Raw genomic sequence first — 478,245 nt, 5'->3', positions numbered from 1 at the left:
TGGCTTGTAGGAGTAAGGAGAAGCCCATTTTAAAGAAATTACAAGTCTGTACAAATCCTTTTATGTAAGACAGTCCTCCATTTTTTTCCCACTGGTATAAAATAGAAGACGTAGTTTTTCTCATTGACATTAATTTTGCAGTGAATTTGAGGTGGCATCCCGGTAGGTCCAGAAGAGAACACATTTTTCCTTTTCTTTATTTAACACAAAGAAATACAGATAGGCTACAGTTGATAATATCAACTCTAGTTTTTCACTTCTAGCTTATTTCTGGAATTTGCACAGGTTAACGTTTCTTTCTATAATTTCAAGCTACACTGGAATGATCCATTTTTAAAACAACGTCTATTCCATCCACTCAGCCTTAATCCTGATTTATGGTGGGTTTGTATCTTCTTCTTGTATCTTGTATTTTCCAGATTAATCCCAGGGCAAAGGTGGTCCCCGTGCAAGAAAAGAAAAAAACACTATATCAACTCCTTGGACTGTACAGTTCTTTAGTGTATACTGTATGTGTTATTGCTCAGTGATAGGTGAAGACCTCATGAAAACCATCAGATTTATGCTTGCCTCTTCCTCCCACAGTTTTCAGGGTAGAGCAGGGAGATGATGCCAGAAAAAGATTCATTAATAATGCAGCGAGAGACTGAAGCCTCACCATGTCGAAAAAAAAACCTTATAGCTGTTCGTCCAATACATCTTCTCATCAACTGTGTGCATAGTGGGTGAGATTGAGATGTATGTAGCTCATTTGCACATATTGTGGACACATTCTTCGACTGGATTTTGGAGAGAGAAGAAAGATCAGATGCCGTGAGAAAGGAGAAAGTAAAAAGGGCTCATCACTGCAGTTTCAGAGATTTTCCTCTCAATGAGATGACTAAGTACTGCCCTCTTTTGGCCAAATAATCAAAGAACATTATAAGTGATCTAGTTTGTTGTGTTTAAATAATCAAGGCCACAAACAAAAGTGAATATTTGACTACATCGCTCAAAGCATTATGGAGGCAGCTGAAAAAACTGCACTGCTAATTAGTGCATTTTTGAAGACACATCACTTTGTTTTTTTTCTCCTTCTTATTCTAGATGATTGGTCACCAAAAACAATCATTGCCATGTTAATGGCTGAGTTCCGGTGTTGTAGACATTTTCCTACTCAATTTGTTTCTCAGTGCAGGATAATGATATGTCTGAACATGTGATTATCCGTGTAAAGACCAAAGACAACAGGTTGCATTACCAGGAGGTGGTCGGTGAAACTACAGTGCCATTGATCTCCAATCTCTTCAAAAATCATTAAATTACTAGGACTGTGTTTGTCACACATTCCGAAATAAATCAGCATGTACAAAGGTGATATGCAGTGAGCTAAACACGCTTCCAGTAAGGTTTGAAGACAGGAGCTGGTCATTTAAGATTCAACTAGGGTGAAACAGTATTGGACATCAAATTAAATGATAAGATAAAAAGATGAGATACCCCAAATTTAGACCAAAAGTACTGTAAGACTATAAGCCCAGCGGTGCTTAGGGCTAATTGCAAACATGCTCATAAAGACAATGCTAACATAAAGATGTTTTAAGGATATAATGTTTACTGTTAAACATCTTAGTTTAGCATTTTAACATGCTAACATTTGCCAATTAGAATTAAACACAAAATAAAGCAAAAAATAACACTGATGGGAATATTATTAGTTTTGCTGGTATTTGATCAAAGACCCAACTGTTGGACAAATTCTTATTTTTACTTTATGATGATACTATATGAAAAGTCAGGGTTCTGCCAAAGAAACTGGGATTCATACTCTGGGGACAATGAATGTCTGTACTAAATTTTATGGCATCTAAATTTTCATCCATCCTCTAGTTGTTGAAATATTACAGTAGATGACAGAACATGCTACTAGCAGGCTAAAGGTGACAATAAAATTAGATTTTTAGTTACATTGTCCCTCATGCTAAGAAGAAAAAAAGGCCAAGTACAACACAGTAATCGATGTAGTAATGAATACATAGAGGCCACAAGAATAAAAGTAAAAAGAGCAACACGCTTAGTTAGCCCAGCAGTAAATGAAGAGTCATATTGTATTAGCAACACATTAGCCTCAGACAGCTAATGGCCAACTTGGTTAACATTAACTGATCACAGAAAAACAAATCATCTTTCACAAAACAGCTAACATAAAATGAGTAACAACTGTACAGAGAATGGTCCAACAACAACAACATGTGGGGAGTAAATAAAAGAAGCCTGTCTTGTTTGGTCACAGATCTGACAAAATGGTGGCCATAACAATGTCCGTTAAACTGTAATGGCTCGGCTGGGGTTGCTATAGTAACACTGCTGGTGGCAGAATGAGTTTCCCTCCCAGCACAATGGAGCGAGGCGACTTCTTAAACTAATACTGCTGGTTGTAGGAGTTGTAATAACTGAGGTGTTTGGGTTTATCCAGTTAATTGCACACAAGCTGGTGAGGTGGATGAGCAGTAATAGAAAATAATGAACCTCTTTTTGAAGTACTTGTAGGCTACTTTGAGTATTTTCATTTTATGTGACTTTCCACTTCTGCTCCATTACATTTCACAGGGAAATTTGTATGTTTTATCTCACTGCATTTTTCAATGGCTATAGTTACTAGTTAATTTTTCAGATTTGTACATTTATAGATTTTATATACAAAACATAGTGCATTGTTGTTGATTAGACTATACCCACCGGTATGTATAACTAGAATAATATAACAGTGACAGGGGGAATTCTGCATTATGTGTGCTTTTATATATTTAAATATTCAAATATTTTATATGCATTACTTTTACTCATAATGGAGCATAGGAGCAAATAAGACTGACAAGCATAAGTTAGTAATGATGCAGTACTGAAGTAAATCAAAATAATATTCTTTGTTAGCCCAAGAGATTCACCTACAACCTTTATGTTTATTCAGTGTGAGATGTTTGTTTTTCATTTTCCTTTATTTCCCTGTCCTGCTAATTAATTGTAAACATTCTCATTTAGACTTGTCTTCACCTTCATCCATCATTTTCAGAGTTAATTTCTAGAGATTTCTGACGGCTTGTAAAAGTCTGGCATTCACCTCATATGAACCAGAAAGCAGCTGCTGATCTTCTGCACAGAGTTGTTCTGGCTGTTTTTCAGTCTAGACTGAAAACAAAATGTGATTGGTCATTTTGCCATTAACATCAAAAAACTGCCTGAGGGAATCAGGCAAGCAAAGCTACTTTCTTCTCATAAATAACTCCCCAACACACACTTCTAATGACTTTTATGCCTTTGTTTTTCATTTTTTAAATCATAAATGGGCTGCTACCCTTGCTGTTGTATTACTTTTGAGATTTCAGATACTCCTGTATATATCTTAAACATTTTAACATGCAAACTTGTAATTGTCCAACCTATAGCAGCTTGAAATTAATGGCTGTCTCAGAAGCATGGATGAGACAGTAATGTTTGTAATTATTTTCTAGTGGGAATCTCATTTACTCATATAGGTTTCAGCTGATTGATTAGCAGTCAGGACAGCATAACACACTCTGACACAACAATACATTGGCATCTAGAGTAAAAGACAAACAAGTACAGTCAAAACAGGTCCAACAAATCAGTGTTCAGTCTGGCATTTATGTGATGTGATATGATTTGTTTCAACTTCATCTAGTCCTATAATTTTATTCATTATTGTTTTACTTTACATCCATATACTTTTCTACTTCTTATACTTCTTTTACTGCATCCATTAAATATTTGAGTATATGCTTTACTTTATCTCTCAAAGCTTTTTGTTTTTTCTATAAAAACAGTATATTGTTTTAGAGTATCATATTGTGTGATCCAGTGGTCTGATGTCCTCTGGAGTCATCTGGGGTGTCGATCTGTTACTAACCTGTGTCTCTCCTCGCCCTGCAGGTGACTGATTGGAGTAAGCCAGAACAGCTGGGCCCGGTGTACGTAGGTTACTTAAACCACTGCTGCAGCTCATTCACTCTCTCTGCTTCTCCCTTCAGGCACCGTTTGGTTTATGTTACTTTAGTCATTTATTTTGCTTTTATGCACCTTATAACACCCGCATACACATCTTCCACTCACATCACACTCCAGTATAAGTGTTTAGTTTATTATTTAATTTCGCTTACTTTATTTAATAAATTATCTTTTGTTACCTTTGTATGGTGTGTCTCCCTTTTGCTGTGGCCAGCCAAATCATAACAGGTGGTAATCGTTGCACTATACATAAGAACAATTTGTCATTGCTCAAAAATCTATCTGTAATACAGATTTGCCACCAAAAGAGGTCAGCAAAACCCTTTTTTATAACAGTGCCAATGGCTTAATCATCAGTGGATCATCAGAAGACAAAAAAACCCAAACAGTATAAGTATCTATGAAGATTACAATCTAGACTCGCATATAATATACAAAACAATCCTTTATTTATTATATACAACACTGAACTGCTTCATCATCATGAACTTCATCATCACATTTTCAATCAAGTTATAGGTGTTTTGTTTTAGAAAAACATGAACTTATTGTAAAGGGGCTGAGGAGGGTTATTACACTGCAGTAAGAAAGTCATACTTTTCCCTTCAAGAGCGTATGTAGCACACTTCAGTTACCATGGTGACACTGGATTTTTGTGCAAGGAAATGGCTTGCTTAAATGCATATTCAAATAAATTCAGTTAATCACCACACATTATCATACACCCATGTGGATTCAGAAAGAGAAAGTCATTAATTCAAATATTTATGTGTGTGTAATAAACTTCCAACTGATTTTTTCACATTTTCAGCCCACAGAAAACCAGTCAGTCAAAACCAGCTGAAGTCAGTCAAAAACATCCATCATCTGTTTCTTTAATTGCCGTGATGATGATTACAAACACCCCTCTGATGAAATATCTAAATGTATAGTCTAAAATGTTACAATATGCCAAGTTTTAGTTCAGGGAAATAGTTTATATGCTGAAATCTTACAAAACATCAATTTATCATGAGTTCATAGAAACAGGCTTGTTTTCAGAGTTCAGATAATCTAATGAGTTTTTAAATGTTATTTTCATCTTAAGAAGTATGAGAATTTCCCCAGCTCCCAAAGGAACACATAATACTTCAAATTGAAAAAAACAAAATCATCAGATTTGTATTGTATCATTGTACAGCAACAAAATGCTGTAGCACATATTTCTATTGGTTTCAACTTTCTGATAGAGCCTCATTTAGAAAAAAAGATCTTTGGAGAGCAATGTTGTTATGGTCTTAGAATAATGTTTACAATCAAGTTGTGTGGACTATGAAGGCAAAATACAATTTGGCTATTTGTAGAGGTACAAAATATATTAGACTCCTCCTTCGGGAAGATATCTTCTGTCAGCCCTCCCCTCCGCTGAAAGAGTCGCTCTCCTTTCACTGTCTTCCTCAGTGGCATCTCAACCTGATGACAAAAGCAGCAGACACTGTGTGGAGTTGGACTTGAGCTCTGTGATTTTTTAAATGTGTATGGTCATATTTGCTCCGGTAAGTTTAATTTCTCTATAGCCTTGTCATTTATTGATTCATTTATGTTATAATCAATTCTGCTTCATTTTTTATTCTAATGCATATCAGATTGAATGAGCTGTACTATAAGGTGTGATCTTGATGTTGATTTAAAAATTGACTTCAAGAAATGTCTGTCTGGTTTAAAATCAGTCCAGTTTGTTGATGCAACATGTGCCATTATGTGTAAAAGTAAGGATAATTCTTTTCAGAGTAGTTGACTCAGAGTAAATCTCCCATTCTTTATTTGAAAATTTTGCAAGTAAATGATGTTCTGATTTTATCGTGTAAGACAGATGAAGACAAAAAAAAATGACACCCCTCAGAATGATATATTACATCTGCAAAATGAATCTCACTATACTGCTGTGGCCACCCTCCTGCACACAGTGAGCAGCTCTGTTAGTTGTCTTCCGACCTTTAAATTATTCACGTTTTGTTTTCAATCCAATTATAAATCTTAATAATCAGTCCTGTATTTATTGATGTGTATACATACATGTGATTATGTGAGACACACACTTACACATACTGATTTGAGTTTTGCTGCTGAATGCAAGTGAATTAATTATCAACAGATGGTGATCCTTATATGACATTAGCTTTTGTTTTCATAGATTTTTGCCATTTGTGCTTTTGCAACATGTGGAGGATACTTTGGTCATCTCCAGGTTAAAGTGGACTGTGCAGACAGGAGGCAGAGTAACCTCAGCATCAACATTGATTTTGGGTATCCTTTCAGGTAAAGTAATTGTTTGTGCTTTCTTTGACATTACGTCTGCTTGAAACAGAGCAAATTCACTGAGCTATGGTAAAACATCCATGACATATATAAATTTCATATACTGTATTTAGGTTTTACCATTGAAACCACTGGATAAATATCTTATGAATACATAAACAACGACTATTAATTACTACATATTTTTCTCTCAAAATTTGGTAATGGTAATGGTAATCTCAGTAACATTTATATACAAAGAAGAAGCCCTAAATAGTCATGAATACATGCAGGTTTGTGGGAGTCAGTCTATTTTTTAACTTTATTTATTTACAATAAAAGAGGCCCATGAATAGCACACAAAAACATATTGCAAACTATGTACAACCCAGGGGACTCAATTAAGTAGGGTGAGTTCAGCTAAAGGTTTTGGCAAAATGTGCTTTGGACTATATCGGTCATATATGTGTCAAGTCCAACTGAAGTGATGTTTATTTCATTTAAATAGGTTCTTGACTACCAGTCAACTTGAAGTCACCATACATTGAAATCCGTTTGTCAGATTTCATTTTTAAATCTATCTTTAACAAAACTGAAAATACTGAAAGTCTTTTTATCTTTTTGTTCATCACAACTCCATTTAAGGTGCCATACTGTTTGAGTTGGACAATAAAACAGTGAAAGCAGGGATTTGAGTCAGTCTGTTAAGATTTGTGTACCTGAAATCTACCCAGAATGATCAGTAACTGAATTATGTAGGAAATATTAACTGCTACTGCACCATATATGAAATACATATGTGCATTAATAGCCAGTTGATAGCCATTGATAAAACTCTGTATATCTTCTATCTCAGGTCTCTTGTACCAACTACACAATAGATAACTCTGCATCATTCAGTTCAATCATTCATTAGCCATAGCCTTGTGTAACAGTTTCCCCTTTGCCTCATTGATCTTGTTTTTAATATGTTATAGTGTTTAGTAATTGTAGCTGTAGTATTAATAATACATGTTTATGTAACTAAAAGTGAACTTGTTGGTGTTTTATTGTGCTTGCATCTCAGTCACTTAACCTTAAAAGACCTATACCCTCACAAAATCATAATAAAGATCAACAACATTCATCATTCTAACTGACCTCTCTTGTGTGGCCAATAAGAAGGACCATTTTCCTATTATTAAACATACTCCAATATGAGTTATGTCACTAGATGAATAATTTCATATTTGAGTCATTCATAATAATAATTCATAATTCCCCTATAAAATCATAAAGCTATTTCAGTGCACAAATTGCTACAACCTACTAAAAAATAAGTGAGAGCAACCACAGTGATCGAATAAATGTGTTTTGCTATCTGAATTACAAAAATCTTTCTATTTTTTCTTACATGTAAAATCTTGAAAAATAGTCTTTAACTTTGCAGGAGTCAAAGAGAAACAGGGATGGGAAAAATACATTTTTCCATTTTTTTCTCCTCAGTTTATCATTGGATCTCTAAGCAGCTACATCAGGTTGCAGGTGCATTCTGCAAAGAAAGATGTAGCAACAAAGTGCTGAAGTGCTGTAACATCAAAAGAGACCTCTTGAGGTTCGAGTCTTGACTGATCGGCCTGAGAGTACATTTTGGTCTAATGATGCAGTGAAACATTTTAGACTCAGGGCTCTTAAATTGGTCTGGCTTCCTGCTCAGCTGTCCAGCTTCCTGATCTTAAATTGGGCGAGCTTAAAGAGAGGATGGCTCCTCTCCACTGAGCCTGACAACATGATGGAGTAGGGCTGCACAGTTTTTTAAATCTTTTTGTCTAGCTGCCACTTTCCTGAGATATGCAGTGATGATTACTGTGGACATGTCTGCTTAGTCTCTAGTTGTTTTTGATGTCTGGTAAAATCTCTTTGTCACTGAATCTCTTAATTCACATTTTAAAATTATTACAAATCATGTAAATGAAACCATTTAAATAGATTAAGCTAAGGAATGCTTAGTAGCAATATTTATTGCAATCATCCATGATTTTTTTTTGTTACCCACATACACATAAAAGAAAGTGTGTTCATTAATTTAATTGTTTACTTGTTGTTTACTTTTTAACTTACAAAATCTTTTTCAAATTTTACAATTGCATCTTATGATTCAATTATAATTGATAGATTTAAGAACATCTCAGGACCACTGAAGCTATTTTTCTTGCCTTAGTAAAATGAAAAACCTCCTTGTCTAACTGAGTACCTTCCACATATCTTTGAGAGCAGACGAGTCATCATTATCCTTAGGATGATGAATTGTGTGGTGATTGTGGTGTGAACCCTCTGGTGTTGTGGTGCAGCATTGTGGTCGACCAGCCCCATGCTCCAGAGTCAGTGTCAGTGATGGCCAAGTGTGTAATTAACAGTTCAACTGACTTGACTGTTATCTGTTTGTTAGTACAGTGAAACCCACTGTTGTTATGTATAAATGGTGACTTCTTTCCAACTGAATTTTAGTGTTTTTTCAGTTCATTTGAAATGTCATACTAATTCAACAGTGTCATTTCAGTGTTGTGAGTCTGTGGGAGGCAAAAATCCCCCAAAATTAACACATTTTTGGACTCTGCATCTGGACAAGACAGATGTGTGTTTGTTTTGCACACTTTTTGTACACTGATTGATGAAAAGGTGATGACTGATGACTGAAATATCTTGACAGGTTATTATTAATTATTACAATGATAAATGTATGCTTACATTTCAGCAAAAATATTTATTTCTTACAGTTCAACACAAATCCCCCTGCTGTCTGCAAAAGGCAATACTATTAGGCTACAGTGCTATGCTTTGAGGAATCGCTATTACTAAAACACGCAGGAAATCCAATTTTTCTGCCAAGGTTTAAAGTTGAGATGAAATGAAAAATGCCTTTTTAACCCTTTTAGATCAAATCCCTGGTCATAAACCTATTTAACAATATATGCAAAAAGAAATATATAGAAAAAAATCAATTTCTTTGTATTCTTATATCAAAATCTGATCATGTTTTCTTCCTCTAAAACAAATATGATGTATGCTTAGGTAGGCTTGAACCAATTCCTTTCAACCAATAATATCATGACATCCATCTATCAATCAATCTTAAACTTTTAGCAGCAGACAGCTGAGATTCATTATGACACGCACACTTCAAATCAAATTCCTCCCAACGTCATGTCCTGTCTGCCTATCCTGTTTCACTTGGAAATGCGTCACGATTTGAATGGCCAAACTTCCCCAGTATTTCCACAGTATTTTTTGTGGTCATTTCTTTATTTATTTATTAAAACTGTGTCCTACTCCCATGCCATGGTGACCAAACCCTCCCCATACACACTGCAAGATCTCCAAATATTCAATATTGTTACAGTGACACAGCAAACAAAATATAAAGTATTCAGACAACATATGCTTCAGCACTTTTTGAATGATGAAACAATAACAAAAAGGTCATTGAATGTCATGATAAATCCTCAATGACTGTAAGACATAAGGGGCCAATGTTCACCCCAAAAATATAGAACTTCTCTTTGCAACTGTCTGATAGTGAGATGGAAACTGTTTCACATTCCAGATGTTCTCATATTTCTTTATATCATGTAGAAAAACGAAGCTGTAGAACTGCTTGCCTTTTCCCTCTGGCAGCTTCTTCATGAATCTTGAAGAATCTCTTCCTCTGTATGCAAAACCAAATTCAGAGAAGACTCATGGGAAAGAAAAACGCAGACTTATTTCCAATAAGGAATCATTCGGTTTCTCCACTGTGTTTCTGTATTTTATTGAGCTTGAACTTTCCAGTTTTTGCCATTTTTAGCTTGCTAATGAAAGTACTCTCAAAGTTCCAATGAACAATGGGCGTCTCGGCTGTTTTAAAGCGACATGTTTCCTACAGACTGAATCCCCTCACATGTCAGTTCAACAACAGTTATTTTTTTTCTTTTACAAACAGCCACTGTAAACGTCCTCTTCCTCTCTTGTAGATTACAACAAGTGCATTTCAAGGCTCCCTTGTGCGAGGCAAAGAGAGAAGAGATTATCTTCCTGGATGGCAACTTTTCCTCAGCTGCTGAGTTTTTTGTGACCGTCGGTGTTTTTGCTTTCCTGTACTCTCTGCTGGCAACCATTGTCTACGTCTTCTACCAGAACAAGTACCTAAAGAAAAACAGAGGCCCACTTGTGGTCAGTGAGTTTATCCCTTAAACAAACACTCTCAAGTGTGCTCAAATGAATTACTGTACATACAATATTATGTGATCATTTTGTGTTTGTATGATATGAAATATGTTGAATTAAGTATTTAATCCTGTGTGTGACTTCCTCCCTTTCTGTCTTCTTTCCAGGATTTTGTTGTTACAGTGATCTTCTCCTTCATGTGGCTGGTCAGCAGTTGTTGTTGGGCCAAAACTATTTCTGATATCAAGACGGCCACAAACCCAACACAGGTGCTCCTGCTCATCTCCGCCTGCAGAGCTCAAGAGAACAAATGCACAGCTACCCAGGAGCCTCTCTGGTCACGTCTTAATACATCTGTGGTAAGTATTCAGTCAACAAAGGAGACATAAAACTGGATAAAACAGTAACCTTCAAACTAACATTTCCTTTTTGTCCTTTTTTCTACCTCCAGGTTTTTGGTTTTGTTAATGTTGTCCTGTGGGTTGGAAATATTTGGTTTGTGTTCAAAGAGACAGGCTGGTACAAGACTGGTCAGAGATACCCAACCAGGAGTGCTTCTGGGAAACGGGCCAGTGAAATGAGACAGCGGCTCTACAGTGAGAGCAGCTTTGACCAGCCAGAAGAGAGTTTTGGTCCACAACCCTCCAGACAAGACAGTTTCAATCAGTCAAAGGGGGATTTGAGTCAGCAGGTCCACAGACAAGTTAGCATCAACCAGTCACAAGTGAGCTTTAGCTTACCACAGACATATCTTGGTAAACCGGTCATTTATGACAGGGAGAATAAAGCCTCCCAAGGGCCAATGATATTTGTCAATGAGATGTGATTTTGTCTTGGCTTTTATCTAAATGGAAACATGTTTTATTGGCATTAACATTTTCACATGGTGAACACATGATTATCACTATAGATAATGTAATGAAAATGACATTGATACATATATTTGACATATATATGGCCTTTAAATGTATATGGAAAGTTTTTTGTTTTTTATCCCTGGACACTTTAATGTACTTGTGTTTTTTAGAAGCTGATTTAGCTTGAATCTTTATTGATTAATAATAATCACCGTGAGGGTTTTGTTCTGTACATCTGAGATCATTTGGCAGTCAAACTGTGTGCGCTATACAATACAGTAAAGTATTTAAGTTTGATATTGTGGTTTTTGTTATAATGCAGAGCAAAGATTGAAAGAAAAAATACATATTTCTCCTCCTGTATCCATGTTGCATACAGGTATGTGCATCATGCCCCCAAAACAAATACAAAACAACAAAACAAATAATATGATGAGATAATCCTATATAAGAATGAGATTGCTTCTCCAGAACAGTCAACCAGGCCATTTGAAAGGGTCTTTTTTCTATAATAAAAGTAAATTTTAATGGTTATGCCCAGTGGTTCAGTTATCTCTGAATGCTTAAGAATGGATTCCCCAAATATCTGTCAGTAATGAACATGAATCGCTGGTCAGTTAGCACCTTTTATGGTTGTTGTAACTCCACCATGGTTTTGTCATCATGATGATGTTAGTCACTGATTAGAACATGAGCTAGTAGTCAGTATTCACACATATGAAGAAACATTTGTGCCACTTTAAATTTAATGATTGTACTAGAACAATGAAATATCTGCATAATAATAATACAGACACACATTATATAACATATCATTTTTCATCAGTAATGTGCAGAATGAATGAAACCCACCATGACAAATACCTGTACTTGGATACTGGAAGACAACACATTATGTGCTGTATGTGTTTGCACACAACATAGAAAAAGAGGTGTAAGGAAACAAACTTTGGTCAACAAGCAAAATATACCAGTGTTCCAAAATCCTATAATCTTTTAAAAAAAAAAAAAAATCAATGAAAAATATTTTGTTGAACAACATTGTTCCTGCAACTGCTAAACATGCCCAGAAACAATAATGACATGTAAGTGGTTGCAGCATGAAAACAAGTCACATAAAGCTGGAGAGTTCTGATTTTTTGCAGTGTACCTTTAACAGAGGCAGCTTAAAATACAGCCCAATATAACTGCAAACTTTAGCTCAGGTAGTTTATTACTACATTACATTTTACAAATATAGATTTAAAGATTACATTTAAGGACTGAAATGCTTTTGCTTTTGAATTTTTGCCTGGAAGTTGTTGTTTTTTTTTCTTTGAAGACATATTACACATAACAGAACACATTTTGGCCTGTATTATATATTTGATGGGAAATGTGTATTAGTGCAGAAATACAGTATATCTAATTAATGTGTTTCAGCTCTCCATATATGTTTAATATTTTATTGTATAATGTACTCCCTCTGTCATTATTAATGGATTTCTTGATATTATTATCAATGTAGCACTCCAGTGTCTTTGTCCTTTTTTTTCTAGATGAATAATGATTTCAGGAATTAAAGGCTGTTACAGTGGGATGTACTTTTAAAATGGTATTATTTTGATGTGTGTGTTTGTGCGCAAATGTTTATTCACATTTTATTATACTTATGTAAAAACTGAATAATTCTCCTGTATGTGGAATATGATGCATATAACCATCTCACTCTATATCTTTATTGTTACACTCTTCTGTACCATACTGATCATTAAAACTACAATTTAACAAAGGAACATTATGTCTATATAATTAATGACATGCCGTGTTGCTCTGTGTACTTTTTTAGTGACAGGTATTCTGGTTTTCAGTAACTGATATCAAAGCGAGTGTATCCACTGTGGAGTTGTCGTTACCATGGTGCTTCTTTGAGCTGTCGGCCTCTTTATCTCCATAGAAAAAGAAACAGAGCAAAGGAGGCTGAAAGTAAGGAAGTACTGAAATAGAAATGTGGAAAAGCGATATAAGGAATCACTAATGAATATCGACTCTTATGGAGAGACCAGCGGAGACATTTAAGTGTGTTTCACGCTGTGTATCAGGATTATCTCGGCTGCAAAGGCCAAAGCGATAATCCCTCATGGTGTCTGTTTCATCCTGTCTAAGACCATTAACATAATACTGACTAATACCCAAAAGCTCTTACCACTCCAACCATCGTACAACCTGTGGAGTTTGAACTCTTTTGATGACAATGGATACATGGATAAATTCAGGGCCTCAAGCTGTCAAGTCAAAGTCATGCTATAGGAAATCATACTGTGTGAATTTGGATGTTGTCTTGATAATTTAGAAATTTAAAGAACAGAGGTGACGACTTGAAAAAATCTTAAGGCAAATTCTTTATGTTACAAGTCAGCATGTTTCAACTATCAGATGTAAAGCTATTCTTTTTTTACTGAATAAAAACTGAGTTTATGGTTCTCAATAATACTGTTAATAAACAATAAATTGATGTTTTCCATTCCAACATTTGTTCAACCTTCTTTACAGCATTCTACTCATCAAACATGGCTCATGTTATTTTAACCAAATTTTGTTGTGTTAATTGTTTTAGTGCCACTCAAGCAGGGATTAGGGTGGGTCTGGGTAGGGGAGAGGAAGGATGGTGTGGGGTTTTTTAATGAAAAAAAAAAGAAGAGACAAGCAATATTAAACCTCCTGCAAGATGACTGATGCACACAAGGAGCTACAGTAAATTCGATACCAAAATTGTTTTATGCTCAAAACCAATTACTGCTTAGAAGCTTGTCCTGTATTTTCTGAAGCAAGCTGATATCAGACTGTAGTATCATTTTCTTAATTTGTAATTATCAGAATAGATTTCTTTGTGTCCTTGCATTTGTTCATTATTCAACAAAGCTTAGGGTTTAGTGCCTGGCACAAGAACTATTAGTTTTGCTCAATATTTTAGTTTAGTTTATTCATTTATTTTAAACATTGCAAAAAGGAGGATCTTAAATCTAATCTAGAAAATATCAAGGCTAACTAAGTCCAAGACATATTTCCATTGTGGTGTTTAATGTAAAGATTGCAAAAAAAACTATGAGTCCAGGTATCCAAAATCCATCCAAAAAAGAAAGAAAAAAAGATTATATTATATTAATAAAATACATAAACATTTTGACCATATGGTCAGCTTACACTTACAAATTGCCCTAAAGTCATTTTTAAACCTTTTTTAAAATTGTGTTTGGTTACTGGTTGTGGTTATTGTGTAATATACCCCCAAAACAATAATACTGATAATAACAATGAAAAAATATAATAGCTCATAGCTCACATATAGTTCATACAGTATTTCATGAAAATGGCTTATTATCATGGATGTTTATCCACTGCAGATTTCAGCTAACGAAACAACTACTTTCTTCTTCCTCCTCACAGTGAACATTAGCGTGCAAATACATCAAGTGGATCCTTAAGTTTGTTATTAAGACCTCTGTATGCAGCCACTCCTATCTGATCCGAGCAATTAGAACAGAGAGAGGCGATGCTCCTCTGCTGCCCCCCTGACAAAGACACTAAGCACCTGCAGGTGTCCAGAGCAGGCTCTTTGAAGAAAATTACAGTGCATGCGCCCACAGCATGACAATTAGGGTCAGGTTATCAGCAGGAAATAAAGGGCTACATCACAAGATAGATGGCCCATTGGGTACAGAGAAAGGATGTATTTATAGCTATGTAATTAATCCCCTTGGAGCTGTTACATGCGATAGACTGATGTGTAACATTTATCGTTGGTTATGTCTGTATTTTTCCACCACATGAAGCAGCCGTGACTTTCACTTACAAAATGGAGCACAGTGTAAAGCATATTGAACAAATGCTGGATCAGGTCACCAAGACATCTTTTCACTTCTTTGTAGACACCTGCAGGGGGCATCATCCACCTGTTTTATGACCTGAAACTCTCCAAGGACTGATCCAATCTTTTTTTTTTTTTTAACCATCTTTTTTATTTACTTTATTTATTATTTACTTTACATATTTCATAGTTTCTGCCACCAGAATGCACGATTTTTCACTTTCGAATCTTATGCTTACATGTATACATATACATTGCTTGAACTACAGTATGGCATGCTGCACTGTAGAAATCATGTTAGGGTTAAAGTAGTGACTTTGGCCTCCAGGGGGTGGTACAGCATCATGCCAGGATTTTGGCATCCATTGACTTGGTTACAGGCAGGGTTCCCTGAGAAAATGTAAACACATTAAATGCATGTTAAGCATGTCTTTCTACATGGACAGGAGTTTTTTTTTCCATTAAATTGTTACCATTCTTCACTTGTTCTCTTTAATGGTGAAATGAGACAGAACATCTTAATTGCAAACAACAAAGGAATGTTTTAAACTAGAATCTCAACTGTTAATGGGATTTTTTTTTAATTTCACATTTAAATAATACACATAATACTCAGTTGTATGTGTTTTGTGGTGGTGTGTTTATTGCCAAGCCATATGAACAACTGACAGTCAGTTTATCTACAGGGGGAATAATTTAACATTTAGTGTGAATTTTAAAAATGCTGTTTTGCAGGTAAACCAGAACATATCTGAGGAAATTCTGCTTACTCTCTCAGACTCATGTCTTCACTCATGTCCAACTACATAATCAGCCATCCAGGTCTTTGGATGTCTGGATAGTCTATTTATCTAAGTAAATCATATTTTTACATATGTGTGCAGGAAGCTATACTCAGCATTGAAAAGAATCAAAAGTCATAACTTTATCCAAAGATTTCAGTGGTTCACGTTTTTGACCTGTCACTCTCTGAGTAAAATCAGTCTACTGATCTACTTTTATAGATTCCTCTGCCAGCTAATGAGAACAAAATCAGCCAATAATAATGGATATAAGAAGAGCATCACTTCTTTGTGTTTCCAGTGTGCTATAAGAACTCAAAATTATCACATTTGTATCTAATAAAGTATTTAAACTATAAGGTGTCATATAATACAGGGATTCTCTGTCATTTTAAACGTGGGCTCATGTACTCCGAAATGACAAAAACATAAGTATTTAACACAACACCCAACTAAGCAGTTCAACGGAAGTTCCTGGAATGCCACCTGCCACCTCTTTGGCTCCTTTATAGGATTCACAAGGGATTACAACAAGGGATTAAAGTGTGATGACATGTCCACGTCTGCTCCGGGGTGGATCATTGACAGACACACTGTGTGGTTTAAGTATTAACACTAAGTACTTGTTGCTTAGACGTGACGAGAACGTAATGAGCTGATTGTGTAAAACAAACTTTTAGATTTTATACAAAAGGTAATTCCTCCTCATATTCCTCCCCATCAAAGTATAAATTCTCACTGACTACGTTTACATGCACAAAATATTCTGTTTTTTGCCCTTTTACTGAAGAAGGCAATATTCCTTCTAAGCTGTTTACATGGCTAATGAAAATGAATATTTATACATCATATTCATAATAGAGTTTTCAGGGTTTCTCTCTGGTCCAGTGGGAATGGAAATCACAAGATCTCTGCAGGCAGTGAACTAAACCAGCCGGGTAAAAAACATTAGTGAGCTGCTGCCTGGTATTTATAAGTGATATTGATATGACTGATATTATAGATTTATAGTTACAGGCACATGCAGTACCTAGGTTGTCCCATGATGTTTACTACACCGCTGAGTGTTTTTGGTGCATCACATCAAGTCGTCACCATCAGTCAGGATAATAACCAGCCCTTCCTGAACAGCTCTCCATTCTCCTCTCATTCCTCTCCTCTGTCTGCCTTCCTGCTCCAGTATATGTCATTTGCCTGCACAGAGGTAAACAGGCAAGAGGGCCGTGTGTCGAAAACTGCGGTAAAAACCCCAACTGAGATGCATATTCCGAATGCGCTGTATACATGTCCAAAGAATGCTCCTAAAACCAGAATAATACCGGCATATCCCACGTCTTAATCGGAAAATGCTACTTTCAGAATAAGGCCTAATTCGGAATATCGGAAATGGAATATGCTGTTAACATGACCCATATCAAATTCAGAATATTGTCATATTCAGAATAATAATGGAATTTTAGGGTGCATGTAAACATAATAATTGTTTCAGTTCTGTCTTAAAAACAATATTGACATGTCCATATGTACATTGAAACAGTTTTTGCTTACTGTAATTCTTCCTCTTGTTCATACTGGTCATTAAAAGATCCCCTTTGAACAAGCTTCCAATGGCATTGATGGGGACAAGGAGACTGTCTTACAACAATGGTCAGATACCCGACAGAATGTACATTTAAACAGGTTTCTCTCACTGTAATCTTTCCTTGTGTTCATACTGGCTATGAAGAGATTCCTTCCTAATGCACTTCCAATGTAAGTGATGGAGGATAAAATCCACAGACCTCTTGCTGTGCAAAAAATACATTTCAAAGCAGGGCCAGCTAAAGGCATAGGCCATATAGGTGGTTGCCTAGGGTGCCACCTTGTTTGGTGGGCACTGGTCAACCTCAAAGGAAAAAAATCAATAAATTAATAAATAAAAATTCGCTGGTGGGCGCCCTTCCTCATTTTCTTCTTTCAAATGAACAAATAAAGAAATAAAGAAGGAAATACACTTTGCACCCATGTTCCTCACATTTTTTCATCTGCCCTGCACCTTTACTGTGCACACTGAAAGTGGGGGATGGGATACCATTTGATACGCAGCACAGCCCAAGTCCATGACAAGATGTCAAGAGGCAGATATAAACATTTTATTTCATAATGAAAAGGTCAAAACCTTCAGGTGCACAGGGGAGAAAAAGAAAGAAAAGAAAGAAAGAAAGCCCAATATAGAGGTATGTCATTTTATGTTAACATTAAAATGCTGTTTTGTGTGGAATGTTAGATGTTTCATTTGTAGTAGCTTGCTAGCTAAGTAGCAATAAAGCTAATGCTAGTTAAAGATGGTATGATAGCTGCTAGACTCAGATAACATTACAGATTGAAGGATATGAGACTGAATAGCAAGTCAGAAGCTAGCTATCTGGATAACTGCTCCTCCCTAGAACATAAGACGTGCTGAAATTTCCTTGACCAATATCAGTGATAATGGCTAACTATATCCATAAAAACAGATTTCTGGAATGGGTTTCACCAACTAGGCCTATGTGTAAGCTGGCATGAGCCACTTGGCATCATAGTACATTGTAGTAAGCTAGATCGATATTGAAATATCATATCAATAAATTAGGTCTATACTGGATCACTGCGTTGCAAAACGGCAGCAATTAATGAAAAAAATTATGCTATAGCAGAAAAACTGCTGTTTTACCATTAGTGAGTTCTTTGACATTTTATGATTTACACCAGGGCCAGCTAAAGCCATTGGCCATATAACTGTTAGGCAGTCACCTAGGTTGCCACCTTGTCTGGTGGGTGCTGGTCATCCTCAGAGGAGGTAACAAATGAGGTAACAAATGAGCAAATAAAGACAGAAATAAATAAATACAATTTGCACCTTTGTTCCTCACAATTTTTCATCTTCCCTGCACCTGTACTGTGCGCACTGAAAGTGGTGATGGGATACCATTTGATGAGCAACACAGCCCAAGTCCATGACAGGATGTCAAGAGGCAGATATAAACATTTTATTTCATAATGAAAAGGTCTAAACCTTCAGGTGCACAGGGGAGAAAACGGAGAAAAGAAGAGGAGGAAAAGAAAGCCCAATATAGAGGTATGTCATCTTATGTTAACATTAAAATGCTGTTTTGTGTGGAACGTTAGACGTTTCATTTGTAGTAGCTTGTTAGCTAAGTAGCAATTAAGCTAATGCTAGTTAAAGATGGTATGATAGCTGCTAGACTCAGATAACGTTACAGATTTAAGGATATGAGACTGAATGCCAAGCCAGTAGCTAGCTATCTGGATAACTGCTCCTCCCTAGAACATAAGACATTGTGCTGAAGTTTCACCGACCAATATCAGTGATAATGGCTAACTATATCCATAAAAACATAGATTTCTGCACTGGGTTTCACCAGCTAAGTGTAAGCTGGCATGAGCCACTTGGCATTGTAGCACATTGTAGTAAGCTATATTGATACTGAAATATCATATTAATAAATTAGATCTGTACTGGATTACTGTGTTGCAAAATGGCAGCAATTAATGAAAAAATTATGCTGTGACAGAAAAACTGCTGTTTTACCATTAGTGAGTTATCTGACGTTTCATGATATAGCTACCTACCCTAGGGGCATATTTAGGCCTAGTTGTTACTTAGAGTTATGTTGTAACTTATCTCCATGGTGCAAGCTTCTATTTTGGTAATGCATAAATCACAACTTAGTAATAATTTACGCTATAACTAAGAGTGAATTTACACACAGCTGGTGCAACAGGCTGCAGCAGTTATTTCTCCTGCTCTACAGCTACATGTTTTTCCTTGTAATAGGCTAATGTCTACTCTACTCTGTCTATAACTGTCCAGGTGCACTCAGGAAATATTTGCACTCTCTCTCTCTCCAAGCTGCTGGAGAAGTTATATCAGATCTCCCACCTACACCACTCTCTGAAGCAGGTAAGTTAAGCCAATTATTTGTGTAAATGATAATACACTGCTATGTTGTCGTTATTATATTATTATTATTGTATTATTATTACTATTAATTGTTACAGTTACAATTACTTGTTAAATGTAGGTCTTAGTCAAATTAAATAAAGTGTATTTGTACAGTGCTACTTTATATGCAGTAGAATGACACAAAGGACTTAATGCAAAGGGGTAATTTGGTGGTTGAAATGGTGGTGGTGGTGGTGTGTGTGTGTGTGTGTGTGTGTGTGTGTGTGTGTGTGTGTGTGTGTGTGTGTGTGTGTGTGTTTGTGTGTGTGTGGATCCCAAATAAACCTTGGAATGCATTTTTGCACAGAAAGAGTACTGTGGATTTTGTCCCCCATTGCTTACATTGGAAGCACATTAGTAAGGAATCTCTTCATAGTGAGCATGAAGAGAAATAAAGATTACAGCAAACAAAATATGTTGTGAATAATTGAATGAATGAACAATTCACAAGGATGAATGCAATGAAATGTATTGTGGCAATTTGAATGGATTACCTTACCATGGTGAAAGATGGTAAGGTGTGATGATTTTACCACTAGAAGATTAGTTGAACCCTGAGATAAATAATCAAACTTCTCTAAGATTTAATGTAAAAATCAGAGAAACGACACAAAACTCTTGATCATTAGAGCAGAAGAATTGTCAATGGTGTAATGACGCAGAGCCAAGGAACCCAAAAGCATGAACTCAGAAACAGGAGCAGAGTCAAAAATTCTTAGTCCAAACCAGGCAGACAGGCAGATCAGGTAGACAAATCCAAGGGACTAGGCAAAATCTCCAGACCAGGAAACAGACAGGGTAACAGGTAACAGGAGAGCCAACAGATAGATAAAGTAATGCTGGAAAGCTAGGCATACACACTAGACAAGTGTGACAGTCCTTATTTGAAAGCAAAAAGTAATTTTAGTCTTCTTGGAGCAAAACAAAGTCCTAAATTTTCTTTTACATTCCAGAGAGAGATAGCAGTGGGGCCAACAACAGACCCCTACACTTTTGAAATGTTTTCTACCTCAACTCTGAATCTATACTTCAGGCACAACAGTAGGCAATCTAACAAGTTTGCATAGTTCAGAGTTTTCAGCATTAAATGAAAACACAAATACAAATATATCTTTTCATGCATGCATTTATTATCTACTCCATCCTAGATTTTTTTTCATAAAATACATAAAAAAGATGCCACTGATAGGCCAGTAAAACATATGCTCCTGCACATAATTACATGAAAATACCCCACGTGTGATTACACATTCATTGCAGCAGAAAGTGTTGTCACATTTTAGGTTTAAAGTTTGCCTTGAGAGTTGAGTTGTTTTGAGTGTCATCAAATGCTGTACCGTGAGTCACAGTTCATTCACACTCATGCTCTTGCACGCTCACACACGCAAATGCTGAACAGGATGCATATCCTTCGCAGCACTGCATTTTGATATCTCTTTAAACTTTTTTGTTTACACATATTAACAGATGAGATAAAATTCCTGATTTTGTTTTGTCCAGAGTCCATTCATCATATCCATAAATTGATTTTTTGGCAAAAGTTCATAACTTTTTTTGATGGGATCTTTTAAAATCTGGAAGCAATCAGTGAGGAAAATGTCCATAGATTTCTGGAAGTCCTCATATTTAAGACACATGGGATACTTTTGACTTGCTTGTGGACACTGAGGTCTCATCCTCCACCATGCCACCCATTCTGCTCAGCATGCAGTTACGGAACTGAAAAAGGGAGCAAAGAGAGCAAATTCAGAAAGTGAGCATAGAAGATTCAGGATTGAATAAAGTAGAAAAAGCAAATACAACTAGAGAATATTTTGAACCAACCTGTTTGTTCATCAGCACATAGATGACACAGAGCTAAGCTTTTTGCAAAGAAGGATTGCAGAGGTCAGGGCGGTGAAGGCAGCTCCCTTGTTCATGAAGATCCAGCCAGTGAAAGTGGCAAGTAAGAAGGTATCTGTGTGAAATTTAAGAGGAGAAAATCATGTATTAGTATTTATTTAAATCAGCCATTTACCTACTGCATCTACAGTATCTACCAACCTCATTACCTGGACCAGCCAAACAGTGGGGGAGCAGCAAAAGCAAAAGCCATGATCCAGGTGAAAAGGACTCCAGCTCATGCGTGAGTTCCAGTGAACTTGAAGCTTCCCATAGGTTTACAGACAACGATGTATCTCTCAACAGCCAACACTACCAGAGACCAGAGAGCAACTTCACCTGTAGAGAGAAAAAGTAAAAGAAGTTCACACTGGACAAGAAGTCATAACTTATTCTATAATCCCCAAGAAGCCGTTTCAGACCATTAATAAGCTAGGCTGCATCACAGATCCCCTTCTCCCTGGTTCCCTGCAGATGGTGAGAAGATTGCGTACATGTAGGTCAATTCTAACAAACAATGTTATATGCTGGCAGTCTAGCACTCTACAACTTGCATCTCACATAAAATCATGAAGATTACCAGCCTTTATGGTTGTTCCTCGATTGTTTCCCTTACTAATAGAAGGAGAAGAAGTCATGTCGGTGCACACTGGGCCAAACACATGAACTATGATTAATTTACATTAAGGATAAAACAAGAAAAAATAAAGCTTTAGGCCTATGTGTAACTGTAGTTGGCAGCAATACCTTACTGACCCACTTATAAATCACTTTAACAGCAATTCAATAACAAGACCTTGAGATGAAGGGGATCAAGTGTGATGAATTGGTGTCATGATGTGTCTAGAATGTCAAGAAACCCAGGGAGCAAGACTCAGAGTGGGGGCACATCTCAGTGAGCTTTGGCTTCATCATCCCCCAACGTTAGCTTTGTTGCGGTGGCTGTGGATGTAGCTGCAGTAAGCTTGCAATGGCTGAGAATTTTGATGGTGTTCTCTGAGATTCCTTGTCTTTCCTTGGATGGGTTCAAAATGGCTTGGATATGAATTTAGGCAAGAGGTCAAGCTAGTCGGTCTTGCTTCATGTGAGATTAAATGTGAGGGTATCTGGAGAGTGGACGGAAATATTCGAGAGGCTTGTGTGCCATGATGGGTCGTAGATGGAAGTGGTAGCAATTATCTCTGAGCATTGCAAAAACCAAAGAATGCTTGAAGAGACATTGATAGGTGGGATGGGTTGATGAAAGGGGATAGGTATCCAATGCAAAGGGTTTGGATTCAATGGATGAGGAGGTCTGCCATTGGGTAAGTGTTTTGGTTCAAGTTGAGGTTCCGCTTTTCGTAGGCCTTTGATTAGCATATTGGCATGGGGGTGAGAAATGGAAAGGGCTGGAGCTCTGGAGAGCAGTTGATGAGGAAGTTAATCCTGTTGATATATACCTGGATGGAGGATCTTCTCATTTCGAGAACTGAATAGGCGTAAGTGATAGAGCTGATTAATGATATGATGTCAATGAAAGTAAATGGTACGCTGTGTGAGGTAAGAAAAGCTTAGAGCTGCCCGCCCAATCCTGAGTAATATGATGAGGGTTTTAGGAGCAAGACTCTTTACGATGGCTTCTTGTGATGCGGTGATCAGGTGGAAAAGCTGAGGGTTCAAATGAAGGTGGTGGCTGAAAATGGAGCTTAGAGTTAAATCCTCTAAGCTCCATTTTCAGCCACCACCTTCATTTTCTGAAATGAGAAAAGGGGGAGGGAGTCAGCAATAGTATTTGGTAGCATAGAATGGGCGGCGCAGATGATGTATTGGTGTTGGGCTGAGATTAAGGTGAGTTTGTGTATAAACTGCATGATATTGAGTGACAGTGAACAACCTTTGTTTATTATATCAACGACAATGTTGCAGGACATTATGCTTTCTTTTCTTTAATTCCACTGAACCCTCTTCGAATTCCAGAGACATAGAGGTGAGTGTCTCACCCAAGAGATGAACTAACCTTTCCAACTCCCCCAGTGGGGTTTATCAGTGACACTCGCCAGACCAACCCTGGTGCTTTCAAAAACCCTTCCTAAGAAACCATGACTGACAAAATAAAAATTAACAACTGGACTAAATGCATTTAAATGACCTTTGGGTCATTTGGACCAAAGAAAAGACAAGACAGCTCCACGTTCAACATGGACAGAGACTTCTCTTTTGGACCTCGCTTATCTCCACAGAGACTGCAATAAATCCTAGAAGTGCATTACTAAGTGATTTCTCACTGGTAAAGCTCCTATTTCAGCCAAAGTTTAATTCAATGCTAATTGAAGACCTGATAATTACTTTAAACAGATAATGTTGCTTAGCCTAAGATTGCAAGAATAATGATTTAACTTTGATAGCTGTGTAATAATCCATTGGTGGAATATTAAAATTCAGGGATAACATTTTTCAGCTTATAACAACACTGCCACCTACTGACTATTTGAATGTCCTTCCATTTTGGGTATCATCTCAAATCACGTACTTCACATTACTATTGCCACTGAGTTATAGTCATATTATCATTTAAAGATCTAGTAATTTGTGTGTTCTATTATTTTCTTTATCATGTATTATTAAGACGTTTAGCTATTAAAAGTTCTATATGTAAGAATCAGAAATTCCCTCTTATTAGTGACACCGGTGGCCGTTAAGTGAGCTGCAGTTATCATCCTGTTGCTTGCGCACGTAGTCTATTGGCTCAAACAGCAGAATAAATAGCACATAATAATATCCAATGCTGGAAACTAAACCTGTGTTTCAGGTTGTCCTAATTTTTGATCATTTTGTCTGCTCAGTTATTTATCTGCTGCCTGGTCCTGATCACCAGAAATAAATATTTTCAAAGTTAAAGTGTGAATTGCACTCTATAAATGCTCATACTATTTTATTGCATTTAAAACATTGTACCAATATAGTAACTGTAATATTAGTGATTGAATATTCCGGATTAAATCCCTCTACAAGCTCCTACAATAAGTCACTCACAACCAGTTAATCCCCCGGCTTTATGGATACTTAACGTGTGTGTAAAGGCCACGGCTGGAGTCCGATGAGCTCTTCAAAGACGGTCTGCCTGAGAGGGTCAACATAGGACTCAACAAGTCCACTGACTTCTGTCACAGGTCTAAGAGTCTAAGAAAAAAAATCCCACATACCTTCATGGCTTGAAATAGAAGTTAAAAGGCACAATTATGTGCTGTAATTACAACAGCATGACATTTCCAGGTTACCAGTGTACATTAATTTGCTGGTCACAATGTTTTTACAAATTCATTTACCCAAAGAAAAACTATTTAAATCAGTATATGTATGATACAGAATTAGATAGAAGGAAGAATGTACAGAGCTGAACATGTCTTCATAGTGTTAGTTCATGGACTTAAAAAATAGCCTGTCAATCAGTTCAGCAGTGCTGGCAGGTTCAAACCAGGACTGCAATTAATAATATATTATTTTGGATATTGATTAATCTGCTGATAATTTCTTGATTAATCGATTATTGTTTTCTCTATAAAATGCCCGTCATAATATCTTAAAGCCCAAAGTGACTGCTTCAAATGTCTTGATTTTTGCCTTTTCTAGATCTAGTTGGTAGAAAATTTCTTTGTAAAAATCTTTGAAAAATGCTTAATTTATGCATGCTCATTTGTTTCTGGGTGTATAAATAAATGATCCTGAAGTTCAATTTGTCACTCAGTGTTTTGTATTATACTTGGACCAGTCACAAAGTTGGGAGGTAGCATAAGCTAGAAACATGATCTGGGTGAAGACAATGCAGCTCCTGCCTCATCTGCAGTGAGCCCGAAGCTTCACATGACTTAACACACCACAATATACTGTATCTCCCAACAGCCAGCATTAACAATAAACAGACATCACCTTGGATAGGGGGAAGAGGAACAACATCTGAAATCTGTTTTAAAAAAAACTCAAACTATTAGTTATTAGATGCTTTTCTTTTCATTGTTCCAAAATCTAGATTAAGATACAAAAATAGTAGCCGCAGAATAGTTGTTGTAGAAGCAGTAGTCGTAGAAGTAGTAGTAGCAATAGTCATAATAGTTGTAGTAGTATCATGTATTATGTGTAGTATTTTATCTTTAGTGTAAGTAATGTACCATAGGTTTAACAGAGAAACATATTTTTTGCATATAGTGCCATATAGTGAAGTAGCTTTTTCTCCTATGAAATTATGCATAGATGATTAAGTAGTCCCTGTTAGGTAGAATGGATCCCTCAGTCCATTGCATTCTAAGATGTGTGACTGTTTCTCAACAGTCACTGTTTACTTCAGCTAATCTGCAACTGATCCTCAAAACAAATTAACTGGTTTATCCCAACATTTTTTTTCAGAAGTATTTTTTTGTTTCACCTTCACTGAATGTAATGGCAAGATAGAGTGGAGACAACTAATGTCTCTCATAAAAACATGTTCATAATACATTAAAGGACTTTTCGCAGCAGTATGGATTAACACGCAAAGAAAACTTCAACCATACTAAAAGTCACTGAGTTAAAAACGGACCTAGTGTCGGTCAACACTAGTGTGGCAGCAATGCAATACTGGGTTAACTTTACCCAGTGAAAACTTGAGATAAAATATACAGCTATTCTATTGAGGTGCTGGACCGTAGGCCAAAATGGAAAAGCTGCACACTCATATCTCAGATGTATTTATTTCAACAAATGATCAACATTTCGGCAAACTGCCTTCTTTACCCAGTGCCTATGGGTAGTGAATCACCCAAGACAAGGGGTTGTTTTGATCCAGTAACTCAAAAGTAATATGATAAATAACACTAACACAACACATCCCATTATATCAATATTAATCCACACTGGATCACTTTTTAACCCAGTGATTTTGGAAATGAGAATCTCCAAATATGCAAAGGCCGTCTCTGATATTTTCCTTTGCACTTTACCTCCAAGTGTGGCCACAAATCCCTCGGTAGTACAGGCAGTTCATTGAGTAGGATGGTGAATCCAAAACAGCTCATCATCTGTCCAACCACAGATCAGGATGTAGCAGAGAGGTTGCTGTAGTTTCTTGGTCCAGAACAATGGTAGACCACTGTTGGTAGATCTAGTGCAGATCAGGCCAAACATGTAGAGATCTACCACCCCTGCTCCAGATGGACAGGAGAATGTAGAATTTCTGCTCCGCGATATTCTTAGCATCATTAAGTGGATGGACAGTATGAGCTTGTTTGGATGTGTGGACTCATCCGCGGCTTAACTTAATTATAGTATCTTATTTTATAAATGGTTACAGCCTTAAATTAGGGAAACTAGATTTCAGGCTGGGTGAGATGACCTTTACACCGGATAGTGTACTAAGTACTCCGCATAATTTGTTTAGTGATAAGGCAGGTAATGCGGGTGCCAACTGTGACACACTCAGTGTGCTAAGGCTGAACAGTCTTATCTGATGACTTTTTGTCAAAGTCATCAGTTTAATTATCAAACATTTCTTTTAGACCACACATTTATTCATGTGCTGTTGACAAATCGAGATACAGATTTATTAAGAAAATTAAATAGAAATAAAAGAAGAAATGAATTGATTCCTATCATGTAGTCATCTTAACATGGTGCATATCTTCACACATTTCTCACATCCTGAAGTGAATTGAAGTTACTTTGGTGTAAATTCTGCATTATGTTGCATTTCTATCAGTCATAGCATGGATGTCTATTAGCCAGTATTAGCAGAAGTCAGCCTCTCTGTAACATAAACTGAAGGTATGAATGAATACAGTATGAATGTACATGTAGATTTGTCTTGCAGTAAATTCAAAATTGGCTCATCATCAGTAAAACCGAATATTTCAGTTCACATAGTCACATAACGCCAAAACACAACAGAAACAGTTAGTCAGATAGTAGTTAACAGTATTTACACAGGTATTATAATAATGGTATTGCATCTCCAGTCTACCACCACCGGTGTGGCCAAACCAGTATAATCATTTTATCACTTGGTTTGGTTGGTTCAGTCATTATCTGTCTTCCTTTGACTGGGACAATGATTCTTTTTTTATATAAATGACCTCTGTTCAATTACACAAGATACATTATCGTAAGCCATTTTCTCATTTGGATTCTGGACAATGTCCGGAGAATCATTGTCCAGAGTTGTCCTTTCACATAAGTAGCACATAACCTTCCGTGTCAGATGTCAACCAGAGTTTTGGCAAGGGTTGGCACCTGGGGAGAGTGTGCACTAGACAGGACATGATGCAAAAAGTAACGTTTTGTTTACAGCATCCGAGGCTTTTTTCAATCTGGTGGTTGTGGTTGAGAGCTGAGCTGAGCTGCTGCTGTTCCAATTCCAAAGAATGATTATACTGCATCCTCCTGTCCTTGGAAGTTTGTACTCCCGAGTTGGACTTGCCAAGTCCTAATATCTAAGAATTTACGTCCGAACTTGACATACTTGGTATTGAGAAAGGCCCCCCGTTGTGCCAGTCGCATGATACAAATGTCATCAACACGCCCACTCACTCTCTGTGAATTCAATGACCTGTTCTATTCACACACAGGCTCAATCAGAGCTGGCAGGTTAAGGTTCGAAGAATAAAACATTTTTAGAATAGAAAAAAACTGTTTACATAGAGTAGTAATACAAGATATAAATATTCAACACAATGTATTTAAGTGATCAAGGCGAGAAAGTGAGGAAAGACTGACACTTTCCTGTCCTTTTTATTAAAATTAAGATAGAAAAAAAACTTTATATAGAGTGGTAACACAAGATATGTCTCAGGACACGTACGGCACAAGTCACATGAGAACACACATGTGCACTTTGTCCTTGTCTAGATTTGAAGAATGCATTCATACAGTACTGTATCTGTTGCCCTCTCATTTGTCCAAACACATCATCACATGCATTCATGTTCTCAAAGTAGCCTATAATATGCTTATAATAAACTTAATAGACATAATTTTAAAAAATCCTCAAGATTCCAGCTTTTATTTGCATGTTTAGAATAACTTTAGTGTTGATGAGCCCTTTTGGCTCAATGTAATACCTATCCTTAAATAAGGATTAAGAGCATTCCGCCGGACCTGGAAAGTGGAGCAAATTACATAGGGTCATAGCCTCCTTATCCGGTGTTAGGATTTATTACAGACCTCTTTTAACTTCTGCACTGCCTCACAATCCTGTAATCCCATTTGGCATTTTGAAAATAGGTTTAGTGGTGAGGTATAAAAATGACACTCCACAACTGTAACTGTCGTGTCAATCAGCACCACTGAGTTCTTTTGGTGAAGGAGCTCGATAGAACAGCAGAGAATCAAACATGGCTTGGGATGGAGGAATTGAGCCTAATGGCACAGAGGGAAAGAACTTCTACATCCCCATGTCCAACAGGACTGGGATTGTTAGAAGTCCTTTTGAATACCCACAGTACTATCTGGCAGATCCCATCATGTACAAGCTTCTAGCTTTCTACATGTTCTTCTTGATCTGCACTGGAACTCCCATCAACGGTCTGACATTGCTGGTCACGTTTCAGAACAAGAAGCTCCAGCAACCTCTCAACTACATCTTGGTCAACTTGGCTGTGGCTGGACTGATCATGTGCGCCTTCGGATTCACCATCACTATCACATCTGCTATTAATGGCTACTTTATTCTCGGAGCCACTGCCTGCGCTGTTGAGGGATTCATGGCCACACTTGGAGGTATAAAGTCAACTTTATTCTCTTACTCCTTCCTCAGTACTTTTAGAGAGCCAGACATCTTACAAAGTGACAAACAGTTCACTTGTGAAGCTTAAATCTGATTCAAGTCAACTTTTTCTCTCTGCAGGTGAAGTTGCTCTCTGGTCTCTGGTAGTGTTGGCTATTGAGAGATACATTGTTGTCTGTAAACCCATGGGAAGCTTCAAGTTCTCTGGAAGTCACGCAGCAGCTGGAGTTGTTTTCACCTGGATCATGGCTTTTGCTTGTGCTGCTCCCCCACTGTTTGGCTGGTCAAGGTAAATCTGCATTTTTATTTGTCATTTCTGTTTAACATGTCTTTAAATATTTAAGTAATTATTTTTAAGAGGTATATGGATAAGGAGGGGTTGTGTTAACTGTTTAAATTTTATTTTATTGACACCAGCTGGATATTTTGGTTATACATAGAACATGGATAGCTGTTTATAAATTGTATTTATGAATTTATGGATGAGTAAATATTTTAAGTCCATTAAAATGACAGCAAAGCAAATGTTAATCTCCCATGTAGTCATGAGTTTGGTAGATACTGTAGATGCAGTAGGTAAATGGCTAATTTAAGAAAACATTGATACATTTCTACATGATTTCCTCCTCTTAAATCTCACACAGGTACCTTCCTGAGGGCATGCAGTGCTCCTGCGGACCAGACTACTACACTCTGGCCCCTGGCTTCAACAATGAATCATACGTCATTTACATGTTTGTCGTCCACTTCTTTGTTCCCGTCTTCCTGATCTTCTTCACTTATGGCAGCCTTGTGCTGACAGTCAAAGCTGTAAGTAAAGTTTAAACTCATGGGATATTTCAATTATAGCTAAAACTGAAATAAATGCCAAATTGTCTGTGCTGTGAATTCTGATGATGTTTTGGTATCTTAAACACTTTAGGCAGCAGCCCAGCAGCAGGAGTCAGAATCCACCCAGAAGGCCGAGAGGGAAGTGACACGTATGTGCATCTTGATGGTCATTGGCTTCCTGGTAGCTTGGACACCATATGCCACTTTCGCTGGCTGGATCTTCCTGAACAAGGGAGCTGCCTTCACTGCCCTGACCGCTGCAATCCCCGCCTTCTTTGCAAAGAGCTCAGCTCTGTATAATCCTGTCATCTATGTGCTGATGAACAAACAGGTTAGTTCATATAAAGTTCTTATCTTCATTTTTCAGTGTTTGTACCCACCATGGTGAATATTACATGCTTGTTATTTCAATATCTTTTTTACTTTCTTTTCCAGTTCCGTAACTGCATGCTGAGCAGTATTGGAATGGGCGGCATGGTAGAGGATGAGACCTCAGTTTCTGCCAGCAAGACAGAAGTGTCCTCTGTGTCTCAAGGATAAATTCTTCACTACTCCGGACATCCTCCTTCCTAATGTCATCAGACATTTTTATACACCTACCATTTTGCTTTCTTTCGTCTCTTTGATCTGGAATAATCCTCGATGTGGACTGAGTGAAGTTTGGGGATGTCTTAATCACTCAACCAGTGATGAACGGCTCCAGGAACAAACTCATGAACTGAATTTTTCTCACTTTTTATTTGAAGGATGCTGGATGGCATTTGTCATGTCAAATGTGAATTTGAAATCAATGCAAATGATGTAAGATTTCTGAATATATGTATGTGGATGCTCACTTTGACTCTCTTTAGCAACAGAGGCAAAGCTATCCCTGAAATGTTTGAGTTTTGGCACCATTGAATCTACATTACATCCTGAAAGAACATACAGTTTGAATGCCACAGTACCTCCTAAAGATGTTTTTTTCTTACATCAGTGGGGACACATTTTATACTGTTTTCAAAATGAGAAACTGCATACAATGTGAAACTATTTGTCACTTGCTGAGTTGACCATCATGAATTGTAAACACTGTATATAAAAACATAGCATAGATAAATAAATGCATGCATGGAAACGTTGTTATATCCAGTTCTTTCCAAACATAGTGCCATGAAAAAGGACATCAGCAGGTGTTAAATTGGGATTTGTCAAGTGGGGGAACCCTAAGATCCAGTGTATTGGTGTAGTGGTGCAGTGGGGGAAAATGACTCAACTCAAAATAACTCAAAATAACTAATTTTCTTTCTGGACAGGCTATTTGATCAGTTGACCTTCTTTTAAGCACCCATTTCTTGCTGCTACTCTGGGCTTAACTGCATTTGAATTAACCAGATAACTTCTACAACACATCATGCACATATCCACTGTCTGAAAATCTAAAATGAATGACATTACTTATGCAAGCTTTGTATTTTACCATTATCACACATTAACATTTATAATGTACTTTCTAATTGGGACTCATCACAATTTGAGGGCACTTACACCCCCTTATACTAGCAGCGGGATCAGTGTGGCAGAGTTAAAATCATTGTCCCACCCACACTGACAGCAAATGCAGACAGACCAGGGGGAAAAAGGGCCCTTGTAGGGGATTCCTAACAGTCACTGCCAGCACCACCAGTCGGGGTGATAAGTGTGCCCGAGCTATCTCCCTGGCCAGTGCTGCTTGTAATGTCAGTCAGGACATTTCAGCTACCATAACAGTAACTTGCAAGACAGATAGCCAAGTTTTACATAGAACATCTTGTGTGTTTGGTGATATTTATTGAGCTCTGTTTGAAACATTGCATTTGAAATAACCTACTCCTTCAGAAGAAAGCAAATCTGTTTAGGCTCGCTCCCCTTCTGTAGCTAACTGGATGCTGAAGTACAACGTGTAAGTTTATCGACATATGCACGCATGAACCCACAGAAGGGAAGTGATGAGAACAGAAAAAGGATGCGTGTGGGGGTGGGGCTGTAGGGTGACATTACGTTCTGATTTGTTGAGTGAGTATCTCGATGGCATCAGCTGGAAGGAATGCCGGGCTGCAGCACACGAAAAATTAACTTGCTTGACATTATTATGTATGAAACTGCCAATCAGATTTATTTACTTACTAATAGAAGGTGCCAGAATGCCATTCCAGATCGTTCTGGCCCACTTTAACCTCTGGGCATCTGTATTATAAAGTTGCACCGCTTTATTTATCAGCAGGGATTTAATGAATCTCACAGAAAAGCTTATCTGGCATCCATTCTGTCTACAGAGGGTGTCAGAGCCCACAGAAGGCACCTGTGATTGTTCTTTCTGAACCATTCTTATTATACACTACAGCAGACCACCTAACTAATTAGTTTGCTTCTGTAGAACCTCTTTGGTGAGATCAGCGCAAGCAGCAAAGCTGTCTTGAATGACAACGCCTTTAGAGAGGAGCGCTCCAGAGGACCCTTCACCAGAGCCTCATGCACCAGTGGCAGTTCCCATTGGGGGGTGGAGGCATGCATCTCTGGGCATTGCTGGAGGTGGCGAAAGACTTGTCTGTCGCCAAAAATCCTCTTGACAAGAAGAAACAGCTGCTGCATACACTTTAATAGTGGCATGAAACAGCCCCCTATCCAACAAACACTGCAAAAAGGAGAGATTAGAACTGACTGCACACGTCAGGGGATCTAACCTCCTTTCCTTGCACCAGTGTTGGAATCTTAACCACTTTGCCCTATAACAGGCAGTGGTGTTTGTCTGTATGACCTGTACAGACAGTCCAGCCTGCATCAGCCTGTCCCTCTCAGAAGCCAAGCCTGGAGAGGTTGGCTCAGAGTGTGCAACATGCCTATCACCCCCGCTTTTCTGAGACAGAGCCCCCCAATACTGGGTGATGGTCCAGGGCTAGTCATCTCTGCATATAATGGCACCAAGGGGTGACCTGGGTCTACACACTGCCACACCTCCACACACTGCCAGGTGAGACAAAAACCACCTGAGCTGGGGCATCATCACACTGTGGGCCGAGCGGGAACTCACGGGTGGGGCCAGCGGGGCATACACCACTGTGCGTATTCAGCGGGCTGCACAACGCAGAAGCAAACCCGGAAGCTAGAAACGTTTTTTGGCGTATGTGCCAGCCAAGCAATTCTTATTGGACTGAATGGGCACCATTTTCAGTCCAGTATCCAGCTCTTATAATACATCCATGGATAGAGCATATTTTCACTATATATATTAATCAATGCTCTCTCACAATATATTTTAAGGAGCACAGAAATATGTTGCGCTCAAATGTTCTAAATGTACTTGAAATATCCTATCCTGTCTTTATTGGCAAAATATATTAACATATTAAGAAATTTGACCCTGCTTCTCAGTAGCTCTCAAAATAACCACACACAGTGCTGAGAACATGTATAGGAGGATGCAAATAAAAACGTACAGTTAAACCTAAATAATATTCTACAGTAATAAGCATATAATAATATAACATTATATTCAATAATGTATATACAGGTCAGACTGTTACTGTATACAGCTTATACTGTACAGGGTTGTGGCACCGGTAGAAAAGTGAAGATTACAAGCAAACTCACACTCACTTTGTGTCTGTTTGTTTTGGCATACAGTGCTCTGTAGCACCCTCCAGAGGGGAGAAGATGGAATAGACTCTATTAAATTTATGAGGGGACTGCAATAATTTTTCCTGCCTGTCTCCTGACTCAGGGGTGTACAATCCCTGGACGTTGGACAAGTTCACAAGAGTGATATTTTCTGAAGATCCTAACTGTCTGTTGCAGCCTGATCCTGTCCTGTTTTGGTGGTCGATTCAAAGCAGACTGCAATTGATGTAAAGAGAACAGATTCAGAGATTGCTGAGTAAATCTGGGTCAACATTTCTTATCTGCAAGTGGAGCTTTTGTCAACTGATGCAGGAAGTACACCCTCTACTGGGCCTTTTTATGTATGTGCTGTGGATATATGCAATGGCATCATTTTGGTTATTTGTTACATGTCCCAAGTGATAATTATTCAGATAACCATCAGGTCCAGCGTAAATGTTATGACACATGATTCTGAGATAATCTTTGTACTGTTTCTTTTCTTAGACTAGATATTGTTAAGGTCAGTGTGAGGTCAGTTAACCTCACACTGTACTGTACTGTACTGTACTTTTTTTTTACTCTAGGGTAGGTAATCTACTCATTAATGGTTTGTAATCAGTTGTATTTACACATTTTCATTGCTCTTGTGAATCTATTTAATGTTTAGCTCTTCATATAAAGTGGACATTTGCCTCATAATGTGCTGTATTTTTTGTATTGATACAGTCTCCATATACCCAGCCAACTTTTAGTAGTAGGGGAAATTATTCCCTGAATATACTGTTGTACCACTATACAGGGTTGACAGCTTTTAAGTTTGGGACGTATTGTTCTTGTTAGAGTTGCAATGATTAGTCAATTGATCAATTAGTTGATACACAGAATATTAATGGGCACCTATTTTGATAATTGATTATCATTTTAGTCATTTTTTAGGGAAAATTACTAAACATTTGCTGCTTTCAGCTTCTCAGATATGATGATTAAATGCTTTCTTTTGTCATATGTGATAGTAAACTGAACATCTCTGTTTTGGACTGTTATTTGGACAAAACAAGACATCTGAAGAAGTCACCTTTGACTCTGAGAAATTATAACAGCATTTTTTTCCGTATATATTTGTCTTTGGATAGTTTTGTACATCTGGATACCCTGAAAGCAATAAATAAGAAAATACCACATAGGGGTGGGCAACATGATGATATATTTTTGTGATGCAATATAAATGTATCAACCATCTAAGATGTTGCCAGCTTTGTCTTTAACATCTCTGGGTGTATTATGCCATTGTGGGCCATTTTTATATAATATATTCTTATGTGATTTCTGCATCAATATAATGGAGTTTGATCAACAGAAAACAGACATTCCTGTCTGGTTATTAAAAATTTGGCAATTAATTTTCTAGAAAATGCTTCATTGAAAATCATTCACTATATCTATATATCTATATAGAAGATTTTGTCCATATCATACTGCCATACTACCATATTACTCTTTTAAGCTCTTGAGAAGGCACACTTTTGCCGTCATGTTATCTAACTGTTATCTAACTGGGTCTGCGCCCCATAGCCATCATTCTAAAGTGCTCCTGCTTATTAAAGTCATTGTACTTTTTATAAGGTTATCTAATGTTTATGAGGATATTTTGTAAAGTAGAGCATGTCTCTTTTTTAGGTTTGAGTCTCTGACTTCACAAAGATGGACGGTCTCCACCATGGATGTATTGCATCCACCTCCTACCTCTATGCAAAAGTGAATCCACAATATTACCTTTTCGGGAGCTGACATCATTTGGAGCCAGAGTCTGCACAGTAGAGTAGAACACGCCCCCTGAGCCATCCTGCCTGTCTGACGAAGGTTTGAGAGCGGCTGTCACAACTGTCAATCATGACAGACATACATAGATGACAGGAACCATCTTTGGGAAAAATTTGTACGACTTGTACTTTGATTTTTTAGTTTGACTCATGTCCCCTCCGCTAACATGGAGGGGGTGAGATTTATGATCTATACTACAGCCATCCACCAGGGGGCGATGGAGATGCTTTGGCTTGCAAACCTCCTATCTGCAGAATTTTCTGATTGGTTGATTTCACTTTAGATGATGAGAACAAGGAAGGCTGCTCATATTCAGTCTGTCTGCAAGATAATCCCGCCCTTCGTTGTGACAGAAAAGTCACCTGACGAAAACCTCCAATCAGGTTCACTGGAAACAACTATCTGCATCAGCACCAGGCTGAGCTGAATTCTGACCTTAGTATACTACAATGTAGTAACTATTACATTTACTACACTGGCCAATCTTTTTACCTGAAAACAAGCTTAATTTTATTTTTAATTTAATTTTAATTATTAACTTAATTTAGAGCATCGTTTCATAGAACCTCGTCCAACTTGCACCAAGTGCAAAAGCTCCTATCTGCAAAATGATCCAGGAAAAGTGGGGAAAAACCTCCTATCTGCACTTTGTGAGGCACTAATACCTAGTCGGTATTGTTAACACATAATATATTATGTATTGGGTATCATTAACAAATAGCATTCTGCAAGAAAACAAGTTTTTTTTAGTTTTCTCAAAAAAGTGCATTTTTCAGATAGGAGGTTTTGCTCTTCGGCCATCGTTATATACCGTCAACGATTTGGGTGCATAAACTGCAATTTATGGAATTATGTGAAAAAATGGTCACATCAAAATGTAGCTTTTTTTGCAAACCTGTTTAAGAAATAAATGTAGCTGATACTGCTAAATACAGATCAGTGGTTCATGCTGGTTCATGCATTGATTCTACAGTTTCCAAGTGAAACCAAGCATAAACTGAATTGTTAAAAAAACAAAACAACAACCAAGAAGTCTTTTCATGCATGCATTTAATAACTCTTTTCTACACTTTTTTTGTTTATAAAATATATACAGAATATTATGACAGAGGCCAACAAACATGCTAACCTGTCATAAATATACAAAGGTGATTTTCATCCACTCACCCATCCAAACATATCACAAGCATCAGTTATCATCATCATTTGTTACAAGAAAACACTTCAGGCTGTGTTTCACAATGTTTTGCTTGATCCTGTTCGTGAGAGATCCAAACAATAACTCTGTGGTTGAAGCTGTTGTTGAGTCCTTTTTTTTCTTTTTTTAAATCACAGACACACACAAATTAAGAATCTGCACAGAAATGCTGAAATGCTGTCATTGGCATGCTTTCTTTGATTAATGCCCATTTGTTGCCAAAAAGATCATTCGCTTGTATCCATTTCCTTATTTCCATTTCAAGACAGCCATTCAGAATCAGGTAGACATCAGGAGGGAGGATGTCCGGAGTAGTGAAGAATTTATCCTTGAGAGACAGAAGACACTTCTGTCTTGCTGGCTGATACTGAGGTCTCATCATCAACCATACCACCCATTCCAACTGTGGAGAGCATGCAGTTACGGAACTGAAAAGGAGAACAGGTACAGAGGTAAGATACCAAGCAAGATTGTACATATCTCAAAAGAAGAATCGTGTATGTTCAGATCATGTTGTGATAAAAACAAACTAATTTTCAGAGTATAATTGATACATTAAGGTGGACCTCAGAATTTCAAACTTTGTTTCTAAACAAAGTCCTGAGTTTATGGAGTATATGAGCTCCAATTTGAAAAGTTTGCCTCTTCTGGTGGTTTCAGAGAAACATTTCTGACAAGTCTGAAGTCACAGGTCTTGTATCATATGTATGGTGTGTTGTTAATCATAAATTAAAATCAGAGATTCAGACTATAGTCACTGTCAGTCATCTGTCGGATACTTACTGATAAGTCATCACTTATAAAGGGTTTATGAGTTTAAACTATATGCTTTAATGGTTAATAAGCCATTAAAAACAACAACTTTTGGGTTGCCAGGTTGTGGCTAGTGTTTATCCTCCTCTTGCAGGACACTTGTCTTTCTAGCTCTTCAGTGGACCATTTAACCTCTAATTTTCTGGAAAAATGCTGCAGAGCGTCTGACAAAGTTCATGTATTAACAACTTATTAAGATTTCAAGTCTTGACATATCATAAATAGAAATCCTTTGTTCCCTTAAAGGAGAATCAATTTCTACAGTGACAGTTGCTACAGCTCAGCAACAAACTGACCTGTTTGTTCATCAGCACATAGATGATTGGGTTGAACAATGCTGAGCTCTTTGAAAAGAAAGCAGGGATAGCCATGGCTGTAGCTGAGAATGCAGCTCCCTTGTTCATGAAGATCCATGCAGCAAAGCTGGCATATGGAGTCCAGGCCACCAAGAATCCAATAACCATCAGGACGCACATACGTGTCACCTCCCTCTCAGCTTTCTGGGTGGATTCTGAGTCCTGCTGCTGAGCTGCTGCCTGAAATGTGTTGAAGAGAAGAGCAGGGAGGAGGTTAGAAAGATGTGTACTCAACAACAGCAACAGCAGTCTATATATTTTTTAAGAAAGGTGACATAATATTGTGTAATCCTGAGTTTAGATTTTTGATGTACTAGTGTAACAACTAACATATAATGATAATAGAATTAAAGAAAAATTACATCAATAAATCAGATTTATTGAGTGATTTTGTGCACTTTAAAGATACTTTAAAGTACAGAGAAAGAGCAAAAAATACTCTGTTATATAAAATTATAACAAAAGTGGCCAATGTGGGAGGTATTTATTAAAGGCAATGTGCAGGTGACTTTATGTAGAGGATGGTAAAGTGAGGATTAACAAAAAAGCGCTGGCACCTTACATAGACTAGGACAATACTATTTATAGTAATGTACAGTTAAGAGAACAAGACTTACAGCTTTGACTGTCAGCACAAGGCTTCCATATGTGAAGAAGATGGTGAAGACAGGGAAACAGAAGTGGCAGGTGAACATGTACATGACATATGACTCGTTGTTGAAGCCTGGGGCCAGAGTGTAGTAGTCAGGTCCACATGAACACTGCAGACCCTCAGGGATGTACCTGTGTAAGAATACAGGCAGGTCAGCAGAGAGCAGCTATTACACAATCAGTCAATACTGTACAATAAATGAGAGCAGAGAAGGAAACTTGTTGTGCATTTGAAGCATGACAAAAGAAAGTGACACCCTCTGATGTCCAGAGGTTGATACTAATGAATCTACACTACTGCATGTACTTAATTAAAATAATTTATACCTGTAAAAGTCATTTTAGAATAAACATGTACTTTTCTTGCTCAAGTGATCTGATCCATTTTATTCAGTATTATTCTCAGAAACTGTGTTGTTACATTAGCTATGCCCTGCCAGTGTCACCAGCTGTAGAAGGACTGAAGCAAGAATGGGAGATTCAGATAAAGCCTCACTTTTTCTTTCCTCTGTGAGAAAATCCCTTTTAGACAACGCTTGCAGCTCTTCATGTCAGACTGTTCTAGGTTTCAGTTATGAACTCATTACACTCAGCTGACAGCAGAGACATTTCTTTACCATCTGTTTAGTCTGTGCTACAGCTGCAGTTCGTTGTTCAGCTGCTCCTCTTTTCTCTCACAATGGAAATATCGAAGTGATATTACTAAGAGTGTGCAATGCCGTGATGGAATACATTCATTCAGGCACTGCTTAAGTACAATTTTGGGGTAGTTGTACATTACTTGTTATATATAATGATAGAGACCAACCTGCCTGCCTAAAGAGTACTTTTACTTTTGAGACTCTGAGACACTGTGGCATTGCTACTTTTACTCAGGGATCTGAATACTTCTTGCATGGTCACCATACATACAAAAGGAAAGAGAGAGATAAACGGATCTGTTTCTTAAAGGTAATTACTATCTCTGGCTGCCATAAATGACTCTATTTGATTAGTTTTTTCACTAAGTTTTGCCAATGCAAACCTTTGCAGAGATTCTTGGCTGCTTGGTTGTGGCTGCAAAAACTCCCCAGCTGCAAAGCATTTTATTCAAAAGTCTAAATGTCTCTTGCAAAGTACAACGTCTTCTTTTTTTCATAAAAGTTTAAAGTCTAAGTTGATGCTGTAACGGTCTAAGTCCATTAGAGTCAGCTTGGCCTTCCTGCTCATCCCTGCTCTGACAAAAAAAAAACCCATGAGAGATGTCACCGATGCTACACCCAAGTTTTCCTACTGTCTGTGGTTAAAATATTAAGCCCTCAATAAAAAATCACTTACAGTATATACATTTCTGAGGCTTTTGAGTGTCTGAGATTTTGTTTCTTTTTTCTGAGAAGTTATGATTTTTTTCTTCTTTTGCCCTATTTGGGGCGTAGTTTCATGCAAAGTTTCAGTTTGGTGAAGATATATTTGAATTACCTGGACCAGCCAGCCAGTGGAGGGGCAGCACAAGACATAGCCATGACCCAGGTGAAAAAAACTCCAGCTCCTGCGTGTGTTGCAGTGAATTTGAAGCTTCCCATGGGTTTGCAGACGACGATGTATCTCTCAACAGCCAGAACCACCAGAGACCAGAGAGCAACTTGACCTGTAAGGAAATTAAAGAAACAAAAACATCTGGTTATGATTGTCGTCAGCTAAACCGAAAAATATCAAAAACATTAAGTATGTTTTCCATGACAAAGACAATAAAATGTTAACAGTGTCACAAAAACTAAAACCTAGTTCATACCTCCCAGAGTGGCCATGAATCCCTCCACAGCGCAGGCAGTGGGTCCAAAAACGAAGTAGCCGTTGATGGAAGTTACGAAGGTGATGGTGAAACCAAAGATGCACATGATCAGTCCAGCCACAGCCAGGTTGACCAGGATAAAGTTGAGAGGTTGCCGCAGCTTCTTGTTCTGAGCTGTGACCACCAGAGTCAGAGCGTTGATGGGGAAGCCAGTGCAGATCAGGAAAAACATGTAGGCAGCCAGCATTTTGAACAGGATTGGATCCCCAAGGTAGTACTGTGGGTATTCAAAAGGACTTCTAACAACCCCAGTCCTGTTGGTCATGGGGATGTAGAAGTTCTTTCCCTCTGTGCCATTAGGCTCTGATCCTCCTTCCCAAGCCATCTTCAGTCACCTTAGTAGCTGGAGCTTCTGTCGATGAGCAGTGCCAACACCGTGTGATGTTCCCCTGCAGTTACCAGTGGTGTAAGTCCACCCCACATAGACAGCTTATACTGTCCTGGGTGTTGTTTTATACCTTCCTGAGTTCATCCTTCAAATTGGCAAAATTAGATTACAAGAGGATTATGAGGAAGTTGGCAGCTCAAGTCTGATTGGTAATTGACTTTAACAAATTATTGAGGAACACTGACCCATGGGTCACATTTAACGCTATCTCCATGTCTCAGATCAACGTTTAACACATCTAAATGTTATATGTTAGAAATAAAAGATAGGGAGAAAATATGTTGTACTGTATTATAATATATACCACTTTCCAATATGAGAATAACTTTTCTCTGTTTATAGTGTTATAGTGGGAGGAACAACTAATTCTAAAGAAAAATCAGATATTTAATTTAAATAACAAAGATGATTACTTTGAAAGTAAATTTAAAATGTAACAACTGTAAAATGTTCAGTATCCTTTTAAGATAAGTTTAATGGACAAATTAATTTGTTGCTAATTATTTACAGAACTATAGGGAAGAATAAGTGATTTTTTTTTAAATTCAATACTTTATTACCATTGATAGGAGTTTGCCTTAGTACAGCTCTTAAAAACAGACCAAAAACACACACAATAAGTAGATAAAGTAGATAAAACAGCAAAAACAGTTAGGCTACCACATTTATACATTCAAAGATACATAATATAATAATTTCCTGCATTTTATCATCTTGTGGGGGGAAAAAAAAGTCCTAAAGAGCTTTGTGCTGCTGCTTATCTACTTTTAAAGTGCTTGTTGGCTACTGCTCGCTCTGCTACAACAGTACAGGTGCTTGTGCGTCAGTAGGAGCAGCGTCAGGATATGTGCTGATTCTGGAACGAGATACACTTAAGACTCTGGAGTCTCTTTCCTGAGGGGAGGTGTTCGAAAAGCTAGCAGGGGTCGGCAATTCCCTTCTACGTCTTGCGTCTGAGACGTGTGGCATATGGAGGAGACAGGGGGGTATGGGAGGGGGAGGTGGGGGGACACAGCCAATGATCTAAGAAGCCTTGCAGCTTTATTGCTTTATAGCCTACCGACATCAAACTGAACAGACTCTCCTCTGCTTATTGGCGAAGAAATGTATTCTACAGTGATCGCTTTGACATAGTTATTGACCAACAATCTGAATATATGCTCAGTCACTGGAGAGCAGGACGATCTGCTGAGATATGACAAATGCTTGGAAATCGGGTAAGTCCTGTTTCAGGGTTTATGACTATCAATTAGCTAGACGTCTGTGTGTGCGTGTGTGTGTGTGTGTGTGTGTGTGTGTGTGTGCACAACCCTGTCTCCATTCATAATTTCTAAGAGACAAGTGTATGAGTTTAGGCGCCTGTTAATAAAGAGTAGTCATATCTGAATGTGCACTCAACTGTTTGTTAAACTATTGAACTGCATCCAAAACTGAATGATAATATGATAATGAGAGTAATGGTTGAGACAGTGCCCTGATCAAAGCCCCTTTGAGGGATTTTTGCACCTCTCCATCACAATTTTTTAATTGTTTCAACTTGTATCTTTTGCACAAGTCTAAACAAATAAAATCAGATAAAATTGTGAAGCACCTTGAGGCAAATTTGTGATTTGTGAATTTGAGCTATATGAAAAGGATAAAACTCATAGATTATTTCTCTGAGAGTGAGTTTATAGCTTAAAAATCCAGAATCTCTGAGTATGCAGATTTTGAAGATTCTTCACTGAAAAGTCTATTCTCAGTGTTTGTGCACTGGAGGCCTCAGGTTTTCACATTACAGTTGTGTGGGTTGAATTCTGGACCACGACTGGCTCCAAACTGGTTGTGATGTCACAAATCATGCTCTAGACCCACCCCTTAAAATAAGACTTTCAGTGAGCACAGAAAAACTTTCCACTCTCAGCAGATTAATGTGAAAAATGTATTCTAGTGTCAGACATCATTCTGCACAGTGAAGCTCAAACATCCAGCTGTGGGAACAACAACAAAAACATATTTTTGAGTGTAGAGGGGCCTTTTAAGTAAGTCAAGAAGTATGTATGATAAAATAAACTTAAATTTCAGAGTGTTATGTTATAGCCTATTTTTCTTTACTGACACATTAAACCAACATGATACACTGTAATTTGTATTTTCAAACTTAGCAGAGTAACAAGTATACTGAAATATTGTCTAGTGGAGTAGCATTAACTTGTATAAAATGGAAATACTTAATGTACAAGTACATAAAAACTACACTTATGAGTACTGGAGCAAACACTTGTCTTTTTTTATGCCATTTTATTGCTTTTGTCCTTACTGTGGGAGAGCAGGAAACCTGCCGGAAAACAGGCCCACAGCTGGTAAAATGTATTACATTGCTCTGATGTTTTTTCTTGCTAAAACTAAAATGAATGAAAATGAAATGAAAATGTACTTAGTTACTTTTATAACCATTGAGTAACATACAGTAGTTACTGTTCACCACTGGATTACAGTAATGCTGTAATCATATTATGCAGTCAGTGTACCAGCGTAATTATATCTAATTGTCTCAAACAGCAGAATAAATAGCACACAATAATATCCAATAGAGGGAAAAACAAATTTCAGGCACTCATTCGTGGAGCAGGAACAAAAACACTAGGATTAAGTTAAAGAAGCCTTTATTCAAAATCATCAGGGTACAAAAGGGTTAAAAACATCAAGCAAACATTTTATAAACTTGGTAGGGAGTGTCACCCAATCCTGATTGATGAGTGAATGCAGGTGGATGACAGCAATGGATCACAATGAGAAGCCATGTTTAAGATGAAATGCCTCCCCAAGTACTCAAGAAGCATCCTGCACAAAAATGGGAAATAAATGACCAAACCAATATTAAAATTACATACATCATATCAATACATTTCCAAAATATTCAATCAATTACTTAAAATATGTGACCATACACATGAATTCAAATGCATCTGTACAAAAAGACCTGTATGTTTGACCTTCTCTATCTTACGGTGTTTGGAAATTACTAATGGTTTTTTAGGATCTGGATGTTTTACATATTGGACTTTTTTTTAAAGCAGTAAAAATAATATGTGGCTTGTAAGACTTTTCCATTGAGTCGCTGTAATAAGCTTTTTACCTGCTATCTGCATCAGAAAACATTAAAGTCTATGTAAAGCAACAATACGTTGTGTATATGTGTTCTGAGTTTGTCATCAAAATACACAATTTAAAATAGGCATCATTTGTAGGTGTAAGGCAAGCAACATGGATGATAGTTTCAAAATAAAGTTACGTTAGGAGCCACTGTTTGATTCTGCACATATTTTGTAGGTAAATTTGGATTTGTTTCTGTAAAAATGTAACTGAAATGACTAGTTTACAAGCGAACCATGTTTTTAACAATTATTTTATAACATATATAATGTGCTTAAAAAGAAAAAAAAGAAATTTTCCTTTACACGGACTTTAACATGTTTTTAGCCTGTCAGTCAATTCAGCAGTGCTGGCAGGTTCAAACTAGGACTGTAATTAATGATTATGTTCAGAATAAATTAATCTGCTGATTATTTCTTGATTAACTGATTAATGATTTCCATAAAATACCTGTTATAATATCTTAAAGCCCAAGATGACTGCTTCAAATGTCTTGATTTTCTGCCCAACAGTCCAAAACCCAAAGATATTCAATTTACACTCATGTATAACACAAAAAAGTTCTCACATTTGACAAACTGCAACCAGCAACTGTTTGAAATGTATACTTAATTAATTAATTAAAATTACTAAAATGATTGATTATCAAAATTGTTGCAAATTAATTTTCTGTTAATTGACTAATTGACTAATCGTTGCAACCCTCGTTCAAACACTGAATTTCATTTAAGAAGCAATCTATATGTTCATCGGCACAGAGATAACAGGATTACACACTATGTAATGTACTATGAACAATACATTATGTAGTATGAAGCAAGTTCAACATACTCAGGATATCTTTTTATTAGCTGGCTTCACTGAGCCTAACACTGGCCATCCAGATAACCACTACTATGAAGCTGGTCATCAACTAGCTCAGTCAACTCTGGGTTTTCCTACCCAGTTACAGGTCAGTGGTTGGGGTGTTGACAGGTTTTGATCCAATCCTCTGAAGTTAACCTGCTCCGCAGCAGGTCAGCGGTTCAGCATAAGTTACCATGGCGCTGTACCCTGGTAAGATGTGAACCACCGTTGTAACCCTGAAAACCTGAAGTTACCTCGCTAACCCCAAATCCTGCTTCATAGTACAGGCAGGGATTTCTGCTGTCATGAAAGTGAAGGCAGCCTGCTTGTTCATGAAGATCCAACCTGTTGAAGTGGAGTTTGGAGTGCAAGCAAACAGCAAGCCAGTGACCATCAAGATGCACATTCATGTCCCTTTCCTCTCAGCCCTCTGAGTTTTGTGACTCCAGCTGCTGTCTGAAGTCTTTTAGAAGACATTAAAGGTTGTAATGTGACGTTCAAGGCACTGTGGGTGACCTAAGGAGGACTCAATAATCACTCATGAATCTGACCCCCTAATGGTGCATCTACATTTTATCCACTGAAGTAACTCATGCGCAAATTTCTCCTAAACTACATGAAAAGAATGTAAAATTTATTGCAGCTTTGATGTTACCACCAGGCTCAAGTAAGTGAAGAAAATTAAGAAAATTAAGACCTTTAAGAAGGAATCAGCTAAATATTTCACAATCAACATAACAATGACAATTAAAGTTCACTATATGTACTCCATGTGTACATGTAGTGTGTACTACTACATATGTATGTATGTGCTACATACTGTACAGATGGAATAGTATGTTATTGAATAAAATAACTTTTTCAAATCTACCATGTAATCATGTGTCATGATTATATTTAATTCTCCATGCACCAACATTATTACAGGGAAAACATTAGTCTGTAAAGACTTTGTACTGAGTGGGTGACTTTGTACAGTGGCAAAGATGTACAGTATGACATTTTGTTCCAAGATTGATCTTTAAGTAGATCTAGTAGATAGAAACTATCTCTGTAAAAAATCTTTGAAACATACTTAAATTATGCATGCTCATTTGTAAAATAAATTATCCTGAAATTCAGTTTGTCACTCAGTATTTTGTACTATACTTGGATCAGTCACAAAGTTGGGAGGTAGCATAAGCTAGAAACACAATCCAGGTGAAGACAATGAAGTTCCTGCCTGATCTGCAGTGAACCTGAAGGTTCACTAGTTTGCGCACAACAATATACTGTATCTCCCAGACAACTACATCACCTTGGATACAGGAAAGAGGTGCAACATCTGAAATTAAAAAAAAAAAAAAACTCAAACTATTAAGTTATTATCTATTAGATAATTATTAAACTATTAGATCTTCTTTTCATTGTTCCAAAATCTAGATCTAGACACAAAAATGAGTAGTAACAGTAGTTGCAGAATAATAGTAGTTGTTGTAGTTGTAGTAATATCATGTATTATGTGTAGTATTTTATCTTTAGTGTAAGTAATGTACCATAAGTTTAACAGACAAACATATTTTTTTGCAGACAGATGCATAGCAAGAGCCATATAGTGAAGTTGCTTTTTCTTCTATGAAATTACTAAAAGTTGCTTAGTTAGTCCCTGTTAGATAGAATGGATCCCTCAGTCCATTGCATCCTAAAATGTTTATCTGACTGTTCCTCGACAGTCACTGTTTACTTTGGCCAATCTACAACTGATCCTCAAAACAGATTAACTAATTTATCTCAACAGATTTTTTTTTTCTACTGTATTTTCTTGTTTCACCATCACTGAATGTAATATCAGGATACAGTGGAGACAACTAATGTCTCTCATAAAAACATGGTCATAATACATTAAAGGACTTTTCTCAGCAGTATGGATCAACATGCAAAGATCATTTCAACCATACTAAAAGTCACTGGGTCAAAAATGGACCCAGTGTGGGTCATTATACTGTGGCAATGAAAAATTGAGAGAAAACATACAGCTATTCTGTTGAAGTGCTGGACTGTAGGCAGACATTTTAAAAAAAATGGAAAAGCTGCACACTCATAACTCAGATGCATTCATGGGTAGATGGGTAGAAAATCACCTAAGACAAGGGGTTGTTTTGATCCAGTATTCTCAACAATATATGATAAATAACAATAACACAACATGGTATAATCCCATTATAACAATACTGACCCATACTGGATCACCTGTGATTTTGGAAATGAGAATCTCCAAATATACAAAGGCCGTCTCTGATATTTTCCTTTGCACTTTACCTCCAAGTGTGGCCACAAATCCCTCGGTAGTACAGGCAGTTCATTGAGTAGGATGGTGAATCCAAAACAGCTCATCATCTGTCCAACCACAGATCAGGATGTAGCAGAGAGGTTGCTGTAGTTTCTTGGTCCAGAACAATGGTAGACCACTGTTGGTGGATCTTGTGCAGATCAGGCCAAACATGTAGAGATCTACCAATCTTGAATGTAGAAGTTCTGTTCCTCGATAGTGTTAGCATCATTAGGTGGATGGACAGTAAGAGCTTGTTTGGATGTGTGGACTCATCCGCAGCTTAACTTAATCACAGTTTCTTATGCTGTAAATGGTGACCTGTTTCAGGATGGGTAAGGCAAGTAGAAATTTGTTAATGACCTTAACACCGGATGGTGTACTAAGTCCTCCGCTTAATTTGTTTCGTGATAAGGCAGGTAATGCGGGTGCCAACTGTGACACATTCAGTGTGCTGAGGCTGAACAGTCTTATCTGATAACTTTTTGCCAAAGTCATCAGTTTAATTATCAAACATTTCTTTTAGACCACACATTTATTCATGTGCTGTTGACAAATCCAGATACAGATTTATTAAGAAAATTAAATAGAAATAAAAGAAGAAATGAATTGATTCCTTCCATGTAGTCATCTTAACATGGTGCATATCTTCACACATTTCTCACATCCTGAAGTGAATTGAAGTTACTTGAGTGTAAATTCTGCATTATGTTGCATTTCTATCAGTCATAGTGTGGACGTCTATTAGCCAGTATTAGCAGAAGTCAGCCTCTCTGTAACATAAACTGAAGGTATGACTGAATACAGTATGAATGTACATGTAGATTTGTCTTGCAGTAAATTCAAAATTGGCTCATCATCAGTAAAACCGACATTTTTTATGATGAATATTTCAGTTCACATATTCACATAACGCCACAACAGAAACAGTTAGTCAGATAGTAGTTAACAGTATTTACACAGGTATTATAATGATGGTATTGCATCTCCAGTCTACCACCACCAATGTGGCCGAACAAGTATAATCATTTAATCACTTGGTTTGGTTGGTTCAATCATTATCATTATTATTATTACACTGTCTTTCTTTGACTGGGACAATGACCCTTGTTCAACTACACAGGATACATTATCTTACAGTCAACTTCCTTGGACTCTGGTAGTGTTGCTTTGGCTTAAAGAAGATATCCAATTACTCAAGTGTTAATCACATAGTTCTTTCCAACCTGTGACAGTAAGCTTTTGCTACATCACAGTCAGGCAACTGCAAGGGAGACAGTGAGGTTAATCCAATTAGGATGATGACACCTACTGTCTCTCCATATGGAAAAGGACACTGGCTTTTAAAATGTTATATTGCTGGTCTGGCCTTAAAGCATAACTATGTAAATATTCAACCTAATGTATTTAAGTAATCAAGGCGAGGAAGTGAGGAAAATTAGGATAGTCTATATTTGAAGAATGCATTCATACAATACTGTATCTATTGCCCTCTCATTTGTCCATATTTCAAACAAACACATCATCATATACATTCATGTTCTCAAAGTAGCTTATAATATACTTAAAATGAACTTAAAATAAACATTTGCATGTTTTGAGTAAGGTTAGTGTTGGTAAGACCTGTTGACTGAACTTAATGTCTATCATTTAATAAGGATTAAGAGAATTCCTCCGGATCTGGAAAGTGGGAGTATTACTTTAAATTACTTAGGATTAATTACTGACCTCTTTCAACACATGTACTACCTCACAATCCTGTAATCCCATTTTGGCGATTTGATGAGAGATTTAGTAGTGAGGTATAAAAATCACACTCCACAGCTGTAACCATCATGACAATCCGCACTACTGAGTTCTTTTGGTGAAGAAGCTCGACAGAACAACAAATTATCACAAATGGCATGGGAGGGAGGACTCGAGCCTAATGGCACAGAGGGAAAGAACTTCTACATCCCCATGTCCAACAAGACCGGGGTTGTTAGAAGTCCTTTTGAATACCCACAGTACTATCTGGCAGATCCCATCGTGTTCAAGCTTCTAGCTGCCTACATGTTCTTCTTGATCTGCACTGGAACTCCCATCAACGGTCTGACATTGTTGGTCACAATGCAGAACAAGAAGCTCCAGCAACCTCTCAACTTTATCCTGGTCAACCTGGCTGTCGCTGGACTGATTATGTGCGCCTTCGGATTCACCACCACCTTCGTAACTGCTCTCAACGGCTACTTCATTTTCGGACCATTGGGCTGTGCCATTGAGGGATTCATGGCCACTGTGGGAGGTTTGTGACACTGTTAACATTGTATTGTTTTTGACACGGAAAAAATACTTACTGTTTTCCATATTTTGCAGTTTACTTACAACAATCATAACCAAATGTTTTTGTTTCTTCTCTTTAATTTCCTCACAGGTCAAGTTGCTCTCTGGTCTCTGGTAGTGTTGGCTGTTGAGAGATACATTGTTGTCTGCAAACCCATGGGAAGCTTCAAGTTCACTGGAGCTCACGCAGGAGCTGGAGTCGGTTTCACTTGGGTAATGGCTTTGGCTTGTGCTGCTCCCCCACTGTTTGGCTGGTCCAGGTAAATCTTCATTTTCATTTGTCATTTCAGTTAAACATGTCTTTAAATATTTAAGGCTCGTTAAAATGACAGCAAAGCAAATATTTTATCTCCCATGTAGTCATGAGTTTGGTAGATACTGTAGATGCAGTAGGTAAATGGCTAATATAAGAAAACATTAATACATTTCTACATGATTTCCTCCTCTTAAATCTCACACAGGTACCTTCCTGAGGGCATGCAGTGCTCCTGCGGACCAGACTACTACACTCTGGCCCCTGGCTTCAACAATGAATCATACGTCATTTACATGTTTGTCATCCACTTCTTCATTCCCGTCTTCCTGATCTTCTTCACTTATGGCAGCCTTGTGCTGACAGTCAAAGCTGTAAGTAAAGTTTAAACTCATGTGATATTTCAATTATAGCTAAAACTGAAATAAATGCCAAATTGTCTGTGCTGTGAATTCTGATGATGTTTTGGTATCTTAAACACTTTAGGCAGCAGCCCAGCAGCAGGAGTCAGAATCCACCCAGAAGGCCGAGAGGGAAGTGACACGTATGTGCATCTTGATGGTCATTGGCTTCCTGGTAGCCTGGTCACCATATGCCACTTTCGCTGGCTGGATCTTCATGAACAAGGGAGCTGCCTTCACCGCCATGACAGCTGGAATCCCCGCCTTCTTTGCAAAGAGCTCAGCTGTGTATAATACTGTCATCTATGTGCTGATGAACAAACAGGTTAGTTCATATAAAGTTCTTATCTTCTCATTTTTAAGTGTTTGTACCCACCATGGTGATTATTACGTGCATGTTATTTCAATATCTTTTTTACTTTCTTTTCCAGTTCCGTAACTGCATGCTGAGCACTATTGGAATGGGCGGCATGGTAGAGGATGAGACCTCAGTTTCTACCAGCAAGACAGAAGTGTCCACTGCGTAAATATGGAGACATTTTCTTATACCTGGACATTTTCCTTTCTTCTGTCTCTTTGATCTGGAATAATCCTCAATGTGGACTGAGTGAAGTTCAGGGATGTCTGAACCACTTGACCGGTGATGAACAGCTCCAGGAACCAACTCATGAACTGAATTTTTCTCACCTTTTACTTGACGGATGCTGGAAAGTTTTTGTCATGTCGAATGTGAATTTGAAATCAATGCAAATAATGTAAGATTTGAGAATACAGGTATGTGGATGCTCACTTTGACTCTCTCTACCGTCAGAAGCAAAGCTATCCCTGAAATGTTTGAGTTATTTGGCACCATTGAATCTACCCATCATCCTGAAAGAACATATAGTTTGAATCCCACAGTACCTCCTAAAGATGTTTTTTTGTACATCAGTGGGGAAACATTTTATACTGTGTTTTCAAAATGAGCAACTACATACAATGTAAAACTCTATTTGTGTCATTTGCTGAGTTGGTCATCATGAATTGTCAACATTGTACATATAAAAACAGCATAGATAAATAAATGTATGCATGAAAATGTTTTGTTATATCCAGTTCTTTTCAAACATCGTGCCATGAAAAAAGGCATCAGCAGCTTTTAAGGTATTTAATGAAACTCAGAGAAGCTTATGTTTCTCATGTTGTTTGGAGCTTATCTGGCTGACCAAATGCTCCCTAAAATGGTGCTGATACATTCCTCCTCATCCTGTCTACAGATGGTATAAAGCCCACGCAAGGCACCTTAGGATCATGTCATCAGGGTTACCTGATTATGACGGCGTCAAGTCACACTGAGACGAAAAGGTGTGTGGTAAAGCTAGATCAGGTTAATCCACTTAACGGGGATTACAACACAAGGGTGTTGCATGTCTTATTGGTGTTTAACAAAGACACAGGAAAGTGAGCATATTGGATGCAGAGGCTTTATTATTCTAAAAATAGATAAAAGATTAAATGAGCTTACATTAAATTCACTGATTGGATTTGAATGTTGGTATTAATATAAAATAGGGACAGTAGGGAGAGAAAAATATAATAAAGATAGGAGAATGTGAAAGCCATAGAGGTGACAACTGTGGATTGATGTGCTGGATTGTGTGTAGTGTTTCGTATAGTTACAGGAGGACAGTAGATCGAGTAAGAGGAGTGAGTTTGCACATATTTCAGACTCAAAGCAACACATTACTCAATGTCCTTCCCTCATGGTGCCCTTTTAATATCTGACAGTGTGTACAAGTGAACAATGAAAGGTCAAAACTGAACAGCAGCTTTTCATGTGTAGGAAGTCCCATATACATTACCTTTATTTTCAGAATCACAACAAATAAGCTTTAAATGTATTTTTATCTTTAAACCAAGCAAACTGAAGGTCATTTAGAAATCAGTGGGGTTTTGAAATACCCCTGTCAACCAAGCATTAAAATATGGACTTACATTAAAATATGGTGATTTATTAACAATCATTACTTAGTGTGAAGTTGGCAGACCTTGGAGTTGCAACACCCACCTGTAACTGGATTTTGGATTTCCTTAAAAACAGACCTGAGGTGGAGCAGGTTGACAGTCACAAGTTTGTGGGCCATCACAGGTCAAAAAACCTGAGCTGGGCCAAAAACACTCTGACAACAGTGAAGAAAGCACAGCAGCAGCTGGTAACACAAGTGTTAGTTAATAGATAATATGCCCTTATGAGTCCTTATAAAGATGCTTATTAACATTATTATGTGTTAATAAGACAGAAGTGCTTATAATAGCATCACAAACATGTTTATTGTTAAGTTATAAGACATCTATAAGCACTTATAAGAAACTTGTTAACAGTTTATTGATTGCTTAAGAACGTTAATAAAAGCCTTTTTTTATAATTGTTTATAATAGCATTACAAACATTCTTGCTGCTTTATTTCATCAGGCTGCTAAAGAAGGCTGGCATAGCCCCTCACCCAGGCCTGCAGAGGACTCATTGAGAGCGTTCTTACCAACAGCATCACTGAGAGGAAATCTCTTCAAGTCATGAAAACTGCAGAGAGAATCATGGGCTCTGACCTCCCTTCCATGGACACATGGAGCATCCTTAGTGATCAACACCACCCAGCTCACTCTGTGTTCAGGTGGAATAACACAGGATACAACCTGAGACACCACAGGCCAGAGAGCATCACCACTCACAGGCACACTTCTACAACAGCTTTTTTACAGCCACTGTTCACTATTCACACCATGGACACTTAACACCTCACAACACTCTCACACTTTATGGACTGGGATGTAGTATTCACCTATCTCACCCCCTTTCACTCTGCGGGTCTCTGTCATGCAGAGTTTTTTCCCCAGTCCTTAGTCCATTAGGTTGTTTTGTTTTGTGCAAAAATTCAGTTCATGGTGCAATTATTGTGCAACAATTCATAGTGTGTATTTTTATATAGTGTGGATAGTGTGTATTTATTCATATTGTGTATTTTTATATACAGTGTATCTATTATTTGTTTATTTTTTATGCTGCGCTTTTAACTGACTTTCTTTGCCTGTTTTTTAAATCTGACTCAATGAGTTATGCACAAGAATTCCAATGTACCTGTACTGTTCTGTACCTGTGATAAATGGCAATAAATCTCTTGATCTTGATCATTAATTAGAAATTTTGATTACAGCCTGCAATATAGGGTAGGTAGTAAATATACTTACTGGCACCTACTGTACCAATACAAAATCTACAAGGGAGGAAAAGAGGAGGTTGGGAAATTAGTATTGTATCTTTATCGGAAAATACAGGGGTAACAGAAACATGGATCAAGTCCTTTTTTCAACAAGTAATCACACAGTGCCTGCCAAAAAACTTATATGCAGTAGTGGAGGAAGTACTCAGATGCTTTATTAATGTAAAAGTACTAATACCACATGTAAAAGTACTTTAATAAAAGTAATAGTCCTGCAGTTCATAAGTACTATCAACAAAATTTTGAATAATCCCCCTCAGTGTTATATAGTTATAAATATCATATTATTGGATTATTATTACTATATGATGCATTAACATGGTGGCAGCATTTGAGTTACTTATTTACCTTCCTATTGGGCACTAATCTATAACAATACATAATATATTATCACATTATTTTTATGAAAAAGTAATCGCAAACTACAGCTGTCAAATAAATGTAACTGACTGGAAATACAATATTTCCCCCTGCATGCAGAAAATTAATTGAGGTAGGCTTTAAAGAAGCATATATTTAAATTGTATTTAAACACATTAGGCTACTTGAGTATATGTAGGCTACTTACTTTCAAAAACTGCCCATATGAGCGTTTTCCTGATGTGGCAATCCCATCAGCAACATAACACATCGTGTATGCACGTTTTTCAGGTTTAAGCTTGTAAAACATTAAAACATGAGATTATTAAAACCTAAAGAGACTAAACACTTCACATGTAACTTGTGTTTACCAAAAAATCCAAAATGGCCAGGTGCAAATGGGCGTAGCCTATATCAGTCAGCTTCATCCAAGGAACACACTGCAACTATTGTCTTACCACACCTCACGGTTCATGAGTCATTAGCCAAAACATCTAATAACTGACCACATAATGGCTATATAAGAATCATGTTTTAATATGTTAAGCATTTCCACACGGGACACCTGTCCATGAAGTATGAATATCACTTTTATGCAGCCATTGAACCATTTATCAATATAAAGATTACAAATAAAAATGCTCATCTTGTGTCTGTTTGTTTTGGCATACAGTGCTCTCTAGCACCCACCAGAGGGGAGAAGATGGAATAGACTCTATTAAACATGACTGGACTGGACTGCAATGATTTTTCTCCTGACTCCTGACTCAGGGGTGTACAATCATTGGACATTGGTCAAGATCACATCAGTGATATTTTCTGAAGATCTAACTGTCCTGTTCCTGTCCTGTTTTGGTGGTTGATTAAAACTCTAATGTCAGCTACAGAATGTGTTTAAGGATGCTTTATTTTCCTAATGGTCAACCTACATTAAGGATACATTAATTTATACCATAAAGGCCAGTTTACTCCATCGTAAGGGCATCTTATAGGGCACAGTATCTCATGTTCTTCAAAGGAGGGGCACTTCACAATGTTTTTCTCCCATACAGTGCACCCACTCAAGACAGCTTTGCTGCTTGCTCTGACCTCAGCTGAGAGAGTGTATGAGTGGAGCGTCCTGTCAGTTCACCCCAGCTGCGTGCTGCTTCGCGGTGACTGCAGTTGAGCTACTCTCAGACCAAATCCATCCTTTGTTCCAACGAATATATGGCCTTCTTTCAGGTAGAGGGTTATTCAGCTGCATGCATTTTGCCCTCCACCCCATGCGAGAGACATTGAGGCTGCTTTGCCCTGTTCGCGCGTTAGCATGTTATGTTGAACGCACAATCCCCATGTGGCTGGAAAAGCCCCATCTAAGAAATGTCTTGCTAGGTGACTTTGTGGGTGCATCTCCCAAGTCTATAGGCAGACGGGAAAAGACCCTCCCACTGTGTTCCACGCACACTCCACATGCAGCGTGGCAGTGTCGGTGGTCTTGTTTAGTGGGATGAGTGTCAAGAACATATGCACAGCATCATCGTGGTCTATGCCTTTTCCATTCATACGGTTATCTCTTAAACATGTCAGGCTCCTTTTCACAGTCTGTGTTCGCTGAATTGACCCAAGACTGGTGAAAAAGATGGATGTGTGTCAGTTGTATTTCACCTGACCCCCCCTCTGGGTATGAAACACCTGCATTTTTCCCGTGCTCCTTGACGACCCAGGGAATGAGGTGTGCAGAGGGTTTGTTGTATGACAGTAGACCCCTGCAAAGTTAGGCCATGGCCTCACCCAGTTCAGTGGTATAGTATCTGCGTTGGCTGGGGCCCACTACGTCTCTGTGACTAACCTTTAGCCAGTAAGGATCAGTGGAGCTGGGTTGTCATGGCAGGGCATTCATTCATCAGGCTCCACCAACTGTACCCATAGAGTCCAGTGGAAGGTGGAGCCTGTGTGAGACAGAATGAAGGTTACGATATTGTAACCTTAGCTCTATTAGCACAGGCGGAGCCCTCCACCTACAAGCCCTGCCATTCCCACACCGCTCGCTGAAGAGGTTGTGTGATGTTGGAGAGCAGGAATGCTCCCTTTAAACTGTGGGCTCCACACATATTCAGGTAGACACGTCCTGATTGACCAGCTACATTTATGCAAACCTCTGTGGGCAAGTATGTTTATGTGATTGGAGGAGAGTATTATCCATAGAGTCCAGTGGAGGGCTCCGCCTGTGCTTATAGAACTAGGGTTACAATATCGACACCTTCGCTTTGTCCTTTGCCACCTATTTAAGAATTATATGTAGCTGATACTGCTAAATACAGATCAGTGGTTCATGCCCATGTGTAGGCCGGCTGCAGGTAGAAAGGAATCATTGATTCTACAGTTTCCAAGTGAAACCAAGCATAAATTGAAATGTTAAAATGCAAAACAACAACCAAGAAGTCTTTTCATGCATGCATTTAATAACTCTTTTCTACACTTTTTTTGTTTATAAAATATATACAGAATATTATGACAGAGGCCAACAAACATGCTAACCTGTCATAAATATACAAAGGTGATTTTCATCCACTCACCCATTCAAACATATCACAAGCATCAGTTATCATCATTTGTGACAAGAAAACACTTCAGGCTGTGTTTCACAATGTTTTGCTTGATCCTGTTCGTGAGAGATCCAAACAATAACTCTGTGGTTGAAGCTGTGGTTTATATGAGTCCAGTTTTGTTTTGTTTTTTAAATCACAGACATACAGAAATTAAGAATCTGCACAGAAATGCTGAAATGCTGTCACTGGCATGTTTTCTTTGATTTATTCCCATTTGTTGCCAAAAAGATCATTCGCTTGTGTCCATTTGCTTATTTCCATTTCAAGACAGCCATTCAGAATCAGGAAGACATCAGGAAGGAGGATTTCCGGAGTAGTGAAAAAATTATCCTTAAGACGCAGTGGATACTTCTGTCTTGCTGGTTGATACTGAGGTCTCATCCTCAACCATACCACCCATTCCAACTGTGGTGAGCATGCAATTACGGAACTGAAAAGGAGAACAGGTACAGAGGTTAGATAAGAGATCTGATCTATAAAGGGTTAATAATCAATTTATTAATCATTAATAGTTTCAACTTTTTCAAGACTTTTTTTAAAGGGTGACATATCAGAAAGAGAAATCCTTTGTTCCCTTAAAGGAGAATCAGTTTCTACAGTGACAGTTGCTACAGCTCAGCAACAAACTGACCTGTTTGTTCATCAGCACATAGATGATTGGGTTGAACAATGCTGAGCTCTTTGAGAAGAAAGCAGGGATAGCCATGGCTGTAGCTGAGAATGCAGCTCCCTTGTTAAAGAAGATCCATGCAGCAAAGCTGGCATATGGAGTCCAGGCCACCAAGAATCCAATAACCATCAGGACGCACATACGTGTCACCTCTTTCTCAGCTTTCTGGGTGGATGCTGAGTCCTGCTGCTGAGCTGCTGCCTGAAATGTGTTGAAGAGAAGAGCAGGAAGGAGGTTAGAAAGATGTGTACTCAACATCAGAAACAGCAGTCTATGTCTTAAATGTTTAATCTTCTCACCAAACTTACAAGTCTTTAGCAATTAAATTAGCAATCTAATTAAAAGTAGATTATCTAGTATTTACTGTTTTAAAGAAAGCTGATGTAATACTTTGCAAAACTGTAATAAATATTTATTTAGTGATTTTGTGCACTTTAAAGATACTTTAAAGCACAGCAAAACAGCAAAAAATACTCCTCCTTATAACAAAAGTGGGCAATGTGGGAGGTATTTATTAAAGGCAATGTACAGGTGACTTTATATATGTATGAGGATGGTAAAGTGAGGATTAACAAAAAAGCCCTGCGACCCTACATAGACTAGGACAATACTATTTATAGTAATGCACAGTTAGAAAATAAGACTTACAGCTTTGACTGTCAGCACAAGGCTTCCATACGTAAAGAAGATGGTGCCAACTGGAACACAGAAGTGGCAGATGAACATGTACATGACATATGACTCGTTGTTGTAGCTTGGGGCCAGAGTGTAGTAGTCAGGTCCACAAGAACACTGCAGACCCTCAGGGATGTACCTGTGTGTGAGAATACAGGCAGGTCAGCAGAGAGCAGCTGTTACACAATCAGTCAATACTGTACAATAAATGAGAGCAGAGAAGGAAACCTGCTGTGCATTTCAAGAAGTGCGATGAGTGTGCAGAAGAAGGACTGAAGCAAGAATGAGAGATTCAGATTGTGTCAGACTGTTCTAGGTTTCAGTTATGAACTCATTCCGCCTTGAAAACTATCTTGAGAATTACAACTTTTAGGGTTACAAGTTTTTACTAGTTACTAGTTTTGCCAATTCAAAGCATTTTAGTCAGATGTCTAAACTTCTTTCACAAAGTATAGAGTATTTGTTTTCATAAAAGATTAAAGTCTTGATCCTTGTTTGTTTGTGCGAATGATGCAATAAGGGTCTAAGTCTATTAGAGTCAGTTTGACCTTCCTGCTCATCCTTGCCCAGACAAAATAAAGCTGCAGAAACCAGTGAGAGATGTCACCAATGCAACATCCATGTTTTTCTACTGTCTGTGGTTAAAATATTAAGCCCTCAATATCTGTTTTGCTAAAAAAAATCACTTATAAGATATATATATTTCTGAGGATTTTGAGTCTGAGATTTTGTTTCTTTTTTCTGAGAAGTTATGATTTTTTTCTTCTTTTGCCCTATTTGGGGTGTAGTTTCATGCAAAGTTTCAGTTTGGTGAAGATATATTTGAATTACCTGGACCAGCCACCCAGTGGAGGGGCAGCACAAGACATAGCCATGATCCAGGTGAAAGCAACTCCAACTCCTGCGTGAGTTCCAGTGAACTTGAAGCTTCCCATGGGTTTGCAGACAACAATGTATCTCTCAACAGCCAGAACCACCAGAGACCAGAGAGCAACTTGACCTGTAAGCAAATTAAAGAAAATCTGGTTATGATTGTTGCTCGCAAAACTGCAAAATATGGAAAACATTTATTTCCATGACAAAGACAATAAAATGTTGTGTTACAAAACTAAAACCTAGTTCACACCTCCCAAAGTGGCCATGAATCCCTCAACGGCACAGCCCAATGGTCCGAAAACGAAGTAGCCATTGATGGCAGTTACAAAGGTGATGGTGAACCCAAAGCAGACCATGATCAGTCCAGCCACAGCCAGGTTGACCAGGATAAAGTTGAGAGGTTGCCGCAGCTTCTTGTTCTGAGCTGTGACCACCAGAGTCAGAGCGTTGATGGGGAAGCCAGTGCAGATCAGGAAAAACATGTAGGCAGCCAGCAGTTTGAACAGGATTGGATCTCCAAGGTAGTACTGTGGATACTCAAAAGGACTCCTCACAAGCCCCGTCCTGTTGTTCATGGGGATGTAGAAGTTCTTGCCCTCTGTGCCGTTCTCCATCTTCTTTGAATGACAGGACCGATGGGTGTAGTTTTTCTCAAAGCAATGTTGTACCCCTCTGCAGCTGATGTCAAGTGGCGTCAGATTTATACTGTTCAAAAAGGGGATTACAGGGGGATTGAGAATAAGTCTTTCGTCTAAAGCCTTGGTAATTCATCTTAACACCGGATGATCATCAACGTGTGGAAGTGCGGTTGAAGTTTGAGCTACTCAACTCTCCTTCTCTTTTTTTTTTTTTTTTTTTTTTTTAATAGGTCACACAGCATTTGTGGTTTGAACAGGGTTTGAAAATCTTTAATTTATCTGAAGAAAAATTGAAATGTCTTTGCAAATTCTAACCAACTGAAATTTTCCCTTTTTATTATAGTGATATATTGTTTTTGTAAATCATTATATATACAACACCACTGATGACCTCTTACACATTCAAACCGTTCTTTTTAGTTGCTTAATAATAAACAGACTTTAAATTTAGAGTATAGTTCATGTTTTGAATTTTTTTCTTTAATCTTTCATTTGTCCTTTGCTTGAGTTTGTATTTGTCTTTTCAAACCTTTAAGAAAACATGTTTTAGTGTTATGTTTTAATGTGTTTCTCTCATTATTCAATTATCACCTTTACTATTCATCACAGTAGTGTGAATGTTATTGAAGAGAAAAGATTCATTTTATCTCTATTTTAAGAACATAAGAAAGTTTCCACAATTATGAAAGCTGACACCACCAGTATAAAATAATATAAAACATAATTTGGATAATATATTATCCCAAAATTGACGGGGGCGCTTTAACTCTTAATCAAATTTGAAAACAAATAAAATATATAACAGTTCTACATGTACAGTGAGTACTTTAGCCAGTGTGTCCAGGCATTATTTATTTATATAGTATGGACAAATAAGTTTTAATATTTTGTTTCATAAAAAATGGTAAAGAATTGGGTTGAAAGTCATTATATGACTATGAATTATATGGACTCTTGTCATTACCGGGCAGTGTGTTGTAAGAGGATAACCAGTTTTATGACCAGGCTTGAGTGGCCACAACGAAAGGAATTTACTTTAGCAAAGTAAATAACAGACTCAACTGAGGATTAACAAGGAGTGGGGTGTAAATGTCTATAATTACAGTATAATCAGTCACTGTAATCACTGATTACAGTATAATCAGTGGTGTAAGATGTGCAGGAGTGGTGAATGTATGTGTGTGTTGTAAGGTGCAAAACCTACAAGAAACTTAGGCAACAACATAACCAAAAGCAGGTGCCTGCTGTTAGAGGGGTTAGAGAGCAGAGTAGCGGCAGCGGAGCAGCCGTGTCTTAGAGAAAACTGCCTGCTGCAGCCGGACTTAAATAACCAGGAAATACCATGGGCCCTCAAGTATTCCAGGTCACACTAACGGTCACCTGCAGAATCAGGAGAGATACAGGTTAATACCAGATCAAATCCCAAGATGACACTAGGGGTCATCACAGCAGTGTCCTTCCGTGTTTCCATAGAGTTCCTCAGTTTCTTCCAAACAAAAACTTGTGTGATGTTAAACATCAGATATTCCATGATTCTGTCTGTAAAGTATCTAAAAACAAAAAGGACATCTCTTGAGAGACATTGTGGACAACACTGCTAGGTGATTTAATTATCTCTAATACTCCCTGTAAAGTTATTTGTGTTGTAATATTAATGTGCTGTTAATAAAGTTAATTAAAAAAAACATGTCCCTACCAATATCAAAGTGTTGCTGGATTGTCCCTACCAATATTTTTTACCGATCTCAAACAATCTAGCCACTTTAACCTTATGTTAACAGTAAGATCTCTGCAGAGTTACCAGGTTTGTGTGTTTTCTGCAAAAAGTGTGCCATTATAATAAATAGTGAAAGAGCAGGATATGTGGGATACTCACCTGATGATCTTACAACTCTCAACGTTAAGCTGTATGCAGCAGCAGCAGTGGTGTAGTCAGTGAGGTGGAGAATCTGAAGCGGTTAGTATTTAGAGTATAAACGTTCCAAACGTCACAGGATTGAAAACAACTTCACTGGACAAAACTAAAATGATTTGATATTATATTTAATTTCAAGTGTTAGGTGATGTTAGCTAATTTGTGATTGTTGTAGTAACAGTTGTGCTCCAAACATTAATCTTTGAAATTAGTGGGAGAAATATTTACTATTTAATGCCATCTCTATGCTTTTCCATGATTGGATCAAGAGCAGACTTATTATTGCCAGAGGTGAAAGAGGCATTCAGATCTTTTGCCTACATGAAAGTGGTAAAACCACAGTGTAAAAATACTGTTACAAGTCTTGCATTCAAAACCTTACTTAAGTAAAAGTACAAAAGTATGAGCATTAAAATATACTTAAAGTACCAAAAGTAAAAGTACTCATTATGCAGAATGGCCCATTTCAGAAAAATATATATTATTGGATTATAATTATTGATGCATTTATGTGTAAGTATCACTGAGGTTGCAGCTGGCAAAGGTGGAACTAATTTTAACTACTTTATGAATATGTTGATCCATAAAAATACGATAATAATCATTATTTATTGGTTGATTATATTTTGTACTAAGAATCTGACTCTCCAAAGTAACCAAAAAATAAATGTAGTGGAGTGAAAAGTACATTTGCATTCAAATTGTAATGGAGTATAAGTATAAAATAACCTAATTGTTAGTTGCAGCCTTCAACTCATGTGTGATGCCTTCCAGCTTTTCAGGCTCTGTCCCACAGAGGTCCCAAGAACAACACCAAAGGTAATAAATAAGACTTCTTTTCTGGTAGTCAACTACACTTAAATACTACTTGTTTAGGTATATTTTACTCAAACAAAGGTAGAGAAGTCTGACACTGGTACATAGTGTTTTAATATACTGTATAAAGTAGCTTTCCAAGCCTGAAACTGTGATTTATTCAGCGGTGGAAGAAGTACTCAGATCTTTTACTTATGTAAAATTAGAGAATACCACAGTGTAAGAATACTCTGATACAAGTAAAAGGCCTGCATTTAAAATCTTACTTAAGTAAAAATACATAAGTATCAGAGATAAAACATACTTAAATTGCTAAAAGTAAAATCACTCGTTATGCATTTCAGAATAATATGTATAATGTCACTGGATTATTATTAGTGATGTATTCATGTGTACATCACTTTGATGCAGCTGGTGAAGGCACTTTATATAATGCTGTGTCATTTCATTCATAATAATACAATATAATTTATTAGTTCATTTATATTTTGTATTAATAATATAAACCTGCAAAGTAACAAGTAACTAAAGCTGTCAGATAAATGTAGTGGAATAAAAGTATAATATTTGCATCTAAATTGTAGTGGAGTAGAAGTATAAAGTAACATAAAAAGGAAATAGTCAAGTAAAGTTCAAGTACCTCAAAATTGTACATAAGCACAGTACTTAAGTAAATGTACTTAGTTACAGGGGCGTCGCAGCCGTGGGTGTTACAGGTGTTATGACACCCGCACTTTCACAGAAACATAATCCCACCCCCCCCACTTTTTCCTGGTAGTCATTGATGAAATGAAACTGAGTTTCCCATACATGAAAAACCCTATTGGTCAAGTTAGATTAATTGAACAACCATCTAGCCAATCACTGGCATTTGACCAACCCAGCAGGCCAGGGAAGAGTAAACAGTTAAAGTATAGTAAAGTTACGTTTGAGCATTCAGAAATAGTGCTTCTGTTACTCACTGCTGGCTGTGATAACAGATTACACCACCACTGAATAACAGATCAGACGTATGAAACAGCTATTTAACTAGATAGTAATGTAGAATTGAAGAATGAAGAGTGTAGAATCTTTTGTAACTTTGTCTTGTTATGTGATGTGTCAGTTCAGCTAAAATCATTGAACATAAATAAAATAGGCTATCCTAAATGTAAGCCAGGTGTCAAATTTGGTTTTTAAAGTCACTTCTGTTGTCGTTTTTTAAATGGTCATAGACAAAGGTGAGCATTCATATTTAAGATGTGTAACATCTGTCTGTCTTATGGCAATCTGTTGCCTGCCTTATGGTAAAGTCTTAACGACCAAATTAATGTTTATTAGCATGCTAATCGCTAATCGTGAGTTAAACTAATTGCTAATTAGCCACCATGCTGGGCGGACTTTGGCGAGAAGTTTGTACAAGTTACGTCTGTGTCCAGAATGTAAACTCACATAGTTCGTGCTGTTTTAAGCTAAATGTCAAAGGAATATGTTGCTTTAGACATCATAGTTTTACTCCTTATATTAGGGAGTAATGTGTGTTTTGCATTTAATATAAGTTAGAATGAGCTGTAGTTTGTATTGTGTATTAAAGCTAGACCACAGTAATATTGCTATTTATTATTGAGCTTAAAAAGGGCTCAGATGGTTGTAGCTGTGGCCGTTAGCCTGTGAGAGCTAGTTGCTCACTCTCTGCACTCACTAGCCTCAAATCACCTGCTTATGTGATATTCTCCTGTTAGCTTTGAGGAAGACTTCAGATGAAGAGGGACAGCTTCTTCCCTGTGAGAGGAACTGACGCCTGCTGATACAAAACCTCCTGGACAACTGTTGGTATTTAATTTCCCAATTAAAGACAATTAAAGGTCCCCTTTGGATTCCTACTAAAAGAGACACTTTTTAAAAAAAAAAAAAAATTGAAGACAGTCTAGGTTGTACTAATCCATGGACTCAGAAATTACTCTTTACTGATACTGATTTGTTAGCAGGGATCAATTTGTTTTGCATCTATAACTATCCATTTTATTTAATGGAAGTGTAAGTTTCCTTTAATTTAATGTTTATAAGGTATGTAAGGAAGTGGGATAAAGATACTCTGTGATTATCTTATGTATAATAAGGATAGCTATGCCCCAGTACAGAAATTCATACAAATAACTGGATGTAAGTAGTAAACTGCTACCAGACCCTAAATGAATTCTGCTGAGTTGTTACACTCATATGGTCTCAGTAATTATTTAATGGTAAGCTGAAGCAGTGGTTACAACTACAGTAGTAGAAAACATTGTTTAAATGCTTGGCATTCATTTTGATTTGGCATGTTGAGACTGGAACAGGGCTCGAAGGCGGGGAGTTGCCGTGCTCATGTCCCACCTCTAGAACCACCACACTTTTAAAATCGCTGCTCCACCCCTATTTAGTTACATACCACCACTGATTATTGCATATGTGTCTTTAAGACATGAACATCATTTATAAGCTTAATTAGCCATAGCTTGTCCAACTGATCTGTTTGTGACTGTCAGGCATTATTTTATTATGAAAATCCCGTCTGAAAATCCAGCCTGAGCAGCATAGAGACGCACAGACAGGTGAGCTGCAGCCTCTCAGGTGAGCTCTGATGGGGTAAACCCTACAAGTTGTTTTTTTACAGGGCTAACACACATAGAAAACCTTCAACACTCAGAGTCACAAATTACCGCAACACGCATGTCTTGTCATGTACCACCCAATTCTTTTTTTAATTTTTTAGGATAGTGCCCATGCAAATCTTCACTCCAACTTAACAGGAGAGAACATGGGACAATAATTACCATGAGTATTTCTTTGTAGCTACACTTTGTACAACCAGTAAAGGACTAATAGTGTGTTCAGACAGAACATGAAGCAAATTTTACATATGGTGCAATTACAAGCAAAGTCAATGCAAAGACACAAATAGGCTCAAATTAGCCACAGACAGTGCGAATGAACACGAATACGCATTCGCACAAGTTGAAAATGTTTCAACCTGAGTGAAAAATTTACATGTATTGCAGGGCTTTATGAATGAACTTCATGGATGCTGCAAAAAAACTGTTTCACAAATGGGTGCCTTGATATCCAAAAGGCACATACCACATAACGTAAACAAGACAAAGGGTATGTTTTTCTCTAAGACTATGGTACAACCTAACCTAATGCTGATATTTTCATAAAAGGTGAAAAAATTGACATAGTTACTGATTTTAAATATCTTGGTGTGACAATGGATCCAAATTTGAACTTTAAGAAACATGTTAAAAAAAACGGTTAAAACCATAAAGTACAACTTAGCAAATTTTAGACATATTAGAAACTGTCTCTCTTTGGACGCAGCCAAGATATTTATGCATGCTATGATTCTTTCCCACATGTCTTATTGCATCACATGTTGGGGGCAGGCTGGAGAAACAGCCATAAAACCTCTTCAGTCCTTATACAAACAAACTTTAAAAACTCTGGACAAAAAGCCAATGCATTTCCATCACTGTGGGGTACTGGAGAAATACAATTTACTGATCTTGAGATCATGACGATATTTAATTGGTTTGATCTAATTAAATTTACCAAAAGTTCTGGTTGGGGGGATAATGTCATATTCAGACCTCCTACAAGTCAAAGCCAGGCTACCGTTGTCATTGTGGGTCTGATGTGTTATATGCCACAGTTTTACATTACAGACTAGTAGCTACAAGTACTGTCAAAAGAGCCTAAATAATGTAATATTCCTTCTTTATTGATGCATTTCTGGAAATACCTTCAGCTGAAGTTTTTTTTAGCATTCTTTATTTCATCTCCAAATTTATCCATGCTGAGGTTTTGACCACGATAACATGATGAAAATAACATAATAGACTCGATTATCCAGCACTGCCTCATTGGTTAGTAAAAAATATGTTCTAGATTTGGGAATAAAAGCTCATTTCACGCGGTGCACTGAGCCCATTAATGTTAGTTGCTGCCCTTTTTACACAGCCTGTTCAAGGCGGGAATGCTGCGCCTTTATTCCGCCTCGCTGTTCTGTATAAAAGGTATGGACACGCAGTGGGGGGCAGAGTTACTATGCCAATAAGTCAGCTACGGAGGTAGTCATAGCCGGATGGACGTCTGTGTGAAGCTTCGGGATAGCTGGCATGGCTGGACAGGGAGCTGACGCTATTGTGTTACACATCATGCTGGGATGCTATGTAAAAGCACACACGGTGGCATTATGCTGGTTTTGTTTGGTTCAGTGTAAAAAAAACAAACAAAAAAAAACGAAGGTGGCTTAGTGACAGATCTGTACAAAAAGCGAGAATATATGAGATAAGAGAATAAAACAGCCTATGTAAAACTGCAACGATGGTCTGCAAGATACTGCAAGTTGTTAACATTAACGTAATGTTAGCTAGCCAAACTGCTAACACTATGTTGGCTAACGTGCCAGTCAAAAGACACTAGCGTTAGCATTAATATTACTTACCATAAGCAAAACGATTATGTTTGCTGGCTTGGTGCCGATGAGCCAAACACTTTTTTGACCTGTTCGCCTTTAATAAAGTCGTGATTACTTTTTCGCGGTTCCAGGCTATTATTGGGTGGGTTAGCCCCGCATGCCTTGCAGTAGAGGAGAGTCGTCTAATTCATTTTTTCGACACCGAGCCATTCTATTTTCCATTTTTCAATAGTTGAAGCCACAACTTTCATTGCCGTCTTATTCGTCTTAATTTTGCTTGCTGGTGGCGGTGTTGGTGACGGCCAGGGACTTAGGTTGCTTTCATCGGGTGGAGCAGTTAGAGTTTTTGTAAGGAGGTAGCGGTCCATCCTGGCAGCGAACTTCACTGCAGGTGCAGCAGGAGTGCAACACCCCTGTCAGGTATCGTAGTGTGAACAACAGCGCTGTTTGTGTTTGTGTGTTGAAATTGAAATTAAATGAATTGAATTAAAATGAAATGATGGCATCATGTAGAATTAGGATATTCACCTAAACTGGTAAATATGAAAAATATGAAATTATTTTTTTCGAAATTTTGGGGGCAATTTTTGTCCCTTGATCACGGTTTTTAGGGGCATTCTGAGATTTCTTGGGGTATTTTTGCCCTTGCCCCCCGTTAATTTCCGACGCTGTTTACATTATTTCTAATTGACATTGTGGGTGTTTGTGATGTGCTGTGTGTAGCTTTGTATTTTGTATGGTGTGTTCTGTGTGGGTTTCTTTTGTTTGTTTGTTTGTTTTTTTGGGGTGGTGGTGGTGGTGGGAGGGGGGGGGGGGGGGTTGCTTTTTACTGTTTGTTGTTATGCTGTTGTATGTTTTTTGTTGGGGACTACAAATGCAAATTAGCTTCAAGCTAACTCTGGTGCAGTGCATCTTTAATGTTTCAAACTGCACACTGTCCCATTCAATAAATAAAAGTAGCTGAATCTAACTGCAACATACTTAGAATCAGCCCAAGTCAGGGACCAAAAAAAGGCAAAAATGCCTAAAAAAAACTAATTAAGTAGCAGATGAGCTTCACTTTAAATTACTGTAAAGTTATACATTCTTCATAACAGGTGTGTTAAATGAAACAGACATATTTGGATGCATGCATTTATTTACCTACATTTATAATGCCATATGTATTTATAAAATATATGTACAATCAGCCAAGAAAATCAATTCTGGCCCTCACAAAATAAAGATTCTATGAAGCAGAGCAAAACAATTGCTGGTACATTTTTTATGAAGATGATGATGGTTGAATTTTTTTTTTTTTAAATCCTGTCACTAATGGGGCTAACTGGACAGATAGCTTGCCAGATATCACAGCACATTCAAGCTTTTCACTGTTGTGAGAAGTCATGATGATGGTACCTGTGATTTAACCGCAGAACTTCTTGAAATAATGCTCCACTTTATGTAACATGAACAAGAAATGGCCCTGGTCATCATAAGAGAAAACTGGTGCTTTGCATGTGATGCACTCTCCACATACTGTACAGTGTGAAAGGTTTTTAGGTGACTTGTAATATCCTGCAGTATTTCTTGGAGTCACTTCTGTATATAACCAACTGATAACACTGTGTTCAAATGTTTTTGGTCCATGTGAAAAAATCCTTTAGAGTTGTTGAGATTCGTCTTTGCTTAGGAAACAGAGAAAAAGAAAGGAAGAAAGGAAAGAAAGTAAAATGTCCAGGTATATGAAAATGTCTCCATATTTAAGATGCAGTGGACACTTCTGTCTTGCTAGTTGATACTGAGGTCTCATCCTCCACCATGCCGCCCATCCCAATAGTGGACAGCATGCAGTTACGGAACTGAAAAAACAGAGTACATTGTACAATTAGAAAATGAACAATCATTAAACATTGAACAAAAACAATAGAAATAGGATAACACTTTATTTTAACCCCCTGTTTTAGCATTTATAAGCAGTATACATATACTGCTTGTAAACAAATGACTAACAGATAATTTAATATAAGACAGCTGTTTATATTTTATATGGATGTACTGTGTATAACTATGAAATATGTAATATTTTAATTATTAATTAAGTGCTGTTAAAATATATATTTTTAATGCAATATTTATCTATTTATTTTGTCTCTCTGCAACAACTGAGCAAACTCCATCAGCTGATGAAGACCACAACATGCTGATGAAATCCTTGTGTAATTTATAGTGAATCTTCAAGTTTAACATGTCTTTGCACATTTTTAACACATTTATAAATCATTTTCTCTTCTGTAAATGACTTTTATAATGCACTGTATGGATTTTTGTCATGTATGAAATCATATATCATTAGATAAGATTGCAGCTATGATATACTGTGTTATCATTAATTCACTAACACTTTATACACACTTACGGATGCTTCACAGAGAAGTTTTAATTGCTGACAAGTACATTAATAACCACTTAATATGTGCTAACATTATACTGTCGAGTCTTAAAAACATTTCATCAAATGTTTATATAGTGCTTAAAAATGGTAAATAGGAGGTTAAAGTAAAGTGTTACCAAGATGGTAAATACCGTACCTGTTTGTTCATCAACACATAGATGACTGGGTTGAACAATGCTGAGCTCTTTGAGAAGAAAGCAGGGATAGCCATGGCTGTAGCTGAGAATGCAGCTCCCCTATTGAAGAAGATCCATGCAGCAAAGCTGGCGTATGGAGTCCAGGCCAACAAGAATCCCAACACCATCAGGACACACATACGTGTCACTTCCTTTTCAGCCTTCTGGGTAGATACTGAGTCCTGCTGCTGTGCTGCAGCCTAAAAATTAGGTCATCATCAGTTATTGTCTGCATTGTGCACCAAGCATGATGAATGTTTTCTTCACATTAAATCATCAATCTATATTTTGGACACGTACAGTATGTTGGAAATACTGTGTAGTGCTGATATGCTTAAAAATTACATTATTTTAGAGTAAATGTCTCTTACCGCCTTCACTGTGCACACTAAGTTTCCATAAGTGAAGAAGATGGTGGAGACAGGGACGCAGAAGTGGCAGGTGAACATGTACATGACGAAGGATTCGTTGTTGTAGCCTGGGGCCAGAGTGTAGTAGTCGGGTCCACAGGAAACCTGAATACCCTCAGGAATGTACCTGTGATTACCAAACATACAATGTGGGATACATAATATAATATGTTTACATTACGTTTTGTAATTTTGTGTCTATCATTATCAAGCACATCAGAGTCAAGTGGAACTATAAATATGTGTCGTGTTATACATGTAAGCCACTGCACAGTGAAAATACTAGGATTTCTCAAAGGATTGGAGGAATTTTAGTATCAAATAATTCAAAGCTGGAAGGTAGCGGCACCAACAGTCACCAAATGTCACCAAATGTCACTTGGAAAAAGTTCAGGTGTCTGGAGCCAGAATTACTATAATATTTGTTCAAGAAGACAGGAGGAAAGGGTTGAAACTGCCCCTTTTCCAATGGTATAATAATCAATAGGATTTGTGGGGTGCATTGATTGCAGCAAATGATAATCCTCCAGTAGAAGTATTGATTAAAATCAGAACAAATGAACCATATTTTGGTATAGTTGTAACTTTGGCCCTTTGCAGTACATATTTATGAACATGTTTGTGCTCAGGTGGATTCAGGAAAAGACTTTGTGACTTTTTTGGTAAATATGACACTACAAAATTAAAGGTCAGTGTCATTTGATCATATGAAGATGTACTTCACGCATCAACGGTTGGCTGCTCTAGTGCAGTAATTAGAGACTAAAATGGATTTTAGAAAGATATTTCTGCACTATTGAACCCAGCCACACCCATTTTCATGCCCATGAAGTAGCCACATTTTTCAAGCATGTCACTACTGGAACATGCAGATATTGAGCTTTTTCAGGAAGATTTGGATTAATGGGTCTTTTAAGACTGATTTTGGGACAAACCAACTCTATAAGGTTGGAATTTGCTACTTAATTACTGCTTTAAATATTTTTTCTCCAATACTTTGGAGCATGAAATATTAAGTTAATACATGATAAATCTCATGTTTTGGTCAATTTGTTTACATTTGCATATTGTTTTAATTAAATGAATAAAATTAGATGTTTTGTTTCAGCTATGCAGTTTTGAAGTTTGAAGTCTGTAGTCATCATCATAAATTAACTTTAAATTACATTTCTTTTTTTTGTTTTTGTTATAACCTGGATCTTATTCTTATAGTTTGGGCCATGATCCTTATCTGCCATGTTAACTTTTGCTCACTAACTTGATTGCAGCAGTGTCACTAGAAAAAGAAGACCAGCAGGGAGATCGAGCAGTCACATGACCAGACAGGTTGTACCCAAACCTTCAGTTTAAACTAGCTGTCTTAACCACTTAATTTGAAAAAAATCTGCAATAAGTAAACACACCCAGACTATGTCTTATAATTATCTAATATGTGGATGTAAAGTATGGTCAGTCAAACTTGAACTAGGAAGGCGGTGTCTGCAAAATCTAACAGATGTTTACAAAGGACTATTTGTGTAAAAGCTTAAACATCGGGTATTGTTTCTTCTAATTTGGTGGTGTAGATAAAATGGTTGCGCTGGGTTTGTTTACAACCTCTCAGATCATGTGACCATTTACATATGTTACTAGCCCTACTGGTCTCCTTCCAGTAGTGTCACCTCATCACCACATCTGATTGATCAGGTTGATGAGTAAAATGTTCACAAACCAAATAGGAAGAACATTTTTCTAAAGAATGTTCAAATCATGACCTCTCCATTCTCCATGCTGCTGTCCATGATGCGGACATGGTCATATTATCCATTTTGGGGGGAATTAGCTCATTACCTTGACCAGCCAACTAGAGGAGGAACAGCACAAGACATAGCCATGATCCAGGTGAATGCACATCCTGCTGAAGCGTGGGTGGCTGTAAATTTGAAACTACCCATGGGTTTGCAGACCACAATGTATCTCTCAATAGCTAGAACCACAAGAGACCAGAGAGAAACTTGACCTGTTGATAAGAAAAAGAACAGAAGTTGTGGTGAGAACCTTCAAATCCTGCCATCTGTTATAACAGCTTACAGCTTTGACTTCAACTAGTATATTCATGTGAGTCAGTCATGAAACTTTACTAGACAATCAGTAGACATAAATAACATATATGTATGTAATACTGGCAAATAAACATACAATTTCTTAAGGTTTACCTCCAATTGTAGACATGAATCCTTCAATAGTACAGCCCAGGGTTCCCATGGAGAAATAGCCCATGAGGGAACTATAAAAGCAAACTGTGAACCCAAAGGTGACCATGATCAGTCCAGCCACAGCCAGGTTGACCAGGATAAAGTTGAGAGGTTGCCGCAGTTTCTTGTTCTGAGCTGTGACCACCAGAGTCAGAGCGTTGATGGGGAAGCCAGTGCAGATCAGGAAAAACATGTAGAAAGCCAGAAGTTTAAAAAACCATGGATCTGCCAGATAATATTGTGTATAGTGAAAAGGACTCCTCACAAGCCCCGTCCTGTTGTTCATGGGAACATAGAAGTTCTTGCCCTCCGTGCCGTTCTCCATTTTTGCAAGTTAGGATTTGGCTTGGCAGAGTGGGTTAACCCTGGAGTACTGTCGAGGCAGCTAAGTACAGGTGATACTGCAGCTATGGTTATATAGCCCTCCAGGGCGGACACACAATGGGTCAAGAAGATAAGCAAAGAGGATCTGCATGAGAAATCAGCCTATAATCTTTGGCAACAGTATAATCACTTGTTGCCAAAGTAGGGAAGAGGTTTTTTTTTTTTTCCTAAGGATGTGTTTCATCTTTGGAGTGAGCAATGTAACCGAATTGCTTGTCCATTTTTTCTTCAAGTTGTTTTGTAAGGTACATTTGTATTGCTATTGTTTTATTCCAATATTGAAAATGGACAAAATGGAAAAATGCACCAGCAGACCAGCAGATAATCTTTGCTTGTTAGCACAAATTCCTGTTTATCCATCTTTATATCTACTTAAGTATGTGATGTGCTTTGAAAGAACTGCACTTCAGACATGAGGAGAGTGTTTTAAATTGAATAAAGAACTTAAAATTAAACAAAATATATTTATTACTTAAACACCATTAAAAGAATACTCTGTCTGAAACCTATAATTTGATTAGTCAGCTATCCATTTAGTTTCGGTGCAAAAAGCAATTTCTTAATAGGATTTCAGAGAGCTGGTTAGTTTGCGCAGTAAAGCCGCACTGCAGCTGCAGTACTGCTGATAGATAGGAAGGTGGATAGATAGATAGATAGATAGATAGATAGATAGATAGATAGATAGATAGATAGATAGATAGATAGATAGATAGATAAGAGCAGTTTGAGCTCAGCAGTATTTTTCCACAGATCCACAGGTATTGAGTCAGAATCAAAATAAACAAATGTTCTGATATATTTTATGGTGCTAATACATTTTATATTTTGTGAACCAGTCATTCATGAATTACAATAATTTAAATGTAAAAAAAAAAGTATTAAGATGACTAGATTTTAGCCAGGCTCTGAGTCAGAATGGTGAGCTCATGTGGTATAACATCAAGATAAAGTTGTACTTCATCTACATAACACTGAAATGAAATACTGCTTACATTAAGGAATAACGTTTGGTCCACTCAAAAGACTGGCTATGGGTGCAGTTTCAGTGCTGTTAAAGAAGTATTAAAGATGTAGTTCAACAGTTCAGAGCAAAGAATATCAACATATACAATATAAACAGCCAAAAGCATGATGTTTCTTGGTACGGCTAAAAAGCACTGCACTTAAGAAGGCAGAGGGGAGGGGCTTCTCACACAACAAAGTAACAATCTAATGGTCACCTACATGTCACTGACTAATTAAACACATACAAATAACAATAATACATAATAAATAAAATAGTAAAAATAAATAAATAAATACTGTCCATTAACCATCAAACAGAATAATTCCTCACTGAATATACCATTAACTGTTCTCTTTATGGCATTATCCTAAATACATAGCAGCACTATTAGAGTGAATACAAATATGTCAAATATTGTGAATATTGAAATAAACTCCAAAAGCAGTAACTGTTTCACAAACACAGCCATAGATGTGTGCAGACTGTATTTCTGGTACTGAGGGTCGAAAGGCCAAGTATTGGAGGCTAGAGGGTTCATCCAGTAAGCAGATTACTGTTTGATCAGGCAAAACAAAAACAACGCCATGGTCTAATGCAGGAGCAATGTGTGAAGTCTTTCTCTAGTTGGGTTAAATTTAAAAAAAAACAACCAGATATTTGTCATGATTTTCTCAGCTCTTGACCTTCAATAAGAGTGCTACATGATATGATGATTTAAAATAATTACTGTAGTATATATAGATGTAAAAAAAAAAAATAATAATAATCTAATTATTAATAGTGTCTAATTATCAAGGTATTTAAAGGATCTTTCTTTTGCTCTTTAATGGAAGTCTATGGCAACCCATTGAGCTCTCAGTTTTAATAAAAATTGGCACATTATTACACAAGACAACTACGATATGGTTAGGGATAGGTTCACTGCATGGTTCGCACACCAGGCTTCAGAAACCTGTGCACACACCTGAAAACCTCTAAAATTATGTAATTATGGCTGGCACATGGACCTGGCACATGCCCCTTGAAATGGACGATGGCACGACTTGCATAAATTCAATACACACTAATTGTTGTGGAGACTGTGCAGCAGATGGCACAAAGGTTACTGCATGCACCATGCTGAGCCTATTACAGAAAGATTGTGGGTATTGAAAATAATCTTATGGCTTATTACAACCGTAAAAAACAGACAAGCAATTCTGTTGTTGCTACTGCTTTATTCCATTCAGACATTAGCCCTGCGTTAACAAACACCCTCTCATTTATTTGAATGGGGGCAGTCCAGCGGTGCAATGCGGGTGCAAATGAAGAGTGCTCTGGCAAAAACACAAAAACAAAGGTGTCACATCCTGCCTGGACTTTGTGTGTTTTTTGGACTCTGTGCTTTTGTGTTCTTTGGGGTTTCCTGAGTTGCATTTCTGTTGAGTCCTTCGGGGGGGTATTCCATCAAGCTGGCAAACGGGATAGCTTGGCTTATTTCGATAAGCCTCGCTAATTTAAATGAGAGTTCCGCTCCATCTCTGCGGCTTATATGAGTCCCAGCTCAGTAACCATAGGAAGATAGTTAGCAGAACTAGCCTGCTCCGTGGCAGGCTAACGGTCAAGCTTAATTCAGCTGCATGTCAAAGAATGTCCAACGGACGGAAACACTCTCAAAAGACGCTTCCGTCATGTGTCTTTTCGCACTCGCATCACTTGTCTGTGTTCAGGAAACATAAAATAGAAGAACTGTGAGGGACATTTACAAAGATACTTAAGTAAATCCCCATTTTATTCGTGGTCACTTCTGTGTTGGAGTGAACCCTTTTATTTAAAAGCTTAGCATTTATAATTTAAGAAATAAAAGTGTGCCAGCGTTATTTTTGAAGTTATTTATTTATTCATTCACTCATTTTGTTCAAGCTGTGAAGACAAAAAGAAAATTAAATAAAGTCCAAACCATGACCTTCTGTTGTGTTTGAATGTACAGTGGTAACTGCTTATAGTGATCACAGTTACAGTGATCAGCTGTTTATATGGCTCAAAAAGCTCTGAGACAGAATAATTCATATACAACATTTATGCTGTTTAAATAAGTTACCTATAGAAATCAAGTAGTCCGCCTACAGTGTTCATTTTCGGTCTCTTCATACATGACAACATATGGAAAAACATTTTAAACTACGCAAATCTATTTTTGTACTTTACTCCCATGATAAGCGGCTGCTGCTGCGTGAACACTGAAATCATGACGGAGACAGGAAGTCAATTTCTGTCAATGACAAACATAGTCTCCTCGAAGCTTATGACAATAAAAGGGGGGGGGGGGGAAATTTGAGCAACATTCACCGCTATCTTCGCCTGTTCTGCTGCCGGGGAAAATAAGGAACTTGTCATTGGCAAGAGTCAGAACCCGCTGCTTCAAAAATGCGCACAGTGCGTTTGAAACAGTTGTACTGTATTTTGAAACAGTCAATAAAATTCAGTAACTTTATATTCATGTAGGCTAATAAATATATTCTGCATGACAATTTAAAGAAAAAGAAAAGGTTATGATATTATAGTGATTATATATATTTGACCCAGACAGACATGATCACAATAAGCGGTTTCCACTGTATTTACATCCTTCTCCAGTTTCTTTATCTCCATCTGCAACTTAATTTTTAACTTTCATTGACGCTTGTAAATGGACATTTTGTGCAAGAGAAAATGTGTCAAAGAGTATGATAATGTTGGTAAGTTGGCTCTCTTAAGTTGCCTACAACATCATTTTAAATATACATCTGATATTATATAGCCTAGTGATAATATAACCACTTCACTGATCTGAATGCTCATTTATTAACAAATAAAGATAAAACCATGACAAGCACTGCTCTTCACTTTCCCCACACAGACTCATTAAGCCAGATGCAGTGATTGAACCGTCAGCCTTCTAATAATAAGTTCACTCCTCTAACCTTTAGGCTATCACTATACACCTACAGATATGCATTTAATCTATCATCAATTTTGTGCCAAGCCATCTCCTTCACCTTGTTAATTGTAGCAGTATTCTCTTTTTTGGTGAAAACTCCTTTATATTCTTCATATAGTTTCATCAGCAGGTTTGTTCTGCTGCGGAGAAGAACACCGCTCTAATTTTCTCTTTTTTTTGCGACATAGTATCGTCTTTCAGACAATCGACCATTCTGGGCTGCTTATGTACTCCATACACGTGCACACTGCAAGCTTATTCCAGCCTGGCTTGAGTTAGCGTTGACTAGACGCAGCTAGCCTGCGTTAGTAGAATGGCTTGAGCCTCAAATGAATGTTGACATTAATTCTAGCCAGGCTTTTTCAAGTAAGGGCAGCTTTCTTTAGCTGCATTGATGGAACAGCCCTCTGCACCCCTCCCTGGCCTGTTTTTCTCTCCACAACTGCCCTGCAATTAGACTCGGTGACCCTGCCCCACACTGTTTTCCCCACACCTGCCCTGTGTTAGCCTCATCAGCCCTGCCCTTCTCCCTGTGTTTCCCCAGCCAATCAGCTCCCTGGCTGTTCACTCCCCTCTCCTGAGTTCTCCACCCATCTCCCCACCTGCACCTCATCTTCTCGTTAGTTCAGTTACTTTTTAAGTCCTGGTTTTCTGTTCAGTCTTTGTTGGATCTGTCCTGTCCTGTCCTGTCCTGTCCTGTCCTGTCCTGTCCTGTCCTGTCCTGTCCTGTCTTGTCTTGTCTCAAGATTATAGAAGATTTTTGTCAACTCTGCACTCTGGTCTCTGTATTTGGATCCATTCCTGCTACTCCACATGACAAAAGGGGACTCTGGCAAATAAGTGGAACCTGGCTCAACTTTCATTGCAATGCAATGTAATATCCATCTGCTGCAGTGGGCAATCATCAGCATCTAAGAGCCCCTACCTACACAGCTTCCCATGTTGTTTTCTTGCAGGGCTGTTATAGGTCTGAATCCTCACTGATATGGTTAGGGTTACACAACTAGGCAACACTTGCTTAGGGTTATGAAAAGATTGTGGTTATGGTTGATTAACCCTAATAGCCAAGTGACTCTGATTTCCTACATGAAAATCTGATGTGCTACATGCATACATACAGATGTGGCCGACATACCCTTAATTAATGCAAAAATACCCTTGCATTAATTAAAATAATGCACCATTCACCCTGAACAGTGTTAAAATTAAAAGATATGTTATTATCAATGCATGTCTATGTTTGTTTTGCAGTGGAACAAAACAAAAAGGTTGTGAAAATAACTGAATTCATGCTTATTCTACAAAGACATTCTAAAATCGCCTGGACAGAATTATTGGTACCCTTTAGAAGTTGTAAGAAAAAATGAATTTGTAGTGATACTTTAAGCAGATTATTGTGTTTTAATTAGTATCACAGGTGTTTTTAATCTTATGTTTTGTGCCACTGTTTGCATCACATTGAACATGGAAAACAGAAGGAAAACTAGAGAGTGGTCTGACATTAGAAAAAAGGTAATAACCAAGCATGGTCAACATAAAGGTTACAAGACCATCTCCAAAGAGCTTGATGTTCCTGTGACCACTGTTACCAATTTTATTAAGAAGTTTAAGGCCTATGGAGCTGTAGCCAACATCTCTGGATGTGGTTGCAAGAGGAAAACTGGCACAAGATTGAACAGATGATTGCTTGAATGGTCAAGAAAGAACCAAGGTACTTGCTGATCTTCAGGTTCAAGGTACAATAGTTTCAAGTCTCACCATCTGTCGCCGTCTAAATGAAAATGGGCTCCATGGTAGAAGATCCAGGAACACCCCACTTCTAAGAGGAAGTCACAAAAAAGCCAGACTGAACTTTGCCAAAATGCTTGTTGACAAGCTGCAGTCTTTCTGGGAGAATGTGCTTTGGACAGATGAAACAAAATTAGAGCTCTTTGTTAAATCACACCAACCTTATGTTTACAGAAGAATAAATGAAGCCCTCAAAGAAAAGAACACTCCATCTTTCATGGGATTGAAACATGGAGTAGACTCAGTGATGTTTTGGGGTTGTTTTGCTGCCTCAGGCACTGGATGCCTTGAATCTGTGCAGGGCGCATTGAAATCAGAAGACTATCAAGGCATTTTGGAGTGAAACATACAGCCCTGTCTTAGTCACAGGTAATGGGTCTTCCAGCAAGATAATGATCCCAAATATACATCAAAAACACTCATGAGTGCATGAGAGGAAAACGTTGGACCATTCCTAAGTGGCCTGCGTGAGTCCTGATCTGAATCCCATTGAACCTCTGTGGAAAGAGCTGAAACTTGCAGTTGGGAGATGACACCCATCAAACCTGAGAGAACTGGAGCAGTATGCTCAAGAGGAGTGGGCCGAACTACCAGTGGAGAAGTGTAGAAACCTTATTCAAAGTTACATAAAGTGCTTGACTTTGACTGCAGTTTTTTGCCTCGAAAGGCTGTGCCACAAAATATTAGGTTAAGAATACCAATATTTTTGGCCATTTTCATTTCTTTTATTGTCTTAAATAATATGTTAAGTAGTAAATCAAAAGCAAAGTTTCAGTTATATTCAATGTGAAATAAAGAATAATGGATACCATATACTTCTATCAGTTTCAACTTAGAGAAAATTTAGTTTTTTTAAAAAAGATGGAAGGGTACCAATATTTTTGGCCACGTCTATACATGACTCCACACCCTTCCTTTTCGCCTCACTACATGGACACGCTACTTCCTACATTGGCACTAAACACTGGCATTGGATGAAAATTGTACGTAACGTAACGTAATTACTAGAGGTACTGTACTTAGCTGGTAGACAAGTCTTCATTGTACCTGTGTGTGATGTACTGTGCTCTTTCACATAATTTTCTGTCTTAAGAGAATTATGAGTTAGTAAGATAATAAATTTCAAGATCAGCTATGGTTTTGCGTGGTTTTCTTGTTTATCCAGGGTAATGAGTCACACAATAGGTCAACAACAGGTCCTTTTCTTCACTAACAAAGCTGTAGGCCTACTGAACTAGACTCCCTATCAAGACAGACCAACTCATCTAAATCCTGTGATAATCCACTTACTGAGGTGTAAAGCCAGGCTGAAGAGCATCAGTCATTGAGCAATTCTCAACCCCCTACATGGAAAGTCAGGTTTACAATAGGCTAAACAATACTACATTTTTTTGTTTGTGACGTTCAGTTACAACTTATATGAAAAATAAATATTAAATGAAAAATTGCCTGCGATGTGGTATGTAACAATTTCCCTTTCTCTCTGATAAAGTTGTTCATGGTACTATGGTTGTTGTTTTTTCATGTCTGGATGTATGAAATATGACCAGTGTGCTAATAACACACAAAGCACAAAAGCTGCTTTTTCCTTTGAAAAACAGTTTCGTGGTTTTCTAAGGAGCGATTAAAAACTACTTTCACATCCATTTCTTGCTTTCATTGGAGCACCATAAGATGCTTGCATTCTAGGATGTACATTGTAACTGCCTAGCATCATTGCAAAAACCCTACACAGTGGCCAGTGGCTTTACCTTAGCTTAGCCTAAGACTACTCTACAGAAGCTAGCTTGTTGCAGTAGCATCAGCAGATTTTAGTCTGCTCCGCTTTTAGTCTGGATGGTTGAAGCACAGTGAAATTTTAAAACACAGCCATGCAATTTAGTGAGCAAAGGCAGTCTGTCATCTTCTCTAGAAGATTGTGATGGACACAAGCTTTTAGCACTGGTAGTTTTACTGCAGTATATTGAGCCTGCTGTATAACAGAAGCACACATATTTATTTCCTGGTGCTAGGTTAAAGGAGGGGTTGCAGTAGGGTTGGGCGAAAAATCAAATATTACACTAACATTCAATGCTGCGAGAATATATAATTTTTGTTGACACAAATGAGGGTAACATTATTATAATCAGTGATTTTCATATTGTTGAATGTAATGCAGAGATACTTTTAGATTTTTTCCCATGTTTTCTTCATTGTTGACCTTTTGGAAGGTGTAAGCTAACTCCATGACTGGTGGAGTCACAGACTGATCTATTTTGCATCCATCCCTGGAGGATTTCATGTGGACAGCTACCACTACCCATCCCCCCACCAGATCCCCTGTCCTCTAAGCAATGTGGCCAACTATTAGGAGTCGCTAGTGCATCAACAAGGACACTGACTTGCCAACCACAAACACTTCATTTTGTTCAATTGAAAGCACAACCAAGGCAAGGCAAGGCAAGTTTATTTGTATAGCACATTTCAACAACAAAGCAATTCAAAGTGCTTTACATAGAGCATAAAAGGCATTAAAACAGAATATTAAAGCAACACAAGTAAAAAGACATATAAAAACAATTACAAAGTGTTAAATAAAAAGAAGCTAAAAAGGGAGTAAGACAGATAAAACAAGAGAATAAAAGTAACAGTGCAGTGTAAAATATTAACCCTCAATGTGGTTTAATGAAAGGCAGCGGCAAACAGAGAAGTCTTCAGCTGCGATTTAAAAGAACTGAGAGTTGCAGCAGACCTACAGTTTTCTGGGAGTTTGTTCCAGATATGTGGAGCATAAAAACTGAACGCTGCTTCTCCATGTTTAGTTTTTATTCTGGGGACAGAAAGCAGACCTGATCCAGACGACCTGAGAGGTCTGGATGGTTCATAATGTAGCAGTTGATCAGAGATGTATTTTGGCCCTAAACCATTCAGTGCTTTATAAACCAACGGAAACATCTTAAAGTCAAGTCTTTGACAGACAGGAAGCCAGTGTAAAGATCTGAGAACTGGAGTGATATGATCCACTTTCTTGGTCTTAGTGAGGACTGGAGCAGCAGTGTTCCAAATCAGCTGCAGCTGTCTGATCGATTTTTTAGGGAGACCTGTGAGGACAGCATTACAGTAGTCAAGTCTACTGAAAATAAATGCATGGATTTGTTTTTTACAAATCCTGCTGAGACATAAGTCCTTTAATGTTTGATATATTCTTCAGGTGATGGAAGGCTGACTTTGTAATTGTCTTAATGTGACTGTTGAAATTCAGGTCTGACTCCATGACTACACCAAAATTTCTGGCTTGGTTTGTAGTTTTTAACATTATTGATTGAAGCTGAATGCTGACTTTTAAATGTTCTTCCTTGGCTCCAAAAACAATTACTTCAGTTTTGTCTTTGTTTAACTGAAGAAAATTCTGGCACATCCAATCATTGATTTGTTCAATGCACTTACTCAGTGCTTGTATTGGACCATAGTCCCCTGGTTATATAGTTATTTAAATTTGTGTGTCATCCCCATAACTGTGGTAGCATATTTTGTTGTTTTGCATATTCTGAGCTAGTGGGAACATGTAGATGTTGAACAGAGGAGGCCCCAGAATGGAGCATTGGGGCACTCCGCATGTCATTTTTTTCCACTCAGATGTGTAATTACCCATAGACACAAAGTAGTCCCTGCCCTTTGAGTAGGATTCAAACCAGTTTAGCACTGTGCCAGAAAGTCCCAACCAGTTTTCCAGTCTGTCTAGTAATATGTTGGGGTCAACCATGTCAAATGCAGCACTGAGATCCAGTAATACTAATACTGTAATTCTGCCACTGTCAGTGTTTAAGTGTATGTCATTGAAGACTTTAACAAGAGCGGTCTCAGTGCTGTGGTGTGGTCCAAATCCTGGCTGGAAGGCATCAAAACAGTTGTTTAGTGCAACAAAGTTGTTCAGCTGTTGAAAAACAGCTTTTTCAATGATCTTGCTTAAAGACGGCAGTTTTCAGGGCCTGTGGGAAGACACCTGAGAGAAGAGATATGTTGACAATCTGTAGAAGATCTGAGGTCATGCAGTTTGAAACAATTTTGAAAAAGCCTGCAGGCAGAATATCAAGGCAGCAAGAGGAGGATTCCAGATGTTGTATAAAGTCCTCCAAGTTTTTATGGTTGATCGGGTGGAATTGTGTCATACTACTCAAATTTATTTTAAGTGGACACAGGGACAACACATACCCTGTACCTGATATGTAGGCACTGACTGCTTGTCTAATTTTCTGAATTTTGTCAGTGAAGAAGGAGGCAAATTCATTGCAAGCCTTGGTGGATAGAAGTTCAGGGGCTACTGACACAGGAGGGTTTGTTAGCCTGTCGACAGTAGCAAATAAGACACGTTCATTATTATCATTTATGGCAATGATTGCAGAGAGGAAGGACCGCCTTTCATTTCTCAGTTCCAAATCATAAATGTGAAGTCTCTCTTTATAGATGTCATAATGAACCTGGAGATTTGTTTTTCACCACCTGCGTTCAGCTTTTCAACACTCTCTTTTTTTCATTCTGACCAGCGTGGCATTTCTCCATGGAGATTTTTTCTTACCAGAGACCACCTTCATCTTAGTGGGTGCAATGGCATCAATAACATTTGTAATTTTAGAACTGAAATTATCTACAAGCTCATTTACCGAGACCCAAGAGAGAGCGGGTATGACAGAGAAGGCCTGAATAAATATTTCGCTGGTGCTTTTAGTGATATACCGCTTTGTGATTACCTCTGTTTGAACATTTGTGTGCATGGAGATAGCACTCTCAAAGAAAACACAGGAATGATCAGAGAGAGCAACACATCAGTCACCACAACCTTAGAAATGTTCAGACCCTTAGAGATGATGAAGTCCAGAGAGAGCCCCTTGTTGTGTGTGGGCTCCATTACATGCTGAGTCAGTCCGTAGTTATCAAGAACATAATACAGTTCTTTAGTCCCTCTGTCCTTGGGGTTATCAACATGGATGTTAAAATCACCAACAATAACTACACAGTGAAAGTCAATACAGACAATAGACAGCCGTTCAGCAAAGTCATCAAAAAAGGTTGCACAGTATTTAGGTGGCCTGTAGATATTTCGAAATACAGCTCGAGAGGAGGAATTCAACCAAAGAGCCACATATTCAAAAGCATCAAAGTTTCCATAAGACATCTGTCTGCATTTGAGGGAATCATTAAACAGAATGGCAACTCCACCTCCTTTCTTATGCACTCTAGCTTCACTCATAAAACTGAAGTTGGGAGGGGTTGACTCGATAAGAACAGCTGCACTGTTATCTTGGTCTAACCAAGTTTCAGTTAAAAACATAAAATCAAGGTTGTGCTCGATGATAAAATCATTGATTAAAAATGTTTTTCCTGACAAAGACCTGATATTTAATAAAGCTAAATTTAATCTGTTAAAAAATATTATCTACCCAATTTTTTTGGGACAAGCTGTAGCTGACAAGGAATGGATGCTAAATTTGATAAATTTGCAGAACCAGTTGAGTGCTTCCTGTTTCTTAACAGATTCACCATTCTTTTCCTGTTATCTATCAAGACAGGACCAACCAAGACACCAATACCAGGAAATAACCCTTCCCAAAGCCCTACTGAAACAATGAGTCTGTGATTTCAGATAGAAGTAGAAAGTTGATTTTGTCGGCAGAAGTTTTCACTGGCAGTTTTTGTCAGATGTATTGGAGCCTTCTAGCTAATTAACATTAAATCCATTAAATCCATCCATTATATAATAGACACTCAATAGTTTACTATGCAGTAATAAGTTGAGATTTTGGACACTTATGAACCATTTTGCATAACTGCAGTGTATGAATCATTTAAATTAAAATATAATAAGCAGGTATCACCAGAAAAATCAATTGTGTATTCATGGTGATAATTCATTTGTAAAAAGATCGGTGTTAGATGAGGAAGACTTGACAGTGAAGGGTAAACGTAAACATTTGAATGGGAATGTCAAATTGCAAAGAGTGACTGATCAGAAGATCTGATGGGTCTTAAAAATGAGAAATAAAACAGCACTTTAATCTCAGTGAATTTATACATGATATCAAGCTAATTCAGCGCCAAGTAATGATGCAAAAAAAGACTGAAGCTTAAGTGTGTGTCAGGTTAAAAGTCAGCATCCTCAGGATTGTAAAGAGAAATGTGTATAAGAGTTACACTGTTATTTCTAATGAGGTCCTGTATGGGTAAATTTAGTTATTATTTTCTTCCTCATTACTTTCTGTTTTTCTTTCTTTCTCATCAGACAGCAAAGGGGAGTATTTGCTTTCCTCTTTTACAAAGTTCACAGTCAATCAGTCTCTCTTTTTCCATCCAGGGTCCTGGACACTGGATCCTAGCTCAGCCTGTAAACACCCAGCACAATATTATTACAGATGCCAACAACAGATGCGTGATAATTCAACAACAAAGCGTGTAAGATCAAACTGCTTAAAAATGATGAGTGATGTAGATATTAGTCATTGGTTTCTCTGCTACACTCGTCTGTAGTTGCTGCAGCTCTGTTTACAGTAATTATTGAGACAGACTTAATCCATTTATTTGGAAGTCAAATGTGGTGACTCCTCTGGCAGATAATGGGGATCGTGTTCTTATTTAATTAGGCAAACCAGAACCTATTACCTCATTACTATAGGGTAACAGGTAAACGATATCAGTTGAGTGTAAACCAATCATTGTATTTAAAGGTCTCTCCGGAGCAGAGTCTCGCTTGAGGTCTCTGTTGTTTTAATTAAGTTAGTTAGTTAACAGATATTCGACAGCAATCCCGGCTATCCGGCCAAAAGCAATGACTATAGCTGTCAGCAGTGACAAGCGATAGCTGAAGCAACAACAAGCAAGTAAAACCATGTCCATTTCATTTCCTTGCATCTCTGTCTTAACATCAATGCTTTCAGTTTTGCTCACATTTCTCACACGTCGCTTTAAAGTTGCATCGTTTTATTTCCGCACTGTATTTTGTCATCAGCTTAATCCAAAGATTCCTTAAAGCACCATTATTAAAAGCCAGGACTGATGTGTTTTATGTATATCAAATAGAAAATTGAAGGTACCATCCATAATTTCTTCGATTTCATTTAATTGTAATTCAATTTATTTACCTTAATACCAATTTAAATAACTGGATCTTTGGCTGAGTTTCATTCATTGTTTTTGTCAATTACAGTGTCAGTGTTTGCTCTACTAATTGACTGATAATTTACTCAATAATTCTTATTTTTACAGCTTTACTCAACAGCATTAAATCCTACAAGTATTTTAACATCTGCCTGTTCAATTTCAATTTAGTTTATGATTGTCTTGTACTTATTGACACTAAACAGAAACTTTTGGCTTCCTCACTCTATACACACCCTAATACCACTTTGAATAATGAGATTACTGGTCCGGGTGATCTATTCTGTCCTGTGAACAATGTATAGTTAAACCTGAGGTAATCACTTAATAGGCAGGTCTAGTCTTTGATGAGGAAAGTGAGCTTACTTCGTTAAAGATTCAAAATTCCATTACCCTATTAACATTTGAGGATAAAGTCCTAATACTGACTGAACCATTTTACTGTCCCTTAAATCTAACACCTACGTTGGGCTCTTGTACAGTGGCAACTGGTGCGGCAATTAGTGGCTTATATGTGTGTTAAATCCAATAAATCTTACCTCTAAATACTGTTGTTACTGTCAGCAACTGTCTGATTCAAATGTCTGGAGACATAAAAGTTTCATGCAAAAATGAAACCTGTAAAAAACTTCTCTTATAATGTTAAGTTTATAATGATTAAATATTTGAGTTAGGAGGTTTCTTACATAACAGTTGTGTTTTTGGAAGATGAAAAGATTTTGAAATGTTGACAGCTTAAATTTAAGAAGCTAGTTTTGATTTTCATGTTGATTGGACATTGGACAGCCCTGAAAAATATGAAGGTTAGGACTTTTTAATATGTGTAGTTTGCAAATACGGTTATGAATATGAGCTGAGTAATTTGAGCAGCAAAGTGTAATAACTAGATTGTTTTTATATATTACTTTTTAATATATCATACTGACATTTGAATGGTGTTTTCACTATTAATATAATAAGGGCTGAGTCTTACAGTAAAATCAATTAAAGTGAATGGAAGTGAGCCTAAAATGCTTGCATGAATTATATAAGTAAAATATAATTTTTAATAATAATTGTATTCATTTTAATGAAAATTAAGGACAATTTAGTTCTGTCAGTTTTAGAAATGTTAATGATGTTTGTACTGTTTATATAGCTGAGTTATTAAGTGAATTGGAGCTAACTAATTACAAAGACTTTTGATTATATAGAGTAACTAATAATGAGTGATGTTCTAAATTGCAAATGTTATCATTATAAATTATCCATAATAATAATATCAGTGTTGCAATGCTTAACACTTTGAATTTTGATTGAAGTTTGTTCTGCATATTGTCATGTTTTAAGTACAATGTGTACTTAAGAAACAGACTGCAGCAGGGAAGGTGCAGATTGCTTGATCTGGTCCCACTGTTACTTTTTTATTGCTAATCGATCGTTGTCCAATCATGTCACAGAGAGTTAAAAATCTATTTCTGTAATGCAAATTTGCGTTATGTGGAGTAAGTTAAACTGTCTATAAACTGAGAAATTTCAGATAATTTTATTGAAGTAACTGCACTATAATGTTTTATTTGCTAATGAGTCAAAGCAGAAAGTTATTTGGGCTAAAAATGTATAATAATTAACAGCATTTGTGAATATATATTTTCATTATATAAAAAGATATAGTATATCCACAGTGTTGGAAAATATTTGTGGGACAGTGTAACTAACAAGTATAATACAGTTCAGGATTGTCTGTTTTCACCACATTTTAATACAGTTAATATGATATTGAAAAAAGTAAATAAATAAAAAGTAATAATAATAAAATAAAAAAGTTGAATGGAGTACTATTCAATTTAGTTAGTTTGCAGTTGTACATCTTCACTCTCATTGCTATTTGTTGTTTTTGTATAACATGGCCCCATATAACAAGATTACTTTATTTATGTGGGGCTTTTTTTCACCAGAATTTAATGAAATCTTGCAATTGTTATTGTAACAACTAATCTGCATATATCTAACAAAAGAGTTTCCACAATCCAGCACTGTATTGGCTTAGTGTTAAAGTAATTACGATAGACAAGATTATTTTTCAATGTACAATTAATAACAGCCAATCGTGTTTGTTTTTTATTTTTATTCAAACATTCAAACTGCTCATACTCTATGAGAAAGTGATGTGATGTGCAAATTATAATGATAAAACAAGCTTGTATGGTATTACCCTCAATGTAATAACAGGAAACCATCTGTCAACGCCAATTCCCACAAGGGGGGATTTCCAGACCAAGGAGCTTGTGTTTATCTGCTTAGTATCCAAAAATTGTCACCAGCAAGCTGTTAAACCGGAGGGGTTTGGCCCGTTCTAATCTTCAATCCTCACAAATTGGATTCACACCTTGTACGCAATTCAGAGGTGTTGAGTAGGTTGTCTGGGAGTCAGGGCACACATTACAGGTGACACCTGTCTCCCTCAATTCATGTCGTCTTGAGTGATTACAGCAGCCACATACTGGCTTTGGAGGTCAATGACCTCAGGTTGTCTCTGAAGGCAGAGACTGAAGGTCAAATATATTTTATCATGTTATTCCTCTCTAGTTTTTTGTTTTGATTTTGAGATTTCTCTGTTTAGCGGGCACTATAGTATAGAGGCATCTAATAAAGCACTATACAATTTAAAGAAATAAATCAATCAAATTTACTGTAATGTTGTCTGCTGTCTTTGTGTTTTCATGTTTATGTAATTATTTAGATGTCAAATACAATCAACGCTGTTTAATTAAAACAATAACGTAATAATGATGAAGGCAATATAAATGTAAAATGACTACATACATTATTATATATCTCTTGTGTCACATAATGTAATTGTGTTAATTGTGTAGATAGATAGATCATTTTATAGATTACTTTGTATATACTACTATGGGATGTGGATATGATGTGTTATAATATATTTCCCTTTAACATTCCTATACTAAGTAATGACATGAAGACAATCCAGGCTAACTCACTGAGAACATTTGTTAAATTGAATCATCAGGGTTTATTTGCTTGAATTCGTAACCTGCCCAAAACTTAACAATCAAACCTACAGTAAGTAAAGAATTACATTCTCTTTAGTAATAAATAATAATAAAAAAGTAACATGAAGGCATTGAAGCTAATTTTAGCATGGTTCAAATGTGGATAGCGATTTGCTTATGTGGGTCATGTGATACAACTAGGATGTGAGAGCTGAGCTCTAAATGGGATTGAAATAGAAGCTTGGAGAAACTTATAAGCCAGAGGCAGGTGAGAAGTCCAAAAAGCTTAGATCAAAAGGTGCTTGCCTCGTGCCTAAAGTCACACGTAAACAAAGGTTAATTGGGATGAGCTTTCTGCCTTACAGGTACACAAGTACTTAACACAGTCCTGTGTAGGCTGAATGCACTGAAACTGTTACAGGAAGTGCTCTACCTGTGACGAACAGGAACTGGAGCTAATCTGTTAGTAGGTCAGGAAGACATATTATATGACTGACTTAGAACATATTGTACCACGTTAAGTGTCAAGCAATGAAAATACAAAAACAACGTTATAAATCACACTTAAATAATTCAGACTTCTTTCCTGTGTGTATATGCGGAATGGGTTCAAAGGAAGTTCACCAGCAGATTAATCCGTCTGAGACTGCATATAAAGTAAATACTTGTGTGGAGACTACAGGCACCATACCATGATAAGAAAGTCTTGAGTTGTCTTAAAATATAGTCAGCAAACAGATCTTAAAATTAAAATATTTGCAGTATGTTAGTGGCCAATGCATTTCTGATATCTGCCCCTAAGCAACATTTTCTCAATTAGTTGACTGACAGGAAACTAACTGGCAACTATTTCAATAATCGATTGATCATTCAAGTAATTTTTTTAAGCAAAAATTCAAAACATTCTCTGGTTTCAGCTTCTCCAATATGAGCATTGCTGTTTGTCTTTTGCATATGACTTTTGCTTCATGGACAAGATCAAATTCAAGATGCTTCACATGACAGTATGTCATGGCTGAGAGATTGAGGCGCTACACCTTTGAGGCCTTACTGAAAATATGAAAATCTGAGCTGATGTAAAATGATCCTGACAAGTGATTAATTTATAACAAAATAAAGATCTACTGTCGACATAACATTAAATAACTAACACTTTTTCGTAACACGTAATGCCCGACAAGATCTGTGCTCTGTCTAATCTCTGTTACCAGGGCAGCCAAGACACTCCAATGGAGTTTATATCACCAGCGGATTAAAACCTTCTGCCTCCCCTTCGCTCTTCTCCCTTAAACAATGTCTACTGCACCACACAGATTGTAACAATTCTCCAAAAACTCATGGAGCAGAAAACATTCCCAAAGTATCTCATTACATTCTTTTCTGATAAAGTCTGATTATGTTACAAGGACGTCTGTTGGATTCATAAAACAATTCATAAATATGATAATGGTTAAAATTTCTAAAAATGCTCCAGCAGTGGTATATTTTTACAAAAATGTAACGTTCTGACTGCTCTGACAGGCCTATATCTTATAAGAGCGCTGACCATCACTTCATGTTTATACAAGGTGAAATGTTCTTGCATTATCACAAGGAAACAATATGTATCTGATGGTATCCATCCATTCTATTATCAGTTGATAATCATGCAATTTCCATGTTCATTGTATCAAATTGGCATGACAGATAGATAAAATATATAACACTGCTTTGCTGGTGAAGCGCCCTCTGATGGTCTGTCTTATACTGTTCAGCAACAGATGGTGGCACACACTCACTTGTAAATTTATTAGGTACCATACGGTACAATACAGCAGCTTTATCCTTACAGTCATCTTAACTATTGGGCATAATTTAATAATCAGTCAGTTAGGACACACATCTCAAACAGCTCAAGGACTTCTTACATATTGGTTAATACGTTTTGTAAATTTGGAAAACAAATGTGATCATCAAAAGCAGGATTATCACAGGTAACACTTTCATTATCCACAATAATAGTGGTAATTAACATTGTATATCAATTAACATTGATGTATAGGTACCAACTACATGAAATTAATCCTCAGTTAGGCTATTTGCAGACTGCTCCACTATGATATCACAGGGACACATGAGATCTGAAGTCATGAACGTTTGTAATTGCTGCTGAAGCGCCCTCTGGTGGTGTAATTTATACAGATCAGCACTTAGTCCCACGATACCAGACAATCAGAGATGTCCCTGCCCCCCTTGTGAATTTAGTCAGCACTGTTCACTATCAGCATATACATGGTGGTTATTTAGTGCTGTTGAATGTTAGGGAAAAATCATTACTGCCAAAGATAGGAGGAGAAGGATTTATATGTTTATTTAAAAGGCAGGTTCTGTAACTTATTTATGTTTTTAGTAACACTCCAAAGAACATTTAGAAGGTCTTTTGTGCTCACAGCTGTGAGACTTGAGTGAATAAAATGTGATATTTGAATGTTATTTGCATGTTTTCTGTCATACTTGATGTATTTGGTAAACATAATATGATTTATAATTTCTTAATTGATCAAACATCTCTTTATAGTTGCACTTGGAATATATGTTAGTTTCTCAGTGTTAGTGTTAAAGTGGTAGACTGGCTCATAGTGGTACCTTTTTTAAATTTATTTTTGCCTTGTACGAGTGACCAAATCAGTTTCATCTCTGGGGACTAATAAAGCATCTATCATTATGCATTTGCATAAAATTATTATTAATTATTAGCTCACACCTTAACAGAAGTTCTTGTTGGTAATATGAATTTATTCAGAACCTTGCCAGAGTCTTTACTGATTTTTAAAAAAATATTATTAGTTAAATGTTAACAGATCAGACTTGTCTGTGTGATCATTGTTCAACACTCGTCCACTCCATGAAACAAAGCACCGGCTTCATGGCCTTTCCTGTATCTGTTAATGAAACAATTCAGCCAGCAGATGTCCCGCTGTCAATTTAAGACCTGCTGGACTAAAGAAGCATCACTGCTCACTCCTCTATCTGCAGCATTGGCTCCAGCCTATTTATTGCAAATCACACATACAGTACTTAACATGACTTCACTTTAATTTAGAGACTATAGAATAAAGGGAAATCAATTAGCAGAGTTCAGAGTCCTTATTGTAGTAGAAGATAAACTGTTTTATGAAGCAGGATGTATTTGAGAAAGAGCTGCAGCGCCTCCCAGAGGCCAAAGCTGGAATACCAACCATGGACCAAGTGCACCAAACTCTCAGAGGTGACAAAGGCTCCAGGTTTTATATGTACAGTACTGTGCAAAAGTTTAGGCACTAAAAGTAAAGTGAGGATTCTTACAAAAACAATGTTATTAATTGTTTTTATTTATCAATTAACTTCACACAAAGTGCAGTAAAGAGAAAAAAACCTAAATGAAATCAATATTTCGTGTGACTATGTTTTGCCCTTAAAACAATAGCAGTTCTCCTCAGTACACCTGCACACAGTTTTTCAAGGTTCTTGGCAGGTCTATTGTTCCTGCATCTTGGAGAAGTTGCCACAGTTCCTCCGTGGATTTAGGCATCTCAGTTGCTTCTGTCTCTTCTTGGCTGACTCAATGATGTTGAGATCAGGGCTCTGTGGGGGCCATAACATCTGTTGCAGGACTCTTCTCTCTTCTTTTTGATGAAGATAGGTTTTTATGACTCTGGCTGCATGTTTGGGGTCTTTGTCATGCTGCAGAATAAATTTGGGACCAATCAGATGCCTCCTTGATGGTATTGCATGATGGATAAGAATCTAAACATCATAAGTGCCTAACTTTTGCACAGTACTGTATGTTATGATTATGTTTTATATTTATAGAGAGGCCTTGTGTCAACATCTAGTATAGTATCTAGAGTAAAATCTAGCATAGTTCATGTCCTTCAACATGTGTTGGAGAGCTCATTAGCTCACATGTTTTGGTCCATAGCTCATTTTTGCTTTGGGTCCCCTCTGTAGGTTATTCTGGCCCTACCAGAGCCCAAAACTTAGTGTAGGTGGTGAGAGAGGTCAGGTTATTTTCAGTACAAATACAATTATTTTTATGTGATTAATATAAGAAGCAGTAACATATTAAACATGTCTTATTTTATATTACATTATATCACAATATAACAATACAATATTATTACTATATTGTAATTATTGTGCTTTTATTATATGCTATACCAAATATGCATTATGTACTTAATTATATTATTATGTGTCTGTATGTATTATTCATACCTACACCTATATTCTTGTACTATTATTACTTCATACATTATGGCTGCCATGAGTTGCATTATTGGACTTCTTTTGCACAACTGACAAGTATATAGTATAAGTTATTGTAAAATACGCATCTTTTGAAGGTCACCTGTACAATTTCTTTAATTTCTTGTTTTATCTTTATTCATTTAACTCAAATAGTTCTTTATCTGTTTTCTTACCTTTAACTCTTACCTCTTCTCTGAGATAGAGCAGCCTCTGCTGGCTGTTTTGGTGATGTTGTTTAAGTCAATGTCCACCTGTGTGTGATGCTGATATGTGTGCATCTCACTTATGTAAATAAGTCTGTGATGGCAATGGGCTTAGATGAGATGCGTATACAAGTTTTTGTGGGGTTCCTGGATATTGGATGTGTTGAGCAGGAAGTTGTTGCCATGGCACCGAGCAACAGCTTGGTACATATAAATTTACTATTTACACATTTTAATGTGTTTTCCTACCCTCAAGCCAACCAACAGACACTCATTTCCGTATTGTATAAAAATCTGTAATAGTGAAGTATTTGAGGTAAAATATGCAAACGTAACAGTCCTGTGTGTAATGTGTCAATTCATCCAGCAGAGGGTGACCTTTCAGCATCTCCAATAGCAGAAAAACTTACCAGTGGCCTCCTGAACAACAGGTACAATGGAAGAAAACAATAGTTTAGGGAATTCTATGTTAAAGAAGGACACAAATAAATTTAAACTCAAGGCAATTAATATTATTTCATTATCTGAGTCTTCCAACATTACTGGGATGGTTAAAAATGTATTTTTGCATATGATCCTCTATACCTACTGTAACTAACTTACTGTATTACTTACAAAATGAAGTAATATCGCTGCTGGGTAAGAAAACAGAAAGTGTGAAAAAAAAAAAAGCATTAGTTGTCATACAATTTATTGTAAAATTACAATATACTTACAAAGACCACCGGGGTACACTTAGGTAAGAAAATAATGCGTTTTAGGAAAATATACTGTAAGATGTTTTGAAATATGGAGTGCTTGTAAAGAACATAAAGTCTGGAAAAGGGATGTATGGTTTTTTTTATACTATATGGCTACTATTAAAAATATAGGGGTACTGTAATGTAATTTTGGGATAGGAAGATTGAAAAAGAAGCTTAAGTATTAGAAAGGTAGACATACAAATTCAGCTGAACAGAAAATGAGTTGTCTTGGGAGAAAAGCCTTGGTCTTGTCAGAGCAGATATTTCATAAATAATAAATCAGTCAAACTAAAAATGATGAAAATGTATATCCATAGCACTTATCAAAATCATCAATTATAAAGTGCTTAACAAAACCAAACATTTATCAAATCAAAGGAAAATCAGCTGAATAGTGAAAATGTTTGAATAGCAAGAACAAAATACCGATATACACACTAAAATACAATATGTATACACATTAGCAAGTTAAAATGATCAGAAAGCCAAGAGATTTTTTTTTTTCAAATGACAAGTAATAAATAAGTGGTCAAATCATTTATGAAACACCCTTGCAACCAGTTTAAAGCTGAAATGCAGGACTTTTGTCTCCCCCTTCTGGCAGTGAGAGTAAAGGAGGGCGCTCGGCTGTGATTGACAGATATACCCATGCAGCATGTGCACCCAGAATGACAGGCACACAGAGAGGGCCAGTCAAAACAGATATGTTTTGATGGTCCACCGGCCCAAAAATGTATTTTTTGACTGTCCACAGCCCATCAGGATTTGTTTGTACACCACTGGACGTAACCTATTGTTGTGGTTGTAAAATGGTGGATAACTTGTTTTGAGTGTCACACAACCCCTGCTAAATGATTTGTTTCACTATCAGAATTTGATCCATTCGGTCCTATAACATTTGGAAAGTCTAGAAGAGCTGAACAATTAATGGCCAAATGGTCAGCACGGGAATGTCATGCCTGACATGAGATTTAAAAACTCTGTATACTTTTAAATACAGAGAGATTTACCTGGCGGTGAAAGGCTTAATCAGCATTGTGTAAACTCGTTTGGCAAGGGCTTGAGTGTTACAGACATTCATTTATATGTAAAAGTTCCGCACTGCAGGTTTAAGAACATCGAAAGGAGAGTAAGATGTTCTCTTTTCTTAGTTTTTATTAAGATTCAAGCTGCCACATTCAACAGATTTCATTGAGGTTTATTTGACAAATGTAATCTTTGACAGGACGACTTTGTTCATGCTGAAACTAGGAAAAACATGGGGCGATAGCAACAGAAAATCATCTTTGAAGAAGAGACAGTTCCATGAGAAATTAGCTGACATCTAATGATAACGCCATAATTACAATCAGACATCTGGAAGTGTTGCATTGTGTTGTTACCAATGAGCCTATAGGTGACGAGTTTCTCTAAAGTCAGGTTATTTTCACTACAGTGCGTGTGCAGAAATTCTCTCTTCTTTGAGTTTTGTTGTCACTGAAGAAAACATAAAATAAGATACAAAGCTGCAGATCTTGAAACAAAAAAGGGAAAGTGTTTCTTGTTACTTGTTCTTGGACATATGTTTTAATTTACATAGGTTTATCTGCATGTAAGTGAATGTACTGTGATTACAGTGATCAACAGGAATGCAGTAAGTTTACTATTGCAACTCACATAACCTGTACTTACACTGTAATTGAAGTGCAAAACAGTTGAACACTGACGTTTTACATTACATCTCACATAGCCTATAATTACTCTGCAATTAAAGTGAAATTAAGGGATTCTTATCACAGCCTGCATACCCAGTTTTCACTCAGTTTCAGGTGTTAAAGGTGTGCAGGTGTTGTTTATTGTACTTGTGAAACCCACAACATTGTATTGTAAAATGCTAAAAATACCTAAAACTTTCTTTATTTTTTCTTTACCGTACCCAAGTATGTTTAGTAAATATAGTATTTTACCATTTTAAATAACATACATATATCAATTTTATAGCTAATTTCAGAATGCACTCTTTTCCCCAGGCTTCTTGTTTTTTTCTCTACTAACAATGGAAATTAACCCATAGATATACACTCTTTATTTAAAATGTGCATTTAACTTTTTAAGTATAGTCTACCGTCATTTTTCAATTAATTATACAAAAAACTTGAGAATATTAGTATTGTAACCACGTTTTTTTCCTCAAGTTGTATTTGTTAGCACATAAAGATATTAAAATACCCTTTAATTAATAAATACATGTTCAGTAATTAATATTATTAGCATTACCAGAAATACATTGTTTAATATACTGCTAACCAGCATACACAAATGTATATAAACATTACACAGTTTTTAATCTCAGGAAAGAAATTTCTCTCCTTCCTAAAAACATTGTTATTTTTTACCAGAGGGCTTGTTTAATACCCCAGTAAAAATAATAAAGACTCAATGTCGTTATTTAAAAAGCACTCCTTTAAAAAAGATCTTACAGTGTGATTTTCAAATGTAATTGTAACATAAATCATTATCAGAAATACACTGCCAGCTGGCAAAAACGTGAGATATAAAAAGTATGTTCACAACTGATGTCACAAGCACTGAAATATATTGTGATGTGCATTTCCCAGAGTTTCACAAATGTTTTGTGGACAGTTTTGACATAAAACCGCTGCTGTTATGGCTCTATTTTAGTGTCAGGATGTACTCTTTATTTCTTGCCATTTAAATAATAGATGATCTCTGAGCTCTGCCATCTCTGTCACCAGGATTTTCTGTCATGCGGAGAGTGTACAAGTCTGTGAAAGTCTGAAATGCCTCTTGATTTGATGGCTTATTTGACGTTGCAGTGGGTAGGTCTTTTGCTGGAGTGCACAGAATTTTCAATCTCTGTGTGGAGAAAGAGCAACAGACAAAATCATCTACAATACAGTTGTTTTTTTTAATTTTTTCAAATAAATGCCGAACACAGCAGTGCCTGCCTTTGTCAACTTCTTTTGTTGCAGACAGCTACACACTTTTTCTGATTCACATAGAATTGCCTGCCACTTTGTTTAACCAGCCAGTGAAGAGCTTGTGCTCAAGTTTTCCAAATTATAGGCCAAAAATGTTGTTTGTAACTGCCCTCCACAACACATAAAGTAGATTTTTGCTAATCCGAAACCACATTGGCAGGACAATGCCTTTTTAAAACGTTTCCAAAAATAAAACTCTTTTCTGATATGACACCGTTATAGGTTTGGTTAGGTTTAGGCACAAAACCAACATGATTAGGGTTAGGGAAAGATTGTGGTTTGAGTCTGGTCAGGGACTCTCTCGTCTTCATTTCTATTCATCTACTGTCTGTACTAAGGACTTCAAAAAAATGCCCATAACGATACTAAAATAAAAAGGTTAGGGAACAATTGTGGTTATAGTTAAAAGAAACCAGCATTGGCTGTTGGTTAGGAAACAGGAACCAAACAGCTGTCTCCCAGTCCCTGTGGCATTTTGGTGACTTGTCATTCCACCCCAACCTCCTCCCTCTGTGGACTTAGTGGCTCTACAACAACTTTACAGAACTTCTTCCTTTACTCCCGACAGATAAAGAGTCATGTTGGTCTTTGTCACTTGAACCTGAACACATGCTGTTTAGTGGACCCCCCCCCCCCTAGATCGTAACCTCCTCCAGACAGGCCTGATAAACCTGAAGAAGTCACTAGTGCAGCAGCAACAGCACGATTTTTCAACAGCTTCCCACCAGTCGCTTTACCTGCTCTACCTGCGTCTCTGTGGTGGTGGACAAGAGCCACACAGGCATCCCATCCAATGAACCACGCTAACTGATTTTTGATGAAGGTCAAAACAAATATCTGATTTTATCATTTCTGATTCAGCAAGAATTGTAACACAAAACTCTTAGTACTCCAATAATAACAGTATTTAGAACAGTCTATGAAACAAAAACTCTCTGATGATCGCTACTGTACCTTTAGAGCAGGCTGATTTGGTAAAAATGTGCACCTTTAACAGAAACTACTTTATATTATCAAAAGGTAAACATCTGGTCTAACAATGTACCCATTATGACACACCTGTGAAAATGTGTTTTCAGTACAAAACTGAACTTCTATTGTACATCTGCACTAACTATTCTAACTCTATTGTCTGATCTACTTTTTTTTTGTTACAGCAACAACACGTGACCATACCTGTCTTAGTGTTCCAGGAGTGACACTCATAGCATACAGCATCCATCCAGGAACCATAAGAGTTGACGAGAGAGTAAAGAATCCTCCGATGGTGTAGCCCCACCAGGGGTATTCATAAGTGTTGTTGAATTTGAGTGGTGTGTATTTGACCAAGGCAAAGAGAAATGTGCACTAGAAAAAGCAGAGAGAAAAGAAGAAAAGGCATCAAAACAGATCCAGGATCAGATTACTAATTAGTGGGCTTTTACACAAAGAAAAGGGAATTCAAATCCAGTCATACCTGGCATGACATACAAAATGAGATTAAAAAATGTTTAAAAATAGAGGTGCCATTAGAATCATCTTACTTTCTTGTAGAAATATTGCCAGAAAATTTATAAAACAATAGTCAGATATCATTACTGAGAATTCTTCTTTCAGTGGCCAAAAAGATGATTACGGTCTCATGGCTGAAACCTCAGCCCCCCATTGTGCCCCCATAGTGACACAATGGAGAGAGAAGATATAGGATGTCTATTATATGAAAAACATAACAAGGTTGTAACAAGGTTACAACTAAAGACAGAGGTGTTCTTGACGAAATGGTCACCTATTATTTATTTTCTTTCCCACTGAGGAGAATGATGTTCACATTCATCTTCTTATTTAAATTATTATTATTTTTTTTATTTTTTTTGGTGTATTTATTTGTAACTTTTTTTGTATTGTTTTGCTTTGTTTTTTTTAAATTTGTTTACCTATTTATTTATTTTATTTATTTACGTATTATTATTATTATTATTATTATTATTATTATTATTATTATTATTATTATTATTATTATTATTATTATTATTATCATTATTCATTTTATTTACTTATGCACTAATAATGGCTCCCATGCACTGATAATGGCTGTATGGATGATGGACACATGGACACATGATGGAAGGTCAAAAATCATGAACAGACCCTTAACATTGCTTCATTTACACCTGTATTAATGTAAATATTTGAAAAGCTGATTGTCTGTATGACTGCACTTGAGAAAAGGAAATAAAATAAGTTCCAAAAAAAAAAATCCAGTCATACAAGTTTTCATAACCTCACAATTTTCACTATTGTTGATACCCTCACGCTAACATTGATTGCTGCTGCAGCTCCTTCAACCACCCTAAATTTTCTTTTAGGGTGAAGCTTTTAGCATTGTTGATTCTGCTAACATCTAATATCCATGTGTGTTTGCAGCCCTCTCTATATTCTCTATGTGGTTCTATATAATGTAATTCATCTGTTTTTCATGAAAGGAATTAGTTCTCAAAGTTAGACCCTCTCTGCTGCTCTGGTGTCTTGAGCGCTCCCTCAAGGAGCAAAACTTTCTTTAAAAAACAAAGCAAACTGTAAAATCATTTGCTTTAAATGATCAACTTAGTGACATATCCTTTCCTGAAATAACAAAAGTTCTGTTATCCCTTGTCTACTGGACTTTGTTTTTGGCCAATGCAATGCTTGAAAAATTATGAACCTTGGTCTTATTCTTTTCTTCAAGTAAATAAATAGCTGCAGATTAAGTTCTCATATCTACATTCTTTGGATCATCATATAATTCAACATTTCTTTAGAAAAAACAAGCCGGTGGTGAACTAATAATTTACACAGATCTTTAAAACATTTCATTCAAAATTACACTTAACAGCACATTTAGTAGTTCACATTCAAAAAATCTTAAATTAAAATTTTTAATTACTTTTCAGATTTCTCTTCTCATTTTCCTAACGTCTAACTGTATATGGAGAAAGAATATATCTACTTTTTAAAAACTGCACATATTTCTACTCTCTCATAGCTCAGGTGAAGCTATAACTTGTTAATGGTTTGCTCCTCATATTGATGTTAAAATCATCCAAATGTGTTGTTTTTTTCCTTTATCTATTATAATGTGGCTTTTAAGAGTGGGGGAAGTTTACCTCAGAAAATAATGTATGTTTACTGTTGCAGAATTAAATGATTTAAGAATACGTCTTACTAAATATTTTGTGTGGATTGTTTTCATTCAGTGGATTATCTGCTTGTAAAATGTTGTCACGCTTTTCACTCTTAAGCTCTTTCACCTTTTTCTTTCTATTTCTTTCACCTTTAGGCACTTAAGCTTATTGAATATGCTGCATACCTGTCATTCTGAAGTTCTCCTACTTAATTTGCAAGTTATTACATTTGTTTTCTTCCTAAAGTGTATGAAGACATTTAATAGCCTTGTTGAGTTGCAGCACAATACCCCACCAGTGTACTGTCTTCCATCTGGTGGAGACATGGACTGACTTTAGGACAGAAGTCTCTGGCAGCTGTCAGATACACTTGCTTGTTAGTAAAGCATGAACAATGTTACTTGGGAGACATGCCTACATTTCCAATACTTACAGTACAGATAGCTGGTGTGAAGTACTGCCAACAATATTTCATAAAAGGCCACGGTCGATATCCAATCATGTCCTTTATATTATCATAATGACGATCTGCACCTTTGGAAAATGAGTAAAATAATAAGTTAGCTACATTAGTGTTATGGCCTCACACAGCTTTTTTTTTGTAATTTTCAAATTTATAAATAAAAACATCAGTATTACCTATGGATCATGTATCTCTGAGGCTGTATGATGCTTACATTGTGTGAAATACTCAAACTCAAGAAATTTTCCATCACATTCTCAATGTTATGTGTATGATTTTGTATCCGACTCCTCAGAAGTCGGCCCCACAAAGTTGGTGTGTTAGGGTGTTCCCAACCTTTTTGGTTTGTGACACTTTAAAACAAAACAATGTCTACTTGTGACCCATCACAGGTTACATATGTTGATGATGTTTAATTTGAACAATTTTATGAATAATTTACAAGAAAAAGGGGTAATGTGAAAAAACATGAGATGTGTTTTCTGCTTTTCTGTCTTGTTAACTGTCTAGCAAACTCTCAGATTGATTTTGTAACACTACTAGGGGTCCTGATTTAAAAACTGCTTGGCTGTACAACATGATTTCATACACACAGCAATCCAACAGAACAACAGCTCCAGCGGATTGTACGAAGTTAAAAGTTCTCCTTACCATAGACCCATCCAATACAGACAGACTGAAGAACAGCAAAAAGTAGGAGTGTCATCCCACTGCAGGCATAGTAGTCAAACAACTGGAAAATATAAAGGCCTCCCTGGTAAAACAAGGAGAAACAGAATTCACTGAAAGGTTGTTATTATATTATCCACACTCTGTGTTTGTCTAACATTTACTCTGAGTGTATGTTCCAAATACGGCAAAACAATACATATTTTGCAGGAGTTTATTGTTCCCATGAATATGAGACTTTAGGGTAAATAAAGGTTCTTTCCCGTTTCTCCTCTGATACATAGGTACAAATGATTGTACTTCAAATCTTTCTTTTAGGTCATCTATCCCTCTTGTTTATAGCTTCAAATACTTGTAATTGTTTTGTGTGTTTTTATAGCTATAAATCTGTAATTATTACATTGTTACAAATAAAGACTTAATTGATTAGAGAAATGTCAAAAACTACTCACCTGTGTAACCATCAGCAGGCCAATAAAGAAACTTCCAACACTAATGGCAAGAAGAAGGAGTTTGCGGCGGCAGTTGTTTTGAAAGAAGGAGGGATACATGTCGGAGATGGTTGTGACCAACGCCTCTTGATATACAAACTATGGTGATAAAAGAGATTTTTTTTTTGTATTTATACAAAAGAAATAGTGTAATGATAGCATTCCAAACAGTGTTGATATGTAGTCCTACCTCACTGTCTAATCCTAAGAAGATGATCATAATAAAGAAGAAAATGGCCCAGAGCTGGGGGAGTGGCATTAGAGCTACAGCACGAGGATAAGCAATGAATGCCAACCCTGGACCTGTAAAGATTTAAGATCAAATGGTCTTATTCTTAAATAATTCAAATAGTGTCAATCCAAAAACGCATTGATAAACTTCCATACCTGATTCAGCCACCATTGATATGTCCACACCTTGCTCCTTTGCCATGAAACCAAGAACAGAAAAGATGGCAAAGCCAGCTACAAAGCTGGTTAAACTGTTTAACAGGCACAGGTAAACTGTGTCTCTGTTGAAGGAATATTGAAAAAGAATGTTAAAACTGAACCTGTGCTCTGATCCAAACTACAGTAAGTAGTAAGAAGTTTAAGCAAAATTTAATTGAGTAGTCAGTGAAAATATAAAAATACAAACCTGTAGCAATTGTTGTTGTACTTATTGTAACTTCCTAAAGATGTCAGAACACCTGTGCAAACTCCATAGGAGTAGAAAATTTGGCTGCCAGCATCCATCCAAACCTGAGGGGTTTGTAAGAGGTGTGTTCAGTTTAGGTTTATTAGAAAGCAACCCCACATCCTGGAAATTACAATGATGGTCAATACTACTGATTGCTACTAATTAAGAAACGTTTTTAATGAGGGTATCTGCCAAGTCATAAAACATTCATTGTCAAAGTATTTAATTTGTTTTCTCACAATATGCCCTTGCAATGCAAAATTTGCTCATAGCAACTAAAGCATGATTAACATTTTTAGCCATGCTAGCAGTGTAGCTCTATAGATGTCAATTGGTCGGTCAGCAACTACTGGTTTAGTTGCCATTATATTTTGTACAGACATCCATGGTCCCCAGATGATAAAGCATACTGTCTTTGATGATCCTCTGGCTTATTTTCTAGTGCCACCATGAGGTGCAAATTTGTGATTGTGAGTGAAATGTCTCAACAACTACTGGATGGATTGTCATGAAATTTGGTTCCGACATTCATGTTCCCCACAGGATAAATTGTAATAAAGATGGTGATGCCCCATCTTTCCATTTAGAGCTGTCTTCAGGTCAGTTTTTTATTTGTCAGATACTTTTGTTTATGACTAAATACTTGTAAAACTAATGATGCTCCCATCAGCCTCAACTATACTGTATGTAGTGCTACTTAGCATGCTAACATGCTAAACTAAGATGGCAAACGTAGTAGGCTAAACATTATTCTTGTTTAACATAATGGTGTTAGCACTGTGTCATTGTGAGCATGTTAGCATGTTGACTGTAGCTGAAACACAGCCTCAAAGAGCTCATAGACTCTTAGTTTAGATTATGGCTAAATTTTAGTACTCAAAGCGCTTGGTTAAGGTTAGAGAAAGATTGAGGTCTTGGTAAAACAGTGAAAAAGTCAAAAGTTATTTGTAGCACAAAACAGGACATGTTTACTTTGTTGACGTTCAATCAGAACCACAATCAATCCCTAACCGTCACTGAAGTGCATTTATTGCCTAAACCTAACCACAGACAAGACTCTGGTCCCTCCACACCGCCACCTCCCTACGACTTTCATGCTGTACAAGAACAGAATGAGTAAACATAACTCAGGCAGCAATTATATTTCCTTCAAGAAACGCAATCTGAATGTCTACAAGATAGGGTTGAACAATGATTATAATTACAGCAACATTTAAATTTGTAATAGCAGTAATAGTGTAGTACCTCTGGATCAGCGAGGCGGGATGGGTCTGGGTAGAGGTAGAACATTATTCCTTCTTTGGCCCCCGGTAATGTAAGACCACGAACAAGCAACACCACCAGCATAATGTATGGAAATGTGGCTGTGAAGTAAACCACCTAAGACAGAAACAACAGTCAAAAGATAGAAGAATATTTTAAGAACAAGTTTACTCTATAATGTAGTTACAAGTAGATATTTTGGTATTTGTTAGTATTACTGAACAGTATTTGGCAACAATTATAACTTCTCCTACGAAGACATATTTTATATTATTACAGTCATCATCTTGTTTGTTATGTTATGTATTAAACATTTGTATACTACTTATAAATGCTAAATTAGGGGACTTAAAGTGTTGCCAACATTAACATGAAGATTTTTCTGTACCTTTCCTGTGGTCTTCACGCCGTTCCAGACACAGAAGTAGCACAAAATCCAGGCAAGAAGTAGACAAAGAGCCAAGTCCCAACGAATATTACCGATTTCTTCAATTCCACTAGACAGCCCCAAGATTCTCCTCCTGTAACAAAGTTTAGTAAGGAACATACAACAAAAAAACAACTGCCCTTATATGATGCTTTAATTCATACTATTGTACTTACTCCCAAAATTCTACAACTGAAGACGTACTATTTCCATGCAGGTGCAAAGAGGATGTTTGATTGTGACTGTGCTCAAAACAGCCAGCTTACATGGTGAAAGAATAAGAGAGGTTGTAAAAACCTGATTAGCAGAGTAAACACAACGTACAGTGATATGGTTCATAGATTGAAAATTAAGTCTTGGTACCTGTGTTCCAGCTGTTGTGGCAGCTCGCCCATGGAAGCTCAGACTTGAAGGATGAAAACAGGTAGAGGAATGCCCAAGCCAGTATGATGATGTAATACACCCCAGTGTACAAAACAACCACTTGGCTCCCATAGCCTAAGCCTGTAGAGAGATAGAGAATGCCAAAATTATGAAGAAACACTTTTGTGTTTACTGACATCTGATACTGCAAGAGCAGGAATCTAGTAGATATTAAACCTACTGAAACTAACTTTCAAAATGACTTTCATTCAAGATTCAAACAGCACACAGACTACATTAAATACATCTACGGAGCTCAAGAGGGGCCATGGAGAAGAAAATGATAATTTATGCTCTCTATTTGATAATTTGTGTGCACGGATTACTTCATTAGTGCTCCCAATTTATCCATTTTGCCTCTTCCCCTCTTGTAGAGGCACCAAACGCATTCAGTCAGCTGGAAGTTTGAAGAAAGCAACAGAGAAGACATTTCCCTTGTAACGTCAGTTACTTGTGCTGATGCATGTTGAACATGGATGTATTAAAGAGAGTGTTGTGTGCTGAATGAAGAGCAGGTAAAACTTGTTTTATTTACTTCAGGTTTGTGAGCAATCCTGAAGCTGAGTTTTTATGAACTAGGTGACATCTGCAGGGGCATGAAACTTATAATAGTTAGAAAAAGTCTGTTAGTCACATTGAATACATTTCAGGGATCTCAGAGAGATGGCGGTGGGTGAATTTCCGTTAAATCGAAATCACAAATTATTAGATCGAGAGTATAAATTTGTTATTTTTTTCTTCATGGCCTCTATCAGTTCCATACACATCAAGGCAGCACTAAGCTTTTTGTTTTGGTCACTTGGGGGCAGAGCCACTGAACATCATGCACATGACATATTATGGCCTTATAAAATTGACGTGATAAAATAAGTCAACGTTCAAATGCCTTTTTACATGCGTGGAAACAGACTTTTGAATTGAATTTGATTCATGTAAAAATTGTGTTTATTCAGAAAGCTGTAGGAGGCACAGCAGCTTGCCCTGATGTTCATCATTTTGTGCAATATACATCCTTTTTTTAATCCTCCGAATCTCTATAATGGAGCTGGAGAGCACAAAATTAGCATGACACATAAAGCCTCAATGGCCACATTTATGGGAAATATGCTGCAATCCAGTGCAAGTCAGAAGTCAATAGTTCTGAGTCAGTATTCCCGACTTCCAATCTAAATGTGTCCCACAGCATCTGCTTGGGAAAACACAGACACCTGCAGCAAACTGTACATGCTGGATTTCAACCCAGCCCAACACTACAGCTTTAAGTACATAAAACAGTGAGGTAAGTTAAAAACTACAAGTATCGTACAGTAGCACAGTTGCATTGTATCAAGTGAATGAATTATAAAAGATTTAAAACATGTATGAACTTCAACACAGCAGTTATGTATGGTGGCTTTTTTGCCATCACATAACATTGTTTAAATATTTTCTTATTATTGTAGCTAAAAAAACAAAAAAAAACCAAACAATGAACATTGTGAGTATTTACCTTCAAAAAGGGGGCAGATTTTTCTCCAGCATGTTATTCCACCCTGACTGGTGTACTGGCCCAAAGATGTCTCCAGGAAGAAGAGTGGAATGCCACAGGTGAACAAGAACAAAACATAAGGTATGAAGAAAACCCCTTTAAAACAAAAATAAAACATCTGGTTAAAATATCAGTAATATTGCAATATTTCTTGCACACAATTAAGGATTTGTAAAAACAAGATTGTAGTTGTAGATTGTAAAAGGATTTAGTCAGGTTGTCCAGAGGGTTGTACAGCTGCCAAAGAGGTGTAATAAATCTCACTTTAAGACGTCATAGTCACTTTATAACAAAGCTGGCAGAGCTGAAGCATTTATTTCACCACTGGCATCTGCAAAATGTTGCCCAACAGGCCGACTTTTAACTGAACGCAGCTTAATCCCTGACAAGACAAGCTACAGTACAGCCTTTACATGATGCACACAAGGTTTTTCATCAAACTAAGATAGTTTGCATCACTTTAATTCAACTGATGTGATTTTGTCTTGAGAATACACACTCAGAATTTTGGTTTGGGTCTCTGAAAAATGGGTTTCTGAGTTCTGAGAATCGAGAAACATTGTAGCAGGGGCGTCACTAGAGATTTATGGTTAGGGGGGCTAAGCCTTTACCAGGGGGAGCTGGGGGGAGGATTTTTTTTTTTAAATGGCCCCAAAATGTCTGTTTGTCATGAATTTTTAGAGTAGCAATAAGTGTTTGTAATAGGCACAGATCTAATATGACTTAAATGCTTTCCATCCACTCACAATAGGCACAGATCAAGCAAAGGTATTGAAGTCAAGGAATGCTGTCTCCTCTCTCTTAGATAAGTTGCAGGTCCTACATATGTTATTCATATACAGACTGATGTCTGAACTAAAACTAAAAATGTCATAAAATCATTTAGGCAAGTTTATTCCTAGTATGAGTAATAGGCCTATGTCATAAAATTCAGTATTAATTTTAACTGAAAGCTTAAACAACTCCCGCTCGCTTTCTTCTTGATCACTAACCTCCATCAGACCTGCTCCCTCAGCCCTGTCAGTCTCTTCCATCTTCCTCCTCTCCCCCTCCTTGCCTGTTTTCAGTAACATGTTATTTTATTAAACTCAGGTTGACTCAAGGCTTAATGAGTGATCAACCAGTTTAAGTTTGTATTTGTCTGAACTGGCAAAATCTTCTCACCTGACTGGCCTTTTTGAAGAAATGTCATATTTCCATCTACATGTTGAGCAATTGAGGGATATAAAATTGCATTATGATCAACAAAATGTGACCTTTTCACATTAACTGATTATAAACAACAATCTATGCCTACTGATATGATTGTTTTGAAATACTTAAGAGGCATATGAAAGCAAAGTATACAAAGAGCTGTCAATAACATTATTTCTATCTTTTTCACTCGTTCACACTTTTTTCTGGCTGGCTGGTCAGCTGGCTAGTACAGTAGAAACCATTTATAGTGATCACGTTCAGCTGGGTCAAATTTATCACCATAAGCGGATGATTATTATAACTAATTTTATTGTCTTTATTTCTCATGCAGATTACCATCTAATTGACATTTGTATATTTATTACACAAATAAAAAAGTAATGAAATGGCCAGGTTTGCTATTTACTGTAACGCTTGTTGCGCTGCTGACACCTTCCTGACTCATTTTAAGATGAGAGAGAGAGAGTAGCAGTGGTCAAGTGAGCTGGAAAGTGGATGATGAGAGCGAGCAGTGGTAGCCTGAAAGCCGGTGAATGAGAGGAAGAAAATCTTATTTTCTGATTGTTTCACGGTGGTTACAAATAAACACACCCAGCACCTCTGCACCCCTGATAATGGTGCCGTAGCCGCTAATTACAATATCATATGTGTATCATGAGAGTAAGGCAAAAAAAAAAAAAAAAAAATAGAGGTACCATAATTTTATTTTTCCTCCATGTTTTCATGTGTGAAAAGACCCAAAATGAACTCTGTAAGCGGACTACTTGATTACTATAGCAAATTATTTAAACAGCATTTGTATAGGAATGATTCTGTCCTGAGCTTTTTGATCCATATAAGCGGTTGATCACTGTAACTGTGATATATATGCGGTTTCCACTGTATAATGTTAGTGTTATATGGCCTATCCTCTTGTCTGTTCCTCACTTAAACCTAAGGTTAGCTAACGTTAAGTAAGTAACAAACGAGTAACAACTTGATAGCTCACTACATTGACCATCATTTGCCACAAATTCATATTGGAGCTAGATATCTTCACTCTGTAACTACTTCACCCTGTATATTATGTTTATTTTGATAAAATCTTCGCCAACATCTTGTCCCTTCAGTTGTTTCTGACTACCGTTAGTCTCTACTGCATGGATGTACAAAGAGAACTGGATACAGCGTCGGAGGTGGGGCCCCATTCATTCCTATGAGAGTTCCTCTTCCGCATTGTGCGGCCCATAGAGCAAGCGCACTAGTGACTTTCGCTGGCCGAGTCGGCTACTTCCATTTTAGCCCTCCAGCTAACTTGAATGGGGATTAAACAATTCAATCATGTGGCTCTTCTAGGCTTTTGAAATGTGATCGGACCAAACGGATTTAATTCTGATAGTGAGACAAGTCATGTTGCAGGGGTTGTGACTCTCAAAAATATGTATCCGCTGATTTACAGACGTCTCTTTCACCATGTAAGTCTATGGGAAAAAGTCTTTTTGGGCCAGTGTGTATCACGTGACGTTGTAATTACACGGTATGGCCGCTATGTCAAATTTGCTTCAAAGCCTGGCGCTCTTCCTGTATCCAGTTCTCTTTATACATCCATGCTCTACTGTGGGCTCTGAACGGGCAGCACAGCCAATGGAAACGCTGGATTAGAGCAGCAGCAGCCTCTCCCAGGTCCTAGTGCCTGGCGTTTTAGGTACATTGTGAATGTGGGGAAGCAATGGCACAATTCTATCGACTTTAATGAAAAATGAATGAAGAAAAAACTATTGATGATTTAAGCTAATAATGTAGATTTATTTTGGGGGGGCTAAAGAAGATGTAAGGGGGGCTGTAGCACCCCTAAAATAGGCCTAGCAACGCCCCTGCATTACAGCAGAAGCAATAGCAGTAATTCCACTCTGTGTCACCGAAGATCATTTAATTCACATTAAAATAAAAGACCAACACAACAAAGATTTACCTCCTCCATTTTTGTAGCAAAGGTACGGAAACCTCCAGACATTTCCCAGACCAATAATGTGTCCTGCGACTGCCAGGATGAATTCCATTTTACTGGCCCATTGGTCCCTCTCCTGAGGTTTAGGTGGAGTAGGTCCCGGTCTGGTCCCAAGGTTCATCAGACTCATCTTCACCGGGGAGTTCCGTTTTTGGTCCATTTCGACCTTTAGTTAGTGTTAAATTGGTGTCTGTCAGTGTGCCATACAGTAGAAGTATATTATACTGTACACAGGGATACATGTTGGTTTATATTAAATGATCTTAGACTTTGGTTGAAAATTCTTTTTTTTCATTTAGTATTTTAGATAATGATGGAACATTCTCAGGTTTCTCTCCAATATTCTCAGATTTCACTCCACATTAATTATTTCCTGAATGGCCTATCACATACAAAAATTTTACTCAGGTTGGGTCAATATAGCACCAACACAATACTGGGTTAATGTTACCCAGAAAGCCACTCAAGACAAGGGGTTGTTTCGACACAGTTTTAGTGTTATTTTTTATTTTACTTTTGAGTTATTTATGCATGAGATTATCATAAAGTGGGCATGGCTGTAAAGGGGAGACTCATGGGTACCCACAGAACCCATTTTCATTCAGATATCTTGAGGTGAGAGGTTAAGGGACCCCTTTGAAAGTGGCTATGCCAGTTTTTCCCTTGCCAAAATTTAGCCTAACTTTGGAGCGTTATTTAGCTCCCTTCCCAACAAGCTAGCAAGCATGACATTGTTGGTACTAATGGATGCCTTAGGTCATCTAGTTTCATATGATACCAGACTCTTCTCTCTAGCTTTAAAACAAAGCCCGCTATACCCTCGTATACAGCACAGAGGCTTTTTAGTTGTGAACATGCAGGTCCTCTATCATCCACCAGGGGGTACTGCAGCACCCCCGGCACCCCTACTTCCCACTGCCTTGTCTGCAAAAGATTACCCTTGTTTCCTGAGTTACATGTACAGATAAACTACTATACATTACAGTGTTTTTCAAAGCATGTGTATGCTGTTTTGGAAATATAAATTTACCTCGACTAGCTTATCAAGGTTATCTGAACAAAAAATGCATTGTTTGTATATGATGCCTGGCAGCTTAGTAACAGAGATCACTCTAATACAACTAAATAATGTGACTGCAAAGCTGTCTGTTATTGTGATCCAAGACAAACATTTATGCATGATATTGTTTGCATTTTGTTTACAGGGTTGTAGTTCTTTTAACCTTCAGTGTCAACCAGTTTAGCAGTTATCAGAGCCCCATTCACTGCAATTACATTTCCACCTAAAACAAATGTCATATGTGACCAGAGGACAGGGCTCCTGGTGGTTTGAGACAAATATCACAGTGATGTTTGTATCACAAATGTAAAATATTGTAGCATCTCAAGTAAATTAGGCACAGGCTCAAATTTGACAGTCAGACTATCACTTGGTTCATGTTTAACTGGGTTTTCTGTCTACTGCCAAATGCATAGCTACCACTGTGCACTAACATTTAGGTACCTGGGTATTTTTACCAAAGCAAAAGTGGAGTCCACTCCTGAACTGATGGAGTTTGAAAATAATATCTACTTTTATCTCAAAAAAAAAAAAAAAAAAGTATTTTATCTCCTGATTAAAGTCATTTTAATTGACAGATCATTTGAGGCAGAAACTCAAAACAATTGCAATTCATTTACAGTAGATTAATCAATAATAAATTCAAGATATTTTTAAAGGGTAATATACGTACATTTCCTTTAGAAAACTATTCAAAATATGGGGCTTATGGTTATATTTTTTCCCTTAGACTTCACATTCTATGAAAAGATGTACTAAAGGAATTTGAGAAACTCCAGACTGAGTTGTATAAATAACCAATTCAAAGCAAAACCTAAAACTAAACTTGTATAATATATAGTGTACGATAAGTCAAATATTTAAGGTGCACACTTACCTGGAGCAGCTGAAGTGTTGTCTCCTCTGAGAACTGTTTCTGAAAGAAGACACCACCCCTTCTCCAAGAATAAGTTAGGTGAAATGAGTTTCTGTGAGGAGTGGCCACTGAGATTAACATAAAGAGTCTCCTCTTGAGACCAGTAGAGCAGGGTACTCAGTCTCACTCACTTGCACACAGTTTGGTGTCAATGTCTGTTTTGTCTGTTTCCCAAGATAAAAAGATAACCACTTAGGGGGCTTCTCCTTTATCTTGGGCCTACAGACTTGCATATAGCACATTTGTTCCTTTCTTGTTGTTCTGTGAAATACATTTGAGGGGGCTAGATGATATTAGAAAGTGTCGTTGCTTGTTACTTTTTCATAAATCAATGGCAAAATCTAGTTTCTTCTTGGGCTAAATTAATGCTTTGTGTCATCTACTATTATGTTATCTGCCATTAAGATTAAGCCATTAAGTCTTAATGATAATTCCACCTGAATTTTTATTTAAAGCTACACTTTCAATTTAGTTTGAAGACTACTTTGGACAGATCTTCTCTCTCTTCACATTCGTGTCACAATGCATAACAAGAGGAACAGAAACATCTAATCAGCGGATAGGATTTCTCACCTTTCGCAATCTCATTTTCTCCCAGAAAAATAAAGCCAAAAACAAATGTGTTTTTTATTTGGAATCTGGTTGTGATGAAGTGTGTCTTTAAATAATTATATATATAATCGCCAATTTTACATAAGCATAAATTGTAAAATGAAAAAAAATCCTTTTGAAAGTGCTAAATGTCCCTAAAAAAAAGTATACTGCCTACATTTAGATATCAGCAGGCTTTGTTCAGAGTTGAACGATGAGTGAAGCCACAGTCTCACAGTGAAGACAGGACTTCTGGAGTGCTGTGTGCAGTCACTGGGGCTAAGCTAACTGTTGATGGTCAGTGAATATCTCCAAAGCTGCATGTTAAACCACACTGTCACTTTAAAAAACTGACATTCTTGTCTGGTGAAAGAGCAGGTTTAAGATAATGAAGATATCTGAAGAACATTTAAGGAAAACTTTAATTTAGACACAGCTTGAGTATGAAAGGGGCCAAACACATACAAAATTTTGTCATACAAGTCATATAAGTCTCTGTTGGAGTAATAATATTGTTCATGTAGTCATAACCAAGATGTTGTAGTGTGTCTGTAAACATATTATACTTAATGAGTGTCCTCTTTTCAAAATAGTAGGATATAAAATACATTACATAATATACATTAAAATACATTTTGAAGTCACGTTATATGGAAATATACCAATATTGAGTATTTGGCAAAAATATTGTTACATTTCATTTTGATTTTATAGACCAGATGTACTGCTAACAGTGCAGGCAACAGGATTAAACTCTGAATATTAGAAAGCATCTCTATTTTAGAATCCTGTAATAGTAAATGTATATACAGTAATTTGCAAAGTTTTAGGTTTAGATGTTTAGATTCTTGTCCATATATGCAATACCATAAGGGAGGTCTGATCGGTCCCAAATTTATTCTGCAGCATGACAACGACCCCAAACATATAGTCAGAGTCATAAAGAATTATCTTCAGCAACAAGAAGAACAGGGAGTCCTGCAACAGATGTTATGGCCCCCACAGAGACCTGATCAACATCATGGAGTCAGTCTAGAGGTAACATGAAGAAACAGAAGCAACTCAGACGCCTAAATCCACAGAAGAACTGTGGCAACTTCTCCAAGATGCAGGAACAACTGACCTGCCAAGAACCTTGAAAAACTATGTGCTATCCAAAACCCTTGTTGTAATCAGGGCAGCATTATATAAATACTGACAATGTGAACTAAAATTTCTCCAACACAACCCAAAAAGTGCTCGACTAATTACCAAAAGACGAAAACAAGTCTGATTTTTTTTTTCACATTTAATTTATTTGATTGTGTTTCAAAGCTTCTTCCGCACTGACTATAATTCTGGTGAAGATACTAAAGTCCTTTTTTAAATTTTTGCCAGAAACAATTACATTTAAATTAGAATTCAAAAACTTATGATGTGTAATTTGTCTGCAACTTAGAATGTAAATCACTAAATCTTTAATGTGTGTACTTAAAATCATGTGAAATGCTTCAAACAACTGCATGCCTTTTTAAAATAAATATATTTATTCATAAATAACATTGATCCCTGGACCAGCAGGATAAATGGGGAAAGAGAAAGAGCAGTGATTGCCAGTCCCTCATTAGTGGAGCTGCTCAGTGGTCAAGAGATCAGACTGTGGTCATAGTAGGTGTCAGAGAGAGATCGGCTCCTCAATGAAACTCCCCGGTTTCATTTCAGTATGACATCACAGATTAAAGTCAGATTAAAGTCATGATACATACAGTAATGATAATTATTTCTAAAACCAAACGCTGATACTGTGCAGCATGATAAAACAAACAAAAATGTATAATTCCCTGTATTCCTGGCTGTTTTTCTAAACAAACAAAAGTCAAGTGCTAGATGTCTATAAGCACTAGAGGGTGCTAATGATCTGCAAAAGAGCTCTACAGCTTTAAAGCTGTACACACTACAAACATACACACACACACACTAAGGCACTGACAGTATATCCAAACAAGTGCAGTTGACTTAGCTCTTCTGAATATACCATAACCTGGAGAACCTTCAAAGACGTTTTATATCTATATTTATATCTATTTTAGTCATTCATTTTCAACTGTTTGATCATTTATCAAACACTGACACATTGTTTAACACGTGTAATTTTATTATACGTATTACAGGTTTTCATTTGATAAGTGATACTTAATTGACACATATATTATTGTATTCTGTCTTCATAGTGCAGAAAAATCCCACGGTACATCCTGTTTATGACACATTAACACAAATGTTAGTTTCACAATTGGAGGAGTATAACAATTCACAGTACAACAATGGTAGTAGTAAATTAGTACTTAAATACAATTTTGAGGTATTTGTACTTTACTTGAGTATTTCCATTTGATTCTACTTTATACTTCCACTCCACTACATTTCAAAGGGAAGTATTGTACTTTCTACTCCACTACATTTATTTGACAGCTTTAGTTACTTTTCAGATGAAGATTTGACACAATGGATAATATAACAAGCTTTTAAAATACAACACACTGTTAAAGATTAAACCAGTGGTTTCCAACCTTTTTGGCTTTTGACATCAAAAAAAAAAAAAAGCAGTGTGTAGTCGGGGTCACATTTCAGATGTCTATGAGTTGTTAACAGCTCCACCAAACAGTGATTTTTCCCTCTAAACTTCCCACATGGTTTCAGATCCAATGTTTCACCAAAAATAAACAGATTTGTCTATCAGAACTTTGTTTTTTCTGTTTCTTCTTTTCTCTCCCATTAATCATCTCATGACCCTCAGATTTATCTGGTGAACCTTTGGAGGGGCCTGACCCCTAGGTTGGGAACCACTGGACTAAACTAGCTAACCGTATATAAAGTAGTTGAAACTAGCTCCACCTCCAGCAGCTACAACAGTAAAATGCTGCTCTAACACTGATGCTTCAGTATTAATAAGCTAATGATGTCATATATAATAATATGTCAGTCAGAGGGACCAAACCACTACTTTTACTGCAATACTTTAACTACATTTTGCTGCTAATACTTATGTACTTTTATTCAAAAAGGTTTTTTCATGCAGGACTTTTACTTGTAATGGAGTATTTTTCAATTGCTGCATTTGTACTTTTACTTGAGTAAAGGATCAGACTACTTCTTCCACCACTGGCTAGCATCGTTAGCATAGCTGTGCTGTGTGTTGTCCACAGACTGTATAAAAATAACCACACCTAAAAATAAGCTGCACCTAAAAATGAGGTGTAGCCAGGGTGTTTCCAGTTTAACAACACTGTGCTGGGCAGGTGACAGGTGTGTTTATGGTGTTTGCGGATATAAAGTTACACAGCAGATTGTTAGCCTTGCATGCTAATCATATGTAAATATATGGATGAGAACATATTTTTACAGACATCCGCAGATAGAAACAAATGAAAGCAGGGGACTTAACAGATAATAATAATAATTAAATCCACCCGAAACCTCCTCTTTACACAAGAGAAAGAGCTTTTGTGGCTGAGTAACAATATCATGCTACTTCTGCCTTTGCCTCTTCGAGAGGACATAATTATTCACATGACCACAAGAGGTCTCCTCATCAAGAAAACATTGACAGGTCATTTCAAACATTTCAACAAAAAAAATTCTGGATACTCTGTTTTACCTTTTGACTGTCATTCCTGTGTGTGTTCAGCATGTATAATAAGTAATTATATAGGAAGAATAAATACCAACACAAGCATTTTAAAAAATATATATCTATTCCACTGCTATACATTTTGATATTTGGTGTTCAAAAGTCTTTTGAATGCTATGTTGTCTTTGTGTTTGTACAACATGTAATTGTCTAACTCAGTGTTAGTTTTAATACGTTACTAAGGCCATCTGGACTGTAGTTAGTTAAACAGTTAACATGCACAATACCAGTCAAAAGTTTGGACACACCTTCCCATTCACTTGAATGAGAAAGTGTGTCCAAACTTTTGACTGGTATTGTGCATATTGGACTTGAATGCTGAAATAAGTTTTTCTTGCCATAATCATTCCTCCTGTTCATACTGACCGTTAGAAGATCCCTTCATAATGCTTTTACAATGTAAGTGATGGGGGGCAAAACCACAAGCCTCCTTCTGTTCAAAAATGTCCAAAATTAGACAAATCAAGTAGATGTCTTTAAACATTACAGTCTTTTTAGTGCCAAAGTCCCTCTTTTTGTTACCTTACTTCCACCACAGCTCAACAGGGAAACATTGTCAGAGGAAACACAAAGAGGGAATTTGATGCTAAAAAGACTGTAAATGTGGCAAATATCCACTTGAGATGATTAACTCAGACTGCTGAAGCCTCATAGAAGCTTCAGATACATTTTTAAATACATTTTTGCACAAAATGACTGTGTGGACACACTGTGGATTTTGGCTCCAATCACTTACACTGAAAGTGCATTTGGAGGGGATCTTTTAATATAAACAGGAGGAATGATTACAGCAGGGAAAACCTCTTTCAGTGTTCATATGAGCACCCGAATGTTGGTTTAAGACAGACTTGAAAAATTATGAACCTATCCTTTAAAGCTCTATGTGATTTATTTTCCATGGTAAAATATTCTTTTTCAATTTCTACCATAAGATCTAACCAAGCATTAATTTAGGAATTTAAGACCTTAAAAGTGGATGTAACAAGGCATTTAACATTTTTTTAATTATGCCAAGTTGTCAATGAGCTTTAAGGTAATGAGAATTTTTTTATACTTTATGTAATCTTTGTCAGGTGCAAAGTTATAAATCATCCTGTAAGACAAGAAATAAGTTTAAGAATGATAAATTGTATCAAAGAAAATGTAATCCAATAAAATGCGCATCTTTTTTTTTTCTTTTAGGTTACATTAGCCACCTCCTCACTATGCATTCTGAATACTTAAGATATTATATATAATATCTTAAATATTTTAACAATATATAATGTTTATGTTTTTAATATACATGTACCATTCTTTGAATGGTACATTTATGTTGGTAACTTAAAATTATCAACATACATGTACCATTCAAAAAATGCAAGTATGTGAAAATCAATCATAAAATGATCAGAAAATAAGACTTGTTTGGATAACTCAAAAGACAGCTGTGTTTCTTTGAACTCTAGTAACTCTGTGTAGCCTCATTTTGAAAGAGGTTGCCAAAGATAATTCATTAACAACCAGTATAATGATTTCTCCAGCATCTTGTACCTTCTCTGCACTGGTTGCAAGCTCCTCAGTCAGACGACACATAGACAGACATTAACTGACAACGAGTATTTTGAAATGGAAGAAGTTGAAACACAGTCGGAGGCAAATCCACAAGGATATCAAGCTGTTTCAGGAGATGACAAGGGGTGAGTGTACATAAGATTCTGCTCCTCTTCTCTGTTGGTAATCACTTTGATTTTTACTGCATTTGTGTTTTTCACACCTCTGACAACCTTGTTTGGCTTACATATGTTACTTATTTTATTAAACTAAATGAAAATTTCTGAATTTCTGACAAGGGTAAAATTGTCATTTTAGTGTTTTTCTTCTTATGTTAAAACTGATATTTCCACCAGGATACTATTATCTTATTTTATTCACATTTATGTCTCAAATACTGCGTGTAGGAGTAATTTCAATCACAAATTTAAATTACCTCTATTGGTATGAACATAGGTAGATAAAGCACGTTTCTTGACCTTTGAAATAGTTTTACAAAATAATCTTAACTCAAAGTCCATTTACTAGCTCCAGAGCTTTCAACCGCATCTCAAGGTCTTCAGCAATAAATGACATTCGCCATAGATTTTAATGTAAAATAGCAGTTCAAAACAAAACCATTAGAAAACCACCAGAAATTAAATTAGTTTATAAATGACACAAAGACACTATGTCACATACATATACATCCACTCTGCCATAGAACACGCAATATACATTGAAAAGATTTGGATATATTCGGGGCCAAACTTTTTTTTTCACTTCTTTCTTCTCATCTAGGAAGAAGAAGCTGCTTGGTTTCACTGAGTATGTGCAAAACCTTTGGAATATTAACCAAGAGTCATAGTCCCTACATAAATCCGGTTTGATCCGGGCTTATTAACTTCCTAACCTAGCTAACACTCTTGCACACATTTTTAAATCAGCATTAATTAGTGAGATAGGGCAATAATTAACACATTCCAAAGGATCTTTACCAGGTTTGAGAGCTTTGAGAAGGTGTCCTTAATCTACAGCAAAATTTAGTATATTTAACCAGTAATGACCTAGAATATCCCAAACAACTACATATAACTCAGCAGGTAAACCATCTATTCCAGGTGTATTATGTCGTAGATTTCAATGCTTTTAACAGTTCCTCTAATGTAACTGGGTAATCTAATTTATCAGATTCTTCCATTGTTAAGGTGTGTAGTTTTAAATTGTTGAAAAAGTCATCATAGCTGTTCTCTGATGTCTGAGCATCAGAGATGTTAAGTCTGGTGAAAAATGACTTGAAAGTCTATTTTATTTCTCATGTGAATGAAACCAGCCCTTTATTTGGACACCTAATTTATGGTATTGATATATTGTTTTCCTCTCGCTATAGCGAGAAGGCGACCAGGAATGCTGCCTTTTGAATATTTGTGTTTGGTGATATGCATTAAATATTCAACTCTTTGCTTTCACAAACTGTTTAGTTCTGATTGTTTGACTTTAAGAGGACATTCTTCCCTTGTGGTATATATAAGTTTAAGCTTCCTTTCCAATTCACTACACTCCTCCTCTAAGTCTGAGATCTTCTTTAATCTTTTTTTTTTAAGGTAGGAAGTAAATTCTATTGCATTGTTAGGAAGAAAGCCTTTTATATCAGCCCAGACTATCACTGGGTTATCAACACTGTCCTTATTAATGCTTGTAAATTCCATAAGTCATGATTGTAATCGCAAAATGAATTTGTTATTTTGAAGAAGCTTGGTGTTAAATCTCCATCAAGATGGGTTAAAGTGAGTATCTCCAAAGTTAAAGACAGTCATGACTGGGTTGTGTTTGGATAAATGTCTTGGTAAAATGTTTTTGGAAAGTACAGTTGAGATCAGTGGAACAGTTGTGAGAATATAATCTATTCTTGAGAACATTTTATGAACATGTGAAAAGTATATCTATTCTCTTGCAGACAGGTTCTGCGGTTGGCAAATATCAACTATGTTCAGATCTTTTGAAAAATGCTTAAAAGATGTCAAAGAAGATGTCTGACCACTTGAAACCAATGATGATTTGTCTAACAGTAGTGCTATGAAAAAAACATTCAAATCATTATCATTATCAAATGATATTTATTGAGAATAAGCAAATCTTTGGTGATTCTTGGAAAAAACGTAGGCTTGACCTTATTTGGTGCATAGATACTGATATAAGATATCTTCTGTTGTATAGAAGTACATCTGTAAGCTAATCTACCTGTAGTATTACTACTGCTCTACTCTATGTTAATATTCTGGCACTGTTTCATCAGAATCACTACCCCCTTCCTGCATGAACCATCTCCTGAGACTGTTACTGTTTTACAGAATCCGTTCTGCAATCTTGGAACCTCTTTTAGTTTGAGGTGGGTTTTCTGTAGTATTGCAAAAAGTTGAGAATCTGGGGTCTTTTAAATGGGGAGTTTAAGCCCTTCACATTACATGACATGATTGTGTAATTATCCATTATCAATTAGGGTTGGGCCTGACCAAAGTATGGACATACCAGATGACCAACAAAAAATTTTCGGCATTTTTCATCTCACTGCACATCTCATCAGAAGTCCCTAATAAACACAAATGATGAGAAGAAACTTAGTTTAACAGAGCCGTAGAATGAAACAGATACTACCAATAAAACCAATTCTACCAATAAATCATAGCTCTTAGTGTCAATTAAAACTACTAAGAAAAAACATATGTCAAAGTTGTGCAGAGAGTTGTGTCTGAGTGCATACTGCACATATTTGTGGTATGTGTGTTGAATCTGGAGGGCTGAGCAGAAACAACTCTGTGTGCTCAGGGATGGATGCAGGGTGCCTGTGTGGGACAGATTGACACAGAGGGAAGGAGTGTCTTGGGTCACCAGCTGTGCCCTTTGAATCAGTAAAAATGATTTTCTGGTTGAGTGAAATTATTTGCCTATTGTAGTATTGTGACTTTAAGGCCTTGCAACTGTAAAAATAAAATGCTCTTTCAGGTTTATTATAATGGTTATTACTGTACTATATCAGTTCATCTTCAGTTTTTCACTTTTTAATTTCTATTATGTATTTGAGTCAGCAAACACACAATAGATCATAGATTATGTGAATGTAGAATATTAACAGTGTTGATGATTAGTGACAGCATGCTCAGTACAGCAAGGAGAGGGGACACCCCCAACATTATAACTACAGAATAAGTTTGAACTGTTAAGAAATGTCCATGAGACAGAAATGGAGATGGGAGGACATCATGAAAAGTTTGAGCCAAAGGAAAAAGGCAAGAAAGGCTCGAGTGTAAATGTTGCCCACAGCAGGCTGCAGCATTACGCAGCTCCTGAAATGAGCCTTCGCAGGTGCTTTGTGAGTTACATGCTATCTTTTTGTCTCATTTGTACATTTTTAGCGGCCGCAAAAGCCGTGCAATCCCTTGTGTGGATTTGCCCCTAAGTCTTCAAATCATACTGCTTCCCAGGTGCTATTGTCTGTGATAAAGAAAAAATCCCTTATCTGATGTCTCAACACCCCAAATTTAAACAACTTATTTGTTAACATACATTTGAGGGCTAATGATGTTTGCAGAGAGCAATCAGAAGTCCTAAAGCAGGATTTCAATGAATTGTTTGGCCGTAACAAACTGGAAGCCCAGTTGTTTATAAGTGGATCACTGCCAACAGTCAACAGAGGGATCAACAGATTTAGCAGACTGTGATCAATGAATACATGGCTCAGCAGAATCTGCGGTCTGAAGGGGATCAACTTCATTGATAACTTTAATCTGTTCTGGAGACAGAGTCGTTTTTTTCAGGACTGATAGCCTCCACCCAAACAGATCTGGAGACCATTTTTTGTGCAGCTCACGACACCCATTGGCCAGACCAAATATGATGTACCCTCGTACACAGCAGCCAAGAAGACATAACATCACAGCCTCAATGTCAGCATGTTGATAACAAGGTCATGGATCAGTCTTCTCATTCCTCTCCCACTGGCTCCCTTCTCTCCCCTGCCTCACTCCTTTTAGGATTCACAGACCAAACAGAAGAGCTGGTTGATGCTGGCATTCAGCTCACCCCCGATCTCTGCCACCTCGTCAGCATCCACCATTACCAAGCACAATCTCTGACACCACCCTTGCAGATAATAAAGATGACAGAAACAGAAAACACCTCAGCCTGGGCTAGTTGGTCAGAAATAAAGGACCTGGATGTAGTGTTATTGGATGACACGACATTGCAGTGCTGCATTTCGAAACACTGTGTTCTTATTCTAAATTTAACTTTATAGATGTGGTCAAAGGTGACACCAAAACAACAGTCCCACAGATTCTCCCTGCAAGGGTATTGATCAAATCAATGGCTGGATGTGCCTGACCTGTTTTGGTGCTGCTAAAGTCCTATCAAAGACCAAAAAAACTGACCACGTCACAACACATTCTCAGGTCTCTGTACCGGCTCCCAGTGTGTCAGAGTTTAAGTTCCTGCTGCTTGTCTATAAATATCTTGATGACTTAGGACCAAAATACATATCTGAGTGAACCCTCTCGGTCTCTCAGGTCATCAGAGGACTAATAAGTGTCAGGTTATGCTCGATCAGAGCTGGTTTTTATGCCATGTTGTCCAACAACATCAGAACATCAAAAGTGTTTACTGTTCTGGACGGCTACACTCCAAGGCGGAGTGAAAAGCCATAGAGTTGGGGGAGACATTTAAATACAGGGATAATGGCACATATTTTCTGGAAGGAATTCATAGTGTTGCACTCAGTTGTTCAAATGAAAAGTGACAGTGGTAATGTCAGAAATGTACATAGAGAGCTAGAGAGAGAAGTTCAAACCCTGGCTTCTTTCTCACCTCAAGACAGATGGACGATGTTGGACTGTCCATTTCAGAAAGATACAGAAATGGCCCTGCACAACACCCCTAATCCAATGTCTGAAAGGTGTGCCATCATTTACCTTGCCCTTACCTTTACCTATCCTGTATGTCTCTGTACTTTTTTGTATTTGTTTTATGGTTTCTATGGTTATTCTTATGGTTATTCTTTTGAATGTGCATTTTAAGGTCTTATGCTGTTTTAAATTATTTGGATCATTATGTAAAGCAAATTAAATTGCCCTTGTGTTTGAAATGTGCTATTCAAATAAACTTGCCTTGCGTTCAGCTCCACAGCTGTCAGCTGTTCAGGCATAGTGCTGCCAATGAAGACCAGTTTATTTTAATTTTTTCAAGAAGCTCCACTGCTCGCATTGTTTTTGGATTAAAGCCCCCCCAGTGGGTGACTCTTGGTGGTAGTATCAAAAATAATACTTCTCACAGACACTTCCCTACACAACCCCTCTCCATCCCCCCATCAATTTTCTAATGTCACAATAATAAGTCTTAATTAGTCTCTACCACTCTTAAAACAGGTTGCAATATGGGCATCCATACCCCCCACAGCCTAAGTATGGTAACACTGTAGGTTTTTCACTGATGCAAAAAGAGAGCTGGAAACAGTTGGCTAGTCGGTCTTGCTGCCTATATGCTCCAATGGCCATTCTTTGTACTGCATCAAAAAAAATCCACTGCAGCCCAAAAAACTTTTTCCCATAGACTGCCATTATAAAAGAGACATCTGTAAACATGATGACAGGGCTCCTCGAACTGTAAACAGGGTGAGCCTACTCTTCATATTATGATTTTTTAAATATTGAAGGCTTATTTGCAAAACTTTCCCACCCCTTGAAATTTTTTTCTGTGCATGATGCACCCCAATGTAAAGCCTATATGGGCCAAGCAGGACCAAGCAAACCAGACAGAAAGAAAACTTCTTTGGCTAATTTGCTGGAGTTGTTAATTTAATAAATTGGCCACATATTTGTTTAACCTGTACATAAACTGATGTATAAAAATGACAATTTGTGACTTTAGGAGGAGTTACATGTTGGAACTATTTCTTGGAGACCAAAAGTCAAGCGAGGTGATTGTGCGCAACATCACAAAGTCTTGTCGTCATAGTGAGGGTGCCATGTTTGGTACCATTGTACTACAGAGACCAAAACCAAAACACAATGGTTTTGGTAACCTGGACATTAGCCAGAAACAACACACAGAAGTACTGGGTGGATGATTAAATTGTTTTTCGTCCATAATGTAGGCTACTGTTACTCCCCCTAAAATGACAAACTGTCTTTTACTCATTTCTGTTCATGTACAGATTAAACGAATGAAATAACATGTAATGAGTACGCTTTAGAGGTGTTAGTAGGTGTATTTTTGAACTTTGGAGTCATCCAGGCCAGTTTTTTTCCCCTTATACTAAACTGAACACACCCCAGCTCAGTTCTGTACTTGCAATGCAAAGAAGAAAATGCAACTTGACCCTCTGCTTTTTTTTTTAAAATCCCGAATCCCACATTGCCCCACATTCAGAAGGCATACTATGCAGGATTTGTTGAATCAGTGTTTGAAAACATAGTATTCAACGTTGGCCCCTCATCCCCAGCTCAGCGACACCAGAGCAAGCTGAGAGCAGAGCGAGAGAGAGAGAGAGAGAGAGAGAGCGATCAGGTCAAGGTGGTCAAGTGAGCTACAGAAGAAAGCGAGGGGCGGTAGCAAGAACAAAGCCGTGAATCAGATAAATGAAATGTTATATTCTGATTGTTTCATGGCGGTTATGTCCTAAAGCACAAACCAGATTTCGTGTGAATGCAGCCGAAGCGCAAACTTCATCCTGTCCACTGTGTCCTCTCTGCTCTGTAATGGTCTGTGTGTAGCTCAGCCCTGCCCCTCAGTCAAACAGACACACAGACAGAAGAGGAGCAGCACACAGCAGCACTCTGCATACAGCAGAGGAGAGAGACGGAGAAGCAGGGGAAACACTGAAGCACGTAAAAAAACAATGATGTAACCTGGTCGCTACGCTACGAGTCCGACCTCACACCCTGCATGCTGTTATTTATGAGGATCTGTTAGGGACATTATTCAGAATTACCATGCATATACATGTACTTGTCCTCTCACATACACATATCAAACCAAATCATTCACATACTATACTGAAAACCACACACACATACAAGTGAAATGCTTTTACATACAGAACTGAAATGCTTTCATCAAAACTATTGAGAGGCTTTCACACATACTAGTAAAGTCTGCTCATATACACAATGGTGAAATGCTGAATGTTGAAATAGCCTACAAGTAGCCTAAACGAAGCAGCAGCGTTACTCAACAATATATAGGCATCAGTGGAGACCATCAGAACCCTGTCAAATGCAACAACAATTGGGCAGCAACTGACCATTGCAACTCCAAGTGTGGACACACTGGTCAGTCACGTAGTTTCGCTCTGGAGCTGGAGCTGCAGCTTCCCGTTCCGCTGCTATGCTGGCGGGATGGGAAGCTGCAGCTCCAGTCAGGAGAAAATGTACACCACATTATCAAGCGCAGCAGTGTTTCAGAAGAAGGTAATTATAAATAGTCAGGAGCTTGAAATTATTTTTCATATTGCTGTCCACATTGGATAACGTTACACTTTATTGTATCTGAATACTTGTGTGTCCAATACCAACCTGAAAAAAAGATGATATTCATGGCCAGGCCTAACTTACTCTACAGCTTAGCTTGATATATTCATAGCAAGACAATAGTTTTCAATCTTATGTATTAACAGGCCGTTATTGTTAAATAATGCTGCTGCTTTGGTTAGGCTACTTGCAGGCTATTGAGCAGACATCAGTGTCACTAACATACCAACAACAACATGCGCTCTCTTTTCTCAATCCAGTTCTAGCTCAACTGAATCACCCTCCTGTTTAACTGTTTAACTTCTGTTTTAGCTGAAATCCTCTCTTACAACATACTGAACTATTTTTTTTAATAGTAACTGTAAATGCTTTTCAATAGTTTATATAAAAGGATATCACAAAACTATATGAGAGCATTTTAACTGTGTATACGAGCATATTTTACTAGTATGTGTGAAAGCTTTTCAATAGTTTTAATGAAAGCGTTTCAGTTGTGTATATAAAAGCATTTCACTTGTATGTGTGTGTGTGGTTTTCAGTATATTATGTGAATGAGTTTGATTTTATATGTGTATGTGAGAGGAAAAGTACATGTATATGCATGGTAATTCCAAATAATGTCAGGCCCCTCATATTTAAGAGTCTTAAGCCGAGCTACTGGCTACACTTATACTGGCTGTAGACGCAGTGGTGCTTTGAGCTAAATGCTAATGTATGCATGCTAAAATGGTCACAATGACAATGCTAGCAGATATGATGTTTACTTACTTGGTGAACATGATAAATTAGAAACATTTGTTAATTAACACTATATACACAGTACAACTGAGGCTGATGTCATTAGATGTGCAAGTGTTTTCTCATAAACTGAAGCATTGGTCAAATTTTAAAAAAATGCAGTGATGATAGTCCTAGATGAAAGGTTTAGGGATAACTAAAGTTATTAAGATATATTCCCTGGGCACCATTGGTATCCATTCAAATAATTGTTGATACATTTCACTTAAAAACAAAAATGCCAGCCTCATCATGGCGCTAGAGAGACAGTAAGAGGATCACCAAAGAGAGAGGGATTCATCCTCTGGGAACAATAATAGTTGTTGAATATATTTCAGTCTGGATGAAAGTGGTGGACAGACCAACTGACCTACAATGCCCTCCATGGAGCTAGGGTAGCTACTGTGCAAATTCCCCCCTCTTCACTGTGAGACCATGTGGCCTTGTTGAACAGTCCCCGCCTTAAGTTGCTCATTCAGAAACACATAACACCCCCGCCCCCTCTTCTCTCACTCTGTCCCTCTTGCTCTTTCTCTCTCCGTCATTGTCACACACACACAGCTCTCTCAAACCTCTACACATGGGCTCACTCATGCTCAGAGCTGGGAAGAACACTTGTCCTGGAGAGACTGGGGGATCTAGACTTTTATTTTTTCCAAAAGGCACCAGATGAATTCCACCAAAGACTAAATGGAAGCATAACAAAGAACCTCAGACTACTGACGTGCAGCCACCTTTCTCAGGTACTCTTTATCGATCCCTTCCCTTTAAGGTCACAAGCATGTTTTTTCTGTCTTTATATTTGTGCTGTGAATTGTGACTGTACACTACTGTGCGTTATTTTCTTGAATAGGAACCAAATGCTATTCTTGCAGTTCAGAGACAGCTGGGCTTTTGTGGTTGTACTTATTCTTGGCGCTAGTAGCTGTATTATGTAGGCCAAAGGTTACTGGCTATGCTGCCGTGAGAGCAACTATTTCCCTTGTTTAGAGTAACACCTCAGGCTGCTGTATGATCATGGCTGCAAAACGCACACATTGTGTAAAAAAAACATGTCTCTCTTTTGCAAATATTTAAACAAATAGCCTGATTACATAATCTACTAAAAAGCTACCTTGACAAAGTTGGACTGATGTAAAATGAATGAATTAGAAAATTTTATGTATATTTTTTGTCAGAAAAAAACAGGCTGTATACATAAGTTATTAAAAAGTTCTTCATGTTTTTAGTCATTTTCAAAATTGCAAAACAGATATGGATGTTAATAAACAGCAGAACAACAGAGTAGTTCATGAATTTTACAATATGTGTTTGACAGTCAGATCATCGAGACAGAAACTGAAATTATTACCATTAAACCCATGCTACCCTGACAGTGGTGAACTGGGATAAAAAAAGAAACATACCCAGCTGATTAACCAACAACTTACACTGCCAAGTTTCTCAGGTCAAGTTTCTTGGTCAAATGCAGAGCAAAATATTATGATAGACATTTTTGTTAAATAACTTGTTGACAAGTTTAAGCCCTCTTAAACATCACATTCTCTGCACCTTGGCTTGTTGAGTTTTTCCTCTTCTTCATATATTTATTCACTTGCCAATATTGTTCAAACATGTGCAACTTGTAACTCTGACTCTTGAGGGTATTGTGATGACAATTAAGGCAGTACAATTAAGGTTAGGCAGTACAGATAGGAATTAGCTGATAGTTAAAGTAAGTCTGGTGCAAAGAACCCTCTCTCCTGGTAAACTGATTTCCCACAAATAATATTCACATGCAATAGTATACCTGTTCCACTACTCTCAGCCAGTCCATGTTAAAATTAGAGCTAGTGGCCATCAGTGGTGCACTACTGTTTACATTGCACAATGTCATATACTGTAGGGTGTAATAACACACAGGTATGCAATCTGTCACCTGCAACAGCTCACTCTGGGTGGACACTGTTGTTCCATCACTCCCTTGCATAAGTTAAAAATGGTCAGCTGACCAATAAAATGACCGATCTTGTCAGCACTAACTTGGGCGACAAACACACTGTGTTTCTTGTAGCTTCTTCACAATAAAAGCAACAATGTGTTTTGCCATTTGAACACTTTTAATGTGAAGTAGCAGCCGTCAGATGTTAATGTCTTTGCATAAGCAGTAACTTAATACAGCTGATATCAATTAGATAAAATTGCTCTGGATTACATGCATGCATTGTTTTCCTGTGAATCCCTCGTTCTTAGATAGGCAATCTGAATCCAGTGTGGGAATGGCAGAGTTCGCCACTACCCATAAAAATTATGATTCAGAGAGATATGTTAATACATTGAATGACTTATGAGGAACAAATGTTGGCCATAAATATAATTAAAATATTGTAATTTTAAGGATAACTTTAAGGTTTGGTCACGTCTAGGCACAAAAATGACTTGGTTGGCATTAGGCAAAGATCATGGTCAAGGAGAAGACACCAACAATGACAGTAGGAATGCAAACAGTGATCTCGCATGTCAGTGTCTGATGTTTTGTTGAGCCATTCAACCACCTCAACCTTCTCTCTTTATGGATTTTTGTGGCTCTAACAACATCACACTATTTCCTTCTTCGCTCCAGACAGAGAGCGGTCATAATTCTCAGGGACACTAGAGAGTTTTGTCACTTTAACGTGAAGATGTGTCATCTCCTAAAACGACTGATGATGTCTTTTTTTCTTGGGGGAAAAGTCTCTTTACACTGCAAAATGGTGCACAGTAAACAGTGAATAGTGAACATTTTTGGACACAGCCCTGGGTACTTTATATAAACTGGCACCCATCAATTACAATGAAAGTTGTGACTCAGTGCAAACACTAAGTTTTTCTCTCTGTTTGTTTTGCTTATTCATTGTGTGACTCACAACACATGGCCATTAGCATCTCATGCAGTATGTGGCTTGTACTACACTGAGTGTGTAGTGTAGACTACACTCAGATCATAACATACACAAAAAAAGCTTTTCTAGGCTGTAAGAAAGTTCAATAAATATTGCAAATTATTGGTTTGAAAATTTACAATTCAAAGTGTAATGATGGAGAACGTGTTTCACAGACTTTTTAATGGCAGTCTAAATGCTCTCTAAGCCACAGGGTGTATTTTTGTTGATGATCTGCAGCTACTGGGGCAAACTGAAAGTAAGTCTGTCTCTTCCCCAACATATCCAGCTCTCCTAACTGTTGTTGTGCCACTGACGTCATATTATGCACTAGACGGTTCCATTATGCCAGATAAGTGAGAAAATATTTGGGTGACAGGTAGTCTAGTGATAAAAAGCAGTGTCTCCTTCTGCAGGAAAGTCCTTGTGGTAGTGAAACTTTACCAGGTCCGAGGTTGCTGCTGTGTGTTTGAACCTGTAATCTGTCCTCTCTTCACCTACAGTAGGCAGTCAAATAATTATCATTATTTCATGAGTTCTGCCAATCAAAAGTATTTGTCTCAAATTCAATGATTTGGTGATCTGTGGAAACTGTCTTGTTTACATAAGGGTTCAGGCCTGGGTGTTAAAGCATTATAACCTTCATGATGATGACATGGACACATAAACCTGCTCTAAAGCCATGACAATGTCATCAAGCCCTTACAATTATTCCAACAGACTGTTTGTAAGCATGTGCTATTGTTTAATATGTCTGGATAAATAAGGGCTACAGTAAAACCAGTTGAAAACAACTATTTTTTTTTAGTATTTCTGAACGTGTGTACAATTAATTGCAACTCGGGTACAAAATAACATACATGTTAATGAATGAGATCCATTGTGGGTGACCATACTCCTTGTATGTTGAGCAGTTCTGTCCAAACAGAGTGTTGTCTTCCAGGAAAACAATGACTCCATTTATGTGACATGAACTGAAGAGTTCAATAAACCTGACAGTTATGTCATGTGCTGCGGCTCTCATGAACTCTTGGCTTAAATTGATTTTTAGAGCTATGGTACAGCCTTTCCCCTATATGTACCTAAAGCCAAGAGGAGGAATTTCTCTAGTGGAAGGTCTATTTATTTAGAAAGAGGGGGGTCAAATTTGAGGGGACACTACTATTCAATAGGAGTAATCAGGTTGAAGTCACACTGAAATTTCTTGGAGCAAGACACTGAATGTCTGCCAACCTCCATTGGCACCAATCGAGACTGATCTTGCAAGGAAAACATTCAAGTGACAGAAGTCCTCCAACAGCTGTGGAGTGAAAGAGGAAATCTGGTGACTATTATCGTAAACCATGACCACAATTTTCCCCTGACCTCCACCACATGGTTGTTATTGTAACCATGACGACAAAGGTCCCCTGACCTTAAGGAAGAAGTCATTTTAACCCAAACCACAATGTTTCCCTAACATTAACAAAGTACTTATTTCAATCCAAACCATCATCTTTCCCTAAACCTAACAAAGTGATTTTTGTGCCTGAACCTAACCAGACCTTAACCATAGCGCTGTCATAAAACATTTATTTTTCAACAGTGATTTGTAGAAAAAGCACTTCTATGTGTCATTCTTGGGTACATGGACCAACAACATATTTTATAATTTAATTTGGACTTTTGGAGGGAAATGCACTGATCTGTTGTCTGACCTCACTATGATAGAGAACTGGTAGAAAAAGACTTTCCAGAGAGGAACAGAAACTCCACACAGTTAAAGCAGAGAAAGCTCAAAATGGACAAGGTCATATAAAGTGTCACAGAAGTGTTTATAGCCATTCCAAAGGCCACTCTCAAAGGTGGGCCTGAGACACGATGATCTTTCAGATATGAGGATAAAAAAAAAAAAATTTCATTCATTTTGTTGCAGTCCTTTGCACATACTAAGTTCAAACCCTTCCTGCATTCTCACCTAAACACATCTGGCCAATCGCTGCATGAGGTGGGCATGAATATCAGATTGTCTAAATTCCAGTGTCAGAAAGGTGTGGAGGTTATATATGAAGAAAAAATAGGAAAAGCTGAATTTTAACTGTGAGCTAAAATGTGGTCATTCCTATATTCGACTTCCTTTGTGTCCTGACAGTGCCTGTTCTCACAGTACATTGATATAAAAGTGCGTCATTTTTCCTCCTTGTGAACTGCTGCCATCTGACATTATTGGTTCTAACAAGCACACAATTACTTTCAGACTGAGACCGTTGCAGCCAGCATAACAGATCCAGATCTTTTAAAAAACATTTAAGTTTATAATACAGGTGGTTGAGGACATTGAATTGTTGCCAGGTTTTTTCTGCTGTCTTTTTTATGTAACAATCGCGAGCATCGCATGCTTTCTTAATGGCACCCACAGAGAACTGATTAGTTCTGTAACTTGCTCAAGCAGCTCATATGCCAAAGAAAATTCCCTCTCTTAGGTTAGGCAACCATGCCACACCATACTTACTACATTATTTAATTAATTAATTTGGCTTTTAATCAAAAGCAACATACTGTTTATTTGGGGAGAAATTTGGAGTTCAATGTCATGCTCAAGGACATTTTATCATGTGGACGAACAACCCAACAATCAATGGTCGACCCTTTCCACCACCTCTTAATATATCCTAATGCCTGTGTGGCACAATATGTAGGTTAGAAACACATTGTAGGGCCAAATAATCTGCCAAATAAACCCTGCATTATAAATTAGTGTATACACTTATAGTATAATGCATGTACATTAACTAATTAACACCCTAATCAACATTTAAATTTCAGACTCCATCCCCCATATAGTAAACAAGCAATGTGTCACTTTTCATCCAATTAATCTTAATCTTTCCAATCTTTAATTTTTTGACCACATAAACCACACACACTATTGAGGGATATGAGTTATAAATGGAAAACCAACATTTTGTTTGTACAGTTTTGGCCTGGGTGGATGGGCTCTGTCAACTAGATTAACCAGCTATTACCACCTTCACATGAACGAGGTGGGGCATGAAGTTATAGGACAATCATAGACAAGATTAAGAACAAAGAGATATGAGACATTAGATAAGATTAAACAGTTGATGCCTGTGGTACTTAAGTCTTTGCTGAGGCAAAAAGTCATGAACTTTAGCTAAGGTTGGGTTAAAGCTTTTTACAAGTAAGAAAAACTTGTTTTGACTTTTTTTTCCATTGTGAAAACTTACTTATCACTTGACTCAAACTACAAACTTTTTACAACAACTTTTCAGGCTTACAGAGGACGAGTATTTCATTTTCAAAAACCTTCCATATATCACTTGCAAATGTTCTTTTTTTCACTTATTATGTTTTTCAAATGTACGTATTTGCATATCAGACATGCTCATCTTGTAAAATTATGAAACTATGCTTTCATGGGGATGAACCATTAACCATAAAATGTAAGTCAAATTCTTAACTAGATAATGATCCAATTAAAAATTCTTACTTAAAAATAATTGCAGTCCTCTGGTGTTGGTAACTCACACCCTCTGCTGATGTTTTCCTTTCAGTAGGTCCACTACATGTTCACTAAAGCACTTTGGAGAAGTTGTTTTGAGCATCTCAGGGTTTGATATGTATTTAACAGCATCGTAGTAGCACGCATATTTTCAAGTCTATTTACTGCACTCCCACATCAAATCCAAAGCAGAAACACAAAAGCGACATTGATGAAAGAATTATGCTCATGCCAAGCAGAACTGACCCTCTGTTGACCCAATGCAGCAAGACTGCTGGCATTGTGCAGAACATTACAGTTTTTCTCCATTTGGCACAGTCGTCAAATGAAAATCATAATTTCCAACACACTGTGTGCAATTCTCAAATCCACAGCTCATTTTCATTTTGCTTGAGCGAGTTATCACTAACTTGATGAACAAGAGTGGATTACACTGCTTTTCTAATGGTTTGTTATTACTCTCAAGTGTATTTATCAACATGCTAATTGTGTAAATCCTCACATGCAAAGTATTGCACCCACCCATCATAACCTTTCAAACATTTCATATTTTCAGTAATCTGGCGTTGTCATAATGCCACAAGAACTGATAACAGGAAAATCCATGATCATCCTCAATCTTTAGAACAAATTATCACATGTTGTCAAATGTTTTTTACATTTTGTTTTTCATTTTTTAAATAGTTCATAATTTACATGAATTTGTTGTATTGAGGTATTTGTTTTTACTGTACTTTCATTTTTAAATTGTATTTTCTGTTTAATGTTACTGTTTCTTATAAAGTTCTCGCTGTGAAAAGGGGACATATCAGAAAGGTGAACACTGACAGTGAGAAATTTGTGAATAGACTGTTGAAACTGAAATCCGAATTACTGTATGTAAGTCTCACTGACAAGTCATATAAAGAAACACAATTTAAGTGTTTTTTGTTATTTTGGCACAGTTTTCTTAAACATTTGATTGCCTTGACTTACAGTAATGATAAAGGGATGCTGGTTAGCTGGCAATTGTTCACTTTTGACACATAAGAATAATGTTTTTAGTGACTGTTTTTTCAGGACAGATCAAGTGTTGTGCTGCTCAGTACAAAATGATGTGGTGACTGCTCTAAATGGTTTGAGAACTGCAAGAGTGTTTCAGAAAATGTGCTTAAGCAAATTGAGGAAGAACTGTAATCTACAATGATTAAATCATGTCAATATTCCTGCTGTGTTGTGATTACATTGTTTACTTGGCACTCAAGAAAAGTGACCTGTAAATACTGAGAATGTAGTCAATGTAGTTTGCTGCTGCACAATGAATATAATATACATAATTATAATTAAATGCACAAACACTATATAACTTAAAAGACAGTAAATCAGATTGTGAAAATTTTGACTGTGTCACTGAACAATGAGATCATTTTTGGACATGCAGGTCTGTCTTATCTGACTCTGAAAGAATGTACTTTGAACACAAATCTTCAAATCTCTCATTTAAAAATAACTCTTTTCTATTAACTCTTTTCTCATTACAGTGCAATGGATAAGCCCTATGGTCCAGATGTCAAGTTCAGGTTGAACACAGGCACAGCCCACCCTGCACCCAGTGCTCTCACCAGAGGACAGTGGTCCAGCAAAATTGAGTTCCTCTTGGCTGTCGCAGGACAAATCATAGGCCTAGGAAATGTGTGGAGGTTCCCTTACCTGTGCTACAAAAATGGAGGAGGTGAGTTTCATTATAGTTAAAGAAATTAGCAATGACGAAAAAAGCAGCTACTTTTTTCAAAAGTAAATTAGTAGACTTGTGTTTATTAAACTACTTAAACTGTGCTAGCACTTGATGACAACAAGAAATAAATATTGAGTTGAGTGAGGACTGATACTTTATCACAATAATGTTTGTCTATGTATTGATTTTTTTTTTTCAAACCACCAGTTTGAAAGAGTTACTACACCCAAGCTGAAAATGTGCTTGTGCTGCCAAATAAATCACACCTGGCTACCACATAACAGTTTCACATCCAACTGTGATGTTGTATGGCAGCCAAGATGGTCAGCACACTGCAAATTGAGAAACTACAAGCAAACAGACGAAACACAAGTAAATCAAGAAAACATATTTATCGTCGCATTTAGAAAAAGACACCGCAAATAAAACAACAAAAACAAATTCACCAATTTGACAACACATATGTGGCACCAAGAAAAAACAATAAAAACAAGCAAATATAGAATCGCTGCAGTGTCATATACAAGAGTTTACATAATGTAAGTTTGTGTTATGTAAGTAGGGACACTACAAAAATCAATAAACACGTCTGCACATACAATTGTTTTACATTCTGACTGCATGATACTGGATGTATTACTGTCCCACAGTAGCTTCCGTTGCAGTGTACGACTTGACTTGCAGTGTTACTGTGTTTACTTGTGTTTTCTGTGTGTGTTGTCAAATTAGTGAATGTTAAATGTGCTTGTGTTGAATTCATTTACAGCATTTTTTTCTAAGTAAAATGTAAAATTCATTAATTTGCTCGTGTTTTGGTGCAGTGCATTGAGCTCTTTCAGCCACCGTACAGAGAGGTTCTGTGCAGCAATGCAGATATCCCATACAAGATTTAGCATGAAGCTCCTTTTTGATAGCCCAAATTTCAAATTAGTGAGAGAGAAGATTGCTCTGTAGTTTTTATTGTGTGATTTTCTATTGTATTAAGGAAATAGTATGTATTATTGTATATTAACTTAAAAATAAAATAAAATCTTCCTCTTTACTGGTAGTTAGGCAATCAACACCATAAAGCTGGACTCCTCAAAGGTCACCAAACGAAAAGAGAATGTAAAAATTCACAAATTTAGCAACTATTTCTTGCTGCCCTCTGGAGCTGTAAAGATATTAGTGCATCCTCAGTTGAGGTTTGGTAGAAGTAATGGCAGGTGTATTCATTCAAATCAGAAAATCAATGTGATTCCTGTAGAAATAGTGTCACTTAAAAAACAACTTTCTTTTTTGTCTAGGGGTGTTCTTCATCCCTTATGTACTCTTCCTCTTTACCTGTGGTATCCCTCTGTTTCTTCTGGAGACATCTCTCGGGCAGTACACCAAACAGGGAAGTATTACCTGCTGGAGGAAGATTTGCCCCCTTTTTGAAGGTAAAGATCTATAATTACTATCAGAGTTTTCATATGAAATAGAATAAATAAGTGACCAATCACTTTAAAGCTTTTAACTCAAAACACGCCGGTGAAGATATTTTTTAAAGCAGCACGTGGGCACTGGAAACTGTATTTGTAGAATATAATATTCACATGTCTATAAATTATTAAAGGTGCAATCTGTGATCTAATAATGGTACCCCTGTCACCAAAAGTCTTATCATATTTTATTTAATTTGAGTTCTCTAATGTTATTCATTTGTTATAAATTATCAGTAGGCCTGATGTATATAGAGACATCAATAAAACAGGCATTAAAAGATCAGTTACAGCAAGAAAACACACCTACTTTATACTTTATACTGTAAATATGAGGTGCAATCTTTTTTTTAATTGCAGGCTCTCCTATCCTTCACATCACAAATTGCAAAATGTATGCACTCACACTTCGCTTTAATTGTGGAGTTAATGTACAGAAAAAACATTCAGACACACACAAAAAAATGTGACATTACAGAAAAAAATGCACATTTTCAAATCAGTGTATGAATTACATCATGAAACCAGCATATTTTCTCATTTTCTCACAAAAATATATGTTTTCTGCACAAGTAAGTTAGTTAAATCTTACAGCCTATCAGATGTTGTTAGAGTTGTGTGTGCTCACACTTTTGCGACAAATCTTGCTGGAAGCACCTGTAGAATCAAGAGAAACAGAGGTGTACTATATCTCAAAGTGAACTGACAGTGGCTTCAAAGCAGTCTTGATAGTAGTTTTTCTCAGCAGCGAAAATATAAGTGTATTCCCCACTACTTTATTTGAGATGTTTAACATGTCCGACAAGACTGCTCAGAAATTTTAGCCGAGTTAACATCATCTTTTCTAAGAAACCCAACAAACTGTGTCAGGATTGGTGAACCATTACAAATAACAGGGATTTTGTCTTTGACATGGGTTGCATTGGTTAAATATTGCCTGTTGTAAGCTATCACATGTGGCACACGCAGTCAAGTATATCAAATTGCAAAGACTCTCCACTATCCTTCTCTTAGCCAGCCTGGATACTCACACAGCAAACTTGCACACATTTGTAAATTTGTGTTGTTAGTGGGGAGGGGTGATTGTGTTTGTATATTTTTATTGGCTACCATAGTATTTTGTACTCTTTTAATGTGTAATCTTCTTACTATATTATTGTTTTACTTACCTGCCCAGGGACTACAGGTGGAAAATAGCAATTTGCTAAAACCTGATACATTACATCTCTCCTTGTTTTATATAAGGTTGATGTTCTTTGTACATCACCCCAGTAAAGATTTGAATAAAGAAATTCAAATTTCAAATATTCAAATTATAATATTTAAATAGGCAGATATTTCCGTGGAGGGTTGGTGGAGACCAAAACCGAGCTTAAAGGAGAATGACTATTGGACTTACATTCACCAGGTGGACAGAAACACAACTCCAAATGAATATTAATGTTGCCTCATTTCTGCTGCATGTGTAAATAAGCTGTTAATGACTGTATAAAGGGATAATACAGTGGGCCCTATCTTAAGCGCAGCGCAAGTGTCTTTGTTATTTTAAGACTGACGCAGTTGTCATTTTCCCGTCCAGCGCCCACGTTGTTTAAATAGCAAATGTACTTGTGCCCATCAAAGTGCCCATAGGTGTATTGGTCTTAAAGTGAGGTGTGGTCAGGCACGTTGCTCTGCTTGTTACACACACAGGACACGCAGCAGTGCACAAACATGCAAAAGATTACAAATAAAAGGATTACAATGTCAAAGATTATCATTGTGTACATCAGCATATTTAAAAAAATACAACCATACATCATGGTTAGGCATAATATTTAAGAATTAACTAATCACAGTAATGACGGATAAAACTTATTTAAAAATTATTTGACCAAATTGTGGCAATACACAGAGGTGTTTAAACAGATGGACAACAACGGATCAGACACAGATCGACTTTCCTGCTGCATCAATACATGACAACATAAGGAACACATGAGGAAATAAATGAGGTGAAAACAACGATTAAACTAACGAAGGAAATAAATCTTGACAGCTTCTAGCTGCTGCCAGCAGCAGGATCAGAACCTTGGAGAGCTGATCAAGTCCTGATAACTGTGTAGATGATTCTTCACATGTTTAAAATTAATGATTTAATTTTTTAACAATATTTGACAAATATTCTTTAACATTTAACAGTGATCAGGTTTCCATAAAACCCTGCTGATTTGACCTGTTACTCCATGACTGAACAAAATGATTTTAAAGAAGCCAGAGCTGTAATTAAAAAATAAACCTTTTCAAAAACCGAGCGAAAATACATTTGCAACAAATTAATGAACAGGATCTTAAAGTGGTGGTCTGGGGCTGGCTACAGAAGGGTCCAGGAGCAGCAGGGGCAAGTGTGCTTGTTATGGATCATGCACTTTCACTTTGCGCACAAGCAGATCCATTTCCTCTGTAAAGAAGCATCCCTTCTGGCAAATGCACCATAAAATAGCAAAAGTGCATTTTAAAACCCTAAATGCACTTGCGCCATGTGCTTCAGACCGTGTGCTTTAGATCATTAAAATAGGGCCAAGTGTGTCAATGTTGTGTTTATAGGTTGCTTTCACTGCCCCGAAGTGGCCTAAAATATAATTGATGCTAGTTTAAAATTTAACAAAAAAATATCAACCTAAGATCCACTAACTAGCTTTCTTCAGAGCTTTAAATAGCATCATACAGTTTTCATCAGTGGATGGTGGTTGTATACAGTATGGAGGGGACAATGGCCCAAATACAAATATGTCATTCAGCAAAGCACAAATAGTGGGGTTTTTATGAACATTTATTTCATACAAATATTTTTTAAATTATTTGTTTTTGGGAAGAAAAAAAAACATGTTAAATATCAGGGCACAGGTCGGTTACATCACTATCTCAGTGTCTCTCCTCTGCTCTGCTGTTATACTTACCAGCAGCTCTCAACGCGGGGAGTCACATCCACCTGCTACATGACGCACATTTCCTTATTTGGACATCACGCCTAGAGTTGGGGGTGTCCCCAGAGATAAAGCTGAGTTACTGACACAAGCAAAGTGCTCTCAAGGGACTCAAGTGCAAAGCAAGAATTGCCTCTGAAGTTCTTCCCCTCACATTACACGCTGTGCTGTCTCTGTGTTATGGGTGTATCAATAAGTAGAGGTCTAGCTGCACATTTGCAATGCATTTGGTTTTAGCTCATTAGTCAGTGAAGTTGTCTATTATCTGGAAGACTTGGGTTCAGTGTAGGGACCTCCTTTGTAAGATTATTAATAAACACTTATTTTAACACTTTAATATCCTAAAATTAAAAGTGTATTAAAACCTATTTCCACTTTGATTCAAATACAAATACAAATATAAATAATTTTGCTGCCTCAACAAATATAAATACAAATACAAATACAGGGCTCTCCACACATCGCTAGAGGGGGGATCTTAATCCTATTCTTGTACACTCAACTTTAAAAACTTTGATTTACAGTATATGTCGGCTCAACAACAAGGGGTCACATAAGCAGGCTGCATCAATTAAATTTATTCCAAAAACTGAGTTATAATAAGATGTTGCGTCACATTATGAGCTTATGATTTAAAGACTTTTTGTTTGTTTTTTTCAGGGATGGGTTTTGGCAGTCAGGTGGTTGTTTTATATTCTAGCATCTATTATATCATCATTTTGGCCTGGGCATTCCTGTACCTTTTCTCTTCTTTCAACTCTGAACTTCCTTGGGCAAGTTGCAGAAACAGCTGGAACACAGGTGGGTCCTGATATATGATTTGACTAAATAAACACACATAGAAACAAACAAATAACTAGATTATTATTATTGGTAATCTTTTAGTGCATTAGTAATAACAAAGTATGGGGGAATTTGTCATGTTACTGGCTGATTAATTCAGTGTTTTTTCATTGTGTTAGGTGTCATATTAGTGGTTGTTTTAGAGATGAATGTGATTTTGGCCTCAGAGTCACTTAACATAACATACTTAAACACCCCCTCCAGACATGTTGACATAAAATACTGTTGTTCAAGACTTTGACAGAATTGATCATGTGTGTACATGTCCAACGTGTCCTGTATTCCTTCACAACAGAGAACTGTGTGGAGTTTGATCGAAGGCCTGATTATTTCAATTGGACTGTGGCAGGAAATGCAACATCACCAGTGAGAGAATTTTGGGAGTAAGTGCAAAAACTAAATCTAAAAACAAACACACACACAAAAAAAAAAAAAATCAAATATGACGATAAGTTCTGAAAGTGACTCTGAAATCATAAGTTAAATGTGATTTGCAGGCGAAGAGTTTTGAATATCACAGGAAGTATCCATGAGTTAGGGAGCATGCGATGGGAGTTGGCACTGTGTCTTCTGTTGTCCTGGGTCATCTGTTACTTCTGTGTCTGGAAAGGAGTCAAGTCCACCGGAAAGGTAGGACAAGGACTATTCATTAAAGCACTGCAATCACCTCGTAAGACACCATGCCCTTTAGCACTACCATTTAATTACAGATTAAGAGCATGATATGCTTGTACAAAGTTAGTCATTGATCTTAAGAATAAAATTAAAAAAAAAAGCTCAGTTAACTCCTGGAGTCACCGTGCCCGGTCAAGAAATAGTACAGTGCACATCGTCCATAAAACCACAAATTTGTACACTTTGCTCATATATCACGTTTACTTATTAGCTTTAAAGGTGCTGGTAGGTGGATTTTTACCTCTGGACAGAGCCAGGCTAGCTGTTTTTATTTCCAGTCTTCCAGGCTAATCTAAGCTAACCAGCTGCTGGCTGCTTTATATTTACCATACGGACATGAGAGTGGTATCAATCTTCTCATCTAACTCTTGGTGAGAAAATGAATAAACATATTTCCCAAAATGTCAAACTATTCATTTAAATGATTTGTTTGAAATCATCTTTAAAGATAAAATACAGGCTTTCTAATGTTGAGATGTTACCACATTACTGTGCTTTTATGACCAGTTGCACCACCTGAAACATACTTTCTCTGAAATTTACTCATTCACTCATTTGAATTGTAATAACTTTGAACACAGAATAAACCTAATGTTCCACAGGTAGTTTACATCACCGCTACATTTCCATATGTGATGCTGGTGGTGTTGCTCATTCGTGGACTCACGTTGCCTGGGGCCTTAGATGGGATCAAGTTCTACCTCTACCCGGATCCATCCCGCCTCAGTGATCCCCAGGTATGAGCAGATTTCACTGCTTCTCTGCTTTGATCATGTGTGTCCACTGAACCTATCACCCCATCAGCTGTCATTCTCCACCACCACTGCAAACACAACAGCATTGATCAAAGGCTTTTGTGTTTTGTGATATAAAGCAGAATTTTACTGAAATTTATATCAAGTAACATTTGAATTTCCATTTTATGTAATGATGAAGCTATAAGCAACTTGGTGCCTTGAGTTTCATCATATTATTTCAATCGATGTACAGTAACTTGAATGAATTGCTGGAACAAACAGAACATTTAGTATAATCAAACATTGTACACAGAAAGTAACTTAAGGGGATATTTAAGGAGAAAATCAGAGTTCAGGGGATTAAAAGGATTGGTCACTCATCATTCATTGGTGTTTGCTGATGATTGCTTTGCTGATGTTATTTAAGCAGACAAAAGTGTTAAACATTAGCAAATGAACATGAGGCAGTTCTGTCCCTTTGTAAAATATTTTACTACTTCAGTGACAAGTTACAACACTGTGAATACAAGCATTTCATATGTTATTCAATACATGAAAAAAATGTCCTTTATTTGTCTTGCAGGTGTGGATGGATGCTGGCACACAAATATTTTATTCCTATGCTATCTGCATTGGGTGTCTAACTGCACTTGGCAGTTATAATAAGTACAACAACAACTGTTACAAGTGAGTTTGATATAATAGTTACTGTTTTTTTATCAGTTTGGATACAGCAGATACACAAAAGACACATATTGGCACAGTTGTCCAGGTGGCAGCTTAGGTAAACCGATGATTTAGTCATTTTATTTATAAAGCACATTTCAAGAAAAGACAAGAAAAGCTGTGTAAGAGCATTCAACAGAAGTAGGACACACACTAGGGCATACATAAGTTTATGCAGGTAGAAACTGCTGAAGATACAGGATTTAAAGGATAAGTCTAGTGATGTGACACTCTATATTTTTCTAATTGTTGACAAATCCAATGAAAAAAAACAAAACCATCAACGAATTGATCCTACTTACATGTATTTCCTGTGTTAGCAAAAGCCTGATATAGCTCATCCCTCTGTGCCATAGAGATCTGTTCTGAAACTACTGAGCCACACCCCTTCACTGGAACCTTCATTATGAGGAACATGGGCACTGTAGTTGATTTTGAGTCGATCCCACATTTACCATCCTACTGCTGTAAATACTCACTATTCCACAGCTGAATATAGCCCTTGACATATACACAGCTTACTCCTGTTTGAGTAAAATTTGTGGAAAAACTACAGTGACCAGCTGTTTTAGGATAATTCTTAGCCTTTTTTTAAAAAGGGAAATATGTATTTGTGAACCATTTATGACGACTGACATCTTCAGTTGGAACTCAGGATCAGTTTTTGGTCAGGCGATCTCAGAAACCTAGCAAAGATTTGAGCTTTTAAAAGGTCTGTGGTGTAAAAAGGGGCAAACCTACTGCACACCTTCAAAAAACTGGTCACAGCAAAATAAAACAAATATTTATTAAATAAAAGTAGTCTACATAGCAAAAAATGAACACCTGGATAACTTTCTCCAGGACATGGCACAAGAGAAAAGACTATTGCTGAATATTGCTCACAGTTGGAGGAAACTGAATCAAAAATGATACCTATTTAAAAAGCAAAACAGTCAAATGTCAATGAGCTTCACAGCTGTAGATACACAAGACATACTTAAACTTTCTATAGGACATCTTTGCTACCTCAGCACACATTTTAGGCAAGAATTTAGGAGTAGTTCATACTAAGTAAGCCCATCAATTGAGATTGAGTCCTTGTTCTCTCCTCTTTAACTGTTTTGAGTGAATCAGAAGTCATGCCAAAAATGAAACCAGCTTTGTTATATTAGTGATTTTGAATTGTGCTATTTATGTGAAACACTCAGTTTAGGATTTGAGTCAAAGAGACTACAGTGAAATGTGGAAGTTTTGTGCATTTAATACAAAATAATACAAGTATAAACATGTATTTTTGTTGTGTGTTTTCAGGGATTGTGTCTACTTGTGCCTTCTGAACAGTGGGACCAGTTTTGTGGCTGGTTTTGCAATCTTCTCTGCTCTTGGATTCATGGCATATGAGCAGAACACACATATATCAAAAGTGGCTGAATCAGGTGAGAATATAAAACTGTAAGTGAATGATTGGGCAACTGCTTCATTATACTCTCAATTGAATTATTGAATAAATGAAAATCTATAAAATAACCAGATGTCCGTCATTACTTTTGATCATCTGATTCTCACTGCAGGTCCTGGCTTGGCGTTCATTGCCTACCCTCGAGCAGTGGCCATGATGCCATTTCCTCAGATCTGGGCGATATTCTTTTTCATTATGATCATCCTCCTGGGATTGGACAGTGAGGTACGCTGCCTCTTACTGAGATCAATCAAAACAGTAATTTTGTTGCTGTTTTCAATACAATATTAATTGATTTAAATTGTGCTGTAATATGATTATTAAATTAATGAAATGCTGATCTACTTTCTGGGATTATCTACATTTCCCAAACAATTTCATACATTGTACAACAAAATGAGGGCTTCATATCTATAACGGATCCCATTTTTCTTCTACTTTTAATTCATACATTGCATAACAGCTTGTCTTTTTGAACGTTTTTGGGTCTTGTCCTTTGGTCCTTTGAGATCTGTGTCTCACAGTTAACAAGGGACACTATTTATGGGAATGGTGTTTTTCATAGTTTTTGTTTTTGACTGTTTATATGTGTGTCTGTTAGTTACTATCTCAAACTAGACATCAGATTTCAGTGAATTTTGATGGAAAGTTCAGCAATGGGCCAAGGAATGAGTAATCAGGTCTTTGTTTTTTCAAGGATTAAGAAAACGTCTGCACTTACTAATATGACAAAAATCTGGCTCATGTATCCCATGATTTCTATCACTTTGTGTATTGATTTGATGCAGATCCAGATTAAACATTTCTAATCATTTATATACAAAAGATAATTACATTAGAGGATTGTGCAGCCTCGGAGGTATGCTTACATTACTTTCTAAATTATTATGAAATCAGCACCGTGAAATTTGTAATGTGTGCAGCACATGTAGAATTATTGTGTAACTGAGACGTCTGTGCGTGTTTCAGTTTGTAGGTCTGGAAGCTCTTGCAACAGCAATTTCTGACATGAAACCTGACTTCTTCCATGTTGGTCATCGACGTAAACTTCTTCTGCTTGTTATCAGTGTCTTCAGTTTCTTCATCGGCCTTGTGATGGTTACAGAAGTAAGATCAAATTAAATTATCACATCATTTTCTTCTATAATAAGCTTTTTTTTCCACAATAGACCACAATAACATGACAACTAACTGAGCTCCTGTCTCGTACACAGGGTGGACTGTACATCTTCCAGGTGTTTGACTACTATGCCTGCAGTGGGATGACTCTACTTCTCTTTGCCATACTGCAATCTGTGTGTATTGGATGGGTGTATGGTGAGTTAATAAATGAGTTATTTCAGTGGTGCCTTCACCGTGAATTTAAATTCCCTCACCACAGCATTTCCATCTACTCACAGGTGCAGACCGTTTTTATGACAACATAGAGGACATGATTGGATACAGGCCTTTAACTCTGATTAAGTACTGTTTGAAATATGTCACTCCACTTATCTGCATGGTGAGTTAAAGTTCACTCAATCAGTTGTCTGTTCACTAAGCCTTAGCCCTTATTTACTTGCTGCACCTCTCACACTTTCTGTTCTCATACAGCACATATTATGATGGCAGATTTACCACTCATTTGTTTCACAATGTGTTCTTGATTTCCGACAGCAGTAGACAAAAACAGCCTGCTCATTTACAGCTGCCAACTCTCAATTTTGCAGACTGAAGTGACATCTGTTTCTGGCAGATTTTACTAGCTGTAGCTAGCTAGCTATTTAAGCTAACATTTGTTCCGTGATATGGTTTAAAATACTGTTTCAAGCTGACTTTTTAGTGTTTCCAGCTGAATGGTTTAAAATAATAATCTTGTCAAAAGGGGTCTTAAATATGCACTTGATTTAAGTGTACTTGAAGCTAAAAGACGCTGATGCCTGATATATAGCTAAAAAGAGATTGTTAGTCCTAGTATTTTAAATATGAGGAGGAAAAATATAATATCAAACTGTTGTTTCTATCTATAACCCTTTTTGGCTAGCATAAGCTTAGATGTTTTTCAGGGTATTAGAGTACTTCACTGTCAACATTACCAATGAAAAAGGCTTGGAGGATGAGGACTAACCGATAAGTTTGGCAAATGTAACACTATCTTGGACAACAAGTTTTACTGGGGGTTGCTGGAGTGCAACCTCCACAAATATAATAAAGAGTAGGCCCTTAAATTACCCTAAACTCCGTAAGCATTCAGGCTTGACTTCCACACAGTGTGGAAATACTATACAGTGGATGTGCTACCCATGTATAGGCATGTGGAGATACCCAAAGCTGGAATGACTGACCTGTCGCGCCTAGTTACTGTATGGTTGCTATAGCTACATGTGGATAATCACTGTTCAGGAGAGGGGTTTAGTGAACATTGAACTCATGACTGTAACTTGAATTAATCAATATTAACAAGTTTTATAACTACATGGTGATTACTAAGTCTTTCATTTTTAAATTTAGATGGTTGAATTGTAGTGGTTTGGGTGATTTGATGTACTCTGCATTTCTAACATTTGTAGTACATTCTCATGACTAAAACCACTGTATCCATGGCAATTTTCAGGGAACGTTTGTTTTCTCCCTGGTCAAATACACTCCTCTGAAATTCAACAACACAATTGAGTATCCATGGTGGGGTTATGCTCTTGGTTGGTGGTTCACTCTCTCCTCTACACTCATGGTTCCCGTCTGGATGCTGTATAACCTGATCATCACTCCCGGGACACTTCGACAGGTATATAACAATGGGTCATACCTCCATAAAGCTCTGTGTTTGTGTCACTGTTATTTTTATTAAAATGAATATTCTTCTTTGTTAGAGGATCTCCATCTTATGCACACCAGCTGAAGACCTTCCTTTGACCAAATCAGAGAAGAAAGCTCTTGAACTGCTCGACTTCACCTCATCTCCTGACGGCATAGTGTCCTAAACAAACTGGACACCCTTCAGATATACTGAACACTGTGAGGCATAAGGAAAAAACGTAATTACTTTCATTCCAGTGGTCCTACACCACCAAAGCAGTTGTTCCCAACCTTTTGGGGATGTGATCCCGTAAAACAAAGCAATGTCCATGTGAGACCCCCCTTCACTGCTTGAATATGTATACTAGTTACAACTAGTTCAACCAGAGTAATTTTAAAAAGGCATGAAATGCCTTTAATTCCAGTGATTCACAAAAAAGCTAATATTAAACGATTAAAGAAAAGTCTGAAAAAAAGATTGTTTGGCAGAAGAAGAAAAAAAAACTTTGGGTGCTTTACAATTCTGTTAATAATCTCGCAACCCGTCAGATGTAATTTGCGACCCTTTGTGGGGTTCCTAAACCGCCGGTTGGGAATCACTGCTCTAAAGGAATGGCCTCAAATTTTATATGATTTCACACCATTAAACACTAAAGAATTTAGTTGCTGACTCAACAGAAATATTTGATATGGTAAGCATTAAGTATAAGAAGCATAAGGAAAATTTGATATGGTAAGCATATGGTAAAGAGAATGTAGCTCAGCACTCCACTTACTGTACCGAGACCTTTTGTTTTCTCCTTGGTTTTGGAGCTTTCAACCATATCTCATGGTCTTTATTCATGTCAATGAGAAATGGTTCATTCATCATCTATGCTCAAATTCAAAAACAATATTTGATATTATAACTCGTTACTCATCTAAAGAAAAAGTGTATGAGAATGAGTTTGTTTGTTTGTTTGTTTGTTTGTTTTAACCAGGGTGTATAACTGTTAGGAATTAAGAAACATTGATAAACAGTTGCCAAATAAGCCATACAGATTGAACATTGTAGTCACTTTTAGGTCATTTTAAGTTACATAAATGAAATTTGTATAGAAGTGTAAATTCTAAATAAGGTGATTTGAACAAAGAGTAGTCCAGCAATATAAGGGTCAGATTCAGACCTTGGACACTTTGTGCGCTTTAGCCAGCTGAGCCACAAGGCTGTCAACACAATGAAGTGTTTTTGACCTGCACCGAGTACTATATGTACCATCGCCCCCAGGTAGGGAAGTATTCCTCATTCACAAGTTTGTGTTCAGAGTCTGATTTTTAAAAAAGTGATTATTGTAAACAGTGTTACTGTGATGATGGAAACACTGTTCAAACCTGTTGGCTGTAACAGAATCACAAAGAGTATATTTTTACGAGTTACATAGATTATATTTTTACTCTATAGTTTGTTTAATTCTAGTTTTTATACAGATTGTCTTACTCATTTATCAAGTTTGCAGGTTCATGCTTATACGTATCATTTTGTATTTTTATACCCTACATAAATGAAATTTGAGGCAATAGTTCTTTGTATAACACATAAATGCTGTAAATTTGTTTGAATTTAAGCATCAACTCATAATTTGTTTTTTAAAAATATCTGTAGCAGGAATCATGTGAATTCATGTTTAAATTGAAAATGTCACCCACTGTAACAGTAAACACATCATGAACCACTAAGCTAATGTTTTATTAATGAAAGTGTTTGTGTGATTGAATGAATCATTGGATTGATATATAACATGTTAATTTCATGATTTAAATCTTATTAAACAATGTGACATTCATTAAATATTAACCATGAATTGGGCAATTAGGTATTAATGTGATTAATTATAAATGAGTTAAGAAGTTTTAGTAAACTAGTATTATTGATGAATTTTCTTTTTTTCATTTCATTGTTTAGTCAAAACGACTAAACAATGAAATGGCGGAAAACAATTATTAATCTTTTACAAACATTCAGAAATCAGTTGCCAGTTTATTCTTGCTTGAGAGCAAAGTTGTTTATATTTTGTGGACCATGGAAACCATGAAAATCAACAATTTGTAAAGAAATGTTTTAATAAAATGTGAATAATAAATTGGCAATAATTCATAAATGCTTTGTTCTGTGTAGGCTACACAGACCCAGGTCCTCCTCTGGGCAGTGCAGTCTATAGAGTCCATTAAAGAAATCATAACACATAAACCTTTGTGTTCTTGAATTCAACAACACAAGAAAGTTTCAAATAACTTCTTGCTCAACTGCAACATCACACAGTAATAAGTGGATCATTGTTTTTGGAAAATGGTACGGCACAATGTGGTAAATGTAGTGTAATGTATGTAGCTGCCATATGCATGACAGGGGAAATTTACAGTTACTAAACCTTAGTGTAAACATCCACTGCTGTATAAATCAGTAGCTTTGATTCAAATCTGCTATCTTCAAAGCAAAAAATGATGTAACATGTATGTCTGGATATGTATTTCTTCTAAATACAGTGTTGACAGAATACACATCTCGCATTCACAATTGCTGTTGAAATAAATTAGATTCAGAGAATTGAATGTGATGTCTCATCCGACAGTTTCAGACTCTTTGATGAAGAGAAATGTGTAAAATAAAGCCACTGCAGCCACTATATTAAATCATAAACAATACTAGTATATCTCCTATTCTTTGATGAAACGTCTTCACAATTTTCCCATCAATATTGTAATTTAAAGCTGTTATTACACTTATTACCGAATAGTAAACTAAAACTTAAAAGAATGACATCTTTCTTTAAATGCAACTCTTGGATTTATTTAATGCTTTTAAAGTGCAAAAAAATAAAAAATATATATATAAAGAAGACATGAACAAAGGTACCTTACGTAGTTTTTGTCTGAAAATATTTCTTTTTGCATGAATGCCGGTTGAAAACATTGATCACAATTTGTTTTACAGGGCGGTGATCTTTTGAATACATGTAAACATTTTGAATGACATAACACTGCAGTTGTCGGCCATGAGCTGCAGTCTGACCAGCTGCATTTTAGCCTATTTGTTTAAGTCAAAATTGTCCAAATTATTCCCATAACTTACATTTTCAAGTTATCAAAAATGATGAGTGTAGCACTGGAATTTTTTTTTCTTCAGGATTTGTAGTTGACAGAGGGGGATAAATATTCAGTATATTCTTAAATACATTTTATAATTGCTAGAAAAAAGTACTTCATGCTCATTTCCACTGTACAAAATGTCTGAATGTTTAGAGCCAGCAGTACTTGAAAACATTTAGCAATAAGCTGTTTAAAAACCTTGCTAACATACAAAAATATATACTAACACACACACACACACACACACACACACACACACACACACACACACACACACACACACACTGTTGATTTTTTTTACACTAAATATTTAAGACAGCTAAGGTTTTCATTCTGAACCAACCAATGTTTATAAAACATCTCAAGATAATTGTCCAGATTTTATCCAGACATTTCATAAAAAGATAACAGTGTTGGTTTGACAGTCACCAAAGTGCATTATTGTCTACTATCCGCTAACATTCACACATTAAAAAAAAGATGCAGTGAAATAAAGAGATACCTGTTTTGAGACTTAAGCAAAAAGAACTACACAGATGTAAAATTATTTAGTTGATCACATTACCAAAGCTGAAAAAGTGATGACATTTGTGAAAGATTTTAAAGCTTAATTGCAGTTTCTGTGTCCCTCTCCCATTTGCACTTACAGAGTCAAAACTAATGTGTCTGCCCTGTCAGATGCAAAAGTGGGAATGGGGTGATTTTATGATCAAATGTCTCCTTGTGTGGGAGTTTTGAATCACAAATTTCAGGATTTTTGACAGTCAGTAGAAATAATGCTGCAGCTGTTAAAGTTTTTTTTTGTGTGTGTGTGTTGAAGATTGTGCCATGCTGCTTATGCAATTAGCCGATAGATTAACATACAATGAGTGCAACAGAAGAATAAACATTGATTCATCAACCACTAAAATCCAACAAAGCTCAGGAGCGGAAACATTTAATTTAATATATCTTAACGTGTATTTTTTATTGTTTTATTTTTTGCAGCTGCCACCAGTTTAAAATGTAATCAGTCCATAAAACTGATGTTATCATCTGTCTTCACTCCCATAAGCGTCCTTCAGTGGGCACCTATCATCAGTTGTAATCCTTGATCGACTACAATACCAGATTGGCTTCTCATAAAACAAACTGTTTGTACTGTCTGATGTGCTTAATGGATAAAACACACATTTTCAACAAATTAATAATGACCTATCATGCCTGTGTTCATGAATAAATCACTTTAGTGCATGACTGTGGTCGAATCCATTTTACAATGCCTTATGTTTACCCAAAACAAGGGGATAAATATATTTCTGAAAATAACCACCTTATAGCTTCTCTAAGCTTAAACAGATGTACTAATTTGGCTTTACAGGTATTACATCATTGTCTCATATTAATTCAGCTGTTTGTGTATTTATAGCAATAACCATATGAATTGTGAATTTAATATTTGGGACAGCAGGTTGCAATATGCCAGCGTTACAGATTTATTTTTTGGTAATATTTAGTATCTGTAGTTTGTGCTTTTTTCAGATTTTGCTTACTACTTCTGGCTCCTGCTGATTGAGAACACGAGGTCTGTATCAGTGAATTATGAAAATACTGAAGGTTCATGTCTGGAGGAGGATTTTTAGTATTAAGTATTTAACGTATTTTCAGTATTTCCCAAATTAAATGAATTCAGGCTGTGTAACTTCCTATCCTGTGATAATTTATCTTGAACCAAGCCCTTAGTTATAGGCAATTGGTTCTTATTACTTTTTCACAACAAAAGAATAATCGATTGTGTTTTTGTTGGAAAATACCATCGACCTCACATGACTTGTTGCGCCTTTTATCCAAAGTACATATTGCACATTTTTAAAAAATAGCAAAGTTTCAAGTCTGAATCCCAAGCACCTCGTGATACATGCATGCAGCTGCCTCAAAAAGGCTTAATACCAAATACAAGTCAGAGCAGTTTTGGAATTGGATACAAACTGTGGAGGCACATCTCAACTCTACACAGTAGCCTAATGACAAAGGAAATTGAATTCCTCTGTATGTGTTGAAGAAATGAAAAATAATCCCCCCTCCCCTCAAAAAAAAAAAAGTGGATGGGGGTGGTAGACGTGTTCACCAATCTTAACTCGCTGATTCTGCAGTGCTAATTCCACTGGGAGGTGCATTCTGGCAGTTGCACAGTCCATGTGACAGGGGAAATGCTGTTTGGCTTGCAAACATCCCTGTTTACACTCTGCTTTATATGCAGGAATGGTAATGTTGGATTTTGGGATGAAGAGGTTTGGATCAGAGGCTTTTACATGACTTCATTCCTGCCTCTGCTCTCTGGGTTTGGAAATCAAAGGGAGGCCTGTCTTTCTTTTTCTCCTTTTCAAATGTCACTGTTAGGACAGACAGTCCTGACTCTTCCGTCGGCGTTTAATGCCCACTTCGCCATTCATGGTGCTCCTCACGCTTTCGTCCCGCCTCCTCTTCGTCTTCCCAACCTGGTTAAGAAACAATATAGTGTTTCAGGTGAAGCACAAGTGACTACAGCAGTTGGTGTCATTAGACTGAAACTCCTAAAATCATAGATTCTGCATGTCCCATGAAGTTGTGCATTTAATGCAATCAGTAAATTCAATCGAAACAACTAAATTTAGATTTGTCATTCAACAAATCAACACTCTGTGTTGCTGCCTCTTTACTCTTGAGATATTTTCTCCTATTTAACTGGGAAGAGCATCAGCATCAATGAGAGAGAAAAATCAACAAATCCATAAATGAACACTAGAGGTCAGTATACTACTAAAGAAAGCACACTGATACACAGAGCAGGACAATATACTGTGAACATATAACTGAAACCTTAAAATAACTTTAATCTGCCATATAAATGCAATTTGAATGAAGGGGGTCCTGCCATAAAATCAAATTATTTTACAGGATATTTGGCAGGTTGCATGAACAGTTCTCACCATTATTCCCAAAATGGCTGATCATTTAGGTCAGTGTTTGCTCTGGATAAAAAGACGGCAGCAGCTCTAATAAAAACGTTCCATCCAGATAAATAACTGTAGCCAGTTTTGTCTCCTGTGTATTTTCCAGAAGTCTTATGAAATACTCTGTTATGTGCTACACTAAAATGCCTCCATTCCCTGACTGCTTAGACATCTCTTAACCATTTCTTGTTTAAATTCTTCTTCACTGAGGATAAGTGAATGTAATTGACCTTGATCTTCATATCAGTGAAAAGTGATGACGATTTGTCAAGGAAATTCATAACAATACAGGTCTTAAATTGAATGAAAATAAGATAATTCCTAAAACAATTTAATAAAAAACTGCCGTGTGTGTGTGTAAGAGAGAGAGAGATGATAGCCAAGTGTTAGTACAAATCATATAATTTTTAGAGTTTGAATTATTTCTTCTAACTTGATATAACTGTTAATATTTAATACACTTAAAGGAGAGAAAAGTGGAGAGAAATACAAAACACAAGCAGGTCAGGCTGACATTTTCTCTACATTTAGTCAAGAACAGGGAGTTTACAGACCTCAGCATCACGTTCTGCAAATTTCTGGAACATGTTGGTGTAGGTCTTCTTGTCCTGCTCATGATATTCCTTCATCTTGCTCTGGCAGATGGAAATCTGAGCACGAGCTGCTCGATTTGAGGAGTTGACTTGCAGCACTTGCTGAAAGTCTGCCAAGGCCAGGCTGAACTCGTTACGGAGGAGACGGGCCTCCCCGCGACGATACAGAGCCTTTTCATTGCACTCATCAAGCTCAATCACCTTAAACACACACACAGAGTAATTAGTTAAGAATATATCTAGAACGTCCCTGCAGCAGCACAGCGACAATGTTGTGAAATTAAATGCTGTTTACAGGAAATATGGTTAGGGTATTGCTGCTCACCTTGTTGCAGTTCTCTACTGCTTGTGAAAACTCCTTTATCCGCAGGAAACACAACGCTAAATTGAGGTGGGCCTTCATAGCAAATTCTTGTATCCTCTTCAACTGCTCCATCCCAGTTCCACACTCCATCTCTAGCCAGCAAACGATGCGCTGATACTGGATGACTGCCTGTTGGTACCGCCCTGCCTAGTACAAGAAGATAACACCAATTTATGGACACGTTAACAGGAAATATTTATGAGTTGTGATTTAAAAAAAGACCAGCATGGACACTGTACCTTGAAATACTGATTCCCTTTATGCTTAACTTCAGCAGCCAAAGCCAGCTTTTCATGCACGTCCATTTCCCAGGATTCTTTAGCCTTGTGGAAACAGAAAATGTCAGAAAATGTGAGTAAGCATTGTTTTTAAGTTTATTCAGCTGAAATTATTCACAAGCTAAAAGCTCTCTCAAAATGGGCTTCAGTGAAGTTTCTGTAATGGAAAATCAACCCAACGTAACACAAATATATTAATCCAAGTCTAATCTAATGTGATGTAGAATTTGGTTTATTCATTTAGCAAAAACAAAGTAGAAAATAGAGCTCACCCTTTGAAAGTCTTTGAGGGTAATCTCATATACAACGTCTTTGTCTGGTCCAATTTTGAACTCTGCTTTACCTTCGCTTCCAAAGGCGTACCTGTTAAAAAAAAAAAAAAAAAACAAGACATGCTGTTTAGAAGGAAAGAAAGAAACAAAGAATAATTGCTAAATCTTTCTTGTGGAATATTCCATTCTACATGTTTAAACTGCCAAATTATGCAGAGAGGTGCTGTCAGCTGTAAACAGCCAACACATGGCATTTGACATTTAATCTACATGGTAGGGAATTTAAAACCTGGCTGATGCATGTTGCAGCTGTGATACATTTTCATACATTTTATAGTTATATCCCAATTATGCCAAAAGAACACTCTTTCTTTCTGGAAAGAGCTACATCACACAATTGAACAGTTGGTTTTAATAGACCTCCGGATTTTACTATAAAACAGGGCCAGTATGTACTAATTAATATGTGTATTTTGCAAGCAAAGACGCTGATAGTCTTCACTGGGAAAGAAAAATAAACCATCTGTAGGTAAGCTGATGAAGGAGATGTTGTCATGAATGGGATTAGCAAAAATTACATACATACATACATACATATATACATACATACATACTGCAAAATAAACAATACAGTACAGTTTCTTAAATGGGGAGATATAAGAGTTACATCAACAGAAATGGATCATTCTGATTCCCAAGAAGAACAATAAATGTATAGAGACATATTGTGTGTATGTCTTGAGATAAATGTAGATTTTTGTGATTGAAGCAGGAGAAGCATTATGTATATAGTTTGTTTCTATGTCTTTATTTTCTTCTATTATCTATCTATCTTCTACTTTATTTCTTATTCCATTTTTTGCGTCTGTGTTAGTTGACTGTTTGCTGGTATGAACTCTCGGTATGAACTGTTGGTGTGCTATGAATTCTTGGTACTAATCACCAGTTCTTTGTATTGCTGTTGCCCAGAGGGTTAGTGTAGGCGGGGCTAAATGAAAGATATGATGTGGTTTGGGCTGTTCTGTGTGCTCTATTTATTATTTGTTCCCTCTTTTTGCACTCTATTTTACTTATGGTACAAATATTTTTTTATGATGGAAGAAAAATCTCAACAAGCAAAGTTACAGGGATTTAGTTACCACAGAACAACAAATGAATCACTTGTTTTTGTAATGATATGAGAGGAAAATATTTACATGAATTACAATACTAATTTGACTTTGCTTCATGTTTTGGATGACTGACTTCTCAGCCAGGTGTTGAAGAACCAAGTCATGCACATCACTCTTCAAGCTATGAGACTGGTTTTATAGGTTTTTATATATTTAGATATGACCCTGACAGTCAACACTTTGGAAGTATAGTGCACGTACGTTTACACCAATACAGTATATCTTTAAAACAGAAGATTTATACAGGATAGGGATATTTAGGGTTTTGTTTTGGCATAATATCAATGTTCAAAAACCCATATTAGACAAATATTACTATAATCGAAAACTGAAACTAAATATATTCCTAATCTGACAAAATTCATACATTGAGCATTGTGAAAATAAAAGATTTTCTACAAGCATAACTTGTTGATTTAAAAGGAAAGTCAGGAAAGGACCACAGGTCAGGTCACAGCATGACAGTTTAGTACAAACAATTACCAAACAAAATCTGACTGAGTGCAATTGCAAAACATAAAATGATGACATGGATCATATTTTAAGATTTTTGGTAACTTACTTTGGTTTTAAGTAAAGTATACAGCACTCTCCTCTCTGCATCTTGTCCATAGCTCGGTCCACTCCCAGGGGAATGCCTTTGTCCTCAGCCTCACTGACAATAAAGCTGACGTCCCTGCAGTCAAACAGTCGACCAGCACAAGTCCCCTCCAGGTGCACTGTGGGACAAACAAATCATGACACAAATTAACCTTCGATGTAACCATTTAGCGGCACAATATTAGTCGCCATCAATGAAGAAAAAGAAGTGGCTTGCCATCAACAGTCGCTCCATCGTTGGGATTAGTGTAACCATCCCCTTTGACCTTTATTCTTCTTATGATGCCGCCGTCGTCTGTGAGCATCTCTCCTTCAAACTTGAGTAGCTCAATCTGTTTTGTAGATAACGTTTATTTATTTGTTGTATTTCACAAATATTGGTTATTGGAATATAAAAATTACATCTCTGCAGAACATGTTGTAGGGAAAGAAGGGTTTGGTGTGGGAGGAGAAAAGCAAACACATAACAAAAAACAAGTAGGAGTCGTCACGTAAATCATGAAAAAAATAATCAAAATCAATAAACTGAGTGGAATGTTTAAACTCATGACTCTTTGTTCTTGATGGCTATAATATTCCATCTTGTCTTGTGCATCATTTTATACACATTTCCCCAAAATTCAACCTGACATATGTGGTATCTTTGGAAAATTTTGGATCTCAGCTAAAATTTAAAATAAGGTTCTGTGGGTTTGAACAAAGTTTGGCTGCATAGCATGAGCTTGTAGTGACTGATCCATGGGTGGGTAAGTGGGGTTTATGAGGCTAAATAACATGTAACAAAAAATGTCAGTATGTTGGTGAAGCTAAAAATATTTGAATAACTTGAATATGTCTGCTTGCTCAGCACATGAGCGATCACATATGAAATCAACATTGAACACCTAACTATAAAACTTTCTGTAACATCTGATACACTTGAATTTTGCTGCAAGTGATACAGTGGGAGCATTGAAAAAATGAACACTTCTGGGAGGTAGAATATTAAATTTTATGACTGAGATGTGTCCTTCGGGGGTAACCAAGCAGCAACCTCCAAGGCTAAAAAATGAAGCCAATGCAGAAGTGCCAAAAACTGCAGTTCCTTGAATGGCCACTTGAGGCTGGTTCCAAAAGTGAGTCAATGCCCATAGACCCCCATGTTAAAATGCCCAACTTTACAGCAGAAATAAACATGTTTACAGCCTGGCACAAAAACGGTTTTGGTCTCTATAGCTAATTTCCCCATTCATGACAACTGTACAGGGTTTTTTTTATAACTCACCCATTTAAATTTTATTAAGCCGTAAAGTTATGCATAATTAAGGACGTGGCTGCTTTGAGTGACAGGTTGCTAGCCACTAGGTGGCTTGTTTCAACAACCAGCCTTCATTCGGCTCGCCTCAGCTCCACCTCTTTGCCCATTTTGGATTAGCCAGGAGTTAGGTGCATGGATGTATAGAGAGAACTGGATACAGGAACAACACCAGGCTTTGAAGCTAATTTGACACAGCGACCAAATCATGTAATTACAATGTCACGTGACACTATTGGGCCCAAAAAGACTTTTTTCCATAGACTTACATTGTGAAAGAGACATCTGTAAATTAGTGGATACATTTTTTTGAGCGTCACAACCCCTGCGAAATGACTTGTCTCACTGTCATAATTTGATCAGTTCAGTCCAATCACATTTTGAAAGTCTAGAAGAGCCGCACAATTGAATTGTTTTATCCCCACGCAAGTTAGCTGGAGGGCTAAGCCGGAAGTAGCCGGCTCAGCTGTCAAAAGTCACTAGTGTGCTTGCTCTGTCATCCCAACAGATGCAGAAGCAATGCAGAAGAAGTTGAACTTTTTTGGCTTCATGCACCACCAAGCAACTTTCATAGGAATGAACGGGGCCCCGCCTCCGACACTATATCCAGTTCTCTCTATACATCCATGGTTAGGTGGAGTCAGGCACTGCCAAGATGGCGACGGCCGGAGCCGCACACTTTGAGCTTTAAAACTGCTCTTCAGAAACCAATGGGTGACATCACAGTGGCTTTGTTCATATTTTTTATAGTCTATGGGGGTAACTTGTAAAGCAGAGCAGTTGAATAAATCTCAATTGAGTTTTCTCAGGACTGAATTATAATTATCGATGATTATAGAGGATAGAAACCCTCTAAAATGTATCCCTACTGAGCTCCAAACAGACTTGTAAGAGTAGCAACTGGACTACTCTGACTGAGGAGGATTAAAATAGACAAACCAGTTAATTTTATGACCGGAGACCTCCATCTGCAGAGACTGACACATGCTCCTAAATTATCAGAGTCCCTCAGTGTGATGCAGAAATAATGCACAGCACAAATAGCAGCAGTGACGTTCAGTTCCTACCTCAAACAGTACTGAAGAGTTGGGAGGAATTTTGTCGGGATTTCCAGCAGATCCATAAGCATACTCTGGCTTACACAGTAGTGTGCACACCTCACCCTTCTGCATAGACAACACACCAATATCCCAAGCCTTGAGGACTTGTCCTGTGTGTAGCAAAGCAAATTAAAAAAAAAAAAAAACAATGAGAAGAAACATTGCTTGTTCATAAAACAGGCTCTGAGACTGTGTAATAATTGAAAATTTCAGGTATAATGATAAGAATTTAATGGAATAGTTCAACATTTTGGGAAATACGCTTCTTCGTAGAGTTAGATGAGAAGAAGAATACCACTCTCATGCCTGTTGGCTAAATACAAAGCTGCCACCAGCAGCTGGTTAGCTTGGCTTAGCATAAAGACTGGGAATGGGGGAAATACCGAGCCAAAGATTAAAAATTCCACCCACCAGCACCTCAAAAGCAACAAAATTAACACGTTATATCTCGTTTGTTTGTTTTTTCGTAAAGTAAAAACATCAAGTCACAGTCTTATGGAAGGCTATATGCAAGAATATTTTTTGGCAGGGTGAAGAATCTTGTCACCATGAGATTGCAAGGCAAACAGTGAAAATTCCAGCAAAGAAATAGTCCCCCACATAACCCGCTGTGAAACCACAACATGTCATTTTTTGTACAGTTTAAACTAACAAGATAGCTATAACATGTTAATTACTGAGCTTTGGAGGTGCTGGTAGACAGCACTTTTAACTTTGAACAGAACCAGACTAGCTGTCTTTCCCTATGTTTCCAGTCTTTATGCAAAGCTAAGCTAACCAACTGTTGGCCGTAGGTTTACATTCAACAGACGAACCCATTCAATATTTATTTCCACACTCCTTGCACTTTTCACACCTTTGCACTATTTATATTATGTTTACAGTTATCGAAACGGTTTCATCTGTATACAGACATTGTATGAAACTCCACTTGCTTGTATCTTTCTAAGGATTTTTGTGTCTAAGCACATTAAGAGCCACTAGAAACCAGAGTCAGATTCTTTGTTTGCATAAATATACTTGGCAAATAAAGCTAATTCCCATTTTGATCTTCTCATTTAACTCTAACTATCTAAATGTCAAATCATTCCTTATAGTAAGAGACAACACTAAGGCACTACTAGATGTGATTGTAATACATGCAGTAATATATTGCATGAAAAGTCTCCTACCCTTGCCGACATTGAAGCAAAAAGATTCCTTGCGATCTCGGCTGCTGTCAAACTTCTTCCCAGTGAGCAGCTTTCCAGTGTAGTGGACTGTCACTTTGTCCCCAATCATCGGTCGATCTCCATCTATCCCCTGACGCTTTACAACCTGGAAACAGGAAGACAAGCGTCCAGTTTAACTGAGAAAACTTACAACATTTGACAGAGAGGAGCTGGAAGATCCAGAGAAGATAAAAATCATGAACATGCCATACATTGGGAAGATGAGTCCTAATTTGAAGCAATGACAATAAATACCTTGATCACTCCTTGGTCTTTATTAGGTGTTACATCAATGCCCTTTGCAGCAAACACAGCTGTGGCTGATTGGCCGTCCATTGGCAGATCCTGATCACTGGTCATTTTTGCGTGTGGGCATCACACGGTAACACTGTAAACATTTGTTTAAAAGCACACAAGCCTACGTGTTAGCAATTTGAGTTCCATAAACAACATGTCCTCATGTCTCATGTTTTCACTTTGGAACAAAGTTGCAACAAAGACAATTCAACATGAAATAAATCTAATTTGTGGAGCTGGAGTGGAAAATCACAATCTCAGACAAAAATATCTGTACCAGATCACCATAATCCACGCAGTAACTATGACTTTTTCCTCCACATTATATAACTTGCAGCTATTTAAGGACACTTTGCACTGAAGATACAGTTTTGCTGAAAAAGCCATCCTAGCATTGCTCCCAGTTGTGTGAGGAACATTACCTTGAACTGTAGTTGATATCACTCAACTGTATCGGACCGTCTCTGATCCACCACACATGAAGTAATTACATAACTATAAATCTACATTAAAGGCAGCGGCTAGGTTTATTTTGTAACACACACTGAGTACAGTACGTTCACGACTGTTAGTTTATAACCCTTTGTGATCTTTGACAGCAGGATCTATAAATGGCATCCAGACATTTTATTGACACCAAAATTAAATCCACAGTACAGCAGAGCCTCATTGAGATATCTTCACTGTTCATTTTGCAATGAGTCTTTCATTTGTCTTGTTTCTAAAACCCTTATGTGCACAGGAAAGTTTGGCTTTCACCACACTCAAATATAGCTGCACCATCACAGAGTTGTGTCATTTCTCTTGCAGTATTTGAGACAGGTGGAACTTTTGAATTGGATCTCTTCGACTTAGAGGTGACACAATATCTTAACAGTATTTGTGGCTTGTCTGTTTTTGTGATATACTGTATAGTAGTTTACTGTACTGTACTTTTCTAAGATTCTCTTCTTTTGGTAGCACCAATTCTCATGCCAAATAAAGTACAGTATTATCATCCTTCTCTTTTCTCTTTCTTTAAAACAATGCATTAATTATAGATAGATAGATAGATAGATAGATAGATAGATAGATAGATAGATAGATAGATAGATAGATAGATAGATAGATAAATAGATAGATAGATAGATAGATAGATAGATAGATAGATAGATAGATAGATAGATAGATAGATGAATCTGTCTCACACCTCCATGTGTCAAAAAAGTCTTTCGTCAACAGCACTGCCAGAGCAATAAAGCTGTAATGACATGTTGGTGTTACAGCTGCTAAATGTTTCCTCTCTCATCACAGGAGCAATCGCTGTCGACATGCATTGTTACTGCGTCAGTACACATGCCTGCAGGCATTTTCAGTCTGCCCAGGCAGAATAATCTTGACATTGTTTGAAGACAATGAAAAAGCTACTTGGATATGTTAAACATGTTGGCAAACAGTTTTTGGTGATCATTATCATGTGCAACAGCTGAGACGTTAACACTTGCTCACGTAGCATCAGCTGCCCTGGCAGCATGTGGAGTTGATACTAAGGTTAGCACTTTGGCTGGAGTTGTGAAGTAACAAATGGAAATGTAACACCTATGATGAGATAATAGGTGGTAGGCTGACCAACAAGTGTTAACAAAGGAAACAAGATACTTATACAAAATGTACATGTTACAAACGAAAAAACGACCCAACTTCTTGCTTAAATTGTCGGTTTCCACCAGGAGAAAAAGGTTTATGTAAAGGCCTTGGTTTCTACTTGTTTGTGTTGTCTGTGTTTATAAGAACCACAGATAAGAGATTATCTTTCTGATGTTGCAGGGAAGACTCTCTTGCAAATTTTATCATTACAACTCTTACGCATCATTCGAGCTCCCCTGCACTGGAAATTATGTAACATTTGGACATAGTGAGATCATTTAAAACAGGTACAGCGAGAAAGACTTTGTCCGTTCTGCTGAAGCAAACAACATTTAAAAACATTTTTAAACAATATTTAATTGGACAACCTGTTCATATTTACTGCAAAGTCTAAAGGGAGTCTTTGTGAGGGAGACGATGATGAAACGGCAGTCTTGTGGCCACTTAACATTTCCACAGAGATGGTTTAAGGTTATGAACTTTACTCAAAGGCAGTGCGTTGTGAGAGAGAGAGAAACGTCAGATCTGATCCTAGATTTTTCCCTGTTCTCTCTGACTTTCAGGACATCCCAGATGCTGTTAACGATCATGTGCAAATATTAGGACATTCAGCCATCGTCACTAAGTTCTTAAAGAGCCTGCAAGTACAAACGTTAAGCAACAGAGCCTGGCCTCAACTTGGCGATTAGCTCATTGAATTGAATATTGATGAGGAAATTCAAACTCATTTTCTTAGTGGGAGCAAGATCTTAAGGAGCAGTAAGAGCTCAAGCCATGGCACCACCCGTGTGCCTAAACCCCCAGGGTAAAACTATAAAGATCTGTCCTACTGATATCTGCACAATTTATTCCAGTTCTTCAAATTTGTGTCACTCAAGAGGATCAAGTGTTCATTCACTGAACTCCTCAACACAAGCAGAGGACAAAATGTCTCTTCAGAAGCAACACCTTGTCCTGTGTCTTTTAAATTTCATGGATTTCATTTTAGATGTTAACTCGTGTGTGTGTGTGTGTGTGTGTGTGTGTGTATGTGACTGTGTGTGTGTGTGTGTGTGTGTGTTTTGGTGTGTGTGTGAGAGTGTGTGTGTGTGTGTGTGTCTGAACACAATGTTCCTTCTATTCACAGTTCCCCGCTGGCAAAGCCTGATGGTGCTCACCAATCTGAGACCCCCTCACGTACAACCCAGCTTCATTTTCCTGATGAAAATAGGCAGATTTTAATTGTTCAAATTGACCTCACCTTTACATTTGCTTTAAAACAATACTCCAATTTAAATAAAACAAGTGGAGCATTACTGTGATGATTTACCACCATCAATAAATCCCCCATAATCAAAAGATTCTTTCCATCAGTTTCATCATTTTACTTTTTTCCTTTTCATGTATGAAAAAAATATGTCTGAACCCAGAATAGCACTGAAAGTACTTAACGACACTGATAAGATGGCATGAAGACTATATGTACCTAAACTCTGATACCCTGCGGAGGAATGCAGGAACACACAACACAATGAGGCACAGACCACAGCTACAGACGCACACATTATATCTTGTACATTCTGTCTCACATCCGTACTCTGCTGACATCCTGAAGCAATGCATTGTCTGACATGGGAGAAGCTTTTTTAACCTGACATTTGCATCACAGGGTATTAAAGAGGATGCAGGCAAAGCATGTAAAGTTGCTTTTACAGCCATCACTTTCTGGAAATCCTGCTTCGATGGCAAACACATGTACTACTTTTTATGAGGAATGACCCTCTGCTTGAATTTGACAGTGTGTTTTCAGGAGGGATTAAAGCAAAGATAAAGAGCTGGCCACACTTTAGTTACCTAAGCTTTTCATGTTAGTGTATTTATACATGAAGCAATTATCTTCATTAAATAACTCCCTAGGGCCGTCTGATTCATCTCTCGGACTTTGCCCCCCAACCCATATCCATTGTCAGTGCGTATATAGGTGAAGTGTGCCTTTATCTCACCACCTCATCTGAATCTAAATGCATGTAGGATGTCACCCATGTACTTTCATTTCTCAGAAGGCTGCCATTATGTCCTGTGAATGTACCAGTGGGTCCAAAATGAGTACGAATCAGCACAGAGTGAACTAGTAGAATCAGGGTTACACAACCTGTAATTTCTGAAGATACACCTAAGCCTAAAGGGATTCTGGATGTAAACTGTTGTCCTCATCCACCTCCGAGGGGAACCACAGCCAAGTGCCACATTTACACACACTCTCACCCACACACACACACACACACACACACACACACATAGACACAGGGAGTCTTATCAGCCCTTATTTTCCAGAGCACAGTAGGATACAGCTGTAACCTCAAATGCCCCCACACGTGTGGTAAATTCAACAGTGCATCCATCCTGCAACACCATTATAACCAAACACGGCACCTCGATTTTTTTAAATCATGAACTGTTTTACACTTGTTTATGTTTAGATTTTTTTAAACCGTTATTTCTTATGCATAACAAGTGTCCTGACTCAGCCAGGCGTGAGCAGAAAGCACTACAGAAGCCGGTAAACCTTATACGTCTTAATTAACTTCTTAATTAAGTCTTTTAGCAGCAGAGCAGTAGACTGTATATAGAGAGAGAATAAACTGAAGCACTCACCTTTCCTTATGGTCCTGTTTTTTTGTAATTTTCTCTCCACGGTGACCCGCTGAAATTTCAGTTGGTAGATGTTTTTTAAAAGCCGCGTCTATTCCTCCTAATTCAAGCCCGCCCCTCTCATCTCACATCCAGGGTACTAAATGTTCTGCACATGTGGTTCTTATGTAGCGCAGCTTTTCTTTTTTTTTTTCCCTTGTCTTTTTCCCTTTATCCTCTGCTCTCTAATGACGAAAAACGTGCCGGTGTAGTAGCCACATGGAGCACAGACTTCAAAATGACACAGGCTGAGGGAGAGAAGCACAGCGAGCGAACGAGCGAGAGAGAGAGAGAGAGAGAAAGAGAGAGAGAGAGGCAGAGAGAGAGAGAGTAGAATAGAGTAGAGTTGTGGGAGGGCGTTTAGTGTAAAATTAAGGGCAGGTCTTGGAAAGCAGCCACAAAGTAACACAATGTTCCGGCTGTACTGTAGCTGTACCGCAGCCGCTGCTGATGAGAACACTGTGTTCCAATAGACACCCTGACCTGTAACCCGTTCCGTGCCGAGCCAGGCCGGGAACAGCCTGTACCGCAGCAGGCTGTCCTCTCCGCTCAGCTGACAACACATATCATCAACAGTACTGTGTAATAGCCCAGCCTTTAGCTGCCGCCTGCTGCCACACACACACGGGGTGTGTAAGCACCGAAATTAAAGCACACCTCACTGCCCGATAAGAAGCGCGGAGTGACGGATTACACGGTGAAAACCCCGCCTTCTTTATTTTTGTTTACCGGAGATTCTTTTTTCTCTCTGTTTTTGATGGTAAAAGTACAAGTGCTGTCACGTTTTTTTATAGGCTAACTCATTCGCAGGTAGGGATTTCGACAAACATGCTCACATTATTGTTGTTTTTTTATACAGTATTTCCTTGTTGTGAGTTTTTACTGGGTGGAGATTTCTCATCTTTTCCTAAACAACTTGTGTTTACATTACTGCTGTGTTTACAGTGGTTTGTGTGTGTGTGTGTGTGTGTGTGTGTGTGTGTGTGTGTGTCTGTGTGTGTAAAAAATAACAACACTAATTAAAAAAAACACCACAAGTAGCCTACAAGTCATATTTTTTTAAGGAAAAGTTAGGAAACATAACTATGACATTAAACTTGATTAAACAGTACAGCAAATACATATAAGGATTATAAAAGTAAAACTCATCAAGAATGGTCCTTTTAATAAGTAATAAACCTGGTTAAGTTGTTGTTATTTGTAATTATTTCTTGTAACATTGTGAAGTACAGTGTGTCATATTTTAATAGCTTTTGTTTTGCAAGTAATCTGAAATGTAGTAAAGTGTAAATTATGAATACTCAAGTAAAATGACCTGTATTTGAACTTTCCCTACCTAATCTATCACAGTAAGCGTTTCCATCTCAGCAGCATTAAATATATTAAAGATAAATGTGTTGATAATAAATGATAGTCCCTGTCAAAGTGTTAAATGATAAATCAAAGTAATAAACTGTCCAGCTGAAGTGTTGGGAAGTATACCATTGTGAGCTCTTGTTCTTCAAGTAAAATCTTCATCTGTAAAGAAAATAGTGCAGCTAATTGGCTGTAAAACATAAATTCATATTAAAGTTCTAAGAGTAAAAAGTGTAAATACTCAAGTAAAGGAGCAGTATGTCAAAACTGTACTGAAATAAAGTACTTGAATAAACATGTTTAGTTACTTCTTAGGTAGCCTGTTGTAATTTATGTTTCCCATCTTATTAAAAGAATACTCCCAGTCAAAGTGTAATATGATATCTTAGAGTAATAAACATGTCCAGGTGTTGTCATGTGTAATTACTTTGTGTAATGTTCTGAAGTATCATTCATCATCTTTTACGAGCTCTTGTTTTGAGAGTCTAATCTGCAAAGGAAAGAGTGCAGCTATAAACTACTAAAGCATACCGTCATTTTCTCAGAAATATGATGGAAATACTCAGGAACCTTTACCGCAGAACGTTACTTAAACAGCACTCAGTGAACATGTTTACTTCCTAACTGACAAGTTTCCCATGTGACCAGTCGTATATGTTATAATTAGCCTGTATTCACAACTTCCTAAAAAGACAACTCTTTCTTTATTATATTAAAATAAATAAGTGACGCTTAAGGGACGCTTCATTACTCAGTGAAATCTAAATATGATATCCCAGTTGTGTTTACAAGATCATTTCTAACAATATCTCCACGTGATTCTCTGATTTACTCACCTTGAAGCAGAGGGTTGTCAATACATGCCAGTGTCTGTAGTAACCACATGGAGTAAAGAATTAAAAAAGACAAAGGATAGAAAGAGGTAGACATGAGAGAGAGGAACAGAGCAGCGTAGTTTTAAGTTGTAGGAGTCATAATTATTGTCTCATCCCATTGGAAAAAAGCCTGCCTGTGATTTCACAAGTGGCAAATATATATCTACTTTTATGGCTCTGACCGCAAGGCATGAAAAACTGGCACACTAAGTCACTCTCAGACCAGAGTACAACGCTCTTCATTGTGATCAGTACATGCGACCATTGCTTATTCAGAAATGTTTTTATGTGGCACAATCGAACCTATCGCCCTCATTGCATTCTGCTATAGATAAGTGACATGTTCAGATATGAGTTTGACCATTATAGCATTGGTGGATCTGATAAATGAGCTCTGAACTTCTGAGCCAAACTTCTCTTTGTATTTAAATACAGACTTTGAACAGAAGACATTTAACTTCCCCCCTGTGAACCAAAACCCCCAGAAACACCAGCTAGATAATGATGAAATCTTGCTTTGAATAAGTTCCGCTTTATGAACATAAGATATAAACTAAAAAATGTCCATCATCCCCTCAGCCATTGTTGTCCTAAATAAATCGCACTATAGGCACATACAGATATATTCACGCCTAAACTTGCCTTGATGTTAGCATTCAACAGTTTACTGTGATATTTTTGCTGTTTTACTGTGTCTACTTTGTTTTTGTGACATTTGTCCACCTTTGTCTTCGATTGAGCCTTGTCAAAGAGGAATTTCTGTCACTATGTGGCAGACAATAAAGTTTCTTGAAGCTTAAATCTTGAAAAATGTGTAATCTGCTCATTTATCTGCTGCATTGTGTGTGTATGTGTGTGGGGCGGGTGGGGTGGGGAGGGGGCAAGAGCAGCAAAATTCCCATGATGGTCATAAAAGATTTTTATGACTTTGCTGTAGTGGTCTGAGGACACTATTATACTATTACGTCCAATAAATTGCAATTACAGTTCCAATTGCAATAAAGCATGTTTTATGGCGGCTGCTTGTATTTATGTTCATCCTTTTTTTTTGCATTAAAATGCTTACAAACTTTACAACGCTGCAGTCGTTCTTTGTTTGAATATATCTTTGACCCAAAAAGTTCACCTCATGTGGGAAAGTTAAAACTCCATCTGTTCCATTATGGTTTGATCTGAGGTGCTTAGATAGTTAAAACTTTATTGCAGGTTTCTGGTGGGTGAATCCCACAGTCAGAGGCGGCGAGGACACTGTCTGACCACACTGCTGGAAGACAGCCAGGCAGCTATTGAAGGGAACATGATGATCCTGTTAATTATAAAGGTGACATAACACAAGTGAACCTGATTCTGCAAACCCACAGGGATGTTGTCAACCAGCTGAGTAATCCTCTGAGCAATCGGATATCGGAAGAAAGTGGGTTTCACACATTCTATTAGGACATTTTATTCACTTTAAAAGCAGAAATAGTACATAAACAGAACAACTGTGGTCTTGTGATCTAAGATCACAACCAGCCTCTGCCAAGCAACACCGCCAACCTGGTGCTATTAACAATAAATACATAGATCATTTGCAAAAATCGCCAAGAGAGTTGGGCCCAGCTCGTGGCAGAGTTTTGTTTGTTTTCCCAAAAACCCTCGTCTGAACTGTGGTGTCCTGGTAGCTTTGTTGGCACTTCCTCCTCCTGTGTATACTTAAGTGGAGGTTAAAAATGAACTCAGCTGAACTGAGATGAACTGAAATGCATGAATAGATTTCTGTATTGACACATGGTTTGAGATGGTGTCTTCCTTCCTGAAACATCACGAACATCTTGTTTCTGTTCTGATGAAATCACAAGCCTTGTAGGAAACAGGAAAATTAGACGGTCAAAGGTTATTCTGCTATTTATAGCTGTTTAGTATGAATATAATGCACATATTTATGGGAAATGCATACAGATATATCACTCATATTCAGGGATTAGGGCCTCTTATGCACTAAGAAACACATTTTAGTACAATATTTCCTTCTTTAAGCATTTAAGTCTTTGTCACATTAAACAGTAAGTCTTCTAGATAAATGGCTAACACATTTCACTAAATAATATATTAAGTCAAAAAAAAATCTGACAGGCAATTGTGAGAATACGTCTGTCTGAATGAGTGTCTTGGTGTAACCAGAAGCACGCGGGTGAGTTCATTCAGGGATACAGGCTGCACAGTCATCAGGAAGTGAAACAGAACAGAATGTGCTGTACTAATCTGATTGAAAAACACTGCCCTGAGTGGATGCATGAGAAAAAAAAAAAAGATGTTTCATTTAAACAGCTAAAAGGAGAATCCTATGGCAGCGGAGAGATATGTACAAAGAAAACAAACTGAGCTTAACTCTTCATTTAGTATAAAAGACAAGTGGTGAGGATAAGGTTAGAGAGGCTCTCACTCTCACACAAACATGCACACTGCGACTAAAATAAAGCTGAGCAACATAATGCTCTTTGTTTGTGTTCTAGCCATCCGTGTTACGTACATGGGAGTAATCTCCTGTGTGATCCCGTTTATCCCTGAACTTTTGCCCCTTTGAAGCAAGAGTTCTTTACTGCTGTGTCTGCCAAGGACCCTAAATAAATGATTTCTCGCTTCAGCTGATGGAGGAACACAGTGGAACAGTGACTAACAGGGGCATTTTTTTGTTATTTTAACTTACTCTATTTATTTAGATGATCAGCTAAGAACTGAACTTCAGTTAATATATTCAGTTGTCAATAATGGGAGAAGTATTAAGATTCTTTATTTAAAGGAGCAATACAACAGTGATGTACTACCAGCAAAATGTACTTAAAGTATTAAAACTAAAAGTAGATTATGCAGTAGATAGCCCCTTTTAGTGTTATATTGTTATATATCATTATTATCACTGATGAATAAACTTGTAAGAAGCATGTGGAACAAATTTTACATTTTTACATACTGTTGGGTAGTTTAATCTATGACAATGTATCATATTTTCTCAGCTAATCCTCTGTTTTGTATGTAAAATTCAATCTGCAAAGCATAACTGAGATAAATGTAGCGGAGTTAACAGTTTGATTTTTCCCTTTAAATATAGTAAAGAAGAAGCATGAAGCTTCAGAGCATTAGAGTACTCAAGTACCTCAAAATTGTACTTAGATACAGTACAGTGCTTGAGTAAATGTACTTACAGTGGTCAATACATGTATGCATACATTTTGGAAAGATAAAACTTTTGGTTACGTTATATACAATATAGCCTTTGTTCATTTTTAGATACAGCTTGACTTGATGTTGTGGTGTCAGCGCTCTTTTGTGAATTTCTTTCCCTCACTATTGTGGGAGTTTTTGTTTTGTAGCGTTGGCACTGGATTGCACTCATGCATGCTTGTTCCTTTTGTCCTGATGCTGTTATGTTCTGTCTGACATCTCATCAGTTTATACCTTTAGCCCTAAAAAAAAACATTAAAGTTAATATTCTCTTTGGGATCCTGATGATTACAGACCCTCTTTAACAGGTCAAAAAACATTCTTAACATTGTTTTATCACCTTTATACTCCCTGACTTCTCCTAATTTTATAAGAGTTGTTAATAGTACTTTTTATGTAGCAGTACCAATCCCAAATAAGTCTATTTAGATTTCTGTTATTGGAGTTTTATAACAACTTCTTCATAATTTTCAGTTAATTGACCCCAAACATAAATAAGACCATTATGTAGGATAACATACTTTACATTTCTTTGTCTGTGAACTTTTTGGTACATAAAGAGAATATTGTTCATGCTTAGCCCAACATATAAAACATGACATATTTCCTTATTTGGTGTAATAACAATTTGCTTTATGGTCATTTCCATATTTTGCAAGCTCAGTTTGTGACAAAAAAAAGGGTTACCACTCCAATACTTTTCTACATATTTGGCTTTTAATAAGGTCATGAGAAAATAAAAATATTTGAGGGGTAAAAATGGTTGATTTTGCAATTATTATTATCATTACACACACAGCAGTGGGGTATGTGGGACCCCAAATAATGAGGAAGTGAAGCCAACGACAACAAAACAACTCTTGCCTTCATGAAGCAGCCCTTCTACCAAACCTATGCTAATGAGGGTTATTAGTCATCATTGAAGTATCTGGTATCTGATGCGGGAATGTCAAGCAAGTATCAATTTAATCTGTCATGTCAAGTAGTCATTAGTCAAAGCTTGAGACATGTGTGAGTGATATGTTGATAACTAATCTCACAATGGTAGTTAGAGCCCTATCAAAACATATTAGGGAGTGACACCACTAAACAATTCTCACAAACAAGACATGTGACAGTTAAGTTGACAAAAGAGGATGCATCAAAATAAAGTCATCTCACAGATTACAAAATGTGTTGGACTGAAGACCGCATGGAGGATTAGAGTGGAAACATTTTTTGTACACCACCAACTGTAACTATATACAGATTTCAACTTCTGCATATAGTTATTTCTTCTGCATGGAAGAAATGAAGTGTTAAAGAAACAAATCATTCTTGTCTACATTGTGCAATGTTGAGACTGTAAGATCCTCACACCTCTTCCCTTGTTCTATACTAGTTTTTCAAAGTTTCTGTACCGGACGTGTACGCAGTGTTTATCACGCAGTCGACCTCTCACAAAGGGGTTGTTTGTGGTTTTGTCTCCTGTTGAGCAATAACACTCGAGCTCTGTTGATTTACTCATGTTCCCCCCACAGTAATAACCAAACGGCAGTCACTGTTTTTTGTTTTCAAGGTCAAACTGCATGAATTAAGTTTGTGTTTCCTGTCAACATGAAACAAACTGAAACATATAGCATCTGCTTCCATACTCACAATGCATTCTATGTACAGTAACCTGACATAAATTTGGCAGTGAATTTTCTCAAACTCATTACTTACACAACATTATTACCCAAATCAGAGTTGTTTCTTAATCATAAGGGTGATTAGATATTTGGAAATAATTCTTTTTCATTGTTACTTTTGTGTTCTTTGTAAAGCATCATTGATGCCATGTCACGGGTTATAATATGTTCCCTTTTTATGTTTTAAAACATTATATTGACATAGCAGAGCCCTGTTGAGGATTATATTTGACTATATATCTGAAGAAGATATCGCACATGACAGAGGAGACAAGAGAGAGGACAGGTGTTGAGAAAGTCTTCGGCCTTGAAGCACCAAAAAGTTTGATGAAAGTAAGTGAGAGGATAGAAATAATAGTCAAATGTCGAAGATGACATATTTTTTTCAGTAATGTGTAATTTCAATTAATTATTGTGTAGGGGGATGCAGATCCAAACTTGCATGAAAAATGTAACAATTAATCTCTTACTTAAACACTGAGTATTGTTTCAAAGTGGGGTTGTAAAATATATAACTAGGCTACCTATAATACACTTCATACACTCACAGTGGTGGAATGGATAATATAACAAGCTTTTACAACACAACACGTTGTTAAAGATGAAACCAGTGGTTTCCAACCCTTTTGGCTTTTGACATCTTACAAAAAGCAGTGTGTAGTTGCGGTCGCATTTCAGATGTCTATGAGTTGTTAACAGCTCCACCAAAAAGTGATTTTTTCCCTCTAAACTTCTCACATGGTTTCATTTCAATAATAATCAAATGATCCAATATTTTAACAAAAATCAAAGATTAGAGAAAAAGTCAGAAAACTGAAAAGAGATTTGTGTAGCAGAACTTAGTTTTTTCTTCCTCTCCTATTAATCATCTCATGACACAATTAATAATCTAATGATGTCATAAATAATAATATATGAGTCAGAGGGACCAAACCACTACTTTATTGCAATACTTTAACTACATTTTGCTGCTAATACTTCATTTTTCATGCAGGACCTTTACTTGTAATGGAGTATTTTTACATTGTTGAATTGGTACTTTTACTTAAGTAAATCAGAATTATCTTTATTCGTTGATTATGTTTACATATACAAAAAATTTGACTCTGGCATTGTACTTACACAAAATAACAACACAACAATCTTCAGAAATATACACAAATAATGACTATATACAGGTGAAACCATTTCTGTGAACTGTTAACAGGATACACACCGTGCAAGATAGATAGATAGATAGATAGATAGATAGATAGATAGATAGATAGATAGATAGATAGATAGTTATACAGTAGTGTAGTGAGTGAAATGATACAGGAATGATAAAAGATCTGAATACTCCTTCCACCTTCAGGAGATGGTGTTGTGCATCTATATTGAATATTACATTTAAGTAATCTCTTTGACTTGTTTGGAAAGAAGACTTCTGTCTACTACAAAGTTTCTGTTTAACGGACAACACAATGAGGATGATTGTGACAGGCTTCCGCTCCGCTACAGCAGGTGGCAGCATGTTCATTTAACGTCGGTTTGCGAGAAGAAAGGCGAGCAGTTGTGCCTCTTCCGCTCTGAGGATGTATAAAGACAACTTCCGCTCTGGCGCTAACAACAAGTGAAGCTAGCCGCTGAGACTAGACGGTTGGCGTGAAATCTGCTGATAACACTTCTGTTGAACTGTAGCTACAAGAAAAGTGAGGTACATTTTAAAAATTATTTACTTTCTGCTTCCACGTTTGTATCAAGAAACGTGATTAGTGTGCGGGTGGGCACAGAAGTTTTTTTTTAATAATACCGTCGTGACTAATGCTAACTTTGCTAGCTACCACATCTTCTGCGAGCTAACACAGCTAACACATGTTTGCATGTTTGATTGGAAATCCTGGCTGCATAAGTGTTTGTTGGCAAAATTAGACTCAAAAGTACTCGCGATTTTGTAAATCGGCCACATTGTTGTCTTAAACAAACCGAAAGTTTTAAAGGCTAACGTTTCTGTTTCTTAAGCTGCAAGCTAAATGAAATCGAACTACTTTTTATTGCTAACGAGTGTTAGCTCAACATTAAAGTAGAATAATATTTTCTATAATCGGGGCTCGTTTATTTTGCCTTTTACGCAGTTTGACATCGCTTAATGATGTTGTATTTCCGTGGTAGTCAGACCAGCATCTGTGGACATGAACAGTCCTCTTGTGTTTTGAAGAGGCTCCGTAGAGAAACAATTAAATGCGACGTATAGTCGAGTCAAAATGGATTCTGAACCAGATAACATTAGATTGTGACAATGCATTTATTTTACACTGAGGTCTGTTAACAATTCCCTACTGTCTTTCTGTCCGTTTAGGCACATCTGACTGCAATACAGCAGAAGATACTTGGACCTGTTGAAATGGGAGGTATGATGACTTGCTACTTCACTAATTTATTAATGTTACTTTTCTCTACAATAAGACACTCACATCTTAACACATTAAGTTTTGTGGTTAACTTAGTTAATAGATGACAATCCAGACAGAAGTCTTTGCCATGATAGGGTAGGACATAATAAGCAAATAAATTGACATGGATAATATTCTCTTTGAAATAGTGCACTTAACACACATAATGCAAGAGAGAAACTAGTCTTCTGAGTGTTCACAAGAGTCTTATAAATGGTTAAACTCTTTCTGCCAGTTTAGTAACCTAACTCTGAGAAATTTAATTGAAAGACCATTTGATAGATACAATACACTTTTAGGTACAATAATCAGACAGGAATGTCTGGCTAATCCAGGCAAGATACTTCAAAGCAACTTGATGCAATAATCCTGTAAATCCAATGTTAGAGTCGTAGATCACTTTTTTTTGTTGTAATAAGTAATGTAACACGTTATTTATGCAATTCAAGTAATAAGTTATTTAGTTACATTTTCAAATAAGTAATCCATTACTGTTAAAATATTGTAGCGGGCCGGGGTTTGCTGGGGCAAGAACTGAAGCAGAGAGATGATTTCATGAGAAACTGTAACATTATTGGTAGCAACAGGCATACCATCAACACTGCAATGCTCTCTTACAACTGTGCTGGAGGGTCGGTACTAACCATTCACATCACTTCACTCATGGTACAAAATGCATTCTTTCACAACAGCAAATCACAAACTATTAAACATTACAAAAACAATGTGAACAACAATAACGTTAATGACCGTGTACCAAGTAACATCTGTGGTGATCTTTAGAACAAAATTTAATTTAAAGGTATACTATGAAGGATTTTCCTAATATAAAAAAAAAACACACACACAAAAAAAAACAATGTATAGACTCATACAAACATAATCCCTCTAAATGATCACTTAAGACCCACTAGAAGTGTGTGGTGGTGCATTTATCTGCAGAGAGAGATTTATCTGACTCACTGCTTTGTTCTCACTACCGAAGCTCCATCTCTTCATTGACTCAATAGCTCGCTCGACCACCACCGCTGCTTTATCTCTTGCTCATGCTCTCAACTTGCTCTGGTGTCATTGAGCCACCAACCTTGAATCTTGTGTTTGCAAACGGCAACCAACAAATCCTGCATAGTATGCCTTTTAAACTTATGTCCATAAACATATTGCCTCAGAGAATGCTGGGAAGCTCCGCCAACCTACCCTCAACACGCTACATATAACCATATTTCCCTGTTTCTTTTGTTGCCACAAAAAAGAAAATCCCTGACACATTCACACACTTCTTTTTATGCACTTATTCCTACTTCTTGGCAGGTAGCTGCATACTAGTGGAAGGTATTCAATCCTGTGGTTGTGTCAGTGCGCGTGTGATGCTTAGCTAGTAATATGGTATAGGACCGCTTTTACATTGTGGAAGTATTCGCATTATGCAAGGAATTACAAAGGTATTTTCATTTTTGGTAACACAAAAGTACTTGAGTTTTCTCAGTAGGTAACACTTTAATGTAATGAGTTACTTCTTAATTGCAGTAATGTTGTAATGTAACAGTTACTTTTAAAAGTAATGTTGCCCAACACAGGTTGTCAGTAAGTAATTCTGCTGAATAATTTGCATAAGTGCCAGAAACAGCTTTATGGGTATCGAGACGGAAACCTCCCTGTACAGTACAAGTACAGTGGTGGGGTGTGTTGTTTGAGTGACACAATGAAATACAATCCAGGAAGTTGAGTTGGAGCTACGGATTAATGCATTTAAAGGCTTATCAGAGGCCAAAACACCACACAGTAGTTTGTAATACTCACAGATAGGATTTTACAACTCTGGAAGGTTATCACAAGGGCATCTGTTTTGTTTTGTCGCAAGATGAGAGGTCAAATAAGGCGTAACACTACAAAGTAATCTACCAGGAATGTGAACTTGATGTATTGCTGTTTTTCCATTGTTTTGGGGTTAGTTGTACCAAGCCATGCCTGGAGCACTCAAGTGTTTTTTACATTCCACAGTGACAAAGTAAAAGAAATTGTTTACCTGTTGGAGGTGTGCTGTTTGCAGAAAATGCAGTAGGAGCCTGTCATCTCCAGCCCATTGTCAAACATCTCCCTGTGACTGTTTCTGCTTGTACTATTCCTCCTAGAATTATTTCTAACTCATTCACTGAACAAATGGCTCCAAATATGTCCATATCTTGTTGTATAGACCTGTTTTTATTGTAGAATAGCACTGCTAACGAAGCTCTGCTAATTGTTATAAACACATTTCATTTCTTGTAAATTCTTCACAGCAAAAGCCTCTTGTTACTTTCAGTTTACAGCTTTTAATATAAAGCAGGAAATGTTGGGTTTTCATCAGCAGTAACTTAACACAGCTCTGATGCAACTGAAAGCAATCAACAGTAAAATAAGGCAGATATCTGAAAGTACAAACAGGAACACAGGAGAGAAAGTTGACGGGGGGGAAGGGCGGGACAGAGTGCTCAGTGAACTCAGCAGTCACACATTTCTCCTTTCTCTATTTCTCTGTTTTGCATCTTCAGGTTAGGCTAACCCATTGTTGCTAATTTTAGAGCTAACCCTCTTCACTTTTCCACCACTTGGGGAAACAAATGATGTGACTTTTTAGCATTTATTAACTGTTACATTGTAGTCTGTACTGTACATTTACTGCCAGACTGAAAATTTACTGCTAACCATTTCCTCTGCTCCGCTCGCATCCACGGACACTTTCCTGCTGCTCACTCTTTTCCACTGGCTACACAAACATACTACGCAATGCTATATTCCTTCACAGAGTTACGCTACCAATGGTTTCCCAGGCAACGACACAGAGGTAGACTCACAAACCGTAACAGTGCTGCCCAGAGACTCCCTAACGCTATTGATTTCCGAATGAATGCATATTTGGTGTTATTTTTGACATTAAAAAATTGGGGGGGTGGGGGCTAGCAGGAGTTCTTGTTATAATTATGGGAGAAACACTGATTCAGTTCGTTCAGTAAATGCTCGGTAAATGTTGAGTACAGTTAGACCCAGCAGTCTCCATTAGGTTGGGCGAGTTCAAAGTTCTGAAAACAACGGGGGTGTTTTGAATACACCCCCATTTTCACAGGTAATTTGTTAGTCTGTCCCTCCCACCACCGGAAATAATGGATTAATCCTGGAAGGCTATTGATGTAGCACTTTTCTCCTTATGAAAGTAACATGGCAATTATTCGACCAATGAGAATTTGGTCGGACGAGAGCATATCGACCAACTAATCGACCAGGAGACTACAGCCCTAATGGTTATCCCCTATTCTGAGGCTGTAGTGGAAATGCATTTCATCCTAGGTTGGCTAGGTTCAGCGCAGCTTAAGCGGACCAACCTGGGCTAATGGAAAAACCCTATATGTGATCAGCCAACGCAGCACCTTGCCAGAAGACGTCAGGTTGCATTGCTGCAAAAGTTGATTCCGGTTCAACTTTTTTGCTGGACAACCACTGCATTTTTTTTTGCCACTATGTCAATGCACTGCCCCCATTCAAGTGATTGTGAGGCTTTTTTTCACGCAGACCTGATGTCGGTTTGAACACTCCCTTATACAACCAGTGGTGATAAAATAGATTTTTTTTTTTACCTCGGTATGACAAAGTATCTGAGTATCTTCAGTGTTAATCGTTGTTGCCCTAATTATAAACACTACTTCTGTGTTGACTCAAAGTAGGTGAGCAGAACGTCCAAATGTTGCTTTCAGGAATGGAGAAGTTGAATTGATCACATTTCTTGACAATCATTGATACTCATAATTTTGGAACAATGTTTCAACTTTCAGCCTTGATCAAAAACATGAATGCAAAATTAAATTTAAGACATTTGAATCATTTAACAACAAAAAAAACAATTTAAAGAAGATAAATATTGGTTATGTGACAATCTTGTAGCAAGGAATTTCTCTAAATGTGAGAAAACGTTTATGGACACTCACCATCTTTTTATATTCAACCAGTCTTTCATGGATATTTTAGGATAAATTGCAACCATGTGTAAGCCACATTAATCATATCCCTCTATGTTTTTTGTTTGTGTCTTTTTTCCTCTCAGACCCCGCTCTTAATAGAGACTGTCCCCTCGACTGCAAGGTTTATGTTGGGAATCTAGGAAACAACGGAAATAAGACAGAGTTAGAAAGGGCTTTTGGATATTATGGCCCTTTAAGAAGTGTGTGGGTTGCCAGGAATCCCCCAGGCTTTGCCTTTGTAGAGTTTGAAGATCCCAGAGATGCATCTGATGCTGTGAGAGAACTAGATGGAAGGTAACACCTTTTCTTAGTATTGTTCTTTTTGAAGTTTTCTTTTTTTTTTTTTTTTTTTTTTTTAAACTTTCCAACTAATGTTATGACCTCCTTTTTTTTTTTTCTCTCGTTAGAACCATGTGTGGCTGTCGAGTGCGTGTTGAATTATCCACCGGGGAAAAGCGCTCTAGAAGCCGTGGCCCCCCTCCATCTTGGAGTAGACGCCCTCGTGATGAAATCAGACGGCGCAGTCCTCCAGTCAGACGCAGGTATGCATTTCCTACTTGACGATTAATGTTACCATTTTATTTAAAATCTAATTTGCAGTGTTTTTTTAAAAGCACAAATGACAAAGCAGATTTCACATTCCCCACACACTGTAAGCATCAGTTGTTTGAGTCCTTCGAACTATAAATTAGTTTGGCAAAGCTGAATAAATCTGCCAACCTCTCACACTGGCAAACAAATCTCTTGTGTTTTTGCATCTTAAACTAATTAAAGCTTTGTCAACTTAAAAAAAAAAAAATAGCGATTTGAAGTTTCTAATTGGTCATCTCCATGGCCTGAATTTAATTTTTACGCTTAATGTTGTAGATCACTTCAGTAAAATAAAATCATTATTTGCACACATACAATATGAGTTCATCAATAGATAACCTGTGGATCTGGCTGCTTCGTGATTTGATTTATTGATGTCACTCCTTTGCTTTCTTTTTTTTTTTTTTTTTTTTTTTACTAATCCGATCCCACATTAACTGGAGTGATCCTCCTTTTTAAAGAAAAAAAGAAAAGCTTGGAAACATTTTGTCCTACGTTTCAAAAAGTAATTTTGTCTGTGCCAATTTAAGGTAGACAGCCAAGTCCAAAGGCGGCTTATGTCAGCACTTGACTATTTATGAACTCTTATAATAAAAATATGTATGTAAAAACACTTAACTCTACCAGAATTAAATTGCTGTACGGGGACATCTTAAGAGGCACAGTTAGCACTTCATCATCCATTAAACATTTTTATAGGAACTTTTTAGAATTACTTTCTGCAGGTGTAAATTTTGTTTTCTTTCTGAGTTCAGTTGCCATCTATTAATAAAACTGAACCCCGTTGCAGAGTCACCACCACGCTTCTCACCATCTGAGTCAGTCAACTAGTCCTCTTTCAGCATCATGTGACTGCTGTCCAGCGAGCCCCAATCAGCTTGGCTGGTGTTGTCACATGACCCAGGCGCACCGCCAGTCGTCAGGTTCCACCAACCTTTTGGTTCCTGCGCATGCAGTTCCCAGCATCCTCCTCTTCTTCCTCCAACCTTAACCCAATCGACAGCGGTCCACTTCACATTATCAACCAATCAGCGTCTTTACTCTTACTATTCTCCAAACAACTACTGTATCAACGGGAACAGCCCTTGGCTTACATCCCTCCCCATCCTTCCCCCCAAAAAAGGCAGGGAAAATCTACAACTACCCCCTCCAACCAGCCACCAAGCAACTTCATATCTCCAACATTTGCATCATGTGGCAAATCCTCTCTGCAATTCGACCTCCCTCACCATCAGTCTGGCTACCTTGCGTCATTTCTATCTTGTCCAAATCCCCCAAAATAGTAAGTTGCTTTTATCCTGCTCTTTGTAGTTTTTATGCTTAATCTAGCTTTCAAAGCTGCTTGACAGTTTTCCCTCAGCACTTATGTAATTTAGACCATTAGACCAATTTCAGTGCAGAGTTGCAAAAGTCTAAAGATCAAAAGTTGTGGTCAAGGAACTTTGGCTGTGGGTTTTTAATCAGTTGTTCACAGTGCAATTGTGCTGAGTGCATTTTCATGGCTCGACATTAGGCCATTGTGAGTAATATCCATCGGTATAAAGTGTACTTTGACTTCGTAGTTTTTTACTATCTTGTTTTTACGCATCAGTATTATTTCATCTGGAGTGCACCAGTGTCCTAATTTTAAAAAATCACATTGAAAATTTAAGTGTTATCAAGGATGTTTTGCAGCCACTGATCTTATGAGGTTGTAGGTTACAGATGGTTTCGGTGCTACAGTGATGAGTCTTACCACTGGTTCAGTTTTCTGTATCTGATTAGATCTGTTTCCATTGAAATACATTTACTTTTATCATATACTTTGCAAAGATCCTAGTATTGCACAGTATACTGCCAGTGTTTAAAACGAATTTTCTACCACCACTGCAGGAGACAGACAATTCTTGTAGTATATTTTACTTGATGTTTCCCAGGCGAGCCTTAATGTCGAGCCCTGATTTTGTTCTTAATATATTTCAATCTGGCTCCATGTTTGGTGCTCATTGGGCACAAAGTTCCCATTTAATGAGAATGAATAATAATGAATTGATCTTGATGAACTCCGTCAAGATCTCATGGATGCAGATGATCCTTCTGTTAACAGTCTAGGAACAACATGTAACCACGTTTCCACGTGTAACCAGAGGTTTCATAAGTGATGGAGAGGGTAAAATTTTCTGTCCTAATTTTTTTCATGTCTTTGCTTCACCTACACCCCAGATCGCCGAGGAGGAGGAGCCTCAGCCGCAGTCGCAGCAGGTGAGCCCATGATTAAATGTTTTTAAATACTTTTTTTTTTTTTTTTTTTTTTAACTATGTGTTGAATTGAATTTTGTGGTTTTGTCCACCAGGTCTCTTTCAAGAGACAGGCGCAGATATAGATCTCTGTCCAGAGACAAGAACCGTAAGCGCTCAAGATCCTTCTCACGGTCAAGGAGGTGAGTTTGTTTATTATTATCATCATTATCATTATCATTACAATGTATAGAGTCTTAACTGTATTGCAGAAATATATCAAATTATTAGTAAGTCATTAACCAGTTCATTATTTGTTTTTACAGTCGCTCCCGGTCCAACGAGAGGAAATGAAAACATTACAGGATGGTTGATCTACAGGATTCTGCAATGGTTGTGAAAATACAAATTTTTATAGTCATGTTTTTCTTTTTAGATTTTATTTGCCAGCTCAAGGCAGCCTTAGGTTCTCAAAGTTACATCTTGTGTCATAGCAGTCTTTAGAATTAACAACAAAGGACTTAAGTGTTTTTTCTCCTTTTTGTCAGTTCTCATGGCAAGATTTTCCCATTTTACTGAAAAACATTTTTTGCCTTCAAATTTACTGTTCACATAAAATGAATTCTGTTACCCTGCATGTTTTAAAATGAAATACTGGAATTTTTTTTTACATTGCCATCCTGTTATTTTTTTAACTGTTGAATTAAAGTGCAGTGTGTAGAATTTAGTGGTATCTAGCAGAACGGACTCCACAGAAATGGAATATAATATTCATAACTATGTTTTAATTAATGTATAAGAACCTGAAAATAAGAATTGTTTTTATTACCTTTGGATGAGCCCTTTATATCTACATAGGTAGCGGGTCCTCTTCCATGGAGCCCGCCATGTTGCACCGCCATGTTGTCACTGTAGCTCAGAATGGACAAACCAAACACTGGTTCTAGAGAGGGCCTTTCAGTTTTTTTTTTGCAAGTCTCACAGCCACTGTAGATTCTCCTACAAGCTTGGAAGGGGTATTCAGTTGGTTGCATTCTACAGCCTCACCACTAGGCGCCACCAAATCCTACATACTGGTTATGGTCAAGTTCATGTAACGTTTTATTTGTTTTTGTTTGCTTCTTTTTTTTTTTCTTTTTTTTTTATAAATATCCATTGACATAAATTGCTAGCTAAAGGTTACTCTGAGATGCATAAGAGAAATATAGTTTATACCAGTGACAGAAAACAGACTCACAGCAAATGTTGGAAATACCGGTGCTGTTATTTGCAGACTATCTTGAAGCCTAAAACATCATCAGACATCATCTGTAACTGTATTTTACCATATGTCACTTTTCCAAAAGAAGGCATTTATTCTCAATTCATTCTCTGAGCTCTGACAATTTATGCTGATGCAGTTAACTTGTTCAATAAATGTTTTTCCAAGGTGACATTATCTCCTCTTTGCCTGTGCTTTGTTGGATAGTTAATAAGATACGAGAAAAAACTGGCCATGTGCAATGAGATTTTTGAAAAGTATGAAAAATGTAACTCGATTCATTTCAGGAAGTACGGTATGTTGTTGCTGTTAGGTGATAGAACTGCAAGTGTAACCCACACAGGAAGCTTTCAGTCATGGTTGCATTAAAAGGAACACCCATGTGTGAATTCTAACTACCGTTCAGCAGAGGCTGATACTTGACATTGCGAAGTAGCTCGTGAGACAACTGAAGTGCCAGATTTGGGTGGTAAGTACATATGATATAGTATCTATTTTGTACAAGGCCTGAAGATATTTAACTTAATTGTACCATAAAGCCATTTTATTTGATGGTAAATGTTATTTGGTGCAGTTCACCCTTATTAAGGAGATCTCTAAAATGCAGTTTTCACTTTAAAGTGAGTCTTTAGTTTGGTGTTAAAATGTTTCAAGTCTCAAATCAATATGCACTGATGTTTGTGCTGTGACATGCTTGTTAGAAGAAAATGCTTCTTTAGAGTGTTTGCATGTAGTAGCTTAAAGGAAAAAGTTACAAATTTAAACAATTTATTTGATGTTTGATGAATAGTCTAAATTTAGACTTGACTTACTGACACGTTGCACAACTGACTCTCGTGCTATAGGATGAAAGACTTGTCATGTCTGCTCAGAGTGGAAAGAAAAAAAGATGGGGCTCACGTCGCCGTGGGGGAAACCAAAGTGAAAGATCAGAGCCTGATGAGTTCCATGTAAAGGACAGTACCTCTGTAGTGCAAGCCAGCATACCAGAAGAAAATACTGAATCATTAAATATGTTATCTAATTCTGACTATTCCCAATTGGAAACCAAACATCCACCTTCACCAGAACTTATAGGGAACAGAAGAAAACTTGGATCTAGCCGTAGAAGTAAAGGAAGACAGCATGTCACTTCTGTTACTGAACCATACAACAAACCTAGAGAGGAAGTTGAGGAAAATACAAGTAATGAAACCTTTGAACCAACACAAATGTCACTAGCAATACAACCTGAGAGGCATACAGAATTAAGTCAAGGAAATGAGCATGATATCTTCTATGTGACACACGATAGCTCTTTGTATTCAGTCACTACGCCAGGTTATTCTTCTGAGGTTTATAACCCCAGCGGTTCAGAGGTTGACTTGGAAAGTTTAATTCCCAAAAATGAAAATCTGCAAGCAGAGCATGATCAAACAGAGACTGACTGTGAAGTGGTGTCTGATTCTTGTAAAATCATGCTGGGAGGAACAAACAAATCTGACACACTCGAGAGTGCAGAAGTCAGTGATCAAGTCGAACAAAATGCGCATCATGTTGGCACCTCTGATTTTATTAGTTCCAGTTTATATTTAAGCTCTACAGTTGATCAGGAGCTAATTGACCAATTAAAATCCAGGGAGATGCCAGGAGAAGAACTCCCCAGTGTTGATTCTGTAACAGATACAGAAAACAAGAAAAGAGATGATGATACAGACTTGTTAAGGCAAGATGGAAATTTACAGGGCAACTATTTGGTCAGTGAGTCATATGTTAAGTCAGAAGATATAGAGTTTTCTTCCACACCAGAGACAACCACCGATAAAAGCAGTTTCGGGGAAAACACTGAAATTGAAAACAATGTTGAGCGAGCAACATTTTCATTACCAACAGAGGAGTTGTCTACAAATGAGGAACTAAATGAGCGCTTCAACTTATCTGAAGTCAAAGATGATCAGCATTCAGAGGATGCTGTAAATAAAGAGCACAAACAGGAGGTTAAGGCAACACAAATGCAAGAGATGCATCAAATTGATTACTCCTCTGAAAGTGTGATACATGATGCCACAGAAAAGTCAGATACTTGCCCTGAAAACCTGATTGACCAAGCTGAAATCAGGGACACATATCAATCTGAGTTGAGTGTGAAAAGTCCTGATGATTCTGTTCCTAAGCAGGAAATTTCAAATCCTGATGAAAATCAGGATGAGCATCACAGTAAAGAACGCAATATGGAGGCTTTTGATCAGAGAAATGAGGATGATCATGTATCTAATAAAAGAAAAATGGGGTCTAGCCGACGAAATAAAGGAAGACGACACATCAAGGACTCTGTTGCTGAATCATACCACAAACCTACAGAGGAAGTTGATCATGTATCTAATACCAAGGAACCTTGGATCAGCAACATAGCACCATGTCAGGTATATGAGGGTGAAGGCCAAGTAGAGGACGACATAAAACCCAGCGCTGAAGAAAAAGTTCATCAGGTGAAGGAGGGAATAATCTCTGAATTTGAGGAGGGCAAATCCTCTTTACAAAACCTGCAATCAGAAATAAATGCTCCTTTGGACTCCCAACCTCAAGGTGATTCTATAAGCATAGAAGAGCAAACTGACAGCAGCCTCAACCCCATTGGGAACAGGAGGAAAATGGGGTCTAGCCGACGAAATAAAGGAAAACAACACATCAAGGACTCTGTTGCTGAATCATACCACAAACCTACAGAGGAAGTTGTTGAAAATATGAGGGGCAGTGAAGCCTTTGAAACAACTAAAATATCATTAGCAACAGAGCCAATATGGCAAGAACAATTAAGTCAAGAGAGTGAGCCTGAAATGACACATGACAACTCTTTGTATTCAGCCACTACACCTGGTTATTCTTCTGAGGTTCAGAACCTCACTACAACAAACCATCCAGAGACTGTCCTTGAAGGTTTACTTCCTAAAAGTGAAAATGTGCAAGCACATGATGATGAAAGAAAGACTGACTCTACAGTGGTGTCTGATGTTTGTAAATCTGTGGAAACTATGCTGGAAGAAAGAGACAAATCTGACACTCCTCAGACTGAAGACATTAATGATCAAGTCAAAGAAACATCACATCTTGTTGGCATCTCTGCGTTGACTAGTATAAGTGTACATTCAAGTTCAACAGCAGATCAACAGCTGAATGACCAATCCAATTCCAGGGAGATGTCAAATGAAGAACTCCCCAGTGTTTATTCTATAACAGATACAGAAAACAAGGAAAGAGATGACGACACAAACATGTTGAGGCGAGATGGAATTTTACAGGTTAACTATTTGCCACGTGAGTCACATGTAGAATCAGAAGATGTAGAGTTTTCTACCACACCAGAGGTAACCACCGATAAAACCAGCTTCGGGGAAAATACTGAAATTGAATACAATGTTGAGCGAGCAACATTTTCATTACCAACAGAGGAGTTGTCTTCAAATGAGGAACTAAATGAGCATTTCAACTTATCTGAGGTCAAAGATGATCAGCATTCAGAGGATGCTGTAAATAAAGTGCTTGTACAGGAAGTTAAGCCCACACAAATGCAAGAGATGCATCAAATTGATTACTCCTCTGAAAGTGTGATACATGATGCCACAGAAAAGTTTGATACCTGCTCTGAAAACCTGATTGACCAAGCTGAAATCAGGGACATGTATCAATCTGAGTTGAGTGTGAAAAGTCCTGATGATTCTGTTCCTAAGCAGGAAATTTCAAATCCTGACGAAAATCAGGATGAGCATCACATTAAAGAACGCAATATGGAGGCTTTGGATCAGAGAAATGAGGATGATCATGTATCTAATAAAAGAAAAATGGGGTCTAGCCGACGAAATAAAGGAAAACGACACATCAAGGACTCTGTTGCTGAATCATACCACAAACCTACAGAGGAAGTTGTTGAAAATATGAGGGGCAGTGAAGCCTTTGAAACAACGAAAATATCATTAGCAACAGAGCCAGTATGGCAAGAACAATTAAGTCAAGAGATTGAGCCTGACATGACACATGACAACTCTTTGTATTCAGCCACTACACCCGGTTATTCTTCTGAGGTTCAGAACCTCACTACAACAAACCATCCAGAGACTGTCCTTGAAGGTTTACTTCCCGAAAGCGGAAATCTGCAAGCAGATGATGATGAAAGAGAGACTGACTCTGCAGTGGTGTCTGATGTTTGTAAATCTGTGGAAACTACGCTGGAAGAAAGAGACAAATCTGACACTCCTCAGACTGAAGACATTAGTGATCAAGTCAAAGAAACATCACATCTTGTTGACATCTCTGCATTGACTAGTATAAGTGTACAATCAAGTTCAACAGCAGATCAACAGCTGAATGCCCAATCAATTTCCAGGGAGATGTCAAATGAAGAACTCCCCAGTGTTTATTCTATAACAGATACAGAAAACAAGGAAAGAGATGACGACACAAACTTGTTGAGGCAAGATGGAATTTTACAGGTTAACTATTTGACATGTGAGTCACATGTAGAATCAGAAGATGTAGAGTTTTCTACCACACCAGAGGTAACCACCGATAAAACCAGCTTCGGGGAAAATACTGAAATTGAATACAATGTTGAGCAAGCAACATTTTCATTACCAACAGAGGTGTTGTCTACAAATGAGGGACTAAATGAGCATTTCAACTTATCTGAGGTCAAAGATGATCAGCTTTCAGAGGATGCTGTAAATAAAGAGCACAAACAGGAGGTTAAGGCATCACAAATGCAAGAGATGCATCAAATTGATTACTCCTCTGAAAATGTGATACAAGATGCCACAGAAAAGTCTGATACCTGCTCTGAAAACCTGATTGACCAAGCTGAAATCAGGGACACGTATCAATCTGAGTTGAGTGTGAAAAGTTCTGATGATTCTGTTCCTAAGCAGGAAATTTCAAATCCCGACGAAAATCAGGATGAGCATCACATTAAAGAACGCAATATGGAGGCTTTGGATCAGAGAAATGAGGATGATCATGTATCTAATACCAAGGAACCTTTGATCAGCAACATAGCACCATGTCAGGTATATGAGGGTGAAGGCCAAGTAGAGGACGACATACAACCTAGTGCTGAAGAAAAAGTTCATCAGGAAAGGGAAGAACTCCTTCATAAAGTTGAGGAGAGAGAATATTATTTACAAAACCTGCAATCAGAAATAAATGCTACTTTGGACTCCCAACCTCAGGGTGATTCTATAAGCATAGAAGAGCAAACTGACAGCAGCCTCAACCCCATTGGGAACAGGAGGAAAATGGGGTCTAGCCGACGAAATAAAGGAAAACGACACATCAAGGACTCTGTTGCTGAATCATACCACAAACCTACAGAGGAAGTTGTTGAAAATATGAGGAGCAGTGAAGCCTTTGAAACAACAAAAATATCATTAGCAACAGAGCCAGTATGGCAAGAAGAATTAAGTCAAGAGATTGAGCCTGAAATGACACATGACAACTCTTTGTATTCAGCCACTACACCTGGTTATTCTTCTGAGGTTCAGAACCTCACTACAACAAACCATCCAGAGACTGTCCTTGAAGGTTTACTTCCCGAAAGCGGAAATTTGCAAGCAGATGATGATGAAAGAAAGACTGACTCTGCAGTGGTGTCTCATGTTTGTAAATCTGTGGAAACTACGCTGGAAGAAAGAGACAAATCTGACACTCCTCAGACTGAAGACATTAGTGATCAAGTCAAAGAAACATCACATCTTGTTGACATCTCTGCATTGACTAGTATAAGTGTACATTCAAGTTCAACAGCAGATCAACAGCTGAATGACCAATCAATTTCCAGGGAGATGTCAAATGAAGAACTCCCCAGTGTTTATTCTATAACAGATACAGAAAACAAGGAAAGAGATGACGACACAAACTTGTTGAGGCAAGATGGAATTTTACAGGTTAACTATTTGACATGTGAGTCACATGTAGAATCAGAAGATGTAGAGTTTTCTACCACACCAGAGGTAACCACCGATAAAACCAGCTTCGGGGAAAATACTGAAATTGAATACAATGTTGAGCAAGCAACATTTTCATTACCAACAGAGGTGTTGTCTACAAATGAGGGACTAAATGAGCATTTCAACTTATCTGAGGTCAAAGATGATCAGCTTTCAGAGGATGCTGTAAATAAAGAGCACAAACAGGAGGTTAAGGCATCACAAATGCAAGAGATGCATCAAATTGATTACTCCTCTGAAAATGTGATACAAGATGCCACAGAAAAGTCTGATACCTGCTCTGAAAACCTGATTGACCAAGCTGAAATCAGGGACACGTATCAATCTGAGTTGAGTGTGAAAAGTTCTGATGATTCTGTTCCTAAGCAGGAAATTTCAAATCCCGACGAAAATCAGGATGAGCATCACATTAAAGAACGCAATATGGAGGCTTTGGATCAGAGAAATGAGGATGATCATGTGTCTAATACCAAGGAACCTTGGATCAGCAACATAGCACCATGTCAGGTATATGAGGGTGAAGGCCAAGTAGAGGACGACATACAACCTAGTGCTGAAGAAAAAGTTCATCAGGAAAGGAAAGAACTCCTTCATAAAGTTGAGGAGAGAGAATATTATTTACAAAACCTGCAATCAGAAATAAATGCTACTTTGGACTCCCAACCTCAGGGTGATTCTATAAGCATAGAAGAGCAAACTGACAGCAGCCTCAACCCCATTGGGAACAGGAGGAAAATGGGGTCTAGCCGACGAAATAAAGGAAAACGACACATCAAGGACTCTGTTGCTGAATCATACCACAAACCTACAGAAGAAGTTGTTGAAAATATGAGGGGCAGTGAAGCCTTTGAAACAACTAAAATATCATTAGCAACAGAGCCAGTATGGCAAGAACAATTAAGTCAAGAGATTGAGCCTGAAATGACACATGACAACTCTTTGTATCCAGCCACTACACCTGGTTATTCTTCTGAGGTTCAGAACCTCACTACAACAAACCATCCAGAGACTGTCCTTGAAGGTTTACTTACCAAAAGTGAAAATGTGCAAGCACATGATGATGAAAGAAAGACTGACTCTACAGTGTTGTCTGATGTTTGTGAATCTGTAGAAACTATGCTGGAAGAAAGAGACAAATCTGACACTCCTCAGACTGAGGACATTAGTGATCAAGTCAAAGAAACATCACATCTTGTTGGCATCTCTGCGTTGACTAGTATAAGTGTACATTCAAGTTCAACAGCAGATCAACAGCTGAATGACCAATCTCATTCCAGGGAGATGTCAAATGAAGAACTCCCCAGTGTTTATTCTATAACAGATACAGAAAACAAGGAAAGAGATGACAACACAAACTTGTTGAGGCAAGATGGAATTTTACAGGTTAACTATTTGACACGTGAGTCACATGTAGAATCAGAAGATGTAGAGTTTTCTACCACACCAGAGGTAACCACCGATAAAACCAGCTTCGGAGAAAACACTGAAATTGAATACAATGTTGAGCAAGCAACATTTTCATTACCAACAGAGGAGTTGTCTACAAATGAGGAACTAAATGAGCATTTCAACTTATCTGAGGTCAAAGATGATCAGCTTTCAGAGGATGCTGTAAATAAAGAGCACAAACGGGAGGTTAAGGCATCACAAATGCAAGAGATGCATCAAATTGAATACTCCTCTGAAAGTGTGATACATGATGCCACAGAAAAGTCTGATACCTGCTCTGAAAACCTGATTGACCAAGCTGAAATCAGGGACACGTATCAATCTGAGTTGAGTGTGAAAAGTACTGATGATTCTGCTACCGAGCAGGACATTTCAAATCCTGATGACAAACAGGATGAGCATTCCATTGAAGAAAGCAATATGCAGGCTTTGAACCAGAGAAATGAGGATGATCATGTATCTAATACCAAGGAACCTTGGATCAACAACATAGCACCATGTCAGGTATATGAGGGTGAAGGCCAGGTAGAGGACGACATACAACCCAGTGCTGAAGAAACAGTTCATCAGGTGAAGGAGGGAATCCTTTCTGAATTTGAGGAGGGCAAATCCTCTTTACAAACCCAGCAATCAGAAATAAATGCTACTTTGGACTCCCAACCTCACGGTGATTCTATAAGCATAGAAGAGCAAACTGACAGCAGCTTCAACCCCATTAGGAACAGAAGGAAAATGGGGTCTAGCCGACGAAATAAAGGAAGACGATACATCAAGGACCCTGCTGCTGAATCATACTATGAACCTACAGAGGAAGTTGTTGAAAATATGAGGGGCAGTGAAGCCTTTGAAACAACTAAAATATCATTAGCAACAGAGCCAATATGGCAAGAACAATTAAGTCAAGAGAGTGAGCCTGAAATGACACATGACAACTCTTTGTATTCAGCCACTACACCTGGTTATTCTTCTGAGGTTCAGAACCTCACTACAACAAACCATCCAGAGACTGTCCTTGAAGGTTTACTTACCAAAAGTGAAAATGTGCAAGCACATGATGATGAAAGAGAGACTGACTCTGCAGTGTTGTCTGATGTTTGTAAATCTGTGGAAACTATGCTGGAAGAAAGAGACAAATCTGACACTCCTCAGACTGAGGACATTAGTGATCAAGTCAAAGAAACATCACATCTTGTTGGCATCTCTGCGTTGACTAGTATAAGTGTACATTCAAGTTCAACAGCAGATCAACAGCTGAATGACCAATCCAATTCCAGGGAGATGTCAAATGAAGAACTCCCCAGTGTTTATTCTATAACAGATACAGAAAACAAGGAAAGAGATGACGACACAAACATGTTGAGGCAAGATGGAATTTTACAGGTTAACTATTTGACATGTGAGTCACATGTAGAATCAGAAGATGTAGAGTTTTCTACCACACCAGAGGTAACCACCGATAAAACCAGCTTCGGAGAAAATACTGAAATTGAATACAATGTTGAGCAAGCAACATTTTCATTACCAACAGAGGAGTTGTCTACAAATGAGGAACTAAATGAGCATTTCAACTTACCTGAGGTCAAAGATGATCAACATTCAGAGGATGCTGTAAATAAAGAGCACAAACAGGAGGTTAAGGCATCACAAATGCAAGAGATGCATCAAATTGATTACTCCTCTGAAAGTGTGATACATGATGCCACAGAAAAGTCTGATACTTGCCCTGAAAACCTGATTGACCAAGCTGAAATCAGGGACACGTATCAATCTGAGTTGAGTGTGAAAGATACTGATGATTCTGCTACCGAGCAGGACATTTCAAATCCTGTTGACAAACAGGACGACATACAACCCAGTGCTGAAGAAACAGTTCATCAGGTGAAGGAGGGAATCCTTTCTGAATTTGAGGAGGGCAAATCCTCTTTACAAACCCAGCAATCAGAAATAAATGCTACTTTGGACTCCCAACCTCACGGTGATTCTATAAGCATAGAAGAGCAAACTGACAGCAGCTTCAACCCCATTAGGAACAGAAGGAAAATGGGGTCTAGCCGACGAAATAAAGGAAGACGATACATCAAGGACCCTGCTGCTGAATCATACTATGAACCTACAGAGGAAGTTGTTGGAAATACCAGGGATAATGAAATCCTTCATGCAATGAAAAGATCACTAATTATAGAGGCACCCATGGAGGAAAAATCAGTGGAAACCATGCTGGAAGAAATGGACAAATTAGACACTTCTCAGACCGACGAGGTTAGCGAACAAGTAAAAGAAAATGCACAAGAGATGCCAAATGAAGAGCTTCCCAATGTTTATTCTGTAACATATACAGAGTACAAGGAAAGAGATGAGGACACAGAATTGTTAGGTCACCATGGAAATTTACAGGGCAACTATTTAGTCAGTGAATCACATGTAAAATCAGCAAAATATCACGAAAACACAGAAATTGTATACAGTGTTGAGAAAGCAATGATTTCATCACCAAATGGGAGGTTGTCTACAAATGAGGAACAAAATGAGCATTTCATCTTAGCCGAAGTCAGAGATGCCCAGCACTCAGAGGACACTGTAAATAAGGTACACGAACAGGGGGATAAGCCAACACAAATGCACGAAATGGATCAAACTGATCACTCCTCGTTTAAGGAGGGCAAATCTTCTTTACACACCCTGCAATCTCCTTTGGGCTCCCTACATCAGGATGATTCTGTGAGTATCAAAGAACAAACTCACACAGGTGTCAACCCCACAGTGAACAGACGAAAAATGGGGTCAAGTCGAAGACATAAAGGAAGACAGCCTGTCAAGGACTTTGTTGCTGTATCAGACATGGACCTAAAAGACGAAGTTATAGAAAATACCTGGGGGGATGAGGCCTTTGAAACAATGAAAATGTCATCTGCAACAGAGACAACAAGGCAGGAAAAATTCAAAGACCAAACCGACCCAGGATTCGAACCCACTGAGGACATAAGAAGAATTTGTTCAACTGTGAATGAAGAAGATAACACACAAAATATGCAGGAGGAAGGCACAATTTTGTCAGAGAATGTCAAAGATGACTCTGTCAAATCCAATGAGGAAGTCAGTGAGAATGTAGATGATGCACATAAGAGCCAACAAGAGACACAAGAAAATTCAGATTACAGCGAAAACTTGCAAATAAAATCCAAACAGAGGAGAAGAAAGTTGGCCTCTAATCGCAGGGATCTCATAAGGAAACTAGGGAAAGAAATGGACAACAAAGACGAAACAGAGGAAAGCAACTTACATGCAGAATCTGATATAAGAAATCTTGACAAGGTGGAAAAGGTGGCAGAGATACCAATAGTAGTAACAACAGATGTATCACAAAATGAAAAGGCAAAACTATCACTGAGTACTGTGTATGAAGAACAGGAAATGAATGAAGCCAGCACTGTTCAAGATCAGGAGCAAATGGGACATAGCAGTACCTGTGAAATGCACAGTACAGAGAGAAATATGATATCCGGCCTAGATGATTTAATGGCTCTCCTTCCTGAAGAATCTGCCTCCTTCAGTGAGGAAGTAGTTAATGCTATTAAGTCTTTTCAGGTACCTGAGACTGACCCAGGAGACAGAAATGTAGTTGTTAGTGTGGAAACACCTCCAGTAGATGATGATAAAAGCACAGAGACTTTTTGTGAGACCACACAAAGTGAGAAAGGACCAAAAGACATAAAAGTAATACAGGGCCAAGATACTAATAAAAAAGAGGCTTTGAAACAGACAACAGAAGCACCTGGTGTAGCTGTGGCAGATTTGGAAATTGTGAAATCTGCAATCAGAGGAGCTGAAGAAGGGCATAAGAATGTCCAGGATAATATACAAGAGCCAAAGGATGTGAATGAGGGAGCGCACAATACAAACTTTGAGGTGAAGACTTCAAGTCCAAATCTAAATCAGACAAACAGGAGAAGAAAGTTGGGCTCTTCACGTAGGAGTCAAAAGAAGGAGGTGGATAATCAGGCAACAGAAACAAATATAGGAGATGCAATGACTGAATGTGTCTCTGGCATCAAAGAGAAAGAGCTACAGCTTCAGAAAGAACACAAAGACGGTGACTCTGAACCAGGGAAAGAAAAAGTTTTTGAAACAGTGGAGTACAGCCACACTGGTGATTCTTACACAGAACCTCCGAGTCACCAGACAGTTGAAGAAAATCCTGCTGTCTCAGGCCAGCTGGTTGAAACAGAGCATCATCTGACTCCAGAAGATATCCCTGTAAAACTAGCCACCTCTCCCAAATATGAAGCAATGTCAGAATTAGCATATGAAGGGAGAAGAAGAAAATTGGGATCTCACCGGAAGTCACATGGACACCAAACTGCAAGAGAGGGCAGAATAATAGAAGCAGAAACTGGGAGAGATGTCAAAACAATCACGGATAAGAGTGGCATCAAGACCTTGGAAGAGAACAGAGAAGAATCAGAGGTAAGCAGCAAAGTATATTTTTGTGTGCAATTTTATCTATTTATTTACAGTGAAAGAATTTGTAGTAAGAATCTTTAATTATGATTGTTTCAAATGCTACTTAAATGGGTGAGCAGACAGTTGTTTGCATTACATTTCAATTATTTCTTACTAGTTATGATCAGTTCTTAGTGAACTTAATCACTGCTCAACTTTGTTCTCACAATTTAGTGCCTTTAGCCTGTAGTGAATGGTTATTATTACAGAAGTCACAGTGTTCTTTTGCAAAATAAGTCTTTAAAATGCTGTTCTTCCCATTTGCATAAAACATCTTGAACAATAGTCTAAGCGTGCAAGTGTTGTTGCAAGAAGAGTAAAATGACACAATGAACCAAAATGAGGAACGTGCAGCCCACACTACAAGTTTCACATGGTAGAAAGCAGAACATAAATATGTATCTTGTTTCTTGACCTCAATGATAGTTCATATTTTTGTTTAAAGAATTTAGCTGAGAGGTTTATACAGTTAGCATAAATGATAACCAGTTAAGAACTTACATAAAACTATAAACTATATCATGCAAACCTTAAAAGACAGCACAAAGCTTGCAAAACGTTTTTGTAATGCACATCTATTTAACATATAACAAAATAGGCCATATTTTTCATGCATTTATTTAAAAGCCCTGTGACCTGCTTTTATATAAAATGTCACATTTTAGTGGTTGTAACATTACATTGGTACATTACATACAAACAGTACAATTTCCTGAAACTCTCATAATATCTTCAAATAAAACTGTACAAAACAAACATATCATGTCTTGTGTGCCAGAGATAGAGTTTAGGTCACCAAGTGTTGACTTTCAAGGGATCCATATAAAACCATTACCTTCTAATCATGTGGCAGACAAAAGAACAAAACAATGTATATCAAAATATAGATTCATTCTGAAATCAAAGTAGAATCTTCTCATCTGTCTCCTCTTTTGTCTCTGCAGGTTATTGAAAGTGACAAGAAACCATCATCCAACATCAGCATCTCAAAGACAGGAGAGCCTGTGAGGTAAGAGATATAAACAGCAGCCTCCAAAACTTTTCCTGCCACTTTGTTAGCTTAGCACAACAAAGTGTTGGCCTTCCCACTTGGGTTACTCAGCTATATAAATCATCATAGAAAGTCAGGTTTTGTATGTAACTGCACAAGATAATTAGCATCAGTAAGGATTGACTACCACTCACATTCCCTCCTGCAATGTACTCCTGTTGTAATAATGTTCAGACAATTCTGCACTACACTTTTTTTTTTTTGGCTAATCTGGAAATTTCTGTCTGTATGTGTCAGCATTCAGAACAAAGACTAACCATCCATCTTGTAATGCCAGTTCAAAACGAATCTATGCATTGAGCTGCTAAAGACGTTTGCCACTTATCCATTCGACTCATCCAAGTAGCTTCTGACTCATCTCTTAACTCACGCAAGCCTTACATCTCCGCTAATCCTTACACACATAGCATAGTACAAATATGTAGTACAAACTGCTATTAACAGCATGTTTTCTCACCATGATAGTGGCATGGTTGGTTTGCAGTGCATTGATGTTGTACAGCTTCCAAACAGGCTAAGAAGTCTATAGTGAGGTCACCACTGGACTGAGTTAAGAGAAAAGACAGAACAAAGGGATATACAGTATTTATTATGTTTAGATGCTCAATGTAACTCTGATGATTAATCTTGCAAAGAAATGCAAACATTTAGAGTGAATAACTGATGATTGACAACTAAAACTTGCAGAATCCTCAGCGTATACTGTAGATATTGTTTTAATTATGCTGTATTTATACCTTTTATGCTAATATGTTTATTTTTTATTGTGGTTCACACAAGCAAAGAGTTTACCAGTTGGTTTTCTCTTTCACAGTGAGAGGATTTCAGTCCAACACCATTATGCTGAAGTCCGCCTGGGTCAAGAGAGTCAAAAAAGTCTTTCTTTAGGTAAACAGACTGTAAATCCTTACACATTTCAGTCACTGCAGAAGGCAGCTGATAGTACACAAGTAATGAGAGAGGGAAGTTGTAGGATGAGAAATATAAAATGTGTGTTTTCATTTTAGCAGATAATTACAAAGGAGCAAACCGTTACAATGTGGTCATGATTGGAGACAGCAGTGTGGGCAAGACCTCCTTCATGAAAAGAGCTCAAAGTGGGAAGTTTTCTTTTGATTTACCTGCCTCTGTTGGTAAGCTCCTGATTTTATTCTTGAGATTATTCTCATAAATACATGTAAATATACAGAATGATGTTACATAAATATATTTCGTAGGTCTTGATTCATGCTTGTGGAATGTGGTGGTGGACGGAAAACCTGTGGTGCTACAGTTGTGGGATACAGCAGGACAAGAAAGGTAAGTTTATTTTTACAGCACATCACTGAGACATTTGTACCAATTATCGCTGTTTCAATTAAATTGATTATGGGTGAAAGCAGTTGTAATGCAGAGAATAGATGTGTGTGTTATGTTTTTCACCCCGCAAATACAGGTCATTTTTTACATTTCATCTCACATGATGTTAAAAAGTTCAAACAGTATTTGTTTAAGAAAACAGACCAAGATGTCAATGATGTCACCAAGAAAGAAAACCTGCAGTCCTTTCAAGTGTGAAATCATTTTTCTACCCAAGTACCCATGATATAAATGGTGGTATAAAAGTGTGCACATGAAAACAGAAAACAATTTCATGTGTCTCACGACTAGCGTCTTGATGCACTCCATAATGATAGGTGTTATTGCTACAGGCTGGTTTCCATCGACGCACATCACAGTTGAGTTTTTTGGCACAGAGATTCTGATGTACGCCTACAAGTTTTGTCTAACCACTGCAAAATGATCAGATTATTTCCTGAGTACCTCTGGATAGAGTCCTCCTGATGATGGCAGAGTACCTGGTCATGAGAGCAGGTTAAAGGTTTAACGTCGTTTAGTGCATCTAAGAGGAAAGCATGATTGTCAAAGGGACATGGTGTTATTCTGTGGTTTGTGATGGCCTCAATGCATAATGTCACACGCTCAGTGTGTCTTCCTCTTCTCAAATGACACGTACTCGATGTTTCTTTTGAGCACAGGAAATGGCTGTGGATAATTTGTGAAGTCAATTTTATTCAAGGGGCTCCACAATCTGCAGTGTACGACAAAACGAGCCATATCCTGACAGACCCTGATTGTCTGGCACATATGGGTTTCTGTTCCTTTGCTCTTTAGTAGCGCAGGGCAGCTTTTCTCACAGGCCTGAGGGCTCTCCTGTCACCCTATCTGAAGGCAGCATCTTGGCTTTTCAGCTGTGTGTACACGTTGGCAATCAGCCGAGCCCTCTGATTAGCACATATGATGACGCTTACATAAGTAACATCCTCTATGCTCTTGCTATTGTAACCAGTCACGGATCATTTTCACCTGAATTTACAGGTAACAGCCTCCTGGACATGTGCCAGACAATGTGTTCAAAACAGTCTTTGAGTTCTGGGGCCACCTTTTTTCAGAACTGGTTTGGCTCATCTCAGCAATGTTTGGTATGTTGATATTAGCACGAGAGATTTGGTCACAGCAGCAAAGGTGCAGTCTATGTGTACATATGTGTGTAGCTGTCTACACAAGTTGCAAAGTTGACATGTTGGTTGAATTTTAGGAGGACAGATATTAGATTAGTGTGGTTTTAATGCATCCCGACAATGGAAAGGCTGTTGGCATGTGCAGTTTGGAGTTCAGTAATGGCTCCATAGAGTGTATTGTTAGAACTGGAGTGTACACGCTGAATCATTTGTCATTTCAACTCATATTAAATCAATCTAAATTACAGGCTCTCACCTAAAAGTCACTATACTAGTTAGTCACTATTTTTATGGACTAAAAATAAAATAAGGTTTGTGGTTTTCCAGAGAGAGGTTTGAGCTTTGGTGTACAAATAGTTTAACACAATTACAATGATTACATCGTTAGTGTTTCCAGGTAAGAGGTCGAGAGCGCGTCTCTTGAAAACAGCTTCAGGGAACTCTTGGCTTTCTTCTTTCTGCAAACTCAACAAACCAGTATCATTACATCTTTAAAAACATACACTCTACCTTTGGGGCATTTAGTCATGGCTCACTGTGTCTCTCTGTAATATTTTCTCTCAGATGACACACATTTGTGATATTCACTTTTGAATGAATGTGAAAGAAGTAACTCGAAATTTGTGCCAGTTGTGTGAAGTTAGTGGCCTCCTCCTGATTTCAAAAGGTGTGTGTAATCTTCCTGCAACTTGTCTCTTATTATGTTCTTTACTGTCTTAAAGGTTTCACAGCATCACCAGACAGATATTTCATAAAGCGCAGGCATTTCTCTTGATATATGACATCACTTCCTCTGAGAGCTTCTTTGCAGTCCGCTACTGGGTAGACTGTATTAAGGTATGTTTTACTTTACTATTGAAATGTTGTCACCACATCACTGGCTTTGTTTATGCAGTGATTTTTCTACGTGAAATGATTATGTTGAAATGATGTTTTTATTCAAGGCCAGATATGTGTTAAAGTTGCAAATCATAGCTATGCAGTGAAAACCATGTATCTCCATATATATATGTATATATAAATATAAAACCAATTATTTTTTTTATCAAATTTTTCATCTAAAGCCAACTTTATCACATGTATCAGTGTTTAATTAGCAGTATGTCATAACACAAAGCAGCCGTACAAGAACTTTGCTACATTAAAATACTCAACACTGAACTAAAATTTGATAATTTATTATTTAAATTAGTAGATATTTAATCAAAGAATAAGTAAACAAGCTAAATATACATATGTATTTAATAAAACTAAAAATCTGACCGGGCATTTATTTGTTGCCAGCTGTCAGTACTTTTCAGTACTGAAATTTGAAACCCACCTCTAATAATGGGCTGGGGAAGACTCAAAATAGTGTTGCTCTTTACATACAAGTCAGCCTTCAAGAGCATGAAATAAATATAGTCAAAACTAAAAATAACACATTTATATTGAATTGTATATTTAAACAGCAGCATTTACAGTAACTATGAGTAATATTTACAGTATGTTTTAACAATGTCAAATATGAATCAACAAAACTTTGCAAAACCAAAATTGATATTGAAATATATATATAAATTTTCAGTCAACACTTATTGAATGCTGAGGGGTGAACAAATTATTAGGGCTGCAACTAACAATTACTTTCATTATCGTTTGTTCTGTCGATTATTTTCACGATTAATCAATTACCCGTTTGGTCGATAAAATGTCAGAAGATGGTGAAAAATGTGGATCACTGTTTCCAAAAGCCCAATGTCATGTCCTCAAACAGCCAAATAAGATATCCAAAGTTTACTATTGTAGAAACTAAAGAAACTAGAAAATATTCACTCATATTACGTTACATTCATTTGAGAGGCTGGAACCGGAGAACTTTGGTTTTTTGTTCTTTAAAACATGAAATATTTGGCGATTAACTTTCTGTCGGTCACCTACTTTATTAATCAACTAATTGTCGCAGCTCTAGTCACATTTGACCCTTTCTAAAAAGTTATAATAATCAAAGTAATTCATGTTTTTGCAGGAAGGGGCTATGGACGATGTGACTGTTTTACTTCTTGGGAATAAGAGTGATTGTTCAGAGCGTAAGGTTGCCACTCAGGAAGGGGAAATTCTCGCTAAGGTATGGATCTGTTGTGTTACTACCACTCATGATCAAGACACCAGGAAATAATTAAATAACTAAGATGCTCATAAACCTTCAGTGAGCGCAGCTGTTTGATTTTCACAGGAGTACAACTTTGACTTCATGGAGTGCAGCGCTGCCACAGGTGAAAACGTGGTTCAGTCTTTGGAAATTGTGGCCAGGTAACATATTTCACATTCTTCAGTGATATTTCCTTTGTCTTGTGTTTGTTTGTCACACACACTTATCATTTTTGCAAGCTTATCTTTTAGTATTCTGTCAGCTGTAATGTCGTTTGCCATCCACTGACTACTGTTGTTGTTGTTGTTTTCAGGCTATTGAGTCAAAAAGTTGACACAACAAAGGATGCCGTGGTGTTACGCAAAGAGCCTCAACAGAAAAAAGCATCAGGATGTTGCTGAACAGATGTGAAGTGGTGAAATCCTGCACACAGTGGACATACTGAACTGGCTTTTCTGAATATTTCTGATATTTCTTTTGTCTTGCAAAATGCTTCAGATAATTTTTCTATATTCTCTAAATTTTATCTTGTTAGACAAATCTTCCTTGCGGAATATTAAAGACTACCCGTTCAATTTCAAATTATCTCGCTGATCAATATTTAAAGAGTCTTGTTCCAGACTGAGATATTCCCATTTGAAGATGTAATAACTTATGTACTGAGAAACCATTTTTATTACTTAAAGCACTTTCTCTTTCAAAAGTTTCTGAGGTTACTGATTTAAAAATGAGTTGTTTCCTCAAAGAGAATTATTAACTATATTGCACAGCTGTTGAATGTTTGTTTGACGGTGTCTCTATTTTATGGAAATTAATGATTAATTTTACTTTCATGAACAAATATACTTTAAATGTGTATATATATATATATATACATATATATATATATATATATAAACCTTTAAATATCACCATCTTTGTTCTGTCTTAACGGGCAAATTACTTCTTGGAAGTTACAGAACATGGTACCAATTGTTATTATCAAGGGTCTAATAATATCTAATAAATGTAGTTTTTCAGTGTTTACAAGCAACTTGTGCAATATGTGAGCAAATCTTTTCATTTTAGCTGTTCAAGTACATAATTTTATTCAATTATTTTATTAAGTTTATTATGATTTTGTACATTTATCATTTGTTCTAAATGATGTAGGCAATCTGTGCACTTTCCACACAGCTGCCAGGTCAGCCAGATAATCATAAATCTATTTTATCCTCCTATAATTTAATGATTAACATGCCTTAAATCTCAATGTTATTTTTTTATTTTTGTGTATTTCCTTTTCACTTGTGTCCCTGTATTGTGTTCTAAATATCTTTAATCAAATTGCTGTAATGATATGTCTCATGCTTAATAAACCTCCAGAACAACAACTGCACATAGTTAATTTGTGTCCTCACGGAAGTCGCGTTTTCCAGACTGACAAAGACGACAGTGTTCCCACTGGAATGAGTCCTTCAATGGTATGAAGAGAATGACAACAATGGCGCCAATGCAATAACCTCATAAGATCCCAAAGGACCTTTTGTGGCAAACACATGCTGAGACATCATCCTCCGACATCATCACAGGGCCCAGATATCTGTGATTAACACCAACGTCGCTGGCTACACATTACCCACAGGGACAATTACTACTCTCTGCTCAGTTATTCTGATGACTGTTTTAGGCGGGAACATGTAAACATTGTAACTCTGTTACAGAATATGTAATAGCAAAAAACCTGGTACCACTTTTTTGTTTGTTTATTTTACAAATCCATCATTTCCAAAAGTTTCCTGTAAAGAACTGAAACACAGCACTGAGTTGGTAGCCTTCCAATGGCTGCTGTAACCTCAGGAGAATTTTAGTCAGCACACAGCAGGTCAGCTGAACATGCATGACTGTCATATTTGTCTGCATTTCAATAACATGAGTAATGAATCTTTACTTAGGTTGAAATAAAGCTTTTCTTTCAGGGAAAATGTCTTTTAAAGGACATTTCTTTTTTTATTGCCATATTACATAGTTCTTTCCAGGGAACCCTCTAAGAAATTATTAGGGAATTACAAAACATTTTAAATATGTTAAGACTTCGGGCTACAGATGCTGTTTTGTATTGTAACCCAGCAGCAAGGAGTTCTGTTAAAATTACTATTGAGGTATTACAGAAGATTTATTATTGCTCACAGTGGGAGAGATGTTACTTTGGTTTATTCTCGACAGCAAGAACACTCGCCCACAGCAGGAATCAGCGGATTCTCAAACATGTGAACACATGTGATCCGTCCAGTTAGTCTGAACATGACCACTGTCATAGAGACAGCTGGTTTGAAACAATGTCAGACGCCATTGAGATAAAAGTAGCTTTAACCTTTTAACCCTTTGGAGAGTATTTGTGATAATTAAGTAGGTGTGTCAACTCATCTAAAGACCTTTAAGAGTGTTGACCATTAACTTTACTTGTCATACAAAAGGCTCTGTACAAGGCACTAACTATTTTAGTACTGTTCAATGACCTGTCTGTAGACACTAAAAAACCTCAAACTATTCAACGTAATTCAACTTCTCAAATGACACAACTATTATTTGAAACTGTTGATCAAATTCTGTTTTAATTTATTTCATAAACCACTTTAATATTAACATTTGGAAAATAAGTTAACATTATCTGCATGATAACAAAAGTGAACACATTGAAACTTATATGAAATACAGAAAGTTCAGACATTAAACAAATGTGATGAATTGTGTCCAATTTGATACTTTCTCTTTTAGAAACCAGGATCTCTGGTCTATCAAACCTCTTTTCCAACTGAGCTGAACTCAGACGCTGGTTTCATAGAGTCACTGTTTATAATCAGACTGACATTACCGAATTACCTGCTGGCCACAGCTCAAATTATTGAACTTTTTGTTCTGCTTCTTCCCAGTTGGTGTCACTTTGCTGACTGGCTGCCATATTCTCTTCTGGTGGTTTTAATCCTGGATCCTTGATCTGTGCATGGGAACGTTTTTTACTTTTCTTAGAGGAGTGGTACTGTCGGATGGCGCGCATGACATCAGAAGCAGTCCAGTGGTGGTGGGTCAGGGCATCCTGCAGGGTGAAGGGGCCGTCTCTTGTCCGTCGAACTCCCTTACACACTGCTGTGCTGCGCAGTTCAAGTCCTATCTCGTGAACAACTTTGCGCAAATATTTCTGAGTTTCATTTAGACACTGCACCTCTGTAAGAACATGAGAAAAATATCAAACAAGATCAGTAAGTATCCTGAAAATGAGATTTATTTTATTATAAAATTAGTTTTCCTGTGTGTTCAATTGACGGTTATTTACCCAAAGTGAAGTTGGGAGGCTGGAAGCGAATGCAACGCAGGCCTGTCAAAATAGGCACAGATTTCCCCTCTGGACCCAGTAAACCCTGCACAGCCATCTCATAGGCTTCCTGTGAGGACATGTCTACATTGGAATACCTATAAGGAAAAACAAAGTCATCATTTAGCACTATAGTGTGACTCAATTGAGAGCATACTATGTACTGATATGTCATGAGTGTAGGGGGCCATGTTCTAGAGCAAAGCAGAGAAAAACAGTCTAATAAGGAGGAACTTAAGAACAAAAAGTGTCAATATTATGTTTATGGAAATGTAATGGATGCATACATTAACAAGGCCTTATTATTGGCTCCCTGCAGCATTGCCAAGACTCTGTCCAGCTTATCCTGTGTGATGTGACCTGTTGAACACAACAGTGGTGAATATTTACATTAGACGACATTATTGTATCTCAGGAGTGAGATGTGTAATCAATTATATCAAGTAAAGGCATCAGGTAACCTTCTTCTCAAATGTAATGATCTAAATGCGATTTTAGGTGAATGAATTGAGGAAGTTTTTTTTTAAAAAATGAAGTACATTTTGATAAACTGCTGAAAGACAAGTTATCGTACCGTAGGTGGACCTTTCCACAACTCGGCCAGTGTGAGAGAAATCATCTGTTGCTGTCCCAAATTCACCCTCTAACGTGTAATCCTGAAACATATAAAATAGCATGAAACCTGCATGCATTTTATCTTTATTACACGTTCTGATGTGAAACCAGAGTATCAAAAATTACCCTTGTGACTCGTGAAGTGTAGAGATCCTGCAGGGCCTTGTTTCCGTTCCCCACTGCAAGAACTGAAGTTGAAGCAGATTTGAACATTGTTACACTCTTATTATTACTCTTATTATTATTATTAAATAAAACAATGTTGACTGAAACCAAGACATGACATTTATTATTAACATTAAAATCACACCTAGAACACCAGAAGAAAATGCATCCAGGCGATGTCCTACCCCAACTCGGATACGCTGGAATTCAGGTCCAGTCACTAAAACACAAAGTAGATTTTAGTCATTTTACTCATATACAGTGTTTAATGTGCACAGACATAACAGCTGCTGTTCAATATCATAAGTCATACCAGCTACACTTCTAAAGCATTTCTGACGCCATTTAAATGGTAAATGGACTTATATAGCAAAGCGCTTTACAATTTGCCTCTCATTCACTTAAATTCAAAAAACACACCAACAGCTGTGCCAGGAATTGGCCTGGCCATCAGGAATAATTTGGGGTAGGGCTGCAAACGATTATTTTCATTATCAGTTAATCTGTTGATTATTTTCTTGATTAAATCTGCAGTGTAGAACTTTTACATATAAATGAATGTCTGTTACATTCAAGCCCTTGCCAAATGAGTTCACACAATGCTGATAAAGTCTATCACCGCCAGATAAATCTCTCTGTATTTCACAGTATACAGAGTTTTTAAATCTCATGTCGGGGCACGACATTCCCGTGCTGGCCATTTGGCTGTTAATCGTGCGGCTCTTCTAGACTTTCCAAATGTTATCGGACTGAATGCATCAAATTCTGATAGTGAAACAAGTCATTTCACTGGGGTTGTGTGACGCTCAAAACAATTTATCCACTGTTTTACAGCCCAAACAGTTGGTTACGGCCAGTGGTGTTCTGGTCATCAGGCATACTGGGACAAATCCCAGTGGGCCTGTGTGCCGTCAAAACACACCCATTTTTACTGGCTCTCTCTATGTGCGCATGAGAGCATGGTGCATGCCTGTGTCAGGCAGTCACAGCCCAGCCCCCCCCCTTTACTCTCACTGCCAGAAGGGGGAGACAAAAGTCCCTCACTACAGCTTTAATTGATTAATTGTGTGGTTTATGTGTGAAAATAGTAAGAAATGTCTGTACAATTTTCTAAAGTTCAAGTCAACACCTTCAATCTGCTTGTTTTGACTGGCCAACAGTCCAATGCTTTTCAGGTTTACAATCACATATGACAAAGAAAATCTGCAAATCCTCACATTTGAGGAGCCAGAGCAGGGGAATCTTTTGTATTTTTACTTGAAAAATGACTAAAATTAATTATCTGACGACCAACTAAACGATTTAATTGATTAATCGATGCAATCTGGGGTTCATATGGAGAGGAGGAGCCTTTGATCAAACCACCAACCCTGCAGTACATAGAGGACCTGCTCTACCAGCTGAGTCCCCGAGACCAGACTCCGTTTATAATCTGTTTTAATTTAAGCTTTTTATGCACATTTTTTCATTTGAACTGTTTATAGATTCTAGTAGTAAATGCTAATAAATCAGTTCCATCAGAGTGATCATGTGTAACACCAGAATGGTGACCAAAATATAAAAAAAAACAAATATTTTAATCAAGTTATGAAGTCAAAAAACACATTACTTGATTAAGTGAACTAGTAAAGGAATTAGTTGTACATGTAAACAAAGCCACTGATATTTGGGAGCATTTCAGTCACAGTACATCTTCGAGTCAGAGACAACATTACATGAGGCTTTGAAGATATGAAAGTGGTCAAGTGTCGCAGGAGGGAGCTATGTAAAGTGAAGTATACAAACATACCCAGATGGTGTTTGGATAGTACTGGCAGAGAGGCTGCAGACAGTGTGAGTCCCTTGGATGCTTCAGTCTCACTGCCTGGCTGTGCCAAGAAACGGACCTCCCGAGGAAGAGGCGGCACTGGTGCTGCATTTAAACCTGCAATGTGATTCATACAGAGATCAACAGGATAACAGGGCAGATTTATTTTGACTTCAAGGCCCATAGGTTATCTTAACGTGATTTTCCAAGAACAGCCAAGTTTGACTTTAAATAAGGAATAAGAGTCCTATTGGTAATTGTAAAAAAGAATAAGTCTTTTATGAGGTTTAAATACATGTAAGATCCAATAGAAACAAAAGAGATTTCCAATAGGACTGAAAATCCTAAAAGAGACAAACATTTTTTCTTATAAAAGGGAATAAAAAGTCTTATTGGATTTTTTAGAAATGTATGAGAATCCTAAAGGATCCTATAGGACTTTTTGACTAGGGTTAAGAAGAGGCAGTTATCAGAGGCACATTTAACAAATATGACTGCGGAGTGTATTAATATCTAAACTGACCTTGTGATAATTAAAGAAGTCTCACCTTTGAGAAGATTTGTCTCGATGCTGTCCCGTGTAAGTTTCCAGTGGACACCGGAGGGTTTGTACACACAAAAAAGACCCTCTAACCTCCGAAACATCCGAATAGCGGGAGTTGCCATTGTATTACTAATATCAGGGTATCCCCATTGCTTGAAAAAAAATGTATTAGGTTACTCTACTCTACATTTTCACATCAATTTCAGTTTGTTTTCTAAAGCATGATTCCCCCACAACCCCCTGCGCATGCGCACATGTGTGGCACTGTTGATTTGACAGGCGCTCTGTGGTCACACTGCCACCTGCTGGACTGGATGTTTAATGACTGTAGCGAAGAAATGCTGTCTCTCATTAATTGAAGCGTCGTTATTATATGAACTTTTCACAGGGCTGATTCCTAGACGTGTGTCAGAGGAAAAGATTTAATAATGCCCATATCAGAAGTGTTCTTATTTCTATTCAAAGTCCCTCCTTTCATCGTTAGAAAGTGATGTTTCATAACATTAGCAGGAATGTTTGGACTGAATTCAACAGATTTCTTTGTCCCCAATAAAGTTAAAGAAATTCACATTAAAATTTTACACAGACCCGATGTTTCTCCTTCATGTTCCTCCTGTAAAAAGGCCGCTGTGTCCTTTTCTCGTTTATTTGATGTCTGTACTCATTTAAGTTACTTTTGGACTCAAATTTCCTTATTAATTTGGGAGACATATAAAGGATTGGTCCCTGTCCCATAGTAACAGAGTCTAACAACAGTGAAGCTGAAATTTCTGTCTTTTTAGGCAAACATCATTCAGAAAGCCAGATTTCATCAGTTTCTTCCAAACAAAAACTTGTTTTATGTCTGTATGTTATGTATGTTCATTTATTTTATCTCTTTTAATTTCGGTGTTATATATCTTTTACATTTCACAATTTTATTTCCTCTTGTGTTTTTGTGATCTGTTTATTTTATTTTTCCGAAATACTCCCTGTACTGTTGTTTGTCTCCTCAATAAAATTTTTACGGGATTATTTGTGGTTAAAAAAAAAAAAAAAAAAAAAACGTTTGTAATTAATTTCGGAGACGACTGACGTAGAGTCTAGGGAGGAATTGACGTTAAAGGAGCTAACGGTCCAGAAGATGGCAACAGCTGCCGTAAAAGTGACGAAGAAGAAGAAGGAGGAGGGCAATCCACTGTAGTGAAATGTTTACAACCGTCCACAACTAAGAAGACTTGACTTCGGTAATGTTTAAACTAACAACTTGTTTCTTCATATGTCTGTTGGTGTAGCTTTCTAACGAATAGCTCCATGTGCACTTTAAAGGCTGAAAGGAAGCTAATAATACACAATGAACGAGCATAGCGTTAGCTAGTGGCTTCAAAAAAGTACAAGGGCATTTTTTTTCCGTTACAGTCAGACTTAGAACCAGAGCTTGTTGTAACCAAGACGACGATGACGATAGCTTGCAGTTTAAGTGACGTAGTTACTGTCTAAAGAGTAACTGCTGACATGTGTGTGAAGTAATGAGCGATTTAAAATTAACCTTCACTGATCATCTGTAAGATTAGCGCCGGTTAGCACAGGGTTCACTGTCGCTGGATTCACTCTGGTCTACAGTATTGATATTTTCATGTCAACCAAACACCACTGCCTGGGCAGTAGGGGTCAAAGATGTGTCTGAATAGTTTTCACGTGTTAGTATGCAAGTTTCAGTGTTAGCAGTATTAAAATGTAATTCATTATGTGTGTAACTATGCATAAAACTACTTCAGACTCATTAAAAGCCCCTATTGCTCCTGGGCTTGTGGTATTTTGATTAAACATAAATGTCTTTAATAGTCAGCTAGAGCTGCAATGATTAGTGGATTAACTGATTAATTGCCAACTGTTAAATCACTTGCCAACTATGCAGATAATCAATTGTTTTGAGTCTCTTTTTTTTTTAAGAAAAAAAATGTCCAGATTCTCTAATTCCAGCTTCTCAAATGTGATTTTTTTGTTGTTGTTTTTTGTTCTCTTTAGTCTTCTATGACAGTAGACTGAATACCTTTGGGTTGTGGACAAAACAAGACATTTGAAGACGTCACCTTGGGCTTTGGGAAACAGTGATCAACATTTTTCACTATTTTCTGACATTTTATGGACCAAACAACTGATCAATAATTGTGAAAATAATTGACAGATTAATCAATATAATTGTTAGTTGTAGCCCTATATTCAGCATTTAAATCTGAACTCTAGGCCTGTTACAATGCAGGTAGACAAGGTGGGTCCTGCATTTCAGCAGCTTTAGTGGTCCATATTCCCACACAAACGTGTTTTAATGAAATTCCCACACACTTTGCCCAGTTTGCTGGTTCAGCCTTGATACCGTCATTCCCTCTTCACTATTCACTGTATAGAGAATAGACCTATTTCAGACATTTTGACTAGTCATAGCAGGAAAAGTTCATGAGATAACTTTAACGATAGCTCAGTTCCATTTAAGTGTCCAACAAAGCCATGCTTGTCAATCATCATATGTTATACCAGAATCATGAATTTGGAAAACTAAATGGTATTTCAGCCATCATCAATGTTCTTAATTGTGCCGGTGCTTTTCCTGTTTTGACATGTCAAAATATGAACATGTCATGGCATTAAGAACATAGGTGTAATTGCTTACATTAATAGCTGCAGTGTACAAGGTGTGTCGGTTCCAGGGCCCTCGTCTTATGTCTGCTGGGTCTCTGTCATGGTCAGCGATAAGGTTATTTATTCTACCTGTGCTTTTCTTGCAGTGACAAGTCAAAATGTCAATCATCTACCTTTCTTCCTTTTATGTACAATGCATGAGGGTATGAGGTACATTTTTTGTTGATTTCTACACTACTTTTTACATTGCCTTGTGAGATCATTTGAGTTTAAGCATATACAATACAGTAATACTCAGCAGGCATTCAGACAACACTACAACAAGAGTCTGCAGCCATGTTAGCAGCTCAGTGAGGCTGTACTTTGCCACAATGGTGCTTTAGGCTGCAGTGCTAACGTCCTGATGTTAAAGCTACAATATATAAGTTTTTTTTCCTCGAATTTCATTTAGTTGAAATATGCTCCAAAGCATATCTTTATGTGGAGAGGTATTGCCAAAGACTTATGTGGCCCAGGCTCATTGAACAGCCTGACAGCAGTACAGAGATATTTCATTCTCAAGTTTTTAAGCTAGCCTCATCCTTCTAACCAATCAGGGAAGGCCAAAGTCAGGAGTGGGAGCTCATGGCTGTCTGTCAATACATGCACGCGCACTTCTGACCTGCTATTCCTCTTGTACAGGCAATCCAAGCTAGCATTAGCTGCTAGAAGATGTTACTGTGGCTTACTCACAAGCTAACAAGCTTCTGTATTGAATCAAAGCATCAGCTTGATTTCCAGAACTTGTATATTGCAGCTTTAAGCAGGTACCATGTTCACCATCTTAGTTTAGCATGTTTTATTTTATTTAACCAGGCAAGTCATTAAAGGTTCTATATGTAGAATTGTGAAGCAATTTACATGTATTAATCGCTTTTCATTGCCAATGAGTGAAGGGGTAGTAATGTAACTTAAAAAATGAGACTTTCCCTGACTTTCCTGGTTGTCTGTAACAGCCTGTGGACTGATTTTTATGTGAAGTACCTGGGCCAGATTTTCCACAAAATCTCTTCAGGCTTTACTTGGACATTAAGCTGTCTCATGTCTATGGTCTTACCTCCGCAGGTGTAATGCGTGCTCCTCTGCGGTGGGTGCTATGGGATGTGAAAGACACCCTGCTGAAGGTGCGTGCATCTGTAGGAGAGCAGTACTGCAAGGAGGCTGAACGACAGGGTTTGAGCCTCAGTCCGGAGGAGGTTGAAGCTGCTTTTCGCCAGGCATATCGACACTATTCCAGCAGATACCCAAACTACGGCATCGGTCAGGGCCTGGATGGACAGTCTTGGTGGATTGGGGTGGTGCGGAACACCTTCTCCCAGTGCAGGGTCCAGGACCCAGCCCTGCTAAATGCAATGGCTCACAACCTTTATCATAACTTCTGCAATGCAGAGAACTGGGAGGTAAATGATAGATGACTGAAGAGATGTTGATATCTAATTTGTACAACACAACAGTTTCATTTGATTTTGCTAATTTGTTAGAGACAAATCTAATCGGAAAAAACTTAAAATAGAAACAATATTTTAATTAATCACAGAATTGCTCAAAAATTGCTTATTTGGGTAAGCACAATCAGAGCACAAAGTTCTGTATTTGCATATTTGTAATCACTGTAATCTTTGAAAGCCTTTTTAGCTAATGCAGGACTACCAAAAACATTTTCTGCAGGTATTTATGTTAGCAAGTAACAGAAAATGTCAAATTATACTGTGTAATGTCCTTTTATTTCAGGTATTTCCAGACTCAAAGAAGGCTCTGGAGAGTTGTTCTTCTCTAGGACTGAAGCAAGGTGTGGTATCTAACTTTGATAGCCGCCTAGAAGCGATCTTAGATGTTTGTGGGCTGCTGTCTCACTTCAGCTTTCTGATAACATCAGAGAAAGCAGGTGTAGCCAAGCCCAACACAGCCATCTTTGATCAGGCACTGCAGAAGTGTGGTGTACCAGCTGCTAATGTAGCTCATATCGGGGACCACTATGTGAAGGATTATCTCACTTCACGATCTGTGGGTATCCACGGGTTCCTTTTAGACAGAAAAAACAAGCATAACCAACGTGACATTCCCCAGGAGCATCGGCTCAGCTCCCTGGAAGAGTTACCATCACGGCTCCAGCAGCACATGGAGTAATGCCAAACAGTCATGGGCTCAAGTCTAAAGCTACTCAGTCTACCTGTGGGTCATGTAAGGAACTCACCGTTGGGACGTTGCCACGTTCACCTGAGTGGGCTCAACCACTTCTCTCTTCACATGTTTAACAGATCGAATGCAATTATATAAATAATAATAATATAAGTTGTAATATATAAACTTTGTACATTTTGTAAAATCATGCAAGTTTACTGTAATTAGAGCAATAAATGTCTGAATGAAATTGCCTCATTGCCTTTTTTAATCTTCAGAGATGTTGAAAGCAGAGATTTTGAGACATTTAAGGGATCATTATTTTATTTAATGCACTCATGTTAAGAAAGTGAAAATATATTGTTGGGGGAGGGGGGTGTTTTTTTTTGTGTGTTTTTTTTTTTAGAGAGGGTTTTGAACTGAAATATGAATATCTGAGACAGCCTCAAAAATAAGATCTAGTATCAGTCTGGCTCTAGTTTCTACAGCAAGCTTTCTAAACCTGACATGGGCTGATATATTTGTAGGAGAACTCAAGCAAATTTACACATAAAGATCAGTGATGGGGTGTAATATGTTTTACCATTATACAGTGTGCTTTGGGTTTGTTTGGGGGACTTTTTGTTTTTTTGTGTTTTTTTCTTTTCTAGAGAAGTATACCCTGGCTATGTCATCAGGGTTATCACAGCTTATCTCTCAGGTTTTGAGATGGCAAATTTTTAACAGGAAGGTTGCATTTGAGATCAGTTTTGACCATCCATTTGTGATCTGTCTCTTTCAAGTCCCTGAACTAACTGGAAGTGCAATACAAAGTCACTGCTGTACCTAATACCTCTAATTCGAAGCCTCCGAAGTTGCAGACGTTTTCACTCTGAGCCATGAAATAGTCTTGGTCTTCATGAAATATTTTAACTTAACATTTTGTGGCTTCATTAATATGGTTTTCTAAACATTTATATTGTATAAATTACCATTAATTTTAAACACGGATCAGAGGTTGCCATCATTAGTGGTTAACGGGAACATGGTACAAATGAAACCAACAACTTATCCAGATAATACGAGAAAGAATAGCTGCCAAGCTCTGGCACATGCTGTAAAAATTAAAGGGTCCTGAACATTTCCTGGGTTGTGACGATTTTAGCTCCACTCAAGATCAGCTACCAGAGAAAAATTCCACTCCTTTTTTTATTTTGGTGAACTGACCCTTTAACTTAAGATACAAACCTTTCATCATTAGTAATGATTGTTTCAGAGCTTAGCAGTGACAAGAACAATGCCGGGTTGCTTAACCCTAATACCTGTGTAAATACTCTTATTTCAAACCATCTGGTCGGAGGCAGATACCGGGAATGTTGGGCTGAGGATCAAAAGGGCCCAAAGAGGAAGCCAAGGAAAAAGACCAGAATGGCATTGCAATTCAAAGCAGAGCTCCAGCCTCTTATGGAGAATAAGGATTGACATGTGTCCAAATCAGATTTAAAGAGTTCAAGAGAATTTCCTGATGTTCACAAAACAGCCTTCAACTTCGAGCTTCGAAATGTGAATCAAAACTCTGTTTTTTTTTTTGTTTTTGTTTTTTAAATCAAGCCTTCATGTTTTCTTTTCCCTGTTTTCCCTGCGTGTAACTTGTTTCCCCTGCCACTTTGTATGTTAAAGGGTATTGTGTATCTTTAGCGAAGCACCCACAAGAGCTGCTTAATTCAAAGCTGGTTTAGTAGCTCAGCCAGACGGCTCTAAAGGGCTCCACAGAAATCCAATTGCAGACATAATGGGATTGTAAAACAAAACAAAGCTCCTCATGCAGAGAGCGAAAGGGAGATGCAGCTTGTTGTGGATGGGAAGATGTCGACCCAACAACATACAATGGAAATTAAAAGAAAACTGATGTATGTGGCTCGTTTTTGTCTGGTTAACAAATGTTTTAACATGAATGCATATAGATTCTGTGACTTTAAAAGGGAAAAGATAAATAAATGAACTGAATGGCACTATAGAAGAGGGCTGAAATGTTTCCTTCAGCCATAAAAGCACTCAAGAGTTCGGCTCTTTGTTCAATAGTGCCTGGGGTTCAGGGTTTCATGTTGGCATTTCTGCTTCTTGAAATATTAAGCGGAAGAGAAAAATAGAGGAGCAGAGCATCAGAAAATCGGGGTATTTGAAGAAAGAGAAAGAGAGAAAAAAAGGAAAGAGCTTCACAAGTGAAAAGAAGGTCACGCGATGATTCAAAGAACAGACTCGGGAGATGGAGCCATAAATAAGCACATAACTGAAGAAATATGCACACACACATACACACACACACACACTTGCATATTTATTCTTCATTGGAAAACAAATAAAGATAACAAGAGGCCTTCCAATTGTGACAAAATAAATGTGACAAAGGGTTAATCATCAGTAGGATCCCCTTATTATTGTAATGACACTGTATATATACACACACACATACAATATTTCTGTGCGTTTTTGATATTTACACAACAATGCTGCAATAACAGACATTAACACATATCCTGCAATGCAAATATCATCAGACGCTGTAAACAAAGACAAGTGTATCATCGCCCTCAGAATCTTTTGGCATGTAAATACCATCACACATCATTTCATGGTAGAAGCTGCCACATCCTGAACAATTGTTTGTCCTTTTCCTTAACGCGCACACGCCTTTTACCCAAGTCAGTTTTATAATTATTAGTTTGTATTCCTTCACCATTATAGTTTTGTAAGAAAAATTTTTATATTTTGTTTTAAACTTACCTGCAGAGGCTTTTCTTTTCTCTTTAAAAAGTATTCAAATTCAAAGCAATGCTGTAACACAACACTCTTGAAATAAAAGTACATTGTGCAGCTATTTAAACTGCGTCTCTTTAAAAAATAAAAAATAAAAAAACACTAGCTGTGATTTTAAGTGCATGCATGCTTAGGTGATGTGTACAAACCAAGAACCTCTTCCCTTCAGTGTTAAGTCAGGCAAATTTAGAAACAAGTGTATTTGGCATCTCTCGTACGTAGACGCTACAGTGAGTGCAGAGTTTATGAACAGTGAGCAAGCTTGCAGAAAAGTGCATTATTACAAAAAGGTACCACAGAATAATGTGGAGGCCCAGGATGTGCGTGTGTTGGTGCAGTTATTGCTCATAAATTGAAAAACCTCTGATGCATGAACATATTCAAGTACAGCTCAGGAATAAATAATAAAACTGACAAATATTTTAGCTTCAGTAGAAATACTGGAGTCACCCAATCATCCAAAATAACATCTAGATGACTTTTTTTTTTTTTTTCTTTTTTTTTTTTAAATCAAAACCATGTTGGAATATTTGTGTATTTTCAGCTGCAACCTTTGTGTCTAATTAATGAAAGTCCAGATATATCCAGGGTTCTTAATCCATTAGTAGTCAGTCCAGTCAGCAATTCCTAATTCTGTCAGGTGAAGTGAGATCATTCTTAAAAAAACAGACACTAAAACTTCTTTTAAAGCATCAGTTTTCTCCCACCATCATTTCTTAAAAATGTCCTCTGTGCTTGAAGAGTTCTGAAAGCCGTGCAAAGTTCTTAAAAGACAAAGAAAATAGGAATCGGGGTCCTCTGACTTTTAAGCAAATGAATTATGATTCTCCCGCAGCCCAAAGTAAACACCTCTCCTGTTCAACATCCACACAGGATGATTAATGGCCTTGCAGATCATTTATCTTGTCCTCCAGGCCGGCCGTAAACAGTGAAATCGGGACATACAGAGCTCTTCCCGTGAAGGATTTGGCAGCAGCTTCATCCCAGGAGCTTCAAACACTTGTAGCAGGTATTCCCGCAGAATCAAAAAGTGCAGTAAACACGTTCCTATGTTGCTGCAGTTCAAAAGTCCCAGTCAGTGGAGGAAAAAAAAATGTCACGGAACATTTAACATCCCACATCAAGCAGGCCTACCTTAGCCACATTGACGGTAATGCCTCTTCGCCTCTGGCCAGGTCTGCTTGATCAGAACATGTGAATACCACTTTGGATGCAATCCTGAGGGTCTGTGGGCCGGACAGATGAGGAAATCTAAACACACCGTGATGTTCCAGTAAGATGTCTTCTCAGACTACTGAAAGGGAAATAATAAACAAGTATGTTTTCTGTTCAAGAACAAAGCTTGCAATCTACTGTATTTCTATTATTGCTGATGAATCCCATGAAAAGACTGATTGCATGTGTAGCCAAAGCTTGATATATCTTATTCCTCTGTGCCTCTGAGCTCCTTTGTTGTCCAAAAATGATTAAAAACACATTAATGAGCTTCACAGTTGCACTTGGTGACATGTTCCTTCATTACAATGAACATGGGCACTGTAGTTTATTGTGAGTTGATCCCACAAACACCATCCAGCTGCCATAAATACTAAGCACCACATGTGTCATAATCTGCATCTGAAAAGATTCTCCAACAAATGCACTTTTTATTCCTGCTTGAGTAACATTTGCCAAAAACACTACAGAGCCCCACTGTTTTAGGCAGACTGTTTATACTTGTTTTTAAAGATATATATCTTCAGTAGGAACAAATGGCTTCGAGGCTAAGTGCCACAGACGGGGCAGAGAGGTTTTGTTTTGTTTTGTTTTTTTTAAATGGGAATTGTTGACAATAAGAAAAATATAAAATATTTCCGCCTTACACTTTTTATGTCTATAACACACTTTTTATCCAGAACCTCTGACATTCAAATGAAATATGAACAGGGACATAAAGATGTCATCTATTTTTAATCACATGTTTAATCTGCTAATGTAGTTCTGCTGAATCTTCACTGGTTTATGAGTGAAGTGCTCTTTACTGGACATCCACACTCAAACAATCCTTCAGTGCAGTTATTACATCCCCCACAGCTGATATGTAAATGGAAATATGACTTTCTGATACAAAAAAAACAAAAAAAAGTACCACTCTCAGAAGGACAGCAGGACGCTCCGTGCTTCAGCATGTTGCTGGATTTCTCTGGAACGTAGTGATGTGCGTAGCTCCGCCTGCGACAGTCCTGCCTCCACCAGCAACTGCAGGACAAAGGACGAATTCAAAACTACTTAAAAGTTCAAAACATCATTCTAGCATCAACTTCTGAGATATTTCTACATGTTTGTTCTCCTAAACACTGTGCAGTTTACCAGTGATGTACCAACAAAGGCCACTTTATTATTTTGTCAGTTTTGGAGAAAAAAACCAATCAAATACAAGATATATAATGCATGTGACTTACTGTAAAAGTGTACAGAACACCATGATAAGGACACACCCAATCACACACAACACCAGCACTGTGGCAACGGTCTGTTGTCTGTGATTGGTTGCTACCACAGCAAGCAGGTCTGCATGTTCACACCTCATCCCAACGAAGCCTTGATGACATCTGCAACATGAAGAGAAAATCTAATTAAGTGTGTGCAAAGGATTGTAATGTAAGCATGAACAATGGTTTATGAATTTTATAAGTTGCTAAAATCACTGTATTGTTGGCTGGCAGGTGAAGTCCCAACACTCCTAGTTGTCTTACTGTATGTTGATGTCATGTACTTGAGAAATGCTATAACTGCTGCAATTCAAGAGGGCACTTTGCTATAGATTTAATAAAAATGAAACAAACCCTCAGATATACAATCCAGTGAAAAACAGCAGGCAACAATTTCACTCAGGGACATGCACGACAAGAGATGTTGAAGATACCGAGTGTCTTGAACTGAACATCTTTAATAATAATAATAATAATAATAATAATAATAATAATATGTGCCCGAGAAATAAAAGTGAACTGAAAATGACTTATTTGTGATTTTTTCAGTTTCTCACAGCTGATTCACTCTTGAATCACTGGAAGTTCCCTCCTAACATCTGCAGCTTTTCTCGAAACAGACTAGTCACCACAATTACATCCTTCCTGCAATAGTTATCCAATAACTTTAGATCTTAAGATATCACTGATGTCCTGTTTAAAAAGACATTTTGCTACAACATAATGTATATTCCAGACTTTTAAACAGTTTACCAGCCAGACCGCAAAGCCCAGTCTTAAACAAAGGCCAAAAATATGTAGACACTATCAACTTACACACATGCAGGTGTCTCCTCCAATATTAGGAAGCGACATGTGCCATGGAAGCAGAAATGGCGGTGGGAGTCTGGACAGTCATCGAAATGAGACCGAACAGCCGCCGCCACAAACTCTGTGAAGTTAAAAAAAAAACAAAAAAAAAAACAGACACTGTAGGTATTTTCAGTGAGACGTCGGTTTCTGAAAGTTCAGCACAAAGTTTCCGCTTTTTCTCCGACCACAAGACATTAAAATTCTTCCTTGAAACCAACACAAAATAAATAATTTTAGTTCAGTGACCATTTCTTTTTTTTTGAGAGCAGCAAATTAGGAAGCATCTACTAATATTTGAAAGGGTTCCGCGAAATTATGGTACAGTTGTTAATTTAGCTGCCAACATAAGATCAGGAGTCCCACGTTAAGAAAGCCCTTTGATGCAAAAATTATACCAAAAAATTAGAAAACCATATATAATCAAAGTGCACTTAGTGAGAATACGGACTGACACGTGAATATCATAAATCTAAAAATAGCCTAAGCCTGCAGAGACCTGAAACAACATGTACTAAACCCTAAAGCTGACACCCACGCCACAAATGGCAGACTGAAGCCTTTTGTTACCAGTTGCGTGTGGGGTTATAGTGGCTTATATTCATCACTGTACCTGGGAGGGACAATTAGAGAGAAGAAAAGTCAAAGAAAACACACTGAGACACTGCAAACAAAAACCTCTGTCAATCAACCTGCATAAGGACTGAGGAGAAAGCACATCCCTGCAGGTTCTTTCGCAGAAATTAAAGCTGTTATTGCAGCATGCTTTTTTTCTCAAGCAAGTATCTCAGTTTTCACACAGATAATAGGACAAAAAAAAAAAAAACACCCAGACACACATGAACTGTACAGTCAGACAGATTCCTACATAACTGACTCAGACAGAAGTCAGTGTTCCACATGCAGCCGAAACAGACGCCACAGTGTGGTATTCAGGGTGGGAAGGAGGATGAACATCCAGACAGATAGCTGCATTACAGCCTCCGTCACACGCTCCATTCCAACGGTAAATGGGCTTTTGGATTGCAGCCTACATGTATTGTCTCCTTCTTTCAGACTCTGTGAAAGCCCTCCGTTGTCCCTGAGGCATCTGCCTACCAACCCCTCTCTGTTTCCATGTGATTTTGGCAGTCAAATGAGAGGATCATTGAGACAGAGGCCGGCCTTTAGGGCAAGTAAGGTGCTTTTCAGATAATAATTCAATACTGTACTGTAGGTGCAGCTTTTGAGAAAACGCTGCTCACATCTACTGCTGATAATCTTTAAATTTACCACAATTGCTGCCCTCACTCACGCTAAGAGGATCAATTATCAGCAAGCGCCACACTGTCTGCATATGCTGATGCACTGCAGCTCTGTGAGAAGCTTGTTGAGAACTCCTGCTGTGAAAGAGACACTGCAGTGAGAGTGGACCAAGAGCTGCTTGGCTCATTTCATTTGATATATAGAGTTTTTTTTTTTTTTTCCTGGAGATGGCTTAACAAAGAGCTTGAATTTGCATCATGACATCAGACTTACTTTTAACTGGTAGGATGTTAGAAGTGGTGGTTGAAATAGTTGTTGAGCTGCTTCTGCTGCCGGTTGCTGCAGAGCTGCTTGTGGACGTGATCGGGGCAGCGGTGGAGTTTGTGTCGATGGAAATGCTGGTGTTTATGATTGTTGAATTGCTCTGCCCTCCTCCAAATGAAAAGAGGGAATCTGCGGAGAGGAAAACAAACAAATTTGAAATGATAGAAACAGCAATAAATACCTACAGGAATTTAATATCAAACAAAGAACTCAAGCAATAGCTGCAATGAGGATGGCATATTTTTTTCTTGAAATGAGCCTGAACCTCCTCTTGCATCTTCACATCTCATGACTATACTGAGGCTTACTTTTAACCGGAGGAACATTAGTAGTAGTTGTGATAGTTGTGGCGGTGCTGCTTCTGCTGCTGGCTGCTGCAGAGCTGCTTGTTGAGGTGTTCGGAGCAGCAGTGGAGTTCGTATCAATAGAAATACTGGCATCAATAATTGTTGAATGGCTCTGCCCTGCTCCGAATGTAAAGAGGGAACCTGCAGAGAGGAAAAATAAATAGATGTTAACATACAATAACCTGCACCAATATGGGGAAAATATATATATAGAAATAACAACAAATCCCTGCAGGAATTTAATAACACTGTAAACTCACCATTGAGTACCACAGACATACTAAAAGTACCTATAGGAATATAAAAAAAGTGTATTACTGTATTGTGATTTTTTTTCTTCCCCCCTCCTCCCCAAAGAAAAAAACCAGGTGTCACACATTCTACTGTATGATGAACAACCTGAGGGTTAGTCCCAGCAAATCTGCCCATGCTCAAGCTATACGATCACGTGACCTGGGTCTTCAAAGTGATATCGATGCTTCATTGAGTAACTGGTACCCAACAATAGTAACAGGGTCAAGCATCCACTAAAAGGATGAGAACCAAAACACTATAAATACACCAGGTCCTGTGAAGACACTCAATCACACCAACAGACTGAAACCATGTTGCAAAAACAAGAAGACAATAAAAAATATCCTTTATAAGAAATTTAAAAACATATAATTCCATAAAATGACAAGGTTACTTTATATTAAATATGGTCTATAAAAATAACAAACCAAAGTCACACTGTTAGTGGCATCATAGAGGACAAACAAAATACAATAAAGCACAAAAAGGTCAATACAAACTATAAAATCAATATTTAAGTACCACAAATATACACTTGTTTGATTGCAAGTCTCGACTAGGACGCAGTGATTTAGTGTATTAATACCAATCAGTGGAGTCAATATGAGAACCACACAACCACACATTCAACTCTGATATCTTAAATCATTGATTTTTACATTTATCTAAATGTTTAACGCAGAATCAATCAATAAAAAGCATAGTTATCCTCTATAGAAAAAAAGTCTTCCTGCAAAATGAACTACTCACCGCTGATGAGGAAAATTGTATCCCAGAAAATCCGAGTCATCGTGACGACTTGTGGTCTAAACTATAGTCTGGTAACTTGATGGGCAGCTTCGATGAAATGCGGGCTTGTGTTAAGAAACCACATAAGTGTTGCAGGCTCCAGGGCGAGGAGCAGCGACCATCAACACAGACAACATTTAATCCGGTGTTCACACAGCAGACCTGTCGACCGGTGTCCAACACACAAATCTGATCGACTGACACAGTTGTCGGTTCAGATGAAGTGAAGAAATAGTAGCTGTGGTCGAGTTTTCCTTCCTTTTTTCTCAGTCTTCAGTCTGCAGAGTCTCTCAGCGTTTAAACTTCACTGTGTTCAATTGAGGAAACTCGTGTAATCCTGTCAGAGGCTGACCAATTAGAGACAGAGAGGGAGGGGGTGGAGGGGGTGTCATCACCTCATTGTGACCTCAATATCACACTTGTTTTGTTTTCATGGTGTTTATGAGATGCACTTTAGCCAAAAATGGTATTTAATCTAATTGTATTTTCAGTAGAGTTTCGATGATTAGTCGTTTAATGAATTTGTTTATCTTAATCACCAACTATTTTAAAAAAAAGCTATTTGTTGCGCATTTTCATCCATTTTTTAAGAGAAAAAAATACAAAGAATCTCTGATTCCAGCTTCTTAAATGTGAATATTTACTTGTTTCTTTAGTCTTTTGTGATCTGAATATCTTTGAGTTGTCAACTGTTGATCAGGACAAAACAAGACATGTGTGGACGTCACCTTGGCTTTTAGGAAATAGTGATCAAATTTTTCACCATTTTTTGACATTTTATAGAACAACCGGCCAATCAATCAATCGAGAAAATAACTGACAGATTAATTGATACTGAAAATAATTGTTAGTTGCAGCCCTTATTTTAAGTGAGAGATGTATGAGATGTCCTCACTCATAACATTTGTCTTTTTCAGCCATTTGCAGAATATGCTACAATACACTGAGTGATTTTAAATCAAATCAGTTTATATAGTGTAAAAGTCTACATGTGATTTAACTTGAAATAAAATTGTACATAACATTTATCAAGTAATTAAGTAATCTTGTTTCACTTTGATAAGTTTCACTAAAATTAATATAGTCATAATAAGAATAATATATCAGATGTAAGTATTAATCTATGCATCAATGTATTATTGAAGAGAAACACTGTTAAAGTCAATAAATCACAGGACAACAAAGGTCGACTTCATGTAATATAAAAGTTTCCAGTAATGTCAAACATACACAGAATAATCACCACCTTTGCAGCTTCAGACCTTTTAGCATCTTCTAGCCAATTGTTTTGGTTTTATATGACACATTTATAGCGTGGATCAGTCCCCCAACTGCCCGGCGCCAAACACCAGTGAAAGTAATGACCAGCTAGTGAGTCAAATATTTAGCGGCTGAGTTGGCGTGGAGTGAATATTGGACATCTCCAGACGAACACTAATGTTGCTCCTAAATGGGCAACAGTTTGCTGACACATAAGTTTTAAAAGGTTGTAATATGTCGGGGCTGTGTGTCTGTCAGCTTGTTTTGGACTTCTTCTGCCTCCTAGTGGCATAAAAAAAAACCCTTGTAAGTGTTAGGATTAAGTATTTGACTATACACTTTTTCACACACTTTCTGTTCATTCACATATTCATCATCCATCATCTCTCTGCCCATCTGCAAGTAATTAACCCCTTAACATCCACCCTTTTTATAGAATTTCCGCCTATTTGGCACACCCAAATGGAAAAGTTTATAACAGAAGGACTGTAAGGCCACAGTGCATGTATTAGGCTTCATTTGACAAGTGACATCTTCTAGTTTCTGGAAATGTGTTTGTTTAGCATGTGGCTAAAACACAAACAAAATTACATCAGTTCAAATAAGGCTCGTCTATCATGAGTCATATTTGAATAACAATAATTAGGACATGCTTTATGCCAGAACTATGCAGAACAACATAAACCTTCTGCATCTTGTCAACCTGTATAAAATTCCAGACCTTAAGGCCTAACCTTATGGGAGCTAGGGAGTTTTTAGTTTGTGGTGTCACTGGTGTCCACAAACTTCTCCAATCATCTCCCATTGGCCAAATTGTGCCAATTGCTTTTACTCATTACAGCGTAATGCTACTGCTTACAACTGGCTTAAGCGGGTTGCTGGTGACCCGGTGGATTTTAAAAGGTTAAACTTTTTCTGCCTGAAAAGTTTCACAGTTTCGGTTGTCAGTGCAAAATAATGTTGGATGATATTCTTCTTAAAACCAGGAGTTCAGCTGATATTAAAAAATAATCCAAAATTACTGTTGGTCTAATAACTTGTACTGTCAGCTGATTAGAACCTGATCTCTATCGTATCTTGAACTAACGGCTTTGTCGTAGTTTGATTTCTCATATAACAAGCTACTTAAGCACAGATGGAAAAATCTTGTTTTTGCTGACCTCCACTGGTTTCACTCGATCATCTGACGAGACCCAACCAGACCTGTCAGTCATGCTGGTCACAGAGAAACAATGAAACGCTGCTTTTCTGCCTTTTCATTTGACATTTTGGTTTGGGGGGGGAAATAATGAGCCACATAATGAAATCAGAGTGTCTTCAATGTGACATGTAAGTGAAGAAAACATCAGAAACATATTTCACTTTAATTGTTTACATACAGAATCTACATACTGAAATACACTTGAAATATATTTGTTGCAATAAATACCTATACTGTATTTTTTGTCAAGAAAAAATACAAAATATAATGAAAGTATATTATCTACTTTTCTTATTCTCAGACATGACATGTGGAAATCATACTAAAATTAGGATAACACTCACATTTAATAACTAATAATAATACTTAAAGGGATATGTGACCGATTGGTGGCAATAATTGATACGCCACAAATATAGTAACACAATTTATTTTTCCACATATTACATTGGGATGGAACAATAACATTATTTTAAGTACAAATAGTTAAACTGTAGTTTTAGAACAATTAATTGTGGTCATTATTTCAGCAACTGACAATAAACCACATACAAATTTGTGATTTTGAGCTGTGCAAAGAAAATCGACTTGATTTGACTGAATCTCCTACAAAAGTTAATATATTTACACATTTTTCTTTGTTGTTTTTTTGTCCCCATCTAGAGCACTGGCCTCTAAGAATAGCTTCGCTGGTCCATCTGTTCATTCATCTGTCCGAAAGTTTGGTCCAGAGCAAGATGGCTCGACAACTGCTGGTCAGATTCTCATGAAATGTGGTGTGAATATATAGATTCCAGAGGACACTTTCTGATGTATTTGTTGATTCTCTGCAGCCAAACTTTTCCTGGAAAGAAATGAGCCGCAGTGAAATGTGGATCATATGTGATTTGTTGATCATATTGGAGGAATCACACTGTGTTTCTTCTCTGGCTTTTGATAAAAGAGGTAAAAAAAAAAAAAAATCCAACCGGTCAAAATGATTTTCATTCTTGTAGTCAATAAATGTGTCTCCTTTTCTTCTTTTATGTGTAGTCTTATAGGAGAAGGAGGAGATCTGGTTTGAATTCAGTCAAAACATCATCTTTACTACTTCTAAACTCTCAGCTGACAATTATCTGATGCAATAATAAGCAAACTTGTAACAAGGAAATAATCAGCGAGGATATGAATGCAGTTATACACCAATCATCCTTCATTCAAAGTGCAATTAAAGCTGCTGAATTATCCCCTTAATTTTCATTTTACCATCAAACTGCCTTCTTATTACCTATAACTTTTATAATGAAACTGAGCAGCTTGTTTTTATCTGCAGGCCACATCACACACTGGGAACAGAACTAAAGAGAAAATGCCTTTTCCTTGCAGGTTTTGAGATGCACATTATGAGCAGCAAACAAAGAACAGCAGCCTGCAACGTTTCAAACCAGCCCCATCTGCTGGACACGAACCATTACTTTACAAAGGACACATAGGCCTGTTTTCATGAGGCAGAATAATAATAACAGCATGTAGATTATATTACAAATATAATTTCAGAAAATGATCATAAATCAACAAATACAATGAATAAGATGATATCATAATGGCAGTTTAGTGAAAATTCTCTAAAACCCAGTGTGCAGAGGTCGAGTCATGGTAACTTATTTTTCATGTATTTATGTTTTCAGATAGTTGAATTGATTGAATCTAGGCATATGTATATTGATTTGAACATACTTGGAGATGAAGGTGGTTAAACTATGCACTTCATTGTTATTTCTTATAAAAAATATACACTTTCATAGGGAGAGTACAGTGTTCAGGTGATTTGCAGGTGTTGTTCTTATAACCTTTCCTCTTATGTTTTAACCAGAACTCTCAGATCTTTAACTTCATTTCTCTTAAAAGTTGAAATTTCCCAGAAGAAATCAGGTGAAGCTGCTTTCTGTTCATAATGCCTCGTAATGTCTCCTCCCTCCTGATCTTAGAACAGCAAACTCACTTTGGGTTTTTAAAAGGAAATTCAAGACCTTCTTTTAATCTTTTTTTTTTAATCTGGCTTTCAATTTGGGATACTTCTTCAGAATTCCTATCATTATTATTATTATCATTATTTGTTGTTGTTCTTGTTCTTAATATTTAAGGTTATTGTTGTCAATCATTTTATTCACTGCTGATTAATGTTGTTTTAATCTGGACTACACTGGACTACATCTCTGCATGAAAGGTGCTGTTTATTATGTATTATTATTTATGTTTATGATATGGAGAGCTGTCAGTTCATACATTCACCATTTATTCATTTATGAGGTGAAACCTCATGTGTCAGCAGCATCCACCTCCTTGTAACCTGAATATGAGTCCTCTGAGGTTCATCAAACCTTCCTGCGCATGTTGTTGTTCTTAATTACTCACTGAAAACAATATGTGACATTAATTCTTATTTCTCTTCACAGTTGACGCTGACTGAGTAAATTATTGGTGTAGCTTTTGAAGAGACCTGGTAAGACATCAGATCGGTATTTGACCACTTGTGCGTCAACCAGCTGATTGCACAATCGCAGCCAATCAGAAGAGGCCTGACGCCGTCGCACGCACGCGACAGGCCAGGCGCGTGCTCGGGCTCGTGCTGGCAAGAGCGCTATTTGAGAGGTGGGCTGACCTGTGTCGTTTACTGTTGGACTTCTCCCAGACACGTTTTAGCTTAATAACTGGAGACCACCTTTGATTAACAATGTCGCACGCTGGTGCACAAAAGGTAAAAACTGGCAAATTTTAACTTTTCAATAAGCTACTTTAGAATTTAATTCCCTTGTTTGCTTGTTGTAGCTTTAAGCAAAATATGCTTTCAGAAAACCTCGGTGTGTTTGGTTGGTTTTAATGTGTTTTTTACTGTAAACATGAGCTTTCATTTGTAGGTTAAGACAAGTAACAATAAAACAACTATGAAATGAAAACAAAACAACGGAATGTGCAGACTGGACTTTGAAGAAAAATGTGTAATATTGACATATTGCCATTGTAACTCTGTTATTTTCTCTTGGCTTGCATGTTGTTCAACTTCTTAAATGTATTACAGGTTTTCAGTGAGTAAACAAACAAACAAACGTCTAAACTCATTTTAAAAGGAGATTTCTAGTGATTCAGCAAGTTAAAAAAGTAAATTTATACTAGACAAAAGATGTTAATATGTATAATATAATAAAATATACATAACTACGTCTGTGTCTGTCTATCTGTATTAACAGAGCAGCTCTCTGACATTGGTGCTTATGGTTGCCTCTGCAGCCATTGGAGGAACTCTTCAGTATGGCTTCAACCTCGCCATAATGAATTCCCCCACAACTGTAAGTTTCTCATTCAACTGTCTGCAGCATCAGATGTTCCAGTGTTACTGAGTATTGACTATTCAAACATGTATAGGTACCAGTCAAAAGTTTGGACACACCTTCCCATTCGTTTGACGAGGAAGGTGTGTCCACAGTTTTGACTGGTACTGTACTGTTTACGATACTGTTTATGTTGTCTGTTTATTTATTTAAAGCCATGAGAAGGCTCAGGTGTGAGTTGCCAGTGTGGATATACATTAAGACAGGAATTGTGGCAAGATAATACACACAAAACCAATCTCTAAGTGTGTGTATGTGTGTTGCCTATACAAGCTTTATTTCACATTTGGGTCACAGTGTAAATTGGCACGAACAAGAATTAGGCCACTTGTGTCTGTGATTAGTCATTCTGATTGTAACACGTCCAGTTTAATTGTGCTAAAGAAACTAATGCAGGATCTTTTGGTTTGTTGACCCTGTAAGATATAGAGTTAAACTTCATGCTGTTAATGGAATAAATCAATAAATAAAAATCGTCTAGTGGCAGAAATCACAATGTGGATCACCACCAAAGTGAACAAAAAGACAAACAAACAGAAAAAGGAATGCACTAACTCCTCGGCAGAGATAATGATTGTCATGTTTAACGACAGCTGTGTTTGCATGTGTCTGTTTAGTTAACTCAGTGAGATATTTGTGTTGTAACGGTTGAGTGTCTTTTCTTATCTTGCAGTTCATTCAAACCTTTATCAATGAGACGATCATGGAGCGCTGGGACATCCAGCTGGAGGACTACCAGGTGACTCTGGTCTGGACAATCATTGTCTCCATCTTCTCGTTGGGGGGCTTCGCGGGGGCTATTATTGCAGGACCGATGACCATTCGCTTCGGGAGGTAATATAAGATGCTGCTGTATGTGAACATATGAATGCAGAAGGTTGGAAAGTAATGTGGTGAACGTTTTCATTGCAACGTGTAGAGAGTGAATGATCAACCCGTTGATGTGCACATGTGAATAAATAAAGAGATCGTTCATTTACTTCCCTCTGTCACGTGTTTACGTATAACCCTATGATCACTTAAACATTAGTCATGCTTAGTGTCAACAAATCCCATAAAAATAACAAAGCCTGTCGCTCGATACTTTATGACTATCTCGGTCTGTTGTGGCACTCCGCTACAAGTCCGCTGCTTCCAAATGAGATTGTAAATCTGTAAAAATGGGTCACGAACACAAAGTTTCATTTTTTAAAAACATTAAATAATGTCGTGAAACAGATGGGCACTGTAGTTTTTAGCAAATGTTACTCAAACAGGTGGATATCATGTATTTGTTGGGGACTGTTGCGGATCAATATGCATTTGGTGTGCTAGTATTTACTGCAACAGTACTGTATATGTGGGATTAATTAAAACTAAAATACAGTGTCATCTTAATGAAGAGACACATCATCCAGCACAACAGTTTGACTCATTGATGTTTTTTAAATAGTTTTTGGTCTATAACAGAGAGGAATAAACTATATCTGACTTTGGCTACACAATCAATGCTTGTTAGAATCAATTAATTGTTTGTTTTGGTCTTTTCATGGGATTTCTTGACAATAAAAAGTATAGAATATCACCAGCCATATTCTATATTGATGATTTTCATGAGACAGATTTACCCACATGATATTCCTGCAAGGCAGCCAATCACGAGGTCCATGAGTCTGTATTTTTAACTCTCGCTGACCACCGAAAGCTGTTTGCAATCAGTTAGTTTTGTCTTCTTTTCCTCTCCAAAGGAAGAAATGCCTGCTGTTGAGCAATATTTTCCTCATGAGCGGCTCACTCTTGGCTCTGACAAGTAGAGCCGCGAGGTCTTTTGAGATGATCATTATCTCACGTGTCCTAGTTGGAATAAATGCAGGTATGTTAGTCATGTCGGTAAATATATGTTTGCCTTCGAATACCTGTAATACTTTCAGATCTTCATCAAATAATATATTCTAAACTAAAATGAGACATTTAAGTGGTAATAAAAAAAACAGTTGAAAGATACAAGTAAAAAGATAATTCAACAGAAGCTTCAGTAATGTCACAGAAAGACATTTGTGTGTTTTGCAGGGATCAGCATGAATGTGCAACCCATGTATTTTGGAGAAAGTGCACCAAAGCACTTAAGAGGGGCTATCTCTTTGTCATCAGCTGTTTTCACAGCATTTGGAGTTGTGTTAGGACAGGTGGTTGGACTCAGGTATGAACACTGACATGTTTCTATCGAAGTAGGAGCACAAAAAGAATAAAAATGTGCACCATAGAGTTCAAAGATATCCACTTTAACACTGGATTATTTATTTATAGAGAGATTTTGGGCAGTGAGCCATGTTGGCAGTACCTTCTTGCCAGTAATGCCATTCCTGGACTCATTCAGCTCCTTACCCTGCCATGGTTCCCAGAAAGCCCCAGATACTTGCTCATCGACAAGGGGGACAAAGAGGCTTGTGTAAACGGTGGGTATGAATTGTAATAAGTACGATTTTAAGATAGTTTACTTAAGAACTTCCATTTTCTGCTACTTTATACATATAGTCCACAACATATATCTGTTAATAGTTACTCTTCAGAGTAAGATTTTAAATTAAAAAAAGGACACCATAAGCTTATAAAACACAGTTCAATGCATCATTAAAGATTAAATCAAAGGTTTCCAACCTTCTTTTGGCTTGTGGCCGATCGTCACATTTCTGAGTTGTTAGCAGTTTCATCAAAGATTGATATTTCCCCACTAAACTCTTCACATGGTTTAATAATGCTCAAAGCCCAAAGAGGTTATTATTAAATTATCCAATATTTCACAAGATTGGAGAAAAAAAATATAAACATGAACACAGATTATGTGTAGCAGAACTTTGATTCTGCTTTTCTCTCCCATTAATGATCTCAGATTTATCTTTTGGTCCCTCGGAGGGGACATTACCCCTAGTTTTGAAACCACTGGACTAAACTATCTAACAGGGTAAAAACTAGCTCCACCTTGACCTGCTACAAGAGTAAAACACTCCTCTTATGCATACGCATTGATGCATCAGTATTAACAACCTAAAAATAGAATATATAATGTTATATCAGTCACAGAGGCAAGTACTTCCACTTTTGATAATATAAGTACATTTTTGCTGATAACGTTTTTAAACTTCAGCTATGTGGGATTTTGAGTGCATGACTTACTAGTTTTGCTTAAGTAAAGGATCAGAGTACTTCTTGCACCACTGATGTCAACCCAGCACATGAAATTATATTATACACTTTTATATATAAAACAAAAATATGAAATAATAAGTTACAGCCAGCTAAAAACAGAACAAAACATGCTCTGTGTTTAAGTTGTGGTTTTCTCCTGGTCAGCTCTCAGACGTCTGCGTGGCTGTGAAGTCCAGAGCAGCGAGCTTGATGAGATCCTGCAGGAACAAGCTGAAACCAAAGGCATGAGGCCCAGCCGACCCTGGGAGCTTTTTGCTGATCGCTCTGTGCGCTGGCAGCTCATTTCTGTCATTGTCATCAGCAGCGCCATGCAGCTTTGTGGCAATGACTCGGTAAGAAGAACTGAAGCCAAAGCACAGTCTGTTTCTGTTCTTTTCCAATACGTTTTGTGTTTCTGAAGGTGTGGTTGGGTTTCCCTATAGGAAATATTGTTATATAACCCACGAGGATCAGTGTTACTGACACCGACATACAATAACAGTATCAGATGTTGGCCACAGTTTCCTCCGGCTACGTTGGAAAGTTGATTAGAAATTTGAGATGATCCATCAGCGGTTTGTTTCGTGTCTGGGTTTCTTTACTGCCGGTCATATTAAAAATTTATGCTGGTGATGAACCATCGTCACCCGTCGTACTTCAACGTGAATGATGTGTAAAGACAGCTTAATGTTTAGAGTGTGCAATACTGTCATGTATTTATATTTTGTTTTCACATTTTGTTCTATATAGATGAGTGTTAACAACATTTTTTAGACTGATTTTCAGACCTGCTTCTCATGCTGACTAAATAGTTAAATAGTTCTGTGTTTCAAGGCTTTTAACCGCATGACTGGCAGTTTTAGATAGGGGGCTGGGTATTAACATGATTACTGTATGTACAAAATCCTGGTTTAATCAGCTTATCAACAGTTGAAACACTTGTAACCCCTCAGTTAGTATTGCACACTTAAAACATTACACTCAGAGTTTTTACCTCTGTCTGCGTGCATGCATGGGAACATATACTTTGTGTTTATTACCTTCAAGTTTGCACAGACCCCTCAGGTGATGTTGCACTATAAACAAACTCAAGTTGAAGTAACAACTCATGATGCTCTGCAGTACTCTCACATCTGATCAATGTTCTTTTTCCTCCAGATTTACTTCTATGCGTCATATGTGTTTAAAGAGGCCGGAATATCAGATGATAAAATCCAGTATGTCACAATTGGCACGGGAACATGTGAATTCACAGCCTGTATAATGTGTGTAAGTATCCGTCATTTAAACACATGACTTGTTATGTAACCGGCTAGAAAAGACAGACTGTTGTTTGCATTCCTCTTAAAGCTTAACTGCACTTGGTGTAGTTTCTGTGTAAAAAACAGCCTCATTTACATACAGCAGGTTTAACATTTCACTCACACTAACATGATGTGGTAACACCTTACAATAACATAAACAAATTCACTTACTCTTTGTAATCATTTGCTTGGATGTTTTCTGGAAATAACTAAGTAATTGAGTACTAATTATGGTTAAATGGATAATAGATTAATACACTTCCAGTTAATTTATTTCAAATACTTGTTAGTACAACCTTGAGTCTTTTAGTCAGCACACATCAGAAAGTCAGCTGTACATGCAAATATACAAATATACAGTCCAACATGTCAGAAGAATTCAGCTTTCAACAATAAATAATAATGAATGAATATTTGGGGGGGGGGGGGGTTAAATGGAGTAGTATTTATTTACAGAAACATTCTGAGAAAATTACAGAACTGATATTAAAGCATTACCATAAATTCCCTTGCATGTATGTGTAGCTGCCAAGAAATTAAGGAAGTAAGAAAATAACAAATAGGACTTAAGATCTTAAAATGACCTAAACGGTAGATAATGTGTCACTGTAGAAGAAGGTGTTCTGTTAATAAACCTGTGATTAGTTCTTTTTGATATCTGTGAATCTGCATACCAAACACTTTCCTAATAAATTGATTTGTGATTGACTCTAAATCAGGTATTAAATGTCACACAAACAGTCACTAATCAATGCCTTCTCATTATGTACATATTAGTTACTATTTTTGTGTCTCCCCCAGTAACTCAAAGCATTAACTGACTATACCTACTGTGTTTTTACTGGGAATGTTCAGTTCATGAGTTTATGAATGACACAAGCCAGAGATGACTTAATTCTCATAAAAATGTAATCGTCATATTCGGAGCACATTTACATAATTATTAGCTATTCATTAATTAGCAGGAAGTTCCTGATCAGTTCCTTACTCATCCAGTGGTTGCTATTCTGGATTAAGTGTCTCTAATATGATACAATTCCTCACAAGAAATAGTCTGATGTACATGTTTTGATATTTTCAGAACCTGCTGATAGAGCGCAAAGGTCGGAGGTTTATGCTGATGGGAGGGTTCATCCTCATGACCGTCTGGGCTGTTGTCTTCACAATCGCTCTGTCATTTGAGGTATTTATCCTATTTCACCAACTTATCACATGTTTTCCAATTAAATATATTCACAAGTGTTCTTGTTGTTAACAGATTTGTAGAACTAGAAAGTGTAAACGATGAATATCTGTACATTTATACATAAATATATATGTGTTTAGTATGTTAGTATGTTGGACTGGTTGTAATCACTGGTGAGTTTTTATACAACAGTCTGGTTAGGATTAGAGATTTATTGTGGATGTCACTGGCCAATAATCAGAAAACTGCTGGGCAAAAGTTTCAAAAACTTTGAAGTTTTTTGAAGTTTCAGAAACAGGTGAAAGTGTGAAGGTTTTGTGTCACAGTTACTACACATGTACATGCAGTGCTGCTGTACAGAGGTCACACCACTAGGAGGCATCCTAAATCAACATTCAGGCATTAGTTGATGTTTGACTTTCATGGGAAAACAAATTATGGATTGAGAATGGAGGTGAAAGTAAGATTATAAAATTATTTAAATAATTCCAACCCAACAGGACAGATTCTTGTTCCAATTTCTTTTTGCTTGAGTTTAAAAGCCATAACGACCAAAAAACCTATCAAAAATCAATGATGAATCTATGAAATGTAAAAGTGTTTACAAAATGCTTGATCTGTTTTTCTTTTTCCTTCATAACTATGAGTTGCTCACTGTGATTATTTTACTTTCTTCCACACATGCAAACAGCACTATATATCCTGGATGCCGTACCTGAGCATGGCCTGCATCTTCACCTATATCCTCAGCTTTGGCATGGGACCAGGTCAGTTATCAGGAGTTTGCGTTAGACAGACTCACAAAGTGTCTTAAGATGCTTTCATGAAGTTTAAATATTTGATTTGAAATGATTAATTTGAGGACAAGCACCATCTCGTTTTAGAGGGGATCCTCTGACACACAAACAAACATATAAATTAAAACAAACAACAAATAAATGAATAATAATATTAATGATGAAAAAGAACTAAACAAACTAGCCAAAACAATGAATATAAAAACATCAACAAAACACACACACAGGCATACAAGGCTCTCACAAAAAAACAAAAACACATCTCTGTTACAGCATCATCTGAACAAAATTAACAAGAAATGAAATAAATGCCAGACTGAGTCTAGTTATAATCTCAAAAAGGTTAAAGAAGGAGAAAGAAAAAAAAAAGAAAAAGAGAAAAAATAATATACTATTTACTCCCCCAACAGTGCCGGTCACTCGTTGACATGCAAGAGCTTTATCCTTTCTGTTGTTGTTGCACTGCTGGGGGCTGGGAGGAACAGCATTTTTTTGTGTGTATACAAATCCACAAGAAAAAAACAATAAACTAAATCTTGAATCTTGAATCTTGAATACAGTATATATATGATAAACACAGTCTTTGTCCTTTTATGTCATCAGGATGGACCCGTTACAGTAAATACATTAAAAATGTGTCATTCTGTTTTTCACATTTCACTAACTCATATTAACATCTTCAAGACAGTTTTAGGGCAACAGTAAACTATTTAAATGCTAAATATAACTCCACATAAGATAAACTGGGATGTAGGGGTACATTTAGCATCTAAATGAGCCGAAAGCACAATTTTCTCTCTGCACATCTGTTTGCATTCATTTGCATAAAAACTCTAACTCTTCGGTGCATGTTTCAGATGATTGAGAGTAATACTATCAGTAATCATTCTGGCTTGCTTTTCTGCAGGCAGCTTCAAGACTTCAAATCTGAAAGCAATAAAAATTTGTTATATGGCTTTCATAAATGTAGATCATTATTTCATGAATGTGTAATGAGAAAGTTTATTACTTTTTATGTGTTACTACGCACTGTCATGTCACTATTTATGATATCAGTGTGATAAACTGAACAAACATTAACTTTGATGACACTCAAACTGACACCCAAACGGATAGCAGGTGTTAAGTAATATTTCTAAGGATGTGATGATGAAGCCACGACTAATCAAATGGTTTTATCTTTTTCTCAGCTGGGGTGACGGGTGTTCTGCCCACAGAGATCTTCAATCAGACCGCTCGGCCAGCAGCCTACATGATCGCTGGCTCCATGATGTGGCTCAACCTGTTTATCATTGGAATGATCTTCCCATTTCTAGTGGTCAGTCCATCCATCCATACACCATCCACTTATCAGCATCTATCTATCTATCCAAAATTAACAAGTATAGTTTTATATGAGGTGTTTTCTTCTTAAAGTACTCCTACAGCCTTGTTAATACCTCCACATTAACACTTGTTTTAACACATACACGGTTTAGTTAAAAATACTGTAACTTTGCACATAGTTTCAGCTTCTGTCAGATCGTTGCATAAATTTGGAAGAAGGAAGAACAAAGGCCAGATTTGCAGGTGAACAAGAGGGGGTTGCTGGCTTTGAAACCAAAAGATGAAGCTCTCTGTAGCATATTTGTGCCTAAAATTGGATACATTAGAATTAAAGCCTCTTTGTGCTTAAATGTTGACAGTATATGACCAATACTGAGATCAAATAGTACCACCATAATACCAGTTTAGTGTGTGTCTGTTTTAGCATGGAGCAAGTCATTAAGGCTGCAATCTATAAAATACATTATTTTAATAAAGTAGAATTTAGAATAAAGTACAAATTTGTTGCCCACTAGTTTAAAATTGTCTTAAGCTCAGCAAAACATAAAAGTAGCTCAAGATCATATAAATTATAACATATAAAACAAATATGGTAGAAAAACACCATCGACATATAAAAAACGGTAACATAAATAAATATACATAAAACAATTGATTAAACATTTAAACAAAAGGTCAAATAGTGTGGAGCAAGATTTTCTGCACGCCTTTTTGAATTTATGATAAATGCTCACTGCAATTGGAATAAAAAGACTTGTTTAAAACATTTTTGTTGCCAAAGGGATCCTATAGCGCCTCCCAGAGTTCAGAGTCTCAAATTGAGGAAATATACGATAAAAACTGATTGTCATGATGTTTGTGGCTTTATCTCCTGTCTGATGATCTTTGTATGGAATTTGAAGTGAAGGTTTTAGTTGATTTCCAGTTATATAAAGACTTTGCATTTATACATACATAAGTGTAAGAAATGCACTTTATACATGGAGCTGACAAAGGTAAAGACACACAATTAGACATGTCTAATATCAGTCTGACAGCTTCCTGTTGCCTTTCTTTTACAGAGTGAGTTGAGCGAGTACTGCTTTGTGCCTTTCGCGGCGGTCTGTCTGGTGTCTGCGCTGTACGTCGGCCTGTTTCTGCCTGAGACGAAGGGGAAGTCTCTGTCGGCCATCACAAGTGAATTCCACAAGCTCAACTTCAAAGGCCAGGACAGAAAGTGTTCATCGCAAACACAAGCTCAGTACCAGCTGGGTGAAGTGTGTCTTTCCACAGCCTTGTAGACGGACTTTTATCATTCACTTTGACCTCATCTACTTTAGCTGGAAGAAGCTACGTGCAGTCTGACAGGAACGGAGGTGTGTTCAATATCATCTCACTGAAAGCAAATTGGATCTACGACTGTATGGCTCCCTTATCTGGAGACGTCTTCGCACTTGTTTTGCTACCCTGTGTCACTGATATAAGAAAAAATAAAATTAAAACTACATCCAGCTAACTCCGGAGCAGAAAAGACATCCTCTGGTGGAGAAGAGGTCATGTATTTTATGTATCAGAGGACAACGTTCTCATCTGGTGCCTCTATCACCAAGACACTGTTAGTGCCTTCCAAAACCGTCTCTGTCAAAAAATCATTGTTTCACTCAAGAAGGTTTTTGTGAAGAATAAAACATCAATGAGTTTTATTACATTTTACTGTTTTTTTCTTATGATAACGAATAGTCATCTGTTACCAGCAGAGTCATTAAAGGCTGCCTGATCAATCCAATCAGGCAAAGTAGTCCTAGCTTTAGTTTCTCATTCAGGAGGTCAAAGGTCAGAGTAAGCTGCACATCGGACATACAGGGTTCTGTACTTGTTCTTTTGTGGAGGATGGTGGACCTTATCATTGAGACTGTATGTAGATAGAAACACGCAGTCGAGTTAATTTGCACCTTTTTAAAGAAAAACTGTACGTGTGGATATGTGCACATAAAGAATGTATCATGTGTAATTGTTTATGTTTAATACTGAAGTCATTATTTTTGTTTTAATGATCCAAATGTGAGCAAATAAAGTCTCTTGCGTTAACACTGTTTTTATATTGAATTTATCTTGCAGATCATCAAATATTGCCTTTCAAACATAATACAGCAATAAAGTCACATGAAAAATTGTTGGTTGGTAGTCTAAAAACAAAAAAACAACAACATTTTTTTTAAAAAGACAGACTTTAAAGTTATTTTATTTTATTCACCCATAGTTGGTTTGGTGAAGCCAAATTCTCCTTTTCACCATCACCCAGTGCCACACACTCGATTCAATTAAATTCAGTTTTATTGATATAGCGCCAAATCATAACAAGTTATCTCAGGGCACTTTTCACATAGAGCAGGTCTAGACTGTACTCTTTCATTTAGAGAGACCCAACAATTCCCCCATGAGCAAGTACTTGATGACAGCAGCAAGGAAAAATTCCTATTTATTGGGAAGAAACCTCAAGCAGAACCGGGCTCTGGGTGGGCGGCCATCTGTCTTGACCGGTTGGGTTGAGAAAGAGGGATGCACGGGGAGGGGAGAGAGAGAGACACACACAGGGAAGCATAATAACAACAATAATAACAATAACAACGATAATAATAATAGAGATATGACTAGTAACAATAATAACAATAATATCAGGAGAAGGTGTCAAGGCAGGACACTCACAGGCCCACGTCACCATCCCCGCAGCTGTGGCCCACAATTCGGACTCTGGATTTTTTCTGTGAGACGAGAAAGCACAAAAATTCTGAAGCCAAGTTAGTAACATGCATTAATGGTACATGAATGTGTACAAATAGAGAGGAGGAGGAGAAGAAAGGAGCTCAGTGACTGCCACCTTAAGGTAACATATGTCATCAACACCTACCAGTACAACCATATCATTAGATAATGTGTTTCTGAGGTGTTTAGCGGGTGTTTCTGCATGACAATGACAGTTTATAGAGTATATATAAGGTGAATAGTATTATCCAATAATATCCGATAATAATATCCAAGCACAGAACCTCGTGGAACTCTGTGTCTAACTTTTGTGTGCATGGACGATTCATTGTTAACGTGTACAAACTGAAATCAATCTGATAAATAGGATTTAAACCAGCTTAATGCAGTTCCTTTAATGCCAATTAAATGTTCCAGTCCCTGTAATAGGATGTGATGGTCAATGGTGTCAAATGCAGTACTAAGATCTAACAAGACAAGTACAGAGAGAATTCCTTTGTCTTACATACCATAACACCAGAAACTCACTACAATTGCAACAATAATACTTTTTTCTATTTATTGTTTTTGTATATTAAAGTATTTTACCTGACAAACAGCCAGAAAGCTTTCTTTTATGTCTAAGAGCTGTTGTGATCCAGCCAAAAAGAATAAATATACATGTGGTATTATACAACATTTTTTCATTGAGAACAATCAGTCAAATTATAAGATCTATATGTATGTGATGGTGTGTCGTTTTGACACAAACCTTCATTTTAAGATGATAAATGATGAATTTAATGTCACTGTTCTAGCACCATATTTGCAGCCTCAATCAATAGATTGAGAGCACTTGTGTCTGCATTTTTTGCACCTTCAACTCTACTGACTGCTGCCCTTATTGGCTCCTATGACTCATATGTCTAACATGTGACACAGCAAACAGTAAGCATGATCAGATTGTCATATTTAGACTTTTAATTGGATAGAAAATAAGGGTTAAAGCTCTGACATTCACATAATATTAAAGGGTGCTGGATCATTGAATGATGGTACATGATAAAAATATAAGGCAACTTTGTTTATAAGAACAGAGTCATGAGGAGCACTGCCCTGAGCAGGTATTGAGACCAGAACCTTGCTATCAGGGAAAGCTGACCAGTGAGCCAGTGGAGGATCCCTGGCACACAGAGCACAAATTCACATTTATTGAGGAAAAACTGATTTGTCTAATACGAAGCTTCTAGCCCAGAGATTTGTACATAATTAATGGCAGGACGACTTGAAGAGAATGAGGAGGTACGATGTGTGCACAAAGTGTTTGAAGGAAGAGAGAATCTGTAAGTATAAGAAATGGGAGAGTAAGGAGACTGAGAGCCTCCAGATTGCAATGCAGCCAATGAAAGCATGACAGTGCTCTCCCTTTCAATTAAGGTTTAGATCTCAAAAACTATATGTCCTATGGGAAATGTATATACATTGTGAGAGAGAGGAGGCTTGTGGCAACATTTTAAGGTATAATATGTGCATGAGGAGTTAAAACTGTGGGAATGAGACATGCATAGATATTTTTTCTAGTCTAAAAATATCTCTGCTCTGCACTCAGCCTGATCACATGACACACTGGTGATAAAAGGACAATAGAAAAGAAACTTAGGCAACAGTTTGGTTTTTTGGAAAGGTCATGGACAGACATCCATCTGCGGAAAGCTAAGACAAAGAGAGCATGGACATAACACGTGCACATAACTTTGATTAAACAGTATCACCCCACTCTGAGCACATGAGAACGGCACATACTGGTAACCACTGTAGCATTATTTTAACCAATATTTATGAGCTCAGTCTAGTGGTCAGTGAAATGCTATCATCGTTCAAAGGAGGCCAGTGACTGGTTTGACTGAGCTCAACATTAAATGGTCAATTCATTGTTAAAAAACAAAAAAAAACAAGGGAGGCCAAGTTGAACCCGGCTTTTTATATGATGACAACTCATCATCATAAAAAAACTGCCTGCACTGAGTAGCTGGTGAAACCAGTTGGCAAATTCACCGAATGGATGGAGATGGGGACATTGAGTTTCTGATAAAAATGACTTTCCTAAGCTTGCTTTTGAGCTGCAACTGAAGATAAAACAGAAAGGGAGGCCTATCCTGAAGCTGGACTTGACCCAGAAAAAAACTGGCTAATGGGAAACATGAAGATGAGCTAGCTTTTTTGCTGACCTTGCCTCCTTTTTGACCGGTCAAGCTGCTCCTTGAACAACCCCATGGAGCACAACAGGACTGGTTCATCTGGCAAACCTTTCACAGACTGTAGAGAGGCGTTCAAAGTCATATTAAATATGAACTTAAATTCAAGCTCTTTGGATTGGTGAGGATAAACATATCCTCTACAAGTCAAGGTGAGTAAAAAAAAAAAAGATTTATTTCTTGACGCACACAGTGACACATAAGCTACTCTGTCCCTGCTATCACTGGCCTGCCGTGGCATTTGTTTTGATAATGTGGGTTGTTGTCTTTAAATCATATTTTCTTGTTTGTATGTTTCATTATTTTGCAAAAGGTTATTTACATCATTTTACATATATATTCTGGGGAGCATGATCACTTAGTTGTGGTCTTAATTACTTCCACCACACAGAAATGGCATTCGCTCTTTTCATAGGAGGTCCGAAGTCTGTGTAGTAGCTACACCTACTGGGCTATTAGCAGTCTAAGCATTAGTAGCACTGTGTTAATATCCAATTAATTGTGATATTTATACGCAATTGGGTGTGTCAGCTATGTGTTTATTCTTTAGATGATGAGAAGAAACTCAGAGGTAGCGTCATGTTTTAACCTGTATAGATAGTGAATGAATGTGCGTGCATCCTCTAGAGTGAATGGCATTGTTGTTTCTTGTTATTTGCAGTTATATTGTTGGTGTCCCTCACAGGGGTATGCACTAGGGATGTGCAGAGAGCCCCGTATTTGTATTTGTATCTATATTTGTTGAGGCAGCAAAATTATTTGTATTTGTATTTGTATTCAAATAAAAGTGGAAAGAGCCTTAAAAATCCTATTTTTGCTTTTATTACACTTTTAATTTTAGAAAATTACAAAAAAATACAATAAGTGTTCATAAATAAACTACCTTACGAAGGAAGTCCCCACATCGGGTCTCAAACTGGAGTCTCCCAGATCATAATGACTGAGCTGACTAGTTAAACTAAAACTTTGCTTATCGCCTCACTGCAAACAGACTTCTACCTATTTATACACCCATAACACAAAGGCAGCACACCGTGTAACGTGTAGGGAAGAACTTCAAAGGCGATTTTGCACTTTTCATTTATTGCGTATTTTTTACAACCTAACTTTGTGGAAAGGAGAACAACAGATTACAGAGAGTCCCTTGGGAGCACTTCGCATGTGTTAATAGCTCAGCTTTATTAATTTATTGAATGGGGTCTGTAGGATACAGGATGTCAGAGTAGTTGATTTTCAAAGTGACAAAGGTTGCAACTCAGTTAGATAATTCCTCCCATAGACTGCCATTATAAATTTTGATGTTTAAAAATGAATATAAAATGGAATACGCTAGAAGACAGATAAGTAATAGTGCACATCCTCTGAATGAGCTGCACAGTTTGACATTTGAATGGTTTTTCTAGCACAAACTGTGAAGCAGTTGAAAAAGTCCAAAAATGTACAGAATGTGTAATAACTAGCGGAATAATTAAGAGTGTGAGGAGCAAAGTGTGATTGCAACAAAATGTGATTGCAACAAAGTGTGATTGCTTGGAGCATGAGATCTTATAGGCTTGCTCAACAACCCTCTTTACACATGTGACATTTGCACCCTTGGTGCCACCTCACATAATAATACGTATGCAGTATAACAACATTTGTGCTTTGCACCTTCAGTGACAGCACACCATTACTTTTAAGAGTGGAACAACTTGAACCCGCCTCTCCGTGGACAGCAAGAAACTGACTCTACCCAGAAATCTGCAACTCCAGTGATTGGTCACAATGCATCATCTGGACGGTCAGATCCAAACTCCTGTGGCACTACTTAGCAAATGAAACAGGCTTAAAACATTCAACCAGAGAGGGCAGTGAGACACTGACTGTGTGGTACTCCTCATTACAAGAAAACTGATCACTAATCATCTACCTGTGGTGAATCTGCTTTACTGTCCCTTAATGCATCAACAAGGCAGCTGACCTCCACATCTAATATTCCTTTGGTTCAGAAGATCAAATGCTTGGGAGTTTCAAACCACCCTTCAACTGTAAACATTGTAAGAAACAATGCAAGTCACTTATGACAGAAATGGAATCAGATTTAGAAAGATGGAAAGTTCTCCCATTATCATTTCACTCTCACCTTATCAAAATGAAATGAAATGATGGCCCTCCCAAGAATCAATTGCCTTAGCTCAGTAATACCTATATAACCACCACCTGAAGACCACTGGGGAAAAATCCACTCTGCAATACGTAGGTTTGTATGGGGGAATAAAAAAAACCTGACTCAAACTCGGAACTCTCCAAAGACAAAAAGGTGGAGGGGGATTTGGAGTCATTTACTTTCAGTGGTATTGTACTGTGCCCTGTCTCCACATAGTTAAATCCTACTGCTCATGTGTCTTGGAGGCCAATAGAAGAGAACATGGTGGACCCTCATAAGTTACAAGACCTCATCTACTCCAACATCTCAGTCAAACAATCAAGACAGAAATTTGGCTCTATCATTACAGAAGTAATCAGCATTGAAGCTCTGCAAAATATCCCCAACTGGTATCTTCACTCTCCCGTTTTTCATAATTATAATCTCCGATTGGTCAGGCAACCAACTGTAACATCGACGTGCACGTGGACCTCCGAGCATCCCAAAACATCTAGAAACATATTAATCTACCTGGCGCCTCTTTGTTTTGTTTTTTATTTCCAATGGTGACTTTTGATGTACCATGGAACGTACCTCTATCCACACATCCATTCCTACAGCTCTGACGAGCCCCAGCAGACTAGTCTCGACAGCATACTCTATCTTGCTAAAGGTCTCCTGTAAGCCCATACTGACAGACTGTGGAAGGCGGATTTCTCCTCCAACAAATCCAAACTGGAAACTCACATGGCAGAACACGCAGCTATCTTCCAGGAACCTCAACCATCAAGTTAATGATTTTTGGACATATTTTTTCATATGGCGTGGGAGTACCCAGGGGTTGCAGATTTCAGAAGAAGTACTTCAAGCATATTGTCCAAACCAATTTCTTTCTCAACAGAAGTGATTTTTGTCTGTTTGTTCATGTTTATTTTGTGATTACATTCATTTACATTCTCTGCGGTCTATCAAACTTGTAACCCCAGTCCTATTATTAAAAATTCATCACAAAAAAGAAAACTGCAGAAATATGTAGAGAACAATCAATAATCCTTTAATCTGTGTGTGTGTGTGAGTGTGTGTATTTTTTTTATTTGTTTTGTTAAGGCACTTCCTTCCTATAATAAATAATGTCTAAACCAGTAGACAGAATATACTGGCAGGACATGCAGCGGTTGTAACAACCACAGGAATCAGCTAGACAGACCAGGTTGAATCTAGTGCAGCGTTTGGTCATCAATTGCGTCAGAACATGATAATCTTACTCTAACAACATGAATGGACAACTAAAGTCTATTGATGTGTAACTTCCTGTAACATCCTCCATAAATGCTGGTCTTCTGCTCCTGCTGCAGCCAGCATCCAGACAGATGGCGCGAAAAATGGAGGGTGCATCAAAAAAGGTAGGTGAATATTGAATATTGGTTAAATTTAAGCGTTGTTTGTGGGCTTGCAGGTTTTGCAGGAGAAAAGCAATCTCTTTACTTGTGATCCATAATATTTTTGAATACTTTTTAGTGGAAAAAATAAGATTTATAAACCTCCACTTACCCAATAAATAGTTTGGGTGACACTTTTATGGGTTCAGAAAGGAGAAGTAAAAGAAGAAAATATTCATCAATTTGCCAACATTTACCGAAAACGCAAGCAAATATGAAAAACCTTGTTTGTATTTTCTTGCTTGTTTTCTGTATTTTTGCAGAGCATCTCTAAATTAAGTGTAGCGTATTGTAAAATTGTGAATATTTTCTCTCTTTTTGGTCAGTTCTTTTAGTTGCAGTATGTTGGGCATTTCATACTTTACAACTTCATAATAATTACAATTTTTCATGAATTTAATTTATTTATAAGACAATAGTGAACAGTAAACAAATCATAAATGCATCTAAATATCCAATTTACATATATATTTATATGAATTATGTAGAAATTTGTTTATAGATCACAGTGGATTTGTACAATAAATTTATAAAGTTACTTCCGCTAAAGGGTCAGTTCACCCAAATCCTGAAAATATATAAATTAATCTGCCTCTGAAACTCCTGCAGTTGCCCCAGTAAAATGTGGTTTGAATTGGTTTCAACCGGAATGACATTCAATCAAAGAAATAGCCCCAGTAAAAACTGTGAACAGTGAGGTCTGTGGATTATCCAGAGTAATTCGGGCAAGACTTTTCAACTGTATTTTTAATGTTCTGAGCATCAAAAAGTGAAATCTGTTCATTTCCATAGTTTTGGGGTGGCAGCAGAAGATTCAGAAGCTGATATCAAAAAACTTTGACACATAAAAGCAAAACTCTGTATAGTTAAATATCAGTACAGATACAGCATTTACATGTCACATCTCATTAGAAGTAAACTCAATATAGAAACAAATACCATGTACAGACATGCACAGAAAAACACATGTAGTTTCTTATCATAAGCCCAAGAAGAAAATAATTGCTTTCAAACTTTTTGAAAAATATTTTTATATTACCTTTATTTAAAAAAACACACACAAAGTAACTTAAAAATCTTAACTATAATGGAGAACTATTATCATTTAACTTTTTTTTTTTTAAATGTCCAACAATGTCTATTTGTGTGTACTCATAACAAGAGGGTGGTGTTATGGTTAAACAAACATCTGTAACAGAGCAGAACTAGAAGAAACAGTCAAGTACACAGTCTGATGTTGTACTGAGCATCATACAGGTTTATACATGTAACAGTTAAGGAGTTCATTTATAATCATTAAACATGTGTTTGGGGCCCGGGTCAGTGAGCCATCAAATAAATGAGTACATGCCATGTGCCCTCTCCTACAATGTCTAATTAGGTTTTATAACTATATAACTATAACTATAACTATATAACTACTAAGGACATAATATATGATTTGCACCTCTCATGTTAGCTGCAGTACTGGAGGCTTTATCTGCTGATGCTGGTGCTGGGAATCGGGGGATCATTTCAATATGGGATTCAAGTTTCTGTCGTCGCTTCTCCAGCAGTGGTAAGACTTCTATTTGTTTCATGCAAAAGCATGAATTCAAATTATTACAACATTTGCTACAGAAATGAGGTGAGAACTGGAGTGCAGCCCTCTCACTTTACACAGTTTATCTCCCACCTTCATTATTCCCTGCTGTGTCTGCACACAGTCAGTGTTAGAAGAAGTCATATTTATATCTGTTCTTCTAACAGGTGTGAAATTTGCTTGAGCAAGATAGCTTCAGAGTTTATGTTTCTTACTGCACATAAATGTAACATTGCATCTTTTATTGTCATTATTTATAATAATTATTATAATAATAACAATAATTATTATTCTTATTATCAATGTGTTATTATCACTAATGTGACTAAATTGGACTGAATTTTAGGCCTAATTTAATTATTGTAAAATTGTTTGGTTTTTGTATTTGCTAATATTTTATCAAGTTAGACTTTTCCTGAACAACAGCCATGATGGCCATAGGTGACAATTACAGGATAATGATGAGCGCTACAACTTCCAATGCAACAATAAAAAAATAACAGTAACTTTCACAAAAGAAGCAGGGCAACAACACATTCATTGTGATTGATTCAGTCAAAATCGCCCTCATTTAGTCACAACTCAGTGATCATTAATGCCCAGAATGCTGTCATTGGTCCTCACAATCAAGCTACCAAACCACTTTAACGTGACCCTTGATCCCTCTGACCTTTGTGCAGCATGTTCAGAATTTTGTGAACCACACATGGATGTTGAGGTATGGAGATCCAGTGGACGAGTCCACCAACCAGCTCATCTGGTCCTTCATCGTGGCTGTGTTGAGTCTTGGAGCCTGGATTGGAGCTATTCACAGCGGCAGTCTTCCTGTCACTTATGGCCGGTGAGATAAACACACACACACATATACACATACACACACAGGGTTGTTAATTAAAAGAAAGACTCAACAATGACTTGAACTGAATCTCCAATCATATGTTTTGGATCTAAAAGAACCATTACAGCAGAAACAAAAAAAATGTATGACATCAATGTTCACCAATAGTGTGACTCAAATTCTGGTCTATCTTCATTTGCAACTTTTTCTTTTTCAGCTAGAAAAGGTTGAAAAGCATAAAAAAGTATTTTTAGTACTTCCTACAGTATATTACAGTAGAAATGTATTACATTTCATGTTTAGGTATCAGACCCTCAGAATTGGAAAGGAGGTTTCAATATTTCTAGAAATATATTCTAGGTTGCATGAAAAAGACATTTTACATTGTTTCAGTGAGCACATACAGTATCTCCATCAATGTGATTTGTTGTTGGTTTACTTTACAAGTAATTGAAACCAGAAAAGCAATATATTCATAACTTCTCTTTACACAACTGGAACAAGTTCAGGCCCCGACTCTTGGGTTTGTTAAAAGGCAAATTGAAAAATATAGGAACTTTAAAATAGTTTATAATATTTTGGAAAAATCACAAGTGTTTCCAAGAGTTAGATGAGAAGCTATACAGCCGGCAGCTGGTTAGCTTAGCTTAATGGAAACGGGGGAAACAACGAGCCTCGCTCTGTCCAAAGGATCTGCCTAGCAGTGTCTGGCCAAGAAAAAAGTGTTGCACAATCCCCTATAAAACCACAATTTTTACTATTTGGTTATTTGTTAATTTGTGCACTTTTGAGCTGCTGCTGCGTTTATTTTCTAAGCTTTGGACAGAGCTTGGCTAGCTCTTTCCTCTGTTTCCAGTCTTCATGTTAATTAAGCTAAGCTAACAAGCTGATGGAAGTAGCTTCATATTTAACGGCTATATAGTGGTGGAGAGTATCATGCCTCTCTGTTACTCAAAGTAAGTAACAGAAAAGCAAAGTATTTCCCAAAATGTCAAACTATTCCTTTAGAAGTAGATGTTGCAGTTTGGCATAAAGTGTGTACAACATAAAAGGAGATTAGAAAACTTCATGGAAAGTGCTTATAGATGAATGTGTAGCAGTGTGAACAAGTTTCCTTGAATCCCATTTGATAAAATCTTTGGTGTTTCTTTTCTTTTTGAAGGAAAAAAACCCTTTTGTTCAACAATGTCGTGGCGATTGTCGCCGCCCTGTTCATGCTCTTCAGTCGCATGGCCAAGTCTTTTGAGATGATTTTGCTGGGCAGGTTTCTCTATGGATATAATGTTGGTATGTTCTAACCATGTGTAGTGTGTGTGTGTGTGTGTGTGTGTGTGTGTGTGTGTGTGTGTGTGTGTGTGTGTGTGTGTTCATAATATCTCTTACTTTACTTTGGTTTTTGTCATGCTCTTATGTTTCACCTTGTCTTCCTCCACAGGTCTTGGCCTGAGTGTTCACCTCATGTACCTTGGGGAGAGTTCTCCAAAGAAACTCAGGGGTTTCCTGACCCTCACCACCTCAATCTTCATCGGTTTCGGGAAAGTTACGGGTCAGATAATTGGCATCAAGTAAGAACTGACTGCTGGCACTTTAAAGCATATTCTCATTTATATATAAAACCAAAAAAAAAGAAACATTAGTCAAGACAAACAAGCAAGAACACAACTTACTCAGTTACTTATTAAAGACTTCCTCACTTCATTATCCCAAGAGTTTCTCTGGCAAAGACTTTTTGTTGTTTCAGACTAAAGTTCAAGACCTTGTAGACTTGTACTAATTAGTCACAATTAAAACAGCACAAAGTGATTTCCCTGGACAATGTATTAAACTATCATAATTACTATATTTTCATTGCCAGTTCATAGATCTGTTACTTCCCTTTTTCCTGCCAATCTACTGACTGTCTTTGTTTTACATTCTGTTTAGAGAGATGATGGGCACAGAGGAAATGTGGCCGTATCTCTTAGCTGTTAGTGGCATTCCTGCCATCCTGCAGTTTGGGACGCTGTTTTTCTTCCCTGAGGCACCTCGATACCTTTACATTGACAAAGGAGACATTGAAGGTAGCAAACAAGGTGAGTGAACACAGCTGACTCGGTATCTGCATCTGAAATTGTCAGCCTATTACAAACTTTACAAAGATTAAAAAATGTTTTTAGAACTTCAACTTTCAGTCAGTATTTAAAACTTGTGATTTAAACGAGGCCACTCAGATCAGTTGTGTGACGTGTGTAATGAAAGTTGAATCTGTAAAACACTGAGATTGTGCCACAGATGAAAACCAGAATCATCTGTCTCTGTCTTTAACTTGTGTATGTGTGTGTGTGTGTGTGTGTGTGTGTGTGTGTGTGTGTTATGACTGAAAGCTTTGCAGTGGCTGTGGCAGGAGGATGACTTAAAGCTGGAGCTGGAAGACATGCAGAAAGAGAGAGAGAGCATGCAGGGGGAGAAGGCGAAGACTGTGAAGGATGTACTCACCTCTCGCAGCGTGAGATGGCAGCTGCTGACTCTGGCCATCCCCTGTGCTGGTGTGCAGTTCTGTGGCATCAATGCTGTACGTTCACGTACTTTGCTCTTCAGAACACACACAAAAAAAATTAATCATCATGATCTGAGACTTGTTCTGTCTACCATTCATCAAGCTTAATGGCTTCTCATCTCTCATCCAGCTGTATTTCTATGCTTTTGACATCTTCCGAGAGTCTGGAGTGCCAGAAAACCAGATGCATTACTTGGCCATTGGTATCGGAGCAACAGAGCTCATCACCGTAACACTGTGTGTAAGTATCTCTTCACAGGAGCATGAATAAGGACTCATGAAGTTGCACTGATACCTAAAGGATGATTAAGCGTGGAACTAAAGAAACTATCATTTGGTCCTTGGAGGAGTCGGAAGTCTGGGTTTAACTAGGTCATATTATATGGAAAAATAATAGTCAATACTACAATCATGTTGATGATACTAGTGGTACTTATGTGGTGGTACTGATTTCCCAGACTTCAATTGATCGGGAAGAAGCCTGAGAACCAGTTCCCAACCACATAAAAAATACAAAAAAATATTTACTTGGAGAAACAACTTCACAAGTGCCTTCACAATGTAAGAATGTCTCAATGATAATAAAAAAAATGCCTCCTCAAAAATAAGGGAAGTGTAGAAAGGAGGTTTTTTTATGATATTAAACAAAATAATAAAATACAGCCTGCAGGTGTTAGGCTATTGTTAGGCAAGCAAAAACTCTTGCACAAATAGCACTAAGATCTAACCCTAATGCAGGTAACCTAGTTGAAAGGTGATTTTTTTTTCAAATATTTCCTCAAGCTAGACTCCTGAATACTCGAAATCACCCTCAATCAGAAATGCAAAAGACAGCAAAGAAGTCTCAAAAGAGTTTCTGGCTGCCAACATCTGCTAAAACGAGGCCAACAGTAAGTCAAAGAAGGATCGGAATGACAGTTCCCTGCCTCTCGTGAGCCCAAGAGAAAGGGTGTCGTCACATCCTGATTGGCCAAGAGAGGAATTCACCCAGCTGCTCTCAATTACTATTTGGGAGCTGGTCCCCACACCCTGCACGACAGGTGATCTGAAAACCCTCCAATCAACTCAGAGGGATTTCAACATTCAGCTACAACAAATTCAGAAAAGGAAAATGACAGCATGTCCAAAGAATGGGAATGACTGCTGAAGTACAACTTTGTGAAGCATTTCCATTTTATGCTCCTTTGTACTTCTTCTCCAATATATTTATTTTACAGCTATACTTACTGTCTACTTTTCAGATTAATATTTTACAATGATGATCAGTTAATAAAATAGTCATTTAAATCATTCAACTGTATAAGTTGTTAAAATTATCTCTATGATAAAAAAACCACTTGATACATTTTACTGCCAGTACCTACGTACTTTCACTTGAATGCAGGACTTATACTTTTAATGGAGTATTTGTATTTTTTTCATTGTGATACTACTAATACTACTAATCTCAGCACTTCCACCAGTGGATAATACTCAGTGCTACATATTCTTTCTTTTTAAAAAAAAAACAACAAAAAACCTAATGCATAAAGTTTCAATAAGCCCCACATTCACTTTGCTTTTATCAAATAAAAAGTGGAATAATTCCATGAAACTCTTAATAAATGCATTCTTGTTTTATATTTTGACTGATTGTTCACAATCATTTTATTTGTCCCCAAAGGGTAACTGGTTGTGCAGCACTGAAACGGAAACTCAAAGCTCATAAACACGATATGAAACTGTTGAGGGTTGTTTATTAGATGTACTCTAGAAGGTGTCGTGTGCTTTGAGACACTGTTGTGACAAAGAGCTTATCAAGTAGATTTTTTAAATGATATGTTTCTTAATCCCTCCATCTCTGTTGTGTTTCAGTCTTTCCTGATAGATCGTGCCGGCAGAAAGAAGCTGATGGGCTACGGCTATCTGTTGATGGGTGTCACCATGTCTCTACTCACCGTCATGCTCTCCATCAAGGTATCTACATACACTCCATCATTGCACCTTCCTCTCTTCTGCCTTGTAGAGAATAAATTATAAAAGCTTCTATTTTTCACACAGGATCTGAATCCATGGATCCCATACGTGAACATCGGCCTTATCTTTTGTGTCATCTGCATTTATGGACTTGGACCTTGTGAGTTTTCTGCTTCTTGCCCAACTAAAAAAAAATCACTCATATTTGTTATTTGAATGTGTTTTCTGTAATTTATTTGTTTTAATATACTTTTAGCCGGAGTGTCTATGACTCTTCCTGCTGACCTCTTCCTACAAGCATGGCGTCCTTCCGCGTATGTGATCAGCGGGACCATCAGCTGGCTCAGCATGTTCTTAGTGGGGATGTTGTTTGGCTACATAGTGGTGAGACTGCGTATATATTATAACCTCAAATAATCTATATACTTTATATCTCTATCTTTATATGTATATATTTATGTCTTCTACTGTTAATTCAACACAATCTGTTTTTATGTGTACCCACACAGGATGGACTCGGGCAGTTCTGCTTCCTGATTTTCGTGGCTTATTGCATTCTCAGTGCAGCATTTTTGTTATATTTTGTCCCGGAGACCAAAGGAAAGACAATGACGGAGATTATGGAGGACTTCAACAAACTGAATTACAAAAGCAGGGCTGATGACATTGAAAAAACTGATGATACTGTTGCAACTAAATTTTAATTTATTTTTTTTTACATTGTTTATTTATTACTTATGCAATTATTTGCATAAACCTTAAAGGTGCAGTATGTAGAATTTAGTGGCATCTAATGGAAGGGACTTGGCAGAAATGGAATATAATATTCATAAATATGTTTTAATTAGTGTTTAATCACCTGAAAATAAGAATAGTTGTGTTTTCGTTACCTTGGAATGAGCCCTTTATATCTACATAGGGAGCGGGTCCTCTTCTATGGAGGCCACCATGTTGCACCGCCATGTTTCTACAGTAGCCCAGAATGGACACACCAATCACTGGCTCTAGAGAGGACCCTTTGCATTTTTCACAAGTTTTCTCCTACACGGGAGTAGCACTGAATTATATGATAAACATATAAGGGGGGAGGGGCACCTTTAAGTAAGAATTCCTCAAATAAACACTAACTAAACTCACTGAAACTGTATTTCAAGGAATAACCATGTAATTAATTGTGTGACATTCTACACACACAGATGTATTTATAATTTTTTTAGTATAACCATCTAACAAAGTACAAGAATCTTTGAAATCACATCATACATGTTAAGTGCTGACAAAAAAACATTTTTTATTAACATAAAAAAAATAAAATGTGTGTCACTGCATCTGAATACTGTCTGGTTTTGTGGTTATTTACCTAAAATGTGGCAAATTACAGTATACATCAATATTTTCATTACCTTTGTGTTCTACTTATGTGTTTTAACCTGTGTTCTCTTGCCCTCTTAGACGGGCAACTTCTTTAATTAGAAATTGGTACTTACTTCAGTAAATATTACAATATTAGCTGTATGCTTACCTGTATCATTTTAACTAATGAGACAAAACCACAAAGATATACTATTCTGATTGACTGTGGACAGGCTGGTAAAATATTTGGAATTTGGTGACAGGAAGAATATTATTTTCTTTGGTTAGGAAACATTACATAGACCCTTAAAGGGCATCGCTTCTTCCCATTCTGCAGTCTAAACACGAATGACACATATGGTCAGGAATCTATTCGAACTGAGACTGACGATAGAAGATATCACCAAAACAACATCTATCCGATCCAAACTACAATACTTTCTAAATATCCAACAACCTTTTTTGACTAACATCTTGACTTTCAATTGACTGAATGATCATTCTGACCTGATTTTATAATAATATCCTCTTGTTTTGGTACATTAGACTTCTATTTCTAAACATCTATTGACATTAAAAAAGTGGAATAAATGCTGTAGCTCACAAAACCGATGCTATGGACCAACTAAATGAGTATCATGGTTATGTGTTCCACATGTAAATATTTTATTACAGCTTCAGAAACCTGGATAAGGCCTTATACCTTTTTCCAGGTTTCTGAACATTTTTCTGTTAGCGACATTAATAATTAGTAGAAATGAGTGGCTGAGACATCAAAGAATCAAGACACAACTGGGCACAGACAGTCAGAAACCTGGATATAGCTGTCATCATGTATACAGGAATATGAATAACCAGGTTTCTCATGTTTCTAAGTAAGATCAAGCAGGATGCTAATGTGCTGATAAAGATACTCATTTATTCTGTTGATAACTTTAAGTCATATCTCACACTGTAATTTTCATTCTCCTGCTTTATTCTATTTTTGCTTAATTTCATTTTCTATTAGTCTTTCCATTTCTGTTCTTCTTAAAATAATAAAAGGTCTTTTTACATATTGTTTCTTATACATTTCGTCTAAACGCCTGTAATGTTTTACGTAAAGCACTTTGAATTACCCTCCTGAGAGCTGCTATATAAATAAACCTGCCTCGCTGATGGACTGATAAATTACAAAACAGAAGTACGGAGCTTTTTCATCGCAATTTATTTGATGCTCATCTCTGTACCAACAAGAGAGATGAGACTCATCAACAGAGTACAAAAACAAATATCTATAGAAAAGTATGCTTATATTGAAATATGTCCAAAGACGTTATAACAAAACATGTAGCTCACATGTTTTTAAGAGCAATATTTTTGAGTACGATGATAAAATACCAAGTTAACATATTGTACATTTTCTGTGTGTTTTTTATACAAAAGTGTCAATGCAAGTCACTCTGTACAATTCTCAACCCTTACAAAAGAGGACCTTTTTTTTTTTTTAATCCACTGCTGTGCACAATCAGTATTTGGAAGGCACTTTGCAACAGACCAAAAAGCAGAAAGCAAAAACATTTAGGCCTAAATAATGCATGAAAAAAAACATCTTTTTTTATGTTGAGTACCAATGTGAGTGAAACAAATTACACATCCCAGTGAAGAGAAACACCAAAACAAAAAAAGGTACATTATTTCCTTACAGCATCTTTCACTTGTCTTCAAATAATTATATCAACACAACCCTTATTACCTCTCAGGAGTAAATACTAGTGCAGAGTGGATCAAAAAAAAGGAAATAAAACTTGGTCAAAAACGAGTCGTGCAGCTGGCGGCGTGAGCAACCAGAGCAGAGTGACAGTACGGTGAGCAGCGATGCTACTGCCACCAACCAGTGATCGACATTCAATGCAGACATGCAGTTTCAGCACTTTCAATCAAAAATGGCCATAACTTAATATCCCTCTACATAATATTCAAGAAAAAAAAAAATCTGTATATGTACAGGACCACCATTGACAAACATTGATCATATTGGTTGGTTCATATATTCATATATATATTTATAGACTGTGTATATGAATGGTATATACACTTGTTACAATCACAATATAAACATAAATAATATAGGAATGTACTGAATTTACTCACAAATAATAATAATAAAACAGAAAGCAGGAAACACGGATTAAACACAGAAACAAACACACACAGACAGCCTATTCAGCACACGTATATATACACACACACACACACACACACACACTCTCTCTCTCTCTCTCTCTCTCACACACACATCGCAAGCCCCTTAGAGTCTGATTTGCATCATGACATGTTTTACAACACAAAGAGACAAACGCTGACCCATGATGAAGATAATATTTGACTGATGTGCGAGTTGTAAGAGAGGCTTTATGCGGCGTACTTGGCAGTTGTTTTATTTGACAGAGTGAAGATCTCTTCTAATAACTGTCAGCGGCGTTTTGAACCCCAATTTCTGTCCTTCCTCACTGGCTGGAGTTGCTTATTTTGTGATTCAGCAAATGCAAAACCAGGAGAAAGTACGTCATGATTGTGAAACGGGTCTGTTTGCATTTTTTTTTAAATCAATGATCAATAACATCCTGTCGGGTTATTTAACAACTTATCATCATCATCATAGGAACCTTTTCAATACGGTGGAGAAGAAACAAAGAAAAACGTTCATCTCAATTAAGATTATCACAGGAATGTCTTGATAAGGCGGGAAAAAGCCTAATTTTGGATTCAACATTTTGGATTAAAAACATTTTCGCTGTAAGACACAAGAGATGGATAACTTGTGCCTTAACTGAGCGACCTATTAGTGCAAACACATGACACAAACACAAAGACACGCCATCTACTCGAGCTAATCTGACAGGAGGGGATGAGCATTACAACAAGCGCAGGTGATGAAGAAACACCGGAGAATTTTATGTCGACTCTGCTAAAAAAGTTGCTTAACGTTTGGTCGGTTCAGAGGCTTCGGGGACTGAATCCTTCTTCTTCCCTCTAGCTGCTGCTGCACAACACACCCACAACAAACACACACATCTCCTTTTAACTTAATTTAGAGTGGAAACTTATTTTAAAAAAAAGAGCAAATCAAGATTTTTTTTTTTGACAATTTCTTCAAAAGGAAAAAAAAAAAAAAAAGCTTTACACAAAACCGAGGGCATGAATAAGTTAATAAAATATAATCTGCATTTCTTCAAATATATACTGAAAATATACCTGACCTTGGTCCCTGTTTCATGTACACAACTGGTTTAACACATAATGGGCTAACACACACACGGCATGGAAACATTATCATTGTAGGGGGAATACAAAACTCATTCTTAACAGGCTCGAGGCATGTTTCAAGACACGTTTTACATTTTTTTTTACATGTTAAAAAAAATCCTTTTTCAAAAGTATTCCTGTACACAGTATAGATAACAATAATACATGGCTTTTCTCTCCTCACTTCTGCACTTTTTCTATGAATAATTCTTTTTTACAAATCATCTAATAAAAAAAATGATAAAGGGATATTCACGTCCAAATGAGCTGCCAATAGATTTGCTTCATTTAGGTCACATCCCTTAAACTATCACCAGCTCTGCTCATAGTTCAGTGTCACAACTGCTCAGGTTAACGGTGGAGGCATCAAAGTCTCAGGTAGTGAGCATTTTTTAAGACCTGGATCTTAGCAGTAATACTACTGGGACTTTAAATACAGTTTTTCCGCTGACATTTTGTAAGCATTTCTTATTTCTGACAATAAGAGTGGTTGGTTTTCATTTGTGAATTTTGCTATTAATTTTTTATTCTTTAAATTGAATGAAAACAGGAAAAGAATTACCCTCGACTATAAACAAAGCACTGTGGTGTTATTTTCTTCTATGAGGTAGCTTAAAGGACCAATGTGTAGGATTTAGTGGCATCTAATAGTGAGGTTGCAGAACCAAATGAATATGTAGGAGAACCTTCGGTGGCTGCAAAACTCCTGAACGCAAAGGCCCTCTCTGTAGCCAGTGTTTGGTTTGTCCGTTCCGGGCTAATGTAGAAACATGGCGGTGCAACATGGCGGCCTCCGTGGAAGAGGAGCCTCTCCCTCTGTAGATATAAAGGGCTCATTCCAAGGTAACTTTCAGGTGATTATACACGAATTAAAACATACTTATGAATATTATATTTCATTTCTGCCAAGTCCGTTCCATTAGATGCCACTAATTTCTACGCAGTGGTCCTTTAACTGATTTGTTTTAGTTAAAAAACTACATTTTTGCAAGTATTTATAGTGTCAAATGAGCTCTGTGTGTAAGAATTTAAATTCAAAGTATGTTTTATTGACGTGTGTTTTAAAAGGTCAGAAAAGTGCTTCTTAACTGTCTATTATAGTGCAACCCTGTCAACACTAACTCATTAAGGTCCTTGACAACCACTAGTGCTCCTCAGTGGCTTGCAACCTGACTCTTTTTGTATGAAGCCATTATGAAAATTGCTCATAATAAATGTGTAATGAAACATGCCATGGGCCTGGTATGAATGTGGTAATGCGGTTGCTCACAATTAACAGATTCAAGGAAAAGTCTGCGATCAAAACTGAGGCCAATTTAAATCCCTGTCCTTAAGAAAACCTAAATCCTCCTTGAAAGAAGCAGAGAACAACATAAATAGATAAGTTCAGCCCTCTTGTTGCTCTGAGGTAAAGACGTCTTGGGGCAGCGAGGGAAATGAAGCGTTAAAACAGTTGTAACGGGTCGATTTACAGAGTACATCAGAGCAGTTAAAGTGGGCAAATAGACAACAATGACTCTTTTTAAGGATATAGTAATCGATTCATCTTATGTCAAGAAACACATGTGCAGCTAAGAAAAGCTCAATGACACGCGAGCCAAAAAACAAACTCAAAGTCTACCAAACGTTGACTTCAACGGATCCACATCAGATAAAGGAAATACAACCTTCATGTCGTTTCTTTATAAACAAAATTAAAACACCATCTACGCACTTTTCATACTCTGAAAAAGTAGAAAAAGTAGGAATCATATGGCAGTCTGTGACAAAAATATTGGATACACATTAAGCAATGTAACGAACGGAAAAGTAGTCTTGAGGCAAAGTTATTCTCAAATACAGAGCATCTTCTGTGGGCAACCCGGCTTTGTCCTAAGAATTCGAGGCTTTGCTAAATCTCTAACAAATACGTCACTTCCCTCCAAAGTCGATTCCACTCTGACCTGCCTCAGCATCCACCAGCGAGGAGGCGAAAGCCGACTGGACTATCTGAAAGCCAAAGGATTCGAGCAGAGACATGTTTTGTTGAGGGGAGAAGGGAGAGGTGAGGGACGGGGCCAGCTCACTTAAGCCGGACCCTGAACCGCCCTGGGCCTTCTGGGCTTTGTGTACTCTGTGCTGGTGCTTGTTGAGGTAGGACTTGGTGCGGAAGGCCTGACCGCAGATGCCGCAGGTGAACTTCTTCTCAGGGTCCGTCTTGGCTTTGGAGCCCTCCGGAGACCCCAATGCCCCTGCAGAGGCTCCGTTACAGGCTAAAGAGGGCATCTCGAGGTCCGGCCCGTCAGGTTTGTGTGGAGATTTAAGCTCGTCGCCGTTGGACAACTCCCCAAATGAAGGATCTGATTCTTCTGATTCCAGATGAGGACACTTCCCAGTGTTTTCCTGCCCATCTAAGGTAAAAAAAGAGAAAAAAACAGCATGGATAGGAAGAGGAAGAGAAAAAAATAGGAAAATGGGAGGAAAGAGAAGCATGAATTAGGACAAACGGATTCTAAAACAGGCTTTTTCAATTACAACTTTAATCCAGTAGACGGCTGTCACCTGCAAAAACTTCAAATGTAAACTTCAGAAGTTAAGTAAGAAGTCACCAAGCACAAGTAGAACAAGTTGTGACAATTGATTTTACACATCAATAACTAAATACACTTAAAAAAACAGACACAGTTCCTTCAAAATGTGGCTACAGCAGTAAACCAAACAATCATCTAGCTCAGTCCATTTGCCCATAGTCCACTGAGAATTCTGCTGTTCTCATCCAACCAGCGGGCCATGCTAGCATCATGCCCCCACCCTCCCTCCTGCTGGACTGTACTGACCTGCAACAGGCCCATGGACGGGGAAGCCAGGCACCCCACCCGAGCGACACTCCCAGAAATACGGAGCCCCACCTGGCTTCCCTATAAGCAGCTCAGGCTGCAGGCCAGAGGCTGGAGGGCCCGGCTGGGGGAGAACCGGGTGTCCAGAGAGCCCATGAAAGCGACCCTCTGCCTCAGGCGAGGTGAGAAGCAGCTGGCGACTGGCGCACAGGTCTACATGACACCCGGCCAGGGGAAAAAGGAAGGGGGAGGGACAGACATAACAGGCTGGCGGACACCATATAGACAGAATTACCTTCATTTCATGGCTAGTATTGAAGTGCTGTCTGTAAACAAAGCATGCTTGACAGGTTTGAATGAATCCATGTTTTGAGTGCTACAACTAAAACGGTCAGTGATCAATTCACTTTTTCCCTTTCCCAAATCCCTGATTTGTGATCCCCTCCCTAACCTCTTTTATAAAAGATTTACTAAAACAGTTGATATTTGGAAAAAAACATTGGGTAAACCTGTTAAAATGACTGTATATAGGTGCCAGTGCCAGGACAATGGTATTTTACTGACACACCTAAATGAAACAGCCATCATACATGATATAAGTTAAACCTGTGCAACCTGTGAGAGAACAATAATATAATTTTGTATAATGTTCATACACAACATTGGTCTTGTTTGTCTCACACATGGCATGAAACTAAATGAAGACTACAGTGAAAACCACAGTAAATATAGTGACAGTACACATTTCCAAGGATAAATCATACTTTCAGCCTTTTCTTGTCATGTAATGGATATTTTTTTTTGTCATTTAGGATTAAATCTTAACCAACTGAATGCTACATCAGAGCTTTCTAAATCTAAAGTATTGGACTTTACTTGAACATGTAGCAGTTTTACTAGAGAGACTTGTAGTTCAGAGTCATGCTCAGCAGCACTTTTGTAATTGCTTTGCCTTTCTCTTCTGTAGGGTGATGGTGGACTATGGACAAATCCAAACTGCTTTCCACAGCGCTGCATGAAATTACATGTCTGTTCATTTATTGACACTATACCAGTGTCAGTGTAACTGTAGGGGTCACCACACATTGGGCCTCATTCACTATATGCGTGTAGAAATGTTCTTACCTTGCGCATGAAAAATTATCGTCAGATTGATGACACGTGGCCAATGTTGTTCTTATCACCGTGTGTATGTTAGTGAATCAGAATCATTCTAAATTGACAGGCGCGTGTCCGCTATCGGTAATTAACATACTACCACGCCCCCCATTTCTCTATATAAGGAAAACTCTGTTGGAGCGGAGCAGCAGTGGAGAGAGCTGTCACTCATTGCAAAGAGGACCGTGATAGGAAAAACGTAGAAAAACTTTACTGCTAGTGAAATGCAAACAATAGTTTCAGAAATGGAAGCCAGAAAAGGCAGATTTGGCTGGTAAAAGTGTCATTGGCACAACCGTTTGGAGCCCGATTGTGAATCCTGTATACAGCCTGTACACCTGTTACACAACTACCATGAAGTATGTCTGTAACGAAATAAAGAGTTAGAGTTTGTGAATGAGGCCCAATGACTCACAACTTCAGCAATACTTTTCTTAAACTGATCCATCTTACACAAGCCTCACTGTTATATGTTGTTCTCATTACAAAACTTTTAACAAAAGGGCAACCTATATTAATTTAACATCCAGCTTTCACGTTGCAGAAGACCCTAACCAACAAACTGCTGTAAGCTTGTCAAGTCTCAACTTGCCACCTTCACCAGCTAACCACTCTTATTGTTCTTTAACAGGCTGCAATCTATACAGATATTTCTCTCTACTCCAAAAACCTTATTTCAAATGCTGCACTTCATCGTCATAAATATGGTGATGCAGCTGAAGGCCAGTTATAGGACCAAAATTTCATTGCACAAGTTATCAAGATCAACTAATAATCACCACCCATTATGCTCTGTAAATTGAGTAATCGACAAAATTGTTTCAGCACTATTCTCAATGTAACAGACAATTTTTATAGCCTAACTCAGTTTTGTAGTAAACCTTAAGGTAGAAGTTTTGTGCTTTTTTCAATTCTCCAGACTCATGTATTGACTTTGATTGTTTATGTAAATCATAACTCAGTTTACAAGTAAAAACATCAAGAGAGGAAATCATTTTCTACAATATTATTTTTGCAGATTGTGGCTCACAGTTCATTGTGCACTGTCTCTATGCTACTGGTTCTCCCACAAAAATGGCACAACTACAAACATTTCAATGAATCCAGGGCAAATGGAGCACCCAGTTGGACAATCATGCAACACTGTGCACTGCTGAACAACTGCTGATGGACCAGCCAAGCAGAAACAGACACTGTTAACCAAACGCTGCTGTGGCCATGCTGGACAGACACACACACACATACACAAAGAGCAAAAAGCAAAAGTGTCTTGACACTCCAAATTCCTACATGGTCATGAGTAAAAAAAACTACAGTCTAAACAACCTATTCATATACTGTATGTGATGTTAGAGCTTCAAATTTGTCAGGATTATATTTCCAATTTCCTGCCGAATAAAGATGTTTGTCCTCATTCTAAGTAACGGTAAAGTGGTTTAGTAGCGTATGTACACATAGTATCAGGTGTCTTTACTTGACAAACTACGACTTTCACTCTAGTTTTAGTTCTGTTAGTTAATAAATGAGGTGTGTGCTTATTGACTTGCATTCACTCTACAGCAACAGATGCTGCTTTTAATTACATCAAATCCTTTCTACCGACCGATTCTAAGATCCTGACTTTTCAAAATGTTTGTGAGCACACTGGTTTTGTCAAACACCTTTGATTATGGCACTCTGTAACCAGCAGTCCATAATAGAGCTTTAGCTTTAGCTGATTTATCAATTAGTTGCCAACTATTAAATAAATCGCTAACTATTTTGATAATCAATTAATGGTTGAGTCTTTTTTTTGGTCCTAATTCTCTGATTCCAGCTTCTCAATTGTGAATATTTTCTGGGTTCTTTGGTCTTCTATGACAGTAAACTGAATATCTTTGGGTTGTGGACTTTTGGTCGGGACAAAACAAGAGATCTGAAGATGTAACCTTGGGCTTTGGGAAACAGTGATCCAACATTTTCTGACATTTTATGGTCCGAACAAATAATCGATTAATCGAGAAAATAATCAACAGATTAATCAATAATGAAAATAAGTGTAGTTCATAGTTCATAATAAAAAGGGTGTGACAGAGATCGATTACAGAAAAGGTCTTCATAAAGGTGTGTAATACTTGCAAGTGTTTTACATCCACCTAACTACCACATGGAAGTTGTCTCTATGATTCTCCCTCTGAATAAAAGACACCTGCGGTTAGCGAACAGAAACACAACCAGCAGCTGAAATAGTAAAACAATAAATGTTTGAGCGGAAAGCTTGGCACAGCAGAGGTTGATGTATGCTTGTGTTTTAAAAACATACACAGAAGATGCAGCGGCATGTTTCTCCAAAAAGCAGCAGAGCAAATGAAAGCCAGAAACATGAAAGTTTGGGATGGGGCGGGCGGCTGCTTGCCTTCCACTGAGCACTGGCGTCCCATGTGGTAAGGGGTGCCGTTGTGCATCTGCAGTTCCCCCCTTGGCTCAGGGAAGGTGTGCAGTGTGGCAGAGGGGGGCAGTGGAGAGCCATGGTGTGTCTTTATATGCACCTTAAGGTAGGACGCAGTGGAGAAACCTGGGACCAGAAGAACAAAGAACAAGGCAGTTGTTTGACACACTCAAGGCCTTGGTTGCGAGAGGGGCGACCTGTAAACAAAGACAGGCTATGCCATGTCGAGGATCCGACACCATGATCGCTTTGATCAGAGTAACTCCGGAACACCAGTGATTCATCGAGGGGAAGCGAAATTAATGTCCATCTATTTGAATTTCATCTCTCAACAGTGATGAGCATCAAAATATCCAAAGCTAGAGGCAAAAATCTTAATTCCTAATGTCCTGAGCAAACAGTCTGATGCACCTTGTAAAGAGCTGTTCTGTAAGAAATAATAATAGTACTATTATCCTTGTTAACCATGCTTGCCAGATAATGAGATTGATAAAGAATTTGCCTGCATTGATGCACAGTCTGTTTCAACTCAGCTTGTCTCCATTGTCATGTTTTTCAATTATTTTTCGCTTGTTTGATGCCTTTTTTCATCATTTTATTTCAATTGCAGCTTCACACATTTGTGTAAATGGGTGTGCATTGTTGCTCTTGATGCCATGTATAAATAAAGGTTGAATAAATTGAAAAAAAATAGGGTACAACCAAGCCCCCAGGAGGAGGGGTAGGCTGTTAGGGGACTTTGGCATAGTAGACACAGCCAACAGTACTGCAGGATCACACTGGTCATACAAAGATGGTTTTCCTTTACATGTTCATTACAAAATGGCTGTAATTTAGTATTATTTTCTGAGTGCCAGAAGCACCCCACATGTCTCTTTGTACCATCAGAATCGTATCTATTTGGCCCAATAAAATTTGGCTCGAGGAGCTGTATCACTAAATTATCTCATGCCATTCAGGTGTACAGGGAGTCAACAGGAAGTCATCAGTCACAGTCTTTAAAAAGGACCAGTGTGTAGGATTTAGTGGCATCTAGCATTGAGGTTGCAGATCGCAACCAACTGAATACCCCTCCCATCCAACATACAGTGGCCGCGTAATTTGTGAAAAAACGCAAAAGGCCCTCTCTGTAGCCAGTGTTTGGTTTGTCCCCTCTGGGCTACTGTAGAAACATGGCGGAGCAACGTGGCAGGCTCCATGGAAGAGGACCCGCTCCCTATGTAGATATTAAGGGCTCATTCTAAGGTAACGAAAACTCAACAATTCTTAGTTTCAGGTGATTATACATTAATTAAAACATACTTATGAATATTATATTCCATTTCAAATCTGTTCTGCTAGATGCCACTAAATTCTACACACTGCACTTTTAATGTGCATGATCTCAACTGGTTCAGCCAGAGAAGGAAGGTGCCAAAAAACACAGAAGCCAGAGGACGCCTGTAGAACCTGGACTTTCTGTACAAGATAAAGCCCAACTTTCATTCACCACTTATTTGTCACATTCAGTGTGTGGCTTCATCTTGACTACTGACCAAATGAGTCACAGAAACCAAAAAAAAGAATTACCAGTATTTTGTACAACTTCTCAATGCAACCCGAATCAATATGTAGCTACCTTCACAAGGTAGAGGCGCTAATTTAACGGCACAACATACACCCTGATGAAAGGCTTTGAGAAATGTCAGGGGTGTTTGTGATTCCTCCTGTGTCCAGGGCAGGAAATACAATTTTAAATCAAAGCGGTTGTGACTTTTGTAGGACCCAATTCCAGTGTTTGATGAACAAAATATGGTGGTCAAAGCTGTAGAGGCTGACTGAGGTCATCAGACAAAAAAAAGTTGAACCAGGCTCCACTTTTGCCATCTGGCAACAGACTTTGAGGTGTGATTTTACATCTCCGTACAGGTGATAATATTCTATAGTTGTGAGGTAAAATAGTAGAATTAACCCTAACAGTAAAACATATTTCATCTCAAAGTATTTATAGTTAGGGTTACACAGTCATGGCACATTCATGACAGTCATGACAGACTGGGACCACATGTGTTTGGACTGGGTTACAATTTCTCATAAAAAAAAAAGATTTGAAAACAAAACTGTAATAATTGCAATAGCCCGGCCATCATACCCTCGTTATTTCTCTGTGAACATACAGCAGAGCCACACAAATACCAGAACCAGATTACACCAAGGCTTTATCCTCTGCGTGTCCATGACTTCAACTGAATAGTTGTCAGGACATGAGAAAGAGCGTTTTCAGAGCAGCTGTGTCAGGCATGCTGAGGTTTTCAAAGAATTACCTTTGTTGCAAATGCCGCAGTAGTTATGGGTTCCTTCACTGTGTTTCTTGAGGTGGTCTGTCATGTAGGCAGCTCGCAGGAACTTGCCACACACTTTGCAGGGGATTTTGTCCTCGTGGCATGCGAGGTGTGACCGGAGGCGATCTCGTGTAGCAAAAGAGGCATTACAAATCTGAAACAGAGAAATCAACATGTCAGCACGCTTCTCTCATATTATGGTTTAAAACCATCAAACTATTCAGTCTGATAGTTGGATCCTAAATGTCACCTGGCACTTGTGGGGTCTCTCCGTTGTGTGAACTTGTTTGATATGTCCATTCAGATGGTCCGGTCTGGAGAGAAAAAGAGGAAAATATGACGAATTATTATTATAGTTCCACACAGCTGAAGGTGCTTTTTCTTACCATAAACATTCCTCATTTAAATTGCATGGAAATCTGAGCAAATAAATGCACTATGAGGACTGGGAAACAATATATAGCCTATGTACGACTGTGATACAAAAGAGTTCATGTTGGTAGTGTAGGAATGAATATAGCCTCAGGAATCAAGAGGACTGCACTCCAATTAAATGTTGTATACATGCACGATGTTTAAAGTAGACACCCTCAACGTGCAAATTGGCAACAGTGTTACAACCTATGGTTACAACCAAACGCAGCTTTAAGACATAACCAAGCTCAATAATTGACTGAGGACACCGGTTGCGTTGCTGCACCCACTTAAAAATCCAATTTATTTTGGTAATGTGAATATAATATAGCTACAGTACACATGTTGGAAAGATGTTTGGGGTTTCATTTGTAACAATCGCAAATCTGTCTTGGCGTTCAAATGCAAAGATTTAGATTTTTGTTATTCACAAGCATCATACGAGCGAGGAAGATAAAGATCTACAATTTTTAATCAGCCCAACTATTCTTCGTGGTAAATATTTTCTACACAAATGCAAGTTTGAAAAGGCAAAACATCCTTTATATATTTTTGTAACTATATGAGTAAAGACTGTTTCCTCATCACAAAAGCTCTGATTACACATAGTATAACTGTCAGCACGATAGCATCTTTATTCGTGCAGTTAGTCTATTTCATCATCTAATGTATTTATTGATTTTTGTATTTATTGCTATGCTATTAAACTTTCTGTTCTAACGAATGTTTACTGTATGTTGTTTAGCTCCTTACCATCGATCAATAAATCATATTTAAACAAATCTTATTATTATCAATATCACAAAAGCAAGTCAATGAGAAATTTTAGGGCTGTGATAATAAATCCAAAAACAATCTGTCTGTAGTAACTTCTTTCTTGACTCCACCGGTGCAAATCACCACATATTTGGTGACAACCTTGTCACAGTCTTCAACCCTCACCAAATTCCTGGATTTTTTTTTATTTTTAGAGTATGACTACTTGTGCCTACTTTCCATTTATCATCTGTCATGCATTATAACCTCCAAAGCAGTAGGGGGTGACAGTGGGTTTGCAGCAGGGCCTGACAACACTGAGCCTGGGAAAGTGGTTTTTATTGTTGCGGCCAAATTACACTGATGACATGACAGTCTGCAACGGTTCTACATCAGTGTTACAGAAACTGAAACGCTTTACTGCTGCATTTTACACTAAATGTCATTATGAGAGTTTTGACGGAGCTCATAGAGAGAGGCCCTCTTATAATGAGCTTCAGGATTTTAACCCTCAGACTAGATCCTTTATACAGGCTGATGGTTGGGAGAGTGTGTGTGTTGTGTGTCTGCATTTCATGATCTGGTTTCTTCATTTCTGTGCAGGAGCAGCAGGGCAGACATTAACTGCTTCTACTGGTGTTTCCTTTGTTAGAAAACTGTGGCCTCACAGTTTTGTGTTTGTGAATACCTGCAGCTAACACCATTCAGGTTCTGTATCTAATATGCGCCACAGCTGCACCTCTAATCACAACAAAAAGCAACACTACACAGTGTGCTGGGTGTCTTCCTGGATCGTTGGGGGGATTTAGGGATGCCAAGCTTTGACAAGTCACAGCATTGTTCGTGCACCACTCCAAAACAACAAATACACACTGACAGTTTGAAGTCAACTCACCTAGAAAAACCTTTCCCACAGCTTTGGCACACGTAAGGTTTGCCGACCGAGCCGTCATGGGACCGCACATGGTATGACATTCTGTCCTTGCGTTTGAACCGGAGACCGCACACATGGCACGCGTACGGCTTCTCCCCGGAGTGGGAGAGCTTGTGTCGATTCAGGTGGTAAACGTCGCGGAAAACTTTCCCGCAAATGTCACAGCCGACGTGCCGCCTGGTCCTCTCCCGCTTGCGGCCGTTGTCCAGCGTCAGCCCCCCGTGCAACTGCACGCCGTTCTCCGCCAGACCGGGCTGAGACAGCAGACTGATGCCGCCCGGTGTTGACAGGCTGTCACCGACGTTGTTTACACCGCCGGTCGAGGCTCCGTGTTGCGCCTCGTGGTTCTTCAAGCGGGAAGCCTCTGTGAAAGCTTTCCCGCAGGTCCCGCACGGAAACAGCCCATTGTCTTTGCTGTGGTTTAAGTGCACAGCCTCCACTACTCCACCAGCTTTCTTTGGTCTCCCCCTGCTTTTCTTCGACCCCGGGGAGCCAGCGTCGTGATGAAACGTGTTCCCCGTTATTTCCGCTGATGGGGACACGGACAGTCCTTCGACAGGCTGTAAGATTGGCACCGAGGACTCGCCGCCATCCTCTAATAACACGGCGGCGGCGGTGGCCGCTTCACTCCCATCCACATGCATCTGTGCATTGCTGGCAAAGCTTTGACCGTTCACCAGCATTCCCGATCCGTTTACCAAATCCTGCTGAGCCACCGGGAAACCCAGCTCCGTGGCCCCCGTGGCCTGGAAAAGGCTGGCGTCTCCTCCCCGGGTGGTCGGGACGAGGATTTGTACGTTGGACTGTTTGATTACCTCCTGACATATCTCGATGACTGACCGCATCAGCAGAAACTTGGCAGCTGTCATCAACTCTGGGAAGCACTCCAGTCGCACCACAATCCTGGAGGTATAGGCGAAGTCCAGGATGTCTTTAAAAACTTTCGGGCTGATCGTATGCATCTCCAGCTCCTTGGCGTCGCCCTCCGACGACTGGCGGCTGAAGACCGACTCAAAGTACTCGCTGCACGCCGCTAACACAGCCTTGTGGGCAGGGAAGCTCTCCTCGCCGACGCGTAGGATCACATCGCAGAACCTGCCACCATCTTTCCTCTGCATGTTGAGGTTGTGTAGCATCTCCGCACTGTGCTTGCTCACCTGGTAGGTGTACGAAGAAGTCCAAGACGGCTCCGCTACTTTCTCCATGCCGAATTCATCCAATAACAGCGGTTGTTAGCGTCAACGGTCGGAGAAATGACGGATTGTGTGCGCGCGTGTCTGTGTGCGTGACGATTTCGATCAGTTGACACCAGCTAGCTACAAAAAATCCGAAACCAACCGCCGCTCCCCGTCGTTTTAGCATCTACCGTTAAACGTTAGCAGTAGCAGCAGCAGCAGCAGGGAAAAATGGCAGCCCCCCAGCTTCCTGTGAACTTTGACCGTGGTTTCTTGAAGGGTGGGGGTCGCTCTTGTTTTGTGAAATGAGCCTGTGTGCTTTGATAATGAATGTGTCATTTTTTTGTTAAACGTTTCTCTCACCGTAACGACGGTCGCTTTGAAGAGTAGTACCCACCACCTGAGGGGTCTTTCTTGCCTTTTTTTTGCCTAAATGTTAACGCAGGTCTCTTCCTGCCCTGCTGGGTGTTTTGTAAAAAAAAAAAAAAAAAGGAACCCCTCCCCCAACCAACCACAAACCCGAAAAACCCCCTTTTCCTTTCTGCAAGCGCCGCCTGTCAGCCCGTTCACCACACATGTAAACGACCGTAGTGTATAAGTCACTTCGGGTTAAATGTGGTTTGACAGGTACCCACGAATAAACGAAATCAAACGACAGCTGACGCTTACTGTGTGCTATAATACCCGATTTTACTTTAAATATCAACTTATGTTATCTGTAGACATCATTTAACGGCTGATAATCATTTTGAGGAGGAGGGACAACAATGTGTGGTATTTCTGAACATGATCCAGAGTGAAAAAATATATTATATTCACTTTAGATGTGGAGGTGACCACTTATTTTACCCCACTCTAATGCACATGAGGAAGCAGAATATTAGAAATCCTTTTCAGCATAATACGACCCATTACGCTTTCACAACGGTCTTGAAAATAACTATAGTACTCAAGAAATACTCTTCATCACAAGCTTCACTAATATATGATTTATTTCAGCCAGATTGCATTGTATTGGACTAGGGCCTGGTCCAACTGGAAATTAGAGGCAGATGCCAATTTGTAAGTTTTAAAAATCCAATGATATAACAATAAGGATCCTTCTAAATTTAGTTATTTGAGAATTGTGATAGATATGCATTTTACAAATGTAACTGGTAATTGAAAAAATATAATAGACAGTTTCCAAAAGGACCTCAAACATACCTTTGACATTTCTGTACTGACTTCTTGTCACTTACTGAGCCACATACAGTATCGGTCCAACCCTTTAATCTTCTAGCTCAACACTGGACTGTAGACTTGTAAAGAAGAAACAGGTAATTCAGCAGAACCAGATGTGCCAAGGATTCCTACATATGTGCAGGGATTTTTTTTTTTTTTTTTTAAACAAACATTTTGGCTGAGAGTAGAAAGAACCTGCAAGACATACTTTGTTCCTAGTAAGTCAGCCAACATTGAGTAGAAAATAGACTCTCATTTGAAGTGCTTTGGATTTCAGTTTTACACTCAGTGGCCACTTTGTTAGGTAAACCTGTACAGAACAATCTAATCCAAAAGACAGCAGCTGTGTCTTAAATTCTACCTGTATGAAGCTTATAATTGATGGTTTTTGTTAACACTGTCCATGGTTTTAATTCAGTATCTATTACTGAGGCTGTAGGTAGTGGTGTTGTACTGGACTGAAAAGGTGTTTCTAATATTCTATTCTCTTCATGCGTGTAAATACGGTTGGAAAACCCCTCGGTATTACAGTGTATATAAAGTCCAGTGCAGCACCACCACCAAAGTATGACGTCAATAATAAACATAGTTGAAGTAACACCTCTCAAAATAGCTTATAAAGTTTTAGATTGTACATGTGTAACTAATTCAGTGGCCAATATTCAGTCAGGCTATTATGATCAATGTAGCAATACATACACTCGCTGAGCACTTTATTAGGAACACCTGTGCAATCTAATGCAATCCAATACAACAAGTGTAAAATTCATAAAAGAATTTACAGCAGAGCTGGTGTACTGGATTGCATTAGATTGCACAGGTGTTCCTAATAAAGTGCTTTGAGTAGATAAATAATACAAAACCATTTAAAACAAAATAAACAAACTTTTACTCAAGAGTTTATTATTCTATTTGTGCTTATTTATAACTTAACGCACATAAACTGAATCCCCACCACCCTCAAGGAAAAAAAAAAAAAAAAAGGAAAAAAAACACAATACAATATGAGCAGAGATGCTCCCTGGTGACAGTATGGATGGTGGGAGGAAACAGTTTAAAGGAAGGGGGGGAAAAAAAGGGGAGGAAAAAAAACGATGAAAAAAGGCACAACCAGCAGTCGCTGCATCCCCTGGAGTGGTCTTGAAATGCTCCAGCCTGTCACTTCTACATAAACGGGCCACCAGTCATGCCAAAAAGAAGGATAGAGTATACACTGAAGTGACTCATCAATCCATCATTTTTCACAATCGGTAGCCCTTTTTCAGTGCAGTTCAGGGGGGAAATTAAAGGTGACAAGACAAAGGAATGCTACCAGCTCTCGGTGACTTTTCTCTCTCGCAGTTTTCATTCGAACTGCAGGATAGTTTCACCTTCCCCATACCAAGAAAAAGAAACCATAGCTATATACACATAGGGAGAATAAGATTCTTTCCCATGGTCTGTACAATTGATTTTTACATAATTTACTGCGAGAGTCTAATACAAAAAAAAAGAAGAAAAAAAAAAAGAAATCACTCAGCTGCAATAACAATCCATTACTTGTCTTCCCTTTTCTGCTGACAAGCCTCCTCAAAAGCAGTGACTTCAAGGTCGAAGACAAAGCATGGTCAGACTGTCCAGGTCTGTGCGCTGCCTCTCAAATTAAAGTTCACATTTTTAATGGTAAAGATGAGGTTGGAGGCAAAAAAAAATAAAATAAAATAAAATAAAAAAGGAAAAAAGGAAAATAATCTCGCAATCCAGCGCAGTGTTTTCTTATGGCCGGAACTCCAATTCATCTACACTTATGACCTTGGCCGGCATGGAGGGGAGCGGCTGCTCTAGCACGTCTGATCCAAACCACTTGGCGAGGCCTAGAGGGGGGCTGCCCCCGTGTCGCTGGGAGCAGTTTGTCCGGTGAGGGCCTTGGCTCTGTGACTGAGGGCCTGCGATGTTCGGATGTACTGCAAGATGAGACGAAAATATAGTTTAATCCAAGAGCTGAAAAAAGGGGACATAATTCCACTCCTTCCATGTGCCCACACAGTCATAATATTTGACATTGCTTCTACTTACTTGGTCTCTGTTGTTGAAGTTGCTGCTGCATTACTGCTAACTGCATCTGAGTATTGGCTCTGGGAGGTAGAAGTGGATGCCCTGTTGCACTTAAAGGGTACAGCGGTTGTCCAAGTAGGGCAGGAGGCAAACCTTGAAGTTGTGCAAGGTCAACATGCGGTGGAAATATACCTGTTGATTATGTCATAGGGTTAACTTCAAATTAAATTACAAAAACACCTTTACAGTTGAATAAAATGTTTAACTTAATAAAGATGAGAAAAAAAAGCAAACACTAACCTGCTTGCACAAGAGCAGGTCCAAGCTGTTGGGGCTGTGCCAGCATTCTTTGAACCACATTAGGGTGTAGCTGCGGAGGAGGGCGTACCATCGGTACATGAGATAGCAGCGGTACCGGGTAGATGGGACGAGGGTAAGATGAGGATGGTCCTGGAGGTACCATCGTGGGTGTATGATGTCCAGCGGAGCCTGGCCTCAGTCGCTCCTGGTCCTTGCTTGGCAAGGTCTGAGAGCCGGTCTTTACTCCTCCAGACTGGGCAGCATTCCCATCCATCATTTCCAAGTATAGATTTGGGGAGCTGCTGTCTGTAATCACATAACCCAAATTTCAATGTTACTGTGTTGTTAACTCAAGTTAAAAATCAAGAAGTTGTAGGTAAATTAAGGCTCTGTACCATCTTGAGTGTGTGCTGCTGCCTCCTCCTTGGATTCTGATCGACTTGATGGCTCATCTCTGCTTTTCTCTTTAGTTGCATACATTTTGCGAATCACAGATGTGGGTGTAAATGATGGGGACAACTGTAGTAGATTAAAAAAAAGAAGAAGAAAAATTTATAGCAATACCAACATGTAGAAATTACAGACAAAAGTTCAAACATAAATTAGTTTTTATAGAACAATGAAGAACAAAGCCAGTTGGGAGGATGAAGTCTATGCTCACCATGCTAGTGACAGGATTGCCTGGAGAGTTTCTTCCAGCAGGCTGAGGGCCTGGACCAGGAGAGCGATTCACACGCTGCTGTCTGTAGATCACAAGATACATCAGCCATAAGTTAACTAGCAAATGCTAACCAATGCTTCTTTTTATACAGTTTGAGTGCACGATCTATGCCACACGTGGTGAACTACATTTGCCATCATTCCAGTTGCTAAAATTAACAGGCAAGACAAGTAGCCTGACAAATTTGTGTTCATAAAATGTCAAGATAGATTAGCTGAGGGGGCATTCATCCCACCCATTTCAACTGCTGTTATTTCACCATGAACACAGCAATACTGTGCAGCATTTCAAAGTTTTAAAAAACTAACCGATTTCGAAAAGATTTGTCCTGTGGTAGCTTGTTGTAGCCAGACTGGAACTGGTGGTGGGCATGTAGAGCAAGGTCCTGTTGGAACGCCAGGGCTTCCAGATCCGCCCGATTCACGGGCATGGAGAGCGCCCTCATCTGGACAAACAAAATAAACAGTTGAGATCCTTAACATAGGTCTTAAAAATTAGTTAATTCTCTTTGTTTAAAAAAATAAATAAGGATTTAAATAAGGCAGTTTCTTATTTGAGCAGTCAGTGTGTTGCATGCATTACAACCTCTACTTTTTACGATGTCAATAAAAAAAGCACTACATGAAAGGATGTGCATTTCATGTTACAAAATAAAATAAATATACAATAATTTACATAGAAAGTGTGAGCAATGTATTGAAAGCCAAGCCACTAGTATAATTTTACTGCTGGTTACACCCCAAACTGGGATAAAACAAAGTTAAGATTTATTATGAACAAAATCTCTCCTCAGTAAACAAACAATAAAGGCCTTAACACGAGTTCAGTGTCCTAAGTTACCTGCTGCTGTGCAGCGGATCCAGGGCTGATAGACCTGTGTACGTCAGCAAACTGTTCTGGCAACATGGGCTGAGGACCAACAGGAAAACCTGGAGGCAAGATGGGGGAAAAAAAAAAATCTATTAATCTTGTCTTACCAATACCATCAACTGAAATATAAACAGATGCTGAACTTAACATTAGATTTTGCAGCTGAAAAAGCCCATTTTCCAAAAGGCCCAGTGTAACACTCTTAAGCTGTGATCATGTACCACTGTGCCTCAAAGCAAACCATAAACAGATATTAAAAATGACCCCCTTAACTTCTGTGGTTATGCAGAGAAACAAGAACAAAAACACTCATTATGATCAGCTTTGGGCAAGCCTATTGATTCATAGATCATCAACACATACAATATGCAGACTCCCAAATTCCACTGTATGGTTTACAGTTATTTACAAAAAAAAAAAAAAAAGGTTGTAAATTTGCACTTGAATAAACTTACCTGCTGAAGGTTGCAGCCGACTGTTGAAGTAGTCAGGTGAGGGTGCCCTCTGTGGAAAGAGAGGGGGTGAAGGGCCCTTGTGTAGTAGGCCATGTAGAGGAGCAGAGGTCGTTGGACCTTCAGAGCTGCCCAACAGATTGCCGAGTAGCGTAGGGGAGCCACTACGAGCAGGACCTCCCAAGAGCTCCTGCAATACACATATACAATACATGCATTTACCAAGAAGTTCAAACACACAATGTCATTTGTCTGGCAGTTAGATTTAAGTGCAAAACTGTTGTTCATAAAATGTGGGATGGAGTAATTTTTCCCTCTGATGTTCACCCTGGCAACTTGCCAGCTTCAGTCCAAGCAGCCTTCCTAAACAGCTCTAGTAAAGCGACAGTCCTGGATACAGCACACACACAAGGTTACAGTGTTCTTAGATGTTAAGTCTTTATATAGTCCTATTGACATAGACATACTGTATAGTCTTATTTGTTAATGTGGTGTTTTAGAGGCACGGCTGCCCAACAGACAATAATGACTGACATTATTTGATTAAGGACAATTATTTCCCCTCAAACACAATCTGAACTGGTATGAAGTTTAACAAGTGCATACTTGTTCTATAAAATCTCTCTCTCAAATCTTTCATTCTACTTTAAATATTCACCTGTACTGCTGTCAGATGGAGGCAGCATCACATCAAAATTTCAAATGTAATTATTCTCCAGCTGGACTGACTCAGCTGGATGCATTATCATCTGTCTGGAGGCTGAAGGATTCCTAAACACAGCATACATTATTCTGTCAATTGATCAGACTGATGTGACCATTTCTGAGTCTACAGACCTGCGGCAGCACTGAATTGAGAGCGAGCCTCACCACCGCACTGCGTATATCATCTACCCAGCTGAGTACAGACAATCCTTCAACTGCATGAGTTTTAAAAGCTGTCATTTAGGTAGCCTGTGTCAAAATTCAAAAACGTCTTGTGTACTTATTTTACAACTCTCCACTGTTCTCCAGCAGCGTTGCCACCATACTGAGAAGAAAACACTCTTCATCTATTAAATCATCATGTGTAAACAGACTCTACATGGACATTTCACACAAGAGACATGACAGCTGAAAAATAGCCCTACTCTGATCTAAAATTGCAGCTACTCTTGAAAGGAGCACTCAATATTTCCTCTGCACTTCAGTTTACACTTCATCTATGATAATTATGACACACCACCCAATCAGAGCTCATAGAGAGTCTGCTTGGATCCACTCAGGTATTACATACACTGACAAACCAGAGACCTGTAATACAACAGGACCCTACTCAGACCCAATTACACTGGATATAGTTTACGCCAGACTAACAGGAACCAAGCGGACCCATGAAGCCCTCTCTATATACCAAACATTTGTCAGCATTAGCTTGAGAGGATACACACCTGGAATATGTTTTTCTGCTGCTGAGCAGGCACCTGAGCTTCAGACATTGTCACCACAGCTGGGTCTGAATGTTGCTGCAGCTGTACAAGGAGAGATCATTTGTGGTATGTGCAATGCAACGAAAAACAATCCTTTCCTTCGTAAAAACCCATCACAGTGAGCATTTTGCAATGCAAGGCTTGTTGTAGGCATTTTGACGCGTGTCACAACAGAAATTGGCACAAATACTGGCTTTCAAGTAGTGGCAGCCGGATATAAAAAGATAAAATTTGGGCATGTAAATAGATTTTGCTAAAACCTCCACAAACCGCAACACTGCGAGCCCACTGAGATAAATTTGTACATGAGTCACAAGTGTCCCTCATGCAAGTCAGTTATGCTTATGGATGTACTATTGTCACTCTCCTTAATGAGCGTGCGTCTAATGACTGGTTTAACCCGAGTACAAAAATGAACCAGAACACCAATTCAGAAACTGACTTCCATAAAAAAAAGGAGACTTGCAGCTTTCACACAAATAAATTAAAAACACACACACAAAAAAACAAACATCAAGAATAGTTCAGAAGCAAATTTATGCCCATCGCTTTCTAGTCCGATCAATTTCTCAGAAAGAGTCATGTAGGTTACATGTAATGTCACACAGGGGCAGGTTTGTTTGAACAGTTACCTGTTCCACTGCAACATGCACAGTGCTGTTACTTATCCAGTGTAAGCCTTGGAGCAATATAAATTAAAAAAAAAAAAAAAATCTAGACATGAATAGAAATACTTACATTGCTTGTGTTGGTTTTGGGGTGAGTTGGCAGAGTTCCACTTGCCTTCATGCTGCTGACCAGTTTATTAAAGGCCGACATGTCTGTGTCACGTGAGCGTGGGCGGGCACTGGGGCCACCGGTTAATGCCTCCTCTAAATGCTCTGCCATGAACGGTGTCCCATTTCCTCTCTGTGGAGGCACTACCTTTCGCACCTGGGGTTCTGAGCCCAGCTTCATCCCCTTCATCTCTCCCTCCACCTCCTCCAGCGAGAGCACCGCTCCAGAGTTAGCTACAGACAGAATTACGATTATGATTAGACTGACTATGATAGCACTGTAGAATAAGGTTACACGCTTTACAACTATACTGTATACAACAACTAGAAGAACTGTTGTGCTATTTACAACAGAAAATTAGATAAACCACATAATGCCTAAACCTACATGAATCACTTATCTAGTGTACAACAAATCTCCAGTTAAATGTGACTCTACTCTACAAACTAAATTCTAATGTAGTTAATGACTTCAGAGTTTTAAAAAAAAAGAAAAAAGAAATGGTTTGTGTACTGACACTCACTGCTTTCCCGCAGCCGAGCCTTGTTGACGGACAGGGTGGAAAGAAGAGGCTTCAGGTCTATTTTGGCCTTGTGCAGCAGTTCCAGGATGTCCACCTTCTCCCTGCACTCTGATGATTGAATAGGTGTGAAGTATGGGACAGGGTCTTGGCTAGGGGAAGTGCAGCGTGGTTCAAGCCCTTTAAGAGGAACAAAAACCTCAAAGGTAAAAATCAGTATTTGAATTTTTTTTTCTGACCCAGCAGTTCGATAGGAAGAGGGGTGAGGAGAGAGGGAGAGACGACAGAGGTAGCGGGGAGAGCGAATCACGGTGCAGGTGCCTCTTGCTCCTCCCCGCCTACCGGCCACCTCGCTGTTGCACATGCTGCTGGTGTTTTGTCGGTTTGAGTCTAGCTCGCACTGAAGTTGCTGCTGCTTCTTCTGGTGGGTCCGGTCCCCGTGCCGTGCACCTGCTTCCTGTTCTCACCAATGTGTTACTGCTTACAACTGTCTATCTCTGTTTGAGAGAGAGAGACAGCAGCAGCATCCCCACGCTGCAGCTTCAGCACGAGCTGATGAGTGACACTGAGGCGGCCTGCGGGGCGGAGAGGAGGAGAAGGCGCCTGCACTGTGAGACTCCCTCTCCCCCGCTGCCACCGTCGTCTCTCCTTCTACTCACCCCTTGCTCCTATCGGACCACTACTGCTGCTGTTTCCTCCTTAAATTTGAATAATTGCTGCTGAAGTGTCGAACCTCCCAAAAAAGGTACGCGAGACAGCCCTACTTCATTCAAGTAGGTTTTTCTTTTTTCGCCAAGATAAAGGCATGCTTCAAAGTCATTTTTGCCCTAAATGTAGTTTCAACAGGAAATATCCAGGGGCTTTACTGCTGTTATCTGGATAACTTTAAAAATGCAAGACCACCTGAAATATTTAACATGGACAGATGTAAAAAGACTTGTGTTCTAGTCAAAGTTACCCAAATAGTTCCCCACATTTAAAAAAAAGGACAGGCCTTTGATCTTAGTGAACACAGCTTCACCAAAAAGTGCTATGCCTGGCTTGAAGCTATACCGTTACATGACGCTCATTCAGGGAAACTGTAGGACTGCCAAGGAAATAAAGTCATTTACCTGCTAGTTTTTCCAGCTCCTCATGGGGAGTGGACCTCAGACTGCTGGACTGGCTGCCTGAAGGGCTCAGGTTACTGGAGAACCACTGACTGAAGCGGCTGGCCGATACAGGGCCCTCGCCCAAAACATCCTCTATCATCTGAAAGACAAAAATAGGAGTCTGAGACATAGTGGGGAACACAAATCAGCAGACCGAAGGGTGTGAGGACAAAGGTGACACTTACGTTTATAGCGCTTTCCATCGATTTAGCACAAAGTGTGCTAGAAGACTGAGGGCAGTGTCATTGAATGCACTGCTGGTTGGTCTTGTGTTGATTTAATGCCACAAACTAAAAATCGGTAAACTTTCTCATTTAGTTTGTAGCCTAGTTCACTTAGTTCCCCAATTACTAACAGAGTCTAATGTAGCTATAATGATGGGCATAAATTTGGACTTTATACCTTTTTTTCCTTATACCCCATGCAACAGTCTTGGGACAAAAATATGTAGAAAGTGCACCATTCAGTGACAATACCACCATCACCACCACCAAAGCAAGTTCAGCAAGATCAAGCCAGTGCAGCAGAGGTAATCTCGTACTGATGTCAAGTATCTGTAATGCTCGGATTCAAAAAGGCTTGTTTATTTTGATTAAGACAAACAGACCATGTAATTTAAAAAGGTCAAAACTGTGCCACAACAGTTTATCTAGCCTCTAAAATATTCTGATTGTATAAATACATGTAAAAAACAAATGTCAGCTCGACCTGCATGTCTGATTCAAGGCGAAGGGGCAGATGCATTGGAAAACCTCTACTGTTAAGCTTAAACTGATTAGAGTAAAACCAAGGGGAGAGAGGAGAAAAAAAAAGAAAAAAAAAATCACACTGATAAGCTTTTAAGAGTTATAAAATGACACCATTTGTGATATTCATACACCTTTAACACCAAAACCACAGTGCTCCCCAGTACTTACTGAGGCCAGTCCTGGCATGGTCTTCTCCAGATTGAAGAATTCATTGAAGTCAAAGTCTCCAGTTGACTGCTCCGGCAGCACGTCAGGGTGGGGGACCTCCTGATCAGCTGTAGACTGCAAACCCACGTCTTTCTCCTCGCCCTGTCCACCATTACATTCCACTACTGCACATAAATGTGACAAATAAGAATCAGAATCTTAAGTATCCCCAACAAGACAGCTAGTTATCAAATTAAATAATAAATGGCTAAAATTCAACCTGATGCTATAATTATTAAAAAACAAAGCTTTGACATGCCTTCTTTCAAGGACTCTGTCCGCTTCCTTGACCGCTTGGACTTGCGTTTATCATCTTCCAGGATTTTGTCATCAAATCCAATGAGCTCAATTGTCTCAGACTGGCTTGTGGGACCCGCAGAGAACCACTCTGGCTCCTCCTCTGCATACGAATCATTCCTTCTCCTTTCACTAAACACACGTTTGTCACCGAAATCTCTCTGCAAATGAGACAAGACAAACTTAAATGTCACTGCCTTTGCAAAAAGTAAAAATGGGAAGTAAATGGGACCACTTGAGGTAAGTTATTTGTATGAAGGAAACTGGACTCCTTTCAGTCCATGCAGCACCTTCCTCGTTGTTTTAGATAGAGATTGTAAAAGTAAATGCTGGTAACTTATATAATCTACAAAGACTAGAAGCAAACATAATTCTCTGAAGACATGAGTAAAGTTTAAGGCTTTTACTTAACCTGCACATTTTCCTTTTCAGCTAGTTTTATCCATTAAAATTCATTCATATTCACATAAGTTCTGTGAAACAAACTGAAGAAGACCCTTTCTTGTCCTCTTGTCCTATGTCCTTTCTTAGCAATCCTACTTGCATTAGCACTGAAAAGGCAGCCTCAATGCACTGTATGCCACCGTGTCTGAACACAAGGAAATACATTATAGATGAACTGAAAGCAATGAAAACCAACCCTGAATCTTTTATCCTTAAAGTCTCTCTCACGTTCCCTCTCTTTCTCAACACGGGCATCTCTCTCAAAGGCTCGGGCAGCAATTATGCGGCCACTGCCGATCCTGCGTGCCCCTCCTAGACGGAGAGTCTCATTCTCCTTATTTTCCAGAGGGCTGATTGGGCGACGGGTGTGGGGCGCAGGTGCAGCGTTGCCTTGACATCCACCTCCAAAGCTGCGTCGCTGTGGGCTCAGTATGACATCCAGATCATCTTCCTTTAACCGCTCACGGGGATCTGAATACAACACAGAAGACAGGCTTTGTTTAAATTTAGAGTACACAGACTACACCAACAGTCACATGATATTAAGCTAACAATCCTGTAAGATCTACAATTTCCCCTCAGGAAATATACATACTTTCTTATCCCAACATTATAAACGTTCAAATATTTGCTAGTTAAGATTTTCACTGCTCCATGACTTGTCAGAAAAATCTCCTACAGACAGTCAACTTTATGACCTGCCTTTTGGTTTTAACCTCTCTTGCTTTGGACTCCATAAACAGTCATTTACCTGGGATTCTTCGTTTCAAAGGAACTCTATCATCCACATAGTCCTTCTTAAAACCTTCCACCGGAGAGTTACGCTCTGAAGTGGGATACAGTGAAGCATGCCACTTCTCTGGGTCCCAGACACCATCACTGTACCAAGACATCATTTGAACCCACAATTAAAAACATGCTCAGCCAGTTTATAGACAAAATGAAGACAAATAACATACTATAATTCTCAAAGTGTATTGACGGCCATTGGCACCAAAAATGTTTTGGCATAAGAAAGATCTCACTGTGTTAAAGATTATTTGACAAGTAGATATAATATAAACATTCAGTGCTTAACTGTGGACTGCAATTATATCTAAAGAAACACACCGGCGATGGGAGGGATATGGGGCACAGCTGACACATCTAAAGTCAGTTGTTTCTTTCATGCATTCAAAAGAAATGCTGGTACAATCCAAACACTACATTTAGATTAAGTCAACATGGACAACATTATTTAAAGCCAACTGCAACTGTGGATTTCAACCCTTGTCCTTTCCTATCATATCTACATTTCAGTGTGTTCATCTGTCATCCTAGGTTTAAAAATGACTCCCTGATGAAATGCCTGTAAAGAAAAACAGCAGGGCTCTTCAGGACTGCATCATCACACACACACACACACACACACACACACACACACACACACACACACACAATGACACCACCAGATTGGGTGGTAGATCCAAGAATATGTCTGTCTCCCACATTGACAAAACTTTGCTTGGTATTTTAAACAGCTTGGTTGTCAAAAAGATTCAAAAGGTAAGAGTTTCTTAAAGGCATTTTTATGGCTTGTACTTGAGATTCAAGATTGAAGTAAATGTGAATTAATAAGAGCATTTCTTCAGGACATTCAGGCCACCTAGATCTCAAATTGTTTTGTCACAATAAATCCAAGTTTCCAGATAATATGCATGAGTGTGTGTAGGTGGCCAAAAAGTAGGGCACACACTTTTCATTAGCTTACCTGTTCTATCATCAAGAATCAAGGCAACTTTGACTCCTAATTAAGCCAATTACTAAAGATCAAATACAAGTCAAAGGTTAATGCCCATTCCTTGATGATCAGATCCATGCTGTCTCATTTGACAAGATTAGTGTTGCTTTTCTTGTTGACCCACATAATATTATTCAATGTTAAGATGGTGTGGATTTGTTCATCCCAGGAAATATATTCTTACCTGTCATATTTCTCTGATAGACATTCTGGCCTTTCATTGGAGATTGGCAGTTCCTTTATATCCAGTAGCTCCTCCTGAATAGGGATTTATCATAGTTAAATTGTGTTAAGAAGAACTCTATCCAGCCTCTAAATCATCATACTGCCTGTATTTATTATCACCTTGGTGTATCTGTATGGAGCTGTGGCTGCTGGTTGTTGCTTAACTGGGTCCACAGCAGCATCACCACCATTCTTCAGTTCAACACAACCATCGTTCTCCATGACTGAGTTCAGATACAGAACAATCTCTCGACAAACAGCGACTCTGTTCCTGTTTAAAATAAAGTTATTGGATTTACATTAAGCATGACAACAGCTGCTTGACTTCATTTGATTTGTCCGCACAAAATAGCCTTAAAAGGTTTTGCTACCGATAACTGACTGCATTAATTGATACAGTTCATTTGAGCATTGATTATATTTCATATAAAGCTATTTTTATATTAAACAAAATTATGCAGAGAGATTCATTGTAATGTACATGAGAAAAAGTAAAATGACAAAAATGAACAATAAACTTCACCTGACGTCGATGTACCTTGAATGAGGGCAGTTTTAGCAAACGCTGTTAGTCAATTAGCAAGTTAATTGACCACAGGCAGTGACCGATGACACGGGACGTGACATGTCAATTACAACAAATTGCTAATTGAGAAATGGCGTCTGCGGTTCGATAGATGCTTATTTGAAAACAAATCTCCCAGCAACGTTAAGTTGTATACGTTGCGTATTGAGTCTTTGGCTTTTTTACGGAGTTTCAAATAAATAAACGTTAACAATTATCCGGCAGATATGTAGATGATCAGCAAATATAGCGTCCAACACACACTCGGCTCTAACCCTCAGCAGTGGTATACAAATTACAACAATTATCTGACTGGCTAGTGCATTAACACAAACAAACAACTTACTCGTTTTGAAAGCTGCGTGGAAACTGGCTGCTAACGGCCGTTAGCTAGCTAGCTAACCTAGCACCTTTAGCTAGCTAGCTAACTAGCTGAATGGGGATAATGCCCACCCAGCAACCACCAAACCTTCTGCCGGCTGAGTTGTTGTAGGGATTTCAGGAAACACACACTGTACTAGGGTAACTTAACAGAATATCACAGGTCCAAGTAACAAATTAACTCGCAAGGGGACTGTATAATCTCAAATGACTGTCCGGTCTATCTCTGTTTTCTAAATCGTAGCAGCAATTTTCCTCTGATCACCGCTTTAAGAAGGTCCTAGGAAAGATTACATAGTGCCCGCCGCGCCTTTGTAGAATTTTAAACGGTCTGGTATTTGTCGACCGTTTTACATCCCAACATTTAAACCATAATATAGAAATCGCATGTTACTAGTAAGACATATATGTGCAACTATATAAATTGTGGGGGGGAATCCAACTAGCTTTGTAGAGGTATAACTTACACTTAATTTAGAAAACTCAAAAGGCATTATTTGGGCCAGCTCCTCATTGTCTTGGGGTCTGCTCGATTTGTAAACCTTTCATAGCGGTGTCCCGGCGCCTCTTTGTGAAAACGAAAGACCCCGCCCTCACGGGCTGCCCAGGACTGACATTGCGCATAGCCGTTTCTCTGAAAGGACCCTGGTGCTGAGTGCGTTGACCAACAGTTCACCGCTCAGTTATAGTAAACGTCTCACAATTCAAATTTAATTTAATAGAGGGAAAGGTCTTTAATCATCGTCTCGGGGTCAACATTTAAAAACTATGAAACAGCGTTAAAAAAAAAGTCAGATAGACACATTTGATACCCGCGACCTGTACTTCGGCGATGTCTGTTGCCGTTGACAACTGGAAATCTAGAACAACCGTAAGCGTCACTCCATGCGTCATACGCGCGTTCACGTGACGAGAAACAACAAACGCGCGGTACTTCAATCCAAACAGTTTCTCCACGTATATGAAAAACTGTTATTTTGGTAAATACATAGGACGTAAACATTTAGTACAGCATCCTAATGTCTTCTCGGGCTTCGTTGTCTTAATTAAAAAGTGACGCTGTGGACTTACAGTCCTGTATAGCAGCTGATTGCTTCGATATCATGCAAAGAAACACCAAAAAGACAGATTTATTAAGAGCTATACCAAGATGTGTCACATCTGGAGGTGAAACCCATAGATATAGAAACTATATCTATGCTGAAACCAAACCAATCCGCACAGGTAACACCAGAAAGATACCTTATAGAGTTGGATACAGTTGGAACAAAGGTGGAAGACTCAAGGAACTGCGAATAAGGTGCGAAGTTTGTTGCTATTCAATTTACTGTACTTACAGCTTACTTTAGTTTTGTCTTTTTCTCTATTGTCTGACTTGTTCAACCACTGCAGGCACCTAGCAAGGAAGTTCCTGAAGATATGGATGCAGAATACCTTTGGCAGAATCCTTCCTCATCAAGCCAAGTAACAAACCTTTACAAAGTATTTTTGAAGCAAAATGTGTTCGGTAATTCTCAGTGGTGGAAAGTCATAAGTAGATTTACTCAAGTACTGTACTTAAGTACAATTTTGAGGTACTTGTACTTTACTTGAGTATTTACATTTTCTCCTACTTTATACTTCTACTCCACTACATTTCAGAGGGAAATGTTGTACTTTATACTACATTTATCTGACAGTTTTCAGTGACAAATTCAGCAGCACATACAATTAGACAAAGCCATGCTTGATCTATACTTCGGTCTATAATCTATTCTTAGATGTGGCCTGAACTTCAGAGACATGAGAAGACTTAATACTTTGTTATGTACACTTATGCTCTGGCAACTGCCACACAAAACATTTTTCAATGTGTTTTCTCCCAGAAAATCCCCATATCTTATAAATTAATCGGAGAACTTAAATACTTTTTTTAGCTCCAAGTTAACATAAATCAATTCATGTCCATCCGTTTCATCTTCCAGCGCGCAAAAGAAATCCACTAATGTTGTAGGCTAAGATTAAAACGGCAGTTCCCAAACTACACATGAAATCAGTGTGTAGTTGTTGTCATGTTTCAGATGTCTATGAGTTGTTAGCCACTCTAAACTTTGTTTCAAATACATAAAACCCAAAGAGGTAAAACTCCAATATTTCACAAAAACACAAAGATGAGTGAAATGAATCCAAATGTATGTCGCAGACCTTTGTTTTTTTCTTCTTTCCAACACAGATTATCATCTCACAGTCACTCAGATTTATCTTGTAGCTCTTATAATAACAATAAAATGCTGCTTATTCACTGATTCAGCAGCATTAATAAGGTACTTTATTCAACATATTTAATATAGCTGATTTTATCTTACTTTTAATACTTTAAGTAAATTTGCCTGATAATACTTTTGCACTTTTAAGTAGGATTTTAAATGCAGGACCTTTACTTGTAATGGAGTATTTTCACATTGTGGTGAGGACTGAACAATTAATCACAGTTTTATTGAAATCGTAATATGACCTACTGCAATTTTCAAATCACTTGAGGCACAATATTTGTTAAAGGCGAAATGTGGGTCAAAATACCATTTTAAATGAAATATTGTACTGCAGAGACATCCTGGCCTCACACATTGTATACTACAGACTAAAGAAACATCTTTGTTTGGTACAGATCCCCGCAAAAATCACACCATAATCATTTTAATTTGTTTTTCAATTGAAATGAGAATAATGATGTAAAAATGATCATTCTCTATAATATCGCAAATCATAATCGCAATTAGACATTTTTACAAAATCGTTCAGCCCTGATTGTGGTATTTCTACATTTAATTAAGTAAAGGATTTGGGTACTTCTTCCAACAATGTTAATTCTTAATGTCACTCTTGGGCCTCAGTTTTCTCATTCAGAGGAATATTGCATGTTGCAGGTCCCACTACGACAGCGTGGTCCTGCGAAGAGCCTTTAAAGGATGGAGAGACGAGTGGTGGACGTCCAGGAGGGAGTGGAGTCTTCAAATGAGGGCAGAGTGTCACTACAGGTCAGCGCACAAGATGTTTCGGAGGAGCATGACAGTCTTGTACCTCAGCAAGTTGGTCACAGGTTGTGATTGTGTGTGCTAACAATGTTGTCTGTGTTTTAGGTATTACTTGTATTACTTGACATTCCAAAGCTGGCAAAAGTTTACGTCTTTGCAGAGGGAACAGAAGAGAAAAATCCAAAATGCTCAATCATTTGGTATGATTTTGACATATATAGTATGATGACAATATATATCTTAATCAAGCCTCATGTTCAGTCAGATATCACAGGCAGCTACCATTTTATTAACCAGTTTGTTTTCTTCACCAGCTGACAGGCAACGGATGCGTCTGGTTTGGGACAGGTGGGAGGTTTTCACAGAGATGAGGCGAATGAAAAACAGAATGCTTGATTCAGCTCTTGAGCAGAACAAACTCACAACTCTGCGGTAAGATTATTATATTTTCCGAGCAAACCTACACTAGTGATGTTTAGCAGGTTTTCAGTTTTACCGCCGTTGTGGTTTTTCACCTGTGCAGTTCAGCGTGGAGTTTGTGGCAGATTAGGTTGCAGCAGCATCGAGACATTCATACTCTGGAGGACCGAGCCCTGAAACAGTGGGCGCTGAATTCACAGAGCAGGGTAAAGATGCAATCCAACGCACTCATGAATCACATACTGTCAACGTTATTTTCCAAGTCATGATGAATCTCTGTAGTATTTACTTTTGAGTTTTGTGTGGTGACGTGTGCCCTGCTTCTTTTTGTCAAAGGCTTGGCTTCAGTGGAAAGAAATGCACGCAGCAGCTTGTTGCCAGAGAGAGAAAGAATCCAAAGCTTCACTTCACTTCATCCTCAGGCTGAAAAGAAAAACACTGCATCAGTGGATAAGTTACGCGTCCAGTCGCCAAATCAAGAAACAGTCACAAGGTCATTATAAATTACCTCACCTGGCTTCATTTAATATTAGCGCTGCAACAATTAGTTGATTAGTTGTAATTTTAAGCAAAAAAAAAATCATATATTATAGTTCCAGGTTCACAAATGCACTCAAATGTAAGAATTTGCTGCATTTCTGAGTCTTCCATTATAGTAAACTGAATATTTGTGGTTTTGGACTGACAAAACAAGACATTTCAAAATGTCACATGGGGCTTTAGGAAATTGTAATGGCCATTTTCCACTGTTTTCTGATGTTTCATAGACCAAACGATTGCTTAATATAAACCACATACCATAATACTTATTCAAATGAGTATTTTTTTAAGCTTTATTACTCAGCTTTCCTTTACAATTTAATCTCTTTTTCAGCTGTGGCTAAGCGTGCTACCGATCTCCACCTGATGAGGAAGTGTTGGAGTAAATGGTGCAGCGCGTTGCATCGCAAATGGAGCGAGGAGGAGCGTTCGCAAGCTGCAGGACATTTGGCCAGACGGAGCACTCAGCGCAGAGCACTGCAGCACTGGAGAGCTTGTATCCTAAATCACATGTAAAACAAACATATTTCCTGTTTTCACACCAACCGAAGCGTCACACATTGAATCATCAGAACCAGATGTTTGATTCTTGAGCTCGTCAGTAGATGTGACGTCGTGCAGAGAAGAAGCTGAAAGAAACCAGAGTGCGAGTCAACACCACCACCGTCATCTACTGGTGAGATCCAAAAAAAATGAAGCAACTGCGAATAAGTATAGAGTGCGATCGTTTCATGTATTGATCACTGTGTATTTTTTGCTGCAGCGTGCTGGAGTGCAGGGACTGTCTCTGAACGTATGCTGGAACAAAGCACAGCGACTGAACAACAACGTGGCTGTCCAGCATTGTCACCAAACTGTAAAGGAATATAATTGTTATTATTATTATTATTGTTATTATCCTAAATTTACATTACCAGTAAAATACTTGTAAGTTTTTAAAGTGTTTTTGTGTTTTTCATAGATGATAAGTAAGTACTGGAAGCTGTGGCAGGAGCGTCTCGAGGAGGCTGAAGACAAAAGTTTTCAACCACTGACAGAAAAGGCAGCGACAAACTACAGGTGCTTTTATTTACTTTTATCAATCTCTGGCATTATGTACATTTTTCCTCGAGTTAACAGTATTCATTTGTATTTAATGTAGCATCTAAACTTTCAAACTTGTCACTACTATTTCATTGAAAGTCATTCCTGTGTGCATAATTTGAATTAAAATTGTGATCGGGATTGTTTTTTTCTCTTGGCAGCACGTCCCTGTTAAGCAGCTGTTTTTGCCAGTGGAGGGAGAAACTTGCTGAACAGAGACACATGCAGGTATTTTTAATAGGACACACACAGTATTCTCAGGTCCAATACAAGAGCAATACTCACAGAACAGGCATAAAAACACATTTCTATAGATTAGAGGGACTTGATGACCGTGTGTTTTTCTTTTTACTCACTCAAATTTAGCTTGAAATGCTTTAGCTTTAAAAAGATCCCCTCCACACACATCTGATGTGGTTTTTCCACATAAAAGTTCAACAAGTTTCCACATATTCTCTATTGTATTGGCACATATTGACTCTTGTGTAATACTGGATCATGATTGGCTCCAAACTAGTTGTGATGTCACATATGATCATAGGTACACGCCTGTAACTCATTTAAGGTGAGTGCTGAAACTTTCCACTTTTATCAGATGAATGTGAAAAACAGCCTCTAGTGAAGCTCAAACATCCAACTGAAGGAACAAGAAGAAAAACACATTTTTGAGTTCAAGGGGAATTTAATAATTCCCTTCATAGTTTTCTCATGGCTGATACTGAAGTATGTGATCACATCAGTGATATTTTGTGTCTGTGTGATATTACATTTATATACATACAGTTTAATTGGATCCTCAAAAAGATTGCACTTTTGTGCAGGAGTTGCAGCATCGTGCAGACGTTTGGTTCGCAGAGCGCATGTTGCCTCGCTGCTTCAACTCATGGGTTGGGTTCACTCTGCAGAGAAGGCTGCATAAACAGAGGAGACACAAGGCAGAAGTCTATAATCAGTGAGTGATCATTTTCTTCTCCCACACTTGTTTTCATGTTGTAATTTAACTCACAAACCACTACATGATGTGTTTATTCACTGTGTTGACAGGCAGCGTCAGTACAGTTGTGTGTTTTATACCTGGTGGGGGCAGTCAGAGAAACACAAGGAGGAGATGCTCTCCGAGCGAATGGTACGCCGGCCTCAAATGTAAATGCGAACTTTGTGGTGATTATTGTATAAGATGCTGACAGACAGCTCGCTGTTATCAGGCCATTCTTCATGAGGAGCGAGGCCACACGCAGAGAGCCTGGACTCGCTGGAGGCAACGCGCAGAGCAGCAGATCAACGAGGAGGAGAAAGAGAAGGCGTCGGACCGTCTGTATCTGCACAGGCTTCTTCACAAGACAGTGACGCAGTGGAAGGACAACAGCACCGAGATACGAGACAGGTGAACTTAGTGCCGCTGAAGAGTTTGACTATAAACGGTGAGATCTCTGTTCTGTTAGCTAACAGATTCGTTTGTTTGTCAGGAGGAACAGAGAGCAGCGAGCTGGTCGTCAGGGAGACCTGTGCTGCATGAGATGGGCTGTGGATAGATGGAAAAAGGTGCTTTTTGTAGTTTTTGTCTTGTCCGGTCTGTACATCGTCTGTTCATGCGCTGCAGCAAGATCGAAACTGAGCCATTTAGATCTGGAAACTTGTATCTTAAACTTGTATCTTAGATGTTTTGCAGCGTCTAAATGAGAACTCTCCTCCTTTGGTTAATTTGTTCAATATTACAAGAACTGCTCACGCATCTCATTTAAACGCTCATCACAGGCATTTTCAAGAAAGCCAAGGACAGTTAGGTTCAGGTCTGTGTGTGTTGGTGACTCTTGTGTGTTTAATCAGTTTGTTCAGAGCCAGAGAAAGAAGAGAAGCAGGCTGGAGCAGATGCAGCGTTACCATGAAATTAAACTTCTCAAAGACGCATTTGTGGCCTGGAAGGTAAATCAGTATCAATAACTGCCAATATGATCACATGATTTCATAAGTTTGGAGTGACAAAGATAATGTTAAAACTCCTCAGAAACACCACCTACAGATGTCTCAGATCTATGGTCATGCAGAGGAGCTTCACAGACAGCACACACAGCATTTCCTCAGGTATTTAACACAAAATTGTACAAAATTTCAAATCAGAAATCAAATTAGAAACTGCTGTTGTACGTCAGCATCATCAATTTCAGTCACATTTCTCCACAGGAAGCTTCTGTATGTGTGGAGGGAGAACGCAGCGCTGCTGGTGGAGGTCCGGCTCATGGAGCAACAAGCACAGAATCACTTTCATCACTTCCTTCGACTTAAGGTTATAAAGCAGTCAGACGCCCTTGTCAGCAAAACAATCACGGTTATTCCTTTACCAGAACCGCTGCTCATTCTTTACTTTGCACTGAAACGTTCAAGGTGTTCCTCGCTTGGAGAGAAGAAACAACACATGCAGTGTCAAAGCGCCACCAGCAGAGGGAAGCACTCAGCAGGGCTCAGAGGTCCATAAATCAAGGTAACAAAAGAATGTGTTACAGTGATCACTTGATGTGTGTGTGTGTGGTTTGAAATCCATGTCAGTATTTATTTTCTGTAAATAGACTTAATTGTATTTAAGGGAATGTCACTTCCCTACATCGCTGAACAGGACATGCAGGTAAATGGTAATAAAAACTGTTAACTGTAGTTTAATTTGCTCTCATTCTCCCTGTTTACAACCAATCGTTAGGAAACCTAAATGACATAGACCAGAGATTGGTTTTTCCCACACTTTATTATAAATTAAGTTTGAATTTTGATGTTTTTGTTAATATAAATCACAAGAAAACCTCATTTTCTTTCTTTCTTCCTTTACTTTCTTCAAAAATAAGTATCCGTCTTTTTAAACTTTACTAGAATGTTGCAGACAAATGTGAAGAATTATCAACTGTGTCTGTTGTATCAATGTTTCCATAGTATTTGCACATGTGTCCTTGCCACTGATTTTACAACTACTATATTAATGATATGGCAGACTTCTACTATAAATATTAGGAATGTGTACCTAACTTGATCTCTGTATTCAGTGTGGCTGCTGCGGTCTTTTCAACAATGGAGGAGGAAAACCAGAGCGGCTCGGAGGGAGAGGATGTGCATGGAAAAAGCTAGAAAGCACCATGACTCCAAACTGCTTTCTAAAGCGCTGAGAGCGTGGAACAAACATCACTATCAGTGCCGAAAACATAAGGTTGATACTTTATCATCCTGTCACTGCTATAAAAAGCAATATCATTGGCTTCTTCCTATCCCATGAATACTTGACAGTGTTTATTTCGTAGGTGATGAAACGACAAGGAATCTTGTTGCTGAGACTTAAGCTGTGCCAGACCTACTTTGAACAGTGGAAAATGAAGGTTTGTTAATGTTCTTTTTTTATGCACTGAACTCTTAAAGCAGCACATACATATAAAGAGTTTACTTAACTACTGAGTCCATACAAACAGTTGTATTCTTCTGTTGCTCTTGAAAAAATAACCCTGATGCATTATTAAAATTGTTCTTGTTTAAATTTTTCTCTCAACTTTAAGGAAGCACAATATTAAATTGATGGAATACACCTTTAAAATACAGCCCGAGGGAGAAGGAAAAGGAGGGAAATTGGCCCTGTTTTATTTGTATGATGTTATTTGTGGTGACGGCTAATTGTTCTGCTTCCTGTATGGAGAATTAGTATGCGTAAATATTGAGGTCAGATGGATTATATGTGGTTTGATTTAGCGCAGTTGTAAACTGGCTGCGGTTTACTTCCTGCTAACAGCTGCAGCACAGATGGAGAGAATCTAAGCAGACGGAGCGAGCGCTTTGGCACTGGTCCCTCACTCTCCAAGCCAAGGTAACACCAGCCTGCACAATCTTCTCTCACTAGAAAATTGAGCACTGACTGTAGAATTGGTGCTTACGGGGTTTAATGGGTCTTGATGTTGTTTTGTGAACCTGTTGCAGGTGTTGTATGGATGGAGGCTGTGGGTCACAGAGCAGCGCAGGAAGCAAGAGCAAGCAGCCAGAGCCGCACAGGTCTACAGAGACCAGCTGCTGAGGGAGGGCGTGACATGCATCCTCACATATGCCGCTCACATGAGCGATCTCACAACGAGCCTAACGCAACACAGCCAAGAACAAGTGGGTTTATGTGTGTGTGTGTGTGTTCAGGAAATTTCATGTCATTTCAGACTTTAAAATTTGAGTATCATCTCTTCAACGCTGCCTGTGCCTTGCAGAGATCACGACATATTCAGAGGGTGGTTAAGCGTTGTGCCATGCGGTGGAAGCAGCGAGCCCTGTGTAAACCAGGCAGAGGGCAGGAAGTCAAAGGGCAACCACAGAAAAAGAGTGTGACCTTCTGTTTGCCTGCACCTGAATTGAAGAGAGTTTCCCTGTCTGACTCAGTGGGGCAGGAAGCTGGAGATGCAGCACTTAGCAAGTTGTGAGTGTGTTTGTCGGTCTGAGTCTGCAACAGGATGTGAATCTGTGTTCAACACATGCGCTCATTTGTACAATTTGTCTTTTATCCTTTTTTTTTTGTTGTTGTTGTTGCAGGCTTCCAACCCGTCTGCCGAGACGTCAGCCACTTCGCTATGAGGAACTGTTTGGTTCCCCACTGAAAGAGTTAGAGCATAAAAAATTATAGATAACCAAATATACATTACATTATTTAAAAATATCAGACATGTATTTCATATTAGAAATCGTCTGGAAATTAAACATTGTGCTAAAAATCTTTCTCACTCAGCAGAAAGCACTGACAAAACCCCTTTCTTTTTCTTTTTTTCTAGCACCCAAAAGGAGTCTGCCGTCACCGGTGCTAAAACAGCTCCACAACCCTCAGAGGTCAATCCTTCACAGGACCGCCACCTCGCAGACTTGTCCTGCCTCCATCCTGCTTCAGTCCCTTTCACCTCTACACATCAGAGCACCATCACTCCCACTGCGTCACCTTCTGAACCTCACATGTCTGCACTGGACTCCCCTCTGGGAACCCAAGGCCAAGATCTTCTTTTACCACCTTCTGCTTTCATGACCATAGGGACTCAAAATACGGTAATTATCACTTATTTTTACTTTGACAGACATCAAGATGCAAGACATAATTGTAAGCTAAGGTTTTGTTTTTTTTCCAAGTTGGGTAAGGCCAGCAGCTCAGCTCCTGGAGATGCTCCACTTGTATTTGGACCCCCTGTTAAACATCTCTCATCAGTATATACAGGTATGGTAGCTTCACTTTTATTTCCCAGTTATTTTATTTATTGTTTAGTCTTTAATAATTTTTGTGCCAAACTTCACAAACGCCATTGTGAAAACAGCTCTTATGGTTCTTCTTCAAGCATCCAGTGAAGAAACTGAGGGAGAAGATCCACTTTCATCTCTGACAAGGGAACTGCTGAACATTCAGCTGGAAATGAAGAGTTTCCAACAGGACAGGAAGCAACTCAGGTAAGAAATCTCATTATTTTAGCAATGTTGTACATGTTGTTTATACAGTGGATGATGATGTTTGACTGTGTGTGTCTTTTCAGGGCATGGCAAAGACTGAAAGAAGTATTACAAAGTTGGCTGCAGACCAGCGGAAAGGACGAACAAACAGAAAAAGGTGCTATTTGTCAAGAGTTGAAGGAGGTAAGAAGTAATGATAAGTTTGCCACGGTTAATGCTGAACATTTAACAACACCACTGATAAACATTTGCATGTGTACCTAAATTTGTAGTTTACATTATAGTAATAATTTACTTAAGTAATAAGTGCAACTTGAGAAAGATAGATAGATAGATAGATAGATAGATAGATAGATAGATAGATAGATAGATAGATAATTGCCCCACCGGTCATTCAGTAAGTTCAGTATCACTTCATTATTTATGAAAGGGTAAGGCCCTTGTAACTATAACTACCTATAACTAACAAATAAAAATAAATAATAAGGAAACAACACACTTTGACTGGGTGGAAAAAGCAGCTAGAATGTATACATTTTAACTGTATGATGAATGGAAACACATATAACTGTCCAGGTTTCCTAAATCACAGAGAGAGACAAGGCACCTCTGATAATGGGTGAAGTTTCTCAAAGTAACTTCTCAGGTCACTTACAGTGATGGCTTAAGTTTTGCATGCATTCTTCTGAGGCCTCGTTTAAACAATAAATCAGCAGCTGCAGAAAGTAAGCTATCAGAGGTTACATAATGGGAAAAAAGTCACTGACACAGTGTTTTTTTTTCTGTGCTGTTGGATACTGAGTCACAGTTGATGTTTTTGACGTTGACAGTTGGAGGAGCGCATCGAGAGACTGTCTACTGAACTGGCAAAACGGAAGCCAACAATGCTGCTACACACAGAAAGGATCCAACATTTACAGACTGTCATTCACACTTCAGGAGTTTCTCTTCTCTATCAAGAATCAGAAGAGATAGAAACAGATCACTGTGTGTTTACAACATGACAGGAAGCAGTGGAGTTGTTGCACCTGCTGATTGTTTGGACTGTTGTTCATCTGCCCAGATCGCATAAAGACTGACTTTGACAATTGAATGAGAAACATTTTGCTATAAGCTCTCTTGTTTTCTTAAGATTGAAAGTTTATATCTTTACTGCACTCAGATTGTGAGGAAACAATCGATATCTTAATGTTTCAGGACATGGCATTCATAATTGTCAAATATTTTGATATGACTCAGGAAATCCAGAAAGATTAAAGTCAAGTTAAATCACCCTCCAGCGCCTCATCTACACTTTAAATCTAGGAAAACGTTGGAAAGGGGTCGTCCTTGTGACAGATGGTGCGTGCTAAATATTTTCCATATGTGTGCAAAAAGTCACTTCACTGTTTTTAGGGGAGCTGCCCTTACGCAATACGTTTTCTATTTCCCTGTTAGTACCAGCGCCTCTCGTGCCTCTAATACTTTGGAAAATCTATGCAGGAATAACTGAGATTTCACACTAACAGAAAGAACGACTGTGTGTTGCACTCAGCAGACTGCGTAAAGACAGATTTGTCCAAATCTTTGATCTACAACAGGGCACGATGCGAGGACTTAATGTCATTTTACTCTTTTTCATCTTTGTGTACTGTGTATGGGGTAAGTGTTGTTACTGAACTAGCTTATTTATAGTTATTTTATGTTGATTTTAAGTCTTATTGTGTCATTTAATGTTCCAATTCCTTTTATTCTTGTGATGTTGTATGGTTTTTATTGTTGCTGGCGAGGTTGTTGCACAGTTTATGGAGCTTTTTGTAAACATTATTAAAACATTATAAATGTTGTAAAATTATCATTTTAACCTTCCAATATCCAATATTAGCTTTAGATTTTGTTATTTGGGAGTAAACAGAGAAATTCTTAGTAAAACATAAATATGCACAAAGTTAACAATTACCCAAGTTCTGCACTAAATGCATATTAATCTTCTGACTGTTTGCATGACAGCTAAGAAGATGCGTTGGTGTACAGTGTCAGATCCTGAACAGAGGAAGTGTGCAGAACTGGCTAAAGCTTTGGTGGCAGTGCTGCCGCCAGCAGCTGTGGCAGCTTTTGCCAGACTCTCGTGCATTCGTGCATCCAGCACGACTGACTGCATCGATAGGATCAGGGTGAGCCATCCTTCACCTGAAATGCAACAATCACAGTCAAGTCCTGCATGCGGTCTAGTAGTAAAAGGGTCTGCACAGGAAAAAAGAAGTTTGTGTATGTAGGTTTTATGTGTTTACAGTCTGTATTCATACAATAAAATTCTTTACAAACACACAACGAAAAACCCATGATGCCACCAATAAAGTGGATTTCTTATTTACACATTCTTAGAAATAAGTTAGAAATAAAAAAAAATAGTTGTGCATAAATAAGATATAAAAAACAGATGTTTGTTAAAATGTTTTGAATCAAATATTTTTGTAGTGGCTTTCAGAGCGGGAAAAGGGGATTTCTAGTCTTCTTGACGTCTTTGAGATTGCAGACTGAACACAGATAAATTTGTCCTGTGAGGTCTCACAGATGATATTTCCAGCAGGGCAGTTGAGGACATGGAGACTTGGAAAGCCTTAAAACAACAATGAATTAAGCCAAGCAGATAAATTCTTACACAAGCTGAGCAAATGTGCCAAAGTGATGATGTAGTGTATTAGTAAAAGCTGAGGTGCTTGTACAAAACATTGAATTAAGGGTTATTACAGTAGCTTTATTTCTAATAAGTTTACAGAGGTTTTTCCTCTCATCAATATTTTAGCCTAAATCTGTTTTGAATTTATGTTGCAATCCCACAAAATCTGAAAAAATGAAAGGCTTACTTACTTACAATAGAAAACATGTTGACATGCACAAATGCAAAAATCTTGGGAGGTTTTGTATATTAAAAAAAAACACCTTTTAAAGGTTTATGAATCCTGATTGAACACCACAACAGTAAAGTCTGCTCTGAGTTGTAAAATTAAAACCCACTCTGTTAACTCTTTGCTTCAGGGGAACCGTGCAGATATAGTGACATTAGATGCAGGAGAACTTTATTCTGCCGTGAAGCAGTTTGGCCTCGTGACCATTGCCAAGGAGATATACAGTGACGGTAGGTTTACTCCATGTTTTTCAGATAATTCAAATGATCTCTTCAGCATCAGTATCTGAGTGCACCTGTCTATATGTATATCCATCTGTGTCTACACTGAGTCCTGCAGGAGGCTGTATTCTGTCCGTGGCTGTGGTGAGAAACAGCAGCTTGGACATCAGGTCCCTGCAGGGTCACAGGAGCTGTCACAGTGGGGTTCGATGGACGGCCGGATGGAGTCTTCCACTCGGCTTCCTGCTGTCCCGCAACTACCTGAGCTGGTCAAAGGAGCAGCCGCTCAGTCAGGGTAAAGAGAACGAATGTGTGGCAACCAATAAAAACAGAGCAATGTCAAAGTCACCACTTTATATTAATGGAAAGATTATGAAATGAAGAAGTCTGGTTCTTCATTGCCTTGACTTGTTTTTCTCATCTCTGGCCGAGAAGACGTCAGTACATTTTTCCGAGCCAGTTGTATTCCTGGAGCTGCTGCCATGGCGCCACCTCTGTGCGCTCTGTGCCAAGGCCAGAAGTCCTACATCCGCCAGAAGAATTACCACTGTGAAACGTCCCACAGCGAGCCCTTCTACAACAGCCAAGGAGCCCTCAGGTCCTTAGGAACGATCTTGACTTAGGACGCCCATTTGCTACGTTTCAAATATGTAAACAGCCAAAACATTATAATCTAATTTCTACTAATGTTACTGCTTTTGCTCTGCTGCAGATGTCTCAGGAGCGGGGCAGGAGATGTTGCATTTGTGGACCATTTAGCTCTTGAAAGTATTGAAGGTAAGCAGCTTCTTATTATGTCTCTCTCTTCTTATTTCACATCAGCTTTCAAGTTTCAGTACTTTATTGCCATTTCAACATAGCTGATAGGAATTTGGTTTGGTGAGCTCACACAGAACAACAAGAACCTCCTTCACATACAATGAACACCTTAGGACATAAAAGTAATTTAAGTTATAGTAACAATAATAAATCATTAAAACAACACTCCCATGGGGAGGCTTCTGATACTTCTCAGTCTTTTAAAAGAAGGAAGGAAGTTAAAAAGATGGTTAGCAGGATGAAAGGGGTCTTGAAGAATACTGTGTCCCTCTTACCTTTAGTCTAATGGTGTAGATCTCAGTAAGGTATGGAAGCTCCTGGCCTAAGATTTTTGATGCCGTGCCTACTGCTTTGTCCAGACATTTCCTGTCTTATGCTGAGGTGTTTCCATGCCGCACAGTTATTCCAAAGGTGAGGATGCTCTCGATCCAAGCACAGTAAAACTGCATTGTATCCTCCCATGATATGGAAAACTTTTTCAGCTGTCTTGGGAAAAGAAAAGTCTTTGCTGTGCCTTTTTCAGCACTGTTGTGGAGTTGACCTCCCACTTTAAAGAAGAAGAGATTGTTACGCACAAGTATTTGTAATTTATGACCATTTATGACCAGAAGTAAATGGCCACTATGACTCTTACAGAAGTCCACCACTACTTTTTTCTTTTGGAGACAAGTTGTTGGCTGCACACCAGTCCACCAGGGATGAAACCTCGTTTCTGTAAGCTGTTTCATCATTGTTAGAGAATAGTCCTACCAATGTGGTATCATCATCAAACTTAATCATCTTAACAGACGGGGAGCTGGAAATACAGTCATTTGTGTAAAATGAATATAACAGACGCGTCCCTGTGGGGCATCGGTGTTACTAATCAGAGACTTGGAGAACTTTTATTAACTCTGACCACCTGCTTCCTCCCCTGCAAGAAGTCCAAGATCCAGTGACACAGGGACATTTGGACTCCCAGTTGGAGAAGTTAATCATAAAGCCTGGATGGTGGAATTGTATTAAATGCGGAGCTGTAATCAACAAACAGAAGCCAAAAGTAGGCTCCAAAAAACCTCTTTTTTTAATATTCTGTTTGGTCTTTCAGAGACCGAGAAGGACAAGTTCAAATTACTGTGTACAGATGGCACACAAGCTCCTCTCAGCCACTACAGAAACTGTAATCTGGGACGCGGCCCAGGAGCAGGCATGGTCAGCAGACACAACTTTCGCAAGATTGCTCGCAAGTTTGTGGTGACAGTGCAGGTATATTTTTTTATTCAATCATTTTCTTTTCCCACTTGTTTCCATGTCCATCTTTGCCCTTCTACAAGCTTCTTTATGTCGTTTTTTTTTTTATTCTTTAGATGCTGTTTGGCCAACGAGGAAGAGAGAAGCAGCGCTTCCAACTCTTCAACTCATCGTCTTTTGGGGAAAATGACCTTCTCTTCAAAGATACGACAGATAAACTAGCTCTTCTGGCAGACAACATGGATGTCAGTCAGGTGCTGGGGCTGGATTATGTCGCTCTCCTCAAAGGTCTTGGACACGAAGGTGCATACCTCCATTGTGTGGTTGTTATTGTTCCATATTCACAATAGACCGGCTGTTTGGCCTCACTGAACCTTTATGTGTGCAGGAAGCTCGCTGGAGGACAGTGTTGTGCGGTGGTGCTGCATCAGCCATGCAGAGCAGAAGAAATGTGAGCAGTGGGCTCTCAGTATAAAGTCCGACCCGCTAGTGTGCGTCAGAGCAGTCTCAATGCGTGACTGTGTGGAAAAGATTAAGGTTAGTTATATAAACTGCAGAATATCAAGATATTACACTTTTTAATCACATCTGGGAGAGCACTTTTATACAAAATCCAATCACCTGCGTTCTTCTAACAATCCCAACATCACTGTTGCATTTTGCTACAGAGGGACGAGGTGGATGCTGTTTCTCTAGATGCAACTCACTCTTTCATTGCAGGGAAGTGTGGTCTCGTCCCTGTAGTGACAGAATATTATGGTAAGACTCTCATTGTTTATCTATAGCGGTCTATCCTATACAGCAACATATAGCATATCTCTATTCATTATTGACTGATGATCATCTTTAGTACTGAAATGATCTGCCAGTTAATTGATGAGTACATTGGAAAATTAATCACCAAGAATTTTGATAACAGATTAATAGTTTAAGTCATTTATGTAGCAAAAATGACAAACATTTGGTAGGATTTGCTGCTTTTCTCAGTTTTAAATCTATTTAGTTTAAGATTTCACCTGGGGCTCTGTCAAATTTATGATTTTGTTGACTAAATTAAACATTTAATGAAAAAATGATGAAAAAAATCAGACAGATTAATAATAACAAAAATCATTTGTTCATTATTTAAAAAATACTAAACTATTTGTGCTGCGTTTTCTTCGACTCTCTCAGGAAGCAAATGTGTGCTGGCTGAAGGATCGACCCACTTAGAGACAGATGGTGAGATGGAGAAAAAAAAAACACCTGAATGACCAACTTGCAATAGATTTGACAATCTTTACATCATCTCTCTCCTCAGTGTTGCCCTCAGCGGTCGGTGTCGCCATTGCAAAGCGATCCAGCAGAAGCGTTTTCATCGGGAACCTCGGAGGCCGTCGCTCCTGTCACGGCCACATGTACAGCCCTGCAGGCTGGCTGCTGCCATATAAATACACCTTAAGCCTGGAGCATAACAGCAGCTCCCCCTGTGATCCAAACCAAGGTACTGTTTCAAATAATTCATAGAAAGTCTTGCACAAATAGATTTATTGAACTTATTCACCAGTATTCAACTTATACAACAACTATTGTGTTATATCTCTTTTGTTTGTTGTAACCTCTTGACCTTTGCCCTCCCCACTGTTGGCTGCTTGTCTTATTGGCCTTTTAAACATAATTTATTATCACACCAAGAACTCAAATGTAACTGTGTTTTGTCACTTTCTGTCCTCTCAGAGTACAACAAGGTGTTTTGGAAAGGTTGTCTTCCTGGCTCTCAGGGGAATCTGTGTAAAGTGTGTATGGGCGGCACAGGCGAGGCTGCAACTAAACGCTGTGCTGACAACCACAACGAGCGTTACTATGGCAACATGGGGGCTTTGAGGTACAGTATGCGCAACGGTGTACCTGAACCCAAATTTTTATGTTCATCTGTGCTGTCGTGAAGCATTTAAAGAGTCTGTTTTAATGGTGTTGTTTTGTTTTGTTTTGGTTTTATTTGCATTTGTGTGGTGAAGACAGTAAAAACTACATTTAAAAAAATCAACAGCAACATCTCTTTGCAAAAACTCATTACATCCTAATTCACAGAAAACACTCAAAATGGGAACTATTTGCAGTTGTTCTGCCTCCATCGTATTAGAGTGAAAGCAGACATTTTAGAGAGAGCTGTGTGACTTGATGTTACTACAACTAAATGAGAAAATATGTTTTTTTTTAATGTAATTTGGCTGAACTGACCTTTTAATCCTCTTCCCAACATTCATAGGTGTCTAGTTGGAGATCCCAGCGGAAAAAGCTACGGCGATGTGGCTTTCCTTGAGCAGCACAACCTTCAGGCTAATATTCTCAGTGAGATGCTCAAGATCAAGTTTTTAATGAACATACATACTGATTTTTTTTTTTAGTTTACAAATACTGTGTGTTTGCTTCAGGTTTGAGTTCCACTGGTTGGGCAGAAGGGTGGACGACATCAGACTTTGAACTGCTGTGTGGCGATGGTCGTCGGGCCCCGTTGTCAGAGTGGGAGAGCTGTAATCTGGGAGTCATCCCACCTAACACCATCATGACACGACCAGTGCTTACGGCGCGAGTGTATGACTTCCTCATGAAGTCACAGGTCAAGTTTCTTTAATAAATGGGAGTGTTTTCAGTCATGTTGTTTGCTCAATAATGTGGCGGACTGGTCTTCAAAACATGGGGATCTGATGCCATTGAAGAAAGGAGGTTGTTAAAGGATGGGTTCACAATTTTTCAAGTCTGTCTTAAAACAATAGTCAGGTGCCCAAATGAACATTGACACATGTTTTCTTGCCATAATCATTCCTCCTGTTTACTCTGTCCATAAACAGATCCCTTCATAATGCACTTTCAATGTAAATGATGGGGGGACAAAATCCACAAGCCTCCTTCTGTGCAAAAAAGCATTTTTAAAGTTTATTTGAAATGAAGCTTCAGGTATCCAAATAAGTCAAACCAGGTCAATATCTTTCAAAGTTAAAGTCTTTTTGGTGCCAAATTTCCATTTTATGCTACGATCCTTCTACTGCAGCCGACAACACTGTCCGTCGATAAACTTTGAAATACATTTTTTCTTACAACAATGACAGCAGATTTTGTCCCCCATCACTTAAAATGTAAACACATTTGGAGGGGATCTTCTAATGGTCAGTATGAACAGGAGGAATGATTACAGGGAGAAAAAAAAATGGTAATGTTTATTTGTTTCAAGACAGATTTGCAGCATCCTTTAAAGATGCTGGAACATCTTGATGATAGTTCACAGTGCTCGAACCAAAATCAGGAATGACGAATGTCTCAACACCTTTAAAACTTCAAGTAAAAACTAAAAACTGCATCTTGAACGGACGAGCTATGAAAGTCCTGAAAGTCTCATGCAAAACTCCATAATGTTTCCAGTGCATTTGGGAGACTGGTTTTATGGTCACAACCACATTGCCAGAAGAGACAGTTGCCAAAAATGCAGATCTTTGCTTCTTCTGATGGAAATCAGGACAGACATTTACAATATGATCTCTGACATTGTAGAAAGTCTAGCTGAGTATTCTTTTATGATTTAAAACTGATTTTTTTTTTAACCTTATAGGAAACTTTGGCAGCCAACCCAAACATAGAGTTCAAGCTATTTGAGTCTCAGCAATATGGAGAAAGTGATCTGCTGTTCAAAGATGCGACACAATGTTTTGTCCACACGAGCCACATGGACCATCGCTCCATCCTGGGAGAGGAGTTTTACAATCACGCAGAAACCGTCTTCAACTGCACACATTCAGGTATGATTAATATCAAACACACATACTTGAATGTAAACGTGTGTCTTCTCGTGTGATGATAATACTTATGTGTGCATCAATTTTCCTTGTAACAGATATCTTGGAGTTTTGCAGTCGGGACGTGTGCCACATATTCTAATGGACACACAGAGGGAAACTTCACTTTTCTCTGTGCTACTCAGTGGTTGAACTCCTCATCCACGTGTTTGTTTTGTCCACATCTGATGACTGCAAACCGTCAATGACATCATCCTGTTCAACCAGACTACTATAGTCAAAACTCTGCTGCCTGAAGCTGTTGCTGAAAGGACGACTATGGCATTTTTCTTCAGTCGTTACTGTTGTTTTCATGTTTTCTTCTTGTTTCATACATGTAAATATGCGCTCACTCTGTAATGTGTTGGATGTAGAAAAGCTTTCAGCAACTTTCAAATGGCATTATAACTTAAAATGTTGAATTGTGTATAATCTCTGTGTCTTTTAAAGACACAAAACGTATTTGCTGTGGCAATATTTTCAAGCCTGAAAACAAATTCCTGCCATTACTGCAACAAAAGTGCAAACATGAGGCCAGACACAGATGACGCCCAGCATCGAGGTCATACCACAAAAACAGACGAACACACATGTAAAATATGGATGTAACATTGAGTTGTGTAGAATATGAGAATGTAATCATGTGTAAATTTATCAAAGTTTTGCCTAAATTGTTTACATACAGTGATTTTGTTTTTGTATTTGTTAATAAATCTCAAAATGAGGGCAAAACTGGGTGTGTTAATTATTTCACATCATGTTTAACCTTAATAAATAGCCTCAACCCTGGAAGCTGTACATTTATATACTTCTACACTGTTAGCACAATATTTGAGAATGAAACTCACCCACACTCTTTGTTGATCACAGAAGAGAAAATGTACTACTCATGAATACTGTATTATATTTTTGTACAACTTATGTAATGCAGGAGTAATAAAATCTCTGTAATTAGGTTTCTATTTATTATGTAAATGCATTAATGTGTTTACTCTTTAGGTAATTCCTGTTAAAAAATAATTAAAAGTATATTGATTCATTTAGGATACAATTTGTCATGAAGAATAAAGATGATGTTATAAGGCTACATAGTTTTACCAATTAATGTACAGTGATTTAAAAGCAAATTTGGACAACTTTAATTTCGTCAACAACAAAGTAAGAACATTTTAACAAGTAAAACTGAACATAATCCTGAATTTAAGCTAAAAACTTTTGACTACAAGTCCCAGACTACAGTGCGACTGTATTTGGTGTTACATAAAACTTGACATTTCCTGTTCGTTTCCAAGGATGGTGAAGGGATGACCCGCCTCCTACTCTACCTCTGATTGGCTCTGACCCTAAAACTCTAACCAATCGCACGCCTCATGCCTGGACCTAACCAACCCAACCAACGCAGGAAACAATTTCTAGCCAATCAGACGCGGGTCTTCGCGGAATATTCCGTCGCCGTCCTAGGAAACAAAAAATAGCTCACTTTAACAGTCAGATTAAGGTTCCCATCTTGTATCAGCAGCCTGTGTTTTCTTGTCATGTTATTCAACCAGCTGTTGACCTTTTCCAGTGACGGTTTCTACGATAATAGAGTTAAACTGTATCCACAGCTGTAAGTCACTAATAAGGTAAGGTAGCTAACTATCGTATCTACACACAGTTGTTCTTGGTTAGCTTGTCAGCCAGCTTTGGAAAGTAGCCAAGTAACTGACTTTCTTGCTATATTTTAATATTTTCTTTCAGCATATTCGTATTTTGTTAGGTTTTAGGTTCTTTAGGACATTATAATGTAAAGGTTAAACAACGCTGGTATAAGTTAGCTGTTTATGTACCTGACAGTCAAAGTCACAGTAACTTAACTCATCATCACCCTCAGTGGCTGAACACTGATCAGATGTTATGATGTGTGTTTTTGTTTATAATCATTAGAGCTGTATTTGTCCTGGTGTAGATGAGACTACCATGGCGGACCCTCACACTGCACACAGCACCTGTGAGGAGGACGTCCTCCGTCCCTGCAGGTGTGTTGAACTTCGTCCCGGCCTGCAGCAGCACCGACGGCCCCTCTGTGGAGCTGCTGCAGGACTTCGTGTCCCGGGCCAGACGCCTGTTTGTGATCACCGGTGCAGGTCTCTCCACAGAGTCAGGGATTCCTGACTACCGCTCAGAGGGTGTCGGGCTGTATGCCCGCACTGACAGACGACCCATGCAGCATGCAGAGTTTGTCCGCAGCGCCAAGTCCCGTCAGCGGTACTGGGCCAGGAACTTCGTCGGATGGCCTCAGTTCTCCTCCCACCAGCCAAACTCTGCACACAGGGTCCTGCAGCGGTGGGAGGCGAGAGGGAGGCTACACTGGCTGGTCACTCAAAATGTGGACGCACTTCACTCAAAGGCAGGACAGAAAAGACTCACTGAGCTCCACGGCTGCGCCCACAGGTGAATCTCCTCTATCAGGTTGTGGTTGTCACACTTTTCTGTTTCTAAGTTGTCAAGAAGGGAAACCATTCCTTTTGGTGCATGTTAAGTCATTAAGTAAAGAAAAAAGGTTTAAAAAATTAAACTGCAAGCTGAACTGTATAAGGCTGAAACTAATGATTGTTTTCATCACCAATTAAAGGAGAGGTTCACAATTTTTCAAGTCTTTCGTAAAACAACAGTGAGGTGCCCAAATAAACACTGAAACATGTTTTTCTTGCTATAACTGTTATGGAATTTTCCATCTTTAGGGGTTACATTGGGTCAAGCCTGGGCCTTGAGGTCACAGAGTAAGCAACATCAAGCCTTGCAGAGAGAGACACTGCCTCTCTTTGGATATGCAGCTGTCTGTGATGTTTGGGGAAACAGAAGTCCCTCTGATAAAGGGTAAATCAGCATTGCCATGGTTACCAAGGTCGGAGGAGGCTTTCCTAGACAACACAGATAGGTGAATGCGCAGATTCTATTGACACAATCAGACATTCAAACCAGAATGTGCTGACAGTGACCTGAAGTTCCATGCAACGTGACCTGAACTAACACGGGTAAAATGCAGTTCCTTGTTTAGAAACTAGTGAACCAATTAGACTAATTTTTCATATTGTAGGCTGATCTGCTTAAGTTAAAGACTAAGGGTCAGACTTTCAGAGGGGAGAACAGAAAGAGACAGCATCCAAGTTGCAGATGACTTCGATGTTCACTATTTCAGTTCTCCTTGATCAAGTGCTTCAATAAACATTTTCAGCTTTAAGACATCAAAGGATTGTGTCCACTCTTCTCCACTGAGGTGCTGACCATCACTCAAAATATCCACATCAAGAATCTTTCCTCCTGTTCATACTGACCATTAGAAGATCCCTTCACAATGCACTTAATGCATGCTAATATGAAGCTTCAGCAGTCCAAAATCCAAACATATTCAGTTTGCTATCACATATGACACAAAAAAGCTTAAAATTCTCACATTTGAGAAGCTGCAACCAGCAAATGTTTGACATTTTTATTTTAAAATGTAGTAAAACGATAAACAATATAGTTGCCAGTTAATTTTCTGTTGATCGACTGAGAAATTGGCAAAACGTTGCAGCCCTTGAACTGTATTGTCAGTATAATACGGCAGACAGCACACATTTCACACACGTTTCATTTCCTCAATAGAAAGTAGTTCTATTAAAGTGTTGACAGCGAGGTTTGTGGATTATCCAGAGTAACAGGGATGCTGTTATACATAGACTTTTGTTGCTCTTGAGTCCATGAGAGAGAGACAAATGAGACAGATGTCTTAAAAACCTGGGAGAATAAAACTAAAACTATCTGCAGGACTCAACACAACTCGGGATAAGTGAGCAAATGTTTTTGTCATTTGGGTGAACTGACCCTTTAAGTCACCATTCACATGCCTAACAGCTGAAATGCTCATCTGCGTGTCCCTATAGGGTGATGTGTTTAGGCTGTGGCGGCATCTCAGCGAGGGAGGAGCTCCAGAGGAGATTTGAGGCTCTGAACCCAGACTGGAGAGCGCAGGCAGGAGCCGTGGCTCCGGACGGTGACGTCTTCTTAGAGGACGAGCAGGTCCTCCACTTCAGAGTTCCCGCCTGTGAGGACTGTGGCGGGATACTGAAGCCTGAAGTCACGTTTTTTGGAGACACTGTGAAAAAAACGACAGTGCAGTTTGTGCACGACAGACTGGCAGAGTCTGACGCGGTGCTAGTCGTGGGGTCCTCGTTGCAGGTAAGTTTTACTCAAGTACCTCCGAGATGATCGCAGAACTCATTCATTTCTCTGGTTTTCTGCATTTAACTGTATCCCTCTCTGTTATTCCTAAGGTTTATTCAGGATACAGGTTCTTACTGGCAGCGAGCGATAGGAAAATGCCAGTTGCCATCTTGAACATCGGGTCCACGAGGGCGGACCACCTGGCCGAGCTGAAAGTGAGCGGCCGCTGCGGTGAAGTGCTGTCACTCATTCAACCTCTCTGACCATCATGGACATGGAGTTTGGAGATTCTGTGTTCAGTTGGTCAAAATGCTCTCAAAACTACCTCAGATTTAAATCCGTAACAGCGTCGTTGACTTCAGGATTTCTGTCTCAGCTGTTTGACACAGGAGCCTCTAATATACTCACTTTATTCTTTGTACCAGGGTACATTTTGAGCATCTACAGGTCTCTGCCGAGAGTTTTCTCTTTGCTCACTTCATCTTTTGTATACAGAACAATTGAGAACTAAACTGACAAATGTCCTCCATTCAAGACAATATGACTTTCTTGAAATTCCAACTTCTCTGCACCCAACTGGTATCAGGAGATCAATATTTTAGTCCAACAGTCAGACATTTCCTATTGGATGTGTCATTGCTGCTGTGGGTTTGGTAGAATTTTTAGATGTGATATAATATGCAGTTCACTGTCTTGACTGGAGGCCCTGAAATGACAACTTCAAGCTTTATGGTTTGTCTACCCAGACTCATTCACAATGTACTGATGCTGCTTTTATTTAAGTTAGATGCCAGAGCTACAAGAGACATCGTTTTGTAAAATGAGCTTAAGATGTCTTCTGTTTTTGTGAGACAAAGTAATAAGATGTCCATGGAAGCACCAGCTGTTACTGTGTTTAGGTGAAAACCATGTGATTTTCACAGCAGACAGTTTGACTTTGTCATAACAGTAGAAGCACAGGTGTCACTAATAACATTAACGATGGCTTTGTTGTATTCAAGCGTTCCAATAACAGTTCCTGACAGTGTGACAGTGAGCCAGCACACTCAATACCACGACCCTGAAACCACAACAGCTCAGTGGAGTTACACCTGTGTTTTTCCTACTGTGACATGTCAACATGTCTTCTGTGAAAAAGCGACTTTAAGGCCGTGGAAACTAACTCAAGACGATACAAAATGTTCTGCAATCAGCTGGTTTTCAAAGGATTTGAATCATAATATTCAGTGCATTTGGTGCTAAGACTGTTGGTGAGATTGATAAATGTTAATTTCTAATGCAGTTAATAGACGGTTCTGTTTGTCATGTGATGTTCAGCAAACATCTTGTTTGACCTAAAACTGATGCAAATGTTTATATTTGAAATATCATGATGAAAATGAGATATTTCCTGATGTTTTTTTTTTCAACGGTTACATGTCAGGAAGGATATCTTATAAGTGAACCTCACAAATTTGTTTCAATAAATGAAAATGTAACCAAATCTTGCAATATTCACATTCTGAAACATCATCACTATTTGGAATGAAATAATAAAATGATGATAAATGGTCCCAATACCTTTTATTATCAATTGGTCTCAAACTAACGATGATTCAGATAATAAATCTAAGTTGAAGATTTCTTTACCCTGCAGCTTGAAGGTGTTCTTTGCTTTATTAACCTGTACAATATTCCTTTCTTAAAGCAGAAAATGTGACTTATCATATCAGGAAAAACAGTTGGAGCTAATATATAATAACATGAACAACATCTCAGTTCCACTGAAGTGTCTCAGTGCATCAGTAAACCAGCAGAACTGGAGTTAACTGTTAACTGCCAGAAATAAACAGAAAACAGCTGAGATTTGTCATTAATTACACCTGTGTTTTTCCTGCTATAACATATAAAAAACCCTACCAGGAAAAATTTCTACTTTTGATGTTTTCCTTTGGTCTGTATGTTGGTCAGAAGAAACTGAGGTCTAATTTATATGCATTACAAACCTCCTTAGAGCTAAATTGGCACATTAAATGAAAGACTTAAGTTGATCAGAAACACAGTGCTCAAATTGATCTGTTTTGTGAGGCTTTTTAAAATGATTTTTAAAAAATATTTCACTGCTCCTATTTTTGATAAGGGCATGATAATAAGTTTTTGTGTATTAAAGTTTATATCTTCCTTGAGGTTTTAAAATGATTTGACAGTCATCCCGACAGGTTTTATCAGTTATTTCTGCCATAATGTAGGCTGGAACCTGCCTCGATGATACAGTTAACTTAAATATCACCACATGTAAATAATCAAACAGATGTTTTAACACAGTTTAATGGAGCGATGAAAGTAAACCCACATAATCCAAACTCATGCTAGCATCACAAACAGACTGAGGGCAGCGTGACCGTGGTTCGGCAAACCGTAAGATCTTTTAGGACATTTTGCTGCTGAAATCTCTCTTGAAGACGAAGGTTCCAGTCCTCCACGCTGGACTGCGTCTCTTTGTGCAGAACAGCTGGGACACTGAAGGAGTACAGACAACACGTGTGACCCGCGGTGTCGGCCTGCCACGTCGCTGAAGCCTTGGTCACCGTCAGGGGGGTCATAGACAGGCAGTTTTCAAAGCTGTTGGTCTGATCAAACCAGTAGGTGACGGGGTAACCCAGTAACAGACCGAACACTGTGCACAGGTTCCATTCTTCTGATTTCTCTCCAACATAAAGAGGTTCCTCGGCCTCCTTTAGTTGTTCAAACCCTCTCAGGAGAAGCAGTAAATCTTGCGCAATGCTCTTCAGCTCTCCTCCGTCAGTGATGGCGGGCTTCTCCAGAGAGTGGCAGACGTTAATCACAACCAAGCTGCTATCACGAAGCAGCTTTTCTAGATTCGATCTTACAGAAAGTGAATTGACAATGAGTGTGTTACCATTTAAATCCAGCGTGAGAAGTGATTTAGACACAAGCTGGGAAGACTGCAGTGAGCTCAAATACTGCTGCACCCGCTCTGTACTGACGCCATTACTGTCATACAGCAGAGCTGGTTTCAAGCCCAAATCAACGGCCGACACCTGAGCGGCAAGATCCAGACTCTGAGGAACAGAAAGAGATTTCCTTCTAGCAGGTAAACATTTACGAGCTGCAGCAACAAAGAGCTCCTGAGCGGACATGGTTGCAGAAATCACACGACACACAACTCAAATAATACAGTTCAGTAACATGTTTCTGATGCACATCCTCCAGCCATTTATAAAGATCTTAAAAGTTAAATTAAAAACACAAAATCAAAAGCTGAGTCAAAGACAACAAAACAGAGACACTGATTGAATGTAATAACTTGTTTTCAGGCCTCCTACAATGACATGAAAACAAACATTTCTACAGGAAAGTGAATTCAGGTCAACAAGATGATTTGTTTTCAAACTAGTAATATAAAAGTTTCATGATTATTTTATTCGTGTCCCTTGTTTCTTCGTTGTTGGTCCAAGACACCTAAAAAGAAACAGAAAGATTATATGAATTACAAATATGTACAAATTTCTGCAAGTAATATGCCATTTTGGCCATGGCCTTCATCAACAGCACTTCAATTGTAACTGAAAACAGGGAATTTGTACAAATGATCATAAACTAAATTATAAACTATGACCCTCACCGTCATCCTGGTTTGAACCAGGTTATGTCACTGGCTGAGGAGACATCAGGTCAAAATCAGAGAGATTTCTCGCAACCCAAACACCGGCTGCAAACAAACCCAAGTTGACCAGAAGATTCCTGAAAAAAAAAAAGAGAGAAAAACATTTGAAATGTGAGTGAGTCACAAAGGACTATCTATTCTAACAGAGCCAGTTTAATAAACTTAAAACTTTATAGATTCAAGTGCTGCTGCCATAGAAGGAATCACACTGCCTCCTTCAAGTTTGTTGAGTCAAATCTTCCTGCCTGTAAGGCAAGAGCTAACAGCTGCTAGATAGTACTGTATTACCTGGTAGAATATGTAATGTTGATGTGTAATTAATATTTATTGTGTTTTACTTTTGAATTCATTGATGGATGCAGTTCTTCTGCACTGTAATACTGATTGTCTCAGGTGTGTGTGTGTAGGTCTTGAAGACAGGTTTTGACACAGGGATCCTCTTCAAGACAGGGCTACATGATCACGTAGGCACACCTTAACGCCCCCATCGTGTCAGTGGATCAGAGCCACAACAATTAGTCGAATAATCAATTAGTCGCCAACTATTAAATTAATCGCCGACTACTTTGATAATTGATGGTTTTGTGTCATTTTCAGCTTCTCAAATGTGAATATTTTCTGGTTTTAGTCTTCTATGATAGTAAACTGAATATCTTTGGGTTAAGGACTGTTGGTCAGGATAAAACAAGACAGTTGAGGACGTCATCTTGGGCTTTGGGAAGAGTTATCGACATCTATCACGATTTTCAGACATTTTATGGATCAAACAACTAATCAATTAATCGTGAAAATAATCAACAGATTAATCAATGATGAAAGTTATTGTTAGTTGCAGCTCTACAGTGGATATAGTGCTTTAGTGGTGATGGCTCCTAAACAAATCTTCCCTTAAATTTTCACAAACTTAAGTCCAAGGTGACTTGAAATGTCTTGTTCTGTTTGAATATCTGTCAATATCTGAACTGAAAACCTTTGGAGGTTTTGGACTGTTGGTCGGACAAAATGAGATATTAAAAAAAATGTCTTGTTTTAATTAAGAAAATGACCAGCAGATGAAAACCCACAGACATTTAATTTACAATCATTTTTAACAGAGAAAATGACAAATTCCTCACATTTGAGAAGCTGGAATCAGAAAATGTCCCAACTTCAAGAAAATATTAACACTCAAAACACTAAATAGCTGCAAAATAATGTTTACACGATTCGTTTAATCAGCTAACGTGAATAGTTTTAGCTGTGTGGTCCAGAAACCGGAGAGGGACTGGACGAGGCAAGGACAGTCTGACGCACACTGACTGTGCTAACGTTAGCTAACAGGCTAACGAGCACGCAGTTTTAAAACACATCACACGTTAAATTATGACATTAACTCACCTTCTGAAGTCGTTTCTGTCTGTTGCAAACCGACAAGCCGAGCTGATCCACTCCATCACACCTCCCGTCCCAACAGAGTCCTTTTTGCCGTTTGGTCCACTCATCGTGCTCACGGCTGGTGTAACGGCAGCAGCGGTAACGAGGGCAACGGACGGACAGGAAGGAGGAAGAATTTAGAAGAGACACAAGTACGGTGCGCGATAAAGCTCAAACTTCAAGACGTCCTTTAACTCAACGCGATTAATTAGCGTTACGTATGGTCCGAAAATGTCTGCTACTCGGTACCGTCGGTTCCTGAAGCTGTGTGAGGAATGGCCCCGAGACGAGGCCAAGAAAGGCCAAGATTTGGGGGTGTTTCTGCGGCAGAGAGTAGCATCTGCCTTCCGTGAGGGTGAAAACACGCAGGTAACTGTTTATTGTGGCCCAGACATGACGGTCACCTCACCGAGCTAAGCTAAGGGGGGATAACTGGTAGAACAGCCGGGGACGCAGCTGCTAACAGCGGGCGACCTTGCTTGCCCTGACCGCTGATTGATGCCCTTAAAGCCCCTTGATGCAGCTGTAGAGACTAATGTTAACAGATAAATAGCTCTGTTTGTAGCTGCTAGTAGATCAGTAGCATGAGTTGATTTAACCAGTTAGAGGCAGAGCTTTCATCATGTAAACACTGTTGTGTAAGTGGTACATTTACTCAAGCATGTACTCAAGTATAATTTTGAGGTACTTGTACTCCTTGGATAGGTCAATTTTATGCTACTGGACACTTATCTCACTCACTACATGTCATGGAAATGAACTTTTTACTCTACTGCATTTATTTAACAGCTATAGTTACTAGTTGCTTTTCAGATTAGAAATTTTCTCTAAAACGTTTGATGAATTTTCTAAAATCTAATTAATATAACATAAAAACTGTACTTTTGATTCTGATAATAGACGCTGATTATACTTGTTTGCTTTTAATTTTAAGTATTTATTATTGAATAATCTGCCGATATTTTCTAGAGTAAGAAATTTAGCATCTGTGCTACAAAACACCAACAACAACAAAACAGTGACAAAATGTTCATTTCATTTTACAGCTGTAGGTGTTGTTGTGTTTTCTGACCCACAATCCAAAATCAAATCAAAAAAACAGAATCTCTTTACTATAATGTAGGACACTGAAAAGCAAAAGAAAATCCTCACATTTGAAAATCTTTAATTGAAAAAAAAGGACTCCAAGATTAATTTAACAGAGTAGTTGCTGAATACTTGTCTGTTGGTCGACTGATCGATTAATTGACTGATCTTTGCAGCTCCAGTATTTTCACTTCAGTAAAATTGTGAATGCAGGACATTACTTGTAAAGTAGATATTTTATATTGGTACAACATCTAAATCTAAATATATCTTCCACTACTGGTTTTTAGAGGGATATGCCTGATGATTGACTTCTAATATGTAAGCTTCAGTGTTGTTGTGTATGTGGTATAAAACTATTTACATTTTGTATTAAAACAAAATATCTTTCATTATAAATTCAACATTGTACATTGAAGTTCAAAATGTTTGTCTGCTCCTAAAAACTAATTGTCTTTCAAAGATGATCAAATAATAAAGTCAATCATCATGAAGTCGAGTCAAAATGTCTATTTATGGTTTTCTCATGATGACATCTCACATTTTATTCATCTGTTGCTTTATTATTCCCTCTATGAATTTGAACTTTTAGAGTTTGCTGTTTTACCATCTAAAAAATGGCATCAGTTGTAAAATATCAGATGTGTTATTTGGGGAAAAGAAAGGGGAATGAGAGGTCTTTGGGCTTGTACGAGTGCTCACGTTGTTCTAAACGACAAATTGTGACTAAACATCTTACATTTGTCTAAATCCTTCCCACCAGATCTCAGATCCAGAGAAGTGCGACCAGATGTACGAAAGTTTGGCTCGCATTAATGGCAACTTCTACAGACAAAGAGTAAGTGCTCCTGTGCATGTAGAGCCATTTAAATTGATGACTATTTGATCAGTCGTTCATTAAATGCAACATATGAAAGAGAAATCAATTACACATCACCTCCATGAAACGTATCAGCTGAAGGAATAACTTCTCCATCCTGTCGAGACTGTAAGGGAGACCTTTGGCTGTTGCTTTTTTATTATTTATTCTATCATGAGGATAATAAAAAATTTTATAGTCAGCACAAAGGTCTCATTATCTTTGGACTTGAAGAGCACACCAGATTAATGTTTGCCAAGGGGACGATTATTTGCACAAAGTCTGAATTATTACAACCACATTCATTCATAATGGAAACTATGATGACAACTGGTAATTTGTCACGTTACTGTATGTTGAAATGTCAGTTTTCCCTTCACCTTTTAAACAGGGAAAATGTGCAGAAAATGAAAAACGACTCCACTAAACATTGTGTTCACTCACATATTAAATAAATCCTGTTGTGTGTTTCTGGTCACAGTTTCCTCGTGTAAGAGACACAAGCTTTACTGGAGTTACAGTGGAAGAGTGCAAATTGCTTTTGACAGGTAAAAACCCACAATAATCACACGTAGCTATTTGTTAAACACACCTTTGTTACAGTTAACTTGTAAAATGAAGAGGTCCTAACTTCGATTCTCTCCTGTCTGTTAATGTCACAGGCAGTATGCAACATATGGACGAGGAAAAAAAGGGGTTGTGGAAGACGTTAATGAAGAGATTCTCCTCCAAATCACCAGAAGACGGTCCAGAGAAGGCTCCTGAAAAATAAATGTTGTTTTTTTTACACTTTTCTTTTCTTTTCCCGTTGCATGTATAGAAATAAAGCTTATTATTGGTATCTTTATGGGCTGTTCTCTGTTGTCTTTATGAGTCGTTATGGTGGGCTTAACAAACTTTTTTTTAAATCTGCAGATGTTAATTGTATATAGCCTTAAGCTTTGGAGGTGATGACAAGACACAAAAGAAAAAGAAGAGCGAGGGAAAAGGAAATAAGACTTTAAACAGACATATTTTTAGAAAACTGCAAGATAATATTCACCTCCACCAAGAAGGTTTTGTTATTATATCTGTTGTTGGTTACGAAGTCTCAAAAATGTGTCAACAGATTTTATTTGAATTTGGTGAAAAATTAAGCTATCGGCCAAGGAACAAGTGACGCATTTTCATTCATTTTTAAAGTATTTTTGACTATAAGAAATTCTCTCTGATTAAAAAATCTGAATCTTATGATTTTCTGTTACTATGCATTGTGTATTTTTGATTCAGATCCAGATACATGAAACATTTCTAAAAAACTTTATATTAATACATTAAGTGGATTGTGCAGATTTTACCAGGAAAATGAACAATTGTATATTTGCTAAAACATTTAATGCAACATTTTTCATATTTTTTTTCACCTAACAGACAAAGTTATCCCTTTATATCAGACCTATGACTCTACATCATTCAAACTATGAAGAAAGTCATGCTGTGTTTAAGATACCCGTTGAAATGATAAATTGGATAGAAATCTTTATTTTAATAGAGCAATGACATTAACAACAAGACAAGACTCCATTCATGGTAAATGCACAGATGGCAGATTCTTCATTAAAAAACAAATAAGTGCAGTTTTATATCAATATTGGATTTTTACTACACTGGATCATATTTTTAAGAGGTTTAAGATGGAGTAACAACACCTGCCCAGGTGTAATATGCTGCTGACTCAGGTGCTGTAGAGGACTGTAAGAAAATGGCAGCTGGACAAACAATGACAACACTATTTCTAAATAACCTCAAGCAGTATTTGAAACAGTTTTTGCATACTGGCCAACAAAGTATTATCAGATATTGATTAGTCTTTAACAAGCCAGTAAAGTAATATCAACCCTACAGTCAGGGCTTTAAAACCAAAACTAGACTTTGAAGCTGAGCTGAAATTTCATAAACACAAGAATAATTTTAACACATTCAAATTCATAATGGTTCGTATAAAATCTGATGAACAAAATTGTTTGTCAGTAATCCTTAATGAACCACATTTTCAAATAGTTTGTTCACAGGACACAGAAGTCCTACTCTTCTTTTTCCTCGGGGTTGTCTCTCCATATGCAGTAGTTGAGGCTGGTGGCGAGGCACAGCCAAGACAGGTAGGGCGCCAGGAGCAGGGTGGCTGTGCGGCTGATGGGATACCAAGACAACATGGTGGCTCCGACGGTCCCAGTGAGAAAAACTATCTCTATGAGTGCCTAAACAGGGGAGACAGAGGAAGTTGAGCTGTCATACTTGCTACACCTTCCATTATATTTCCCACTGGTCTCCCAGTTAAAAGAAATGATTACATGTATGTGTTTATTGTACCAATTTCAGCTTGTGTGCACCAAAGAAGATAGGAGTCCAGGCCCAGTTCAGAGCCAGCTGTAGCCCATAAAGTCCCAGTGGCACCAGTGCATCCTCAGTGAAACCTCCAAGCTCTTTCCACACCAGGTAGGAGCCATACCTGCATGACAAGATTTAAAATAACAATTTAAAAAAAAGGGAGAATGCATCACAGTGAAGAAACTGATGCTTACAACGATGCTTACCCCATGCCTGTGTACAGACAGGTCCACGCTATTGGGAACGCTGCATTCGGTGGCCTCCATGATGGTTTCTGCAGGGTTGTGTACCAGGTCTTCACCTCTTTGCGTGTTACGTAACCGCCATAGAGCCCTCCCAGATGTGGCAGGGCGGTCATTCCAAGCATAGGCAGCCACATGTTCTGGGATGGAGAGCAGCACATGACATCACTGTTTAACTTGTGCCAAGGCATCAGTGCTTGTTTGGTTATAATAATTATTTTTATCAAATGGTGCCTGGTTTAAATCTAAAGTAAGTTAGGCTCATTTTGTTAAAAGACAAAAATGGTTTGTATTAGAAATATTAGAAACACCTCTCAGTATAACACGATGAGTGAACCTAATAAACTGGCTACCGACTGATTATATATGTTGGTCATGGTCATGGTTTTCAGAGTATCATAGGTTTTTTATTATTGACACGACTTATCATTTACATTCATTTCTGTTTAGGAAGATCAACTTCCAAACTTACTTGAAACTTGTTTGACATTAGAGATAGATAACTTGGCTTGGGCAATATTAGCTTATCGCCAGTACATCGATATCAGCTTATATGTAGATCGATAAGTAACAAAATTTTTGCCATAGAACTATGAAAGATATATTTGGGTTTATTTAGTGCCTTCATTACATGCTGTACAAGATTATTTTTCAACTTCAGAATACCAAAAAAAAAAATGTTCTAATTTAAAGCTGCTCTAATCAATAATTCTGTTCTAACAATGGATCAAATGACTATGTGTATGTGAAAGGAGGTCATTTGTTTTGATGACTTCACAGAGAATTAACACCCAACTCTGCAGTTTCCCTCATCTCTGCACAGATTTTTAGCTTCTTTCAGCATATTGTTTTGGATTTCTGGCCAACAACTTTACTGTTTTGTTCACTCTCATGGCTCTCATCAGCATTGTTTCCAGACACAGCTGTTTTTTTTTAAAAAAAATCTCTGATAAACCCAGTGTACGCTGCATGTGCAGCACCAAACAGCTATCAAGTTATAAGGTGAACATAGCAGAGCATTTAGCAACTTAAAGTAACAATCTCAAAGATCTCCATTGTGTTCTCTTTGGTGGTACCTGTGATGATAAGCGGTAATTGAAGGTGTATTTTTGGACCTCACCTCCCAGAGTCAAGTCAAGTCAAGTCAAATTTATTTATATAGCACATTTCATATGGCAAGCGTCAACTCAATGTGCTTAAAAACAAGTAAAGATCATACATAACAAATATATTACATTAACATTACATATATAAAACAAATAAGATAAAACATAAAATAAGATGTTACATAAATAAAAACATATAAGACAGTATAAATAAATAAAAAAAGAAGGTTTCACCAATTAACCTAACTAAAAGCTTGTGAAAAAGATATGTTTTTAGTCTGCTTTTAAAGGAAGACACTGTTGTAACAGACCTGAGCTCATGTGGTAGAGAATTCCAAAGAGTAGGACCATAATGGCTGAAGGCACCATGAGCTGATTTAGTATTTATTCCAGGTATGGTGAGGAGACCTTTATTTGATGATCTCAAGGGTCTATCTGGCGTGTATTCAGAGAGCATGTCAACATCGTAGGTGGGAGCTAGGCCGTTCATAGCTTTAAAAATGTATTTTAAAATCAATTCTTTGCTTTACTGGGAGCCAGTGAAGAGAAATTAAAACAGGAGTGATGTGTTCACACCCTCTGGTTTTGGTTAATACTCTGGCTGCAGCATTCTGGATAAGCTGGAGTTTATTAAATGTTTGCTTTGCCAGTCCAGCAAAGAGTCCATTACAATAGTCTAATCGACTGGAAATGAATGCGTGAACCAACTTTTCAGAATCAGACTGTGACAGGAAAGATCTTTGGATATATTTCTAAGATGATAAAAAGCAGTCTTAGAGATACTGGAAATGTGCTTCTGAAAGTTAAGATCAGCATCCAAGATCACACCCAAGTTTTTGACATGATCACAGGGTTTTACTGACAGGGGAGTTAACAAAGAGTTTATCTGGTGCCTCAAAGCCTTCGGACCTGCTAAAAGAATCTCCGTTTTGTCTTCATTTAACTGCAAGAAATTTTTGGCCATCCAGTATTTAACTTCAGTAATCCACTGGATGAGATCATTCACTGGGTTAAGGTGGTTGGCAGAAAGAGATATGTATAACTGTGTGTCGTCAGCATAGGACTGATATGATATGTTGTATTGTTGAATGATGGACCCAAGTGGGAGCATATACAAATTAAACAGTAGAGGGCCAAGAATTGACCCTTGAGGGACTCCATATGGAACGCTGACTACATCTGATTCAGAGTTACCAACAGCAACAGAAAAAGACCTACCAGTAAGGTAAGAGGAAAACAAGTTAAGAACAGTGCCTCTAAGGCCTAAACAGTGTTAAAGGCGCTTAAGAAGTATCACATGGTCAACCGTATCAAAGGCTGCACTGAGGTTGAGAAGTACTAAGACAGTAACTTTGTGGTTGTCAGAGCTAATTTTAAGATCATTCACAACTCTCACCAGGGCAGTTTCTGTACTGTGGTTAACTCTAAAACCAGGCTGGTAAACATCAAAGAAATTATTATATGACAGATACATGTGTAATTGTTGATATACAACCTTTTCACGAATCAGAGTGTTGCCTGTGTGACATCAGTAACCATTTACTGGCAACTAGGTCCCGACCAATACTGGATTTTTGGGGCCGATGCCAATACCAATATTAGATAAATTAAAAAAAAATTTATCAGCACATATCGGACAACATATACACCGATACCGATATAGCTGTGATAGGCCAATATCGGCTGACCGATATATCAGTCAGGCTCTACTTGAAACGCTAGCAGAGACCGGAAAAAAACAGTACACCTTCACACACAGGTGAGTTGAGGAGCGAGTCTGTTGTGTTAGCTTGGCCTACCCTCTCTGATTGACCAACCACTGCTGGGTGATGGAAAACACGTCACTAACTGTGCGCTGCTTGAGATTTTTCCCGGGAACGTCGCCACTGACACCCAGTTTGTAATACTCATTATACTGCAAATGCGAGGGCTTTCAACAGTGGGCCACAGGCTCAATCACTATTTTACTCATTCGACGATAGATAGTGACTTAACAATCTAAGAAATTATTACTTTAAGAGCCAGAAATTTCTCTAACCAGTGGCAACCCCAAAAAAACAGAGCTAGGGGAATGAATATTGGACATACATTTATTAGGTCTTCTGAAAAATGTTGCTCCATATTTGCTGGAAGTGTAAATATGCAACGGTTTACTTACAGATTCAACCATGTAACTTTTGAATGTGCTAATGTGTTTACAGCTTGCTAGCTACTGTGTCTATTATATTGTCTGAACTATATGAGACAGAAGATATTTTAGGACAGTTAACGTTTACTTCAGTCTTTTTGAGTTGGTATTGAATAGAAATTCAGTTGAAAGTGCTGCACACTCGACTAGAAAAATATCAGTGACAATATAAGTTTTGAAACGAATGACAACCAGCGGCTGTAGGCTAAGAAAGGTATAAAATTTATCAAAATATTTAAAATGCTATGCTTTAGAAAACTGCTGACAGGTAGATTCATGGTTCCTTGACAGAACTTTACAGTCAAATACCACTGGTGGTCTGATCTACCTAGTAAAAACGATCAAATTTGCTTTAACACAACAAGAAAACATGCTAATTTTAAGCTAATCTGTATTTTCTTCGTTTAATGTGTTGGAAGACAGTCTAGCACAGTTATCGTGGGAATCACACAGGCACTACAAGGCCAAAGGTCAAAGTCTCAGTAGTGCAAAGTTTACAATAAAGGTGATTTCACCGTCATTATTTTAGATACGTTATTAGCTGAAACGCCTCACTTACCTCTCACTCTGCTGTCAGCTCCAGTGTAACGTTACAGTATGTATGTAGGATTTAAGCTACAGGAGACTCCTCAGCCAGGCATGCTGTTGTATTGTGATAGAAGTGTATTTGATGGGCAGGGCTGTCTTATCGGAGCGGTCAGTAAAACGCTCCGCAGACACTCCCTGTTTGGTTTACACACAGTCAATGGCCGCAGCACGCATCCGAACGCTGTGACGTAGCAGCGTGCCTAGCAACGATTGGTCGCCAGGACAAGAACCGAGACAGGGACTGTGCGGTCGGTGGAGTTTTTTGGTAGCTACTTTAAAATGTTGTATAACGCTGTCGTGGTCCAAAGGTCAGAAAAAAACTACATAAGCTGACGTCTCCTTGCTTCCTGTTCAGCCAGTTATTACATATTTCATGTCGCTTATAAAACACACACAGCTGGAGACGTGACGAAGAAGGAAGCAAAGATGACAAACCCGTCGAGATAGTTCACTTCACCCTGCTGGGTTTCTTGAAAAACTGAAACATGTTTCAGCTTAGTAAAATGTGACCACCTTGTAATTTTAACAAAAGATTTGTTTTAGTTGGCATACAGCTACCGTGTGGCTTTGATATGGAATAAGCTGTCCAATAAAGCCAAAAATGCCAGACTCCCCCCCCCCCCCCCCCCCCCCCCCCCAAAAAAAAAAACAACTATTAAATTCATTTAGTCCAATAAAGGCAAAAATGCCACACACACACACACACAAAATCTTTGACATGTTAAGGTTATGTTGTACATGAATGCCAACAGTAGGCCTACATAGTTTTATATCGGCCTGTTATAATGTATTTTGTATAGTGTCTGTAGTGTAAACTAATTGTCTTTTTTCTTACATTCACAATTACCATAAATACTGTAAATTTCAAACTTAGTGCAACCTCTTTTTTTCAATAGGCCTACTGAATTTGACTATGATCATGCCAAAGAAGTACATTTGAATTTGAATGCCAAAAAAAAATCTCTTTTTAAAATTACAAAGTGCAAACTTCGCTATGCAGTATTGTAGTAATTTAGCTTAAATTACAGAGTGGATATTCCAGGGACATGTCTCAGTGTTTTAGAGAGTCTAATTAAATACACCCTCTCTTGTAGGCTATAAGAGGAAATGAATGGCCAGGTAGCAGGCATGCCAGCATGTTGCTATAGCTACTACATACAGCTCACACATGACAAACACCTGTTTTATACAAGCTAACTGCCACAATCACCACTGTAGTATGTGTGCATGCGTGAAACCCAGCACCTGATGTAAAACTGTGTATTTCAAAATTTCACCAACTGGACAGTGGAACTAAAACAGTAATGATAGTGTAGTAATGTAGTAAATATAAGATAAATCAAAGGATAGTGCCTCATCCTAACATTACATTTCTGCCTTTATATTTATTTATGCAGATCATGTACATAACAACAATTGGACAGCAGAGGATAAACAGGTTGTGCAGGCCAGACATAACCAAAAATACTGCAACAATACTGCACACTGTGGTAACTGGTGTTTCTATTCATACACACAGTAACTCTTACTGTCTAAGTGGTAAATCAAACATTGTTTTCAAATGAAGGAATATTGTCTGTTTTTAGAACATGAATGATCTGTTAGTGGATTCAACCAATGGTTTGCACAATTGCTTTTCTATTTCCAATTTTGTAAAAAAAAAAAATAAAAAAAAATCTTGTCAGAGACTGAGGACTTTGAGAGTGTTGAGGTGGGACAGTGTGAACAGGTGTTGCTTTGGGTAAAACCTATGGAATAAAGTTTCTAAGACATAGGGTCAGTTCTCAGAAGGACCTCAACAGGATTATGAAATAGTACGTCAAATGTCTGGCCAATCAAAGTCATGGTACATGTTGCAATGTAATGTATATATCTCTGATCCATTTCATCATTGGGAGAGATGTTAAAATGTCATTAAATGCCAAGTGTTTATATATTTGGGATACAAATATAAGGATATGGCCGTTCCACAGGGATCAATCTTAGAACCCTTACTCTTCCTGATATATGTAAATGATATGAAATCTGCAGCTGAGTGTGAGCTTTTGTCTGTATGCTGATGATTTAGATATGTTAGCTAGTTCAGAATATGTCTTTGACATAGAAAAATGTTGAATTAAGTACATGGCTTGTGGACAACAGACTCTCACTACAGCTGGGCAAGACTTAATGTACTTTTTAAGCCTCAAATAGAAAACTTGCTCAAACCAGCTATCTTATTTACTTGCAATGCTGCAACGACAGAAGAAGCCATATCTCAGTAACCTAATTAGGTGGCTTACTAGATCAAAACATATTTGGTTATTCTACAGTTCAAAAAATTTAAGCCTGTAAAAACTTGAATAGAAAACATGTTTCTTTATGTTATTTGCAAGAAAATGTTTTGTATGGCTATGATACAATCAAGAGTTGACTACGGATGTAATTTCTATTACCATGATCTTTTTTAACAACAGACCTGCTTACAGATTGTACAAAATAAGATAATATGTTACATGGCACAGACCACTTGTAGGTGTTTGCGAGTACTAGAGACCAGCAAAGGTTTCTGGATGTGGTCGAAGATCATGAGCAAACTACTGAATAAAAAGTTCCTAGTTTGGTTCCTCCTCTCTGGTTCCATGTTGAAAAGATTATGGGTTAATAGTATGTTTATTTTAAAACACTGGATTGTGTTTTAATGAGACCGAGTGAAGGATGAAAGATGGCAGTAAAGAAGTATACTGGTGTTGATTCGTGACATATGTATTGTAATTCTTGCAATAAGAGGACAATTGGGACTTCCAAGATCTCCAAGCTGTTTGGAGGTTTGATTGGTTGTTTTGTGGCTTTTGGAGTTTTCAGTATTGACCTGTTAAGAGAGGAGAACTTTGGGTCAATTGACAAGCATCAAGCTAGTTGTTTTTGGTGGTATGTTAATTTTGACTGTGTATTCAGACTGTGAAACACACACACACACACACACACACTTTCTATACTTCTGCATTCCCTAGCCCCTTACCCTGACCTTAACCAGAGCAAGCTGTGTCTCAGGAACTGCCCTGAAACAATAGTCAAGTGCCTAAATAAACAGTGAAGCAGGTTTTGCTTGCTGCAATCATTACCTCCTTTTCCTACCGACTATTAGAATTTCCTCCCCAAATGTGCATCCAATGTAAGCGATGAAGTGATCAGTAATAAAATCCACAGTCCTCCTTCTATGCAAAAATGTATTTGAAAGTTTATGTGAAGATAATATGAGGCTTGAGCTGTCTAAGTTAGTCAAATAAAGTGGACATCTTCCACAGTTAGTCTTTTGGGTAAAAATTTCCCTCTTTGTGTCTCGACGGCAGTGGTGGAAGAAGTATTCAGATCCTACACTTAGGTAACAGTAAAAACACTGTCATCTAAAAAATACTCCAATACAAGTAAAAGTCCTAAATTCAGAATTTTACTTTGGTAAAACTACAGACATATTATCAGCAAAATGTACTTGAAGTATTAAAAGTCAATATGCAGAGTGTTATATTGTTGTGTAATATGTGTTATATGTTTAGAGTGTTACATTATTATAGTATATTATATTGTTGTTTGTAGTTTATCAATGTGGAGCCAATTTTAGACACTTTGGGTAGATTAATAGTAACAGTACTGCATCATATCATATACATGTATCATGTTTTTTAATTATAGTAATAATACACTTTATTTATATAGCACCTTTCACACAAAGCCCATAACAAATTTGAATGAAAAAAGAGCAGACAATTTAAACAACAATTAGAATATTAAAACATATTAGTTTACATAAAATCTTCTTCTGAAAAGTAACTAAAGCTGTCAAATAAATATAGTGAAGTAAAAAGTACAATATTTCCCTCTAAAATGTAGTGGAGTGGAAGTATAAAGTAGCATAAAATGTAAATACTCAAGCAAAGTACATGTACAACAGGTACAAAGTACAATAAATTTGTACTTAAGTATCGTACTTGAGTAAAGGCGCTTGGTTACTTTCCACCACTGCTCGAAAGACAGTTTTCTGTTCAGCTGCTGTGGGAGGATTGTAACAAAAAGAGGGAATTTAGCACTAAAAAGACATTAATGTTAAAAGACACTGAGTTGATTTGCTTCATATTATCTTCAAATAGACTTTAAATAGACTTTTGCTCAGAAGGGGGGCCATTATGAACAGGAGGAATGATTACAGAAAAAAAAGAAACTATCCTTTAATAATACAAGGGTAAAGAAAGCATTAAATAAAACTGTGTTGCTCTCCAAAACCACAGAGGTGCATATTCACACAGTATTTGTTGTGTATGTAGCAGTAGAGATGCTCTTCCTCCCTGCGTCTATGGGTTTTTTCGCCCCTCCTCGCGTCTGTCAGGCAGGCGCACCTTTCCTCTCCGGTCCTCCAGCGTTTCTTTACCTTCTTGTCGCTCTCTCAGCCTCGTTGTCTGGCTGTGAACTCTCACCCCAGCTGCTTGGGAAATGTCATACAGGCAGAGGCCCGTGCTGCAGTAGGGGGGCGTAATAGGAGGGGAGAGAGAGAAAAAAAATAACATTTTTACTGCTCTCACTGCATCTTTTTATTTGCGTCTCTGCCGTGCAAGTGCCACATCCCGCTACCAGCAGCAGCAGCAGCAGCCGCCGCCGAAAACTAACCGCTGTCTCAATGCTTGTTTCGCATTAGGGCTACTAAAAAAAAAAATCCGTGCCAGACATGTGAGTAGCAAACCATCGCTTTCTGTTCTCCACTTTTCCCGTTGACTGCTATGTGCTATCGTATCCTCACACCAACGGGGGGAACAAATGGTCATTGAACCGTGCTGTTGTGCATTTAGTGTCAGTGTGCTGGTTTCATGGCTGCATGGCTGAGCTCCAGTCTGTGCACATTGATGGAGCAAATCAAGCCTCGCTGTCGGCTTGTTTTGGGAGCTCTGCGTCGGCTTGGCTAATTGAGCAAAAAAAAAAAAAAGGGGAGGGGGGGGCTGTTATTATTATTATTATTTTTCCTGCTGTAAATAGCTCAGATGGAGGGAAAGCCCATTCAGTCACTGGCTGTATGACAAGTGTGTAATGTAGCCAGGGCTCTTCAGTCTGCTCGCGTTGGTTCAAGGTAGCTGTAAATGTGTGTGTGTGTGTGTGTGTGTGTGTGTGTGTGTGTGTGTGTGTGTGTGTGTGTGTGTGTGTGTGTGTGGACTCCAGTCAGATGTGGAGGCCCAGGTTAGAGCACACACATAATGCGGCGGTGTTGATCTGAAAGCTGTTTGTAAAGCTTGTGTGAGGGTGACAAGGAGCACAAAACACAGCAGAAATCACAGGGCGAGCACTGATGCAGATGTGAGCACCAAAAAAACAAACAAACAAACAAACAGGAGATGTTGTCTGGTTAGTGTTCAGTGCAACATTTCGTCACAGATGTGTGAGATTGTCTAGATAATCCAGCATGTTTTTCATTCCTCATCTGAAGCCAGCATGTACTGACTAGTTTGTGGTTTGCAGTAATAACTTTACAGGAAACTTACTGTATTTTTTAATATATTGGGCATATTATTCTTGTAATAATTTGTAGTGTGGAGTCTCCGCTCACTTGCTTTTTCAGACTATTTAACTTGGGATGCACCGATACAACTTTATCTCTCCAGATACCAAAGCTGAGACCTCGATTCAGTGTATCTACCAGTGCCGAGGCAATACAGGTGCTCTTTAGTTCCCAAATTTAAAATCTGGACACCATTGGGGATCATTTTTTATTTAAGGTAACATGGAGATTGTTAAAAGCAGCCCGGTGTGAGTGAAAGACGGTAAATGATAGTGGACATGATGCATTTCTATAGTAAAATTTCTAACTGTAAATTGTATTTAATGTGAATCGGTCATGTCATGTCAGTTGATGAAGACTTAGATTAGTGCATCTCAACTTTTAACCACATCTCATGGTCTTCATCAGAGAATGAATATACTTACTCTATGGGGACATTTCATGATGTGGACAAAATCAAAAGTGCATACAGTTACCTTCACTTTGCCACTAAATACTCATAATGTAAAATGTTCCATAATCATAATTTTAAATATTCTTAAGCTACATTTAATTTGAAGGCATTTGAAACCCGTCAACTATAGAAATTAACTTAATTTTATCTATTTAGATTAAGAGAAATAAATGAGGGGCGACCTGATAGACATCTCCTGTAAAGTCCATCAAATTCCAGGAAATGAGGGATTAATTTCTGCTAAAATCAACAAAATGTAAATTTGACATTAGGCTGCAGGTCAGGTTCATGTAGTGACACACAGATAGAGGTTTTCTGTCTAAACCTTAATGTCGTTTCAGGGGGGAGAACATCCGGCTTCTCTTGAAGATGTCAGTCCAACAAACTAACTGGCTTGTGACCACGATGCCCAGTAGAAGATCCTGGGATTGAGACGTGAATCCCTTTACACTGATGGCCTGGACTGAGTAAGAACTTTGTGTGTTCAGGTTCCCTGTATCAGACGTTTCTATACTTTGTTTTTTTTTTTTTCCTGTGTTGGATGAAAAGCTGCTGATGTTGTCAACGGCCGTGGACGATGATGATGATGATGTTTGCTTCATGCACAACAGGTTTCAGCTGGCCTGCTGAAGCTATGGGGAGCTGTTGGAGCTGTCTGTACAGAGACCCCATCCGAGACAACCATCTCACCAAATTTAAGGTTATATATCCCAAAATATCTTTAAATATAAACACTTATTTTTAATTCCATGTGTCATTGCTGTATCTTACAGTTTTTATAATGTATTGCAGAAGCATGTTCTCACAATCCCACATGACATGTGTTGTTTGGTTGTTGTTTTTTTTTCTCTCCCTGTTCTAGGTCATCAATGTGGACGATGAGGGCAACGAGCTGGGCTCTGGGATCATGGAGCTCACCCAGACCGAACTCATTCTTCACACACGCAAGAGAGACGCCATCCGGTGGCCGTATCTCTGCCTGCGACGTTACGGCTACGACTCCAACCTGTTTTCTTTCGAGAGCGGTCGCCGCTGTCAGACTGGGCAGGGTGAGAGAATTTTACTCTGTTTCTCCGCCTCAGTTTAGACGGTTGATTATTTGAAAGAGTAAAAACTGAGACGAGCTTTGCAAAAAAAAGAAAAAGTATCAGTTTTATTTCATAGACTGGAAATGGCATTGAAATGACAAAAAAAGAAAACTGGCAATAGAAAAGCTGTTAAAAAAGCTTCCCTTAAAACACTCTTGGTCTAGAGTATTTAAACTTGACGGCTGCATTAGAGAACATGGTTATATGTGGAGTTGTGCTGAAATCTCATAATTTTACATATTGTGTTATTTGTTTAGCAGGCGTCAAGTAATGTAACCTGTAACATGTTTTACAGATTGCAAATTTTTGCTTTAATCCCTCTCTGTCTCTCTCTACCAAAATATAACATAAGCTGTGTTTTCCATTTGATTTGTCAGTTGTGTTTTTGTTTTGTTTGATGAACTTTATTGTATAGGGGATGCAATGCACTTAAATACAATTTTGAACTTGGCTCTGCACTCTGTTGACTGATGTCCCCCTTACATTACATTTGTAGCAGTAAGATTACATTAATTGTAGGTTGTAGGTTTTGCTAAAATCGACTGTAAATCCACATTTTAAAGCTGATATTTAAAAAAAATTTTCTTCCACCCGTGTGGGTTCGTGTCTTCGTCACCTTTTTCACCCCTGATGAGTTTTCACCCAGATGTAGAGTTGTGATGATGATGTTTTTTATGTTAAGTTTACAGTTCGTATGGTGTCAGACATTTTAACTTATCATAAAGTTATAGTCACAGTAAAGAAAGCACAGGTGTTACTGATAACATTAAAGTTTCCCAGCATGCACAATTCCAGGACCTCCAAACCAAAACAGTCATTAATTTTGTGCTTTTCCTACTTTGACACGTCAAAAAATCTGCCGTGAAAAAGTTCTATGTCGAATTCGGACTGCATGATATCCGCCTGATAACGGCCTGACCTGACAAACTTGGGACATCTGGAACAAAAATGAACATCAGGCGCAACATGTTCATTTTACCCTGTGTAGCATGTCACAGTACATTGTAGCATCTAGGACACTACATGATATCTCAACCAAACAGCTTGCATGTTGTATTTTTTTGGTCTCCTCTCCCATGTTTTTGAAAACTTTATTTTATGCTTTCAGTGCAGTGTTCTTCAACACAGAGGAACAAAAGAGGAATTATGTTTCACGTTATTTCATTTGATGGCACCTTCAGGTCAGGAACATTATACCAAATAATCGCAAGTGCATCATCACCCTCTGCACTCGTACTGTATTTATGCTGCTCATCCACTCAACCTTCTTCCACCAAGTGGGAGGGGAAAAGACTCTGAACGTTGACTGCTGAGTGGCGATGAATGTTTCCAGTTTCACTTTGAATCATAAAACCATTATCACACACGGAAACATTAGTTGTTATCGCTGCCAAGTGGAACAGTAAAGTCTGTGTCAGTGATCACCTAAGACGTCTCACAGCAAGAATCTGACTGTATGTTCGCCTGTTCTGACTCACAGGAGAAGATCATCTCAAAAGACAAAAACATTGTGTAGTCTGATCTGTCACTGGATTCATGTGTGCTTGTAACCAGTACCAAATCATCAGTTTTAATTGTTTTATTCAAGAAGCAAAATATGTTAAATATTTGGACATAAGAGGACTGTGGACTTGCCAGATAGTTATCAACATTTATTAATCATATATATAATAATTTATCCTTTATTCATGAAGTTGTGACTGTTTAATCTTTTGTGTTTTCATTGTGATATTGGTGACTAATTGTAAATGTTGTTATTTTGCTCACATGATCAGGAATCTTTGCATTCAAGTGTTCCCGGGCAGAGGAGATCTTCAATCTGCTCCAGGAGCTGATGCAATGTAACAGCATCAACGTGGTGGAAGAGTCGATGATGATGACTCGCAGTGGTCACACGCCAGAGATGGAAATGTCTCGCACACCGCAGACTCCCAACAGTGAGTCAGACAACCACACACACACACACACGCACACGCGTCGGAGTTCTGCTAATTATACATCTCATTTGAGAATAATTCTAGAACTTGCATGCAGCAATACAGCAGTAATTTTCTGTAACCTATTTATAGACGCGGGTTAAATTGAGTCAGAGGTACAAAGGTATCAAAATAACAGCAGGTGGAATCTTACTGAAATCTGACAGTACTATGAAATGTTTACCAAATAATGGACAAAAACTGGGGACGGAAACCTGCACTACTTATACTGAATGATATGTTTGCTCAGGACTTTTTCTCTGTATACAAAGTGCTCTACTGGAGTGAGAGGAAAATGACAGAATTCTGTTGTGCAGTACAAAATTTTAGTTTTGTTTGCGTGATTTATATTTTCTTAGCAATGATTAGTCTCGAAAGCCATTGACAAGAAGTCTAAAGGCAGCAATATCAATCTTGAGAACTTTTTTTCTCTCAGGTATGGGAGTTTAGCCCTGATTGTACATGTACTGATTGTCAGTTTGTACATCCTCGATTCCTTTCCTCGCCTCCTCTCCTCGCATCTTAGTCCCTCCCACCTGAGATGCGAGCGGAGGAGGCGAGGAAGAGATACGAGGAGAGAGCAGTCGAGGCAACAGACATTTAACAAAATGAGACGTCCTCGCTTCAGAGCCGTCAAGTCAATTAAATATAACGTGCAGCAGAGCCGCATCATCTGCCCATTGTTTTGTTACAGCCTACCGCTGTACTTTATGATCTCTAACAGATGAGCACAACAGTGTTCATAACAATGTATATATTTACTTTTAATTCAAATTACAACGTGGCATAATATGACAAGACTGTAGGATGTCATACATTTTATTTAACAAGCGCGCGCACACACACACACTTATATCCTTTATCTATTTTAATGTGTGAAGCACTACAAATGGTTTGTATAGTCCAGCTGTGTGTCACGCCTCTTTTATACGTCACGGGTGCCAAAAAGACTGCCGCAAAGGATACACCTGTGTATCCTCGCTCATAGCTCCTCCAGCAAGCCTCCTCTCTCCTCCAGATGCATTTTAGGAATTGAGACGTCCTTAAACACGACGCGCTGAGATTGATATCTGGGTCACAGGCAGGAGGACGGAGGAGAAAGGAGACAAGGAGGCAGAAAATAGAGAAATGAGAAGAGCCCTTAGTAGTACTACTGAATCTTCTGAGTCAAGTCAGGTGTTTGCTACGACCAGGAGAACCAACATCATTTTAATTATACTTCATAAAATTGTAATAAATTAAGTAATTCAAACTTGAAAACAAAAGAATTGGAGTGTAAAGGACAAAATACATTGATTGAAGTATATTCACAATGCCTTTTTAAAAACTTTTACTTCCAAAAGAGATCAATCATATAACACCACCCGATTATAGCTGCCACACCGCAGTTCTTTGTTCATGTCTTTATATTGTCACATCAATGTGCTTGCAGCTCCAGCGTTCCCTGTCCAGGCTTTTCCCAATGGATACCCTGGTTATCCAATCAGAGGTGATTCCTCCCAACCCTCTCTTGCTGATGATCATGGACATAGCCTCATGGGTTTGGAAGACCAGGTAAGACGTATCCATGCTGCTGTCTGCTTATTGTTCAGTGTGTCTGTTCACAGTTTAACCCTGTTTTTACTTTCCCCACCAGACCCACACCTATGTAAATACTGTTAGTATGGAGGGGGATCTCTCTATGCGTCACTGTGTGCACTCCCTACCTGAGGTGCGGCCCAGCACTTTCCCTGAAACAACACGGGGAGCCATGCCCATCGGGGGCCAAGGAAACGCACAGTCCAACCTGCGGTGCTGTCCCCTGGAGGAGCATAAAGATCCTCAGGTGTTCTTACAGCCGTCCTCGCAGGAGGTCAAATTCATGCTGGGCCCCACTCCAGCACAGCGCCATCTCATGGAGAGGGAGAGAGAGAGGGAAAGGCATGGGCACAATCCTCACAGCCTTCAGCCAGTAGAGGGTGCAACAGGCTCAGAGACGGAAGGAGACGAGCCCTCTATGCACATGTGCAACTCTCACTCCTATCATCATTTCCATCACCACGCACACCGGCACCCAGGCCATGAGCATCCGGACGGCTGCCAGAGCGGCGAGCTCACCTACGAGAACATCAACGGCCTGAGGAGCGGCAGGAAGCAGCGACTGAGTCCCAGCAGCGTGTCGCAGTCTGTGGGGTCGAGCAGCAGCAGCAGCACTGGGGACAGTCACTCCCACTCTCTCCTTCACCCACACGCTCATGGCCCGTCGTCTCTACCTCCGCAGGGCTACGCTTGCGAGAGGGGCATGGGTGGAGGTCACCGTCGGACAGCTTTGCTCAACTACGAGAACCTGCCGTCTCTGCCCCCCGTGTGGGAGTACAGCGCTCTGCAGCGGGACGACGAGCAGGAAGAGGAAGATGATGAGCAGGATGAGGATGAATATGAAGAAGAGGAGGAAGATTTTGATGAGTATGAGTTCTCAGAAGGCCCTGGGACACCCAATGGGTACCACCAGGATGGTCGGGGCATCCACAGAGATGCCCTGCAGAACTATGTCAACACAGAGCAGGTCCAGCCACCCCGGCTCCGACACACCTGCCCCCCACACCCGCGGCCATGTCAGCCAGACAGAGGGGGGCGAATATTTAGCTTTGATTTCCGCAGACGATCGAGGTCAGGGGTTGGAGGCTGTGAGCACGGCCACATGCCTCCATCACGGCAGCTGAACTACATCCAGGTGGACCTAGAGGGAGAACCTCCCTGCCAAGCCCTCAGCGGCGGGGGTGCCCAGACCCAGCCACAGCACCAGCGCCTACCACCCAAAAAATGTGGCCAGCAGGCACCCCGGCGCAGTGAATGCTACGCAGTTATTGACCTAAAGAAGACCGCTGCCATGTCCAACCTGCAGAAAGCTCTGCCCAGGGATGATGGGACTTCCAGAAAGACTCGCCACAACAGCACAGACCTGCCTCTGTAAACGGTGTTCAAACTGAAGAGGAAAGATGAAGACAGATGAAGGCTTATCCTCATCTTAGCACACTGGACCCTTCACTGTCATCCATCCATTCAACTGTCGGGCTGACTAATACAGTACAGGTACCTAATTAGAAACTTACTGAAACCTATCTGTGCATATAAAAGGAAAATCTCTGAGGAGAATTTGCCATTTTATTCTGTGTTATTTATTAGATATGTGGTGTGAAGCTCTCTCAAGAATCCTGCAGTTTCAACTGCAAATACTGTTTGCTGGATATATGGATATATTTATAAGCATAAAATCATGTACATATGATTTTATGCTTAGCTTAGAGCAGAGACCTCTGTTTTCAGTGGAAGCAGTCATTGCCATACTGTATTAGAAAAATTTGATTCTTAAACCCATCTCCACTCACAAATCGTATTGTTGCCATCATTTACTTACCTACATCCATGTGCTGTTTTTTTTTTTTTTTTTTTTTTTTCCTTTTTTTTTTATATTCAATCACTACGAGAATCAAGAACCCTCGTTACAGAAGGTGTAGAGAGTAGTTGTTGGCATGAAAGATGGTTAATGGTTCCTTTAAGATACTGGCCAATGTTCATACCTCATCACAAGCACCGAAGTCTAATATCATGGCTGGTAGAAGAGACTATTATTGTTAATATATGCCTATGGAGCATTTTGCACACAATCCTATGGAATTGTATTTATCATGTTTTAGAAATGGTTTCGTCCAATCTGAGTTTTCACATTGACAGAAAAATGAGATATTTTGAGAATTAGACTAAACCGAAGGGGAAAGTAGCACACATGGATTAAATGAGCTTCGGCTCCCTCTTATCCACATGCAGCAATTTGAAAAAAAAAAAAAAAAAAAAAGAAAAAGTAGCATATCATTCTCGATCACGCCTCCTGTTTTATCATCCCAGACCTGCAGGAGGTGTACACGGTTTACGCTTGTCACGTTGCACTTTTGATCCCGGGCCTCTGAAACACCCTCTACTCCTACTCCACTGGAGCCACAAGGTTCGACCGTGTTGTTTTAACCCAAAGCAGGGGGCCAAATATTTCACGGACATTCTTAGTCTGCATAGTAAATAAGATTTATTTAAATGTTTTGACGGAGACATCGATAACCTCAAAAAGTGGCATTAAGCTATAACCTCACATGAAGTGTGCTGATTCTATAATTTGTCAGGTGTGAATGGGTCTGTTTTTAAAGGGTAATCAAGTATGTCGCAAAGTCGTGCAGTGAAGATTTTTGTGAGGCTATTTATCAACCTTTTTAGTTAGATATTTATTTATTTGTTTATTTATTTGTTCATTCTTTTTTTTTTTGTAATCATTTTGTTTTCCATGTGATGACCTGCATTTTGTAATCCAGTTGGTAATATGGAGACCAAAGTTTCACCTCAAATTATCACTGGATATACTTGGTGTATTACTGTTATAACTGTGCTTAATTATATTTAAAGAAAAAAAGAAAGACTGTATTTATATTTTAAGTGCCAAAACTTAATTGCAAACTGTACAATGAATAAAATCAAATGTGCCATTAGGATTTGTAGGAAACAAATACGACAGAAAGGCATCAGGTCATAACACAGCGAAGGCGGCGGTCGGGAGACAAACTTTAAAAAAGAAGTAGAAATTAAAATGACAAAAAAAACAAAAAAACACTGCACATTCCACCTCATCCACATTGACAGCCATTTTGAGGGAGATATGAGAATGGTAATCTTGTAGTCTGATAATCACAGTTAGGGTGGTTTTATGCTGCTACATGTACATACTAACAGTAGCCCATGTAAGCGACAGGTACTTGTCAAAAATGAAAAATGATGTGTTCAAACCTATGCGATGTCAGATCTTTTATCATTGTTAGCTAATAGAAGTAGCATTGTTGTGTTCTTCTGAGATTATTTCTGAGCAGTAGAAATGTAACGTGACATTTCAGAGATTGTTTCATTTGGCCAATATTTCCTTTCATCAAGATTGTTTTCCTGACAAACTGGCTGTCTAGTAGGAGAGGTAACGCAAGCACAGGCCCACTGATGCTGTCATCCTTTATTTGAACATTTCAGCTGACAGAGGAAGGCTAGATGTATTAGATTTACACATGTATAGGCCTTCAAATGCAGATGTATTATGGCATTTAGCTGAAGTTGGTCTTTTTTTTTTCTAAATGAGAATTAGAGATGAATATGAGACACAAATACAACTTCTCAACCTTTACATAAGGTGGGTTTTTTTTGGCTTCTGTGTCACATGAGTCAAAGTGCAAAGAGCGGATTAGCTAAAGTGCAAAGAAAAGATGATTTCTTCAAATTCGGTTGTGCAACTGCAATGGGTGCTTCTGATTTGTGCTCAGATTATACGTCACATAACAATGCTCCAACAAGCCCTGCCCACAAAACAGCACAGACAGAAATCTCTCATGTGAGTGCTTTAAGGGCTTTCTTGGCCTTAAATAATCTGTAATAGTCTCAGAAAATAATGAAAAAAGCCCATCGCATTTTCCCACACAGCCCATGATGGCGTCTCAAATATCTCAAATGTATTCAACATACATTGAAATACAACAGAGAAGAGCTGCAAATCCTCACATTTGAGAAGCTGGAATCAGTGAATATTTGGAATATTTTTGCTTGATAGATGACTCAAATTGTTGGTGATTAATTTTCTTTAGATCATCAATGAACTAGTCATTACAGCACTGGATGTCTGCCAAAGTCAAATAATCTATTACCAATCTATTATTTTTAGATATGGGATAAGAAGGCGTTTGTATTGAAATTTTTTGGTTTTTCCGATTATTTAAATTTAAAAAATGTCATAGAACAGTGAAATTTAATTAATTCAACCCAAAGTGACATCCGCAAAACCCAAATTTATTCAGTTTACAATGATATAAAGCAGAGAAAAGCAGCAAATCCAAGAATAAATGACTTAAACAACTATTTTTCAAAATGTAATCAATTAATCGACTCAATGTTTCAACGCCGCAGGTTTGATACACTGATGTGAAATTGGCACAAATGTTCTTGGTCTTGTTTCAGATGTACATTCCCAACACAGAAGCCTTAAAAAAAAAAAAAAGTTGCAAGTCTGTCTTTTTGCTTCATAATCATACTTTGATATACTTTTTTTTGTTTGTTTGTTTGTTTTTTTTTAAAAAGTTACTTCTCTAACAAAAAGGCCAACTTAAAGCTTGTCCTGATACTGGCATTTTTGACTGTACTTGCAGAGATATTGTCATGATCCACTGGAAGGATGTTTACATTTTTGCAATAATAGGTGAATTATTGTTTTGTCAAACTAAATCAGACCAATGTGTGAAGTGTGAAATTTTAAATAGTAGTCTTTAGAGCTGTGGGCTTGATGTATTTAATCGCCTGTTCTTCTGTGAATCAGCAGTCTTATTATTTCAGGAACGATGTTTTACTTTTCAACCTTCATAGTGCAATTTTAGCTATGAAAGTAAAAAAAAAAAAAAAAGTTTTAAAAAAATGCCTGTTTTCTTGATTGTCAGACACTGCGTGTTTGCTTAAACTCACATTAACAGTGCCATACAGTAGGTGACCATTGCCAGTACCTAAATTACATTTTATTCAATGTATTAAACTTTTCAATGTTTCATACAGAAATCAGCAAGAGGTTCATCTAATATCTCAGAATAATGTTACCTGTGGTTTTATGGTCATTTAAAAAAAAAAATACCCATGTTGAAATGTGTTAACTATCTTTGTTATAACGCAGTAACCTCACCACCACCCAAACCAGTTAGCAGTGATTACAGCAACGTTACCACATCTCCTGTGTTTACTGATTAATAATCAAAATAAGTAGATATGTTAAATAATTGTTTTGTTTTCTTCAGATCATTCAGCACACATGCGAACTCACTGCACTTGAGTTCAAAAGCAGTGCAGCGCCCATCTCATTACTTTTTGTGATTGGCTCGGTGTAGATGCTATCTCAAGCATTTCATTCTCAGTGTTTATGCCGGAGGCATAATTCACACAGGTGTCTGTGAAATCGTTAAGTGCTGCTCATGGGTGTGATTGGTTCTGCTGGTGTAATCTGCAGGGCAAGGAGACACACGTCGAGATAACAACTCCCATCATTAAGTTCCCCAAACTGAATTTATTGAATTGGTTGTTAAATAAAAAGGGCTTGCTCAGTGTTTACTGTACCAACATGAAAGCGTACATCGAAGTCCATTCAAATAAATTTCTCACTGTGCCTTTCATATTCAAGCTGGACAAATGTTTTCACTGCTGTTAATGAGGGCGGCTTGTTGTTTAAAAAAAAAAAAAAAAAAAAAAAAATACCGCCTGGTTGAAAGTTGAAGACTGATGAAGTTGAAAGAAGCTTTAGTGAAAGTAGTTTTCATACTTCAAGTCGTATTTCATACTTGAAGCTGTATTGTGCCAACTCCTGATTGTTTTACACCATCACCATACTGTATTTAAAGATGATGTCGGTGAAAGGACTAGTTTGACATTTTGAGATAAATGCGTTTTCTTGCCTAGAGTGACATGAGAAGATTGATGAAAGAAGATTGAAAATGTCGACTTTTTCCTTTAAGCTGTACAACTCAACCTAGAACGAATCCGTTGTCAGTCATCATTAGTTGAGATTACATGAGACAGAAGATAATCGTAATAATCTGTTCAGTAGTTAAGGAGATGCAGTGAAATAGTCAAACTCAATGTGACTGAGAAGGTATTAAATCATGACTTGTATGTTCTGTAGCATATAATGTTAATTACGTGTGTTTGTCATTATAATGTCATGTGACTATGGTGCACTCCACGACTATCTGATTTCTCATCAGCTGCATTTTTGCTCTCATAGTTCTGACGAATGTAGAAATAAAATTCCTTTGTGATTTCTTTCAGTGTTTGTGTACTTTTCCAATTTACAACTTTTCAAAGTGCTACAAAGATCAATACGCAGTACATGTAAGTCAGTTTGCAAGAATACAGTGAGAACAGAAGGGAAGGCCAGCAACATGGTTTGCACCATAGATTTACACATCATCTTCATCAGTGGTATTCATCATCATCACTTCAGTGACTCTGTATCATCTTCAAAATATCACCCACTGAAGATAATCTCAATGACATATTGTTCCCATCCATGCTACGAGATAGATATCTGTCAAAATACTGAAAGTATCAGAAAACTGTAATATCTCTTATTATTATTGTGTATTTTTTTATCTGGGTTGTTTTTGTCTGGTACGAGGGTGTAATCGCCACCAGAGGGTGATATACATGTACGGGTCTGAGCTGTACATTTTTGTGACAGATTTGTGTATTTACATAAAGGTTGCATTGGCCTAACTTTGTAACTATTATATCAATTTATGAAATGAATGAGTGCCAAATATGCTCAAGCATGACAAAATCCGGGACCTACGAGGAACTGCAGGTACTCTCTGACTCATCAAGTGAGACTCGAGTGTCTCACTGCTGTTGTAGACTCTACTTGAGATACGAATGCGCAGCTTGAAGGTTCAACCATGCTAAATATTTTTGCTGAAAGAGGGAAATCTTCTTTATGTTTTGTCTCAGTTTGAAATTTGAAAAAAAAAAAAAAAGTTTCTTCAAAATATTTGTTGTATGTTTCTGTGTCCATCCATGGCTTATAAATGAGTATGCAGTGATGGTCTTATCATGCTGCCATTAGAAGTGAATATAAAAAGCTGATTTGCTTCATTTGTTGGACTGTCAAAAACAAACATTTGGGTCATTTCCATTTTTAAATCATTCCACACAGAGATGAGTTGTATGTTATCTGCACTCCTCTTCATCCCACCCTGTCCCAAAAACAAAGTGAGCCTGACATTTGGTGAATTTTATCAATTATAAGTGTGGATTTGTCCAAAATGTAAAAGTAAATGTAATTCCAATATTAAAATGAAGCTATGAAAATATCTTACTGCGCATTAAACAGTGTCAATTTTGTTTTTCATACCTTTTAATGACTCTCTAAAGAATGGATAAATATATTTGAGTGAACAAAGCACTTTCCTCCCAGGATCATGTGCCTCCTCAGTTCATAATTTTTTAACATTACACATTTACAAGGTATTTTTTAAGGTATTCATAGAATATTTTTTATAAAATATACGAGAACAGGCTGCTCAACAATCAGAACAGTACAAGATCTATAAATATATATATATACATATATATATATATATATATATATATATATCTTTTTAAGAAAGAAAGAAACGAGTCAGGTCAACACAGCTTTTGTGAACAAAGAACCTTTTTGACTGTTGATGATCAAACCTGATCACTCTTGGAGGTGAAAGGCTTTGTTTGTTTTGGTCTATTTATTATTTTCTGAGGAAACATTGAAGACGGACGTGAAACAGGCCTGTTTAAATGTGTGTAATACAATACTCAGAGACTGTTGTGAGCATAATCGTTCATTCTCTGGCCCAGCAGCTGAGAAAACTCTGCTGTGTGAGGAATATCTGTACCCTGAGGGGTGAAATTATGTTAACTGTGTGAACATCATTCAAAATAGATTGCCTTGTTAAAATATGTACAGCTGTCTGTAGCTCAACAACCTGCCCGTGATAAATGACTTATTATCCAAGTGAACATAATCATGTTTCCCATTTTTGCTTAAACCAGAAATTAAATCATGATTTTATTCAATAATTGCTTTTACAGCTGAATATTTACTTCTTTTGAGCATGTACTTAGTATCTGCCTGTGTGTAAACTATTTTAATAATTTGATGTACAGAGAGCATGGTCCTTGTTAGCTCTAGAGATTTACAGCAAACTGTAAATATTTGCCTTAAATAGTAGCTGTCCTGTCTTGTGTTCGTATGTCTGTCTTGTTTTATGGTTATTGAATTATTGTAAAAAAGAGGAGCCTCACAAATAAAGCAGAGCTTTTATTGTTTCTACTCTACTTGGCGTCAGTAATGTTAAGTCTGCAGGTTTTTAACTTAACTAAAGTGCTCAATAATTCATTTTGTTGTAACAGAACACAGGTAGACAGACAATGGCTGTACATGGCGTCATGAACCTCGTGCAACAGTTTGTCATTTGAGTGTGTGGATTTCTATCTAACCACCAAATGTACCTGAAATACGATCATCTGAAATTTCCAGTTTCTCAGTGGAGTTTTCACTACAAACAGTTGAGCTGCTTCTCTGTGTAACAAACAGTGGCTGAGTTTTACATGAGTGCAAACAGATGACAGGAGGTTGTGGCAGGGGAAGGAAACAAGGGATCAAAAAAAAAAGGTTGCGGTTGCTTCTGAATTGTAGGCAAGCCAGCTGACGTGAATTGATGGATGGATTGTAGATTAGTCACTGCCATGTATTGCAGGAGTACAATCGTGTTAAGCAGGTGGTGATGTTTTTGTACATTAATAAACGAGGCAGGAATTCCGAACCACCGAGGATATAGACGACTATAGGTCCTACAACTGCACCTGTCTTCTTTTATACTAAAATAACTGATAGCAATTATCGACCCCTGCTTAAATCAGTTCCCAAACAGTTCCACATGCGTCCACTTTTACAAATGCCAGGTGATTCTGTCATTTGTTGGTCTCTATAGAGAGAAGATGCTATTTCCAATCATCATGGAGATTCGTTTGATGATTTTGTAAGTCTAATTAAAATTGAGTAAAGTGAGATACACACAACACATCTCGATGTGCCTGCTGTAGGCAATGAACAAGACTAAGGCTGCTGCTGCTGTACCATTCTGGCTGTTGATTTCTTACTGGACAGAAGGAAAACAAGGGCAACAAATCAGTGGATTTCTTCAATAGTGTTAAGGTATTTCTGCTTTTTGTGGTAGCCGGCACTATAAGGAGTGTTTTGTTTTTTTTCTTCCTAGTATTGCCTGTTTGACGTGGACTCTAGGTGGAACATAATAGTGATGGAAACAACGACTTAAAGGCTCAGACAAATGTAAACAAAAGGGTTCCAATTCCAAAGACCAAAACACAAAACATACCATAATTATTCATGTTTTCCAATACTCTTAAAGGCTGGTTTACATCAGAAACAAGTAAAACAGACATGTTTTGTGATTGGTGGAGAAATGTGCAAAGTTCAAATCTTTCATGTTACATATTTCAACTTAAACTCAACTTCAATTATGTATCTTAACAGACCTCAAATTTATGTGTTCAAAACATATGGATCAGCACTTTATGTTGATTGTTACATATAACAGACAACACAGACAACAAACTCAGAGACCCATTGTAGCCCCAATGTTAATAATACACTGCATTAATGTTAGTTACAGAGCTTAGCATTTGAGGATTGAACCTGGATTGAACTTGTATAAATGCTAATACACGTTAGCCAAGCTCATGATCTCTTGACCAATTCTCAGAAGAGCTTTCAAAGGACTGTTTTGTCATATTGTTTTATTAATCATGGAAATGAATTACGCAGATAAAGGTCATCTTTGAGGGAGAGGGAGGGGGTATCTGATTATCTTCTCTCACTGTTACAACAACTTTTTTGGCAGGGTTTGTGGGCCTTGGATGGATTTATTCTTCCATTTGTTTTTTTTTGTGGGTAAATCTTTTTTGTTTGTTTTTGTTTTGTTTATGTCTGCGTCTGTCTTGTGCTCTGGTGTGGCTCTCTCCTTTTCTCGTCCCTCTCTAATCTGACCAGCTATGTATGTATGCAATTGTCATACTACTTTTTTTTTTTTAACATCATTAATAAGATAAAAGTTTAATCTGAACATTCTCCCAAAAACTGATCTTCTGGGAGCCTGGGTTTCTTACTATAGACCTAATGTTTTCACTCTTTCTGAAACTTGGTTAAAAAGTTGTATTTTTGATGATGAAATCCAAATTGAGAATTACGGTATGTTTTCTTGAGAGCAGATAGGGGTAGTAGAGGGGGAGGTGTGGCAACATATGTCACTTCTAGATTAAGGTCCCAAATTGAGTATTTTGAGTGTTTTGTTAAGATAATACTGAAATTATAAAAGTTATTTCTGCCCCAAATGTTGTCTGTGCTCCTGGGCCTGATGGCTTGGAGGCTAACTTTATAAAATTAGCTTCTCAAGTGCTTATTTGCCCACTTGCCGACCTATTTAATCTGTCCCTATCTACTTGTAAACTTCCATCTATTTGGAAATGTGCTAAAGTCACTGTAATTCATAAAGGAGGAGATCCAGGTGCATTTTATGATTGATTTAACCAAAGCTTTCAATTTGGTTGACCATTATCATCTTCTTGACAAACTTTATGCTATTGATGTCTCTCAACAGGCATTATTTTGGTTTAATTCTTACCTCCATAATTGTCATCAGTATGTTTCTTTTCCTCACAATAAATCTGCTTATTTAACTGTTGAAAAGGGTGTAACTCAAGGATCTATTTAAACACATTTACTTTTCTCTATTTTTATTAATGATCTTCCAGAAATTTCCTCTAACTTTTCTGTTCAGTTATATGCAGATGACACAGTTATATACACATCTGACTCTGATATAACTAAAATTCAAGTCTCTCTATTAAATAAATATTCTCTGCTCTGAAAACACTGGGGGTGTGACCACTGAAGGTGTTGAAGGTGTTGAAAGCATGACCCAACTCCCATATAAAAATACACAATTTAAAATAGGCCTTGTTTGTAGGGTTAGGGCAAGCAACATGGATGATATTTGAAAATAAAGTAACATTAGGAGCCACTGTTTGATTTGGCACATATTTTGTAGGTAAATGTGGACTTTCATTAAAAATGTGACCTAAATGACTAGTTGACAAGCGAACCATCACCAATTTTCGTTATGTTAAATTGTAATTTTTTTGAATGGAGTTCAGTGCACTTAACATTACTCACTCCTCCACTGAAATCCTTGGTGGCTTCATTGTGGCCATTACCCTTGGCACAAAAGCCTCTCACACCATGCTTTTTGGTGAAGTGCTGCCTGGTAAATACTCCTCTTCTGGCTCCCAGCTAAACAACCAGTGCTGAAGCCGAAGCAGCAGGCAGCTGCCGGTGCTGCTTCTGTTGACTCTACCTGTCCTCCCAGCCCAACAGCCGTTGCTGAAGCCAAAGTGGTGGATGGTGGCTGGTGTCGGCTGCTACTGGTGCTGTTTCTGTTGACTCTACCTGTCCTCCCAGGCAAACAGCCAGCTGTAAAAATTCTGAACACAGAAATGGTGAAATACAGTTTAATGCTTTAACTCCACAATTCAGTACTACATACATACAGTATCTTCACGTTTTCAGCAATTATTTTCTAACGTGTATAATGTGTTAAAAAGAAATCTCTCATTTTTCTTTACATGGACTTTAAGTTTAAAGCACCATCAGACTGGAATAATTTACCTAACTCACTAAGATCGATTACTTCTTTCCATGACATCAAGACTTCTTTGCTTGTTTATCTTAAATCTACTTGTTCTTGTTTTTTATTGTATTAATCTTCTTTCTTAGTTTATGAGTAGACTCAGTATTTTGACATAATGTTATTTGGCCTGTTCATTTATTTTATTTCTTGTACAGATGACACTTCAACAGATGTAGTGGGTGTGGTTTAGGATGTTTGAGAGCCCTTGGGTGTATTTCCTTGTTGATGTTATGTTGTTTTGTGTCATTGGATTGTTTAATCTATTATCATAATTAATTTATTTTTTTTTTGTTTTTTGTTTGTTAACTTTCATGTTTCATGTTCAAGGACCTCCTTGAAAACAGGATGGTCCATGTCAAAGGGCTATCGTCTATCCTCTTATTCAATTATAACAGTTTTAAATTTTGAAACTTGTGTTCACCGGAGGTGGTTTGATTTTGTGCAGCTATATGACATTTTGTAATCGTATTCATATTTTATACAAGGCCAAAATAATGAATTATAATGATTTTTTACCAGACAGTTTTGTTTGTACAACTTTTAATAACATAATTTAAATATAAATGAAATAGATCACTTTATAAATTATTTAAATGCTTCAAATTATTGTTTCACTTTAATTATCCACTGAAAAAGTACATAAATATACCAGTAGCACATTCCAAACTCCCTATCTGGTGTTATCTACTGTGTAACACTAAGATAAGATAAGCTTTATTGATGTCACAGTGGTGACATTAAAGTCACAGCAGCAGGAGAAGTGCAGTGAAGTTGACAGCTATAAAAACTAGAAGAGGAAATTAAGTACAATATAAAAAGTAAAAAATAAGTTGCATATGAGTAATAAGGTAGTATATAAGTAATAAAGAAAAAAGTACAATAAATATAATAAATAAGACAAATACACAAAGGAAACATATCAAATGTAAAGTGACAAAGTGAGAGATGAACAGTTTTACAAACATGCTATACAGTAAAAAATAATAAACATTAAACACAAACATAATAAACAAATACAGTGAGTCACGTAACTCAACCCAGTGGCTGTTGGTATTGTTCTGCATGATTTATGAGGCAAAGCTACAAATTCCCAATTGGCAGATGACCGTTGCCTGTACAGCCAGTGACATAGCAGAGACGACTCAGCTGATTTGGTTTAGTTGTTAGCAACTGTGCTAATCTTAATGACTCAAGCTGCTCCTGTCTGAGTGGAAAAATACAGCACGGAAGTGGTATACCTTGAACCTTTGTCAGAGCCAAAACTTTTTCTAGTGAGACCGCATGGTGTGCAGACCAATCCGACAATAATTAGGTCATAGAGGAGCCAAAAGGAAACCATAGTTACTTTGTTTCTCACTCTGGCTCTGCTCATGACATGTTGTTTGTGTAGAGATCCCGCGGTGTACCCAGCTGAGAGGAATACTGATCAGTTTGTTGTTGCTGTAGGCAACTCTTGGGGGAGGGGGCTTTGTGATGGAGGGGTAAGTATTCACTGTGTTTTTGTTTTACACTAAATGCATCGCTTTAATTGTGAAATGTGCTCCAGTAGGTGCAGCTTTCTGTTGAACACTCGCTGGGTGAAAACTTTCCATTCCTCATAATCCTGCAAGCTTAAGTTCAACAAACAAATAAATAAATAAAGCTTATGAGCAGTGCCAAACAATAGTCAGCTGAGTAGTTTTGTCTCTGTGCACAGCCCAGAGTTACAAATATTTGACAGTCCTTGTCCTATAAATGTAGAGGAGGTGAAAGAATTTTTCAGGTTGTACTATTCAATATTAATCTGCTTTTTGACCATGTCAAGAGAATTCCTCAAAGGAAACAGCCTTGAGGTGCCTGATCAGGATAACAGTCTAGTGAAGAAGACTCAGTTGTTGGACCGTGGCCAGTGGGCGAACAAGTTGGAGTTCCTGCTGGCTGTGGCAGGAACCCTGGTTGGACTGGGAAACCTCTGGAGGTTCCCTTATTTGTGCTACAAAAATGGGGGAGGTAAGTGGGATTCCCAGATGACAAAAAAATCATATGTATGCTTTTACATTTACTGTTTCCTGTACAAAGTCAAGCAACCGCAGTTAATCAAAATGCAATGTCAACACAAGTGGAAAAATAACCTTGACATATAAATAGATTTAAATGATAAGGAGGCTACTCAAGCGTCGCACAAAGCTGTTGTTTGTTATTAAAGAAACTGAAGTTTTTTTTTCTTTGTGTAACTAAATGTGAATCAAGGGACAAAGGAGACCATTCTTTTTGCCAAATCTGGAAGTTAGTCATTAACATACATTTCTTTAGGAAAAAAAGATTAAGTAAAATAAAGGTCTCCCTGCAAAGAACCCATGTGGGCCTACTAATACTGTATTCAGATGTAGCAATACAAAATACAGGAAAAGTCATGAACAATCTTGATCGTGTAAACTGGTGCACTTGATAAAAACAGCCTCCTTCATTTTGACAATATGTTTATACATTTCTTGTGTACCTCCCAGGTGCATTTCTGGTTCCCTATGTCCTATTTCTTCTCTCCTGTGGTATTCCAATGTTCCTCCTGGAGACAGCGATGGGGCAGTTCACATCTCAAGGATGCATTACTTGCTGGAGGCATTTCTGCCCCTTGTTTGAAGGTTAGTGTTGTAAGAGGAACTGAGTTGTGTAAGAGTAAGTGTCTGACTCTAGTAGGACACAGTCCAAGTTACTGTACCGCTTCATTCCCAAAATTTCTCAATAACATTTATGATTCTTTTAAAGGTTTGTTCCATTTCATTTCCACATACATTAATAACTATAGAAATATACATTAACAAAGTGTTTTGTAACACAAAGTATAATAAATAACTTATTAAATGAATGTGGCATTATATCTAATTGGTAAATATTAGGGATGCACGATATTGGATTTGCGATATGCCGATATTTCCAACTCATTGTGGCCGATTGCAGATACCGATATATGCACATATTTTTTTCCAGCTGGCTGAGGAGACTATTATGCATGCAAGCATAGATTGTACTAAGTATGATCAAGAAAAACAATATGTGAAGGAAGAATTTAGGAAGACTGGACTCAGGAGCTCAGCATTAAAACTTTAATGAACTTGCCAAGTGGGTGGAGCAGTAGAGTTTTCTTTGAGTTTATTAGACAGACAGGATTAACGTGTAGGATTTAATCTCTGGTCCACACTCCGGAGCAGAAAGTGATGGTAATGTACCTAACACGCTGGTTGCCAACCGCCGTTATAAACCAAAAAGAAGAAGATGAAGTTTTTTATTTTTCAAACAGAGTGGTGCATCCTGTCAGCTGAGGAATTTCTTATTTGTGCAGCACCGCAACACCTCGATGGACTGTGTCACCCTGATGGTCCTGGTGCTTCCTCCTCAGGCTCCACTTCACTCAGCTGCCCGTCAGACCCGCTGCTTCTTCCCACTTTAACCCAAAGAAAAAATCGGGGCTCAGTGGTCCAGTTGGATCCACATGGAGAGCCGGGGCTAACGTTAGCTGGGAGGCTAGTGGAGCGTTAGCCGCTGCATGACCAGAGGGAAGCACAGCCAGCTAGCACCTTTGCTAGCCTCCCAGCTAACATTAGCCCTGGCTCTCTATGTGGAGCACCGAGCCCCGGTTTGTTATTCGGGTTCAAGTGGGAAGAAGCAGCGGGTCTGACGGGCAGCTTGAGTGAAGTGGAGCCTGCGGAGGAAGCACCGGGACCGTCAGGGTGACACAGTCCATCAAGAGAAGCACAGTCAGGCAGCGGAGGAGATGGCAACATATCGGCCTCTCATAATCAGCAGAATTCACCAGAGGCGATATTTCATTTTAGAGCTTTTATCGGCCGATACCGATGACGTGCCGATAATATTGTGCATCCCTAGTAAATATATATTAAAAAACAACTCAAAACACTGTTTGGAGCACAGTTGAAGGATAAACTAGTCGAGGATAAACTTGTTGGTAATTTAAGAACAAAAAACCTACAATTCCTTGGGGAAAAAAAAGGCTCCAAACTCAAGAAAGCACTATTGTCTAACTGAATCAGCTCTCATGATCAACACCTGTGTGTTGTAACAGACGTGATTATCAAACCTGAGAAACCTAAAATTAACTGGTGCTGAACACTGGTTCTTTTCACAGAAGATGTTTTTTGAATGTCACAGCAGGAAAATCACATCATCAATGTGTAAATAATAAAATGATGAAACTGAATTTCATTTAGCTGGGTTCATGTCACAGTCTTGTTTTTGTGCATGCTGGTTCACTGTCACTGCTCACTGAGACACTTGAATAGAGCAGAGCCGTCGTTAAGGATATTAGTATCACCTGTGCTTTTCCTGCTACGATAAGTCAAAATGACCATTATTTTCCCAGTTACAATGTGCGTTACAGAGAAAAGAAAAGAAAAGAAGCAAATAATAAAGGTGAAGGCAAATAAAAACAATAAGATCATTAATATAAAATATATAAAAATTAAAGGAAGGATGGAAAAGTACAACTCGAAGAAGCATAAAAGAATGCATTAAAAAAAAACATTTTATGTAGGGATTTGAAAGACGTTACAGATATCTATCCTCAGTGGGCTGAGGTCATTGAGTTCAAGTGTTCATTCTCACCAACAAAATCTCTTTCACTCATTAGTGTGTTCTGTAAGTGTTGAAGCACTTACGGACAAAATTAGTTCCCACAAGTTAACATGTTGATTTTCCTCTGAGAGCCAGATATCATACTTGATACGAATCTCCACCCACTAATGCCAGCAAATAAGACTGTGGCACGCACACCCAAATGGATGACAGATTGATAAATGGATTGTTTTCTGACTTTTGTTTGAGCATATTATTCTGTTTACTTGCTCGGAAATATTATATAAGCAGTTGGTATCAACCAAGAGAAGCAAAGGCTGCCGATCCACTGTGCCAGTGTGTATAATGTGTGGAAATTTACAGAGACCTCCCTACAGGTGCAAAGACAGAAAGGCAATACTGTTGTTCATACAGTCAGTTCATCTGTTTTTTTAATTGCCAATGTAATTGTCATATGAAAAGACCAAAACCAAAAGTATGTTAGTCTGTCTCTCAACACTTTTTGTCTTCTCTGCCCATCTGTGTCACTGAAGAGCCTCAAACTCTTCAGTGTAGTAGTTTTTAGAAAATGTTACTCAAAAAGAGGTTAAAAAAAAAAAAATGTTGGGGACTGTTTTCAGTCATGGATTCATGTGATGCTTTTGCAACCAGGAGGATGTCTGATGGATGGCCCAAAATTAAATACAGTGCCAATGTTGAAACCGATACAAAAATGGAGGTTTACCACACAGAAAAATAAGTATAGTATATCAAGCACAAAAAACAAAAACAAAACACAGAAAATAAACTAGCCGGAGACAGAGTGGCTCTGTTTACCTCTGTGATGTAGTTGTCACTCTCTCTTTCTCTGGAGATCTCCTTCCGACTGAAACAAGATCTCAAACTTTTACCTGTCACCAGTCAGTTAACCCTGGCTAAAACAGGTGTGCCAGCTGGCACAGCAAGAGGGAACTCTACACCTTCAGTCAGTGTGTAAAGCTTATCGATCTATACCGCACTGTGAGCGAGTATGCCCGTCTGGAGTGAATCTACCTGCCTCAGAAGCTGTGCCAGCTTACAGCGATCTGTCACCAATCTGCTTTACAGATGTGATCTGCTGATATTTTGAATTGATTAGTCATATGACCAACCACCCAACCCAGTTGAAACTACAACAAATAAACTCTCTTACAGACAACAGACTTCATACTTTATGTGCAGCAGTATAATTTTGTCCATCATTATCAATAATCTACGTTAACCACACCTTGTCTGTCTCCTCAGGGATCGGTTACGCCACCCAGGTAGTGATTGCATATGCTGCAGTATCATACATCGTCATCCAGGCCTGGGCATTCTTCTACCTCTTCTCGTCTTTCAGCGCTGAGGTCCCGTGGGCCAGCTGCAGGAACACCTGGAACACAGGTAAGCATGCAGACAGATGTGTGTGTTTTCGCTGTGGTCGGCCCTCACTTCTAACGATATCAGTCAGACTTCTGATGAATTGGACAAATTTTAGCACATTAAGAAAGGAAGGGTCCTTCACATCTCAAATTATTATAAAAATGCTGACTGCTTTATTTGATGATTATATAATACTGTCTCTGTCTCTTAACTTTTACTTTGATCAATTAAAATATCTCATTGTATGTGTTTTTCCTTCTCTTAGAATACTGCGTTGAATTTGATAAAACAAATGTGTCGTCCAATTGGACAGCAGGTGCAAACGCAACAACGCCTGCAACAGAATTCTGGGAGTAAGTGAAGTTTACAAATCACGCTTTTGAGGGGCTAAATATTGAAGGTGCATTGGTACCCTGTTGTTTTGTATTTATTTGTCTGTGGCAGTCTGTAAAACCTATAGGTGTTTTTTTTATAAACATTAGTATGTAAAGAGGCCTTTTGGTTGTAACTGCTCAATAGTACCCAGTGTAGGATACCTGTAACCTGCACATTTAAGGAAGTTCCTCTAGTGCCACCATCAGTCCTAACGTCAAAACACTTTTTGAACTTGGAACTCTTAAACTTTTTTTTATGTATCAAGAACAAACTTTTTCTTTTTTAATGGCCCTATTTTAGTGACACAAGCACAGTGACAAGCACAAAGACTGTGTGGGCGTCTCCAAGCACACCTACTATTATTTTGGGTTATTTACTGTAGGTTCACTAGCACAAAGTGCAAAATGGCTGGATGAGGGTGAATATATATCGGAGGGTGTAGTGATTAATAAATCAAAAGACATTTCTTCAGGAAATTATATATAGTTGACTAGTATATTGAGGATAGAAATAAATAACAAAGAATGTTGGTGAAGCTGTTTAAATGATTGTTTAATTCCTGTGTATCTGATGTTGTTCATTGGTCACATTGTTTGGTAATTGGTCATTTGGTATGAAACAAAGTTGGAAAGGAAACAACAATGCACAGGAGGAGTAATGAGCCCTGGTAATGAGATATCTCCCACATAAAAAGAATACAGAGTTATGACTGACGAGACTGATGCGTGTATAAAACTGTGGTTATTTTGTCGCAGCCAGGTGTTGACTTAACGTAATTGAAGTGGACAGCCGTACATAGTGGCACTGCACTCTAGTGCAGCATTTTTCTAATCACATATTTATCAACATATCTGTCCTGCTGCCTTTCGTTGGCTGCAGGGATTTAATGAACATCGATCAATGTAACTGATTCACCACCATTCCTGCTTGAACCACATTATTTTTTTATTTAAACACATCTACTGGTGGGAGAGTGTTTAATTGAAATAGTTTATTTACATTTTAAGCATTATTCCGTTATTTGCGGTAAATATTTAGTTTGCTCCGGTTGATAAATTGACTTTGTGCCAGAAACAGATGTGTTTCTGAGACTATTCTCAGTGCAGACACAGTTTCCACCAAAACACAATTTGAATGAACCTCCTTCTTGTTTGCACCTCCCCTCCAGCCTCTGACAGGCAAAATGAATTTCAAGGTCAGGAAAGTACTAATCAGTCGGCACACTGGTTGTTGCGCCTCCATAATAATAGGGCCCTAAGTTAACTTTCTTTGAGTCAAGACGCACCCAACAAACAAGAAAAAAAAAAAAAGTATTTGGCTGTACAACCGAATTTGGCAGAAAAGACTTAAAACAGGGCGTCAAAGTTCCCATATTGCCGAGTCACGCTCAGTTTACTATCATATCTCGTCAGGCAGTTTCAGAGGCAACCAATCTGACTTGAAACACATTTTTTCTGCAAAGTTGATCCATTTTTTAGGAAATGTTAAAGAAAGCACCACTGGGACAACTTTGATCTCTCTCAGGGAGGATTTTCTTTCCCCAAACCTTTTGACTATGATTAATGAAGTTGACCTTGGATAAATGATATCATTTAGAAAAGGAGTCTGTTTGATACTTTATATTGTCCCACACTGACTGGCCAGCTACATTTTGACAAATAATTACTCGTCCATCTTTCTTCCCTATCAACTTCACTGTGTTACATTCTGTTTTTCATACGCTGAGCTACAAATGTCTGGTTGTACAAGAACTGACATGAGCGCACTGCATTAGTAATCTGTAGAAGTGTAATGTTAGTTTGAAATATCTCAATTACTCATATTTACCCAAAATTGAAACTTTACTTCTGTAGGGCCAAAAAAGATTTTTATCATTTTTAAACATGAATATGGTGCAATGTAGTAACAACACCATGTGATCAGTCACAATGATCAGTTGTTCTTCACTATTATAATAACCTTCTTTATTAGTTTATATTAGTCTTGAACAAAGTTCAAGACTAATATAAACTAAACAGTGTTTTTGTCTCCAAACTATTCGTCTGCCCCAGTTTTTGCAATATGATGTTTCTCTTTTCAGGAGACGAGTACTGGGTATATCTAAAGGGATTGAGGAGATTGGTAGCCTGAGGTGGGAGTTGGCCTTGTGTCTCTTACTGGCTTGGATCCTGTGCTACTTCTGTGTGTGGAAAGGAGTGAGATCCACTGGAAAGGTAAAAAACTGTCATTTGAGGACATAGGATTTTGTATATGTGGGTGCGTGTGTGTTCCTTTCATTATAGAATTTAATTTTGGGATCACATTCAATTTTTCAATTTATTTATATAGCACCAAATCATAACAAAAGTTATCTCAGGGCACTTTTCACATAGAGCAGGTCAAGAACGTACTCTTTAATTTAGAGAGACCCGACATTCTCCCATGAGCAGCACTTGGCAACAGCGCCAAAGAAAAACTCCCCTTTAACGGGAAGAAACCTCAAGCAGAACCGAGCTCTAGGTGGGTGGCCATCTGCGTTGACCGGTTGGGTTGAGAGAGAAAGAGGGAGGGAGGGGGAGAGGGGGGAGAGGGACACAGAGAAGCATAATAACAACAATAATAACAATAACAATGATAAATATAATAGAGATATGACTAATAATAATAATAGCCAGAGAGGGGATCTAACTGAATATGAGAAGTATTCCTCATTTGACGTTTTGATGATGTTATGCTGGAACAACCCGATAATAAACCCTTTATCAGAGACACTTAGATATTTTCCTCTTGCCATGTTAATACAAGATCAAGGTACACTGAGCCTGCTCAACATTTTTATACATCTCACAGAGCATAATAGGATATTAATTGCTTTAACTGTATCATTTGGTAAACCTGTGTGGAAACACACTCATTCATTCAGGGTTTTCCTTTAATTTGTCACCTGTCTGTATGTTGTATGTTGTGGCTTTTCAAGCTGGCAAAGGAAGGTTGATGAAGAGAGCAAACAACTTTAAAAGGAAAAATTTAAGAGCACACAGGGCGGGACTGAGGGAACATGAAAGCATATTTCTCTCTCCATGTCTTTTGAAATTCTCGGTTCTCCTCAACAACTTTGAAAGTAACATTTGCTGCTAGCATTAGTGATAAAGTTCACAAATCACTGACAGCCAGTGGCAACTTGTCATGGTAATGACATCACACTTCCTATGATTGAACTGCGGTAAACACACATAGAAACTGATGCTGGTCACAAACATGGACTTTGTATCAGTCTTTGAGAAGACCCAGCATACAGTGCAGTATTGATTTACAGTTCAATGTTACCCTGTATTTGATCGTTGTTTGTACTGTAGCTGTTGTATTGCAGTTTCTTCTCAGATTCCAATAATAAATGCTTTTTGAAAAATAATTTTAAAAAGAAAAACCTGCCTTTGTTTCGTGTTGACAGGTAGTTTACTTTACAGCCACTTTCCCCTACGTGATGTTGGTGGTTCTGTTGGCTCGTGGACTCACTTTACCGGGAGCTATGGATGGCTTAGCTTTCTACCTTTATCCTGACCCGACAAGGTTGGTGGACCCTCAAGTAAGTAATAAAGTCAACAATTCAACATAAATACCAAGACAAGCTGCCAGCTCAGTCGCCTTCTGCTGGAAGCCCAAATACTGTAAAATATCTGAATTTCACCAGTCTCCATTCTTACATTAGTTTAATTAGTAGAAAATTTACTAACATTTATTTTTCACATTTGATCAGGTTTGGATGGACGCAGGGGCACAAGTCCTTTTCTCTTTTGGGATTTGTCAGGGGAGTTTGACAGCTCTAGGCAGTTACAATCAGTATAACAATGATTGTTACAAGTAAGTGCTCCTTTGTTTCCTTTTTAATTTGAGTGCAGCATCAGAACATGTGCAGAAAATTGGCCTGAGATCCAATTTGTCTTTCATTGTCTCAAACATCCAAATATTTGATTTGACTTGAGTCATATTCATATGTCTGTATGTACCCTTGTCTATTATAGAAACATATATATCCCTATTTTATGTCAAATTGTTCTCAATTAATGTTTATTGTTTCTAATCTTTGGTTTAGTACAATAAATTGTGATGCAATATATTGCGTAAACTTGGAAAAGTTAAAAAGACAATTGCTCAGTTGATAAGATCCTGAAACCTTAAGTTGAAAATGAAAAAAAATGATAAAAGGGAATTCAAATACATTTCCTCAGCCACTTTTAAAGTCACTACAGTGATAACTACGGTACAGTCGAACTTTTATGTGATCATAGCATTTTTTTATTATACTATTTATTCTGTTCTGTTCTATTTTCCTGCAGTCTTTATGCAATTTTCCTCAGGTGCAAGTCTTTTTTTTTTTTTTTTTTCATCTGTGCCTGTTTGGTAACGTCCTAGCACCAAACAAGCATACTTGCACAAACGTGGCAGGAGAGGTGCAGCTGAGGCTGTGTTTATGCAGATTAGGTGTGCAATTTTGGTGCTTATTATGGCATGAAATTGCGTCTGTAATAAAACGTGCTCAGACCACCTCTTATCGCACACACAGACGCAGGGCAATTTTTGTGGCTTCGGTTGGCAGAGGCACAAGTAAGTTAAATTTTGCCTCTTTCAGTTTGCTACACATTTTCACATCTACTGCAGATTGATGTGAAAATCAAAACCCAATTTTTAAGTAAGATTTTTATCAATATCATCCATATGAGCATACTCCGGTGACCCGGAACTCAGAAATACATCCTGTTGGATGCATGAATTTCCCACAACAACTTGTAGAACGTTGGATCTTTTCCATGTTTATTAAACAGCTGTAGTCATCACACAGCGGCAGGAACGATGCGCATTTCATCTACAGTCTCTGATTTGAGAGAGCATAAATGAGGACTTTTAAATATGCAAAGGAGGAGCAGAACTGCGTTTTAATTATCCTATAACCACAAAATAAGCAGCAGCACCGTTATGCCAGCAGCTGCAGCACACATGAGAATCAGCTCTATTTTCATTCTACCATTGTCAGCATATTTGGATTGATGTATATTAATATTTGGGGTGTCCAGAATGTATCTCTCTCACTCAGCCTCTCTCCCTCGTTTCACCTGTTGCTGCGTTTAAAGGGGGATGAGAGGAGCTCATGTGATTGGTCATCACTGAGGCTCATCCAGACTCCACCTGCTGATTCTGTATTCCTCCCGCTATTAATGTGTTCAGTCTCTCCTCGTTGCACCTGGCTGCACCTGGATGAGCCCAGAGTGTGCCAGTGCTGGCTGTCAGGAAAACTGCAATAATGTTTCGGTCACACTCACATGCACCAGGAATTAAGACTTAAATCTGCGCCTGCGTCCTATTTCAGGAAAATAGGGCTCTATGAGTTGCTTTCAGCATGTATTGCTGTCTACCACATTGTGTTTTTTGATACCACCACTGGGGGGCATCAAAGTAAGAAATGTTTAAAGGAGATGAAGTCTAGTATTGTAAAGCTTTGAGGTAGTCAGGCATGATTAAAGAAGTGCTGACCAGTTTCAAATTGAAAGCTCGTCTTCAGGTCAGAGATAATGAAAGACAGATTAATAACACCCAGAAACAATTCACCACAAGTTAATATTTACATCAGTCATCTTCAGTGTACATAAAGTACAAAATGTTTTACCGCCCTCAGTATATAATATTTTTCAAACTCAAGACTCAAACACTGTACACTGTCTTGAGCAGCCAAATTTATTCCAACAGTACCACTATCTCTATCATGCTCTACTGTTTTCTTTTCATTGAAAAAAACGAATTTACCAAAGAATCCTTCATTTATGTTAAATACTTTCTAATATTTGGTGTTTTTCTTTTTTTTCTCCTCAGGGACACATTTGTTCTGTGTTTGGTGAATGGCGGGTCAAGCTTCGTGGCAGGGTTTGCTATCTTTTCAGTTTTGGGGTTCATGTCCTATGAACAAGGACTGCCAATATCTGAAGTGGCCGCATCCGGTAAGAACATCACACCACCACTTGTTTAACAGTATATAATCACTTATATAAATACAACTCTGTTTATGTAAAGAGCTCCTTTTAAATAATCATAAAGCTTGTAGACAGAGTGGAGAGTTTAGCTGTTGTTTGTGACAATCATTGCTATGATTCATCAAGCTATTGAACAGTCAAATCTGTTAATTGAGTGGGTTTGCCCTGATTTCACCACAAATGTTTGTATTCATTAATTCATCTTAAATGTAGTGCTCAAAAATTTTAAAAAGATTTAATACATAGTATTTTTTTACTAGGTATGGTAAATGGTTAGAGCTTGTATTTTAATTTTAGAGACAATCTTCCTTTCCTTCCACTAAAAAAACATTTTTTCCACTGAAACACTGCTGATCAAGTATTTGCCAAGTTTTGTTTCTATGACAACCATTAATCCTCCTTATAGGAGGAGGATTACATAAACTGTGAATATCAGCCTTGGTGTATTGGCAGATTTCTGTTTCTTTTGCTCTGTTACATTATATAGTTTGTTTGTAAGCCAAGCAAATGTTTCTGCTCCAAGCAAGCGAGCACCAAATTTGTCATGTATTAACAGTAGAGCTGATTAATCAGTGGGCCAATATTAGCTTATCAAAGATGTATCTGTATTAGCTGGTAAATAGCAAGACATAGAAGTACAGTTTAATATAGTTTCCCTAGAAAAACAATCTACATTCTATTATAATAAAAAGGTTGTATCTCCATTCAATGACACAAACAAAGTGACATTAAATAACAAAATGTGTCTAAATACAGGTCCTGGTTTGGCATTTATTGCCTATCCACGGGCAGTAGCCATGATGCCTTTACCTCAGTTGTGGGCTATATGCTTCTTCATCATGGTAATCCTGTTGGGTGCCGACACACAGGTGAGATAAAAATGTTTTGCATTAATCAGATACTAAGCTCAAAATATTTATGCTTAGGTTTTTGTTGAAATGTTTGAGTTTGATCAGTGGTCTGTGTCTTTGTCAGTTTGTGAGTCTGGAGTGCCTGATGACCTCCGTGACGGACATGTTCCCCACTGTTTTTCGGAGAGCTTATCGTCGAGAATTGCTGCTGCTTTGTCTCTGCTCCATCTGTTTCTTTCTTGGTCTCCTTCTTGTCACAGAGGTGAAAACTCTACTTTGTCTCTCACATCACTTTTGGTGACTAAAAGTTAGTCTCTATACCCTCTAAAAAAGGCGGTGACCAACAATCCACTACCCTTTTTTAACTTACATATAGTCGGTACTGTAGCACATTTAACTGCTATAGTCCTAATCTAATTAAGATAAATTAAATTTGTACAAGAGTGATGTTTCTTGTGCACTAACCATTGTCTGTATCTTTCTGCAGGGGGGCTTGTATTTCCTTCAACTGTTCGACCATTATGTTTGTAGCGGCAACAATCTTCTCCTTCTTTCAGTGTGTCAGTCGATAGCAATGGGATGGATATATGGTGAGTCATCCTGTCATGCATCAGGCAAAAATATACTTCAGACAGGTTTGATTTTTATGCATGTTGGAATTGTGTTTAATCTATCAAATTGTAAGGTTTTGACATGGTTAAAAACAGAAAAGGACTGATGAAAAGTGTAAAAGTTCACTGAATAGGTAGCCTACCATGGCACGTAAGACGCCTTTATTTCCACACTTAGATTCACTGAGCCATTTATTACTGAAGGCCACAATATGAGCTGCTGGTTAAATTCAGATTTGTAACCGTTTATTCCAGCAAATCTGAAACATCTGAGTAAAAAATGCTCACTGGAACCAAAAAACTACCCCCCAAAAAACAGCCTTTTCAGGTCAGCACTTTCAGCTGCTGTGCAGCATAATGGATTGTTGTCCAGTGTGCATTGGGCTGAGGGGGTTAATTTATGCAGAGATATGTCTTAATATTCTGCTGAGGCACTCCTGGCTCTCTAGACCTCTCAGCCTAAATGTTATACTTTTGTTCAGACCCAAACAGAGTCTGGTGGACTCTGGTTTGTCCACCAGAAAGCACTGACAAGTTTGACTATAAAATGTCCAGGTCAGTTACTTAAGCAAATTTGAGAGATTAATAATTGTCTCTCACATATGGATACTGATATCAACCTAAAATGAACAGAAAGATTTTAGGTTTTAAAGACATGTCTGAATTTACTGTAAGCTTCCTCTTGTCTTAAAATAGATTTATCGTGGTTTTTGAAGGCTTAAACAACAGTTCTTTTAGTCCGTGAGAAGCTGCAAGTGTTCATTTTCTCCTAACTAAGGCTGCTACTTATGATTGTTCTCTAAATGATGGTGAATGAACCACATTTTAGGTCTGGGTTGAAAAGCAGTGAACTCGCCCCTGAAATTACATGTTTACCCACATTTTACTATTGATGTTCACAGGGATTTAAAGCTACAAGTGAACCCTGAGGCTCCATACATAGCTTACATAGCTTTTGTGCATCTGTGCCAATTTGGCATGCACTTCTACCCGATACACTTTGTCAGCTGATTTGCCAGATATTTTGTCCTCACTCTAATTCCTATGTTCTCTCTAACATTCATCTTTGTTCTTCCCATCACTCATGTTTAAGCTTATCTAAGCTTGAAGGCCATTGCTGTAGATCCTCTTGAGGAGGGGTGTTTGGTCTTTTTTCTTTGAATGTGAATACATACAAAAGCTCCAAGAGAACTCTATACATTCACTTTATAAAAACGCGTCCTTCACGCTGCCATCATGTCAACAGGGATTTAAATACTGCTTCAGAGGGATTTAAAGCCCCGCTCCAGCCAGTGTTACTTCCTGTTTAACGGTTCTTTCTCAAACAGAGACTGGGGGTGTGGTTAATAGTTGGACGTAATCCATTACCATGGCAACAAGATTGCCATTCTAGCGCACTGGTGATGTGTCGTAATGGTGGTGATATTATAGCCTAACCTGTCCACTTACTACAGTATTAGCTGTATAGATTAGGTTAAATGTCAGTTACAGAGATATGTGAAATTGATAGGTAAAAATTACCAAATAGACTGAGGTTGGTTGAAGTCAAGCGTCTCTTTAATTCAAACCAAACATATGTTGTAGACACGGAGAGTACGCAGAGTCTCCGTGGAGAATTCTGACAAGACAAAGGAAAGACACTAGTATATATTGACGGCCTTGATGCCCTGGGAGGCACCTCTAGTTGTTTACAGATTCCTTCTAACAGCCTCAGACAAAACTTTACAGAGCTCTCACTTTCACACGATGACCATGATGTCCATATGACTATCATAGTGTTCCCCTCAAGGCCCTGCCGTCAAATACATACACACATATGACCATATCTACTTAACTAATACATGAATTTTTCTATCAGAAATCAATCGGTGAAATCAGATGATGGCTTCTTTATTGATCGATCATCTCCTAAGCAACGACATCTTGCTTTATTTTGTAGTTAATGTCCATAAATTTTCCTCCCAGGCCGGTTCTACGAGGGTGCAAAAGCATGCATTGCACTCTCAGTTTAATATTTTGCACCCTCAGAATTAAGAAAAACCCTTAAAATTTGAATAATAAATGCCTAATACAGCGTGGTGGGTCTTTGGTGCACAGACTGTGTGGACGTCTCCATGCACACCTGCTATCTTGGTTCATGTAGGCCTATGTGCAGCACTGCAATGTGCAAAAGGGCTAAGTGAAGGTGAATATACATCAACAGATGTGGTGATTAATGAGTACTCTCAGCGAGTCACATCGCTGCTCTCATAGCTCTGAAACAGTTTTGCCAATCACAGTTAAACGTGATAACAACAGTTCAATAATCGGAAAGCTTTTCTTCAGGAAATGTCTGGATGATTCAGAGCGTCCCGACAAGAACACACATCACTACAAATCAGCATCCAAAGACAGATGGAGTAGTTTGGTTTTTTTTATCAGTTAGTTACAATAATAACGATAGTAATAAAAAAAATGTTTCTATGATTATATCAGACCGACACTATTACAGCAATAATTCTAATCTATCTCACCTCGTACATAGTCACATAGTTTAGTAATTAATGTTACACAACAGTCTTTGCGCTACAATTTGTTTCAAGGATAAAACATGAGACGCTACTTTTGCTAAAAAGAAAGTTGGAAAAGAGGCTGATGAACCCTGCTGACTCAATGTCTCCTTCATAAAAAAAACAGAATAATGAGTTATAACCAACCAGTGTGATGTGTGTGTGTGTGGTTATTCTGTAGCAGCCTGGTGTCATCAGATGGTTTAATGAAAGTAAACACAGTGAACGGTTGTGAGTAACAGCACTGCGCTCTGACTGCAGCGTTTTGCTATAGTCATACGTTATCGTTCCGTTTTCAAATTTTTGCACTTTGAGCGCAAAATTACCTTATTTGTCAAAAAATATTTGGCAAACCGTGTGACTAATCAACACTGTCAGTAAATGACTCAGAAAAATATGAAATATCTTTAAAATGCCAAAATACACTGGAGGTGGGCTTTAAGGCTAGGGTGAGAAAAATATGTGATATGACAAAGTAGCACATATTATAACACTTTTAATGATTCATAATGTTACTTAAAATGTTTCACAATGATGTTCATACCCCTGAACAATATCAAATGTACTTACTACTATTAAAACGAATTGAAAAATATATTTTCATGTCACTTTTGAATACTGATTCTAAGGTCTTCTGAATTGTCAGTCATCACCATAAGAAAAATATTATACTGTACATAAATCACAGGTAGGTGCAAGGCTATTAGAAATCTGTATCAAGTAAAATATAAATACATTTAAATGGACAATTTCAGGATTCAGCACGCAGAGTTAGTCATAGCCCATAAATTTAACACTTTGTCCTTTGTCATTCAGTATTATAAACTTCCCTTACTCTCAATTAACATGTTGAAAGTTTTACATGCGATTAAGCTTCTCTAATATCATACAATACATAGGCTTGATTATAAATCAGTCATTTATTAATAATAGATGTTAACCCTGTGAGTGTAATTATACTTATGTAACAGAAACAGCCATAATCTATAAGTCATCAATACGGCAGGTATTAAGAATATTCAGTCAGTCAGCTGTGAGAAACTTCTGCATGGTGTCAATGAACATCATCACGGTTATTTGTAAAATAAATTATCTTATCTATAGTTCTTTACATCTAAGTGGTAGATCTTCATAACCTGTGTTGGAAGTAATTCCATTACTTTTGGCGGTAACTAAAAATGTAACTAATAATTTTTTCAAATTAAATAACACAATTACTGAAACTTAAATGGGCTCGATACTTTTGTCTGTTGTGAAAATAGTGAACAAGTGGCAGTGTGCAGGTGGCCTATCTATTATCTATTAGGCCTATTAGGATAAGAAATTACTGTCAAATGTCTGAGAAACAGTTCATTTCATTTTACACTGCCGAAAGAGTATTAAAACTGACTTGTGTACTAGTGCTTGATTCGAAGGCCTTTAGAGGATCAAAACATATCCATTGTTTTTTTTATTGTTCCACTACTTACTTTTCATCATAGTGATAATGGGTACAATGATAAAGTTTAACAGTTGTTCCACACTGTGCCACAGCAACACTAAAATAATATAGCTATATGTGCATTAATAAGAGAATTAAAGCAGACATTTAAAAGTAATGAAAAAATTACTTTCCCTAGTAACTAATTCATACTTTTACATACAGTAATTGGTAAAGTAATAAATTTACTTTTGAGAGCAATAACTGTAACTAATTACTAATTTTCAGTAACTTGCACTGTTACACTGTTCATGACACACAGTTCTTTTTGTATGCTCCTTTTACTCAATATTTGACTAATCAAACAACTTTTTGAAAATTACCCTCAATCCCGCTTAATATATAAATGTGACTTGCAAAATCTTTTTGTGTTTTTAAATGAAGTGTTTTCAGCTACTGTTCAAAATGCTTTTTAATCTCTATGGATTTTAAGTTAAAACTAGGTATTTACTTTGCTTTTATGAACAGGTGCAGATCGTCTGTTTGACAACATTGAAGACATGATAGGTTACCGACCGGGGCCACTAATGAAGTTCTGCTGGCTTTACATTACCCCTGGTGTTTGTCTGGTGAGTAGTTTATTCTATCTGTGTATAACATGGAAAGTTATTGAGACTTTTCTATGAGAAAGGCATTGAACAAATGAAAGCTGAAGCAGTTTTGGCTAAACTCTTTTTGGTTATTAACTTGACATTTTTTGTGTGATCACAAACTAAATCCATTGATGTTTGGAGTTTCCTGCCAGTCTTCTCCTGTCCTCATATTTCATTATTGCCTCTCATTCGCTTACAGCAGGAGCTGAGGAATGAGGAGGAGATGAAGGTTTTAAAAGCAGGGATTTTAAGAGTTTCCTGAGAATTTCATTTTGACAAACACGCCACGTCAATGGTCTCCATTTGGGGGGATAGGCACACTATTTTCTTTGCTATTTAGGGTGAAAAAAGAAAACAGGTGTATTTTTACAGCAAGAAAATATTGCCTACTGTGATGTGGTGGACATACTGAGGGAGAACGAGAATCATATGGCCATCTGTGTTTATGGTATATAATGCAGGAAACATAAGACATGGTAGATGTTGACATATAATAGAACAAATATTCTCTTTTTCTGATACCGTTCCCGATCACCCATCCCTCCCTACCGTTCACTTTCTACCCTATACAGCCTGTGAGCCAAAAAACAAGGAAGAGGGATTGAGATGAGTACAGGTTAAATGAACAAATATACAAGACCAAACAAAACCACAACAATACACATGATGATGGAGAGAGGGGAAGAAAGAGAGAATAAAACAAGACTGAGAGTCATGTTAGCAGCTCTGTGAGACTGTACTTGCTGTAAATGCTAACATTAGCATGCTCACAATGACAATTCTAACGTGCAGATGTTTAGCATTTATAATGTTTCCCATGTTCACCATCTTAGTTCAGCGTGTTAGCATGCTAACATTAGTTAATTAGCACTTCACATAAAGAATAGCTGAGCTTGATGAGAATGTTATTAATTTTGCAGATAACCAAACTATCGGACAAATTCACATTTTGACCTGATGGTGGCGCTAAATGAAAAGTTAGGGGATCATCAAAGTTATTATAATTCATCTTGACGGGGACGTGAATGTCTGTACAAAATTTCATGATAAAACAAGTAGTTGTTGAGATATTTCAGTCTAAAGTGGTGGACTCACCAACCAACATCGCCATTCATATTAAGCCACACTGCTTTAGAAATAAATAAAACATTATTTATAGAAAAAAATGTTAAGCTTTAGTATGTTGATAAACTTTAGTACACTGAGACCCTAGTAGACATCACTGTACTAGTGGTGAAGCAAATGTGTCGATTAGAGATGTTGGTGAAAGCGTTGCGTCATTTCAGTGTTGTAAATAAAACTGTTGTTTTGTTGTTGTTGTTGCTGCTGCCAGGGTACCTTCATCTTTTCAGTGGTGAAATACAAGCCTCTCAAGTTCAACAAAACCTATGTCTACCCAACCTGGGCTTATGCTTTGGGCTGGTTCCTTGGACTGTTCTGTGTTCTGCTGGTACCTCTGTGGATCATCTTTAAAGTTACTCAGATGAAAGGAACGATATGGCAGGTATGTACTCAGTAAAGAGCAAGGAATACTATGAAAACCCTATTGCAGTCTTATGCAGTCATTGTAATATTAACAGGGCTGTAACTAATTATTTTAATTTCTCCACTCCAAGATGACATCTTCAAATGTCTTGTTTTGTCGAACTACTAGTCCAAAGCACAAAGATATTCAATTTAAAATGATGTAAAAACAAAAAATCTCATTGAAGAAACTGCAACCAGAGAATGTATTTTGTTTAATTTGTTCTCATTTCAGAAATTATTTACAAGTGTAGTTTCAGTTTCATTAATTCTTCATTCATTGTAATTCTGGTTTTTAAAAAAGTAGTGTTCATGGAAGACTAACAAAACTAAGTTAACGTAATATTTTTTGTATCATCTTTGCAAGCCTTGAAATTAGTTTTATGGTTAATTTGAGGCAGTGAAGATAATATAGAACACAAATGAATAAGGACTATCCTCTTTATTAATGAGAATCATGGTGAGGTAACAGCTCACTCCTCAACCGCAGGGAATAAATGGTTAGTCACTCAAGTAAAAAAAACAAAAACGCAACAATTACAAGTACTGTTGTACAACAAGCACTGAAAGGAACAATTTATCAATTTGACAATTTTGTGGTCAAGGAATGCAGCTGCACATGCCACTGTGCTTGACAAAAATACTCCACTTGACACTAATGATCCTCAAAAATGTGAGAAGGGTTAGAAGTGACAGGTCAGGCTTTTCTATGTGCTCTGTGTTTGTATGTTTGCGCCTCTATGTGTCTGTACAGGCTGATATTTATAGTTGTTGATGATTATTTTCCCACCATTTTATTTGACGGATCAGCATGTTGTCCCATTTGTATCAAAGGCATGGTACACTGGATGGCAACTATCATTAAAAACTGGGGCAGCAACTAACATTTTTTGTCATTATTGAGTGAAAAGATGATTAATTTCTCAATTTAGTCAATGACTTGTCAGAAAATGATGAAAGATACCCATAAATATTTCAAAGAGCTCAAAGTGACAAATTGCTTGTTTTGTCTGATCAACAGTCCAAAACACACAGATATTCAATTAACGATATATTATATAAAAGAAAAAAAGGCAGAAAATCATAACATTTAAGAAGTTGGAGTGAGCATTTTTTATACCGTCAACGTAACGCAGCATCATCTGGCAACTTTTTCAGCAGTTTACCTCAACAAGATGGAGGATAAAATTGTCACTGTAATAATTTTCCAAGTTTCTTAAATCATGTCTAATAATCTTGCAGACAGACCTGACAAAGCACAAATTCGGACTTTTTTACAAATCGGCATCATGATGTAGTTATTTCGACAACTTTTTAATCCATTTATTGCAATTAAATCACAGCAAAATCTAAGTTTATTTTGTGTTAATACCGCTTCAAGGTCTGTAGTTGTCACCTGGGGAAGCAAGTCAGCCAATTTTGGGGGGGAGTTTTGTGTGACGGGTTAATCACAGTTAATCGCAGTTTATCACAGCAAAACAAACAAAGAGTTGGGAATGTAGCCTATGTCTCAGTGTTTACAGATAAGTGTCAGTGTGACTGTTATTAGCAGGAGGACTAAGCCATCATGATGGCAGGCAGGCTGAGCTTCAGTAACATCACCATACTGACTCCCTTTGTCCAGGTGGGGACTAGCTGGTGTCTGCTGTTGCTCGCTGGCCATTTGGGGCGAATAAAAAAAAAATGTTCCCAGTCAAACTCAAATGAGTAATGTAAGGCAAAAATTTGCTTCAGGTTCAGTGTGAACTCACCATGCACAAAGTGAATTTTTGCTTCATGTTATTCGCACAAGTTTGACCGTGGGAACATTTTTTTTTATTTGCGTTACTCGCGCAAGCTTGACCGTGGGATTATTTGTGTATATTCGCGTTACTTGTGCAAGTAATGGTCTGTTCACACCAAACACAAAGCAAATTTTCGCCTCACGTTACTCATCATCTGTTTTTATTCGCATTACGCACACAAGTTTGCCAGCGGGAACATTTGTGTTTATTCACCCCAAACAGACAGTGAGTAATGGCAGGCATCGACTAGTCCCCGCCCAGGCAATCGGAGTCAGCGCGGTGATGTTACTGAAGCTCAGCCTGAATGCCATCATGATGGCTCAGTCCTCCTGCTAACAACAGTCATACCAACACTCACCTGTAAACACTGAGATTTACATTATCAGCTCTTAAGCTGCATTAACAAGGCACACAAAACTCCCCCCAAAAATCTGTTGACTTACTGCACATCCCAGACAATAACTATAAACCTTAAAGCCGAGATGAAATGAAAAATGCATTTTTTACCCTTTTAGATCACATCTCCAGTCATGCTGTGCACCTATTTGACAATATATGCCCAAAAAATACAAAAAAATCAATTTCTTCATTCTTATATCAAAATCCAATGATGATTTCTTCCTGTAAAACAAAATAAGATGTCTGCTTACCTAGGCTTCAACCAACCAATTTCAACCAATAATACCATGACATCCACCCGTCAATCAATTTGCAACTTTTAGCAGCACAGAGCTGAGATTCATTATGACATGCCCACTTTTCAACATTCAAATCAAATTCCTCCTATATGTCCTATGTCCTGCCTGTCTATCCATTTTCACTCGGAAATATGTCAGGATACGGAGGTTAAATACTCTCAAATTGCTGTTTCATCTGAACTTAAAAGCAGTATGAACCCAAATTAACTTAGATTTTGCATTTGATTTAATTACAATAAACGGACCAAAAAGATGTTGAAATAACTACATCATGATGCCGATTTGTCTGAAGTCTGAATTCATGCTTTGTCAGGTCTGTAGGGCTGTAGTCAACCAAAGAAAATCTTGGTCGACTGAAATCGTACATAATCTTCAACTAATCGATTAGTCGCGGGGGAGGGGGAGGGTCAGCTGTAACGGGGCAGAGTGCACAGTGAACTCCGAAGTCACACGTTTCTCCACGTCGGTTAGGCTAACACATTGTTCTGTTCTGAATATACCCCTGTTTTCAGGTAATTTGTTAGTCTGTCCCTCCCACCGCAGGAAATAATGGATTAATCCTGGAAGGCTGTTGATGTCACACTTTTCTCCTTATGAAAGTAACACGGAGATTATTCGACCAATGAGAATTTGGTTGGACGAGAGCATATCGACCAGCTAATCGATCAGTTGACCAGGACACTACAGCCCTACAGGTCTGTCCACAGGACAACAAGCAAACAACTTTTAAAATGCTTGTTTTCTGAATGGAGTTCAAATCGATCAGGGCTATGCTTTGCAAACATTAGCTGTTCCATCCACACTCAAAATAACGTCATCTAAAGGCATAAATATGGAGCGACATGACATAGATATCTACATACTGTGTAACTTTAAAACTATATTAACTAACTGGCATTTAAGATGTAAGATGTATTATTGATGACAGCACCTGGGGTGGGTGTGTGACTCAGGTATTAGCTCCAGCTATGTTAGGTTGAGAAGCAAAAGTGAAGATAAATCAAATTTTTAATTCCAAAATCTTAAAAAAATAAACTCCTCCCACTGGTAAACGGCTCTGGTTTACAGCAGAATCTGGTGTGACTGGTATGGTGGTCCAGTGTGTGTTTATTCCTCCAGAAGTCATTATCCCCCCGTCCAACCCTGGGATACACGCAAATTTTTTGCTTAAATTGAACATTTTCAACTCACGCGAATGACTTGCGTATTTGCATGATTTGTGTCACATAATTCGTGTCATTTGCATCTATTCAAAAATAGACGAAAATTTACATCTATTTGCGTCTTTGTATTGATTTGTATGTAATCTCACCACACGAAAAAATTCACTTAAAGTGAACACACCATAAGAGGTTTTTTTTTTTTAACTGTATCAACAAATGGATTGGATAATTTAAATATTAGTAGTCAAGATGAGACAAAATTATTTTTGAATGTGTTCACACTGCAACTCAGAGTTCAGTTGAATACAATCAATCAATTGATTTGACGACCGTAAGAAATAGGGAGGAAAAGTGAGGGAGCCTTTATACTGTTTGTGTATAGTCTTTCATTTTTTTCAATGTGTTCCTGCTGACCAGTTTGGGAGACCTACTACATTGTACTTAAATATTTTGTCTAATGGGATTGTTGTATCAACAACCTGTCTCCACAGAACCTTAATCAGCTTTGCCGCCCTGAAATCAAGACGCACAACAACGCAGCAAAGCAACCTGAGCAATGCCCTTTGAACCCCGACAACACTCTTTCTCCTGCTGCCAGTGAATACAAGGGAAGTGGTGGAGTTGAGATGGAGATGCAAGTCTGAGAAGCTGAACATTTCTAAGATTTTTTTATGTCTTTTTGTGTAGTTTTTAACTCCAGTTTTACAAGTTAAGCATCTTTAAGAAATTATGATGAGCAATAAATTCTTCCAGCTCTATTAAGTTACCAAATCAGGTCAGCAAAGTGCACAATAGACAGACTTGTTGTGAAATGCCTCTGCTGTAGACCTACAATGATTTGGTAAACACACAGTATTGAGAGGAGTAATGCATTTTAATAGGTATAGTAAGTTAAATCAACATTTCCATGTGTCATATGTCAGCTCCAAAAAGGATCATGAACTGCCAATCTTGATATTCACTGTCCATTAAAATCCCAATCCCATCCCCCAAAAAACAACAAAACAAAACAATTTTTTTTAACAATCCCCGGCTCCAAATGGAGTGGCAGCTCATGTATAGATACATTGCAGAAGGTCTTTATAAGTGGATGATGTTGCCTTTTTTATTTGTGGATATAAGCTTGAAATATATATTTGAAATGGTTTGCCTTATACAAGCTTTGCAGCTACATGTCCAGCTGCAGGGCAGATTTAAATTTCTATTTTCTGGCTCTATTAGCTATCTATATAATATATTTACTTTGTGTTACATTTATTTACCAACACATATGTTACTATATTAAGCTATAATGTGTTGTAGCACAGTGGGGGCCATAAACCTGAGTCTGTTATCAAGACCAACAAACAAACTACTGCTGGCAGTACATACCGTACATCATATTATGCTGTGTCAGCACAGCCATCACTTCTCATTCAGTGATGTGGTTTATTTACAAGAATTCACACTCACAGTTTATCACATGAAGGAATATTCTGAGTGGTTTCACTGTGCACAAACATTCTGCTTAAAAACACAACAGACTTAATGCTAGTAATACTGTTTTTTCTGAGCTAAGTTCTGACATGGCACTGTGGTTGTTAGCCCTTGATTAATGATTGCTCTGCTTAGTAAGTGGTTACTGCCAGGTTGAGTGGCAAAGTGAGGCTGATTTCAAGCATTTAAGCCCCTTTCTGGATGGAGAATGTGAGATGATGATCTCTTTGAATCACCACAAAATCCAGTTGAAAAGTAAAATGTAAAAAGTCAAAAAGCTAAAAAACTACTACAACAAGCTCGAAATTCTGTTGATAGCACTGCTACAGATTACACTTTGCAGCACCAAATTAATACATGCACCAGTTTTAATCACTTCACCTTCAGATTCTGGATATATTTTGGATGAATTAAAGAACTATAGCGCAGGGTTTCGACCCTGATTGTAACAGTGAAGCATTCAGAACTTGCTACGGTTCTGATTAGAGCCTTTGGCAAGCTTCCTCTACATTGCAACAACTGTTGATGTTTATGAATACTGTAGTGCTTGAGAAATTGGCCATACCAAACTTAAAAATAATTCTTGGAGATGAAGTTGAAATATTTGTAACTGACTGCCTTAACCCTAGTATTAGGAAATTACCCTGACCACAGTGTGTCTATGGTGAGGAACATTAAAGTTATCAAAAAAATTCAATGTGAATTTAAAATGTGGAAATGCATCTGGAACTTGCAGCTCTGCCCAAAATGTATGATTTGACAGATGTTTTAGTGAATGCTGTGCAAACAAAACACACAACACACAATTATTGGTAGTGGATTCAGACTTTTGGACCCCAGACATAATATGTATTATGGCAATGTAAGAAATTAAGTCTAAAAGTCTTAATTGTTACAACATTGCACCTGAAGCACAAATCCATGTACTGTAATAACTACAATAATATATAGTATATAGTATAGTATTTAAGAACTATATGCAGTGCAACAGCTTGCACTGAGTTTGGAGTGTCAATGGACTTATACTGTTTTAACCTTCCTATTGTCTTCCCATCGACCATGCAACTTTTGCCCTCCCGGGTCAATTTTGACCCTGTCTGGTTTGACTGTTTATAAAGCATAAATCATAAATTATCATCCAGTTCTGTGTTACACCTTTTTAGCCATCTCCATTCCAACTCATTACCACAAGTTTTACACTTATTTTTGTAATTTATGGTCAATAGACCCCATTTACATGAAATTATACCTCGTTTTTCAGTAAAAAAAAAAAAAAAAACAGCAGAAATTATGAATTACTCTAAGTATAGTTGAGATCAGAGGAAAATATGTTGATGGATTATCACAGACTGGTATATGTAAAAGTTTAGTCAGGATACTGTTTTGAGACCATTTCAATTTTTTTATGACAGCACATGACAGCTGTTGTCCTCCCGGGACAAAATTGGCCCAAGGACATTAACTGACATTAAACTGCTAAAAAACATTGTTTTCATGCCCCTGAATGTATCAATCTACTTAAATAAATAGCAATAAAACATACAAATAACTTCAAATTCACATGATGTTACTGATTTGAGGATTTCCTTTTCTTCTTGACTTATCTTTGATAACCTCTGTTACTCTCACTGAGTTATTTTAGAGTATAATATGTAATGCTGGTCTGTTCCCACAACAAGTAAATATCAGGTTACTCAGTGTGGACTGTCTATCAGAAATGCAAAACATTTTGTTGACAAATTATATTCATGCTATGAGAAATCAATAAATTTTATTTCATGTTGAGCTTGTGTGAGTTTGAATTCATTTTTAGTGGTATTTGTACATTGTATATTTACAAAATGTTTTTATTGTATATTGTCCTGTACTGGACATTCATTTGATTAGACACAACTAAAAGCATCCCCATCCCTTTTCCAAAGAATGTAGACGGGCTTACACTACATAACATATCTATTACAATCTGAAAGGGAATTGAAATTATAATATGATTGACAAAGATGAAAAGTAACTACGTACATTAACTTTAATGCTGTACTTAAGTACAATTTTGACATACTTGTACTATACTTCTGTATTTTCATTTTATGCTACTTTATACATCTACTCTACTACATTTCATTATTGTAATTTTATCTCCACTACATTTATTTGGCAGCAATACTTAAATACTGTAGTTACTTCAGATTAAGATTTAATATACATAATATGTGATCAGTTTATAAAATATGAATAAATGTTATCGATTAAATTACCCAACAGTATGAATCAGCGCCACCTTGACCAGCTACAACAAAAAAGTACTACTTACATTTTCACGCATCAATAATAATGATCAAATAATAAGCTATAACGTAAATCATTGACAGGGTCTATTCTGCATTAAGTACTTTAATACTGAACTTCTGACACTTTAAGTAGATTTTGTTGCTGATACTTCTTTACTTCAGGACTTTCACTTGTAACAGTGTTGTATTGCTACTTTTACTTGTGTAAATGGTCTGAATACTTCTTCCAGCACTGACAATAGAGAATATCTAAAGGGGCTTTGGGTTGAAAGAGCAAATCCTCGTGTGAAGGCTGAAAAGCCTGCATTAGCAACCAACAATTTATATTAGCTAATGGAAGTGTCACTGCACTCAGAGGAGGAACAAAGATCCAGAAGTGCACCCTGCTGTGTTCTTTAAATACTGAGCTGCATAGAAATAATCCTTGAGGAGCAGCAAGGGTGGAAAGGCATAACAGTGTTTTGCAACTGCATTCGAGAAAGAGCTTGCACTGTGTGAGTATAGTGCAGTGAGTATACTTGCAAACAACTTTATACTTTAAGGTGAAGTTCAGTACAAGTACATCATCAAATTATAAAAGGGGCTATTCACATAAAAAACTCCACAGTAATATCTCAAAAACAGCTTCTTATAGAGTTTCAGTTGTACAACTTGGTGGTTATTATTGTAAAATGTGTTGTCATGTAAGTCTTCTGACACAAATGACACACTGTAATTGTGATGGATCACACAAATACCTGAGTAATGGTTGATTACATAAGTTTTGCCTTCGGTATAGCAATTACTTGGCTAAATGCCATTACATTATATGTAATATAAGTGTTCTGGTGAACACTTATATTACATATAATGATTTATGTATGTGTCAGTTCGGACCCTAAAATGTTTAACTTAAGATTATTTGATACGTTTCTACCAAAGGCAAACACTCACACAAAAGCTTTTTTTTTTTGTTATTTTGCTCAAAACCTGAAATAATACAGCTATACATACTTCAACTATTTCCCTCTAAAAATAAACAGTGTATATATATATATATATATATATATATATATATACATACATATATATATATATGTCTTCACTATAAAAAGGTAATGTATGTATCTGAAGGCAACTTAGTACTTGGACTTTAAGCTCAACTTTAAAAAGGAGAAGCATGTGGAAAGCAATGTACACAGGCAATGTACACTGAAAAAAAAAAGAAATTCTTGGCCCCGTAACAACTCACTTTGGACCTTTAACAAGTAATTATCTAAAATCTCTGTTGTGTTTTGTTACAAAAAAGCTAATTACATACTTCATTCTTGAGTTGAGACTGACAGGTTAATCTGTATTCGTGACTTCTCCTAGTTATCAGCCCCACTTTCAAATCCCTCAATACCATGTGCTGGCAAATTACTTTCTGGCGTACATCTAGAGGTCCCCCTTGTGGCTAAAATACCTTGCAGCCTGTCAATTAGGTAGCCCCATTCAAATTTGCATCAGACGGTCCCCAGCCAGTCAATCCAGAAACTCAAGAATCAATGCCAGTCTTGCCATTAGATCACTTCTCCCTCAGCGATATGGCAGACTCTCTGGCCAGGCTGTGTCATCTCCCTCCAAAGACTACTTCACAGTCTGTCAAGGAGCGAGGCAAGTGGGGTAGCAAAAAGGAGTTTATTCTGTCTGTGGCTGGAGCTATTATTGGACTTGGAAATGTGTGGAGGTTTCCATATCTGTGCTACAAGAATGGTGGTGGTGAGTATTTGTACTTTTTAATCTCTCAGTTTAGTACCAATAACCCTAACTCCCCTGAATAAAAATGCAGTTAAGTGTTAGAGAATGAATGCAAACTCGTTTTTTAGCCCTCTGTAGCCTATAAACTAGAGCAATAAAGAAATTGCAATAAATTTTATTTTATGTTAGGTTGCTTCTAGAAAAACTAGAAACTTTTGCTGTAAAATATTGAATGAGTGTTGCTCTAGGAAAAACTGTGATCTGTTAATCTTAAAACCATCTGGTATTTCACATGTGATAAATTGCCAAATGCACTTCTAGAACGTCATACAAACCTATTGTTTAACTGCTGTATTTAGTCAAAATCCCTGAACGCTGTCCTCTGTAAAACTTTACTGTCTGTCTGTCTCTCTCTCTGCTTCACATCTGATGATTAAGGATTTGACAGGTTATGAAAGGCAATGAAAATAATGTACTGCCTGTGTCTGTGCAAAGAGGAGAGTCACATTCTTTGCTGAATCCCTCTTATTATTATTTGCTTACAAAGTACCATAGTCCTCAAGCTGATTTCACATCCCTCAAATCGAAAAGACAAACACAAGCAATTTTTACATAAGTACTGTAAACCAGCTGGTAAAGTGTTTTATAATGTAATGTTCATTGGTCCCAATGTGAAAATTCTGCTTGACTGGTTGTAATCTAATTAATAAATAAAGTAACTTTAAGCTGTTTTTTCAAACTTAACTTAAACATAAACTTTGTGTTTTTACTCGTCATTCTGCTCTTACATGTGAAGTGAAGAGCAGGAAAATCAATATGTGTCATTTCTTTATCTGGAGAAGCCAGTCCACTTGCATGACAGATAAATCAATTACACTCTTTCTACCAGTTTTGTTTCATGTTAGGTTAGGACACTCCAGGCAAATTTGTGAGTAACATCACGCACAAAACGTGTTTAATTCTTTAGATACGCTGTAATGCAACTAGCTAAGAGGTTACATTACCAAACAATGAATGACTCCATCTAACTCTGAAACCCTGCCCAGCTGAATTTAGGACAACCATTAACTGTCAGGTTTCAGCTTTTTGAGGGCTCAATTATTAATCAGTCCTTCAAGGAAATTACTAAAGAAATAATTAACACAAATTCAAGAAATTTGCAAGAGCTTGCAATTTTGCTAGCTTGCAAATTACCGAAACTTTTCCGCATGAAACAGCAAAATCAAGACCACTTATGATTTGGACCAATTGTTGCATTTGTGTTGTGGTAACTTTTAAGAATACAAGTTGATGCGTTGTTCAGACAGCAAAGATGAACATAATCTAACTCAAACGTAAAAATGGGCACTTTGGAAATGAAATGATATTTTTATGTTAATGGTTTATTTTAATGGCATTACTGACTGATTTTATTTGGTACTAAGGTTGAGGTGAAACTTTATTTAATAAAGGCTTATAAATGGAACAAGTACAGTATTTTCTTTTTTATATAACTTTGAGCCCATGGTTCAAAACAAATTCTAAAAAATAAGCGCTGAAATATAGTTGTTTCTGTGAAACCCAATATGCTTTTTATCAAAGGAGGTGATTACATATGACTCTTCATTGGTAGTAGTTTTTTTTAAAATTGCATTATTTTCCTTTGCTTGCAATTTTTCTCAATTCCCACAACTTAGCCACAACCGCAAAGATCACATAACATCACAAATAGTGTTGGAATTTTTGAGAAAAGCCACTGCAAAATCAAGTATTTTTGGCTGCAATAATCATAAAAAAACGCTGTGAAATCCTGGAATGACTGGTTAATAGTTGTTCAGCAGTGTTGTGGTAACATAATGGGACTTGACTAAGAAAATTTGAGTGGTTTTCTTAGTAAAAGTTTTTTTGTTTGTTTGTTTTTTTTGAAATGGTGTTGACTTAAAAGCTCAAGTTCAATGCAAACATTAGCCATCTATGATGATCTATGATCTATGATCTAGATGTCAAGTATGCCAGGTGGTGATCTCTAAATGTAGACTCTGTCCTGTTAGAAGGTCATGAGCTATATTTGCAATTTCATAACCACATGTGGCTTTTAGATCTGGCTTCAATATCATTTTTATATGTTTGTAGTTTTGCATTATATTTGTGCAGTCGCACTCGCTATGCAACTCTGTGGCTCAAACCCACATTGTGTAAACACGTAACACCCTCGAAAAGGAATCTTGGCTGCAGTCACTAAGCCACAATTAGTTGAAATAATGCCGGCTACAGTCAGTAAGCGAATGCTACTCACACATCCAAGATTAACACAACTGTCTAGATAGAGAGTGGAGGCAAGGAGAAACAAACTGGGAAATTACTAGAAAGCTGAAAACTACTAACTGTTTTCTCCAAAAATGTTAATACTTATACACATCAGAGCTTTATCTATTAGTTGATATGTCAGTTAGTTTATACACATAGAATTAATCAGCAGTAAGTCAATTTATTGAGCAAACCTGCCAAACATTCTGGTTTCATCCTCTACAATATTTAGGATTTGCTGCTTATCTCTTGTTGTTTGTTGTATTGCTGTAAATTAAAGATCTTATTAGGTCACAGAGTAAGCAACATAAAGTCTTGCAGAGAGAGACACTGTCTCTCCTTGGATAGGCAGCTGTCTGTGTCTGTTTTGGGGATGCAGAAACCTCTCTGATAAAGGGTATTGCCGTGGTTACAAAGGTCAGAGGGGGCCCGCCTAGGCAACAAATAGGTGAATGCATAGCCAGAATGTGCTGACAGTGACCTGAAGTTCCATGCAACGTGACCTGAACTAACACGGGTAAAATGCAGTTCCTTGTTTAGAAACTAGTGAACCAATTAGACTAATTTTTCATATTGTAGGCTGATCTGCTCAGGTTAAAGACTAATTATCAGACCTTCAGGGGGCAGAACAGAAAGAGACAGCATCCAAGTTGCAGATGACTTCGATGTTCAATATTTCAGTTCTCCTTGATCAAGTGCTTCAATAAACATTTTCAGCTTTAAGACATCAAAGGCTTGTGTCCGCTTTTCTCCACTGAGGTGCTGACCATCACTCAAAATATCCACAACATTATGAATCATTAGTTGCAGCCCTAAAGCTATAGCCTACACATATTCAGCATATTCATAATGATTATTGCTGAATACTGTTTAAATTTTTATATAATGAAGATGAATAGATATCAATAACCTTCTACTTGACAGCAGTCTGTGAAAACTGAAAAAGGGGTGATTTCACTGCTTTTTTCCCCCATCCAGACCACATTAGACAGATTAAAAAATTTACTCTATAAAGATATTTTGGTAATCTAGTCCAGATTTGACAAGTCTAAGTATAGTAGTTTTTGATCTGGACCTGATCTAAGTAGTCTGGATGGGAGAAAGTTTTCACAAATCTGAAACTGTGTTGTAATGAGTCCCTTGAGTCTCCTTCTTAATCTAGTCCAGATTTGACACGTTTAAGTATAATGGTTTTTGGTCCGGACCTGGTCTGATATGGTCTGAATGGGGAAATATCAGTGAAATCGCCCTTTTTTCTGTTTTCATAATAGCAGTAAAGGTTTAAAAAAAATCTGAAAGTGGGTTTAAACAGCGTTAAGGCGTTTGCTACGATGTCTAATACTGTAAGTGGTGAAAAGCGGCGAATCAGTCGCTAAATATCATTATTTACGTTTCCCTTAACTTTCCCCTTAACTCCAAATCGGAAACTGACCTCTATCAACTGAAGAGCTAACGCTAACTTAGCCGTTAAAACAGTTGATGAAATTATTATACTGACAAACCAGACAAGTGCATTTTCACAGAGATATCATAAAGTTATAGCTTAGGTTAGCTGCTAAATATATTCATAAATATCGAGTCGACAGCTTTCTTTTGACACTTTAGTTAACTTACCTAACAGACTCCCGCTTGCTACTTCAGTTCCGGGACGACGCCAATGCTAATGCTAACGCTAACGCTACTTGGCAGAATGTACAAAATCCATGTCAGTATTGACTTCCCTGATAAAGTATGGAGGAAAAATTCCTAGCTGTTGCTTCCACCCTAAAACTCACTCACTTTACTGCAAAGTTTAACCTGACACAGCCCTCTGGTTCTTTATTACACTGAACTTGTGGTTTTTCAGTTTCCGTTTAGGCTTGAGTATCTGTCCAGAACATGGCGTCAACGGCTTCTACACAGTACTTGTGACGTCACAAACCATGCCTCATTCACATCACATCAGAGTTGTTGCAATTGTGTGAGAGCTACGAAGCTATTTATTATTTCGCCGTTTTTCGGCGTTTAACTAGTCCTACACGATTTGTCCTATCAACTTCGTTTCAATGTCAAATTGTACATCCCCATAAGGAGATGAATGCTATTACTTTTCTCATTTGTAGCACATTCCAGTGATTGTGTGATTGCTAAAAGCAATCACACATTGTTCTTCACACTCTTTCTTCCTTTTATTATTCAAGTCTACAATTTTACACAGGTAGTCTCCTAAAGCCTTGTACTTACATTTGCTGACAAAGTATACATTTTTCTTCCAACATTAGTTGCTTGTTGTGCTGGCTAAGTCTACTTGTTTCTCTAGATTTTGGCCTTCTTTTTTTAACCCCAAAAGCAGAGATTTTCAATCTCAAGAGGGTTATTTTGAAAACACCAGCTTTGCATTTTAGTGTGGATGGGAAATCAGAGATTTTCCAGTTAGTTTCTTGTTTGGCACTATACTTTTTTTTTTTTTGTGCTTATTTTGCCAAATTGGAACTCATCTCAGGATTGTTTGAGTGTGTACAGACATGTCTGTGATTGACATCGCCGTTAACTGGGTTGCACAAGTTAGGGCAAGACAACTTTACCAGTTTTGGAGTTTATTACTGTCATGTAACACCAGGCATAGCCACACCCAACTTCAACCTGAGCAAAGGTCTAATCAGCCAAAATAACCAAAAACACCTGGGGGTGTGCAGCACTGTAACAACCTACAAACGACTTTGAATTATCTAACTTTTAACCGGATCTCATAATCACAGTTGTAATTTCAACTGGAACACGTGACATGAAAAGTGTGTATGAAAAGGAAAACAAATATGGATGACATCAGTCAAAGGTCTTTATTCATGGTAATTAAAACCAGATTTAATATAGTGCTTTATTGTCACTGCACAGTATTTTTAACCCTCACACAATCATGGGTATCCTTCCCATCTCTAGAATCCATTTGACAGGAGCGCAGCATCAGCACAGAACAGCCTTGCTCACTGACTAGTTGTTTAATAGTTAAATTCTTCACACACTCATGTTACATACACACACAGCTGTTTGTATTTTATTTTCAGTCTTCCGTACATTTTTTGGCTTCTTTCAACTGCTGCATACTTTGTGCTATAAAAACCATTCAAACGTCAATCTGTGCAGCTCATTAAGGAGATGTGTGCTTGTATTTTTCTGAAATGTAACATGTTTCAGTGATTTTATATAATTTTTTAAAGCATTAAAATTTATAAAGGCAATTTATGGGACGAAACGTCCAACTGAGTTGGAACCTTTGTCACTTTGACACTCAACTGCTTGGACATCCCTTATCCGACAGACACCATTCGAACTATAAAATGTTCACAAAACTTTGAGTTTTCAAAGACACATAAAGAACTATTTTCAGCAACAAGAAGAATGATGAGTCCTGCAATAGATGGTATGGTATGGCCCCCACAGAGCGCTGATCTCAACATCATGGAGTCAATCTGGGATTACATGAAGAAGCACCTGAGAGGCCTAAATAATAAATCAACAGAAGAACATTCTTTCTCCAGGATGATTACAACAACCTACCTGCAAGTTACCATGAAAAACTGTGTTAAAGTGAACCGGGGAGAACTGCTGCTGTTTTAAAGGCATAGCTGCTCACAGCAACTATTGATTTCATTTAGGTTTCTGCTGTTTACTCAACTTTGTAAGAAGTTAATGGATAAATTAAAACAATTTATAGAAATATTTTTGTAAGCATTCTCACTTTACTTTTGTGCCTAAAACTTTTGCACCATAACGTATATATATATATATATATATGGATGCGTCACGTCAGCCAAAGACCTGCGTCAAATGTCGTTAAACCAAAATTTCATCCATCTCATGTCTCGTTCATTTCATATCAAATGGTGAAAATTGGAAAGATTAAGTGTTCATGTCATCAAGATGATTTTGTGATTACTGAGTTGGTTGTGTGAAGATTAAAATATTGTGCATGACAATATAACCCCATATCCATTTAATTTGGATTTAATTGCATTGAACTAAGATATTTGGCCAATGTAATTGACCAATATTTGTTTGGTTTTCAGGCACTTCCAAGTTGAATATATCGGAGCTTTCAAAAATCCCAAGTTTCCCAGTTGTAATAACAACTTGGATGTTGACGTGAATGACGTTTACAAGTTGGAGACTCACAATAACTCCAATATGTCATGAACTTCCTATTTAATATGTAGTGCACTCTATTTACTGTCCACCATTTTAACTGGGTGTCCAAACTCTCAGTGTGAAATGAATGCACTATATAGCACCCTCAAAAATTCCCACAATTCGACGAAAAACAGACACTACTTTCTGTTAACAATCCCATAATGCAGTGTGTCGCTTATTATTATCATAAAATTAGTCATGCAACACTACACCTGTGACTATGATCACTGCACATAAGGATGATTCATAAGTGTCTGAAATCTCACTTTACTTCACACTATAGAGTGGACTACTGAGGCCTTTTTCACAGCGGGCATTTTGACATGTCATGGTAGGAAAAGCACGTGTTACTAATGACATTAACATGGATCTGTTCTATTCAAGCCCAGTAAGCCGTTACAGTGATCCAGCATGCACAATACCAGGACCATGAAGCTGAAGCAGCTAAATGGAATTCAGTCATCATTCATTTGATTATTTGCACCTGTGCTTTTCCTACCATCACATGTCAAGATGTCTTCCCTGATAAAGGCGATAGTTTATGAGCATGTGTCAAACTCAGATTTTAGGCGAGTATAGAAAAGCCTACCTCTTAAACCGTTACATGCATCATTTTGTCAGATATTCAAGGAGTTGAAATCACAAAAAAATGTGTGTGAATATAGTCTTTGTATGTGTGGTGTTCTATGTGCATTAACAATCCTTTATTCACACTCACAGGTGCATTCTTCATTCCTTATATCCTATTCCTTGTGACCTGTGGCATTCCTCTGTTCGTCCTGGAAACAGCACTGGGCCAGTATACCAGTCAGGGGGGAATCATGTGCTGGAGGAAAATCTGCCCCTTGTTCGAAGGTGAGGTGTACCTGCCAGGATTTTGATGCACTGTGCAGACTTAAGGAGGAAATACTATATAAACACTCTATGTTGTTTTCAGGCATGGGGTTCGCCAGCCAAATGATCATTTTCTATGGATGTATCAGCTACATTGTGATTTTAGCCTGGGCCTTTCTTTACTTTTTCTCCTCCTTCTCCGGAGAGTTGCCATGGGCCACCTGTAATAACACATGGAATACAGGTGAAGTAATTGTTTGTCCTGGAGTTTACTAATAAGGAAAATGTTTGCATTATTTCATTGTATTTATAGTTAAGATGTCTGGTTTAGATGATCTGCATTTATTTAAACTGGGGACTGTATCATCTAATAATTGTATAATTGATCATGCGTTTTCAGTTTTAACTGTGTTTAACCATACTTTGATATATTTCAGATGCTTGTGTGGTATTAAACCACTATAATGCCACTTTCAACTTGACCTCACCTTTGAATTCATCATCATCTGTTACAGAGTTTTGGCAGTAAGTTTTTACCCAAAAGAGACTTAATTCTTGTAGTAAAGTACAGCAGTACCACATCTCACTGAACAATTTTACACAGGTAGTCTCCTAAAGCCTTGTACTCACATTTGCTGACAAAGTATACATTTTTCTTCCAACATTAGTTGCTTGTTGTGCTGGCTAAGTCTAATTGTTTCTCTAGATTTTGGCCTTCCTTTTTTGACCCCAAAAGCAGAGATTTTCAATCTCAAGAGGGTTATTTTGAAAACATCAGCTTTGCATTTTAGTGTGGATGGGAAATCAGAGATTTTCCAGTTAGTTTCTTGTTTGGCACTATACTTTTTTTTTTTTTTGTGCTTATTTTGCCAAATTGGACCTCATCTCAGGATTGTTTGAGTGTGTACAGACATGTCTGTGATTGACATCTCCGTTAACTGGGTTGCACAAGTTAGGGCAAGACAACTTTACTAGTTTTGGAGTTTATTACTGTCATGTAACACCAGGCATAGCCACACCCAACTTCAACCTGAGCAAAGGTCTAATCAGCCAAAATAACCAAAAACACCTGGGGGTGTGCAGCACTGTAACGACCTACAAACGACTTTGAATTATCTAACTTTTAACCGGATCTCATAATCACAGTTGTAATTTCAACTGGAACATGTGACATGAAAAGTGTGTATGAAAAGGAAAACAAATATGGATGACATCAGTCAAAGGTCTTTATTCATGGTAATTAAAACCAGATTTAATATAGTGCTTTATTGTCACTGCACAGTATTTTTAACCCTCACACAATCATGGGTATCCTTCCCATCTCTAGAATCCATTTGACAGGAGCGCAGCATCAGCACAGAACAGCCTTGCTCACTGACTAGTTGTTTAATAGTTAAATTCTTCACACACTCATGTTTGTGGTTATTTTGGCTGATTAAACCCCTTGTCTGGACCATGAGGGCATATACAGACTATGTTTGATAGACATCTGCATCAATCCCTCGTTAGTTTTGTTGCATCTATCAGGGTGGGAAAATATACACCTGATGCAAACCCCGCAGGTTTAATCAACCAGAATAAGTGACAACACCTGTATACCAAAGGTATGCAGGACCTTTAATTGCATATTCAAGCGTGCATAATGATGAATAGTTTGCTGAACTTTTACATCAGCAGACCTTTCATGATGGACTTTCTGACTTGTCAATCACAGATGTTAACTAATAACAAATAATAGCTGCATTCCTTTCAAGTTTGCCCGTGCCAGGATTCCAGTATTGTGCATGCTGGCTCACCTGGACGTCTAAATGTGAAGAAGCCATCATAATTAGTTAAACACATGCTTTTCAAATTCTAAAAACATTTTAGGTTGGTTGGCCTTCTCCACAAATTCCACGAGCTTAGAAAATTTTCTTAATGAGAAAGGGGCATATGACTAGTGTGCCTTCACTAAATCTTGGAATAAATAAAATAACTCAGAAACATTAAAAATATCAAGCTGTGGCAGACATAAGCTGTACAGTAGACAGTGCATGGTCCTTGTGTTGTAACATTTCTTCCAGTTTTTTAATTGTTGTAGGAAACAACATGATAGAAACAACTTGAGACTAAAGGACATGTTAAGTTGTCTATTGCCTTAAATAAGTGATTCACATGCAGTGACAGTACATTGATCCCTACAGACGACGGGTGCTAAATATATCCACCGGCATAGAGACGTTGGGAAACGTACATTGGGACCTTTCTTTGTGCCTTCTTCTGGCCTGGGTCATCTGCTACTTCTGTGTCTGGAAGGGAGTGAGATCCACAGGAAAGGTGAGACTGAAAAGACAAACAGAAATGTAGTATGTCATGTAGTGCCAACGTAATCTTCATTTTTCTTTAATTTCTTTACTCAACTTCTTTTTTCTTATGTTGGTGACTTGGTGAGAGTAGAGGTATTTTCAGGAGGCTGTCACTCACCTACATAACAATCTGAAATGTTGTTAATCTATTCTGACCCTGAAACATATTTAGAGCATATAAAGGTAGAAGGAAAGCCCCTCTGATCCTGTGCATTTGTAGATTATTAGACAAAGGTGTCTCCTCCAACATTAATTTGTCAACTGTTGTCACTTTTGTTTCCCTTACTGTGTGAAAAGGATTTTAACGTTGAATGTCAGTGACCTCAGCAGGTGATATAACCAGGTTACATGATCAGCATGATGTAACTTAGAGGTTACTTCACCTACTGAGTTACACAACATCATGCATTTTATTCACTGTAAAACTATAACATAAAAAAAAATATGAAAAGCCCAAAACATGCAGGTTATGTATTCTGGTTATGTAGGCTTAAATGGCACTTTGTCTTTGGGCGGGTGATAAAGCACCATTTAGCTCTCACGTGTGCACATGCTTGAACTTATTGTGCACTCAAATCAGCCCACAACAAGATGTGCCAGATTCTTTAGGAGGATACAGGTCTGCTAATGTTGCTTCAATTCAATCCAGGTTTGTAGCAGGAATCGCTTACAACATGGTCGTATGCTCAACAACATGAGTCATATAACTGTGCTTCTACTCCCCGGCATCTATTCATATAATATGAGAGTACATATGGGAAGGCTGGTAACTCAATGGAAATCTCCACTAAATACTGTAAGAATGTTGTTTTGCACCTGTGGTTTCCACAGACTTGTAGCCACATGCAGTCAACTCTTATATGTCACTCTCGCCTTGAGCATTGGAAAAAAGGTATTAATGACGGATGTTTATCACAATGCTGTGAAAAGTTAGCTACAAGCCAAAACCCTCATTTGTCTGGCGTTCAATGGATGAGCTGGAGTGAGGTCTTTGATTGTGAGAAAGTCAACTGGAAACACAGACTGGCAGACTGCCTTGTGAGAGAGATGTTAGCGATGATACGGAGCGCCTGTGTCTAGTTGAGTCACTCCTATCTCTTGTATTTCTGCCCCGGTGGCTCAAATTCCAATTATATGAGTTGATCCTCTGGTACAATAAGAGTTTCAATGGCATCTTCTTGGCTTCCTTCACCTTTTAAGGTTGATGAAGTTTTTTCAACTGGTAAACTGAATTGTTTTTGTATAACACCTCTATATACCTTGTATAACACCAGGTTCACACACACTGCTCTACCCTGAATTTCTAGTACCTTCAGTAGTCCTCAGTCACATAAGAAGCAACATGTTTCATGACTCTGGCAGGTGCATTTAGGGCGTGTTGAAAGTCCATGGCAATAAAAAAAACAAAGTCACAGTAACATTATGTCTCGGTATGTTGTAAAACTACAGAAACAATTACCAAAAGCATGTCACACCTCCCAAGCAAATTTGTCAGTGTCTAGACTGTACTGTAGACACATACTGTACATTGTACCGTATACGGAGTCTCTGCAAATCAGAAACAATGCACTGTAGATTGTACAGTCAAGTATTCTTTAATTTGTGACGAATTAGTTTTTCTTGCTCAAACACAGGCCACCTACATCACAGCTACATTCCCCTTCGTCATGTTAGTGGTGCTGTTTCTGAGAGGAATGACCCTTCCAGGAGCCTTTCATGGTATCAAGTACTACCTGTATCCCAATCCTGAACGTTTGGCCGACCCACAGGTATCATTTAGCCTATGATCTCTTTGGTATTCAAATTTATGATCAGTTTCATAGCAAAGGTGTTAATGCTCTTTTTTTTTTACTGGTTTTTAGGTTTGGATGGATGCTGGAACCCAGATATTTTATTCCTATGCCTTATGTTTGGGATGTCTGACTACACTCGGGAGCTACAACAAGTACAACAACAACTGCTACAGGTGAGCACTTTATAAAGATGAAGATGTGATGTTTAAGCATCCAAATGCTTTGCAGCAAGATGTGGTGCATAAATAAAACACAATCATCATACTGTAAACAGTAGTCAATAGTAGCAATATCCATTAAATTTCAAACGTTTTAAAATCTGATTCTGTTCCTTAATATCTCTTTGTGGGTAGGTGAATGGCTGCTAGACAGGTATCTGTCTTGCTGTCACTTTTACATAATATTAATAAAAAGCTTCATGTCATTTTTTTGTTTATTTTTAATGTTAGTTTAAGTTAACTACTGTGTTTGAATTTTAAGGGCTCTGTAAGCATGTTTTGCACTGATTGTATACAATTTTTCATACAGTGACCCAGTAACTCACAGACTAACCACCAGTGTTATCAGTCCTTGATCCATCTCTGTTACCAAGATAAAATAAAAATAATGACAGTGCATTGTTTCTGATTTGCAGAGACTCCTTCTATCTTTGCCTGTTGAACAGTGGGACCAGCTTTATCTCTGGCTTTGCCATTTTCTCTATTCTGGGCTACATGTCACAAAAGCAGGGTGTCAATATTGCTTCAGTTGCTGAGTCAGGTATGGTGGTGCTTCTAACTGAATCCAAATTGAAAGGTTTTACTCTGACAGACAGTCTGTTTCCTACATTTTCCACAGTATTTAAAGAGGACACATCATGCACATTTCTAGGTCTATATTTTTATTCTGGGGCTCTACTGGAATATCTTTGAATGATTTACAGTTCAAAAAACTCTTATACTGGCCCTTTATGCAGCCCCTCAGTTCAGCCTGGTTGGTTAGCATCTGGAAGCTGCACCTCGGCAGCCTTACACCAGCATCGGAGGCTACGTAAACAAATAATAGTATCAAATATATGTACATGTACATGTTCAGGCCAAAATCTGATTTTAACAGTATATATATTCAAAAAATCACAAAAAGTGTGTTTCCCCTGTAATATTTCCAAATAGGTATTCATTTTAATGTTTAGTTTTAACTCTAATGGTTATTGTGACTGAAACTTTCAAATAAGGAAGGACTATGTAACTTGCTGTATTTAAAGCCACCGCTTGTCATATTAAATTGGTAGTATCAGAAAAGACACTGTGGCAGCCATGTTGATTTACTCACTGTTGGTTTCACTCTGCAGGGCCTGGCCTTGTGTTCATAGTCTACCCACAAGCTGTGACCCTTCTGCCGTGGCCTCAGCTCTGGTCCGTGTGCTTCTTTAGCATGATCATCTTGTTAGGAATAGATGGCCAGGTCAGCTACAGCCTTCTGTATGTCTCTCCAAAGATTTCTGACCATCTTCTTCTGTTAACTTGTTGCTACACTAACTTTTCTTTCTGTCATCCCTTAGTTTGCTGGGCTTGAAAGCATCATGACCTCTTTAGCAGATATCTACCCTTCCCAGATCCGAAAAGGATATCGCAGAGAGCTTCTTCTGATGCTGATCTGTTCTCTTTGCTATCTATTTGGCCTGTTCTTGGTGTCAGAGGTGAGCTGTCAGAAGTACATTCACTGGTGGTCACATAAGCAATTCATCATGTGAGAATACAAGCAATTATTGAGAATGAAGCACTAACATCAGGAGGAGCTGTCTGCTTAGATAAATAAAATAAAAGATTACTGACATCCAAACAAATTTGCCTACTTCAATTATAGGCTGGCGCATACATTCTGCAGATTTTTGATCACTATGTATGCAGTGGTCCCACTCTTCTTCTGATGGCAATCTTCCAGTCAGTGATTATTGGATGGATTTATGGTAAGATACTGTCTTTATATGCAACAATAACTTTACACTAATTGTACAGCCTTATAACAAAAGCCATGTCTCACTTCCATGCTATGTTCTATATCCATCAAATCTTTGAGCATATAGTGCTCTTACAGTGTTCTAGTGGTAGTACATAAATTAAGTAGCTATAAATAATGGACCTACACATCCTGGAGGTGTGCAGGTGTTGGAGAAACATGACACATCTAAATCATTGTCACACCTCTCACTGCGTCTGTAGGTGCACAACTATGCACTTCCAATAAAATTTGACAGCAGGAGATGTTCTTTGAAGATCTCACTGGAAGCGGTTGTGAAACTGTGAAAAATCTTTAGGAAAAAATGCAGTAAATCCAATGACTGTGGTAATAAATAACAAAAACAGAATTCACAAAAGTAGAAAAAGACTAACTGTCCAATTAGTTATATCGTCCATCTGTAATGTTACATACCAAAAAGAAATAAGGTTCCACCAATGAAAGAATAACATTAAGTCCCATTAAGTAAAGTAGAGACAAAGTTCTGAAACAGTTGCTTGAGTTGACAGAATTGCACCCAGAAAATAAGTTTCTTTAAGGTAAAAAAAAAGATGTTAACACTTATGTAATTGTATGTATGATGTGAAGCTGGGGCACAGTTCATGTGCTGTATTTGTCTCTGTCCTAGGTGCTGAACGCTTCTATGACAACATTGAGGACATGATTGGGTACAAACCTCTACCACTGATCAAGTACTGCTGGCTCTATGCTACCCCTGTTATTTGCAGTGTGAGTGTCTAAAGAGGGCTAGAACACATTACATTAATAATAATAATCTTTCATTTTGATCCTACAGTGTATATACTTGTGATTTGTTTCCTTTTATAGGGAACACTTGTATTTTTGCTCCTGAGATACACACCCATGAAGTTCAACAACTCCTATGTGTACCCTTGGTGGGCATACTGGATCGGTTGGTTTCTGGCCATGTCATCTCTTTCTATGATTCCAGTCACTATGATCTGCAAACTGGCCAAAGGAAAAGGGACACTCTGGCAGGTCAGTGGTGTTGTGAACAGGTGATTTTTGATTATTTTGCAGTTTTAAGAAGCATTTGCGTCTGCATGGCTGTTGGTGATATTCTTTAACAAAACTGATGTCTTCCCCCAGCGTCTCAAGACAATCTCCCAACCTGCCAATGAACTTTCAGTGGTGTCAAAGGAACTGGCGAGCATCAGTACTCCAATGCATGTCCTCGATGATGGAAAAAACAGCAATGTTTGATGAAATGCCAATCCTTTGAAATTAATCTTTATTTTTTATTTTTAAAAACATATAGAGCAGGTTGTTTACTATATTTGGTGGAGGTTAGCATTCATTTAATGTTTTTTTTTTTTTTAAAGTAATCAGGTAATCAATCTATATGCAGTATATTAAATGTCTAATATAGGTGGGGGGGTTTTTTTATCATTAAATTATGTTTGGGTTTGTTGCAGACACTGAATGTACAAAATACTATATTGAGTTGCAACATTCTTTCTGTATCTGATAGAGTTTCTGCGTGTTTTATCATTTTAGTCACTACAAATCACATTTACATACACTTTTTTTTTTTCACATTACTTACAACCAAGGCAGGGCATTATTGTACATTTTAAGAATGTGAAGATATTTAAACTAAGAGTATACTTACATTGTTGTTGTTAAAGCTCATGAAAACTTTAAATCTATATTTTTGCTATAATGTAACATAAGCAATATTCATGACTAAATATGCAACAAAAAAGATAAAATTAAGGGGGAAAACATGCCTTTTTTATATCAAGAGTGAACATACCAAATCCTTTCTAAAGAAATCAGTACACAGGCTGTTAAAGGCAACTGAGAATGTCGGGGAGGGTCTCATTTAATTATTTCTTCACATTCTGTTGATAATTTTATTTAATTTTTGAATGTTTTAAACTAAAATTCTTATGTAATTCTTACATATTGCACCTTTAAATAGCATCTAATACACTATAGGGTTTATAAATTCAAGCAGCAAGTAACTTAACACATTTTTTGACGGCCTGAGGAGGTATGTTTATTTGGCTTGATATATGCCTCTATATGTCTTAAAAAATTACATCATATATACACTGATTGTATAAACTATTAGACTATTAGCACTGACTTACTGATTTCAGTTAATAAGTCAATGCTAGCCACAGAAAATAAAGGTAATAAAAATCAGATGATTTGGATTAGGATTTATTTTTTAAAGGACCACATGAGTTTGTTTGAATCACATGAATGGTCTATTGTAATAAGACTCAATGCTGCTCAGGCCTGTTCAGTTACAAAAACAGGAGCTTGAAGAGATCAAAGGGGCGGAATGAGCAGAAGAGCTCCAGGGGTCACAGAGGACAGTTATGAGTCTGAGTTGAACACTGCATTGATGCAGAAGAGGTCACTGAGGTCAAAAGCAGCATTGTCTAAGCCTGTTGATAATCTTTTTTTTTTTTTTCTAAAAGTAAACTGTTAAAATTAAAGATGCACTTAGGTAAAACCAACAGAGCTGTGTGACCAAGCCAGGTCCACTAAACATTCCATATTCCATACTATGCCATATTTCCTGAAAGGCCATAAAAACCTATTTTCTCAATCAACCTCTACTACATGAATACACTAAAAAATTGATGTCATGCATTTCCTTGCACCAGTCAGAATTTAACTTTAAATGTAGTATAAGACTAGATCAGACTATTCCCACACTGTCCTGAGGAAGCACATTATCTGAGGTTGTGAGTGTTAAAGGTGCAATATGTAAGAATTATGTAAGAATTTTAGTTTAAAACATTCAAAAATTAACTAAAACAAACAACAGAATGTGAAGAAATAATAAAATGAGACCTTCCCCAACTTTCTCGGTTGCCTGTGGACTGATTTCCATGTAAAGGACTCCGGACGGTTCTGCTGGGAAAATCCAAAGGATGTAACATTTATGCACACTTCTGAGTGCCTTGCCTCTCTCCCGTCCCCCTACAGTGCTACCAGAGTGCAACACTAGCTAACGTTAGCTTAGAAATGGAGTCCACCAATGTCGGACCCCAAGCTGGCTTTCTTCCTATTGGACAGTTCAAGCCCACGACTGCAAGGCATGTGAAATATATTGTGATATTGTGGTTTTAGCTGGCTAATGTTAGCACCGCTGCTCAGGATGCTGACTGCAGCTCACTTAACGGCCACCAGTGTCATTAATGAGAAGAAATTTCTGATTCTTATATATTGCAACTTTAAATTTTTTTATATAGAAATAGTACTTTGTTGGATAACTATATTGATGAGGGGTGTTTTTATATAACTTTTATCTTTATATATGACTTTAAATTTGTATAATAAAATACTTAATGCGCAATATGGCATATTTCTTTTGTATGTATGTATGTGAGTAAGGTGAGTGAACTGATATGTGGACAAGTGAGTAATCAATACATGATTACCATGCATCAATAATTGCTGTGTCCGAGGTCATAGACCACTTTGGAGTTTTGTACCTCACCTCAGATTCACCTTATCACACAATGAAAAGCAAAATCATCACTTGATAATAGCAGAGAACTCTCATTCTGATAATAAGTAAGATAATAACAGTACAGATACTGTTACAACCCAGAGGTCATACAGTGAGCATTTCCTGTGTATTTCTGTATTGTGTGCTTTAACCCTGTGTGTGTGTGTGTGTGTGTGCTTGCGGGTCTCTCTCTCCCTCTGGTGAACCTGCTGTGGTAGCTCTGTGTAACGGGCTACAGGTGAGCTTCTCTGATTGGCTCAGTGAATGATTTTGTGATTGAGTGTGAGTAGGTTGTTCCAGGGAGCTGATTGGTTCCAGCCCCAGAGCTCGAGGTTTAAAGGCCAGCTTCCCCCAGCTCCTGTGGACCCTCCTGTCTCCACTTCTGACCAGCATGTTGTATACAGCTTTGCAAATATACATATAATAGCCCAGGTTCTGTAGGGGTGTGTAGCATTTTCGTTTAATCTCTTCTCTCCTGTTTCTGTTAAGTTACGTTAGTGATTTGAATTTTTGTTTTGTTTTTGTTTAAGTAGGTCATTTTGGGTTGATCAGCTTTAATTCCCTTTTGTTTGTTGTTTTGCTGTTAACCTACCCTGAAGCCAAAGTAATTAAATAAACATTTAAAGGGCTGCAAACCCCTTGTTGCTGGTGGTTCTTGGGAGCTGGTAAGAGGGGAGTCTCATTTTCATGTTGCGGCTGGGTCATAACAATACTGTGACTTAGATATAAGTATTTAGACCCCTTCACCTTTTGCACACTTTATCTTGTCATATATTGAATTTTAAATTGATTCAATTAACTTTTCTTTGATTGTGTTTAAGATATTTCTAGAACTTGACTGGAATCTACAAATACAATGGACATATTTTAAAAAGGCACTTACCTGTGTATATATAGGGTCCCACAGTTCACTGTGCTTGTCAGACCAAAATCCAATCCCTAAAGTTCAAAGAACTCTCTGCGGAACATTTGCAATCAAATATTGTTGAGGCATAGATCTGGGCAAGGGCATAAAATAATTTCTGAAGCTGTGAATGTTCCCAGGAGCACAGTGGACTCCATCACTGTGAAATGGAAAAAGTTGAGAACGTCTGGACAAACTCAGTAACTGGGCAAAAGGGGTCTTCGTCAGGGAGGTGACCAAGAACCAAATGGCCACTGTAACAGCTTTGCAAAAAAAAAAAAAAAAAGTAAATGTAAAAATGTGTTTCCTTTTTGTCTTTATGGGTTGTATTGAGAATTGCCCACCAAAAATAGACTTAATCCAATTTTAATTAGTAGTGTGCAACAGGCGAAGTGGTCTAAATACTTTCTAATGTCACTGTGTATGCAGCTATTATTCTCTTCCTTAAAATTTTGCACAATTTTTCTCGTCTCTTTACAATTCAACAAGTGAAAAAATTGGAAAATGTAACTCACCAGACTTTTATAGTCCAGTAAAACTCAGTATGAACTCAAGTAAAGCAGTCAGCCAATCAAAATGCCAATCTTAAATAATTCCTGGCGAACAAACAGCAACAACTCACCAGGCCTGCTGCCAAGACGAAGAAAAACTTGTCTATTCTCATGGTTCTGTTTTGTTGTGTCTAAGTGTTAAACAAAAAGTTTTGACATTTTTTTCAACAGCAGCCCTTAAGCTTTGTACAATAGAATAACCAGTTCTTTGACATTAATGTCCTCATTCCAACCAGTTTGACTTTTTGTGTGTTCCTCCAACCTTTGAGTTAATACTAGTGCAATACTTTCATGGATTGATCATTTCCATCGGTTGTTATACTTAAAAACAACAACAAATTATTACAGAAACATTTAACAGATATTTATTTATTTAAAAATCAGTGTAAAAAAACCCCAACAACAACCAGTATTCATTTAATTGGGTACGTTAGCTCTGACGATTTTGATATCATCAACTGGACGATCTTGACCACTTGTCTCCACCATCCCAATCCGGTTCAGCACTCCCATCCCCTGGCACACTCTTCCAAAAATACTGTGCTTTCCATCTAACCACTGAGTGGGTCCAAGAGTGAGGAAGAACTGACTTCCATTAGTGTCCGGTCCTGCGTTGGCCATCGCCAGAATACCGGCACCTAACAGACACACAGATGAAATGAGAGAATTAGACGTTTGTGACCATCCTCACTGTAAAAATATTAGAAACACTTCTTACTGTAATGCAACACGAATCAACAGCACCACAAACAGAGAAATTCAGCCATTAATATATGCATATATGTGCTTATATTGCATCTGTCTTCATGACGTGTTACTCAATATTTCCTTCCCTCTTTTGTTTACTGACAAATTCAAGCTTCAACCCAAGTTATGACCTTTTCTGCATTTTTATCAGCATCAGAGTAGCTCTATTGATGAGTGAAAAAATCAAGTATTAGTAGGTGTTATATTATGCATATATTTTGTATTCTAATATATTTTTTAAATAATTTGTATTGAAAAGGTGTTTACCTGGTTAGCACTCCTGTGGGTAAACCTAACATATATGAGATGGTCAGCTGCTATTTTTGTAAAAATAACATGAAGTACTGGCACACATAATCAGTTAATTGAAAAGTGTGCAGGAGCCTCTTATTTATTTACCAACACACATTCTCCTCCTCCACATCTGCCACCTTGTATTCAAGTAGTTTTTTCCCACCTATAATTATAATTACCTGTGAATTTCAGCTCTGGGTTCAGTTCATCTTCAAACTGTTTACCAAATATGGAGGCACCACCCCGACCTGTTAGGAAAACAAAGATACACCAAACTGCAGATTAACTCGCAAGTGATGTTTTGTAACTGAATAGACAAAATAAAACCATGAACATGTCACACTTCATTTTAAAAGACGTCCTGTGTATATTTCACACTGAAAAAAAACTACTCAAGCAAGATGGGCTTTTCATCTGAGAAGAGGTCAGTTTAAAATTATGAAAGTGTTTTCAGGGTGACAGCATTACTAATTAAAGTAAATATGATTGATTGACTTTCGAAATGGCATATCTGATAAAATAAGATAAGATAATGTAATTTATTATCCCCTTGGGGGAATTTTTCTTGGGCTCAGCTTTACTGCATCAGGCTGCATGTGTGAGCCTGAGCTTTTAGATGAGTGTAAGAATTGCTGTTTTTAATTTGGACAATATAAATTAATATATATAAATATACATTTTTGAAATCAACAAGCTCCTCTTCCATCACACTCTCCTCGCATCACCGCACTCCACACACAGACTACAGCGTGTTGTGTTGTGCAGTGCAGAGACGATCATCAGACTCACGCTTCCCTCCCTCAGAGATGTTTACAACTGCCGGGTCAGAAAGAGAGTAGGTGAGATTATGTCTGACCCCTCTCACCTCTACCAGCCCCTCTTCCAAAAACTTCCCTCTCAGAGGAAAATCAGACTTAGAGCCCCCAGAACCTGGACCACCCATCACCTCCACAGCTTCTTTCCTCAGGCAACAGCCATCTTTAACATGGACAGTAAGACTGTAAACACACCAACTACACTTCACCTCCATATCTCACTCAAATTGTGTATACTGTGTCTTTGTCTGTCTGCACTGTGTAGATGTATATACATTTTATTTTTTAATTGGTAGGTTTACATATATATCCATTAATACACACACAGTTTATTTATACTCAAATTTACGTTGGTATCTATACTTCTATTCATATTCAGCTTTTTTGCACAGTTTTTATCATGTCAACATGCATGCACATAGTCCACCCCCACTACACATAATCTTTGTAAATTACTGTCCCTCTCTTTCTTACACTGTTATGTTAGTGTTTATGTTTATTGTTTAACGTTCATGTTTATTGTACTTTCTGTCGACATCTGGACCACATTGAATAAATCTGATTCTGATATAATTAGTGCTGAATTGCATAGTTCTTTCAGGAAACTTCCTAGGAATTTATGGACCTATACAATGAATTAATTACCAGAATAATGTAATAATTTCTGGCTTTATCATGTGTGTGATGAACCCACCTGTCCCTGTAGGGTCTCCACCCTGCACCATGAAATCTTTGATTATTCGGTGAAACTTTGTGTTGTTGTAGTAGCCTCTTCTGGACAGCTCTGCAAAGTTCTTGCAGGTCTTTGGTGCATGTCTCCAGTACAGCTCCACCACGACCGTCCCCATCCTGCAAAGCAGTCAACACATGTCTCGTTCAAGAGCAGCCTGTGATTAGCAAAGGCTCAGATATACATAATTATAGATGCAGCAAGGAGATTTCTGGTTGTTGTGGGTGTTTCTGGAGAAGGTGTGCAGCAGCTGTTTAGAGAAGCTTTTAGGCTCTCTCAAACACTTGGAAAATACAGAACTTATAGCAGAGCAGGAAATGGTGGGAAGGGGTTATTATTATTTTATTTAGTCAGTGGGGATTTTAGTTTAAATCCAGCAGGTGGTAGTATGCACCTTAAAGGTGTTTGCAATCCGCCAGTAAACCAAGAGAAGAAGAAACTAAAAGCTGAGCCCAGAAAAGAGTCCCTTATGTCAGTCAGCGCTGAGATTAAGTGCCTCCTCTCAGACACACTCTGACCAGTCCCAAACCAACACTGCTTTGCAAACACCAGTCAAAGTAAACAAAATTACAGCGCAATGTAAAGAAACTTATCTGGAACATTGGAAAGAAACAACTAAAAGCCAAAGTAGATTAGAACGCCGCCTGGCCCTAAAAAGAGATTATGAATTGGCAGAATATCTCTCCACTGACAGAGATAGAAAGCAGAGACAGATCCTAACCAAGTACAGGCTCAGTTACCACAAACTGGCAATCGAAAATCGAAACACTACCATATGTGTGTGTGTATATATATATATATATATATATATATATATATATATATATATATACACACACACACACATATATATATATATAGAGAGAGGGAGATAGAGAGAGATAGATATTAGTTATTTATTACAGGTGACAGTCTTAGAAGCCATTATTGTATCCTTTATGAGAGGGTAGGGTGTCCATCACTTGCCACTCGACGGGAACAACAGTCTTGTTTTTATTTTTAAAGGCATCCTAAATAAACTATCATTTTATTTATCATCACGTTTAAGACCTAGAAATATGGGATACCTTACCCGCTCACATAAATGCGTTACCTTGGATACCTTATATGAATACAGAACTGGGAAAAACTGCATTCACCTACTATGCTCCTCATAGGTGGAATAAGCTTCAAGAATCCCTTAAATTAAAAAAGTTTTTTAACCCCAGAACATTTTAAGACTCTGTTGGATGATATTTTATATAATTAATGCTCCTGTTTTTCTTAATGTGTTTTATCCCCGTGTAATTGTATTTATATTGCTGTAATTTTCTTCTTGTTATTTGGTATTTTATAAGTAATTTGTCTTTTGTTTGTGTTGTATTTATGTTTGGTAGTGGTTTTACACTTTGTTATAGGACTTGTTTGATTGTGTATTAGCAGGGGTACCATTGTAAATGAGAATGTTGCTCTTAATTGGTTTCTCCTTAGTAAATAAGGGTATCTATCCATCTATTATACTATTTTTTAATAAGCATCCAAAGAAAAAACTAGCATGGTGACAAAGGAACGAAGCAAAGTTTGCAAACTTCGTATCCACACTCAGCAGCACTCTTACAGGGCTCTAGAGAATATCTAAAGCCCTGAAAGATATGATGGTATCTCTACAGTTACCTTAACCCAATAACAGCTATAACATCACCAAACAGACCTCACGTTACTGAAAGCTAACTCAGTTAGCATTTAGTGGTTTTAATAAAAACTTACGTCGTCTCCAGAGAAACTGTGGGCGGTTGCCATGTGTCTGGAGGTATCCCTGACATTATCTGCCCACACTGTGACCGTCAGTAGTCTCTAAACAACTATTTTTCAATAAAACGTAGGTGACTAGTAGCTTGTAGCACATTCATTCAATTCATTTCAGGGGGAGTTTCTTCTTCTGTGGTTGCCGCTCATTTCCTCCGCGTGTTAGAGGGCGACAGTTATAATTGACTGCCCCCTACTGGACGGAAGATATGAGAAGGACATGCACATAATGAGCTCTTTGGGATGGTTACCTGTGATTACCATTTTACGTTAACATGACCTATTTTGTAGCTACCTTAATTGTCTTTTTTTCTTTCCACAATACTTAAGATATAACTATAAAATAAACCAATATCAGAGTTTAGAGATATTTAAGGCAAGGTAAGGCAACTTTATTTATATAGCACATTTAATACCCAGAGACATTCAAAGTGCTTTACAGAAAATATATGAATATTACAGCAAGAATAATTAAAACATAGAAACACTGATGTGAGAGTAATAAAGTAACTATTAAAGAATGTTGAATTAAAATCAAGTAAAACATGTATAACCGAATATATATTAAACCTATGTAAACATACATGTAAAAGCGTGTGTGTTAAGTGCGTCATGTTGATGATGAGCGTTGGCCTCTCTGTGATATGCTTTTAATCAACTTTATTTTGCGTCCTTTCTCAACAGTTTGCTGTTTGTCTGAAGAAAAGCCAATGACCTGAACACCTGTAAAATACAATGCATTCAGTTCAACAACTCTGCAAACTTACTTTGTAAAAGCTTACAAGGTTTATTTTTGTTGAGGCAGTTTCAGAGAAGTGTTGAAGCTAATAGGAATTTTAAATGAAAACCTAATAAAAAAACTATTTTTAACTTAGTAATAACTTTAAAATACCCTCAAAATCTTTAACGTTTGTCTCCTCCTTATACATTTATGAAGGGTAAAATATATAATATTTTTTGTACATCTGAATTTGTCATTTATTTAGTACATTTGAGAAACCACAATAGAGTTATGACTCCCCAAAATGTCATTTGTACAAAAGGGATATTGGATTAATTTCATTTTGACCAGAGAATATGTTTTGCATCAACAGTAAAAAAAAAAAGAAGTTTTTATTCCGTCCTCCATCAACCTGTTTAGTGCTATTACAAGCACAAGTTCTCTGGATAAGACCAAATTGCTCTGTCATTTTAAAGTACAATGTAGTGATAAACAACAACATTGAGCAGGAACTTGTCAATCCTTGTCAACACAGAGGCATTAAAATAATAAAATATACTAAAGACCATTAAATTGAATTTAAATAGATGTTCGTCATTGCCTTATACCACCAGTGTGTGTGAGTGGGTGAATGAGAAGGAAAAACATTGTAAAACACTGTATAAATTCAGCCATTTACAGCCATGTTACATCATCAAACTTTTTTTTACATTAAGCATTAGACTACAAGTTGAGCCTCTTTTTAGAATAACCAGAAAACAAACAATGCAACATGAGAGGTGAACATTCTCATAAAACCTTGATTTTCTGTGTAATAACTGAGGTCTAAGATGGCACATACACTCAAGAGTTCTTAACTGGGTCCGCAGGGCTTATGTGGGTGTCAGTGAGAAGTCAGGTTGCTGTCATAATCGTGATTTCATTGTCACACATGGGGACTTCCACTCCACTAGACAAAAATTAGAGTGCGGGGTCCCACAGGGCTCCATCCTGGGTCCTCCTCTATTCAACCTATATATGCTTATGCTTCATTTGTCCTTGATGCAATGACATTTAAAAGCATGTGACATTTATTTATTCCAAACACTGTTGGAGCTAAATACTATATGTCTCTTGAGGATCACATGAGAGTATAAGCTGATGATAAAGCTCTACCATGCTGCAGGGCAAGGTTGTAGATTGAGATCAGAAAAGGCATGTCACAGGACAGTGTCATTTGTCCAGCATTATCCAGTGTCACCAAAATTATAGATTTTTATGGTGTAGTGTGGAGAGGAGGCAGGAATATCACATGTACAACTGAGAAAACAATAAGAGTTTTAAAGCTATAAGGAGAGCTTTACAAATCTCAGTGGAAAATGTCAAGTTTGATTTTTATGGCAACAAAAGCAAAACCATCAAGATTTGTTCATGTAAGGGCTAGAATAAAAAATGACAACTAGATTTTGACAAGAGATCAACATCAAGAGTTCATGTAGTGCATACAGGAAAGTGTGAGAAAGTAATTAATGTGAGCTGTTGAGATGATAGCTGAGATACCACAGGTTGTAATTTATAGAGCTATGATCAGCAGAAAAAAGGTGTCATGAACAGGACGGCTGCCAAAACAGTTGGAATTAAACTGTATGTAAAGACCTGCAGGCAAAAGCACCAATGGCTTGACATGCAGCTGTGTCATTATCACAAAAAATGGAACAAAAGTACACAGATGAGCAGTTTGTGAACTTATATATGAGGTGTGAACGATCAAGTATGTCTGGAAGTGGGACGGCCTGACGGCAAAAAGCGTTCACATTAAAGGTATTCAGCACAAATTGTGATCATCTCAGCAAGCTAACTAATCATAGAGACCGCTTGGGATTTATGAGAATTTCAGTGTCTCAAATATCCTCATAATAAATCAAAATGACAAAAGTTGTTATTATCAACCCTAAAAGTGCTCAAAAGACCCTGCAGCAGACTCCCCAGCCTTTGACCACTAAAATAATTAATTTGGTTTTGACTTCGAACTTGTTTGTTTTGACTTGGTACTTGACTTTAAACTTCACAGCCAAGATTTGATAATAAGTTGTGACTTGCAAAACAATGACTTTGTCCCACCTCTGCTTAATGCTGATTGTTCTTCAGTTGACTCAGTTTTCAATAAGCCTACTATACACTATTGGACCAACAGTCCTAAACCTAAAGATATCTAAATTACTGTCCACATATAAGGAGAATGAGCTCCCGAAAAGGTCAAGGCTCAATGCTTCCTCAAGGTATAGATGTTAAAAATCTTTTATTATAGTGGCTACATGATAAAAACAAGAGTGTCACATATTGACAGTAGAACAAGAGAAACTGTTTTGAGGAAGGCCGGTGTGTGGTCAATATGCATTAGTCTTGTTTTTATGAAGTAGCCACTATAATAAAGGCTTTTTAACTTTTATACCTTTACAGAGCAATGTGCCTTAACTTTTTCTGAAATTCATTCCCCTTTTTTGTAGACATCAAGAGATTGAATGTGTAAATCGGCCAATCGATTAATCAACTAATCCTTTCAGTGGTATTATGCGGGAAAACAAGGCAGTAACCTACTTTAGATATGACATTTGAAGTGAAAAAAGCAGATGTGAAAACATGTGTAGGGGGGTTTTAGTGTAAGTCTCTTCACTTCTTTTGTGAAGTGTGCAAAGAAATAGCATAAAGAAAGTTGTTTTTGTGGAGTGCATAAACTACAGACATGAAAGTGCAAGAGTATTGAATGAAATGTATATTAAAATCAAGAGAGAACACCAGGTCAGTGTTCAGTTTCCAGTGGTGGAAGAAGTATTCAGATCCTTTACTTAAGTAAAGTACTTAGTACTTATGTTAATGTTTAACACATTGTGCTGCTAATACTTATGTACTCGTTTCGTCTCTCTGACCGATATATTATTATATATGACATCATTAGATTATTCATACTGAAGCATCAGTGTGTATTGTATATGTACTATATGTATACAATATGTATTTTACTGTCATTAAACTTAATTTGAACTACTTTATATACAGTTAGCTAGAGGGAAAAGTCACTGTTTGGTGGAGCTGTTAAGAACTCAGACATCTGAAATGTGACCCCGACTACACACTGCACACTACACACTTTTTGTAAGACGTTAAAAGCCAAAAAGGTTGGAAACCACTAGCTTCATCTTTAACAATGTGTTGTATTTTAAAAGCTTGTTATATTATCGATTGTGTCAAATCTTCATCTAAAAAGTAACTAAAGCTGTCAAATAAATGTAGTGGAGTAGAAAGTACAATATTTCACTCTGAAATGTAGTGGAGTGAAGTATAAAGAAGCATCGAGTGGAAATACTCAAAGTACAAGTACCTCAAATTTGTACTTAAGTACAGTACTTGAGTAAATGTGCTTATTGTATTCACAGAAAAAACCTCTCACAGTGTACTTCACACTTTGAACTATAGACGGCAGCAACATGTAAACAAAGGCGCCAAAAATGTACGAGGAGAAGAAGAAACTCTTCCTCCTTCTTCTTCTTCTGCTTCCTCCTCTTTGAAACACGTTTCACGGTTGGCACACCGGTTTCTTTGCTCCAGCGGCACTTCACTTCACTTCACCGAGCTTGTCTTAACTTGTCTGCGGGTTGACAACAGGTCAGTCACTATAGAGTCACTGTTTGGACTGTCTCTGTTCTTACTAAGAAATATTTAATTAGTCTGTTTCCCCTGCAGGTGTAGTCTGTCATCAGTTAACGTTAGCTCCCGTTAGCCAACCGACCAAACCAGTTAATGCATATGCAATAAAAGCAATTAGTCAACATTCAAATTTATTTGTATAGCACCATCTCATACAAAGGCAGTTCAATGTGCTTTAGGCACATGGAGGAGATTACCACCTTGTGACCGCAGAGATCTGTTGAGGTTATAAATTGACAGCATGTCTGAGATGTACTGTGGAGCCAGACCAGAAAGTGCTCTGTAAACCAAAAGGAGGATTTTGAATCATATGCTGAAAACAACAGTTAGCCCGTGAAGGTTCTGGAGGACTGGAGTTAAATGATGTGATCTTTTTGTTCTGGTTAGAACTCGTGCGGCTGAGCTCTGGATAAATTGTAATCTTTAGGTTTTGTTTGGAAGACCCATGAACAGAGAGTTGCAGTAATCCAGCCTGCTCATGACAAATGCATACATGAGTTTCTCTGAGTCAGACTGGGAGAGAAAGCCTCTGATTCTGGAAATGTTTCTGAGTTGGAAAAAGGCAACCTTGGTGATGTTGTTAATATGATCCTTAAAGCTGTGTAAACCATCCATGGTTACTCCTAGGTTTTCAATCTGGTCACTTGTTTTTAGTGATCTGGACTCCAGGTACTTGCAGACAAATTGCCTTTGGGCTTTAACACCTACAACCAAAATCTCAATTTTCTTCCTGTTCAGCTGAAGGAAGTTTGCTGCCATCCAGTGGTTGATTTCTTCAAAGCAACTGACTAGGCAGTTTATGGGTTGGAAGTCATTGGAGGATAGTGAGATGAGAAGCTGCTTGTCATCAGCATAATTATGGTAGCTGATGTTATGTTTGCTGATTATGTAACTGAGGGGAAGCTTTTATAGGTTAAATAGAAGAGGACCCAGGATGGAGCCCTGTGGGACCTCATGCTCTAATTTGTGTCTGTTGGAGTGGAAATCCCCAAAGTGTGACAATGAAATCATGATTATGCAAGTAGGATTCGAACCACTGGAGGACCGTACCAGACAGACCCACCCAGTTTTTAGCCTTTCCAGAAGAATCCCATAATCCACAGTGTCGAATGCAGAGCTTAGGTCTAGCAGTATTAGGACTGAAGTTTTTGTATTGTCATTGTTGATCCTCATTTCATTAACAACTTTTAGAGGAGCAGTTTCTGTGCTATGTGATTTGCAGAAGCCAGACTGGAATTTATCATATATATTATTATCTGTAAGACAGAAGCAGTTTAGCAGTTCAGTGATCTTACTCAGGAAGGTGAGGTTGGAGATTGGCCTATAGTTGGTAATTGCATTTGGGTCCAGGTTACTATTTTTTAGAAGTGGTCTAACAGCAGCAGATACCAGTCTGGAGGGAACAGTTTACTATTGAGAAGATGTCATCTGTTAAAAAATTAAAAGCAGTTTTGGAAAAGGATGCTGGAAGTTGATCAAGGGGACTGTTAGAGGACTTAAGACGATTTATGGCATCAGTGAGATCACTGGAGTCTACAGTGGAGAAATGTTTGAGACCGTTAGCATGCTTACCTGCCAACACTCCCACTATTCTCAGGAGTCTCCCTATTTTTAACCCTTTCTCCCGCTGTGCTCCTGATTAGTAATTACTACCGATAATCTCCCGACTTCAGTTTTCCCTTTTAGTTATCACAACCTGTTTCTAGCACTGTACAGCGTGTGTGCACAGCTGCTCTCTGTGCAGGCAGTCCTTCATCCTGTCCTCTGCTGCTGATGTGATTCACTGCCTGCAGGTACTGCTGGTAGAGAGAGGAGGTACTGGGTTGTCTCAGCCAGTAACTAAGTTTACAAGAATTTGCCAACTGTTAAGATATGTGCCAAACTGAGATAAACAGTTTGGCTACAGCTTTCGTTGTGGTGTGCTGTGGTTGTGAAAAACATACTGGTGGTGGATGGGACACTGCAGGCAAAGCAGTTGAAAATATCACTTTTCTACATGTTTAGGCTTGTTGAACAGGTGGTTTGATAAAGTTGTTATTGGCTTATTAAAACTGAACACCGAATCAAATACTTACACATTCACACAAATAATAATAATAATAATAATAATAATAATAATAATAATAATAATAATAATAATAATTATTAAAGCTGCAAGCAGCGATGATCGGGCCCTCGCGTCCTTGCGTATGTTGGGGCGCAGCGCTGGTGAAGGGCTTCTGTCACGGGCATGTTGATGTCCCCAGACATGGGCTGTTTTCAGACAGTGCAAGGGGAGATAAACGTCACTTCCTCATTCACTTATTCTGCCTGCTGCTGGATCTGCTGACCACTTTTATCAAGATGGCCGACTTCCTGTAGGACTTACGATACGGCTCCAAGAGGCTTTTTTGTGCGTCTTGACATGATACATAAGCCTCCTGAATTTCTTTTTCCTAGGTTAATCTGGAAGGCGGGGCTACAATTTTGAAATTGTCAAGGGGGCGCTGTTGAGCCATATTGTCACGTCTATGCAAATGACCGATCCAGGATTTTAACTGGTGTCGCTCCAGACATGTGTGCCAAGTTTTGTGACTGTAAACCCTAAAATACAGCATCGTATTTCATGGCGAAGGATGTGTCGCCATGGCAACGGCATTTGGTCATGGGTCATGACCTGCCCAATGTAGCATCACCAAGGTCTTACATCTTAGCTGAGTCACTTTCAGATGCATTGGCCAAATTTCCTAGGAGTAATACAACAAAGAACGACGCATGATACTTCCTGTTGCCAGTAGGTGGCGATATGACTTTTGCTAAATATGAGACTGAGCATGTGTTCAGACCGGGACTCTTAACAAGCATATGAAATTTGGAAAAGATCAGACCACGTGGAGTCAAGATATAAGGCTTTGAAATTTCATGGCGAGACATCGAAATTCGCCGCGTCGCCATGGCAACATCTTTCAGCGAAAAGTCACCAACTTCATAATGTACGAACTCCAAGGTCTTGAGGCTATTCTGAGTAAATTTGAGGTGGATCCAATCACTGTGCTACCCACAGGGCGTCGGAGCGTAAAACATGTAACTTCCTGTTGCCAGTAGGTGGCACTATGACTCAGATCCAATATTGTCACATGGATGTGTTCAGGGCAGGACTCTTAATCAATCACAAAAGGTTTGGGTCTCTTGGGATCATGTATGCCGGAGTTATGGCCGTTTCAAATTTCATGGCGAAGGATCGAATTTCACCCCCCAGCCACGCCCCCTTGGCAATGACGAAAACTCACCGTTTTGATAACTTTTAATCTCCTATGTCTGTAGATGATACAGACCGAATTCCAAGTGGCTGAGGTCAAATCTCTAGGAGGAGTTCGTTAAAGTATGCAGGCTGGAAATGACCAAATCGGTGTCAAAATCGCAACTTTGACACAAAATGGTCGACTTCCTGTTGGCGTTAGGGTATGTGTCCAAGAGACTTTTTGGTGCGACTGGTCATGATACATATGCATACTGAATTTCGTTCTCCTACGACAATCTGTATCGAGGGGCTCAATTTTCCTAATTTCCTAGGGGGCGCTATCGAGCCATTTTGCCCCGCCTTTTTGCGAGACCCATAAAATATCAAATTTTTCACCACTTCTGATGTATGTGCAAAGTTTAACAACTTTTCGTGCACGTTTAGGCCCTCAAAAATGCGTTTGTTTCGGAAGAATAATAATAATAGAGAAGAATTCCTTGAATTACAATAGGGCTTCGCACCGGTAGGTGCTCGGGCCCTAATAATAATAATAAAAATAGAAAAAAATAAATAAAAATGATTAAAAGTTGAAAAACAGTTGTCAGCTAGTCATAAGCCTGAGAAAACAGAAAGGATTTAAGTTTTCTTTTAAATGTGGAAACAGTAGTAACTGATCTCAGGTCATCTGGTAGTTGGTTCTAGAGAGTAGGACCAAAGTAACTAAAAGCTTCCTCCAAAGACCTTGATCTTATTCTCAGTACAATTAGGTGACAACTACCAGATGACCTGAAGTTAAGATGTTTGTTTTTCAGCCTACTTGTTTCTGCTCCTGTATTACGTCAACTTTTTATTTATATCACTCAATATCAAAAATCACAATCTTTCCGATCTGTACAAAATACAACACCCGCTATCCTTAGACACTCAATTTGAATAAGGAAAAACTCCCTGGGAAAAAAAAAACATTTAATAGGGAAGAAATGGAAGAAACTTCAGGAAGAGTAACAGAGGAGGGATCCCTCTTCCAGGACGGAGTCCACTGTTGCAAACATTATGCTTGGTGTTGATTTAATCCAAATCTGGCTTCATTTAGAGATGGCTGGATAAATGGACCAAACATCTATTTATAAAGGGAGTGTGTGTGGGGGGTAGTTTCATTAGGAATAGCTATCGATGAGAGTTTAGCAAGGATGCTATGTTGGTTTTTGTACTAGGGTTTTATCTTTAAATCACCAGTATCACACACACATACAAGTACATGTTAACCACAGTTAAGAGTTTTTGTTCTATTAAAATTCAAATGATCCTCAACAAGTAATATAACGGAATTGTTTAGATCAGTTTGTGTTTAACCTGTTGGATTTCATGGAGTGAGTCTTCTTTGCCAGTTAGTCAGATTAGGTGTGTCTGTCTTGTCTTTAATCTGGTGTTTATTCATTTTGATCGTTGGAACAGGAATTGTTGTTTCCTTAATGGTCTTGTAGCGTGCAAGCCCAGTCTGCAGGAAGAGTCATTGTATTGGTTTGTTAGCTCGCTTGTTTATCTGGAAAAGGAGGGGATTATAGCGGATAGCATGTCATGTGGTTCATAGCAGAGTGACTTTGCTATTCCAGAAATTCTGTTGTAATCAAGGTAATGTCACAACTGTGTGCCTAAATTTAAATTCATATAGCCTACATTTTTACTGCAGCGATGCAGTGTAGCTGTAACTGCAAGCTTAACCTTGCTTTGATAGATGCAGCAATTTCTGCATCCGTACAGCCATGTGATTAATCAGATGAGAAGGCCTAATCCAATTAGGATAGTAGCATGCTTGTTAGCACTCCTAAGCTTGCAGCTAGGTCAGGATATTTTTGTGAGTAAGCCTCAAGGAGGAAAGAGTGAAAAAGAGGTACGTCAGATGTTTTTCAGTATTAGGAAAACTTTATTTTTAAACAGCTTTAAACTAGTTTTTGCATTATCCTTCTGTCTCAAACCAGAATTGTCATAGGCTACCAGTGTGTCTTTGATCGCCTGATATCAAGTCCAACTTCTCTGTCTCATCTCAAGGTCCTGCACCATGTCCATTCTCAAGATCCACGCCCGAGAGATCTTCGACTCCCGTGGAAACCCCACCGTAGAGGTTGACCTCTACACTGACAAAGGTAGGTTTAAATGTACGACTGTTGACTGTGGGATGCAGGTAAAATGAATGAATGTATGTATGTATGAATTTATGTTCACACATGCCTCAACACCAAAATTAATTCCATTAAATTCAGTGATTGTTAAATCACAACTCTGATCTCTTTCTGCTCTCATGTACATTTCTCAGGCTTGTTCAGGGCAGCTGTACCAAGTGGTGCATCTACTGGTATCTATGAAGCCTTGGAGCTCAGGGATAATGACAAGTCTCGCTACCTTGGCAAAGGTTTGTCCACCATTTTTGTTTTTCCCTTTTAATGTATGTTTTCTCAGTTTGAAGAAGAATTTATTTTAAAGGAAAATACTATATCCCCTGTTTTTCTGTCATTTTTACTCTCCATTCTCTCCCGTCCTCTTTACCAGATGTGAAAGGGTTAGTGAGTTCCCATCGCCTGTCTCTCTTGATTAACAACTAAGCGTTGTGCAATTGACAGTAGGATGATTAATTACACTGTCATAAAAAATCCAAGCGATCATTAGACGCTTTTGGCAATCGAGCAGATATGGTGTGCATGCTGAATTGTCTGTAAGGCATGCTGTCATCCCAGTATTGATGTTAAGCCTGTGGATTGGTTGATTGTGAAATAAAACTGTGTTGACATCTTAAATAGGGGTAATTAATGACGTAAAACAATAAAAATATAATCATTTACACTAGTGCATGCTTCTCCGTCTCACAAGAATAAGAGTTGCATGTGTTGCTGAATATACGGCCTTATTATATTTGCTTCGCTCATAATATTGTGAAAGACTAATCACACTAATCTCTCTGTCACAGGAGTCTCACAGGCTGTAGATCATATAAATTCAACTATTGCACCCGCACTTGTTGGCCAAGTAAGAAAATAATTCCCATTCTCCGTTTTATTTTCAAAATGTTGTACTAATAAAGATTCAGAAAGTTTTCCTCCTGCTTGTAATGCTAATGTGAATCACTTCACCTCTCCTCAGGATGTATCAGTGGTTGAGCAAGAGAAAATTGACCAGATGATGATTGACATGGACGGTACAGAGAACAAATGTAAGTGAGTCATAATTCAACCACTGTAACTTATAAATCTACAACAGTCGCACAGTGCAGTGCAGACTCCAGATTTCTGATGATGCAGTAATCTTTACTTTTTGTTTGTTTTGCCACATTTTTGCCTACAATCTGCAAGTGAAGATGCTGCTCAGTTTGATTGAGGTCAGGTGACAAACTTGACCACTTAGGAATGCTTCACTGTTTGGCCCTAAAAGCATTATTAATCTTTTTTTCCAATGAGATTTGATTGCATATGGTTGAATTTGTGGTGTTTCAAGATGTTTTTGTATACTTTCAGTTTATCTCCCTGATCCCTTATCAGCTGTGACATTATCAATGAATATTAGATCCAAGCTTAAAAAAATTACATAGATGCTTGATGGTGGCCTAGTGGTCCAGACAAGGACCTTTGTTGCATACACTCTGCCTTCCTGTCCGCCCTTTTCATGGAAAAATGCCAACATACAAAAAACAAAACAAATAGGGCTTCAACTACTGATTATTTATTTAATAATTGCTTTGTCTATAAATGTGAGAGAATAGTGAAAATACCTGTTATAATTTCCCAGTCTTATTTTGTCCCAACAACAGTTTACTGTCATGTATGACAAAGGAAAGTTTTAAATTGTCACATTTGAGAAGCTAAAAGCAACAACATTTTTGGCATATTTGCATAAAAAAATTACCAAAACGATTATAAAAATAATTTTCTGTTAATCATCTAATTGATTTATTGATGCAGCTCTACAAAACAATTTTTTTTGCTTTATTTCAAACAGCCAAATTTGGAGCAAATGCCATTCTGGGTGTGTCCTTGGCTGTTTGCAAGGCTGGTGCAGCAGAGAAAGGAGTCCCCCTGTATCGTCATATTGCTGACCTTGCAGGAAACCCAAAGGTCATCCTGCCTGTGCCGGTGAGACTTTTCTTAGCAAAGTACATGCATACATATCCTCATATTTTTTTTTCTAATTATTCAGTTCACCTGCCAATTTATTGTGAAGTCACAGCTCTCATTTCCTCTTCCTCCTCCTCCATCAGGCCTTCAATGTGATCAATGGTGGCTCTCATGCAGGCAACAAGCTTGCCATGCAGGAGTTCATGATCCTGCCCGTTGGTGCCAGCACCTTCAAAGAAGCCATGCGCATTGGAGCCGAGGTCTACCACAATCTCAAGAACGTCATCAAGAAGAAATATGGCCAGGATGCCACCAATGTGGGTGACGAAGGAGGCTTTGCACCAAACATCCTGGAGAACCAGGAAGGTAATTTCATTTAATGTCTTTTCTGAGTGGTTGGATTCAAAAGCAGGATTAGTACAGTTGTCACTTTCCTTCAAAACCACGATGTTGACCAGTTTGACCTCATTAAAAAGTAAATATGCTACAATGTAAACAGCAACCAGTGAAAACCATTACAAACACTTTGAGTTGCACAATATGATGCTTACTGTGCAACTGTAAAATAAACTTAGATTATTCAAAACGCCTTTTTTGGAGGGTTAACATACTGGTCAATGATGTAGAATGATCATGAACTAAGGCTACGTTCAGACTGCAGGCAAAAGTGGCCCAAATCTGATTTTTTTTTTTTTTTTTTTTTTGCTCATATGTGACTCAGATCTGTTTTTTTTCATGAGTTGTGAATCTGATCTGTTCAATGCTGATTTGGGCCACTTTTGTTTGGACTGCAGGCAAATCAGATTTGTTTCTCAAATCAGATCTTTAAGACAGACTGTCCACACTGTTATTTGCAAGTGATCAGGTCAGATTTGTGTGTCACGACATCACCAACCTATCAGCATGGGTTGGCAATGACGTAGGCGTCAGTAACTATGCACGCTGGTGACACAGCTTTCCGGCGCTGAATCATGAGAAATGGAGATTCATCATCCCCCCAAAGTGCCAGCAGACAATTTATTTCGACGTCTGTTAACAAATTGTTGTTCTCTGTGTTGTCCTCCACATTGTTCTGCTAGTAGCAGCGTGGATTCTGTTCAGCCGCTCAGATGCACTTCTGTCAATCTGGATTTGACGTCATCATTGTGTGTCGCATTATAAGTGATGCAAAAGACACTTTGAAATCTGATTTGAGTGTCCAGACTGAGAGGCATCTGTAGAAATCAGACTGGAATCACATTTCAAATCACCTCCAAATGTGGTTTGGATTCGATTTGCAAAAATTGCATTTCATATGTTTTTTTGCTGCCCAGACTTTCTAAAATCAGTCTGCATCAATCTGGATGTGCCAAAAAACAGATTTGGGTTGGCGGTCTGAACAAGACCTAAGTGACCATAAAAATAAAAACAAGAATAAGAACTATATGTAATGTGATACAGTAGACCTGCTAAAAATACAACTTCACTTTAAATGTTTGATTTTTGTTGAGATTTTCAGTTCTTAAATTTTGAGACTGTAGTTGGTTTCGATGTTGTATTGAACTCTATCATATTCACAGGTGTCTCATCCTCCTTGTGAAGTTAAAAATTTGAAACAATACAAATCTAAATCCTGCAATTAAAAGCACCTAAGAACAGTGAACAGTTGACTGTTAACAGTTAAAAGTTACGTTTTACAAAGATGCTATTTGTTACAGAACTGTTTTTATTGAAATCATCATAAGTAATATTCTACGTCTGGCTTTATCAAAATTAAGAGGACTGATCTTTCCGTAATAATATATTTTTTTATATCATATTTTTCGTGTTATATGTTCTGTCTTTTCTCATATTTTTCATGCAATGTTTAACCCTGCAGCTCTGGAGTTAATAAAGGACGCCATTGCCAAAGCAGGATACACAGATGAGGTTGTGATTGGCATGGATGTGGCAGCGTCTGAATTCTACAGGGAGGGAAAATACGACCTGGACTTCAAGTCTCCTGACGACCCCAGCCGTTACATCACTCCTGACGAGCTGGCTGATCTCTACAAGAGCTTTGTTAAGGATTATCCAGGTAACCTCCAGCAAAGACAATACAGCTGTCATGTGATAAGAAAGCACCAACACAGTTTAATGAAGCAAAGGGATCTGGTTGTTCTGTAACTTTATGAGGTGCCATTCTTAGCATTATTCAATTCATCCTCTAAAATTGACAGACAATTGATTGTTTGCTATTTTCAACACTAGTTTACAACATCAAACACCAGTTTCATCCTTGGAAAGCTGCCAAGAACTGCAACATTCACAAGTTGTATTTTTTCTGAAATTTATCTTCAAATAAAAGACAACAAAAGGCCTCACTTTACCAGCTCTGGCAAATATGGTTGTCAATTCCAACAGGAGCTTAAATTTTAAATGTACATTTGATCACAATAATCGTCTTTGTTCGGAGTCAAAAGAAAAACGCCGTACAGAGACAGGATTTGTCACTTCAGATTCTGAGAACATGTCAACAACATGTGTGTCATCTACATGCATGAAGTGTTTGTGCAGGTTTTATATTATGTCTTGTACAGTCATATTGTAGGTTTGTCAATTGTGGAATCTTAATTTATTGCTTCAGCAACTCTAATAACTCCTTGAAGATCTGTGCCTGTCAAAGATTTACAGAGGCACGCAAATTAATTTTCTTAAACTTCAATTGTTCTAATTATTATTGGAAGATAATGGCATAGTAACACAGGTGTCTTCTATACTGGTGAATACTGGTATAAGTGCAAATTTTCAGAGTTAAATTGAACTTTTCTAGCATTAATGTACTTTAAATAGGGGTGATTGCATTTAATTGAGTATTTTTAAATGTTCAAATGATCCTTTTTAGAATTAAAGGATAATTCTGTGTTATTACAACTTATTTGTGTAATTTTGGCAAACATTCCTATCGATGACAATAACATTAATATCGCTGAAAAAAAAGTCTGACAGGTAAGGAACACGAGCAGTCAGGCGATCATAAAGGGACACTAAAATTATGACCCAAATTGTCCGTTGTAAACATCCGTCACGTCAACTTCCTGGTTCAACTTTGATTCAAGTGACTGTACTTGCTGTAGTTGCGCATACACACAGTTTTCCTGTACAATAAAGGGTTGTACAGACATTTCAGGTGTGCTGACTTTGTTTTACCTTGAAATAAAGTGGTTTATATATTGTTTATCTAAAGCGATCTGATTTTCTAATTATTCATGTTTCTTGCCCCGTTAAACTTGTCCAGATCTCAGAAATTATTTTAGTAAATAAAATGTCAATAAACTGATAGACAGTAAGGCCAAAACTACAGAAGTATATGATAAATTAATCTTCAAACTTTGATTAAAAGCTGGGATTTGTTCCTTTAGTAGCTGTTTGTTTGGATCCTTTTATGGAAGCACAGCTGAATGTGATTATAAAAACTTCAAGTTGTTGTTAATAATCTGTTAAACTGTCCAGAAAGGAGTCTCTGCATTTTAGAAACACATATTGTCATTCACAGTGGTCTCCATTGAGGATCCTTTCGACCAGGATGACTGGGCGGCCTGGACCAACTTCACTGGAAGCACAGACATCCAGGTTGTTGGAGATGATCTTACAGTGACCAACCCTAATCGCATCACCAAGGCGGTGGAGGAGTCCGCCTGCAACTGTCTGCTGCTTAAAGTCAACCAGATTGGCACGGTCACTGAGTCCATGCGAGCGTAGGTCAAATTACTATATATCTACTCTATGTATGAATGTAAAATTTACCAAGCAGTGACCTGGATTGTCTAGATGGAATCAATGACCTGTTATCTAAATGTCTCTCCCTGCCTCCAGGTGTAAGATGGCCCAGGAGAGCGGCTGGGGCGTGATGGTCAGCCATCGCTCTGGTGAAACTGAGGACACCTTCATTGCAGATTTGGTGGTCGGCCTCTGCACTGGACAGGTAAAATCAGATAATATCAACATTTATTGCGTGACTGCATCTTTTGAGAATATATTAAATTGCCCCTATATGTGTGAAATTATGGGGATATTATACTGACTTTATAAACTACTTTAAGAAAAACCTTCAGTGAATAAAAGTCACCTGTTACTAAAAGCTAAAATGCAATGACGGGTATTATCTTGAACAAAGAAAATAGCTAAGATACCTGTGGTTGAAATTACTTTACACAATGTTTTTCACACACTTTCAGATTAAGACCGGGGCTCCCTGTCGCTCTGAGCGTTTGGCCAAATACAACCAGATTCTTAGGTGAGTCTCATTCTGATACAATTTGAGGAATTTTATCACGATTCTGTCGTTTTTTTTTTTTAATATAAAAATGTGACCTTGTATGTATTAATGTTTATTTTGTGAAATAAGATACCACCAATAACTTCCTGCTAAACTACAACTACATACTAGTTCTGTATCAATTAAAAATTAAATGATCTTAAATTATATTGTTTATTGTTTTTGGTCGGTACAGAAATCTGATTTTTGCATCATTTCAATATTTTTAAACAGCATTGTAACTCTACTGTGACTCATATCTTTGGTGGGCTTCAGTAACACCAAGTTGGGGTTTTATATGAAACCAGTAACATAATTTAATGCTTGTTGTAAAAATAACAGAGGAAGTTAACTTTTGATTTGTTTTTTGTTTATTTTTAAATGTAGAATTGAAGAGGAGCTGGGTGACGAGGCTTGTTTCGCTGGAAAGAACTTCAGAAAGCCGTTGATAGAGTGAACGAGTAAATCATTTACTTCACATAGGCATGAAATGTATAACAACACATTGAGTAACAATGAAAAACACTGTAGAGCGATAACGGTTAATGTAGAACTACTGACATACTAATGGTGGTAATGAATTTATAGAAAGTTGTTGGAATTGTGACTCTTTCAATCAAATTTTCTAGTGTATTCTGTTTTTCTAATGTGGAGTAAATTATAGACCTGATTATAACTTGAGTAATATTTATTTACAACATAAATTAATGATCACAAATGCTGCACTTGGAGACACAACTAATAATAAAAAAAAAGTTTTCTTTTTGACAGGTTGTATTGTGATTATTTTTCACTGTTTCATTTTCCTCTGCACTCCTGTGTGTGTTTGGTGTTTGTGTTGCGTGCAGTGAGTGACCTGGAGCGTCATAAAGCCTCCCAGAATATGGAAAAAGATTCATAAGTGAAGTATCCTGAACTGCACATGTGTAATAGGTGAATAGAGATGGTTCCAGAAACTTGGACCAGAGATTCCTTCTGCTTAGAAATGTTGAACTGCTCATCTCAGATTGACTTTTTTCTTCTGGTCTTGCCCTGTTTTTTCATATAAGTCAAATTCAGTGCAGTTTTGTTTGCTCTTCTTTAAACAGTCATAATTCATAAGTCTTTGCACCATTGTATTTCTTAAATCATAAACCCTTTCCTGCAAATTATTTGATTTTTGAAGGTACATTTTTCTTAAATTCTCTCATTAATGCTTTTTCATGCACACACAAAGACTCATTTGCATAATTTAAAAGTCCACAAGGTTAAATTTGTCATTCTCGCAATATACAATACTCAGTATACAGGGAAATTAAATTGTGTTCCTTCAGTGCCACTGTGAACACATTAACAGATACAGTAAAAAACAACAACAAACAAGTAAAAAGACATAGTGTAAGTAGCATTGAGTGAAGTGCAATGAATGAAAAGTGTCGTCACATGTAAGGATATGCCTTGTTTCAATAAAAACAATAAAATGTTCTAGTGATCAAAAAAATGTACATAAAAATAATAATAATGGCTGCAATAGTAAATAAAGACAATATAAAACTGGCAACAGGAAGGGTGCTGTTTTGCAGCATTGTATACACAGCGTAGTTGCTTTGTGTGTGAGAGAGACAAACAGGAAGAGATAATTTACCGTAAATTTGAAAATGGGACAAGAGGGAGGGGGATCTGCTTGCTGTACTTGGGTTCAAGCTGTTTGTGTCATGATGCACTCAGTACAGGTTTGTGCAGTATAATATCTTTTCTGTTTAAAACTACCCTTAGTTAAAGTTGTTTATAAAAACATTTTGGTTCAGTTGCTCTGTAGCTCTTCCAGCAGATCAGACAAACCAGATCAACACCAAAGGGATTTTTCCACAACCTGGCAACCAAGGAGCTGCTTTCTTAATGGCCTAAAACTATAAAGTAAATTAAAAATTGTAAATTTTATCTATGTTTATTTTATTTATCAAAAATGTAGTTGTGCATATTGTTACTTCACTTGGATGTTTGAGCGTTACTGTGCAGAATGATGTATGTTTGACACACCCATTGACACATTTATCAGCTGAGGGGAGAAAATGAAAAATATTTCCTGAGTCATAGACTGTATTTTTTTTTAATGAGGAAGAAGAATTAGATGTTATTTTTAACAAGGGCATACCAATTATTAAACAAACCACAGTATTTTTTATTAAAATATGGGTATCTTAAACCGCTAATAAAGCCATAAAATACAACTTAAAATGCTTTATGATCAAGATAAGTCTTTATTGATTCCCAGAGGGGAGATTTGCATGTTACAGCAATGCAGGAAACAAGGAAAACTGATAAGAACTATGAATAATAAACATTACACATTACAATAGATATATGTATATATATGTTATATAGGTGAAGTAATAAATGCAAATTATATATGCAGTAGTGTTATCTACATATATACAGTATATATACAGTAACAGTCAAAAGTCTGGACACCCCCCCCCCCCCCCACTCAGTTGATAATAATAATAATAATAATAATAATAATAATAATAATAATAATACATTTGTACTTTTCATTCATAGTGAAACTCAAAGTGCAGCATTAATAACATACAACACACAACATAAAGAAAAGGGTTAAGATGAAAAAGCTGAATAGAAAGGTTTTGTTTTGTTTTTTAAAAAAAAGGTAACTTGAATGATTATGATGACATTATTATCATTATTATTATTATTATTATTATTATTATTATTATTATTATTATTATTATTGCTATAAAAATCACAGTAGCATGGCTGCATATTGTGAGATAAGCTGCGCACAAATATTTCAAGATTTTTTATTCAAAGCTTGTAAATGAAGATGTTTTTCAAATATATTTGTCTCTATTTGCGTATTAATACAATATTATTTACCTGTAAAAATCTACCTGTATTTACCAACAGGACTGTTTGTGGTTAATACAACTGCTTACATAATCACGTTGAGTCTGATGTGTTGTTTGATTCATGGACGCCTGTTTACAGCAGCTGCAGCAGCAGCTGATGATGATGATGATGAGGAGGAGGAGGAGGAGGAGGATGATGATGATGATGATGATGATGATGATGATGAGCAGACCCGCCGCCTGCTGCTGCAGCTGCTGCTGATCCGCGGCACATGCTCAGTTATGTACACCCAGACAACTTTGAAGGCTTAGCTGTGGCTGCTGAGGTCATTGCACTGGGAGAGAGCGAGAGAGAAAAAAAAAACAGACTGACTCCCTCCACTACACCGCCTCCATTTTGAATAGCCATGTAATAGGGGCTTCGCACAGTTTGTGTGTGTGTGTCGCCCACTGCGCTGCGGAGTGTCAACAAGCCACATCCAAACATCCCTCGACATGGACGACCTGTTCAGTCCGCGGAGGTAACTTGATTATTAACTCACCGTCTTCATTTGTATTGAGGTTGTTGTTCATTTAATGTGTGTTTTTACTGTTTTTTGTATTCTTTTCGTAGTGCTACTTTGCGAGGCGTTTGTGTGAAATAGTCGGAGTGTCAGTGGTCACGAAGTTCGCTGTCTGGCTAACAAGCTAGCCCCCAATAACAGCGTTAATGTTGCTGTGTCGTTAGCAGCTAGCCAGCTACTGTTAGCTAAACGGCTTTTCTGTGGCGAACTGTAATTTATACAGGAGGCATATAAATGATGTGGGTTAACGCTATGCATCGTTTGCAAACATGTTTAGTGGATCGGCTGTTAATTCCTCCGGGCTTGACGTGTATATTTACATGGCTCCCTCTGTATGTATGTATGTATGTATGTGCTGCATGCTAACGTTGATATTTATTATCGATCACATACTGTACTTTTTGCTCGCGTTAACTGTGTGGCGGAGTCTGCCGGCGACTGTCAACCTGTGAATATCTCTAAAGTAGCACACACTGTTCTTGTAATGGTGACCGTAAAAAATTAGCAGCTCCTGTGTGATTGATTGACAGTCTTTTGCGGTAGCTAGCGTCGGATTTCATTCATGTAATATAAGGAAACGTCGCGGGTCACAGCTGAGATTGGTTCCCACAGATGGAGGGGCGGGATGTTTTTCTGCTGCTGAAATCACTGTTAAGTGGGAGGGAAGACACTCTGACTACAGCTGAAGTTACCCACATATCGATCATACCTCTGTGGACATACTGTACTGGGTCTGCAAGGATTAGTCGATTAGTTGCCAGCTGTTAAATTAATGGCCAACTATTCTGATAATCGATTTAATGTTTGGAGTCATTTTATAAGATAAAAATGTCAAAAAATTCTCTGATTCCAGCTTCACCAATGTGAATATTTCCTGGTTTCTTTAATCATCTATGACAGTAAACTGAATATCTTTGGGTTGTGGATAAATAAGACACTTGAGGACGTCATTTTGGACTTTTGGAAATAGTGATCAACATTTTTAACCATTTTCTGACATTTGGACCTGAGCTATATTACTCACATTTAAACACTTACACATGTTGATCATGTGCAACCGTTCGTACTGGCACTGACTGTATTATATCTCAACCACTGTGACTGTTTATTAGTCATCTTACCGCTCGTCATGTGCGTTACTGGAATTATTTATCAGCCACTGTGACTGTTCCTTTATTTATTTCACCCCCTTCACTTAACTATAATCTGTTCAATGTAATATTTCTCCAAACTGCTGCACTACTAGCTCCACTTGCTCCCAGTATTTTATTTTTTTTATTCTGTGTATATACAGTATCTCGTTCTTCTCTATTTTATATTTTTTGTATCTTATACTGTATAGTGTCTATATTTTTTAGTTTTTTATTCTTAATTAGGCATCTACAGGCTTGCTCCAAACGACATTTCATTGTACTTTTACAGTGACAATAAAGTATCTTTATATTATCTTTTATGGACCAAACAACTAATCAATTAATCGAAAAAATAATCAACAGGTCAATCGATAATGAAAATAATCATTAGTTGCAGCCTTATACTGTACAGTGTTAATTACCTGGAAATTAACAGCTTATATGTTGGTGTCAGTGGCAAGACTTTTATAGGTAGCTGTGATTATTAGGGCTAATAAAAAGTGTAATGCTACTGATCATCTTGAGGTGTTTTTCTTTTTCATTTCAGGAGCCTGAACAGCACACAAGGCGAGATCAGAGTGGGACCAAGTCATCAGGTACAACCTGCAAGAACTGAACAATAATTCATAATAATATGTATCCTGTTTACAGTCCGCAGAACCGGTTTCAGCTGTATATCGACATTCCTTGTATTTATTTGTGAGGGTTGTTGTGTTGTTATTTTGTGTAAGTACACTGAGAGCCACTAAACCAGAGTCAAATTCCTTGTATGCGTAAACATACTTGGCAAATAAAGATGATTCTGATAATTTGCGTCATATTATAACATAGTAAAACATTAAAATAATTAATGCATCATTATATTTTTATGTCTAAAAGTCAAACCTATTTTGGGCGAAGAAATATCTTTGAAAACCTCAAACTTTGGAGGAAGATTATTGTAAAGAAACCAAACAGTTTGTGTCACTGGAAGCTTTTGGCTTGTTTGCCTTAATAGTATAATAGTTTAATTATATAATAGTATAATAATAGAGTCTAACGGCTTAATAATTATAAATTGATCAGACCTGTCAGTGCAGTGTGTTTTAGTGCTGGCATGACATACAGTATGGATGTTAGTATGTTTCTGTCATGGAATATATTAAATGTATTGAAAAGTACGTTTTTAGATAATAAATTCGAACATCAGCAAAATCCATGTTATGATAATGAAATCCATCATCCTCAGTTACTTTAATACAAATTCTAGTAGTCAATTTAATCATTCTTAAAATGTAAATCATTTTTTTGTTTTAGTTTTGAAAATATTGTCCCTTGAATTTTTAGGTTTGTAATTGTACCTTTTATCAAAAATAAATCTGAGCAGGGCACACAGTTTGTTGTTTGCTTAGAGCGTCTAATAAGTGTTTACTAGATTTTATCTCTTCTTTGGTTTTTCTGCAGGCGAAGCTTCCAGAGTTGCAGCCGCGGCCTACGCCTGGCTTACAGACTCAGACAGAGAGTGAGGAGCTGATGTGGACGCCCGGGGTCAATGACTGTGACCTTCTCATGTACCTCAGAGCTGCCAGGTCAGTGATTATTAGCCGCACTTGGGTCAGCTTAGAAGGTAAACTTTGACAGAATTAAGCCATATAAGCCCTCACTATATAACCTGGATGTGTCTGTTTATAGCATTTCTGCAACTGTGAGGAAATAAGTTGTTGCTACTAAACAAACCCTACATTACTATATATTAAAACTGTTGTATATTAATAACAAAAAAGAACCAGTTCTTCTGACTGGCTTTTTGACACCATCATGGTCAAAATGGAGTTAAAATGGGGAAGTACACGCAAAACAAAACCAGTCTTAGTCTGGACATGTGAATGCCAGTTTGTTTAAGCTTCCTTGTTAAATCAACGTACGCATGATTCATGTCTCATGTGTGCTTCTCTATTTGTGCTTCTTGCACCAGACTACATTAAAATAACCAAAGATTAAGGTGAATTAAACTGAGAAAGAAGTTTTGAGAGAAATATTCATCCACACTGGATTTAGTTTATCCTTAACTGTCAAACTATTGCTCAAGTTGCTTAACCTGAATGGAGGAGTGGTGGTGGATGTATTTATTCAGGTCTTAAAACACATTGTTCTATTATCAGCATTCGTGTTCATTAAAAACAGCTGAGTAAATGCTTCCAGTGAGACAAGTGTCAAGTTGAAATTCTGTTAAGCAACTTGGTTATTATCTACTTTCTCCATTTACCTGATTTCTTAATCTGGTTTTTATCGGGGGAATAGGAATCACACAGAAAATTAAACAGTGAAAGTGTAAAAATGCACTTTTTAATATTAATTTCACATAACATCAGAAATCTGTTTTGTCTATTTTTCAAGGAGCATGGCAGCGTTTGCAGGGATGTGTGATGGTGGATCCACAGAGGACGGATGTTTAGCAGCCTCCCGTGATGATACCACACTTAATGCACTCAACATGGTGCGGAGCGCTAGAATTATACTGAACATTATCCATTTGAATCAAGGAATATTAATTATTGTGTTTCAAATGAACAAACAGCTTTGTTTTTTTTTCTGAATTCTAGCTACACGCGAGTCATTATGATGCAGCAAAAGCTCTCCAGCGTCTGGTTAAGAAGCCTCTGCCAAAGCTTATTGAGAAATGCTGGTCGGAGGATGATGTGGTGAGGCTCCTTTTGCTAGTAACACAGCACTGAAGGTCAGTGCTGATGGTTTCTTAGTCCTTATCAGTTTGTGTGTAGGTGGATAAAACCCTTGAAGATGACACTGCTTTAAGGTTGTTTTAAGTATTTTAGATATGAGTTTGAAAGTTCACTCTTGACCTTGGAAATTACAGTTTACAAACTAAACTCACTACAAGATTGTTCAGTAGCTGTTTTTCCTCAGAAAGTTGCTGAGTTGTCATGGAATCATGATTTTAAATATATCTTGTTGAACAGTCTCGGCAGTGTAAAATGTACTTTTTCTGATCAGAACTTGGCAGTTTACTTACCTTCTTTTGATAAGTCCATAGTTGTTTCATGACCTCTCTGCTGCTCAGTAGTCGAACCCCTCACCGGGTAAAACGCTGTAATTCTAAAACTGTGTTTTGTAACTATGTCAGTTTTAAACAGCAGATCAGCGAAGACTATTTCAATTACAATGATAACTTCAAATATATCTTAAATAAAAGCAACTTTGAATCATAACATTAATTGTACTGGAGCCTTTTGTTTCCCAACTTATCATCATTTGATTTTATCCTCCCCGACCTCCTTTTTTTCCCGCAGAAACGCTTCATCAAAGGCCTCAGACAGTATGGAAAGAATTTCTTCCGGATTCGGAAAGACTTTCTGCCCAGCAAAAAGACTGTAATCAAACACTTTGTTTTTGCTTTCAGAAAAAATATTTCATGCATGCAGAAATTCAATATTGTTGTTCATTTTAATGAAAAACATGACTCACTAAAAATCTGTGTTCTTATCGTCAGGGAGAGCTGATCACTTTCTATTACCACTGGAAGAAAACTCCTGAGGCTGCAGGAACGAGAGCTTATCGACAGCAACGCCGACAGCCGTCCTCTCGTAAGGCAAAGACTCGCTCTGCAGCGGCTCCTGTGAGCACCCCGCCCCGAAATTATTCAGGTAAGCGCTTCTTAATGTTCGTCAGATATGTGTTGCCGTCCCTGTTCATGAAAGTGAATTTTGTTCACGGTTGTGTGTGGCAGTCCTTCAAGTTGGTGTTTGTCTAAGTTGATCTTTTCATCTTTGCAGTGGATGCAAGTTCTGCCAGTGAGGATGATCTTGATAGTGAAGACAGCGAGCAGGAAATCAAGAGCTGCAGCCACTGTGGTACAACAAGTAAGCTTAATCTTTAGTTTGGGAAGAGTTAAGTATTTTATTCAACACAATTCATTTACAGATTGCTTATAAAGAGTTTAGGCCCTGAGAGAAATGCTTGATTGAATAGGGCTTTAAAAGACGTGTGACACTTGTACCTAAAGCTGTTTTTCTTTTAACAGGTTCTAAGGATTGGCACCAAGGAGGGAGAGATAACCACTTGCTGTGCACGTCCTGCCGCACATACGAAAACAAACACGGTTGTCTGCCACCAGCTCAGAAGTCTGCAGGCGCTCCATTCATGTTTAAACCTGTCAAAGAGGAAGAAGAGGTGAACAGCAAGCATGGCATGAGGACACGACGGAGCAGAGCACCGGTAAGCCTAAGGCGGGCACCTCTTCTAGTGGAGACGCATCAGTCATCTTAATTGCTAGCAATGAAGATTTACAAGGAGATGGTCATGCAAAAATCTCATTTTATAGTCAAAATAACATTTTGATAATAAATTTTACTGCCTTATTGAATCTAACAAAGTTAATATAATAAGGAGAATAAGGAGAACATTTAATTTCTGTTAAGCAATAATACGTCTTTCTTGCTTGCATTTTAATCATATTAACTCGTGACTATTTTTAAAGCAGCTGTCATCTTTAAGAAGTGGCCACAGGAGGCTCACAGGCTCCCCAACCAGTGAGGATCAGCAGTCCAGCAGCCAGACCTCCCCGAGTGGAGCGACTTCTCATTCTTTGAGAACGTCTTCCACAGACAGTAAGAACGACTCCACGAAGAAGACAAACAAGGTACGTATACACATACAACAGATATAGGACGTACTCTACACATCACCTGTACCTGTATGACATGTTTAACATGTTGCAGTTAGTTACATAAAAGCAATGATGATGCCAGACAGGAGATGTTGACATTGTAGCGAAGACAAAGACAACAGAACTGATCTCAAGAGTTGCACAACAAGCTCACAATTAATTACAGGGTGTACAGTTTTCTGATATGTGTACAATTTTGTGGGCTGGAGTCACTTTAATGAAACAGTATTTTCTATTTTTAAGACATTGTGTACTGTATTTGTGTTTCTAACTGACTTTATATCATGCACAGTGTGTCACATGAGGACATATGTGATACAGCTTTTACCAAAACAAATTATTTAACATATTAGGTTAGGCATTTGGATATCTCAGTCATCATGATCTTGTGTAACTAATACAGCTGATGTGAAAATATTATGCTGTGTCTACAGAAGATGAAAGACGAGGTTGCGTCACCAAAGACAACAAAACGTGTGAGGGAGAGTCCTGCTCAGGAGCCGGACGAGCCTGAAAAAGTTACACCTAAAAGGGCAAAGACACAGGTGCGAGAGCAGCAGCAAAACACTGTGTGTATTTCTATGGCAAATACCACATGAATACCATTTTGCATTTTGTTCTGTTGCACTAAGACATGTAAGATATCATATATCAGTCTTTAATTGTCTGATGAAAAGCTGCTTTTTGGCTCATTTCAAATAATAATGTGTTCGTACTGAAAGATACAAATTAACGTGATCCAGTTTTTTGTGTTCCTCCAGGATCCTCAGGGCTCCCGGTCAGAGGTAGAGGCCGAGGTAGAGGAGGAAAGCTCTTCAGAAAGCCGCAGTGCTCAGGATGACGGCAGCAGTGACACCAAAGACATCGATCAGGACAACCGCAGCTCCTCCCCCAGCATTCCCAGCCCTCAGCAGGGCAACGAGAGCGACTCTGACTCGTCTGCTCAGCCGAACGGCGTCCCGTCAGAGCCGGTCGCCCCGGCCGCTGTCCTGGCTGACACACCGGTCGTGCAGGCCCTCCCCTCTCAGGGCCCTCCCGTCACTCCCCAGCCACCGCAAAGCACCCCCTCTGCTGATCCTGCTCAGAGCCCCCCTCCTCCCTCTCCAGACGCCCCTCAGTCAGCCGCTGGTCAGTCATCTGCCGTAGTGGGTCCAAACAGCCGACCACAGCCCACCTCCCTCTCTCTCTCGGGTCCACCACCTCTCCCATCGGCATTGGGTCAGGATTCTCCTCTCTCGCCGGCATTTCAGGTCCCACCTGCTCTTAGCTCTGTGTCTTCACAGCCTCAGGCCCCCCAGCGACCCCCACCCTTCTTTAGGGAATCGCAGCTCCCCCAGCCTCCTCTCTCTGGCCCACAAATCAAGCCTCCTCCCACCACCCCAATTCCACCTTCACACAAACAGATGCCACACCAGTCTGCTACACCTTTCCCCCAGATGCCCTCCAATCTCCCCCCTCCACCTGCTCTGAAGCCCCTCAATTCTCTGCCCAACCAGCATCCCCCAGGTGCGCCCCCTCCCCCTCTTCAGCTCATGCAACAGCCTTTACCAATGCAGTCACTTCCCACCCAACTTCCAGTGATCTTTCATGTGCAGACCCACCCTGGAAAGAACACAAGTTCTTCTAACCCTTCTGGTCCATCCTCGCACCCCCTCACCTCTGTAACATCATCCACTGTTGGCACCGCCCCAAGCCTCCAGTCGTCTTTTCCGCCTCTTCCTCTGAGGCCGTCACCGAGCGCCACTGCAGGAGGGTCACAAATTCAGATTAAAGAAGAGCCTCTGGATGAGGTGGAAGAAGCTGAAAGCCCGCCGTCTCCACCACGCAGCCCCTCGCCGGAGCCCACCATCAGCAACATAGCAAGCCATGCCAGCCAGTCAGCACGGTAAATCTCAGTCTCACAAACATTATCTTGTGGAAAATTCCCAAAAAGAAGTTCACTCCTCTTGTAAAAATAGTTTTGACACTCTTATGTACTGTTGTAAAAGCAGCTTTGTTGTAAAGCCAGCTCTTGGAGAGTTAATTAGTTGCCAAATGTCAGCAGTAAAGTCAGTGTCTGAAATGTTTTATATAATGTTTTATAACTGAACAAAACTAGAAATATAAAACTCAGGTTTAAGTGGCGTCACATTCATCAAAATGTAATTAAAAATCAGGGACAGATAAAGATTAAAAGACATTAGTGTCGTGCAGCGTTCAGTAAATGTACGTCTCATCCTACTGCATATATACAGTATAGTGCCAAAAGCACCGCAGCCTTTTCATGAATCATGTTGTGATTTGTGTGAATGAAATTGATAATACTAATAAATACTCATCTGTCATTACCTTCAGGTTTATTAAACACTTGGATCGTGGTTACAACTCCTGTGCCAGAACAGACCTGTTCTTCACTCCACTTTCATCCTCCAAGCTGGCCAAGAAAAGGGAGGAGGCTGTGGAGAAATCCAGAAGAGAGGCTGAGCTCAGCGCTCGGCAAGAACGTGAAAGGGAGAAGGACCGAGAAAGAGAGCGAGAACGAGAGCGAGAAAGAGAGGCCGACAGAAACGCAGTGAGTGCAACATTCATTTCATTCCTGTTTTTTTAAGCATCTTCTCTGTTACACAGAACATGTATGAGTTATCTCACACACCGTCTTTGTTTACAGAGAGCCTCCAGCTCCTCCCACGACAGTCGCATGAGTGAGGTTCAGATAACGGCTCAAACCCACGGACGCCCCTCCTTTGAGCAGCCGCCTACCACTGTAGCCGCTGTGCCCCCCTACATTGGCCCTGATACACCTGCCCTACGCACCTTGAGTGAATACGCCCGCCCCCATGTCATGTCCCCCACTAACCGCAACCACCCTTTCTACGTGTCACTGAGTCCCGGGGACCCATTGCTGGCCTACCACATGCCCGGCCTGTACAGCGCTGAGCCCAGCCTCAGAGAGCGCGAGCTGAGGAACCTCCGAGAGAGGGAGCTCCGCGAGAGGATGAAGCCTGGCTACGAGGTCAAACCCCCAGATCTGGAAACCTTACATCCCTCGGCCAACCCCATGGAGCACTTTGCCAGACACGGAGCGCTGGCTCTTCCCCACATACCCGGGCCTCCGCACCCCTTCGCACAATTCCATCCTGGGCTGAACCATCTGGAGCGGGAGAGGATGGCGCTGGCGGGACCTCAACTGCGCCCGGAGCTGAGTTACGCCGAGCGACTAACCGCAGAGAGGCTTCACGCAGAGAGGATGGCCTCCGTGGCGACGGACCCCGCTGCCAGGCTGCAGATGCTCAACGTGACGCCGCATCATCACCAGCACTCTCACATTCACTCTCACCTCCACCTGCACCAACAGGATCCCCTCGGTCAAGGTGAGGCTGGACGTATTGACTTTGAGAAGTCAGCAGTGATGCATCAGGTGGTGTGAAGTTCACATTTACTGTATTTCCTGTTTTCTCATACAGGTTCAAGCCCTCATCCGCTAGTGGACCCCCTGGCTCCAGGACCACGTTTGGCCCGGTTCCCCTTCCCTGGTGGCCCGATCCCCAACCCTTTACTCAGTGATCTTCCTCATGATCATGAGATGCTGCGCCACCCTTTGTTTGGTACGTATGTAAACTTCAAATGTACATACAGCCCGTGACTCGACTGTGTTCTGTGTTCAGCTCGTCCAACCTTGTATTTTTATATTTGTGGTCTCTATAGGAGCTGCATATCCAAGAGAGCTGCAGGGTCCAATTCCTCAGATGTCTGCCGCACATCAGCTGCAGGCCATGCATGCTCAGTCTGCAGAGCTGCAGAGGATGGCGATGGAGCAGCAGTGGCTTCATGGGCATCACCTGCATGGAGGCCCTCTACCCAGTCAGGAAGATTATTACAGGTGAGGTCTTTGAATGTTGGAAAAGTGTGGTTTTAGAGTTAATTATCTATAAGTAGGGCTGACTACTTGAGGAACTTGAGTAATTTAGGTAAAAAAAAAATCTTTAAAGGGGACAATTTCTTTGATCATGGAGCTGTAGAACAACACACCAGCACAGAAGCAGTAATCACAATTGCAACACTAGCTGATACTGTGTATTGACACAAGTCAAAAATAAACATCATATCCGAAAAAATAAATAATATCATAGAAAAATAAATAAATAAAATCTGTTTAATTATAAAGAGATCTGGACTATATTTGTCATATTTACTCTAATTTCCTTTGCTACTGAGTGATTAAAATTACACATTATTTCTATAGCGGCTGTTAGTTTTTGCATGATCCCTCCACTATGGAGCCAAAATGACCAACATCAGTGCACATCGCTCAGTCAAACACGCGTAAAATGTGTTTCACAGCCAACTGCACAGAGTGTTCACCAACATTTGTTTCTGTTTTTCTGCAGCCGTCTGAAGAAAGAAGGTGACAAGCCATCGTGAGTCGCAGGTGGTGCATGCCCTGAAACCCTATACTCATACCCAGTAGAATACCTTTCGAGACTGTAAGAGAATATTTGTGTGTCAATTTTTGTTTTAATATATTTTAGAAAAAAATCTTTGTGTATCTTTATGTGCATTCCTTGTTCAGCACTTAATGGGACTGTCAAAGTCTGTCTGAGATTTTCATATCACTCAAGACTTTATACGAGTTTTATTATCAAAATAATGAACAATCTCACAGGTTCATGTGAGATTTAAAGCGTCAGATTTTCTCTAACAAACTGTAAAACTGTTTCATATGCGGTGGTATAAATTTGCTAAAAATACAGCTCTTAGAAAGGATATGAAAACAGACTGACTTTGGTGTTAAGTTTAAATATTCCTATGACTTCTAAATGATTTCCTTGTACAGAATGACATTTAAAATCCGTGTTTGAATGATTGTAACGACCTAGCATGACTCAGTCTTCAGTTTTCACCACACTAGAGTAGCAAGTTGCATTGTCGTGTTTAGACTTTGAAAGCATAGTAGAGGTTGGTTTTACTCTAAAATCTGCTAAATATTTGTCTAAATCCTAAAGTTTTATATATCAAGATATCTTTTCACAGTATAACCTAAGCTTTTATTCGCTCATTTTTGAGACTGTAAATATTACATGTTCACAATATTCTATATGAATGAGTACTATTGATAGAGCAGTAGATGTGAACATCTGACCCTCGATTTAGCACGATAGCAGTAAACCATAAGCTAAAACAGTATATAGTATTATAAGGTGAGATAATTATTAATTGGATCATGATCTGTTGCTACAGACAGAAAGTTTTATTAGAACAATGTATTTACATCTTTTTGATGAGAATAACTGAATTGGAGAGAAACTAAATCTTAATGGAATTTTAAAAACAACTGCCTCGAAATTCAATATTTATGTGACAATATGAAAGTGTATCCATTGCATATTTATTTCAATAAATATTTCTGCAATGACACCTTATTTTCTTTGCACTTGGAGTTATTTTGTGCAGAAAGGAAACACAGCCTGTGGTGTATACTGTGGGGAAATACCAGTATAGTTTCTGCTGGTGCTGTTGTATCCTGTACCCATTCACTTAGACAGAGAGTAGAGTGGTGTAATCATTGATTTTTTATTTTTTTTTTTTATTGCACAAAATCTGTCGTTTATGTAAAATCATATGTACTCAGTCTTGTTTGGCAAGAGGTAAGAAATATCCTGTGAACAATTGTTTGCTTGTAGATTTTTCACAACATTGTTTGACAGTTGCAGAGACAGCAGCAGATCACTTAGGGGCAATATGTAAAAGCATTTGAGACAGCAACAACTAAAGGAAATGTCAGCAGGTTATGTATGTAGTCAAAGCTACTAATGAGAAATCATTTTAGCGTACGTTTTGTTCCACTACAGGATGTGGCAGATGTGTTTTTGCATCACAGCAGATCCTGCACTGATCATGTCACCAGATAGTATTTTAGACCACAAGGTGACCTGAGATGAATCTAAGGGGTAGTAGAGCTAGATTAGTCGATTAATCAATTAGTCGATAGACAGAAATTTAATCAACAACTATTTTGATAATCAAATAATTTAGTCTTTTTTTTTTTTTTTTTTTTAAAGCAAAATATACCAAATATTTGCTGGTTGCAGCTTCTCAAATGTGAAAATCTGATTCTTATCTTTATTATCCATGATATTAAACAAATATCTTTGGGTTTGAACTGTTGGTCAGACAAAAAAAGACATTTGAAGAAGTTGCCTTGGGCTGTGAGAAATTAATCGATTAACTGTTGGTATATCGGTGTAGGAAAAAGACAAATCTGCCACAGAGGTTGTTATGTTGTTTTTCAGGCCTTTTCACCTGACTGTATATTTTAACACTGAATAGTTTTAGCTCTTGAGGCTTGTAAAAATTATCCAAATGAAATGGTCTAAAAAGGGAAAAATCACTCTCTCATACAGTCTGATGAGAGGTGGTTTTGTACTAAGAAGTCACAAGCAGAAAAGATGGAAAGCAACGTTTTTAGACAAAGCTAGCCCATCGCACAGGTCAAGCAGTCACTTACTTAATCTCTTCTTCCAACATACTATACATACAAACCAGACCAAAACCTACAACTGGACTTTCTCTCAGACTTTCATCTCCAGTTTCATCCTCTACAAAGACACCCTGCATACACATCATATCAGTACATCAAAAACCCTACAAGCTGCTATTACAACTTAGCTTGGTTGAACCAGAACCGGACAGTGACAACCAGACATAACAGCGGCTGTTATAACGTATGAGCTTGTATTTACATATGGTCCATATATTAAAATCAGTTAATCCAGAACTGATAAACCAGTTATAAAATGTTTCAAATGTAGCTGAGATGTTTTCATGATAAGGACAAGGCTGGAAATATTTATTTTTTTCTCACTGTCAATAAATCCCACGAAAAGACCAAAACCTACAATGTTCCAGATGGTCTTTCAATAAGTCCTGACTTCACCAGTCTATCTGTGGTCTCAGCTCTAAGCTCATTGGTTAAAAAATCTTTAAAATTGGTTCATAATATATACTGTCAGGTTTAAAAAGCAAAACAGGAAAAAACAGCAAATTTTACAGGCGTAAATAAACATATCTGTTGGGGACAATTTTCAACTACTGGTGTGTGTTTGGTGGATATTTACAGCAGCGAGACCGTTCCCATAAACTACAGTAATCATGTTCACGGACATAAAGGAATATTACACCCGCTTCAATAAAATGGCTCACTTGTGTGTTTTAATTGTTTCAGGCCAGTAATTGAGCCCTGTGGCACAGAAGAATAATAATCAGGCTTTTGTTAGACTGACAACACTTGTTAGTCTGATAAATTAATTGTTGGTTTTGGTCTTTTCATGGGATTTCCTGACAATAAGAAAAATATAAAACATCACCAGACATCCTTCAACTAAAATGTCCAACTAGTTTCAAGGTGATATAAACTTTAAACATGGGTTTGCTAACCTCTACTTTTACATCCTGTATTGTAACTTGGAAACTAATGTATACACTGATTGAGACAGTAGATATTTAGCAGATATGATATACAGTATATACTATATGTACAATAGATATATTTGTATTAATGGACCCAAATGAAAATGTTTGGAAATGATGTCTGTTGTGTGTGTATCAGGGATAATCATGAAGAGAAGTCTTCTTCTTCACATACTGCCGCAGGTACTGGATAGCCGACAGTGCACTCACATTTGCTAGAAGAGCTGAAAAAGATTTCAATAAACGTTAGTTTGTAGACTTTGATGTAAAATCAACCAAGTCACATTTTTAATGTTAGATATCTAATGTTTTATTTTAGGTTTTAAAATGAAAAAAAAGTTTTTAGTCAGATTTTCAGAGGAACAACAGCATTAGTTCAAGAAGTTTTATACCTGCTTTCCAGGCATCAGCAGCCTTTGGATCAGAGGATGTCAGTACCCAGGAGGCAAAGGCGATGCAGACTAGACACATATCTGCCTGCTTCAGTGTAGAGAAGATGCCCTCTCGTTCTGTAAGAGATATAAATGTGCACAGAAAAGTACCGTTTAATTAACAGCTGCTTTGGATATGTTTTTTAGTTGACATTCAGTCTAGGAGAGGCTGACACCTACTTCCTGCCTGTACAGTGTCCAGAATCCTCTGCTGCACTGCTAGCTCTCTAAACAACTGGGACTGAGCAGAGGAGACTCTTCCCTCACTGAGCACAGGGATTTGTGGATCTCCTCTCTCCTCAGCCTCAACTGGGAACACCCAGGCACCAGACCCTCTGCACCAGATGCTACCTTTGTCGTGGAAGCGTATTTTCCTTATTGACAGCAAACTTTTCCAACTGCGAGGTCCCACAATCCCATAATCACTGGACTGGATGAGAGAGTGAGACACAACTCTGATAGGAGAGAAGTCGTCCTTTTCCAAGGAGTCTGCACTCAGGAAAACATAGTCCGGTTTTGGGAATGTGAGTTCTCTGACGGTAGGATGTGAACAAGAGAAAATAGGGATGGGTTTTCCCTCGCTGCGCCAGGAATCATGGAAGGAAGAGAATGACATTTCATCTCTGAATGAACAAAGAGTAAAGTCATACACAGGAGCCACTGAGAGGTCTTCTGGATCGTAGACGGTGACACAACTGGAGTCATTCTTCACTTTATCCTGCATGAAAAAGTATTCAACCACTTCTGGGAAGGATATTCGGTAGTGTTCATCCAGTACGTCTGTGTAGGATAGAATAGGTTCAGGTATTAATGTTCCCAGACTCTCATTTAAATCCAAAACCATGTTTTCCTCCAGAGACTGACAGCTGCTGAGAAACAGTCTGTCCTCATCACTACCGAGCAAAGCCTGCAAAGATAAGTCCTCTGTGTTTAGAGCTTGTACGTTGCGCACACTTTTGCTTTTCGTCATCTTTCTTGGCCACTCAAATTCGCTCAATTCCCCATCAAAGTCTTCTAAAGGAACCGGTGTCTCCTTTCCTTCAGAGTTTGTGGACCCATCCTCGTCATGTGCTGAGAAAAGAGAGTCAGTCGTCCTTTGACTGCGTTGGGTTTTGCTACAAGGATCAGGACTGGAGTTCCTGCTGGCGCTGATAAACTGCCAATAGTCTTCTTCAAAATCGGAGGTGGAAAAGTCACAGCTTGAGCGATCCAGCTTGGATTCATCAGGCTGTGTGCAATAGTCTGAATCAGCTGTGTCGGATGTGTCCATTAAACCTACATCAGATGAATGATACTCCTCAGTGTCCAAAGGGCTGCTATGCGTTGGAGCGTCTACATTAGGTCTCACTGTTTCTTGTGCTTCCCTGTGAGGTGTGCTTCTAGCCATCCTAAGCTGCAAAATGTCATTTATTGTCAGTTTTTCCATCTCATCCCAAAAAGCGGAGATGGCGTACACTGGTCGAGCATGGCCCTCAGCTTTGGCGTGTGTTTCGGGGCTGTCAACCACAGAGCAAGGTGTTACAGTTAAATCAGGAACAGGGAGAGGAGGAGGAGATCCAAGCTGATCTCCCAGAGAGCAACCAGATGCTGGAAGATTTGCTTCCGTTGGCAATTCATGCTTTTGGGGTCCAGGTGTATCCGAGTGCATTTGGGGCGCCGTGCTGTGTGTGTCATTTTCACCTACGGAGTTGTTGTCTGGCATTTTGTCAGCTCTTTGGCAAGCAGATGGAAATGTCAGGGTAGGCTCAACATAAGCTCGGTTACTTTCATAACCTTCACAGTTGGTAGCTGCTACATTGCTGGAGAGAGTGGCATCGCAAGAATGCATTTCTCTGCCCTGTGTACTGTCAGCGTTGCATTGCATTTGTTGGTTTTCCATGTGTTGGTCTTTAATGAGAAGCAGAGGTTCCTCTATTGATTCTGCGGCTGACAGGTAGCATTCAGAATCGTTACTGGGAAGGGAGAAGAACTCAACACTGTCTTCAAACTCATCTGATTCCAAACTCTCCAGCTTTGAAAGGTCTTTGGGTGTAAATGTCTCTGCTAAGCTGCAAACTTCATATTTGTTTATGTCAATCGTTGGCTCAACTGTGTTTTCTTTGGGTGAATGTGACACATTGACTTCTTCACCAGAAGTTGAAGAAGACATGTGTTCCCTTTCAAAGCTCTCAGGATTTATTTCAGCACTCAGATGACCTCCTGAGTTTTGGTGTGATTGCGTAATGAACTCCGTGTCCCTCTCTCCCTCAGATTCATTTTTATCTCTATTTACCTCTGACTCAAAGCCATATCCAAGTGTGTCCTCCTGCCCGGCGCTGCACATGTGATTGTCTTTATAAGGTTTTTTTTGTCTTCGTTTTTTTTTCACAGAGGCGACACGTGATCGGTGTCGTGCAGGACTGTCGTTCACTGTCACGAACCAGCGCTCTTTCTCTGCTCTAATAGAAACGCTGCTCACATCCTCACCCACAGCCACAGCTCTCTCTGCAGTGAGTGGCTCAGTCACATTTAGATTGTTTACATCTGGATCAGGCTCAGGTATGGGTTGGAAGTCACAAGTGTCGCTTTCTGTTTGCACAGAAGCGTGAACATCTATGACTTCAGGTTGCAGCATGTTTGTAATGTTGTCATTTGTCACCTCTGTGATGTGTTCTGCAGTATTTCCTCCATCAAGACATATTTCATATTTCATCTGTGTTACACTGTCCTCTTCTTCTTTAGTCGTAACATCATCTTGTTGACCTCCCCTATCACTGTGATTAAGCTGCACGGATAGTTCTATACAACCTGTGCAGCTTTCTTCTTCAGTACTGCACCCTGTCGCGTTGCTTTCAGGTGCATCTTTGTTCGCAGCGGGCCTTTGCTGTGGCTCCTGCCGGCCTGCATTGAAGATTGAACTTGAATCCTCTGAATCACTTGAGTTATCAGGGCAGGCGAGGGAAGGCTGCAGCAGACTGCACTCCTCACTCTCCTCACAGAAGCTTGTCCAGTCATACTCTGCAATGTGTATGCTGTGATCCAAATCATCCATTTTGATACTTTACATGCTCTTCCTTCTGAAAAAGGTAGAGAAGGTGTTGGAGGGTTACAGATTTATTTATAGATATTTATTTTGCTAATAATAAGTGTCCTTCTGCAGTATGTAACATCCTTTGTATCCTTGGCTGAAGGTACATAAACACATTTGAGCTAAATATAGAGCACATGCATTTGTCTGAAGCTTAACATTGCTTTTAATCAGCTGTCATTAGGAAACTATTGTGCAGGGCAAAGGTTAAGTGTATCTCATGTGGAACTGCTCTTGTTCCTTACTGAAAATAAATTAAGTCAGAACTTGGGAAATGACGACCTCAAAGAACAGCAAAACAACACCAGAGCACCATGGTCACAAGCTCCATAACAAACCCTAAAATACTCCACGGCTCTGCTCTTAGAAAACAGGTCACATGACCTGATATGAAAAATTCAGCTGTCTAAATGTCAGTTTAAGAAACACGGTATCATATTAACAAACATACTCAGCGGGTGTTTTTGTAAACAAAGTGAAACTGTCATTGCAGAAAGTGAATCTTCGCGTTGTATTTGATCAACACTTTTTTGCAGAATTGTTTCAGCCACACGTTAAAATGTTTTCATTATTTTCAGGTGTGCAGGTTTTAGGATTACTATTTAGTCTTCAGTATAATGGACAGTGTTGTTAAACTTAACTGCTCTATGTCAAAGTCATTAAAGTCTTGTATTTTTACATTATTAAACTGACCAATATGAAGCACAGCTGCAATACAATAGTAATTGTTAAAGGGTTTCGATAGTAAAAAGAAGCCTACCTGTTGGCGTCAATACTTTCTCCCTGCAGGGACATGCTCTGATGTCCGTCTGTCCTTGTATATGTCAGACTGGCGCCTTGCACTCAGCCGTTATAAATAGAGTAGTATGTCCAGTCACATGTAGCTGCTGGTGCAAACGTCCTTCCCTCCGTTACCAGAGGTGTGACATTTCAGTGACATTTCAATACAAGCCCCCTTACATTTATTAGAGGTAAGATATTTAATGTATCACATAATTAGGCTAAAACATAATAGACATACAACTGCAGTGATGCACTTATATACATATACTGTATTAGTTTAAAATGACAAGTATTTAAAGGTCCCCTCCAGATATGTTTTAAGATGTATATAAAATACTCTGCTATGAATAATAATTTGTCTAGTATGTTTTTTTCCACAAAAAAGTTCAATTGTCTTGTTAAAATCCTTAAAATTATGTCTCCTCCTCCTCCCTCATTAAAAATTTCAGAATCTATGAATATGCAAATGTATTTCATTTCAAAAGTATAATTGCGGGACAGAAGGTGACTGTAAAGTCTATTCTCTGTGTTTGTGCACTGGAGGTTTCATGTTTCTACATCAAACTTGTGTAAGTTGCATACTGGACCAGGATTGGCTCCAAACTAGTTGTGATGTCACAAATCCTGCTTGTATGTACACATTTTAAACTGAGATTTTCAATTAGCACAGAGAAACTTTCCACTTTCAGCAGATGAATGTGAAAACAGTCTTCTAGTGTCAAACTCCGCACATACATCATTCAACAGAGTGAAGCTCAAACATTCAACGGTAAAAACAAGAAGAAAAGCAAATTTTTGAGTGGAGGGAGACTAAATTCTTAGTGATATTAGTCTCACAATTTTACATCTAGCCTTGGTCTCTAGGAGCACCCGTCACAAATTCTACAATTTTACCATCAATTCTTGTGTCAGCTCAGGTCGTGTTCGTGTATAAAGAGGCAAAAGAACATTAACTTAAAGAAGACATTTTGAGAAATTATTATTTTGATATGTTTTAAAAATCCATCCTGATGAATTGATTGAATTTTGATATTCAGAATGATTTTGGAATCAGTTTCTACATACACATGAGCAAAATCAGAGCATTAAGAATTACATTCTTCTTACATCAAGAAATAACAGAAATGACTTCTCACAGGTTAAATATAGACCACCACTAGTGACAATAATTAAGTTGTGACAGTTGCTGATGTGTGTTATCTTAACAATCAACATGAGTTCAGTGTTTTCGTTTCTGTTTGGTTTATTTGCCCAACTGCTAGGAGGCACTTAATCCAGTTCAACAAAATGCAATCCAATTAAATTAAAACATGAGCAGTAGAGAGATTTCTCAGTGTTATCAGGTACATGTTAAATCTCATAAATCACAAGACGACAGAGAAATGATATTTCAGTCTTCCATGGGGAAAAAGAAACACACCAACATGATTCAGCGGTGTTAGAGCTCATATGTCTGCATAATCACAGCGAATGTAGACAATGATTATGGAAAGGTGCTTTATTTCTGCAAACATTACACATCTCGAGAGCATTCTTCATGGCATTGAAAGTAGAATATGTACATAATTACAAAAACAATACATCATTTGTATAAAACAGTATGTACATGTATTCAGCTGTACAACAGCAAACACATGAAGCAAAAGGGGGGATATTCATGGAATGATTGCTGCCTTTAACCTAGTTGGGAATAGCTTCACGTCACATTGCTCCACATGTACTGAAGATGTAAATGACTTAGTGTTGTCAAGATATAAAACTATAGGAAATTAAATACCTTGTAGCAAATAAAACTTGGGTAACTACTTGGATAACTAGCCTCGCTTTAAAATTGTACATACAGTAAAGGCCACTGGATATAATTAAAATACCCAATTATTCATCACAGATAACGTCATGACTAAACATTTCTTGGCTGTGTTTAAAGCTCATAATGGCACAGTAATCACAGTAATGGCATACAGGAAACGCCATTTTCTTCAGACAACATTTGGCAAAGGTAATAGTAGTCAAGTAATGTTCACAATGCAACAGTAACGTTGCCAGCTATACAACGAAAAAATCTCAATCACACTCGGTGGCAACAAGATTTTCTGAAGTATTTTTATCAAAATTATGGTCCAACATTAGCTGGTGGCCTCAGACAAATAAAGTGCACTAAGATCCAGTAAATCTATGTTTTGAGAGGTAAATCCATTAGAATTGAAATTTTCTGCAAAATTAGGACATTTAAAAGCTTTTCGTAAGATCAGAAATTTTCTTGTGAACAGTTATGATTTTGTTGAAAATGAGCTCTTTCATGATTGAGAAGGTCTGTTGTGGACTGCAATAGATGATGCATGCAACTGAGATGCATGATTTGTTGTACCTGTGAAATACATTCACCTTGGTTGAGCTGACGAAAATAATAAATACAAACACGATAATAAAAATACAAAATGCAATCAGTCAATCATCAATAAAGCGTCTAAAATGTCCAGGTCCACCAGTTAAACTCCACTGCTATTACACACAGTTTATTCTGTTGGTCTGATTCTAATCAGTAAAACTCAGTGCACAGTTACAAAACACAAATAAATATCACACATGTAAAAAACATCCTAATAAGCAAAGTTTAAGAAAAAAAACAGGCTTCCATTAAACATTACCGGGCTGTTACTTTGTCCAGAAAATCAGTTCGTCACTGTCACTTAGTTTGGTCTCGAGCTCTTAGCTTTAAACAGACTGATCATGTATTCATGACACCCATCACTTAAAGGAATAATTTTTGGGAAATTATTCGCTTTTCTTGTCGAGAGTTAGATGAGAAGATCAATAGAAGTCTCATATCTGTGCGGAGACAGTCAGCGTAGCTAACCAAAAAGACTGAGAACAGGTGGAAACAGCTAGCCTGGCTCTGTCCAAAGGAAGAACAAAAAACACCTCTAAAGCTCAATTATTAACATGTTTTATCTTGTTGTTCTATCTGTACAAAAAACTAAGTTGAGGTTTTATGGGGGGCTGTGTGCTAGAATACTTCTTGTCCGCCTTTATGCTAAGCTAAGCTAAGCTAAGCTAAGTGCCTGCTGGCTGCAGCTTCATAGTTTTAGCAGGTATAATCAACATTTTTATATTAACAATGACTACATGTAGGTGAAAGGGGTCACTCGTGGTGACAAAACCACAGATAATTATCACTTGAGCGTTCGGTTCTCCTAGCATCTTTCAGCTCATCATTTTAGTTTTCTGGCTCGCAATTTTACTGTTTTGGTTTATTCTTACTGCTCTCATAACATCCTATTTCGGCCACAGCAATCAGCTGTTTTCATCAATGACGCTCTAAAACCTGTTCCTGCCCAATACCGAACATATTTTTCTCAGGAGTTGATGGAGACCAAAGCAGAGCTAAAAGCAGAGTGAATATTGGACTTATTTCTTCCAGGTGGTCAGAGACACAACTCCAAATGAACGCTAATGCTTCTCTGTGTCTGTTGGATGTATAAATAAGCAACTGTTTGCCAACAAGTTCAATTTAAAAGGTGATAATATGTCAATGTTGAGTTCACAGCTTGTTTACACTGCCCCCAAGCATCCAAAGAAAATCAGTTAGTGCAGATTTAACGGACAGATATCAGTGGTATCAATCTGCTCATCTAACTCTTAGCAAGAAAGCGATTAAGCATATTTGATAAAATGTCAAACTATTCTTTTATCCCACGTTGTCAAAGAGCAGAGAAAAGCTGCTTAATGACAGTTTTTCAGTGTTCTTAATGAAAAATGAAGGAGTGATCCTGACTGATGAGTGCATCTCATTCACTGCAACAGGGCAGCATGTGTGTTGTACCTCTTTTCAAAGAAAAAAACATGAACAATTCAGAGACTGTGTCAGGGAGATACTGATTTTCTTCATTATTACACTTTAGTTAAATACAGAAAAAGTAAAAAACCCACATGGCGAGAATGGCAGCTACAGTTAAATTTGGCCACCTAAGTATGAGTTAACCAGTTTGTCTGCGCTGCTGAACCTTCAACAAGATAAGAAAATCAAACATCGTTCCTGAGCTTTCTCTCCTATGTACCTGCACCAGCACTCCCACCTCCTACACGTTATAGACTTCAGTAGTGGATGTTGTGGGTATGATGGCACTATTCAGTGTTGAAGTTGCAGAGGGCCGCTCCCTTCTGACATATCTTGGCTTCCTCACTTCAAAAAGAAAACACAGAATAATGAGTCAGAGGCAGAACAGGAGGGATACATTTTAATGGCTCATAACGGCTAACCTTTAGCTTTTTTTTTTTTTTTTAAACAGATTTTATGGGCATGATAAGCTCTTCCTGCACAAAAGCCTTTGATGTTACAACTGCAAAAATGCAACACACCTCAGCAACATTGCTCATTGCTGGGTAATGTTTTGACTGCTTTGGATTACTCAATAGCAAATACTATAACCTGTTCAGCAAGATCAGAGAGTCTCAGTTTCAAGACAAGACAGGTAGCGTACAGAGTGAGACAGCATAGTAGTCTTACCTGTAGAGGAGGGTATCATGACAGCCTGGAAGGGAATAAACACAAAGGACTCATTGTCTTTGTTGTACAAGAGAATATTGCTGGAGGTAACAGTAAACAGACAAACATTAAGCCTCCAAATGTCTGATTAAATTTGAATTAACAATAAAAATGACTTACTGTCTCACTTGGTTGAAATATGAACGCTGTAAAAAAAAAAAAAAAGGTACACAAAATGTTTACATTTGGTTTATACAGTATTGACTGAAACATGACAACAACATTGTGTTTTCCATGTTTTATGTTCTTCAGTGCTTTATTACACAGGATCTATTAGTCGTGGTAGATAACAGTATTAAAAACAGGAGGTCTGGAGCTTCATGTGCAGGTTAAACAAAAGTCTGTCTGCGTGTGTCACACCTGTCCTGTACGGCGCTTACCCTTGTTGCGGCGGTAGAAGATGCTTGGGAGACGGTTGGAGCGTTTGAGGTAGAAGAATGAGGCAACAGAGAGAATCAGAAACAGGCTGATCAACAGTGTTCCCAGAAGAAGAGAGGCAGCTACACCTGGCCCTCCTGCTCCAAAACAAAGCACAAAACAGGAAGTGGTTGACAACACTGGAACATTTTACCACTTGAGCGGTAGCACAGACATACACCCTTGCTACCCATGGAAAGAGAAACTATTTTGGTCTCCTCTTACTCAATTTACTGACTAATTTCAAACTCGTTATAGCAAATGACGGCTATATTAGTCCTTAAAGCTTCATTTATTCCCTTGAAAAATAACATGCAACAATGCAAGACATTTGCTTGACACTGAATTAACGTTTCAAATAATATATACAGGTGAGCACATGACATTACAGTTAAATAAATATGGTATATATTTAACAAAATAACCTCATTATGACTGTGGATATGATATCTTACCAATTTTAGGAATGACAGTAGTTACTGTTGTATGATTTTTCCTCTCCACTGTGTAGTCTAGCAAGCACAGAAAAGGGCAAATTAAAATAAACGTGATTCAAAGTAACATTGAGATTTTCATTGGTGCATTAACAGTAAGTGAATAGTTCCCAGTGCTTACTGTAGGTGCAGACTGTTATGTTTTCCAAATCTACAGCTGCAGAGTCACAGAATATGCAAACAGTGTTGCTGTTCTCAAGGACACGCAAGAAGCATCCTGAGGAAATCCAAAGAAAAATATATTTAATATTAATGAACTGACAAAATAGTGCACTTTTCGCATTTAATTCTACAATGAAAAGAAGACAAAATATTACTTGCTGTATAAACTGTACTTTCAAGATTCACTAATGCAAACATTTCCCCAAACTAATCCAGTTTTAAAAGTCTTAAATGAACAAAAAAGGGTTGTTTTCCTTTTATTACATGCTGCCAAAGATGAGAGTAACATGAGAACAGGGACACAGCAGGCTGTTTTTGCAAGTTAAAACTCTCAGTCCCTCTGGCATGCAGGAGCAACACTGCCTCCAGTTTTTTCACTCTAAAATTCAAACATCATTACAATTATACTTTCTCTTTCATTTTAAAAAGTACAGCAATAAACAACTTGACTTAAACATATTTGTACTGTGTGTCACTCATAATCTGTTCCTGGAACATCTCCCGTGTCTTTCAGTTACGTTTCCTCAATGTCATTTTATGCTCTGTATTTGCTCTCATATAGCATAGTAGCACATATACAGTGTGTGTTTAACTTGACTGGGTTTATCCAACCATTAACCAAATTGTTATTATAAGCACAGCAGTTTAAATCTCCTGTGTGCCACCAGTTGCTAGCAAACTTAGACATATCACATCATTTCTCTGGTACAGTTTTGCTCTCTTGTTTAGCAGTTTAACATAGTTTAAGCCTTCAAGTCAAGAAGAAAACCAGAAAGCCTTGACCTTTGACTTCCAGAACAGGAAGTAAGGTTTATCATTTATAAACTAAACACCTCACACACTCGGAGAATCAATTCACCATTCAACCAACTGATGTTTAGGAGTCCACCTACATTTCTATCATACTGTAATGTCGTCAGTTTAACTTCCAGGGTGCTCTCCATCTGACTCTGTCTTACTAATCCAATCAAATATCTTGGATTTTAACCATCAGAAGATTTGCTATATGCATTTCAATTTAGCAGAGTGACTTTATGGTATACACTGATTAATGGGCAGAATATAATTTCACCCTGGTTGGTCTCTGACTAATGATGATAAAAATAATAATGAAATAAAGACGATAAAAGGTTAATAGTGACTTTCTTCATATGTGTGCCAACTTTGTTCAAACATTCACATTACCTGGTTCACAGTGAGTGTCATTTGAACATGAATTGTTCGCTCTTTGTTTCTCGCCACAGCACTCCAGTGAATTCTGATGTAGGGCCTGTCGACAGAACAGCAGTTAACTAGTTGATGCAACCTGCACAGAGCACATTGGACTTTCGGCTTAGTAGCATAACATCCGTTTTGTACCTTAGTTACAGGAGTCTCGGGTCTGATAAGAATCACAGTTGCAGCCAAGACCAAAAGGAATGACAGACCCATATTCGAACCCTTAAAGATCAAACAGACTTGAATTAGATAAACATCAATAACTGAGCACAGAGTAGATTCATTTACTCATTTAATACCACAAGAAACAAGCGTGATAAACAAACTGACCGGTTTTATCTAATAAATGTATCATATAAACTTTATTATTAGGACAAACAAAATAATTCAAAGAAATTTAAGGTCATTCTCTGTCCTGTTTATTGACCAAACAAAACTTAATTGGGTGTCAAGCTTCCTCACTGTTTTGGTGCTTGTTGCAAGCAATATTAAAAACTATCAAGTACAAAATGTTAATGAATGTCTGACCAGATCTGTAGTCTTGTTTGCTTACTGTATTCTTTATTCACATACTTAGTGATTTAAATCCTGATCTTGACGACTTTAAACTGTATTTATTTAGGCAAAGTGATTGTACAGCTAACAGTGAGTAGCCAACATTTAATATTTGCTTTGCTTCTTTTGGTAAATGAAAAAATGGATTTTGTAGGATAAGCAGCATATTTAACTTCTCAATGTAAGTGAGCAGTTTTATCAGTAATACTGAGCCTCGGGTATATTTTTGATGATTCAAGAAATTTAAAACGATACCCAGCCCTCTTAAAAACGTTTGTGGTGTCTTGAAAGGCTGATACTATCTCACTTGTACAGCTGCAACGATTAGTCAATCAATCGATTAGACACTCCACAGAAAATTAATCGCAAACAATTTTCATAATCCACCTTTGAGTAATTTTTTAAGATAAAAATACTACAGTTCTCTCATTCCAGCTTCATAAATATGAATATTTTCTGGTTTATTTAGTCCTCAATAAGAATAAACTGAATATCTTTGGTTTTGGACTGTTGGTCGGAACAAAAGAAGAAATTTGAGGACATCACTTTGGACTTTGGGAAACAGTGATTGATATTTTTCACCATTTTCTGACATTTTAGACTAAACAACTAATCGATTAATTGAGAAACTAATCGACAGATTAATCGACAATATAAATAACTAGTTGCAGCCCTAGTCACTTGTGAATCATTTTCCTGATATAACAAGTTTTTTTCCTCTTCATATGTCATGAAAGAGGGTAGAGTAAAACAACAATACATCTGACAGGTTAAACTAATCTTTTAGCTGAAATCAGGTTGGAAATGAGGTCATTAATTAGAAACATGACTACACAAAGATGCAAAAGATGTTAATCAGTGTTGCATTCAAACTAAACAAATGAGTCACCCACACACACAACTAACAATTATTTTCCTTATCAATTAATCTGTTGATTATTTTTTCGATTAATTGATTCATTGTTTCAATGTCAGAAAATGTCAGAAAATGGGGAACAATGTCAAAGCCTCAAATGTCTTGTTTATTCAGAATTCAAAGATATTCAGTTTACTGTCATAGAAGACTAAAGAAACCAGACAGTATTCACATTTAAGAAGCAGGAATCAGACAATTGGGACATGTTTTTCTAAAAAAAAAAAAAAGAGACTCCAAACGATTAATCGATTATCAAAACAGTTGGGGATTCATTTAATCGTTGACAACTAATGGATTAATTGACTAATCATTGCAGCTCTTCACATTCATGAGAGGGCAGTTTTCCACTAAAGGTGATTTCAAATACACCTGCCACTTTTCTGTCTGTCTTTACGTTACAATTGTCTAATTTGACACCATCGTTTTTAATTAAAAAGTAATTATTTCATGTGTAACGCCCTAAGAAACGTAGCTAATTGTCTGAAAAGGCACGAAACGAGCTAATGTCAGTTGAGGGACAGAGGATGGTTAGCCTGCTAGCTTAGCACCTGTCAGTGGGATGAAGTTATGCTGTGATTGAGCCAACAGACATACAGCTACGATCATCATATCAGCGCCAGTGAGGCCGACCTGCTAATCTATATCAATCTGTTTGTACATTATCGAGTGTGTTTGCAGCCACAGACTCAACAGCTTCAACACAGTGTTGAATAAGAAACACAAAAAGTTCACTCACCAGATAAAAAAAACAGCAGGCTGTGGCCTCAACAAACTCCTGGGTGTGATTTTGTAATCGACGTCAGATCCCGTCCGCCGCAGAGGGTTTTAGCAGACAGACAGTCGCTAACATTTGTTGGCAGGTTTGTCATCAACAAACCTCTGCAGCTCAGCCACAGATCATCCTGCAGCTCGCAGCTCACAGTCAGTCAGCAGCTCGCCTTCATTCAGCACTTCCGGGTACGAGTTTCTGAATAAACAACACCAGCTGTGTCGGAGTGGAAAAAATAAAAGATAAACAAATAAATAAGAATCAAATACAAGACTATCAAAGACTATCAAAACATAATAATAGTAATAATATTATTTTACTTTATTATTGTTATTATTGACGATAATGACGTTACTGGTCATAACTGTTGTAATCATAATTAATAATATTAATAAGAAGATGAAACATGAACACAATTAATAATGTCATAATAATAATGATAAAAAATGGTAATATTAAATACACTCCATTAACATACATGAGGGAAGCAAAATATTAGGAACACTTTTCAATATAATGCCCTCCAATACACCACCACCACACACTACGTCCTCAATGATAAACATAAAGTGAGCTTTCTGACAATGTCAACAAAAACTGCAAATGTATACGCTTTGTAAATGTAGAATTTATGGCAGAGCTGTTCTACTGGATTGCATTAGATTGCACAGGTGTACCTAATAAAGTGGCCGGTGAGTGTATATTGATAATAAAAAATGTTAATTAAATACAATAGTGTGTCTCGGCAATTAAATTAAATCATAATGAATAATTAAGTATCAACAGAGACACTGCATCTGAATGGAATACAGCCATTATTAATGATATTACATTTGTGTTTAAGAAGTCACAGTAGGCCTTCTTCACAGTAGACATTTTGACATGTCAAGCAGGAAAAGCACGGGTGTAATTAATGATATTAATGATGGCTGAATCCCATTTCATTTTTCCAGATTCATGATCTCATTAAGGTTCACCAGTATGGCTTCCTTAGACACTTGAATGCCATTGGTAATGTTATCAGTTCCACATATGTACTTTGCTTTCTATGACGAGTCAAAATGTCTGCTGTGAAAAGGTCAATATCAGCCCTACAATTATCATGGCCTGATTAACCTGTTAGGGGGTTCTGGGGCAACAGTTTGTTTTTTGGGTCCCTACAGTCATACCTCACTTACTGCCAGTTGTGAAAGAAGTATTAAATCCTTTACTTAAGCTAAAGTACTGATACAGCAATGTAAAAATATTTCATTACAAGTAACAGTCATGCATGAAAAATCCTATTTAAGTAAAAGTACATAAATATTAGCAGCAAAACGTAGTTAAAGTATTACAGTAAAAGTAGTGGTTTGGTCCCTCTGACTGATATATTATTATATATGACATGATTAGATTATTAATACTGAAGCATCAGTGTTAGAGCAGCATGTTACTGTTGTAGCTGCTGGAGGTGGAGCTAGTTTCAACTACTTTATATACAGTTAGCAAGTTTAGTCCAGTGGTTCCCAACCTAGGGGTCAGGCCCCTCCGAAGGGTCACCAGATAAATCTGAGGGGTTGTGAGATGATTAATGAGAGAGGAAAGAAGAAAAACACAGTTCTGATGCACAAATCTGTTTCCAGTTTTTGGAAAATGTAGGTGAAATATTGGATCATTTGAACATTTATTAAAATGAAACCATGTAAGAAACCACTGTTTAGTGGAGCTGTTAACAACTCATTGACATCTGAAATGTGACCCCGACTACACACTGTTTTTTGTAAGATGTCAAAAGCCAAAAAGGTTGGAAACCACTGGTTTCATCTTTAACAATGTGTTGTATTTTAAAAGCTTGTTATATTATCTAATGTGTCAACTCTTCATCTGAAAAGTAACTAAAGTGGTCAGATAAATGTAGTGGAGTAGAAGTATAAATTACCATAAAATGGAAACACTGAAGTAAAGTACAAGTACCTTAAAACTGTACTTAACTACAGTACTTGAGTAAATGTACATAGTTACTTTCCACCGCTGCCTACTGCCCTCTGTGCAATGTGTACATACTCTGTTGTTTCCCATTAAATGTATGTACATTACACCAAACTGATTAATTCTTATTTTTGTAGAAAACATATTAAAGAATTGAGCGTATATGATTTACTTGCTGGTGAAATGTTAATTGAAGAGACCACAGGTGTTACTTCAATATTCCACTCATGGTGAAATCAAATATTTACATAACACTTTTTGTTTCAGAGGTTTGTGTGTTGGTGCTACCTAGAGTTTTCCGACGGCACCTGAATGCGTCAGCCTCGCCTCGCTCATACGGCGGGAGATTTGATTACACGCGACATCATCTTCATCACATAATATGCGAATTGTGAGTTAATTTGATCGTTTTGTACTTAATCTATGATAAACACTTACACTACTAAACTAAGTATAACTATCATGTGATAAAGGCTTGATAGGACTTAACAGATAACCTAAATTTAAATTGTCTTTACTTTAATTAAAGTTAGCTAATGACGCATTTTCTGAACTAGCTAGCTAATGCTATACCGACATCAGCTAGGTAGCTAAAAATTCTACTAACTTGTTATCTTTATAAACAGGAAACCAAAAACAATGAATCATGTGAGGAACATAAAAGAAATGCTGAGCATCCCAACTGGAAGCAGGTGGTTAGCTAACACGTAAGTTACTTAATGACTAAACTTAGCTGTTATTTTCACCCACTGTAAAGTTATAATGTTATATGAAGTTGTTGAATTAGTTTTTCATCTAAACTCAAAACTTGGATACAGTATCATGAACTGCCTAGACCAATATTTGTATGTTTACCTAATTTCTACAAACACTTTCTCTGTTTTGCTGTACAAACATATTGTGTGTTTGTATTTTCTTTACTCTTCAAACCTGGTGGGAATAAAACAACCAACAGGAATGTGGCCACCAGCGGCTACTCCAGTTGCACAGATTCTCAGTTTTTCTTTGGGTCTCAGTTTTGGCCTGAAAATTCACAAGGCACATCTCAGGATATGAGTTTGTCATCCAGGACCTCCCAACAAAGTTCACAAGAGGTGAGACTAACCATCTTCATCTTGTAGGTGGTTCTTGGTGAGGCAGCGATATCTTCTAGTGACTAGATGCACGAAGAAAGAAGTCCCACTGGTTTAATGCCATTATAGCATTTATAAGTGAGCTGAGTAATGGGTCTGATGGGACAGCTGATGTGTGTTGTAAGAAAAGTAAAAAAAAGACTAAGTGATGCCATTTGTGGGCCTATGATCTTTGTACTTTTGTTCCTTTAGTAAGTCTATATATTAAAAAAAAAATAAAATAAAAAAAATAAATCCAAAAACCTTAACATTATGCAGATCTAGAAAGACAAAACGTAACCACCATTTCAACCACAACTACAGCTGAAATGATTATATTCATGGAAGTTATTTGTTATTGACAGAAAATTAATCTGCATCTATTTTTATGATTTATTAATTGTTCCAGTCATTTTTTATGCAAAAATGACAAACATTTCAGCCTCTCAAATGTGAGGATTTGATGTTTTTGTTGGTCATATATGATAGTAAATGGAATCTCTTTGGGTTGGCCATATAAAGTAAAACAATCTTTGTCTTTTATTGACAAAGATTGTGAATTTTATTATAATTTTTTTTTACTATTTTCCAACATTTTGTGGACAAAACGATGAATCGACAAAATCTGATTAATTAATGATGAAAATAATTGTTAGTTGCAGCCTATACCACAACACATGACTTGTTGTTTTTAGGGTTTGGCTGTATGGCAACAACTCTATTGTTATAGAGTCAGAGGCTGTTATGTCCGTTAACCTCTGTATTTTGTCACTTTTTAGGGGAGTGACCCAAAGTTTTCAAACAGTTATCACACCAAACCTCTCCTGTTTGGAGAATTTAAGGACAAAGCCAAAGCTTTTGGATTACTGGATAAATTTGAGGAGGACAAGAAAAAGGCAAAAGAAAAAACTGACAGGTACTTCTCTGTATCAGGAATAGAGAACAGATTTGAAACATACAACTTGATTATTAAAAGTAGTTGTAATCACTTCTAAATCTGTCTTGTTTGCTTTATCAGTGATATTTTAGCCAAAGAATGTCTAAATATTCAAGAAACTCTCAACAATGTAAGTGATTATGGGCATCCATTCTGTTACTTGTTTTATTATAGCTCCTCTTTTCTAGATGTAAAATGTTAAAAAATGCTGCAATGTTTTTCAGATCCAACAACTGGTCGCTGGCACAGAGAAAAACACTGCTGTGTGCCAAACAGTCCTTGAAAAGTTTAACAACTTTGCATCAACATGTAAGTTTCCTAATGTGGTCTATTAAATCAGTATTTTTTTAACTTCATATTAATGTACTTAAAATTGCCTCCTGGATTACTGCATACAACAACAACAACAACAACAACTGAACTGGTACATTATACTGTTTAGTACAAAAATGCAGTGAGTAGGCCTTTCTTATCACCAGTAGATGGTGCTCTCTGCCCATCATTAACTTAATTGTTCATTTTGAAATGGAGAATTTGTCAGGAGGACTTTATGTACTAATTTCTATCCTTTGATTCATTTCCTCCAGCACAAAATAATCTCAGCAGTCTCCAGAGTGACATTTCACAGCAGTTTGAGACTTTGCTAAATAAAGTGAACTCCCAGAAAGAGGTGATGACAGAACTGGAAGAAAGGGTGCAAAAGGTGAATAGTTTGTAGCTCATGTTCACAATAACTGCAGTTTCAGCTTGGCAAATCTTAGTAGCTAATAAATGTGTCTTATTAATGAGGAGTGTCATTGTTTATTGATATTCTTCAGAGCGGAGACACAACTGCAGAACTTGCGTCAAGTGTGAAAAGCTTAAAAAATAGTCTGGAGTGTCTGAGACAGGAGCAGGAAAGAGAACGAAGCATGCTTGAAGAGGCCCTGAAGCTGCTCAACGCCTTAGTCTTAGAGCATTCGGTTAAACCCAGTCCTGGGAAAGTAATGGACTCTGCTAGTCAAACGTCACCAGTGCAGGACAACAAACTTGAAGGCACACAGTTTACAAGTACATCATACAACCTTGAACACAATCTGGTTGAAGTTCCCCCTCAGGACTCCAGCTGCATCATCGGGAAAAGGAAATCCACTTTGGGAGGCATCAGGAGGAGGCGCAAAAAGAGACCGCTGGTGCTCTCACAGAGGAGTAAGCGCATCGTCTCAGATGAAATCAGTCAACCTGTCATGAACCGTCACAAACAACAAAAAGTTTCGAGACCTCTGTGTGAGCTTCATGATCAGAACAGGGTAACCAGCCGGGACAGTTTCAAACCAGACTGTCTAATGCCACTGAACAGGGAGACCAGATCCAGCAAAGCTGCAGGATGTTTCATCACCCCTCTCAGCTGCTGGTCTCAGGACAGTACCAGCTCTGCGTGCCTCACAGGATTCGAGTCCAAAACGGAGACCCCGGTGAAACCTGAAAGCTTCTGGCAGTTGTTTGACATGGATTGTGATTTTGATATAGGCTTTTAGAGGATGACCAAAGGACTCAGAACGGTAGCATTTGTTTTGTTATTTCTGTGACTAGCAGAATAATAGACAAAAAATATTTTAGCTCTTGTGACCCATGTTCTTAGTTTTCAAAGTATTCAGTTTTTGAAGAGGGAACGTATTTATTTTTTTGTCTTAGAGTGTAGAAGCTGTGGAGAGCTGTAAGAAGGTATCACACAAACCTTAAAAAACTTGTTCAAGTTTCTCTTTTTTCTGCGAACATGAAAAAAGTACTGTTCCAGTCAGGCTTCTTTGCTGACTTTTTAATTTAACTTATTCTCATTAACTTATTCTGTATTCATTCTGATGACTGAGCATTGCAAAATAAACAGAAACATTCTGAAAACAAATCACTTCTCTTGGATCGTCTTTGGGAACCAAATATATCTGATGTATCACTTCCGAGATAAATATTTGAATCCTGACTATGTAAAAATATATTATGTTCTACATGTCAAAATAGAAGAGATCAGCTTTCCGATTTCCCCTTCACGTGACCCTCATACGTCTCCGTTGGACATCTTGTTCCTCTGTTACACTGAGAAGTGTTTTAAATATTTTATTAGATTTATTAATATCAATCAGTCTAGACTGTGAGAGACACCTCTCTGTATAATCAATACAGTTCAACTACATTGTAAACTAAATCCTTCAAAATTATTAGAAAATTTTAAGAATGAACTTTTCTCTAAAACAGTTTTAATAAAAGTATAACCTTGATGAAGGTAGGATTCATTGCAGGGCTGCTTTATTAGTTGTAAACTGGTAACTTAATGTACATTTACAGTATAAATTAAAAACAGTTGTGTCTGTGTTCAAACAACAACAATCATACTCTACAACATGGATAAAGTGCATGTTTATTAGCAAAAATAGTGAAATAATTTTATTCATATTTAGGCCAGAAGTCCACAATTATAACCACAATTAATGTCTGTTTCATGTCAATGGAGATCATTTCCTTGTGTTGCTGATAATACTATTTCAGCTATGCATGACACATCTGCAGGATGCAGGAAATGAATCTTTGCAGATGTTACACAAAAAGATAAAAAGCAACAAATTCTGTATTTACAAATTGTATGTTCTCACTCTGACAACATACAAGTCAATTAAGTGCAGACCCTTTTTCCATGCAGACCACTAAGACCTTTTCTGCTTGAAAAAAATGAAAGCTTTTGGCCCAGCAATAAGTGCATTAATGATTAATAATTAATTTCCACCTCCAATCCTCAAACAGACTTTGATCTGAGTTGATGTTGGTGTCACAGTTTCACTAAGTCTGCAGGTGGGGACATTAGTCCTCTTGGGTTGAGATTTGCCACTAAGCACACATCATAGTTGTCATGCATCAGAGCGCGCCGTGCCACCACCGTCCACCTGTTCTCCCATGGGTCCAGCTCCAAAATGTCTTTTGTTATATCATCATGACGATCTGAAAGTTGTTAAGAAACAGAAGAGTTTAACACTCAGAGAAACATTTTTCATTCTCATGTTGTATATACCGGTATGGATAAACATCTTCCCCTACCTGCTCCTTTGTAGTATCCACACACATAAATCTTTCCTCCCACCACTCCTGCATTAGAGGCATTGGTGCGAAGTGAAAGCTGGGCACAGGGAAGAGGAGGTCCGTCCCTCCAGTAATCTCCATCTGGATTGTAGATCTCCACAGCATCCAGACAGCGGCGTGATTGCCCACGGTCCACACCCTCACAGCCAATGCCGCCTAAAGGTGCAAATTGGGTTTATCATCAAAGATTTTCAAACAAATTCATACAGAATCGGTGCAATTAAATGTATTTAGTAGACACAATATTGTGTCAACATATGCACATCAAGAGAGATTTAAAACAGAAAAACAAACACAAGACAAAGTAAATCTAAACTAATATGCATTGAAATATGTCCTAATATGGACAAGTTAACTGACCAAACAATCTTACCTATCACAAAAATTTCACCATTGAGCACAATAGCACTGCAGCGGTACTTTGAGTACTTCATGGGACCTAGTTCTGTCCACTTATTTGTGTTTGGATCATACTCCAGAAGACGGTTACTAAGACGGTCCGGCTCATCATCCAACCGGTATGACTAGATGGTCAAGAAGGAGAGAGAGGGTATGACAATTCAGAGCAGGTGCAGTCAGAGAAGAGTCGTACACAGATACTCTACGGGTAGATTTCCCAAGAAGCAGAAGTGTATTGAGAAAGTTCAAAGTAAAATGTGTGATGCATGATTAAGTTTCATCATAAGGTTCATACTGTAATAAAATGTTTCTCTCTTTACAGCTTCAAAAAGCTAAAAAGAAGAACTGAGAATTTTATAAGATTTCAGTCATATGTGTGAATTTACCTTTGGACCAGTTCTGATAATAGTCAAGTGTTATTGAAATTGTATCCTTTTGGCCTGACGTTAACATATGAGACTCGTAGCTGTACTGTATTTCAGCCAGCAACCAAAAGTGTGAAATAATTTGAACTGAGTGTTTTGGGTGTTTTTGGAGCGCTCGCCTTTCACACAACTCTGATCCACTTATTTCCACACACAGTCTGATAAAGTGACTTTCACAAGTCTCACATGTTTTCAGAGTCCCCTTTTTTCATGCAATGTGTATAGGTGTTTACACATCACCTGTGGGGTTCGACCACCAATCACATAAAGGCGATCTTTCATCCTGACCACGCTGTGATAGGCCAAAGGCATTGGCAGGGGTGCTGCGCTGCGCCACGGTCCTCCCTGCAGAGACCACCGTTCCACACAGTTAGTGATGAGAAGCTGGTTCTTCAGCTTCATCAGCCCACCAATCAGGTACAGAGTCTCGCCTAGTGATCCTAGACCATAAGAATCACGGTACTCTGCTGACGTTAGGCGCTCCCAGCTCCCTTGAGCCTCTATTTTGTACCTGGCAATTCCAGACAACAGCAATTAGTGCTATCTGTGCTTGGCAGAGTTATCAAATATATCACTTAATATCCCTCTTACCTGTAGAGCTCAACATTAATGTCTTTCTGCCGGGCCATCCTGCGAGCACTCGCCTCTCCTGCCACTATAATGTTATTTTCTTCAGTTACAACCCCGGCACACACATACCCCAGAGCCTCTCCATAGCGAGGTGAAGTGATGTAGTAAATTCGGCCTGTGGATGGGGCAAAGCAAAAGCTGCGCTCGCCAAAGTTGCCATATCTTGACCTAATCCCACCACTGTCGTTACCCACACAGAGCAGCATTTCTGTGGTCTCCATCCCATACCGCAACTTTAGTTTGCGAGGTGTAGCTGAGGGATGCATCGCTGTGGCCTGCAAGGCTTCATTCAACATCTCCAGACATTCAGCGTCAGACAGCAGAGCCGTATTCCTCTTCATCGCCTCTTTTAAATAGTCATGGCTTATCAGGGGCAGGCGGACCTTCCTCAGGAGCTCCGGGAGATGCAGAATACGTACCTCCCCATCCATCAGAGTGCTGTGTTTGACCCAGCGAAGGACCACATCCAAGATGGTCTCTTCTCGTGAAACATTGAGGTCATCAGAAGAGAGGAGCTTTCCCAGCTGATGGGCCTCCAGCTCCAGCACCTCCTCATTATTGCAAACTTGAACAAAGTGCTGCCTCAGGAAGCGCTGAGCGTGGTCAGACAATTCCTCTGCACCAAGGTCACGGGCAAAGTAATACACACCAAGGCAGTTGGAAGCATCCATGTTCTCGGTCATGTGCTGCTGGCAGCGAGTGAAGACGTCATCCATCTGCAGGAGAAAAGCTGCGATAGAGATGCCTTGTACATTGGCGTTAGTGAGAGGAAGATCTGAGCAATACATGTAGTTCAGGAGGAGAGCCAAGCTGTCTGCAGGGGTGTCACGCAGGAATATTTCTCTGTTGTTGCACTCACGCAGGCCGCATGTGAACATAACACGAAAGTACGGGCTGAAGGCAGATAGAACAACCCGGTGACAAGGGAAGCTGATGCCCTCAGCAACCAGCACCACATCTGTCAGATGCTCAGACTCCCTCATCTTCTTCAGCTGGTCGAGCAGCACGAGTCCATGTTTGGTTCTAAAATCCATTTTGCTTCAATGTTTTTGGAAGACTAATATTTACAAAGTTACATGGGAGGTTTTAGGCATGGAAAAACTAGTAAGGAGGCTTTCTCTGAAAAACAAAGAAAAAAAAACTAAGTTGAGCTGACATCAATATCCTATTAAAGCCACATTTCAATCAGTGAGTAGTAGTGTTTAGTCAACTTTGAATTTTGCAAAGGCTTCTTAATCTTAGCCGTCTTGACATGAAAATGTAGATAAAACATAAGCAATTTTATTTGAATTTTCATGAATTCATATTTCAGCAGCCACCACTTTAAGAAATCTTCTCTAACTTTCTACTTCACATTAGATATAACAAATACTAGCAAAATCCCACTGGTCTATATAACATGTGCACTCTTACAAGTTAGTGCCATAGCTGTCCATGTCATACATCATTCAGTTCCCTTGTAAAAAGCCTTACCAAGGTCTTCAAATCCTCTTGTCTGCTGATAACTAAAAAGACTAGTAAATATCCATGTTTCTCATCAGACTGCATGTGTTGTTGATGTTGCTGACTATGTCAGTCAGGGGGGTTAGAGAGAGTCTGAGCAATTGCATGAGACAAAGATATCTACCCCCTCCACTGCCATGGCCCCCTGAGTTACTAACCCAAAAATAGACAGTGTTGTGGCAGACAGAAAGTGGGTCAGAGGGGTTTGAGTGGTCAGGAGAGAGTAGGTTTTCCAGCATCGACAGGGGCAAATATTGCCAATTATTTCATCATTTATAATTTGACTCTCCCAAGTTAAACTTCACTCTGTTTCGGGTAATTCTCTACCCCAGTGTATTTGCCCCGGTCACGTGCATGCAGCTCAGGAATGACTGAAAGAAAACATTGCTCCTAGCTCGGATTCAGATTTCATGACAGCGCTTTCTTAAAGGCCCAGTATACAGCGTGCCCACATGTTTCAGAAATCAGACCTTGCGTATTAAATTTGATTCTTAAATTCAAAATTCTTCAGACTGTTGCAACAACAAACATAACATTTGTAAACCAAATTTGTTTACACATCTTACTTTTTGACTTGCCAGCATTTTGTTGGATGTTAACTGGCCACTGGAGAATTTTCAGGAGAAATCACTTTTATATTTGACACATTTTAAGTATGATGTTCTGACGTAGCCCTCCATAAAGACTTGACCATTGTGGTTTGAACTAATGTGATATTTCATGGTTCATTAGTTTTGCTTTTGCTTTTGAATGGAAAATCTGAAAGGATGGAAATACACCTGTCAAACATCCATTAAAATTCAACAAAGTTAATTTTTTTCCCCTGTCAGACCATAATTACACCATTTGTTTATTCTAGTTGCCTTTGCTGTCGCTGTCATAAAAAGCCTACTAATCATTACTCTTCCCACCACATCCTAACCAAAGTTAACCATTAGGATATATGATGTACTTATGCAGATACAGTTGTTCTTGTGGCAGTAGTACTGCAGCATCGGCTTTTGGTAGACAGTCTCGTCGACAGTTTACAGTAAACAAGGGTCTTTAGAACAAATATACTATATTCATATTAAAAGATCAAAAAGATTAAACTTGTGCAGAGTTTGACAGATTCAGCCCTAATGGACTCTAGACGCAGATTTGGGAAATACAGAGTGGAGAGGGAAGTGCTGGATGAGGAGAGACTGGAAGAGGTAACGCAGAGAAAATCATACACTGACGCTCGACCTTCTTTAACTGAACGACTTAAAAATTCCTTAAGGTAAGGTGAACTTCATGGCTTGATTTTGTGACACTTACTGAACTGTAGATATAGATGTCTGATATGATCATGTCAAAGATTATATACTTTAAAATATCAGCCAATATACAGACATTCACATCTGTCTCTATGTGTCCCCTTAAATCTCTTCCAGATGTACAGTACCAAAACTGAAACGAAGTGTGGTGAGCAGCCTGCCCGTATTATACTGGATGCCCAAATACTCGGTCTGGGACTATGGCATGCCAGACCTCGTCTCTGGCATCAGTGTGGGCATAATGCACCTGCCACAAGGTACAATGATAGTCCATAATAGTTGGATCGATTTCATCAATACTGCAGAAAAAACATGTTCAGTGGAACTGAAAACATCATGTGTTGAGTACATTTTGTCACTTGTGGGTCAAAAACCTAACATGTAATTTTAAAAACACATACAATACTGTGAATGTCAAATTTATGAACACATATTCTTGTTGTTTCATACTTTTGGAGGATATTCCATTTGTCCACAAGGTTAAAACAGTACAGAGTCATAAACATACAGTACTTCTGCTTCTGCTTTCCACAGGTATGGCATATGCATTGTTGGCTTCTTTGCCTCCTGTATTCGGGCTCTACACATCCCTCTATCCAGCATTGATCTACTTCTTTTTTGGAACATCACGTCATATTTCTATAGGTACGTAGGAAGGGGCATTGTACAATGAGAATTATCGTCTTTGTGATTGCAAATGTTGTGCCAATTTACTGTGTTCAGGTACATTTGCTGTGCTCAGCATCATGGTGGGTAGTGTGACAGAGAGACTTGCTCCAGACAACAATTTCCAGAAAATGGATTACAACAACCTCACTGTAGAGGTGGACATAAGTGCTCGTGACTCGTACAGGGTGCAGGTAGCAGCTGCTACTACTGTCCTAGCAGGACTTATTCAGGTCTGAAAAACAGAACATCCCAAAAATAACAATGACCTATTTTGGTGTTACTGCTGCTAAACCTCATATGTACATAAATATTTGTGTTTACAGGTGGTACTGGGTTTGGTGAAGTTTGGTTTTGTGGGAACATATTTGTCTGAACCTCTGGTTCGGGCTTATACAACAGCAGCTGCAGCCCATGCTGTGGTGGCACAACTGAAATACATCTTTGGGGTGTCACCAAAGCGGTTTAGTGGTCCGCTGTCACTGGTGTATGTGAGTACTGTCAAGTTCTTGGAAAAAATGAGAAATAGAGAAAAGATGAGTGTCACTGGCCACAGAAATACCTCATCAGCACATAACATTTAATGTCACAACGTGCTGTAGCCTGCCGTTGAGATTCTCCTATGTAATGTATTTCATGCTGGAAACTTGAAAGGTGTAAACCAACAGGACATATGGTCAGCACACAGTTTTCCAGGAAGTAAGAGCAATGGACCCTTGATGTAAAAATAAATTATTTTGTTTTTACTGTGAGAAACATGTACAAAATGGCTCTGAGTATTAGCTAACAAGGTGTAGAGGGCATTTTAAACTCAAGTATGACCCTTACGTGTGTAAAGCTCATCATGTATGTTTTTTGTGTGTAGTAACAAGCCTTAACCACATGCTGCTTTACCTTTCTTCATTTTCAGACTTTGAAAGATGTTTGTTCCTTGCTGCCAAAGACTCATCTTCCCACGCTGGTTGTCAGCGTTGTGTCCATTGTGTTTCTAATCTCAGCCAAAGAGCTCAACTCCTTCCTGAGTCCAAAACTGCCAGTACCCATCCCAGTGGAGCTAATCACAGTCAGTTGACACAAGGACACTCTCTGGCCTCACTTTGTTATCACCTCTGTGCTCTTGTGCTGATGCTGATATTTCAGCAATGAAAAAGCACAGACGGAGTGGAACCAAGGAGCTGAATCAGCGGTAGTGTCAGGGACATTTTGTGCTGTTCACAGCAAAAAGGAGATACTTATGGCTAATAATTTGTTCCATGTTTAATATATGATTGACTAGATTTTTAATGATTGATGTTTAAGAGTTGAAATGTTTGTGAAATTGGTTTCTTTGTGTGTTTGTGTTTATGATCTGTATGTTTTTTTTCTGTGATTGCTGTAGATTGTAGCAGGAACACTGATATCAAACTTTGCCCACTTGAACAGTAACTACACTGTCCCAGTTGTTGGAGAAATTCCTAGTGGGTATGCATCTGGATTTCAGTTGCATTGCTGTCATTATTTTTTGACTCATGTTCCTCACTTGATTGGTTGTGACTTAAAATATTTCCCTCTTGTCCTCTTCTTTTCACCAGGCTAAGTCCTCCTGGGGTACCGGATGTGAGCATTTTTGGAGAAGTTATTAGTGATGCTTTTGCACTGGCCATTGTAGGATATGCCATATCAATTTCACTTGGAAAAACATTTGCACTGAAGCATGGATACAAGGTGGACAGTAATCAGGTGAACTTGCATCAAATATCTCATGAATTCTCCTGATACCCTTTTCACATCCTGTATTTCTTTGCTCATTGTAATGTTTGTTTCCATCCCGCTGCAGGAGCTGGTGGCGCTGGGTCTCAGTAATACAGTGGGAGGCTTCTTCCAGTGCTACGCTGTCTGCTCCTCCATGTCTCGAAGTCTCATTCAAGAGACCACTGGAGGAAAAACACAAGTGAGTGGATGTAAAAAAAAATCAACATAACAAATAGAAACACTTTGGAAGTCATAACATGTGCAGCATTACTTCACAAGCCAAAGAAATGTAAATGTTGTGCTGCAAATATGCAGTTAATATGACCCAGTTAACTGAGGTTTTATTTTAAATGGTATAACAAATAGACCTCAACAACAAATATAACAACCTTGTGTATATAAGAACCATGTGGAAATTAAAAAACTGATGCTACTAGAACATATATCAAAGTTTTGAGCTTCAACAGCAACATACAAAATGTATTTATTATTTATTACCAAATATGCTTAATTATTGGAGAAAAAAAACTGTAATAGTCACCACTAAATGGTTGAAATATGTGCTTTCATATAGTCAAGCTGCTCGCCTAAGAAAGATATGTAATATAGCAACATGTCTGTTGAACACATATATTAAGTGAAACCATTAACAGCCTTTGTTGTGTTCTTGCAGATGGCAGGAATGGCCTCGGCTGTAATCGTGTTGGTGACAATACTGAAACTTGGACCCTTGTTCCAGGAGCTGCCAAAGGTTCTGTTGCTGCACCACTTGTTTTTGTTGTACACAGATTTGCAAACTTTGTCATGCAAGACTGGTTATGTGTAATGTAATAGATTTTTTGATTTGCCTCTTTCACATTTCTGGGTACAAAATTAATCATGTTAAAAACTTGGATGTGCTTGTTTTAGGCAGTCCTTGCAGCAATTGTCTTTGTAAATCTGAAGGGTATGTTCAAGCAGTACGCTGACATTGTTACACTGTGGAAGAGCAGCAAAATTGATCTGGTGAGTAAAATATCCTTAAAAGAAACAACTGTGTCAACCGTGATTTTGAATCTTCTTATTGCCTCACTGGTGAATACAACAATGTCATACTATGTCCTCTAGGTGGTGTGGTTGGTCACTTGGGTGTCAACCCTGCTCTTCAATCTGGATATGGGTCTGGCAGCATCTATTAGTTTTGCTCTGCTTACCGTCATCTTCAGAACTCAGCTGTAAGACTTCTCTGCAAATTAGCATAGTATACTTCTCACTACTATATCAAAGTCATACTGCTTGTAAGAGGCAACATTAATAAGTGCTGTTGTGCTGCAAGATCTCTATGATAAGAAAAATTCTCTGTGCAACTAAATTGCAGCTGTGATGACATTTTGTGTTTATTTTCCCATTCTTAGGCCAACATACTCTGTTCTGGGAAACATTCCAGGTACAGAACTGTATGTGGATATGGAGACCCACAGAGAGGTATTACTGAAAGATGGGAAACCATAAATAAAAGCTTTTGTACACTGACTGCAAAAAAAGCTAATGATGTGTATCTATTTGGCAGGCGAGAGAGATTCCAGGTGTTACTATATTCCGCTCCTCTGCTACAGTATATTTTGCTAATGCTGATCTCTATCTTGAGGCCCTGAAAGAGAAGGTTTGCTCTCTCTCACTTTTGAAGTCTACTGTAACAATCTTGCCCTCTCCTTTTTATGAAAGCAACAATTTCTTGTTTTTGTTCCTTTTGATATATTCTTATAAGATGGTTAAGTTTTGTTTTTCTTTCTTGTGTTTTCAGAGTGGGCTTGACATCAGTAAAATGATTATTTATAAGAGGAGGCAGGAGGCCAAGCAGAAACGTAGAGAGAAGAGGGCAGAGAGACGGGCGAAAAGGCAAGCCAAGAGAAAGGTAATATGTATAAGATAACAGCAGCAACATAGATTGTTATTGTCCATTTTTATAAAACATTTAAAGTGTCCAATGGCCAAATTACCAAACAAGTCAACAAAGTGATTCATTTTACTGACCACTCCTCAGCGGCAGGCTCAGAGGGCAGCTGAACAGCTGCCTGGAGTGCCGGGGTTCTCTGTGGAGGATGAGGCTGGTCACTGGAGGGACACATGCATGGACGGGAATGTTACAGATAAGGAGGAGCAGGGCTGGACTGAGAGGGAGAACGGGACAGTGTTTGTCATACCAACCACACCCCGAACACCAGACGGACACAGCAGATGGGAATACCTGAAAGGAGGAGATCCGGACAACACCAGTATAGGGTGGATGTCTGAGCTGCAGGACGGAGACACCACCACTCTGGGCTCCAGCAGTGAGGACACCCTAAGTCACGACCTGGAGCGCCTCTCTCTCGGGTCCCTGGGCAAGTGGACCTGGGACATTCACTCCATCATTCTTGACCTCTCCACGGCTAACTTCATCGACACAGTTGCTATCAAGACTATGAAAAATGTAAGTACTAAAGGGACAAACATCCTTTAAACAAAGGGTAAAAAATGACTGCAAACAGCCCCAACATTTCCCCTTGTTTTAACCATTCAAGTCCTTATGTAATTTTTTTCAAAGTTCTTTTTTATTGATTTTAAAACTTTTAGAAACAGATCAACCCTCCCACCCCATACCACATGCAATATGACACCACCTATATTCCCACTCCCCACCTCTTCCTCCCATGGTGTTAGTGTTACTGTTACCTTACTTCACACAAGTCTAGATACAAATACCAAAAATCGACATCCAGTATATGGCACCTGACATAGAATATGTTCAAATATGCAAAACAAGATGAGACAAGGTAAAACAGGAAAACACAACAGTATTCAAACTGGCTCTATTCAGCTCTGTGCCAAGGACCAAGACCAATATAGAAGACCAATACAGAAAAAGTAAAAGTGTAAAAAGACAAGAAAATGTTTTAAAAACAGATAAAGAGAAACATGGGGGAAAAAAATTAAATACTAAAATAAATAAAAGATTATTCCAGTACCTGTGTCAAGGTTTTATATATAAGAATGTTAAGGAGGAGCTCTAAACTTTTAAGAATTTCTGCAGATTTTTTGGGTTTATGGGCCCTATTGTCCTGAGGAAGGGTACAGATGCAAAAAAAGGAGACTTGTGCCTGAGCATAGTAGCATAAAGATTGCATTTGCCTTTGTGCTGGCTTTGCATTGGCAGGAAAGTAGGGCCTAACATCCATAATCCAGTGAGTAATTGTGGATGGAGCAGCTTCCTTCCATCTCAAAACAAAACTATAAGGCGGCATGCCAAAACAGTAGTTAAGGCAATTATCTTTTGACCCCCTGAAGATAGTTGTGTCTCTTCTGGAACATTTCCAAAAATGGGCAGAAGAGGTTAAGATTAGTGCTGTGGAAAAGGCAAATGTAAGTGTAACTTGAGAAGCACAAGCAGCATTAAGGTCTTGCCTTTGAAGTTTAAGGGGGGTCTTAAGAGATATGGTTTTCATAAACGGCAAATTTATCAGTGTTAATGAGCACTGATTTTGATTGAATTTATTCTTGATAAGAGTCAATGCCCCTGGGATGGGAGTTTATTAACTGATGGCAGTTACTTTTAAACACTGACAGTGCAGTTTTACACTCATACACTTAAATTAATACTGATGAACAGGAGTCATATTCAACATTTATTATATTGGCAGATTTTCCGGGACTTCAGTGAGATTGATGTAGACATCTACATGACTGGCTGTCAGGGTAAGTGCATACCTTCTTAAATCGTGCACAGATACTGTTGGTTTTTATCTCGGTGGTACTGAATCTCTGCCTGTAAACTGTTCTCTCCAGCTTCTGTGGTCGAGCAGCTGGAGCTTGGTGACTTCTTCTCCGAGTCAATAACAAAGAGACATCTTTTTGCCTCCGTCCATGATGCTGTACTCTACTGTCTGGACCATCGTGGAGCGTCATCGATCCCCAGATACGAGCCATCGATAGTGCGTATGATGTTCAGGTGACACTTTATTTGGACAGTCCAATGCTGATATTTGACTGTGAGCTAACTTAAGGGAGGCTGTTTGCTGTAAGTGCACTTTACAGTGACACATTTTATTTATCAGTTGATTATCAGCTTTGAACAATCCAACCAGTGTGACTGATAAACATATTGTGTGACGCATTACAACATTTGATCATGTTAATTTAACTACTTTTTTAAAACTGCTTTTTCAGGACATGGAGGGGAGCACAAAACTTTAGCGACTTCAGCCAAACAGGACATCCAACCGTCAGCACAGAGGATTCCAACATCTAAATTTATAAATGAATCATGTTAATAATAGATACTCACACTGAGTAAGGTTTAAAACAAATAAGTACATATAAATTAATGATCACATGACTAAATGTTTTAGTGTATCTTTCATTTTAGTGTTGAATTTTATTAATATTTATACATTTTGTCTTTAAGGTATGTAAAAGGAAGACTAATGCTGAATTGTAACATGACACACAAGCTTAATTTAACTATTAAATGTTGGAGAGGAATACAGTGAATTTTAAAGAAAAAAAAACATAAATTAATAAAATCTGAATAATACATTGTGTATTTGAATCAAGAAAATAATAAGGAACAAAGACAAGGCAACATGCATCACACTGCGAGTGTGTGAGCCTTTTTTGGTCATGGCAGCAATAACAACGTAGGACACTGAAATGTTTACAGTTGGCATTTCAATTAAGTGCAATTTTTTGCTCATAAGCAACTGCAAAACTTGTGTGGCTAATGCATGCAAAGGGAAGTTTTTGTATCTCAACTCTTAGATGAGTTTCTAGTGCAACATTCCTAAAATGGGAAATAAAAGTGGATTAAAAAAATAACAGGAGAACAATATCCAAGCAATATTTGACAAAAGCGTCTCTTTACAGTTGCATAAACCCACTGTGACCTCATTCCCTGAATAAATCTTGTCTCTACATACCGGCCACAGAGGGTGATACCAAAAAAGTTGTGCACAGGACTGAGGAAGGCTAGGTAGATTTTTTTCTTTTTAAATTTTGGTTTATGAGCTACAAGTCTTGATGGACATCAGAACTCTGTGTATCAGGGTTCAGAGTCACACCTTCATCGTCCTCATCCTCTGACTGCTGTGACACCAGCTGCTGGTAGCGAGCTTGTCGCTGGTAATCTGGATCAATGTTGATCCATTTATTGGCAACCCACTTTGTGCCATGGGTGACCACACAGCCTCCATGCAGGGCATACTCATCCTGCTCTCCAACCCAACCTATGGAGAAAAAAAAAACTTGTTTAACTTTGGTTTATATTATTCTTGTATTTTAAAGGGTGTACACTGATATTTTGGCTACCACACTTTAATTTAAACACACATTGACCACTTAAACTGGTTGATAAAGATGAATTACTTGAACAGTTTTGTTCTTTCAGCTGACTTTACAATGGAGCCCATTTGGTTTAGTTTACTTTAGATTAGCCAAGATCCTCTGTGATGCTACTAACAATTTCCTTTTTTGCTAATGTGTGCAATGTGCGCTAGTAATGGTACCTCTTCCATCGGAAAGATAGTTGTACCAGAAAACAGCTGTCCCTTTGGCAGGCTTCACCCTTAGGTTACTCTTGTCACAATTCCTCCTGGTGTCCAAAAGGTCGACATCATTCTGTATGAGAGACTAAAAATACACAATCAAACTCAGCGACGCACTCACTGTAACTTCAGCCCCAAGCACTCACTGACAAACAAGTGAGTTAACACAGATATGAAAGACATGCACAGTATGTACACAATACTTTTTGCAGGGCTGTGTGCGTTTCACATTTCCAGACCCACACACAATTACGCACCACTTCATCATAGGTCCTGTTGTCTGCCACAGGGAATGCGGTCTCCCCGCCCCCCTCAACAGAGTTCAGGTAGAAGAGAACAGTGATGTACCTAAGTGTGCAACACAGATTAAAATTGACACACACATGTATGGTGCAAACATACCCTACACAAAAACACACACACATACAGACACTTTGCAAACAAGTGGCAAGCACACAAATCTTTTCCGAACTGACAATGTAGAGTCACACAAACTAACATGCCAGTTGTCACAATGGAATGTCAAAGCACAGTTTAGTAATCACACCGGACAGATGACTTCAGATCTGTACACACACAGACTTCTTGTCAAGAAAAGCCACTTGATTTAACTCAATCAACACTGCAGACGTCGGTGACCTCACCTGCAAGACGTCTCGAAAGGAGTGGAGGTGTTGGCAGCAAGACGTGTGTGTGTGCAGGCGGTTTCGGGATAGACAGGGCCGCTGTCATGGTGGGCGTGGTAGTGCCCTCCCTCTTCATAGCGAACCACCTGGAGCGGCTCACTGAGGTCCACTAATGAGGATGGGAGCCGGGTGAGGCGAGTCACCCTTTGTTAGAGAAAAGTAAAGGAAAGAAGTTGGAAAGTCTGAAACAAATATTTCTAAACACTTTTGAAATTATCCGTTCTATTTGTGAGTCTTGCACATTGTAATATTTTATTGTAAGAGAGGGATGCACGACAGAAATTATAACATGTCTTCCTCACCTCGCCTTGATGTCTTGGAGGACTTGGTGAGCTCCTTTGCCCTGGTACAGCCAGGTGTGTCTGCTGTTCCTCACCAGCTGACTCCTTTTCACTCCTCGCTGCAGCAAGAAGCGCTGGAAGGCATCATTGCTCAGAAGCCTGAACTCCTCTAAACTCAGCAAACCTGTCCAACATATGAGAGTGTACACACTTTCTGATGCTGAAGCTTTAAATGATCATCATAGCATGCGTTACTGGCCCTATTCATACCTTTTATAATAATTATTATATATCCTGAAGTGTCACATTTAAACATGCTCTCCAGGAGATATGGATTTGAATTTTTCAGTATTAGTCGTTTAGGGAAATTAGGTTTCTACTACTGCTCTTTCATAATCTGTATATAAGCTGTATATTTGTGTTTAAATGTGACTTGCAGCTCTTTTGAGACAGATTATTGATGCATTTTCAACACCTCATGTTCAAATTGAAGCTAATATGAGTTCGATGTGCATTTCATATCCTGTGAATATCCCCTCATATTCATATCCATGAACTGTGTGCATATACAGCGCAGTATATCAAATCACTTAGGTGCATCCCAATGACACTTTAGACTACAAAAGCACCACAGCATCAACATAAAAATTAAATGCATCATTTTAGATCATATTAATGCTAAATGATTCCTCTAATGTGTGCTATTTAAACAATGTGTTTAAATCAGTGTATGCTGTTTTTATTGTACTTAAAGTTATAATCTCTAAGATTTTTTTATTTAAATAAATGTCTGTTAAGTCACTATCTATCGCCGAATGACATAACACACTGATGAGTGAGCCTATGGCTCGCTGATGAAAGCTCTTGCATTTGCAGTATTATGATTATTACGAACCAGTCGGTGGTGACTTTCCCACCATGCATTCAAATCACAAGCAGCGCAGTTAGTGATGCATTTTCCATCACCCAGTGGTTGATCTGCCAGAGAGGGTAGGTGGACCTAACACAACAGACTCACTCCTCAATTCACTTTTGACAGCGTGACATCATACAGTGACACTGTTTGGATCTCTGGCAGTGAGGTCGAGTGAGGTCTGAAAACACCTGCAATTACCACTTAATGCCATGTGGTGTCGCCAAAGAGAACAAAACAGAGATCTTCCAGATTGCCACTTTAAAAACAAAAATATGTATCTCTACAAAAGTGATTCATCCTTCAAGAGTGATTGTTTCATTGTTCCCACCCATCATTTAGCCAAAACCCACCACTCCTCTCCCTACTGTGTTGTACACTGGCACTGCAAAACTGATTTGTAGCCTATAACATTTGTTAAATGCACAAAAGTGTTCAAAATTATCTCTCACAGATAAGATTTATGATCCTTAAGTAATTGTGATGAGTGTGAATATAATACATATTTTTTACATGCAAATATGAACTAGAACTACTGATCTGCAACCCAAATGTTTTCAAAACAGTGGCAAATATGTACATTTATGTGACATTGAAGATTGGTAATGAGTGCAAAGTGAATAGTCTTAGTTAAAACCAAGTTAACTTCTTACCGTTACCATCTTTGTCAGCTTTGAGTCCAGCATAGATTTCTCTCAGATTCTCCGGGGTGAGCCAGATGCCGTCTCTCACTCGAGAATGAGTCAGTATCTGTTGGAGGCACAGTGGTAAAGACAGGATGAGATAACCGACTCTGAACCAAGAAACTATGTGACATGTGACACAATGTGCTCGCAATCCACAAACTGACATACACCTCATGGAGCTGCAACTGTCCGTCCTGGTTGATGTCAAGAAGGTTGAAGATCTCGTCTGGGCTGAGGTTGAGTTCCTTGGCCAGCTCTTCCTGGCCATCTTGTACCATTAGCTGGCTCTCCATTAGACCCTTCAGCTGCGCCAGCTGCATCACGACACGGCACTCATCCTCTGACAAAAACCCAGGAATCTCTGCAGAAATACACAGAGACAGACAGACATACTGTAGAGCTGCAGCATGTCTCTCATTTTCTGATCTTCCACGCTGCCATATTGTATTGTACAACTAATATTCCATTTTAAAAATGGCTCTAGTTTTGTGCAGACTATAGATTAATCATTAATTATTTTGCAGACCCACTGATGCACAGATGGACCATTGATTTAGTTCATCTACCTGCTGCCTGCAATACTGGATTTGTTGCCCATTCAAAACACTCATGAAGACAACAAAATAAGTGAATTAATAGTGATTACAGCATTTAAGAGGCAGCTGAAATAATCACAAATTCAATACATTCTCCACGTAAAAAATGCTTTTTAATTTTTTTCCATCAGGACACCTGATCCAGGTAAGTTCTGCATATGTTCATGCATTGCTAGTTCTGTTCTGTGCTCTTAAGCCAGAGAGCTTTAAGCCCTTAATTGGATCACATGCACAGAGCTGAGGCTACTTCAGGATTTATTTGGGGTGAAGTGGCTTATTCCATGCAGCCATGATTGATCTTGGCATATAATATACATTACATAGATTAATTTATATAAAGATGAAAATATAACAAAGAGGGAAAGTGTGTTGTGTTTAACATACATAACATAACCTCATAGTTGCTTTCACCACAACAAGAAACATGTTTGGCCACTAGAGGCTTAATGTGTGTGTGCTGTAGATTTGTTTTTATCATAAAAGTACTTCGGCTCTTACCAAACAGCAGAGGTTTCAGACTCAGAGTTCGCATTTCATGCACTTTATCTGGCACTAATGACACCTTCTGGACATGTCCTACCTGTAAGATAAGTGGGAGAGGTGATTAATAGGTGGTCCATGTGTGTGTATGTGTGTGTGGTCTGTCATAGGCTACTTTTGGGGACAAATTCAGACTGAGGACCAGTTATTTGGGTACGACTTTCCCAACTGGGGACAAAAGTTGTGTCCCTAAATGGGAAAAAGCTGATTTTTGGGTCAGTGGTTAAGATTAGGGTTAAGGGAAGTCTCCAAAGTGACCATAATCTGATGTATATGTGTGTGTGTGTGTATAAAAGACAGAGAGAGAGAGAGTGAATGTAACAGTGGCATGGAAGCATCACCACATCACTCACCCTTATACCCTCGATGCGTGTGAGGGAAACATCACGCAGGAACTCGGCTTTTGATGGCGGACGTCGAGCCTCGGGGCGCTGCTGACCGCTGCTCGGAGCATCACGACTCCGTGTGCCATCTTCCTGCCCGCTACTGTAGTGCACGTAAAACAACAGCCCTATGACATTGATAATGTAGACGTGAAAAAACACCATCACTACCACAAAGTACGAGCGGGAGCAAACGCTGCTCTTATGGCAGGAGAGGCGCTCGCACGGCGGCCGGAGCGGCAAGGTCGCGCTCCTAGACGCGGTCGTCGTGTCCTCGGTGTCTGTGCTTTCCTGGTTGTCACTCATTTCCCTGAGATTCAAATATGAGTTGATACTTCATCAGCTGTCCATCTGACAAATCAAACGACGAGATGAAGGTTTGCTAGTTGCACAGATGAGCTGACAGATGTCCAGTTTAATTAAAAGATAAAACCCTCAAGGAGCGCTTTGGGCCAGTTTCTCCGCTGCAGCATTGAAGTCGTTTTGCAATGAAAAACCATCCACGGAGGGTTCATGGTGAAACTGTGGTCGTTTAAGCCGAGAAGTCAAACTACCGATAGGCACTGTTATCTTTTCAACCACAAACAGCAGCGCTGCAGTCTTGGACAGGCTTGTTTACACTGCAGCAGTCAGCAGCGGCAGCGAGGCGCAGTGCGCATCCAAACCACGGCTGAGCTCATCTGAAAAACCTGCTCAATACATCTGAGCCAGCATCGACTGAGCGCATACATCCTTCAAAATGAGAGATACATTTGTGACCAGAACAAAACAACACGGTCTATGGGATATAATTTGTACACGCCATCGCCCGAAACAGCAACAGCCTGTCTACCTACCGCACAATGCTGTCCTCTGCTGGCCTAAACTGTCTCTCTCCCCCACCCCTCTCTACTATTGAATAAAAGCAAAACACCAAAATCAATGAATTAAAAGTCCAATAAGTATGTTCCAGCACTTTATGAAATGCTTTGGTCTCTATGAACTTGGCTCCTATTTATTTAGGTCTTCAAAACAGATCACCCAGGTCATCTCAGTTCTCACCGGATATGTTACCAAACGGGTAAACCGTGGGGTAAACAGGTCATTGATGTATAAAGAAAACAGAAACAGGTCCCAACCAAGTTAATTAGTTAGTAGTTCCGGGTCTGAAAAGTAAAGCCAATGCGGAAGTGCCTTAAACCTAAATTCTTTCTAATGGCCAGTAGGGGGCGACTCCACTGGTTGCAAAAAGAAGTCCGATTGTATGGAAGTCTATGAGAAAATGACCCTACTTCTCACTTGATTTACTACCTCAGTAAACTGTTTCCTAATGAGTTAATGGTCTCAGTCGCTAGTTTCAAGTCTTCTTCAATACAGTGTGATGTTCATTTAGTAAATTATGGGCCCATTTTAAGTAAAATAGACAATAAAGCAGGGTGTGCTTCAGGGCGTGGCTACCTCGTGATTGACAAGTTGCTACCACGGCGACAGCGCTGATTACGTAACATCACCATGGCGTAACCCGAGATTCACAGAATGAAGGTGTAGGTGCTGCTACTTAACAGTGTGTTTTCAGTTCATGAAAGTTAATTGTAACATTTTGGTCTCCTAAAAAGTCTTGTTTATTGTTTGGTTGTACTAAAAGACCCTCAAAGGAGTTGGCTGTTCAGTTTTTCCAGTAAGTACAGTTTTAGGCCTGTTTTTCCGCTAGCGAAAATTAGCATTAGCATTATCACAGTAAACCATGGACTGTAAATGCACCGTGCTAACCAAGCTAGCAGCTAGCGCTATGGTCAGCTCCACCCTCTCGTACAATTATGGTCACTTCTGACTCATGGATGTATTATTAGCTCTCATAATACATCCATATTCTGGCTCCAAAAATCAAAGATGGCGACGGTCAAATCGCTAAACTCAAGGCTTCAAAACAGCAGTCCACAAACCAGTGGGAGATGTCACGGTGACCACGTCCATATTTTTTTCTGCAGTCTATGGCCCCAGCAGAAAGTGAGCTTAGAAAGTCTGATTTCAGATATGCTGCTCCATCTCCATGGAATAAAACAAAAGGTCAAAAGGTCAAAAGGTACCTTAGTGAGGGTACAGGGAACATAACCAAAACAAACTGAAAGGAACATAGACTCCAGAATTAAATATTTGCATACAATCTAATCATAAATGCAAACAAGATGTATCAACATCTATGCTCAGGGGTTTAACAATATCAAAATAACAAATCAAAACAAAACATAAACCTGTCTTTTATACTCTACAACCCTTGGTTACAGAGAAGAAAACAAATAAGAAATGATGAGATCTCATTAAGGGCATCATTAATCTTAGTTGTACAGTGATGCTCTTTTTAAACTCCAATTTTAGGTCAAAATCCTAAATATACAGTCAAAGCGACCAAGGAATTTCTATGGCAGAATAACAATTAAGCAGTTCAGTCTCCTGACCTCATTCCAACTGAGCAGGTGTTTCACCTCTAAGAACCAGACTAAGGCCAAAAGGTGATGGGAGACCAGTGTGCAGGATTTAATGGCATCTAGCAGTGAGGTTCCACATGTAGATATAAGCCTCATTCTAAGGTAATGAAAATTTAACAATTCTTATTTTCAGGTGATTATACACTAATTAAAACATACTTATGAATATTATATTTCCATTTCTGCCAAGTCCGTTCTGTTAGATGCCACAAAATTCTACACACCATGAGAAACAGGCTGAAAAAGGCCATTGAAGCCTTTTTTTGTTCCAGTTGAAGAGAGTGTTTGATTCTTTTCTTTATGTTCTGTCTTATTGCATTGATACATTTTTTCTCAAAGCAATAACTAATAAAATAAATAAACTCACACTTGAATTTCTGGGTCATACAGTAGTTGTACCCTGATAGGTTATGTAATGTTAGTCTGTATAACATGGTGCCATGTAGTATAAGTTAGCTTCACTCACTCATTCTACTGTGACAGTAGCTACACCTAATAAATCAGTAAGTGTTAAATATTCATGACAGTTACAATGTCCTGTTTTTGCACTGTTTTTAAGAGTTGTTGATTCAGCTCTGTGGTAATTTTGGATGCTGTAGTTTGCGACGCTGTTGAATTATCTTGTGTTGAGAGGTGTCTCTAAATATTAAGTCCACCCTTACTGATTTAAATGAGGTGGACAAAATATCAGAAACATCTCAACATTCAACATAACTTAGGGGTTTTGCTCACCTCTGCAGAGTAGGAATTAATATGGAGGGACTCTGCAGTAATATCCAAGTCAGTCAGATTCAGATTTATATGTTTGAAACTCCTTCACAGAGCTTGTATCACTCCCTCCAGACTTTAAAATATAGACCCATGCACCTCTGACCTCTGCTGGCCAGGTTGTGGACAAGTTGGTACTTTGATTCATATGCTGTGGCACTGATCTGCAGTCTAGTCTTTTTGGACAGAAGTGTTATTTCAATTTCAGTAATAATAAATATAAATCTCTCTTCTTGCCCTGTTTGCCTGCTGCCATATTGAGGAGCATACTTCATGATCCATAGTGTAAGCCCTTCAAGGCCTGAAAGATTTCAGTCATGCAAAAATGATGGGACGGACACAAAAAAGATGCAGCACACATCTACCTTTTATTGACTTCACAGCATGCTTAACATGCTAAAGTGAACAAGTAACAAGATACTCATATTATATGACTCCTTGTTACTGTGTAACGCTCACTTCTTCCTCACTCTTCTGCTTCCTTGGACTGAAAGGACAGAACAATGGCATGTTAAACATTTGGCCAGATCATCTGAATCTAAAGCAAACTGTAATCTTGATTCCTTGTTATAAAATTATTAAGATATTAAAATGTTAACAAACTTTAGTCTGATAAAATGGTTCTATATTACCTTGACAATTTCACGACTCTTTGCCCTCAGTTTGTTGACCTGGGACTCGGCGATGTCGGCTCGCTCCTGAGCCTCCTCCATCTCATGCTGTACTTTCCTGTACCTGGACAGGTGACTGTTGGCCTGCTCCTCCTATATAATAAGCCACAGTGAAGTCACAACCTGTAGACTGAATTGGCATTTTCATAATATGTGTCATTATGAGAATCAAGTGTACTCACAGCCTCCTCAGCCTGTCTCTTGTAGGCCTTAACTTTCAGCTGCAGCTTGTCCACCAGATCCTGAAGTCTTACAATGTTCTTCTTGTCCTCCTCAGTCTGTTGTATATCAGGAGTGATAGAACATTATAATACAAAACTAACCTAAGCTTTCTGTTTTCGTTACTGCATATTATTGTTTGTTGTATTATTAGTAGTAGTTGGTGGCATTCAAAATATAAATTTACCTGATAGGTGAGCTCCTTTACTTTTCTCTCATATTTTCGCACTCCCTTGATAGCCTCAGCACCACGTCTCTGTTCAGCATCAACCTCACCCTCCAATTCACGAACCTTGGATGAAGAAGAAAGCAATATTGTCAAAATGTGAAATGTTGTCCTGGCTTACAATAAATATGAATAGACCGGTCCTCATGACACTTACTCTAGCCTCCAGTTTCTGGAGCTGCTTCTTGCCACCCTTCAAGGCCAGATTCTCAGCCTCATCCAGACGGTGCTGCAGGTCTTTCACCGTCACCTCCAGGTTCTTCTTCATCCTCTCCAAATGAGAGCTGGTGTCCTGCTCCTTCTTCAGCTCCTCTGCCATCATAGCAGCCTGAATTTTTGTAGAATTTTATATTGTTAAACATAAGTATATTGTGGTCTAATGTTGCTGCTTGATTTGGTGGAGAAATGGCACCATACTGTATAATTTGTTACATATAATGCATCATGATGACTTACATCAGTGATGGCCTTCTTGGCCTTTTCCTCAGCATTTCTTGCTTCCTGGATAGCATCTTCCACTTCACCTTGGATCTGAATAAGGTCAGCCTCCAACTTCTTCTTTGTATTGATAAGGCTGGTATTCTAAACAAATTAAAGTTTGGGTTAATTAATCTTCACTTTTCAGGTGTTTCACATGTCACTGTTTGAGTCTCTGTCATAATTTACCTGAGAGTGCAGCAGCCCCACACGCTCACTGGCATCAGTCAGCTCCTGTTCAGCCACTTTGCGGCTTCTGTCTGTCTGCTCCAGAGCAGCTCTCAGCTCCTCGATCTCAGCCACCATCAGGTTGTTCCTGCGCTCCACCATGGCAACCTGCTCTCTCATTTCGTCCTGACCTCTAATAGCGTCATCAAGGTGCAGTTGTGCATCCTAAATGAATAATAAATAAACATTTGCAATACTGTGTAGGTAAATGAGAGAACACTACCTATAACTTTGATCATTAAGCCACTCTACCTTAAGATGTCCCTGGACATTTCTCAGCTGTTTCTGGGCTTCAGCAGCCTGGCGGTTGGCATGGCTCAGCTGAATCTCCATCTCGTTGAGGTCTCCCTCCATCTTCTTCTTGATTCTCAGGGCATCATTCCTGCTCCTGACCTCAGCATCCAAAGTGCTCTGCATGGATTCAATCACTCTCTGACTGTTCCTCTTGATCTGCTCGATCTCCTCATCCTTCTCTGCAAGTTTCCTGTCAATTTCACCCTTGACCTGGGTGAGTTCAAGCTGAACACGGAGAATCTTGGATTCCTCGTGCTCCAGAGTAGCCTTGACAAAAAAAAAATGTGTTGTGTTGCACCAGCATTATTTAAAATTGTGTTTAATAAGGATAACATTTGTCAAACCTTACCTCTGCCTCCTCAAGTGAGGTCTGGAGTTCTGACTTCTCCGTCTCTACAGTTTTTTTCCCTTTCTCCAGTTCATGAATGGTTTTTCCAGTCTCACCAATTTGCTCAGTTAGATCGGAGATCTCCTCTATAAGAAACAAGGTATAAGGAGATATTTCATGAGGTGTCAGCTCAATTAATTATTTTGTTTACTCTTTGTTAGACATATACATTTAATATATTTTAGCTTGTACACTTAAAAATACTCCATGAATGTTGTTGGTGTTAGTTTGCTGTAAGTGACTATGCATATTACAGTTAGCCTGTTAGCCCACTGGGGGCACACTCTCCAAGCCTGTCCTATTGTACAAAGCATATGGAGCAGATTTCAAAAAGGATAAAGCTTTGTGTAAGTGTAAAAGGTCATTTCGAAATCATTCGAAAATTTTGTAAAAGTCTACAAAATAAGAAAACCATCAATTCTTTTTTTTTAAATGGCTCATCAGAATATTCAGCTTTTTCAAAATTTTGCATACGTTGCAGATTTTTATTCTCCCTCTTCAAAGTCTCCAGGTGGTCCAGAGCTTCTTCATATGAATTTTTCAACTTGAACATTTCAGTGCTGAGAGAACGAGTTTCCTTCAGAGATCCCTCCAGCTCTGCCTGGCTTTCCTCATACTTCTGCTTCCACTCAGCAAGAACCTGAAAACATACAGAAGACCCATGTGCTTCAATAATTCATAATTCTATGGTCTTTATTTAAATGCAAGAGGCATGAATAAATATCTAACCTTGTCAAAGTTCCTTTGCTTCTTGTCGAGGGTAGCAGCGAGAGCATTAGCTCTATCTACATCGATCATCAGGTCTTCCACTTCACCCTGCAGTCTCTGTTTTGTCTTTTCCAAAGAGGCGCATTTTGCGTTCACAGCCTCGATGGATTCCTCTGCATCCTGAAGACGTTGGGCAAGCTTTTTCCTGCAAAGACACATCAACTTGTTTCATGATGATTTACAGAATCAGTGCATGTGGAAACCACGAGACTTCAGGACTGTTCATTACTTTGCCTCCTCAAGCTCCTCAGTGCGCTGAATGGCATCAGTCTCGTATTTGGTTCTCCATTGGGCCACCTCGCTGTTGGCCTTGGACATTGCACGCTGCAGCTCAGACTTGGCTTCCTGCTCCTCCTCATACTGCTCTCTGAGCAGGTCACAGTCATGACGAGCTGACTGAACAGAATGAGCCAGGGCGTTCTTGGCCTTTCAAAAAACAGAGATATTTTTTCTATAAGTATCTAACTTCAAGTTTAGAACTGAAACTGCTGTTGTTCATTTATAGCCTGTTTGTTCTTAATGCTCACATACTTTAACTTCCTCTTCAACGTGCCTCTTGAGCTCTTCAATCTGCTGGGTAAAAGCCTGCTTGCTCCTTGTCAGCTGAGAGATCAGGGATTCCTTCTCCTCCAGCTGGCGACTGATTTCACCTAATAAGAAACATTAATTTATAATGTCTAATACCACTAAAGAAAAATCTAACTAATCTAAATGCAAACAGAGGGAAAATACTGGAAATATGAGATTAGGGTAAGTTAAAAAAAGAAAAATATATTTTTCTCACCATTTTCTGTCTGCAGTCTTGCCCTTTGTACCCCAATGTCATTTAGCTGGCGCACATGTTCTTCATTTTTGGTCTTCAACTCACTCAGTTGATCCTCAAGAGTACGACACATTTTTTCCAGATTAGCCTGTGATGAGATAAGAGGATAAACAGGTTTAACAGAAAACATTGTGGATTTTGGGTTACGTTGCTGATCAAATATTTCTACTTTTTGTCTGTTGACTCTGCTGCCCATGATACAATGGTTTTAATTTACCTTCGCTTTTGCGACAGACTCCATGTTGCTGCTGAGGTCATCAATCTCCATCTTGTATTCACTTTTCTCTTTCTCCAGTTTCTGTTTGACCCGCTGAAGGTTATCAATCTGTTCCCCTAGTTCTGCCACACTGTCAGCCTGCTTCTTGCGGAGAGCTGCAGCGGTGGCCTCGTGCTGCAGGGTGGACTCTTCAAGATCACGACGCAGCTTCTGGAACTCGGCCTCACGCTTCTTGTTCATCTCAATTTGAACAGATGTTGCTCCACCAGCCTCTTCCAGTCTCTCACTGATCTCCTCGAGTTCCCTGGAGAGATCAGACCTCTGTTTCTCCACCTTGGCCCGAGCTGCCCGCTCAGACTCAATCTCTTCCTCCAGCTCCTCAATACGAGCCTAAAACAGACATGGTTTAACTGAAAATCGTTCAAGATATTTGAATGTTCTTTTACTTTGACTGACATTTGCCCAAATTATACCTGAAGTTCCTTTATCTTTTTCTGTAACTGGACCTCAAGAGTCTGCTCATCCTCAATCTTACTCAGGAGCTGGCTTATCTCAAAGTCCTTCCTGGAGAGGATGAAAGTAAGTCAGTGCATTAAAGTGGTGTTTTAGTAGATCATCTTATAGAATCGTTTACTGCAAGTGGGTTGCTTATTTTAATTCTTACTTCTTGATTTTCTCATCAGACTGCTGCTTGTCGTTCTCCAGATCCATTATGGATTCATGGGCCAGTTTCAGATCTCCTTCCAGCTTTCTTTTAGCTCGCTCAAGATCCATACGGAGCTTCCTCTCTTGCTCTAGGGAACCTTCAAGCTGTTTTAACCAAGATGAGGCATTATTTTTTGCTTTTAAAGTTTCAAGGGGAGTGAAATTATAGTCTGTTATTATTACATACATCATCCACTTGCTGTTCCAGCTTGGTCTTGGCCTTCGTCAGAGTGTTGACTTTGTCCTCCTCTGCCTGAAGATCATCAAGGGTCTGCTGATGGGCCTCTTGGAGAGCTTTCTTCTCTTTGGTCAACTTGGCAATGGTCTCATCTTGAGAAGTCATCTCCTCAACCAAGTTTTTAACCTATATTGGCAATATTGTGAAGATCATTTAGAAGGGGTTGGTGTTCTCTGAAGAGTGGACTTTAAGGCCTTGTGAATAATACACCAACCTTGTTCTCAGTGGCATGTTTCTCCTTTTCCACTTTGGCCAGGGTCAGCTCCAAGTCGTCAATGTCTTTCTTCAACTCAGAGCACTCATCCTCCAGCTTCCGCTTCTTTGCAGTCAGCTCAGCATTGATTTCCTCCTCATCCTCCAGTCTCTCAGCCGTCTCTTTGGCTTTGGCCTCAAGCTGGATTTTTGCTTTAATGAGCCCCTCACACCTCTCCTCTGCATCAGCAAGGTTTTCACCTTCCTAGATTTGAAATGACATACAATTTAAATATTATGTAGTCAATTGTTAAAACCTCTATCACTGAAAAAGCAATTGCCTCTTTCTACTTAACGTACAGATGCAATTTGTAGCTGCAAGTCATTCTTCTCCTGCAGGAGAGTAACCATCTTCTCCTCCAGTTCTTTCTTCTTAGCCAGAGCCTTTGCTAGCTGCTCTTTGGTTTTTTCAAAGTCCTCTTTCATGTGTGCCATCTCCTTCTCAGTCTCTGCACTCTTCAGCAGAGGCTTTATTCTGAAGTAAAGCTTCATCCATGGCCATGTTTTGACATTCATGAATGAGCGGATGTTGTACTGGATTGAATAAATTGCCTCCCTGGGAATAACAGATATAGGGGAAAATAAACCTGTGTACTCACATTTTGAAAGGTGTATTGATTAGAAATGTGGATTGGATTTTCGAGATAAATACTTTGCCTAGAAATGACAAGTTGTCATCTACAATTGCACAGTTGCCCTTTGATGTACAAAGCTAAATGTCACTGTACCTCCTCTCCATCATCTTCACAAACTCTCTCCTCATGAGGAAACCTCTACAGAGAGCCTGTGTCATGGTTACCAGGGCAGCAAGTTTTTCATCCCGCATCTCCTCCAGAGTACCCAGCAGACCGGCTTTGAAGAACACCTGAAAGACAGTGTTAATGTATGTAAATTTTAATGCCTACTTGCAATATCAGGGTTAGCTTTCATGTTCACATCCATTACAGACAAACAGATTACCTTTGTGTGTCCGAATTTGTACTGAGTGTGATCAACAGAAATAGAGCCCAAGAGTTTCTCTGAGGCCTTCTTGTTGTCGATGAATTGGCCCTCAGGAATGACACTGGCATTCAATACTTTGTATCTGATTGGAGGGAAATTGATGGTTCTTAAATAATTGATCATAAGATTGTCAAAAATGTGGGTAATCTTAGTAAGTACCTCTGCTTGAAGTCACCATAGAGGATTCTGCTGGGGAAGCCCTTTCTGCAGATCCTGATACCTTCCAGCACACCGTTACACCTCAGCTGGTGGATGACCAGGAAGTTCTCCATCAGACCTTGAAGAAATTCTAAATTCAGTCCTGTGTTGCATAATTACAGAAGTCTTTGTAGATGCATAAATTAATACTCATATTAGGCTTACCCGGAGTCTTTGATTCATTTGGAATCAAACAACGTACAAAATGAGGATGAGTGCTTCTTAAGTTGGTCATCAACTTGCCCAAATTCTCCTGAAATATGGAAAAATTCAAATTGATACATAAGAAATGGCAAGGCCCATTTCCCTGAATGTTGGTAGCACTTTGGAATATACTGTAGTGTTGCAGATATTATAGTACATATTATACTGTGGCTTTAAGTGTCGTTCAAATAAAGATTTAAAAAACATTTGTGATACTTACCCTGAACAGAGCAGATACAGTCTGAAAAGACCCACCCTTCTTCTTGCCGGCTTTTTTTCCACCACCCTCTGCGATAACATGAAGATTACATTTGGTAAATGTTTATATTCTGTTACTCCAGCTACATACAAATCATCCAGTATATTGTAAAATGTAATAAAAACACCTCCATATTTTGTTGTTAAAAATATGACCTTTACCATCCCCCGCGGCATGTGCCATATAGAGATGAGCCAGCAGTTTGACTGAAGACTTCTGGTAGAGCTGAACAACTGAGTCGTTCAGGGGGTCCTTGTTCTTGTCCAGCCAGCCATTGACGTTGTAATCAACAGTGCCGGCATAGTGCACCAGGGAGAAATGGGCCTCAGCTTTGCCTTTGCCAGGTTTTGGTTTCTGGAAGGGGGCACTTTTACCAAGATGCTGGTCATGCAGTTTGTTTTTGAAGGTGGCATCTGTAGCCTTGGGGACAATGCACTCCTCTTCAAGGATGGAGAAGATGCCCATTGGCTGAAATTGCATGTAAAATTGACTCATCATTGCATTAACACATTTCTCTAATGTATGTGTGCACAAGGTTTTCATGAAAATATGCCATTTACAACCTTACCTTCTCAATAAGCTCAATGCAGGCAGCCAAGTCCATGCCAAAGTCAATGAACTCCCACTCAATGCCCTCTTTCTTGTACTCTTCTTGCTCCAGGACAAACATGTGGTGGTTGAAAAACTGTTGCAGTTTTTCATTGGTGAAGTTGATGCACAGCTGCTCCAAGCTGTTGAACTAAAGAAGATATCAAAAGTTAGCAAGGGTCTTAGAAGTGAAACTATTTGTACTCTTAGATTCGATGTACCCTGCACCCTGATTTTGAAATTCTGGTTGGGCAATTATTTAACTGAAACTTATAAGATTACGTAGTGTCAGCCAAACATACTTACATCAAAAATTTCAAACCCAGCAATATCCAGGACACCGATGAAGAACTGTCTCGGCTGTTTTGTGTCCAGCATCTCATTGATTCTGACAACCATCCACAAGAACATTTTCTCATAGACAGACTTGCAGAGAGCCATGACAGAGTTGTGAACCTTGAAAGATAGGAGTTAAGAGAAGACGTGAAGATGGGAGACAATCTTATGAATGTGGTAATTTGATTTGATTTTTGTTTCTTGTTGACATCCAATACCTGAGGCACAGTTTGACCTTTGGTCACAAACTCATTCCCAACCTTCACTCTGGGGTAACATAATGCTTTTAGCAAATCAGCAGAGTTTAGACCCATGAGGTAGGCGATTTTATCAGCCTCTAAAAGAAGAGCACAAATAATCATCTTTAAAATCCACATTATGATAAATGTTTAAATCCCAAGTCCCTTTTTTCAAGTTGCAAAAATTGTAATACTACTTAAAAGCTCATGGTGTGTTGGTTTCATACCCTCAGTGCCATCAGGCTCAGCCTGCTCCTCTCTCTGCTTCTGCTTGAACTTCATGTTTCCATGATGCATCACAGCTCCAGTCAGCTTATAAATGTTTGCTTTTTCTTCTAAGTTGAAGCCCAGAATGTCAATGGCAGTCTGCGATATAAAGCATAAATGTAAAATTCTGACATAAGCAAGCTTTTGATACAATCTGAATGGTGTAATATTATTAGTTCTAATCTACCTCCTCTACACTAGTTGCTTATAAATATTAAAAATTAATTCTAACATTTTACTGATCACCTGTAATGCTTTTGCTGGACTAACATTCCAGTACATTTAATCCCTTATAAGACAAATCAAAGCTGGACTTTCTCAGGAAAGTTATTGTCATTCTACAGTTCTAAAATCTGACAAGCTATTTAGAGATTTATAAGTTTTTAAAACTTTATATGATGATCTTCATAAAGGTAAGATTTATTACAGGGCTGTTTTGGTTTGCATTAGATTGTAGATTGTATAATTAATAAACTGGTTGCAGTAAATTCAATCATCAAAGTGAAGTTATTCTTACATCAGTAGCGATGAATTCTTCAACGTCATTGATACTCTTAACAGTAATTTCACCTTGACTAATCATGTGATAGTCATATGGATTTGTGGTGATGAGGAGACTCTCTGAAGAAAGAAAAAACATATATAAATATACCAGAATATATATATATATATATATATACACACACACACATACAACTGATAAGACATTGTTGCTCACTTGCTGTAGAATAACTGAATAATTTACAATATTATCTACAAATCTCATACCTATCAGCTCAGGTTTGTGGCCTGTCATGAGCTGATAGAAGATGTGGTAGCTCCTCTCAGCAGACAGCTGGAAAGTCACTCGAGACTTCTCCAGCAGATCTGTATGGATTAAAGTTGTGAAAAATTCAGAAAAATTTCCCCTGAAGCACAATAAGCAAGAAGTTGACTGAATTATAAACAAGATAATGCCCAATAAGTTTCAAAAAAATATCTTACATGTTTCAATATCGGCTGAAGCCAGCTTTCCAGTTGATCCAAAGTGAATTCTGATAAATTTTCCCTGTGGAGTTACAGAGTAACATTTAAGTTAAAACTGTTATGGTGAATGTTTGTTGTCACCAAATAGTTCAAATAAGAGAAATCACACAAAAAAAACAACTTACAAAACGTGAAGAATTGTCATTCCTCACAGTCTTGGCATTACCATAAGCTTCTAACAGTGGGTTTGCTGCAATGATTTGATCCTCCAGTGACCCCTAGAAATAACATTGATTTTGTCAATCTGACAACACTTCTTCCAGTTTCAAATGTCAGATGTCATGTTAATATTGTTGAACTTCTCTTACCTGCATTTTGCCAGAAGTTTGCTCAGATTTCTTTCCTCCAGCCACTGCGATTGTGGCAAAGTACTGAATTACACGTTTGGTGTTGACAGTCTTCCCTGCACCGGATTCTCCACTGGGTTGTGGGATGTGTACATAGATATTGTTCAAAATGACTGATATTATTATGTTATTGCCAAAACTTCTGAATGATATAAAAATGTTTACACTTACGTAATCAGGATTGACTGGTTTTCTCTATCTGTAAGATATCAAAAAGGTATATAACAGTTAGTGCAGCTGCTGTATTTTTGGGCACATAATAGCTCACAAAATCATTGATACCTTGGAGCATGAACTGATAGGCGTTATCAGAGATGGAGAAGATGTGGGGTGGTGCCTCAATCCTCTTTTTGCCTCTGTATCCTGATACGACCACTGAGTCGTACACTGGGAGCCACTTGTAGGGGTTCACAGTGACGCAGAACAACCCAGAGTAGGTCTGTTAAGACAGAGAGGATTGTTACTGACACACATCTCCCCTGGAGTGCTAATAAGTTTCAGCTATTTATGTGTTAATCAGGTCAGACTCACATAGATCATCCATGCTGCATAGCGCTCTTTGAGGTTATACAGCACAGCAGGCTCACTGAGGTGGGTCATCATGGCCATGTCCTCAATCTTATCGAACTTTGGAGGGTTCATGGGGAAGATTTCATCGTCTTTCACAGTGATAGACTGCCAATTAGACAGAAGAGGCACAGAAATAAGTTTAGTCACTGTCTAGCAGTCATGTGTTGTCTTGTTTAAAATCTTTGGTGCTAATCACAAATTGGATGTGTCTGTAAACCAATATGGATTGTGGAGTTTGAATTCATTTAAATTTTAACCATGCCAAAGAATTTGTATGATGTTGCTACAGTCCAGATTCTACATTAAAAATATTATTAAGCACTGTGTATTTTTTCTTCATACTCACCTTTCCACCGAGAGTGTCTACGGTGGCTTTGCCGCCTTCTTTCTTCACAAGTTTCCCCTTGAGGTACATCTCGGCGGGTTCAGTCACAAAGTAAGCTGTTTTAGCATCAAAGGGAGTGTTCTGAGCTTCAATTCTCTCTCTTTCTGGCTTCCGGAGGTAAATGGCCGCCGGGCCAAAGCACTCCATTTCCGGGTCACCCATGATGACTCTTTACTGCAAGGAAGTAAAAACAAGACAATAGTCATTCATTTTAAAAGCAAGGTAGGACAAGTCATGTCTTCTACAGTATCTGCTATTACTGTTTTCGAATTAATGTCCTACATTAAGACTGATTAAATACAGGAAGCTGCTGCCATACCAGAATTTAGCTAAGTACTGGCAAGATCATTATGTTCATAGGGGACCATCTTTTCATGTATAGTACTGATATTTAAAACATTATTTTATATTGATTTAATCTCCAAGACAAATTGATAGCCTATTTTACCTTGGGAGACACCAAGTGAGCAGATGTTTTTCTGGGAGGGTTCAGTGCAGACTTCTGAAAAAAGTACAGTACAGTAAGGATTTCTTTTTTTTTAAGTTACATTTAATGATACATTATTTCAAAATCAGTGAAGGAAAAGAAAATCTAACTGTATTGATGGATTAAAATCTCCCAGAAAATATTTTTGCAGTCATGTAAATGCTTATCCTTCTATATTTCTAACACAACATTGACTTGATACAAATGATGCATGGCAGTATTACCACATGTTGTAACAGAGTAGTTTAATGACTCAAGATATCTGAGCTACTGAGGAACCTACCTTTGCTGGGTGTCTGTCCTTGGTGGTGGTTTGCTCTGCCTTTTTATATAGAGTGATGGGAGCCCATCGCGCGTGTCTTGCTCTATTTGGTCATGTTGCTTGGCATTAGATTTGTGAAATAGCTCTTAGCTGTCATATTACACAGCTTGTGTGACGTCTTCCACGTTGGATCATTGGCAGTGTTAGAATTTGTCTTAGTATAGTTTTGGTTTTCATAAATATTCTTATCCCTGTGATTATTAGCAAAAAATTACCTTCAAAATCACTTGTGAAGATGGGAGCAACTGTTTTAGATATCTATACATATGTTTTTACTTATGAGTTTGATACTTATATGCAAATGTACAATACAGATGTGAAGTTTGTTCAGTTCTTGCTTAAGATTAAATCTGCAGTTACAGACAGTCCAAAGGTATGACTAATGACTCTTTTTAGTGCTCCCTGGCACAACAGTAGTCCCTTGCCATGCTTTGGAGAAGCTTTAAAATGTCACTGATATACTGTTTCAGAGTCCTTACAGGTCAGAAATTATTAAAAAATGAAATAAGTGCCAATGAGCTTTGAAGAAAAGGAAGGATTGCCAAGGGATTATTTCTCACTGCAGAGCCAACAGCTGTTCTTATTCTTGCTCTTAAGGGATACACAAGGGAGATTGAGACAATCCCTAAATGTAGTGCGACTGAGTGATGGATTCCAGCTTGTTTTATAAATCACCTCACCCTGAGGATATTTTTTTTATGTGTATATCAAAGTGTAGCATGTTTCTCTCTGCATTGTTTAGGGTTTTCCAGTATGAGAGAAAAGTGTACTTTATGTGATGAGACAGAAGATGTTGTCAGAGATGGTAAGTATACTTGTAGCCAAAGGTTTTTGTGAAGAACGTGGCACACAGCCGGCACAATTTAAAAGTGTGGGGAGACAGCCACAAGGCACTGTGGCCATTGGAAAGAGGATCTACTTACAGCAGTGAATAAGAAGAAGAAATTCTAAAGTGGTTACCAGCAAGATATAATGAGGCTCTGTCTTCAATGTACACGGGTTACACGATACCTGCTCGGACATCTTCTGTCTTATTAGGGCAAAACTCAAATATAGCAGCAGGCTTGTGTTGATGTTCAAGCCAAATGCCACACGCTCAAGAGGCTTATTGTGTTTTAATGGCCTTTGATCGTCATCTGTCAGTTTCTTCATTTGTCAAGCAGCAACAACTGTGCTCAGAAAAACAAACCAAGGTGAGTTTTGAGTAACATTCCAGTCTACTAGCTGGCCACAAAGACCAGGGATATTACATTTACAGTAACAGTAACATCCATGTTTAACATTGTAAGTACAGTTTTTTTTGGTGTATTTCAAACATTTTAAATATATTTGTGAACTGTGCTTATGATGTAACATTATTATTGTATTTTTTAAAGGTAAATTCTACATAAGACCTGTTTTTTAAAGTGCACCAGTAGTTACGTGCAAACACTACTTATCCATGTACTGTTTTTTCAACCCGGTTTTAGAGTTTGACTGTTATGTTTTGGTGTGGCGATCATTCAGACGGTTTTGAATTGTAATTACAGTAGTTTTTGAAAGTAAAACATTTAGAGACTTTTAAGCTCCCGTAGCTTCAGTTTATAAAACAGTTTTCGTCAAGCTCATTAACTGTGCAGCCTGAGCCTCAAGGTCCTGAACAGTCTCCAGCACGCATTTCTCATTTATGTCGTTTTAAAGCTGCTCTTGTATTATTCATGCTTCGGGTCATATATTGTAGTATTGTCTTGCAATCTTGCAATGCATACTCACATTATGCTAGGATGTGACTATAACTGCCATTATTTTTAAGAATGCCAAAACATTTTGATTTTGTCACGGAGAAGGTTTTATGTTTAGTTGGTTAAAATTAGGTCTGAGTGTTGGATTGTAACCCTTGCTGTTTGTCCATCTTGTCGTTGATCTCCTGGGATTAGGGTGTAAGAAGATGGGAGCTGTCTCCAACAGTGCATTAGTCATACATGATATTTTGGAAACGGCTGGCTTCATGTAGATGAAAATTGGCATCATCATGCCACAGAGGAAATTATTTTTGAAATTTTTTAAATAATGCTGATTGGTCTGTCTGTGACATTTGGATAATGCAAATTAAAAATTGATTCTGATTCATTGTGAACATCCTTATACTAAGAGAATCCTCTCTATTTGACCTCATTAAGTGTGGTTGTTTGGGGTGCTGTCTGCTCCTTCTTGTGCTACTGACTATTGCAAGGATATGTGTGTGTGTGTGTGTGTGTGTGTGTAATAATGTTGGTGGGGGCCAGTGGCGTCTTATAAAAACCAGAGGCAGCCTCAAATTTCAAAAGTGCAAACACACTTCTAATGTTACCAACTTCTGTTGAATCCTCTGGACTCCTAACATTTCCATGCCTCCACACCAACTCAAACTGAGTGTGGGTGCTGAGTAATTACTCAAGTATTGTGAAATAATGTGTTTATACATCACAAAGATAGGAACACCAATTTAAAAATATGAATTCATGTATGTTTTTTTTTATCATTTGTTCCTGTTATTGGTCATAGACGTGCATTGGAGTCTGTCCCACCATGCTTTGGGCAGAAGGCAGGGAAACAAGTCGGGCTGTCCATCAGAACCCTCTTAAAACATGGTATGACACATTCACAGATCTAGATATTCATTCCGTTCATGTTTCACGTACTGTGCATGTCACACTGTCTTTGCCTGTCTGTCTGTCTTTTCACAACAGGTGTGCTTGATGTGTATATTTTATGTTTTTATGAGGTGAAAGTTTTGAACCCATTAACATTGCTCGCATGTAAGGTAAAATTCAGAGTTAATTACTGTATAACTCTACACTCTACACTACAATTTCAGTGTTTCTTTTTGACACTAATTCCCTTTGCAAAAATTACAGAAAGAATGCATTTTTGAATATATTTTAAAAATTCCCATTTCATTTTAAAGGTGCAGTGTGTAAGATTTAGTGGCATCTAGTGGTGAGGTTGCAGATTGCAACCAACTGAATACCCCTCCCCCAAGCATGTAGGAGAACCTACAGTGGCCACAAAACTTGCGGAAAATGTGAAAGACCCTCTCTAGAGCCAGTGTTTGGTTTGTCCATTCTGGGCTACTGTAGAAACATGGCGGTGCAACATGGCGGCCTCCGTGGAAGAGGACCTGCTCCCTATGTAAATATAAAGGGCTCATTCTAACGTAACAAAAACATGACAATCCTCAATTTCAGGTGACTATACACTAACACACTTACTTAAACATACTTATGAATATTATATTCCATTTATGCCGAGTCCTTTCTGCTAGATGCCATTAAATTCTACACACTGCACCTTTAAATTACAAAGGGGAGACAAAGCAATGTAAACATCCTAATGACAAATGACCTTTGAAGTAATTGGATCACCATTGCTAGCAATCCTACAAAGGTGGGTTACCAAGTTTCATGCCAGTTAGCAGCATTTAGCAGCACCCTGCTTACTCACTATGTCCTCTGTATTTCTGTTGGATAATTTCAGTTTGTGGCCGCTGCTCCTCTGTGTCATGTAGTTTGTCTGTTTGGTATACGTTATCAAGATTTGTGAGTCTGTTCCCCTTGAAATATTAGATCATTTTGCAGTTTTGCACATGCAGTTTGGGCACAAATGGCCTCTTTGAAGCTCTAGAGCTCTTGATCCTGAAGAAGGCAGTTTGCCAAAATGTTGATCTTCATCTGTTAAGATAATTCAGTTATGAGTGTGCGGCTTTTACACTTTTTTTTAAGCTGCATAGCTGACAAAAGCTGCCAATTTGCATTCAGCTTAATGTGACTCACTAATGTATTTATATAATGAGTAACTTTAATTAAGTTACTTCCCAATCCTTTTCCGGGAGTGTTTGCATTGTTTGGTCTATCCACTGTAGGTTCCAAGAAAGCAAGACAGATGGCATTCTGTGGCTCTTTCATGAGCTACAGCGAGAACTTCTAAACTTCTTTTAAAAAACAAGTTTTTAGTTTTTTCAGCTCAGGTCATTCTCAGTCACTTACTATGTGTGTCACCTACTTTATGCTACTGATGTTAACACACCCAGTTTAAGCATAGGATAACTCCTTAAATATTCACCAATTAATTTGCTCAGTCATCATTAACTTGTCTCAAGGGGATAATAGTGAGCATAGCAGTGTTTGACTAATTAGTTATATGACCAATTAGAACATAAATTCACAATGTTAAATGCACAGTAAACTATCTTTTGTTTCAAATGTTTTGGCTCACAGTTGCTGTGTACCGTGTGCATTTTTACTAGATTTGCAATGTTTTCTAGACTGCACTTTTCCTATCAAGAAAACTAACTAAACCAACTAACTGATGCTTAAATATAACTATCTCAATTTACACAGGAAGAAAAAGAAGAAGAAGAGGAAAGGAGAAGGAGAGTGAAATGAAACATCTGCTGATACATGCAAACTGACAAAAACATCAAAGAGAAACTTGAGAGACAGCTGAAGGTACAAAACTAACTACTTGAAACAGTTTTGTATTTTTTTCTGTAAATTGCACCTCTATGCATCACTGAGGACAAGCTGTAAGTTTAGGTGATAACGTGTCAGAAAATAACACCAACAACTCTCAATAGATCACCCAAGTGACTTTTATTTTCACAACTAATGGAATTAACTAATTGACTGTCAGTCTTGTGTAATTCAAAGTATTCCTGGATGACAGACTGTTGGGATGTACAGTTACACAGGGAAGGTTGATCATAAGTGAGCAAAGATGGGAAATTAGGTGATGAAGTGGATACTGGTTTGTATCTGAATGTTGAGAACAACTTACTATACCTATAGGGGACAGAAATGGCCACAATTACAAACATGCAAATAAATAAAATATATATATAAATGTAATGTAAAATAAAAATGAAGAAATGCAGAGAAATCCATTACTACTATACAAGCCAAATAAAAAAATCAAGATACACATGAGAACATGAAATTTTATATGTACTGACTAGAGACAACTAAGTAAATCAGTTGAAATTACCGATTTAAATAGAAGTGAAGTACATCTCACTATAACTTGGCATGCCACTCAAAATGTTATTAAATTAGCTGTAATATATGCAAGTAAAACTCATTTCCCACTTAACTAATTAACTTGTGGGATCCAAAATATGTGATGAAATTCACCACTCAATAATAAAAGG

General features: G+C 38.1%; 38 protein-coding genes and 2 long non-coding RNA genes across 71 annotated transcripts; 21 read left to right on the top strand and 19 right to left on the bottom strand.

Moving 5' to 3' along the window:
• Positions 1–5,516: 5,516 nt before the first annotated feature.
• synprb (synaptoporin b) lies at positions 5,517–11,290 on the top strand. The gene is made up of 5 exons (XM_042407111.1): positions 5,517–5,540; positions 6,179–6,303; positions 10,272–10,470; positions 10,632–10,823; positions 10,916–11,290. The coding sequence occupies exons 1-5, from the start codon at positions 5,517–5,519 to the stop codon at positions 11,288–11,290; spliced, it is 915 nt and encodes a 304-aa protein (XP_042263045.1).
• Positions 11,291–17,979: 6,689 nt separating this feature from the next.
• LOC121894171 (green-sensitive opsin-like) lies at positions 17,980–31,493 on the top strand. Of its 5 annotated transcripts, none has more exons than XM_042406581.1 (8): positions 17,980–18,166; positions 18,991–19,047; positions 19,804–19,893; positions 29,370–29,538; positions 29,666–29,834; positions 30,190–30,355; positions 30,468–30,707; positions 30,812–31,493. In XM_042406581.1, the coding sequence occupies exons 1-8, from the start codon at positions 18,050–18,052 to the stop codon at positions 30,914–30,916; spliced, it is 1,113 nt and encodes a 370-aa protein (XP_042262515.1). In that variant the 5' UTR covers positions 17,980–18,049; the 3' UTR covers positions 30,917–31,493. The 5 variants fall into 5 exon arrangements, with proteins under 5 accessions (XP_042262515.1, XP_042262516.1, XP_042262518.1 ...); XM_042406582.1 differs by having other exon boundaries at positions 17,981–18,166; positions 19,843–19,893; XM_042406584.1 differs by lacking the exon at positions 18,991–19,047 and having other exon boundaries at positions 17,981–18,166; positions 19,843–19,893.
• On the bottom strand, positions 20,201–29,139 carry LOC121894177. The gene is made up of 3 exons (XR_006095497.1): positions 21,979–29,139; positions 21,760–21,892; positions 20,201–21,654 (listed from the first exon to the last, which is right to left on the bottom strand). It is a non-coding gene; the product is annotated as an uncharacterized LOC121894177 (long non-coding RNA).
• A 5,786-nt stretch (positions 31,494–37,279) lies between the features above and the next one.
• LOC121894176 (green-sensitive opsin-like) lies at positions 37,280–40,989 on the bottom strand. The gene is made up of 5 exons (XM_042406593.1): positions 40,605–40,989; positions 40,292–40,460; positions 38,800–38,965; positions 38,123–38,362; positions 37,280–37,441 (listed from the first exon to the last, which is right to left on the bottom strand). The coding sequence occupies exons 1-5, from the start codon at positions 40,987–40,989 to the stop codon at positions 37,337–37,339; spliced, it is 1,065 nt and encodes a 354-aa protein (XP_042262527.1). The 3' UTR covers positions 37,280–37,336.
• An 8,154-nt stretch (positions 40,990–49,143) lies between these two features.
• On the top strand, positions 49,144–51,326 carry LOC121894173 (green-sensitive opsin-like). The gene is made up of 5 exons (XM_042406586.1): positions 49,144–49,625; positions 49,755–49,923; positions 50,125–50,290; positions 50,403–50,642; positions 50,749–51,326. Exons 1-5 carry the CDS (start codon positions 49,241–49,243, stop codon positions 50,842–50,844), a joined length of 1,056 nt encoding a protein of 351 aa, XP_042262520.1. The 5' UTR covers positions 49,144–49,240; the 3' UTR covers positions 50,845–51,326.
• A 5,048-nt stretch (positions 51,327–56,374) lies between these two features.
• On the bottom strand, positions 56,375–67,037 carry LOC121894175 (green-sensitive opsin-like). 4 transcript variants are annotated; one of them, XM_042406589.1, is made up of 6 exons: positions 66,578–67,037; positions 58,997–61,333; positions 58,702–58,870; positions 57,844–58,009; positions 57,157–57,396; positions 56,375–56,955 (listed from the first exon to the last, which is right to left on the bottom strand). In XM_042406589.1, the coding sequence occupies exons 2-6, from the start codon at positions 59,358–59,360 to the stop codon at positions 56,857–56,859; spliced, it is 1,038 nt and encodes a 345-aa protein (XP_042262523.1). In that variant the 5' UTR covers positions 59,361–61,333; positions 66,578–67,037; the 3' UTR covers positions 56,375–56,856. The 4 variants fall into 4 exon arrangements, with proteins under 4 accessions (XP_042262523.1, XP_042262526.1, XP_042262524.1 ...); XM_042406592.1 differs by having other exon boundaries at positions 58,997–59,451; XM_042406590.1 differs by lacking the exon at positions 66,578–67,037 and having other exon boundaries at positions 58,997–59,451; positions 60,589–61,467.
• Positions 67,038–67,700: 663 nt separating this feature from the next.
• LOC121894174 (green-sensitive opsin) lies at positions 67,701–72,508 on the bottom strand. The gene is made up of 5 exons (XM_042406587.1): positions 71,766–72,508; positions 71,401–71,569; positions 69,532–69,697; positions 69,121–69,360; positions 67,701–68,391 (listed from the first exon to the last, which is right to left on the bottom strand). The coding sequence occupies exons 1-5, from the start codon at positions 72,127–72,129 to the stop codon at positions 68,293–68,295; spliced, it is 1,038 nt and encodes a 345-aa protein (XP_042262521.1). The 5' UTR covers positions 72,130–72,508; the 3' UTR covers positions 67,701–68,292.
• A 22,944-nt stretch (positions 72,509–95,452) lies between these two features.
• slc6a22.2 (solute carrier family 6 member 22, tandem duplicate 2) lies at positions 95,453–108,616 on the bottom strand. The gene is made up of 14 exons (XM_042406201.1): positions 108,493–108,616; positions 105,306–105,440; positions 103,757–103,897; positions 103,570–103,654; positions 103,355–103,487; positions 102,949–103,083; positions 101,662–101,765; positions 101,412–101,536; positions 101,215–101,327; positions 100,986–101,123; positions 100,516–100,618; positions 99,835–99,935; positions 97,438–97,608; positions 95,453–96,136 (listed from the first exon to the last, which is right to left on the bottom strand). Exons 1-14 carry the CDS (start codon positions 108,578–108,580, stop codon positions 95,972–95,974), a joined length of 1,737 nt encoding a protein of 578 aa, XP_042262135.1. The 5' UTR covers positions 108,581–108,616; the 3' UTR covers positions 95,453–95,971.
• A 16,484-nt stretch (positions 108,617–125,100) lies between these two features.
• On the top strand, positions 125,101–146,032 carry LOC121891681 (sodium- and chloride-dependent GABA transporter 2-like). Its single transcript, XM_042404222.1, has 15 exons — positions 125,101–125,317; positions 132,497–132,687; positions 133,977–134,111; positions 137,780–137,920; positions 138,258–138,345; positions 138,460–138,592; positions 139,240–139,374; positions 139,958–140,061; positions 141,394–141,518; positions 141,654–141,766; positions 142,511–142,648; positions 142,756–142,858; positions 142,942–143,042; positions 144,135–144,305; positions 144,391–146,032. The coding sequence occupies exons 2-15, from the start codon at positions 132,501–132,503 to the stop codon at positions 144,499–144,501; spliced, it is 1,785 nt and encodes a 594-aa protein (XP_042260156.1). The 5' UTR covers positions 125,101–125,317; positions 132,497–132,500; the 3' UTR covers positions 144,502–146,032.
• Positions 146,033–147,121: 1,089 nt separating this feature from the next.
• fkbp5 (FKBP prolyl isomerase 5) lies at positions 147,122–164,976 on the bottom strand. 2 transcript variants are annotated; one of them, XM_042404247.1, is made up of 11 exons: positions 164,084–164,976; positions 157,554–157,686; positions 157,260–157,404; positions 156,055–156,197; positions 153,911–154,025; positions 153,656–153,812; positions 151,922–152,012; positions 151,611–151,694; positions 151,333–151,518; positions 150,969–151,208; positions 147,122–149,919 (listed from the first exon to the last, which is right to left on the bottom strand). In XM_042404247.1, the coding sequence occupies exons 2-11, from the start codon at positions 157,656–157,658 to the stop codon at positions 149,818–149,820; spliced, it is 1,368 nt and encodes a 455-aa protein (XP_042260181.1). In that variant the 5' UTR covers positions 157,659–157,686; positions 164,084–164,976; the 3' UTR covers positions 147,122–149,817. The 2 variants fall into 2 exon arrangements, with proteins under 2 accessions (XP_042260181.1, XP_042260172.1); XM_042404238.1 differs by lacking the exon at positions 164,084–164,976 and adding an exon at positions 161,856–162,126 and having other exon boundaries at positions 147,123–149,919.
• A 5,604-nt stretch (positions 164,977–170,580) lies between these two features.
• Positions 170,581–178,898, top strand: srsf3a (serine and arginine rich splicing factor 3a). Of its 2 annotated transcripts, none has more exons than XM_042407593.1 (7): positions 170,581–170,687; positions 171,335–171,386; positions 175,504–175,714; positions 175,828–175,962; positions 178,214–178,252; positions 178,345–178,431; positions 178,555–178,898. In XM_042407593.1, exons 2-7 carry the CDS (start codon positions 171,380–171,382, stop codon positions 178,580–178,582), a joined length of 507 nt encoding a protein of 168 aa, XP_042263527.1. In that variant the 5' UTR covers positions 170,581–170,687; positions 171,335–171,379; the 3' UTR covers positions 178,583–178,898. The 2 variants fall into 2 exon arrangements, with proteins under 2 accessions (XP_042263527.1, XP_042263526.1); XM_042407592.1 differs by having other exon boundaries at positions 170,589–170,692.
• Positions 178,899–179,129: 231 nt separating this feature from the next.
• Positions 179,130–189,635, top strand: LOC121891503. The gene is made up of 4 exons (XM_042404119.1): positions 179,130–179,958; positions 180,335–182,124; positions 183,313–189,282; positions 189,623–189,635. Exons 2-4 carry the CDS (start codon positions 180,350–180,352, stop codon positions 189,633–189,635), a joined length of 7,758 nt encoding a protein of 2,585 aa, XP_042260053.1. The 5' UTR covers positions 179,130–179,958; positions 180,335–180,349.
• Positions 189,602–198,455, top strand: LOC121894203 (ras-related protein Rab-44-like). Of its 2 annotated transcripts, none has more exons than XM_042406627.1 (9): positions 189,602–191,377; positions 192,358–192,422; positions 193,279–193,352; positions 193,475–193,597; positions 193,682–193,763; positions 195,688–195,802; positions 196,974–197,072; positions 197,181–197,257; positions 197,410–198,455. In XM_042406627.1, the coding sequence occupies exons 1-9, from the start codon at positions 189,689–189,691 to the stop codon at positions 197,495–197,497; spliced, it is 2,412 nt and encodes an 803-aa protein (XP_042262561.1). In that variant the 5' UTR covers positions 189,602–189,688; the 3' UTR covers positions 197,498–198,455. The 2 variants fall into 2 exon arrangements, with proteins under 2 accessions (XP_042262561.1, XP_042262559.1); XM_042406625.1 differs by having other exon boundaries at positions 193,472–193,597.
• A 1,222-nt stretch (positions 198,456–199,677) lies between these two features.
• Positions 199,678–203,884, bottom strand: trub2 (TruB pseudouridine (psi) synthase family member 2). The gene is made up of 8 exons (XM_042406538.1): positions 203,584–203,884; positions 203,018–203,152; positions 201,374–201,448; positions 201,190–201,251; positions 201,023–201,104; positions 200,736–200,808; positions 200,410–200,546; positions 199,678–200,300 (listed from the first exon to the last, which is right to left on the bottom strand). The coding sequence occupies exons 1-8, from the start codon at positions 203,699–203,701 to the stop codon at positions 199,978–199,980; spliced, it is 1,005 nt and encodes a 334-aa protein (XP_042262472.1). The 5' UTR covers positions 203,702–203,884; the 3' UTR covers positions 199,678–199,977.
• Positions 203,885–204,663: 779 nt separating this feature from the next.
• On the top strand, positions 204,664–208,602 carry hdhd3 (haloacid dehalogenase-like hydrolase domain containing 3). The gene is made up of 3 exons (XM_042406648.1): positions 204,664–204,805; positions 207,303–207,637; positions 207,969–208,602. Exons 2-3 carry the CDS (start codon positions 207,308–207,310, stop codon positions 208,362–208,364), a joined length of 726 nt encoding a protein of 241 aa, XP_042262582.1. The 5' UTR covers positions 204,664–204,805; positions 207,303–207,307; the 3' UTR covers positions 208,365–208,602.
• A 2,066-nt stretch (positions 208,603–210,668) lies between these two features.
• tgfa (transforming growth factor, alpha) lies at positions 210,669–217,848 on the bottom strand. 5 transcript variants are annotated; one of them, XR_006095477.1, is made up of 9 exons: positions 217,435–217,847; positions 216,651–216,680; positions 216,352–216,531; positions 215,993–216,172; positions 214,442–214,556; positions 213,596–213,745; positions 213,283–213,392; positions 212,289–212,380; positions 210,669–212,209 (listed from the first exon to the last, which is right to left on the bottom strand). XR_006095477.1 is itself a non-coding variant. In XM_042406391.1 (8 exons), exons 1-8 carry the CDS (start codon positions 217,472–217,474, stop codon positions 212,340–212,342), a joined length of 846 nt encoding a protein of 281 aa, XP_042262325.1. In that variant the 5' UTR covers positions 217,475–217,848; the 3' UTR covers positions 210,669–212,339. The 5 variants fall into 5 exon arrangements, 4 of the variants coding, with proteins under 4 accessions (XP_042262325.1, XP_042262326.1, XP_042262328.1 ...); XM_042406391.1 differs by having other exon boundaries at positions 210,669–212,380; positions 217,435–217,848; XM_042406394.1 differs by lacking the exons at positions 210,669–212,209; positions 212,289–212,380 and adding an exon at positions 212,420–212,445.
• A 4,597-nt stretch (positions 217,849–222,445) lies between these two features.
• Positions 222,446–233,147, top strand: LOC121894710 (solute carrier family 2, facilitated glucose transporter member 11-like). 2 transcript variants are annotated; one of them, XM_042407504.1, is made up of 12 exons: positions 222,446–222,671; positions 223,162–223,260; positions 223,976–224,136; positions 225,030–225,154; positions 225,352–225,481; positions 225,589–225,737; positions 226,633–226,820; positions 227,626–227,736; positions 228,853–228,954; positions 229,649–229,724; positions 230,945–231,072; positions 232,142–233,147. In XM_042407504.1, exons 1-12 carry the CDS (start codon positions 222,648–222,650, stop codon positions 232,358–232,360), a joined length of 1,512 nt encoding a protein of 503 aa, XP_042263438.1. In that variant the 5' UTR covers positions 222,446–222,647; the 3' UTR covers positions 232,361–233,147. The 2 variants fall into 2 exon arrangements, with proteins under 2 accessions (XP_042263438.1, XP_042263440.1); XM_042407506.1 differs by lacking the exons at positions 222,446–222,671; positions 223,162–223,260 and having other exon boundaries at positions 224,100–224,154.
• Positions 233,148–235,664: 2,517 nt separating this feature from the next.
• Positions 235,665–247,357, top strand: LOC121894711 (solute carrier family 2, facilitated glucose transporter member 11-like). The gene is made up of 13 exons (XM_042407507.1): positions 235,665–236,208; positions 239,537–239,584; positions 241,080–241,178; positions 241,883–242,043; positions 243,203–243,327; positions 243,476–243,605; positions 243,964–244,112; positions 244,404–244,591; positions 244,707–244,817; positions 246,431–246,532; positions 246,617–246,692; positions 246,789–246,916; positions 247,042–247,357. The coding sequence occupies exons 2-13, from the start codon at positions 239,552–239,554 to the stop codon at positions 247,234–247,236; spliced, it is 1,497 nt and encodes a 498-aa protein (XP_042263441.1). The 5' UTR covers positions 235,665–236,208; positions 239,537–239,551; the 3' UTR covers positions 247,237–247,357.
• LOC121894712 lies at positions 243,991–245,309 on the bottom strand. Its single transcript, XR_006095599.1, has 3 exons — positions 245,105–245,309; positions 244,516–244,611; positions 243,991–244,072 (listed from the first exon to the last, which is right to left on the bottom strand). It is a non-coding gene; the product is annotated as an uncharacterized LOC121894712 (long non-coding RNA).
• A 4,658-nt stretch (positions 247,358–252,015) lies between the features above and the next one.
• patz1 (POZ/BTB and AT hook containing zinc finger 1) lies at positions 252,016–263,532 on the bottom strand. 4 transcript variants are annotated; one of them, XM_042407374.1, is made up of 6 exons: positions 261,962–263,532; positions 260,147–260,210; positions 259,879–260,050; positions 257,543–257,701; positions 253,990–254,202; positions 252,016–253,563 (listed from the first exon to the last, which is right to left on the bottom strand). In XM_042407374.1, the coding sequence occupies exons 1-6, from the start codon at positions 263,203–263,205 to the stop codon at positions 253,085–253,087; spliced, it is 2,331 nt and encodes a 776-aa protein (XP_042263308.1). In that variant the 5' UTR covers positions 263,206–263,532; the 3' UTR covers positions 252,016–253,084. The 4 variants fall into 4 exon arrangements, with proteins under 4 accessions (XP_042263308.1, XP_042263310.1, XP_042263309.1 ...); XM_042407376.1 differs by lacking the exon at positions 253,990–254,202; XM_042407375.1 differs by lacking the exon at positions 257,543–257,701.
• Positions 263,533–265,285: 1,753 nt separating this feature from the next.
• On the bottom strand, positions 265,286–277,892 carry eif4enif1 (eukaryotic translation initiation factor 4E nuclear import factor 1). 6 transcript variants are annotated; one of them, XM_042407369.1, is made up of 20 exons: positions 277,307–277,718; positions 276,919–276,933; positions 276,516–276,666; positions 276,355–276,428; positions 275,142–275,269; positions 274,587–274,861; positions 273,909–274,107; positions 273,611–273,774; positions 272,655–272,793; positions 271,540–271,722; positions 270,984–271,255; positions 270,207–270,287; positions 268,780–268,966; positions 268,295–268,383; positions 267,763–267,899; positions 267,395–267,476; positions 267,129–267,252; positions 266,734–267,039; positions 266,455–266,625; positions 265,286–266,342 (listed from the first exon to the last, which is right to left on the bottom strand). In XM_042407369.1, exons 3-20 carry the CDS (start codon positions 276,615–276,617, stop codon positions 266,155–266,157), a joined length of 2,901 nt encoding a protein of 966 aa, XP_042263303.1. In that variant the 5' UTR covers positions 276,618–276,666; positions 276,919–276,933; positions 277,307–277,718; the 3' UTR covers positions 265,286–266,154. The 6 variants fall into 6 exon arrangements, with proteins under 6 accessions (XP_042263303.1, XP_042263304.1, XP_042263306.1 ...); XM_042407370.1 differs by lacking the exons at positions 276,919–276,933; positions 277,307–277,718 and adding an exon at positions 277,809–277,892; XM_042407372.1 differs by lacking the exon at positions 276,919–276,933 and having other exon boundaries at positions 271,029–271,255; positions 277,307–277,722.
• A 106-nt stretch (positions 277,893–277,998) lies between these two features.
• On the top strand, positions 277,999–289,105 carry sfi1 (SFI1 centrin binding protein). Of its 2 annotated transcripts, none has more exons than XM_042407367.1 (31): positions 277,999–278,641; positions 278,734–278,805; positions 280,248–280,358; positions 280,461–280,555; positions 280,670–280,787; positions 280,879–280,981; positions 281,112–281,268; positions 281,650–281,811; positions 281,921–281,991; positions 282,079–282,171; positions 282,277–282,374; positions 282,560–282,626; positions 283,220–283,350; positions 283,443–283,524; positions 283,604–283,782; positions 283,865–283,940; positions 284,226–284,321; positions 284,404–284,480; positions 284,580–284,682; positions 284,781–284,877; positions 285,428–285,588; positions 285,680–285,754; positions 286,159–286,233; positions 286,344–286,520; positions 286,619–286,824; positions 286,938–287,006; positions 287,174–287,438; positions 287,529–287,604; positions 287,723–287,831; positions 287,915–288,014; positions 288,662–289,105. In XM_042407367.1, exons 1-31 carry the CDS (start codon positions 278,445–278,447, stop codon positions 288,833–288,835), a joined length of 3,672 nt encoding a protein of 1,223 aa, XP_042263301.1. In that variant the 5' UTR covers positions 277,999–278,444; the 3' UTR covers positions 288,836–289,105. The 2 variants fall into 2 exon arrangements, with proteins under 2 accessions (XP_042263301.1, XP_042263300.1); XM_042407366.1 differs by having other exon boundaries at positions 287,520–287,604.
• An 87-nt stretch (positions 289,106–289,192) lies between these two features.
• On the top strand, positions 289,193–297,543 carry zgc:172271 (Saxiphilin-like). The gene is made up of 17 exons (XM_042407378.1): positions 289,193–289,472; positions 289,821–289,984; positions 290,850–290,949; positions 291,059–291,235; positions 291,376–291,538; positions 291,653–291,717; positions 292,847–293,004; positions 293,106–293,292; positions 293,378–293,526; positions 293,658–293,748; positions 294,163–294,210; positions 294,290–294,472; positions 294,706–294,853; positions 295,238–295,320; positions 295,404–295,588; positions 296,576–296,762; positions 296,858–297,543. Exons 1-17 carry the CDS (start codon positions 289,418–289,420, stop codon positions 296,899–296,901), a joined length of 2,187 nt encoding a protein of 728 aa, XP_042263312.1. The 5' UTR covers positions 289,193–289,417; the 3' UTR covers positions 296,902–297,543.
• Positions 297,544–297,995: 452 nt separating this feature from the next.
• On the top strand, positions 297,996–303,151 carry sirt4 (sirtuin 4). Of its 3 annotated transcripts, none has more exons than XM_042405663.1 (4): positions 297,996–298,407; positions 298,747–299,231; positions 300,707–301,001; positions 301,097–303,151. In XM_042405663.1, the coding sequence occupies exons 2-4, from the start codon at positions 298,747–298,749 to the stop codon at positions 301,247–301,249; spliced, it is 933 nt and encodes a 310-aa protein (XP_042261597.1). In that variant the 5' UTR covers positions 297,996–298,407; the 3' UTR covers positions 301,250–303,151. The 3 variants fall into 3 exon arrangements, with proteins under 3 accessions (XP_042261597.1, XP_042261596.1, XP_042261595.1); XM_042405662.1 differs by having other exon boundaries at positions 297,996–298,423; positions 298,725–299,231; XM_042405661.1 differs by having other exon boundaries at positions 297,997–298,423.
• A 126-nt stretch (positions 303,152–303,277) lies between these two features.
• On the bottom strand, positions 303,278–304,127 carry c3h1orf74 (chromosome 3 C1orf74 homolog). The gene has a single exon (XM_042405664.1). It carries the CDS (start codon positions 304,124–304,126, stop codon positions 303,341–303,343), a length of 786 nt encoding a protein of 261 aa, XP_042261598.1. The 5' UTR covers position 304,127; the 3' UTR covers positions 303,278–303,340.
• A 152-nt stretch (positions 304,128–304,279) lies between these two features.
• Positions 304,280–306,224, bottom strand: tomm6 (translocase of outer mitochondrial membrane 6 homolog (yeast)). Its single transcript, XM_042405668.1, has 3 exons — positions 306,031–306,224; positions 304,612–304,730; positions 304,280–304,448 (listed from the first exon to the last, which is right to left on the bottom strand). Exons 1-2 carry the CDS (start codon positions 306,132–306,134, stop codon positions 304,634–304,636), a joined length of 201 nt encoding a protein of 66 aa, XP_042261602.1. The 5' UTR covers positions 306,135–306,224; the 3' UTR covers positions 304,280–304,448; positions 304,612–304,633.
• Positions 306,225–306,237: 13 nt separating this feature from the next.
• Positions 306,238–308,858, top strand: LOC121893709 (ubiquinol-cytochrome-c reductase complex assembly factor 2). Its single transcript, XM_042405667.1, has 4 exons — positions 306,238–306,435; positions 307,916–307,990; positions 308,493–308,559; positions 308,674–308,858. Exons 1-4 carry the CDS (start codon positions 306,298–306,300, stop codon positions 308,781–308,783), a joined length of 390 nt encoding a protein of 129 aa, XP_042261601.1. The 5' UTR covers positions 306,238–306,297; the 3' UTR covers positions 308,784–308,858.
• A 654-nt stretch (positions 308,859–309,512) lies between these two features.
• On the bottom strand, positions 309,513–342,776 carry tspo (translocator protein). 2 transcript variants are annotated; one of them, XM_042405665.1, is made up of 5 exons: positions 342,688–342,776; positions 336,540–336,666; positions 310,585–310,760; positions 310,361–310,499; positions 309,513–310,248 (listed from the first exon to the last, which is right to left on the bottom strand). In XM_042405665.1, the coding sequence occupies exons 1-5, from the start codon at positions 342,750–342,752 to the stop codon at positions 310,075–310,077; spliced, it is 681 nt and encodes a 226-aa protein (XP_042261599.1). In that variant the 5' UTR covers positions 342,753–342,776; the 3' UTR covers positions 309,513–310,074. The 2 variants fall into 2 exon arrangements, with proteins under 2 accessions (XP_042261599.1, XP_042261600.1); XM_042405666.1 differs by lacking the exons at positions 336,540–336,666; positions 342,688–342,776 and adding an exon at positions 314,474–314,642.
• Positions 318,990–332,446, top strand: frs3 (fibroblast growth factor receptor substrate 3). Of its 2 annotated transcripts, none has more exons than XM_042405656.1 (7): positions 318,990–319,203; positions 320,819–320,944; positions 321,089–321,177; positions 321,340–321,526; positions 323,341–323,502; positions 324,974–325,095; positions 325,178–332,446. In XM_042405656.1, exons 3-7 carry the CDS (start codon positions 321,112–321,114, stop codon positions 326,492–326,494), a joined length of 1,854 nt encoding a protein of 617 aa, XP_042261590.1. In that variant the 5' UTR covers positions 318,990–319,203; positions 320,819–320,944; positions 321,089–321,111; the 3' UTR covers positions 326,495–332,446. The 2 variants fall into 2 exon arrangements, with proteins under 2 accessions (XP_042261590.1, XP_042261591.1); XM_042405657.1 differs by lacking the exon at positions 318,990–319,203 and adding an exon at positions 319,210–320,180.
• LOC121893704 (sodium- and chloride-dependent GABA transporter 2-like) lies at positions 337,816–363,257 on the top strand. Its single transcript, XM_042405658.1, has 15 exons — positions 337,816–338,353; positions 338,677–338,861; positions 339,359–339,493; positions 342,705–342,845; positions 343,090–343,177; positions 345,280–345,412; positions 346,630–346,764; positions 346,936–347,039; positions 349,044–349,168; positions 349,958–350,070; positions 350,177–350,314; positions 350,540–350,642; positions 355,161–355,261; positions 356,619–356,789; positions 360,946–363,257. Exons 1-15 carry the CDS (start codon positions 338,346–338,348, stop codon positions 361,096–361,098), a joined length of 1,833 nt encoding a protein of 610 aa, XP_042261592.1. The 5' UTR covers positions 337,816–338,345; the 3' UTR covers positions 361,099–363,257.
• A 2,078-nt stretch (positions 363,258–365,335) lies between these two features.
• On the top strand, positions 365,336–380,655 carry slc6a11a (solute carrier family 6 member 11a). Its single transcript, XM_042405659.1, has 14 exons — positions 365,336–365,958; positions 373,111–373,245; positions 373,328–373,468; positions 373,662–373,749; positions 375,408–375,540; positions 377,204–377,338; positions 377,432–377,535; positions 377,997–378,121; positions 378,693–378,805; positions 378,903–379,040; positions 379,208–379,310; positions 379,989–380,089; positions 380,189–380,359; positions 380,471–380,655. Exons 1-14 carry the CDS (start codon positions 365,745–365,747, stop codon positions 380,582–380,584), a joined length of 1,815 nt encoding a protein of 604 aa, XP_042261593.1. The 5' UTR covers positions 365,336–365,744; the 3' UTR covers positions 380,585–380,655.
• A 4,006-nt stretch (positions 380,656–384,661) lies between these two features.
• On the bottom strand, positions 384,662–388,842 carry ppil1 (peptidylprolyl isomerase (cyclophilin)-like 1). The gene is made up of 4 exons (XM_042406806.1): positions 388,641–388,842; positions 386,859–387,013; positions 385,529–385,597; positions 384,662–384,946 (listed from the first exon to the last, which is right to left on the bottom strand). Exons 1-4 carry the CDS (start codon positions 388,694–388,696, stop codon positions 384,726–384,728), a joined length of 501 nt encoding a protein of 166 aa, XP_042262740.1. The 5' UTR covers positions 388,697–388,842; the 3' UTR covers positions 384,662–384,725.
• A 4,075-nt stretch (positions 388,843–392,917) lies between these two features.
• eno1b (enolase 1b, (alpha)) lies at positions 392,918–405,451 on the top strand. The gene is made up of 12 exons (XM_042407218.1): positions 392,918–393,042; positions 398,354–398,448; positions 398,619–398,714; positions 399,267–399,325; positions 399,440–399,509; positions 400,292–400,425; positions 400,551–400,773; positions 402,266–402,463; positions 403,922–404,123; positions 404,242–404,350; positions 404,604–404,662; positions 405,071–405,451. Exons 2-12 carry the CDS (start codon positions 398,364–398,366, stop codon positions 405,138–405,140), a joined length of 1,305 nt encoding a protein of 434 aa, XP_042263152.1. The 5' UTR covers positions 392,918–393,042; positions 398,354–398,363; the 3' UTR covers positions 405,141–405,451.
• Positions 405,452–407,857: 2,406 nt separating this feature from the next.
• Positions 407,858–419,287, top strand: rereb (arginine-glutamic acid dipeptide (RE) repeats b). The gene is made up of 17 exons (XM_042406679.1): positions 407,858–408,050; positions 409,773–409,821; positions 410,669–410,793; positions 411,602–411,701; positions 411,808–411,906; positions 412,513–412,593; positions 412,713–412,866; positions 412,996–413,082; positions 413,244–413,437; positions 413,700–413,861; positions 414,323–414,433; positions 414,650–415,773; positions 416,223–416,439; positions 416,536–417,238; positions 417,332–417,472; positions 417,573–417,747; positions 418,256–419,287. Exons 1-17 carry the CDS (start codon positions 408,025–408,027, stop codon positions 418,287–418,289), a joined length of 3,582 nt encoding a protein of 1,193 aa, XP_042262613.1. The 5' UTR covers positions 407,858–408,024; the 3' UTR covers positions 418,290–419,287.
• A 615-nt stretch (positions 419,288–419,902) lies between these two features.
• LOC121894232 (PPARGC1 and ESRR induced regulator, muscle 1) lies at positions 419,903–425,886 on the bottom strand. Its single transcript, XM_042406680.1, has 4 exons — positions 425,593–425,886; positions 421,946–424,821; positions 421,727–421,843; positions 419,903–421,558 (listed from the first exon to the last, which is right to left on the bottom strand). The coding sequence occupies exons 2-4, from the start codon at positions 424,794–424,796 to the stop codon at positions 421,470–421,472; spliced, it is 3,057 nt and encodes a 1,018-aa protein (XP_042262614.1). The 5' UTR covers positions 424,797–424,821; positions 425,593–425,886; the 3' UTR covers positions 419,903–421,469.
• Positions 425,887–427,098: 1,212 nt separating this feature from the next.
• Positions 427,099–438,539, bottom strand: c3h1orf159 (chromosome 3 C1orf159 homolog). 2 transcript variants are annotated; one of them, XM_042407102.1, is made up of 11 exons: positions 437,766–438,539; positions 434,660–434,908; positions 432,594–432,674; positions 432,420–432,504; positions 431,194–431,289; positions 431,034–431,090; positions 430,542–430,676; positions 430,282–430,307; positions 430,123–430,147; positions 429,674–429,798; positions 427,099–427,983 (listed from the first exon to the last, which is right to left on the bottom strand). In XM_042407102.1, the coding sequence occupies exons 3-10, from the start codon at positions 432,663–432,665 to the stop codon at positions 429,695–429,697; spliced, it is 600 nt and encodes a 199-aa protein (XP_042263036.1). In that variant the 5' UTR covers positions 432,666–432,674; positions 434,660–434,908; positions 437,766–438,539; the 3' UTR covers positions 427,099–427,983; positions 429,674–429,694. The 2 variants fall into 2 exon arrangements, with proteins under 2 accessions (XP_042263036.1, XP_042263035.1); XM_042407101.1 differs by having other exon boundaries at positions 427,099–429,798; positions 437,766–438,538.
• Positions 436,935–440,594, top strand: LOC121894484 (interactor of HORMAD1 protein 1). The gene is made up of 8 exons (XM_042407099.1): positions 436,935–437,051; positions 437,287–437,367; positions 437,616–437,754; positions 438,552–438,688; positions 438,791–438,839; positions 438,934–439,018; positions 439,297–439,412; positions 439,528–440,594. The coding sequence occupies exons 2-8, from the start codon at positions 437,300–437,302 to the stop codon at positions 440,224–440,226; spliced, it is 1,293 nt and encodes a 430-aa protein (XP_042263033.1). The 5' UTR covers positions 436,935–437,051; positions 437,287–437,299; the 3' UTR covers positions 440,227–440,594.
• A 398-nt stretch (positions 440,595–440,992) lies between these two features.
• Positions 440,993–444,855, bottom strand: kbtbd12 (kelch repeat and BTB (POZ) domain containing 12). The gene is made up of 6 exons (XM_042406797.1): positions 444,745–444,855; positions 443,233–444,390; positions 442,882–443,152; positions 442,191–442,341; positions 441,776–441,973; positions 440,993–441,679 (listed from the first exon to the last, which is right to left on the bottom strand). The coding sequence occupies exons 2-6, from the start codon at positions 444,303–444,305 to the stop codon at positions 441,510–441,512; spliced, it is 1,863 nt and encodes a 620-aa protein (XP_042262731.1). The 5' UTR covers positions 444,306–444,390; positions 444,745–444,855; the 3' UTR covers positions 440,993–441,509.
• A 139-nt stretch (positions 444,856–444,994) lies between these two features.
• On the top strand, positions 444,995–452,745 carry slc26a6l (solute carrier family 26 member 6, like). The gene is made up of 19 exons (XM_042406795.1): positions 444,995–446,035; positions 446,190–446,329; positions 446,607–446,717; positions 446,796–446,971; positions 447,065–447,229; positions 447,649–447,801; positions 448,117–448,199; positions 448,310–448,457; positions 448,555–448,668; positions 449,143–449,220; positions 449,379–449,474; positions 449,577–449,683; positions 449,864–449,933; positions 450,019–450,111; positions 450,253–450,363; positions 450,493–450,921; positions 452,129–452,183; positions 452,274–452,419; positions 452,655–452,745. Exons 1-19 carry the CDS (start codon positions 445,896–445,898, stop codon positions 452,679–452,681), a joined length of 2,442 nt encoding a protein of 813 aa, XP_042262729.1. The 5' UTR covers positions 444,995–445,895; the 3' UTR covers positions 452,682–452,745.
• On the bottom strand, positions 452,610–472,434 carry LOC121894285 (myosin heavy chain, fast skeletal muscle-like). 3 transcript variants are annotated; one of them, XM_042406792.1, is made up of 39 exons: positions 472,234–472,434; positions 471,849–471,992; positions 471,600–471,756; positions 471,489–471,516; positions 471,279–471,390; positions 471,096–471,188; positions 470,929–470,992; positions 470,713–470,811; positions 470,462–470,565; positions 469,905–470,043; positions 469,657–469,775; positions 469,409–469,558; positions 469,083–469,253; positions 468,676–468,982; positions 468,476–468,543; positions 468,217–468,304; positions 468,013–468,130; positions 467,812–467,935; positions 467,580–467,716; positions 467,152–467,407; positions 466,814–467,056; positions 466,549–466,725; positions 466,321–466,466; positions 466,130–466,220; positions 465,657–466,046; positions 465,401–465,527; positions 465,148–465,266; positions 464,846–465,042; positions 464,578–464,761; positions 464,323–464,488; positions 463,810–463,934; positions 463,419–463,727; positions 463,128–463,331; positions 462,918–463,043; positions 462,619–462,789; positions 462,423–462,527; positions 462,199–462,294; positions 461,978–462,109; positions 452,610–453,566 (listed from the first exon to the last, which is right to left on the bottom strand). In XM_042406792.1, exons 1-39 carry the CDS (start codon positions 472,432–472,434, stop codon positions 453,492–453,494), a joined length of 5,862 nt encoding a protein of 1,953 aa, XP_042262726.1. In that variant the 3' UTR covers positions 452,610–453,491. The 3 variants fall into 3 exon arrangements, with proteins under 3 accessions (XP_042262726.1, XP_042262728.1, XP_042262727.1); XM_042406793.1 differs by lacking the exon at positions 452,610–453,566 and adding an exon at positions 461,697–461,832 and having other exon boundaries at positions 468,670–468,982; XM_042406794.1 differs by lacking the exons at positions 461,978–462,109; positions 462,199–462,294; positions 462,423–462,527; ... (33 more) ...; positions 471,849–471,992; positions 472,234–472,434 and adding exons at positions 453,989–454,112; positions 454,285–454,375; positions 454,672–454,857; ... (3 more) ...; positions 457,688–457,769; positions 458,083–458,942 and having other exon boundaries at positions 452,610–453,709.
• Between the last annotated feature and the right edge of the window lie 5,811 nt (positions 472,435–478,245).

This window comes from Thunnus maccoyii, chromosome 3, assembly GCF_910596095.1.
Source record: "Thunnus maccoyii chromosome 3, fThuMac1.1, whole genome shotgun sequence".
NCBI lineage: Eukaryota > Metazoa > Chordata > Actinopteri > Scombriformes > Scombridae > Thunnus > Thunnus maccoyii.
The sequence above is the reverse complement of the archived record's forward strand: the minus strand, read 5'-3'. Positions and strand labels throughout refer to the sequence as shown.

Excerpts from the sequence above, each read along its gene's own strand:
- synprb (XM_042407111.1), top strand. The coding sequence starts at position 5,517 with ATGTGTATGGTCATATTTGCTCCG. Across the intron at positions 5,541-6,178 it reads GTATGGTCATATTTGCTCCG|ATTTTTGCCATTTGTGCTTT; the intron begins GTAAGTTTAATT and ends TTGTTTTCATAG. Across the intron at positions 6,304-10,271 it reads GATTTTGGGTATCCTTTCAG|ATTACAACAAGTGCATTTCA; the intron begins GTAAAGTAATTG and ends CCTCTCTTGTAG.
- LOC121894171 (XM_042406581.1), top strand. The coding sequence starts at position 18,050 with ATGACAAGATGTCAAGAGGCAGATATAAACATTTTATTTCATAATGAA. Across the intron at positions 29,539-29,665 it reads ATTCATGGCCACACTTGGAG|GTGAAGTTGCTCTCTGGTCT; the intron begins GTATAAAGTCAA and ends TTCTCTCTGCAG. Across the intron at positions 29,835-30,189 it reads CCACTGTTTGGCTGGTCAAG|GTACCTTCCTGAGGGCATGC; the intron begins GTAAATCTGCAT and ends AATCTCACACAG.
- LOC121894176 (XM_042406593.1), bottom strand. The coding sequence starts at position 40,989 with ATGGCTTGGGAAGGAGGATCAGAGCCTAATGGCACAGAGGGAAAGAAC. Across the intron at positions 40,461-40,604 it reads ATTCATGGCCACTCTGGGAG|GTCAAGTTGCTCTCTGGTCT; the intron begins GTATGAACTAGG and ends ATTTCCTTACAG. Across the intron at positions 38,363-38,799 it reads TTGTGCTGACAGTCAAAGCT|GCAGCAGCTCAGCAGCAGGA; the intron begins GTAAGTCTTGTT and ends AACACATTTCAG.
- LOC121894173 (XM_042406586.1), top strand. The coding sequence starts at position 49,241 with ATGGCATGGGAGGGAGGACTCGAGCCTAATGGCACAGAGGGAAAGAAC. Across the intron at positions 49,924-50,124 it reads CCACTGTTTGGCTGGTCCAG|GTACCTTCCTGAGGGCATGC; the intron begins GTAAATCTTCAT and ends AATCTCACACAG. Across the intron at positions 50,291-50,402 it reads TTGTGCTGACAGTCAAAGCT|GCAGCAGCCCAGCAGCAGGA; the intron begins GTAAGTAAAGTT and ends TAAACACTTTAG.
- LOC121894175 (XM_042406589.1), bottom strand. The coding sequence starts at position 59,360 with ATGGAGAACGGCACAGAGGGCAAGAACTTCTACATCCCCATGAACAAC. Across the intron at positions 58,010-58,701 it reads CCACTGGGTGGCTGGTCCAG|GTACATCCCTGAGGGTCTGC; the intron begins GTAATTCAAATA and ends TCTCACACACAG. Across the intron at positions 57,397-57,843 it reads TTGTGCTGACAGTCAAAGCT|GCAGCAGCTCAGCAGCAGGA; the intron begins GTAAGTCTTATT and ends AACACATTTCAG.
- LOC121894174 (XM_042406587.1), bottom strand. The coding sequence starts at position 72,129 with ATGGAGAACGGCACGGAGGGCAAGAACTTCTATGTTCCCATGAACAAC. Across the intron at positions 69,361-69,531 it reads TAGTGTGCACAGTGAAGGCG|GCTGCAGCACAGCAGCAGGA; the intron begins GTAAGAGACATT and ends CCTAATTTTTAG. Across the intron at positions 68,392-69,120 it reads ATGTGTTGATGAACAAACAG|TTCCGTAACTGCATGCTGTC; the intron begins GTACGGTATTTA and ends CTGTTTTTTCAG.
- slc6a22.2 (XM_042406201.1), bottom strand. The coding sequence starts at position 108,580 with ATGGAATTCATCCTGGCAGTCGCAGGACACATTATTGGTCTGGGAAAT. Across the intron at positions 103,488-103,569 it reads TCAGTTGTAGAATTTTGGGA|GAGGAGAATCTTGGGGCTGT; the intron begins GTAAGTACAATA and ends ACTTTGTTACAG. Across the intron at positions 96,137-97,437 it reads CTCCTGGAACACTAAGACAG|AGATTGAAAATTCTGTGCAC; the intron begins GTATGGTCACGT and ends TTCTCCACACAG.
- LOC121891681 (XM_042404222.1), top strand. The coding sequence starts at position 132,501 with ATGGATAAGCCCTATGGTCCAGATGTCAAGTTCAGGTTGAACACAGGC. Across the intron at positions 142,859-142,941 it reads GTGTATTGGATGGGTGTATG|GTGCAGACCGTTTTTATGAC; the intron begins GTGAGTTAATAA and ends ATCTACTCACAG. Across the intron at positions 144,306-144,390 it reads CTCCCGGGACACTTCGACAG|AGGATCTCCATCTTATGCAC; the intron begins GTATATAACAAT and ends CTTCTTTGTTAG.
- fkbp5 (XM_042404247.1), bottom strand. The coding sequence starts at position 157,658 with ATGACCAGTGATCAGGATCTGCCAATGGACGGCCAATCAGCCACAGCT. Across the intron at positions 157,405-157,553 it reads AAGACCAAGGAGTGATCAAG|GTTGTAAAGCGTCAGGGGAT; the intron begins GTATTTATTGTC and ends TCCTGTTTCCAG. Across the intron at positions 149,920-150,968 it reads TTGCAGAACGTGATGCTGAG|GTTGGGAAGACGAAGAGGAG; the intron begins GTCTGTAAACTC and ends TTTCTTAACCAG.
- srsf3a (XM_042407593.1), top strand. Across the intron at positions 175,963-178,213 it reads AGTCCTCCAGTCAGACGCAG|ATCGCCGAGGAGGAGGAGCC; the intron begins GTATGCATTTCC and ends CCTACACCCCAG. Across the intron at positions 178,432-178,554 it reads TCCTTCTCACGGTCAAGGAG|TCGCTCCCGGTCCAACGAGA; the intron begins GTGAGTTTGTTT and ends TTGTTTTTACAG.
- LOC121891503 (XM_042404119.1), top strand. The coding sequence starts at position 180,350 with ATGTCTGCTCAGAGTGGAAAGAAAAAAAGATGGGGCTCACGTCGCCGT. Across the intron at positions 182,125-183,312 it reads GGGAACAGGAGGAAAATGGG|GTCTAGCCGACGAAATAAAG; the intron begins GTCTAGCCGACG and ends AAGAAAAATGGG.
- LOC121894203 (XM_042406625.1), top strand. The coding sequence starts at position 189,689 with ATGGGGTCAAGTCGAAGACATAAAGGAAGACAGCCTGTCAAGGACTTT. Across the intron at positions 193,353-193,471 it reads TCAAAAAAGTCTTTCTTTAG|CAGATAATTACAAAGGAGCA; the intron begins GTAAACAGACTG and ends TTTTCATTTTAG. Across the intron at positions 193,764-195,687 it reads GATACAGCAGGACAAGAAAG|GTTTCACAGCATCACCAGAC; the intron begins GTAAGTTTATTT and ends ACTGTCTTAAAG.
- trub2 (XM_042406538.1), bottom strand. The coding sequence starts at position 203,701 with ATGGCAACTCCCGCTATTCGGATGTTTCGGAGGTTAGAGGGTCTTTTT. Across the intron at positions 201,252-201,373 it reads ATTTTCTTCTGGTGTTCTAG|TTCTTGCAGTGGGGAACGGA; the intron begins GTGTGATTTTAA and ends CTTCAACTTCAG. Across the intron at positions 200,547-200,735 it reads AATAATAAGGCCTTGTTAAT|GTATTCCAATGTAGACATGT; the intron begins GTATGCATCCAT and ends TTTTCCTTATAG.
- hdhd3 (XM_042406648.1), top strand. The coding sequence starts at position 207,308 with ATGCGTGCTCCTCTGCGGTGGGTGCTATGGGATGTGAAAGACACCCTG. Across the intron at positions 207,638-207,968 it reads GCAATGCAGAGAACTGGGAG|GTATTTCCAGACTCAAAGAA; the intron begins GTAAATGATAGA and ends CTTTTATTTCAG.
- tgfa (XM_042406391.1), bottom strand. The coding sequence starts at position 217,474 with ATGACTCGGATTTTCTGGGATACAATTTTCCTCATCAGCG. Across the intron at positions 216,681-217,434 it reads TACAATTTTCCTCATCAGCG|GTACTTTTAGTATGTCTGTG; the intron begins GTGAGTAGTTCA and ends ATATTCCTATAG. Across the intron at positions 216,173-216,351 it reads TAATGTTCCTCCGGTTAAAA|ATTCCCTCTTTTCATTTGGA; the intron begins GTAAGCCTCAGT and ends TCCTCTCCGCAG.
- LOC121894710 (XM_042407504.1), top strand. The coding sequence starts at position 222,648 with ATGTCGCACGCTGGTGCACAAAAG. Across the intron at positions 223,261-223,975 it reads TAATGAATTCCCCCACAACT|TTCATTCAAACCTTTATCAA; the intron begins GTAAGTTTCTCA and ends CTTATCTTGCAG. Across the intron at positions 226,821-227,625 it reads AGCTTTGTGGCAATGACTCG|ATTTACTTCTATGCGTCATA; the intron begins GTAAGAAGAACT and ends TTTTTCCTCCAG.
- LOC121894711 (XM_042407507.1), top strand. The coding sequence starts at position 239,552 with ATGGCGCGAAAAATGGAGGGTGCATCAAAAAAG. Across the intron at positions 244,592-244,706 it reads AGTTCTGTGGCATCAATGCT|CTGTATTTCTATGCTTTTGA; the intron begins GTACGTTCACGT and ends TCTCTCATCCAG. Across the intron at positions 244,818-246,430 it reads TCATCACCGTAACACTGTGT|TCTTTCCTGATAGATCGTGC; the intron begins GTAAGTATCTCT and ends GTTGTGTTTCAG.
- patz1 (XM_042407374.1), bottom strand. The coding sequence starts at position 263,205 with ATGGAGAAAGTAGCGGAGCCGTCTTGGACTTCTTCGTACACCTACCAG. Across the intron at positions 260,051-260,146 it reads AGAGACCCCACAAGTGCCAG|ATTTGTAATGCCTCTTTTGC; the intron begins GTGACATTTAGG and ends TCTCTGTTTCAG. Across the intron at positions 254,203-257,542 it reads ACGCCAGTGCTCAGTGGAAG|ACCTGTGCGCCAGTCGCCAG; the intron begins GCAAGCAGCCGC and ends GGTGTCATGTAG.
- eif4enif1 (XM_042407370.1), bottom strand. The coding sequence starts at position 276,617 with ATGGAGAACGATGGTTGTGTTGAACTGAAGAATGGTGGTGATGCTGCT. Across the intron at positions 276,429-276,515 it reads CTCCATACAGATACACCAAG|GAGGAGCTACTGGATATAAA; the intron begins GTGATAATAAAT and ends ATCCCTATTCAG. Across the intron at positions 267,253-267,394 it reads GCAATCCTGTCACTAGCATG|TTGTCCCCATCATTTACACC; the intron begins GTGAGCATAGAC and ends AATCTACTACAG.
- sfi1 (XM_042407366.1), top strand. The coding sequence starts at position 278,445 with ATGCAAAGAAACACCAAAAAGACAGATTTATTAAGAGCTATACCAAGA. Across the intron at positions 281,812-281,920 it reads ACTGCAGCACTGGAGAGCTT|ATGTGACGTCGTGCAGAGAA; the intron begins GTATCCTAAATC and ends GCTCGTCAGTAG. Across the intron at positions 286,521-286,618 it reads CGCAACACAGCCAAGAACAA|AGATCACGACATATTCAGAG; the intron begins GTGGGTTTATGT and ends TGTGCCTTGCAG.
- zgc:172271 (XM_042407378.1), top strand. The coding sequence starts at position 289,418 with ATGCGAGGACTTAATGTCATTTTACTCTTTTTCATCTTTGTGTACTGT. Across the intron at positions 295,321-295,403 it reads CCTTCAGGCTAATATTCTCA|GTTTGAGTTCCACTGGTTGG; the intron begins GTGAGATGCTCA and ends TGTTTGCTTCAG. Across the intron at positions 296,763-296,857 it reads CTTCAACTGCACACATTCAG|ATATCTTGGAGTTTTGCAGT; the intron begins GTATGATTAATA and ends TCCTTGTAACAG.
- sirt4 (XM_042405663.1), top strand. The coding sequence starts at position 298,747 with ATGAGACTACCATGGCGGACCCTCACACTGCACACAGCACCTGTGAGG. Across the intron at positions 299,232-300,706 it reads CTCCACGGCTGCGCCCACAG|GGTGATGTGTTTAGGCTGTG; the intron begins GTGAATCTCCTC and ends GTGTCCCTATAG. Across the intron at positions 301,002-301,096 it reads TCGTGGGGTCCTCGTTGCAG|GTTTATTCAGGATACAGGTT; the intron begins GTAAGTTTTACT and ends GTTATTCCTAAG.
- c3h1orf74 (XM_042405664.1), bottom strand. The coding sequence starts at position 304,126 with ATGTCCGCTCAGGAGCTCTTTGTTGCTGCAGCTCGTAAATGTTTACCT.
- tomm6 (XM_042405668.1), bottom strand. The coding sequence starts at position 306,134 with ATGAGTGGACCAAACGGCAAAAAGGACTCTGTTGGGACGGGAGGTGTG. Across the intron at positions 304,731-306,030 it reads GACAGAAACGACTTCAGAAG|GAATCTTCTGGTCAACTTGG; the intron begins GTGAGTTAATGT and ends TTTTTTTTTCAG.
- LOC121893709 (XM_042405667.1), top strand. The coding sequence starts at position 306,298 with ATGTCTGCTACTCGGTACCGTCGGTTCCTGAAGCTGTGTGAGGAATGG. Across the intron at positions 307,991-308,492 it reads GCAACTTCTACAGACAAAGA|TTTCCTCGTGTAAGAGACAC; the intron begins GTAAGTGCTCCT and ends TTCTGGTCACAG. Across the intron at positions 308,560-308,673 it reads GTGCAAATTGCTTTTGACAG|GCAGTATGCAACATATGGAC; the intron begins GTAAAAACCCAC and ends TTAATGTCACAG.
- frs3 (XM_042405656.1), top strand. The coding sequence starts at position 321,112 with ATGGGGAGCTGTTGGAGCTGTCTGTACAGAGACCCCATCCGAGACAAC. Across the intron at positions 321,178-321,339 it reads ACCATCTCACCAAATTTAAG|GTCATCAATGTGGACGATGA; the intron begins GTTATATATCCC and ends TCCCTGTTCTAG. Across the intron at positions 321,527-323,340 it reads CCGCTGTCAGACTGGGCAGG|GAATCTTTGCATTCAAGTGT; the intron begins GTGAGAGAATTT and ends TCACATGATCAG.
- LOC121893704 (XM_042405658.1), top strand. Across the intron at positions 338,862-339,358 it reads GTGCTACAAAAATGGGGGAG|GTGCATTTCTGGTTCCCTAT; the intron begins GTAAGTGGGATT and ends TGTACCTCCCAG. Across the intron at positions 347,040-349,043 it reads TATAACAATGATTGTTACAA|GGACACATTTGTTCTGTGTT; the intron begins GTAAGTGCTCCT and ends TTTTCTCCTCAG.
- tspo (XM_042405665.1), bottom strand. The coding sequence starts at position 342,752 with ATGATACTGCAGCATATGCAATCACTACCTGGGTGGCGTAACCGATCC. Across the intron at positions 336,667-342,687 it reads TCCCTGAGGAGACAGACAAG|AATTTTTACAGCTGGCTGTT; the intron begins GTGTGGTTAACG and ends TTCTGTGTTCAG. Across the intron at positions 310,249-310,360 it reads GTGCACACAAGCTGAAATTG|GCACTCATAGAGATAGTTTT; the intron begins GTACAATAAACA and ends TCCCCTGTTTAG.
- slc6a11a (XM_042405659.1), top strand. The coding sequence starts at position 365,745 with ATGCCAGTCTTGCCATTAGATCACTTCTCCCTCAGCGATATGGCAGAC. Across the intron at positions 379,041-379,207 it reads GCCTGTTCTTGGTGTCAGAG|GCTGGCGCATACATTCTGCA; the intron begins GTGAGCTGTCAG and ends CTTCAATTATAG. Across the intron at positions 380,090-380,188 it reads CTACCCCTGTTATTTGCAGT|GGAACACTTGTATTTTTGCT; the intron begins GTGAGTGTCTAA and ends TTCCTTTTATAG.
- ppil1 (XM_042406806.1), bottom strand. The coding sequence starts at position 388,696 with ATGTCAGGGATACCTCCAGACACATGGCAACCGCCCACAGTTTCTCTG. Across the intron at positions 385,598-386,858 it reads TGGAGACCCTACAGGGACAG|GTCGGGGTGGTGCCTCCATA; the intron begins GTGGGTTCATCA and ends TTTTCCTAACAG. Across the intron at positions 384,947-385,528 it reads CCCAGAGCTGAAATTCACAG|GTGCCGGTATTCTGGCGATG; the intron begins GTAATTATAATT and ends TGTGTCTGTTAG.
- eno1b (XM_042407218.1), top strand. The coding sequence starts at position 398,364 with ATGTCCATTCTCAAGATCCACGCCCGAGAGATCTTCGACTCCCGTGGA. Across the intron at positions 400,774-402,265 it reads CATCCTGGAGAACCAGGAAG|CTCTGGAGTTAATAAAGGAC; the intron begins GTAATTTCATTT and ends TTAACCCTGCAG. Across the intron at positions 404,124-404,241 it reads GTCACTGAGTCCATGCGAGC|GTGTAAGATGGCCCAGGAGA; the intron begins GTAGGTCAAATT and ends CCCTGCCTCCAG.
- rereb (XM_042406679.1), top strand. The coding sequence starts at position 408,025 with ATGGACGACCTGTTCAGTCCGCGGAG. Across the intron at positions 417,473-417,572 it reads GCTGCGCCACCCTTTGTTTG|GAGCTGCATATCCAAGAGAG; the intron begins GTACGTATGTAA and ends TGGTCTCTATAG. Across the intron at positions 417,748-418,255 it reads AGTCAGGAAGATTATTACAG|CCGTCTGAAGAAAGAAGGTG; the intron begins GTGAGGTCTTTG and ends GTTTTTCTGCAG.
- LOC121894232 (XM_042406680.1), bottom strand. The coding sequence starts at position 424,796 with ATGGATGATTTGGATCACAGCATACACATTGCAGAGTATGACTGGACA. Across the intron at positions 421,844-421,945 it reads GGACACTGTACAGGCAGGAA|AACGAGAGGGCATCTTCTCT; the intron begins GTAGGTGTCAGC and ends TATCTCTTACAG. Across the intron at positions 421,559-421,726 it reads TGCTGATGCCTGGAAAGCAG|CTCTTCTAGCAAATGTGAGT; the intron begins GTATAAAACTTC and ends AATCTTTTTCAG.
- c3h1orf159 (XM_042407102.1), bottom strand. The coding sequence starts at position 432,665 with ATGGGTCTGTCATTCCTTTTGGTCTTGGCTGCAACTGTGATTCTTATC. Across the intron at positions 430,308-430,541 it reads CTTCTACCGCCGCAACAAGG|CGTTCATATTTCAACCAAGT; the intron begins GTAAGCGCCGTA and ends TTTTTTTTACAG. Across the intron at positions 430,148-430,281 it reads TATTTCAACCAAGTGAGACA|GCTGTCATGATACCCTCCTC; the intron begins GTAAGTCATTTT and ends ATTCCCTTCCAG.
- LOC121894484 (XM_042407099.1), top strand. The coding sequence starts at position 437,300 with ATGAATCATGTGAGGAACATAAAAGAAATGCTGAGCATCCCAACTGGA. Across the intron at positions 437,755-438,551 it reads CCCAACAAAGTTCACAAGAG|GGGAGTGACCCAAAGTTTTC; the intron begins GTGAGACTAACC and ends GTCACTTTTTAG. Across the intron at positions 438,689-438,790 it reads GCAAAAGAAAAAACTGACAG|TGATATTTTAGCCAAAGAAT; the intron begins GTACTTCTCTGT and ends TTGCTTTATCAG.
- kbtbd12 (XM_042406797.1), bottom strand. The coding sequence starts at position 444,305 with ATGGATTTTAGAACCAAACATGGACTCGTGCTGCTCGACCAGCTGAAG. Across the intron at positions 442,342-442,881 it reads TTGGTGGTCGAACCCCACAG|TCATACCGGTTGGATGATGA; the intron begins GTGATGTGTAAA and ends TTGACCATCTAG. Across the intron at positions 441,680-441,775 it reads TGGATACTACAAAGGAGCAG|ATCGTCATGATGATATAACA; the intron begins GTAGGGGAAGAT and ends AACAACTTTCAG.
- slc26a6l (XM_042406795.1), top strand. The coding sequence starts at position 445,896 with ATGGACTCTAGACGCAGATTTGGGAAATACAGAGTGGAGAGGGAAGTG. Across the intron at positions 448,669-449,142 it reads CCACTGGAGGAAAAACACAA|ATGGCAGGAATGGCCTCGGC; the intron begins GTGAGTGGATGT and ends GTGTTCTTGCAG. Across the intron at positions 450,364-450,492 it reads AAAGGCAAGCCAAGAGAAAG|CGGCAGGCTCAGAGGGCAGC; the intron begins GTAATATGTATA and ends ACCACTCCTCAG.
- LOC121894285 (XM_042406792.1), bottom strand. The coding sequence starts at position 472,434 with ATGGGTGACCCGGAAATGGAGTGCTTTGGCCCGGCGGCCATTTACCTC. Across the intron at positions 470,044-470,461 it reads AAGAATTCATCGCTACTGAT|ACTGCCATTGACATTCTGGG; the intron begins GTAAGAATAACT and ends TTTATATCGCAG. Across the intron at positions 464,489-464,577 it reads AGCAAAGGAACTTTGACAAG|GTTCTTGCTGAGTGGAAGCA; the intron begins GTTAGATATTTA and ends GTATGTTTTCAG.